The following is a 576,716-nucleotide window of genomic DNA, read 5'->3' on the forward strand; positions in this document are numbered from 1 at the left end:
CTATAACAGGCTCGCAAGGTATCAAGTGGATGCACATGAATCCACCTTGGTCACTTATAAAATCCACCTGAGCTCGCGGAATTTGGTTCTAGGTTCGTTCAAGACATTTTCCTAAAATTGCGAGGAAATCATGCGGAAATAGATGTCCTAAGGGTAGAGTAAAAAAGGAAGGAGGGGATGTGGGGCTTTCTGAATAGTTACAAAGCATCACGTAATGTAGTTCCGTCCTTCATAGAGCGATGTATTCTTTGTGGGAATTCACACCGCCTGCATGCTGGTATATAATTTATTTTTGCTTTCATCGATACCTATGGAGTGAATGTATGGATACCTCCACGCTGCACGGAGGCGAAATCTCACCCACTGACGAAGACCGCAGAGATGGTTTGCTGTGTAATGCGTGCACGTTTTACTACGGTGGTACCTACATGTAACTGAGAACATGTTTGGGATAAATAATCATCAATTCAACACCCTAGAAGTGACACGTAGGGTATCACGTAGTTGTTTATTTTCGCTGAGCTTTGTTTCAGCAGGCCCATAGCTAAGAGAGGGGTTCATCACGGCTTTTGGAAGTTCCCATTTTCTTTAAGAATTCTAATATTGTTCTGTGCAAATAAATTCAATACAAAAAAAACCTAAGTTCATTTACTTTCCATTATACATTTATTACAAAATTTACGTACAAACACATGCTTTTGGGATTGTTGCGAACAAATGTCCACCATGCGACGATGCGGAATTGTTCTTTACTCTATCCATGATAAAAACACAAACGGTGATTTCCGGGTCATTCCATGTGAATTCAACACACCACTCAACCCGACCACCTCAGATTTCTTTCAAATTTGGTGTATTCAATGGTACTGGTAAGTGATGGAAAATACCAATTTGTAGAGTTCAATGATGATTTTGACAAAAGTTACAGGTCCGCAAATGTTGTGAATTTGTCGAAATTTCAGCGTGTCTCTCTAAAGGTAAATGACTATAATTCCGGTTCTATTCAATATAGAAAAATGAAACTTATGTTTTTGGAAAGGTATTGTATAGGGCTTTACAATGATATACAACACGGTCTATTTGTAATAATTTTAATACTCGAGGTCATTGACCTTTGACCTTGAATAACTCAAAACACCCCCCTTCAATTTTTTAAATAAAAATATATATTATTGCTCATGCATTTTACAACACGCACACACATCAAGATGGCACACTTAAGGCATCATGCCCAAAAAATTATTTATCTACAGAACTACACGAGCAAAATGTAAAACTACTATTCAAGGTGAAAATGGCACAGTGTTGAAACCATGGTCGGTCGTTGAGTGTTATATTAAATAGTGTGGAAATTACCATTTGTGTTTTTATCATGGATATTGTAAACATACACAAAATCTAGCCTGAAACTATTTTTTACGTTCTTTACTCTCATATTTATTGACTTTCTTAACTCAAGGTCGAGGGCAGATTAAATAGGCTCCGTATTTATCACGGTGACCTGGAGGTACTCAACCCCCGATAAGACCCTAGCGACAAAAATCAATCGCAATATTCCCTTAAAGCCTTACCTATTGGGTACTATCTAGTAATCATTGACCGTTGAAATGTGGTTATCATATTCATATACGCTTTAAAGTCCCGTTAGGAAATGAGTAATCTCCAGACAAAGACATAAAAAAATCTACGTCTGAAAAGTTAATTGCGATACATTTCAAGGGTTTTGGCAGAGGGCGAATGCAATCGTTCCCTTAAATAAGTGCTACGTAGCTTCAGGTGCTACCAAAATGTCACCTGCACTTAACACTGCAGGTGTAATCTTTAAATATGCATTCAAAATTCAATGTCCACATATTATCCTGCGAACCGCCTCGGCAGGAGGTGAGCTTTCGCCTCTACTTACCCTATAGAGAAATTAGCGACTTTTCCCTCGTTAGACCACATTTGGAATACGCTGCCAGTGTTTGGGACCCTCATGAAAAAGGCTTAATAACAGTTAGAACGCGTGCAAAGAAGAGCTACCAGGTATGTGAAAGGTCGTTACGATAGTCTTGTTAGTGTAACTGACCTCTTAGATAAACTCCAATGGGAATCTCTGTCGGACCGTAGATTGAAAAATAGACTAAACCTTTTAGATAAATTCAAGGGCAGTGTCTTATCTGACGAAGTTAACCATATCTTACGGACGCCAACATACTACGGAAGATCATATCATATAAATAAAATAAGAGAGATATATTGTAGAACAGACAGATTCCGAATGTCATTTTTTCCACGATCAATAAGAGATTATAACGGCAGCAATAGAACTTGTAAATATATTGCATGACTTGTAGTGTAGCCTACTAACATATGTAAAAATTAATGCATGTTTCTTAATTCAATTATTATTTCTAACAGCATATAGTAGTATAATTTGTTAGTATACGGGACGTTTTTTGGACGGTGTGGTGTGCATGTGAGAGTCCAAATGCATGCTGCATGCTGGTGATTGATCACCCCCTGCCAAACACCCTAGAGGTGGCTCGCAGGGTATTATGTAGATGTAGATAGATGTATAAAATTTCACGATGATCGCATACGTTATACGAAAGTAACCAATCACCAAAAAAAACGGTCTAAAGGGAGGTAAGCGTACAGCAGGTACTCTCACTGTCAGAAAGAACGCGAAGTAGCGATCTAATTCCAATGTTCTGTTTAGAGCACGCTAGGATCTGATCATGTGACCTTAAATGATACGCCGCTCACAGTATACTTCAACAAGGAGGCATTTGACAATAACTTTAACCCAGACCATTGACATATTGTTTATATTTAACCATGAGAGAGACATTAATTACCAAGGTTTTAGGGAAGTCTTATGAGGTTACGCATATAGGAGTTAGGCCACAAGGTTAACGAAACCAGTGGCGCAGCGAGGGGGGAGTCTTGGGGAATAAACCCCCCCTGAACTGAGAGAGATTTTTTTAGTTTAATCCATTTCACTTAATTGGACTAATGTTACTTATAAAATAGTGTAAATATTAATGAAATATCCCTCGGAAGGCCGTAAAACTCACCATTTATCTGAAAAATTTTCTAGTGGAGGGTCCCCGTACCTCCCGCTTACCCTGGCGGGTATTCCACACCCTCAGACACCTCAAGTGTTTTGCGCCCTAGCCTTAATTCCTAGCTGCGCCCCTGAACGAAACTACCTAATGCCATGTGGATAAGAGGCATGAGACGAAAAGTTAGTATCTCTCCGAACGGAAACGTTTATAATAATAAATAATGTTTATTGCTCCACACAAATATAAATTTTAAGAAATACATGGCTGCAGGAACATACGTCGGAACTTTCGACAAAATCATGAGGACGCCTTAATGCCGGTTTCTATCTCCTACTCTTATTGATTCATAACGTAATATTACTAAGTTTTATTTAAAATTCCCGAGTACCCCTTTTAAATTTTATTTAAAATTCCCGATAGTACTCCTCAAATCAATAATTTAAAAAAATACCATTAAGCAGCATTTAATGCATAGAACTATTCCTGCAATAATCATTTCCATGGCAATCAATTTGGGAAGATAAATGCTAATAGTATATAGACATTACAAAGGAAACTAGCAGGCTAGCATAATTAAATGCAAAAAAAATGGAATGGAGAATATGCAAGCAAGCATAATGCAATCATATTGAATTCGGTGAGGATAAAGGACCACGCTGAAACCGACGTCGTACAGTATTGAACTTATGTGGAATTACGAAGTTTTCAACATTTTATTTATTACGTCGATTCCATAAAGTCACGCCCGAGACAACGAATTATAGCAAGCTAACAGTAGATATATGGATTTTACAGATGGAAATATGTCCACAAATTCCCAATTCGATTCGTACGCCTAGCTGATATGCATGAGACAGGCGATGCAATATTCAACATGAGCATACTACATAGATAAGAGGCCTTTCATTGGGTGCAGAGTCCTAATACTTGAAATTTTAAAAAGTAAATTTATCTGGAATGCGAAAACATGTTAACCAAGAGGAGAAATCAGGAGGCGCGTATGATCAACAAAAATTTCGGAGGAAATACGCTCTTCCATATACATTAATAGACCGAAGCTGGCTACAAAAACACTGCAGATCGATTGGAATTGCAAGACCTTAAGGTATTACGAACACAAAGAAGGTAAGAGGAAAAAATAAGCACACAAACACTCACAAATAATTGTCTTAAGCGATGTAAATTTATTCATATGAATATATACAAAAAAAATGGGCCATTACCTCGGTTGTACAAATGGAAAACTTTGTAGAGAATATAACACTGCAACAATTCAAGTCTACTCATGGAAATCCAACAACTTGGAAGAAAAAAAGGAATGTGTTACAATTTATTTTTTACATGAAATGAGCCTTTTTCTTGACTATACAAAAAGATTGGTCCCAAAGCGTAGGCACATTATAAACACAAAAAAATGGAACATCGCAAACATATGCGTGTCAATTATAAATCATCCTTCATTCACTTTCTCAAGACTTTTTTTAAAAACGTTTGTGTTACAATACAGTTATTAAATAGCATTTTCTCACCTTGATCTTCTCATCTAATAAACTCACACAATCAAAAATATAACGTTGATCAAAGTAAGGCACAGCACTTGCGTTATTATTTCTCATTTTCATAAACCACAAACACTCTTTTTTTTACGTCTATTCGATAGATTTAATATCGTATGAATTGTTTCAGGCACAGTTGGTAAAGTATACGATAATAAATCACTGATTATACCTATACGAGGGACTGAAGAATAAACAGGAGATTCGATATTGTGCTCTAAATACAAAACAATTGAAAAAAATTCTTCGAACTTGAGCATGGAGATAATGTGTGGATAGAAAATAAAGTAAAAACTCCTTGGCATACATTTCACAAATTATCCAAGTGAGGTTCAGAGAGGAGGAACCCAGTCTGAAGTCAGAGAAAAGAATTAGCAAGCCAACACGGAATGGCAAGAGAATCGAGAAAGGGTATGGAATGCTATCCAACTCATGAAAGTAATAAAAAAAAGGAATCATATTGGTCCTCTCCACCAATGGCAAAAGCGTGCGATGGCGATGATACTTAAAACAACAGGTCTCGCGAGTCCCAAGTGGAAATGGTGATATGAGAAGTAGCTGCACGGATGATTTCGGGAGAAACTGAAGGAAGGGAATACGACACACCTTCGATTAAGACATCGCGAAAAGTTGTTCCAAAATCACATCTTTCGTGAGCAAGGTGGCAAAATAACACCCCAGAAACACCCCCATATTCTCATTCACCCCCCCAGTCGGCTGTTAGGTTAAGCCCAGCGAAGGAAAGGGACAGAGAGGAAAAAAAAATACTTGAAAACGAATGTAAAAATAACCTCTCCCGTAGAGCAGTGATCACTTGAATTGCATAAAAAAAAACTTCAACAACGGATTTGGTCCCCGACGGAATCAAAAGGTCCAAGGGGAAAAAAAGACATTTGAATCCAGCATTCTTTGCAAGCAGTGCCTTCACCTGAATGATTGATTTTTTTACACACACAAAAGAAAGTTTACAAAATATATATCATTTATATATATATTTATATGTATAGTGTCTTCCACAGTGGAGAGTATTTCCTTTTTTACGAAAAAGAAGGGTCGACACTTTGCATTCAAATATCTCCTCTCCGTAACCTTAAACCTTAAAACATCTTGCAAGAAAAAAACTTAATCATCACATTTTGCTAGAGATTTGGACAAATCCTCAGTCAAACCAAGAAAGAGGCACTTCTTAAAACTCTTTTTGCCATTCTGGCGCCCCTCTTCTTACACTTATATAATAATTAACATTAATATCATCATATCATAGCTCCCACTTCACATAACTTGGTCATCCTTTTCGTTAGATCAATGCAATTCAGCTGAAGTAGGCGAGCATATTAATAGTAATACCTCCTGCCTCAGTTTTAATCGAACCGACAATGACATCAAAACCTCGGTCGGATATAATTTTCAACTCTACTCGGGTGAACACGTTTTTTTTAACAAAGCGTTTTCAAATCATTATTTTCCACGCCGACCAAGATTAAAATGGAGAAATTACCAAGCTAAACGAACTCAAGACGAGAATCTTTGAGTTTTACTGGTCCCTGGAACCGTATTCTCACACACCTCAGGCTGCAGCCGACTTACTTTCCACACGTGAAAGGTCGACAATGCAGCTTCAAGCGGAATGCATAGGAAAAAAAAAACTATTCAATAAATACGAAAAAAAATAATAGTTAGGAATCTGGGAATCGCGAAAAAAAGATAATCAACCAGGAACCTTTTTTTTCTTAAATGGCATTCCCTTAGTTCCCTTAAAAAATGAGAATTACAAGGCCTTACTAAATGAAAAATGAAGAGCTATATTAAAGCGACTGGAATGAGCATCTGTGTAGGATATGAGCGCTACTGGCGAGGTGTTGTTGTTGAGCACCTCCGCAGCCGACGATACCACGTCGAATTAGATATATTCATTTATAATATATAATACGCGGTGGACAATGTTGACGGAACTGATAACGTACCCCGCTCATTAAACTAGTGCAATCAATATCTTATTTTTAAAAAGCTCAGAAGTATCAACAAGCAAAATATTGTTCTTTTCACAGTCTTTCTTTTGAGCTAATCACAGGAATACTAAAAAAGTCATCTCCCCAAATACTTGGGCATAGTATTAGAACACATCAATTTGTGCTGACGTCACTATTATTGCATTACGTTTCCTACAGTTACATTCAAATCCCTTGAATGGCACGTCTACACTTCAAACGCTACCAAAAATCTCAGTAGGTTATTGGAGAAATTGCTGGCAAAAGGCACTAATACTTATACATATAAAAATTCGATCTTGGTTGATTCCTGCCCTCTGGCAACGTATTTCGATTGTCGTTTCGCGTCAATGCTTAAAACGCAAACTGAGTCCATTTTACCACCATCGATTCCCAGAAAGACATTTTCTCACAAATGAAAATTCAACAAACCGCACCCTTAGTGATGAACATGGCAGTGGTAGGTATCTCATGTACCCAATCTCATTAAACTCACAAACAGCACGCTTTTATTATCTCCTGCCTTTCGTCAAAAAAAATTGCTCTAAAACCTTTTCAAATGGACAGTCAGGATATTATCCAACTTTAGTAAGGAAGCCTTATTCTTTAACAGCCTTCAAATATATAAACGTCAGTCTAGTTTTTTTGTTTATTTATTGTTTTGGGAATGATTTAATCACGCGCCCATTCTCTCATCACCTTCGTTTTGCTTCTACCGCAGATAATCAGCTTTCGGAATGTCGGCTGATGGATAAACCCCAACAAACGTCCCAAACAAGCAAACCCCTGTATTGGAAGGGCCACGAACGTGGCGTTTTGGCTTCTTCACGACGACCACTCTTTGAAATCCAAAACCTTCCATCCTCCAGAGACTCGCTTCCACACACTGCACCTCCATGTACCGTTCAGTCTTTCTCCTCAAAGGCTGCTGAAACTCAAAATGCTTCCCCGAGGACAAACAAGTCACAACACTCTACCACAAAACCCTATCCTCTCCTATCACCCCAGTGACCCGAAGCATTCTCGTTTCCAACAAAACCGATCACTTCACTCTTCCTTAAACCCCGGACACAACCAGGACACTGCTCGCTGGACAGTCCAAAAATCTCCCCTCTCTCTATCTCTCCTTCTCGCACACACTCCTTCAACGATTGTCCAGACCGAAAACGTTTCCTTAAACATTGTCTTTGCCATCCAACTTGGCGGCCAGGTCCGCCACCAGCTCCTTATAAATAAGCGGGTCTATGTTCTTCCCCAACTGATACAGGACGAACCAGTCACCTATCTGGCACTTGCGCGTTATGGTCTCGATCTGGTCGTGCGGTGCGAGCCTGGACCGCGCGCGGAGCAGGTAGGTGCGCACCTGCGGGCCTAGGACGACCGCTGCGCGGTACAGGATGGCAACGCCCGTGATCACGGACAGGACCACGAACCAGAACCAGAGGAACACGTATATCTTCTCGTTGACGATGTTGAGCGGGAGAACGCACAGTCCGTCGAACTTCTGGACCGAGCCGGAGGGACCGTATTTGTGGAAGACGCACTTGGTGACCTTGGGGAACACCCTGGACATTGGGTCCACCCTCTCCTCTGGTTCTCGCTCGGTCATGGCGATGACCTCCGCGCCGTAGGTGGTGAACTCTCCGCCCAGGAACAGGTCCATGAAGTATATCTGGCCGACGACGTTGATGAAGTTGAGTGCCTCGCAGATGAAGAAGCGTATCGCGTAGAAGTTCTGCGCGTGCAGGTTGGCGGAGAAGTATTCGACCAAGAGCTCTTTCCGGTCCTTCTTGCACTCTTCGCTGACCACCGGGCAGTTCAGGTCAAGAACGAGCATCTTTATCCGGCCGCCCTCCCATGTTTTCCACAGGTAGCGGGGAACGTAGAACAAGATCGCCTGCGAAAAAAGAACGGCACAACATTAAACACGATTCATAAAAAATCGTTAGCAAAGCGTTAACTGTGTGAATAACTTCCTACATGCATGGTTAGTATCAAACAAAGAAATGCCAGAAGGAAATGAAGTAGAGCGAAGCTTAAATAATGATCAAGAAAAAGAAAAATGCTTTAAATCGTCCTCGTAAGACCAACTTTTACCATTGAAATAAAATCCGAAGGTTCAAGCGTGATGTAGTGGAAGTTTTCCATATTGAATTAAATACTTGAAATCTTCCACGATTATAAAATTTATTACGACCTCAGTTTCACCGTTTCTACATCATCTTCAAGGCACAAACGGTGTATAGTGCATTCAATTCATGAAATTTATTAAAATTGCATACTTTGTACACAACTGAGCAATTAAATGAAAATGACGATAGGAAAATATGACGATAATGAAGAAAGATGCACAAACACGAAAGAAAAGAGCAAAATTTTTTTCCATCTCGACAGCTTCAAAACGTCAAATTGATAATGAGACATTGTGAAATCCCTGTGGTATCAACGAAAAATTAAATAGTTAATATTTCTTTCGAAGATGCCGTCTAACTGCGAACAAGCTCACTCCTTCTGCAGGGGAAAAACTTACTGGAGATGAATGTAAGAAATTAAGTGCCTGAGACATAAAAATCTACTTCAGTTTTTCAATAATCACCATGAGACTTTACATTCGGAAAACGTACACTGTCATTGTTAGATCACAATGCCTATATTTGATAAAAGAGAAGGTCTCTGGCGAGATAAGCACCACCCTATAGCAAAAAAGATGAAGAGAATTGCGAAGAGAATGACTCATTCCCACCCGTTCCATAACTATATTTCTCCGTACTTAAAAAAAAATTACAAAGCAACTCCAAGCTTTACCTTTGAGCCGGCTTCTTAAGTTTCCCAGACATTTATCGGTCTATGTTTGAACAAAAACGAAAAATAATCTGTACCATCCTTTTAGTATCAAGATGAAGTACTCAAACATTCATACAATGAAAGCAACTTAGTAGATTAGATGCCATGAAGATTCTTCGTCCAACCTCAAGCGTAATTTTCGAACGATCACGTAGTATAAATATCGAAGGCGAAACTGATTAGAATTATTATTTTTTTTAAAGCCCGAAGAGGTGAGCAATGAACCATTCCAATAAAATTGGTCACCCCTTCGGTCATAGGAAATTTTTGTTCCTTAAATTTAGAAATTAATACCATAGGCGAAATATAATGGACTTAAAATTTTAAATTAGTATCAGATTTATGCAACGCGCCTTTCCGAGCTCAGTCGTCTCTTTAGTTCATGTAATTTTTATTCCATAAGTTTAGGAAGAATAAAATCTGGAATGTTTGGTCATAATTTGAAACACACTCCCCATCTTTTCATCGTCACCAAATAAAATAATCATGCGCACCACTGAACGGAGACACTGTGGAGTTTCCATTTAGAATCAAGTTCAATCCTAGCAGGATTAATAGTGAATAATAAGGAGACGTATTAATGGTCAATTTCCCACTTGAATAAAGCTTTTTACCACGAAATACGTCAATTTTCGTAAAATCGCAAACTTAGGATTGCAAATTACTACTGTAGTGAGTAGAATTATCCCCACCAGGTTGACCACATCTAACACTTGAAGACATTCTTGTTCAACAACTTTTGAAAGAATAACATCTACAAATTTTAAACAGTCAAAATACATGGGTTAAGTTGTAAGATCTCTCCTCTTTAGATTGATTATTCGCAAGATTTTTAAATGGAATATCATTGACATTCGTGGATTCGGAAGTAGGTTTCCCATTCATCATCATCGTGGCCTCCCATTGACTTAGATAAATTGTATTATACTAATTTTCACAAATATTTCCTACTTTTTACGCAATTGGAACAATCATTAGGTTCTCTGAAAATAAGAACAAGGCGTTGTTATTTCTTTGAGATGCAAAAACCAAATATAATATTAACTTCCAGGTACCAAAAGCGTAGAAGTTTATCTTGTGAAAGAAAGAAGATTTCGGTCTAAGAATTAAAAGGAACACGACTGCAGAATTCTAGCTGGGACTAGAATCAATAGTATGAGATCATCGTTAGTTATAAGCAGCCAACACCCACCATTCCTTCCGGCGCGGGAACAATATGTTACAAAATATTAGAAGCGCACGTGCGACAAACATTCAGGGAGAACATAAGCCTCCCAATTTGAATGGGTGATTGACCTGCACCCGGAAACGAATACTATTTCCAAGAAGTCCTGAGAAAGTTCACGTTTTCCATTGATGATCCGTATGGAAACAGTTCGCTGAAACCTATCACCAAACACGTGAATAACAATGACGAGCAAAAACGAGTGTTGGCTGGCTATGATACCAACGTTATCTTCACGAGACCTTGCGGGTCGCTTTTACGAGAGAATTAACCTTGGCTTTTCAAACTGCTCAAAAACTGAGCCACGAGTGGAGAACTCCCAGCTGGTAAGAGGGATTTTACGCCTAGAAATGAACAATTTGGTACAATCCTAGTTAGGTACATCGTAGTCGTATTCTACATGCTTATCACTCCCCTAGTTTTGGTCTGGCCGCGTGTCGCTGTCCTGAGTGCTTAGTCTATGCCACGAGAACGAGCGCGTTTCTAATTAAGGATAGGATGAGCGCTGTATTCCTCGTGTGGAATCACCCCATACCACACACCCTGGTGGTGGCTTGCACGGTAAGTCGCAGATATAAGTGTATAAAAGGATCACATTAGCATTCAAATATATGCTAACGAAGCGATCCGCCAACTCTAAATAATTTAATAAGGCTGTTTTGGTCAGATATAACATAAAGTAATGTTGGCTTACACGATTCCTTGTAGATGCAGATTCGAATGTTGCACAGACATGCACAGCATTAAGAGTTCACTGATATTTCCTTTTATACATTAAAATGCTAATTAATTCAATACAAAGTCCAATTTTCGGAAGTCAAACCGTAAAGGACAGTGAAAGGGACATATATTGAAAGTTTCACGTGCATTAGATTTAGTTCGTATCCCAGTGAAACCTTGAAAACCCGAGAACCATACAGACGCCTCCGTGTTATCTAATTCATGCACACCTTTCTGTATGTAGTGCTTATATAGGCAGTCGAAAAACTGCACGATGAGTGACGAAATGAATCGGTAGCACAACCGGGCGAAGCACTGATTGAACTCGCCAATCTCCATACAAACTGGCCGTGAGACGTGGGTTCTATTTGTACCGTTTCAAACACAACAAGACATTTGTACTGGAAAAAATCCCCACGATCCCAACGGGCGCCTGCCTAAGAGGTGTGACGTGAAAATCACCGGTGAGCACGCTTGCTTTGGCGGCTAATAGTGAGCATTCGATGACCTCCTAGTGTCACGGCTGCGACGAAGACCCGACTCACGCGCCCCCACCGACTACTTTTGAATCACAATCAGGCAGCCCCAGAAATGAGAAAGGCCAGTGCGGAGGAGAACGCCTCGCGATCGGCGCAACATTGCTATGTAAAACAATAGCAAACCGCTTTGCGGAGGCGATTTGATCCATGAGCTAAGGCCACAATTGTAACCCCATTTCAGCATTAAAACTGCGGAAAATGGGTTAGGTTAGCATATGAAACATCTGTAAAAATACTTTATTAAAATCCTTTGATTTCTCCAAATGTATATAACGTGATGAAAAAGACATTAACACCCAACGCTTTCATCGTAGTGGCTCAATCAAATCCATCCCATCATCTCACGTTAGGTATTTAAAAGTGCCAAGAAGAATAATTTTTTACTCATGCTCAAGATATTTTAAAAGAGCCACTGTTACGGTAGAAACGGTTACATGGTAAGATTAGGGAAATAGCAGCAGAACATTTCTGAACGGTTAGGTATACGATTGCGTGATTTCCAAAAAAAAAAATAAAAACCATAATTAAAATTGGTCTACAATCACAATTGAACCCGCGAATGCAATCACGATTACATCCATTACTTTTCTGCGAAAAGACATGTGAATAAATACCCCTCCCTCTGATCGGTTTTCCCTTCCAAGCTCAGGGCCTCTCGGAAGACTTAATGTAAATTGTGGCGATTTCAACGGCAATTTCGCAGATTAAGTAACTTTTTACCGCGGGCTTGAGTGTTCTCAAAAGAAAAATTAAGCTCTTTTTTAAAAACTTCACTACTTAGAATAAATATTACGTGATAGTTAACATATTTTTTAACTATCACATATATTAAAATGGTAATCGACGTAGACTGTTATCGATAGTGTACATCGCATATTGAAGCAATATATACCTCTACCTGAGCTATATATACCCAGCCACCATTTAGATAAATTCAAGAGCAGTGTCTTTTCTGACGAAGTTAACCATATCTTACGGACGCCAACATACTACGGAAGATCAGATCATATAAATAAAATAAGAGATTATAACGGCAGCAATAGAACGCGTAAATAGATTGCATGACTTGTACTGTAGCCTACTAACCTAGGTAAAACTTAATGCATGTTTCTTAATTCAATTATTATTTCTAACAGCATATAGTAGTATAGTTTGTTATTATACGGGACGTTTTTTTTGGACGATGTGGTGTGCATGTGGGAGTCCAAATGCATGCTGCATGGTGGTGATTGATCACCCCCTGCCAAACACCCTAGAGGTGGCTCGCAGGGTATTATGTAGATGTAGATATTTAAAGGGCGTAGAACGCGGTAACCGTAGGAAGAGGCCACGATTGTAACCCCAATTCAGCATCACGATTATGGAAAATGGGACAAGCCAGCAAATGAAACAATTCTTAAATATTTCATTAAAATATTGAAGCTCACAATGAAATAAATGACATGAAAACCGACCGCTATCATTACAATCGGTCAATCAAATCCATCATGTCACCTCACGCTTCGGTAATTTCAGTCAATCGCTCGCCCGAGAGCCGAAAATTGCACTAGTTCGAGTCCGACGCCTTTATACTTCCAGCTAGGGCCATATGCTACGCTTCGTGGCAAGCCCGTCGGCATGAATAATGAGGAGGTGCTGCGGAGATTCCCTCACGGGCTAGGACACATGCCCAAGACCAAAGATAGGGAGTGGCAGACGCATTGGCTGGCCTCTTTGCGACCCGAGAAGCACGCAAACAAGTAGACCTCTTTCTCTCTCTCTCTTCCTATCCCTCTCTCATGCGTGACAATCCGAGCCGCAGTGCACAATGCCACGGAGGCAAAAAATATAAAGCAACCCAGAACTGCTGGGACTGACTGCGTAGAGGGAAGGGGGACACACACACTGCACAGTAGACGACGACCTCCCTCCCCTGTCAGACGGAGCAACGCGCAAATGAAAGGAAGGGGGGGGAAGACCCCGTCATAAAAGCGGTGTCCAAAATCGCCAGTTGGGCATCCCAAACCCAGGATTTGGGCTGGACGCCATCAAGGAAGGGAAAGTAGTCGTATTATCTTAAGAACGCCAACCTATTTCGGTATATCAGTTCAAATAGCCAATATAGGAGAGATAGACTGATTAACAGACAAGAGTCATAATATCGTTCTTTCCATGATCAACAACAGACTATAACGGCAGTTTTAGGATACGGCACATCTCGTTGCAATATGAAAACGCACTTGATAATGTTATTGTAACAACGAAACACGTAGTCCATGATAAAAAGAAGAACACAATGGTAATTTCCACACTTTTAATATTACAACTCAGCACCGACCATGGTTTCAACACATAAGTGTCATTATCAAGGTCCTTGATAATATTAAAAGTGTGGAAATTACCATTGTGTTCTTTTTATCATGGATATAAAGAACTTCCACAAAATCGAGCCGGATACGATTTTACACGAAACACGTAGTAGTCGTATATATCTTGGGGGAATATTACAATGCCTCATTGTCCTAATAAACATAAATATTGAGTACGATATGGAATGTGAAGGGTATCCTTCACCATTAGTTCAAATAATTACATATTTATCTTGTTTTATTTCATTGGCTTCACGCCCAGCAGATGGCATCACCTGCGTTATGATGCCCCAATTTATTTAGCAAGCTTTTTGGGTTGGGTGCTCAAAATTTGGCCTCCTAAATCCACGCTACCAAATGACTGACGAGTTGGAGCTGTACGCTTTTCGTGGGACTACAGAGCGTGGGCCAGTTCAGTGGGGTTTCGAAGGGGAGGGGGCGCAGTGGCAAGAGGGGGGGGAGGGATAAGGACGGAAGCGACGAACTGGAAATGAAGGGGGAGAGGGGGAGGTAGGGCGGAAGCCCCAGGGCCGTGAACCGCTGGCGCTAAAGCTGCCACCGCGATCCCTGCTAGTTTCCGGCTACCACTGGGAATCCCCACCAACCAACCACTGGGCCACGCAAGAAGCCGCGCGGAGTAAAGGCAGGTTTACAGGAAAAATCATTCGTATCCGTTTATATCCGTTCGAAGAACTTGGCTTGAATTTACACTAGCCATACGACAATGGTGACGTTCACAGAAAAAATTATCGTGAAACTACGAGAGGAGGAGTGTCTCATCCATTTTTTTCGTGAGCATTGCCTAAGCCTCGGCATCTGCAGTGGTAAATAAGTATGCTTTCGTGTTTGACGGTCTCGGTGCCGGCGGGGAAAAGTCCTCGCAAGCCAAACAAGAGGTCGCGGGTTCGAGTCCCACCTGATGAGTGTGGAGTCCCACCAACACCCTCGGCATAGATACCACTCCCACCCACAGAATATTTTGCTCAGCATTATTAAATTGATTTGACAATTTAACAGTAACTCAAACCGTAACGTGCATTATTTTTACTTTAAACACCATTTTTTAATTTATATATTTTCCATTACCTCATAAACAGCACATATAGGGCCTTTACAATGAGAAATTAAAAATTAACAACGAAGGACATTCACACACGCCCATGCCCTGGATAAGGGTAACTTACCCAGGAGGGACTCGTACCCGCGACCTTCAGTTTGGCAGGCGAGGACCCGCCACGGAGGCCGGCAAATTTTCACGAAAATATTTCTGCACGAACGCAGTCCAGACCGAATTCAGAAAAATGGGAAACACACTTCAGTTTTTGGCAAAAAAAATAGAGGACCACGATGGAAAAGGTGAATTAACTGATAATTTATTTAAATCTGACATTTTATTAAATTTTTATTTAATTATGTCACACGTCAATATAAAGCCCCACTGGACTCAATAAACAACGCCTCCCCTCGCTACAAAACTTCTTACTTAGATGGAAAATTCAACAACGTCAGTCTCTCGACGACGTCTTCCCTCCAACGAAGCCTGAAAATGGTTTCCTGGAAGTCTGCGGTCTATCGTAGCGGCGAAGGGAAATTTAAGCGCGGAAAAATAACAAACAACACGGTGAGACGCAAGCGTAAAAGATACTTGAAGCAGAAAAAGCGATACGACAACGAACACCCACCTGAAAGATCCCAGAAAAATTCTCACGAGCAATGATTGGTCCCAAACATCCCAGCAAATGAACAATTTGACTCAATTACAACACTTGCATAAATAATCTATACAACGCATACACGCAAGAGAATGAAGAAACAAAGAGTGACCAGCAATTTGTAGTTATCGAAGAGCAACACCACAGAGGAAGATACAAAAGACTGATACAAATAGTTTGGTTTGTTTTGGTGAAGTTCCAGCAAATTAACGTTTCAAACTAGCCCTTCTCATTGATATATCTTAATTTATCATGCACGTTGCGTCATTAAAGAATAATTCCAAGCCAATTCAACAGCCAAACAAAGAGTGCAAGATAAATGCAGAGAAACATAATAATCGTTTCAAAACGATCACAACTCTCATGGTGATGACAAGGATGATATTAAGAGGAGAAAGTTTTTTCACTAAAAGGATACTTCAAGATCAAGAGTAATTGACGATTAAGATAAACGTCGATAAAAATTCACTTTCGATCTCGAGATAAACGTCAGAATGAATATTACATAAGTCCTTTGAGATTTCCTATTCTAAAAGAGATCGCCGAGATTCCTAATACGCAATTGTGAAAATCTTGTACAGAGATCTAAACGCTAATCAAAAAACGTTCACTGGTGTCAATTATGATAGTAGTAACCTCAAGAACCTATCGCAATTTTTAATATAAAATAAAACTCATTAAGAATGAGTTATTTCTTCACTCCGAGGAGAGAAAATACATTTAGCGAAGATAGATTGCATGGTAAGCTCAATTGCACGAGAACTAGTTGAAAATAGGCACATAAAACAAAAGAGATCTTACACCATACAGTAAACACATTAAGTACCCTTCCCTCTTCTTCAAAGAATAGTACAAATCATAGCGTTAAAATCATAGAGTAACGACATATGATTGCTATTGTTACCATGGTGCATCTTCCAAAACTAAAATCTTTCCATCCAACACAAGTAAAAGCATATGAAGCAGGGCAAAGGGATTCCACCCGGGCGTGATGCGGTAGGATGACGTATGAATGTTTACCAAGCGTCTTAATTCGAGGCGGGGTGCTAAACGTTAAAGCTCGCTAGTAATTCCTCCCTGGTTGACGAAGGCAAGGATTTTTAGCACATCTCAGCACAACCGAGGGACCAAATAGCAGAACAAAAAAGCGCCGAAGCAAAGACAACAGACGCCTCTAGCGGGCAACCAGCCAATCCAAGAATCAAAACGTCCTTACTACTCTTTTACCACAATTATCGATTTCAAAGGGTCCAAGGATGTTTGTACAAAATCCAGTAGAAAATCCTTCCACGGAACAAAGGATAAATCACTAACAGAGGTCCACATCAGTGTGGTGTCGTGCCTAGCCACAATTCAATAACATTATGCGGATTACAGCCTGGCACAGATAACAAATCATTATCAACCGAAGAGATCTTTACAATTCTTAAATTAATGAATTCCCTATAATAACAAAATGAAAATGGAATTTTTTGTACTGATGGATGTATATGTATATATATCAATGGAAAGGTAACTTTAAAGGAAAAATATTCAACAAATTGATGAAGTACAAAGAATAATGTGAAACACGTTACCATGTGACCAAATTCGGTGAAATTTGAAGCCACTTACATTATTTTCATTTATGTACCCAACATAAATAAATGTCACCAAATCAACACAAGGAAATGTAGAGTTAAGAGTCGTGTTGGATACACGAAAATTTCAACAGCTTAAATGCAAAAGTTGTGATTATTAGACATGAACAAGCTAACATGGCGTGGTATTCCATATTATGAGAGTAATCACTTGATTGTGAAGTACAAGTGAACCTCAACATAGTAATTTTAACGTGTTACAGTTATTACACAATGCTTATGAAAAGAAGTCACTACCTTCAATTAAAATTTATAATATTATATAAGGAATTGCTAATAACTTATGAATATTTTGATTAACACTGATCAAATGGTTGCAGGCTCAATTTTGCGAAATCTTAATTCAGATAAACGAAGGCTATCTAGGTATTTTACGAAGTTAACCACAAATTTATTCACAACAAAAACAGGTATGACCGGTTTTATCGAAGACCGCACCGGTTCCAGTCGACTTTACGTCGAAACAGGTCGCGAATGGCATACTAAGTGAATGATATTTTACATACGTTAGATATTAATATCATAGGGAGAATGAAAATCGATGAACCACGCAATATAGAGAAACCCCTTTATAAAACTATGGTATAACTGACAGCCAATAAGGAAAGTGTTAAAAAGATACGATGCTTTCCAGGCGAATTATTGGCCTTCTAACACGCTGGCCCTCTATAATTTCTCTTGTGGAAGACATTCGGGATGATGGACCCGGGGTACGGACCAAGAAGAACTTGACATCTACATAATGCCCTGCGAGCCACCTCTAGGGTGTTTGGCAGGGGGTGATCAATCACCAGCATGCATCATGCAATTGGATGCAGGATGCAGTTAGAGTCCACGCAATTGAGGTCCTTGACATGGGTTCCATTGACCAGTTTAAATGGTTGGAATGTGTGTAAATGGAAGATGGGACTTAGAGGATGTAGAGCTAGTGAAGGTAGTGTCATACGGCCAATTTCCTAGAAACGACATTCAGTAGCCCCAGGGATGACCCCCGAGTCGTATCTCGAAACTTCGGCAGAAATTCGGTGTCCTTTTAACATGGTGGGAATCCCGAGAAAAGTATACCCACACGAAAAATTAGTTGCACCCATAGTGCTCATACGGTATGAAGACCTAAGAACGCAATCTCCCACCGTAACGAAAGTGAACGAACGGATATACTTCCTCAAAAAATTGACTGCTTTCTGTAAACATAAACCCATGATCCCACAGATGTCACCACAAAAAATCTCTATTAACGCATGCTAGTTACGCAATGATTTCCTCCATCATTGAAGAACATGATTTTGTAAAACATAACGTCACACTCAGGGCCAATTCCATAATCTCTGCTCAACGCTAACCATAATATGATATAGCCTACAGCCTTCAAGCTAAACCAGAACTTTCATCCTCCGCCTAGTAGAGTGGAAGGCTCTCTCATCTTATGGTTACTGATAACCAGACATCATAAAACCTACTGTCAAAGCACTCATCGATAAACCGATGGCCGCTGCCGAGTAAAAACGCTAACACATAATCGCAGATCACTGTGGAGTGGTACTACTAGAGTGGACATACAACGGAAGATCAGATCATCTAAATAAAATAAGAGAGAGACTGTAGAACAGACATATTCAGAATGTCTTTTTTTCCACGATCAATAAGAGATTATAACGGCAGCGATAGAACTAATAAATAGATTAGATGACTTGTAGAGTAGCCTACTAACCTATGTAAAACTCAATGCATGTTTCTTAATTTTATTATTATTTATAACAGCATATGGTAGTATAATTTTGTAGTATGTGTGACGTTTTCTGTACTGCGTGGTGTGCATGTGGGAGTCCAATTGCATGCTGCAAGCTGGTGATTGATCACCCCTGCCAAACACCCTAGAGGTGGCTCGCAGGGTATTATGTAGATGCAGTGAATTCACAACCTCAAATAAAATCCTCGAAGCACAAGGTGACCCACAAGGAAAGGAACTGGTCCTCTTATCCGGGATATATGAACAGCACACGCCTGTGGCTGGGATTGGGGTGAACTCTACCCTCTCCTATCCGAACCCACCTTTGGGTTAATCACCGATTGAGTGGCCACCACCATTATAGGAAATACTGGATGAATGGGTAAATCCTAACTGGGTAGAATGGGATGCAATTGTGAGATAGAGACCAAGACAAATAACAATACCCGTCTTCGAAATGGCTTAGTGCATTCCTGCCATCGTTCATTTCCTTACTTATGTCCACTCTTGTCTCTCCCTGAAGCCCTTTACCTCGTTTCAGAACTCTTCCCCATTGTCATGGGAACCACCAGTTATTCGAGTCATCCCCATTAACGAGCTAAGCCTGACTGAGTCCCAGCCCAGATAATGTTCTAACATTGGAGGCCCCACCAGCGTCCTGTAACCATGAGTCAACGTATAAACTAACGTTACCTTTCCTTTTATCCTACTCCTCCATTTGCACACATCCCATCCCATTCAAACTGGTCGTTGGCCTTTATGCCAGGTTCTTCCTTGTCTACATATACCCATGGCCCCTTGCACCGAATGTCTTCCAGAAGGGAAATTGTTGAAGGCCAGCATAAAACCTGTTGTCTAATAATTCGGTTTTACGTGGAAATAACCCATTGGAAGTAAGGGTAAGCCTTGGGACAAGGCAGCAACTGACCGCTCAGATTTTTCCATTTTTCGAGACGAGAGTTAGATTAGCCAGAATTATTCGCCTGTATCTCGGAACAAAAAATTAGAATCTGAGAAAATAATTACATATACATACTTTTAATCCGAAACACAAGTAAACGTTAATAATGATCTTTTTAATACAAGACTACCGTTAAATTTCAAGGCAATAGCAAAATTTGTACACAATTCATTTATTACGAAAAACGAATAGGAAATCAGGAGTGACATAAAAAAGGGAAGTCTGATAGTGTGCAACAATTATCTGATGATGTAACTACAGTCATAATCGAATTAAATGGAAATTCTGTAACGCCATTACTCAGAATAAAAAAAAAACAAAAAAAAACTCTCATGACATCAACTACGCTTAAAGATACTCTATAAAAATTCCCTTAAATTCCATTCAACAACGGAATATTAAAAATTAAAAAAACTTAGCAGCAGCGCACACCAACCGACCGAGACGCTAAAAAAAATTCCTAAGTACAAACAGGTCCTTAATTATAACTTTTAGGTAAAAATGATTTATGGTTTTATAGAAATACAAAACTATTTTTGTGAATGCAAAAAGCATAACGAATCGTCGAAAATAACGCCATACTGAGATTATTGTGTCAGTCTAAGATGACAATCGTCCTAGATGAATGAGAAAATGTTTCGCCAGCAATTAATCAATCCCAAATCGCTACTAAACATAACCTCATCGAGTAACAGAACAAGCCACAAAAAATGAAAAACAATCCCTTAGCAGACCTTCTTTTAATGATTTGGATGAAGAACCATTTACATGGCATAACTAATTTCTACGATAGTTATAACATTCAGTTGTAACCAAATTCACGCCTATGAATGTCCTAGGGTAACGTTGATTTGAATCGAAAAAACACCTTGGCAAGCACCTCTAGCCAGATATTACACCCCAAACCACTCGAAATATTAAGCTGGATACTTCGAAACTCACTTACCTACTAGTAAGTTTCTATGCCTGTCATCCACAATACCAGCTCCGACAGAAACGATAAATTGAGATATTTTGCCGAACGGATAGGTACGGGAATTAGTTGCTCCTCCGAACAATAGAGGACTTAGCTAGGCGTAACATCGTTTTATTTGTTGAAAGCTGGTTTCTTAACACCCCCTCCACACCCTTATGAAGGCGGCTTGCGGGGTAGTATGTAGATTTAGTCGATTCTCAAGAGGATGTAAATGATGTAATAATATGGCGTTCCTCTTACCATCGCCTATGCATGCACTACGTCAACCCTCAAGACCACTACGACCATTCTACCCCTTCATGAGCCTCACAGAACAGAATTCTGAACAGAAGGCAGACCGAACGCAAAGGAAGTGCCCTCACGTACTGCATTCAACGACAAGATACGAGTCCGCTGTCCGCTCAGGTATCACGTATGCGTTTGATTTCTAAATCGCATCAATTAAGGGCAGTGCCCGACCGCTGTGCCCGACCGCTATGCCCTCCGCTGAATACCTCCGGGGACGTAGGCATCAAAAGGCGCCGGCCACACCGCGTTCAACTCACACGAGGAGTGAGTTAGCTTTCACATATTCATGCGTCCTCACCAGAGAAATGAGCAGACGCAATGAAACACGGTATTCGATAAAAGAATCCCAGGGAATGGCGATTGTAAAGTCATGAGGCCTGTTTACACAATGCATTAACACGCACAAGTTAACGTGCGAATGAATGAACGATTTTTGTGGAACGGAACATGCGCCAATACATTTAGCAAATTAGAACAGGTTCTCTTTTCTGCCTATGCATTTGCGCAAGTTGGGTGGTTACGAGGTGCATTTTCGTGTTCATTCAAGCTTTCATATATTTAAACATAAACTCGTAGGGGTTAATAAACCGCGAAAAACAGGCCTATAGAAACGAGCCTTTCTTCCCTCACGAACCTAATTGGATACTTTGAGGGTCGATGTAATTATTTTATACGCGCAAAAAATACGGTTCCATCAACTCTGCCTCTCCGCGGTTTGAATTTTAGAATTAATATTTTCAATGCGTTGCAGAAAGGAATATTTTCAAACGACTTCCCAGGCGTAATGAAAGAGCCCATACTTACTATGGTTGGTTGGATGATGCTCAAACAATCAAAGAAATTGATTGGAAAACGGGAAGGTTCGATATTCAATTTTTCTGAGCATGATAAAGACAGCACAGAAACTACTCGATATAAGTAAACATAAGCGCAAGCAGGAGATGATGTCTGTAAACTAATATCAATTAAAACCTTTTGCCTTCTCAGCATGCTAGGATTGTTAGACGCGAGGAATCGGAGAAAAAGAAGGTTTTCCCGAAGGAAGCTATATTCATTGACCTCCTTCTGTTCAAGATAAGAGGTAAACTCACAGGCATGTTTTGAAAAATAATCTGCAAAAATGCTGAATAAGGCTGCAATGGGGGAAAAAATGGCCTATTAAAAAATCAACAGATACGCAAGGCAGGGGAAACGAGATAACCTCTAAGACTCATCTCGCCAAGCGGATGAAATAATACGTCGAAGATGGCACGGCCACAAATAATCTACACAGCAAAGGCAACCCAGGAAAAAAACATTGCCTTATTCGCAGCCGGCGAGCTGTCTACCGGAATCAAATTTACGCAAGACTGAAAAGACAGTCCGACACTTGGAAAGATGCCCATGAAAAAATACCACCTTGAAACTTGAGAGACTTCCACGATAAAGTTCTTTGATCGCTATCGCATTTGAAGAGGGTGCGTTATCAAATCGAATACTCATTGTCGTTTTTTACGTCAACTACCAATTGTTGGTAATCAAAATATTCTTCTTTGTCAAATGTGAAGGTTAGGTATGATGACAAAGTGTAGAATAGCGAATGAAGACGAATTAGAACGGTGTATTTTCCGACAGAAATGAAAGTCCTATCATACATTTAAACAGCTACGATGGTTTCAATAAATGATCACAAATGAAAAAACGACTTCTTTTTCTTCCACTAATTTATTTTGACGGTACGACATGTTTCGACCTTGAGCGGTCATTTACGAGTACTAGGGACATTTACGAGTACGAAAGTACGAAGTACTCGTAAATGATCGCTCAAGGTCGAAACATGTCGTACCGTCAAAATAAATTAGTGGAAGAAAACGAAGTCGTTTTTTCATTTGTGAACTTCAACTTCCACAAAGTTGAGCATGACACCATTGAACGTATCAATAAATGATCCTATTTTACTCTTAAAAACGAAAACGAAGAACACCAATACTTTCTCAGGTACCTATATAATGTTATTATTTCATACGTAATAGAGACTATCATTTCGTAAAAAAAACATTTCAAATAAACCATAGGGGTACATATAAACTTATGATAGAATTCGCCTCCATTAGAGATAGCACGACATTACGCAAAATTTGATGACATAGAAAGAAAATTCTCGCTTTTAACATCCCATACACCGCATCGACAATGATTCGTATTCTGAGCTCGTCTCCCTTGGGAATAATATTGGAAAAAGTAACCAATCAATGCACACAACGATCTCATTTCGTACTCTTATCTCATACATAGCGACTTAAAGGGCGATCCTACGGGTAAAACATAATGTTGCGATGCCTAGCAACGATCAGATAGTCCAGACGCAATCAATGAGCAGGATCGACATCTTGTCTTCTACATGCGGATTGAATAACAACGAATAGAGACAGAGATCAATGTGTAATTCAGAGCGGCTCCGTTAACGTGGACAAATCGACAGTCTGTTTATGAGCAGCAATGAATTGACATGGATCATAGCAAGGGCATGAGTCGTAGATTATCTTGAACCATGAACTGCAGGATAAGTGCCTATAATAGTGACGAAACCAAGAACGATGCATTAACTATTTCTTGGGGCGAGAACTCACTTTTTAAACAGCGTATGGAAGAGACGAATGAACAGCTTTCGTAGGGACTCAACTGAAGAAAAGGATCAATATTCAACCCATTTCAACGAGCCCTATATCCTAAAATAAACAAACTATACGTACAGCTACCAAAACATTAAAAACTGGCTTCTTTCGAAGGAAATACAGATAAATGTCTATTTCCTTCTCCAGTGATTTCACAAACAACAGCTCCATAGCAATAGAATGTCACTGACGTATGCTATCTGTTTTAGGGCCATGAATACATGGAAACCTATGCTTCAACGGAGCCCAGGAGTGTGTACAGTAGCAGCCCATGAGAAAGACGCCTCCCAAAGGCAAAAATCCATTTCGGATTCATGGCTTTGGGAGGTACGTGTGTTTATAAGGTTTATTTTAGAAAACAATGCACCGACTACGAAATGGTGCGCAAAGCACACCCCACATGGACCCTATAGATCACTTGCTGGATACTTGATAAAGCTCCAGCTAAATCAAAGCACTAAAGACTAAACATAACATAACACTTTCCCACTAGCTATTACACGTTACTCTTTGAGATAATCGACCAATAGAAGAGCACACTTCTAGTTGCCACTTAAGGCTCGCAAAATACTATCTCGAAGCATTATCGCGAGATAGGAATCAAGATTTATATAACCAAGTCCATATCTCTCATCTATAGCGTCTATAATTTATATAATACTATTCAATTTTTCAACTGGAGGTAGATTTAAATAGATAGCTTCAGTAATTATCTCGCCCGACTCCCCCCCCCCCACATTTGACTTTTCTGTTCAGTTCACAATCTACCTACATGATTACATTTCAAAAAGGGCGATTTCATATAGTCGTAGGGAGTTTATGATTAATAAGGCACATCAAAAAGACAATCAATACACCATTAATAGAGAATATGTGCTGTTTTCAAACTAAAAACCTATTTATAAAACACCTCATCAAAACAACGAATCGGAAGTAAGACAATAAGACTTGAAATTTATTATACGCTTATTACACAACAGGCATTTACATAAATGGGCACGCATGTATTTTTTATCGTATTCGTTGTATTACTACGACCATCTGGTGAGCATGTGAGGATTGTCTTACATGCACACCAACATGACATCCGGTCGTGGTGGTTGGTCATCCTCTGTGTAACACTCTAGAAGTGGATTGCATGGTACAATTTGAATACATCTACATCAACATAATTCCCAGCGAGCCACCTCCAAGGTGTTTGGTAGGGGGTGATCAATCACCAGCTATAGCTTAATACTGCACACGGTAGTCTAGGGTAAGGGGTAAACGCCACATTTTCCAGCGATCTACAGCGAACAGCCTTATAATCCCGATCGCAGACAACCAAGAATCAAAAACGTGAACTATGCTTAAATTGCCATGAGCAGACAAGGATCAAAAACATCACGTATATATCTATATAATCGGACTTCTCATCGGGCCTCCTCGTAACGTAAGCCCAAAAAAATCATCACCGGGCATTGATATCACCTGCGCGGATAATCAATCACGCAGCAAAAGGAGACCCTAAAACGCTCTAAGAGATTAATATGGTGAACTGTGAATAATAGCAGCAAACAAAGGCACATGTCCATGCATGTGAGTGAGAACTTCTAAGATAGACGTCCAGACGTCGGTCCACTGACGCAGGAGGGAGAGGGAGGAATGGTAAAACTGGTAGCCAGCGCAACCGGTTGCCCGTAGACACGGTTTCGCGACCAGCCCTCTGCAATTGACCAGCATCACTCTTCGATCGACCCGAGCACTTTAAAATTTAAGATGGCCGCCCAGCGGGTTGCCGGCGAGAAAACATGACAGGTCCACGAGGAACCGGTCACTCACCGCCCACAGATTCAAACGCAAGGGAGACCTTCCGAACGGTATGGTAGAAAGCAACATATGGAATCCAGCTACCGTCCTTATGAAATCCGAAAGAAACGGATTGAATTTGAGACAGTTGGCTAGTAATAATTGCGAATAAAATAGCACCATTACCGATGAGATGTATCTGATCACTTTTTTAAATTGATAACCTTAGTACAGTTAACCGTCAATTTTCATTCTAATCATACAATGTTCATCAGGTAAAAGATAAAAAATACAAAATGTCAAACATCTGTGTGAATAAGCAAGTTTAAAGACACACAGGCATATCTAACGTGATATAAATAAATTAAGGTTCAAGTGAATCTAGCATGTGTTTCCACAAAATCTGGTACAAAAAATCACATAAATAACAATATTTGCTTTTAATTCCTTAAATTACTTTTGCCACAGATTTACAATTGCTTCCAGAACCACTTTTGTCGCTCGAAAAATATATCTCTTTCGAATAACAAAATGAAAACCAAATTATAAATCGGATTAAATATTTCCAAAGATTCCTACACCCCTGAAAAATCAATTAGCAGAACAATGAAATCCATGGAACAAAAACACACCTATAATCAGCAACATGAAAAGAATGATCTTAGGCTTTCCCGGCGTATAGAATTGTGGAAGGTTACACGGGATTTCCACCGGGTCAGGTTCTCCAACTCCATCTCGGCCGACGTTTCGATGGGCGCCTCTATTTCCGTCATGCCCTGAAGACGATGGACAACTCGCCCATCGAAACGTCGGCCGAGATGGAGTTGGAGAACCTGACCCGATGGAAATCCCGTGTAACCTTCCAGCAACATTAGAGTTGCATTTATATACGTGATATGTGCAATGAATCAAAATATTTGTTTAAATAACTTACTAACGGAAGGACAAGACGGCCCTACACAATAAGTATCCAAAGAAGTTACTAACCACTCACTGAACCTCAGTCCGAAACTTTGAACTAGTAAACATAGCGTGACAGTCCAGATTTCCCTCAAGTTGCGTGCTAAAGATGGCTACGCCTCTAGTTTCGTCAGGAAGAACCTGATTGCTATTAAGTAAATTCCCCATGAAACTCTTCAACCTTACAGTCAATGATATCTTACATTAGGTTCAATTGCAAATTTGCTGCAGTTGAGCCTAAACTATTCCTTATGTAAAGGGTCAGTGAAAAGGCTCCCCTAGCGAGGGGAGAATATTCTGGATTGATGCGGGGGGCCAAAATTAGGGGAACCGCTCAAAATCGATACCGCCTGAACTTTCGAGAAAATAAACAGAAAACATCCAAGCATGGTGAGAATACAATGCATTATACCCTACAGTCAAGCCGTCAGGCAAATTAACAACTGTAAACTCAATTCGTATGAAAATTGGCAACGTAGCGGCAGCTTTTGATACTTTGAATATTGCCATTAACACCGCGGTGCCAAGGTAAAATCATCATTGCAGCTAAATAAGATAAAACAAAGAGCATAGATAGATTCCTAGCAACAAAGGCAAATTTAAATTTGGGGTGAAAGTGAGCTAATGCCTTGTCCTTTGAAGATAAAAATAACGCATGCATTGCATTGGCAATGATAACAATATTTCTGTAACATTATTTGGTATGGAAGTAACCGTTTCCCTACATCCTAAGTAAGATCCTATATGCAACACTGTTAGCATCAAGCATACTACAAAACGGACATCACACGAGCCAAACAATAGATAATTTCCGAACAGTAGAAATTAACGCAAATTTTAAATCAACGCAAGCAAATCTAAACAAAAGCAACACAATTGCGAGTGGCTATGCACAAAAATAAAACAAGGAGAAAGGGTAACCGTAGTACCTTAATCTGTTGCCATACCCAAAAGGTGAATGAGGAAAAATCCAAGAAATAGCAACGAAAACATGTTTTTAAATTCATCCAAACGAATTCATGCAAGAATTTTTCGACTAACAGTAAAAAAAATATCACGCGTGATTACGCAGGAAAATTACAAGAGAAGAAAAAATAAAAAATATGAAAAAAAAACACCGAGAGAAGGTAAATTCTGATGAGCGGACAATAAACAGCACATTCGTTTTAACTGAATGTACGATAACCCGAATGAGCATTAAAAAATGATCTAAACGGGGCAAATGAGATGCAAGTCTTTTTTAATGTTTACAAAATAAGCCTAATAGATGTGTACATTAATCAGAACTTTTGACGGATGTCCTTCGATAGAAAGAAAATAAAAAACGAATAAGTCAAAATTCCACACACACGACAGAGTTCAAGCCTGCCTTCTAAACGCTCTACCCTCCATCTTGTGTAATACCCCAGAGAAAACAACCCCCTCAGTGAAGACTCGACCACTATAACACTTAGAAATCAACCACGTTTACCTATCTCGACGATGGAGTACATCATGGAACATTGATCAAGAATCAGCTTAAGTCATAATACTTTCACAAATTCCTCTGAAAATTATTAATTGATAATAAATAAAAAAATCACATCGATCCTCTCTCCTAGAAACACGTCACGACCACCGTTGAAATCACTGCGGTCACTTGAACAATAATCTAAGGCTAGTCACCATAGAAACGAAAGAACAATGTACGTTACACATACAGAGACCAACATTTATATCGAAAATTCTCTTTATTAAGAGATATTGCAAAGAAGTGCGGACTGTGAAATAATTTTTCTTTTTTATCCACATGACCAACATATCGATACTAAAGAATGAACATAGCTAATGATTAAATTTACAACGGAAATATGTAACGCAATTGGTTTTTGGGCTGTAAATAATAAAAACAACGCCCAAATGAGGAAATCACAGATGTTACTCTCCAAAAGACACAAGTGGCTTCGCCCAAAATATGTATCCTAAGAAATCTTATCTCCGAACCCACAAATATATAAGGCCGTATAACGGATACACCATCCAAACCAATAAATAAATAAATACATAAATCCATAAGCATACCTTAATTTTCGTAATGATGGGACCAATAAAAGTAAACAACGAACATAAATTAGGGATTTTTTCAATACCTCAGCAATGGAAAAAATGAAGTAAGTAATGAAATGGAATAGATTTTCTGACGAATAAAACTGAAAATCCGCCCACTTAAAGATATAGAGTTTACATTCAACATGCATAACAATAGAAAGGTCAATACAAGCAAGAAATGATACCACAATATTCAGTATTAACTAAACGGGAAATCCTGAAACAGCCCAGCCCTCATTAATAGTTTTTTTAATGCAATTTAAGCTGATTTCATACTTAAACCCCTTAAAAATTACCGTTAAAGGTAAAAAAAAATGATGTTATGAATTGAAATTAATTTTCGAAGACCATTTTCAAATTGAAGCCAGATTTACTACTGTAATCGATGCCAGGATATTTTGGTTTCACAATGGTTTGCATCATATTGCACATATAAACAAAGAACTTTAACCTATCTTCACCAATTGCATCCCCCCCTTTGCCCGATTCCAAAATCTGAAGACATTACATCAATAAAATGGCGCACATAATCAGTTGACCTATAGCTCAAAAGAATAGCATTATTACGTCAATACCAAGCAATTTATAGCAAAGTTTAACATGACACTAACTCAATTAAGACGTCAGCAATGGCAGTGAGAAAATACTGTTCGATGTTTTGTCTTTGTTTCCTCACCAAGGAAACGAACACAGCGACTCCTACACAAGGCCAAGCAAATTAGAGCCGTAAATAACGGTTTACCTAAACTCCTAAGTACCACTTTTTCCGACACATGAAATTGCCAAAACACGAATTCCAGAATTCAAATGCGCCGCGATGCACCAACGGGAGCCTACTGATCAGTGGGAACACGCAATTGTAAAGCGACGATCGAAATTGTACGGTTATTGATCTTGGCGCCACCACGTGCTGACTCCCCAGTAACAGCAATGGCGTAGGAATACGTAATGCCCGGCTTCAAATAGCGCCGCCTCGTCATATAACCACTCAAAATTTCAAAACCAACGGTGCGCTTACAGTTGGGAAATATGTAAATCAAAACTCGGAATCATCCCGTGAACCCAATAATAAAATATAATCTGAGAACTTCAAAGCCATACGAAATGTTGACAAAACAGAAAAATGGCACCAAATACGATTTGAATGCTAATATACGTTAGCAGCATTATCAGTATTATTGAATTAAACCCCCTCTATATGCCATTTTACCATATAAATATCTACGACAAGGTACCATTCAACAAATGCAGAACTCAATATCTGCCAAGAAAACAAATGTTTTGAAGATCATCGGCGTACTACAAGAAGTTATAACCGTATTTAATTTCAAATTTTAAATTATAATAATCGAATCATAGCAATATTCTGAACCAACATGGCAATATCATTATCAACAATTTTCAGGCACAACAACAGCGAAGATGATCAAGGGTTAAAAGTAAAACGATAATTCAAAAGGCGTCAATAATAGCAGCAACTCAAAGCGTCGATAATAATGTCTAGCAACAACTTCGATGGAGAGTAAATATTACCTTACTCTTAGTTGCCTATCGCGGTGAAATGTGAAATGACATACGTAGCTATTTCGAGACAATCACCATGTTGCGGTATATCGTACGATAATATTAAAACCAGATGAACGAATTCGGATAAGGTTAAAGGAGGTTAATGAAGTCACTTTCCCGTGGTATGAAACGTAGTCATTCGCCAAGAAGGACAGCTACTTATTGTAATTCCATTCCTCATTCAACTTTTAACACATCTACTTCCCAGTAACCGATCTATATGAATAAAACTTTTAGTGGGCCCTAAATATCCTACATGTAACTACATGCCTAACTTCTTCACGCGAACGATGGTGCAGAAAGATGCAAATCAGATATGGTGGCCGACGCAGCTCCCACGAGCGAGAATCTTGTTGGGGACAGGTTCATGGTTCTACAGCCGCCGCTAGGTGTCTCGCCGATCGAGGTCTACCCTCGTAACATCAAAAGGCACTTGGAAGGATATGCTCTGGTACGAACAATAATTAGTCATTATTGAGATTTTTGATGAACAAATGGAAATAAATATCCACGGGTCAAAAGCAAATATTCAGTATTTTACAATAAAACCGGGATAGCTACAATAAAAAACACTATTTTACGGAATAATTGCAGAATTAATTCATTGTTTTGATGAGCTTCCATTCGATGTTTTACGACTTGCAATCTCAAGAATATATATATCGAAAAGAAACGAAACAAAAAATTCGTGATGCTAAGAACAAAAACTGACACAGCGAACCAGAGGTGTTTACGTTACTATCAATATGAAATGAGCAACTGTTTCTAACCGCGTTATCACACTGGAAACGAGGTATTCAGAAAATTAGCATGATTATCTTTTCGGAGACAATAAAGAGGCTTTAAGTGAAGCGAGGATTGCTATGATCGGCCATTTGTGGGCCTAAATTTGGACCAATTTCATTTATTTACTCAAGGTTTGTTATTGCAAACATAGCAGTGACTATTCTGTCCAGATTTTACTTACCAGAGCCTCAAAAATGGGGCAGAAAATGAGTTGACAGTCAACTGGCTTTCAACTTTACCATCCAAATATCCTAGCATAGTGAGATCTATCTTGAACTTGACAACAAACAGCTGTACAATTACTTTATCTTGGTTTATAAACATGGAAATATAGGGTACACAATGTATTGCATATTTATCAGGAAATATTAAACAAAATTGTTTATTTTGAATGGTTGGGGTAAGGCGTTTAGCTTGAGAGGATTACGTACCATTATCATCTGTATTCAATAAATAAAAAACACTAAACTATTAAGACCTCTTCGTTATTAAACAACTCCTATCAATATCCATACGAATGTTAATATTTTACATTTATTTCATTATCAAAGGCCATATCCTGTAAACAAGTAGTACTTCTATGAAAAGAAAAATGAGGGAGGTATTTTGTTCTCAGAATTTAAAATTCGGCATACAGCATGTTCTGCTTAGTGGTGCAAAAGATTTTTACCTTGCACGATTAATCCCCAAGCAGGATTTAAACTAAGTAACTTATAACTTAATCTAGTTCAGATCGCATTCGTCATCAAAATAAAAACAACCCGTAAGTATCACAAATTAAGATAAACATCTGAACAGTATAATTCACATACATATGTTTTTCCTCGGATTATGCATATTGATAGCATCTGATACTTAAGTAATATTTTCAGAAAAACTAGGTTTTTCATTCATCCGCATACGAGAAACGACGTTTTTGATTATAGAAAGAGGAGAGGGCAAGATACACAACCATAAACTCAATATAAAAACAAACTTTAGAGAACAAACAGGCATCCCGCGACGAACTACCAATACGTTCGGTATGAAATATTGGATCTTTAAAGATAACTGAATCTTTGTTATTCCAGAAGATGGTTAATGTGGATCCATTTCAAGGCTTTCTTCAAGAATCAACGGATTAATTTGACAATTAATTTTATATATATTTATTTGGTGAATATGCTGCTTAAGAATTACAAATTTTACTAGCGAAATGCATTAAATTTTCAACAACACGCTGAATGTATGCAAAACAATCCGCATCCCACTGCAGTCCCCCATTATTCCCATTGGTTTACAAGCTTTACTAAGGGAAGAAGCGATCCGTCATCGATCGAAGCGCACCTAGCGGCCTCCGGCGAACCACGAACCAGCCGATTTGATTTCACCTTCCCCTCGAGGTTGTTTTCTGTTGTCCGTTCCTATGGGCGCATAACTCAGGGGTTCCCAATAACACTGGAAACTCGAGAGTTGGCTCGCAAGGAATAATTCGAAATGTAGACTACACATCAAGCTTCACAACAATGAAACTCGCAATCAAAAGCGAAACAAACAACCGATCCCTTAAGGTGATTTATCGATATTACCAACTTGCATTACCCAGCTCAAGGTAAAAACAGGCCAATCAATAATCACAAACAGAAGCGAACGTACAGCAAGCAGTAAGGAAGTAACCACTACTATCAGTATATTATTCTATGCAAAGATGTCATCATTGTTTACATGGTTAAAATATTCTACTCGAAGCCTTTTCAAGAAGGTTTCAGTGGATACATGCATAGTGTAATTGTTTATATAATTTTAATTTTTAGGTTATTTTATATGCATAATACTGGTATGAATAGGAATGAAAGCGATGGCATTTATTTTATTACTTTCTCTTTTTAATTACATGAGTAAAGGTTTTAAAAAAAACCTCTGCAAACATAAATCCATCACTACAATATCTCATCAATGTTTACATGGCTAAAATAATCTACTCTAACCTACACTACGCCCACTAACCAAATGAGTTTCAACCACATTCCATTTTACTCTACAACAAAAACATATCGTGCAGAATGGAAAATAAACTCACCTGGAAAAATAAGACGAAGCAGACCCACTGGTAGTACTTGTGGTACTTCAATTCCTCACCGCTGCCGTCTGGTCCGACTCCGGGATGTGGCACTTCAATACCGACCTTTCCATTAATCCGGTCTGGTATCGTGTAAGTGGAATGGATCCAGCAGTAGGTGTCCATAACATTCGGATTGATCTCGTCGACGATGCAGTCGATCGGATCACCGATGTACTGTCGCGAGGTCACCAACAGCGAGAACGCGATTAGGATAATCACGGTCGCTTTGTAGTGCAGCCGGAACACGTTGTTATCGATGCACACAGAGTCGAGCTTCAGCAGCCCTCGAACGGAGCCGAAAACGTCAAACATGGTGGCGGCTCAACGAAGACTCTCTCTCGAAAAACAGGAACAAAAAAAAAACCAAGACCTGGCTGTATATCCCGTGCTAGCGACTGCTGCGCTAAACCACGGATTTCCCGGGTTTTATTCGGCGTCCTCTCTTTGCAAGGAAAAATGAGGAAGATATTTTTTTCGAACAAAAACGCGTTCCACCAAAAAAATTAAGGCTCTTTACCCGAGAAAAATTCTTTAGAACCCCTTTTTTTTAACAGTTTTCGTTCGTCGAAAACCTTTCGGTTAAATTATCGATTTCGTAGTCGGGAGGTGGGAGATTCTTTTAAATCTTCTTCAGCTAAATCTTCCTCGTTTCATTTTTTCTTCTCTGAGCTGAGCCACTTGCAACGGCTTTGGAACAGAAGTGCACACATGTACGCGTCGGGTGTATGTATATATTACTACGAACTTCTCAGTCAGGACTGCACAAACTGATCACACAAGTTTCACGACATCCAAGGGCGCTCTTCAAGAATCCAAATATCCTTCCGGCGAAGAGGAAATTTTTATAGCCTCCCACCTCCTCTCAAGAAAAGTCTTCTCGGAAGAAAAAACACGTTCACTTAGGAAAAAAACCACACTTGTTTTCTTCGGTCTCCTTCCGAAACGAAAGGCTTGACCAAAGAAACAAACTCCCCTGCCGGCTAAGAGTACACGACGCTACCAGCTGATACTGGAGTCGTCATCGGGAGTCGTGTAAGTGGACCAAATTTAACACACTTTTCGAGACAAACCACCTTCGCGTTTTGATGATATGACTTTAGCGCAAGCTTGCTTCTGTCTGGCTTACAGTACGACGGGCCTCTACGAGGCTCTCAGGCACAGCCGATTGAGGGGAGGGGAAAAGCTTGCGAGGTGGTGGGATGGGGCGCTTACCATTGAGCCAATGGCTTCGTCGCGCGCTCGACGTTGGAGGGGAATGGGTGGCGCTGAAGGCAGTGCGGCCGTTTTCCGTAGTAGTAGCCGTGTATTCCGGTAGCTGTGGGGAAAACGGAATGGAATTCCACTCGTTTTTCGAATTGAAAATGCTGCTGGTCTTTACCCGAGGGCAAGTCAATCCGCCTCGAGGGACTAAGCTGATGTTCTAGCCTCGGTTATGGCCCCGGTTTTAGGAACCAAAGAGTGGCAATTCCACATCTTCGGATCAATTGAGGAAGTCTCCTCCCAGTACTTAAACTTGGTGTACGTATCCTTGCGCTGAACACATCTTTTTCCCCATTGGTTTTCCCGCTTTTAGCCGCGAAATTCACACGGAGTTCGGACAGTTCCAAGCACGCGTGGATTTCCCGTCGTCCATGCCTTACGCCGAATCCGTTATCACCGCGAGCAAGAAATGCCCAAAAACTGTAATGGGCCGACCTCTACACTCCGTTGAGGCTATTCGATAGTTAGGAAGGAAATAAACGGTTGAGCTTAACTACTAACGTTAGCTTTCATGTTATTGAGAGTTTAATATTGTTCCGAAATCCACCGTTCTGACACACACCCTTTTCCCTCTCAAGCTGAATGAAATTTCAAAATGGCTGAATAGTTTATCCTCAAGTCGAAACTTTAAGGTTTCCAAGATAAAGAGGAGGGAAAAAGTTATGTTTTATGTCGTAAAATATCCAAATAATCTTTTGGACGAATTTACGCGTCTTAAGGGAGTAAAAATCCTTAATTACACAGATGACCGAACCATTTACGCATTGAGAAGTACTGGTTTTTCTCATGATAACTTTTTTTCTATATGAAACCATTATTACAATTATTTAGAGCTTTTCAATTTAAATACCTACTATTAAACAACTAATTCTATCCATCAAAACCTACCACAAGTAAAATCGACGGAGGAATTTCATTACAATTTGTGAATGTAGAGAAAATGCGATGAGCCATAACAGTATTTTAATAATTATTGGCATTTAAACAAGGCGCGTAGTGCATGTTAGAGGAAGTAAATATGAATACTTTGTCCCACGTTGACCTTTCAAAACCCACCAAGAAGATGATTGAAAAGTTATCAGATAAACTTTAAAAAATATGTTGGGTTGGCTTTGATAAATTTTAGGCCGTATTCCGCCGCCCAAAAAATACTATTTTTGCAAAATTATTGGCAATAAATAATAAATACTGGCAATTAAACAGCAGTTTCAAATTAGGTGGTAAAAATATAAAAATAAAGAATTGATGTCCGAAGATGGCCTCTCAAAGTCAAATAAAAAAATGTACTTCGGAAGAATTCGTTTCACGTCATATCCAACATTGATGTGACCGTATCGTGCAAATATGAGAAAGATAAAATAAAAACGAAAAAATCATCAATAAACTGTATTGACATGGAAATATTAAAAAAGAAGGCACCGGCGAGATTCGAACTCACGATCTCCTGTTTACTAGACAGGCGCTTTAGCCAACTAAGCCACGGCGCCTTGAATTTCATACTGCAGACTTCACTGTGTAACACAGATTAATCACTTCTGATATAAATACTCCTTTGACAGAAAAATATCGCACCCCCTAAAAGGAGTTAAATATATCATCTATCCGCTGCGATGAAGTCTCCATCGTTTTAAGTTCTTTAAGACTTTGGATAGTAAAATGTGCTGCGCGTAAGGATTACGTTTTTGCAAATGTGTGTGCACATGAAATCAATTACTGAGCTTGGAGATGTTAAAATTATATGGCGATGAGTCACGCGTGGTTTTACAGAGACTAATATTTAAATATGCAATAACACTAGCTACTGACATTTCAATTCAATGGTCATCATCATAAGTTAAAAATCCGTGGGGTTAGCTTGAAACAGCATTCCACTCTTTTCACCAATTAGCTAACCTTTTTAAATCTACATACCTCTATCTTTTCTTTGTACGTCCTATTAATTTTACTTGTGCGAATCGCTCGGGTACTTATTATGCCTTCCTTCAATGATATAGACCATTTATCGGCTACTGTCGAGGACGGAGTGAGGTTACGGAAAACAAAAATATTAAACCAAAATAAGAGAAATATCTATAACTCATTTGGAAGACAATGTAAAAGGTATCCGACGGAATCAATATGGATTTTCCGAGCGTTCTCAAAATACGCTTGACATTGCAGCTTTTGTAAGGTCCCGTAAGTAATTTGGAATTGCAAAAAATATCTCGAGATGTCCAAAATTGAGCGAGCAAAAAGAACTACCTGTTGAGGTACAAAATAAAAAAGAAAATGATATGAAATAACTCCATTATATAGTTAGCTGCTATATGGGATATGGTATACACCATGAGAGACGATATCAGTAAAAAATACACGTTACTAGGCGAATACACTTGAAATTGGAACGTAGCAATAGAAATATGATGTTTATAGAAAGCTATGCAGTACTACAGTCCGCATTTCCATTGGCTTACCGTGGCATATGCAGATTGCCTTCATAATTGGTTGGCAAGTTTTGATTTCTCATGAATGTGTAAGTATAATTTGTTAGTATACTGAAACATTTTTATGACCGCGTGGTCTGCATGTGGGAATCCTATTGCATGCTGCATGCTCCTGATTGATCACCCCCTGCCAAACACCTTGTAGGTGTTTCACAGGATTATATGTAAACGTATATGTCATGCAAAGAAAAATGGATGCAGGGGCGCAAGTCTAAAAAATTAAAGAATCCGACGCTTTCGTATGCGTTATTGATTGGATATTCATGATCAAGCAGATACTTGCTTCAAAAGGATTCCATCTTACCAGTCGTCAGAATACAAGTTTGACCGGGTGTAACTGGTCATCTGATCCCAGGGATGACGGGGGCATTTCGTGAAGACAAGAAGGTGTATCCGCTGGCAGTCGGATGGACGTAGCCGCCTTAAATCACGACTTGTGTCAATAACGAGACCAGTGAAGCGATGACCTGTAAAGAAAAAAGTAAAAAGGCATAGAATAAAAAAGTTTGAAGAGCCTCTCGCGAAATCGAACAAATGAATTTCATGAAGGAATCGTAGGATTAATTTTAATTAAGATTTTTCAGTATTCCGCAAGAAATATTCCAAGCGTAGAATTTATCGTGATTAAAGAGAGAAATAATCTATTAACAGAGAGAAATTAATAACTTTTTAATTACATGAGTAGTAAGCATAATAGTTAAAGATATAATAGGATAGAATACGGAGGCGACAGCTTCTTAAAAATTGTTACGATAAACATAGTAGTGTAACAGAATTAAATAGGAATTTAGAATAAGTAGGTTTAACTGATCGAAGGGAAAACTTTATATTAAATCTTTTTTATGAAAACTGTAGGTATAATAGTTTTTGCCTGTTGTTCAAGATATTTTCAGATAGCTAATTTTTATGGTAGAAACAATTACAAGGATAAATTAAGGAAAGAATCAGTGGAATAGACTGCAGAACCGATAATTTAAACTGCTGTTTTTCCGCGTATAATAAGGGATAATAATGCTTGGGATAGTTTAGCTCTAGAGAACGGCTCTTTTATTTGGGGTACTGTATGATCAATTGCCAAATAACTATTATGACAATATCGATATATTGAAACATAATCGCTAATAAACTTTCGAGATACTTAGAATACTCGAGAATAAGGAAAATCTACAGCACAGAACGTTATTTAATTTGAATTATTGCGGACAATACTGGATTATGCAGGATCAATCGATTAGATGGGTAGAAATTTATAAGGGAACGGAATATTATCCATTGCATTTCGAAGAATAAATTTTGGGCGCAATGTTCATTGTTAACACGATAACAAGTTGTATCAATCGTCTCACGAACGCAATCCTAATCTACTGGAGTCATTATTAGGATTTTTTCTCCAGGAAATGATCCATTCCAGTGATGGCGCACTGAAAATCAGTTGGTGGGCTACTCCCTAATTAAGTTCGGCCGAAATTAAGTTGGGAGTCACTTGAAGCCAGCGTAATGGTGAACGCAGATCAGACTCATTAAAATCAACAAGTTTACCGCGAAAGAAGTTTATTACGATAATTTCAGAGGCTTGCCTCTACATGATTTATCGCCCGCCCAATTTTCAATAATATAAAAGCGTCTGGCAAGATGATTCGAACTTGACGGTTCGAAACGAAATTTTATGATCCGGGTTCAATCACCGGTCAAGGCAATGGGTATTTTTTTCACTTCCCCGAACATCAACTGCCTCCTTCGCCATTCGCTTTTAATGAACGAGAGAATTCCTTCGGATCATGAGAAATTCGACACGTTACGAGTAGCCGAAGTAATCTCTCAGCGCATTATGGAACACCGAAAGCTACCAATTGAATGAAGCCTTCGCATCTGTAACGGTCAAGGATACTGCGAATTCCCGTCAGCAATAAATAGGGTCGAATAGATGTGGTGGAATGAGGTCCAACGCGGGTCGAGAAAAATCTGAAGTGCTGATTTACGCTTTGAAAGCTTTCAATTTATGAAACACAGTTTTCAATTGAATTACCCAGAGCATGTGAAGTCATGAAACACATAAATAAAAAACACAAAAAGAAACAGTACAAAATGAGCAAAAAAGTTTTTAAAATGCTTTCATTCACTTGGAGAGCGTGTAATAATATCTAAAGCTAATCAGCACCCACGTTTTAATCTCCGAGGGATGTAAAGTTAATTTTTTACGATTAAGTGCGTTTTACACTTTATTGGAAAAGCGTGGTTTTTATCTTTTATATATTCACATTATAAGTTATGAATCAGATAATATATTACATCATAGCTGTCAAAGAAATTTATGAAAAAATTTAACTAAAGCCATCTATTGAGCAAATTTTAAACGAATTTTCCAGAAGGAAATTTAGTTAGCTAATTATAGCACTAAGGAACAAAGTTTGAAATGCCTGGTTACTAAATATTATATTATCATCAGAAGCAAGCAGATATGAAACATTTCAAGCCAATCCGATAATGAGAAGTGGATTAAAAAACAATTATCAGATTTCTTAGATGAAAGAGACAGACATGGCATTTTATTTGCAAATAAATACGATCCGTCTATGATGGCAAGTAATATGTGAACTGGAAAGGATTCCACACCTTCAAAATTTGGTAAATAAATAAACTAAATTCCCAGTGTCAAATGACAAAATTAAATTCGCTCTTAGCAATGCTAAGGATATGATAGCAATGCTAAGGAATCAGGATAGATTACCTACTAGTCCACTGAAGAACTCTGGCAGGTATTATTCCACTAAAATCGCCACGGAGATGTTGCGCGAGAGAATTTTATTTACTGTTTTTATGAAATTAACGTATTCGTTATGCTGCATCAAATTATTTTGAATAACATTACACATCCCAAAAAGTAGACAACTAAATACTTACTTCTCTGTCTTATTGTCGGTATCCAATTTACTTAATACCGCGAAAAAAAACTTAAAAGATGGAACTTTATGTAAATCGTACTATTTTCATTAAATTATAGTAATAGATTTGACATTGAGTAGTTAAAATTCCATCCATATAAAGGTACACCTATTAATGACTCTAACCGACAACGATAGTAAAATAATGAAAAACATCGTTTTATACACAATCGCCGGACACAAATATATCTACGCAAGCAAACACAATGATAGAGAATACTTCGGGCGCCTCAAGTTTATAACGAAACGATTATGCTGTGATGATCAATGGTTTGATTTTGAGCTAATGCAGTTAGTCACGCACCGTTCGCTCGGATGACCAGAAACCTTTTTCATGCAACATGGAAGAAGAGCTCCTTCCATCCGGGAAAATCGTTTGGAGTAGCGTAAATTTATATGGCATAGAGATCCTCATAAGTAGACCCTTCGACTAGAAAGTAAGCGGATTCTGATGAAACAGATAATCAGCATCAAACAGATAATCAGATAATCAGATGAAACAGATAATCAGACTTACAAAAAATATTGGGGGGGCCCTAACCGGGGATCTTGCCCTGGGAAATTTTATAAGTAGTGAGTTTTAAGTTTTTTAAGCATTTTAGAAGAGTCATATGATCAACATTAGAACACTGATAACTCGAATCTCGATATCTGAACACTCCGGGGAAAATCGACAAGCCTGACACATTATTTCCTCACACCCATGACGAATTTTTGAGGGGGCTCGGGACCCTACAGGCCCAATGGAGTCGGCGCCACTGCATAATATAACTTAATTAATTTCTTGAATTATTGTGGGGGCTCGAGCCCCCTCAGGCCCCATGGAGTCGGCGCCTATGTGTGTTAAAAAATGATGATAGCAATAATTTAAGAGTTACAGTTATGACGTTCATGCTCAGTTGTCAAAACGATTTGATTCGAGGCATTCGCTTTAAGACGAAACATAAAATAAACTGGTTTTTCATAGCAGAAGAAAATTCATGTTTTGATCAAATTCAGTCGTGCCGCACAGATTAAACAATAAACGCATTTTTCATGAATTAAAAATAAAGCGCGATCTATAATTGTTCATAGCTTTCGGGCGTTCCACCGCGTAGTCCTGTCAAAAGACGACGACAGTTCCTCCACTCTTCAGTTTCACTTCAGGTCTGAAGACACTAACTGGCTTCCCCCGCCAAGCGAAGGGATCTCTCTCAATTCTCTCCTTCATGGGCACTTTGAACCCAAGGAAACGAACTATTTTAGAAAACTTTAAGGTGCCTCAACGAGGTTCTGTCGAAGAGGGAGATTAGATAAAAGTTCAAGTTTAAAGACCTAAAGTGGACAAGAAACTTGATCTAAGAGAACTAAGTGCCAGTTAGAGCTTTCAGTGACAGATATACCCGGCTTTATCGTTCGAACACGCGCGTATGTGGCTCAAAACTTAAAACTTCCTTTACATCAGCAAACGGTGTTTAAGTTCCCATATGCAAGTTAAAAAATGTAAAAATATTAACATTTTCTCGTATTCTAAAGTGCGCTGGTTATATTTACATACAAATATTTACATTTACATTTTCGGTTAATTTGAATCCTTCCGCAAAACGGATGACTAGGGGAAAAATAATCAACAACTACCTATTTTAAGTAAAAGATGCAAAATAATTTTGAGGAAGTTGAAGATTGTGAGGAAGGAGAATCCTCAAAATCCTCAAAAAAAAATTGATTTCAACAACACCAATGTCATAACAAAACGGCATATAAAATTTATGGAAATGATACACACATTGCATCAGATCATATAAATAAAATAAGAGAGATAGACTGTAGAACAGACGGATTCAGACTGTCTTTTTTTCCACGATCAATAAGAGATTATAACGGCATAAGCGATAAAACTCGTAAATAGATAATATCTACATCTACATACTACCCCGCACGCCGCCTAGAAGGCGTGTGGCAGGGGTTTTAGGACACCAGCCGTCTATGCATAAAAAATGAAGTGCTCTAGCGAAGTTGGGACTAGCATTTATTAAAGTCCTTTACAGTTCGGGGGAAACACGAATTCCCATGTCAATCCGTTCGGCAAAACATCTCTCTTAATGTATCGCTTCTATCGGACCTGGAAATATAGTGTGGCTCTAGTATTATGTTCACCGTGTCGCTCTTGAAGATGACTTGTAGTGTAGCCTGCTAACCTATATAAAACTTAATGCATGTTTCTTAATTTTATTATTATTTCTAACAGCATATGGTAGTGGTAATCTGATGATTGATCACCACCTGCCAAACACCCTAGAGGTTGTTCGCAGGGTATAATGTAGATGTAGATTACCTCGTTTAATTCAAAATAAATTCTCAACGCAGCAAAATAGAAATGAGGTGTTGTTTTTCAATTGTTTTCCTCGCAAAATAAAAAACGTTCATGCCAAATGTAAGAAAAAAATCTTTAAAAACAGCAAAAATCTTTTATTTTCGTCGTCGTACCTTTCCGTACCGGTGCCCAAGGCAAGCCAAATGCATCGAGTTTTTTTTTTTTAATTCGCCACACAGAAAAAAGATTTGTGGATCTAAGGCATTGACGAGAAAACTTCCTCAACATACGACTCAAAAGATTGACTATTCTCAATGAGAAAAAAATTACGTGTTTGAACGGAAAATACACGATCATGGTTATATATATATTGATCATGATCGTTATATAAGATCATGATCAGGACAGCGACAGAGCATCTATATCTACATAATACGGGACGTTTACATTATGCGGGACGTTTTTTGGACGGTGTGGTGTGCATGTGGGAGTCCAAATGCATGCTGCATGCTGGTGATTGATCACCCCCTGCCAAACACCCTAGAGGTGGCTCGAAGGGTATTATGTAGATGTAGATGAATACCCTGCCAGCCCCCCCTTCCGGGGCGTTTGGCAGGCGTTGGTCAATCACCGGCATGCTGAATGCCAGAGGATTCCCACATGCACACTACAAGATCATAAAAATGTTGCGCCCACTAACAAATTATACTCCAGCATTCATGCAAAGGCAAAACCAGCCAACTACTCATGAAGGCAATCTTCCTATGCAGCTAGACCATGCAAAACATGATATTAGAAATAATAGGAAAATCAGAAACATCAATTAAAGAATAATTAAGTTAGTACGCTACAGTGTCGGTCAACTAACTTATTTCTAAAATCTAACTCTGCCGCTATAGTCTCTTATTGATCGCGGAAAAAACGACATTCTGAATATACATCTTCATAATACCCTGCGAGCCACCTCTAGGATGTTTGGCAGGGGTGATCAATCACCATCATATATCTGTTCTACATTCTACATTTCTTATTTGAAGTATATTATCTGATCTACCGTAGAATGTTGGCGTTTTTAATATACGCCCGACTTCTTCGTAAAATAAACAGCTCTTGAATTAACATAATAGGTTTAGTAATTTCAGGGATTAACGTGATAACTTCCTTAATATACGGCTCGAGAGGAACGACTCTTCTCAATAAGAAAAGTTACATGTTTGAACGGAAAACACATGGATCGTGGTCAGTAGGATTGTGTCAGAGCTCCATCGAAAGATATAGCTAGAAGTCATGGACATTTTCGCAGAAGTGAAGGAGGGGACTTGGCGGAGCGTGACGTCATTCGACTCGTCATCTGGCTTCATCCGAATCCGCGCCGGCCCGCTAGAGGACGCGCCGAGCTATCGAGCATTCGAACATTCAACAGGTGAGTCACCTGGGAACAGCGGGAGGCCGAAATAGAACGCCTTTGGAGACCCCCACTCTGCCCCACCACCCAACGAGCCAAGGGCCTTCCTAACTACGACCTCTCCCTCAACCATCGCCCTCCAAGACTTCACGTTTTTACCTCTCCGGGTTTTTTTTTATATCACCCACAAAAAAAAATCCTTCCGTTCGCTCCCAAAACTCAAGGAACACAAAAATGGTGACGGGGCTATCAGAGGAACTAAGTCAGGAACTGCTGAAGGCTATCCTAAGGTCACTCGCAATACGAAGTGGACTAGAAATATCCTAGCATAACACATCACAAAAGTAGGAGCTATTTCGGTGATTTGTCCATTTCATCTTGATCGAAGTGCTCAGTGGAACTAAGGATGTTTTTCCTATGATCTAGTTATGTAAAACTTAATGCATGTTTCTTAATTTTACTATTATTTCATGGTAGTATAATTTGTTAGTATGCGTGACGTTTTTTGGACTGTGTGGTGTGCATGGGGGAGTCCAATTGCATGCTACATGCTGGTGATTGATCACCCCCTGCCAAACAACCTAGAAAAGGTGGCTTGCAGGGTATTATGTAGATGTAGTTCACATATTTCTAGTCGATGAATGTAGCTTTGGTGGTTCCATGCTTATCTTTAAGTAGAGTATGGAATAGCGAGAATGACTCATATCTGTTTTGTATTCCGATTAAAAATTTGCCTAATTTAAGGATTTTCTGAGAAAAAACAAACAAAAACAATGTGATTTCGCCATTAGAGATATTTTGAAAGCTGTGCACAACTCTCACATTGTAACCAAATCTGAACCTTTGAGGCACTTCCTAACCGTAGATGTAGATGTAGGCTAATTTGAATCATTTTATCCGGACAAAAATATGCTGTTAAGCAGAAATCGACTTGATAGCAACATTGGTACGACTTGCTAAGTGTTCATCTACATCTAAATAATACTCTGCGAGCCACCACTAGGGTGTTTGGCAGGGGGTGATCAATCACCAACATGCAATAGGTTTACCACATGTACAAGAATTCTGAGGCGATTCTGAGGAGATTGTTCAAGGCGAACCCTGCTAAGGGTACAACGCACCGGGGCCCGGAACCAAGCCCGAGGCTTATACGCCAGGACACCCGGGGAGGGGCTGGAGAGGAAGGAAAAAGGAAAGAGGCGCCGTCGCGATCGGAGCCCGCCGACGCCTCCAGGGAAAGGAAAGGAATGGAAGGGAGGGAAATAGGGATTAAACACTCCAGCGCTATAGAAGCGAAGGAGGCCCTACCTAGCGAAACCAAGCATACGCAATTTTTCTTCTACCAATTCTAGTAGATTTTCCTATGAGGAAGAAAAATCTATCGATCGAATCGGTAGATTTTACCACATGTACAGCACGCGGTCCAAAAAACATTACGCAATATAACACATTATGCAACCACATTCAAGCAAAGGCCAACTACTCATTAAGGTAATCTGCCAATAAACCTAGCACACACAAAACTTTAAGATATAGATGAACTAACGAATGACCTTGCTGCTATCCAAGCTTGGTGCGATGCTTGGCAGTTAGAATTAAATTTGGAAAAATGCGTCGTAATGAATTTCGGGAAGAAGAATAACTCCCTACAGCGTAACTATGTCATTCGGGGCACGCAGTTAAAGGCAGTTGAATCTGTGAAATATCTAGGGGTTAGACTCAATAATGATCTATCGTGTAATAAACATATTCGAGAAATAACCGGTCAAGCTAATCGTAAAATGGGTTTTGTTAAAAGAATATTAGGAAAGTGCGACGACAAAGTGAGAGAAATTAGCTACTTCTCCCTCGTTAGACCACATTTGGAATACGCTGCCAGTGTTTGGGACCCTCATGAAAAAGGCTTAATAACAGAGTTAGAACGCGTGCAAAGAAGAGCTGCCAGGTATGTGAAAGGTCGTTACGATAGTCTTGTTAGTGTAACTGACCTCTTACATAAACTCGGATGGGAATCTCTGTCGGACCGTAGATTGAAAAATAGACTAAACCTTTTAGATAAATTCAAGAGCAGTGTCTTTTCTGACGAAGTTAACCATATCTTGCGGACGCCAACGTACTACGGAAGATCAGATCATATAAATAAAATAAGAGAGATAGATTGCAGAACAGACAGATTCCGAATGTCATTTTTTCCACGATCAATAAGAGATTATAACGGCAGCAATAGAACGCGTAAATAGATTGCATGACTTGTAGTGTAGCCTACTAACCTATGTAAAACTTACTGCATGTTTCTGAATTTCTATTCTATATTCTATTTCTAACAGCATTTAGTAGTATAGTTTGTTATTATACGGGACGTTTCTTGGACGGTGTGGTGTGCATGTGGGAGTCCAAATGCATGCTGCATGCTGGTGATTGATCACCCCCTGCCAAACACCCTACATCTACATCTACAAATTACCCTGCGAGCCACCTCTAGGGTGTTTGGCAGGGGGTGATCAATCACCAGCATGCAGCATGCATTTGGACTCCCACATGCACACCACACCGTCCAAAAAACGTCCCGTATAATAACAAACTATACTACTATATGCTGTTAGAAATAGAATATAGAATAGAAATTCAGAAACATGCAGTAAGTTTTACATAGGTTAGTAGGCTACACTACAAGTCATGCAATCTATTTACGCGCTCTATTGCTGCCGTTATAATCTCTTATTGTTCGTGGAAAAAATGACATTCGGAATCTGTCTGTTCTGCAATCTATCTCTCTTATTTTATTTATATGATCTGATCTTCCGTAGTACGTTGGCGTCCGCAAGATATGGTTAACTTCGTCAGAAAAGACACTGCTCTTGAATTTATCTAAAAGGTTTAGTCTATTTTTCAATCTACGGTCCGACAGAGATTCCCATCCGAGTTTATCTAAGAGGTCAGTTACACTAACAAGACTATCGTAACGACCATTCACATACCTGGCAGCTCTTCTTTGCACGCGTTCTAACTCTGTTATTAAGCCTTTTTCATGAGGGTCCCAAACACTGGCAGCGTATTCCAAATGTGGTCTAACGAGGGAAAAGTAGCTAATTTCTCTCACTTTGTCGTCGCACTTCCCTAATATTCTTTTAACGAAACCCATTTTACGATTAGCTTGACCGGTTATTTCTCGAATATGTTTATTCCACGATAGATCATCATTGAGTCTAACCCCTAGATATTTCACGGATTCGACTGCCTTTAACTGGGTGCCCCGAATTATATAGTTACGCTGTAGGGAGTTATTCTTCTTCCAGAAATTCATTACGACGCATTTTTCCAAATTTAATTCTAACTGCCAAGCATCGCACCAAGCTTGGATAGCAGCAAGGTCATTCGTTAGTTCATCTATATCTTTGCTGGAACGGATTTCTCTGTAAACTACAGCGTCGTCTGCAAATAATCGTAACTTACTCTGCACTACTTCGCCAATGTCGTTTATATAAAGAAGGAATAGGAGTGGGCCAATGACACTACCCTGAGGAACGCCAGAAGTCACTCTAACCTCATTGGAGACTGCACCGTCTAATACTACTCTTTGGACGCGGTCGCTCAAAAATTCTCTAATCCAGGAAATGACATCTTCGTCTAGACCATAAGATTTCAGTTTTATTATTAACTTTCCGTGGGGTACTTTATCAAATGCCTTTTTGAAATCAAGAAAAATCGCGTCTACTGGAATGTTGTCTTCCCCGGAGACTAAAATATCGTGGTCGAAAAGCGCTAACTGAGTTTCGCACGATCTGCTTTTCCTGAATCCATGTTGATTTCCCATTAATAAGTTTTGCGCGTCTAGGTGTTTCATTACCGAGCTGACTACGATGTGTTCAAGGACTTTGCAAGAGATGGACGTTAAAGATATCGGCCTGTAATTAGATGGCTGTTCCTTGTCTCCACTTTTAAATATAGGCGTTACATTAGCGATTTTCCAGTCATTAGGTACTTCGTGTTGCTTGATGGATTTACTGAATATTAACTGCAAGTAGGGGGCAAGTTCTGAGGCTAGTTCTTTATATACGCGAGAAGGGATTTCGTCTGGACCAGGTGATTTATTTGGACTAAGCGATTTCAATATATTTTCTATTCCGAGCGTACTAATGTCAATAGCTGGCATCTTATGTAGACAGGGATTGTCATCGGTCTCGGGTGAGTTTTCGGAAGGCTCCGTGAACACGCTCTTAAAGTAGGAATTTAATAAATTGGCTTTATCGTAACTGCTTGTCAACACATCTCCATTGTCGTTTCTCAGCGAACATACGGTAGATCGTTTACCTTGAACTTCCCTAACATATGACCAAAATGCTTTTGGGTTATCCTGTAACTGCTCTACTAGTGTTTTTCTTTTAAAATTCGTGAACGCATTCCTGAACGCTTCCTTCGTGGCGGCTTTAGTCATCCTATATTTTTTAATTATTAGCTCGCGTTCATTAGCGGATAAATCCGTACTGACTTTTTTCATTTTAGCATGACACGCTCTCTGTCGCCTCAATGATTTTCTCACTTCCGCGTCGTACCATCTCGGTTCGCTGCCTTCTTTTACTATTTTACTAGGGATGTAGCTATTTATTCCCGAAGTTACGAGCGAAAGAAAAGCTTTCCAAGTATTCTCTACATTTAACTTTAATACTGATTCTTGAAACTCGGGGAAAGCATTTTTCATATGAATCTTAAACCCATCAAAATTAGCTCTTTTAAAAATGAAAACTTTACGCTCTTTTTTAAAGTTTACAGCGGTATTTAGAGAAAACTTTGCAGTTACTACCCTATGGTCACTTATTCCTTCGACAGTGCCAACGTTTATTACCTGATGTGGTATATTTGTCGCTAATAAATCAAGAATATTTTCTCCTCTGTTTGGTGCGGATGCTATTTGAAACAATGAATTAGATGTGAAAGTGTGTAATAAAGCCTCGCAGATCACTTTATCCCTCCCACCAGGAATGAAGCTATAAGTCTCCCAATCTATAGAAGGTACGTTGAAATCTCCACCCACAATCAAGTTTCTTTCAGGATACTTGGATGCTACGCTATTTATTTGATTTTGAAAATCCAACATTGACGTTATATCTGAGTTAGGTGGTCTGTAATACGAACATAATAAAATAGTTTTGAATTTTGGACATTTAATTAAACACCACACAGATTCAACGCTGGTCTCAGTTACGGTTATCGCTTGGCTGACGATTGAATTCTTTACAGCTATAAAAACTCCGCCCCCAACTCGATTAATTCTATCTTTCCGATAAACAGTGAACGATTTTGGGAAGATCTCATTGTCTGAATCATCATCTGTTAGCCAACTTTCTGTTCCAAAAATGACGTTACACTTCGTACTATGAATTAAATGGTGGAATTCGGGAATCTTATTTCTTAAACTACGGCAATTAACCACAGCCACGATTAAAACTTCGGAAGTAGTAATATTGCGATTCGGGAATAATTCTGATTTGCTTTTGTCGAATAGACTATTCACAGGCTCTATACCGCTGATAAATGGAAATGCATGTCTTATTGACACACTATCAAAATGACTTAAGCCTTGACTGCCTTTGAACGTTTTTCTCGACTGACGCTTCTCGTGCTTAAATGTAATACCTGAAACGCTGATTTTTCTCTCTACTTCTCTATTCTCATTTCTGGAAGAATCTTTGTCTGTGAAAAGTTTTGAATTTACCCCTTTATTTTTCAACCCACTAATATATCTACACTCTGCCCTACTCTCTACTCTAAAAAAGACCCTAGAGGTGGCTCGCAGGGTAATTTGTAGATGTAGATGTAGATGTAGAAAACATGCCATTAAAAAAAATAAGAAAACCCAGAAACATGCATTAAGGTATACACAAGTAAGTATGCTACACTAAAAGTGATCTAATCCATTTGTGAGTTCTAACGCTGTCGTTATATTCTCTTATAGATCGTGGAGAAAATTGGAGAAAATTCACCCCATATCTAACAAATAAGGCGTCAGTCTTGTTATAGGGTGCCATGATTATGGAGCCACCTTCGACGAAAAATATGATTAGCACGCCAAGAACTCCTGCAGGGTGAGTCGACAAGAAAATAGTTGTATCCTCGCCACCCTCCGCTTCCGCCGACTCAGAAAAATTCCTCCCTATCCTCCATCCCCAAACCACAGAGAGAGGAAAATAAATACACAATAAAAAAAATACATGTTGGCATTCAATTCCCCCTGACTTAACCACTCAAACCTTCCGCACCGCCGGAAAAATATGCTACTTGTAAAAACATTCAAAATATTGAGACGATTTTCCCGGTGTTCGTAGGAGAAAATTCATCCCCTACCGACCACCATTACCCTTGTTGCACTTAACCAAGGGGACTGCATAGAGGAGGCCGAATTCCATCCCATGGAAGGCTGATTTTTGTTGCTTCTTCGGTTGCATTTTAATCGGTTTTCAAAAAATGTCCACGGCGCGGTGATGAGATCAGTGCGTTCCCCTTTTATCCAAAATATCGCATTATTAAGCATGTAATTGCGAGGAATAACATTGAAGAGCAATAAAATTTGATATTTCATATCATCATGTACATACATTTCGGTAAAAAACGCTGATTATACCTTATTTCCCCATGAAACTAGGATCAGTTTGTCAGTCAGCGACGGGAGTGGCGACTTTTGTAAACCCATTTAAATGCACGGTAATTGGCAACATATTAAGAGGCCGTAGTGTAGATCCTCTTGTGTAATATTCGTGCACTGTACCATGGTGATGTAGACAACATTGACGCAAAAAAAAACGCCGATTAAGGAGGGGTGTAAGGGTGGAGAAGCTAACACGTCGAAATGTCTGGAAAAATTGAAAACATGGTAATCTATGAGGTGGCTGGCCGAGGAATATTTTTATTTCACCAACTTCACAAACAATATGTGTAAACGTCTCTCGGGATTCCCACCGGATTAAAAACTACATTTCTGCTGACGTTTCCAACTCCGACTCGGAGCTCATTCTCAGGGCAGCTGAATGTCGTCTTTTCACATTCTTTTTCTGAACGTCGGCAAAAACGATGTTTTTACATCGGTGGGAACCCCGAGAGAAGTTTATCCACACAATTCGTCGGGAAAGCATCAAATCTTATTCCATTAACAATTTAAAAAAATAATTAATCAGTATTTAAAATCCAATTGTCTAAGAATTACCATAATTACAGATGAATAATCGATATGAAGTTTTGCATACTATCGCCACAAAAAAACTGATAGCCCATTCCCATAACAACGCCCTTAATCCGCCGCTGACCGAAACATATGTTGGCAATACCACGAAATTTTGTAAGTTGAGTCGATGAATAATATTTGTAGCAACCTTCCGGTTTTGCAGGCCCTCAGACAAAAGATCCTCCCTCCCATCTTTCCCGTAGAGAGAGGAAAAAATAAAAACGCAATCGAAAAAAGAAAAGTCAAAGCCGGCATTCAATTCCTGCTGACGTAGCCACTCAAACCTTCCACACCGTCGGTTTCCCATGCCTTGACCTCCCATACCCTTTCACTCATCCCACCCTCCACACACCCCTCCTCTTCTCCTGAACTCAAAACCTCCGCCCCACCTCGCCCTTCCACGCACCTCTCCGAATATTCTCCCGGCTCCATCGAAGCCAGCCAGCCACGAGAGACTTTCCGCCCCTCCCTCGCGTGTGTGATCCAAGTCAAGAATCGGCGAGCGCGTCAAGTCAAGTGGCGGGAGGAAGGTATTCGGATGATGATACACCTACACTCAAATTTAAAATAATGCCGACGAGCTTGATCATGTGCATTTGATGTTTCACTCCTTAAAACCAGAAAGAGGTAGAGATAGCCATGGGCGTACCCAGCGAGGGGCAAGAGGGGGGGGTGCAGCTGCCCCCCCTACAAGCAAAAATCGCAAAATTCTTTAAGCAAAATCAGTACTGAATTGAAACGAAAGCATTCAACAAATTTTCCTTAAACCCACGCAAAATTATATGTATTAGTATGATATATGTAACTAAAATAAAACTATTTTTTCAAGTAAATAATCTCGAAAACTAATGTCACAACTTGGTTTGCGCCCCCCCCCCTGGACCATGGCTTGCCCCCCCTAGACCACGGCTTGCCTCCCCTAGTTATGATCTTGGGTTCGCCCTTGGAAGTAGCATCTACATTTACACGGTGGGCTGAGAAACATGTTGGTGTACGTCAATTTTTGTTGACTTTGAGATATCCATGGAGGGCAACTCCAACATATGGAGTCTATCTACCTAGAAACACAAGGTGCAAGAAAAAATTGAGGAAGGAATAGTTACACTTGGGACCGTTAGGTAGCAGCACATACTTGGAGCCCTCGGCACAGTCCCAACTTCTTTGCGAATCAAGTGAAGTTAGTAAAACTTACACCATTGTGTATCTAAGCAGCAAACACCGATTGCTGAATCACCCATTGCATGATAAACAAAATTGCATAATCAAACGAAATAGTGAGGAACTGTTAAATATTATATATGAATAGTGATGATACCAATGAAGAGTAATAGTATAATCCTGAGAACAATGACAAATTCAAGGTTTAATTATAGGAAAAGTTTCATATTTGACTCACACCAATATGTTTCTTAGGCCTCCACATATTATCCTGCAAGCCACCTACAGAGGTGTTTAACAGGGAGTGAATCATCATTATCATACACCAGATGATAAAAATTAACTTCATCAACATCTACATGACACCCTTCGAGCCACCTCTAGGGTGTTTGGCAGTGGATGATCAATGCTGCATGCTGGTGATTAATCACCCCTGACAAGCACCCTAGACATGGCTCGTAGGGTATTATGTAGGTGAAGATAAGCTACTATATCCTCATGAAGGAAATCTGCCTGTGAAGCTAGAATATGCTAAACATACCGTTAAAAATACTAAGGAAATTCTTAATTATGCGTAAAGGAAGACATAAGCTTCACTTCCCGTCAATTAACCTATTTCTAAGTCCTAACACTGCCGTTATAAACTCTTATCGATCGCGGAAAAACGACATTTAAAATATATCATGATAGCTATTCATGAGAGCGTATGCGTGACACTGGGAAAGACAACTAAAAAGGGGATCGGGTTGGTGCGGTGGCTAGAGTGTTGACTTCCCACCCAATGGGCTCGGGTTCAAATCCCGGTGGTGATAGATCTTGATTTTGGCCCAATCGCCCTATCAGGTCAATCTCTGTCGGACCGTAGATTGAAAAATAGACTAAACCTTTTAGATAAATTCAAGAGCAGTGTCTTTTCTGACGAAGTTAACCATATCTTGCGGACGCCAACGTACTACGGAAGATCAGATCATATAAATAAAATAAGAGAGATAGATTGCAGAACAGACAGATTCCGAATGTCATTTTTTCCACGATCAATAAGAGATTATAACGGCAGCAATAGAACGCGTAAATAGATTGCATGACTTGTAGTGTAGCCTACTAACCTATGTAAAACTTACTGCATGTTTCTGAATTTCTATTCTATATTCTATTTCTAACAGCATTTAGTAGTATAGTTTGTTATTATACGGGACGTTTCTTGGACGGTGTGGTGTGCATGTGGGAGTCCAAATGCATGCTGCATGCTGGTGATTGATCACCCCCTGCCAAACACCCTAGAGGTGGCTCGCAGGGTAATTTGTAGATGTAGATGTAGATCACTGCTTGAATGATGTGTGGAGGACATTTCAAGCGCAATACTCCGTCAGCCAGATGGACGTTAAGCGGTGGGTTGATTATGGTATTCGACTCCCAACCAGCGGGTCAGGGTTCACATCTCGGCAGTGGTAGGTATCATTCAGAGATAACCCGATGCATGCTTGAGTGCTCTGAGGAGATAACTTCAAGAACAGCATTCCGTCAGTCGAATGGGACGTTAAGCCGTGGTCTCCTAGGCCCTTTTAATTAAGAGCAGGCTGATGCTGACGCCGGGTTTCTCTCCACCCTTCCTTCGATACCCTTCCCTCATGGCGCAATTGACCTCATCTGTCGGTCGCCTCCTCCAAATAACATACGACTAAAACTGATCACATCGATGGTTCGCGAGATCACTTCGTGAAATGGTAACATGATGGAGCACAAAATAAACTTTTTTACATTCCACACAGTGTTTACTAAAAACTCTACCGGTTTCAACCTTATCAAACAATTTTCAAGGGGTTCTTTTACCTCCATTCCACGAACCATCGAATTGTTGAACCATGGTGGATTGCAGGGTAATATGTGGAGGGCATAGAAACATATTGGTGTAAGTCAAAAATCATTTTTTCTATAGTTAAATCTTGCGTTTTCATTGTTCTAAGGATTACATCGTAATTAAAATCATCATCGGTATCATCGCTAATCATGAATAGAGTTATTAGTTTTCACTTGTTGATTTCATTATGCAATGGGTGTCATTATGAAATGTGGATAACATAAGAAAAGGTCGAAACCGGTATAGTTTTAATAAAATATAACAAAGTTTATGTTTGATGCTAACTAAAATTTAGCTTCTGGGTCCATTCCTCTGAGCAGACAGCGGAAATAGTTAGCTACGTCACTTCCTGCATTTGGTGGGAAAGGATCAGAAGTTGCAGGTCAAAGACATGACGTGGATTCCATCTCAGCTCGCTCCTTCCCATCCATACTTTCTACATCCCATTCCTGAGGATATCATTATTCCTTTATAATTTTTTCGCTCCTACCAACAGCTCCCGCGTCCCGTCTGTCTACCTCCTTCCACGACTACCTTACCTTCGCTCCGCCCCCGGAGGCGGCCCGGTACGAAACGAGTAAAAAAAAAGACGTACGGGAGGCGTGTGGAAGGTCTTCCCGAATCAAGCCTCCACCTTCATAGGGACCCTGACTGTGAGACGGGGCACTATAACCACCGGTAGCCGGCTCTTTCTCTCGAAACAGCTGGCACATTCCTCCTGACTCCACGCCGTACCTCAGAAAAGTCTGGAGGAAAAAAGTGACCCATCCTACTGCACGGGCCGGACTTGTAAAAAAAAACCTGCCGATTTGAGTTTTACGAGCGGATGCCAAAGAGACGATCAGGGTTGATTTCGGTAGGAAGGATGGTCGGATATATGGTGGGAGTAAATCTACGAGGCACCCATAGCGGAGCTATTACATTCAGTGTACCCAATAAGAGGCGGTAGAATATGTGAAATACGTAGGAGTTAGACTCAATGGTTATCGATCTTGGAATATCAGGTCAAGTTAATCGTAAATTGGGTTTTATTTAAAGAATACTCGGTTAGGTGCGACGAAAAAGTTAGATAAATTATCAACTTCTACCTTGCTAGACCTAATTTGGAATACGCTGCCAGTTTTTGGGATCCTTATGAAATAGGTTTGAAAACAGAATAAGAACGCGTACAGAGAAGAGATGCCAGGTACGTGATAAGTCGTACGATAGTCTTGGCAGTGTTACTGATTTCTTAGAACCACTCGGATGGAAATCTCTGTTAGACCGTGGAATAAAAACTTAACTAAACCTATTACGTAAATTCAAAAGCAGTTTATTCTCCGATCAAGTTAGCCATATCTTACAACCACCAGCATATAACGGTAGATCGGGTCATAGGCACGAGTCCAACTGACCTAGAGATAAACTACCGCAGGTATTATGGTCCCATATTGTAAGCGGAGCAGCGATGGTTTGGTCGTGAGCGATAGAAATACGAGATCCAGGGGCGGTCTGGGATGATTGGGGGCTCTCGGCAGGGGCTCATGATGGGGCCCTCCCCCGGAAAATTTTAGGAAGTTGCATGCCCGGAAATGACACTATTCTTGCTGTTAAAAACTATACAAAAGTTAATAAAAATAACCATTATTTCGTCTGCAGACAATTATGTAAAAAGTGATCTTTTCACATCTAATAAAATGTAATGATACAAATCTAAAAAACCTTTCAAATTAAGCTTTACGATAACTCTTTCAGAAAAGAATCAGGAATTCTATTTATTCTTCTGACACCTTCATTTTATTATTTTTTTCTTACATGACCGTTTTACACTGAGTATGTTTTAAATAAAGAAACATAATAAAAACTTAGAATTTTATAATATCAAAAAACTTTGGTTCAAGTGAATTGAGTTTTTTTTATCACACCTTTCATACACGCATCACGATAGAGGCTAGCCTTGCAGGGGACCACTAAGCAGGGGGGCCTCGGAGATCGCCGAACCCCAGTGAGAAATGAGTTATCGAATCGCCGTCGATTCGACGTCGAAGTAGTCATCGATAAAACGTCGATGGCAACTCATCGATCGATGTCTATATGGTCCGAAAATCGAAGTGTTTTCGACGTCGACGTCATCGACGTGTTTTCGATGTCGATGTCATCGACGTGTTTTCTATGTCGACGTGATACCGTCTGCTTACCTGCGATTCCTAATAATAATTACGGAAATATACATCTTTTCGGCTAATAAAGAGCATCTATTGCTGCCCCAACGACGGATTTCACTCGAGCACGCATTGTCTAAACAAATGAAGGCTGAAATAATTAGACTGTTTCAAATTTATTATGGTGAATTGTAATCTCAAGTCCTTCGTATTTATCTTCAATAATATTCAGTAACCCTAGAGAAAAAATGTGAGATGTTGATATCTATGACGCGAGGATAAAGGTATCGAAATGACTCGAAACGAAACACCGACAGCAACCGACACAGGTTTCCCACGGTTCAACCGGCTTATCAGATCGACAGAGTCCAAAAATTAGTAGAGACCGGTAGAGACTGTTGGAGACTGCCTTCAAGCTTCAACGTCAGGCACTTCCGATAAAGTTACAGAATGAAAAGGAATCAAAGATTGTTCTCCGAGATTAAGACTAATGTGTATGAGTTAATAAAATAATTATTTAATTTTAGCTTTATTATTTGTGTCACATATATTTTAATGGTCTCACCGTTAATTTTAAGACTTTGTCACAACATCACTTTGTCCCCCCTCAGCCAATCAACACGCTGACCCCGCAGACCAATGAGAAAAACACGTCTAAAAATCGTCGATTGAACAAATAAAATCGACATCGACCACATATCGATCTATAGTCGTCGAATCGACGAAGATTCGACGTAGATTCGATGATCCATTTCTCACTGGGAACAGCCGACCTGGGAAGACCGCCCCTGTCGAGATCAATTGTGTGGTCGATTGATGAACGGGATCAGCCCGACAAATGACAAAATTATTTTGGCCTTTCACGACCGAAGTCTTTCGTCCATCTTTCGGGATTGAAGTTATAAGTCTCTCATTCGCGATCGAAGACAGTGTCGGTCTTCGGTGATCGTGTTTTTATTTTAATAATATTTTATATGTAAGCGACAGAGTGTCAACTATGGAACAAATAATACGGATACTTAGGTATTCTTTTTTAATTAGAATTCACAAAAAGGATACCAGAAGGTACTCTGCGCGGTTTTTAAAGTTAAACCATCTTAGTTATTTATAATATCTTGTGATGTGGAAGTCCCTGCAAAGGTCAAAAATTAACTTAAGGAAGAAGTTTAAGGCCCGGTGGAAATGATTGAGGCTTAAAATAATCTCGGTCGAAACCCATGAAACTCATGTCGCAGTGTGACGTTGATAAATTCGGCGACAATTGCGCAAAGCGCAAATTTTTCACATCACGTTGTCACTGTCATGTGGATACAAATTTTGGCGAACCATTATACCAGCGATAAGGAATTCTAACCCTGAAAAGGAATTATTCGACCTCGGACATAGGAGCCAAGTCTTCCCATTTTCCTTATAAAAATGGCCGGAGGCTCAAATTACGTTCTTTCAATTTCACAAACGCTCCATAAATAACTCCCTAGAAGAATGAGTCCATGCATTGAGGCCTTGAATAATTTTGCACCTCCAACAAAGATTATACAGCACCAGCTCGAAATGAGTATTCATTCTGAGAACGCAGGTCGCCCCTACTGTCCAAATGAGGAGAGGTTTTTATTATAGTGCCCGAAGCAATAGAATCTGATGGTCCAGTTTGCAAGATAATTCGTCAAAACGAGATGCTATCAATGGCTTTGAAGTGGCGGCTAGCTACTGCTCGCCGTAGGCGTCACCAAACATAGATGCCACCCGTGATAAAGCTTCACCCGTGGGAACGTCATAATTAAAATCGAAAACTTTACGCAGTACCATCCAAGTTTGGCTCGTCTCCCCACTGGTTACGTTTTCATTCCATTTGAGCAGGGCCAAAAAGTCGAAATGGTGGTGGTATAAGCTGTGTCCGAATCGACTAGTTAGTCACAAGTATAGAGTAACTTCTATGGTATTAGTAATTAGTACAGCGGTAGCGTGGCCGAGCGGTCTAAGGCGCTGGTTTAAGGCACCAGTCTCTTCGGAGGCGTGGGTTCGAATCCCACCGCTGCCATATTTTTTTTCCGACCCCCGTGTCGCCGGAGTAACGTCCCCGACTGCCGAACTAGCGTCGCGGGTTCAAATCCCAATGTGTGGATTTATCACCATCACGAATGGGATTGTAACACAAGTACATTGTGAGAAAGGACAAAATTCGCTTGAGATGAAGAAGATATTATGATTTTGTTTTTCGCCGGCGTATGATACCGGTGAATTCTTCTCGGGTGAGTTTCTTGTTGGCCGGCGTTTCGACAGCTACCTCTGATATCATCCTCAGGGCATAACAATCCGAAAATGGTGCCGATCCGGTGATTATCATGCCCTCAGGACGATTACAGCATTAGCTATCGAAACTTCGGCCAGCTAGCAATTCACCCGGTGGAAAACCCTAGAAGAATTCACCAAAGAAGACATTATTATTAAATCCCAGGATTTGGACAGGACGTCATCTTGGAAGGGTGTCCCAACACGTTAGGCAGCATAAGGGAGCGAATTTAGCTACCTTTCTTTGGCGCCAGATTTGGGCATCAACGAGTGCATTTTTTACCCATGATTCATAGCGTAGGAAGCGCATTTGGGAAGAAATCAGAGGAAGTGCAACATGGCTGCCGACGAGGGAAAATATTTTGTTAATGAGTAGAGTTGGTATTTTAAAGCTGGTTCGAGTGCTTGTCAATTTTTGTTTCGTTGATAACAATGAAATATTGTTCCAGGGAATGTTGACACAACGGGGAAAATCATTAAAATTAGAAAAGAGAAGGAAAGCATCCGACCTTACATATACCAAACTATAGAGTAAACATAAATAGTGTAATTAGTAAAGAGAACGATTGAAATACTATCAACTACAAAAAAAGGAATGCACGTTAAGTTTTTGCAACTAAATGAGCGAATGCCTACAAAAGAAAGGCGATAAACTAAATATTGGCTTAAAGCTTCGAATAAAGAATACCCTAACTTAATCCACAACTACAACAAATGCGAGCGTACTCGTACATAGCCTAATTTACTTTAAGCAGGAGAAACTGCTTTTTTCCGAAATTCAAAACTTAACATCACTTCGGTCAACACACAACTGCACGATAACGTTAACAATGTGAAATGTGAAGGATTTTGTCCATCATTTTTCCAATTCATTCCAAATTTCCGTTGTTTTACATTGGCATCGAGCCCAGGAGATGGCAACAACTATGTCAGGATGTCCCTATTCAGCCAATAGACATCCACAGCCACCATTTGCCGAGAAAAAAAATTATCAAATCCCCATAGAAATAAACTTGATCATTGTACATCATCCTCACAGTTTTCAAAATTAAATCATTGACATTGCCAGAGAAGAGAACGACTCTTTAATGATTAATCAGCAAAAACCCATACGATTGGCAGCATTATCAAGGAGAAAGGCAAGATTGCATTCGTCCAAGCCCATATCGCGTCGATGACATCCATTACGCCCAGGTTTACAATCTTGCAATCTTTGATTCAAAGACTAGGAAAATAACTCAGATACCATTCCTCAGCGTGAATCATTGCGGAAGGACATGATGAGCACATTTTTGAGTGATGACAAAGAGCTATCCACCTTGGGCTAACGTCGGCATTCTCTGTAACGCTCACGTTTGGAACCAGCAGAGTGAATGTCGATGCAGGATACAGTTCCATACGTGATACCAAGCAGTTTTCGGGAAATGATAACAATGAGCCTCTATCCTTCTTAAGGACGTTTTACATGGGGCACGGAATTGCGCAGGTTAGAGTTGCATTAATTTCTAAAATGGCGCGGAATTGCGCGAATGCATGAACGAAATTAGAATAGGGGCTATTTTGCCGTCTCGCATCCACGCATTCTCGCATGTGTTCTAGCAATTCACCGCTTTACATGACGCAATTTTGATTGCGCCTTCGCACATACGTCAGATTGCGCAATTCCGTGTACCGCGTAAAACGGCCTTTAGGAATCCGGTGAATACTCATGGTATTGACTAACGCACAACAATCGATTGATCTAATGATGAGAGTAAAATAGCTTTGAATCTTAATACGCTAAAAACCACTACTAACGCTCCCCACTAAACCGCGGTAGCGGACATACCGCGGCTTTCACCATTTCCCCAAAATCATTTTGACTTTGAATGCTACTTTTCGTGTTACTTTCAGGCAAAATTCGTCCTATCAATTTACAAGCCACCAGTTAATATCAAAAATTTTCGTTAAAACCCGTTAAAATAGATTACCGATGGTACATTGATCGACAAAATAAAATTTTTAATTTGAATTCTGCAAAAAAAATGAGGTGAAATTTACGTTTAGAGTTATTTTTCCTTGATTCTCAAAAAGCATAGCATTCCCATAGCAACGAGGTTATTAACTCCTTTCCCCCGAGACGCGCGTTATAACACGAATATACTGTGATATACACAGACAGAGACTTCGAGGGTTCTGGGCGAACCCTCACCAGGGTTACAACGCACCGGGGCCAGGAACCAAGCACGAAGCTTATACGCCCGCGCACCCGGGGAGGGGGAAGAAAGGAAGGAAAAAGGATGGAGACGCCGCACAGTGGTCCCAAATCGAAAAAAGCTGGCCAAAATTAATAACGTCGTAATTTTAGCTAAAACAGCAACAAAAGTGGATGTTTATTACTGGTTTTGATCGTCTGAATCTGATTTTGGCATTATTTTTACGATGTCTCTTCATTTTATCATTATTTGAGCTGTTATTGTTTAAACAATTTTTAGCAAATCTCGATATAGATGTCATTGCGATTGGCGATAACTTGGTGTTCATGGATAGCTTAAAATAGTATAATTTTAAGGTAAAAGATGTATAAATTGTCGTTAAAACCCATTATAGAATTTACGACATGAAATTGGTGAGATTCGAACCCGCGACCATCAGCATAGTTGGTGAGATACCAAAATCGGAAAAAAATACTCACACTCGCTCATTTTTGGCTTCCATGTATTTGATAAGTCACATAAGATGAAATAAAATTACTGATATTAAGAACATTGAGGAAAATTATGTTCGAATTGCAGTAAAATCGCTTTCATGTATCACATAGAACAAATTTTAAAATAATCGTTGTCCGATGTCACCCCATCGGACTCATTGTCGCTCTGCGAATCAATTAAAATTAGCAAATTTTCACCTCACCTGACCGGCTGACCTCGTTTTTTTGTAACTCATGATGTAATTAAAATGTATGATTCAGATATTTAAAGGAGTCTTCGAAAGATATCTTCATAATTTAACATTCTTGGGTATTTTCTTGTACAATGCTCTCGGAATTTCCTCATGTCTATGTTCCTGGACTCCAATGCTTCCTCCGTTAAAACTTCAATTGTAAGAAAAGATTTTTTGTAAATTGCTGTTCCATATTTCAGCACTTTATGTACCATGAGCAGAATATAATACCAACCATAATCGATGCACTGCTCAGCTATTTCAATGCAATACTGGCTGATGGCTTCTTTATTAATCTCATTGCCGCAGTACAGAGATTTTAATATCACTGAAAGCCTATGAATAAGACTTTCATCGTGAAAATTACAAATCCCATTAATAATTACATTTCATACACACAAAGCATTTGTTCATAGATTTTTCAAAATGATGGAAACGGGTCTAATATTTCTTACTTGTTGATTATAATTTTATATTTACACGTAATTTCATCTTGTCTGAATTGAAATCCTAAATTAAAACTTCACTATTAAAAATATGATGATTGAGATTAATGAGTGATTATTTTTATACACTGCATATATTCGCCGACTGTGCATGCACGGTAATCATTTGCACTCACTAGATGCGAGAGGAACATATTGATATGCTTCTGGAGGGAATTTCATTTCCTTCTGCAACCAGCTTTTGAACGTCTCTTTGAAATGCTCATCTGTCCTTGAGCTTTGATTCCACTTTCTCAGGTATTTCGGGAAAATATTCTTCGCACAAAACGCGTCAGAATATTTTTTGCAAGCTTGATTTCATTCAGTCAAAATCTTGTTTTCAAACATTCCACGACTTAATCCTTCTTCTTCGCTTATTAATGTTCTTTTCTCTCAATATTTTTATTGTACACCGCAAGGTACGAAAAAAATTGCGGCACCCAGGATTCAAATTTAACAGGAGTATTTACGGCTGAAACGATGAATGTGATTTCTAAAAGTTGTCTATTTTTAACCAATAATAAACAGGAAATTATGAGTTGACATTGAATAAAAGATATACAAGCTTATATAGACTTGCCTCTGAGTTTCCGGCGTATCCTGAAATTTGAATGACAAACATTGGCAAACCAAGTGCTTTAATTATCTGGACAGGAGAAGCTTCTCGAGTTAGCCGTGTTAACTCAGTTCGGAGCACAGTACTTTTTCACTAAGAAAATCATTAAGTAAAACTGAGTGGGAAATATTCACCACATCCATGCACATGCATGCATCAGGGAGGCCGTCATCCTCATTCCATTATTATTAAAAAATGCACTTGCAAGATTCACGCTCCATTGGTGGGTTTAGACGAATTTTTCCCTCCGAATTCTATCCTATCTACGTTTAAGGGCTGTTGAAATGATTCTGTGAAGAATTCTTGGCATTAGGGAGCATTTATTTCCCTTAGCGCCAATACCTAATTTCGAAATAACGTGCTGACAACGCTGTACAGCACGTCAGGGATCTCTTCTCTATAAAAATATGAGGAAAGTTTTACAGAGAAAAGCATCTTGTGGTTACTTTAAGGTTCTCGCATAAGGACTTAAATAGGCGCTTTTGATCACTCATAATGTTCCTCATTAAGAGCATGAAAACCCGCTCTCATTGGCTTCATGAATATTTGAAGGTGAGTTCACAAACGAGAAGTATGCATACGATAGGCGTGAATCACTTGATTTATGTAATCGTACAGGATGTAGAATTATGGTAAGTATACACCATGCAAGTTTGACCACCGATACAGGAATATTTGAGCGATAATGCCACTGTCTCCCGCCGGCCTCCGGCCAGCCGCCCTCAGCGGAGCGGTGCACCGCTCAACTTAAAACCCTCTAGATGACGGATAGGCAAGTATAGGCAAGATTTTTTTTCTCCATCTTGTTGTACATACTCTTCCTAAGGATTCAGCATAGGAATCTTCGAGGGGCACGGAGGGGCACAAAACTATATCGACATATTTGACTAAAAATAGGCCCAAAAATAGCTAACATTATAAATAATTAAATATTGTTATAATAAATTCTAAAACGAACAAAAAATACTGTAATATTGTGAAATAATATGCAAACTTACCGTATTAAAATTGACAGATGAATCCCATGAAATTAAAATAGTCATTTATTAATTTGAATTACCCTAAAATCGACTAATTCTACGCATCGGGCGTTTTAGGCTGAACATGCCCATGTTTGACGGGTTACACAGGTCAACATAATAATCACACAGACCTATCAGGTACGAAATATTATAGGCCATATCCTGTAGAATCCGAATACATAATTCAAAACTTCCTCGTAAAAAGTCGAAAAAATTACTTTTGGCCAGCTTTTTTCGATTTGGGACCACTGTGCGCCGTCGCGATCGGAGCCCGCCGACGCCTCCAGGGAAGGAAAAGGGATGGAAGGGGGGAAAATAGGGATAAAACACCCCAGTGCTATGGAAGCAAAGGGAGCCCTACCTAGCGAAACCAAGCGATGCTATTTCTCTGCCACCATCCCGGGGAGATTTTTCTATGAGGAAGAAAAATCCCAATATAGGGACAGTGGGAAGATATACACAGACAATACACAAGGGAAAGTAATGGATATAAGGAATATTAAAATACAGAAAATTTATTACATCATTTCATGGAACTTTTTTATACATGGCCGTCATAATTACTATGGAAGAACTAGCGAAGAGAATGCCCAGAACCTTGGATGGTTAGGTCCATTTCAACCACCAAACCATTTCAAAGCAGCTGTAAACACTGATACAATGATTTGACGTAGCCTATTACTCAATCTTCATGTAATGAATAGGACATGAAGTGATGCTACTTTGCACTTTTCCATATAAACCTTTATTTCACCTGAGTTTCACCTGACTCAGGTGAAATACAGTTTTATGTGGAAAAGTGTAAAGTAGTATCACTTCATATTTTGTAATGGATCTCCACAAAGTATCTGCTTCTTCCATTCAATTCCATGTAATCAATATCTCAAAAATAATAACATGAATATTAATTAATTATTATTAATTAAGCTAATATATAATGGCAAATCGATATGCCACTGACTGACTCATCAATATTCGCAGCCCAAACTGTGATAGGTGTGGGTATTTGGCTTATTGGACGCAAAAGTAAAAAAAAATTCATCGGGAGAAAAAATCTGAAAACTTGAAAAAGTCGATTAGTTTTCGAGATATATCGACTTGAATTAACATGGGAGCCTTATGGGACTAAAATTTTTTCGCTTTTATTTTGTACTTTAAAACGTTTGAGGAACATGATATTCAATGGACATAAAGTAGATTTTTTGGTCGATTTTTTGGTACGGTTGTCATGGCGACCAATTGATATTTAGTATTTTTTATTATTTTTTGAACGTTTTCTATGCTTTTCTTATGGAAAAAGTTTAGGATTTTTTTTGACCAACTTGCAATAATCGTACGACAAATTCCTTGACTTATTTGGTGGAGGATTTTTTGGTTGATTTTTTGGCTATCTTGAAATTTTCATATGTCGAAACAATTCCGAGGAATAAACGATTTCGATTTTACATTGTCGTGAAGGGCGAATTTTCAAACTCGGATTTCAGCCTTGAGACATGTGCCATATGAAAATTTGGACTCTTCTGGAAAAACCGTTAGAGGGTACTTCGTACCCTCACGTTTAAGCTTACTTTCGCCGTAACCCTCTTGGTTAATTCATAATTAAATTCCGAAAAATGTCCTGCAAGCGAAAAATCATTGTCGCCATTTTTTTGTGGAGCATACAATCTTGAATATCTTAGCAACCATTTCAGCTAGATGAATACAATTTTCAGGGTAATAGCATCATTAAAATAGTCAACATTTGCAATGATTGCCATTCCGCTCGATCGATTCACGTGCGAGTTATATCGATACCAATCTCCTTGGATACGCTTCAATCGCTAATAACTTTTTTGTTAATCAAGATTTGAACATGAAAGTCATACAAAATACAACTGATAATGTCACTCATCCGACAAAAGTTAAATCAAGCGGATCGATTGATAACACTCGAAGTTATGATCGATACAAGGTTGTATCGATACAAGGTGTGTAGCGAGTAGAATCTTCGAGCATTGTAGGCCTTTTTTAGGTTAGTGAGTAGGGCAGAGTGTAGGGTAGATATGGGTATAGTAAATCGTGGGGTAAAAGGTTCCGTCCAAACAGCAATAAAGCGTTCAAAACGTCAAAATAGCCCTAGTGAAAATAGTGATAGAGCATCACAAAAATCAAATATAGCATGCAATGAGAAACTTAAATTATCAGGAAAGTCCACAAAACCGTGTATAAAAGAAGCTTTATCGATCGTAGTTGTAAATTGCCGTAGTATTAAGAACAAAGTTGCTGATTTCCACCATTTAATTCTAAATACAGAAACTGATGTAATCATAGGAACTGAAAGTTGGCTATCGGATGAAATACACGACCGAGAGATCTTCCCGAAATCATATTACATATACAGAAAGGACCGTAAAACGAGAACAGGAGGAGGAGTATTCATTGCCGTCAAGGATGAGATCAAAAGCAGAGCCGAGAATTTTGGAGATAGTGCATTGGAAAGTGTTTGGTGCTCAATCGAATGCTCAGCTAAGAGATACTTTATATGCGCATATTATAGACCACCAGATTCAAGCATAGATTCAGTTTTAGAGTTAGATAACCAGATAAGACGTTTTACTTCTCAGAAAAATCGTAGTAGTGTCATAATTGGCGGCGATTTTAATGTTCCATCAATCGATTGGGAAAAATACTGTTTTAAAAATGGAGGGAAAGACAAGGACCTGTGCGAAACTTTGCTATACTCATTCTATTCCAATTCCTTGACTCAGCTAGTAGATACACCAACCAGGGGTAACAACATACTAGACCTATTAGCAACGAATATTCCAGAGTGCGTTATCAGAACTGAGGCTGTGGCTGGTATAAGTGACCACAAGGCAGTGCATGGAAAGTTTCGTATCGTCTCCGATAGAAAACCTGTGTCAAGAAGAAGGGTCTATTTATACCATAAAGCGAATTTTGAAGGGTTAAAGCAGTACTTGACGAACTCATTCACTGTTTTCAAAGACGCCACTCTCAATCTTGGGGTAAACGAAGCATGGAAGAATTTCATTAGTATTATGCAGAAAGCCGTGGATAAAACGATTCCCAGTAAGTTAAAACGTTTTAATACTGAACCGAGATGGTACAATGCTAAAGTCCGTAAAGCTCTTAAGCGACAGAGAGCAATTCACGCTAAAATAAAAAAGATACATGCGGGACTTACCTGTGAGAAAATACAAGAAATGCGTGAAGATTATAAAAAATTGAAAAAAGAGACGAAAAAAACACTTAGGGAGGCGTTGAGTGAATTCAAAACAAAAATATTGGGCGAATATTTAGATGACAACTCTAAGGCTTTCTGGTCATATGTGAGGGAGGTACAGGGAAATTGCGCTACAGTCTCTTCACTCATTAATGAACGTGGCGAAAGAGTGACGAACAATCGAGATAAAGCTAATCTCTTAAATAACTTTTTCCATAGTATCTTCTCTAATTTCACGACCAATATGTCAACACCTCTACCTCGACTCTACCAAGAGCAGATGCCGTCTATCTGTATTTCAAACAGTGGTTTAGAAAAACAATTCAGCTCTATTGATCCAAAGAAATCGACAGGCACTGATCTCATTCCAGCTCGAGTGTATAAGGAATCAGCGTCAGAGATAGCGCCTTACTTGAAGATAGTGTTCGAAAAATCTCTAGCAGAACACACAGTCCCTAACGATTGGAAAACAGCGAACGTCACGCCTATATTTAAAGGTGGGGATAGGGAAAAGCCTAGTAACTACCGTCCAATTTCACTTACTTCCATTTCTTGCAAAATATTGGAACATATTATTTTCAGTTCGATAATGGCTCATCTTGATAGCCAAAATCTGTTAGCAAAAGAGCAGCACGGGTTTAGAAAAGGGAGATCTTGTGAAACTCAACTTACTCTCTTCGTTCACGATATCTTATCCGCGGGTGACAGATATGTTCAAGTCGACGCCATATTTTTAGACTTCAGAAAAGCATTCGATAAGGTTCCGCATTTAAAGCTGATTCAAAAGTTGGAAGCATACGGCATAGATACACACGTTATTGGTTGGATAAAAGATTTCCTAAAGGATCGCGAACAGAGAGTTGTTTTGGATGGAGTTAGCTCGGATACAATTCAAGTTACCTCAGGCGTACCCCAAGGAAGTGTTATCGGCCCTCTTTTGTTCCTTCTTTACATTAACGATATAACCACCGTGGTCACGAGCAAAATCCGCCTCTTCGCAGATGATGTAGTGGTATACCGTGAAATTTACGACCTTAGCGATAGATTAGCATTACAAAAGGACCTCGTTGCCGTAAATGACTGGTGCAGTACTTGGGAGTTAGAATTAAATCTTGAAAAGAGTATGGTGATGAATTTTTGGGAAAAGGATATATCTTCAAGAAGGAGCTACACCGCTAACGGGATTCCACTACCAAATACCGAATTCGTTAAATACTTGGGGGTCACCATTACCCGGGATCTTTCGTGGAGTAAGCACATACGTGAAGTATGCGGGAAAGCTAACCGTAAACTTGGATTTGTAAAAAGAATTCTCGGTAAATGCCCAAAAAAGGTGAAAGAAATAAGCTACCTGACTCTAGTGAGGCCTCACTTGGAATATGCTGCTAGCGTGTGGGATCCTTACGAGGTAGGACTAATAGGTGAAATTAATCGAGTACAGCGCAGGGCGGCCAGATTTGTGATGAGTTGTTACGACAAAAAGTGCAGCGTTTCAAGTATGTTAAACGAGTTAGGATGGGAATCTTTACAGGAGCGTAGATCGAAGTATAGGCTTAACTTACTTAGGAAACTCGAAGAAGATATTTTCTCAGACGACGTGAATCATATCCTTCGTTTACCATCGTACTATAGTAGACGCGATCATGAGAAAAAAATAAAAGAAATAGACTGCAAAACAGAGAGATTTAAAATGTCATTCTTCCCTCGTACTATTAAGGATAGCAATGTTGTCTCAATTGAAAGGATTAATGGCAACGCTCGCTAGGATCACCCATTGCATGTTTTTTCGTAGTTCTAACCTTGCATGTATTTGCTCTAGGAATTACTAACCATTAGCAATTTTTTATGAATAAGCATGTACATTTTTCTAGTGTGCGTAATGTTTCTTTGACTGTGTGGTGTGCATGTGGCGGTCCTCTTGCATGCTGCATGTTGGTGATTGGTCACCCCCTGCCAAACACCCTATAGGTGGCTCGCAGGGTATTATGTAGATGTAGATGTATTCGATTGAGCCTTTTTTTGGGCTTATTTACATAGTTACGGGGATAAAAATTTTAACAATATGTAAGGAAAAGAATGAATTATGCGCACACATAAATTATTTAGATGAATTACGTTTCCTAATGAAGATACATCGATATGAATTTATACTTTTTTGTATTAGGCCCCCGTAAGAAATACACGCATCCCGTCTATCTACGTCACCAATATAAGAACATAGGCTAAATTTTGAAAGCGGGGATAGTAGAGAAGGCAGGGATAACGCAGTGACCATAGAATGGAAGGGATATCAATAGGATTGCGGATGTTACTGTACAGATGTCACTATTGTCTAAAGTACGATTCGATAACTATAGCAAATACGCAAATTGGCATAACTTAATAAGTGTATACGTTAGACCAATGAAACTTGGTGAACGGGTACATCTTGGTATTCCTAACAATGCTCAATGGTAATATGTTTTGTATAAAGTCTCACGTTCGATATATATCGAATCTACTTTTTCTTAAAATATATCGTATTGCTATAACATGTAAGATTTAACATCCTAGGACATAGTTAACCAGGGATTAAAAAGTAGATACCAATAGACTGGATTTTAAACCAATAGCATTGCGGTATTTGCGGTACAGATGTCAGTATGATCGAAAAATCGATTCAATTATTATAGCAAATACACAAATTGGTATAACTTGAAAAGTATACCCGTTGGACCAATGAAATTTGGCGAAGGTGCACATCTTGGTATTCCTCACAATGTCCAATAGAAATATGTTTTTTATGTAGTCTAACGTGCGATATATATCGAATATGCTTTCTCTTCAAATATATCGAACTGCTATAACAAATAGGATTTTACATCTAGGGGCATAGTTGACCCGGTATTATATAGAAGATTCCCATAGACTTTAAGTTAAACCAATAGCATTTCGGATTTTACAGTACAGATGTCAGTATGATCGAAAAATCGATTCGATTATTATAGCAAATATACAAATTGGTATAACATGAAAAGTATACCCGTTGGACCAATGAAATTTGGCGAAGGTGCACATCTTGGTATTCCTCACAATGTCCAATAGAAATATGTTTGGTATGTAGTCTAACGTGCGATATATATCGAATATGCTTTTTCTTCAAATATATCGAACTGCTATAACAAATAGGATTTTACATCCAAGGGCATAGTTGACCAGTTATTATATAGTAGATACCCATAGACTTTAAGTTAAACCAATAGCATTTCGGAATTTACAGTACAGATGTCAGTATGATCGAAAAATCTATTCGATTATTATAGCAAATATACAAATTAGTATAACTTGAAAAGTATACCCGTTGGACCAATGAAATTTGGCGAAGGTGCACATCTTGGTATTCCTCACAATGCCCAATAGAAATATGTTTTGTATGTAGTCTAACGTGCGATATATATCGAATATGCTTTCTCTTCAAATATATCGAACTGCTATAACAAATTGCATTTTACATCTAAGGGCATAGTTGACCAGGTATTATATAGTAGATACCCATAGACTTTAAGTTAAACCAATAGCATTTCGGATTTTACAGTATAGTTGTCAGTATGATCGAAAAATCGATTCGATTATTATAGCAAATACGTAAATTGGCATAACTTCAAGACTATATCCGCTTGACCAATGAAATTTGGTGAATGGGTACATCTTGGTATTCCTCACAATGCCCAATGGAAATATGTTTTGTATGTAGTCTCACGTTCGATATATATCGAATCTACTTTTTCCTAAAAGATATCGAATTGCTATAACATATAGTATTTTACATCCAAGGACAAAGTTGACCAGGAATCATATAGAAAATACCCGCAGACTGGAAGTTAAACCAATAGCATTGCGGATTTTAAAGTACAGATGTCAATATAATCGAAAGATCGATACGATAATTATAGCAAATACGCAAATTGGCATAACTTGATTGCTATATAAGTTGGACCAAAGAAATTTTGGGAATTGGTCTATCATGATATTTCTCACAATGACAAATAGAAATATGTTTTGTATATGGTCTCACATGCGATATATATCGAATCTTCATTTTTCAAATTATATCGATTTGCCTTAACATTTAGGATTTTACATCCACAGGCATTGTTGACCAGGAATTATAGAGTAGATGACTATTGACTGGAATTAAAATATACAGCATTGCGGATTTTACAGTGCAGATGGCAGTTAAATCGAAAGATCGAATCGATTATTATAGCAAATATGCAAATTGGCATAACTTGAATAATATATGCGTTGGACCATTGAAATATGGTGAATAGGTACACATTGGTACTCCTCACAATGCCCAATGGGAAGATTTTTTGTATGTAGTCTCTCATTCGATATATATCGAATATAATTTTTCTTAAAATATATGGAATTGTTATAACACATCGGAATTTACATCAATGGGCAAAGTTGACAAGGAATTATATGGTAAATGGCCATGGACCGGAATTAAAATCAAAAGCTTTGCGAATTTTACATTACAGATGCAGTGTAATCGAATGATCGAATCGATTATTGTAGAAAATACGCAAATTGGCATAACTTGATTCGTATATCCTTTGGACCAATGAAATTTGGTGAATATGTACAGCCTGGTATTCTTCACAAAGCCCAAGGTGAATATGTTTTGCATGTAGTGTCTCATTATATATATTTCGATTCAGCGTTTTCTGAAAATATATCGAATTGCTATAACATGCAGGATTTTGCATCCGCGGTCGTATTTGACCATGAAATATAGGGTAGATGACCTAACGGGAAGATAAATCAATAGGATTGCGAATTTATATTTTCGCATGTGAGTATACTTGACAATTCGTTATGATTATGGTAGCAAATTACTAATTTCCGTATCTTTATTACAATTGATGTTAGACCGAAGAAATTTTATGAATATGTTTATTAAAGCATTGTTCATGCTGCACCTATGAAATATATTCGCTTTTAATTCTCCCATTCGACACATATCGAATCTACGTTTTTGTAAAATATATCGAACTGCTATCAACGGGGACAGTTGAACATTCTTCAATTCTTTCTCCAATTCAAGTTTCATAACCGTATTAATATATTTATTGTAATCATTGCGTTTTGTTGTTATAAACCTTCCTTAGATATATAAAAATGACAGCATTGAGAGACATACATCGTCAGAGAAATCGGAACATTACTTCATTATTCGAGACATATTCGGATAATCATTTCATTAGTCTCTGTTCGTTTATTTTCTAATACTTATGTATTTAATTTCATTAAGTCTGCTGTATTCAAACGTTAAAAATCAAAAATGGAGGTGATACAATCCTAGGGTAAGGGATAAAATAAGAAAAATCGGCTACATTTCATAAGTTCATCTATCGAACACTTTATATTTTTCTACATTGCGTAAATCATTCATATCAAAACGGTTTCCCGAAGCATTGATCACCGTGGTTACTAAGAAGGTCTTAAGTATTGTTGACAGTGAATGAGCGTATTGCCCGCCTATTTTACTCATTTAAACGATATTTGGGGTGTTTCTTTCGCTTTTTGAACCACTTATGGGCACATGACTCGGAAACACGTGACACAACTATGTTCCCACCCCCCTAATTACCCGCTTGATGAATTCAAGCGCCCAATATACTCGTTATAAATAATATTACGTGACGTGCGACGTAAGATTATTTCCATACATCACTGAACATTGTTTGACGGGAAAATTTCTTCCTATTACCAAAGCCATGAACTTCGATAATTAATAATTAAATAATTGATTTTATCTTAAAGGATGATGGTGAATTTCTTTTTTTTTCATTTTTTAAGAACACACACAGTACTAACTAATTCATGTAAAATAATTTAGCCATTTTTCTATGCATACTATTCAATTATTTAAGATTGGAAATGCTGTAGCGAATGAACTCCCGCGTATTTCGATTCCTTCGCAAGACCGATTTGTATTTTTCTTTGAAATTTCAAAATGAAGCTACATTATATTTTAAGGACCTTCACTTGAAATATATTTTTAATTTCCCAACATATAACCTCTTGCGTCACGTACCATTTTTGGCAATTGAGTGGGTGGCAGCTTTAATATGACAACTAATTAAATCCATTAAATCAAACGGAAAAAAAGTTCAATTGGCTCAAACTTGGCAATAAAAATTGTTTTAAAGTTAAGACATGGAGAGATAGGTCGATAAAACAGTCATTGTAATGTCATATACTTATAATATAATAATATTGTCCAATAAAATAGCCAATAGGCATCAAATACGATATTTGGCAGCTTAGCTAAGATAATTAACATTCATTTTATAAAACAGAAATAAAGTATCCTAAGCTCAAACTTGGGTTTTAATTTAGATTGGGAGTGAAATGTAGATATATTATTCATTAACTCGCCTTGATCTTAATTTATGTATCACACCGACCTAAAGGTAACAACTTAACAATTACGTTAACAGAAAAAACGCACTCAATGGAAACCATGTTATCACAGTTCTCACGCGCAAAGTATCGATGTAAGAGATTTGTTTAGTGGAGAAGAGATAGGTGTCCTCATTATAGAGCTGAGTGGTAACTGTGTCCAGGAAGTACTAACGCACCAGCCTCTAAGATGTCGACACAGCTCTAATAGAGTGTGCCGCAAGATACGATAACGGTGCTAAATATGAAGTCGCCCAACCATACGAGGCATCGCGGGCACCTTTGATGTACACGCATTGTGTCTCACTTCCTTAAGCAGAGCGCCTCACCGATGAATATGCATCGAAGAGGGTGGAGAGATCTAAAAAGTGACCCTACTGAAGGTGATCACCAAGGAATGCGACGGAGAAAGCAGCTGTGCGTTACCCCGAAGATATATCACGGATGATGCAATGGTTAACCCAAAGGGCCATGAGAATGATATTGGACACGAGGATCGTTTGATATGTCCGTGACTTTTTCAATGTCCCGCGTATTAACTATAAATACGATACTCCCGTTAGTTGCCATCCTATAGTAAACAGCTGCGAAATTTTGAGCTAGTTCCGTCGTTTAGTTCGCGATTGGCAGCCATTGAAAACAGAAGACCTCGTAAATCTAAAAAAATGGAAAAAAGGGAATTTCGTGTGATAATTAACAATTATTTCTTGCGTAAAAAAACCATCACCAAAACCAAGGAAAGGCTCGATAAATACTATGGAAACCCTACACTATTTATTTATATAGTGAAGAAGTGGTTCACTGAATTCCGTTTACGTCAAAACAACAAAAATGACGTCGAAAGTTCAGGACGCCGTAGTTTATAATAGACTTAAAATTCGTTCATGATACAGAACCACTGGAGACAACGGCCGAAAAATTTATCCCAGGTACTAGTCGACTTCCTCGAATTAAGTGGATACCAAAGAAAAATTACAGGAAATGAAGCTCGGAAGAGCATCCTCATCTGAGGATAACGGCCGCATTGGAGAGCATTCAAGAAAATATTACAGCAATATCTATATTAAAATGATAAATTTAAGGAAAGAATGGGCGTAATATGTATGCATCGGTACATGATATAAAATACGCAATTATAAAAAAATAACGTTTAAAATAAACGAGCGTACAACGGTGCATTTCTAAGGTTACCGGTACAGCGGTATTTTGCGCGAAAGACCTGTTATACCATGTTTACCATTAGGTATTTTTTTCTGTTACTGTGATTGTTAAGGTGTTACCTATAGGTCGGTGCGAAATGTAAATTAAGACCATGGCGAGTTAAAGAATATTTTATCGACCTTTTACTCCATAAATAAATTACAAGCAACGATGCTTCACCTTAAAAACAGTTTTCTTTACAACTAATGGTTGCAAAAGTATTCATTAATTCAAGCAGGTCTTATCTGTACAATGTGCATTTCCTCAACCCAAATAGAAAACCCAAATAAATATACCCAAATAGAAATAGCGAAAGGAAACGGAAACTTAAAAGCATAATTGAATAAAAATAGGATGATATGAGCCCTATCACATTTGGAGAGGATCCCAACTTGATATAGCATCGAAAATACAACAACTCAATCAAATAAAGAAAGAATAATCTTCACGAAAACTGTCGTCACTAGTTATTTTAATAACCTCAAGTTACTGATGAGGAGTCGAAAAAGAAACGAAATATTATAAATATGAGAGAAAAACAATTCCATGCAGTGGAGAAATAAAAATCTTCACGAAAACTATAGTTACTATTTAGTTCAGTATAATTTTGTAATAACTGCTTTAATAAATTCTAGTCATTTAAGTTTGGAAAGGATAAATATGAGAGATAACCGAAAACAGATTGAATCCATCAAAAGGTGCGAAGCAAAACATCGGAATAATAGGCACGAATACTCACGGGCAACCATAAAACTTGAGTGTCGGCACTTCAATCAGTCATGCACAGCACAAACCGAGCGAAACGAGATGCAAAACATATGCACCCGAAGACAGGTTATCTCCTCTGGTACTCCCATTTCCTCCAAATAAGACGATGAACTCCCATATCGTATCTCCAAACGGAAAAAAAGTCGATCGATGTCTCAATTGCGTCGGAGACGGACGACATTAAGTATAGTATTAACGACGGAGACACGTGGCTACGTTTTCCCGGGCTCACATTTCTGGTCCATATATGACTGGAGTCGTGCTTAGCGCGTGCTAATGTTCTCGGCCGCACCAGTCATGTCGCGGAGACACCTCAAGCAAGCCTCTCGCATGCATGGGCAGGCGCCACGGGATTTGCATTGTGGAATGGTCACACCCTGAGATCTTGTCACCCCATTGTTCCCCGTGTGGCACACTAACCGCCATTAGGACGAGACTGGAGGGAAAAAAGGTAACATGAATGCAGTGATCTCTATGAAGACGTCAGATCTACATCTACATACCACCCCGAAAGCCGCCTAAAAGGCGTATGGCAGGGGGTGTTAGGACACCAGCCATCTACGTTTACAACGCAAATGCTCAAACAATATTACGACTAACAATTATTAAAGTCCTTTATGTTTCGGGTGAAAAACGAATCCCCATGTATATCCGTTCGTAAAAATTTCTATCTTAATTTATCGCTTCTGTCGGACCTGGAAATATAGTTTGGATCCAAGATGACGTACTTCGTGTCGCTCCAAAAGATATCTATTATCAATTGGGCGAGCAATCTAAGCCTAACGCGCAGATTCCGAGTCTCTAGCGGCTCCCAGCCTAATTCGCTTGCTGTCTGTACGCCCGTAGCAGATGGAACGAAATATCCAAGAATCAAGGGAACTTCAAATCGACTATTATAAATACAATGCAGCTAGATTGCGAAAACGTCTTACCTTGAAAGGACACATCACTAGAATCTACTTACAGCTGAGAATACAAGTATAGAGAAGTAAGGAAACGACTCATCGGATGTTAAATATGGGGTAAGATTCTCAATGGGAGCGACGCTTGGATATTGAAAGGTGCAGAGAAGCCAATAATGGAAGCATTCGAAATGTGGTGCTACCGAGGAATGATGAAGATAAAATGGATCGAACGAGTAAGTAATGAGGAATTGCTAAGAGGAGTGGGAGAGGCTTATAAAAACCTTAACGAGAAGACGGGACAACTTAGTTGGCCACATTACGATACATGATGGTCTGATGAAAACAATCGTAGAAGGACAGGTGTAGGGGAAGAATGGCAAGGGACGGCCCCGAATGAGTTACATTGGACTGATAAGAAAGGATGTAAAAGAGAAGAAATACGTCGCTATGAAAAGGTTAGGGGATAGGAGAGAGAAATGGAAAGCTGCGTCAAACCAATCTTAGGATTGTTGAATTATGAAGATGATTACTATTGAACGACCGCTAGAATTTAGTCTCTTTTGGTGAGGTAATATTCGCTTAAAAAATTACGTCATCACATAAAATATTTCTTAGTGTAAAGATTGACTGTATCTTAAGCATAAAAAATCACACATGAGAGAATACCGAAGAAAAATTTACAATTTTTAGATCCAGACGAATGTTGCCGAAGGTAAACTTAATATATATTCAGGAAATTATACGATGGTAAAATAAGTTTCAAAGAAGAAATACGCCACCGAAAAGAACAGTCGAGCTGGAATGATGCGTACCCACACTGAAGACGAGTGCATGATACCACGGAGGAGTTAAGTCTGCCACAGTTAAATGTTCCAAGTATTCTGTAGACAGGAGTCATAAAACTATCGACAGACAACGGGTAAACATCTCGAAAATGAAAACATCTAGCTTTATTAAAAAAAGATACACATCCGGTTTAGGCATTAAGAGGCCTAGATAGATTTGCCGGATAGAACCAAGTGTTTCCGGTGTTACAGAACCGTCACGATTCCATCAACTACAGCCGCTTGCTCTTGATTTTAACGAGTAAACAGTGGAGTAGCGAATTGAAAATTTTTTTCTCCTTATGCTGGTAGTCATTTGGAGGAGTGATGACTCAATGGAAACCTACAAGAGATGTTTATCATAAATCCTTTGATCATAATCAACTAATATTTAAAATCTGATTTTCGTTTACTAAGTATATATGAAAGTAACTTGGGATGTAATAGGGCAGATATATCACAGCTAGATTTAATATTACTATGAGATGTATATCATTAAAATACTAATATTAAACTTTGCTCGTTATTTAATAAAAAGTTACCGGCAATTTTCCACGAATACTTGGACTTCACGACCGATTTCAATACATTTTGTATTGCTTTCAGTTATCTCCAACTGAAGAGAATAAAAATTGCTCGATAATGAACTGAATATTTCCCCACTCAGTGACACATTGCTTGCTTTCAATCATTACTTGTGCCCTTAAAAACCCATTGTATTTCTCACCTCCGAGAAGTCCCTGAGAGTGTTAGTTATATCCTCCGAAAGATATGTTGTGCCATTTTCACAGTAAGCCATTTGAGATCATCATGCTTTTACTATCGATTCCCAATATCCCTAAACAAATGATGCAACCTAGTTTCTGAGATGCACGAATACCCTTTTCACTTCTAACACTGATTTGCCTAGAACTTCAAATCTGACCTGAAATTCGGTTAAGTCCCGTGAAAACCTAATAGCACTAAACCATAGGTTACAGGTTTGCATACAATTCTTAATATAACTTCCCCTTCTCCTCCGAATCTGTCTCCAGATACATTTTCCACAAAATAATGATGATGAGCCTTTGCTAGGTAAGCACTGAGTACTAATAACTATTGCACCTGTCTCGTTCTGTTTTGTTCCACTGGAATATCTCCTCTACCCAAGCCTCTTTCGCGACGTGATGTTATATTGCTTTCGCTTTTATATATATTTGAATGAATGGACCTATTTTCATGCTGTTTACACTTTCTACGTGAACTGATGTAGTTACTGCATATAATTATATACTTGAAAATATATTACTAAGTTTGTGAACAGAAAAAAAACTCGTAACGTTCAAGAAGTCAATTTGCAAGGCTGCCAGCTAAATCCACCTCATAGCATTGAAAATTGAAAAACATCGTTCCACTAACACCATAGCAACACTACAGGTGGAAAATACAAATGTATAAAGGGACATCCAAGCAATATTCCAAATTTACGTTAAAGTTTTTGCGAGTTTCCTATCGATTACCTCACAAACGATGACGTCCATTAAAATGATAACGCCTGCCATTGACATATACTAATCCAAGCTTCAAAACTTTGAAATAGAATTTGATTAGGCCTCAAGTACAGTGCCCAAGCAGTGGTCGATCTATACGGCTCCCCAAATGATGAAAAGGATTCTGTCTCTTAGTCTGTTTTCAAGCAAAGATTTTTTGGCTATATAAAAACACTCGAATGTGTATAACCTCTGTAATTACCTCTTCTCTTTTATAAGGCTATTCTACTTGCAACATAAAGTATCCGCCCATCCCCATAGTTTCCCCACATACATTTTCTTATTTTTCTATTTTGAGGTCTATTGTATGGCATAATCCCATTATGTTAACAGACATGTCCAAGAGCAATTAATCATATTATTATTGTTATTCAATTTTCCTAATCTGCTCTGTCAAGACTGCTGTTTAAGAACCTTGAAAAATGACTAGTGGGCCGAAAAGGCAGGATAAGCTCAAAAATTCTCTCGACTGGATAGCCTTTAAAAGTGCAGGAAAAGAGAATTCTGTGGAAGAGTTGAGCTTAACAAATTCCACATAAGGCGACGATGGGAGATAGCGAATGAAGTCTGTATGCGGTATTCAAGCTACTGACCGGAAGGAACAATGGAAAAGGAGGCTTGACCTCACAGTGCGACGGCTGACGACGCCAATTCCTCCCCGCACGAGTCGACACGGAATGAGGATTTTTCTCTCCGAAGGCAAAAAGGTGTGGACAAACCTGCACCAGCGGAAGATTTTTTCTTTTGTTTTTCGTTCCTCGTCCGCAAGAACGAAGCGAGTGACACGAGTTCTGTCGCCTGGCTGGCCCGAGTACGGTGGGCGAAACGAGAACAGGGAAAGGGGATGAGTTGGAAAGCCAAAGGCCGGCGACTGAGGTTCCTCCTATTTCAACACAATTTGTATTATCTTTTTTTTTTTGTAAGTTTTGCCTTAGCATGTATGTGGCAGTATATTTTTTTATTATGCGTGCCGTTTTTTTGATCGTGTGGTGTGCATGTGGGAATCCTATTGCATGCTGGTGATTGATCACCAGTGGCATAGCCAGGAATTTCGTTCCGGAGGGGGGTTCAAAACCAGGGGGCAAAATTTTTGGAAAAAATTGTATTAATAAATGGGTTTTAAACTAATTTTAACACTTTTCATAATCGAAAAAAACTTCATTTGTCAAAGAAATCTATCGTAAATTCAATATTTTCAATATTTTGCTTTTTTATGAAGGAAAATAATTGTGTTTTTATATTTCGGTGGGGGGGGTCCGGACCCCCTGGACTCCTCCCCTGGCTATGCCGCTGTTGATCACCCCCTGCCAAACACACTAGAGGTAGCTTGCAGGGTTTTATACCTGATGTAGATCTTCAGTTATCTCCAACTGAAGAGAGTAAAAAATGCTCAATAAAAGAACTGAATATTTCATTACTTGCGACCCACTTGCTTGCATTCAATAATTGCTTATGCCACCTATCACCCAATGATTCACCCATTGTCTTTCTCGCCTCCGAGAATTGCCTACTAAAGGCCGTATCACACTAGCGACTGCGACCGCCGCTGCGACCGCGACTGCGGCTGCGGCTGCGACTACACCCCATCAGACATTGCGGCCGACGCCACGATCGCGCATGCGCACGTATGAACGTTTCTGCTTGTGGCTTGTTTGTTTACGAAAGCCCAAAGAATAGATAGAGAGCAGCAATTGTTGAAAATGTTCCTAAAATATGTTAAAACGTACTTCATTTTCATTCACCTGTGTACTCGGGTGCAATATCCAATATACTGGGCTTCCATCTTCACTTTAAAAATCCGAAATTATCTCAGCGTTATCTTATAACCTTCTTGAACTTCCCTCGCTACGGTAACCAAAACAAACAAACACGTCTGCCGCCAGCGCGCGAGATTGAAATGGAGCTCTCTGATTGGCTGCGACTGCGACTGCGACTCTGAAGAATAGCCGGTCGGCTATTCTTCGGAGTCGCAGTCGCAGCGTCGACTGCCTCGCTCTGATTGGTCGACGGGCCAGTCGCAGTCGCGGTCGCAGCCGCAGCGCCCGCGCCGGCCGCAGTCGCTAGTGTGATACGGCCTTAAGTATTTGCCTAGTAAGTGTTAGCCTTTTTCTCTTAAATGAAGGTTGTCTCATTTTACATCATATTTGTTTTTAGCTTCGATTTCCCATATCCGACAACAAATGGTCCAACCTAATTTCTTAAAAATTTTAGTGAATCCGAATGGTTCCAAGCGGTGATACGAAAACTTTGATGTGCGTGAATTTTTAATTTTTTTACAACTTATAATTCAAGCGTGTATTATAACTAGATTTTTTCTTCCACTCCGTGTTTCTTTTGGATCTAGTATTGTGTGCAGCTTCCCGTGGTGGTAGAGAAATATTGCATCCCTTATTGACAGAATCCGATTGATAAATAGATGTTCTTCAAATGGTTTACAATATGATTAAATTGAGGTCGGTATCTATATTCAACCGAAGGAAGCTGCACTAACTGCCATCCCAAACGATATTGGGACCGACTTACAAAGATCCGCCTCGAAAGCAAGAATATCAATAGAGATGAAGGATTCCACTTCATTAGGACCAGGAACCTTAACCTAAATAATATTAAAGTATACAAATAAAATTTTTATAAAAACCACGTTTTCTTAAAAAGAAGAAAATAACTGCCTACGGCCCCTTAAAAAAACTGAAATTTTCAAATTGATTGACGAGAAAGTAAAATAAGTTTTACAGGAACGTTTCAGACATCAAAAACGAAAAACGTGGAAAGGAATGGTAAATCGCAGGCTTATGTTGAAGATGGAAAATAGAAAAAAATATACAGGTACTTTACGCTTTACAAACACATTTAATTGCGCCTAATGTGATTGCAGCGCCTTCATTGGATTTAAGTGATCATTTTTAGAACTACATATTTAATTTTTATTTCTAAATATAACTCGAGTTACTCCTCCCATTGAGGTAAAAGTGTAAGAACATTGCAATCCAGTTCTGATCTACCCTGAAAATTTCAGCGCTCTAGTTCATCAGGATAAGGTCGAAAATTGAGTTGCAAGATTTTTCGCGGAAGGACAAACAAGAAAGCGAGTATAATAAAACGTGGTAAAAATAGCGGGAAAAAGCGAAAATGCACCTGCCAATAGGAACCGACCACACCTGAGAAACACAATATATAAAATAGGCCACTCGAGAAACGGCATCATTATCCCTGATGTCGATGAATAAGTCATTCATCGAAACGTCGTCAAGGATGGAGATGGAGAATATAACCCGGATGGAAACCCGAGAACTGTTTACGTCAGCCATTCGCCGGGAGATAGTTAAATCTCTCAAATTCTACTCGTTAAAAATCGCCAACCAAAAATAAACAAAACGCTCCCTTTCAAATCATAGGAAAAGAAAGGACGATTTGATCTCTAAACGAGGACCTTAATAGAACGGACTACCCTGGTAAGTGGCTGAAACTAATAGAAGCGCATTTCAAAAGACTTTCCGCCGCTCCCGCACACTGAATGCGCAGTGTGTATCAAAACACTGATCGAGCCGAACGAATGCTTCGGTCGGGATGAGGCAGAAAAAAAAGAAATTCTAAACCAATTGATCTCTCGCGCCCTGGAATACCATCACACGCTTTGCCCGTCTCCTCCGGAGCGAAAATTAAAAAAAAAGAAAAATAACGAGAAGGTTTGACCCATCATCGTCCATGATGGGCATTGGGCGGACGGCAGCTGGGGCTAAATTACCTCGCTCACGATGAAGCATCGGGAGTTTTTAGGGGGGGGGTCAGGGGAGGTGTCCTTTTCTCCCTTGAAGGAGAAGGAGGGGCAAATTGGGCGCTTCGCTGGACCACCGCCGGAGAGCGACTTCTCGGATACTCCTTCTCTTCATCCTCCCCAACCCTTTCCCGACATCTCACCCGTTCTCGCTGAGTGGTCCTAACAACTCCGTTCACACTGTCACCGCGTTCACTGAGCTAAATTCAGCAGTTTACCTAATAATTAACCCTCTAACAGTTAACATGGCTAGTTGTAACATCTTCTCCTCCACCATGGTAACCATGAAGAACAAAATCTATCAGCGATCGAACAAAAAAAATGATAACCGACCTCAAAAAGGCAAGGGACAGATACAAAAACAATCGAATAGCATCGAAAATCGACAACCACCAACAAAGGGCTACAATCTCAAATCCAAAATGATTGAAAAGACGTTAGACGCCAAAGAGTTGGCAAATGATTTGTATGCACCCATTATTAACGTCTGAGCTAAGGATCAGCGACAATTACAATTACGAAATTGTAATTGTAATTGTCGCTGACAGCGACAATTACGAAATTGTAATTGTCGCTGATTACGATTACGATTACGATTACGATTGTTATCGAAAACCATCAACAATCGACTAAAATCATTAATCAATAATTACTGAAAAGTAGTTAACCACCAATATGGATAGCCAATGATTTGGCAACTGATTTTTTTACATCATTGACGTCTAAGGTGAGGAACAGCGACAATAACAATGGAATAGCATCGACAATCGACAATCATCAACAATCGACCTCAATCGTCCATCCAAAATGATTTAAAAGTTGTTAATCAGCAACAACGATAGCCACGAATTAGCTGCTGATTTGTTTACAACCATTATTGACGTCTGAGGTAAGGAGCAGCGCCAATGAACACTGTTTTCAACATCCCCTTCCCGCTAAGCTAAGTACCTCCATCCATACCGTCTGTCTCCGAATCTCATCTAGAAGCCTCTCATCACCCACCATGTCCAGCACTTCATCGATCCTCCTCCTCTACATTCACTTCACCTTTTCCATTCTTCTCCACACCAACATCTCGAAAGCCTTCAGTCTTCTCTTGTCCTCCTGCCTAAGTGTATATTTTGTATGTTATAACTATATTATGCGCTTAATGGACAATTCCCAAGAACAATAAATCATATTATTATTAAGTATCCACCTTTCCGCACCAATAAGCGCTACACTCCAATTCAAAACTCTTCACTACCCTTTTCTTAAAACTCTCACGTGACGATCCTCTCATAAGTTCCTTCCTGTTCATGGACACCTCCTTTGCTAACGTAATTCTCTCCCTATATTTTGTTCATAAATCAGTTTACTTCTTTACCTTCATCGCCCCGAAAACAACGCATTTAAGTCCTTCACAACGAAAGAATCTAGCGAGCAACAATATTGGACGATCGAAACGTTTTGGGCTTGGATAGAGGCAACAAACCATGCGCACACGCGGGACTCGAACCTACGATCCTCGGTTTGGCAGGCGAGGACATAACCCAGCCGCCAAGGAGGCCGGCTAAAATGACGCACTCTAAAATAGGTGGTGTAACTTGCATTCCCAGCTTTTGCTACACTACTTTTAAATAGTTATATTTAGTTTATCTATAGTTAGTACAATGGTTTCCACGTCGATGGTTTCATCTCGGCATTGTCTCGGGGTTTCTTCCGCGTCAGTTAGCTCGAGGACAACAGCTTCGCAAGTAATCCTGCCAGCGTTCACGGGTGGAAGTGTTTTCTCCATCGATTATATAACGTCGGCTGGCTGGGTGCTGCTCTTTCATTGTGTCTCGAGGATGCCTAATTCGCAGCACCTGGAAAAGACTCATCTAAGAGACAGGCAATCAATGAGCAGCACCCAGCCAGCCTACGGAATGTAAGCGAGGCAGAAACCACACGCCGGCACCTTCGACCCGTAGACGCTTGCAGGATAGCTGGCATGACTGTTGTCCACAACCCAATTAACGCAGAAGAAAACCCGAAAAAATGCAGATATGCTTGACATATTGTTTCTTCACTTGACCTAATATTTCCTGTAGCGGTGTATAAGGTGCACTAAGGTTGTTGCGGCAATCAAAGCGTTATCCTGGACTTGTTTTGGCTATTGAAGTGTATTAATCAATGCCAAGGTGGTGATGTAAATACCCTGCATTACACTGCCTTCCACCATTAAAGGACAATGTGTACTAGAACCTATGATTATTTCTTGTTCAATACAGCGGTAGACGAGGTGCACTTCGGTTGGTGCGGCTATAAAAGAGTTTATAGCAATGTCATGATCTTCTCAAATGCTATACTACGAACAGGTTTTACAGTTGTAACAAACAACTAGTGATGGGTCGATCATGAACGATTCGATCAAAAAGATTGAATCACTAGGTGAATCAAATGACTCATGATTCATTTCGTTAAACAAGTCGATCATCAATCATCAATCACTCCGACTTCCGGTTTCATATCAATCATCTCGGTTTCCGGTTTGATTCAAAATTTGGAACGACCGATGCTTAATCTCTTTTCGTCAGGGCAGAAATAGTTGTGATAAAATTAAATACTATGTTATGAAGAACTGAATACTTGTGTAATCTTTTTCTTAAATGTTTTCCAGCAGTTATCAGTATTAATAACACCAATACACGTAAAAGGAAAATATTAAGATGACTCCTGTAGGAGAACGTTAAGAAGTAGAAGTTAAAGCTGGTTATATTTTATTGTGCCGTTCATAAAATTATCCTGCAGATCAGATTCATGCATAGTGTGTGGTGTATTTTGTGTTATATTTTGATCAACTATAGTTAGAAATTATTTTATTAGTGTTAAGAAACTGTGGTAGTTTCGCCTTCCCAAATATTTTCATGACACTGCTTCCTTCATTTTTGCAATCTAATTTACTCATCTAGGAATTCACAATAAAAATAGAATATGAAATGATAATATGGATAGCAGTCAGCGTTACCAATGCTCTTCGCAGATGAGGCAGTATTTATTCGATTATTCAAAGTGATTTATTACATCCATTGATTGAGTCTTTCCGATCATGATTCCTTTTGAGTCTTTTCAATCATGACTCCTTTGAGTCTTTTCGATCATAGTGATTGAATCTTGATTTGAGTCTTTTCGATCATAGTGATTGAATCTTGATTTGAGTCTTTTCGATCATATAGTGATTGAATCTTGATTTGAGTCTTTTCGATCATAGTGATTGAATCAATTGATTGAATCACTTATGTGACTCGAGTCAAAATGATTGAATCACTAAAATGATCGACTTTGCCCATCACTACAAACAACACGTCTGCAGGAGATGAACTACTACGCTACCATTAACTCCTCCTTTTTAAGGAAATGGCAACTTTACATATTCTTTCTTGTGTCATAAACTGTTACACTGGACTTGGTTTGGCTGTTAAAATATGTGAATCAACGTTGAGATTGTGGATTCATTGTCTGCTACAATTAAAGGACATTATGTACTACGCATTATGTTACTTTCTTGTTCAATATAGCGGTAGACAGCACTGTGATTGTTACGGCTACGAAAGTGTGTAAAACGATGTTAGGAACTTCTGTTCTAACTTTAGGTTTTACTGTAGGAGCACTCAAACCGGTTGAAGGTGATTAGAAGATAGATTACTGACAGTGTTATCAATAACTTCTCCCTTCTAAGGAAAATAGCAAACTGGCCTATTTTCACTTGATTGATAAAGCATTATTCCTGGACTGGATTCGGCAATTAAAATGTGTAAATTAATGTCAAAATGGGGATGTAGATACAATGAATTACATCGCCTTCCACTGTTAGAGGACAATGTGAACTAGAACCTTTGATTCTTTCTTGCTCAACACAGCGGTAGACGAGGAGCAATGGGATTGGTCTGACAATGAAAGAGTGTAAAGCGATGTCACGAACACCTCTGCTTTCTTTAGGTTTTACTGCTGCAGCACTCAAGACGCCAGCGGAAGATGTATTCGCAGTGCTGCCATTAACTTCTCAATTATAAGGAAAATAGGAACTTAACCTACTTATTTCTTGTTTCATTTCTGGACTAAGATTAGATATTAAAATATGTGAAATAGTGCCTAAATAGCGATGTAAACACCTTGCACTACATCGGCTTCTAGTGTTATGGGATGATATATGCTAGAACCTTTGATTCTTTCCCGTTCAATACAGCGGTAGACGAGGTTCATTGGGGTTGGTGCGGCAATGAAAGAGTGTAAAAGCGATGTCACGAAATCTTCTTCTTCCCTTAAGGTTTTACAGTCGGAGGAGCACTCAACCCGCTCGAAGGCGGTACCTTGCAATGAGCATCCACCGCGGATGCATGTTCCTCCCTTCTCTTCATCCTTCCTAATGGACCGGACGCCATTCGTTACTGGATGCGATCGTGTATGAGGTGGGTGGGGTTGGGTGGTTTGAGTGATGTGATGGCTGTGTGAGGTTCCTTTATGTATCTCTTCCCCCTTCTCTGTCTCTCACGCTCTTCCCGCACAGTGTGTCTGTGTCCGTCCGCCCATCGGAAGCTCCTCCTCGGCGGCGAACGCAGTCTGGTCCCGCAGTCGAGGCGAATGTTGGAAGGGCCCCCCCCTCTCGCTAAAACCGGTCCATGGAATATCCGCCCTCACCTCCCACGCCGACGCTCCACACCTCTCCCTCCCCCTCTCTCATCGTCGTCATCATCATCTCCCGCGCTCAGACCATCTCTCTCTCTCTCTCTTATTCACGCGGGATTCCGACGCGACGGACAAATTCGAGGAGAGGATGCATACCTACCTTACCTTGCGTCTCAGTACGAATGGGCTCGGATTTCGAGGGCGAAATTTCGTCGATCGACGGCGATTTTTCATGAGATGTCATAGAAAGATCGGATGGACGGTGGTCGATAGTTTATGCAAATATCGATGATACATGACTTCATCTATTCAATAGAATCGACCCTCGATAACTGAAATCAATTATTTAAAAGATATTTTTATTACTTATGATAGAAAAATCGGAGGGCTAACATCGATATTTGGAAACTATTGACGCTGGTCGACGCTGGCTAATCGACGGCGGGTGATAGTCTTTTTTCGATTTTGATTGACTATCGATCCATACATGTAGACCAACGCAGGTCCCAGATTCTCGTTGAAGACTCTCGTTGACAAGCCTCGACCCATTGCCAATTTTTTAATGATAATAGTTAACAGCAGCATTAATCAAAACCAGAATCGCTGACTTGGGGCACCAACGATGCGGTGGCAATATTCGACGTAAGATGGCGCCATCTTCAGGTACAGTAAGAATTTGTTCCTGCGCAATGGTAACCATGAAGAACCAAATCCATCAGCGATCGAACAAAAAAAAAGCGATGACCGACCTCAGAAAGGCAAGGGACAGCAACAAAGACAATGGAATTGCATCGATAATCGACAATCTATCAACTAAGGACAACAATCTTAAATCGAAAATGATTGAAAAGACGTTAGATTCCAACGAATGGGCTAATGATTTTTTTACATCCATTATTGACGTCGGAGCCAAGGGACAGCGACAATTACCATCGAATAGCAATGATTATCGAAAATCGTTAATTATCTACCACAATCGTCAATCGAAAATGATTTAAAATATGTTAATCACCAAAAGCGTTAGCCACGAATTTGCTATTGATTTGTTTACACCCATTATTGACGTCTGAGGCAAGGAGCAGCGAAAATGAAAATCGAATAGCATCGACAATCGACTACTATTAACAATCGACTTTCATCAATAATCGATTACCATCCACAATCGGCTTCCATCAACAATCGACTACATTAAACAATCTACTGTCATCAGCAATCAACTACAATCATTAATCGAAAATGATTTAAAATATGTTAATTACCGACAGCGCTAGAAAACGAATTGGCTACTGATTTGTTTACCCCATTATTGACGTCTGAATCGGTCGATGGCCGAAACTGCTGATCGACGAAACGCCTAGACGAAAGCGCATATTAAAGACTGTTCCCTTCCTTCCCGCCTACACGGACACAACCATTTCAGCTGCACTTCATTCTTCCCTTACCGACTTCTCATCCATCTATCCAGCACCCTCTATCTCCTCGGCTCACTTTCTCCACCTCCAATCCTTTCACATCCTATCCTCCCCACTCCCATCTACCGCTCCCACCTTACACCTCCACCTCCAACACTCCCCTACACCCCCTACTCCTCCTCTTCCTCTCCAACCCTCCCACCATTCTTTCCATCTCCATTATATCGCTCCTCGTGCATTCCCCGCCCATTCCCACCCACAACACAACTTCCTTTTCTCTCTCACAAAGATTCCACGCCGTCCGCAAGGCACTCTCTTCCCCCTCCCTCTCTACCGCATGCCATTCGCACCGAAATCAAATCGCACGAAATATTCCCACCTTCCCATTCTCTACACAAAATTATTCCACATATTTACACCTCTCTCCCTTTCTCTTCCTTTCCCATCCGATGGCTACGAATATATTTTGTGTCGCCCTGCTCCGTCTCACCTTTGGTTTTTCTGCATCTCTCGCGCCGTGAGAACTCACCCCTAACAGCACAAAATGTCCATTGGATGTATATATAAATTAATAATGTCCACCACGTATCCATATCCATGTGAAATTTCTTACCATTATTGATGTCTGAGGCAAGGAACAGCGACAATGACAATCGAATAGAGCGACCATTGTTAACATCAGCAATCAACTACAATCGTTAATGGAAAATAATTGAAAAGTTATCAATCACCAACAGCGATAGCCAAAGAAACGGCAACTGATTAGTTAACATCGATTATATCGACGTATGAATCGGTCGATGGCCACTAATTCAGCGGAAATCTTTGGTAATTAACATACGAAAGCACTTATCTATTTCCATTCTTCTTTATTTCTACCGACTCAGGTCTTGGCACATATTGCCATTATCAAGGTCTTTTTTTGTGTCGAAAACGGCATTGCCGAAACCTGGGTCGGTAGAAATAAAGAAGTGTGAAACAGATAAATGCTTTCATTATATTAAATTCCGCCTTGACTGAATGCCAGTTTCCTCGCATGAGATTATGCTCCCGTGCTCTTTTCATTCTCCTGAAACGAAAAAAAATTGAATCTTTGATTTAATACAGTAAAAGTACTTGTCTATTCCCGCTCTTCTTTATTACTACCGACCAAAGTTTCGGCACGTTGTGTCATTTTCAAGGTCCTCTTTTGCCTTGAAAATGGCTCTATGTGCTGAAACCTGGGTCGGTAGAAATGAAGAAGTGCGGAAATAGACAAGTGCTTTCACAGTGTTAAATTCCGACTTGACTGAAAGGATTACAGTTTCCTCGCGTGAGGTTGTGTGTCGGTGCTCTTTTCATTCTTCTGAGTCGAAAAATGTAATTCCCCAACTCTCAGTCGCAAATACATTTGCGGAGGACAATGGAGTGACAGAAACTCGAGTCGCACCCTCCGCGATGAATCTGAGCGCACCTCCCCCAGCGAGCTAAATTATGTTCGGCGAAGTCTCCGGGAGATCGGCGTCACACAATTTTATGGATCCCCCCATAATACCCCACTCTTCGTTTCATGGTGGCTGTCCTTCCTTTTTCTCTCTTTCGACCCTTCCATTCCCACATTCGCACATTCCTCCGAGGGAACTGGACTCTGGTTCGAGCTCTGTTGCCGGCTAAAGGGTGGAGGTATGAGGGGTAAAGGCCGTATCACACTAGCGACTGCGACCGCCGCTGCGACCGCGACTGCGGCTGCGGCTGCGACTACACCCCATCACACATTGCGGCCGACGCCACGATCGCGCATGCGCACGTATGAACGTTTCTGCTTGTGGCTTGTTTGTTTACGAAAGCCCAAAGAATAGATAGAGAGCAGCAATTGTTGAAAATGTTCCTAAAATATGTTAAAACGTACTTCATTTTCATTCACCTGTGTACTCGGGTGCAATATCCAATATACTGGGCTTCCATCTTCACTTTAAAAATCCGAAATTATCTCAGCGTTATCTTATAACCTTCTTGAACTTCCCTCGCTACGGTAACCAAAACAAACAAACACGTCTGCCGCCAGCGCGCGAGATTGAAATGGAGCTCTCTGATTGGCTGCGACTGCGACTCTGAAGAATAGCCGGTCGGCTATTCTTCGGAGTCGCAGTCGCAGCGTCGACTGCCTCGCTCTGATTGGTCGACGGGCCAGTCGCAGCCGCGGTCGCAGCCGCAGCGCCGGCCGCAGTCGCTAGTGTGATACGGCCTTAAGAGCGTGGGAGACCCAGAAGGAAGGTGGCGTCGAGGCAAGGAAGGACATTTTTGGTATGGGAGAAGAGCGGGAGAGAAGAGAGACATTTACACGCAGGTTTTTCGCGCCCCCCTTGGATATATGTGGTATCTAACGTGGAATAAACATATTCGGGAAAAAACCGGTCAAGCTAATCGTAAAATGGGTTTTGTTAAAAGAATATTAGGAAAGTGCGACGACAAAGTGAGAGAAATTAGCCCATTTAGATACAACCCCATTTAGAATACGCTGCCAGAGTTAGGGACTCTCATGAAAAAGGCTTAATAACAAAGTTAGAATGCGTGCAAAGAAGAGTTGCCAGGTACGTGAAAGGTCGTTACGATAGTCTTGTAGATAGACTAAATCTTTTTAGATAAATTCAAGAGCAGTGTCTTTTCTAACGAAGTTAGCCATATCTTGCGGACGCAAACCTACTATGGAAAATGAGATCATATAAATAAAATAAGAGAGATAGACTGTAGAACAGACAAATTCAGAATGTCTTTTTTTCCACGATCAATAAGAGATTATAACGGTAGCATTAAACTCATAAATAGATTAGATGACTTGTAGTGTAGCCTACTAACCTATGTAAAACTTAATGCATGTTTCATAATTTTATTATTATTTCTAACAGGATATGGTAGAATAATTTGTTAGTATGCGTGACGTTTTTTGTACTGCGTGGTGTGCATGTGGGAGTCCAATTCTATGCTGAATGCTGGTGATTGATCACCCCCTGCCAAACACCCTAGAGGTAGCTCGCAGGGTATGTAGATATGCAGTAAGCAGCATAAGGGTTGGCATTTTGGAACTCCAAGCATGGAAGTGGGAGACTAAGGAGCATGTTTGCCGCGGAGGCCGTGCGATTCCTTACACGATATATACAAAAGTTGGATATATTTGTCTTCACAGCAGATACATCCCATACTATCGGCTGAAATAAATAAGAGTATCAGAAGGCAAGGGGTACAAGTGATTTATTTTTCTAAACAGAGTTAAGAACAGAAATTAGGTAAAGAAAACAAACGAGATCAATTAGATCTTTATTAGTATTTAATTTGATCTTCCTCTCGATATCAGCACAGAACAGAGACTCACCCGTATCCCTTGGCCACTAAGTTTATGTCTTTTTTTTACCAATTTCTGTACACAACTCTGTTTAGAAAGAAAAACACTTGTACCCCTTGGCTTCTCACCCCCTCAAATGATATTAACCACAACAACGGCTCTTTAAGAAGACTTCCATTCGTTGGATTTCCTTGTTCCATGTCCCACTGTCGGAAGATGGCCCTGATGCTTCTAAATAGTCCAACTACATCTACATTATACCAAACGTGTTATTCGAGGGTGAATGTGAGGAGTTAGGGCACGAGGGATGCAAATGATAAAAGGGTGAGTGTTAATCCATTTTTCTCGCGGCTATTTATTCTCAGTGTAAAAAACAATCGTGCTTCCTCTTGCACTCAGAAATGAGTAAATTATTTCATCGTTTTTGCTTACCTTATAAATATTGCGCTAGTAACATCATACGGACCTCCTCTTAAGTCAGGATGTTTGTCTTCACAGCCGATACAGCCCGTATAGCCCACCTTAGCAAAGAGTTTAACAAAGATTCAGGCTCTAAAATTAGACTACCTAGTATCCTTTCTATTTCCTTTCATGATGTCCTACTTCCGAAAGATGAGATGCAGAAGCACGCCTAATGGCAAACTTTCTCGTACTCTATGCCTACTTCTCATAATATACTCAAGACTACTTAAAATGGCCCTTCGCGAGAGGAACATAATTGCACTGCATAGACTCGTAGTTGCAACGAAAATAAAAGATTGATCGACCCATAGTACTCCAGAAATAAAAACTATTCAGATAGCAAAACAAAAATGGAAGTATAGGCAATTAGTATAGAAGAACTTACATGAGAATGAAATATAGAGGGAAAATCATAAGTTTTAGTGGTAATATCATGGAAGAAGATATCATCAACTTCAAGAGTTTCTCACCGACTACTCATCGAAACTTCCCACAATGCATTTCCCTCCTCTTAGGGCCACCAATGAGATCAAAGGTCTGGTTAACAAATATACACTTATAAAAAAAATAATGAGCATATAATCCTACCTAATTACAAAGACCCAAAATACCTAGGGAAATGGCTAGCCATGTTTCAAAGGCATCTTATGTTTAAGTTATAACCTGCACCTTATTAGGCACAAGACAACTTACGTAACATGCCTTTCGCGAGAGCAACAAAGTTGCACTGCATAAACTCATGGTTGGGACGAAAATAGAGGCTAGTATAGCCCAAAGACCTCCCGATCTAAATGCAAAAGATAGCATGCAAGTGCAAGCACAAGCGAAGGTGATCTGAAGTGAAGTGAGATCTGAAGTGAGTTTTAAAAATATAGAAGGCAATGCATACATTTTAGCGGTAAGATCATCAACTTCAAGAGTTTCTCACCGACTACTCATCGAAACTTCCCACGTACTTTCGAAATCACATCATCTGAAAGCCTGTCAATGTATTCCCTTCCTCTTAGAGCCCTTTTCTACACAGATCCTATATGGAAAGAGAAGTGCTCACATACTTAATACCCCCCTCGCATCTTTCCCACCTTATTCCATGGCCCTCCGGGCGTGAAAAATCTCCCACCCCTTCCCAAGTTTCCTTTTGAGCTCCTGCTTCACAGCTCTTACACTCCCTCTTGCACTTCCCTCATCGCAGCAAGCCTCGCATTCCACCGGTCCCGGACGTCCACGGCCACTTATTTCCCTTATCACCCTCCGTGTGTTCCTCCCCCTCTCGCTCGGCTGCCACCCCCGCGGCACCTACCTACCTACCTACAGCGTTCCTCCACTTTTATAACTTCATTCGCCCCAACCAGACTCGAACTCTTCCAGTCCATTCCGACCCCATCCCACACTTCTCTTCTCGAGAAGAAGAATTCCGGTCGGACCTGACCGGTGCGAACAAGTCCTTTCGCCCCCGCTCAACTGTCTCCGCCCGCCTACAAAAATAATCCTGCGCTTCGCCCCACGAACGAGGGAACAAGGAGGGAGTGGGCGTATTTAATAAGTGACGATTAGAACTTCAACGAGCGGCCTCCAGGCTCCGCCGAGCTTCAGTTTAAGAGCCTGTTTGACACGTCTGAGTTGACTGCTAAGATAGTGCCCAAATACATAATATTTCGCAACTATTATCGACACAGTATTACTTACGACAAGAGTGCCTAAACGATCCGAGTAACAATAATCACTATTATTATATTGTAGTTAATACAGAATATTAAAATAGGCAAAATCAAGTTGCAAAAATTATCCACAAAAAACTGGCCTACCAACACGAGTTAATAGATACCAAGACCCCTTACTATGAATACCACCCCGAATCAGTGCTTGAAAACAGTTCATTTAAACTTTAATACGATTTACCGATCAAATCAGATAAAACTATAGTCAATAACAGACCAGACATAATGTTGATTGACAAGAAATATAGAACTTGTTACATAGCTGATATTACTGTACCACTGTCGCATAATATCGAAAAGACAATAGCCGGAAATATTTATAAGTACCAAGAACTGGCAATAAAAATGAAAAGAATATGGAATAGGTTTTTATAGGTCCAATTGTCATCTCTGCTACTAGTATCATCCCAAAACATATACAAAATTGCTTCAAAATACTTAACCTTCATCCAAATACATTCATCAAATTGCAAAAGGCTGTTGAGACAGCTGTTGATAATGATGCGTAAGCATTGAAACCGGTCGAGGAAGAATAAAAAAGTGTGGAAAAATAATATTGCTTTTTCAATTATCACTACGACTGCCTACGCCGAATCCCAAGATCGCACTATTATATTTCCCGTCCGTGTTTTCAACGAACAGTAAACGTAAATACTTTTATGAACAAATCTTCGTATTTATTCAGAAAGAAACATTAGAACAAATATTGACATGAAAAGACGTATTTCCAAGATTTACCATGCATAATTTAAGAAATTAAAGCAAAATTCGGCTCTCATTATGCCTGTTAGTTGTGTTACCTCCCACATTATTGACTACTGTAAAATAATTCATAGTGACTTTCCTAGCCTGTTTGAAAAGTGCTTGTAAAGGGTAATTAACTCCTGCGTGAGATTCATTTTTGACTAGCGAAGAGATGAAAATTTTTCCAAGTTCTACATTGATTTGAACTGGTTACCTCTGCATTGCCGAAGGAATTAATTCCTGGAATCATTTCTTTTCTCCATATTCCAAAAATTATTTTTCGGTCTATATCAGTCTGCATAGGTCTACAGACATTGGACAACACAACACCAAACAAACTGCCACATGGCAACCACCACCGATCAAATGATTTATAAAATCTTATCACTACTTCAAACATGTAACTTACATTAAGATTTGCATAAGTGTATCCTATGCATTACTATTAATGACTGTCAAAAAAAGAACAATGCTTCTCATAGATTATATGGTTCTCAGCTGACAGAGTGAGAGAAATGGACGCTTCGAAAATTCCGCGTCAATTATGAGTATTCGGTAGCTCCGATTGATAGCGCGCCAAATCATCGCTACGAAAACATCAGCTTTGTCCCAGCACTATCAGCAAATAAATCAAGATATAACCTACCGGCGACTTCAAAATGAAACGATATCAATGACATAACTGGGCTATCTTGAGAGTATTTTACATAATCAATTTTAGTTAAGATAAGACGTGAATACAGGGCTTTCAAAGATATAATGTCTCCGAGGATTACCGCAAATCAGTACACTTTACCCACGCACTCTCACGGAAATGCATCAACGTGCCTATGGAATTCATAGATGCATGGTTCTTATTATAGATGAGATACAGAAAAAGCAAAAGGTAAGGATGGAGCGAGTGCTGAGTGTGGAGGGGATGTAAAAAACAGTGACAGTGTAGAATATTAGGTAAACGAGAGGGAGGAAGGAAGAGAATAGGATTTTTAGATAGAATGAAAGGTAGTTAGCCTTCTTTTGAATTGAAGACAGAAGTATATGAAGAAAGGGATGGCTACCGGGATGCTTCTTAAATACTCCATGGAAACAAACCATTATCGGTTATAGAATACTTAATAATAGTATAATATAGAATACTTAAGTAATATCATTTATAAGCAACTTCCAAACACTAACAGTCCGATAACCATATTACCAATAAGACTACAAGGTCTCCACTCACTCAGCGATTTAACCCAAAAGTGGGTATATATAAGTGAGGGTAGAACTCACCCCAGACTACATTGCGGGCATAAATTTTTACAAATTCAAGGTACGGGAGGGAGCTACTTTCCCTGGGCCACCTCGCAACTCAAGGATTTATTGCGGGGGTGTACAAAGGAGTCACCCAGGATATGTACTCGGTACCCTTCGATGAGTAGCTTTGCGCTCTTCCCTCCGGCTCCGGAAACTACGCACCCAAGTAATTAATTCATGCACCTATAATTCAGTACACTACGGCAATAAATAAAACAATAAAAACGAAACACGCCCGCACATTAACTTCGGGACGTAACTAAGATCGTTTTGGTCTCTTAAGAACTCTTTCTCCGCATTTACATTCTATAAAAATTACTTCCGAAAACGGATTTATACAAATGTTTTGGGTAAACGAGACGAGATACGACAAAAAGCCGTAGAATCGACCCCCTCCGAAACCCTGGGTAACATAGTCGAAACACTATATTTTGTATCAATTACATTGTTGCCAACTGCCTCCATACCACTGCTTTGGTGCCAAAAAATCGACGGTAATGAGGAATTTCAATACCGTGGAGAAGCTTGATAATGGCACCAAAGACAATGTGGAAGCCGTTAGAATATAACTTGTAATAGTCAGAAAGCCAGGAAGCCAAGAACTGTTTGGTATTCCAATAGATATCAATTTAAGTAGGTTAGATATCATCCAGAAAAAAACGAGCCTTAGGCAAAAAACGACAGAAAAAATTGAAAGAACTGAAAAAATGGCCAGAAAAGGCCGCAGGTGTCTGGGAGTACATAGTTCCCCAATGAGCGAAAGCGAGTCCTTCTCAATGACGTCAACTGGTTAGCACTGCAAGGAGAGATAACAAGGGGAACGATTTTTCACATTCTTGGTGTTAACATTTCTCCGTGAACTTTTTAAGGGGACTACGCACATATTTTTCCAGGAAACTGGGTGTCTCAGACATTCATTTTATCGGTTACATAAACTCACGGCGATTCCCAGGTGCACCCTGCTACGATGACTTTATTGCAATGAGGTACTGTTTTGCTCAAATTAATTTGTTCCGCGGAAGTGTTAATAATACCAAACACAAAAAGTCGCTATATTAGTATTGTCTACCACCTAACAAGTTCACCGACCTATCATCTTGACTACAACATTTTTAATCATCTTTGAGAAGGATCAAGGCTTTGAGAGAGAAGAGATGTATTCAACGCTCTGAGTACACACCCCTAAAAGCAACAAATACATTAATTTTCATGACATTTTGAGTAGTAATAAATATAAACAAAATGAAAACGCAATGGAAATTTACATAGAAACGGACATTAAATTCATGCTCAAAAATAGCTGAAACATTAAAGTAAAAACATGGATGGCTTGATTACTGCTGTAATAGGTAACTATATAATTATTACTTGGAGGTTCCACATTTCAAGCAGCGGTCCTCGGGGCTCTAGTTACAAGCAGCAAAAGTATATTTACGAGACACTAAGTATTTATATGAAGCAAAAAACTAACAAAAAGAACGTAATAAAATATGTATTAAAAAGAATAGATATGACAAATTTTGGGAATAAATGATACCGCAAACAATAGAAAACTTAAATTAAGATAAATAACCATGGTCCTTACATGGTCGAGACACTGAGTATTCACATGAAGCAAAAACTAACAAAAAGAACGTAATAAAAGATGTATTAAAAAGAATAGATACGATAAATTTTGGGGAAGAAATGATACCGCAACAATAGAAAACTTAAATTAAGATAAACAAACATGGTCCTTATAAGGACCATGTAAATAACATTTGTAAAGTTTTCATTCGACATGAATTTTCACCAAGAGAAAGCAGAATCGATCGATTTCAATACAAAACTTGATAGAGGCGAGAAGGATCACTTCTTGGTATATGGATATTCGATCAAGATCAACGACAGATAAAGTTACGATAGAACTCAATATCCTGTAAGTTGTTACGGAAGGCCAGTATTTTTATCGCAGTGAACCGAAGGTTGTTGAAACTTTGAAGAGCCATTGATTACCCATTAGCTGATAGTTGAAAGGCTTCCTTTATAGGAAACTCTTATGAGGGTGAATTAATCTTTAGATAAGTGGCTAGCACTCCAGAGAGCCATCTTTTCAAAACGGTTTGAAATTCGTAATCGCATTAGCTCAAAGGTACGACACTCTTGAGGCCTTAAGATAAAGTTTTACATAATTTTGGGATAGAATTGATACGAGCACTGGAGGAAATGTTTGAGTTCATAATTTAATATTGGAATACATTTTTTGGATACCAATCGACGAAACTTTACATAATATACACGTAAATTCAATGCAAAGGAATGTTTGCTATGCATATTTATAATGCTGCTAGAAATATGTAATAACTCTTCTGATAAATTACAAAAGGCACAAGCTGATAAGCCAAGAGTGGCTTATTAGGCCCATAACGCTTACTTTATTAATTGTTGTGCATTTAATTTTAAACTGCCATTTATAAAAATTTTGTTAGATTATGCAAACTATTTCCATGTTACCTACGATGTCAAAATCATTGACTTTCAGTATTAAATTTTAAAAAAATAAACGATAAATGCCACTATATTCGTTTCCTGGTCATAGGGATCATAGGGTGCTGATTAAGGTATCCAGGGCTTCAAGCGATATAATATAAACTACAATAATATAAACTACATGCTCTACGAACAGTTCCTTCGACAAAATATTACTGAAATAAACGGAGACGTAGAAATAAAGTTCTTGAAAAAAAAGATATAGGCACTCAATAATGTGCGTGACCTGGGCTGCAAAACGAGAATTTCTGTTACGACACAAAACACGATAATCGGGAGTGGTCGAAGTTTTAAATTATACTAATTTCGTTTAGCAGTAAGAACTAATTCCATTAAAAATGTAACCATGGTCAGGGCTCACGCGAGAAGTGGGAAAAGCTACAAAATGAATGAGCAATCAGCAATCGCAACTATTGACTTCCGGTTTTATTAGTATCATGGTTGTAACGAAACTGAATTTTTTAAATTCTTGAATATTCTAGGTTTTTAAAATCTGTGACAACTTTTTCCCTGACCTTTTTAAGACTAAAATATTAGTCGTGAAACACCTATTTCATGTAGCAGAAAATATTTTGTGAAGAGGAGATTCTTATTTTAAGAACCTAAAATCATATGAAGAGATTTCCTCCAACTAATAGATATATATTAACAGAATTGTCGAAACTGTAATGTTAATTCATAGTAAGTAAATAAGTAAAAAATTTATTGCCATTTTATAATGGCCGCCATATTTTTGACATCATTTGAATCCTAAAAAACATCTTATGGGCACTGAGTATGAAGAAGTTTCGTTGGGCCGATAGATTATGTGCAAAATCAATATTTATCATCCATTACTAAATTGCACATACAATTTCAAATAAGATCCAGAAAATATCAGTTTAATGGTTAACATAACTGCTTATTTATGCTTGATATGCGATCACAGCTAATCGTCGACACTCTCGTCACAAAAATTAGAAAAATCTGTATCAATTAAATCTGGAATAAAAAAATTAGAAAATTCTCGCAATAGAACCGTAAGAATTAAGCATTAATTGTTGAATAATGAACCAATTTCCAGGTAGTATTCAAGACTCCACCGACTTTTGAACGTTTTTCATGGACATATTAAAATTCCCTAGCCTTACTAGGTTTTCCAAACCTGCAATAACTTTGATAATTCAAGAGAAATTATCCCCGTCAAGGCAAATGAGTTTTCACCCTATGGAATTTTAGCACTGTTTCGGATTTTTCTCGATCATTGGGCCACAAGTCAAATTTAGATGAGATATCTATTCCTTTTCCAAACGAATGAAATTATTATCAAGTGAGGTTATTTTCTTGAAGCTAGAGGCCAAATATATTACCATCAAATAAAATCAATAGAATCTATAACATGTCGAAGATCACAACCTTAATCATTTTCACACGACCAATTTCTTATTAATACCTCTAGCACCACTATAATCGGTGAACAGCAACTCTAAAGAAATACAAAAACAGATTTAAAAAACACGCTTTTTCCAAAAACGGTATAGAATGGACTAAAAGAAAAGGTTTTCATAAAACGGAGAATAAAGTTTGGGTGCTGAATAGGTTCATTAGAAATGACCGAAGAAGAGCATCTTATATCATACGGCTGAAGGGGGTGGCTGAAGAGGGTGGTGAAGAGGGATTGGCGTTGAGCTGAAGAGGGTGATCAAGGGGACTGCATAGACAAGGCCCAATTCCATCCCATAGAAGGCTGATTTCTGTTGGCACCTCGGTCGCATTTTAAGCGGTTTTCAAAATTGTCCGCGGCGCGGTGATGCGTGCAATGAGATCCAATTTTTTTCCAATCATCATCATTAGTCAACAACCCTAAGAATGGCTTGACGCAGCTCTCCATTTCTCTCTCCTATCCTTTAACCTTTTCATAGCGACGTATTTCTTCTCTTTTACATCCTTTATAACCTGTCCTATGTAACTCAATCGGGGCCGTCTTTTGACCTTCTTTCCTTCCACCTGTCCTTCAACGATTGTTTTCATCAGGCCATCGTGTCTCATAATGTGGCCGAGTAAGTTGTCCCTCCTTTTCATAAAGGTTTTTTTTAGAAGAATTCTCTTTTCTCCCACTCTTCATAGCACTTCCTCGTTGCTTACGCGGTCAATCCATTTTATCTTCATCATTCTTCGGAAGCACCACATTTCGAATGCTTCCACTCTTGACTTCTCTGCTGCTGTCAATATCCAAGCCTCCCTTCCATAGAGGAACATATTCCAATTATATATTTCCATACTTCAATTATATATTTCTCAATACTCCAATACTTTTCCCAATATTTTTTATCACAATGTCTGTTAAAGCGAGTAATAGCATTGAAAAGTTATGAATTTGATAAATCACATCATCATGAATATAAATTTGGGTTAGTATCCAAATTATACCTCATTTACCCGTGAAACTTCTGATCACTTTTTCCGTCAGAGACACGAGTGGCGAGTTTTGTAAACCTATTTAAATGCCATAAATGCCCAGCCATCAGAAGCAAGCAAGTTTGAATAATTGTAAGGCGATACGACAATAGAAAGTGGGTTAAAAATCAATTACAAGACTCACTCGATGAAACAGACAAACATACTAAGCATACTCTCTGCCATCGCCGAACATGCATGGTCGGAACCCGGCCATGACATTAAATTTGAGGAGAAGAAACTTTTAGTTAAGGAGTGCCGATACTTCCCTAGACAAATCAGGGAAGCAATAGAAATTCAAAAAACACCTTTGAATTTCAATAGAGAAGATGGATACTTCCTTCACAGCGCCTGGAAAAGAGTGATCAAAGAGAGAGCCAACCAGAGAGAAGCACCCAGTCAGACAGCCAATCACAGTGCAGCTCCCATCCAGCCTACAGTATATAAGCGAGGCAGAAACCAACAGCCGACACCTTCGACCTGAAGACGCTGGCAGGATAGCCAGCGAAACTGTTGTCAACCAACAATCTGACGCGGAAGAAAACCCTGGAGAAATGCAGAGATCAAACCATCGCCGCGGAAACCTACGCTCTAACATCATACTAAGCAAGTTAAGAAAAAGTGTGTGATAAAGAAATGGCGTTATTCAGGCGGTCTTTATTTATTTACTTAATGCAGTCCAAAAACAGCACGAGGTCAATTACAGAGGACTCTCAATAACAAGAGAACACTTTACCAGTTTGGAACGCAGGTTTTCGCAGCGAGAGTCATCGTTGCTAAAGGCTTTCGGGAGCAGCTGCGTGTTGCGCTTCGTCGTGCGAGCTTTCGCGTTCATTACAGGGCGCATCATCAGGCGATGAATGAAAATTCGGAAACAGGTTGTAAATTAATATACTCGTCCAGTGGGGGTATACTCGTCGGATGGGGGAGGATAGACGGATATATTACTTGACAACCTTTTTCCGAATTTTCATTCATCGCCTGATGATGCGCCCTGTAATGAACGCGAAAGCTCGCACGACGAAGCGCAACACGCAGCTACCCCCGAAAGCCGTTAGCAACAATTTACCAATATTAAGAAAAACGTGACCAACAACGAACAAAATAATATTCAACAGTATTTACAAATAAATAACACGGAATGGTAGACTTCATAGGGTGGTGCGAGGAGTATGGGGAAAATTACGATGGAGATGCTGCAAGATAGATGAGGGATGAAAAAATGATAAAATTTGGAACACATTTTGAGTATTAGTTAATGGAAGAAGAAATTCTGAATAGAAAAGAGTGTTTATAGACTGAAAGGTGGGGGTGAAACAATGAAATAAGTCTCTCGACCTCGTCGTGCGCGAAGGAACACGAGGCGGGAAAAGAGAAAGAAGGTCAGATGATCTGTATTTGCCGTGAATAATATTTAAGGAGCGTCTCCGATCATTGAGGATACGGCGATCAGCTAAAGTTGCAATACCCAGAGAGGATCTAATGTTCTTAAGGAAGAAGTTACGGTAAGGCTTGTGGCGGCAGCGGACAATATAAAGGAAAAAATGTAATGAGCGTTCCAGGAGCTTTAATGAAGAAAGCGGGGCCGTAGACCAGATTTGGCTGTCAGTATTCCAGGACCGGAGATACATAGGAAAAGATGCAGTATACCACGCCTAATTTACTCGCGTTAAAAGTTTTGATTATTTCCGGAGACACACAATTACAATACTCAGAACCAGGAAACAAATTGCAGCAGAAGTCAGGCGTTGAAATCACTCACTCAAATTTTCGGACCTCCGGAAATAATTCGGGGCACAGTTGGCGTGAGGAAAAACTTGCCATTTCCTTCCGCTATACTTATCTTGCGTTCAAGAGAGGGAAGTTCTATGGTATTCAGCGTCATTACCTAAAGATCACTTTTCCTCAGAGATAAAACATTTCAACATCATTTTAAAACGCCCTTTTGGAGAAGACTGATGGACGGGACTGGCGTTTTTTCAGGACATTTCACCTCTCGAGGCCCGCAGTAAAATTTTCTACCTAAAAATTTATTTTAAAAATATAAAATATTCCGTAGGGAATTAATTTGTTGGCGTCATTGTTTTTTTTTCAAGGCCTACTAGTAGCTTCGTGTTATATACAGGGTATTACAGGAGTTACAACGCACCCCTTGTTTTGGGTGCTCTTTGCAATTGCCATGAAAATGGTTTTTCTTGGGTATCCAGACTTTTCAACACTTTATTTGGTACTCTGAATATTTATGGACATTAAATAATTAGGGTTGGGCGAAAATGCACCATTATAATTGTCTGAAACAATTAATCCCAAATTGAGTGAGATTACCCTCTCTCAAAGCTCTGGTTTAATAAAGCTCAAATAAGTATTAATTGTTTCAGACAATTATAATGGCACATTCAACGTTACCATATTTGTGGGTATGCCTATAAACATAATTAGTGCAGCACCAGTTCAAAAAATCTTAAACAGAACCTAAGATCCATCGTCTCACTAAGAATATTTAATTTCAATGAAATTATTATTCGTAAGTTTGTGCCTTCGATGCCCTGTGGGGCGGATGAAATTTTTTATGCTATAAAAAGTTAAAAACAAAAACGCAAGTAGCCAATATCGTCAAGTAGCTCCACAGAAAGTAAAATCATACTATACATGGTACTTTATATCCTAAGCTCGTTGATAAAATATAATTGGAGAAGGGCTTGATAATTTGATAGAAGACTTAAATTTAAACGAACACACATCTCCCGGGATGGAAATACTGGAAAACTATTAGCATCATACACAGCGAATACCAGTTAATAATAATAATGATATCGTCTTTATTTCACAAGCGAATTTAGGACTAGATAATCCTCTCTTACAATTAACTTGTTTGACAATCACATACATCCATGCCCTAGATGATGGTCAAACCACCCAGGCGGGATTCGAACCCGCAACCTCCACGTTAGCAGTCGGGGACTTTACCCCGGCGCCACCGAAGAAGGTAGGCAAGAGAGTATGTGGTAAAGGCAAACGTGTCATCCGACGAATAGTTCCAATCTGGAAGAGAATATGACTCTCTCCCTGAATAACATCACGAAAAATAAAAAATAATGCAAAAGTCTTAAAATTGATTCAATAAAGACATAGAATATAGACCCAAATAAAAAATAAAGGCCTAATAAAAGATATCATATTCAATTAATTCTGATGGAAGCTACAACTATGTTACAAAATCAATGAGGTAACAATTTACAACCCTCGTTCACCACCTCGACGATATTTCCCACTTTTTTGAGTGAAACATCAAGAAGGGTTGCCTTAAGGGCGAAGTGAAAAGCTAATTACGCCGATGAGGGGAAGGGGTTATCCTTTCAGGTCCTACACGGAGAAGGCGGAGTACGAAAGGTGGTCAAGCAGCACACTAGTAAATTGTATATGATTTGACCACGGCTAACAAGATGAGGTTTCGCATAAAACAAGTTCATTCTCCGTAATGTATTCTGGTTCATGTGGAAACTTACACGTAAATATTAAGGGTTACATCACAACACTCTCAACCAGTGGCGCAGCGAGGGGGGGGGGGTTTGGGGGATAACCCCCCCCCCCCCCCCAGAGTTCAGAGAAAATTTTAAGTTAAATAGATTTTACTTATTAGGATTGATATTACTAATAGAGTTGTGTAAGGATTAATAAAATATCTCTTAGAAAGCCGTAAAACCATTTTTGAACCATAATTTTGAACCATTTATGTTAAAATTCCGCAATTTATTAATCTCGCACCTACCGCTTATCCTGGTGGGTATTCCATACCCCCACACACCCGGTATTAGTTGCACCTAAACCCCCCCAGCCTTAATTCCTAGCTGCGCCCCTGCTCTCAACCCTTAATTCGAAATCTTTCTTCGATAGAGCATTCAGTGAATCAATTTTCATCGGATACTGAATCCCTCTCCCTTCACCAATCGCGTTTGCCATTTGCCATCCATCTCTCCTTCACTCTATAACTTCAACAACAAATTATTCCTAAATGCATTGTTCAACCAGGTACGATCTCTCATGCATTTTTATATAATATCCCAATTAAGTTCCACCTAGCATTTTTGTTTCCAGTCGTCATTCTCCGTTTGTTCAACTCAACCAAAATATAAGGCTAGGGATTCGTCGTTTAAATTTACAAATTTCGATGTGTATTAACGCCCTATTCATTATCTTCAACATTCGTTAATCCCACCATTGGTTTGACGCAGCTCTCCACTCAATTCTACCATCGGCCAATCTTTTACCACCCACATAATGCTTCTAATTCACACCCTTCAATACCTGCTATATGTTTCTCTTCCGTGGCCCACCTCTGCCGTTTTTCCCTTCCGCGATACCCTTCGGTAGACCATCGTGTCTAAAGGCCTGTTTACACGATACATTAACACGTACGAGTTAATGTCTATTTCCATGAATGACTTTTGTGGACCGGAATGGAACATGTACGAATGCATGAACCAAATTAGAACAGGTTCTATTTTCTGTGCATGCATTTGCACAAGTTGGGTGATTACACGGTGCATTTTGGTGTTCATTCTCGCATTCATACATTTACCCGTACGTGTTAATGTATCGTGTAAACAGGCCTTAATGATTTGACCGATAAAATTGTTCCATCTTCTTCCAAAGGTTTTCAATAGACTTCCCCCATATCATCTACATCAACATCTACATAATACCCCGCAAGCCGCCTAAAAGGCGTGTGGCAGGGGTGTTAGGACACCAGCCACATAGGAAATGAAGTGCTCTAACGAAGTTGGGACAAGCGTTTATTAAAGTCCTTTATGGTTCGGGGAAAAAAACGAATTCCCATATCTATCCGTTCGGCAAAATATCTCTCTTAATTTATCGCTTTCATCGGACCTGGAAATATAGTGTGGCCCTAATATTATGTTCTCTTTGTCGCTCTCAAAGATATCTTTTCTCAATTGTTCAAGCAGTCTAAGCCTAGCGCGCCGCCTCCGAGTCTAAACGGCTCCCAGCCTCATTTGCTTAACATCTGGGTAACGCTGTCTTTACGTCCGTAGCGGTTTTTGACGAAACGCGCAGCCTTCCTTTGTATTTTTTTCAGTTCGCGGATAAAGTCTTTCTGCATCCCATACGCTCGCTGCATATTCAAGGTGCGGTCGGACGAGTGTAAAATAGCACCTTTCTTTTTACTTTCTTATCCGAAAATTGTCCTACAATCCATCTCTTCCTAGAACTTGCGCATTAATCACACTATCAATCCATTTGGTCTTCATCATTCTTCTGTAACACCACATTTCGAAAGCTTCCAACCCTGATTTCTTCGATGTTGTCATCGTCCATGCCTTACTACCATACATATGCATACTCTAGATGTAAGTCTAAGAAATTTTGTCTTATTTTTTATAATTTTAAGTTTATTTAAAAGTTTATGATATAATATAACCCACAAATGGTAATTTCCACACTTTAATATAAAACTCCGCTACCGACCATGGTATTGACATGCTACGTCACTTTCTATTGACATAGTTATATGTGATCAATATAGTTATAAGTTATATCACATTAAGGTAAATTATGGTTATATCAAGGTTAATGACATTTATGGTTAATAGAATGTCGAAACCATGGTCGGCAGAGGAGTTTTATATTAAAGTATAAAAATTACCTTCTGTAGTTTATATTTTATCATGAATATAAAGCATTTACACCAAGTCAAGCCTGAAACGATTTTATAAATCATTTCCTGATTTCAACGCTCATATTTTCAGGAGTACGAAGACTTCTTTTGAGGAATACCGTCTTCACTTGGGCTATTCTTCAGTCTATTTCCTTTTTGCTTCGTCCACCGTTGGTCACTCGGCTACACAAGTCGGAGGAATTCTCAACCCCTTCAAGTGTACGGTTTCCTAATTTCAGGTCGGTCTGCGCCACTTCTCTTCCACCACGGACGTATACTTTTGTTTTCTTTAGATAGATGTTCCGCTTGTATCTATTCATTATGTTTTATATAGCTAAAATAATTTTCTTCAGGTCTCCCTTTGTCTCTGCTATGACTGTAATCATTCTATTATTATTAATGTATTCCACCTATTACGGTAGACTTTCATGGAGTACTTAAGAAGTATTCTGGCAGCCTCCTATTTCATCAAGCATTTTCCCTCTTCAAGTCACAATAAGACCTACTGCCTTTCATTCTATCTAAAAATAATAAAATCTTCCCTCCTCTCCCTCGTTTACCCTCTAACAATGTTTTTCGGCATCCCCTCCCCGCTAATTACCTACTATCTCCTTCCATAACCTCTGTCTCTTCCGTATCTCATACATGACGGCTATGCCGTCGGCAAATCGCAGCATATTATTTTTTTCATCGCAGATTTTCACTCCTGGCACTCTCTCTTTCACGGGGTACGCCCCTTTCTCATTCATTTCCTTATTCCTGCTCCTGGATCCAGATTTAATGACAGCAACTTCGTTTTTATATAAATTGTGGATTATTCTTCAGTCGTTTTAAAACCCTCCAATTTCTTTCAGGACTGTGAGCATTGAATCCCAATCTAGATCATCAAGAGTCTTTCTAAGTACACTGTGTTCGAAAAATGTAGATATGTTCCTCTACATGACGTTCGACCAAGCTTAGAGCTGAAGGACTAAAATTTCACGGCAGACAAGCTACACCATCTATTCGATATTTCTTATTTTCAATATAAACCAAATTATGAATGAACTCCAAAACTCTATCCAGCCGATTCACTTAATACAAATACATGGAAACACCCGATTTCAATTTAAGACTTGATGTAAAAATTTCCGATAGACGAGATGCAAGCCGAACTGCCACTTATCTGCCTCGTAAGGAAATTAAGATACTGGGCCACGTAAAAACCCCTAAAGATGCAAAATTACGGAACATCTTTTTTCCAAGGTGATCATCGGTTATACAGACGCACGGAAAAACCATAAGTCGACGCGAGAGTAGAGACGTAAAAAAAAAACGTTTGCGGATTTCCAGACTTGCTTCCATCCTCTCCCAATGCCCGTCTTCAACGCAGGACCTCACCGTCCAAGATTACCCGTTGCGCAACTCCTAATTATAAGGTAGTACCAACTGCACGTAACCAAGTCAGTCGCGGCATGGCATAATGATGCCTATAGCTGGCGCATTCCACGTCACATAATAATTAGCCCTCCTCCTCACTCGAAGGCGAGCGCTTTAATCATATTCATCCTTTTCGGCCACATTCCAAATAGCCAGCCGACCAACAAGACGGGTGGCACGGACGGTCGGTCCCACTATAGTGCGAAATACGAGCATTACCCGGGGTAATTGCCAGGTGAGGGGTTGATGGGCTCATATCCTCCTCCCGTTTCGTACTCGTAACAGGTCACTTTTTTCTCCAAGCGATACTCCCAAGAAAAGAGAGTGATTTTCGCACGAAGACGCTGGGTTAAAAAAAAACACCCACCTGGCACCATAATTACAATTTATCGACAGGTTTTACGTATTTTTTTCATTGTTAGTAAATTTTTAAAGCAAATTAAATTCTGAATCTGACTGAAGGACGAATTAACGCGAGGATAACATAACGTCCCTCGTTTTGAAAAAAAATGCTTGCAATTTTCCGCGATAGTAAAATTTATGACGACCGTACGTAGTAGCTAGATGCAGTAACATAGAAACCTATGTCGTACTAAATTTCATAACCGTGGAAAATTGCAAGTATTTATTTCAATATGGAAAAATTCCACTCCACTACGATTGAATCTTCGGATTTAACGACCACCTCGGATTATTCACCGTTGTGGCTGTCCGCAATGATTATAGTTTTTTGACTAGTTTTATAAAGGTATTTCTTTATTTTGGTAACCTTTTTCACGTAAATTCAATAAGAATCTGATTCCGTGACGAATTAACAAAAGGATAACACATAACCCTTGGATTATTCGCATGAGTGTCTGCCTAGCTTTGAAAGAAGCAACTCCAAATCCATTAAATATAAAAATTAGGCAACGTATAACAATAAACCTGCATCTAAATTCATCGGGAATTAGCTATTGGGCGAATCATGAATATAAATAATAGAAGGACGAAAATAATCACAACAATGTTGATGCCAAACGATTTCGAAGAGACTTCAAGATGGCGTTCTCCTTTCAAAGGAACCATTTATGTTCTAAATCTGCGATTCCAAACGCAGCATAGTGTTTGAAGTATTAACTAATTAGCGATGTGACTGGAGACAAAATGTGTCGATTAAATAAAAAAGCGCTAAATTAAATCGCTGGAAAAGAGCTGATTAAAAATATATATTCTATGACTACTGCGCAGGCTGCCACTTGCCTAACTTCACTGGCAGGATTTCAAATATGCAAGGAGTAAATGTGGTTATGTCTCAGCCTACTGCGTGAACGGCAAAAATATCGCATAAATTGCCAAGAAAAAAATCCCCTGGACTGGGAATGGATCAATGGACCTTTCGGCTTTCCGGTAAAATTGCCATGGCAATTAAAGAACCAGGATAGCGTAGAGGACTGCGCAATGAATAGGAAAGCCAAAGGTTCATAGTTCGATTCCCGGACCAGGGAAATTTTTTCTCACGGTCACTAATGTGGATGAAAGCTATATTCAAATATAAAAAATTGTGAAAATTTTTTACTTAGTCTTTATTTTGCAGTCACAGAGAAACAACCTTAACGTTCCCTCATGTTCGGATAAGTCAACGACTGTAAACGAGTCATGTAAATTTGACAGGGGAGAAAAAACATCACAGAAGAAATAAAAAAATCTTTTTCTTTTCAGCGTTTAAATGTGTAAAGGAAACCCATGAATGCCAGGATTTCCATGAACGTCATTGGAATGTGGTGGGCTTGCGGTGCCTGGAAACGTTTGCGGTAAGAGCAGGGAGAGATAAGACGAGGAATATGAAGGTCGCTTTAGGAATGCTTATTGGGTGAACTGGGGAACAATGAAACAAAATATAATAACATTACAATATAAAAATACGTATTTTTATAAAAATACCACGTTTTTTAAAGAAATGGCGGATTACGGTCCCTTAAATTATTATAAATTTGAAAGATGTTTAATGCGAAAGTCACAATTAGTTTTAGGAGAACATTTCAGGTATCAAAAGCGAAAAACGCGGAGCGCACGCAACATTATATTCACACAGACAAGGATGATATCTAACTAATAACTTCGGGCTTTACTTTGTGAAACCTCTCCATATTGGAAGTAAGGAAATAAAACTTTGTAAGGTTCACTGTTATTTAATTATGGGCACGACCCGGGTTTCGTAACTTGGTTACATCGTCAGGTAACCAAGTTACGAAACCCGGGTCGTGCCCATAATTAAATAACAGTGAACCTTACAAAGTTTTATTTCCTTACTTCCAAGGATGATATCTATTGACCAGAGATTATTAATTTCATAATCTTACATGCGCACCACATTCATCCAGTTCTGAACTATCCTGACAATTTCAGCACAAGCTAATCACGAAGTGGTCGAAATTTGAGTAGCAAAATTTGTCCCGTGAGGACAAACAAGACAAAAAAGCGAGTATAATAAAACGTGTTAATGTATTGACGAGAAAGTAGATTAATGAGGGCTTATAAAAACTTGACTTTGCCAGAAGATAGGCGACAGGAGGAGAAAATCTTGAATGAACGCACTTTGAAAGGCTTCAAACAGATATATTTTCTTACTTACTTACTTACTCCCAGGGCCATACATATCTAAGTAGATATTTGGCCGCACCAACAATCCTCTTCCATCTATCTCTATTTCCTGCGTCCTCCTCGGTCGCTCCTAATCGCTCCAGGTCTACCTTCACTTGGTCCCACCACCTTCGCCTTGGTCTTCCTCTTGGCCTTCTTCCTTCAGGATTCCTCATTATAACTTGTTTTAAATGATTAGTGTCCTCTCTTCTCAAAATGTGCCCAGCCCATATAATTCTTCTACATTTAAACTCGCACACTACATCTGGATCCTTGTATAGCTCTCTTAATTCTCTATTGTGTTTTCTCCTCCACTCTCCTCCTTCAGAGATTGGTCCATATATTTTCCTAAGGATCTTATTTTCAAAAACAATTAATTTTCTTTCTTCCTTTTTATCCAGTTTCCAAGTTTCATTTCAGCAGTGAAAAATTTAAACCCAAAATAATTACTAATAATAGCGGTCAATAAAGAAATCCGCGTACTTATTTGAGAGACAAGAGAGAAAATGGTGGGGAATAGTGAAAATTAAAATGTAAAACCATCCAAAGTCCAAATGAAACACAAGTTTAAATTTCGGTTTTCATTCGGTCTTGTAGAAAATAACACCTTTCATTCGATAAGCCTTTTGTCGACATAAACAAAACGATGAATGCACTCCAAAAATCTCTCCAATCGATTAACTAAATACAAATAGATGAGCACACCTGGTTTCAATTCAAGAATAGGGTGGTTTCCTACTATTTTTTTATTGCCTAAATCGAAAGATTATTACTCCTGGAGTACGTATTTCACGCTTTTAGATTTTTTAATGACGATATCTATTTTCCGCGATCAATTGAAAAGTGAAAAATTTCAAGCGCGCGAAAACGCGACGGGTAAGTATGAATGCCGGGAAATCTCTCCGTGTGCCGTATTTCTGGTTCCCGCTGCCGCCCTGCGAGGTGACCTTGAGGCGAGTTGAGCGCTGATACGAGGCAGGCTGCTAGCGGGTAGCTGAGTACCCTGCTGGCTGGTAGCGATTGGCTTAAATAAGGATTATTAATACCTTATCAAATGAAGAAAACTTTCCGACCTTAGCCAGTTTTAATAAGTGATTATTAAGACATGTTTCCCTGAGCTCTGCGCCTCATGCATGCATTGGTAACCTCAGACGATGTATAACTCCTATCTAATCGTATAGAAACTAGGTCCCTGTGACGTCACGTGGAGTGGCATCGCATGGGCGCCAATCTGGCGTTTTTCGAATGAGAATAAAATTGACCCTTGCCATTCGTCTAAATCGGTATTTCTAAAACGAAATAATTTGTATATTATGAATACAGTAATGGTGGGTAACGAATCGCAATCAATGCCTTTCGTTTTCTTTGATGAAGGAAACTACCCTATTGATCAAAAAATTTCCAACACACGAGATGAAACCCTAACTGTCGCTTAGCCTCAAGAAATTTACGACTAATATCATAATGGCCTCGTAATACGCCCGAGGGCCACCGAATACCACTAAAGATGCAAAATTACGAATAACCTTTTTACCAAGCAGGACAGAATAATAATAGACGGATGGAAAAACCAGAAGTCGACACGAGAGTAGAGAGTTAAAAAAAATGCGGATTCCCAGACTGCCTCCATCCTCTCACAATGTCCGTCTTCAACGCATGATCTAGATCAGTGCTTGAAAACAAGGTTGTTTCATTCAGCTGGTATACCAAGGGGCTAACATTGCTTAAATAAATTTGAACTGTGAATTAGATACACACGAATTCTTTTCCAATTCCAAGCTTAAGGAGATCAGAGGGTGTTCTCATTATTGATATCTATATTTTTAAATATAAGGTTGTGGAATAGTACTGTGTTTTTATTTCACCAAGAATATCTCATCGTTCCACCAAGTAACGCCTAAATCTGTTGATTTTATTGATATCTATGTTAAAGGTGAAAAATTTACAAACTGCCGAATATGTTTTTGGATGTTTTGATGATTATGTTATTTCAAATACTATTCCACAACTCCGGTTCCTGGAGCACGTTATACACTGCTGTTTAATTCAACCATAAACGAACTAATTTTCTTCTTTTTTGCCTACGTCATGGGCCGGCAGTAAGTCGAATCACGTTTTAATGAGACTAAAATATAAAATTTAATTAATTTATGGGTTCCCTTTCTACGAGATGAGTGATTGCTAACTGGCATTTATCTGTCCTTTTATGCACCATCAACATATCATTTAATACTATATCATATTCAAATAAACAGTTTAGTAATTAGTATAGGCTCTCGGGCGATAATAATTGCTCCTCCAACCACCTTAAGGACACGCATAACTCTCGCCTGACCGGATTCTTTTGTGTTTCATTACTTACAACTTTAGCATTAATCTTACAATTTTCAGGTAAAAGAGAGTTGAACTATATAAATAATTGCCTGCATCTTCAATACGAAAATTTAGCTCACTTTTTTCTTCGAATATTACCAAAAGAAGAATCTTCTTACAGCTGAGATTATAAGAATATAAGAAAGGAAACAAATCATCAGATGCTGCATATGGAGTATGTTTCTCTATGGAAGCGAGGCTTGGACGTCGACAGCAGCAGAGAAGTCAAGAGTGGGAAGCATTTGAAATGTGGTGCTACCGAAGAATCGTGAAGATAAAATGGATTGACCGCGTAAGTAATGAAGAAGCCACATTATGAGACACGATGGATGGATGGACACTGATGAAAACAATCGTTGAGAGACAGGTGGAAGGGAAGAAGGGCAAGGGACAGCCCCGAATGAGTTACACAGGACAGGTTATAAAGGATGTAAAAGAGAATATATACGTCGTTATGAAGAGGCTAGCGGATAGGAGAGGGTAATGGAGAGCTGCGTCAAACAAATCTTAGGATTGTTAACTAATGATGATGAATGATTTTATACTGTCTTTGGAGAAAATGTTTTTTATATCTTTTTTTTATTTTATTAGCGCGTAATTGATGAATCCCATTTTTAAGTTGGTAAAAAATTAGGCGGCCTTACATCGGAGTGCGATACCTAAGATAGGATCAATTTACATGAGAGTGCTCTCCCGCGCTTGGTGAATCCGGCGAAGCACGCACAAAAGGGGACCGCCAAGGCTTAGTCACGTGATACTGCACGGCACGGAGGCAAATGATGTCGCGTGCTTCCTCTCCGCGGAACATGCAAGTGGTAGTCCCATTGTCGTTGCTCAGAACCATAACTAGGGTGTGACGAAGGCCAAAGGTAAAGCGGTGGCGAAATGCAACAGAAACACCCCTCCGTCAAAGAAGCAGGATGATATTTTTACGCTAAGGCCACGAGAACAGACGGCGTTCTTTACGGAATGTGTGTCAAAGTACTACCCGGTCGACGCAATGATACTACAACAGGGATTTTAAAAATTGGTACTTATAAGAACGAATCATTAAGCTCGAAAGATCTATTTCGGAACTTATTATCTTTTAGGCCATCATCACAACATTTTTAAGACATTCAAAAGCCGGGGCACGTAATTGCGCAGGTTAGAACTGATACAATTTCTCGTGTTGACGCGCAGTTGCGCGAATGCACGAACGACATTATAACAGGGGCTACTTTGTCATTTCGCGTCCAAGCATTCTCGCATGCGTTCTGACAAACCACCGCTTTACACGACGCTATTTTGACTGCGCCTTCGTCAGATTGTGCAATTACGTGCCCCGTGTAAAACGGCCGTAAGAAGATTCTAATAAATTTTAGCCTGTTTATACAAATTATAAGTTTTACTTCAATATCTTTTCAGATGAAAACTCATTCTACTTGACATGCAGGCAGATACTGGTCAAAGTCTACACCACTTCTCTGTAATTCAACCCGAAGGTTGGTATGGTATTTGCATTGGAGGCTTTCGGGAGCAGCCGCGTATTACGCTTTGTCAAGCGTAGTAAGCGGCTGCTCCAAGATACAAATGAATCTCGTTACGAAAGCATACGTTTCCAGTTGGTATGGCATAGTTACAAGAGGTTAGAGCTCACCCCAAACTCGGCCACATGCGTGCAAAGTCAAATAAAAAACTTAGAATAAGTTAAGAAATATTTCGTGCTTTCCCGGCGAATAGACTTAGTGAAGAGTTCTCGGGATCGCCACCGGGTCAGGAACTGCATAACTCCCGACGTTTCGATGCCCGACTCGGCCCATGTCTGTGAGTGTCGAGTGAGAAATTTAACTTGCTTATAAACAGTCACTCTGGTGATCAGGTGACTGCTGATTGGCTGTCGTCAGCGGCACGCTCTGATTGGTTGGCATGATGGTTTTGCTTAGCCTTTTTGATAGTTGTGAGCCCAGGTTTCCAAGTGTTGCTCAATGCACATCCGGAATCTCTGTTGACGGTATTCATGGCCAGTATAATTTCAATAGACTCTTTGATGAGTCGATCCCAAAAGTCATTGGATCGGCAGAGCATCTTGGTGTCGTCAAACTTACAATAAGTTAGTCGTTAAATACCATAAGGAATTCTGATGTGTTTCAACGATCCATCATTAAATTCTTTCCCTCGATCGACATTTGTAACATCTACATACTACCCTGCAAACCACCTCAATAGGCGTGGTTCAGGGGGTGTTAGGACACCAGCCGTTCACACACAAAAAGTAAATGCTGTCACGAAAATGCGCCTAGCATTAATTAAAGTCCTTCATCGCGTGGGGGAAAAACGAATTCCCTTACCTATTCGTTCGGTAAAATATCTCTCTAAATTTATTGTTTCTGTAAGATCTGGAAACGTGGGGAGGTTTTAATATATTATGCTCTCCGTGTCGTTCTTAAAGATATTCCTAGTCCCTAACGGCTCCCAACCTAATTCGTTTAACATCTATGTAAAGTTTTCTGTACGCCATACAAATCCTAACGTCCATACCACAAATGCCTAAATACTAATGAAAAAAGAGGTCTTTTACATTTGTCCGCTCCGTCCAACCCACAATTTACTTAAAAAACTCGTGTCGTAATTGAGTCGTCAACGGTATCATGAATGACTGTCGGCCGTTTATAAAACCCTTCTGATCAATTAACATGTCCTTGTGTTTCGCCCACGAACAGCAGGCAGCCAGATGGCTATAAACCTGCTGAAACAATTATCACAAGTTTTCAAGATCAAAGAACGTGCTCTTGCACACTAACTGTAGAATTTTCTTCCTCAGTAATGAAGGCATGCGTAATTTATTTAAGACCGTTTAATAAACTCTGATGATCCTTGGAATTAATCAAATAACTCGAAAATTTAACCTGCTTGTTATATTTACGCGCCACGAAATGAATACTCGAAAATCTCAAAATGAAGGCACTATGAAAAAGAGACAAATTTGAAGCCGCTAATCCCAGAGTAAAATCTAAAGATGGAAAAGTATTATTCATTACACTGCCAAATACATCCGTATAGTGATGAAAAATAATGTCCGAAATAAAAGATTATCTTCCCTATAAAAGAAAGCTCTGAATGGTGTTACGCTGATATTTTATTTGTAGTTGCCATTCATTCACTTATATTTAAAACACACCAGGTACTTATTTACGCCTTTGATTTCGATACGAGGATTTTTTTCAAGACTTTCATCATATTCAGCTGCAGTTTTTGGCCTTTTCTTGGTGATCTAAGTAAATTTTGAAAGCTGAACGTAGCAATCCCATTACAGGAAAATCATTCTGGATTTCTTCTGAAAATGCAGAAAATATGATATTTTTTTAAATTCCAACAAAAACAACACTAAAAAACTTCACACTATTTACACTTTAACTTCAAGTGAAAATTATGCCTAAACACGCAACGGACTTCCCTCGGACTCATAACATAGCTACATCGTCAGGTATTCCTATATTATGAAACCAGAGTCGTGTTTTACAGATATATTAGTGAACCTAACTAAGTTTACTCTTTCATTTCCACCTAAGCCCATTAGTATCTCAACTTAATTCTTCTACAGTTGAAATTTCCATCTCCCTCTTATGGACGTGGACGAAGTCCAAGCATTCAAATCACATCTCGCAGGCACTCGTACGTGAATGTATCCCTCCTCAAGCACCTATACGTACGTAAGGGGATTCGGGATTCACCAGCAGCGGGAGAGATGGCAACGGCGCCTGAAGCAAACATTCCCTTTTCCCCCCAAAAAAGATGGTCAAGATTGCCCGAAAAAATGTGCATACATTACAGCGCGGCGGCATTTGGAAGTGGAAGGTCCTGTCGGACCAAACCCCGCCCCCCCCCCCCCCTCAACCCCCACCACAAAGCCGTAAGAAGCTGGCGGGCTGAAGACTTCATCTCCTCGCGTGTGCTATTTTCTGCTATTTATACCGCAGCACCCTATTACAACAACGCCGGAAAGACTTCGGGGATGCTCGAGTTTGATGGGGAGAACACGCTTGCGAAGGAAATCGAGGAATCTTCCCTTCCCTCCCCCCTTAACCATTATCTTTTCGAAAGAGGGGAGGAAGGAGTTGAAAAAAAAAACAACCAAAAGTTCCTTCCCCTTCCACAACCCCCTTTGGGAAACGGGCGGGTTTCCGCGAATCGGGCGAAATTCTGCAGGGTGGTAGCGGGTCGTCTCCGGGCGCGCGGAAAAAAAAACGAAAAAAAAAAAGACGATGAATTTTTCGGGACGAAGGTGGGCTTCGGAAAAGAGGAGGAATCTGGAGGAGATGGTCAGGAAAAGATAATGACCCTCTCCAACCAAGGGGACGCATCGCCCCCTCTCTGATATTGGTCGTATTTTGTCTTTTTTGCGAGGAATCGTCTCGTTTAAGAATTTCGTAATCACCATGAGATTTTCAAGGCATAGAAAGCAGTCGGTGTTCACAAACTTCAGCAGGTGTATCAGTTAAGATATTAGTTTTAGAGGAGCACATTAGAGGAAAACGGAAACATCAGTAAGTACAGGAAGAGAATTGCACTAGTTAAGGAAGCGTTTATGAAGGAATATAAAATGTATTTTGGTCCAACAACTTATTCAGTGATCAACAATAAACTCTTATAAAAAAATCTCACCAGGATAATATAGGAAATATGGTATATAACTAAGGCCCGTGCTGGGCCGCGAGGACACCGGGACGTGTCCCGGTGCGCCCTCCAGCCGTGATATCTTAGGCGCCTTCCTGTTCCGAAAGTGACAAATTTTACAGTCAGAATTCCAGGATTGAGCAGTTAACTTGATTTTAAATATGTCTCATTCAATAGCATAATAAAAACCATATACTTAGAGTAAATAAAACAATGATTTAAATTGATATAATAATTTAATCTAGAAAGATTCAATTCAATATCAGGAGGGTAAGGATTAAAATTTCAATATATTTATTATATTCCACAGCCCCAGATCCCCCCGTAGTACTCCCCTTGCACAGTGCTGGCGCCCTCTGGCCATGGCCGTCTATCGTCGTAAGAAGGGGTCCAGCACGGGACTGATATAACTGGTATATAATGAAACACTGACTTGCAATTTTCCACAAAAATAAAATTTAATTCGACTCGAGTTTCGATGTTATTACATCATTTTCAAGGTACAACTGTACTCCTCTCTCAGTTGTACCTTGGAAATGATGTAGTAACATCGAAACTCGAGTCGAATTAAATTTTATTTTTGTAGAAAATTGCAAGTCAGTGTTTCATTATGAATCAATTCCACTCCATCTCGCTTGATTCTTTGCATTTTATAACTGGTTTACTTTGCTAATGGGATTTCAAATCCTGCTAACATATCAGTGAAAACGCACTTTACTGACTTCCCTTCCGTTGAGCTGGAAATTAATGGAGCCGAGCCCGAAAATTACTGACGTCATTCTCATTAGTTCGAGAGAAAATTGTGATCAATTCAATAGGGTGGTTTCCTATTATTTTTTTATTGCCTAAATCGAAATATTATTACTCCTGGAGTACGTATTTCACGCTTTTAGATTTTTAAATGACATCTATTTTTCGCGATTAAATGAAAAGTGAAAATTTTCAAGCACGCGAAAACGCGACTCGTAAGTAGGAATCATGGGAAAAAGTCCGTGCGACGCATTTCTGGTTCCCCCTCCCGCCTTGTGAGGTGACCTTGATCGAGGGTCTGAGCGCTGATAGGACGCAGGATGCTAGCGGGTAGCTGAGTACCTTGCTGGCTGGTAGCGCTTGGCTTAAAAAAGGTTTATTAATACCTTTTCAAACGAAGAAAACTTTCCGACCTTAGCCAGTTTTAATAGGTGATTATTAAGACATGTCACCCTGAGCTCTGTGCCTCATGCATGCATTGGTAACCTCAGACGATGTATAACTCCTATCCTCTCGTAAAGAAACTAGGTCCCTGTGACGTCACGTGGAGTGGAATCGCATGGGCGCCAATCTGGCCTTTTTCAAATGAGGATAAAATTTGACCCTTGCCATTCGTCTAAACCGGTATTTCTAAAACGGAATAATTTGTATATTATGAATACAGTAATGGTGGGTAACGAATCGCAATCAATGCCTTTCGTTTTCTTTGATGAAGAAAACTACCCTATTACAACTGCATTTTTCAAGATCGATTTCCATGGCCGAATACCACCACTGCTCAAAATAAATTACAAACATAATTGCTCCAGCATGCACGCACGGAAAATTTTTGGACATGCACATTTCCACTTCTTAATAATCTACCTGATCTCTATATCTACCCCAAAGTTTTCGGGTTATAAAAACGGATGGCCGATGGAGAGATTCAAACGAGCGAATAAGACATGAAATCTTTAATGAAAACCTCTGATTTATAATCAACCCATCTTCCTCGAAATGTATTCAGCTTTCTTACAAAATAAGGGTAGAGTGCTATTTAGAAAGGTTCGTATAAATGTAAATTTGACAGGGGCTGTCACAGCGCAAAGCCGCCAGCTCTGACAAATCCCCAACATCCAATATTGAAACAGGGAAAACAGCGGGAATGGCAACAAAAATCTAATAGGCTAACTTAACTTTACAGTTCTACGATAGTTTCAGTCCTTTCCATGGTTTTCGGGTTAGCTGCGTTTGAGTTGTTTTCAAGACGACGTTTTGTCTCCCAAGCTGTCCACATCTTCATATCAGGTCTGATTTTCGGATATACAAACATATAAATATGTATGTATATATAAATATCGGAAGACGGATATTTTATCGGGCTTCACCACGGCTAATACCCTTCATCATGGCCTAAATAAAATCGGCTAGGACCGAAAGAAAAATTTATTACCCTAATATATCCAGAAGAAGCTTAATAATTTCATTTAGATTGCTAGTGATGAACCGATAATCCCTGCTGACTAATAGACCAAAGCGGAAGACGGTCTCAGACCTGATCTGAAGATGTGGCCAGCATAGGCCATGAAACGTCTTCTTGAAAACAACTTTGATGCAGCTAACCAGAAAACAATGAAGAGAACTACAATCCAGAGCTACGAAAGCCTCAAGCGAAAATTCTAGGGCAGTTCTTTAAATCGAATTTTTTTCTGTAATTTAGAGGGCCAGCGATACAGTGGTGATCATGGAACTCGATGAATAGATAAGATGAATATTTGGGTGATTTCATATGTTATCGGACTTCAACACGGGTGATAAGCTTCATCATGGCTCAAACGAAGTCGGTAAGGATCCAGAGAAAAATTTATTAACCGGCTATACACATGAAAAAACTTAATACCTCCATTTAAACTGCTACTGATCAACCGATAATCCCAGAAGACTTAAACAGCCCAAAGTGAAAGACGGTCTTCGAAAATCAGCAAGGACAACCGAGGACATTCGAAAATAAACGATAATTTAGAGTCAAAGGCCAACGACATCGAGAACAATCATTTATCATCAATTACTACCGACAATACAACCATTGTTGGCTTTCGACAACTGATAAATATTGCTAGCGCAGTGACCATCAACAATGGAGTGGTGGTCGATAATAGATAGGTTATCGAACATCGGTTGGCCATCAAAATAAAGTATTCGATGTCCATCGATATTGTAGTCAATTGGCTTAAGTACAAAAGTAAATTCGATGGCTAAAATACGAATAGACCATGGAGGACTTCCATTTAATGCCGACTCGTCGACTACCAACGACAATCAATGACCGTCGCTGGATATGGACAACTGATAACTATCTTCCGCTAACGAGTGGGGAACCCTTCGGTCGGACCTTATTGAGACGATCGGATATTGGTTAGCTATTGCAATAAAGTATTCGATGTCCGTCATTAATACTGGATCCAAATGGTAATTCAAGCCCGTAAAAGTCTCCATTTGGAATGTGCTACCAGTGTTTGGGATCCTCATGAAATAGGCTTAAAACCGAGTTAGAACGCGAGCAGAGAAGAGTTCCCAGTCACGTGAAAAGTTGTAACCATAGTCTTGTTAGTGTTACTGACCCCTTAGAACAACTCGAATGGGAATCACTGTCAGACTGTAGACTGAAAAATAGACTAAACCTATTATTTAAATTCAAAAGCTGTTTTTTTCCGATGAAGTTAGCCATATCTTACGAACGCCAACATACTACGATAGATCACATCATAAAAATAAAATAAGATAGATAAACTGTAGAGCAGGTAGATTAAGAATGCTGTTTTTTCCACTATCAATAACAGACAATAACGACGGCGTTAGAACTAACAAATAGATTAGTTAACTCGTAGTTTAGTCCACCAATTTATATATTCCTTAACGCATGTCTCTGAATTTTTCTAAGTATTTATAACAGCATGTTTTGTGTGTTCTAGCTTTTTTGGCAGACTGCCTACATGAGTGGTTAGCAATTTTTGAATTTTCATGAATATGTAAGTAAAATTTGTTAGCATGCATAACGTTTTTACGACCGCGTGTTGTGTATGTGTGAATGATTGCATGATCCTCTGCCAAACACCCTAGAGGTTGCTCGCAGGGAATTATGGAATTATGATTGACAAATCGAGTTTCTTTGGGTGGCGAATAAAAAAGAAAGTCGTTGTATTAACTTCCCTTGGGGACCGGCACGGAGGGGTAAGGCAGCGAAAACAAAAATGTTTTTTGCCGTTTTTAACGTTTTTTATCGTAAATTTGGCATTGAATGTTTTTTAATGCGAGAAAAATGCGTTAAAAACATTAGCTCACTTCTATTTTGCTAGAGGTAGCTCGCAAAACATTATGTAGATGTAAATGTAGAAAATTTGAAGGTAATAATTGTCTATAGACTAACATTTCCCGAAGAAGATCATCAGCAACGACTTAAGCTTCCTGATAACGGTCACCCTATTATCAGAACATTATAATGCAAAACTGGGCCTAAATGATATTACGAGGTGGCTTTCGAGGTATTATTTAAATGCAGAAAAGTCGAGAGTAAAAATTGTCTATAGACCAACATTTATCGAAGAAGATCATCAGCAATGACCAAAGCCTCCTGATAACGTCAAATCTGTTAACTGAATGTTATAATATAAAACTGGGCCTAAATGATAATGCGAGGTGGCTCGCAAGGTATTATTTAAATGCAGGAAAGTCGAGGGTAAAAATTGTTTATAGACCAACATTTCCCAAAGACGATTACATTTCAGCAACGACCAAATCCTCCTGATAACGTCAACTCTGTCAACTGAACGTTATAATATCAAACTGGGCCTAAATGATCTTACGAGCCTTTCACATCACTTGCGGCGACGGCGGCGGCGGGCCGGGTCTTCTGGATGAGGTGGCGGTCGGCGCAGAGGGGGTGTCAAGTTTGCGAATTCCAACCCCCATCCCCCATCATCATCGGATGGCCCAACCCTCTCTCGCGGATACTTGGGGCAGATTCCTCCCCCAGAAGAAGAAGAAGAACCTGCGCGCGGACCCACCAGCCAGCAGCGATCCCATGCAACCGCTCATCCGCTATATCCTCCTCCCATGGACACATCCCAACCTCCTCCAAGCGTTTCCGACGAAGCCAAGAATGTCGGCTCCTCGAACTCCCTCCTCCCCCTTCCCTCCCAATCTACCTGCGGAGGAGAGAGAGAGAGAGGCCGTCTCTCTCGAAAAGGAGTGCCCTGGGTTGGAGGCTAAGATGAAGTTGCAACTGCTCTCCACAAGAGGAGGCGATGAAGGGGGGGGGGGGGGGGAAGGCGCGACTCCACCACAGACCCATAGCCAGTGGAGGAATGGGATGACGGGAAAGGAAGGTTTTCTCTCTCCCTTTCTTTCTTTTTGTGTTTGCGTGTGTTCGACGGAGGAGGAGGAAAAAGACGAGTAGGAAGGAAGGAGAAGCGGAGGAAGGGGGTAAAGGAAAGAGAAAGGGATGTGAATAAAGAGAGGTGTAGGAGGAGAAGGAAGGTGGGAGGACGGATAGGGAGAGGATATATATACAAGTATAACAGAGCGCTCGAACGGAACTGCCAAGGTAGGGAGTAGAGGTGGGCTTCTCGATTCATTTCGATGATTCGAGTTATGTGATTCGATTCATGAAAATGAATCGCTCTTTCAAATCGCCCAAATTGAAACAAATGAAAAATGGCCTAGGGCCAGATATCCAGGAATTTTTTTCTTGGGTGAGGGGGAGGGCACATGGGACTGACAGGCAAACGGTCTTATCACATTTTACATTAAAAACAACATACAAAAATTACCGTACGAAATATTCTCTTATTTTTAATATGAAAGTAATTAATACGAAATTAAATTATTAAAAAAACAGAACGAGCACAAAACAAAAATAATACACAAAACAAAACGAACGTGACGATAATCTTATTAAAAATCATGTCTATTATCACAGAGCGTTCGAACGAACGGAACCGCCAACGTTTGGAGACTTAGTTCCCTCGCCACCCACCCATTCATTTGGCGATGGAAAAAACAACAGAAAACGTTCACATTCCACAGTCTCCACTACCTCACTCAAACAACAGCATCGAAAGCTAAACCCCTTGCGCTGAGATGACGAGTCTAGCTCGTCGTGAATATCCGATGCCAAATCGCGCAATGACTCTCGTTTAGCTCGTCAACAGATTTTCATACTTTTAGCGCTATTTGGGGGAACAATACTTACAAATAATATTAAAATACGATACAAATACTCTTTCAGATCATTACCAAGAGGTAACAGAGAATACTGTTGCCTCTTGATAATCACCTGAAAAGGTGGAGGTGAATTCCACAAAAAGAACTCTCGAACCATTGATTTGATATTTCTCATGCCGTTCCAGATTGCAAAATAAAGCTCATGCTACTCCCACCAGCTAGAACATGTCTATATCACTCAATGTCGGTGGACCACAGAATATTAATATTCAACAGGCTGACTGGCAGTCTATGGTCCATCAACAATCGACCGACCATAGACATTCAATTGACCACCAACAAAGGCGATGTGAGAAATAAAAATAAAACTTCGAAAGCAGAAACTTCGTAGATATCCAAACATAAGCGTGCCAAAAAGTTCGTATGGGTATAGGTCTCATAATGTCGACGCTCCGTGATGGTTCAATTACATGCTCCATATCCAGGTCCGACAGACACGATAAATTAATACATATATTTTACCGAACAGAATTGGCATTCGTTTTTCCACCGCACGATCAAGGACTTCAATAAATGACAGGCGTGATTTCGTTAGAGCATTTTCTTTTTACAAGTAAACGGCTGGTGTCCTAACACCCCTCGCCATAAGCCTTTGAATCGGCTTGAGGGGTATTACGTAGAGATAAATGTACATGAATTTCTGCTCTTCGAGTCGGTTACGCACTTTCATAATTGGAGGGCTGAAAAACAAATTGGTGTAATTCAATTTTTGTGGATTTTGATATATCCATGGCAATCGACTCCAAAATAGTATATCTACCAAGAAATACAATGGTGCAAGTCATAGTTACACTTGGGACCGACAGGTAGCAGCACATACTGGAAGCCCCCCAACAAAGTTTGAACTTAACTAGAGAATTATTATATTGCTGGAAAACTTCGATTTTTGACTAAAAACAATATGCATCAAATTCCTTCAACTATTTTGAGAAACTTCTATCATTATTTGCCAAATAAATATCTACGTAGAGCTCAAATACAAAATTAAATTTTTGAAATTTATTCAAATTCATCCGGGGTCCAACTAATCAATTCGGAGAGATGAGAAGCCAGAGAAAAACATCGCAAGCTAAAACACCACAACCATACCGAAGAAAGAAAACAACCGTGTCCCCAGGAAGGTTGAGACCTTCGCGTTCCCTTCCTATTGCTGTTTAAAACGAACACCACGATTTTCGGAAGCACCCATCGTCCACAGTCGAAAGCCATTCGACCAGCGAAGCCTTGTTTTTCTACGAAGACAGCGAAAGGAAAACATTGTTTGGACCGACCAAACACCCATGAAACCACAACCCGAGGCAGAGGTGAAGATAATGCTAAACCCAAGCCAGCTGCTGAAATGCCATTTCGTGAAGGTCAACGGTTTCTGGACAAGAATAAATCGCTAACTCCAAGAAATACCCAACCCTGCTCTTACGAGACGAAACGCATTGCTCAATTCCACCTGTTCGCTTGTGTTGTCAATAAAATTAAGGTATATATTCCCTAAAGGCATGTCTCAGATACATGACAGAACATCAGGAGTCAATTTCTTGACTAACTTATAGACACCATAGAGAAACAATGCGAAAATAAATTTAAAATAAAATAAGAGAGATAGACTGCATAATTGAAAGATTTAGAATGTCGCTATTTCCGCGATCGATAAAAGACTATAACGTTAGCATTAGGACTTACAAATAGGTCAGTTGACTGGTAGTATAAGTTACTACCTTATGTATTCCTTAATCCATCATAACTCAATGTTGCTTCTAAGTAACATCAAAACGTATTCTTTATCAGACCTATTCAGGAAAGATTTAAAATACGTGTTTTTCGTGCTCTAAATTCTAATGGCGAAATATTTTGCTGCCGCAATAATTATGATTGAGTAGAAAATTTCAACATTTTTAAAATGAGAGGTTTTGAAACTTAATTTCTTGAAGAGGCTGCTCCGGATTAGATAGGGTTAATGGATGTTTCTGAATTTTCCTAGAATTTGTAACAGCATGTTTGGTAAGTTCTAGTTTAATAGGAAGATTGCCTTCATGAGCAGTTGGAAAGTTTTGCCTTTGCATAAATATGGAAGTACGATTTGTTCGTTTGCTCGTATAATTTGTTAGTTTGCGAAACATTTATATGACCGTGTGATGTGTACGTGGGGATCATCTTGTATGCTACATGCTGGTGATTGATTACCCCCTGCCTAATACCTTGAAGGTGGATCGCAGTGAAATTACGTACATGTAGATGAAATTGAGCCGGAATGGAAAGTGGGGTGGAATTACTGCCAAAACTAGACAACGGAGCTATTTCCCTCGGAAATATCAACGCTATACCTGAAGCAATCAACACAACGGAAGTCGATGTATTCAGGTTTAGTATGCGGGGAAAAAACTAAGAGTACTACACACGAAACTATTTTTTTAAATCGATGAATTAATTTTTTCGTACCATTAATATTTTTAAAAATATGCATTAATTTGTACATACACTTACGACATAACGTAAGCACTCAATTTATTTGTAAAATTTACAGGTATATAGTAAAGGAACTAATGAAAAACATTTCAATCGGACATGCATAGATGCTAAAAATTTCTACAAAGACACTCATGGTTTGATAACGGCGATCAGTTTCGAAGCAAAGGCTGGTGCAGGTTTTATTCGGAAGGGTTTACGATGTAACGGTGAGCAATCGTATATTTAAAATTGGCGTATTTAAGAGTGTCAAAAATCTCCACTGCCAATAGCTGGATTCGATGCTTGACAAACATAGCTGCTGTAACCTAGTCTCAACATTTTTTTCTCAAAATATGGCAGTCGTAAAAAGAAATTTATCTCGCATATGAATTGCTTTATCAATTCAAACATTACTCTCAAAATTAATGTCTACAGCCAAGGCGGAAATCATTTACTAGCCATCTAACAAATACATCTCCACTGGTGAGCGGAGTAGTTTGTGATCTCTTATTTCTCGTTGATTTTTTAATAATAATATTAATCAACTGCGGGCGAGCAAAAGAATAAAATCGAAATTTCCGACTAAAAAATGATACAAATTAGAAAGCTTAGGTCCCGAGAAATTCTTTTTTATTTGCAACAACACATTATTTTCTATTGTTAAAAGAGGAAAGATTTCAATAATTTCTACCACAATAAGACTTAATATTTTTCACGGGAAATTTTTCCGTAATTTTATTAGGACTACTTTAAGGTTCTTAGCGTAAGAGACTTCAGAAAATATATAAAGGGAAAAGGCTTTACTTGGGACTTAGAGAAGCTCATGCGCCTATGAAATAGCCTTGTGGGGATCGGGTTGGTGTGGTGGCTAGAGTGTTGGCTTCCCACACCGTGGGCTCGGGTTCAAATCTCGGCGGTGGTAGAGAATTTTCAGATACTGCCCTATCCCTGCTTGAATGTTCTGTGGAGAACATTTCAAGCGCAACACTCCGTCCGTCGGATGGGACGCAAAGCCGTTGTCACCTTGGCGCCTTTCGTTAGGAGAAGGCAAATGCCGACGCCGGGTTTCTCTCCACCCTTCCTTGCCTACCCTTCCCTCATGGCGCAAATGACCTAAACTGTCGGTCGCTTCCTCCAAATACCATACCATTATAACATTATGGCAAAACTAGAAATTTTTAGAAATTTTATTCATATTTTCAGAAAATATTCGCCACGTTAATCCATTAATCCTTAAGTCCAATTGCATGTTTTAAACCTAATCTTTCTCTCAGAAAGCCACAGCGCATTTACCCACGCTCCAAATCAATGTCATGCATACATAGAGACGGGTTTTTCCTCGACGAAGACCACGATTTCAGACGATCGTACCGCGTCAATCCCGAAAAGGTATCCTGGGACGCATCGCGAAGAATCCTCCGCTGCAAAGAGGCGAGCGACGCTCTCGTTATATGGTGCGGAAAACTTTCTCCCCGCTAGATCTCCATTTCTGCGGTCTCGGCGACGCAGGTCACCAAACTGCCGGGCGGAACCTCCCTTCCCACCTTCCCAGCGTCGCGACTTCATTTTTCCTTGTCACTCAACACCTCGTTTCGCTCATGCCATTCGAGGCAGCTTCCAGCCCTCTTACTATTTGTCTCATTGTCAGTGATGTGCCTCACCCTTTTGAAGGCTTACGCATTAACGTTAATGAAATGAAAATATTTGTTGTAAATCCACCTATTTATTTTAGCACGACTAGCAGTGGCTGATCTACGGGGGCTATAGCCCCCCCTGCCCACCCTTGGACACCCAATTCACACTAAATAGAATAGTAATTTTTGTTCGGACCCGCAATGCTTCTCGAAGTTTACTCCATACCTAGCCCCCCTCCCGCCCCCCCCCCCACTCCCTCCCCTGGTACCTATCCTGGATCCGCTACTGATGACTAGCAAATATCAGGTATCTCATGATGACGCCGGTACGTCTGAACTAGTCGTAACTTTAAATAAACTGGTGGAATACAATTTTTTTTTTTCATTTTATCAAGGTTAAAATGGACTTCTACAGGGTTGAGCCCGAGAAGATTGAGATAAACTTTCGTATTTTTTTATTTCAATAATGGCCCTCTATATGGAGGACCATTTCCATCCATCGGCATTAACGTTAATGAAATGAAAATCTTTGTTTCATTCCACCGATTTATTTCAAGGTAAGACTAGTAAATATCTAGAGCTGACCTAAAGATGCGGCCAACATAGGCCACGTAACGTCATCTGAAATCAACATCGACGCAGCTAACCCGAAAACAATGGAGAGAATTGCAATAAAAAGTGCTTGTCTTCAAATATACAACAGAGAGAGTCGGAAGGAGTTAACGCTCGTAATATAAACGACTGAGTCACAGCCGTTAGATGGTTTACAATTCAATCCACTCGTCCACACCCCTTCCCAATACCCACGCAAATGGTTTTTCCCACGCGAATATTCAACGAATTGATCTTGTCAACACCTGAGGCGTCCGGAGAACATAAATGCCGAACCTGATAAGTGTAGGCGATGGCGCCACAAGTGGTAGTTTCCTGTCCCGTCGAAGGAACGGTAGCCCACGGTTGCGACGTCGGTCATTTCGCTATGTGAAGGAGACTCGATGGGCCTTTTCTCCGGCACGCTCGTTAATCGGGAGACAGGGGATGCCGACTCAGGGCCCCGGGCTGGCTTACGAGGAGACGACGATGACGACTCCGTAGGAGGGCGTGGCCGTCTGGAAAGATAACAAGTTTAGGAGGAAGATAAATACATATATTTAAGGCCACAGTGAGTCACTCACAATCTTCGATGTTACGTTGATTCATTACGGCAGATTCAGTCCCGATTCCACTCACAACCATGTGAATTGCAACGAGAAATATTGAGCTCTACGACTATTGAAAGTAAAACGAGTGTTTCAGCACTTGAATTCTTCAAGCGAATGTGCAAAGGGGATGGAGATATGGTTGTGTCATATGTGACCTAGTAATGAGTCTATAAGAAGCGTTTCAACTATTCGGAATTTCCCTGAACATTCATTTCATGGGAAGAAAAGTTCAATGAACTCCTTCATAGCCACCTAAAATCATCAAAAGCATTCTATTTCACTGATGACACATTGCTGATCCTGGTAATGTAGCGCACCCTATTGAATCAATAATCGCTTAAAATATTCAAAATTCCCAAAATATAGCCATTTGGTGAGGACATTTCCAAAATTATCGAAGAAAATTAACAATAAATAAGTATCGATAGGTATTACTTTCCGATCGCGTATTTAATACGAAAAATGAGATAGAAGACGATAAAAAGATATCCAAGAAACTTTCAAGCAATTGGGAATGACATTATAGACGCGAAGCTTGGGTAGGAAACTTAGAAAATTGGTTGGTAATGTGGAAACAATCGATATCTGTCGAAAATGAGCCAACCGAGTTATATTTTCTCCAGAGCGCGAGATAGCGAAACGCAAGATGCAAGGAAATAAGGGGGGGGACTCCACTAGCCGTAAAGGCCTTTTTACACGGGGCGCGTAATTACACGATCTAACGTGTGTAGGAAGGCGCAGTCAAAATTGCGTCGTTTAAAGCGGAGAATAGGGTGGTTTCCTATTATTTTTTTATTGCCTAAATCGAAAGATTATTACTCCTGGAGTACGTATTTCACGCTTTTAGATTTTTAAATGACGATATCTATTTTTCGCGATCAAATGAAAAGTGAAAATTTTCAAGCGCGCGAAAACGCGACGCGTAAGTATGAATGCCGGGATATCTCTCCGTGTGACGTATTTCTGGTTCCCGCTGACGCCCAGTGAGGTGACCTTGAGGCGAGTTGAGCGCTGATACGACGCAGGCTGCTAGCGGGTAGCTGAGTACCATGCTGGTCGGTAGCGCTTGGCTTAAATAAGTATTATTAATACCTTATCAAATGAAGAAAACTTTCCGACCTTAGCCAGTTTTAATAAGTGATTATTAAGACATGTTTCCCTGAGCTCTGCGCCTCATGCATGCATTGGTAACCTCAGACGATGTATAACTCCTATCTTCTCGTATAGAAACTAGGTCCCTGTGACGTCACGTGGAGTGGTATCGCATGGGCGCCAATCTGGCCCTTTTCAAATAAGGATAAAAATGGACCATTGCCTTTCGTCTAAACCAGTATTTCTAAAACGAAATAATTTGTATATTATGAATACACTAGTGGTGGGTAACGAATCGCAATCAATGCCTTTCGTTTTCTTTGATGAAGGAAACTACCCTATTGCTAAAACGCATGCGAGAATTCATGGGCGTGAGATGCCAAAATAGCCCCTGTTCTAATTTCGTTCCAGCATTCGCGTAATTGCAAGCCAACATGAGAAATGAATGCAGTTTTAACCTGCACAATTACGTGGCCCGTGTAAAACGGCCTTAATAATGTGTCGCAACTCTCGTCAAACAAATTTGTTGCGTTTTTTCAACGGGAACCACGCCAGGGACCAACCGCAAACTCTCAACCAGAGTACCCTCTGCGATGATTTACGGGAAATTAATCTACGTCAGGAACCATACACAGCTGCACACTCACTATCCTGACAGGAATCCTTAATGAGGCAGTAGGAACCCCGTTAAAGATTCCAAGGTAAATGGAATCCTTCACGAGGTTGCAGAGAAGACCCCGTTAAGATTCCAGGATATTACCAAGCACACCTTCCGTGAATAGTGATGGAAAAGTCTCTTTCGATGATATCGACAATCAAATTTCAATTATTACAGTTCGAGGCAATCGATATCGAGCGATGATCTTCGAGTTTCGATCCAAACTCGATTTTTCATCTTCGATCTCGACCATTTCGAAATCCCAGCAGCGTTACCACCGGCCTATGACAACGTCATCCGTCTTCTGTGAAAGACTTTCCTCTTAGGCATAAACACGCGTTTAATATGTATTTCGTCCCATTAGACGGAAATCTACTAATGAGCTAAAAGTCCACTGAGAAAAAAATCATTCGCCTTGACTGGGATTCGAAACCGGATCCCCCGATTTCCGGTCGAACTTTAGCCAGTTAAGTTACCGAGGCGTCATTCTTCCCTGTGGACATTTGTGGATCCTACCGGACAACATGTACAACATCATCGGGCGACTCCCTTAAAGTTATTACCGTGACTACTCCCGGTATGCTTAAAAACTGGGAAACTAGTAATTTGAGGATGGCATTAGATGACAGAAAAACATGATAGAACCTTATTTTTTTAAACTTACAACGTATACGCCAGAATCCAGGTCTTCGGGATGGAAATCCATGGTCACCATAATAGTCGCATAAAAATTTTTCTTTGAATTAGCAGCTTTCTCTATTGAGTTAGTTTACTGAGGGCATGTCACTCTTTAAAAATACACATCACTATTTTAAATATATACTGAGAAGTAGTACCTATCATACTTTTCTGGTTAAAAACGTATTTCATTTTGAAGGAAATGGCTTCAATAGACAAATTAATAATCACCACTGGTCAATTATAAGATTGGTTTGACGCAGCTCTCCACTCAATTCTACTATCAGCTAATCTTTTCAAACCTATGTTTTTCTTCTCTGTCACATCCTTGTTTACCTGTTCCATGTATTTCGTTCGAGGCCTTCCTTTTCCGTTCTTTCCATCCACTGGTCCCTCGACGGTTGTCTTCATTAGGCCATCATCATGTGTCAAGATGTGGCCTATTAGGTTGTTCCGTCTTCTTATCAAGGTTTTCACGAGGGTTCTCTTTTCTACTACTCATCTTAGAACTTCCTCATTACTATCTCGGTCGATCCATTTGATCCTCATCATTCTTCCGCCGCACCACATTTCGAAGGCCTCTACCCTTTATTTCTCCGCGGCCGTCATTCCATGCCACACTTACGTAGAGAAGCATAGTCCAAATGTAAGTTCTGTTAAACTGTTTCCTTACTTCTATGTTTAAATTTCCCGCTGTAAATAGATCATTACTTTGACGGAATGCTTTCTTCGCCTGGACTATTCTGCTCTGTTAATTAATAGGGTAGTTTCCTTCATCAAAGAAAACGAAAGGCATTGATTGCGATTCGTTACCCACCATTAGTGTATTCATAATATACAAATTATTTGGTTTTTGAAATACCGGTTTTGACGAATGGCAATGGTCCATTTTTATCCTCATTTGAAAAAGGCCAGATTGGCGCCCATGCGATGCCACTCCACGTGACGTCACAGGGACCTAGTTTCTATACGAGTAGATACGAGTTTTACATCGTCTGAGATTACCAATGCATGCATGAGGCGCAGACCTCAGGGAAACATGTCTTAATAATCACTTATTAAAACTGGCTAAGGTTGGAAAGTTTTCTTCGTTTGATAAGGTGTTAATAATCCTTATTTAAGCCAAGCGCTTCCAGCTAGCAGGGTACTCAGCTACCCGCTAGCATCCTGCGTCCTATCAGCGCTCAGAGCCTCGATCAAGGTCACCTCACAAGGCGGGAGGGGGAACCAGAAATGCGTCGCACGGACTTTTTCCCATGATTCCTACTTACGCGTCGCGTTTTCGCGCGCTTGAAAATTTTCACTTTTCATTTAATCGCGAGAAATAGATATCGTCATTTAAAAATCTAAATGCGTGAAATACGTACTCCAGGAGTAATTATCTTTCAATTTAGGCGATAAAAAAATAATAGGAAACCACCCTATTCCTTGCTTCTCCCCAAATTTCGAAGGCCTCTATTCTTGATTTCTCCACGGCTGTCATTGTCCATCCCTCACTTCCGTAGAGAAGCATACTCCAAATGTAAGTTCTGATAAACTGCGTACTTTTTTCTATGCTTGAATTTCCCGCTACAAGTATACCTTTCTTTTGCTGTAATGCCCTCTTCACCTGGACTATTCTGCTGATAAATTGATTCGGCCGAAAAATTGTTAGTGCTGAATGGTTTCTTAGGAAGTATCGACGAAATATACGTTCCCCTATAGCCGTGATTAAAAAATTATAGACTGAATTCGGTAAAATTGACGTATCCTTGGTTTCTCAACACCTGCGGGGGCTTCCCTTCGCCCCTGCCGTTCAGTAGATTGGATCAATTATTTCGTGCAAAAGGGGAACTTGCCGATGATTAAGCCAAAATCTGTAGCAAAACCACTCAACGTGGCCGCCTCTTCTCTCGCAGCTGAAGGAGATCGGCTTCTCCATCGAGAAGTATGGGAACCGAACTACCGCACGAGTAATTTGAACAACGACGTAATGGCCACTAAAAACCCAAGGAGGAATCCCAAACCGTTACTCGTCCGCGTGTAATTTCGCGACGCCGCTCTATCATTTGGATAATGCTGCACATCAACGGAGCGTAAAGCTTCGAGTCGCCCAAGCCGTGAGACCTTTGGCATCAATGGAAAACAATTTCATTCGCAGTGAAGTTTTCTCGGGTTTCACACCGGGTCAGGTCCTCCATTTATCCTTCCAACGTTTCGATGAACAACTCGCCCATCGTCTTCAGGGATTCCTGAATCCCTGAAGACGATGGGCGAGTTGTTCCTGACCCGGCGTGAAACCCGAGAAAACTTCACTGCAATTGTTCACCGGGAAAAAAACCAAAAATTATATTACAATTTCAATCCCCAAAAACGGAATAACTTACACCTACATGGAAGGAAAATGAACTACATTTTTTTATTTACTTATTTATATCCACACCACTGAAAACAGCCCTGTTCGGACTTTACATCGGGGTTTTTAGATAATTTACTACAATCAAACGCACACAAACATCCATGCCCTGGAAAAGGGTAAATTACCCAGACGGGACTCGAACCCGCGACATTAGGTGTGGCAGGGGAGGCTTTACCCCACTGCCACCGAGGCCGGCCATATGGATGTGTGAACTACATATGAATGCTTCGAATACGTAATAAAACACTTGGGAGAGGAGGACATGCATGAATATTACGTCAGAGCAGTGAATAGCAACCCTCGAATCCCGAATTAATTCGGGGCCCAAAAAAAAACATTTTTCAGCAATAACGTCAGCACCTTAATTAATAGAAAATCGCATGGAAGGAAATTATTGATTAGGTTTTCAATCATATTTGCCCTCGTTGAAGCTTAAAAGTGGTTAGGTCTTGCGTAACTTAATTTCTTTACTATGGACAGCATATTCGAAATTCTGATTTCAATTAGACGGAATCTAGTTTTTGAATTCAGAATATTTTCAGAATTATTTAATTAAAAAAAGTAAGAATTAGACCAGGAATCTATTCACGGCTGATGTTAGACTTTAAGTTTTATTCGACTTATTAGCCATAGCATGGTTTTAAGATTCAGTAATTACAATGAAAGAGCAAGCGCATTAAGAAGAGTTATTCTTTTTGGAAATTGATTATTAGCTACTCTTCTCTCTACCTAATGTTTTCCCGAAAATTTTTTTATAGGCCTCCTCACCAATAAATTTAAAAAACTATTTTTCAGCAATAATGCTGACATCTTATATAATAAAAAAGCGCACCGAAGTATAGATTATTTTAGTACATTAATAAAGTACCTACTTATGAAAGCCTGGTCAACATATTGATATACCTTGCGTCCCCAGAGGCCTTTCCAATTGGAATATGCGGCCCACAGGAAAGAAATAAAGCTACGCAAGTCCTGACCACATCTAGGATTCAATAAGGACAGATGTTTTACAAAACAAATCCATTAAATGCCTATTTAAGTAAATGAAAGGTCGTAGCACTTTTCCACAAGAATTTTTAATTCGTACAACGCGTTTCGGCTCACTGAGCCATCATCTGGTACAAGACGCTTGAACACATGTGAAGATCCCTTTTCTCAAGGGTATAAAAGGGATCTTCACATGTGTTCAAGCGTCTTGTACCAGATGATGGCTCAGTGAGCCGAAACGCGTTGTACGAATTAAAAATTCTTGTGGAAAAGTGCTACGACCTTTCATTTACTTAAATATGTCTAACTTCCACCAATTGAAGCCTGAATCTGTTGAACTTACCATTAAATGCCATTAAAAACATTGTTGAGAACCTTAAAAATACGGCTTGCATAAGCGTTAGGCTTGATCTACTAGGAGATATTTCTCTGGGGTATTCCGACCTATTCTTGGGCACTATGAAAAGTAGCACTTGAGTAAAATCAATCACCGTAGAGCCAACCTAAGTTCATTTCGCTATGAAAAAAATCATAAACTTTCTATTTGCCACGCTTTTGTATTTGAACCCGACCGATTTCAATGACTTTGCTATATAATAAAGAGGTTTGCAATCATTATTGAACCGGTAGATAACAAACAAAAAGGTGTCGAAAATACAAAGTTTGCGCTTCAATCTTTATTTGAGTAGAGTACTCCGTCCGTGAAATTGGAGAAACGATTCATCACATAAGGAAATCACTTTCAGAGAACCTTAAACCAGACAGCCGGATTCACTCCTCCCTTCAGCTTATAAAAGCACGTATTCCCCTTGTCTGAGCCATTGGAAATTCGGCGAGGTTGCCCACCGGTGAATATCGATTTAACAGGGCATAGAAAAAATTATGCCATGAAATTTTAACCCTGGATTGCTGGTGGCAGTGGGAACCAAAATTACTTGTGATGTTTAGGACGAAAACGCATCATTTGTATGCAACAGAAACATTGAGAAAGGCGCTGAGATTGGCCTCCAGTTTTCCCTGTTGCCGGATGCCTTAGATACATCGCGATCTCTGGCAGGCAAAGCATTCGAAGTCATGAGTTATCCAGAGCATACCGCAACAGGGGCAAACTCGCGACCAATCGCTTGGATCAAAGTTTCTGTATGTATCAAGTTTGTAGCGTGTCAGCATGTCTGATTTTGCGCTGTCACACTTTAGGGTCTATCTCAGTCGTACCTAGTGCTACAGGCATGGGGTTTGGTGCGGTAAACGCAGAATCTCTGCACTTGCATTTTAGACTTGGTCCTATTGCTGTAGCTCGACATTGCGAAAAGTTGCGGGCAAATAAAAACGTGCAGAAACGGCTCAAAAACAGCCTGCCCAAAAAATGGGAGACAAACACTGGCAAGCCACAATCAATTCCTGTCTCATCACCGCAGTGGTTCTCTTTTGCAAAACTCTAGTAATCAGAAGCAGGTGCAACAGACAACAGCGCCATAACGATAGGCTACAAGGTAACGACCGGTAGCGCAGCAGAGTCAACCTGACTGTGGAATAGGCAGGTTGAAATTGCTAGTGAGCGGCTTAAAAATTATGCGTTTTCGACCTGAACATCATAAGTAATCAGAGGCGTCGACTCCATTGGGCGTGAGGGGGCCCGAGCCCCCTCAAAAATTCGTTATGGAAGTGAGGAAAAATTATGCCAGACTTGCCGATTTTCCCCGGAGTGTCCAATTATCGAGAGTCGAGTTTTTAGGGTTCTAATGTTGATAACATGAACTCTTCTAAAATACTTTTTAAAAACCTTAAAACTCAAAATTCATAAAACTTTCCCGGGAAATATTCCATACATGGGCCCCCCAATATTATTTTTAAGTCGGCAACCCTGTAAGTAATTTTGGTTCCTATTTGAATCAGCTGTTTAGGGTTAAAATTTCACTAAACATTTTTTCTCCACCCTATATACAAAAGTGTAAGGAAGAAACACGGAATTTCCCTTGCGATCATAAAGCTAACATTTTCCTCAAGCTACCCGAACTCTCACAAAACATTTCTCGGAATAGCGGAACAGTGGAATATTTCAACAGGGGGAGGAGGAAAAACTGTTTACAGAGGTGTCGCCATAATTTTTATGAGTTGTTATTGGCACAAATAAAAACAGAGTAAGTAGTGACGAAATTGCTGCCTCAATGGTGAGATAACGAAGGAAGAGAAAGAGTTTGGGCCTCTCCAGGACAATGAAGAGGAAAAATTCAGAATGCACTCGAATATGGCATCAGAATTACTTTGGAAGGAGAACAGACTGATGTTGCCATTTAGATTGAATTTCATCCGGAACCACTTAGGAGTAACATTTCATGGCCAGAAGTGAACGCTGCAATATACAGAGTACAAAAGCTGTTATTTCATGACAGTTTCCGAGTTGATCACTCTTACAAACTCCTCATGCGATGTACAGTCATAGATAAGGCTTCCTCAATTAGAGGGCAGAAACGAATTCCTTCGATAATTTCCCGCATTAAACTCTCGTGAACATAAAAATTCACCCTAACCTTCAACTTGTATTGTATTATAAATCCATAGGAACTTTCTTAGATCAAATCTGGAGATATAGTGTGCACAATTCGGCTTAATAATATAAACACATGCATTTAAATCAAGAAACATCACAAAAATGACTTAAATAGATCTGTACACATACTGGATATATTATATTCATAAATAATAACCACTCACTTTCCAGCGTTACTTGAAAAAAATGCGAATCCGAAAAAGATAATGATCGTGTATACAACCCGTAAAGCTTGGCGATCAAAGTGAATTTTGTCACACATATGGGGGAATGAAGGGCAAGATTACGCTTCTAACAAACAATTGTAAAAATTATGCAATCAGGTTCAAACAATAATAATTATTTTTACACAATTTGTTTACAGCTACAAATACTACCATACTTATATTCCATTGCTGCAGAAAAAATAAAGAACTGCCGTTATTCATCAAAATGTAAGAGGAAAACAAATAGGAATCTTGCCCCTCACGTGGGGCAAGTGTCCTAATCATAGTTTTCACATGTGAAATTTTTCTTTCCAGAGTATGTGGTGCAAGGTTCTTTCCTCTATGTTTTACATTCATTACACATTATCCAATCAACAATTGGTGGATCTGAGCATAATTTTCCAAAAACTCCACAGTGATATTCCGGTGAAGTGAATACCTAGTTTGCCGTCCCTTAACCGCCGCTTAGAACCGCAACTCTTAACCTTATTTTGAGATGTATCCATGTATATTTTCTGGGTGTAAGAAAACTTATTAGAATGTCAGAGTTGTACCTTGAGTGTTTACGCCGCTTATACGCATGCAATACTTTTGGATGTGGTCTTATGCTCTCAGGAGAGACATGCGGCTGTATTATGCATGTCTACGAATAAGGCTCACCTAAAATTCTGAAATTAAGCAATATTTACGCAGAGGCAATTCATCAATTTCTGTACCAGCTGCTATAGAATGTATGGATTCTCCATTGCTCCTCAGTGTAGTTACCTCAAAAATTCGACAGAAACTATGAGGTCATAGAAAAAGCAATGGTATAAAATGGGGCAGGAGGTAGCGCCCGTGGGGCAAGAGTCCCTAAGCGGACACTTGCCCCAGGACTCTTACCCCAATGTCACCTGCTATACCTAATAAGCCAAAACACAACTAGATGGTGAGCTGCAAGCCTGCAAGCCCAACTGCATGAATGTTCGAAGCAAATAATGCGTATAAAGGATCACTAGACAAAAATAGAAACGCCCAAAGCACAGATAAGAATTATCCGGTCCAACAATTTAGATAAACGTCGCGTAAAAATTAAAAACGAGAAAAACTCACGTCTGTCGTTCGATGCCATCCATTCAAAGCACCCCTCTCTTACATTCGATCACGTAAATGAAACTGATTGACTACAAGTGGCATCATCCCGACATTTAGAGAAATATTTCGCCAAAGGAATCTTGCCCCTCACTACCCTATTCACAGCATTAATCAACGTTTAAAATTTAGGTACGAAGAAAAAATAGGCCTTACAGGATGAAGTTAGTTTCACTACCAAGGCTAACGCGTTAGCATATTTTTGGTATTAAATTTAATTATGTTTACCTTTAATTTTAATATATATTTATGTGGTATTGAAGAATAATTTCCGTTGTACTAGGTCGACGGATGCATGTGCAGTAGCATATTAACCAATATAGGAAAGTATCCTTTTTTTAATCTCAACCGAAATCACGTTGATTCCATAATGGTTGACGCATTATTTTCGTTGGTCGACTTCTGAGTCAAAATCCGAAATAATGCCGAATTTAATTCCATATCCTCATCAAGTGTTATCATGCATTAGTATTATCTCTAAACGGCAATTTGTAAATATGATAAGAAAGCCACAAAAAGCTTGTAATAGTCCATAGACCCGGAGCCTAAGCAAGAACATTATGTAATCACAAACACATGATATCATCACTCCACGGTCTCCGTCACCCATGACCGGAAGAGTACCCTATGACTGCATCATACTCTTTGGAAATTGGCCATAACTTAATTGGTTATCAAGTAGTAACAGTCGATTTTACATCTAATTTGATTGCTTGAAACATTGACATCATGCCTCAAGATGTGGCCTATAAGGTTGTTCCGTCTTCTGGTTAAGGTTTTCATGAGGCTTCTCTTCTCTCATACTCTTCTAAGGACTTCTTCGTTACTAACTCGGTCGATCCATTCGACTTTCATCATTCTTTTTCGAATGAATTATAACCATTAATTAAAATATTTATGGTGAAAAAAATATTGGGTGGGTCCGAAATTTAAAATATTTAAATATCAAAAGTTTAAACCATGCCAAGTGGCCTATAATCGCAGGGACATTATAAAAAGTGGCGTGAAATGTTTACAATGGTGCGTTCTCCTGGGTGGAGACATTGGAGGTCCACAGCCAGTTCATCGGACCGAAACGGCGATTCCCACGGCTGCGCCGCTCGGGTGGCAATTAGAAAAACCCAGTCGAGCGGAGTTGTGACGCAAATGTGGACGATGTAGAATAATTGCTGGTTTCGGCGGCTCGTCATGGCACTTTTTTCATGCATATAGACGAAGTCACTAGCAGGTTCGGATGGGGGAGACCAAAATGTCCTTGAATTAAAATGGTTTGCTGCAGGCTTGAGGGTCTCCCGCCGAAGGCTAGAAACTTCGGATGTTGAAAAAAAAATGTTTTTTTCTTTCAGCATTGAACATCTAAAAAAATTCGCGGAAGACCATTTTTTGCATAAACTTTTCGATAAAGGTCGCAGGAGGGGCCAAAAATATTTCATTATCGCATCGGTATGATAGCATTTCAGCATTGGCATAGTTTTGACATTAAATTTAACTATGATGCCTTTTATTTTACATATGCATTTATTTGGAACAGAAAGTTAAATTTTTCTTGTACTATGTGGATGGGTTCGCGAGAAGTAAGACATTAACCAATATATGAGTGTGTTCACTTTTTACACCTCATCCGAAATCACGTTGATTCAATAAGGGGTGAGAGTTAGAATGCTATATGGACCTTGTAAGGCTCAAGAAATTAATTAAATCTATAGTAAGTTACTTCTAATATGTTTCAAAATTATACCGAAAGCCCAAGATCTGCTTCTGCCAAGAAAGTTTTTTAAATTATTTACTTAGCCTCTGATCTAATCATAGGAACAAAGTAATATATTTCTTTTTCAAAATCATAGGAACAAAGAAATATATTTCTCGAGTTGGTTATCATTCACTGCAATCCATTATCCGATTAACACGACCCGTAACTCCAGTATCTAATTTTTGAAAGACAAAATTACCGTCCACAAGATGTCTCTCACAACAATCTACCATAAAAAGTATCGTTCTTAGATCTAGAAATCGGGGGCGGATAAAGGCCATCGTTTTAGAGGCACTTCCAAAACCCCCCGAGCGGTTCATAACTTCCTGTGGCCTTTCCGCTGCGCCTAGGTGGTATGCAATATCTCTGCCCGCTAATGAGTCTGATTTCTGATACGCGTTGACAAGCAGCTTTAATATATTAATCAATAATTTTTAAACATTGTTTTCTAAGCTAGCTAAATAGTAAATTTCATTGAAGAGCCACCTTTAATATAACCGTATTTAAACCTTTCCAAAAATTAGGGGGGGGGGAACCCTCACTCCCTTCAAGTCCATCATTTCTTGTAAGGGAATCTGGTGATTCGCTTGGCTGAAAGAAAATAAGAATTTGGTTCAGGGTCTGCTCGTGGTTCACTTGTCAGGGTTCCGATTGATTTGACATCCGGCGGAACACAGCGTGAAAATGGACCAATCGTTCCTACGTCTGGAATGATTTTCCTTCCCACGTTCCCACTGACTGATCCAGCACAATGCGAACTCGACGAGACAAAAACGTAGCACCACAGGAAGGGTGAGATAATGCCCTATTTATCGCTTTTTTCCTCTAATTGTCCTTTTCCTCGACTCCGGCTCAAATGAAAAAGTATCTCTCAGAAGTTACAACAATTTTTTAATTGCTATTTTATCCGGAAAGAAATTTTTTTAAAGTTTTCACCACTTTCCAACGGCAGTGAGGTACATTTTCCTGCAAGATTTCCACGAATTCCTAAGTACCGTCACCTTTCTTGAACTGTCTATGTCAGCGTGGTTAAGGTGGGGAAAACCCTTAACACCATCATATAATCTTCCACACCTGATGGATCAGTAACATGGTCATTCTCCTCAGCCGTTTCCTTATATACAAAGGTGTCCTCTAAAGATTAAGCCCTAGCCATCCATTCTGAGACAAATTACAATGGTATGCATGATCAATTTAAACGTACTTAATACAGTCTACTCACTCGGGAAGACGGATTATACTCTTACAGTGCTACGGGTACCCAGCGAGGGGCAGGAGGGGGGCAGCTATAAGCAGCAATCGCAAATGTCTTTAAGGAAAATAATATTTTTTCAAGCAAATAATTTTAAAAACCAATAAAGAGCTGTTACAGTTTCCTTAAAATATTGATTTCATTCACCTGTTCCATGGTTAAATCTTAACTACAACTTGAAAAATCATGGCTCCCCCCCCTAGTTTTGATTCTGGATACGCTCTTGATAGCTCATTAACTAAGAGGTTGCAAGCCTATGTTTATAGAACAAAAAATACTTAAAATTGTCTCCCCTACCGCCTCATGAAGTACTGTATATTTCTCCTGAAACACCCTGTATATCGCGAGTATTTGGTATTTTGACAGAAATGATATGTTCTAGAAACACAAAGAATTCAGAGTGCTCAAACAAAATCTACCAAGGGTAAATGGTGTGCTTTAGGATGATTGGGAACCGCGTTATATGCCATTAACCCCCCCCCCCCCAGAACCAAAAATCGCAAATGTCTTTAAGGAAAATAATATTTTTTCAGGCAAATAATTTTAAAAACTAATAGAGTTGTTACAGTTTCCTTAAAATGTTGATTTCATTCACCTTTTCCATGCTTAAATCTTACCTGCAACTTGAAAAATCATGGCTTCCCCCCCCCCCCCCCTAGTTTTGATCCTGGGTACGCCCTTGTAATACAGTGTGTGCTAAATATAAAGCCTATCTGAACGTCTGAATATTTATCTGTGGTAACTCATGGAAAATCTAAGGCATACAAGTAAAGAAAAAAAATACAGTATCCTAAAAAAGACATTCAAATTAATTGTATTTTGGATGAATCGTTACATCTAATAGCCAACTCAATCAGCCAAGTGCAAAATAATTCATATTTACTCATTTTTAATAGACATATTTGCCTTATTACTGACGCATCCTAAATATGCAACAGACCCTCGCAGTCTACTTCACGACTAAATAATAACCATTGATAATTTAGCTCGAGCCAGAATATCTCTTTCGATATAGTAGAAAAAATAAACAGCATAGTCGATAGCTACAAACTACATTTTGAGGAACTTCGTAGCTAGGAGAATAATTATACGGCATTTTTGCGACGGGAAAAAGAACGGTAAACGAAGATTACAGTCACCGAAAAGTAAGAGATAATAAATCATTAAGTAGATTAACGACAAAAATGTTGCCCTTTTACAGCATCACTAACAGTTTTATTAATCTATGAATCCTAGCTACGACCCCTTCACGTTCACAGAAATTTGAGACGAATTTCAGCACGTAATTTTCTCTGGTCTATACAGAATGAAGAATTCTGAGCAGCCTCATCCATTTTAATGGCCCAGTGACGCAGATGAGAACTTAGAATTCAACTCACGTAACTCAGCTATGCCATCCTCAAATCCGAGGCAAGGGCGTGAGCGAGAAATACTGATGATAACGGTACTCTCCAAGCAATGCCTCAAATAGGGCTGCGATTATACCGAGGGGCGGCCATGGAGGGAATAATACCTCGACGATTTTCTACCATGCATTGAATTTATATACCAATGGTGCAACATATGAATTACGTTTTCTAATATATGATAGCGACAACGAATAACTAAACCTATTTGTGAATTGTTAACACCACTCATATTATAGTCACAGTTGAACTGCGACACATAGGTGAGATTTTCATAGATTCATGGTAAGGGGGACCAGTTTCTTTCCCTAGGTCAATTGGAGATTAGTGAATGAAAAATGTTGGTCAAAATCAATTTTCAAAGTATCGACTTTTAATCGAAATGAAAATTTCGACTTTTCGAATAAAATCGAAATTTGAAACGAAATCGAATCGAAAAATTCGACTGTTCTTTACTAAAAATTTGTGCAAAATAATGTCTATTATTCATTCGATAAACACCTAAAATACACTTTTGATTAGCAGAAAAAATCTACTTAGAATAAATGCTTGAATTTTTATTAGCAAAAATTTACAAATGCATGCACATTAAATTTACGAGATTATCGCTTGAAACCAATCGACTTCATAAAAAATTTTTAGAAAGATCGACGGATTGAGGTATTTCCTTGATGATCGAGCACGTGCCTTTCCAATTTTACATGAATTAAAGAGAGGTCTTTCACATTGGACGGATGACGTTATCGTAGGCCGGTAGTGACGCTGCTTGGGTCAAAAGAAATGATATTTACAACCATCACTAAAATAAATGTTAGATGCACTATAAATCATGGGAGCAACTTTAAGTTTAATTTTCCTGAAAGAGGGAGGTTAGGGAAATTTATATTAAAAAACTCAGTCACCTACTTGTGGTCTCTTTTTTGTAATTAGAAGTTAAAAACTGGCATTTTACAACACAAACATTAGCGGAATGGTCGTTTTCATTAGATTTATCAACAAATAAATGCAAAATTGCCCCAAACCTCACTTTATTTTAAAGTTTGTGGTCTTTACCATATTTACAAAGATTGTTATGGCTTTCATGTGATACATGTGATTTTTAAGGTGTGTTTTAAAATATCTTTTTTTTGTGGAAATTTGTCAAAAAGCACTTTTTGAACATCTATAGAAAAAAATATTTCAAGTGAAAAATATTTTGATCACATTTTCGAAAACTATAGCTGCATGTTTATAGCCTCAGTGGAGCAGCGAGGGGGGGTTTTGGGGGATAAACCCCCTCCCCCCCCCCAGAGCTCAGAGAAATTTTTAATTTTAATTCATTTTACTTAATTGGATTGATATTACTAATAGAATAGTGTAAGGATGAATAAAATATCCCTCAAAAGCCGTAAAACTCACCATTTTGAACCATTTATCTTTAAAATTCCGCAATCTTTTAATCTCGCATCCACCGCTTATCCTGGTGGGTATACTATAACCCCACAACCCCGGTATTAGTTGTACCAAACCCCTAGACTTAATTCCTTGCTGCGCCCCTGTATAGCCTCTACAAATTTTACCAGTTTTGCTCATTTGGTTTAGGTTTTTTGGGGCACAAATATGGTAGTTTTGAATAATTTGGCTGGTGGGAATTCTGGTGAGAAATAACTGGTGGGAATTATATTTTTCTTAACTAAGGTTGACATTAACAACAGGGTAAAAATAATCGAAATCCGAGATCGTGGGCGTGGAACCCCCAAATAATTGGTTGAGTTGATATGGAAGGACCCCATAAGTTAGTAACTAAAGAGTAGCGACTCCATGTTTACGGACAAAAAATTATTACAACTGTCTCCCCAACTACCTCCTGAAGCATTAGAGATTATTTCTGATGCTCTACATATGCATGAAAAGATGAAATTCGCCATGAAAAAATCATTTGGCTTAGCCGGGATGATTTTTTTTGCCAAATGATTTTTTTCATGGCGAATTTCACTCTTACGTGTGCATACTTGAAATGAAAGGTAGTCGCACTTTTCCACACAAAGTCAACGCGTCGTGCGCATTGCAAAAGTGCAAATACCTTCCATTTCTAAGCGTGGCACTTCCACTATATCACGCCTGAATCAGTTGAACTTATTGGTGGATATAACTTTGCACCCGCGCGCGTGACTGCGTACAAAGTCATGGGCGTACCGAGGATCAAAACTAGAGGGGGGCAATCCGTGGTCATTCAAGTTTTAACACAGAAAAGGTTGAGGAATCCCAAATTTAAAAAAAATTATAACAGAACTTTATTAATTTTTAAAATTATTCGCTCGAAAAAATATCTTTTATTACATTCCATGTTTTATACTAACATCACTTTTCTTGGATATAAAAAAAAACTTTCGTTTTGAACTAAAATTAACCTTTGATTCTAGGTGGGGGGCAGCCGCCCCCTGCTGCCCTTCACTGGATACGCCCACGTACAAAGTCACTTCTTCTATGCAGCAGTAGCGGATACAGAAAAAACTCAAGGAGAGGGCGCAAAAGATACCTTGAGTTACCTTTACTTTTATCGTAATAAAAAATAATCAAGTCACATTCGATGTTTAAGGAGGTTTTAATTAAAGTGATTATGTCAAAATACAAGAAAATGCCATCTTATGATATAAAAAAGTTATAATTGTGGTTCTGCAATGTTTGGTATAACGGACAGCCCCACAAGGGGGGGGCGCCCCATGCGCCCTCCATCTGTATCCGCCACTGCTATGCAGGGCTTCGCAAAACATGTATTTAATAACATATGCGAAAAGTATTTGGCTTCAATCGCACAGTACGAACCTTCTTTCCTTGATCACACGTTATGATTTTGCGATGATTGTCAATTAGTGTGGAGATGACAGCGGAAGGACGTGAATTATCTCGCGAAACAATTTTTTCGCGGAACTTCAACCGCGAATGAGGGCCCATCTTCGCAATCGCTTAGGCTCCGGAAAAAATGCAATTTCTACACAAAGAGGCGGTCGTTATTTCTGGAGACTTTTGTCCCGCGGTGACCGCCGCTTGAGTCAGGGCCTTCCCAGAAATTCGAGCAGGAAGGGGCGGGACTTGAAAACTTCCGAATTACTGCGACGATGACGTGTTGCGGATCGCTGCTGTGAGGAACCCTTTGTCCCGACGCCATCCAGTCATCGGTCAGGCGGTAACTACACAGGCTGAAGAACCGAGCAATGGCTGCCGAGAAAATGCAACGAAGCTCCTGCCAAAGCCTGAATCAAAAGACAATTACAGTGGAACTTGGTTTAACGTCATCAAAGGGACCAGAAGATTTTTAACGCTATATCCGAGTGACGTTATAAAAAAGCAGCCTTTAATCTGAGTGAAAGGACTAAGTAAAGACGCAAATGTTCTGCAATATACAACACTGTTTATTGAAATCTACTCGTACATTGGAATATGTATAATAAAAAAATGATATTCACAATTAAATATTTTATAGCCTAATAAAAACATTACTTTACAGTCGAAAAAATCTGTGATCTTCTATTGAACGGTCCTTTCAGAAATATAAATTCTCTCCGTTGTGCAACAAACGTCTTGAAGCGCGCTGAGTGTTGAAGCAGTGCAGCAGTAAAGCACGTTTGCAACCTAAGAATCGCAAAATTTTTGACGCTATACCAGAGCGTCGCAATATTTGTCGACGATATAAACGGGTTTTCGTACAACATAAAATGTTCAATTTTGGCTGGTCTGTATAAAATATGACGTTAAACCCGAGTTGACGTTACAGCCGATGCCGTTATAACCAAGTTCCACTGTATATCCATCCTCCAGCAATGATAATTCCAGCGATAGGTTTTCAGGGACCAAAAGAGCAATCGCTCGACCCATCATTACAGAGAGCGTTCAAGAGATGTTAAGCGAACTAGGCTGGGAGCCGCTAGAGACTCGGAGGCTGCAGGCTAGGCTTAGATTGCTAGAGCACTTTGAAAATAGATAACTTTATGAGCGACACGGAGAAGATCATGCAAGAGCCCCACTATAATTCCAGGTCCGAAAGGAACGATAAATTAAGAGAGATATTTTGCCGAATGGATAGATATGGGAATTCGTTTTTCCCCCAAACCAAAAAAGATTTTAATAAATGCTAGTCGTAATTTTGTTCGAGCATTTGATTTTTATAATAAAAAGCAGTAATCCTAACACCCCCTGCTATACGCCTTTTTAGGCGGCTTGTGGGGTATAATGTATACGTATATCATTTTCTGTAGCACACGGTCATTCCCACTGTCCCTTTTTCCATTGCTTATTCCGTCACTTTCCGTATTAACAACTGCCGTTCAATTAAATGCCAATCGTGGCGTTACAATCGCTGTTATGGCCGTGCGTTCTGATTGGCTCAAGGACGGTGTCAGCGATGGTTTCATCGACGGAAAAAGGGACGTGACGAATGAAGGAAAAAGGGAAGATACGAATAAAGGATTTCCAACCCCTGCGCCATCGCGGAAAATGATCGCGTGAAACGGTCATTTTTTCCGCCATCATTGTAGCGATCGCTGGAGTTGTCCCTCCAAAGGGATGGAAAGAATGATCGTGTGATTAAGGCTTAAGAGACTTCGAAAGTCATCTCCGAGTGTCTATTTCAGTCCTTCCGAAAGATTACAGCTTTAGGAGGTAGAAGATTTTGGGACTGGAAGTCTATTTTCTAAAAAAAACTCATTTTCGCGAATGGAAGGGAAGCACCGGCGCGCCGGTCCAGCCGGCGGCCGGTTCCAGCCGCGGCGGTCATGTTAACGTCTTGCGATGCTTATCATTTCCCTCGCTCACTCCTTCATTCAACTCCAAGAGCTATTCGGATTGGTGAGGGTAGAGCTCACCCCAGACATAAAGACGGACGCGTGAAATTCTCGTATTCGGTGAAGAAGGACCACGCCATTTCCCTGAGCCACCTCAGGCTTTGAGTATATTTTTTGGGGTGTCAGAAGACTTCACCAGGGAGTTGATCTCAGACCCTTCGATCGGCAGCACAAAGCTCCACCACTGGGTTAGCAACGCTTTCGAAGACTCCGAATGCTTTCAGCTATTAGCCGCAGTGGCGGATACAGAGAAAACTCAAGGGGGGGGGGGGCGCAAAAGACATCTTGAGTTACCTTTACTTTTATCGCCATTAAAAATAATCAAGTCACATGCAGAGCTTGAGAAATTTTTAAGTAGAGTGATTATACACACATTCAAGACAATGCCATCTTATGATATAAAAAAGTTACAATTATGGTTCTGCTATGTTTGGCAATACGGGTGGCCCCGTAAAGGGGGGGCGCGCGCCCCCCATCTGTATCCGCCACTGATTAGCCGCAGTGGGATACGGCGGCTAATAGCTCAGCATGGATTGCTCTTATCTCTCTCTAGTACTTAGAGACAGATGACGGAAAAAATGATGACATTATATTAATTAATTGCGTTGAATCGTAATTAAAATTCGAATAGACTTCTATTCAAAATTTACATAAAAATCTAAAGAATTAGAATTCATAACTGATAACTACAGGCTTAACTGTGTGAAACCTTTCTATTGTGCAAAATAAAAGAATAAACTTTGAAAGGTTCACTAATATATTTAAAACAAAAAAAGCACGATCGTGGTTTCATCATCATCATCATCATCACTGGTCAACATTCCTAGGATTGGTTTGACGCAGCTCTCCACTCAGTTCTCCTATCATCTAATCTTTTCACACCTACGTATTTCTTCTCTTTCTCATCCTTCTTTACTTGTTCCATATATTTTGTTCGGGGTCTTCCTTTTCCATTCTTGCCTTCCACTTGTCCTTCGACGATTGTCTTCATCAGGCCATCATGTCTCAAGATGTGGCCTATAAGGTTGTTCCGTCTTCTTATTAAGGTTTTCATGAGGCTTCTCTCCCACTCTTCTTAGGACTTCCTCGTTGCTAACTCGGTCGATCCATTTGATTTTCATCATTCTTCTGTAGCACCACATTTCAAAGGCCTCTATCCTTGCTTTCTCCGCTGCGGTCATTGTCCATGCCTCACTTCCGTATAGGAGCATACTCCAGATGTAGGTTCTTATAAATTGTTTCTTTACTTCCACATTTAAGGTTTCATAACGTAGTTTTTTTAATATACAAGACACGGTCTCAGGCGTTACTTTGTGGAATTGCTTCATTATATAATAAAAATAACTTTGTTTTATTATATTTTTTAAATATATTAGTGAACTTTACAAAGTTAATTCTTTTATTTTCCGTATTTAGAATTTATTTAAATTACGGATTGATCGCTTAAGTAGCTAGAGAATTGTCGCTAAATCTGGTTATAAAAGAAAACGAGTGTTAAAAATGAACTGAAGGCACTATAATCAAAATTTTTTTCCATATTTTTTACCAAAATGATACCCATAAATTACCGTAAACTATAGGAGTATAAAATTGATCGATGGGTTTCCTTGCCAAATAAGAAGTTCAGAAAAGTTCGAAAAACCAAGGTATATGATAACAATTACTGAGAACTTAATACAAGTCACACAAAGTCAAGAATCGTAAATATATTTCCGATACGTTGTAGCATAAAATCCAGAATAAAAGAAAAGGCATGAATCTTTTACTGGCCTGAAAAACTCAAAAATCATTTTTCATTCAATACCTCGAAATTAATTTTCCTGGAAACACTTTAATATTGATTCTAGATTCTTGATTGACTACCATGTTCATATGCCTTATAATCCACGCATTTTCACGACTGAAAAACATTAGAGGCGATAAAGTAGTGTAAGGTAATATCCATGTTTATAAGTACATATGAGCTTCATCAAAAAGATATTTTTCCGCAAAAATCTTACTGTAAGCGCATTTTGTCTCAATACCTAACGCATGATTTGAATGTGTTATTTACTTAAACTCGTGAAATAAATGAAATATTTAATCACGTTACAAGAATGAAATAGAAGGAAAGGTCTCAACAGGAAGACCATACAGGTTAGGTCATAGGGAAAAGCCGAGTTAAGAAAAATAACAAGCTAGGAATTTCTAGAGATCATGGACGGCTGAGATAAACGTTTGAATTACCATAACAGCGAAAAATATGATAACATGGTACACATAAATATCACCACAATAATTGTTACGCCAAGCCCCGCGTCACTGAGTTCGTTCCTCAAAACATTCATCACAAAAATATGCATTACCATCAAATTCCATATGCTTCTAAAATGTACAGATTTTTATCGTGGTTCTAAGTTCTCGTGTTATCTTAAACACATACATACACGAAAACATAGAATTCCACGAATATTTTGACTGCTTCGCTTAACGATAAGCCTTTTTGGGTAGCAATGCTTACTCCAACAAAATTGTGTCCAATCCCTTACTTCTACGAACCATAAAACCTATGACGCATCAAGTAATCAATTTCCACGGCTGCAAATGCAAGAAAGCGATGCGTGAGTAAGGGTATCAAGATTTGATTAATAAAAGTAGACTCAGGACACCGATGACGATAGTAGGATGATCTATTCAGATCTGCACCAGTACGCAGATGGCTAGCGATTAATGACTTATTTAAATTTCATAGGAAAGGAAAATTCGGTTTCACTATAGGAATTACGGCGTCTAGCCATGACTCCACAATCATTTTCTCCTTTCTTACTATTCTTACCCTTCAAGTAGCCAGGGTTTGCGATATTCTCAAACCTACAGGATTAAGATCGTGGAAGGGGTGAGTCAGGACTTTCCTCGGCGCCTTGATAATATGCAACACCTCGAATCCAAAATTAATTCCTTCACTTTATGGCGGAAAAACGTCCGCTTCTATGTCAGTAGCTTTTAGATATTCTACAGTTATCTCTAAACATTGCTATATGAGGTGGTGAAATAAAAACTTACATTGAATGGCAAGCAATCTTAAATACTGCAATAAATTTAATTTAAAAAATTGAAAACCTACGTTTAATTCGAACTAAAAAGAATAAAATAAATACCCTGCCTTTGCCCAAGGTCTCACGTCTGTATTCTACAGATAAGAGACTACATTTCTCAAACCAAAAACCTGGTGCGCATCAATTTCAACTTCTATACATAATCCCACTCGGTGGTTAAGTGTATAGGACCTTGGATTTGAGATCGAAGTGTACCACGTTCTTGGCTTTGAACATGTAGTCTTTTTTTGTAAAATTTAAACGTGGGGCCTTGGAGCAAGGCAGGTTGGTTTGTTTTCTTCTTTTTAGCTAGAATAAAAACTGGGTCTTTTTATTATTTCTTTCTAAATCATTGTCATGTTTTCTTCTATTTAGTTTACATAAAAAATTATTTTTAGATTATTTTTTTATCTATTGTAACACTGTTTTATTCTTCTTATAGTGAATATTTTTTGCATATTACTCTATGTGTCTAAATAACAAGTCCAGATGTGGCTCGCAGCCTACATTATGGAATAAGATGAATAGATCGTGGAAATAGATTATCTTTTACTTCCTTACCGCAACGCAGTACGCTACGAGCATCCCTTCCGCTTATCAATATTTGTTGACTCGTAATACTTAAAAAAAAAAGAAAAAAGGAATGGAAAGATAACTCGTTCTTATATGATCCCAATACGTAGTAGGCACCTTGCACATTGCAGCAATTCTTTCGCAATCAGTTAACAGCCCACCCATGAAACTTCCTCACAATGCGTCGTTCAGACACATGGAATTTCCTCAGGAAAGGCGGCTTTTTCGTCCGACCACACAAACTCTTCACCGCTAAAGGATGAGCAAGCGCTTTCGGTAGATTTGAGATAAGAAAGTGAGGAAGTGCTGTCCTCAACACTTCAAAAGAGACGTGGAGGTGCGTCATTTTTGTAACTATTCGTTCGACTGAATAGGGTAGTTTCCTTCATCAAAGGAAACGAAAGGCATTGATTGCGATTCGTTACCCACCATTAGTGTATTGATAATATACAAATTATTTGGTTTTAGAAACACCGGTTTAGACGAATGGCAAGGGTCAATTTTATCCTCATTTGAAAAAGGCCAGATAGGCGCCCGTTCGATGCTACTCTATGTGACGTCACAGGGACCTAGATTCTATACGAGTAGATAAGAGTTTTATATAGTCTGAGGTTACCAATGCATGCATGAGGCACAGAGCTCAGGGAAACTTGTCTTAATAATAACCTATTAAAATTGACTAAGGTCGAAAAGTTTCCTTTGTTTGATAGGGTATTAATAATCCTTATTTAAGCCAACTGCTACCTGCTAGCTGGGTACATACTTTGCTATCTGTTAGCAGCCTGCATTGTAGCGGCACTCATAGCCCCGCACCAAGGTGGCCTCACACGATGGCAGCCAGAACCAGAATGACGTCACAAACATTTTCCCAGCATTCATACTTAGCTATCGTGTTTTTGCTCACTTGAAAATTTTCACTTTTCATTTAATCGCGAAAAATACATATCGTCATTTAAAAATATAAAAGCGAGAAATACGTACTTCATGAGTAATAATCTTTCGGTTTAAGCAATAAAAAAATAAAAGGAAACCACCCTATTGCCAAAAGTTCGAAGATACGGGACGCAGTGAGCGGAATAAAAAAAGGCCAATACCCTGCATTTTTTAAACGTTTTTCAAAACAGAAATGGTAATTTCTCATATTAGTTTCAAAGGAAGAAATATATAGATAGATCGCCTTCATTAGCATATACAAACTTGGTCCTTCTAAGCCATATGGCTTGTCAGAAGGTTCCATTTTTCCTACATAGTGGCAACATTGAAAGCATAGCATTTTTATTACATTACAAGTAAAAATTTCATAAACAAAAAACAATAACATGGAAAAAAATATAGGAGCTTTGAAACAAAAATATGAGAATTTAATATAATTTTTACATTTCAAACTCATTAAGGAAATTACAAGTTTACAGTGCAAATAATCTTAAGTCGTTTAATTTTGATGCACTAAGCATTTCCAGCATAAGTTTTTTATCTTAGGAACGAATTATTTTTTAATTCTTTGACGATATATTTTGTGTGATTGTGTGAATTTTACTTTTGAGGTATACACTCATCACTCATACAATGAATATGGCTCAAAAATACACTCTTGTTAGACTAATTAATAAAGGAAAAGAAAAAAATGTTTATGCAGTCAAAAAGATTATATCTAAAAGTTTATGCATCAAGAAACTGTAATCTATATTCAATTTTAAAAACGAGACAGAATTTTTTAACGATTAAATAAAATTCTAAAACGAACTCTTATAATAACCAGATATGTATTTGACAACACGACAGCCAGTCGGCCCGATAATAAGCGGCAGTATATGCTGATATTTTATTTACTCTAATCATAACCAATTACATTCATCCTCCTCGATGGGATCCACCTCTTAAATTTTTATTTTTATTTATTTATTTGTTGAATCATTCAAAACATCCAAAGCGGCCTTTACATTGAATAGACAACTTAAAATCTGTAGTTTTAACTAGTATAAACTATTAAAAAACTATAAAGAGGATATTTAATAAAAAAGAAGATTCAAAAGCATGTTGAATGATCTGATGGGCATTGAAAGATCCAGGGAAGGGTGAGTAGTCGAAATGGTATTGAAAAAGGCAGGGGCGCGCCCGGGCGCAGCCAGGAATTAAGGCTGTGGGGGTCTTAGGTGCAACCAATACCGGGGTGTGTGGGGGTAAGTAATACCCACCAGGATAAAAAGTAGGTGCCAGATTAATAAATTGCGGAATTTTGAGATAAATTGTTCAAAATGGTGAGTTTTGCGGCTTTCTGAGGGATATTTTATTTAATCCTTACACTATTCTATTAGTAATATCAATCCAATTAAGTAAAATGGATTAAACTTAAGCATTTCTCTGAGCTCTGGGGGGGTTTAATCCCCAAACCCCCCCCCTCGCTGCGCCACTGGAAAAAGGTAGGGATTCTGTAAAAAAGTGATCTCTGGGAGAGAGAAAGACGGAATTTAGGTTGGTGTAGTAGGTGATTATTACGAAAGGCGCGGGTGGGAATGTGGAGTGAATAGAAAGGGAGTATTTCTGAAGATCGACACTTGCCATTTAAGGAATTGTAAATGAAGGAAAGATCATGAAAATTCCTACGAGAGGATGGTGGGAATAGGTGCCTACCTACCTACCTATAAAGTTATCAGAATGGTGGTCATCAAACAGAGGACCTAACATGTGACTGGAAAGTTAAATAGCCTAATGATCAGCGCACTTTAACCAAACCAATTAATTCCCTGATTTTTTCAAAAATATATATATTCCAAGGTTCAGCAAGATGGCCAGCAAACCAGAGCGTAGGGATACGGTCCATTAAGTAAAATACTGCCATATTCACATACGATTATAATCTAACACAATCGTACTTCGGCTTTTATCTCATAATATAATACACTCTTGGCGTCGCGTCGTACGCATTAATTTTCAGTAAGTCCTGCAATACACTTCGCTATCTGTAATAGACACCACCTCTCCAAGAAATCTACCACCATGAATTCCACACATAAATTCACAGAATTACTCAAGTAAGGATTATAAACATGCAAACTCCCTTTTCCGATCAAACCGGAAGTAAATATCCGTTTTAATTCACAGCAGTTACGAGAATCACATAAAAGGGTGACATAACAATTTTTTCATCGATATCCGAGTTGCTGTTGAGCAGTTTCAGTGATATACACATGCGTAACAACCATGGTACTAATGGCGTAACTCGGAATATGCTTTGGTGGGGATGGGATGCCCCCCCCCCTCAGGCATCGAGGGATCCGGGAATAAATATTATTGAAAAATGACATGTCTGGAAATAAATTTTACATAATTTAGGCACTAAAGATTTAACTTTAAGCAGATGCTGTTATTACATGTCAAACTAGAGAATAGTATTAATATTGTTTTCTATAGGGCTTTAGGGCTTTATCTATCCCCTCATGCCCCCATAGTTACACCACTACATGGTACCATAAGCATAATGCTTCTTTACAGGGAAAAAATATAAAATGGCGTAAAAATATGCTTAACCCATCGTCCCAAACGTTTCAACTCACTTTCCATGCGCAATTCTGCTTGGAAATGGAAGAAAGGAAACTAAGAAGCACCACGCGCTTCCAGGAATTGCAGAGACGCGTTATCATACACCCTTCTCACTCAAGCTAATTTTCAGTTAAATTTTTTACGTAATATCAACAAATATCGTTTTTAATACGTTGCATCAGAAGACCTACGGCTAGAGATACGCTGAATATGATACCTATTCACAAATTAAGGCATCGTGGCACATGTAGAATAAAGTGGGACTGCCAACGACTAACGAAGGATAAGTATTTACTGGGAACAGTTTGCTTTTAAAATATGCTTTTAACAGCGAAATAAAATTATTACATACTTACATACATCATTAGGTATGAAACTAAATTATTCAACGAGATTCATAGTCACCGTTATAAACTGAACTTTTATTATTCAGAATTAAATTCATAGCGATCCAAAGGTGCCAATATAGATTGAAATTTCCTGAGTCGGAATGAACACAGTTGATTTGACAAAATAAATTCGGTAGATGTTCATTCTTCTTCTTCATCGTCATATGTGAGGTATTTTGATAGAATCGTCTTTCAAATTCAAGAAAGCTTTTCCACCACATTTTAAAAAATAATGTCCGCACCTATATATGTCGCACTATAACTTTTTATTAGCGATTGCAATCATATATACCTCCATGTAACCATACAAAGACTTCAGTATCCATTTCTCAATCGAACGGATGGAGGTCAAAAATCCCTCAACCACAAGTCCTTTTTTAGGACTCGCAGAACATGTGTTCACCGATATGAATCATAAATTGAAACGTTAGACGGTTGGACAGTTGATCTCCTTTTCTTAGCACCTACGTGACTGCATGTCAGCGCGAGCGTAAGGATAAAATGCTCGATGCCACTGGAAATGAAAGTGGAATGAACAAGTGCTCGCAAAAAATAGGTTACCGCTGGTGAGGCTGGCTTGACTTTTAACCGGCACCGTTTTGGTAAGACGACCGCGTTTTCCGTAATACTATATTCTTGGCCTCAACGAGAAACCACAGCAGATCTCACCCATGTAATCGTCATTCTTGTCTCACGACGACAAGCAATTGACCGTATCAATTGCATGTTCGACGAAACCCAAATAGTTTTCAATGTTATTCGCTGTCCTATAAAAAAATACATGCATTAACTAGCTCCTGCACAAATCATTTTCGCATGATATTGTCATTGAGATTAAATAGACACGTACTTTCCGTTTCCAATTAATCCGTTGTCTGCTTCTCGCGGCGAAAAATCGATGACCTTAAACCTTTCGCTGATAAGTTGATGGCGTCACGCGCTCCTGTCGAGCCGTTTCCCGCTTCTCAGCTACCCCTACCCTCATAGTATTGGCCTCGCATAGTTCGTTAATGTTCACACTCCTATTTTTTTCTGTAATACTATGTTCTTGGCCTCAACGAGAAACCTTTCACGATCAACGAAACCCAAAGAGTTTACAATGTAATTCGTTGTCCTAGAAAAAGTACATAAGTACATACACCAGCCCTCACGCAAATTCTTTTCGCTGTCGATTGACATAGATATTGAAATATTAAGAGACACGAATTTTACCGCTTTCCAAAAAATCGTCATCTGCCCAATCGTCATCGTCATCTGCGTCAATCGACCACTTTAACCCTTTCGCTAGTAAGTTGATGACGTTACGCGCTCCTGCCGTGCCGTTTCTCGCTTCTCAGCTACTCCTACGCTCACATCACTATCCTCGCATGATGCGCTGATGTTTACAATGCTATCTGTGATTACTTCCCTCAATGAGCTCTTCTCCCAGTGTGAGTGAATGAACTGGAACTCCAATGACGTAATCAACTAATGAAATATGCGAGGCGACTCACGCGTTTCTTTTTATTTCAAACACATAAGAGAATGGGTAAATAAAGAGATTTTTTGAGTCGCAATTTACCTTTTCCTTCCATCTACTGAATTCTTTCTACGAATTTGTTACCACCCGACTTCATGGTCGACTTGCAACAATTTATGTAATAATAATAATAATAATTTCGACATCGGATCCGATTGGTACCAAATTCGTTTGATACTCCAAAAAGCAAAACAGACATCTCAATTGAACAAACTCGAAAAAAATGTTAGCATGAACGTAATTAAGTCGTGATGACATAAGATTTGCGACGAACACTCCCGATAGGTTATCAGTGCCAAAGTACACGAGCTCCATTAACATGACCTACCAATCCTATAAAAAATTAACCATTACATTCGTTATCATATTTTAGGAATTTATTAAACACCTACATAGGAATATGACATTCCCATAGAACATCAATGGGATATGCTCTGTCTCTATCGGTCTTCAATGGTCTCCTGCCAAGTCGTTAAAAGCTTAAAATGAACAATATTGAATACCTCTTGCAATAAATACACGTCAAATTTGGAAAATTCACTTGAATTTTAAATTTTCTAAAATTTTATAGCCTTTTTTATTCGTTTATGTGTCTTATTTACTTCTGAAACAGAGTAATTCCCCATTGTAAATTCCTTAAACGGAAATTCATCGGAGAATTTTAGAAAGAGATTCAAATTAAAAATGAAAAAAAAACACCATACTTGAGTTGAAAACAGCACCATATCACTGAAGGGGCATATCCAGTAATATATAAAGCAACTGACTGTCTTTAGTATCATGATGGATAAAAATTGACGATAACCAAAGAGTAATCAGTTGTAAAAAAATTTTTACCACTGATTACTTATACTGTGCAATTCCACGACGCCCAGGAAACGCTATTATGGAGAAAATTAACGGTTTAAATAGCAAATTAGCGTAGCAGAGGAGATCGATTAAGTAAAGACGCAAATGAAGGATGATGACTCCGGAAGGCTGCAGATGTCTGCGATTTTGACAGAAAGGAAAACAACACAATACGACAAAGCATTCTCGAATTAACCAGTTACTAAAGGTACACAAAGGAACCGACACATAAAGGAAGAGGATGTTACGAAATTACTAAAGGTTATCAGGAGATGAAAGGAGTGAGAAACGAATGGAGATAGGATAATGAAGCGGGGATTTTAAATTATTGAAGCTAAAGGACGTTTGAAGTAATGCAACAAGAATTTTCTATATGTTTTCATCTTTTACAGAAATTGGGAAAACTCAATTTTATTTTTGAATACAATGGTGGCGCTGGTGGAAAAATGAGAATATTCAAGGGAAAGATATTCAAAATACAGATACACTGTAAGCAGAGGACTTACGAATGGAGACTACCATATGCTACCACACAACACCAGTGGCGGATACAGAAAAAACTCAAGGGGGGGGCGCAACATATCTTGAATTGTCTTTAATTTTATCGTAATAAAAGATGATCAAGTCACAGGCAGAGTATATGAAAATTTTATTTAAAGTGATTATAAACACGTAAAAGACAATGCCATCTTATGATATAAAAAAGTTACAATTGTGATTTTGCAATGTTCGGCAACACATGCGGACCCGCAAGGGGGGGGCGCGCGCCCCCTGCGCCCCCCATCTGTATCCGCCACTGCACAACGCAATGGTATAAACACAATGAACGAGCACATTAACACAACGACAACTTTTACTACAGGGAAAATCATCGTCAAAACGAAAATAAAAGGAAGATAGTCTGCTACTTTTCTGCACACAGATATTAAAAAAAGATGAGGATTTGCGCAATTACCTATAACATTTTCATGAACTCTACACGCGCTCTAATGCACTCTATTTGAACTCTAATAATGAGAATTTCACAAAACTGTCACTTTTGATCCTTAGCCCGCATGTACAGAACCAAGTCCTTAGCATTAATCTGTAATAAGATTCACACCAAGATCTTATCCAAGGTTTACGCTCATTAGGTAATCACGCAACGAATACTGAAATTTTTACTCACAAAAGACAATCATCTTTCATTGACAAATATACGAAACACAAATTGTGGATTTAAAAACATTAGAAGGAAAAAGGCATCAGTCAACATGAAATACAAACGACACCTAACGATAAGTCGCGAATAGCGGCAACTTAAGGGAAACAAGCATGACGGGGTGAAACGTCAATTCTAGTAAATATTTTAGGCGCAAAACCGATTAGCTTTTCCCAAGTAGTGCATAAAAATGACATAAGAAAACATAAAAATTACCTTCGATTTAAAACACATGACGACTAATACCATAGTTCATAGTTAATCACGTAATTTTTACCCAAAATATCATCTGACATCATCATACTTATTTTTTTTAATCCATTCTGGCTTTCCTTGGCAACGTAACTCTCATGCACCATGGTTTCAAAAATGTAAACAGAGATTGCCTCGCCAAAAATTTGAATATGTACTACTGACTAAATTTTCGAATATTTAAGAAATAGCGCCATGGTGTAACTTTTACACGCGCTGTTTTGAAAAAAGTGAATAATGCTATCGAAATTGAAAGGCGCGGATTTCAGATCTTCATTATTTCATCTAAAAGTAAGTAGACCACAGATGATTTATGAATGGTTTTCTGTCACTTTTTTCTCCTTTCGGTCAAGTGGAAGTGATGTTTAATTTGATTAAAGCATTCGATTCTAGAATTAAAAGCATAGAAAGTAGGGTAATGAAAAATGAACAATTTGGAACAGAGACAGTATTATTGAGACTTGCAACCTCACTTATGTTTTACAAGTGATCGAATGAGACAATTCCCATGAGCTACCATCATTACAAGGCTAATTTGTTCGCTTACCAGTCATTTACTGGCGTGTTTCTCATTGTTCCTTGAATGTCTTCATTTTTAGAGATGAAGAAGCACATATGTCTTTTATTGGTCTTTTTAATTGGAGTTGGAGCATCAGAAAATGTTGAAACCGAAACAAATACAAGTATGTAGTAGTGGTTTAGAAATTGTTAACCTTACATCCCATTCATCATATTCCTTTTTCAACAATACAACTACTATTTCCAAAACAAAGAGATTGTTCCGCCAGTAAATAAGCAAACACATTAAATTTTCACCAATACCATTTATGCATTCATGCATTACAATTAAATTTATGAATTCAAAGCTTGAAGATTTATTAAATTAATAAAATGTAGTTGTAAGCAAAACAAATAATCTGCTGCTGCTGCCACCCAAAAATGAAGACATGCACATGATTTAAAGAAATAAAACATTAACAAATTTAATACTTTTCTTATTCAGCCTATGATCCATGCTGTGCTTTCCCGTGCAAAAATGGAGGAATTTGCTCCCAAAAAACATTGCACAGCTATGAATGTGACTGCACTGACCTAGGATATACTGGCGCAGATTGCCGGATACGTAAGCATCTTGGAATTAAATTAACATGAACCATAAGCATTTAATAATAGAAGATATATTATGAAAAATAATTCTGACATGAACTTTTTCTATTTGCAAAAATTTGTCTGATACAGGTGAACCTCCCACATATTTGCATACTTGCTCTCACAAATAATTAATCAAATTTTGTATACTTGGTATGATGCCTATTTACTCTTTCAGATTAAATTATCTTTTTCTGTGAAATAGAGATACAGTGGTAAAAGCATGCATGTATGCCTAAGTATAGGTATGCCTCCCTAATACATGATGTGCTGCCACACACTATATAGGTCCAATCAGGACAATCTATCGCACATTTACCTAAACTGAGATGAGGTACTTCCATCCTGATATAGTAGATTCAATGGCCAAAAGAGACAACAACGATGATCTAATAGGCAGAAGACAGAGAATAGTGCACCACAAATAAATGGCCTCTTCTTCAGAATCACCAATACACTGGTGTATAGCGGGTGGCATAACATATAGGGGCCAAGGAGTGCTATAGCAATTAACACGTTAAGGATGGGTTACGGTTTACTCGTACTTCACGGCTTTTCATCCCTTATGGCTAGATCACGAGTTAATTCACATTTTCTACATTCTTCCTCCATATGCCACCTGTGATCAGGCCTGGAACTAGGTTAAGGCAGAGGGGGCAAATGCCCTAGGTGGCTGCTTTCAGGGGATGGCAAAATTTGAAAAGTTTATTAAACAGTTATTTAATTTTAATAATTAAATTATTTAACAATAATTTATACTTATAAATTACTAAACAATAATATTAATGAAACTTCTCAATAGCAAACATACGGCAAGTAATTTCAACAACCGTATCTCAAAAAAACAGCTTATGGATGCATTATGTTTAAATGATAGGGAGAGTGGAATGAGGGGCACATCATTGGAGGGAGGTGGCCGCCTGGATTTTGCCCCCCTCGACCAAACTCCTAGATCCAGCCTTGCCTGTAATCATACATTGTAGCTACTTTCACTAAGCACTGATTACATTAGTAGACTCGATTAAATTGAAACTATATGGCTAGTGTTTTCGTTAGTTATTGAGTTATTAAATCAATTATAGTTAACTGCAAAAAACCAAGCTTGCTGGGAAATATGCCCATCCACAGGGGTAAGTTCTAAAAAAAAATATGGCCTTCAATAGGTCAACATGATCAGTGGCACAAAATGGTTGATCTTCTACGACTAAAAACTACAGAGGCTACGAAAGTTGCCTCTGCAATTTGAATGCCATATTTTTTATTGGCATGCTAAACTGGGGTTTAAAAGGTAGCTGGATAAAGGCTCAAAAAAAGTTAATTTTTTTCCTTCACAAATTATTTCAAAATATCTTTTCAATTAATTTCTTTTGTTATGTTGATTTGACTCATTTAAAATATTTTTCTCACATGGCTGACCTAGAGAGACTTATTCTTACTGCGGAGATCTGCACCATATAGAACTTCACCATTAACACTATCCATCAAAAAGCTGCATTATCATCAATAGGGCAGTTTCCTTCATCAAAGGAAACGAAAGGCATTGATTGCAATTCGTTACCCACCATTAGTGTATTCATAATATACAAATTATTTGGTTTTAGAAATCCCAGTTTAGACGGATGGCAACGGTCAATTTTGACCTCATTTGAAAAAGGCTAGATTGGCACCCATGCGATGCCAATCCACGTGACGTCACAGGGACCTAGTTTCTACACGAGAGGATAGGAGTTTTACATTGTCTGAGATTACCAATGCACGCATGAGGCACAGAGCTCAGGGAAACATCTCCTATCAAAATTGACTAAGGTCGGAAAGTTTCCTTTGTTTGATAGGGTAATAATAACCCTTATTTCAGCCAAGTGCTACCTGCTAGCTGGGTACTTTGCTACCTGCTAGCACCCTGCATCGTAGCGGCACTCATAGCCTCGCACCAAGGTGGCCTCACACAACGGCAGCCTGAACCATAATGATGTCACACACCTTTTCCCAGCATTCATACTTAGCCATAGCGTTTTCACGTGCTTAAAAATTTTCACTTTTCATTTAATCACGAGAAATAGAAGTCATCATTTAAAAATCTAAAAACATGAAATACCTACTCCAGGAGTTCTTTTATCTTTATCTTTTGATTTAGGCAATAAAATAATAATAGGAAACCAACATATTTACAGGTCTAAAAGGGACATTCAAACAAATGTTAATGTCTTTGTTTATCTTTCAGCATACTTTTCAACAAAATGGGATGAGTTTTGGTCTCTGACACCAGAATATAAAGACAACTTTCTTTGTGGAGAGGGGTTTCTGTGGGGAATCATAAATCATATTAAATCCCTTCACAGAAATAGCTTAAGAAAGTTTTATTCAGGTAAAAATATGTAATTAAAGTTTAATATATCATATTATACAGACTATTATTGAAATTTTACAATGCATATGAATACACTGAATTAATTAGGAAAATTTATTCTGCATTAAGCAAAGGATAACTCAATAAAATTTAAATGTCGCAATTAGTAATATCAACTTAATGAAAAAATAAATAGATAATTTCACTGAAGGATATATTCTAATGGTAATCAAAATGGTCACCATTTAAGTCCTAGTAATACCAAAAGAAATTTTAATGATGTTATTTTTCAAATTATTTTCTTTCTTGGAGAGGGAAAAAATACATCAATTGCATTCTTTCAGAATGTAAATTTTTCACAAAATATGGCTGAGTGAAATAGCTAGTATCTTCATATTTTAAAAATAATCTTCATCAAACCAGCTTAACATTGCAATTGCAATAAAAATTTTCAGCTGGATCAGACACTATTGACAACCCACTGCGGTATAATGTCAAGTACGACTATCCAACATTTGAATCACACTTCGAAAGCTCTACAATTGGGCGAGCACTACCTCAAGTCCCAGTCAACTGCCCTACACCAATGGGAGTACTAGGTAAGTCACTCTATGCACCATTTATATTTTTAAAAGCTCTCTCACTAAGGGGAAAATCTCGAAAATGCTTAGATTTTTATTGCTACCAGAGTACATTGAGTAGGATCCAATAAAAATATTGTTATGCCAATATTCAAAAGAGTTTGTTGAATTTGGTGGCTTTAATATTGTGATATACAACAGTTAAAGTATTCATTAAATTTGATAATTTTTTTTACTACCTCCCAATCAACACACAAATTGGGTCGTTCACTCAGACTTGAAAATGTGATTCATTAAGATGGATGATGGATGAAATGACTCGCCATTTCCCATTCTCATTTAGCCATTTTCTCATGACTCGAAAATCAAAAATGCTAAATTTGCCACCCATTTTTCATGAGTTAGTGATGTCATTAAAGTTCATTCAAAGAGACTCAATCTTTAACAGAGAGAATCGCTCATTTGAGTATTTATGACATTGAAGCATGTAAGATGTATGCACGAGGCCAAGAAGTAGCAGAGAGGCATCTTTATTAACAGTAATTGTAGGATTATATAATAGTTTCATTATTTGGTACCTATTTCATAACAAATTTCACTTAAAACTGATATTTGTTTATATGTTTCATTAACTTATAGCACTTAGTATCCATTTCATACACCGAATCCAAATTTTTAAGAAGTGTAAATGTGCCTCAGGTGCTGGGTAATCTAGGGCAAGTTCACACACTTTACCTGGGATGACAATGATATTAATCAGAAACTACTGACAGAAGATGAAAAAATAAACCAAAATACAGAAAAGGCATTGATCTGCATAGAAGTAGTTTATTTTCTTCAGTAATTGGGAAAAATTATAAATCCAAAATCAGAATCAGTATTAATAAGCCCTGGCCTCTAATACAATTCAACAGTACCATTTTCTTCTAGCATGCTATGTGAAATATCAACCCAAATGAAACGTGTATCAACATCTAAGGACCTAGGCATTATCACTGATGATATATTAAATTTTTCTCCACACATACAATCCATCAAGTCTAAAGCTATGTCCCTCTTCGGACTACTGTTCCGTTTCACTGAAATTAAAGACCCCCAAGCACTTCGAACTTTTTTTTCATCTATCATTCTTCCAATTCTTACCTACTCTTGTCCCATCTGGTCTATCTCTTCACAAACCAACCTCTCATCCCTGGACTGTGTCAGCAATTTCTTTGCCAATATAGTAAAAAATAGAATACCGCATTTACGCAACATGTCCACTCATGCTATTCTCTCCTCCCTCTTCATCCCTAATCTCACTACCCATAGACTCACAGCTGATTTAAAACTTATTTATAAGATTCTCAATTCCACCATCGACTGCCCAGCATTGCTCTCTTTTATCAATTTTAAAGTTCCACCCCGCCCTACCCGTTCTCATCCCCTAATCCACATGCCCATTCCGAGACTTTCACTCACTAAACGTTCGTTTTTCTACCGCATTACTTCTGTGCTGAACTCACTCCCTCCACACATCGACCCCTTTGCACTTCCATTGAAATCCTTCATAAGCCTTTCCCTATCCTATCTGTCACCGAAGTAGTCTGTCACTGCAGTTTCTTGTTGCCCTTTTGTTTTTGTAAATGTAATTATTGTTTTCTACATGTTATATTGCGTCTTCGTCCTCTAATTTATGTATTGTTACCTGGCCACTATAAAATGGCATATGCTGTATGTGGTTATATTTCTTTAAAATAAAATAAAAAATAAAATCATACAAATCTCATGACATTTGAGGGATAGGGCTTACTTGAAAATTACAGTTCAAGCCAACAATTAATTATTCACCACTTCAATGGTTACATGGTCTTTCATAATGTTTCCTTTGAGCAAAAATCCAAAGAGGGAAAATCATAAGCTCTAACATGGACACAAACTATGATCACCTCACATAATATCGAGTGCCTTATCCAAGCCCAGCTGGCACAAGCCATCAAATTTCTTGTTGGCAGCTGGATACCATCCAGATGCAAAGAGTAAGTGTACATCCTTTCTCATGGATGCCATCCATATACCCAACCACTGCTGAGAGGATGCAGAAGAGAGATACCACCGCACGTAGAGAGATGCCAGTAGGATGCACTAATGTGCTGCCACCTAATGGCCAAAATCTGAACTTAGTCGAAATAATATTTCTGTATTGCTTGTTTGGATTTCTTTATCTCAGGATTGCATTAAACAACTCAGGATAAATCAAAGTACGTTTTATTTCATGAGAGTAACTTTAATGACTCAGCAAAAAACAAGAGACAGGCGAACACTGGACTACATATGAGTAATACAAGCCTACACAAGACAAAATATGAGAACTTCAGGACAACATTGCTATCTATCGGAGTCCAAAACAAAGGCAGGGTTCAAATCCAGGAGAGTAGAGGTAAATGAGTGAGCAAGGGTCGATACCGGGAGATCAGTCAAAATTGCTGCAATGGTCAGAATTAAAAAAGGTAATGATAAAATGCAGCTAACGCAACGCTCAATCCACGAGGCTCCAACAAGTCAAGAAAGGGGAAGATGGCTACAAGACAGCATGTCCATACCTACTACTGTAGTCAGTGGCAGTTCCGTATGTTCGTGAAAATCTTGAATACAGTGAATAATAATAATAATTCTTAATATTTTATAATAACTAATGGAAGAGGATTTTCAGATTTCATTATGTTTATTACTCAGGCGTGAGAGATCCGACTTGATACATTTCTTCATTTCCAATTACGTAATTCAATATATTCTATCTTCTTATTCATATACCAATATGCCATACACAACTATATACTGGATGTAGTTTCATCTTCTAAGTATTAAAATACAACATGAAAAAGATGGCATAGGCACACCTAGCAAAGGATGTCAAAGGGATATTTGGTACCTAACGCATCCCGTCACACATTGCATTCTCATTGCATCCACTTCACATATAGATGCAGTATGGGCTGTGCTGGCTGGGAAGTAGACAACCAGGATATCCTCTTCCCACTGAATGGGCCTGAATTCATACCAAATAGCTGCTTTAAAAAGAAAGATATTTTTGCTGCCTTAAAAATTTAACCTTAGATGGGCATGCAATATTCCCCAACATGAGTTATAGTGTTGTCACGGTATAGATTCTTCAAATATAACATAGATTTTCACATACTTTCCGAGGGTAGCATAGGTACCTGAAACACTCCAGTGTTTTTTTTTAATACAGCCTCCTCTTTAACACTGGCTATGGGCACGTCCTTATATGACCAGTTAAGCTTGTCACAATGCTCAGATTCAACCATTCCACCAGACGTAAAACAGTTCTCACACATTTGACCACATAAATGGTATTTGGTGGCTGTAGGCAGTAGCAGATCTAGAGAGGGACAAGAGTCCCCCCTAGGTAACCAATTTACACAAGATAAAATGGTAATTTTGTTTGGGCCTCCTCTACTGCTGGGAGGCTACCCCTAGCCCTCCCACCTTGACCCTATCCTGGATCTGGCACTGGGTGTAGGTGACTTTAGATATTGATGGTGCTAATAAGTAGGCCAGGGTTATATTTCATTACATGTCAACTGGAAGTGAATCTTGACCAAATTCTGAATTAAAAGCCTATTCTGAGGAATATTTCCTAATTAAAACTTGATAACTGTGAATATGTACAAAATGCATTTACCAAAAAACCTAATGAAATCAAAAGACTAAGAAAGAAAACCTTCCAAACCCACTGAGACGTGACCACCATGAGTTGCTATACTGCAGATTCTTTTATGCATAGAGAATTGGAATAGTAATACTCATACTCAAGGCAATCAAAAAAATAAAGGCAGAGTAAATTATTAAGGTGACTTCCTTCACTGTTCATAATAATAAAAGCATTATGCATCATTCATATTCCAGTCCTAGTCATCATCATAAACGACAAACATCATTTGAGAATAATGTCCTTAAAAACAATATTTTTGGATCTTTGGCACTTGTAGCAACACTTTTTAAATAAAATATTCCCAAAATTGAAAACTAAAAACATTAAGTATCATTAAAACTCGCAAAACATCTGTGCAAACAACCATTTTTTTAAATGATTATTAATTGTATCCACAGGTCCTAAACTGCTCCCAGATGAAAATGAAGTTTTTGAAAAAATATTTAGGAGAAAAAGATTCAAGACTGATCCTTCTGGTTCAAATATGTTCTTTGTCCTATTCACCGAGCACCTCGGTCATATGCTTCTCAAGACGGAAGAACCTGCTGATTACAGTTATTCTAAGTTACCAGGAGGGGTAAGTGCCTTCTTATTAAAAAATGCAATAAAAATATGAGTTACCAATGAAAGTAATTCCTGCCAAGCATGCCACATTCATTGTCTTATAGCAGGTAAACCTCAAAACAAATGAAACATTATCCATTATCGATATCATGACCCCTTTTCCTATTTTTTTTCGTAACGGAGTATTTTTATAATCTTCACTTCATTATGCAATGATTATTACAGATAATAGAGATGATATAAGATTTTGTAGACTCCTATGTGCTTCCTCCCCATAAAAATTCCTCATCATGAAGGAACATGATTGCAACAAAACATACAATATATATTTGTAGGCTCCACAAAGTTTGAGTACACTTGTACAACTTGAAATAAGTTAAAAATTAGGCATTTAGCTAGCAAAATTAATTTTTTTGCCTTGAATCAATTACAGGGAAAATTTAGATTCTTTATGTTACCTATGCCTTCTCATAAAGGGATTCTTTGATTTTTTAAATATAAAATGACATTTTACTGTGTATGCTTTCATCTTAAACCATATCAGGCTGTGATTTTAATCAAAATGAAGGAAAGTATAAAAGAAAAATAGAAATAATTTCAGTAATTTTCAGTTTCCTCAATTTCATACCTTACTATATGTAGTGAAATAAAGCATTTAAGGTCCTGAAAACAATATTAAACAATTCTCACATAGAGCAGCAAAAAGAATTTGCAAAAGAAGAAAAATTATTATTATTAGAGTATTCTACCGATTAAGGTAGGTTTCCATGGAGTACTAAAGAAGTGATCTAGGAGCCTTCCTTTCCTTCCATTACCGCCTTCTTCAATTCACTATAAGACCTACTCCCCTTCAATCTATCCAAAAATCCCACTCTTTTCCTTCCCCTCCCTCGTTTCCCTAACATTCTACCCTCTAACACCTTCTTCAACATCCCCTCCCCGCCGAGTACTCCCTTCATCCATACCTTCTGTCTCCTCCGTATCTCATCCAAAAGCTGCCTCTCCTCACCCACCATATCCAGCACTTCGTCGTTCCTTATCCTCTCCATCCATTTCACCCTCTCCATTCTTCTCCATACCCACATCTCGAATGCCTCCAATCTTCTCTCGTCTTCTTTCCTCAGTGTCCATGTTTCGGCACCATAGAGAGCTACACTCCAAATCAAACTCTTCACTAACCTTTTCTTTAAACTCTTACATAGTGATCCTCTAAGAAGCTCCTTCCTGTTCATGAAAGCCTCCTTTGCTAGTGCAATTCGCTTCCTGATGTCTTTGCTACTGTGTCCGTTTTCCTCTAATGTGCTGCCCAAATAGTTAAACTGCTCTACCTGTTCAAGTTTTTCCCCACCTACTTTGATCTTGAGTCTCACATTCCTCGCTCGCGATACTTTACAAAACAGCATTACCTTAGTCTTCTTGTGATTAATCCTCATCCCATACTCCTCGCACCGCTCGTATAACGCATCCACTAGAGCCTGTAATCCCCTCGCTGACTGGCTAATCAGCGCCTGATCATCCGCGAACCTTACCGATTTCAACATCATTCCTCCCACTTTCACTCCAGCTTCCAACTCGTCCCACGCTTCTCTTACCATCTCCTCAGCGAATACGTTAAAAAGCAGCGGCGATAGAGGACAGCCTTGCCTTACACCTCGCCCAATGCTTGCCCACCCAGATTCCTCGCCCGCTACCCTCACTTGCGCAGTCTGGGCCATATAAAGATTACGAATCAGTCGTCTATCCCTCCAATCTATACCTATTCTCTTGAGAATATCCATCAGCTTAACCCAGTTCACCCTATCAAATGCTTTCTCAAAGTCCACGAAACAGGCATATACGTCTTGGTCATATTCTAGGTTCCTCTCGACGATTACTGCTATTGCATCATGAGTTGATTTCCCTTTTCTGAAACCAAATTGATCTTCTCCCAAATACTCGTTTGCCCTTGTCTCCATTCGTCTGTTCAATATCCTCAGTACCACCTTCGCCGCATGCGATTTTAGGCTGATAGTTCTATAATCTCCGCATTCCACAGCTTTCTTCTTTTTCGGAAGCGGAATTAGAACCGTCTTCACAAAATCTCCCGGCCAACACCCCTCTTCGTAGATGCTGCGAACTAGTTCGAAAAACCTTTTCTTACTATCCTTCCCTAGATTCTTCAGAAGCTCACACGGGATATTGTCAACTCCTACTGCTTTCCTAGCCTTCATATCACGAAGTGCTCTCTCTATTTCCAAATCTAATATCCCCGGCCCAAGATTGTCCTCCTCCACTGCACTTTCATCCTCTAAACTCAATCTCTCTGGCCTGTTTCTTCCGTCATACAGATCCTCCACGTATTCCTTCCATCTACTCGCTCGGTTAGCACTCTCCCATCTTTAGCCTTAATTTTAAACATGGCTTGTCCTCTTTTGCCGCACGATAGCGACTTTAACTTTGGCGTACAGCGCGCCTACTTCTCCAACCTTCTGGAACTTTTCCATTTCCTCACACTGTAATTTCCACCAAGCCTCCCTTGCCCTCTTAGTTTCACGACGTAATCGATTATTTAGCTCTCTATACATTCTTTTTCCCTCCTCTGTGTCCACGCTCTTCCACTTCCTTCTCTCCTCCATCTCTTTTACCATCGCCTCCGTAACCCAAGGCTTCTTTATCCTTCTGCTGTCAACGTAGTCAATTGACTTCTCCGCCGCATTAGCTATTCCAGTTTTAATATTATCCCATCTTTCCTCAACAGACTTCGTACCTTCAATCTCCCATACACTGATGTCCACTAGTTCCCGATATTCTCTCCTCATACTCCCCTTCAGTGCTTCTACATTCCATTTCCTCACCCTCCTGCCTTTCATGAGCCTTTTGAATCTTACATTGCATTTCATAAGTCTAAATTGTGGTCTGAATCCGCATCTGCTGCTGGGAAGCTGCGCGAGTTTTTCACACTATTCCTAAACCTCTGTCTTACCATAATGTAGTCTATTTGATATCTGCCTACATCCCCTGGACTTTTCTACGTGTACCTTCGCCCTTTATGATGTTTGAACCACGTGTTTGTGATGAATAACTTGTTTCTCTTGCAAAATTCTGCTACTTTCTCGCCCCTGTCGTTTCGAATTCCTAATCCAAATTCTCCTATTTCGTTTCCATCCCTCCCTTCCCCGACTGAAGCGTTACCCATCTTCCCGTTTAATACTAATGCTACCCCTCGCTGGCTTTCTTCCCCTCCACTATATATAACCCTATACCCATCACTCCAATAGTCCCCCCCATCCCTCCACCTCACCTCGCATAATCCTAAGATATCTATCCTCCCTTTATCCATTTCCCTTTTGATATTTTCTAACTTTCCCGCCCTCATCATAGTCCTCACATTCCACGTCCCCACATTTATAGCCGACTTCTTCTTCTCCATCTTCTTGGTCTTCTTTTCTTCTTTCTTCATTGCTGCTGCCGCTGATGGTGATGATGATAAGTCTCTGCAAGGATTTCGCATGTTGGCGACCCCGAGGACCTTGCCGACCTCGCTGTCGTGCCCGACACCCGCCCTTTGCGGACGGATCCCGGGCGATGAGATTCCGAGGCTCATTTGGTTGTACTCCATGTGTTCAGGGAAGAGATAGTTGGTAGGGTTTCCCACTTCCATTCCAACAGTGTTTTTTACGTGACACCATCACGTGGACTACCTTTCGTCTGGCTCCTACCCTTCGACCTATCTGGCATGGGTGGCCCTACCGGGAATAATTTAGAATTAATCCCGCCAGTGCAGCTCTAGGGGTCATAGGAACGCGCAAGCCTTTCCACCGCGACAAGGTTGTAGCCCAAGAGAAAGGAGAAGAAAAATAAGTAGGAAAAATAATGAGTGGCCAAAATAGCCTTTGAAAACACTATTTTAAAAAAGTATGAATGTGCTTTTAGTGTAAAAGGATTGCATTGAATCATTAGGTAATGATGCTGAGCCTGTAGATTTTCAGTCCCAGATTTTTTATGAATGAAGAAGTTGCAACTGATATAGCATTGAATGAACACAAAAGCTTTCAGCAATTAGAGAGAAGTATAAAAGGAATAGCAGACCAGAGCTTCGAAACTTAGATTTGATATAATGGTAAGCCTTCCTTCAACTTTTGGCTACACACAGATAATTGATGCTTAAAAAAGATAGTAATAACTCAGGTGCTTTTGATATTGGTTTTCTTAACATGTTTCAAATAATAATTTTTACTGAAAAATTGGCAGGCATTGATGATATATAAATTTAAACATAAATTGAGGGTAAATGCTGAGAGATATTAACCTTTTCCCTCCTATACACATATATATGCGTGTGGAAAATTTCCTGGCCCGGGAGACGACAGCTGAATATTTACGTGTGAGATTTTCCTGGCCAGGAGAATGAAAGCCGAATATATACGTTTTCTAGCTCTCCCCCTTCCAGGACGGTCGCGGGTTTACGTCGTCTTTGTCTCGGGACCCAACCCTGCGGGGTTTAGGATTTACCCTCGGAATCCGGGAGCAGGTACCCAGACCCCTCGTCTTTTATAACCCCTCTTAGCGGTAAGGGACAGCGGTCGTACAATTGTTTATCTAGTCAGTTTTTGAAATAAATATTTGTTCATTTCTCATAAAAAATAACTAAGAATTGAATTATTTGTCTTTTGAGCAGCGTTTACAATTTTTAAACAAAATTCTATGATAAATATTAACTTATATCTCGAGTTATGTATAAACATCAACATGGAAATTTTTGCTGCATTAAATGTGTTAATATTGACCTTAGAACTTCCTTTAAAATTTGATAATGCTCAGAAAAAAATGAGGAATTCAATTCAAAGTCTGTAATTTACATGCAAGCAACAATTATCCATTTGCTAAATACATATAAGCAAAACATAAGTTGACCGCGAACCAATGCCGCAGGTATGGTCGTAAACCCAGAGAGGAGGGAGCACAACTACTCTCGGAGTCCGAGATAATGCGGAGTCCCTGCGTGGAGGGGTCGAAAAAGGTTCAGCGAGACCTTAACAAATGTCCTCCAAAAATGCTCCATACCACGAGAAAGAAGAGTCTCTTGGGGCTCAGTACAGCAGTCATGCTAAGACAAAAACTCTGCCATCTCGAAAGGGTTAAAATAAAATTAAGCAACAAAATGGCAGTGCAACATTTTATGAATAAATGACATATTGTGGTCTGCACTGTAGATGTCATTGGTTGAACGGCATAAATTGCACGTCACACATTAAGGGTCAATGACTACAGTAAAATCTTGATACAAGTAGCTAGAGGAGCCAAATATAAGATCTGTGTAAAATCAAAGCTTGTGAAACCTAAACCTGGTGAAGAGATGACCACATGCAAAGTGCAGAGGACAGACTTAGTTATCACAATATAAAATCAAAGTTTTACCCAAGTGTTTAGTATGCAATACATAACAGGCCTTGAATTGAGTACTGCCCTTTAACTCAAAAATTCTACTACACAACTACAGCTTCCTCCATAAGTTTACGGGTACAATCCCACATCAAATAAATGAGAGATGCAAAAATATCAACTGAATCTCAAAGCAATATGAACCATCATGGCCACTGAGATGAAAAATTAACTATAAATATTCTCTCTTTCTCATTGATTAGCATTAAAATCATGACACTAAATAAAATGTCATCTTATAGTTTGACAGTGACCATATTTATGGAATAAACGAAGCAATAAGGATGGAACTACGAACCATGAAGGGAGGTAAGCTAAAAACATCAACCATAAATGGACAGACTTTCCCACCACTTTTACCGGAAGATGTGTCAGAGGAGAACGGAGGACTTGAGGGTGAAGAACCGCCACCAGGTGAGGAACCTCCACCACCGCCTCCTCCAGAAGAGGAAGGAGAACTAGTGGAAGAAGGAGAAGAATCAGAGGAGGAGGAGGAGCAGGAACCATGCCAAAATATTCTCAAAGTCGAGGAGGAGAAGGTTGGAACAGAAGAAGTTGAAGTAAGACTATTTTTATGATTGAAGAAGCACAATAGATTGTAAAATTGCAACAGGTTCACTTCAAACTACCATGAATATTCTTGTGCACTGATTTTTTAAAGAAAATTTTTAAAATACGATGTGATTTTTTTTTAAATTGAGTACGACATATAAAATCCACTAAATAACAAGCATTTTTAGCAGCAATAATTACTTCCGTATCTGTTCCTACTCATTAACCTGAAAATCCTTACAGGTACCGTACAGCATTGCAGTGCAGAGTCGAGTCCAATCTACTACAATTTCACTAAAATTTATATCCCTGCATTTTTAAATTTTCTTACCAATAAGATACTTTGTACTCTCATTTTTAGAGGGCAAAAAGGAAATCTAACAGGGGCACGCACATACTACCCAGTCATGCATTCAAATTGAAATACATACAACCATCATGAATAAGATAGCTTGCCTCTCTATAGTCTTTTGATTTCCTATGAATTATCCACCCAATGCACGTATGCACATAGAATCAATCAAAAATTTTACTACAATGCAACTTCAACCATATTTTATACAATTGCATACCATTATGTTCATCGTCATCATTAGTCAACAATCCTAAGATTGGTTTGACGCAGCTCTCTGTCAAATGGTCAAACAGTCCATTTCTCTCTCCTATTTGCTAGCCTTTCATAGTGACGTATTTCTTCTCTTTTAGGTCCTATATAACCTGTCTTATGTAAATCATTCAAGACTGTCCCTTTTCCTTCTTCCCTTCCACCTGTAATTCTACGATTGTTTCCATCAGGCCATCATGCCTCATAATGTGACCATTATGTCACAAAACTACATTACAAAGATTTCGTCCAGGGACATACACCGTCAGATGATAAATGGATTTCTTAATCACTTAGGTGCTAGGATGTACAGCAGATGTTGCCATGGAATATCCTGAAGAAACAGATGGATTGAAATTTGCAATGGGAAATCCCAAAATAGGCAAAAATCCATTCTTGATCCTGATTTCCACAATATGGATACGAGAGCACAACCGGGTCGCTGAGATGCTGGCAGAGGAGCACCCTGACTGGGATGATGAAAGGCTATACCAAGTGTCCCGCCTTGTCGTAACAGGTAAGATATTTCAATGATGAAACTTAATTGAATTAAAGTGGATCAATATACATATTTCCAAAACAGCACATTGCACACACTCAAATCCCCATCTGCAATAGTGCACTCAACTCCATCTGAACGAGATTCATCAGCACCAGATGAATCTCGCACTGGCATAAGCGGATGAATGGAAGCTTGATTGGCCCCTTGGAAATTATTCGGTACTCTCATTAAAATTATTTGCTAGAATTTATAAGATTTAATTATGATTTTTGCCCCTGGAATGGAATAATCAAAAAATAAAAAAGCATACATCCATTATGGATAATTTTTTTACTCAGGTAAGAAGTTATATTGCATTAATTTTGAAAGTGCACTACTGAACCACTTAATGACCTTAAAACAAAGAGGAAAAAATTAACTCAATTTTGCCTACCACACTGAATTTTGAGGAGATTAACAATATAAAATAAACAGCATGGAGATGAGCTTCTTATGGTTGCTTTGAGTCAACAGTTTGCAAAAATAGTCTTCAAGTCACTTGTCATTGGAATGAGGGGCCAAGGCTCAAACATGACCATAAAAGATTTTGTGAATATGAAAAAAATATTTTCCTTTCTTGCCTCACATGTATTAAGAATTTAAACATATAAATGATCACATAAGTTAATTTAACACAAGATCACCAAAATCTTTTGATCAGCAAAATAGTAAATATGGTTGATTAACCTTCACCTGTCAATTACTTGATGCAGCCCTAATTTCCATGCACAATTCTAAATTTTGTTTAAATTAGTTAAACAGCCATGGACTACTATGTAGAAAACATTATTCTAAATTGAATGCTCCTTGTCCTAATGGAACATGCCTGGATTTCCTCAATGACCCAGAAGATTTTTAACACAAATCCCACTTCTTATTTCAGGAGAATTAATTCATATCACCTTAACGGACTACCTGCAACAGCTGACACAATACAACCTTGATATTGTTTGGGAACCAGAAGCTTTCAACCATGATATAATCTACCAACCAGACAGAATTAATGTTGAGATGCACCAGCTAAAACATTGGCACGCTATGTACCCAGATTGTATGAAAGTAGGTAATACTACGTATAACGTCACAGAAATATACTTCAACAATAAATTACTGACCAGAGTAGGATTTGATGCAGTGGTAGATACACTCATGAGGACTCCAGCAGGAAAGGTAAATATGTAGCCTAAAGTACCTTTGCATATTAAGTAAAAATGAGCCATAGAGTAGTGAAATCTTTGGATACCTCGAATAATTAAGCATCTGAATATTCAACAATTGAGCAGGAATTATAACTTTGCCTCAAACTTTCTGCAAGTAATGGCAAGAATGATTATTTCCAACTTTAATTGCAAAATTACATAAGCTTAAACATTTGAGGCTAGTTTACAAACAGTAACTTTCAATGGCAAGAATCTTAATGGGAGTCGAATGAGCCGTGACAGCTCAGTGGTTTTTCACCGATTATTTATAATGATGAGGACACAAGTCAAAGCCAGGACGGAAATATGTCATTAAATATGCACAAACTGATAGCATACCACTTTTAAATCCATAAAAGGAAGGTGAATGTAAATCAGAGTCCTGAGCATGAAAAGAACAACATAAATACAGGGTTTTTCCCAAAATCAATGGGTCACAATTTTTCTGATCTAACTAAGTACATATGTATATGTTAAAGAACAACCTGACCAGTTGGGGTAGGTGGTATCTAAGCTTACCAGCAGAGTCATCACCATATTTATTTTTGTTTCCCCCCTTTAAAACCGAGTCAACTTTCTGGGGTAGGAGCAGTGTTAAACATTTGGACAAATTAGGTATACATAATTGAACACAGACCACCAAATAAGTGTCAGGCTAATGTCTGACTTACTGAAAATGGAATTATCAAATGTTTATCAGACTTGCTCACGCATAAGTTGTGCAAAACTTGTGCCGTATGTTTTGAGTGATAAGGAAAGGCACCGCAGTATCACAGTTTCTGAGGAATTGAAGAAATGGTGTGCAGATAAGCCTGAATTCTTGGATGACGTCACTATAGGGGATGTATCCTTCTTCTACGACTATGACCCTGAATTGAAGACACAGAGCTCCGTGTGGCACACATCATCGCTGTGATCCAGGAGACTTAAAAGAGCAAATCAAAGGGAGGATTCTCAGCTTTTTTTTATGCCAAAGGGATTGTGCATCTTGAGCACATGCCTCCAGTAGAGACCATAAACGCTCAATTTTACAAATCAATGCTCATGTGAGATTGACTCACAGAGAGACCAGTGCCTAGTTGGAGATTAGGAAACTCCACCATGATAATGGTCCATAGTTGTCACCGGCTAACTGGCCAGCTCACTAAAACGTTTCTATGGCTACTATAAAGTTGGTACTTGTCACTGCTGGACTTTTTTTGTTTCCCCACCTCAAAAGGGAGTTGAGAGGTGTGCATTCTGACAACATCAAGCCAACCTCAACTATGCTTCTCAAGAGCATCCCTACCAAACAGTTCCAGGGTGCTTTCTGGGTGTGGAAGACCCTGTGGCAGGTGTGCATAGATGCTGATATTGTTTTGAAGAATTTAGGTGGCTGTACAAACAAGAACAATAAATTTTCCCAAAAACTGTGAACCATTACTATAGGGACAAATGCTGTAAATATGCATATGTCGCTCTTTGAAAAATTTCTCATTTTAACGTGATAGCTATAATCCAGATATATTTTGTCTAGTAATGTGATCTCATCATTTAAAAGATTTAAAATAAGATTTTATTGTCAATTAAATATCATGTTTAATTATAAAACGATCACCAAATTCCTGATTAACATACAAAGGAACTTCCTTTTCACACTCACCATAAGTAAGCTAAGTATAAATATACAATTACAGGTGGCATCCAAAAACTATGCAGACCATACTAGAGATGTAATCATTGAAACTATTCGGGAAGGAAGAAAATACAGATTACAATCTCTAAATAATTACAGAAAACATCTTGGTCTTCGACCTTATAAAAGCATGCTTGACCTTTGTGGGGAGCAAAAGCTTGCAAAAGACATGGAGCAATTTTATGGAGATATAAATGCTGTGGAATTTTTCCCAGGTATGTACAGGAAGTACCAGATAATGATTTGAAACAGCTATATGCAAAAAATTCAGCCCCAAGACATACTCTAGAAGTAGAATTTTTAAGGATTTACAATTTTTACCCCATGGGAAAAAATAGAAATGAAGATGTATGCCTACGATATCACATCTAGGGGGTTATTCTGTATTTCCATTAGATAATGTCACATTCATAGAGCTGTTGGATCTTGAAATGAACCGTTTCCAGGGAAATGAGAACTTTCAGTGAGCCATTACTCATGCACCACAGGCAGTTACTTATTGAACATCTGAACAATGCCCACACCTTGGCTACACTGTGACGTCAGTTGAATTTGAGCCCAAATTCAGAAATGCATAATAACCTTTGGGGACTCTCATACAAGCTGTCTTAGGTAGAACATATGTTGAAGTATTTTTTATTCCAGTGAATCAGGAAACATTATGAATATTTACCCTCTTACTGCCACCAAAATCTGGTGGTACTAGCAAAAAGTGCCAACCTAAATTTAAAAGTTTTGTAGCACTTCATGAAAAAAAATATGAAGTTGCAATTTTAGCTATCAATGTAATTTTTTTTAATTTTACTAAAAAGGAATTATTTGTTGATTATAAATATTCTAATACACTGGATAAAGGATAAATGTAATTATTACAATAATATTAGTTTGATATATCGGCTCGTGGCACTTTTTGCCCGTGGAGCAAACGCCAATATATGGGCCCACGGCACTATGAGGGTTATGGGAAAAAAAATTATAAGTAAGTTTTCAATAAATGATTAATCTTTATTGTCCGACTATTTTTACTCTATCACAGGAATAGCAGCAGAAAAAACCAGATGTTCTGTGCTGAGCCCAACTCAAATGGCTTTGGGAGGGCCATATTTCATAAAGGCCTTGCTTTCAAATCCTATAAATGCACGTGGTTGGTGGAAGCCATCAACTTTAGGTGGTCCAGTTGGATTCCAAGTTGTTAAAGGGGCTACTATCAAGGAATTGGTTTGTCAGACTCGCATGGAGGTCTGTAAAGGTGAGGAGCTTATTTCTTTCCATGTCCCAACCCAAAAAGAATTGGAAGCAGAGATAGCAAGGAAGAAGGCACGGCTGTGGTGTCTGGATGAAGAAGACATCGTCACTCAGGACTTTAACGCAATGTAGAACAAAATTCAGGGCAACAAAACAGAGCTGAACTTTTGAGCTGTGATGAAAATGAAATAAAAGTATGTCTAAACTCAACTCGTATTTTGTGAACTTTATGTGAAAATTATAATTGAAAAACCGTGTGTTTCAACCAGTGGTGTCATCTTCTATAAATCCCGTATTACTTTTTATAACAAATAAAGGATTTCACAAGATCCATTAAAAATGAACTGCTTTCAACAAATAGATACTGCCTCCTAGTGATCTAGGAGTTATTTTGTAAGTAACACAGAAATATTTCCTCGTAAATATATACTCTCCTTGGAATTTACCCTCCGTAGAAAATCTAAGACTCTGGGCTTATTCAAAATTCCTTTATTTGATACATGTAATGCCAAGCAGAATTCTCAAGAAATTAGCTGACTGCAGTAAGCCATTAATCGCCACTGAAAGCTCTCTGCCACATCACCCCCACTGCCTTGAACCCTCAGGGAAGCAACACCTCTCCCATTTTCCCCTCCTTTCATGACTCACAGAGAAGAAACTTCCCCTTCTCGACATAACCCCACTTGAGCAAGTCTCTCCATTGAGTTTCAGCCAGTGTCGTGCGCAGACCTCACCGCAAACTACAGCGGAACCTCGTTAAAGCGAGTACGGGCTATAGCGAGACCCCCGCTATTACGAGAGATAGCCGATGCACCGTCAATTGATCCTATAATAAGCATGTTAAAAATTTCGTTTTTGCTAGGCCCTTTTGGTGTTGGCTCTCGCCATAGCGAGGGTTTCACCGCCGGAAAAAACTTACACCAAGACTCCTTAATCTATGTGATTGCTAGCGATCTGTAAGAAATGAAGTTAATGGAGTGCTCAGTCTCAAATTTATGTGGTAAACTGTCGTTCGATAAATAAGTAGTTAATTTTGGTGAAAATATTGTGACATTAGCATTCGCGAACGCTTGATCTTCTTTTGTTCCTTGGGCGGCAGAAAGCAGTCGTCAGCATACCCGCACGTCCATAAGTTGCATGAATAGAAAGCATTTCATGGTACACACCATGGCCAAAAAAACACCAAACACGTCTAAGCGAGAAAATTAAAATAAAGGAGTAATATGAGGTATTTTGGCTATTATTTGCACCACCTCCGGTAAAGCGACAATTCGCTATAGCGAGTGTTTATTCATGCACCGTGGGGTGTCGTTTTATCGAGGTTCCACTGTAGTTGAGTTTTACCATTTGGCAAGTGTAAGGTTCATCATTTTCGAATTTTGGTGTAATTATAACCATAGAGAACTTATGATTTCAGACTTAACTGTGTGAAACCTTTCCATCATAGAAAATGAAAGAAAAAACCTTGTTAGATTCACTAACATATTTGAAAAAGCACAACCCACATTTAATAGCATATGTAGTTACATTGTAGGGTGCATACATATGAGTGAGAAAAGCATGCATGCTTGAGATGCATGCAAGATGCACCTGACGATTTAACTATGCTTTGAAACCTGGATCGTGCTTTCTCAAATACATTAGTGAACCTAACTAAGTGGTAGGAATAACTTGTAAGTTTATTCTTCCATTTTCCAAGGTGGTATAAGTTTTAAAGCTTTTTGGAAATATTATGCCTAGTTAATGTTTCTATTTGGTTATGTCTGTCTTATGTAGGTCATTCTCCCATGGTCGTACAAAATTATGCTCAAAAAACAATAATTTTGAAACAAAACTAAACAGGCTTATATTCTTGTACCCCTTTACTACTTTTAGTGACAAATAATTAATGAAAAAAATTATTTTCCCCAAATTTAATTCCCAAATGATTTTTCATGTCCGTGGACAGTCCCACAGAATTTTTGAAGAGGTGCTTATTGTATTAACAACCTTTACTAAATAATTTATCATAAAATCTATGATTAAACGAATTACAAAATATTAACATTCCAAAATTGCCTTTTTGAGTTGCTTTTATTTCATTGTATTAAATATAAAATAAAAAAAAACATTTGTCCTACCCAAAAAAGCAATGTACTTGGACACACAAGAAAAAGGGGGAACTATTCATAGGAGATGGTAGCAGCCCTGAACAAAAAGTAAGTAGAGAAGGAGATTGTTAGCTAAATTGGGTTGTTTGAGTTCATACTTGGTTTAGTGAATTTTTTAATGCTGGAAGAAAAAGTTTAGTTCAGTTTGTTGAAAGAGCCAAGATCATCAGTCATGTCCGTGGACAAGTGAAAAGAAGTAACTTTGCACCTTTTACTAATTACAAGCAAGATGTCTTTTACAGATATAAGATGAAAGTTCGATGCAATAAGGATATTGTCAAAACCTATTGTCAGTCCCAACTAAAAGTTAATTTAGAGGAAATCTTAATGTCCGTGGACATCATGTCCTTGAACTCTGCTTTTTATGACAATGGACATGATGATATACTCTGACTAATTACAGAATGCCCAATGACAATTAAAACAAACTTTTTCTCGCGAGTAAACACAATATTCTTCTTCTGCCGTGTTCATGGACATATATATCATGTCCGTAGGCAACAAAAAATAAAAAATTTAAAAAAACACTGCAATTATCACTAACCAGCTCTCCCACTTACGTCATTAGCTCGTATGAATGAAAAACTTAAATTACACAATTTTAGTTCTTAAATAAACAAAAATTCATTTTTTTTTTATTTTGCCCGTAGAAAATGTACGTTTTTGGGAGAATGACCCATGTGGAGTTATATCCCTCATTTGTGTCATAGGCAGATGGAAAGAGTTCTTGTTGTTGACATGGCCTACACATTTGTAATCTCTGGCTCAAAAATGGTACACCACACTGGCACAGAGCAAACAAGGTCAGCATTGGTATCTGTGTTTATTCTTACAAACTGCTACACCGAAAATAAAAAATTATGATAACAGTAGTGATTCTTCAACAGCATATCGTGTGGAACTAGCTCATATCTCAATGGAGGTTCCACAACAAAATGAATATATCATACAGAAAAAAATATTGTGTGCCCTTGTAGTTGTATCTTCACTTCGTTTCAACTCTTTGAGCTAAATTAAATGAGATCTTTGAGCAAATATCAATAATATGATAGTGCAATCTCATCCATTTTGAGATCGTTCCAGACAATTATGATAGCACCTTTTCCTCCAATCTTAATTAACATTTAATATCCATAAAAATCAAGAGTATTAAATAAATTGACGAAAAGGATGGATACCCAAGAAAAAGTTTTCATGGTTACTGCAGTGCATCCAAAAAGTTTTTGCATCCCTGTAGCTCAGTAACTAAGGAGATGCAACCCCATGTTTATGAACAAAAAAAATGCTTACCCAACCAGGGGCGCAGCTAGGAATTAAGGATAGGAGGGGTTTTAGGCAAAACAAATACATTTGTGTCTGGGGGTAAGGCATACCCACCAGGGTAAGTGGGAGGTGCAGGGGCCCTCCTAGAGAAAAATTAGGATAAATAGTGAGTTTTACGACTTTCTGAGGGATATTTTATAAATCCTTACAAAATTCTATAAGTAATATTAATGCACTTAAGTAAAATGGGTTTAACATAAAAAAATTTCTGAGCTCTGGGGGGGGGGGGGGGGTTTATCCCCCAAAACCTTGCTGCGCCACAGTACCAAACCACATCCTGAATTATTTTAGATTCTTTCAGAAATGCCCAGTATAAAAAGTGAAGACTAGAGGGATCCTAGAAGAATCATAAATTCATCATCGAATTCTACGTAGGCAAATTCATGAAGTACACAAATGCTAATTCATTTATATTTAAATCAATAAATTATTATTCAATCGTTCATAGCAATATTTGGTAGAATAAAAAACATTCTTACACAAAAAAATACAGTCACTCAACAGATTATCACAGATTTTAAGGATTTCAGAGAATTATCAGCATCAGCCGCACATTTATCCCCGAAATAAATTATACATCACCTTGTTACGTCCAACAACAGTAAAAAAGCATTACAAATGTTCCTTCAAGTTTGCAAATAATATATATAGGTATACATATTTGATAGCACAAAACAAATCAATCAGGTTTGCATTATGAATAGCCTCACAGAAATAAAGAATTATATATTCCAACATTTATGATGCCTTCAGGCTTAATTATCACGTCATGCCTTGATATTTACAGAGAACTTGGTAAATACCTTCAAATGAACACAAATTCTGAATTACTAGGGCATCAATTGATATTCACATGATTGATAATCTATCTCCAGCTACAACAAGATTAAAATCAACAATACACAATCATTCTTCTTTAGAATATATTCTTCAGTCTTCCTCTATCTTCTTCATCCATTGCGTTTTCTTTCTTCATTGTGTCTTTGGCATACTTGTATTAATTTCAGAATTCATAAAGAAACTATGAATTTTACAGTGAATATTTTCACATACATGCACAGACAAAGAAGGGTAGAAAGAGGCAAGTTATTTTACAAGTGTAGAACTTTACAAATCCTCATCATTTAAATATGGTTGACAGCAGAAAATTCAAGTCAACTTGTGATCCATGGCCTTCATATTCACTATCAGGAGTATGGAATTCATCACACCAGTAAATGGTGATTTAGATTACTTTTTCTGATTTTTCTTCAGATGATTAAATCTCAACACCTATGTAACGGCAACAACTCCATCCTGCACTAATACATCGTCATACGTATTATTTCCCTACGCTTCCAGGTGATTATTTTAAGGTATTCCATCAGTTGATTTCCAAGTTAACAAAGCTGACAAGATGAATTTTAAATGATGATCCTCCAGTCTGAGCTCGAAACGTTGGCTATTATGGGTAATTTAACCAGGTATGAATCCTGCGAAGAGTTTACCCACATTATTCACTGGGAAAGCATCAAATTATATTTAATAATTGCTTCTATTATAAACCTTTAGGCATCATAGCATCAGACAAGTCAAACAGCCTTGCACTGCTGCATGACAAAGCTGGTTGTTCGGTCTATAGACCCTTATTTGACATTTTCACATGCAAATATTGATCAATAATGGCCACATACTGGAAACTTGAATACACTACATGAATAAGTATTATTGCTTTCCATCTATTCATGAAGTTCTCCTTGACAATTTTGTGAGACTAGGTGATGTAATTAAAAGGCACTCCAAGGAGTTATTTGTCTTACGACTCACAGAGTCTACTTAGCACATTCATTGCCATATATGATTTGAAACTCTCCCTAAATGGTTCCCACTTACGGTTTTCTTTTTAGGAACCCAAATACTGGCCAAATTTGGTCCAAAAGGTTTGCATGCAATGGAAGAAGGGAGCTTACTGAAGGTAAATGCCTTGGACAGGACCCAGATAAACAAGTTTCTCAGATTTGCGGAATAGAGATAGATCACTACATCAGGGTAGCATAGACTGGATCACTTGACATAGTCCACACTGAATCTTTAGATAGCCCTGTCACATAATATATAGATTTTTGTCTTGAAAACACTAAAGATTAAACTTAAATTCCTTACCAATCGCTTATAACCTATTCCTGAGATTCTGGCTCAAAATGGCAAAAATGAATATAAGTACAGCAAAACTTCTATTTAACAATTTTGGAAGGATGGGCTGAATAAATTTATAATTCAAAGAGTATGTAAAACAGGTATATAAATACATACAGTTCACATGAGGTATTGCCCAAGACTTCAACAATTTTTGCAAAATTGTAGAAAATAATAAATAGAAGAGTGCAAAATAGAGATTATACTGTAGATGGTCTTCAGTATTACAATAGCCAGACAATACTAGGATAGAAAAATTTACAATTGCCATCAATCACAGTAATCATACAAAAAGTCTATTTTTGGTGATAGCATCTCCTCTAGTGACTCAGATGTGACTACTTTCCTACCTTCAAGAAAATTTCATCTTGCATTGGATGGGTCACATCTTTGCTATAGTTAGCAGAGAAGAAAATTTATTTTTCCCTTACACACACAGGAAAATGAAAAAAATAATCCTGCCCCTAGTAAATGCTCCTCCTTTGTTATTATGTGATTTTCTGCATGGGGCACAGAGACAATAGTCAAGTTGACCTCCATGGAAACACAAGTCTGAGTGCCTATATGTATAAAGCACAATGACTCATGAAAACAGTTTCACAAAATATAATGTGAACAGTCAAAGATTGGTCGTTAACACAGCAATCATGAATAAAATGTGTCAAACCAATGACAACACTGCCACTATATTTTGACAATACAAATTTTATGATGAGTAGTTTGAACATTACTGAAAATTACTACACAGGAAATTTCCACGAGTAAAATAATTTATTAATGAACTGAGCTTTTTATTTTAACAAAATGTTAATTTTTATGGCTATAGTATGAGGTATTAAACCAAACTGTGGCCGCTAATAAATTCTAATACTTGTGGAAGTTTCCTGTCAAATGATTTGCAGCATCACTGTCATTGTTTTGATACATTATTATTTATGAATAAATAAACCAAACATACCTCAATTTTTAACCATCAGGGAGACGTATAATTCCAAGAAGAATGTGTATCTTCCTAATTATTTCCGTGATATTACTGTGCACGTAGCTATAGACCTTCTCTTCTTTGTGTGCTGAGTTTATATGATTCATCATCTCATGAATGCCATCTGAGGAAAATGAACTGCTAGTTAGGCAGTAGGAATGCTCCATTTCTTCATGTTGCTCTACATCATCCTCAACAACTGTACAGAAAGGGCAATTGTAAAGCATCTTATCAGGATGAAGTCCAGAATTTGTGACATGTCGGTGCACACTGGTCTGAAAATTAATGCAAAACAATAATGTAGCCACAAAATAGGTAAGTACAATTAAAATCATAATACTGAATATGCTATGTGATATCTCAAAAAAATCGATTCCAAACAAAGATTACCCTGCCTGGTTTCAATTCAAATACAGAGAGCCTAAAAAAATCTTTCGTCAATACACCGTAAAAGGATACTAAATTAATTTAATTAATTTTTCAATTAAATACATATTGGAATATTGGCCCGAAATTTCAAATTTAGTGCCTTTGAAGTTGGCTGATGCGCCAGGGTGTGGCATAGAGGATCTCACACTTTGGGCATAACTTGGGCCTAATCTCCTTAAAGACCACATCGCACTCTCACATAGCATTAAAGGAGGCTATGGTTTCAACCATACCACAGGTTGTATTACTTGATTCGACTCCAGCCAAGTCGCACCATCAGCTAGATCATTTCATAACCATCGTGAGATACATAACACAAAGGTGTATTGCAGTGCTGCATTCTGCAGGATAAAAAAATAGACTTTTCGATGCGTAGCTGAGGTTTTTCAACTTACAAGAAACAAGGTCTTGGAACGCATCTTGTTCATATGCTGATAAATTTCTTATTAAAATATTTTCCTGAGTACTGACAGCACTCCAGTTAATTGATTAAATTTAACAATGTACTAACAAGTATAACTTACCAGATAATATGAGGTGAAGCTACAGAATGGGCAATGGTATAGGTCATTCTTGCCATGTATTTTCATGTGCCTCCTCAAGTTTCCTTTTTTGAAAACCTGACTGCAAGTCTCACATTTCTCAGTAGGTTGTATCTCATGGACTTTCTTGTGCCTGCCGACAATTCAAATAAATTAGAAAACTTGAATGAAAGAAGACATTAAGAAAGGACGGGTGGGAAGAAAAACAGTGTAACTGTGGGGTGGCGAACCTTATATGTACATATTTGCGGTTAAGTTGGTATGGAATGATCCAATGGTGTCTCCAAAGATTGCATTAGAAATTCACTTATGTGACTGGCATTTATCAATTTTTTCTATGATTTCAGGGAGGGTAGTCCCTCCCCTTTGTACTACCCATTACCATCTAACACTGCAGCCAGGTGGGCTACATTAATAGCCCAAAATGAAAAAGAAATTACACATGGACACAATAAAATTTAGTACTGAAAATTCTATATGGAGAAAACTATAATTTTCCCAGTTCACAGCAACATAGGGTCACTTTGAGTGATAAGGCAAGAAGCTAGCTACCCTTCTAAGGAAAGAATTCTTAAAGATGACAAGAACAATTCACACTAACCGTATTAATGCAGGGAGATTTTTCCCAGAATAGTCACACAGATGGCATTTGAAGGATTTCTCATCAACATGAGGACCAGAGATATGAGCAAGTAGTTCATGCTTTGTTGAGAACGCTTGGCTGCAATTCTTGATATTGCAACACCAACGTCGCTTCTTATGACGCTTTAGGTGCTGCTTCAAATTATCCCTGAAAAAGTGGAAATGATAGATCAAATTCCAGGAATTAAGGAGTGCAGTGCTGTTCAGCAAATAATACTACAAATATATGAAAATATGATGCTACCATCTCAAACAACACTTATTGAAGACATCAATTGAAATAAAAAATATATTACCCACACCTAATGCCTTGTCTACACTACAGACTTAACTTGAGTGACTTCACTTAAGTCTAATCTTAAGTGTGGTGCGGTAGCTACACGAGAGCTTTAAGTCGACTTCAGCACCATGATTGTCAATATCAGGAAACAGTTATGTTGGCAGATGAAGATCTAGGAGAGCAATTAGTGATTCTGTGATCCTAAGCCACGCATATTTGAAATAAACTTCCAAACTCCGTGAATGAACCATTTTGGATTTAGAAGGTTAAAAGGAAAGACCGATTTAAGACCCTGAGCAAACACTATTTGGCGAGAGGTGATGGAGCCAGAGGAATTTAGAATTACAAAGCTTGACTTTGTGGAATGACATATTCATAACCTAAGCGAAAACACTTAGTCAAATTCCACTCCTTTATTAAAACCAATGATGTTAAATTTTGGCCTTCAATTCCTCCCACGTCCATTTAAATCGCCATATCTTATCCCCCTCGACATCCCCAGGACTTAAATTGAAGCCCTATGCAATGGTTTCAATAGCAGTGTGTGGGATTTTATTAAGTGCATTCATTTACGTTATTTTCGATTATGACTCCATGGAAACTCAACTGTTTCACTGGATCCTCTGCCGTCGTCTCAGTCTTAAAATTCCTTAAGTAAATCGTATCTAAGTTATATGAAACGGGTTTCACCATGAGCAACAGGCATAGCAATTAGTTTTCACGGAAATAAAACCAACAATAAGGTGAGAAACTCCACAAAATGAATTCATCAATTTAATAACCCCAACACAAGAAAGTTAACTAACGAAATAGAACGCTCAATAACCACATCATGGAATACAGCACAACTTAAAACATAATAATAGTAATAAAAAGGTTTATTAACCGTGGGCAAAATACATTTGCATGGAGTCGTCAAAAATACAATCAACGGGACGAGTCAGGGGTGGATTGGGTATTATCCTGTGCCGTTTACAACACTTGAAGAGCTTCAACCGTGCGGAAACAGTTGCCTACGGAATTTAAGTATGGGTTCTAAGTGACTTAAGAGGAGGTGTACGTAAAGAAAGGTGGAGACACCTACACTACCACCTTGAATAGAGAGCCAACTTAAGTGGTCACTTAAGATACTAGTGTAGACCCGGCATAACAGGAGCAAATAAACTTAATAGCCTAACTGCTTTGATAATGGGTATTTCAAACTGTTAATGCAATCAGCATAGATAGCTACTAGTGTGTGTCTCATGTGAGAAATGGTATTTAGACAATTGGATTGGCGACAAATTGAGAATATTAGCAACTGGGACATTGCATGCAAACTTTCTCATACCCCCATCAGATACAAATCAGTACCTCCAATGCAAAAACGCTCAACAATCCCCCAGGGGATCAAATCTGCTCATCTAGGAGCCCGACAATGCACATGTGGTACAGCTACTGCCAGCTGAGCGCATGCGCAGTGTTGGGCTCCTAGATGAGCGGATTTGATCTGGTGGGCGATTATTGAGCGTTTTTGCAGTGGAAGTATCAAAACCTCTACATCTAAGATTACCATAGCATTAAGTAAATAATTATTTCATGGGGAAGTATTTAAAGTTAAAATCAAAGTTTGGGCATATTATCCTGTGGAGGTCATAAACTACACATTCAAATACAAGAAAGCTAAGCAACAACTAAATCATGATGAAGTTAACAAATCGATTCACACTAAATTGAAATTAAAGCCTTTGCACATAGATGGTATTGAAGTCATGCATATGAAAATCTATAGGATTTCACTTCTGCACACCAATTTCAACAAGTCATGCTGAAAAATCATTCATCTCAATGAGGGCTGGCTTAAAACTGTCAGTTAAAGAAAGGGCAACTGTTTAAATTCTGGCCTAGGTGGCAGCGGGGTAAAGCCCTCGCCTGCCAAACAGGAGGTCACAGATTTAAGACCCGCCTGGGTAAGTTACCCCTATCTAAGGCATGGTTGTTAGTGTACAATAAATTGTTAACATGTTGATAACTCCGATGTAAAAGGCCGTATAGAGCTGTTTTCGGTGGTATGGAAATAAATAAGTAAATAAATTCAACAGATACACAGCAAAGACGTGCTGATTTACCTATTTTCTTCATAAAAAGAATAATTAATAATTCTTAATTTTTTAATTATATTATTGTAAAAAAAAACTCTTTTGTAACATTTATTTATTTAACAATATTGTATACCATTGTACAGTAGATTCTGTTTAATGGGTCCACCGGTTACTTGGGGCAGCCGCTTAATTGGGGCAGATCTTGAAGAACAGAACCCGATAGAGGAATATACCACAGTATTCTCCACTTAATTGGGACAGCATGCCGCTTTATTGGGCCATGAGTCGGCAACATTGACTCTATACTCTCGATGAAATTAAAAGTTTTTGTTTTCAGAACACTATACAGTGAAACCACGATTTTACATTCCCCCATTATACACTTTCCCTGATTTTGCACACTTTTTATCAGGTCCCAAAGAATGCCGCCTTTAAAAAATGATACTCTATTTTACAATATCCTCAATTTTGCACTTTTTGTAAGTGGTCCATTCAAAAGTGTAAAATAGAGGTTTCACTGTATTTTTATATTTTCCTCCTTTGATTTACTCTTATTTTTCACAAATGTTCCTATTCTTGCCCTATTTTGAAAGCTCTGGTTGTTATACTATCCGCAAGAGGATAGGAATTTTCTTTAATACGACTTATTAAAAGACATTCGATCAGCATCACCCGAGGCAGTGAAAAATATTTTTAACTAAATTGTTATAATTCTTAAAACTCATTATAAATTAACTAAACTCGCTAATTTATTAATCAAATTAATAGTTTAATAAGCTTATGTTACATTATAAACATTCTTTAGTCTTCTTTCTATCATTTGAACTTTTATTTATGCCCACATACAGGATAGTTCGCCTAATTGGGGCAGCCGCTTAATTGCTGCAGCGTGCACAAGTCCCAATATGTCCCAATTAACCGGAATTTACTGTATTTTGTTGTGTTTTCATTCATAGCCCTTATGAAGGTTTTAAATAAACTGAAACATTGGCTAACAACTTTTTTGCATTATATATATGACCTATGCTCCAGGAATTATTTTATCATTAATTAAATGAGGTCAAGATAAGATGAAAAAGAAAAGAATACATGCACTGAATTGTTGAGGCCTTTACTTTGTAGAATTCTATTATATGTTTGGAATGAAATTACTTTGCTTTTCTACAAAACACACACTTTATTGCCGACTAGTTTCTAGTCTTGAAAATGGTACAGTGTAACCGAAACTAGTCGGCAATAAAGTGTGTGTTTTGTAGAAAAGCAAAGTAATTTCTTTCCAACCATAAAAGAATACATATTTAAAAAAGAAAGATTGCCCATACACAACACGTGGATGACATACTCACATGGTTAGAAAAGAAAGACCGCACTTGCTGCAGGAGTAGGGTCGGTCCCTGGGAAAATGCTTCTTCATGTGCCTCTCAACACACCAATATCTGTTGCTCTTGTACTTGCAAATTTGGCAGGAATACTGGATTCCTTTTCCAGGTTCCACCTGCTCAATAATGCCTCTCCTATTTGCTGAAATGCCCATTACGTCAGAGTCTGACATATTCCTGGAATTAGATTGTTCACCACTTTCACCACAACACTCATTAACATGCACACGTTCACCAGATTCACTTCCCACACATTTTGCATCAAATACTGCATCATTTGCATTAAATCGTTGTGATTTCTGACCACTGCTAGATTCGCAAGTTCTACTTGGCAGCAATTTCTCTTTTGTGAAACTAATATATTGACTAGAATTACATTTACCAGAACTGCTACCTGCAAAATCATTTTCAACAGGATCTGTAATCACTGAGATATCAGTCATTTCGTCGTTCTTACTGTTCATATTTTTAACATTGATCACAACATTAACAGTGGGGCAAGAATCAACACAAGTTTGACAGGAGTCAACAACTTCTTCATAAGCAACTTGATTATCGGAGGAAATGAGATCATCACCTTTACCACAGTGAACAGTAAACACATCATCAATGGTAGGGCTTGACGGTTCCATTTTATTCTCAGGACTCCCACTACAATTACGTAACCTATCCATTTGTAGATCTCCTTCAACTAATGAGATTTGTCCAGCACATTCACTGCTTGCAATGCCTAATACTATACTTTCAGCCATTGTGCTTCCATTTCTTTCATCTGCTGAATAAATGCAATGACCATCAACTTTCTTTTCGGGAATTAATTCATCAGAAATATGAGAATTGCTCACTTCACCAATGATGCATTCCTCTCGAGTATTAATACATTCTTTTCTAGGGCTGGCTTCAGGCCTTATTATCTGACAGAGCAAGGCTTGTGAGGGTTGAAAACACAATTTCTTTTCTTGAAATCTATCACAAGTAGAGTCTTTGTTTTTTTTCTCACTTTGAAATTCCAACTCTGGTAAATTACCATATTTATTTATGGCGGACTTATTGACAACCAAAATTTTACCTTTTAGTTCATGTACATTTGATTTTTCCATGACTTGATTAACATTTTGTTTAACAATCAATAATTTTGAATTATTTTTAGCCCACGGAGGTAAATTTGCTATAAATTGCGATAAATGCTTGTCAGAATTAAGACTGTTATCACTTGACATGGAACTATTGCCACTATTAAGCAGATAATCAGGAATATTATGGTGAACCTCACTTTTATTGACACAAAGCTCTTCCAATATTGAATTTTTAACATCACACGTGAAATCGACTAAGTTCTTCAGCAAACCATCTGAAAAGTGTTTAGAAGCATTCGTGCTAAGATTCTTCATTTTGACTAACTTGACGGTAACTAAATTTTGCCCACGCTTGGGGCTATTGAAGACTAGGTCATCACCAAGCACTACACTAACTGATTTTTTTCCCAAGGGTTCAAGGGATTTTGATGAATTATTTTCTTTGGTGATTTTAGTTAAATCTTTTGTGGTCTCAATGAATTCTTCAGATTGAACACCAACCATAAAAGAGTTGGAAAAAGAATTAGATCTTTCTTCAGACTGCTGAAATAATTTTCTTTCATTGATAGAATCATGATTTTGAAATGAAGTGGTTTCATTTTCCCCATAAGAATTGGTTCCACTTTGACATTTACCTGGCAATTTGCTATGACCAAAAATCATTTCACCGTCAGCTCTACATATTTCTTCATTGACCAGATTTTCTAACGGGTGATTCAAATCTTCCTTTCTCATGTCGGGCAGATTTTCAACCAAAGCTTCCCCATCTGTATTCCTTCCACACACATCGTATGACACCAGCTTTGCATTTACAGTGCCTTCATTCAAAGCTTCAGCTAAAATTTTGTTTCTCATTTCCATATTTTCACCCTTACACAAACTTTCTTCTTTGCTCTCCAGTTTATCACTGGATGACAAAAGGTGTTCAGTCCTCATAAGCTCTAGTCCAAGCATCATTTTGTCTTGCAAGTTTTCAGATGAATTATGGCTATTTGATTCACACCTTTGCTTGTCCAAGCCAAATTTTTCCTTTGATTTCTTTTGCTTCTCTTGAATCTCGAGTGAATCAGAATAATAGCCATGAGATATGAGAGGATCTGAAATGGGGAGAAATTTATCTTCGGCAACAAGACCATGTCTCTCTTCGACAAACAAAGACTTGTTGTCTTTAGGGTCCCCTCTATCATCACCTATTGGGTTATGATGGCCATGTTTCTTCAGAATTTTCGATCTGCAACCTGTTTCAACACTTTGGGATTGGGCAGTTACATTAGAATGGTGAGAGTCGTCATCTTTAAAACATTTTTGGGAATCCACAAGTTGGTCAGCTTCTTTGTGAATCTTAGAAATCCTCTTCTTAAGTTTTGATTTCCTTTTGTTTTTGCGATTAATATTTTTCGGCACATTTGAAATTTTCTTGACATTTTGATTTCGAGATGAAGAAATATCTCTCTTGCATTTATCACTAATAGATGATAAATTATCACCAGTAGGGCTAGTAATGGTTTCTCTAACATTCATACTACCACAGTTTTTCTCATCTGAATCAGGCACACCAACTTTCCGTTTTATACCTAATGATTCCATTAAATAATTTTGGGAGTTCAGATCACACGTACTGGAATGTTCACCTTCATCACCAAGATCAAAACTTTTATTTAAATTGTGGATTGTTGGTTTCGCTGTGCTCGAGATATCTTTTGGTTTGATACCTTGTAGTCGCCTACTTCGAAGTCTAGGACCTTCAGTTGAATGTGCTGAGATTTTATTACTAGAACTGCTCATCAGCTTCCTAAAAGAAGATAAAAATTAAATGCATAAATACTTTTATTCTCAGGTATTTTTTCTTAAATATTCAAGAATTTAAATTACCGTTTTTATCTGAATATAGTCCCCCCATTTTTCCAAAAATGTCCGTGGTGAAAGTAAAGGGGGGACCATATTCAAACGCATTTTTTTTTATTTTTTCCCAAAACTGAAGCCACAAAATTAGGGGGGAGGACTATATTCAGAGGGGGACTACATTAGGAGAAATATGGTATTTATTTAATAATAATACAAATTGGTTAAAATAGTTTTTACTAGTACATATTTCCCTAAAATATTTGTAGAGGAAAATATTTACACACTTTTAAATTATTAAAATTGCTTAATTTTATGCAATAAAATAAACTTCCCAGGGTGAAAATTTCAACTCTATTAACTATGGAAGAATGTGGCTACATTATGAACACAAATGCGTAAACTACTGAATTTGACCTTCATTTTCGTATGTACTTCATGATGATATTAAATTGAACTCTTTTGTTTTTAGAGACTATGAAACAAATTTATTTACCTCAAGCCTTAGTCACAGAATCATTTTTTTCCATCCCTCAGAGTGATAGCTCAAGCAATAGGTTTTCATAGACCAAAGATGTGATTGCTTGACCCATCATTTTCTGAATCACACAGTCATTATCACTGTCCCTTTTTCCATCGCTATTTCCGTCACTTTCAACTGTCAATCAATTAAATGCCAAGTGTAGCATTACAATCACAATTAGCAGCCTCGTGTTCTAATTGGCTGATGGATGGTGACTGGAAAAAGGGATGTGCTGAGCAAAGGCGCAGCGAGAGGGGGTTTTGGGGGATAAACCCCACCCCTGCAGGCTTAAAGAAAATTTTAAGTTTAATCCTTTTTACTTAATTGGATTAATATTACTTATAGAATAGTGTAAGGATTAATAAAACATCTCACAGAAAGCCTTAAAACTCACCATTTTGACCCACAAAAATTTTCTGGGGGAGGGCCCTGCATTTCCCGCTTACTTAGGTAGGTATACCATACCTCCCAGACCCACCAGTATTAGTTGTGCCTAAAACCATTCCTAGCCTTAATTCTTAGCTGCGTCCCTGGTGCCGAGTGATGGAAGCAGGGATGGAAATCCCATCCCTTGAGCCATCATTGGAAATATACATGAGAAACATTCACTTTTTCCACTATCGCTGGAGTTGTCCCGTCAAAGGGATGAAAAAATTGATCATGTGATTCAAGCTTTAGTCCAAATTAAAAAGATTTACTAGATTAAGTCTAGGCAAGAAAGTAGTGAAAGAACAAGAAAAAGAGAAGTAAATTCATGGGACATCTTTGGCAACGTCTGTCTTTTAGTGCTATAACATTCAATTGCTATGTGATGATGTACAGGGGTGCAGCTAGTAATTAAGGCCGGGGGGAGGGTTTATCCCACAAAACCCCCCTTGCTGCGCCACTGACGATGTACTTGTAATGGCACATTTGGGCTATTCTTTAGGGATCCCTGTAGGGATAGCACTTTGCTCATATTCTTTCCATTCCTTATCCTTAATTCCAAAGTTAAGCTTGAACTACTACCTATGAGGAAGAAAGATTGCTGACTACATATATAACAATGTCAGGCATCAGCCTAAATTATACGTTGAAATCGTGATGATAACAAAAAATCCCAGCACAAATCTGAAAAATTACACCAGGTTCCCATTCCAAAAAGGCTGGCCCTTAGAAGTTGTGAGATGTAGAATAAAGACCCAAGGTTGCTGGATGTAAAAAAACTGCGGTGGCCAATTCAAACCATCATTTTTGTAGTCACTTACTTTAAGTGGCACAGCGTCGAAAGGTGAGTTTCGTAGCTCCTTCTGTTTCTAATATTCTTGTTGCAGGGCTGGCAGAAATACTCCACAGCATTCCCCGACTTCCTCATACCCTCAGAAGCCAATCCCGGGACCCACTTCCCACGCGTATGGCTTTGTGGTGGAGCAGCAGAATTCCTTTCCAGACTCTCACGGTCATCTTTAAGGCTAGAATTCCCAATGCCCATTTCACAGCCATCCAGGGGAAGACTGAAAGAACTGGCATTACAGTTTCCTGCATCGGAGGAACCATGAAAATCGTGCGTTCGAGAAGTCAAAAGGGTGTCTCTCGGAGTAATGTGACATTTTGAAGAAGACTGTTCACCCAGAGAGAAATCAGCACCAGATCCAAGTCCATCCATGAAGTCAGGATTATTTTCCTCCATTTCACTTGATGCTCTAAGGCGCCTTCTCCTTGACATATCTCTATCTTCTCCCCCAGTTTTACCTCCTCCCTTCTTAACGTTACATTTGCTAGCAATGCGTCCACCTCCTACCACATCTTCCCTTTCAATTTCTCCCATCTCCCTTCTCTTCTCTTCCATGCCACCCCAAACAGTTCTATCCTGAACGTAATCCTCATAACTCCACTTTCCCCCTCCGACGTGCACCATTCCCTGACCCTCCCTCTCTTCAAATTCTTCCTCAAGCACTTCCTCGATCCCCATGACTTCCTCGAACACGACATCCTTTCGACGGCTTTGAAGTTCCAGCGATGAGAAGAAAAAATCTGCATTCAAGAAGTTCAAGTGATCCCCTCCCGAAGGTGTTGTAGCAGATGGAAGGGATCGTATATGTTCTGATTTTGGCATACCCAACGGCGGAAGCACGGGAATTGGTGCTTCATTCTCCTTGACTGGGGTCTGTTGCTTACATGCTCCAGCATTTCTGTGAGATATATAGTTCTCCAGGCCGACGATCGTTGCATGGCAGTAAATGCACATGTGAAGATCCTCGTCATCATGATACATTGCCTTAAAAAAAAGAAAAATAGCCATGGTGGTGAAACTGACACAAATTTTGGCAACTAGCATACGCTCTGTGTGCATCACCCGATATAAATCGCACATGAAGGCTTTTATGAAGACTGTAACATTTATAATGCATAATTCAAACTGTCAATGTGACGTCCCTTCAACACAAATGAAGTTTTACAAAAACAAATAAAAAAATAGAAGTATAAAAACAGTAGGATGAGATAGTTATCGCTCAGAACCATGATTGTCGTTCAATATTAGAATGCTATTAATGAACTCGTAATACCTCACATTACTAAGAGGTAAAATGAAATTTACATCTCCAATGTACGTGCAATGGCAGTCATTATTGCCCATATAACTTACTTCTTCACAACCTAGCGTTGACAGAAGGGAATTAAATCAATTGCTCAAACATTTTTCAACATATCGTTTCTTCACTATACAGTAAAATATAGAAAATAAACAAGAGCATCGATAACATATAGATAGCTTTGTTTGATGCAAGACACACCGTATTATCTGTAAATACTGAATGTTTTGGAAGATAAAAAGTAACATGGGTTGTCCTTCTTACTGCTCCAAGCAAATCGTTGATTATACAAGCTGTTTTAAAATAACGTCACTCTAACAAATACAGCTTCATCACTGTGTTCACCACTTTTCACCACATACAAAATCGAACCGCCATACAAATATGACAATACGACAGCTATAAAAACACTCAAAAAGAGATATATGTAACTGTCAAGTCTTCGTATATGGCAGTACTACGCAAAAAGTCAAGATTATTGGTACATTGGTACATTATTCAAGTTCAAGTAATAACTTGTCACGGATTTCAGTTTGCACAAAGAAACAAAAACGAACCACTTTGACTACACGCCTTCTCATTGGCTTACTTTTAGCGGCCTTTTTCAAAACATTTCTTGCGCAACGATTGCTGTTCCATTTCATACAAAACACTAAAATAGACTTTCTCCATTATCATTCAAGGATAACAATACTCCAGATAAGAGTTGCACGATAAATACCCATATACTGAACCGTTAGGTCAGATATAGAAAATACGTCAGAAGGTACATAGGCACATCTGTGGAAGGGAGCAATTTCTCAAAGCTCTTATGGCATCTCTGTGCAGTGGTGCAGCGAGGAAGGGGTTTTGGGGGATAAAAACCCCCAGAGCTCAGAAATTTTGTAACTTTTAGTCCATTTTACCTAATTGGATTAATATTACCAACAGAATAGTGTAAATATTAATAAAATATCCCTCCGAAAGCCATATAACTCACCATTTTAAACCATTTATCCTGAAATTTTTCTAAAGAAGTGCACCCGCACCTCCCGCTTACCCCGACGGGTATTCCACACCCCCAGACACCGCAGTATTAGTTGTGCCTAAACCCCCCCCCCCCCCAGCCTTAGTTCCTAGCTGCGCCCCCGTCTCTGTGCATGATACCGTGCGCGATAACAAAATCAGCATAAGTATCATGGCACTCTTGAAAGGTGAATTGGGGCGTACCCTCTAAAAATTTATATTGATTTTGAGGTATAACACCTAGATATATGAAATATTTATGTATATTGAGCGGGTAGTCCCCCATTTACTTTTACCATGGGCATTTTTTTAAAAAAAGGGGGGACTATATTCAGATAAATATGGTATATGCTTATGCGTGGAATGAAAGAGCCAAGACTCATGCAGACAAGTACATATAAAAATCAGAAGGGTGGACGAAGCATCAAGGAATCACCAGATTAATCTAGCCAGTATACAGTATGTACCTGCAATTTGGCTCTGCAGGGAGTCATAGGAAAAAAGACGAAAGAACTTTCCGAGTCTCTCTTAAGCCCAGTGGCTCATAGGATCCTAAATAGTAACTTTGTAGTTATGAGTACCCTTGCCTCATCCATCACCTTAGGAACTCTGTAGACATAAACACAGGGACGGTCTGGTCATGTTGGCTCTTTGGAAATTGCTGAGGGCCCCGAGCTTATGGCCCTCATAGGGTTCGTGTCTATCATGAAGAGTATATGCAAGATCTAATGATGAAAGACTCAGATTACTTCAACAAAAATGTTTTTTTTTTTGCAATCATAAAATTCTACGTTTTCATTAGCCGCTCTATTTACAGCATACTCATTGTAAAAAGATTATATAAGAAATAAAATAAAGGTGTCAGAATATAGTTTTTTTGAAAGGGTTATTTGAAAAGGTTATTAAAGAGGGTTTTTAGGTTTCAGAGCAGTTTCAAGGATTACATTCAGTAAATAGGTAATAGAAACATTATACAACATTAAATTTTATAAGCTGTGAAATTCTCACTTTTTATAGCATTTTTACTTGCAAAATTGCTATCTTCATTAACTTTTATCTTCTTCTTAAGGAACAGCATAGCATCAAAATCCATTTCCGGGAATGCAATTCCTAAAATTTTCCATGGGAGTACCCTCAAATATTCCACGGCAATGAGGGCCACGTCATGAGCTCCATCTGAGGGTCCCCAATCAACCCAGACCCCTCCAACATAAACATTCTACTAACTCTGTATTGTGGTGTTTCCTATTCAAGCATTTCATTTGACATAATTTTCTGGGGCTCATCCCCTCATGCTTCCAAGGTGTTCACCATACAAAAACGTGATATTAGAATCATAACAAAAGCAATCTTGTGATGCTCACTCCAAGCTTATAATTAAACCACTGAACATTCTACCAATGCCCTGTTTATTAATTACCAATTTTAACTTTTTTAATTCTTGATCTCAACATGTACACACTTGTCATGTAAACAATTATGAAACTAGAAATAGCAATATCCTACATTATCATTCAATTAGGACTAACACATCAAAGTTATAGGCACACTTGAATGGGATCTCAGAATTTACAATAAACTTCCTTATCAATTGAAAGTAAGTCATTCTATAGTGTCATTTAAAAGGAAGTTAAAATTTTTCTTCCAGGAAAAGATTTATTATTCTACGTAAAAATGAGTTTGATTCTTCCGACTGATCATTAATATTCTTATTACTTTTTGAACATACAATCATTTACTAATGTATTGTGTAATGACATGTCTTATACCTTCAGTTGTAAGATCTATATTTAAAAATAATAATAATTATTATTGGCAATCTGGCACTGAGAATTAAAAAATATACTATCATGGAAAAATATAAACTGGAAGATGTTTCAAAATTATAATCACTTTAGAAACGACTTCAGAGAGATCTAGGGACATCAATTAAATGAGAGAAATAGGACCCATTTCATCCAACACAGAATTTTATACATTTCAATATATACATGAAATAAATAGCTCTAGAAATAAACATGTAATCCACATAGTACATAATTCCAGATTCTTCATAGAATACAGTGTCAATGAATTAGAACAAAAATAACAAAATTTAAAAGGGGTACGTACTTGAAAATGATCAACATAGCAAATATTGGCTGAGTAAAAATTCATCATGCATCAGAGAATGTAATCAGTTAACATACTTATCCACAAGCTTACACCACATAAAAGACACACCCCACCAAATTTACACCAAGGAGTAGATGCAAGTAATTATTGACATGAATGATAAATATGGAATGGTAAGTTCTGGATCTTATTTACCACATACAAATACATACAAGAATACATATTTGATTCTGGACATCACATAAGTAGGGGTGCAAACTTGATTTTTCCCAGAACCAAAACAATATTCCACTAATAGAGGGTTGATGAACATGTAAAAGGCTACCCTGAGGGGGAAGCAATATGGGCAATTTGCCATAGGCCCCCTCATCTATGGAGACCCAAAGAGACCCCTAAAAGTACTGCTTGAGTTCTTGAAGGTGAAGTAAGGGGTGAAGAAAGGAGCCGAAAAAAGTATGCTTTCACGGTTACCCAAATGTCTTTGACTGGCCTCGACATGGCATAGCCAAGGAAAAGCTCACCTCATTCGAGAAACTTCTTTTTGCCTTCAAATCTGTACTAGAACAGCATTCCAGAACCTAGATGTGCACCCCTGTACATAAATTATCACAACATATAACAGACTTTTCCACATCCCAGTACAGCATTTTACAAGATTATCAGTACACTGCACATTCATGAAAAGTATAACACAGGTTACAGTTTTCTTTCCTAATTTTATGGGGAATTAGGGTATGCCAGAATCAAAGACATTACCTTAATGATCCCACAAAACATGTTTGGTGGGGGCGGATAGAGGTCCTAGTTTCAGGCTGGGGGATCTTTATGTACTTGCTGCGGTTCGTTGGTGGTATGCAATACATCTCAGCGATAATTCTCCGAGGCCTGGCAGGAATGCTTAGATAAGTGGCTTTTAAATATTCATCAATTTTGAAACATTGTTAGTTAAGCTGGTAAAAAACTCATATTAGAGAGCAACCTTAAATATTACCATCTTTTAATTTTTCCAGAAATTATAGGTTAGTGGCTCCCCCCTTCCGTAATCCACCATAGCATACAACTCGTATGCACATAGTTCTACAACTGAGGCCTTCATTTCTAGGCCTTATAATATAGTGTCTCTCTATCATTGAGTTGGGATTACATTAAAATTGAATTATTTTTACATCATGAATTTTATCTATGCGAAAGTCTGAACACCTTGGCATAATATGACTTGAACTATGCCCTCAACTTTAAACCCACATTTTGCATTGGAGTACAGAGTTAAATGTGAACACCATCAGGGATTTAAAAGATACACCAGTATATTGAAAACAGAAAAAAGATATAACTCAATGCCTTATTATCAAAGCCCTTGAATACTTTTTCTTGCCAAATAAATACTAACACCTTCACTTTCGGTTCTTAAGGAAATGAAGACTTTCATATTCATGCGTTTTCAACACACTAAATTTTAGTATTAAAGTAAGACTGATTCAATCCTACCCATAAAAAAGAGGGATATATGGTATTTGCTAACAGACTCCAAGGCTTAGGGGAACCCAAAGGAGCCCCAAGAGTGTTAGTAAGATTTCTTTCTTCATAAGATTCTTTTCTCTTTCCTCACTAAGTATTGCAGAATTTAGATAAATAATTCATGCATAAAATGTATGCATAAGGTAACTGTTGATATTCAATTCATCCAAAAACCCATACCCCCAAAGATTTCAAGGCTCATAACCGAGAATAAATCACTCTTCCTAAATACATAACGAGTATACATATTTTCAAAAATAATTATGATTTTTCAGAGAGAATTTAACATTTTTAGCTGCCAAAGTAAAATATTTGACTGCTACAAATATTGAGAGAAAATAATGGCTCATTTAGATTAAATAAGGAAACTTCTTTACACTAACCACTAAATTCTCTTCTCATTAACAGTGGTATAGAGTTACTGAACATCCAAAAATATGGTCCAACCTTATTCTTTTCAAGTCAAAAATGGACCCAAAATGGACAGCTCACAATGAAAGAATGGAGCTGACAGAAAGTCACACAAGCATGGTCAGGACCAGGCAAGTGAATTTTTGAAATAAATGGAAAAGAGGAAGCTAAAACTCTACCAAAGGGATAGACAACTAGAACAGATACAAATCACAACAACTTACACGGTCTGCACAGAAAATAATTGTCTTACAATATGCAACATCACACACAAGCAATTAAACATGATTTCAGGAAACAAATCCTGGTGATAAGGTGAAGTTTTCAATCACTACGCACACAATTGATTTTGTGAGAGCTTTAAATAAATATTACAAAGCCCAAGACTCCAACTGACATTTACGAAGAAAATTTTCCCATAGTTTAGCCTACCTACCTTTCCTACCAGTCCTTTTTTACCCTTTCGCCTCATCTTACAAAAATATACAACATTTACCACACCATCATCAAAATAGAAATTAGTACATACTGTCACCATAAGAACATGCATACAGTAGTATGATGGAATACCAATTTGAAATATCAGTGTACATACTTATTCATACTAAGTGTGAATAAGTTTTAAGAATGAAATTTTTGGCAATCACACACAGATCTATTGATGAGTTTAAAATGCCCATTTCACAATTAAGTAAACCTTTAGCTGAGAGCTAATAGATGTGATGGAGGTGGTCAATGTTTTTCAGGAAGCATGAATCATTCTCATAATTCAATAGAAATCAGCTACTTACACATGCATCGTGATACAACTGGCTGACACGATGTTGAAAAAAAATTTCAGACCCTGTTTGCACATATGTACCATGTCCATGGTAAATTACACAGAACATCTAGGTTATAAAGACAACATGGCAGTACATAATTCATCCACATATAGAACACCTGAGAAAAATAAAATACTTCAAGCATAAATGGCTATTTCGGCCTTTCCATTTGAATATACAAGTAGGTAAATAAACAATATAAAACATTTATATAATCGGTCAATCAATTGCATAAAACTGGACCAGATAATACTGAGTAAACTTACTGAATTCACTTCTAGCTTAGTTTTTTCCAGACAGTGACATTCAAAGTTAGGCACTCTGCCAGTAAAACAAAACATTCATAATCCAGTTATTTTAATCATAAAAATCATATAAATTATCCCTCATGAACATTAAAAAAAGCTATTGTAATCTTCCTATAATGTAAATAAGATAATCCATAGTAATTTGTAAACACATAATGTGGAATGTGGAAGATCATTCCAAAGTAGAGTTTAATAAATCCCTTCTTGCTTTTCCATTTAACTAAGCTGGGGAAAATGTAAATGCCTTTCTTTTATGGTCAACATAAAAGTTATCAAATGGTTTCATGTTTTGCTGAAGTATGTACCCCAGGTAAAAACGGCCATTGTGCACTGAATGGTAGAGTGAAAAAAGAGGCCATTGCTACTAAGCCGAAGTGGCAATAAGTCGACCATTTACTAGTAAATCTTTTCTACTAGCAACCAATTTTCCAATCTCAATGGGCCAGGGGTCATTTCCACCAGGGATTCCCAAAGAAATTAGATCAAAATAAGAAAAATATGCCAATTAATAAAAATTATCATTTGCTTAACAAGACATAGTTAGTAGACGGACAACATAAGTTAATGCTAGGGCATCTAAGCAAAAAGAGGAATATTTGTTCCAAATAAAATCTCACTATCATAAACAAAACAATCCAATAGGCAAAACTATTAAAATTTCAACAAGATAAATGAAATTATACAGCTATACAATACCTAGACACTGATGGAAATGTAACATGAAATGTACACCCAACATCATCAGTTTATACTTTTAATTATTTCACATTTAACTTCACTGCTTTTCTTCTTCATCATCTTTCGAGTCTTCCGAATCATCATGCTGCCTTTTAAGGGATTTGGCTCCAATGCCTGAAACAAAAGGAAGTTCATGATTTCAAAATGAACTCATGCAAATAAAAGAAAGATAAAGCACTGCACACATTACCATACTAACTTTTAACGTGACAAACAGATGCATCAGCACCTGACTCGTTTAAATAATTCAGCCACAGTATTTGAGATGGAGAAAGGCGATCACCAGGCCCTTTCACTTCAAAAAACTTACACTGCCGAGAAAAAAAGAAAGCAGGTTATTAAATCAACTTCTCATCCTACTACAAAGCTAATCAACTTCCACACTTCTATACCTTTTCAGTTTCATAAAATTTAAAAAATCAGATTTCATTTGCATTCAAATACTTCAAGCAAATCACCGAAATTAGCATATGGGTAATAATATATGTAATAAGACATTTATTACCACTCCATACAACAAATTACTTTTCAATAGCAAATGTAGAGTACTTTTAGGTAGCCTTGAATGAGAACCTGTTTAAGGCTACCATCAAATAATAATTTAACAATGTAAGGGCTGGTTTTATAATGTCTGGTTAATATACACCGCTCCACAACATTGATTGTTGTGTGTGCCAGTACTTACATAGACTACAAATGCCGTGTTAATGCACACTCCAGCAAACAGGTTTGCACTGAGAGGATTATTAACTAAGTGTTGTACCCTTTGAATTATGTTTCCCCTCCAACTCAAGAGCTGTCCTTACCCAGCAGAATGTCTGACCACAGAAGTTGTATGATATGATATAACAAACGCCAATGAGAAAACGACTCTAAGAATGAGTCTGACGCAACCGGAAGTAACCCTAAAGGACTCAGGAGCATGAGATGTACCTATGTATATACAAACTTTGGTCATAATCAGTGCAGCCGTATGGAAATGTATATGGAACAAACAAACAGACATCTTCTTTTATGCATAGTAGATGACAAAAATAAATCCTACCTCATTCAGCCATTTTATAATAAATTGACGTTTAAAAAATGCAAAAGTTGATGTCATCATGATCTAGTGATGTCATTTAAGTTCCTGTTCACTTTATAGTTCAGAGAGACTTGATCCTTGATGGAAAGTATTGCTCATTAAAATGCTAATGACAACATAGTATTAGAGACAGGTGTGTGAGGTCGAGAAGTAGCAGAGAAGTGGTGAGCCAAACGGCATGAGTCAGTGACGTCAGGAACAAAAAGGGACTTCACACACAATGAATTTTTCAATCAAATTAAATTTACTGTTGCCATTATTTCAACAATAATCTACTAACTAATGAAGTACGCAAGAGTTTACAACCTGGGCTGAAAAAAATCATGCCTTAAGTATTCTGTCCATGGTGCAAAATTATAAAAAGACTGTTTTCTATCAAAAATGGTTGACACTCAATTAATGGGATACCAATTGTCATATTCATTTGCCATCATCTGGATACAGGTAAGCATACATGAACTGAAGGAATGGCAGTTTTCAGATTTCCTGGGTGTAGGGATATCTTACTATTTATGTTACTGATAACGTAATTGGAATAATTTTTTAGATAACAATGCCTGCATTTTATAACATGATACTAACACAGTTCTCAGTTTCAGAGAATTTAAACTAATTTAGCTGCCCTTATAAAGTATTTGGAAATAACAATTATATTTTTGTATTTCAAATACAGTTTTCTTGTGTATTTTGAATCTGAAATACAATTTTTAGGAGTAATTTGTATATTGATAACTAAAATAGAATTGACATTTATTTTGCCCACCTTAACAAAAATAAACTTCATCTAGGTACAGTGGAACCTCGTTAAAGCGAGTACGGGCTATAGCGACACCCCCGCTATTACGAGGGATAGCCGATGCACCGTCAATTGACCCTATAATAAGCGTGTTAAAAAATTCGTTTTTACGAGACCCTATGGTGTTGGCTCTCGCCATAGCGAGGGTTTCACCGCCGGAAGAGTTTCATCAAGACTCCTTAACCTCTGTAATTGCTAGCGATCTGTTAGAAATGAAGTTAATGGAGTGCTCAGTCTCAAATTTATGTGGTAAACTGTCGTTCGATAAATATAATGATTGACGAAACAATGCTTTGCATGATTTTTATTCAGTGTGGTACTTATAAATTGTTTGAATAGTTAGTCGTTATTTGAGTAAGGAAATTTAGTGATGCAAAAAAACATCGCCTTTCGCCTGGATTTATGCTTACGTTTATCGGATAGATGTTTATCTGTCGCCGCACCACTCCTGTTCCTGTATATCTGTTCGCAACAGGTATATTGACTATTATTTGCTCCACCTCCGGTAAAGCGACAATTCGCTATAGCGAGTGTTTATTAGTGCACCGTGGGGTGTCGTTATATCGAGGTTGCACTGTATATCATACATTCAAGACGCCAGTTTATAACCTTTCTCCCTTGGTTTTTTTGTCAATCGATATTTGTTCATGGGAAATACCTTTTTGGTCTCTGAATTCCAAATTATGATGTCTGGGAAGCCTCTCCTTGCAATAGGATACTCCTCAGCCATTCTTCTGCATATTTTGGAAATCACAGATAAGCCTATGCATTCCATTAACAACTAAAAGAGAAAGACAAAAATAAAAAAATTGTCTTGAGGTTAAAAAATTACACGCACATCATTCCGGACCAAATTTACAAATTTAAAAAAGGCAAACCTCAAACTGATCTAAATCTTCAAAAGTCTTCCAAGACACAGCAGAAACCTTCCCCTGCTCCAGCATCGCCACATTTCTGACATGATCTTTCATTGTATCAATGGTCCATACATTTTTCATTTCATCCAATCTTTTATCGATGGCTTCTTTTCTATTCTTATAAAATTCACCAGTTTTAAGATCCAAAGGCAGGCTTTGATATGGACAGATGAAAACACCTTCTACATCCACTGTATAGATAATATCCCATAAAAATACGCCAAAAATGGACATGCTGACAGCATTTTCAGCATGAACTCCTGAAAAATAATTTTACTGCTGTAGCAAATGATTAATTTATCAATTAACAACTTAAGGGTGGATGGCAATATTTGGTGGAACCTTTTAACAGGAAACACAATCACACATATTGTATGTTCCACAATTTTTTTATAGTCTGACTCAGGTTTTGACACTATACATTATATAACACCCCAGCCGGCACAGCAGAAATTCTTTACATAAATGGAAGGGAAAAAATGAAGAAAATATATCTGTAGAGAAATTACAGGGTAGGAATTTCCCTATCTTTTCTGTTCGCAGAGAGCCCACAAGATCATTTACGGCTCTAACGCTAATAATGCCGTGAATTTACTATTGAATTATATTCGGAGGACTCACGCGATTGGAGAGCTAATTAATGTTATTGATCCGCCATTCAAGAAACTATTATAACATGCAATCTAGCATTTTAAATTCTCGAAGTGGACCATTGTGCGCGAAAGGTGTTATTGTGGTGAGTACTAATGCTTCGATTTTAAGGACTTTATTCCCTAGGCCCTATTGATGAATTTCATTTAATGTTGACATTAGTGCAACTTTATAATCATTCAGCTGCACGTAATAGGCACGTTTTAGGGTACGAGGTGTCCTCAATACCCAACTTTGAGATGTATCCCGTCTGCTAACCGAAAGCCATAAAAGAAGACTATCGATTCATACAATCGATAGGATGGAAATCGAAATGCTGCTCCAGTAACAACAGCAGCAACGGTTAGAAACGGTTGCAATCACGAATGTTTTTAAAGTTGTCTCTTGTTCCTAGTGCCGTATGAGTGAAAGCGGTTGAAAATGAAGTGTATTGTACCAACGGAGTAACGCAGTTGTCGCTGCCCTGTCTCACGCCCTGAAATTTACACAGACGAGTATGTAAACAATTGGATCTGTATTTGAAGTAAGTATCATTGATTTCTCTTTTGTTCTCCATGTTGACTAGCATTTACTAGTGCAATGTTACTGGAATAACGTATAATATAACAGCATTTCTTTCCATGTTCGTTATTAATATTTGAATTATGCATTTTCAAATTATTTTCTAGTGGAATAACTTGAGTGGAACTCGTTGGTGTTGTTATATCCTAATAGTCCGGCATTTCTATCGTCCTTTATGTCGTCTATGATGTTATTGCAGCGCTAAATTTACCCATCTAACGTCAAGATAAGTACCGTATTAGTCATATTTTAATTGTAGTCACTTAGGGGTGTTTTAAATGTGAAATAAGTACATAGTACATCCCAAGTGATGTGAGGATATGACGAAAATCATCGTTTCGATAAGAGTATACTGTTACCTATTCCTCGACATTGGAGGTGAGTTTCATTCTTTTCTCGTCATCACGTTTAACAGCTATACCATACTTCTTTGCAGAGATGCTGAAAACAGGGGCCCTAAATGGAGCTTACTGTGGGAAAGGCCTTGGGCGAATGAAAGGGCAGATGTCTAAAAATTATTTCTAAATTACGGTGTAGATGTGCCTAAATAAAGATAATTTTTTGGAGACTTATGATTTTTTGTGTGTAAAAATGTGTGGAAACCTCATCCCGCTTAGAGTTAGCAATAAAGGTAGTAATAAGTGAGCATCGAGTATTAGTCGCCGTTAGTTCGTTGCATGGCCTCAACGCGGCGCCCTACTCGCCGTTAGAGAAATGATTTCTCTTGCATTTAGGAAATCTTTCTCTTGGATTTCTCTAGTTTTTCTCTAACTTTTCTCCAAGATATACGTATATGATTTCTCCGTTTTATACGGAAAGTATACGTATATTTTGGTTCTATTTAAAACGTTGTGCCGGCTGGGACTGTACACTATTTCACTCTCAAATCCCTTTGAGAATGACATAGAGTAGTGTCGATTTATCAATTATTTTTTTCAGGGGATATCATTCATATTAACTGCCATGAGATAAATTTTCATGGGCTAACAACCAAACCAAGGATATTTGGCTTTCTGGGCCACCAGGCCCATAATGCTTCAATAAAATTAAGGAACCAGGATTACAAATTGCTCTCAGTGGTGGCCAAGAATGAAAAAGGTTTGGTTTTTAATCTGGGAGAATATTTTTATGGCATGTTAATTTCACTCCTGCTTAGACAACAGGTTTGCAATATATCATAAAAGACAGCCATGATAAAAGGAAACTCACATATGTAACGTAAACATGGAATACACAAGAAAATGTATCCATAAAAAGTACATATTACCCCACAAATTTCAATCAAACACATTCAGATTTTCATGGAAGGTTAGTCAAGTTTTGACAATAGATGCATGACTAACTTGGCTCGGTAAGGTCGATTAGTATTAACAAAAAATCAAACCACATAACTCTCATTGCTAGTCATACATTGCCTCCCTACATATTCTATAATTCTCAGAACATGGCAAATTAAATGGAATAAATCCATTCTATTGTGAATTAAAGTTACGAAGTCATTTGGATGTCACCTTTATCAAATCCCAGCCTTCTATGATACTGTATTACTGTTTCTTCTACCGATGATAGTACATGGCCAACACCATCAGCTGATTTGCTTAGATACGACATCTTGGAGCCCATACCAATTTTACTGAAAAAAATAATTAGTTTAATAAAATTATGCTCTCTCATTAAAATTAGTAATGCCATTCAGCTTGATACACACCTACTCATTGTAGTGGCAGTGATTGATACTTCAGGAGGATCCATGACAGTGGTTAACATGGATTTCAGAGCCTTGCCTTTCTCCATTTCTATCCTATTTTTAGCTTTCCTATTGGTTAATATGAGCCCACGATTTGCTAGGAGTAACTTATCCACCAAACTAAGTGATTCATCGCTGCAACCTTTCATAAGCACATCTAGGGCCTGTAAAAAATGGAAACGATAAATTCATAATTGAAGGTACATGTTCTGCACCATAAAATGCAACAATTATGTAATTAAATAATAAACCACCCATCAGAGCTATAAACAACATATGATATCCTGATCTATTCACTAGATAATGTATTAAAATGTGGTACAGGTTTAATCCACAGACATGAATTCATTCTCAGAATACACTTTTATCAATGCTACCATGCCTCCCTTTTTGTGTTGACTGAAGGAGAATGATTTTTGAGTTACTCTAATATAATGCCTCAAATTTTGCAGCAAAATATATATTACAAATTCCTGCAAGAAGTGAAGATAGAATCACCAAGCAATTCATAATTTAAGAAAAGTATTTACATTAAATAAATACCATTTACATAAGCCTACATATGTACATCAAAAATATCTTTCAAATCCAAGAATATTGGATTGAATCCCCCACCTCTATAAAAATTACATCTCAACTGGAAAAGGTTGGGAATTCGGATTCATCACTTTTCACACTCCCCTCAAAAAGTCTACCGCATCAATTGTAGTTCCAGTTATTCAGTAAGTCACACAAGGGGCTTTATATGTACGGGACATGCTTTATTTGTTACGGAGTTCAGAAATCCCACCCATTTTTTTATTTTATTTATTTATTTATTTACTTGTATTAAAATGTGTTTATGTGTATATATTTCATTTAAAAAAATTTCCCACAGGAGTCCATTGCAGCTACTATATTTGTTACTCACATCTACCATCTACATGAACTCTTCCCTCATTCTGTGAAAATGCAACTTACTTCTGTATACCGAACCCCTAAAAACAAGGTCACCACTTTCCCAGTCCCATAAAATTCCTTACATGGAGTTATTACTGTGGATAGATAGCCACAAGGCCACAGGGTACGACAAGACTGCTCACTGCCTTCATTAATATATGATGCAAATTTAATTTTTATAAGATATGATGCATTAAAATATAAATATTCTACACCACATTCCATATATATATATATGAATAACAAATTTTTCCACATATGATATTTTAAGAACCCAACCCAGGCAAAAGAAATTAAAACTAATGAAAAATCAAAATATTGACAAATAAATATAGTATGACAATAAGAATTCAAAATATGACTCACAGAGGATACATCTTTCAGGTGACGATGGTGAATAAGTGCAAGCTGATCATACCATTTTCCACGATGATGAGTCACATACAACTCTTGACTTAAGAGCAACTGATATGCAGTAACAACTTCCGAGTACATTTTCTTTATTTTTAAGCAATCTATGGCAGTAATGACTGCTCGACAAAGGGCATACCCAGCAGTAAATGAGCGCAAGAAAAGAGGCAGACCTGAATCTTCATCTCTAAAAAAGAAAGATCACAATACATATTTAGCGAATGACTAACAATAAACTTAAATTTCAAAGTGACAATCATTTTTATTCCAGCTGGCATTAAAAAGTAACGTCAGGCTTCATAAAAATTTTTTAATAGCTTCCTCTAACTAGGATTCCTTTCAATAAAATGAAAATTTAACCTTATACTTTTGTCATCTAAGACACGTTTTAGCTGATTAACTGCAGAATAGTACAAGGACACCACGTCTTCATAGCTCTTAGTCAGCATTTTTCCATTAGTGATTGCCACTAATTCCAGTGCTTCCTGGTACCTAAAAGGCATTCCCAGTAAAAAGAAGATTATATATTTATGAAATATAGGTAGAAGTTTACATATTTTACCCTGAAAATAGAAATATCTTACCGGATGAGACGATCGCGACTTCGAAAAATATTCTTCAACGGATGCAACGGATAGTCAGGGTAAGTTATCTGATTAGATTTGACTCTGCTAATTTCATTTAAAACAGGAATTCGCCCATCTGATTCCATTTCACGGCCAAGAGGTAATGCATGGAGAAGCATGATTCTGAGGAATAACTTCCTAGGGTTGGTGCTCAATTTCACCATTTTTCCTAAAGCTTTCATGGCCCTAGAAAGAGCATGGTTCATTATTTAACAGAGAACATAATTAGCCCTTGTATTGAAACAAGTAAAATTGGAATAGTAACCTTTCCCTGACAAGGGATTTAATCCCTCTACTGATTCCTCTGTGAATACTTTTCTGACGATGACCAAAATCGATTAATGATTTCACTAAAACCTCCTTCTTCCCATCAGATTTCATGCGAAAGCACTTGCACAGAGCCCGCACTTCCTGCACAGGCATTAAGGTTAACAGGGAGAATGTCTCTTCCTCAGATACATCTGTAAACAAATCAATAGCATTACTTTGGCTCAAAGAATCACAGGAAAATATATAAAATTGGTACAGTTCCTACGTATATTTTTCTTGCTATAGTCAAACATGATTTAAAGTCTTATTACAATTATTTGAAAAGTTTAATGCTGCTCACTGGCTTTGATGTCTATAGCTTCATTTTCATTCCCAAAAAGAACTGTTTAAAGTAACCCAACGACTCCAGCATTTTTGTTTGGTCTTGAAAATGATGCTGATAAAAGTAGACAGTATTAAAATATCTGTGGAATGGTACAAATTATTTTTAAATCGAGTATAATATATTAGCGTTCTACAAAGAAACACCCGATTCCCTCAAGCCATTACATTAATACAATATTTGCTTGATAATGTTAATGCTATGGCACAACCATAAGATGCATGATTCTGGTGCTGCAGTTAAATATGTAAAATAAAAACATGTTTGTAAATTGAGGCACAAATTTTTCAAAAATCTGCACCTAAATTTATGTGAAAAGTTATTATTATTATGGATAACTTAAAAATAAAATTTGTCAAATCTGCCATTATTAGGATTTTTAAGGAAAACTTAATTCTCACTATCCCCTTACAATCATGATATTTGCAAACTAGCAAAAACTTTGCTAATTCTCCAACATTTGAAATGGATGTCCAATGAATTATTAAACCTTCCAACCCAGCCCTGATGAAAATATAACTTATAAATATATATAAACTTAATATATAACTTAATAAAATATAACTTAAATAATATATAACTTAAAATATATAAACTCCACGGTCTATACCCTATTGAGGGTAGTCAGAAGTACCTGCAGCCAGTGGTAATTATAGATTCGAACCAAGCATAGTAATCGTAAAAATGGGAGTTTTGCATCCACTATGCAGGGTGAATGTGAAGGTCTGGCTGGGCATTGGGAGAGATAGCAGAAGACAGTTGGTCTAAGCTCTCATTCTAATACGGAAAAGCTAGATTCAGGGAATAAACATTAGGCCGGCCCTTATTTTTCAGAATTGATAAAAGTTATGTTTCCCTAGTCTCAAAATGATCCAAATGAGGTTTATATTCATGTGTTAAAATTTGGTTACTTTAAAATAACGGCAACCCGTGCCCCAAGGGCCCTAAGTACTGATTGACTACCTCAATTGAGATTTTTGGGGCCGAAAAAGTGCTATTTCTATGTAAAACATAAAAGTAGAGCCTTTAGGGTCGATTTTCTGTTTGTTTGACCTATCTTAAAGCGTTCACAAGATATCGTCCGTCGTAATGCAATCCACCCCCCAGGGCACTACCCCGCACCGCGGCTCCATTGAGGTACGGCCCGCACCACTTACTAGAGACTTCCCCTTCACAGCGCTGAAGCACTGCCATTTACACTACTCCCATCCCAGCCAAGGCCAGAGACATCAAAAGGTAGGAGTGCCTTTTCTTTAAAAATTGCAGCTTGCATTGTTTGGTCATAAATTGACAACAGGGTCATTCCATGTCAGTTCATCCAGGCATGACACCCACCGACTCGGATTTTGATAATACTTGGCAATTTTCATCCTTCCATGTAGGAATGAAACAGTGTAAAATATTTCTGGGCTATCTCTAATAGTTTTTTTTTCACGACCATTTGAAGTTTGGGTGAAACTGCAGTTTTTCAATGAATGCGGTCTCCAGAGGCACTTGTACCTCCAGAGGGAAATAATTTGTCTCAGCCATAGTTTCCATCCGATTCTCATGAAATTTTGCAGGGTTACTAGAGAAGTCATGAGGATTCCAAAAACTAATTGAAAAATATCCTAAGGGATACTGGAAATTCTCTAAACTCATGTGTTTCATAAGATTTTAGAAAATTTTGCTCCAAAAACATGGTTCTATAAAACATCAAATTTTGACCAGAGGCAATATCTGAATCAAGCTAAATTATTTTTTCTAATATTCCTTAAGGTATGACCCACCACCTGTAAAAATAAAATTCATGGCTTTTTGCTTGCTTTGTTGTTAAAAAAATTTTTATGTAAAAAAAATCCCTTTTCACGACTCTGGTAGTCGGTGTTGGGTCATCCTTCAAGTGTGATGAAATGCTTGTGTTAACTGTATTGTATATCTAAGCAAATATTTACAACATGAATCTAGTACATAGTAACTTCAAAAATTAAAACATTTTTTATGTGCAGGTTGTTTTTCTCCCGATAAGAAAAATATATTTTTGAAATAGAATATTTTAGGGAATTCATGGCACTTACCCATCATTGCTGGGGATAACTTGATTGTTGCTTTATAAAACACATCAAAATACAGGAAACATGTCAATACAAGTTAACTTTATCCATTTTGTATTGACAAAAACTTCACAAATGTGTTTAACTTCATTAATGTTGCACAACTTATAGAAAAAAATGTTAGAAGATACATTGTCTAACCTTGACCAGCCTTTTCTCAAATGAGGGCTAGACATTAACTTGTACAGTATCTTCTTTGAAGAAATGATACTTTTTAACTTCATAGTGGAGCTGAGAAAAATATCAGATTACATTGAAATATGGTAACAATGTAACCACATCTTTTAGACCTGAACTGGGTTCATTGAACAGAAAGTGGAAATGACCTGAGGAAGTCCTGCCACTTTTACCATTTATACAAAGTAGTTTTTCTCTCAGGAGGTGGGTATTGTTTGCCCTTTTACTACCCCAGTTGCCCTCCAACTTTGGAAGAGTGAACATCAAGTTTTTTTTCAATAAGTTTTGTGGTTAATATTTGTGTCCATCTCTAGAAAGCAGGTATGTAAACCTTAAGGAAAATATTTTGACAAAATTTGTTCTTTCTATCTCAGTTAACAATCATTTGTCACTTTCATATTTTGATTTATTATTTAGGCAAAAACATAGAACAAACTGCAGTGGACTTAGTTCAGTCATTTTACCAAAATGACGAGTATTCACGCCTTATGCCAGGAATGAAAGACAAGGTGAGTGTGCCCAAAAATGTCCACCAGCAAAAGAGGTTACTTCTAAGTAACCTAAATGAGCTGTATGCAGCTTTTAAATTTGAATTCCCACATGTAAAAATAGGGTTTTCAAAATTCTGTCTGTTGAGACCTAAATGGTGCGTGTTGGCAGGCTCCTCTGGAACCCATTCTGTATGTGTCTGTGCTATCCATCAGAATGCATCACTTCTTCTCCACGCATGCTCAATAGAGGAGACCTACAATGACCTATTTGATTACCTGGTATGTTCCAAAGATAGCAGGGATTGCATGTTACGGCACTGTTCAGAATGTATGTCTGACAAACGACTAAGGAACATCTGAAAAGTAAATTTGAGGAATGGGACCCTGAAGATGAAGTGACATACAGTGCATGGGTGACAACAGATCGGGCCCAACAAATTAGGTTAACAGTGACTCTGGATGAATACATCAACAGTCTGGTGAACAATCTGGAAAAACTTCTCCCACATTCCTTCATAACCAAATCCCAGGCGAGATACCTAAAAGAACTAAAAAATAACCTACAGCCAGATGAAGCCATTGTTTTGTTGGATTTCAGTGAAAACTACCATTATGTGGTACAAGATGAGGTTCAGGGTCATCACTGGAATCAGGATGGTTGTTCCCTACATCCAGTAGTAATTTATACTCGTGGACAGCTGCAGAAAGATCTGTGTGTGTCAAGTTTGTGTGTATTTTCTGACGATCTTGAACATGATGTGGCTTTTGTATTTGAAACGCAAAAAATAGTCACTCAGTTTTAAAGGAAAAGTTCCCTGAAGTAAAGAAAGTGCAATATTTCAGTGATGGTTGTGCTGGTCAATATAAGAACTGTAAAAACTTTATAAACCTGTGCCATCATCACCTGGACTTTGACTTGCATGCTTCTTGGTCATTTTTTGCTACTAGTCATGGGAAATCTCCATGTGATGGGATAGGTGGAACAGTTAAGCGCATTCTTACAAGAGAAAGCCTTCAGCGGGATCTAGGTAACACAATGACTTCCATTGAAAAGGTGTTTAAGTTCTGCAAGTACAAAGCGGATAAAATTTCATTTTATGTTTTAAAAAAAGAACAATTGTCAATGATTCGGCAACAATTAGAAACTCGCTGGAGCCATGCAAAAACAATCCCAGGTACTCGTAGCTACCATTCTTTTATACCAATTTCAAATAACATTATTGCGACAAAAAAAATTAGTTTTGATACCACATACAGTTCTGTCCACAATTTCTTGATAAAACCAAGTTGGGAAGAAATTATGACAAAAATTTGTACTAATTCTTTTGTGGCCTGCTTGTATGACAATCACTGGTTTTTTGGGCTAGTTATGTCAAAGGATGTTGATCAATGTGATATAAAAGTGAAATTCTTGCATCCTTATGGGCCTGCAAGATCATTTTACTGGCCAAATGAGAAAGAAGATATTTGCCATGTTCCTGTAAATAATGTCATTTGTAATGTGGAAACTCCTACTACAAGAGGCTCAGGACGAATGTATTACTTCTCGGAGAAAGTCATTGAACGTGTGAACCAACGGCTGTTGGATTTAAAAGGAAAACTTGGAATTACCACAACTGGGAAAAATATGTAACTATAGTGTCAACTGAAATATTAGCTTTCTCAGAGATAGGCCTCAGTGAAGACCTTGGATACTACACTATTTAACCACAAACTGATGCACAGACAAAAGTGACTACATTTGTGATTGTTGATTTATAAGTTGTGCAACATTAATGAAGTTAAACACATTTGTGAAGTTTTTTGTCAATACAAAATGGATAAAGTTAACTTGTATTGACATGTTTCCTGTATTTTGATGTGTTTTATAAAGCAACAATCAAGTTATCCCCAGCAATGATGGGTAAGTGCCATGAATTCCCTAAAATATTCTATTTCAAAAATATATTTTTCTTATCGGGAGAAAAACAACCTGCACATAAAAAATGTTTTAATTTTTGAAGTTACTATGTACTAGATTCATGTTGTAAATATTTGCTTAGATATACAATACAGTTAACACAAGCATTTCATCACACTTGAAGGATGACCCAACACCGACTACCAGAGTCGTGAAAAGGGATTTTTTTTACATAAAAATTTTTTTAACAACAAAGCAAGCAAAAAGCCATGAATTTTATTTTTACAGGTGGTGGGTCATACCTTAAGGAATATTAGAAAAAATAATTTAGCTTGATTCAGATATTGCCTCTGGTCAAAATTTGATGTTTTATAGAACCATGTTTTTGGAGCAAAATTTTCTAAAATCTTATGAAACACATGAGTTTAGAGAATTTCCAGTATCCCTTAGGATATTTTTCAATTAGTTTTTGGAATCCTCATGACTTCTCTAGTAACCCTGCAAAATTTCATGAGAATCGGATGGAAACTATGGCTGAGACAAATTATTTCCCTCTGGAGGTACAAGTGCCTCTGGAGACCGCATTCATTGAAAAACTGCAGTTTCACCCAAACTTCAAATGGTCGTGAAAAAAAAACTATTAGAGATAGCCAAGAAATATTTTACACTGTTTCATTCCTACATGGAAGGATGAAAATTGCCAAGTATTATCAAAATCCGAGTCGGTGGGTGTCATGCCTGGATGAACTGACATGGAATGACCCAACAAAGACAAGATTCCACAATAAATATTTTGAGTTTGGGCTCTGATAGATAGGAAGTACTTCAATCGCTCTAAGTGGCATGTGACAGTTAGCTTGTATATTAAAAATGTTCTCAGTTCAGGGGTGGGAAGAGGGGTCAGGACCCCCTGATCTCATCTCTCTGTATACACACCCTAGGGCCCCATTGATTAGGTGGACAAAATATAAAATACATGTAACAGTCTCATATTGTCATGCAACGTTCAAAGTCAAGGGTTAAAAATTCATCAGTGGCCTTCCCCCATGGTAAAAGAAATCATTTCTATCAAAAAATGTACTCACCGGTAGACAAAAATCCTCTATCAATCAGTGTTTTAATCACACGGTCCAATATGAAATTTATATCATCATACCTAATAGATGACGCTTTGAGCCAAGAATGCTTTCTGTTTAAGAGGCGCACATATAATTTCTGCTCTTCAGAATTCATCTCATTGAAGTCCTTCAAGATTAACAGTTCATTAGAGCTGAACATTCCCTTAATATTTTCATTTACTAAAACATCCTTCAAGACTTCTAGAAAATTTCTCCAATAAAAATGACCACTTTCCATTGACTCATCGGTGTCTTGGCTAGATGAATCGTCATCTTTTTCATTCTGGGCATTTTCTGCATTTCGAGGGGAATCACAAGAGTCTGACGATGAATCTTCCTCCTTTGGACGCACCCTCGTTACCCCGGTTTGGGGACGGCCAAATCGTCCCAGGGCAGCCGAAGGACGTTCCGCAGCTTCATTAGATTCACTTTTGGGCTGTGGTCTTGATGAAGACGCCTCAGAACCACTGACATTTTGTCCTTTTGGGCCAAAAAAGTCTTTGATTGATTTGGAGCCTTTCTTAGACATTTGATTATCACTTGAGGTCACATAAATGTTTCCACTTAACACCCACACTTGAAATACAATCGATCCAGATTATTCTGAAATTATTAAAAACGTATATTCATGAACAATATACTTTCTATATCAAATTTAAGCAAAACAACTTTAAATGAAGATGCTGCCCAACGAATACTTCACATTTTGACTTTCATCATTAACTGTCAAAGGAAAAACTCATAGAATTATTCATGAACACTATTAAATACCTACATCACAATTATACTGCATGTTATACCGGGAAAATGTGATCAGAATTAAGTAAATACATATAAAAAAATATTACGTTCAAAATTATCCCAGATGCATTTGGCGGCGCATGCAAGTTCATTTTCGATTGTCATTTGGCCGAGCAGCAGTCTCCGCATATTCACCTCACCCGCTAGATTTGACTTTTATATACTCTACGGTCGGCCTCATGGAGCATTTATCGATCGTTTGACTTTATTCCTCTAAAAACGAAGTATTCATGGTTTAAAATAAAATTATTTAACATTATTAGCATCAAAAGAGCTCCTTTCCGGTAGCGATTTTTAAATTAATTACTATAAGTCAAATATGTTTATTAAAATTATTCATTATTGCAATGACTCAAAATAGCACTTCACTTCCTCCTTTGAAACTATCCTCGTTACCCCGGTTTGGGGGTGATCATCTCGGCGCGGGGCAGCCAAAGGGCTTTCCGCAGCTTTACTGGATTCACTTTTGGGCTTGGTCTTTGATGAAGATGCCTCAGAACCACTGACATTATCTTATTTAAAAGAATTTGAAATACTAAATCAAAACGTGGATTCATCCCACAACTGAAATGTCTCCGTAGTTTTAATACCTCCTATTGCTAAAATATATCAGCCTAGCTCCAAATTTGTTTATTAATTCATGAAAAGATAAATAGTGAGTGAATAGGGTAGTTCCCTTCATCAAAGAAAACGAAAGGCATTGTGATTCGTTACCCACCATTAGTATATTCATAATATACAAATTATTTTGTTTTATAAATTCCAGTTCAGACGAATGGCAAGGGTCAATTTTATCCTCAATTGAAAAGGGCCAGATTGGCGCCCATTCGATGCCACTCCACGTGACGTCACAGGGACCTAGTTTCTACACGAGTAGATAGGAGTTTTACATCATCTGAGATTGCCAATGCATGCATGAGGCACAGATCTCAGGGAAACATGTCTTAATAATCACCCATTAAAACTGGCTAGGGTCGGAAAGTTTCCTTCGTTTGATAGGGTATTTATAATCCTTATTTAAGCCAAGCGCTACCAGCTAGCATGTTACTCTTTTACCTGCTAGCATCCTGCGTCGTATCAGCGCTCATAGCTTCGCCCCAAGGTCACCTCACTTGCGGCAGCGGGAACCAGAACGACATCACACAGGAGTTTTCCCGGCATTCATACTTAGCAGTCGCGTTTTCGTGCGCTTGAAAATTTTCACTTTTCATTTAATCGCGAAAAATAGATATCGTCGTTTAAAAATCTAAAAGCATGAAATACGTAACTCCAGGAGTAATAATCTTTCGATTTGGGCAATAAAAGTATAATAGGAATCCACCCTATTATAATTCCAAGTGTTAAGTTTGATCAAATTAGATGCAGAATATTAAACACATTTAGAAAAGTACTATAATAAAAAAGTTATCATCAGTCAGTGAACTCAGGGATTAAGGTTAAATTTATCGTAACATGAGGAACAAATACATTCCTGACTGTTAAAAAATAGCTCATTGTGGAATACATTGAAAACACTTAAAGAACCCAATAAATTACTGTGTCAAGATTTGAGAATACATGTATAACTTTTAGACTGAATCATCATGCATAACTTAATTCACCGTTAGCTAATTGTATTCTATCCAGATTTAGAGGGCATCAGTTGCCACAATTATCCAATGCAATAAAGCAGAAGAAATTATTGCTCATGTAGTGACAAAATATAGAGGGCAATCAAAACAAAATTTCAATCACTTTTTTCTTTTTACTACTTTCGATTGTAGGAGCTGGCAGTCATCATTCAGCAGATATACCTTTGGAAAATTTATGCGAGTAGCTACTGAGCTGCAACACTTGAAGGAACCCATTGATTGATTCACATTCAGCGGCAGAAATTGTATAGGAAACCAAAAACGTTTCAGTTCAATGAATGTGAGGAAGTAATGGGGAGTAAGACAGCAACAAATCTTTAGGGACAAAGGATGAATCATTAATCCAATCCCATTTTATTAGGTTGAAAGAAACATATGCATTACTTCCTTTAATGTGCCCCCTAAACATGGATTTTTTTCAATTTATGTAGCTGAAAAGCCATAATGATCAAGGAATATTATTTTCATATGATCCTAAGCCACTTCATTAACCTTGATAGATCCTAGATAGATAAGGCAAAAGTTTCCTTGAATCCTTACGTTTCACTGAGAGATAAAAAGTTGATCATGAAAGTGATCCTTACATATCTGGAGCACATTCAAAAGTTTGGCAAGAACACAGCTTCATTTACATAAAATCAGACGGAATTTATGAGGAAAATGTAATATTTTGTGTCAGATTCAGTGGCGCCGACTCCATGGGGCCTGAGGGGGCCCGAGCCCCCTCAAAGATTCGTTTGGGGGGGCGGAGCCCCCTCAATAATTCAAGAAAATAATTAAGTTATATTATGCTTTGTGAAATCACATAAATATATTTGTTATTTTTATTTCCCATGTTTGACGATAGTTACCTTTTAAAATAAATTGAACAATGTGTGTTGAAACAAATAATTATAAGGTTAAGCAGGTTAACTGAATCAAGTAGTGTGAATCATGGTAGTGTTTCGGTGCTGCGACATACTTTGAATTTAACCTCTTCCCGGGGCAAGACCTCCGATATGGGTCCCCCCAATATTTTTTATAAGTCGGCGCCCCTGGTCAGATTACACCATTACCTTAGCTGAAGAAAGATTCTTTTCCATAAATTACATTCATGTGGCCAGGTGAAAATAATTCACAATTGCCAGAACAACAAATTCATGCAGCACACGAATAAGACAGCTCTCACAGGATTTGCCAGATCTGCCAAGATTTGACACACATTTTCCATCTCCAGAAAGCACCCAATAAGTCTCAGAGTTATTTTAAATCATGGCATCGCGTATCCATGATGAAAAGTCAGATTTCGTCTAAAAGTAGCTAAGTGTTCTAATTTGCAAGAAAAGGATGAGATGTGCATACATGTTTTATTGATTTTTCACAAATAAGGCCTTGGTAAATACAATCAGAATGGACTGGGTTCTCCACCTCCACCTTCATCCACTGGCTCCACAGCAATTGCAGGTCCTGCCATGACTTCGGCAAATCCCTCATCCTGATCAAGGTCAACAGGCAATGGTGCAGGGGCAATGTGCCAAGCATCTCCTCCTCCTAAATTATGGACACCCATCACTGCTGGAGGCCGCTGGTTAATTGGTCTGTTGCCAGGTACAGCATTGGCTTCTCTTGACTGCCTCCTTGGAAGTTGTGCTTGCTGAAGAAGACGCTCCACTAGTTCAGCTTCATCCTCCAACCCAGCTTCTTCGTGCTACAGAAATGATGAAGTGGTAAGATAAGGTAAAATTTCAACTTTTCATACTGCAATAACTAGAAAAAGAATCAATTTTTGCTGGACATCGGCTACAACAGGCAGGGCCAGATTTAAGTTTTAGGTGGCTTGGGGCCCATTTTGGTGGGAGGCCCACTGTTTCAAGGAGTTGCAATTTGTAGTGCAACTGTTTCATGTTTCTGACGACACCGTTAGGTGTGCCACTGGTTGCGTTCAAAGCTACGCCAACGGATTAAGTGTTTTTATCAGCAGTGTTAGCCATGAATTAACATCAATGTTGACTACTTCATGTGAACAAAACAACAACCCAGCCTCACTTCGAATCTACGCATACATGATAGTTTTTTCTGTTTTTCGATTTACTTTATATTGGTGGGAGGCTCATGCTAGGTGGGTAGCCCTGGGCCTGTACTCCATGTGACCCCTCTATGATCTGGCCCTGATAATGGGTTAACATTATAAAGAATGATCGTCAGTAGCCATTATTACGGACTTCCATGGTATTAAGTGTTAATCGAAGGGAAAAAAACCTTACCTCTACATCAGACTCATCCTCCGAAACAGGATCAACAGCATCTCCTTCGGACTCTGATCCATCCTCAATATTCAACCCTGGCTCAACAACGTCATCCAATCCAAAAATTGCCTCAGCATTGTTTCCCTCATTGTCACAATTGTTATTGACCACGTCTTGGTTCTCATCTTGATTCCCTTCAACTTCATAGAAGACACCATGCACTGGAGCAGCATTGATATGATTCATATTGTTCATGTTATCATTCTTGAATTAGAGGAGAAGAGAAACCAATTAAAATTTTTACATGTTCATTAGGCAATATTCTGTGACTAATTTTCAGGGACTTTTAAATGGCATACTGATGGAAATTTGAGAGAAATTCTACATATTTTGTTCTTTGTGGGGAAGCGATTAGTCTCAGGATTTTTCCCTCAGGATATTTTCAAGTGCTTAGGAAAGTACCAATTCTACACGAACAGCTACATTTCTTTGCAACATTCCCTAAAAATTTGGAGCAGAATAGAATTACTTCAGATAAGAAGGTTCCCACTCCAACTAAATTATAAAATTAATGTTTTTTTCCAGGTTTTCTCGGTCTTAATGTCGTCAAATTCTGTCATCAGATTGTTGATGAGCCATTTAAGGCAGAAATATTGATCATGTAACAATCACTGGCCGTACGTTAGCTAAATTTAATAAACACGATGCCGTGAATGAAAACAGCAATGAAAGTATCTAATATGACGTCAAAAATATCACCTATTGTTAGCAAAATTCAGGGCCGGCTAAAGATTGTGAGTGAAAAAATGGAGGGCGACAGGGAAGTTATGAAGTGTCTGAATGAAAAAATTTATGAATAATAATCGGTCTTATTGCCATATAAAATGATAAGTGATATTAATTTCCATTTTTCTAACTCACCTGCACGGGCTGCAGTCTCTCCACAGGCGGAAAAGCATTAGCTAAATCCTCTCCAATGTCATCTTCGCTGTCTTCCTCAAGGCTTGAGCCATGAAGATCAACAGAGTTAGCTAAATCTCTATCCTGTGCAGAAAATGAGTTAGGGTACCCACTGTCCACGTACGCTCTTGCTTGGGTGTCATCCTCATTCCAATCAGATTCGCATGAAGGCTCAGGAGATGGGTTTTGAGCAGCAGGACACCAGTCCTGACAGAAGAATCACCAAACGTTAATAAAACGAAATATATATTTCTCCGAATATAGTCTCCCCCTAATTTTGAGGCTTAAGTTTCAGGTAAAAATTTAAAAAATGCATTTGAATATAGTCCCCTCCCCCTTTATAATTATCACGGACATTTTTGGAAAAAAGGGGGGACTATATTCAGATAAATACAGTACGTATACATATATATTTGTGAAATTAGAGGGAGAAACGAAAAAAGGGTAGCTATAAGTAAAAGTCAAAAAGAAATAAATAGAGAAATCTCCATGTGCACTTGGTACACTTATGCATGAATGAACATTCGTAAAAGAACTGCTGTATTCAAACAAAAAGTACCAGTGTCTGACAAGAGGCAAAAGAGGAGTATGAAAGAGACAAGAATTACAGAAACTGAGAAATTGTGAAGTAGGGTACATATTGAGAGAAGGTCACCATCAAATATATTGATTATCACCATTCATGACAGTCACCAAAGGATCCTTATATACATTTTCCAACCAAATGTGGCTTTAGTGTCATGATAATGGTATAATTAATACAGGGTTATTAAAAAGAGCATTTCTTGCTGGAAACAACGCAGGCAATTAATTTCTTTCATATCCTTGAATCACACAACAAATATTTACAGAATTAATGATTAATATGTTGCATCAAACCCAAGAGTCAGGCAACATTTTAAATATGTACCAGGAGGGTATTACCATTCGGCACTTGAAGGTAAGCCTACATGAAAATAAAATCAAAATTAAAAGTTTCCATGACCAATAAGTGTGGGATCCGGATTTAACATCTGTGCCAATAACATTTTTCCTCATTTTATATTTTGATATTCGATTCATTCTTTATTATAACAACATAAAATATCATGGTAATATGCCAAAAATATGCACATTTACCAATAGAAAATTTACCTTCCCATCATTTTCATTGGAATCCCAGTCAGATTCGGCTTTTTCTGATAGACTAGAATCTTTTACTTCAGTTTCACCAACATCTTCCAATTCTTCCTCTTCACTACCTGACGAGCACCTATTTTCATAGGCAGTGTAGTTTACACAAAGCTTTCCCAAGAAATTTTCTACCTTCCAACCGGCTTTCTCCAGTATTTCTCTGCAAGTGAGAATATTTAAACAAGAAAAAATACATTACCATTAAGTAAACAAGGCAGGAGCCATGTTGTTATTGTAAAATTAATTTAAAAATACATTTTAATAACTTTCTTTTGCTTTTAAAAAAATTATTAAATTTTATGCAAACATGAAATATGTTCATGTTAGGGGAGAAGTTTTAAAATATGAACCATCAACGAATAACTATTATGGATTTTTAACTTGAACCTTGATATCCAACATACTACAGAAGGATAAACACAACTGCAATTGCATAATGCTATACACACATGACTCACTTATCTAGCTAGCATGGCAAAAGAGAGGATCGATCACTTGGTCTCAGATCTCTGAATAAAACCATGAATCACAGATTAAACAATTACGTACATAATTACAAATGCTCAAGGAAACTTCTGTGACTGAAATCTTGCTTTATGGGATTCCACAAAGAAAAAGTCATTTGCCTTGACTGAGAGTAGAGGTGAATGCCTTTGATAGATACCATGCATGGGTAAATTTAAATTATAAAATCCAAAAATAATAAAGGAGTGAAGGTGGAACAAAACATCAACCAGGTATGTATGTTTGAAACCATTATTAACCTTGGTGCAATCTCTCTTCAAAAATAACAAGGAACACAATGGCTCCTGGTCATCATTGTCACGTTAATTACATTCCATATCAAAGACACTGTCACTACTAAGATAATTGCTACAGCAGTCTGGTGTTGGTTGTGGTCAAGTTGCTTCAAGTTCCTAGTGAATTGGATGGATGAGGCAGATACTTTGCGGAGATCCATTATGAGATATGAAGTGAAACACTTTGCACTTTCCACATAAAATTTATTAGAGTCGACATGTTTCGCTGCACTGCAGCATTATCAAGACTAAACCAAGAAATTAACCATACCAATATATATACACAAATTGCACACTCGCAAACATTTGAGAAATTGGGGGTGGAAGGTGGGGTGGAAAGACCCCAGACCAACGGTCAGTTTAAAATTACCAACCCTCTTTTTCAAGAGATTGTTTTTTGCGCACGTTGTTATTACCGCACAGTAACCAAATTTCCCTTACCCAATCTTTCTGAGATCGCGGAAAATATTTATTACAATTGTTTATAGAATGTAATGAATCAAAAAATCAATTTCATATGATTACAGTGGAACCTCGATCTATCGTTTTTCAGGGTTATGGGCGAAAAAAATTATGAATGCGGGAAAACTATCGATGCGGGAATGTTTGGATAGGTTGCCTATGTCCCAGAAAACGCAGGATTTTGGCGCGTAATTATGACATTTGTCAAAGGATTCAAAGATGATTTTAGCCAATTACAGGAATACTAGTACTTTATCGAGACACTTAGGTCATGTAGTTGATTCGAATAATATCTCTTTCAAGTATCCGAAAGGAACACGCCACCTCACTAAAAACATAATTTTCGTAAATGGTTCATTCTGGGTCCATTAGAAATACAAGTTATTTCATTCGTCCTTTTTGGAATACAAGTCCATCCCAAGATATCACTGAAACTGAAAAGCTAAGACAAAATAACAGACTTCCGCCATTAAAATGGAAAATATCGGTCAATGTGTCATCATATAGTACGGACCAATTACAGTGGAACCTCGTTAAAGCGAGTATGGGCTATAGCGACACCCCCGCTATTACGAGAGATAGCCGATGCACCATCAATTGACCCTATAATAAGCGTGTTAAAAAATTCGTTTTTACGAGACCCTTTCGGCATCGGCTCTCGCCATAGCGAGGGTTTCACCGCCGGAAGACTTTCATCAAGACTCCTTAACCTCTGTAACTGCTAGCGATCTGTTAGAAATGAAGTGAATGGAGTGCTCAGTCTCAAATTTATGTGGTAAACTGTCGTTCGATAAATATAATGATTGACGAAACAATGCTTTGCATGATTTTTATTCAGTGCGGCGCTTATAAATTGTTTGAATAGTTAGTCGTTATTTGAGCTAGGAAATTTAGTGATGCAAAAAAACATCGCCTTTCGTCTGGATTTATGCTTACGTTTATCGGATAGATGTTTATCTGTCGCCGCACCACTCCTGTTCCTGTATATCTGTTCGCAACAGGTATATTGGCTATTATTTGCTCCACCTCCGGTAAAGCGACAATTCGCTATAGCGAGTGTTTATTAGTGCACCGTGGGGTGTCGTTATATCGAGGTTGCACTGCACTACACTTCGAATATTCGTGTGTAGAGAAATGCGTAGACTAAGAGTCTGCGCGTGCCTGACCATGAAACATGATTAAAATGTCGAATTTGATCAGGCAATCGTGGTATTATTATCAATATTGAGATATTTTTAAGGTTTCATGGCGAAATTCACGGCTTTTTCCAGGTTTTTTCACGGTAGACGAAATTCACGGCTTATTCACGGTTTTAAGGTTTTCACGGTTGAGTGGGAACCCTAAGAGCATTTATCGGGGCACAGGTGTACATACATTTAATTGCTACAAAAAAATGGTAGAAAATAGAGTAATACATAAAAAATTATGCACTACTTCACTAAAAACTAAGCTTAACAAATACTAACTAACGCTAGAGTTTCATACCTCCATTGGTCTTCAGTGGCCTTAAATTGATCCAAGGCATTAGAAATTTTTTCTAAAGTTATGTAAATATCATCAACATCTTCTTCATCTGGGTAGTGATTTGTCTTTAAATATTCTTCAAATAACTCCTCATTCTTCACTTGTCTATCTGATTTCATCTTAGCAGCTGCATTTGAAATAAAATAACAGGCACTGTCCTCCATTTTTTGTCGCTCAGATCGACTATCCACATAAACAGGATATCTGCAAAAAATTCATAATTAATTGTCAAAGACATAAATTGTTTAGTGATACATGACACATTTATAACCATAATTTCAACCACTAGCAGCATGCAATATTTTCCAACATGCAATAATGAGCATTTCAGTTTATGGTGCTACGACAGCTAAGTTCATTTTCAAATTCAAAGCCCTACACATGCAAGAAAAATTTGCAATGAACTGAATAATTGACCACTCTATATCAACCTAAGCCCCGCAATACCTAAATTTGGTGAAAATGCTATAACCATGTTTTCTATTAAAGCAGGCAAATACTCTTAACTAAAATCCATAGTAAAAATATAAATACGAATAGTAATATGCCTCCTGCAGCTTTACTTTAAATTCACAACATCACACCAAAATCTGAATTCTATGCATTTACATGTTATATGAATTTCTTTGCACGGGTTTATTACTGATATCAACCTCACCAGCCCTCCTGATGGTACCTTCAGGCTTTTTCTCAATCATTTTTTTTCAGAATATTCCCAAAAAGACCAAAACCATACAAAATAAATAAGAAATTCCTATTTCATGGACTTATGTCTTTACCAAATATTTATGAAGAAACTATAAAAATTATTGATTCAATAGTACACTTGATTGTTTTAAAGGTAGCAAGTTACAAACTAAATAGATTGTTAGAAATAGACCCAAAAATGCGCAAAAATAGGTACATTGGTACCTTAGGCTTATTGGCCAAATCAATCCTAACCCATGAATTAGCTGGCTGTGATTTAAAAAGATTTAATTGGTGATATGTATGTACTTTTTGACAAATATCAAATAACCATGACTACCAGTCGATCCACAATCAAAGTCATTGAAAAAATCAAGAAAATGAATACATAACTGTATCGTAGAAAATATACATACATAATCGTTTTAGAGCAAGGAGGAGAATATTCCAAGGAAAAGAAACTGGGCATGCAGACACAGTGATGTAAGACAGACACAAACACAAATTACTGATTAAAAACCCTAAAGATTTTAACAGGATGGACAGGAAGATAAGCATCGAGAAAAGACTCCACAACGAGGAACTACAAGAGGACCTACAACACAAATAAAATTCTGCGAGAAATAATCCTAAAAATGACAAGACATTCAAACATACAAACCTATATTTTTCTAAAACTCTATGCATACGAAAACTGATATGCAACCATACAACTTTCATACCATTATCATTATCCGATTAATTCTCAGCACAGATTATAGACTGCCTTTTACATACCAAATATGCAGTTTCTAATTTTATCCTACATTAATCTCAGGGTCCCCATAAGAAATGAATTTTAAGTTACAAATAAATTCTTGATGGCATTATTTCTTCCTCAAAAATAAATGTAATAAAAATTGCATAAATTTGATAGGGATCGAGCACAAGGACATTTCAATAGGTTTTGAAGATTATTGCAGGTCATTTTATTGAACAATTCGGAATTATAGGTATCCCACAGTTAACGTTCACACTCTAGTAAACTACAGTTTCTCCAACTTTACAGCTAGCCTCATCAGGTTAAAATCAAAATGGTACCAAGAAAGTATTTTATCAGATATCACAAGTATTCCCCATCAATATGTTATTTTTATTATCTCCAGAATGCTATCTACGTATTTATGTATATGCTATCTATGTATCAATTTCAATACATAAACGTTTTTCTTCAACAGTTAATCCACTGAGCTCACCAATTGCCTCCAAGCTTACATCTTGTATTGAAATTAAGCTAACTTCTTCAAATGAAGGTTGTAAAATTAAATTGTAGGAGTTTACAAGAAATATGATGATTTTGGTCAAAAATTTTCAAATGGAACAGCCTATTTCCTACATGACACTAAGGAAAAAACTATCACTGATAATACAACAAGTGGACGATTTCTACCACTGAAGTCATTTCATTTTAAGCTCTAACATTGGTAAACACTGACCATTAGTTCATTACAAAGCTACTCATTACTGATCATTACTGAGAAACATCTTTCTTAACGTTGTTATTTTACAAATATAAATTAACATATAACAGGAAAAGACATTCATAATGCAATTTATACACGTAAAGATGTTCTTACTCAAAATCTTCAATCACTTTGTAATTTTCTTGGCAAAATAATGAGTCATCCTGATTCAGTCCTGAGTCATTAATACTGGTTAAAGCTTCCTCACTTCCACTTTCATTTTCTTGTATGTTTCTCTTGGTGAAAATTGCCATTTGGGAACAGCATCCGAAATGCTCAGAGCCAATAGGCCCCTCTCCAATACCTTTGAAAGCCACTTCATAATCAGGAAACCTCTCTACAATGTTCATTGCCCTATAGTTGGGTGAAAATTAATATGACAAAAAGCATGTTATCCTCAGTCTGAGCATAATTTAACATATCAAGTAACGAAGACAATAAAAGCTACATATCTATATGCTACTTAATAAAAATAAAAATTCACCACTAGTATTATGATACAATACTGAACAAATACCATTTACTCAATAAGTGTTAGCTATAACATTCTCATATGTTTTAACAACTAGCGCCAGTAGGTTGGTTAGTAAAATAACTGAAATAAAACCAGCAACAAGATTAGCCTACTCATAATGATAGGCACTAACAAAACTATAGTTGAACATCTTATCTAATTAACAGAAAACTATGCTAGAAGGTGCATCTGAATTTAACACAAAATGCTGTTATTTCACCAAAAATTACACAATACCACTTAGGTTCAAGTTTTGACAAAGAATTCAGCCCTTAAATTAATTAAAAACCTAATATGTAGTAGACAACTGGCACCATCATAAGCCATTCAATTCTAAAAATAAACCTGTGGTTTACTCAAATACAGGTGAAAAAATGTGATTGAGTTATTTTGAAGTATGTATGAACATACTATTGGTAAACAAAGACAGTGTTCAGCATGAAACATAAACAAAAATCTTGCATTTGACAGATTACATATGTGTGTGGATAGGTATATGTATATCACTGACTCAACAAGACCTCTCGCAATACTCAACTATCTCTGAAATAGGGTACATTCCCTAATTCAGAGATACATGAATGATGGAGCCCTAAAGTAACCAGTCAATCTGATGAAATTCCAAGAATAGAAGTTGAAATTAAGGAGGAGATATTTATACCGATAAATGAGATAGCTTGTTGCAACAATCATATATTGTAAAATGCTGCCATAGTTAAAGAGGGGCTAGAGAGAGTACTATAAGCCTGAGGCCAACAGCCCACCAGACAGTTTTATTCACTTAAAAACAGAAAATGACATTTCGGAGAGGAGGTGCATAAATAGGGTTCCTATTAAGGCAAAAATGATAGCTCCTTGAGTCATTGTGTCCCATTATAAAATTCTCACACTCCTGATCTAGAGTAGAATATACCTTGTAACAGTTCCAGAATTTTTCAATGGTAACCAGTGGATATAATAACATACAAAGTAGGTGATACAAGATGGCCAGATTTCATGGCCCAGTGTCAGAAAGGTGCCGGCAGTAAAAGGAAAAAACTCAAGTTCTACATGCATTAAACAGAACTATTGTTATGTAATAATTAAATTTGAACTATCTGAACTGAAGTTTCTAGGCATTAAGGGGTTTTGGGTGATGAAGAGGGCTCGAGCAGTTTCAGTGTCACCCAGTAAAAATTCCTTAAAATACGCTCTGGTGATAATAATATGGAGAAGTCGAAAGGGGTTATAATAAAAAAGCAGGAGCAATTTCCACAATATTATATTTAGTATTGTACGACCGGTTTCGCTAATAGCATCATAGGCCTGATGATGCTATAAGCAGAACCGGTCATACAATAAATATAATATTATTGAAATTTCTCCTGCTTCTTTGTTATGTTCCATTTCCACTCCATATCACCTGAAACTTCAAATTATATTCGAAAGGGGAATTGGTAGGAGAGGACATTTGTTTGAATTCGAGATTATATATCAAGATGACATTTAAGAAAGTGAAACACGGTTCCTGAGAACTCTTCCCTTTTTCATTGAGAGTATTTAATGAGCAACAGAGTCGTCAAGAAAGCAAATTTCTTCCTCCATATTACCCCCCTCTTTTTCCTTTATATGTACCAGGTATGGTACGACAGGAGACCAGCAGCATGAAAAAGAACATAGGAGGCTACCCGTTTCGTAAGCAAATAGTGTAAAAGGCTGAGACCATTGAAGAGGCACAGAGCAAGAGAAGAAGATCTACAGGGCAGGCAAGTATAGTCATGTGGACAGGAGAAGACGACAGATTGGTGGCATGATAGGTGAAAGGGCTGACAACTTTGCTTTTTGGATTATTTGTGTGAAAAATGCTCTACCAAGCAGTCCAAATATTAAAATATTCAGATCACTCAAAGCATCTGGGAAAAGGTGAGTAATCACTCAAGAATAGTAGAGAAAAAGGAAAGGAAGAAGAGTGGAATCTATCCCTGGCTATCTTATCTGGTTATCAATGAAGATGAAGGGAAAAAAATCAGATTCAAGAAGTATGACAGCAGGAATTTAACACTGCCTCCAAATCAGCAACCACGCACTTTCTCTACCCTTGGGTTACTGAATAAACCCCTGAGGAGCAATGTCTTCCAAATCCCCTTTAATGGCTAAAAATTCTCAATAAACCTCATTTTTGGGCCCCTTGAGCTACAGCCCTAAAATAATGACCATTTTTAAATGATGAAACTCAACTTCATCAGATGAATGAAAGAACGGATCTGTAACGAAAGCATTAATCAGAAAAAAATGATTCCAGTTTGTAAGTATCCTTAACATTTAACTTTCAATAAAGCTTTAATAATAGTGTGTGGATTAAAATAAGATGAAAGATGAAATGAAAATACACAACCCTGGTATCTTTTCACAGGAAAATTATTTATTGGTACGATGCGTTTCGATGCTGAGGCGTCATTCTTAAGTACACTGTTTATTATACCCACAATCCAATAAGTTTTTATCAACATATCCAATAAATTTTTTTTCGACAATCAAATAAACATTTATTGGATTGTCAGTATAATAAACAGTGTACTTGAGAATGACGCCTCAGCATCGAAACGCGTCGTACCAATAAATAATTTTCCAGTGAAAAGTTACGAGGGTTGTGTATTTTATTTCAACATGGATTTTCATACAGTAAAAGCCGAATCGATTGAATTCAAGATGAAAGATTGTTTTAAATTTCTAATTTTACAAGTTATTAAGTTAGAAAAAGGTATCTTTATTTACAAGAATAAACAGAAGTATCTTTTGTGACTATCTCATGAATTTTTATCTCAACTACAGTGCAACCTCGATAAAACGACACCCCACGGTGCACCAATAAACACTCGCTATAGCGAATTGTCCCTTTACCGGAGGTGGAGCAAATAATGGCCAATATACCTGTTGCGAACCGTTATACAGGAACAGGAGTGGTGCGGCGACAGATAAATTTCTATCCGATAAACGTAATATAAATCCAGACGAAAGGTGATGTTTTTTTGCATCACTAAATTTCCTCACTCAAACAACGACTTACTATTCAAACAATTTGTAAGCCCCGCACTGAATAAAAATCATGCAAAGCATTGTTTTGTCAATCATTATGCCAATGCAAAACCGACGAAGCCATTTTTCTATGCACTTAATTAGTGCATTTACGTAATCATTCTATTATTTTGGCATTTTCCACTGAAAATTCAAAGATTAACTAATAAAACTGTATCGCGGTTATTCAATGCCTCAAACGTTTCCATTGGTGTATGTTTATTGTTCCTGTACATTAAGCGGCAGTGAAGTGAAATAACGTACAGGCATCCCCCGAGTTACGTAAGAGATGCGTTCCGGCAGACTATGCGTAAGTCGAAATTTACGTAAGTCGAACCTTTGCGTTGGCGCTTCAGAGATTGCTGTATAACAAGTTGTATCGTAAAGAAATGAGCGCAACCACATACGCCACCACATCCATCGCTAGAACTGCAAATTTTCACGTTGATTGCTGACTTGGGATTTATAAGCGATTTTTCTACAGAAATTAATGAAATTTCCTTCGAGGAATGACAAAAATGGGTCACTTTGTTATTTTTAGCACGTAAAAAACTCGATAACTATTCGATATTTTTTCTACCATAGGTTGTACGAGCGAATACCTACTTCTTCGCGCTCGCATTCGAAAATTAACGTAATCATTTGAAATACGGTTATCGCTTACGTAAGTATGGATTTACGTAAGTCGAGACATACGTAACTCGGGGGATGCCTGTATTGTATTTGTTTCTGCAGTCGTAAACGGTGGAAGGTTGTACAACGTTCCTGCTTTGGAAGACTTTTTCTATCAGATAATGTAATATCTTCATTATCTATGGTAAAAAGTTTGCTAAGCTTGAAAAATGATGTGATTAAAATTGCCGTAGTTAAAAAAAGTTCCTTTTTGAGTGTTACGCTCGTGACGTACTTGAAATAATACACCAAGTTTACCACGGCACTGCAAACGAGAGTCAGTTGTTCTGTGAGTTCTTCCAGCGGCCACCAGGGGATGCTCGGCTACCCACGTGACGGAAGAGAGCGCCAGTACGACTCCGACCACTTACGCAAATAGTTCACCCTTGTGAATCCGCAAAGGAGAATAAATACGTCAATCCGGACAATTCAAGCTCAGTATCATTGCATCGTACATCCTAGATAATCGCTAAGGTGCACTACATACCTTTAGAGGCATCATTGCAAGAAATACCTTGTACTGCAAGGATTTTGTCGGGGAGTAGGATGTAAAAAAAGTTCCGTTTCGTCTATGTTATATCACGCGGGGAATATTCCTTAAGATACTTATGATCAGAGTCCTTTCTTCCACGACTTCGGGTTTACACCGCAGGCATCACCAGCAATTATGAGGGGAGATAACGCTATGGTGCTTTGCATTAGTATAATCAACCTTCCGAACTCTTGAAATTCTCGATTCACAATCTATCCCTGAAATACTCCGCTTTAGGCTTAGGCGTAGCCCCTTTCTCAGAAGTTCCCGCAGATTGGAGTGGGCAAAACCACCCGAACAAAGCTCCTTATAACTCTACATAGTCTGCATTCCTTGGGCGATTTTGTTTTTTTTTAATTGTGAAGAGCGAATAGGAAGATAAATTAATTTCGACACTCTCATATTACTCCATTATTTTTATTTTCTCGCTTAGACGTGTTTGGTGATTTTTTGGCCATGGTGTCTGCAATCTAATGCTTTCTATTCATGCAACTCATGGACGTGCGGGTATGCTGATGACAGCTTTCTGCCGCCCCAGGAACAAAAGAAGATCAAGCATTCGCGACTGCTAATGCCACTATATTTTCACCAAAATTAACTTACTTAACTTACTTATCGAACGACAGTTTACCACATAAATTTGAGACTGTGCACTCCATTAACTTCATTTCTACAAGATCGCTAGCAATTACAGAGATTAAGAAGTCTTGATGTAAGTTTTTCCGGCGGTGAAACCCTCGCTATGGCGAGAGCCAACACCAAAAGGGCCTCGTAAAAACAATTTTTTAACGCGCTTATTATAGGGTCAATTGACGGTGCATCGGCTATCTCTCGTAATAGCAGGGGTGTCGCTATAGCCCATACTCGCTTTAACGAGGTTCCACTGTATTATGCTTTTCCGTCCTTGATTGAAATACTTTGTTATGTATTCTCAAGGAAAAAAGAGACTACACTACCCACAATCCTCATAAGATGAAAGACCTTCTAAGGAAGGTGAGCCTTCTGCAAGACACATTCCCCAATCACATTCTCAATTTATAAAGTCTCGTGCAACAAGCAACTGAGCTGGCAAGAGCACTCCAACACCCAGATTCAAAAACCACTCAAAACACCTACCATTTCAACAGCAGGTTGTATTCCAAGACTTCAAATACACTTTCTTGATTATTAAACTCAATGGAACCCAAAATAAAACATACTAATAGATATATTAAGAAAGAAACCTCACCATTCCTAAATATATTGAGATAACTTCAATGAAGAACATAAGTGGTTATTGTACGGACCACAAACAACTACATTTATGTGTTAAGGGGTATTATTAAATACTATTCATCAATTTTCTACAGTATCCCAAACATCTAAAAATTTTAAAATTCATGGCATTAAAAACTAACAACATTTTATTGAATTTTACACTTAATCAAAGAGATTGAAAAATATGGAAATATATATCACATGCATAAATAGAATCAATTACTGACCAGTCTTGAAATTGCACTCTGCTCCATTCAAACTTATGATCTGGATGACGAAACCCACGCATGTGACCAAATAAGACATTGAAGTCCACATTTGGAGTTGTGAATAAGGCAATCAGTGGACGAATGAAACCAAATACTGAAAATGGCACTTCTTCTAATTCACCAGGATACAAATGTTCAATCCTAAAGAGAAGGAAAGAAACTATATTCAATTATTTTTCCTTTGAAAAATGTGGCATCATTTAATGGCATACGTAACTTCCACCACTGTACAGGTGGTGATGAAAGTTACATAGATTGCCTTAGGCCCCTAAAAAATTCACCTGGACTGAGAATCGAACCACGGGCATTTGGTATTGTGGGCCACAGTTTAGACCGCTACACTATCCAGGTTTCCGAATAAATTAACCAATCCAGGAGTGATACAGTGAAAGTTAGACATTTTGAAATTAAAGCAACTTGCACTTTTCCGTAATTATTTTAATGCAAACGATGCATTTCGGCTCACAGAGCCATCACCTGGTACAAGATATCACAGTATACATGAACATCACATTTATAAACTTGAGGAAGAGGTGGGAGAGGATTTGACAAGTTTGAGGAAGGGGTGGGAAGCAGATATGCATTGGGGAGACAACAAGAAAACACAACTGAAGAGAAATGAAAAAACCATGAGTAAATGGAAGACTTTAGCAATAGATGTAGAAGAACGGATCTGGGAAAAGATTCACAGAAACAAGAAGGCCATGATTGATGATGATTATCTAATGACATGTTTTTCGCCCTGCCCTTTCTATTCTTCTCCCCCTTTGGTCCTCCAATTTCTCTAGTTCTTTTCCCAGTGTTGTACTTCTACAATGGAAACGAAACCCTAGGGCGGGCTCGCGGGGATGCACTCCTGGGGAAGGGAATGTAAGCGCTAGCTTTTCTCCTCTGCACCCAGAAGGGGAAGGATGGGAAGGAACAAGGAAGGAGGCACCGCTGTGATGAGAGCCCGACGACACCTCCGGGAAGGGGATAGGGAAGGAAGGGAAGGGACGAGGAATCCCGCACCGTCACAAAGGCGGGCGGGCCCTACTATAAGCGAAACCAAGCATACGCAATATAATATACTAACGACCTTGGAGGATTATTCTATGAGGAAGAATAATCAAACGATTAAATCGTTAGATTGTTGTACTTCTACAGTGAGAAAACAGACAACTAAAGAGATATGGAAAAACTCTGAGTAGATGGGGGATGTTAGCAACAGCTGTAGAAGAATCTTCTTTTCCCAGTGTTGTACTTATACAGCAATTACTAGAGCCCTCCATCTACCCCCGGTTTTTCAATTTCTCTTTAGTTGTCTGTTTTCTCTCAGGAAGATAATCTAGGAAGCATTTATATACAAGGACAAAGTAGAATTAGTTTAAGAGACCCAATGACCACAATTACTCACAGTTCAATAGCAATCACAGCATCACAGCCCTTGAGACAAGGGTCAGGCTGGCTAATACTTCCAGCAAGCACCTTCACACGAAATGGAGTAGAGCGAGAAGAAAGATGATCAGCTAATAATGGTGCAGCACGGTGAACAAAACTGTGAAGAAGTTCTACATCTATGTCAAGGGCTAATATTTCCTCAATCCCAGGAGTGTTCTTCAAAAAGGGAAAGAAACTCAACTCTGAACAACCAGCATCAAGCACCTGTGAGGAACAAATAACACTTTTATTTCCCACTCTAAGTTGTAAATTGCCAAAACATTCTCTTCATCAATTAGTAGAGGATTTTCACATGAAATAATGAATAAGTTGCAAATAACCATCATGGTCTGCTTGATTACTTTGATACATGGCAATAAACATTAACTATTTTAAATATCTTTTGAAGCATAAGCATGTAAAAATAAATTAATTGGTGATTGAAATAAGCAACATTAACTTTGGTTAATTTTCAGCTGAGTCGCAATATGGTGGTTACCTATAATTTTTTTATTGCCTAAATCGAAAGATTATAACTCCTGGAGTATGGATTTCATGCTTTTAGATTTTTAAATTACGATAACTATTTTTCACGATTAAATGAAAAGTGAAAATTTTCAAGTGAGCAAAAACACGATGGCTAAGTATGAATGCTGGGAAAAGGTTTGTGACGTCATTCTGGTCCTGGCTGCCCCCGTGTGAGGTGACCATGGGGCGAGGATGTGTGCTATGATGCAATTCAGGCTGCTAGCAGGTAGAAGAGTACCCAGCTAGCAGGTAGCACTTGGCTTAAATAAGGATTATTATTACCCTATCAAACAAAGGAAACTTTCCGACCTTCGTCAATTTTAATAGGCGATTATTAAGAGATGTTTCCTTGAGCTCTGTGCCTCATGCATGCATTGGTGATCTCAGACGATGTAAAAATCCTTACTACTCATATAACATCTAGGTCCCTGTGACATCACATAGAGTAGCATCGCATGGGCGCCAAACGAGGTTAAAATTGACCATTAACATTCGTCTAAACTAGGAATTTCTAAAACCATAATTTGTAAATTATGAATACACTGATGGTGGGTAACGAATCACAATCAATGCCTTTCGTTTTCTTGGATGAAGGAAACTACAGTGCAACCTCGATATAACGACACCCCACGGTACACTAATAAACACTCGCTATATCGAATTGTCGCTTTACCGGAGGTGGAGCAAATAATAGACAATATACCTGTTGCGAACAGATATACAGGGGCAGGAGTGGTGCGGCGACAGATAAACATCTATCCGATAAACGTAAGCATAAATCCAGACGAAAGGCGATTTTTTTTACATCATTAAATTTCCTTACTCAAACAACGACTAACTATTCAAACAATTTATAAGCGCCGCACTGAATAAAAATCATAGAAAGCATTGTTTCGTCAATCATTATGCCAATGCACAACCGACGAAGCCATTTTTCTATGCACTTAATTAGTTCATTTACGTGATCATTCTATTATTTTGGTATTTTCCACTGACAATTCAAAAATAAACTGATAAAACAGTATCGCGGTTATTTAATGCCTCAAATGTTTCCATTGGTGTATGTTTATTGTTTCTGTACGTTAAGCGGCAGTGAAGTGAAATAACGCATTACATTTGTTTCTACAGGCGAAAACGGTGGAAGGTTGTATACCGTTCCCGCCTTGGAAGACTTTTTCTATCAGATAATGTAATATTCTTTTCATCACCTACGGTAAAAAGTTTGCTAAGCTTGAAAAATGACGTGATTAAAATTGCCGTTGTTGAAAAAAAGTTTCTTTTTGAGTGTTACGCTCGCGACGTATTTGAAATGATACACCGAGTTTACCACGGCACTGCAAACGAGAGTTAGTTGTTCTGTGAGTTCTTCCAGCGGCCACCAGGGGATGCTCGGCTACCCACGTGACAAAAGAGATCGCCAGTACGACTCCGACCACTGACGCGAATAGTTCACCCTTGTAAATCCGCAACGGAGAATAAATACGTCCATCCGGACAATTCACGTTCAGTATCATTGCATCGCACATTCTACATCATCGCTAAGGCGCACTACATACTAGGGCGGATCGCAAAAATCGATTTTTTTCAAATCCATCTGGCCCAATGAAAAAAAGTTGTGGGACCGATCAAAAATAAGGCCTGAAAAATTTGAGACCTGTACGTGAACCCCTGACCCTCGCTCAAATGCAATTTAGGGGGGGAGGGTCAAAATTCGAAAAATATAATATTTAATGGTCATTTCCTATAGATTTTGCCGAGTTACTGCCCTTCTAGGGCAAAAATTTCGTGCATTTTGACGTATCTGCCACCGTTTAGCCACAAAATGCCTAATATGAGTCCGCGTCCGCGAGGAAAATATTCCAACGCCCACGCAGCGTCGCGGATACCAGAGCCGCAGGCCGATCCCTTCCCCTCCACGCTCGCTTCTCCCCCTCCCACGCCTCTAATACAGCAAAATTCATCCCGCGCATGCTGCTAGGAGGTCGTTTATCTTTGATAATATAAATCAGAAGATGGTAGAAGGTAAAAAACCATGCGTAGTGAGACGACTTGTCCCTTATTTGGTGCCTCGTCGGCGTTAAACAAATCGATATTACCAACTTTTAGAGAAGTGATGAAATATTTTTAGACCTGCGCACGCAGGAAAGGAGACTACGGTCTATGAAGACGCCTCTCGAGTGGCTATGAAGGTGTGCGAACTATGGTGACGTGCTTCTCTTCCATTATGAATGTGACAAAATGGATTTAGCGGTACCACAGGAAGTACTAAAACTTACGGAAAATCGTAATAGGCCAAAAGTAGGGTTTTTTTGCAGTATATAACTCAAACAATTTTAAAGGAACATTTTAAATTATGCGATATTTTTGCGTGTAAGGGCATGGAGGAGCATAAGGTTCCCACAATGAAGAAGTATTTTGAGAGACAATCTGACGAAATGAAAGATGATGGCTGCTGGATTGAACCCTAAATAAACTCGACAACTGAGGAAAAAAGGGAATCATAGAAGAGCGTTGAGTCATCATCGTCAATTCTTGTACGGGAAAATAGTATCAAAAATTGCAAACTGCAAAAAAACCCTACTTTTGGCCTATTACGATTTTCCGTAAGTTTTAGTACTTCCTGTGGTACCGCTAAATCCATTTTGTCACATTCATAATGGAAGAGAAGCACGTCACCATAGTTCGCACACCTTCATAGCCACTCGAGAGGCGTCTTCATAGACCGTAGTCTCCTTTCCTGCGTGCGCAGGTCTAAAAATATTTCATCACTTCTCTAAAAGTTGGTAACATCGATTTGTTTAACGCCGACGAGGCGCCAAATAAGGGACAAGTCGTCTCACTACGCATGGTTTTTTACCTTCTACCATCTTCTGATTTATATTATCAAAGATAAACGACCTCCTAGCAGCATGCGCGGGATGAATTTTGCTGTATTAGAGGCGTGGGAGGGGGAGAAGCGAGCGTGGAGGGGAAGGGATCGGCCTGCGGCTCTGGTATCCGCGACGCTGCGTGGGCGTTGGAATATTTTCCTCGCGGACGCGGACTCATATTAGGCATTTTGTGGCTAAACGGTGGCAGATACGTCAAAATGCACGAAATTTTTGCCCTATAAGGGCAGTAACTCGGCAAAATCTATAGGAAATGACCATTAAATATTATATTTTTCGAATTTTGACCCTCCCCCCCTAAATTGCATTTGAGCGAGGGTCAGGGGTTCACGTACAGGTCTCAAATTTTTCAGGCCTTATTTTTGATCGGTCCCACAACTTTTTTTCATTGGGCCAGATGGATTTGAAAAAAATCGATTTTTGCGATCCGCCCTACTACATACCTTTAGAGGCATAATTGCAAGGAACACCTCATACTGCAAGGGTTTTGTCGGGGAGTTGTATGTAAGAAAAAGTTCCGTTTCGTCTATGTTATATGACGCGGGGAATACTTCTAAAGATACTTATGATCGGAGTCCTTTCTTCCACGACTTCAGGTTTACACCGCAGGCATCACCAGCAATTATGAGGGGAGATAACGCTTTGGTGCTTCGCATTAGTATAATGAACCTTCCGCCCTCTTAAAATTCTCGATTCGCAATCTATCCCTAAAATACTCCGCTTTAGGCTTGGGCGTAGCCCCTTTCTCAGAACTTCCCGCAGATTTGATTGGGCAAAACCACCCGAACAAAGCTCCTTATAACTCTTCATCGTCTGCATTCCTTGGGTGCTTTTGTTTTTTTTTTTTGCAGAGCGAATAGGAAGATAAATTAATTTCGACACTCTCATATTACTCCTTTATTTTTATTTTCTCGCTTAGACGTGTTTGCTGTTATTTTGGCCATGGTGACTGCCATCAAATGCTTTCTATTCACGCAACTCACGGACGTGCGGGTATGCTGCCGACTGCTTTCTGCCGCCCGAGGAACAAAAGAAGATTAAGCATTCGCGAATGCTAATGCCACAATATTTTCACCAAAATTAAATACTTATTTATCGAACGACAGTTTACCACATAAATTGGAGACTGAGCACTCCATAACTTCATTTCTAACAGATCGCTAGCAATTACAGAGGTTAAGGAGTCTCGATGAAAGTCTTCCGGCGGTGAAACCCTCGCTATGGCGAGAGCCAACACCAAAAGGGTCTCGTAAAAACGAATTTAACACGCTTATTATAGGGTCAATTGACGGTGCATCGGATATCTCTCGTTATAGCGGGAGTGTCGCTATAGCCCGTACTCGCTTTACCGAGGTTCCACTGTACCCTGTTGAATTGTAATATAGGTAACCTGTCCTAGCTGTTAGGTGCTCGACTACAAAAAGATAAAATCAGAAAAATATGTTGAAGGTTGGCTAGTGACATTGGATACATTTTCAAATCATAAAAATAATGAATTTGTTAATACAAAAACTGAAGTCATTCATCATTGTAGAATTTATATGAGTTAAACTACAACATTCACAAGCATCATACCAGGTCAAACCTAGATATCCACATCAAAACTATATCTACCACACTAAATACTGAGGGTCGATACCACAAAGGCGCCAAACTTCACAATTCACTCCCTCAAAATATTAAGAAAATCAGCAATTTGTATAAATTCAAAATTGAGCTCAAAAAATTTTTAATAAAAAAACCTTTGTATTCTATTGATGAATTTTATGCTCTTTGTAAGGAAAAACTTAAATGAGTAAGGGTAACTATATTATTTATATGTATTATGCCTTTACCACTGATTTTTAAGGCGATTCACCACTAAAGCTAGAACACACAAAACATGCTGTTAGAAAGACTAAGAAAATTCAGATGCATGCATTAAGGTATAGATAAGTTAGTAAGCTACAATACAAGTCATCTAATATATCTGTGAGTTCTAGCGCTGTACTAATAGTCTCTAATTAATCGTTGAAAAAATGACATTCTGAATTTATCTGTTCTACAATCTATCTCTCTTTTTTATTTATATGATTGATCAACCGTAGTATGCTGGCTTTCGTAAAATATGGCTAACTTTAATACTAAAATAATGATTATGCCCACATCTTCAGGGTGAATGATACACTTTGAATCTTTCAGTTCAATCTGTAATACTCACCTAAAGACAATGGTCAATTATAAGGTCTTCAAAACAGTAAATAACTGTAATGCTAACCCTCCGAAAGAAAAATAATTCCCCCAATAAAAACTGAAGACTTGAGAATCTGATGGTCATTTTTGGAAAAGGAAATTTTGGAAATTATAAAAATAGATTTTCATGGAATTTGCAAGAAACGGGTACACATCATTTAGCCATTGAGTCAAAGACTAGGGCCATTAACATACTTGGTGGGCTAAAGGCAGAACAAGCAATGAGGGCATACAATGGTGAACGAGGGAAGAGAATTACAAGAGAAGAGATTGGTAAAAAAAACTCTCTGGGCCCTAAGGTCCAAATCCACCTTCCCAATCGAAAATCTACCACTGTGAATGATAATTTACCAGCAGTGGATCTCTATGATCTTAAGAAGTATCAGCTGTCACTTTGTGGAAATCAACTGATGTTGTACTCAATACGATAGATATTATATGTACTTTTCCACAGTGATTTTACTAGGCTCAACCAGCTTCAGCATTCCTGGATCATTTTCAAGGGAGTCCCTTAGGTATCTAAGGGCTTGTTTACACGGTACATTAACATGGACGAGTTTATGTCTGCTTCAGGGTTCCCACTCTAACTACATTATAAAATTCACGGTTTTTTCCAGGTTTTCACGGTATAAATGTCATCAAATTCACGGTTTGTAGATAAGGTATTTTAAGCAGAAATATTGATCACACAACAATCATCAGCCGCATGTTAACTAAAAATGTATCAAACGCAACAGATGCCTTGAATGCAAACGCAGCAATGAAAGCGCTATCTCTTATGACGTCACCTAAAGTTAGCAAAATTCAGGTCCGGCTAAAGGGTGTGAGTGGGAAAATGGAGAGAGCAGGGTGGTAGGGAAGTGAAGAAGTGCCTGATTTTTTGCCAGGGTTAATGTCTTCCAATCGTAGGCTTAAGGTCAATGTGCAGTCATGGCACACGGAACAATTAATAATGCGCTTCGAATACACGTGTGAGTGGACAGTATCTGCACGTGACTCGGTCTTGAAGCATGATCGAAACATCGATTCTTCTTTTAATCTGTCTATCGTACATCTAAAATCAAGTTTGAGAGATTTCTAAGGTTTTGTGACGAAATTCACGGCTTTTTCCAGGTAGACTAAATTCACAGCTTATTCACGGTTGAGTGGGAACCCTGCGGCTTGCATGAATGATTTTTGTGGACTGGAACGGAACATGCGCAAATGCATAAACCAAATTAGATTCTATTTTCTGTGCATGCATTCGCATGATGGTTACACGGTGCATTTTGGCATTCATAAATTTAGACATTAACCCGTATGTACTGTGTAAACAGGCCTTAAAAGTTGACAACAGTGGGGTAATGAAATGATTGTGGAAAAGTGCAGTCTATTTTTCCAATGCTTTATCAGATTCTACTAATGTATTTTTACATTTTAGGAAAGAGCCATGTTTCATTATATATGCAAGATTTCACTTTTTCCCGGCGTATGATGGCGGTGAATTCTTCTCGGGTTTCCATCCGGGTGAGCTCCATCTCCATCGCTGCCGACGTTTCGATAGAATCCTTTTCTATAGTCATCAGGGCCGATGATGCCAGTAGGAAAGTCCGAACGACCGAGGATATATAAACCTGGCACTTTCCTACTGGCATCATCGGCCCTGATGACTATAGAAAAGGATTCTATCGAAACGTCGGCAGCGATGGAGATGGAGCTCACCCGGATGGAAACCCAAGAAGAATTCACCGCTTTCATTATATACATTTATTTTACATGCGTGAGTGGAAAAAGAGCCTAATTAGCACAATGAATTCTGATCATTATCACCGTGTATATTCCCATTGTATTGTGTACAAAGGTGTTCAATACATATATTTTTGAGTTAAGAAGGAAAAGTACTATATTAACCTATACCCTTTAATTCAGGTTAAGTTAAAACATAAAGTTTTCAACAGAATTTTAAAAAAATGTATGGACTGATGATGCTGCGCATCAAATCCTTGGAAATGAGTTGGAAAAATAAGCATGCAAAACTCTAAACAGGTATTTTTAAGCAAAACTCTTAATAAAATTCCAGTGAGGAATTCACCTCAACCTGGAATTCAATCACTATTCCTCACTGCTGAAACTCTGCTTTCACTTTATCATACCCAATTGACTTTGCCTTAATTAACCAGGGGTGACCTGCAGTTACTCACCCCATTGGGTAATATAGTTCTTAAATCTTGAATTAATTAGCTCTTAGCTCAAACTTAAAGATCTATACAAACTGACAACTTATATAAGTATAGTATAATAATATACTTTCCATCCATAAAAGATAGTTCTACACAGTAGCTTCGACATTGAGATATTCTCAAGCTAATAAAATAAGTAACTCATCAATTTCATACATATTAATCATGAATTTATGTTCTTTCCATTGGAAATATACATTCTTAGCTTAAAGTTCACCACCTTCAAGTAGAGCACCTTTGAGACTGCAGTAAATATTCACGTGAGGTGACTCGTTAATGTCAGGTTATTCTCATTATTTAGAGAAAACTCAATTATTCGACAACAACATCTTAAAAATTAGCATATGCACTTCATCAATAGCAATAGTTACGAAGTAAGCAAATGTTTCATCTAAATTATCTTATTTTTATACGCTCATACATCTTTTCTTCTTTCAAATTCTAGTGACGTCCTTCGCTGGATCTTGTTTCGACGACAGAAAAAACATTGAATTCTCATGCGCACGTCATTGAAGACGAAATAAAATAGATCTATCTACACTAGTCGAAAGCATCTTCATACAAAAATACCTTCCCATCCGTAACTACAGCAAGCCAGAAAACAAGGGCTATAAGTGATTGCATCTCGCCTTAGCTCAAACCAAGTATCAAATAGGAATACATGAATTCACCGAAATTATAGAAACAATTATACTCACTTTTTTCAACTTTCCACGCCACGTTTCAGATGATAATATTTCTTTAACGGCATTATATCTCTGAACATAGACTGGAGGGAAGAACTTCAACCCAGCTTCCCCGTCAAATCTACAAACTATATCTCCTGTTTTTGGCAGAGGTATATTTTTAAGTTCTTGCACACAGCGTTTAGATAGTACATAGCTTTTGTGTTTGTAATCACGAGGTTCCAACTGTACATAAATATCATTCATGTAAAATTTTTCACCAAATAATTTATCACATATAACGTGATATACAATGCGTCCCACAATGCATAAATTGTGGAATAGAAGAATCATTCCGCTGAGTTTGTCATTAACTTTCCACTTAACCTTCTTCACCTCCTTCGTCGTCTTCAGGTGCGTTTTCTTCTTCAACCTCTTCAATAACCTCTTCCTCAGCTGGCGGATTTTCCTTACTGAGGAAACATATGAGTAGAATAAATACTTGTTGAATAAAAATTATCATTTCTTAGACTGATGAATTGTGCCTATAAAACACAACAAATTTTGAACTGTGCATTTCAAACTTGTCACCACCGCTGCTCAACAACAAATGAGGATCGTAAATGAATTCGAAAATGGCGGTCTTGTCGATTATGGATTTGTTGATTTTTAGATAAATTTGAAAACTGAAAATAATTTTTAGACTGGTTAATAATTGTGATGCATTAAATAACCATGTTTTTATTCTCGTGAATGAGGAAAAATTAGAAATCACTGTGTTCTAAAAAATGAAACTAGCTTATTGGGTATGTCATTCTTGAGGAAAAAATTAATACGTGTGTAAGAGTCAACATTCCCCTTTGCTTGCACGATTGTTATGTTAAAGATTCTAATTTCTTTTATGTGGGTTAGATTCACATTCTTCAAAAGCATAGGGATTGTACGTACCCTATGTTACTGCCGAAGGGGGCTTTAAAATCACTACGACGAGGGTAAAGTATAATGGTACTAAATGGTGATTGATGCGTGAATTTTATCTTTTCTTTATCGGTCATCAGTCACAACAGTAGCCATGATTGGGCTCCCTGGGTGGCTCGCATGCACCTATAATCATCTTGCCGTGTGCGAAGAGTATCTTGTGCAACAATGTCATCAGACCTGTCGAGGAGGGTGGAAGTCTAGCGGTGGGCCAAGCCATAGCCCAGAGTTAATAGTCTGTGTCCAAGTGTTCACGTTGAGTTGCCATCTCTTCTGCCATGGTACAGTGGCTAATTCTTAAAGTAGCAAATACTAGTTATAGAAATGCTAAAATAAGTAATACTATTTAATTTGGGCTGAATTAACCAATTGAGATGTATGTTAGGGTAACTTTTTTTGTTAACAAAATGAAAGTAAGGCAATTAATATTATCATGAGCAGTATCAGCCCTGTGAAACTTACAAACACTATGTATTAGTTTTAGTAGTATTTACAAATAGCTGTACGTTATGCAATTTCATTTATACGTGGATTATTTGAGATACCACCGCAGCTGACGTGTGTCTTCAACAAGGCAGATCGAATGTTGCCAGGAGGCTGAGGTAACGTAGGGGGAGGGAGGCGAGTATATCATCCAGAGTAGCTTAGGGCAAGGGCGTACCTAGGATCAAAACTAGTGGGGGGGGGGGCAGCCATGGTTGTTCAAGTTGCAGGTAAGATTTAAGCATGGAAAAGGTGAATGAAATCAAGCTCTCTATAAGTTTTTAAAATTATATGCTTGAAAAAAAATATTTTCCTTGAAAACATTTGCAATTTTTGCTTCTAGGGGGGGCAGCTGCCCCCTCCTGCCCCTCGCTGGGTATGCCAATTGGCCATTAATGGCCTATGGGGCTTAAGCCACCTATGCCGTAGGCCCTCCCAAGGGAATTCTCTCTTTTTTTCCTCATATGAGGACAGCCCAAAATACATTTGAGGAGGCAGCTTTACCAGGGAGCCCTTACCCTCTGACTTAATCTCAACTACGTCTTCTCTCTGGACTGATATCACGGTCTCGGGTCTGAAAATTGCTCATAAGTCGGAAAATATTAACCACTACTGCCACAGCCTTAAGTTCAATTGTTGTTTTAAAAATCAGGTGGATTTTTGGAACAAACACTTACGGAAACCAAGCCTAAATAACTATGGCTTGTGGAATAAATAATGAGCCTATTTGTGTATTGCACGTAATCTACCAGTTGAAGTATGTTTATACTTAGCCCTCTTAGTGCTATCCTTCTTCCTGGGGTACTGGCGAGGAATGCGGAAGGTATTTCAATAAAATGTAGCTACTACAAAAAAAAACAATAAAAAGCTATTTTATTACATATCCATATGTTTTTTTTTTTAATTGATGAGGTTAAACTGGTTAATATTGACAAAATATTTTTACGTTTATTGAAATAAGTTATTGAAATAGAATAAGTTATAGCAAATTAAATAATGGACTACATAAGAGCATATATATCGGCCTGCCACACTAATAGGGTGAGAAGATGTCTCACGAATGTTATAGCAACACCCAATCTATCCTCAAAACCACTCGGTATTTATTTATCTATGATCCATATTCTGTTCCTCTTTTTTCTCTGGTTGAACCTAAACCCTATATCACAGTTTTCAGTATACAAAACACTTTTCATGTTCGAAGCCTTCCAAGTTAAGAAATATTAATCGAAAATAAAGAGTGACAGCAAAAACCATAGTTAAGCCTTTTATTCATTCTGGGTCAACCCCTCAAAAAATATTTACCCTCTTCTATGACCATTTCCAAATATCTTTGCGAAGTACTAGCCCATTTGGAATGTTTCGAGCAGCGTCGCAGGAGGTGGTGAGACCTGCGACACAAGGGATGTGGGATGGGGAGAGAGAAAGAGAGGCAATGCAGTACAATGTGTGAAAAATGCTACTGCAATCACTAGTATTTCGCCTGTGATTGTTATTGGATTTTTCTCATCATTTGCGATACTTCTATTAATGTATAAACACTGTCCGTTAGCCACTTTACTAGTAGGAATATTCTTGAAAATATACTTTATTACTGTACCTGTTAGATTTCCGCTAGCTATAATAAAATTAAATACCAGCGTAAGTGCAGGATAAAGACTAGTTTACTCTCGTAAATTTTATTTTCAGCTGAGCTGGTTGAAGAACGTAACCGCAGTGATTGATTATAATTTTTCCCTAGAAAAAAATGTTTGAGTCATAACTTTCGAAGCCTACCAATAAAGTAAGAAAGAAAGGTTTACATTGTGCGTTCCATGGGTTATTTTAATGTATTAATGAGTTATGGCCACAAATTTCACCAAATAGAAAGCATTGACCCTAATGGGATTGTCAATGTTATGATCAAAGTGGGCGTGGTTTGCCCTACACAAGCACCCCCATTCCGGCCACACTTTGCTCCAGGCTCGTAACCAGTGGTGCACCCTTCCAGATATATACAACCTCCTTGATTGAAGTAAAGTACTTTTTTTCATTGAGGTCATCTTACTCATTTTTGGCACCTCTTTTAAAAGGCTCAAGGTAGGGGCTATAACCAATAAAAACCCCCCAGTGGCTATGCCACTAGACTCCCACTAGCAATCGCACGTAGTGAAACTGGCTCTCTCAAGGCATGGGGCAGAAATTTGCCTCGGACAAAGCTTGGGTGGTGTGAGGGTTGCTTATACTGATATTTTTTTGCTAATTAGCACACAACAACCATGTATGTATGTATTTTGTTTGCTTAGAGCTGAAAGTTAAATTCATTGTTGGTTATTGGCAGATGCATGAAATGCAATAATATCAAAAAAGGGTGTGTCAGAGGATAGGTGACTTTGGGCTAGTGGTATTACCTAAGCGGATATACATACTGCATAGGTAGTTGCCGGGAAAAAGTTTTGGTGAAGGTGTGGGGGCTAATACCCTCAAAACCCGTGGCTACGAGCCCGAGTGGGAACACCAGAGGTTCTTTTCCATACACTCCTCTAACCAGTGTCGTAACTATGGGGGGGGGGATGAGGAGATAGATCCCCCCCCAAAGCCTCAGAGAAATAAAAAAAGTATTTAAAACCATTGTCTAGTTTTGACATACAATAATTGCATCTGCTTAAAGTTAAATTTTAAGTGCCAAAATGCTGTAAAATGTATTTCCAGGCATGTCATTTTTAAAAAAATTTCCCGAACCTTGCCTGGGGGGGGGGGGTCGTCATCCCCCCCCAAAGCATATTCCTAGTTACGCCACTGCCTCTAACCTATTCCTGAGTTTTCACACCAGGCTTTGAATACCAAGTGAAATGAGGACTCAGGGTGGGCTTGTGGGGTTACTTTCCCAAGGGCCGGGTCGTTAAGTCCGTGACATCTTCATCCACACACCTCGTTAGGGGAAGGACAGTGGAAAGAAAAAGGATAGGAGGCACCACCGTGATGAGAACCCGACGACGTCTCCCGGAGAGGATATGGATGGAAGGGAGAGGATAGGGAATCCCAATGCCATTATTAGGGTGGCGGGGCTCACTACTGGGGAAACAATGCTTTGCTGTTTCTATGGAAAAGAAAGATTTCCTTATGAGGAAGAGAAACTCTACGATTTTCCGAACATAGGTCTTAGATTTTCATACTGCTAAGGCAACGACATCCCATTTCAGACCTCTACCACAGAGTAGATATATACAGAGGGGACATTAGGTGGCTGTACAATAGATTTCTCTGTAATGAAAAATGCGCACGCGGCCATATTAAAAATAAGTAAAATTATGCGGTAAATTCAAACCAAATAGTGCTAACGACTTACCATCCACCGAAAAAAGAGGGTTTAAAATTCAAAGTAGCCTAATTATTTCTTTACTAATAAGGGTAGAGCAAGGAACGCCAAATCGCACGCACAAATCCGGCAGTTATTATGTAAATAACTGACAGTCTTGTTTTCTAAATCCGACCGACGACATCGAATCACCCATTCCTTGGACCTGCGCCAACACCACAAGTTCTTATTAAACTTTTTCGACAATTTCATTTCGCATGCAAAATAATACTCGAATATAAGTTTAGTTTCTTCGATCAGCAATGTAACTCAGAAAAAATATGAAATTACTTACCTCACAGGGTCTTTAGGGAAACTGAAGAAACTCAACTTTGCTTCCGTCATGCCCGCATTGTTTCTGCAGTTAATGACTGAACACCAAGCAAAACCTTTTCTTCTCGTTTTATTTTCCTCTTCCTTCATTTTCCACGTTTCTTTAAAACACTAGCACACTACGTGAAAGCATTGAAAAGTGGAGGAATAAAAAAAAATTGTGCGACAACACTCCACGCCAAGCGCGAATGATAGCAACGATAGCATCCAAACAACAACTCAAGCCACGTTTCCTTATTTAGAACATGGTGAAATGCGCAATGAGCTGATTACCGCCTTCAGCCGTTTTGTCCTCTCTGTATATCCCTACTCTGTGCCTCTACTACTCCTACATCCTGAAGCTTCCTGGTATGCTATGGTATTTGGAGGAGGCGACCGACAGCTTAGGTCATCTGCACCATGAGGGAAGGATAGGTAAGGAAGGGTGGAGAGAAATCCTGCATCAGCATTAGCCTTAATTATTAGCATATTTAGCATTAGTTTGCTCTTAATGGAAGGCTATGATAAATAAAATCAGTGACGAGGGCATGAGAACACAAGATTATCTAATAATTTCCTCAACTCATAAAAATAAACTTTAAATATAATAAATATTCAATAATAACAAAATATGAGATAGAATTGAGTTAGCTTACCCTGAAGCTATCCCATTTAAAGTTATTTGCATAAAGTTGCATAAAAACTCATACCTGAGAATCAGCAGTCAGAATGTAGAATGATAGCCTTAAAAATGTATGCTACAGCATATAACAAAGGGTTGGTCTGCAGTATGTACAGTGGAACCTCGTTAAAGCGAGTACGGGCTATAGCGACACCCCCGCTATAACGAGAGATAGCCGATGCACCATCAATTGACCCTATAATAAGCGTGTTAAAAAATTCGTTTTTACGAGACCCTTTCGGCGTTGGCTCTCGCCATAGCGAGGGTTTCACCGCCGGAAAACTTTCATCAAGACTCCTTAACCTCTGTAACTGCTAGCGATCTGTTAAAAATGAAGTTAATGGAGTGCTCAGTCTCAAATTTATGTGGTAAACTGTCGTTCAATAAATATAATGATTGACAAAACAATGCTTTGCATGATTTTTATTCAGTGCGGCGCTTATAAATTGTTTGAATAGTTAGTCGTTATTTGTGTAAGGAAATTTAGTGATGCAAAAAAACATCGCCTTTCATCTGGATTTATGCTTACGTTTATCGGATAGATGTTTATCTGTCGCCGCACCACTCCTGTTCCTGTATATCTGTTCGCAACAGGTATATTGGCTATTATTTGCTCCACCTCCGGTAAAGCGACAATTCGCTATAGCGAGTGTTTATAAGTGCACCGTGGGGTGTCGTTATATCGAGGTTGCACTGTAGCTAGTTTAGGACAAGATTCTAGTTGAAGCAAATGAGTTCAGCTGTAGCTGCTATAGTTACACGTAACTTCATACAATAATATGAAAGCTTTGGCATGGATACAATTGCTAAAATTCAAGACATTATTATCTTTGTCTGATGATGACGATAGTGAAAAAAGAGAGATTAGATAATCACCTTTACCTTTTTATCATTATCATCGTCATCAGCAAAGATAAAGTGATAAAATTTGAAAATCTAAATGTCTCATGTTTAAGATTACTGTTACTGGTCCAAAAATACTGATAATAAAACAGCCACTTTCAATTCCTCGACACTATGACTCATTTCAAACATGTCACTGGATACGGTGATAATGCACATGAATAGTCAGCAATTTAAAAGGTAACCAAGAATCAAATACCAAAATAAATAATAAAAAGATAACACAGGAGCCAGAAAAAATAGAATTAACTCAAAGAAACTTATATCTTTTAATGACAGAATGATGAAAATATCTGTTAAATGAAAACATATAAGGCATTTGTGAAACAATTAGTCAGTCTATGAACAACAACAATCCAGCATTTGAAAAGCTGGTCTCGTACGTTTTTCTCCTTCGACACATTTCTCATCTCGTTAAATATGGGTGATTTTCATCTATGTAGAACAAATAATTACATATATTCACATAATAACACATAGTTTGTTTAGCACATAAATTATTTAGACATGTTACTCATTTTCTCCAGTGAATAATAATCAAAATATTTCTACAAAACAAGATTTAGCTAAAAATAAAAGAGGTATATAATAATATTAGGACTTTCAAAGTCATAACAAATCTGGAAAATATATTCATGATTTCTTCACATAAAATATGAATAAAATAATGATTAAAAACAAATAGCTGCCCAAATTTTTAGAAAAATAAAGATGCCAAAAGCACTTTCTTTTTAATTTGTAGAGATTGACATTGATGTTGCTTTCACAAAGTTATTGACATTTCTTCAAAATAAGAATAATAGTGATGTTAGAAAATAATATTTGCAGTAGGTAGTTAAATATTATTTATAAAAATTATTAATTATTAATCCAAATGGAAAATAAAAATGGTAATTAACCAGACTAGTTAAAGTTTAACAACTAAAACAACATTTTCAAACAATCATAATATCCAGGGGATGGGTATTAGTATAGGGAATGAATTAGTGATCATATACGTGAAAAAACAAGTGATGTAGAATGAATATGGGTATAAATATACGCAGGACCTTATCCATAGCACATAAAAACTTATTCACAACGTAAAATATCTTCATCCAAGGAACCACAAGAGTTAATATTCAATAATAACAAAATATGAGATAGTATTGAGTAATCTTCTTTGTACCCTTTTATGAATACTATGTAAAGACACTTTTAAACATGATGAAACTTCCAGTCTTGTTTAAACTTCACTGCAAACTGTTCTGGGTAAAAAAACATCCATACAGCACACTCACATAAAACTCATTTCTAATAATGCTGGTTCCTTCACATTCAATGTAGTCCAGTCAAACAAGACAGGTTCTTCTGTAAAGGTGCTGCCTATGGAGTCACAATGTAACTTCAAATTTTTACAGTATTAGTTGCCCAAGTTAAAACCAGCTAAGAACTTTCACACAATAAAAACAACTGTGAAGTGATGTATAAGTTGTAAAGTAGACTGCCCTTCACTAAATATTCTGTAAAAGCTGCAGAAATCACTATGATATTCCTAAAATGCTCCACTAATGACCTGAGCTGCACATGACGAAGTCAAACATGTTCAAATCACTTGATATGACAAAATTTCAAAACACGACCATTAATTAACACACTTTACTTGATTTAGTTCAATTAATCACAATTAAAAAAAAACACATTTCAAGACTTAGCACCCTAAAATAAAATCAGTCTCTCTGTAGCTACTTGCAAAGTCTTAGCAAAGTTAGGTCACTAATTAATGGGATGAATACCATGACCCAATCAATTAGATTTAAAACTCGTCAACTCAAAAGCTGAGAAATATGCACCTCTTTCACAGATGGCTAATTTTATTAATAGAGATGGGGGAAGGAAAATAATTTATGCCACTGAAATTACCATTCAAGTTCGATATTTTCTTAATGAACCAACACTTATCATGCATTCATTATTCATGACAGTCAGGTAAATAGATACTGATTAGTATTTTGATGGCTAAGTTTAATGAGCACAACCATATTTAAAGTGGATGTAGATTGAAACATTGGAAAAACTGACAGTAAAAACTGACTGAAGCACCTTTCCATTGAGGATTGCAGGGCTGCAATGAAGCACCATTTGGAGAAATACTATATCCCACTTAATCCTTGCATTGGTAAAACAAGGTCAGCAGCAAGGTATTCCATTAAAACCTGATATTTTTAGAATTAACAATTATTGTGCACGTGTGACACCATAAATGTATACAAATATTTACAAAACTACTTCTCAAGTATAGACTGTCATCCAAGTATACTAGAAAATCCATCCTGTTTTCGCTATGGAGTCAGAATTAAGATTTCTTGTGTACACAAGAGTTGGACGCCATGCATATTAGACAAAAATGCCTGAAACCATGAACCAACAGGTGGTATATTCACCTATGCATATATATAGGACCAATAACAGCCTCAAAATTGGATGGGTTACTGATGAAACAAAAGACTGCTACCGCAACTGTAGACTCTGACACTTTGATGCAGCACACTCCACAGCCTCAGAGATTTCTGCAAAAACAGGAATGCCTTCTCTAGACGCCAGGTCAAGTAGGTACATGCGGGCACGATTGTAGTCCTTGATTGCTTGAGCAGACAGCTGCAGAAGAAAGTAACCATGCATGAAGGACACAAAAAACCATCAACATATATTAAATGACTTATGCAATACTGCACTATACTATATGGTAGCCATACAGTCATTCCCCAAGTTGATTAACTCTCGATTTCAATACATTTGTATTAGCATAAGTTACAACCGCAAATGTGAATGCGAATCTATTTGCATTCGCAAAGTAAAATGTTCCATCATTTACCTGCTGGCTGAGAAAATATCAAATGACAATATATTTTTTCCATTAATTTTTCTACTATTATACCTTAAGATTGTAAACCTCCAACCCAATTCAAATATCAACTCAGTAAAAGCGATAGCAATAGAAGTGGCTATACTCAATCCATTAAGCTACAGTTTGCTACATTACTCACTTATGAGGTAGGCCTGGAACCGGTATTCCAAAAAGCACGTCCACTGCCACCTTGCATTAATCAAAATCTCTGTAGCATTGTCTGGCCAGAATTATCAACTTATGTAAATTCCCACTTAATTCACTTTGAACTCGACTTGACCATGACTTTAAAGTTGTAAACTCTGACTCAGTTGGAATGTATCCCTTACGCAACTCCGGGGTTGCCTGTATACCATTGAAATATTTGGTGAAGGAGTATTATAGCTGTAATGGGACTTTCAAGCACTCCTAGGGGAGAGGGTATAACGAGCTTGCTTTTTTGGGGTTTGGCTTACTTTTGCTAACACAGGGGAAGTCCAGGGTCTTTTGATTACAAGCTAATACCACCCAACAGGCCCCCATGCAGCTTAAGAATAATAATAAGAATAAAACAATGAATATGTAAACGTACCCTATCATTTCCAATGACACAATCTTCTGGTAGCCTTTGCACACACAGCACCACTTCACACTCAAGGCCAACATAATGCGCTGCCTACAAGGTAAAAGTTACATTTTCTTAGGATTTAATTTGCAAACATTTATTTCTTAACATATTTACTTATTTATTTCCTCACCAAAAATGACAGATAAGCTTTTACATTGGCTGTACTCAATAAAGAACAGCTTAGAGATAACACAATAAATTAATAACAAACAGAAAACAAAATGTTTAAACATAAGAAGGGTGGTTATGAGTTCGACAGAGGTGAATTGTCCAGATGGCATTTCAGGGAGGATCTGAAAATAGTGATAGAGGAAAAGAGGTCCAGCGAAGGATATTTTGAAGCCAGGAAGTTAAACAAGGGAAAAGAGAGCATTGAGGGATGGAAAGACGGAATTGCAGAATGTGAAGCAGAGAGTTATTACATAAGGGGTGAGGAGGAACATGAAAACAGAAAAGAGGGAGAATTTTGCCTGTCAAGAGGGAATATTGAAGATTTTCTGCAGGAAAATCAGATCAGATAAGACACAGCGGTTAGTTATCTTCGAAATCCCGAGAGAGGAAAGGATAGTGTCATGGGCGTAGTATCCGATTGTTGGGATTTGATGGTGGGCTACAACAAGATATGTACGATGAGATAAGGAGTATCAAGCATCTAATGCTTACATGATGCCATTGGCACAAATAAATTCAAGTACAGTTGAGTAACCCAAATCCGCAATTCCCTGATCCGAGAACATCCATAATCTGATATTATGCAATGAATACAGGAGAATGGAGAAGGTGAAGTGAAAAGGATAAGGGATAATTCACCATCATACTTTTGACACGTGATATCAGAATTTAAGATTAACTCACCATGGTCATAGCAGCAACTGCCCTAGTGTTGCACGTAATAACAAATAACAAGCACAGGCACTTTTCCATAGCTGCAGCTTCTAATGGACTGAGTCGCTGACCTGCCCATGCAACACTTTGAGGATCGAACCATGCCAGACCACGCTGCCTGCAAAAAAAATTCATTAATAAAGACTGATTTGTAATGAGCATACCAAAAGTCCTTGGTAAAAGGTTCAGAAAAAATATCATAAAATTGCTATAAAATTTGAACACTCATTATAGCTGATAATAACACATCTGAAGTAGAAAAATAAATTCATTGGAGTCACAAAAATTAATCCTCATATACCCCTGTGAGTTATATCACCCAATTACAACTATGTACTGTGAAATTGACTTATTCTAATGAAAGAGCAAATATGATCATGCACTACTATAAAAGCTTCTGCAAAATGCACTAATAACTATCAGAACATTGCAAATGAGTACTCTATTTTGTATCCATTTTGCTTTCACCCTATGACACCCACTGTCCTACATTTTCTCCCCACAGCGGACTGAATAATAGAGACTAAATCCAGTGGAATACGTACTAACATGCTAATCTTTTAAAGTTACTGGCAATTTACTAAGTCACTAGTAACACTGGAAAATTGAAACTTCTAATTAATTCATTTTCCTCACATGTCCAACTCTTTTTAAAATAGGGCCAAATATGTATTTGAGAAAAACGAAAGTATTTAATATATATGTTTTCATATTAATAAGCATGTCTCACTTACTTCAATATAGGAATGGCAATGTCCTCCCTCCATCTTGAATCCCCACAAGAACCACCGAGATACACATCTATTTGTCTTGATAATTCACCATCATTCCTGGCTAATGTTGTTGAAAGTGTCTGTCCATTCCCACCTAATTCTAAAATGTGATGCTGAGAATCCACAGCTCTTTCTGTTGAATTCAACGTGGTTCCTGCAAAAGACGAAGAAAAAAAGAACTCATTTTAGCATTGCATTTAAAAGAAGTACAAAACAATAAATTAAGATGATTGGATATACATACATAAAAAGAATCACTTTAAGGTAAAGTCCATAATTGCAGGAGTTTTCAAATGTATTCTACTACACTTCTAATCCAATAGTGCTGACTATAGCGCCTTGTTTTTTTCACTTTTTTCTTGGAGAAAGTTTTAATATGTGGCAAAACTCACCAGTCTGTTTTGATGTTACAGACACTTTTTTTTCCAAAATTGATTGAGGCATTATACCAGAATTTTTACCATGAATTTTGATATTTTGGCGTAATAGGACAATATTTTCATCTATTTTTCAGCTGAAATGACCAAAATTTTAGGTAATGAGACATCAATCGGAAGGAATATCTAAGTTTCACGTCTAGTTTTAATGGATAAGTTGACTTGATACAGCGACTCCCAATGTCATCATATGCAGTAGGCAACTAACACCACATGTTAGCATTTATATTTATTTCAGCTATGAACAACCAGCTGAAAGCATTTCCTCCAGTCAGTGCCATACAAATCATGCCAACCAATTGTTGAAATGAGTCATAGGTCTTGGAAAGTTACTTGACTGTTACAATAGTTAATCCTGAAACCTAAGGAAACATGAAATTAGGGGAAAATTGGCAACCCGGCAACTTTCAACGCCCCCATTTTAACGAAAATATCTTATTTAATCCAAAGGTTGCTCACAAGGACCAGTGGCAAAACTATGGGGAGGATGAGGGGATAGATCCCTCCAAAAGCCTAAGAGAAATAAAAAAAATATTTAAAAATATTGCCTAGTTTTCACGTACAATAACTGCATCTACTTAATGCTAAATTTTTAGAGACAAAATGACGTAAAATATATCCCTAGGCATGTGATTTTTTAAAATTTCCCGGAACCCCCTCGTCGACTCGGGGAGGGAGTTGCCACCCCAGGCCATCCCATCCCTCCCAAAACATATTCCTAGTTACGCTATAACCACGGACCATAAATTGGAAACATGCTAAATCAGAAAAATTGAGGATAATAGTGTGGCAATTAATTGGAAAATTATAAATTTAGCATTTTACATTTGTACACAATATTTTAATCAAACACACCATGATAGATAATTTAAACTGATTCAGGCATTACATAGTGGAAGTTTGACTTATTGAAATAATATGAATTAGCACTTTTCCACAATAGCTTTATTTCGTACAATGTGTTTTGGATCATGGAGCCGAAATGCATTGTATGCATTAAAGTTATTGTGGAATAGTGAAAATTCACTATATTTCAATTACACCATTATGGGCTCAAAGGAAGAAAACTCCAGGGCAAGATAATGTTGGAGGGGGTATACTTAGGACAGTGTCTATGAAATATTTTGAGGGAGTTAAAGCCCCATAACCCATGGGCTTGCTAGGGCATTGGTTAAATCCAGGGCACAAAACCCACTTACCTAATCATATCACCATTCATGCATGATCCTCCAAGTGGATGACAGCCACTTTCGAGGAATGCAACATTCACTCACACACAATCACATGGTCAATATGCACAGAATACCTGTATTTCAGCCACACTTTGCCCCTCTCCCATGGATATGAAGGAAGTGCCCACTGAGAACACAAGGTTGAATGGTCAAATAATGTTTCATCGACTTTCAAAAGTTGCCAAAAATTTTTGATCAGGGCAAAATTTTACCACCTTTGGTAAATTTATGGCAAAGAAGAAAAGGGATTGGGACTAAAAAGCTATCTTTACTTGCATTTACTCAAATCTCCATTGCCAAAACAATTCCATCTAGATAAACAACTGAACAAATTGAATATACACATGTTAGTAACTTGCTATCACAAGACTGTGGTTTACATTCCAAACTTATCACACTTTTTCCTTCCATAATGTCATTATAACCAGTAGCTCATTAATACAAAGAATACCAAAATATACAGAACTGTGCCATCAATATCTAAACTTTTATAAATATTCGACTCGGATTCACGACTCAAATCATACTTTCAATTAAATGAGTTGATGTCGTAATAAAATCCTTCTCATATTTAATCTCCTATAAGTTTAGACTGGAAACGGGTTGAGGGTCTAATACAAACAAGAATTTGATCAAATCTCAATTTTTTTGGGATTCAATCAAATCTTCCTATCTCACACACTCCCACTGGCTGTAGGTGAATGATGGGAATATGACAGGAGATATCAGAACAACAGCTATAAAAATAATACATCAAGAATAAATGAGGGAATAATTTTCCATTACAGGAAAAGAGGTTCAGTTTGAAAATGGATACAAGTAAAAGGTCTTTTAGCATCCTGGATTTTTTTCTGGGGTGGGGGACAAGGGTCTGACAAGCAAACGGTCTTCTCATTATTGGGATAAAGAACAACATGCAACAATTGCTGCACAAAATTTACTTTTTATTTTAATATAAAAGTTAATAGGTAACATGAAAATACAGTAGATTCCGCTTAATGGGTCCACCGGTTACTTAGGGCAGCCACTTAATTGGGGCCGATCTTGAAGAACAGAACCCAAATAGAGGAATATCCCAGAGTATTCTCCGCTTAATTGGGACATCATGCCGCTTTATTGGGCCATGAGTCGGCGACATAGACTCTATACTCGCGACCAAATTAACATTTTTTGTTTTCGGAATACTATTTTTTTCCCTTTTTGATTTACTCTTGTTTTCCCAAATGTTCCTATTCTTGCCCTATTTTGAAAGCTCTTGTTGTTATATTATCCCCAAGAGGATAGGACTTTTCTTTAACACGTTCGCGGCTATCGTGAAATTTGCTGTTTCTTCCCCGTGGGCGTCAATTTTCGTAAAAATTAAATCGATCCAATCATGTTAAAATTAATGCACACTTCTTTGGTATAGTTGAAAATGATGAATTGCAATAAATTTTGGAAAACCTATGCACCGATATTTAGTAATTAATTAATCCCTTTTTGCGTATGCAACCACGCATTACACGTTTTATTTTCTTCTGTATTTATTTATTGTCGCCTAAAATAACTTCAAAACGTACAAAATGGAAACAATGAAATAATTTATACACTTACTATTATTATAAGCCCAGAATGCAATATTTAGCTATTAATTAATCCCCTTTTGCATATGCAACAACGTATTACACGTTTTATTTTCTTCGATATTTATTTACTGTCACATAAATACCTTCAAAATGAACAAATAAGACGTGCTTTTAGGTATGAAAACAATGAAATAATTTATTTACCCTTCTTATAAGCCCAGAATGGAATAATTTAGTTATAAGTATCGGAAAAAATTCGGTATTTCATAGTTTTTTTGCAACTGTTTCGAATTTATCTTCTGAGCCTTCATTACCCTCTTTCTATTTCGCTGTGATGCCTTGCTTCGGTTTTATTGCTTTGGGAACAAAATGCAGCGGGAGGAAATCATACATCTCGTTCCTGCTGTCATTGTTAGAGGTTCTATGCTTTCAGAAAGTCGCGAAAATGTTTATCCCCAAAAGTACCGGGAAAACCTCTACCTTTGTGACGCTGGCGACCAACCGCTCAGTCCGTAGCACCCGATACGAAACAATGGCTTTCCCTTTCTCTCGCCTTTCGGGGTGGACGTTCCATGGGATTTCGTAGACTCAAGACGGGCCTAACCGCACTTGTCCGGCGCTTAGAAAAGGCTAGGGCTGACGATATTCCGCACCCAACCTCACGCCTCCTAGGAGAGGGGTGGTGGTTGGGGCGGAACCTTTGAATCTATTATTTCCATAATCTGCGGATAAGAAACCAAATTATTATTGGCATAGGTGAAGCTTTGCTTACAATTTTATTGCAGGCAGACCCACTCGTGGGTTCAGTTATTATCGTAAGCTTACCCACAATTTGGTGTTGCAAGTAACCCTTAGGAGGCTAATCCGACAGTTTCGTTTTTGAATAATCTTGTGCGGCATCGCTTCTCACATAGTGGCCTTATCGCAACAACGCAATCCACACGTCGAGTTTCAAATTAGTCGAGCCGAGCGGAAGGCCTTACATGTACAATGGTGACAAAATTTTCCTTGCAGTGAGAGAAGAACTTTCAGTCTTGGCTAATAAACGAGTGCCACTGGATATACGAGTCCATTTTCCTTGTCTTTTTGTGGAGCAGTGATTTTTGTGTTATTAGTGGCAAAGAAAAATTAGAGGAGATGGCTTACTCAGATGCATATCAATTTAGTTCTGACTCCGATGATTCATACATTCCATCCGATTTCGAAGGAGACAGTGAATCTTCATATTCAAAGGACAAAATTGGAGAAGATTCACCTGAAGAGGAAGAGCATGCCGCGTTATCAAGCTCCGATGAATGGGGAGACTGCATCAATCGTACAGATGGTACCTTGGAGAGGTCGATTACATTTTAGGCAGTACCTGCCTGGAAAGTCTCATAAATATGGAATAAAATGCTACAAACTGTGTAGCCCTGACTCATTCACGCATAGTTTGCAAGTGTACTCTAGGAAAAGTGAAGTGCCAAACACGATGGAGAAGGTTGGACATGGTCACAAAGTTGTATTGCAACTGATGGAGGGACTTTTTGATGCTGAGCGGACATTGTGCATTGATCATTTTTAGACAAGTATGGGCCTAGCTGAAGACCTTTTGGGTAGGGAGACCTATGTTTGTGGCACTCTGCGGGCGAATCGGAAAGGTAATCCACCAGAGGTTCGTCAAAAAAAGTTGAAAAGGGGGGAAATTATTGCAAGGCAAAGTGGAAAAGGTGTTAGAATGATGAAATGGCAGGAAAAAGACCACTTATGATAATATCCCCTAATCCCGACCTTGGTGAGATTTTGCAACCAATCACGTCGAAATCTAAGCGAGGGGAAATAATGAAACCAAAAGCCATCATAGTCTACAATAGCGCGAAAAAGGAGGTAGACATTTCCGACCAAATGTCTGCTTATTATAGTTGCATCAGACGATCTCTCAAGTGGTATAAGAGACTGGCATTAGAACTGCTTCTTGGGACATGGATGGTGAATTCATAGGTTTTATATAATAATTATGGCCAAAATAAAAAAATGGAAATGCTAATTTTTGAGAGAAAGTTATTGATGGATTATTGAAAGAAGATGTCGTCTTTAGCGATGTGGCTGGGGGAGGTGTTTCAGCTTAAAAGAAGTGAAAGTCCTTGCACAACCTAAGTAAATATGAAGGTACTGCGAGGATAGGTAGGAAGAGATGCCTCAATTGGTACGAGAGAATACGTAAAGAAAAGGGAACGAAAGAGGCAAGCGAGAGGGCAAAAAAAGTGAACACATTTTGTGAGGAATGTGATGGACAGTGTCCATTGGACACCCTACAATATGCTTGGATTTTTTCAACAAAATTCACCATTGACATTGTCAAAGAAAATAAGTGAATATATTGAAAATAATGTAAATAAGTGATTATATTGAAAATAGTTTGAAATTATATTTGAGATTCGTTAAGTTTTCGCTGTGCTCATTTGTATTCCCCATTTAGAAAATTGTTTCTATTGACCCAATTAGGATAACCAAACTGAAAATGACATCTATTATAGTTTTGAAATGTTTTCTCCATTTTTGTTTTCGATCTAAATAATTTTTCCGGTGTGTGCTACCCTCTAAATATCTACGGAAGTGGAACATCTTCGATACGTGAAAGCCATGTAATTGAAACGGTGAGTGTAGTAGTATTTCAACGTGTAATCAAGGAAGGTAATCGTCCTTCTTGTAGGTCCATCTTACAGTCTTATGGAAAACGAAAAAAGCATTTCTAGCGATGCATAATGCAACGTAAATAGTAGGAATATTTTAGTTAACCTATCTTCATCGTAAAATGTGAATAGAGCAAAACCAACTTGATTTATATTTCGATATACTTTTGATAGACGATGCAAAACATAAAATTTACGTCTAGAGATTGCTGTGTCATAGAAAATAATGGCTCAATAACGAATCAACTATATGTAGCTCTCGTCTACCTTCAATATGACTGCAATATTCTTTACTTTCTTTTATTATTGAATAAGCTTCATAATACTGCCTGTGGAATTGATATGAATGAGAACTTCGTACGTAACACAGCTAGAATTTTTTAAAACGCCTATAATCGACGGATAGGCAACCCGCAATGCAAGAATTACGTATTTCATAAAATTATGGAAGTTGATTACCGATGATCGAGTTCATAAGAATATCTTTCCGATTAGTTAAACTAAAATTGAAAATATTTCACGCACAAATGCAAATACAACATCAAATACTGAATCTTTACATCATTGCCCGCCATTTTACTTGCTACCTTTCTCTAGGCAAAAAGTTCGGTTTGGCATCAGTAAAAAGTTTACTAAAAACACCTTCATGGGCGATGAAGAACGTAATAAGTCCGTCCTCATGGGCGTACGTGGCCAGAAGCTCCTTTAATTCGCATGGGAAACGTGACCACCGGTGGGTCATGCCGCCCATACAGCTTAGAAACGCATGAACCACCGGTGGGTCATGCCGCCCACGGGGATAGACCAGCCATGACCCACCGGTGGGTCATGCCGCCCTGAACGTGTTAATAGGACTGAGTAAAAGACATTCATTCGGAATCGCCCGAGGCTGCGAAAAATATTTTTAACTAAATTGTTATAATTCTTAAAAATGATAATAATTTAACTAAACTCGCTGATTTATTAATCAAAGTAATGGTTGAATAAACTTAGGCTGCATTATAAACCTTCTTTAGTCTTCTTTCTGCCATTTCAAAGTTTTTTTATGCCAATATACAAGAGACTTCGCCTAATTGGGGCAGCCGCTTAATTGGGGCAAAGTGCACAAGTCCCGATAAGTCCCAATTAACCGGAATCTACTGTATTGATACGTTAAATACATAATAACAAAATTTTTCTAAAATTTTTCTTTTAGACAGATTATATTTTTCATTATAAACTCGCGATAAATAGCAGATAAATCGGGACGCATTATTTTCGTCTTTGCTTGGAATGCTTTCAGTCACCTAAATGTTCCGACTTTCCTGTCATACCATCTCGGTTCGCTACCGCCTTTTTTCATTTCACTTGGGATATAACTTCTGATATCTAAATGTACGCGTGAAAGAAACGCTTAAGAAGTAATCTCTACATATAGCTCTATTACTAATTAGAAAAAGCAAAATAAACATAATGATAATGGGACTTTATCAAAAATATTGTCTATTTTTTAAGCGCCTGGGGGAGAGGGGGGCACATGCCCTCAAGTCCCGCCTGTAAATCCGCCTACATAGAGTAACATTGAGATTTGATAGGATCAATAAAGTAAAACAGATGAAAGAAAACAACACACCTTCTGAATGCTCCTCAGTGTCTTTGGACGGTTTCATTTCTTCAGTTCTCTTCTCTCTATCAGAATTAGCCTTGCTATCACTAGACTGTGCTATACAGTCTAAATGGCCCCTGGCTTTGAATTCCGCCACAATTGCACAAAACTGCTCAAAGTTAACTCGTAAGGCACTCTCATTCGTCAAATTTACACACAACATCCGAGGCACTAGTTGTTGCCGCCGTTTTGGCTGCTTTGGTTCACCATCCATGCAGTGATGATTGTTCTCTATTGAGCCATCAGCAGCTTCACTTTCTCGTCCAAGTATCCCTGAAAATTCCATTACAATTTAGGCATGACAATAATAAAGGTTAATAAAACAAAGGAACACACTGGGTGATAAAGGAAAAGCCACTTATAAGGTGTACAGTGAGTCCGTATTTAACACCTCCCCATTCAATGACCGTTACCCAACTTTTACTATCTTTACTCATGAAATGCAACTAATGCTTGGGGAATACATTGGAAAATTTTCGATGCATAGAAGAAAACTCAATGAGATTATTTCTTATTGCAAAAATTTATGATTAATGAAAATATATTCCTACCAGGGGTGCAGCCAGGAATTAAGGCTGGGGGGGTTTTAGATCCCCCCAGTAGTAGTACGGAATACCTGCTAGATGCTGGGGCCCTCCTCCAGAAAAAGTTCAACATAAATGGTTCAAAATGGTGAGTTTTACGGCTTTCTGAGGGATATTTTATCAATCCTTACACTCTTCTATAAGTAATATAAATCCAATTAATAGAAATGGATTTAACTTAAACATTTCTCTGAGCTCTGAGGGGGGTGTTTTATCCCCCAAAATGTGATAATCATGTGCTGGTCAGTCAGCTGGATGACACAAATCAAATGTATACAAAATGAAAATTACTATTGCAGATTAAAGCTAAAAATCAATTTCAATATTTACCTGATGCCACAATTAGGAGTTCATCTGGATGAAGGGTTCTACCAGACAACGATTGGAAGGCAAGACATACCTGAGGTAACAAAATACAGAATTATAAAAGCGACCCTTAACAAATGAAGTAAAAACAAATATTCATGCACACAAATAAAAATTTTCTGGAAATTCAATTTTAACTATAAATAAAAAGGAAATGTTTAAATCACATTTTTCGGGCCACATTAGACACAACATAAATGTTTAATAGCCTCCTAAAAATAATTTTTGCTCACCAAATACACTGAAAATATTTTAACATTTCTTTGGGATTTCCTTGAATGCCTTTTTCGACGTATATCCCATGATTCTCCAGGTATTTGTCATAGTGTGTCACAAGTTTTTGTACACCCCCTTCATAGACTGTTACCACCAGTGTAGTCTTCCATGAGGTAATATGTTCTCCCAGCTCTTGCTGTACCGCTGACCGCCAAGAAAAGACTTCAGATGCAGAGACAAGTGAAAATCGCCTGGAGCAAGGTTGGGGCTGTATGGAGGATGGTCAAAAAAATTCCAGTCAAAGGCCCTGTTGGAGTCTTTTTGTCACATTCGCAGTGTGCGGTCAGGCATTGTTGTGAATGAAAACCATGCCTTTCATGAGCATTTCTCGGTGCTGGTTCTGTATTGCGGGGCACAGTTTCTCCATTGTCTCGCAATAAACATTTTTATTGATTGGTTCACTTAGCGCCGAAAAGTCCATCAGTAAAAGTCAGCAGTACAACAGTGTCTAAGAGCTGAAAGACAAAGTTACCTCATGGAAGATTACACTGGCGGCAATATTCTATGAAGAGTTACAAAAACCTGTGCCATGCTATGACAAATGCCTGGAAAATCACGAGATCTACATCTAAAAATCGTGTAAGACTGGTAGAGTTTTGTGCAATAAATCTCTTGGTAGTATCTGTGCTTGTTCTTTTTTTATTTCGAAAGGGAACTTACTTTATGGACGTACTTCGTATTATATGAATGAGAGTAGAGAAGGAGGTTGGCAATATCTTACTTTGCCTTACTAGGGGGAGGGGTTATGAAAGAAAAAGGCAAAAAAATGACATACCATAATACTCAAATGGCCCCTTACAATCAAAATTTTTTTAATTTAGGACACCCACTACATACATATACTTCAAGTTAATTTTTTTTTCAAAACACTGCTATTAGGCAAAGGATATTGATCATTAATATATCATAGTTAGGATGCTGAGCTATTGCAAGATATTACAATTAGAAAGGCACACATTTGTGTGCGTACACTTTCATACCACTAACATGATATCCAATTAATCATAATCACTCTCACCTCCATGAGACTCAATTTTCCAGTTTTCCCAGTATCAAGGTCATCGAAAGTCTCCCTTAATTTCCTGAAGAAAGAGATGGAATAATTCAATAAATTGCAAGGGTATGGATTTATTTTCTTTATGTTTTTTCTTTTATATACGTACAGCGTGAAGAAATATTGTGCAATAAAACTTTAACCCTGTATAGTTGATGCCAGTTGGAACCAAAATTACTACTGATGGATAAGTTCAACAGATTCAGGCTTCAATTGGTGGAAGTTAGACATATTTAAGTAAATGAAAGATCGTAGCACTTTTCCACAAGAATTTTTAATGCGTACAACGCGTTTCAGCTCACTGAGCCATGGTCTTATACCAGATGATAGCTCAGTGAGCCGAAACGCGTTGTACGCATTAAAATTCTTGTGGAAAAGTGCTACGATCTTTCATTTACTTAAATTACTACTGATGATTCGGTCGAAAATGCACCATTTTTAAACAACAGAAACTTTGCACCAAGCACTATGATTGACCGCAAGTTTTCCCTGTTGCCATGCCACCACTGAGCTGATGAGCTGCCTTGAATACATAGCGATCTCTGGTAGGGAAAGCATTCAAGATCACAAGTTGTCCAGAGCATCCGGCAACAGGGCAAATGCCAATCAGCTAGCTTGATGCAAAGTTTCTGTAGTTTAAAAATGGTGGGTTTTCGACTTAAACATCATTGGTTATTTTGGTTTCAACTGGCATCAGCCATTTAGGATTAAAATTTCGTGACACAATTTTTCTCCACCCCCTCCATATTACCGTATATATCTCCGAATCCCCCCTCCTAATTTTGAGGCTTCAGTTTTGGGAAAAAAAAAAAAAAAATGTGTTTCAATATAGTCCCCCCCCCCCTTTACTTTTACCACAGGCGTTTTTGGAAAAAAAAGGGGGGACTATATTCAGACACATACGGTATCTTTCCCCCAAAACACCTGATACATGATGTTGGGTTTAGGGGATTAAATAGCACTAATCCTACACATTAAATACTTCAGCCTGAGGATAGTTAAATCCCATATTAACCTCAGGGCTGGATTTTGATGAAAAATATGCCCTGGGCTCTTCCTCTTATGAGGCACTATCACCTCCCATTTTTAAGTTTGCAAATTACACAATAGATTATAAAATATATCACTGCTGAGACATAAATCGATATGTTAAATAAAAGTTGATGTGATTGGTGCAAAACTTTATAAAAAAAATGAGGCACAGTTATTTAGTGTTCACTGTTTTTAGAATACATAGTGTAGATTTAATTTTGCAAACAATTTGAAAACAGGCCCTACTTGATCTTGAGGCCTGGTAAGCCTGTAGGAAAATCTAGCCCTGATTAAGCCACAGGCATTTCATTAACCCACGGGAGGGGGAACAATTACTTTTCCAGGACAAGTTAACCATGCGAGGAATTTTGCTAGGGGACATTCACAGTTTTTAACTGGAAACATAATGAAGATACACCTTTGTATGTTCCACAAGAGTTTTTAATACCGACCCAGGTTTCGGCCGCGAACTGGATTTGAACTAAGGCCTCTTTGATCAGTAGCAAAACGTTCAACCACCTCAACCAACATGCTCCTCCCATTTCATGCAATGGATGAAATTGCAAATTCCATTACTCAATGAAACTTTTACATCCATTAGAGGGTTTAGAAGGGCCAGGCTATTACTTAAAAAGTTTGAGGTTAAATTAAAATTATATTACATATAATTACATCTTAGGTGTGGCTTTAGGACCAATAAAATTAAATTTGCAGCATGTTACTGCTGCAAAATTTGACAGTTAGAGATCAAATATAATTCAAGGGAATCAGCTTTCTAAAGTAACAATAAATTACTCACATTCTACCATAACATTAACTTTACTATCATGGAATATTGGAAGAAGGGAGCCAATTATGCTAAAAGCATTATACCGTAGCATGCATATCACATATCATATTTATCCTTTTGGAGAAAAAAATGTCCAGTGTGAATTCAAAAAACACATCCTTCTTAAGAAGGTCATAAAAAATTTTCATTAGGTAACCAAAAAATGTTTTCAACTTACAAAAGCTTGTCTCCCAGCTGAACATGCCCCATTTTAACAGGTTGAGCATTGTCTTTGAGACCCAAATCCTGGACCCCAATGTTTTCACGAAGAACCTGAAATTAATCATTTCCCATTTAATCATGAATGAATATTGCAGAAATGCAATATTTTAATGAGCTGAAATAACCATTCCAGAATAAAAACAGAAAATATAATTGAACCACAGTTCGAAAAATCTAATAACAAAAATATATTTCTATTACAGCAAATTTTTGATAGAATACACACTCCAGTCAGAGGTATGCTGAAAAAAATATGCCTCCTTTCTAACATAATGCAATGAAAGTACACTTTTTACCTTTGTTACTGCTACTGATCAGATAGGCAATCAGAGTAATTAAAGACTTTCAATAAAACAATGGTGATAAGCCATATAAAAGCTTAAGAGAGGATTTATGTTTAAAACTCTATTGATAACAGCATTCTAGCAACAGACACCTCCATCATTTACATTTTAAACTGAATATTAGAGAAACTCTCTTACCTTGGCAGCACAGTCCAAAGCAACAGGGATGCTATCAAATACAGGAATTCCTTGGCGTTCCACTAGATCTTGCATAACTGCTTGACCACTGCTGAGATCTTCAAACTCTCTAAAAAATATGGTTTCTTATGTTATTTAAAAAATAATGACGAAATTAAGAACTAGTTCAATTGACTGCATCATCATCAGTCAAAAATCCTGAGATTGGTTCAATGAAGTTCTATTATGCATCAGCTATCATATAGGCTTATATTTTCATAAAAGCATGTTGCTCATTTATATAATTGAATATGTACTTATTCAGTGATTCGAGGCCTTCCTTTGCATTTATTTTCATCCACTCATCCCTATACTATTGTTTGGATTAGATGAGCATGCATTATTTCCAAGGCGGCTGGTGTTTTTGAGCTGAAGGGCAGTAGCATATTAATTTTCATTAAATAAGGCACATAGGATACAACAATACTTCCTCAGTACAATTGGAGTGATTTTTATGTATAAATGTATCAAGTCATTAGAATTCCTCACCAGATGAGAGGTAATATCCTGTGTACTGCAGCGTGAATGAATCAAAAGAACATTCTTTCATCTTTTTGCTCTCTGCCATTGTATATACAGTGTTTTCCAACATTATCATTGTTGTAATCTTAATTTTTGTTCTCGATCAGTATATTGGCTGACAATGGTCCCATTTGAACTGAATACGTAGTGAAAAAGCAATGCTGATGCTGATATGCACCCTTCCACTCACAAAATGAAGACAATGATTGAGTTTCAAAAATTGTAAGACAAGTCTAAAATAGAAAACAGTGAAGAGGAGGAGGAGAAAAGGGAAGCCTCGTGACAACCTTAAGAAGAAGATGAAACGACATAATCGCCAACATCTTGAGGCATGATAGCACGATGAAGATATTGAATAAAATATAGGGGACACGTACAACAGGATGTGAAAGAGAAGAATTATGTAGATGTGAAAAGATTGGCTAATTGATGGGAGAATTGAGTGAACAGCCACATCAAACCAATCTTAGGATTGTTGACCATTGATGATGATGAGATAACAGTAGCACAAAGTACAAAATGTGGTCATGATGAATACCTCTGAGAAATTGGCTCTCCACAAACAAGCTGCCCAGGTCCTTGGTATGGAAGGACCACCAGCACCAGCTTCCGCTGCCTCCCTGATATATGGGCCACCTCCAGCATGGATGCGACTGACCTCGTCTGGGAGTCGATAACAAAGAAGAGAAGCGAAGCTGTCTGTTTGGCAGTGTGCTCCTGTTCTATTAATTCTGGACCCCATTGGGAAACTTGCTGTAATGAACAGAGAAGCATGAGCGTTAGAATTCTATACATATTAATACACAATAAAATACCAAGTATAAAAATTATTATGGTGATACCTCTAAACAAAAAATTCACAAGCATTCGTCATCTGATATGCAAGCATTCATAAAATGAGTTGATCAACTCCTTTTTCAGAAAAAAATCAGGGCTAGTTCGATACCTCCACTGCATAAATGCTCAACAATCGCCCACTGAATCAAATTCGCTCATCTAGTACTATAAGGGCTATCTAGATGAGCGGATTTGATTTGGTGGGCAATCGTTGAGCGTTTATGCAGTGGACGTATCGAGTTATACAACAGGCATATTTGATCTAAAAACTGGATATTGTACTATCCTGACAAACTTGAACATATTTCTATTTATTCATTAATTAATAAGCCAACCAATAAAAATCTTGGAATCTTGAATAAAATCCTGTTTCCCATAAAAATTATTTTCAGAGCTGAAATATTTATTCCACATCCTCCATAAATATTTTAGATAGACTTTCAAGATATAAAGAAATATATATTTATGAGAATTACTAATGATACACTAGACCTATCAATAATAGATGCAACCTGCAAAAAATATTAAAATTGGATTGATAAATAGTAAAATACCAACACACAAATCGATATATTTAGATAGAATAGTGCCTCCTAGTACATATTATCAAATTGACTTGCTCAAAATGCGATGCATCCATGATAAAATATATACTACAAATGGTAATTGCCAAAATTTAATATAAAACTCCACTGGATTGATTTTTTGACCTTGAAAATAACATAGAATGTCGGTAGTGGAGTTTTATATAAAAGGGTGGACATTGCCATTTGTAGATTACACTTTATCATGGATACTGCAGATAAATCCTCACATCCAATGGATATCAGAAATGTTGCCATTGTAAATGCTATTACACACCAGGATTTATCTTGAAAAGCAAAAGTTGTTCAATTCATTGAGTTTAATAATACTAGAGTAGTAAATGCTGGGTAATTAAGGGCTAAGTACTCACTGGATTGTAATAAGAGATGCCCAACGCATTGAGAGCAGGTATGGCAATGTCTTGCCTCCATGTTGTAGGATTGCAAGACCCTCCCAGGAAAACTTCACATTTCACTGGAAGAGGCTCAGAATGAATACCCTGTCCATCTGTCTCCGATCCACCCATTTCTGTACTTTTACTTCCCGCTGAGTCAAATGGTGAACCCCCATGGCTTGACACAACTACCCCTGCATCTGAAATAGGACGTATGCATTACATCATGAGAATGGAAGAAAGCAAAGGTTTAAGTAAATATTATTATTTACAAAATAACCACGGAATTCCAGCGGATTACTATGTGGAGAAGGCTATGAGGAGTTGAGATAAAATTTCATAGAGAACTATGCAAGGGATTGTTACAAAAATGTAAATCTAAGTTTAGAATCATCCCTACAATATTTGGGATATTAATTACTTACAATAATTCATTTAAAATTAAAACTTAATGCCTGAGTAAAAGTGTCACAAATTCCCTTACTCAGCATCTCAACATGACAGTTTATTCCTCACGTTGAAGGAAATTAGTGATTTAGTATAATGGAGAATAGTTACCAGTTTTTAATAATTATTTAACATTATTCAGCACTTAATAAAACAAATTCAATGATAATCAAGCTGATAAATCTAGGAGAGACAAGAGAAAGCTTACATATACTTTCCTGGCTTTCTCACCAGTGAGATTCTACATGATAACTAGAGTTTTTATATGATAGTTTCTCTTTGTCTTCAGAGATATCAGTAAAAATGATGTGGAAGTGTCTAATCAAAATTTAGATTCCAGGCCATCATATTGCCTGTTATCTAGTCTAAAAATTTTGACAAAAATTTTTACTGTGCGGCATCAAATTCTGTAAAATACTCACTTGGAACAGTTGGCTTGGATGAGAATGAAGACACAAGACCTCGTTTGCTCCACCTACGGCCGCTGCCCTTGCCATCCATTTTCTCTGCCCTCTTCTCAGGTGGCAGTCTTGACATCTGCAATGGCCTGGACACACTGAAGAGGAAAATGTACAAATTTTAAAACATCAAATCAATGCTCTAAGTGGCTCTGAGAGGAAAATTTATTCAATTAAAACTTGGTATTTCAATGGGGAAAGTTTCTTGTGATTAAGAACCATCTTGAAGGATGAACATTTCCGCTATAGCATGAGTTGAACCTAGTAAGAAATAAGCACTAGGCACAATTTATAGGTACCAGAAAATGTAACCTGAGGGCCAGAACGAAGCAGTATCAACACTAGTTGTCCTAATGGAAATCCAAAGAGAATGAGAAATGAAATAATCACCCTCAAAGAAACTCTGATTTGAAAAGATATCATGGAGTATTGTTACTAATTACTATTATATTACTATTTATTAGTATTTCCTATGTTATGATCCCATTTAGCATCCAGAACTTTAATGAACAGACATTAATAAACATGACAGGCTGATTTGCATGGCTCATTCAGGTAAAACAAAAGGTAAATAAACTCGTAAAGAGCTTTTGATAATATGGTTAGGCTATGTGCCACGAAACGACACTTTGGATACCATTGTTAAAATGCCAGGCTAATAAAAATGCCAAGATTTTCTCCATCCTTCCTCTATCCTCCATGCTACTTGCCTTGACATTCGATCTATCAATCAAGACAACTCTTAATTTCCAAACTAATAATAATAAAGAAGAAACAAATTAGTATTGGGGGTTCGTAGATAATCCACCAAATACAGGCACTTTCCAAGTAAAGCCCCCTGTGAACTATGAAAATAAATACAGCCCCTATGAAAATACCGCAATCTGCTATTAAGAAGATCCTTGCAGTTTTAGCAATTTAAAAGAAAAAAATCTGCTATGAGGATTCCTGTACAACCAATGGTAGTAACTTTGCATGTTTTCATGCTCTATGAGATTCTCCAATAGGTCTGACTGTTCTTGTACTTTGGGAAACAGCTCTTCCTGAAATTTTGAGGTGGAATTTGAAACATCAATCTAATAAAATTCATTAAATCATAGTTTTGAGGAGAAAGCAGAATCACCATTTAGAAGTGTTAGAGAAGCAGGCACCTTTGAACTTTATTCCCCAAAAAGATGAAGTATTAGAACTGACATAAAATAAAACTATACATGATTTCACTCTTTTGCAGCACCTAGGTTTTATCATAAGTACTAGGAAATCATAATGCTTACCCTCCATCATAGCAGCGTTTCAACTCTGATGCAAATAAGCAGAACTCTCCAAAGGTAAGATAAGATGCTGAGCTGCGCTGTGCACACTCCTTTGCACACTGGAGCATTTCATAAACTGTAAGAGATGAAGAGTATATGTGTTAGACAGAATTTAAGAGACTTCCACTTCAACAATCTATGCAAATCTAAATAGAGTAACACAAAATAATTGATGGATATATTACAAATGACAGTATGACAACTATGTACACATGGAAGAGGGAATATTTCAAAACTCAAGTAAGTCTCCATTAACACAATTTATCATGAATAAAATATCTACCATAAGTGGTGATTAAAACATAATAAAGCAGTGCCAAACTACAAAAAAACATGCAGAGGTGTTTTAATCATTGAGTAACTAGAACATTTCCACTTTTCCTAATTGGAAATAGTGACAAGGTTCTATGATTATTTCTATGAAGGCATTTATGACACTATATTGTTGGATGAAGTCCATTTCTTCACTATTTTTGTGATTCTTTACATTCCAGAAAAGAAAATATGATCCAGGTTTGCATTCATTGCTCAGAATATCTACCAGGTTCAAGTTCTCCAAAATTGAAAAAACCCTCAACACACAATGTATTCTTTTAATACAACAAGTGCAACCAAGAGAAGTCACTACTTAATAATGATTTGTGTTTTTTCATGGAATTACCTTTCATGTATGTACTTGCAAATATTCCGAAGTGACTATTCATTTTGTTACCCCTGTCAACAGGCAACACACCACACACATCGCGAGGTATTTTCAGGGTACATCAGCCATAACCGACCTAATACGAATAAGATGTGAACCGATGTTGAGAGAGTTGATTCAACTCCGCAATCAACAAGTTTTTTTCCCCTTTGCCCTACCACAATCAAATTGTTTAAATCAAAAATTAATTTAAGGGAGGCCCTTAAATACATTACGAGGCATTTATAAAAACAGTGATTGATGTAAGGCGATCATACCACAATTTATTACGCAATTCAGTATCTGTCAAAAGAATCATTACGGTTCTAACAAATAATGAAGGGAATTCTATTATACCAATGGAAGCTCCGTCATTGCTTCGCGGCATGGTTTTACCCAAGGTGACTGCATATTGTAATATTCGTGGTTTTACCGTATCATCCTTTGCTTGCTCCATTATTTTACTTACCCTGAGATTTGGATGGAAAGAGGTCCATATCGTTGAATAGCTGCTGCACTTTGTGTGACGGTACTCTACCGGCGGCACCCAGGCCGCGGCTCCTCCATAGCCCCTTCACCCCCCTGCAAAAAAAGAGAAATACATGTAGTACGCAATCATATCGAACGTGTAACATCGTTTCTTCGAGTTAGATACCATAGAATCTACCATTATCCAATATTTTTATGTTAACTAACGATAAATGAGTAATGTCTTTTTTTCTCGACGAACAATGGCAGTGAAGATTTATCGGGTCTTGCACCAGGTAAGGTCCTCCCTATTTATGACGAAGATATGGAGGACCTTACCCGTTAGAAGACCAAAGAAATCCTCATTGCTAACGATAAAGGAGTGTAATCCAAATAACATGTTTAAAGTGAAGACAGACACAAACGGAAAACGAAATAGGGAATCGGGTTGAAGTGGCGGCTAGAATGTTGGCTTCCCACTCCTTGGGCTCGGGTTCAAATCCCGGCGATGGCAGAAAATTTACGGAGACTGCCCGATCCCTGCATAAATGTTGTGTGGTGGATGATCCATGCGTAACACTCCGTCCGTCGCATGGGACGTTAAGCCGTGGTCCTTCAGCGCCTTTAATTGAGAGCAGGCTAATGCCCACACCGGGTTTCTCTCCACCCTTTCTTTCATACTCACTCTCATTGTACAAATGACACCAACTGTCGGACGCCTCCTCCAAATACCATATCATACCGGAAAGCAAAAGACGCAAAGTCACATTAGCCATCTCATAAGGGCACGAAATTGTACTTCTTCTAACTAAATGCTTGAATTAATCTGGGGTTCGACAATTTTAAAATTAAAGCAGAGGCTAATCACACAAGCACTTGTGCATTCGTTCATTCATTTCACGCAATTCATGGCTTAAATGCCGTTTTACACGGGCACGTGATTGCACAATCTGACGCGAGTACGAAGGGACGGTCAAAATTGGTGTACAGCGGTTAACTGCTAGAACGCATGCGAAAATGCATGGGCGTGAGATGGCAAAAGGGTCTCTGCGCTAATTTCGTTTGTGCATTCGCGCAATTTCACGCCATAACTCAGAGAATTAGAGAAATAATAGAGAATTGGCTGAAACGGTGATAAGATATGATTTTATATTATGAAAACGTAAGAAGCTCCAACCAGAAAATCAACTATAACCCAATGAAATTGATAAAGATTGCAATGCTTAATTATCTTATATATGTTATTGTTATGTATTATGTTAATGCGTTTCCCTCTACCTAACTATATCTGTTTTAGCAAGCACCTCCGAACGAGCCATGTGACTTAGGAGGATTTATTTTGTTAACGTTTATATTTATAATCTATATGTAATATATCGTAAAATTTACATTAAAAATTTGCGTGTTATGATTTTTGTTTGCAATTATCGAATAAATATTTTAATAAAAAAATTAATGCAGTCCTCACCTGTGCCTTAGGAGGATTTATTTTGTTAACGTTTATATTTATAATCTATATGTAATATATCGTAAAATTTACATTAAAAATTTACGTTTTATGATTTTTGTTTGCAATTGTCGAATAAATATTTTAATAAAAAAATTAATGCAGTCCTCACCTGTGCCTTAGGAGGATTTATTTTGTTAACGTTTATATTTATAATCTATATGTAATATATCGTAAAATTTACATTAAAAATTTGCGTGTTATGATTTTTGTTTGCAATTGTCGAATAAATATTTTAATAAAAAAATTAATGCAGTCCTCACCTGTGCCTTAGGAGGATTTATTTTGTTAACGTTTATATTTATAATCTATATGTAATATATCGTAAAATTTACATTAAAAATTTGCGTGTTATGATTTTTGTTTGCAATTGTCGAATAAATATTTTAATAAAAAAAATTAATGCAGTCCTCACCTGCGCATTTACGTGCCCAGTGTAAAACGGCATTAACGCGATGAATTTTGGAATGCACGATCGTACGTGCCAAAGGTCGCACAATTACGTGCCTCGTGTAAAACGGGCTGAATAAACGCAGGTGCGTCCACTTTAAAGGTCGCAAGCAAACGGACTCCGACTTTCTGTCCGGGAATGAACCGTAAGAAATTCCAAGATTTTAGTGGAGCTACGTCATTCTCTGACTATTCATGATGATGATGCTCAGTCGATCTCGTCCGGCGCTCGCTGGGCGAACGAAAAAAAGATAGCCCTAAAAGCAGAAGAGAAGGCAATACCATCAGAAGCTTTAGAATAAAAAGAGTAAATTATTTTCCTTTCCAGAGCTTACCTCGAATCATACGAGTTAAGATGAGCCGCAAAGTGGCTTCAAGTGAATGTTTCCGAAGAATAGAATGTTCGAGTGTCAACGAAAATAAGAAATAAATTCTACTTCCTCCTTTAACTGGAATTATTAATGTTGTACCTTCGGCAACGTACGCTCCAAATGTGTTAAAAAGTAAAATATTAAAAAAAGAATCGAAAAAAAATGACGTGTGGATTGTACGACGCGTTTCCTTATAAGTTCGACAAATTCTTTTAGCCCTAAATCCAAAAGAGACGGCAATATTATCAGCAGCTTTAGAATTAAGAGAGTAAATTAATTTACTTTCCAAGGCTTACCTCGGATCGCACGCGTTAACGTGAGCTCGCAATTAGCTTCAAGTGAATGTTTTTGAAGAAATGAATGTCCGAGTGCCAACAAAAACGAGGAGAAAATTCTATTTTCTATTTTAATAGGCATTAGTATAGTTGTATCTTCGGTATCTCTTCCATTGCATTTAAAAGTAAATGGTCGAAATTTCGAATAGCATCGGATAATTAATTATCGTGGATTTATCGTCTTTCCTTTTACTTAAAATTTCCTTTCCTTAAGTTGATCATAGTGAGAAGAATTTCTAACTATTTCGGAGTCACTTAAAACAATTCAAACATTAAAAAGGAAGAGTGAAGTAGGTCGGGAAGGAGTGGTATCACCCTTTTCCGGCAGACAGATGTCCTTAATGTCGCACCGGATTTGATATTTAAGGAGATGTATGCATGATCTATGCACCTGAAGATGTGACTATGTTACGAAACCCGGGTCGTGCTTTTTAAATACACTAGTGAACTAAACAAAGTTCATTTTTGCATTTTCCATAATGGAAAGCATTCACAAAGTTAAGCCTGAAATCATCAGTTATATAAAGGAACTACATCAACAGGTGGAGATGTGGCGGTGAGCTATCAAGGCAATGTAGGGAGAATAGGCCACCACTTAAGTCTAATCTATCATCCACAACGCACGTGAGCGTTTTCCAGGCGATTGTTGCGTTATTCTGGATTATGTGGCCCCTTTAATTTGGTCGATCGAACCTTTAAGGTGCGCTATTACGCGGAATTCCCAAAAAGCCAATAGAAATTACCTTAAAAATGGCGACAAAAATGATATCAAAATTCAGAAAAAAAAATGGTTGGGGATTTATTAGAAATTAATAATTTTTTGTTACAGAAAAAGAGGAAATTAACATGAAATGCCAGAAGGAGAAAAATCGATCAATTTTGCATGGATTATTACAGTTATACCTTGTTGCATACGTTGACAAGTATAAGAAAAAGTTGACCGGTGCTCAAATTTATGAGTCGATTAAAAAAAAAGCTGATATAATGTTCGTTAAATCATAATAATCAGATAAAAATATTGCTTAAGGCTGTCATAGTCACTTGTTTTTCTTTTACTGTTGGAAAGTTTCATAAAAACAGCTGAAGCTAATGATATAATGAAGAAGATGTAAATGTATTGTCACCGACCGCGCATTTCAATGAGTTTAAAAAATTCGCCACTAGCGTCGCTGACGGACAAATTGATCCGATTTTCACGGGGAAATAAATTAAAATTAGGGGTCTTAACCGAAATTTATAATCCTAATGATGCGATCAATAAAATTCAAAATTTTTCAATACTATTCCTCGCAATTACGAACATTTTACCGCACAATATTGGATCGCATTGCACTCATCGCCGCACCACGGTAATTTTCGTTAACAGATTAAAACGCGAACGATGTGACGACAGAAATTAGCCTTCTAAGGGATGGAATTGGGCCTCCCTCTATGCAGTCCATTGATTTTTAACAATGGTGAAGCCTGATATTGTCACTTTTAAAGCAAAATGTAGCTTTTTTTCTTTCCCTCCCGGATGAAAGAATCCTGCCTCACTGGAGGCTCGCCCCATTCTACTACTTTTTCTCTCTCGCTTTTCGACGGAGGCAAAGGCGGAATGAATGCGCGGATCCACGCGTTAGATGGGTGTGGCACTGAGGCGCCCCGACGACCTTGGTACAGACCAAGTCCCGGGGCTCACCAGCCACGCCGTACCACGCCCGTCGGCCGGATCCAAAAGCACGTCGCCGAGGTAACCACCGACATTTCTCTCTTATGTCACACCCTCCTTCGTGATCCCAACCGGTGCACAGGAGGGGCGAAATCCCAAAAAATGTGGCCGAAACAGATAAGCGGGCATCCATTAATTACGTGAGGCGTTTAGGAGGGGGATGGGGTCAAGCCGATTCTCACCCAATCTCTCCCGGCAAGTATCACGTAATTTTTTTCCGCAAGAAACAGTGTGAAAGAGCGATATTAGTAACCTCAAATACTAGTCTAAAGTAATCTTGAGTAAAAATAATTAAACAAGTTGTTTTTTTCATAAATCCAACGCAATGAAGCATAGATTAACGTATTTACACTGTACGCATTTTGAACAATCTCACGTGAGATTTGAGGGAGGGGTCGAGCCAAATCTTACTACGGGGAAGAGGGAATAAAAAAATCGCCAAGGTCACATTTTGTAATTAATCGCCGCTCCCAAATCGCCATTGTTTTCAGTTAATTCTATTCGTTAAGAGTACATGGGCACCCATTGGCATTGGATGGAAAAACGTCAGTCAAAATCGATTTTTCGAGCAATCAATTTTTAATCTAAATGGAAAGCTCAAGTTTTCAACAAAAATCGAAATTTGAATCAAAATGTCGATTAATCGAAAAACCGATGGTTGTTTTTTTTAAGGTAAAGTACGTAGAAAAAAACCTGTTTATTATTCAATAAAAACGCGCTCAAAATACACATTAGTGTAGTAGAGAAATATGCACAGAATGCGTGCTTGAATTATTATTTTTTTTAATTTACCAAAACACGCACGTGAAAGTTTTGGGATCACCGCTTGGAACCATTCGACTTCCCTAAATTTTTTTAAGAAAGATCAACTGAATGAGATGCTTTCTTGACAATGGAGGACTCTTTTTTTATTTTACCTGCCCTACAGAAATTTTTTTCAGATGTGACGAATGACGTTATCATAGAATGGTAAGGGGGCTGCTGATATCAAACGGAATGATCAATTCTAGCAGTTAATTACACATTTCAAGAACGATGAGATCGACTCCTCACCTATCTGAGAATGAAAAATGGGAGTTCGCTATTCGGTTCATTTGTCTCCACGGAATACTGGTTTCTTTGCGGATAAGCATTTTCTTCTTTCAATTAAATTTAAAAAATGAGACGATTAATGTGATGGCCACAAAATTAGAATAATACACAAAAAAATTCCATATTTCCTTGTTCCTACAAAATACCACCTCTTCATGACTGTTTTCGCAGTGCATAAGGAATGTGCGGGGATGTTCAGTAATCATAGGATCAGCAAGTTTCATAGACGAGTTTAAAAGTTTCGAAATGAGAACTTTGACTATAAATTCCTATTTCATTTAAGGAATCACCATGGAAATTTAACTTACGCAGGGACTCTAAATTTCCGGAGCATTTATGCATGCATCATAGCTTGTTACTATACACGTAGATATCCCAAAATGTTCACATTTTTGTTATAAAATAGTGGAGAAGAGGAAGGAAATATTGGGAACTTGAAGAGGACTCCAAAGACTGCATGGTTTTATACCACTTGCACAAGCTGTTCGATAACGGTCCGATACACTTTAAAATTCGCAAATATATATCGAACGGTACGGGAGGGTCACTTAACTCTGAGGGGTAAAGATAGAATAAACTTCGTATTTATCACAGACATCGAGCGCAAGACAATTACGCCGCGTTATTGCAGGAAGAAATTACTTTCATCACTATATTTTCACCCTGCCGCGTGAATGGCTGTGTAATTCAAATTATTGCCATGGAAAAAATTCCCCTGGACTGGTGAAATGCCACAAGTATTTAAATAAAATGCAACATCTCCGAGAACAAATTTATGTTACGTCATTTTATCGTATACCAACATTCTGTTTGTATTTAAACTCTTATTAAATTGATTTTAAAATGATAATTTACACTGATTTCTTATTCAAGAGTTAATTGCTGCATAATTATTAATTTGAACAATTAACAACCTCTGAACCAATATTTCAGCTCCTGGCACTTTGCGGCCGAGAAGCAAAAGCCGATATACCGGCCCGCTGCACTAAGAAGTTCCTTAACCTTACAAGTCAGATATTTTTCTCTACGTTGATGAAAATTATTCCTTTTTATATTCAAACTGAATTATGGTGTCATGAACACTTAGCCAAAAAGATTGGCTATTTTTTGCCGGGTAAATTTTATGGTCTATGCCCACAACTATGGACAAGTATGCGCATTTGAAGGTTAAGTCTAAATCCCCTTAAAGTAAGGTGGCCATAAATGTTTTGGCCCAGACCGGGACATCTCAGTACCGGATGGACGGGTCCGCAGTGAAGTTCAAAAACCTCTAGCCTTCCTCCATGGAAATAGGTTTGTAAAATCAAAACTAAGAATATTTTTTATTATGGTTATTTGAATTTTTTCCTTCAACTACATATTAAATTTAATTTCGTTTTGGTTACGCTTTCTCTTATAATCTGTTATTATAAAACATAATCCCTGCACGAAATTTAAAAAAAATCCTGCATAGTTTTCGCACGAAACCAGTACATTGTACAGAATTTTCGGAAACTGAGGTGACGCCCTCAAAAGTGGTAAAATCGGGACCGTCCCGGCCAAACCGGGACGTTTGGCCACTTTACATTAAAGTCATGTCCATTTTAATGGACACAATTACTAAAAGGTTAATACCTTAGCAACTTTATTGGCAACACAACGGAATATGGCCTTATGAGAAGCCACTATCAAAGGTGACCCATTCCAACGCGGAAAACCAAACGTCTGAGACTCGATTCCCAGTCCGTGAGAATTAATTCGCATGGAAGTGGATGAGAAATTACCTCCATCTTTTATCTACTGCAACATAATAGCTTACTTCAATGGGGAGAGTGGAGTTTGCGACTCTTCATGAGAGTAGTCCAAGGTTGCGCCTTACTTCGCGCTAACAATAAGGCTGGTCGGTTGGTTATTTGGGGAACTCGACCGACAGCTGATGTCATTCGCCCCGTTTAAGTCCACTTTGAAGACGGATTATGACGTCCTGTGCTGAGATTGATAAGTAAGGTTGAGAACACAAGCGAATTGGAATAAGGGTGGAGAAAACCCGTGAGAAAAGGAGGCGGATATTTGAGGAAATTTTCATTCGACAGAGAATAAAGATTGTCGCAACATTCAAATACGAATATTAGAAATGCTAATAGGGCTCGAAAAAAACGAATGCGATTTTCTTACATACAGGAATATATACACGGAAAAATTAGATCTTCAAATGAATTTGACAATGAATTTCTCTGCATTCTAAACCTGTTTTTTACCCAAATTGATTTTAACTATATGATACCAATCACTTACAAGCAGTGCTTCATTTCGGCCAAAACAGCGTTCAGGCTCCAATCAAGAGAAAATTGGGTTCGTTGATTAAAAAAATCGTTTTTTATATTAGGTAAGACGTGATTCCTCATTGTAACTTTTATTGCCAGTTAAAAAATTAGAAGTTTTAGACATTTGAAAATCGAGTGGATTAAATGTGTTGGTTTGCGTTCCGGTACTGAAAATTTTAGAAAATAAGCACTGCATACGAGAATGGGCTAAATAATAAATAAATAAGAAATCTGCCCCAAATATGAATGACAAACCCACAAGAAAATTCTAGGTCAATATATTTTTTCCTGTGTGTATTTCTGTACTGTTCCGAACTCGAAAATACCTATTGTTTTTTCGAATTCTTTTTTCTTCGCTAAATATTGGACTTCAATGATTACTAGGTCGAACAGAAGTTGTCAAGTCTCTCTCTCGAAACATTAAAATTTAAGAATTCACTAAGGACAGGTTTTTACAATTTATGGTTAGCGTTAACTGTAGCACGATATAGCCGTAACTGTAGAACGTTGGAAATTGACAGATAAGGAAAGTATGCCAGAATAACGATCTTTCACACTGATGATTTGTAATGGGACAATTCGTCAACTTCGATTTTCTTAATCCATAAAAATTTGATAAAACATTAAAAAAACTGGGCCTTAAAGAGTGTAACCGCTGATGTTCTCACACTTCCCGCAACAAGACTATCCAAGCGGCTTGAGGGGTAGTATTATGTCGATGTAGATGACATTAAATTAAATTTGGTAAACGATTTTACAAGAACAAATTGGCATTCTTTCACTTTACAACAGTTCTATCACACAACAGCAATTTGTCCAAGTCTCCCCCTCTGCGTGTATAAATTGGAGAGGAAGTCTTCTCGAGTCGGTTTCAGTCATCGCCTGGCAGCTGAAAATAATTTATCACTCCGAACGCCAAACAAGAAGAGAGAAATGCACATTGACTGACAAGCAAATAATTATGGTACACCTATAAACCGGTGATACATAACATTGGCATACTTAATCTAAGTCGTAAACGTTGAGTAGACGATAAAATATGTCAATCGCATTTCATGTTTCTTCAATACGAAATTATGATGAGAATTGGCAGGAGGCCTTCGCGATGAATTTATGGAGGGGACAAGCGAACACGAGATGGACGGAGTGAATCATGAAAAGGAATAGGCTTGTTATTAAAATTACGAAGGCTTATTACCTTATATTTACAATAAAAAAATTATAGCTAACAAAAAGCCATACAGATAGTCGTTTTGCTACTGATTGCACTGCCGCTACTAAACTTCGGCACAAGTCTATAAAATTTATCGTGAAACGGAGAGAAAGACTCGATGCCGAAAATATAAAAAAAAAACCGGAAGAATTACTGGCGTTAGCATCGTTTTCGAGCTGAAGAGCGCTTGTAACATTCTTAAGTGAACTTCCAAGTGATGACGTCATCCCGCAACACCATGCACGTAACTTATGACAGCTCGCAGCCTTGGCGTGATCAAAAACATGACGAATACAACAACAACAAAGAAAATGAAGCCGGATGGGATCTCCAAACACCTTTCGGTCATGTGACACGTAATCCTCCGCGCCGTCAAAAGGTAACAATATATCTCCCCGATAATATCTCTCGGCCATTCGCCATGGTATTTATCACAATCCATCTCTCTCACCTCGGGGAAACGTTAGCATAACCATTATAACCAAGATACCTCCTGGTACCTATTTGCCTCACGGCCACCATTCCGGATCCGCTTTTAAATTCCGCCCAGGTCCGTCAAAATTGCCCAAACGCATCAATGGAGACTTCTCAATGAAGCTTTTGAGTGATCCTCAAGATGACGAACAGTACGTTAGAGGATTCTAGAGTCCGCCGCGAGACTTGTTGTCGCTACGCGCGCATTGAAATCAGATACCATAAATTGCCACTCGCGGCGCTACCAGTCATCTATATCCACTTTTTCGAGTAGTACACGGTAGTAATACGTAACAGAGAAAATAAATCATATAAACCACGCATTGAACGCATGCGATACGATGGTCAACAACAAAAGATTACATCCCCTACGGTTAATGGCGAAAGTCACGCTGAGCGAGATACCGCTGCCTAGTGGCGCCGAATAAAATGCGCGCGAAACGACAATACATATGACACTTAAGCGCCAAGTTCTTGAGCCTCCTTTAATGGAGTACCCTTAATCCAGATGATCCAGATATTCAGCGCAAATGACAAACAATATCTGTTCGGAAAACTCATGACAGGGTAAAAAAAAGAACGGTGGATACCACAGGAATAAATTCTTCTATAAAAGAAAGTGACAAAAGAAAGTTATTAAAATGAAAAAATAGGTTTTTCGCCATTTACAAACGCTAAATTCTTCGTTCTTCTATAAAAGTTTCCAAAAAATTTTCTCTTGTATGAAAGGCCGTCCTCAATTACTCCAGATGAGAAAAAGTTGCTGTTTCCGAGCAAAAGAATGTTTTCTCTAGGGTAACTCTAGCTCATTTACTGCCAGATTTTTCGTTACCCATTACGAAAATCGGTACGGAGCTGTGTATATGCTAGTCATGCTGGATGGATGATTTTTGCCATTGAGTTCCCAAGGCCGACCAAAGTAATTCGAAGCCCATCGAAGTTATCTGGGGAGTAGCTAGAAATTTGTTTCCATTAATGGGGAAGTTACCACCTTCGGATTGGTAAGGGGTGTGAAGGTGACGGGTATGCAATGAAATAAACATAAAAAAAGAAAATTTCCGTTATTTTCCGAGCACGCCTCGCATTTCCTGACAAACAGTCCAGAGAAGACACAACATTATACAGTGATATACTTCAACCGCACAAGATCTACCGTGCTGTACTTGTATAATGTAAAGGGAGCAGCAGGATCGCTCTGCAAACTGGTCGTCTTCGTGCTCCGGATGGAGGTCGAGTGGCGAGAAGCATGATGAGAGCAACAGACTGAGGCGTCGTTATCTCCTCGAGAGGAATTATTTTATTCCGATGACATCACCCACTCTAAGTGAAACGAGTCGACGGGGGAAGAGGGGGGTGGAGGACAGGGAGATAAGTGTGGCAAGGTGACTATGTAGACTCCACAGATAACGTATCTGAGCTGTCAGCTCTTCGCTTCTTATCTCTGGAATTGCTTCGTCGACAATTTTTGCATTAGCATTCGTCCGTAATACTTCCGATCTCAATATATTTTAATTCATTGCCGATTTTAATTACTATTACGTAGGGCGCAGTCTGGGATTCTCAAAATCGGGGCGCGGTGAGCCTGACAGGCACATAACGGAAAAATTTCCGAACTTGACCAATCATCGACAGGATGTAGAAAATAAGGGAAAAATATAAATATATTTTATAATTTCTGTCTATTTATTTATTTACTAAACCAAAGCAAGTCAAAATGTAAAAATAGCACGTCTCGTTTGACCCTCTGAGGGAAGGTGCAGAAGAAAAACCGATGCCTGTGCCTGTCAGATCGGCCGCGCCCTACGCGGGGTTGAATATTCCAGCGATTAAGTTAACTTTCCATGGAGTTCCTTGGTCTTCTTGTGATTAATGATGATTTTCATAGATCATGAAAAATAAAAAAATCTGAATTCTTCTTTTTTTCTATTCAACAGTACTTCTCGATCAATTCGCAACGAATAATCGGCAGCCTAAACTCTTTCGAGGATAAGCGTTTTCTTCTCTTAACGAGCGGTTATCCCTGAACGTTTTCATAAAATCAGAAATCTAATGACGTAACCAGCTCATTCAAAGTACGCTGCGACTTCCGCGTTTTTTTTTATCAAACGTATGACAGGGTAGCTGGTCGAATATTTTGGTTCACGGTATATAATCTTTTCCTTACATCTACCGAATTGCTTAAGTGATCTCGGATCTAAGTGAACAATCCCATTCAGGAAGGCCATTTGGCACGATGAAATTTCTTGCCCATGACAATTCGAATTTGAGGAGGATCTATGGGCTCCGGAAAAATTATTTACTCAATTTTGAAAACTATAAGCGCACAAATAGTGCTTATGTTAGTGGTAAGGCTTAATCGATTTCGCATACAAATACCAATCGATCGGGAGAATTCTGACCCATGTGCTCAAAAATCATTTCATAGCAATTAAAAAAAAAAATCGGTGAAGAAATAATTTATGCCTACGAGAAATAAGACGGTATTTTATGGAAAATGAAATAATTCGATCATGAATGCATCTCCTCTTATATCAAGTCTGGTGCGACAGTAAGGGCATCGGTGTCAGGAAAGATGGGGTGAGTTGGGAGTTAAGGGACAGATACTCACCCCCACTCTTTCCCAACAGATAGATGCCCTTACTTACTGTAGTAAATTGCGGAATTTTAAGATAAATGGTTGATAATATTGAGTTTTATGGCTTTCTGAGGGATATTTTATCAATCCTTACACTATTCTATTAGTAACGTCAATTATTATTAGCAATATCAATTATTATATATTATTAGCAACATCAATTAGTAACTCCAATATTAATTAAGTAAAATGGATTAAAATTAAAAATTTCTCTGAGCTCTGGGGTGGGTTTTATCCCCCTAAACCCCCCCTCGCTGCGCCACTGCATGCATGATCGATGCAACTAAAGATATGACCATGTTATGAAACCCGGGTCGTGCTTTTTCAAATAAATTAATGAACCTAATAAAGATTATCCTTTAATTTTCCATAATGGAACGTTTTCACAGATTTAAGCCTGAAATCATCAGCTACACGGTACTATCTGCTATTGAGAATCGAAATTAGATACAAATAAATACAGGTGATTTGACTATACGGAAAATACGGGATGTGATTAGCTCACAATGCGTTCATCAAACGAACGTCTTAACGAACTACGTCTCCCGCTACACTTTGTAATGGAAGCCATGTAAAACCATTTACTTGAAACGCTTGCGAGATTTCGAGGTTAACTCAAGCCAGCACACCTAGGCTTTGAGCCACTTGAGACCTGGCCAGCCATGCATGCAATAAAAAATACATAAATAAGAGAATGGGATTCATACCGACTTTCCAAGATCAATTTCCCTGACTTTGCCCTGATTTCCAGCCAGAATGTTTTTTATTTCCAGCCCGAATTTTTGTATGTTTTATCATTTTATTTTCCTTTTATTTCCTTGATGTCAATTGCAAAGAATCCGTGCATAAATAACAAGGACGCAACTCGATTAACGACGATTTTCATCTTTTTGCTACGCCTCTGGCACTTTTCTCCCACCATAACCTATTTTCACTTGCATTTCCATTACTCCCAGTTACGTTTATTATTTCCCTGACATTTCGAGCACTTCCCCGAGCGGAATTAACCTAGCTGTTAGATTCATATTAACTGCCATGGGGCAAAAAAATCCACTGGACCGAAAATGGGACCTTTGGATCACCGGCACGGACGTTGGGTTTCCAGGCCTAACACACACACATCAGTACCATAAATATCGGTTAAACTGCCAAGAGAATTAGGGAGCTTGATCAGTACCAAACAGTTTCAAAGAATAACTAGACTAATAAGATTGCTTACGACATTAAGAATATGTTATCTTTCAGAGCGACACGGAAGATATCATATTAGAACCCCACTATATTTCCAGGTCCGATAGAAAAACGATAAATTAAGAGAGATATTTTTACGAACGGATAGGTATAGTAAAAGCCAAAATACAATGCGACATGAAAATATCAAGATAAAATATAGTGATATATCATCTGAAATCATTATCGGGGCCGATAATACGATAGATATCGTCGGTTAAAATATTTAAAACATTATCGTATTTGATATTATGAATTTTACGATTGCCCAGGCCTAATCGTAAAAATAAGGTAATCCTTATTCAAAGGGTGTTAAACATATGCCGGTTATCTAGCGAATAAATGTTATCAGCTTAATATTTAGGTTAAAAATGATAAACTATGATTGTACGGAAATGAATCGCGATTTGTAGGTACATTTCTGGAACCAATATGAAGAACGAGGCAATTAGGTGAAGCACTCGCTAAATATCTCGAAGACTTGGCCAACCATGCATGCAATATAAAAAATAAAAAAATAAAAGGAGCATAAACGAAAAGCGGTTTACAAGTTTTGTGGGCTAGGCAATGTGCTCGCGGCGAGTGGCCGAAACCAACGGGACGCCTGACCTTGGGACGGAGAGAGAGGAGAGGCCCAAGGTGGAAATGACGTCACCGCCATGAAGAGGGAAAGAAAGGAGACAGAAAGAGGAGGCTGGGGGAGTTGGAGGGTGGGGGAGGGTTAGTACACTTGGAGCCGAATGCAATAATGTCTCGGGAGAGGAGGACACGAAAATAAATAACGCAAGATGCAAGGATTGGCTACACTCATTCGCGTAGACGACATTTTCGCAACGAGTGGTTTTCAAAATCTGCCGAAATTTCGCGCGTTGACGATCGGTCGGCGCACCCAATCCACGGAATTGTAATGAAAAAATATAATTACATCTGTCTTTTCTTTTACTATCTCCGAAAAATTTTCTCGGCCTTCTCATTAGGTGAATTTTACAGTGATTTCCCGCAGCCATTCGCCTTAAAATTAAACCAATTTTATAAGTCTCCTCATACCCAGATATTCGGTCATTTGCAAAAATCTAGTTCCACCTCATAAAAGGAGATAATAGCGAGACGACCAACGACATACCTTTACCGAGTCAAGTGCAAGTGAACGTAATAGTTATGCGAAAATTAGACGTTATGCCAAAATGGGACGAGCGTACAGAAGGCATAACATATCCTCCAACATAATCTCAAAATCGACGAGAACTTCTTTTTTGTTTCCAAATAGAGGGGATTGAAAGTTTATTGAAATTTATCTCAATACGATCAATATTTTTAGAGAGCTTCCACAAAATATTTTGCACTAGCCTGAGAACTATGTTTTCCAATGCTAGTATTAAAAAACACCTGAAAAGCTGGACGTTGGTGAAGGATAAGTTTGTCAAAATCAACATTAAAAAATTCACGAACAACAAATAGGAGAATGCAAGTTTTCAAATTGTATTTCGGTAAATTTTTCAGATTTTTTTAAGATAAAGTTTAGAAGAGTTTACTTCCATATAACCAGCGAATTAAAAAAAAATATAGCGTGAGTTTTAACTGAGTAATATGCCACCGAGAAAGACAAAATACGACCGGTGCCAGATGGAGTGAAGCGCCCTCCAAAGCCAGCAGGCGACGAAGTGGTCCATTCTCCCTATACCTCCCACGAGAGTTGACGGATTTGCACGTTACGCCACCTTAAATTTTCGGAGCAGACTCCCAAAAGGACAGACACGATGTCAAACGCTGGCTTCGTGCCTGGTTGCCGTTTAGACCACGTCACATACACACCGGGTCGGTCGTCGCGGGGGTATATCATTCTGCAGTCAACGACTTGAGCCCGGAATAAAGCCACCGAAAATCCCACCATGCTCTCCAACGGTGAAACACGGCTTAGCACTTCGATCCACGTTTATTTTTCGAGAGGACTCTCCACTCATAAACGCGGAAGCTTCGACTGACTCATCGCTAATCCTGTAACTCCCGCGAAATTGTAATTTGGCAGGGATTTTTCATCGGGATTGAATAGAAAAGTCAAAAGACAAAATAAAAGCGAAACTCAAAAGTTAGAAGAAATATTTTCATCATAGCACCTTTCAGTAAAAACCTTTTCCCCGTAAGTTTTCACTCAGGAATAAATATTGGAAAGAATCGCATTTGAGATCATTGATGGAAATCGAAAGAGAATTCTGTACCCTGGATTATTAAAAGGAAAATTGTCCTATAAATAGCTAAATTATTTAACATACATAAAATTATCTTCAAATTAATGCACCCAAAATTTGCCTTTCACTCCAAAAGTGAGTTTTCCTCAGCATTTTCCCAATTAAATAACAGAAAATGAGTTGGAGCCACTATTTCTGATATAAAAGTGTATAAAATAGCTTTAATATTTATTATACGAGTCTCGTACATCTCATCTTATCTCATTATAAGCCTTGTGAATTGAAAATAAATTTACGAAATACTTTTTTTATAAAAGACCTGAACTCCAAGATTTTCGTATTTCGTATGTAAAACAACAGGCCAAGAACAAAAGAATTATAGTAGTTGTTATCAGTACAAAGCTCTAAAAATGATTATTAATTAAGGATAATGACAGACTTCAACTTCCAACAAGGTTATCCATAAATTCGTCTTCACATTCTTTTTTAGGGGCATCTGGCCAACAAGTTGATCGTGAGAAGGATTTCCCTTCAAAAGAAACTCAAAGGCACTCAAGCGGAAGCGTTGAATGGCTTAATCCATCTAGAATACAAACCCTGCAAGTAATAATATTTTTTTAATATGTGTATTTATTTCATTTAATTATAAAAATATTTCGTTTACTCTAATTATTTCCCGTAATTTCGCTTTTTCTTAGGTTTATTTACTACAGTGAACATAATTATTTCAAACTCATAGTATTTCATAGCCCTGGTTCAACTGATACCATTCTGTTCAAACCAGATATTCAATGACCTATATATTATTGGCTTCTAATATTACGTCTAATTTATCCCGGATATTATTCATGAAAATTATCCGAGATTACCACAATGAATTAGAAATTTTTAAGAGGCTTTATCGCAAGATGTAAAAGCGAAGTGCAGTATTTCCAGTGCCTGATCATATATCGACGCTACAGGGCGCTGCTTGCACATTAGCAATGCAACACGTCCTCCGATTTTGATGGTGAATCTATCCCTCAACATAAATGTTTCTGCAAGTTGCATAAGTCAAATCCTACCAGAAGGTTACTTCCTGATCTGACAGGAAGCGATAAGTTTGCATAACTATCATCCTTACTGGTATGCTTCTTTCAACTCATACGTGAAATGCATAGAGGTAGATTTCACGGAGTCTACTACATAACTAAGTTTAGCACACGATTCCCCAAAAAATGTACTTCCGACACCATATTGGCAGTTGTTTTTACGAATTAATTTAAATTAGAGATTTATTTCCGTCGGGTCTGTTCAATTTTTATAGATTTGCAAGGCGATTACGGCCAAAAATGATTAACCAAAAAGCGAACTCAACCACAGGTTAAGTCCGCTGACATACTTTTAAATCATGAATTAAATGCTTACCACCCTCTAAACTCTATCAAGCAAATTAAAAATGCATAGCATTAAAATTTGAATCACATTTGAACGAAAACGTATCACCTGTGAAAAAAATGCTTGTTGAAGGTGACATAGATATTTAAATAGGTCGTAATAATTCATTGATTCGGGTGGGTTCGATTGCTTGAGGTATTAAGAATAGATAATTTTGCATAGCGACACGAAGAACATCATCTTCGAACCTCATGAAATGAAGCGCAATGACATATACACGAATTACAATGAGAAAAAATTCCCCTAAACCGGGAATCGAACCAGGGAACTTTGGCTTTCCGGGCTAGTACACAGACAGATCTGGAACCGAGCATGGTTATAACTTACGTAGGAATGTTAATTTTATAGTTCCTAAGCCTAATCTTTCTTTATTTAAAAGATCGTTTCTTTATTTGGGGCCGAAGATTTTTAATGAATTACCTTGTTCGATCAAAGAGTTAAAGAGTATAAATAAATTTTGTAAAAAGGCCAAAGATTGGTTGTTATCCCATGATAATATAAATGTTCTTTTTTGATGTGTTTGTGAATACATACATATTACTATATACTATTTTTATATTTTTGAGAAAGGAGAAAAAAGCAATATATTTTGTTCTGTCCATATATTATACTTTGTTCTTGTTTATTGTAAGTTATTGTCACATATATGTTTAATAAGGATAATGTTTCAGAAAATTATAAATACTTTCCTTTTGTTTTGTGGCCTGCCTTGAATTAAATTTTTAAGATGGTAGCTTCCATGCTGGTTTTTTATTTTGCCATTGAAGCTACCTAAAGCTCCATTAATTTTGTGCTGTTAAAAAAAGTTTACATTCAAGGTTGGAGTAATAAATTCATTAATTCATAATACGCCATCGAGATTCCTGATGGCAATTGAACCGAGACTCATGGTTCTAGATGAGAAGCCCTCACGGTCCATTAAGGATGGCAACGTGAGGGAGAATGGACTTCAATGAAGCGTCGACCGGTTGAGAGCCTTAAACCTGCGCTAAAGCTGCGCATGGCGGTATGTGTCATATTTCGAAGCCATCCACGTGAACGGTGTTGAAATATGCATGAAGTTAAAATATGAATAGGGTGGTTTCCTTTTATTTTTTTATTGCCTAAATCGAAAGATTATTACTCCTGGAGTACGTATTTCACGCTTTTAGATTTTTAAATGACGATATCTATTTTTCGCGATTAAATGAAAAGTGAAAATTTTCAAGCGCGCGAAAACGCGACGGCTAAGTATGAATGCTGGGAAAAGACCGTGTGACGTCGTTCTGGTTCCCGCTGCCGCAAGTGAGGTGACCTTGGGGCGAGGCTTTGAGCGCTGATACGACGCAGGATGCTAGCAGGTAGCAAAGTACCTGTCGTAGCAAAGTACAAAGTAGCTGTCTGGTAGCGCTTGGCTAAAATAAGGATTACTAATACCTTATCAATCGAAGAAAACTTTCCGACCTTAGCCAGTTTTAATAGGTGATTATTAAGACATGTTACCCTTAGCTCTGTGCCTCATGCATGCATTGGTAACCTCAGACGAAGTAAAACTCCTATCTACTCGTATAGAAATGTCCCTGTGACGTCACGTGAAGTGGCATCGCATTGGCGCCAATCTGGCCTTTTTCAAATGACGATAAAATTGACCACTGCCATTCGCCTAAACCGGTATTTCTAAAACCAAATAATTTGTAAATTATGAATACACTAATGGTGGGTAACGAATCGCAATCAATGACTTTCGTTTTCTTTGATGAAGGAAACTACCCTATTCCCTTTCCATCATCAAAGAACGACATTAAATGAGGATGATATCCACTCACACGAATCGCCCATCACTGCATGATCAAGCAACCCATCTTCCCGACTGAGATCTCATATCGCAATCTAATCTAAAACTACTGGTTAAGTTTTCGAAACATTGAGCCGACAATATTATCAGAGTCACAAGGTTTGTTCAAAAACGCAGGCGGAAATCATCACGCAACAGATTTGACGAATTGGCGGAGTAAGTGGAACACCTATCAATTTCCCTATGACGTCAAAAAGAAAACGTCAGAAAACTTCATAATATCATGCAGCAATCTGTCGAAAGGATGGGAAATATGAAATATTAAAAAAATTTCACCCAGACTTACCTTTAATAAATCAAACTAGTTTCATGTATGTATGTTTCAGTGAAGCAACTTCTCAAGCAGTATGAAGTGAGAAAATTCCCAAAATGTGGTTTGATTAGTATATATATCACACAAATATTTTCAATACGAAATATTAAAGTAATTTCCACTCACTTGATTCACCTAGGGATTCGATAATTTTAAACCAATTAAGGCCGTTCTGCAAGGGACACGTAATTGCGCAAGTTAGACCTGAATGAATTTCTCGTTGTGGCGAGCAATTGCGCGAATGCACGGACGAAATTAGAACAGGGGCTATTTTTTTATCTTACCTTGGGGCTAAAAATTTACAAACGTTAGCCAACAACAAACAAAGAGTGTAACCATATATGTAACTTCCTGACGCAAAAGAAACTCTGGCCATTTAGTAGCAAAAGTATAACAGTTTATACATCAGAGATTTATGTTGAAACCATATTCCTTTTTACATTTTGTTAATTTGATTTCAATGCCATTGTTTTTCTTTAGTGTATCTTTGCTGCATAGCTCTAATGTATGAAAAGTTTACATGTAAGATAATTTTGTTATTAAATAATACACACAGTAATACGATTGTTTTCTGAAGATGATCCCTCCAACAGGCCTATTGAGACTCCAGAGCTCTACAGCTCCAAAATTGGTTGAGTATCCATGATATTTAAAATGTTTAATTCTTTTAAGGTGCACTACATATTCTATGAAAATAGCGGGAAAGAAAGTGATAGGAACGCATAGCAGAAAAAGGACGACGACAATGGTGCTCTCGTAGATGGAAAACGCCAGAAATCAGAGGGTAAAAATGAGGCCAGACTGGAAATGGAACCCATAACCTCTCCATAAGACCCCTATTAGCCGAGGCAACCAGACGCGTCCACGGTGGCGCGTCCGGTGGAACTGCTCAGTCGTGGGGCATAGAATCAAATGAGTCCTATTAGCCGAGGCAACCAGACGCGCCACCAGACTTTCCACCAAAACCAGTCACCTGAGCCCCAAAACCACGCCTTCCACCTTGGGTTGCTCAGGCCCCTATTAGCCGAGGCAACCAGACCATAGCCACCTAGAGAAAAGGCCCCGTCACAAGCGACGGCTGAGGCTCTGACGTCACCACGAGAAGTGCTGTGTTGTTCCGGCTGCCGTTGGAGACCACTTTGTTTACGAGTGTATTTACGTTACGTTTTACCACATTTTAGGGACTTTTGTGGTGTTAGTTGGTGGAAATTTAAGTTTCTGAGGGTAGTGAAGTTTCCTTTATTATTGAATTTCATTCGCTGGACTTCATGAACGTGTATTTGTGAGGCCTTTTTGTTAAAAAGTTCCTTTCACGTGTGTAGTGCCGGCATGTGAAGAAAACTCCACAGGAGTGGACCCGAGGTACAAGTTTTTAACTTTCCAAAAGATCCTGAGCTGAAGAAGAAGTGTATATGGGGGATAAAAATAGACAATTTCATCTCGACGGAAAACATTAAGGTATGTACTCTTTCTAGCTGTAATTATTTGGATGTAATTTCTAGGTAGATGTGTCTTGGGGATGTTGACAGTACTAAAAGTGGTGATTTAAATACAGAAGCGGCATTTCAATTGGAAATTCTTGTATTTTAGCTGAATTTTTTGTATTATTTCGTTCAGTAAACGTGAGGTTGAAGGAGTTTCTTGGGAATTATAATATAGCTGCCAAGTTTATAGTAACGAATATTCTTTAGTATCTTGCCCTCTGCTGTGTTATGCGTCTAAAAACTCAGCAAAACAGTGCTTATTTAACTATACTTTTGTTACTCATAGTTGAAAAGCAATGCGAATTATCAACGCGATAATTTATGTGCCTAGGTATTTTCCATGAAACTACCAGTCTTTTATTTTTGGCGTAGTAACTTATATAAGGGGGTAAAGCACATAAATTTCTAGGGTTCTTGGGTTCAAATTAATTTCAGCTTATATTTAATTCCGTAAGACCAACGATATTTACTTGGTAAATTGCACGGATAGCATCTAATCATGAGAAATGCATAAGTCGCGTCAGAAACGTATGTTTCTATACTATGCTATACTATGTTGTTGGTGTGTCTGAACAACCGTGAATGAAAATTTGCGTTTTTCTCTTACAATTGGTGCAATGAACCGTAATTTATCTATGCCCGGCTTTCATCATCTGAAATTATCTTATGGTCTAGTTTTAAATTTTAAAAAATCTTTAAGGTACATAATGATCTCCTATATTTACTGGCCTAGTCATTAGATGTATCTCATGCAGAAATGCCAAAAATTGGATATGAAATAACTAATTAGTAATTTTCATGACTTTTTCTTATTTATTAATTTTAGTCGTGTGATCTTCACTTCTCAGCGAGTGACATCAGAAAAGAACCTGTGGCCTTGCGGGAGAAGATGGGGAAGATAACTCGTGTTGAATTAGAAGTGTAATAGGAGGAGGATGCCATTACTTCATTTGAAACTGTCATCTAGAAGACAGAATGTCATAGTGGTTGAAGTGACATAAAGATCTATGGTAGATTTGTTTTTTATAAGTGGTTCATGTGACAATGGACATTCATCTGAAAAACTATTGAAGATAGTTATGGTGGCTTCTGCCAGTGCTCTTTTAAATGATTTTTGTTCAAAAGAAAATACCAGTATTTGTTTCACCAAATTAGTTCATCGTAATAAGAGAAAATTGTAGGTATTATTTTGATTGACGAATGGAAATACAAAATATTTGTATTTTACTTCTGTTTTTTTTTTCTTTCCTGCCGCCAAAATTCCTTGTGGTGATTACTTCATGCATGTTAAGTAAGATCTGAGCTGTGATTTAAGAGATGTCGTGTTCTTTATACAAATGTGAATGCAGGTGATATGGCAGGACTTCCAAATTTTGTATTAGATTGATACATCTAATGAAGTGGGATTGAAACTTTTGCTCATCCCAAATAATATTTCAAATACTTAAGCTCCTGGGACGGGTACGTTTTATTAGCCGAGGCTGGACCATACGTAAATTTTGGCTTGCATTTTGATGCATTCGAGAGTAATAATGGCAGATGTGTCAACGATACCAAATTTCACAAGTAACTATCATTGAAAATCTTATTTCGTCAGGCTCTACGGTAAGATTTTCATAGCCCATGGGCATATCTAATTTCATGTCAAAATAAAGAAGAATTCACTCTTAAATAATAGATCCATTTGGGACTTTGTGTGAACACCTTTTACTCTGCCAGAAAGAAATTATTTATCCAAGAGAAGTATATGGAGTGCAACGAGGTTTAATGAAATACTTGCCATCACAACTTTATGCTATCGAATTTCGAGACGGTTTTATGTTGAATAATAAATGCTCTTTGGATGCAAAGAGCCTTCTCTACATAGTTATTTCAGATTATAATATTGTTATGTAGTACTTCTAGTTCACAACGACAATTTATGAATTAGTTATAGATAGTTTTTTCTTGAGAACGGCGAAGTTATATGTTACGTGCCATAAGACGTAATATTAACGAATAACTTTGAGATTGAAAAATATTTTTGTTGATGCGTGTCAGTATTTTCTCGGAACCCGCTGACTATTTTCTTATTGACTGAGTAAATTAGGTATCAATTATCTTTTCACTTCGGCGGGTAAACCACCGTCGCAGACAGCACCACAACTACTTCTGTTCTGCCATGCTCTGGCCGTAGCACTTCAATGAGTGACGTCACACGCCTGTGAACGGGCCTTATCTCTAGGTGGCTGTGACCAGACGCGCCACCGGACGCGCCACTGTTGGCGCGTCTGGTTGCCTCGGCTAATAGGGGCCTAACAGGTCTGGTGCTCTACCAGTTCCGCTAGCAGGACGCTGAGATTTTCTTTGATTTCCGAGGAGATTACCTAGATTAAGAAATTACCTTGATTGGCTTTAAATTAAGCTATATATGGGACCACCTCTTGAAAATCCGAGGGACTGGCAGTCAATCATGAGACGCTGCAAAGCTCTCATCCACCGATTTTTGTATATATACCCTGAGGCTTGGAGGAAATGGCATTACATCCCTGGATCCCTGATGACGATGGGCGAGTTCTTTATCGAAACGTTGGAAGGAGACATGGAAGACCTGACCCGGTGCGAAACCCGAGAAAACTTTACTTCAATTGTTCGCCAGGAAAAAAAACAAATTATATCACCTTGATTAAGGTCTCATTTTTACCCTCTGATGTCTAGCGTTTTCCATTTACCTCCGCACAGTTGTCCTCTTCCTTTTTCTGTCGTGTTTTCCAACCCTTTTTTTCCCTCTCAATGAATTCATCTTCCTTCATGTTTGCTCTTATGGCGTTGTATGAATGAAATGCAAAATTAAAAAAAAATACCTTCGACTCGGGTATTTGAAAAAAAGCTACAAAATAGCATTTTAAATACATTTTAAAATAAAAAATGTATTTGTATGAAAATTAGAGATCTTAGAAAAATATATAACCTGCCTTGGAAAGTTAAGGATAGTTGCAAACATGAAAAAAAAACGATTTTAACAAAAACGAAGTAATCTCTGAAGCATTATGTTACAGAATTGTTATCAGTTATTACTTCAAAAGTATTTAACAAATGTATTTTTTATTTTAGAATGGGAAAATACCACAAATCGGTATTTGAAATACAAAATACAAATTAGAAATGTACTTTAAATAAGGATTTTAAAATATTTGCATTTGAAATACTGCCCCGCCCGGATTATATCCAATGGCTTCGAAAATCTAGAACCAAAAATTATATACCAAAGTATTTCATTATTCGCCATTCTCCGCTGCGAGGTCCTTGATATAATATCCCTTCGGACAGCGCAGAGCGCGTCTCCGACATGAATCCAACCGCTTCGTTTTGGCAAAAATAGAGCGCACAGGCCGAGTCCCTCTCACACACACACGATGCGGGGGCGCTGCGGTCGCGTGAGTTCACTGATTTCCGAGTCTATTTTTCGAGTCCCCATTAGCGGTGGGTCCCCAACGGACTTCCGACTCAATTGCCACCGGCACGACACAAATAAGCGAGTACCACCACCCTTCCACCCAAACTCCAAAAGCCAGATTAGAAAGCAACGTATAAAAAATACGTACGATGACGACGGTCTAACGGGGGCAGTGTTTCAAACGTAAGTTTCACCGAGCGGAAGTAATGAGAATACATAAAAATAGCAGAAAAGGTTTTCGGGTTTTCCACCGGGTAATCGGCTCCATGTCTCTCGACGTTCCTAAGAAGAACTTGCTCTTCATCATCAGAGGAATATGTAATACTTCAGGGGATCTTCTGTATCAGAAACGCCGGAGACATGGAGCCTATTGCCCGGTGGAAAACCCGAGAATTATTTCTGCACTTGATTCGTAGGGAAAATCTAAGATCTTACGTGGACATGAAATAGTAAAATTCGCTTATAACGAGCTTCAGGGGGACTTTCGTTCTAATTTGCTATAAACGGGATTTCGTTTCATTCATTATAAAGGATTTTGCAATGACAGGATTTCCGGCTAAAATGCCGTAAATCTTCTTTATTGAAGCAACGGATCTGTAACAATTACCCAAACGATCAAAGAATAGTTCGTAATAGCGAGGATTTCGCATCATTCGTACTCGTAACATGCGAAGAAATTAACAATGGCCGTCATAGGTAAGTCCAAGGTACCGGAAACTTACCTCGTTATAGGCGGTATTTCGTTACATGAATGATCGTCATAAGCGAGTTTTACTGTAGAATGTCATGGGCTTAAACTCGCGGAATATACGTATTACCTTATTTGCACCGCCAACTTCATTCTATAGAGAACTAACCTTTTTTGGCAGAGAGATGAAAAAATTTATTCAGAAGCATAGCGAATGTCGCGTAAAATGTTCATTTACAAATGCCGCATATTGTTGCACGGCAATAGGTCGTCTCTCCAATCTTAATTAGGTATATGGTTACATATAGGGTGTTTCAGGAGGAGTATGTAATACTTCAGGAAGTGGTAGGGGGACACAATTTAAATTATTTTTTGTCCTATACAAATGGGATCGAAAATCTTTAATTACTGAGCTGTGGCAACGCAAAAATTTTGTTGGATACAATTGGCAGTTACCATGAAAACGCTGAATAACGCAATGTGCATAGATGGAAAGGATCCGAAAATTGTGCCGATTGTGGTAATGTTTCGTTGATTCTATTCTATCCACGAAGAGAATGGTACCTTATTTTTACAATCGACTCCGAATAATCGTAAAAATTTGAACTTTCAACTTTTTTTTTTTACAAAAAAAGCTTTAATTTCAAAGAGAAAAATTTTAATGGCTACTTTTTAAGAAAATTTATTTTATTAATCCAGAGAAAATCATTTCTTTAACATTATTAGTACGGATTATATGAAAACTTGAATGATGTCATGAACGTCATGCAGCATTCCTCGGATTGTATGCAATGCAACTCTTACACTACGAACTTGATTTTATGCATAACGCCTTTTTTTAGCAGAGCGAAGAAGAAAAATATTCAGAAGAATAGCAAATGTCGAATTAAATGTTTTCTCTAAATTGAAGGCGCATTTACTCCCCAGAGGCACTTCGATTATTCCAGGCACGGTTGTATGTTCTCAAAAAGTACAGGACCGAACAGTAATATTTTTAAGTTTTCAATTTGGCAATATACATATTTTACTTCACCTTTATTAGAATCAGTGAACAATAAATAAATAGATTTTTATACGGCTAAGTGGAAGAGGGAGTGTACTACAGGATAAATTTCAATTTTTAGGTTATTAATGGATGATTTGATGTATTTTATATATAGTTATATTTTTAGTTTATAGTTACTTATTTTGTACCAAAGCCGGAAAAAAATCAACCACTTCACGAGAGAATCATTGTATTATGATAGTGATGAACTAGTTAGTAACAAATAAACAGCAAAATTGGCCAATCATTCTCTAACTCTCCTTGGCCAAATAAAGAAACCTCTTCACTTAGTTGCCTCAGCAACCCAGAGTTAAAAATAAAGAAATGCGACTGAGGCCCATCGAAGTATTTCCGAAACTGCCTTGCCAATCCGGGATGCAAATTTTCCTTCGAGCCGTTACTGTCCAAGAATGGTCGACAGTATCACTTGATCGACCATAGGCTTAGCAGAGGCGGGCAGGGCCTAATGGAGGATGAGACGTGGAATGTGTCACACAAACTAACTTAAAATACCACGGAACACAACCGGTTCTAGATTATGACATCACCTTCAAGTGCTGCAGCTTCTTGTGATGCCGCGAACACTGGGGAAAATATATACTGAGGGATATTATCACTAAAACCGGTTTTCTACCTCAACGAATTGAATGAAAAACGAAGCACTTCACATGAATTCAACGTTTAAGTTCAACAACAGTATCGCAAGTAAAAAATGTTACTGAAAACTGTAACGGTGATGTATAACGCATCATAATAATAAATAAAAGCGAACAAACTATGTATAAATCCACCCATTTATTTTTGTGGCAATACTAGTTTCGACGCAGCGGCGTCATCATCAGGTACCTGATGTATCCTGAGGTACCTGATGATGACGGCGCTGCGTCGAAACTAGCAGTACCACAAAAATAAATTGGTGGATTTATACATAGTTTGTTCGCTTTTATTTATTATAATGAACCTCCACAAAGTTGAGCCTGTTACGATAGAGATTATAACGCATCATATTAGGAAGAAAATAAAAAAAAATTGAGGGAGTAAAATGAACATTTGTTTCCGACGGGTTTAGGTCAGAGGTTAGGGGAAGAAAAACGTTCTTTCAAGTAATCCCAAAACTCTCAGTAAAAATACCAACACAAGGATGATTTCTCGCTTTGAATTTAAACAGCTGTAACGGAAAGGTGCGCCGAGAGAAGCAGAAATCTATGCATCTTGAATTTTAGAATTTTACTCCGGAAAAAAAAACATTAGGAGTCAACTGGTGAAGACAAAGTTTCCTCAATACATTAAAAAAAAAGACGAACATGAAAAGTATGAGAGTGTCCGGCTTGGTAACGCAGATAAAATAGCCGAGAATTGAATTCATGTGCAGTTATTATATGACTATTCTGAGAAAGCCATGAAAAAGTATCCTCGCAAAAAATCGCAATCGTAAAAAAATAAAGAAGTACCTACGCATGCTTCTACGATAACATCTCTTGAAGATATTCACATCAAAAGAACACATTGGGTGAAGTCAAAACGCTGGAAACAGAACCCGATATTTTCCGCGAAATTTTACCATACATGGCTGCAAGTAGGATATTTAAGAGGGATAACGTTACGAATTACAAATTATCAATACATTTAGAATGATACCCAACCATTTTCTCAACGATTCCTCTCTAACGACGAAGTTCATTGGTATTAAATTTTGATGGAACCAAGCTGAAAAAAATGAAATGCGTCGACAAAAGTAAATTCAATAAAATTAAATAACACTGGAAGAGTAAAGAGCTCATTTTTACCAGACTACCGGGGAACTTATATTGACCGATGACTAGTAATACGTGAATATCGCATACGCAATAAATGCGACATTGATGCGATACAAGGGAATAAATGCGACACTGGCGCGATGACTGGACTTTTATGATATTTAAACAGCAAATTTGCCTTTATGTTTGAAAAGGTAGAGGTAATCGATTGTATCGCCGTAGTTGACCGGTCGACGGCTCGGCTCGACTGTGAGTCGACTGGTGACTTCGGCTTCGCCCTGAAAGCAGTCAGTCTCGTACTGGACGCGCTCGGGTGCAGGTGGCCTACCACCTCTCTAAGAATATACCTGTTTTAAAACTACTTTCGTAGCCTATCATTTATCGAACACTTTACGATGACAAAATTCGTAAATTTAGTGCCGAGCCCACCCCTCGCTGCGCCACTGGACGTTGGGCCTTACTGCTTCATAGATGGTTACATTTACTTTCATCGGCAGCAACTAGAGAGATTGAGAGAGAACCCTGGTAGTTTCTGTGATGCTAAGCAAATATTTCTTGACATCTGCCTAGAAAAACTGAGTTTGGTTATGCTGCACTCCGCACAATCTGGACACCAGTTAGTATCGTGGATGCAGAGGTTTTTCAGTCAGTACAATCTAGTTGTGACTGACAGACGCAACCGGTTGAAGGAAGGAAGTGTTTAAAGTTGTTCAATGTTGATGTTCAACTAGTGTAAATGATATTCAGGCTACTAATATCATTTACAATTATTTACTTTATGTCTTATTACTTAATTAATAATTGTTATGCCCCATAATTATTTAAACTATTCCGTATCTTTTCAAATAAATTTGTTTCATCACACTTTGCCGTCAACTACTAGTGATACATTATGAAAATAAAGAAAAAATGGATGCTACAGAATACTTTAAACTGTAATTGAAAGGGCAAAATTAAAATGAAAGTGCCATTTTCACGTATCTCAACCGATGGCATATACTACATACGATCTTCGCTACCATCTGCGTTAACCGATAATCACCCTCGGTAACGAACAACGGGATCAAACGTAGATAAAGCGACCCGATTTTTCACATGGTCTCCAACACAGCTACGCCATACGTTTTTCACTTATCTCCGGTGCTTTCTAGGGTAATACTCGCATACGGGTACAAAACATTATGATTGATGACAGCTATAAAGGAACCAGCGAAAGCGGTGACCGAAATGTCATGCATGATTTGCAAATTATGAAGATCGTGATAAGAGAATACCCGCATCAAAGTTTAGTAGACGCAAAACAGAATTAAGTGGAGGGGATATTATTGCAAAAATGCCAGCATGTGATTACTTGAAACAAAAAGACATGTCAATCCATCAAGCGCAGATATCAGTAAGTTGACGATTAAAGAGATTCGTTTTTAAGATTGTGATAAGAGAATTGCACTCTGATAAAAAATTCAAAAAGACCAAGAAACCAGTTACAAGTCGCAGACACAAATTTTACCGAATATTATATTGAACAATAAAATTTCACAAAAGCAAGTGTGATGCATCTTATCTTCAAATTCATGGAGTGTATAACATCGCATGCAGGCCACTGACAATGCTTGTTGCCACGAAGATGAGCTGGTGCGGCTAATCCAGCATCAATACCCTCAACCTCTCAGCAGGGTTCTTCCCTAAGATGAATTGAAGTTACTTATTGGTACAAATATTATTTTACATTATAAGTGTGAATTGTAAAGTATCAATTTTAATATACACACATGTAGCCTATAAACTAGCCTACTTGTTCCATATATTTTGTTCGAGGTCTTCCTTTTCCATTCTTGCCTTCCACTTGTCCTTCGACGATTGTCTTCATCAGGCCATCATGTCTCAAGATGTGGCCTATAAGGTTGTTCCGTCTTCTTATTAAGGTTTTCATGAGGCTTCTCTTCTCTCCTACCCTTCTTAGGACTTCCTCGTTACTAACTCGGTCGATCCATTTGATTTCAAAAATAGTTAGGAAGAGGGAAACACATTAGCTGATCAGGAGCAATTGATCTTTTCTCTAATTATGAATAGACTAAAACTAATTTGCACACTTGTTATTATTAAAACATATATACAGATAAATAACGATCCATTTCATTGTTGATTTTCAAGAAATAGTTTCTTATAATTTCTATTGTAGTTATGTTGGTGGTGTTCTAACATTTGCGTAATTGATTAATTCCGGTATAGTTACTTTAGAAATTCCATCTCCATAATTTGTGCACGTTTTTGATGTACAATTAAATAATACCGATAACTCAAGAGACAAAATTTCAAAGGAGAGACCTCTTGACACATTGCAGCGGAAAATCGAGCTTATAACCTCATAAAGGACTGGAAGGGACGGAGCCTGGTAGCATGACGTCCAAATTCCATTTACATTAAGTTTTGAAAGATATGAAAACCCATTTATTTGCCACTGTTTGACGATTCTGAGATCAAAATTACAGATTTTTCGTTGTTTGAGTATTAAGAGAACTCTCTGAAGAGGCCTACTGGTTTCGAAATGCAGCTCTAGAAAACGATAGAATTCGACGAAAAACACTCGTTTTTATATTCAAATACTCACCAATAGATTTAAAAAATTATCGCGGCTCTTGTTATTGGTCAATAGCGGTGTGGCGTCACAAAATGTTCATATCTCTTTTCCAGGAAAGAGTAAAGCATATCGATATTTTTCGCTAAAAACTCGAAAAGTACGATATCTACCGAAACACGGAAATTTTAATACCTCGAACTCAAACTCAGTGGTTTCCAAATTACGGCCTGCGAGACAGATAAGTCCTCTAATCTGGCCCGTGGAGACCTATTTATCCACGGAAAAAACAACGGATAATCCGGCCGCATTTTTACCCTCTGATTTCTCGCGTTTTCCATTTAGCACAGAACCGTCGTCCTCGTCCTTTTTCCAGCCTTTATATCAACTCACCAACCTGTCTGTTTGTCTGTTTGTTTGTCTGTTTGTCTGGTACAAATCTTGTAACTCAAATTTGACTCACTTCCTGTGAAGCAAAAACGCTGAAATTTTGCACACTTCTTCATTTCCGATGACAATACATGAAAATATAACTTTTTCTCTCCAACCCCCCTTTAACCACCCCCCAGTCAACCTATAGCCCCCCAAAACATGTTTTTGATCTAAGAAGTTCCAAATGGTCGATTTTCGTGCATACATTTAATTTGTGAAAACTGTACAACAGCTAATTATGATCTTCATATATTTATTAACAATTGTAAGGTTTTGTAAATGTTTGAATATTGTTTTACCGTTACATAAAACGTACGGGGTGGCATTTTTAACATAGGGGGGTGGCATTTTTAACATAGGGGTAGGCATTTAAAAGCATAGGGGTGGCATTTTGAAACATAGGGGGCTTACCATTCACTGAAAATTTAATAAATATAGTGACTTTTTTAATACGTCACTTTTGGTTTTTCGGGGTCACTGAGTTTTTTTGCTTTGTGTCATATATAAACGTTGCTCATCCCCTGTAATCTAAATATAAAGGCTGGTTTTTAAAAAAAAATTTTTTATAAGAGCTTATTCTATTATATGTTCCTATCCCTTTCTTTCCTTACAAGTGAATTTATTTGTATGAATATATATTCATTTATTATAATACCAGTATCTTGCCAAGATCTTCAGCTAACTTGGCCGTTACGCTTTCACTAACTGACATGGGTTGAAAATGATTCATTACGATGACTACTAAAAAACTGGACTGCTACACTTTATATTTGTTTATATTTAATTTCTTCTTTAAGTGAAGGTTAACCAAAATGGGTGGTTGAGGATATTTATTAGTAAATTCTATAAAGGATGAGAAAACATATGTTGTATCGAGTTTTCAGTCGTTTTGGAGCAGTCGGTCTTCAAACTTCTCTTGGATTTATACATGAATAGCCATGTCAAAAAAAATCCCCTGAACCGGGAATCGAACACACGTTCCGTTTCGCTATCCATATTCTTTAATTTCCATAGCAATTTTAGGCATAATCCGTGGTTCCATTCCCGGTTCAGGGGAATTTTTTCTGATGGCAATTCATGTATATTTCACCGCCGTTTAGGCGGCAGGCTTCGAAATATTACAGCCCTCGGGCTGAGAAGTTTGGAAACCTCAGCACCAATATAATTAGGACCGAAATATTTTTTTCCTGAAGACGCTTTTCATATTCGAAAACAACAGTAATATAATCTACATACGGCACCGCTTCTTACACTTCCTCCTCCCTGTAGGATGATACCTCGAGATCCGAACATTCTGCTTCCTCCTCCTGCACCTATGAACGCAGGCGTTTTCCGTGTGACGTCACACTTCCTGTCGGAGCGTACACACAACCCGCCTCTTCCCATGTGTCTCAATATTCCGGAGGGTCGCCCCTTCCCCACCTCTGACCCCACCCGCCTAATTTGGCAGTGACGTAACACAGGCACAACAACTACACAACAGACGGGAGGGATCGCATAGCTCGGAAGTTTCGCGTCGCAGCGACCTCTGGGCGCGGCGTAGTACGGACAAGACAAACGGAGAAACACGCTGGAATGTCAGGCATGGGACAAGGAAGTCGGAGATGGATGGAGTTACACATCAAGAATGTAGCAGTAGCACATGGAGACGACGATCAGCGAAAAAAACTGACATGGTTTGAAAAATGATTCACGACAATGACTACTAAAAAGCTGAACTGTGACCCGTTTTATTTTTTAGGAGTTAATATTTTCTTCTGTTGGGGAATCTATATTATTAATTGTCATAAACGATGGAAAAATATCTGTTATATTGAGTTTTTTATCAAATAAATCGAAATTAAATAATAATAATAATAATTCGTCTTTATTGAGCGAGATTGGGAATGAAAAGTCCTATCTTCTATCAAACCCCTCGTAATACAAGGAATATTTGCACAGTATTACAGTGTCAAGTTACTCTTGAAATTAAATGACTTCAAATTAGTACAAAGAGACTTATAAGTGTACTTAAAAAAACAACATAAAAATGCAAAGTGAAAAATGTTATATTTACCAAGCGTAAAACGATGAGAACAAACGAGGGAAAAATCTAAGTATACTGACTTTCGTCCTTATTGGAAAGATGCAAATTAATGAGCGCACATTTTAACACACTATTAAAAATCATTCGAAAAAAATAAATTATATCCATTATACCTAATCGAAATCGCATGCATGTTACGGCACTTGTATGATCTACCTTAATGAAGTTATATCATGAAATAATCCTCTGATTAATGACTAGCCAGTCCCATAGTAAAATCTCCTCTCAACTGAGTACGTTTAGAGTATGATTTTTTGCACGAAATATCTTCTATCCAACAACTGAATTCCGGGTGGAGGAAAACAGTGCAACCCTGTCACAGAATAGACTATCATAGCTCGAAAACTGCAGTGGCGCGTTAGTAAAGCCAAAGAGTACACTTCCATACACGAATCGTATTAGTGCTACAAATTCTTGGCTAGTTCAGCTAGTCGAGAGCATGACAACTGATCACATCAACGAATTAAGAACGTCAGGCACTGCAACCAACGGGAGAACTATGACGGCCCTCGGGACTTATTTTTGGAACGCCGACCGTGGACGCGCGTCGTAATTCAATATCAAAACAAGTCACCAACGCAACACTGGAATCGGACCTTGGAAATCAATGATTCGCCATTTCTAATCAACACTATCTGGTAAGCAGCCTATTTTAGCCAAAAGAAAATCTATCAAAGAAACAATTTTCAGTCATTCAGGATATTCGCATTTTCATACACCCTTAAAAATCATTCGCTAAAAATTCATTTAATCGATCGTACCAACTGTATAGGCATGTATACTCCAGCAATTTCTTGAAATTGCCTAATTAAGATTTACCATGTACTCATCAAGAAAGAGTAAGAGGTACTTCTAGTAATTTTATTTAATTCCCGCCTCCAAATTTCAATACTTCCAATTCAATTTCTGGTTTGAGGAAGAATAGCTCATACGATAATACGCCAACAATAATAAAAAAATATAACACTTTAAATACTCATTTGCCATGATTTTAATCGATTTCATACCTGCATAAACTTCATCAGCGTTAAAAATTATTATCGGTCAATAACTTCTGCTAAATATATAAACAATATCTCAGGTTTACGGATATCAACTCGACTAGTACACACAAGCCGATAGTGGGAACGAAACCCTTAGGACGGGCTCGCGGGGTACACTCCTGGGGCAGGGACTATAAGCGATCAGCTTTTCTCCTCTGCCACCAGAAGGGGAAGGACGGGAAGGAGCAAGGAAAGGAGGCGCCGCCGCGATGAGAGCCCGACGACGCCTCCAGGGGAAGGACGGGGGAGGAAGGGAGGGGACGAGGAATCCTGCACCGTCACAAGGCGGGCAGGTCCTACCATCAGCGAAAACAAGCTTACGCAATTAGTATGCTACCAATTTTAGTAGATTTTCCTATGAGGAAGAAAAATCTATCGATCAAATCGGTAGATACACAAGCCGATAGTCGGAGATCAATGGAACCGCCAAATTCTCAAGACACTAAAAATTATGATCATCGGACCAACAGACTGTAATAGGTACGAAAATAGCCAATGATGATCGACAACTTAAACAGTAAAAGAAACAGTTACACGCTAAAATCTTCACATACCATACCCGTGCTGCGAAAATGGAAGAAACACAACTCCGTATCGTCGAAAGTTACATAAGCCAAATTTGTTTATTCACCAACTAAAATTGATGGGATGTCTCTCCGAGCCCATTTCATACTACATGCTCACTCCTCGCGAGTCGTAACCGTCATTGGATGACGTAGTTAATGCAAAGTCATCAACGCATGACAGCCGATGATACATCCCCCAGATGGAGGAAGAATGGATTTATCTCTCTGATTCACTGGTGGCGTCTTTTCCATACAAAGTAAGGGTCGTGGACTCGATCAAACTTTTGCGTGTCTATTATGTCACGCACGTCTCGTCTCCAACCGTCCGTCCTCTTAAAGAAGGCATGGCGCCTTAACATTGCCAACTTCGTCTCATTACAGACAATGATACTCATTGGCATTGTCTCCAATACGAAACGAATACCCTCCCCAGTTCTCCATGACAACTATTCCTCCTCCCATCAAATGATTCCCCATTTATTCTCCATGTCATTAATGTTAGGACCCCATTTTACAATTAATGCCCCTAAATTTTTATCGATATACTCACTCGCATTTCCATCTCCTTCACTCTCGAAAGGCCTGGTTACACGGTGCATTAACACGTACAAGTATTAATTCATGAATGATTTTGGTGGACCGGAACGGAACATGTGCGAATGCATGAACCATATTAGAACAGATTCTATTTTCTTTCGGTGGTTACAGGGTGAATTTTCGTGTTCATTCACGCGTTCGCACATTTACACATCAATGCGTATGTAACCAGGCCTTCAGTTTCATGAGTACTTTTAAACTACTCAACTGTACTTCATTATCAGGTATTCCATTCCAGGTTATTAAAAAATCATCCCCCAACCAACAACTTCAACTGATGGAATACCATATTTTTTTCATTTCTCTGCCATTTCTTTGACCACCGAAGTTAACTTTGACATTTGAAATACGTAACTTATTTTAATGTGATACTTCAATTCCTATACATGGAAAAAAGATTCAGAGCCCTATGTGACTTGCGTCATAAAGGCATCAATATGTTGGGAAAATATGACGAGTGAGGGTCTCGAATAATCGTGCAGAAACCTGCTTAACACAAGGATACTGCAAAATTACAAATATTATAAAGAACCTATGAAGCTACATTTACATCACGCAATTTAATTTTGAAAATAATCGTCAAACACGAAGTTACTTACCGGAAAAAAACAAATTTTCTCGTACGTATAATCATTTAATAATTTATTTAAATTGTTAGGTCGGAAAAATTCTACGGAGCCATCTAATTACATATTTATCGCCGTAGGAAAAAAATCTAGCAAATTTACTAGCGGAGAGCTTGACTCACCCCAGTAGAGCATTATTCTCGTGTAAAAGATGTCACTCAGTAGCCACACATACCTGGAAAGAGAAATCACAAGCATAAGCAAAATATAAACCCAGGAAAAGACATGCATGGGCAATTTAAACATCCGCGGTTTGCAATAACGGCAATTCTAAGGAAGTTACCACATGAATCATTTAGTGATTTGAGAAGTGACTGATTAAACAAGTCCAAATAAACCAGTAAATACAATTTTAAGCGTCAGCGTTATAAACATAACATTCGAATTCAGTACTAATAATACTTTAGCAGCATTTACGATCATTATACACCACTTACGGTGACATGAAATTTTTTTAACGACAATGCAATTTATGAGCAGAATATGCAACAGAAAAAATTACTAGTGTAATGAATAGCTTCACAAATAAAGAGAAGACATGATTGGACTTCTATTACAGCACCTATTAGTAACTGACGCAATAAGTACTCCGGTTACGAGCTAACTTACTGATTTAATATAAGCTTAGGCGTGACGAACACGATACTATAATTTTTCAAGGCAAAAATGTATTCTAGAATACATCAACAATTTCCGTATATTAAAACTGATATCGCTTTAAGAATCTATACAAAAATGCGTATTCTCTTACTCAAAATATGCTATTCTAGCACGGAAAGCCTCCTTAATGCAGCCATCATTATGGCTAGGCAAAATAATAATAATAATAATGTATAACTTCCCTTAAGAACGGTATTTTCACCACATTTTAAACAATTGAAGGAAGCTTTAGGTTACCCTAAAGATAAATATTAGCGTGGGGATAACCAAAAGTTACCCTACAAATAGAAAATTAACAAAAAAATATACATGTACCAGTTTTACATCAGCGCTACACTATTTCATACCGCTATTTACAAAGCTTTTCCTCTTTAAAGACACAATTTCATGACAACTTTAGAAAATTATTTTATATCACCCATGTTAAAGAGAAAGATTCTCGATTTTAATCAAAATTGAATTTTCCATCACTACCCCCGTGAGCTTGGCCCCATGGAAGAGCACATGGTACTCATCAGTGTCGGATCCAAGGGGTCCTGACCCCACCCAAACGTTGTCAAACATTTTTAATTTTTATTAGTTTAATAGTTTTTGTATCCATTCATGTCTATTTTTTAACTTATGTAATCTGTTTTTAAGAATAAAAACGAAATTTCTGGCTCCAAAAAACGTAAAAAAATGTTAATTTTTAAAAATTTACACGAGAGAACGCCCCTCTCTGCAGCCCCCCCCCCCCAAACCCACCCCTCGCAGAATTTGAAGATAAATTCGCTGCGGATACTCATGCCGCCCCATCCTACACTGTATCCCGACCCCCCACACGCTGTCGGCTTCTCACGTAGTCCCCTACGAGGCCTAATCAAAGACAGCCACCAAAACGGAGGATGGACACAACAATGGTTATCAACACATCGCATATGCTGAACGAATCCCTATTGACTTCTGTTTTTTATGATGCCAGGAGCGTACAGGGGCCTCATCTAATCTAATACGCGGAAGCCATAACCTCCAACCATCAATTTTCTCTGAAACGGTCTTCGCCGATGTCACGTCCGTAGCAGCGGAAGAGACATCGGTCCTTCGACGCCTCAACCATTCTTACTTCCTCCAAATTATTCAAATCTGACACAAAAGGACTCTTCCATGAATAGCAAAAAAAAATCTTACGAAATAAGGTAAAAATGTCTCGTGAGTAAGCCACCAGCGAAGTTTCTGGACGCCAAACGCGAACACGGTGTATGGACAGAAATGTTAAGACGTGAGGTCCTGACTAAAATAAAAATTAAGGGGAAAAATAGTATAAAAGGCAATGGTGACATAAGATAGTGAACATTTAGGCTGTTTTTTACAAGAACCAACGACGCGACATGTATTCTATGCGTAAACATGATGAATGTAGCTTCAAATTCACGTATCAATAACTATTTCATCACTGAAACTGCAAATTGACGACATGGTTTTGACAGACTATTCTGCCTCTTAGCGCAGTGAACATAACGTCGTCGAAAATTTCGAAAACGGTTCGCTTTTTTAATGCAGGGGAAATAGTTGTCTCGATTTTATACCACGAATTAAAATATTCTCTCGCTGACAACATCCCCTAAAAGCAGACGTCGGAAAACTTTTCAGTATACACAATCCATGATGCAAGGGAGTGAAACTATGAAGTTATTAAATACTTAAACATTCGGGTGAAAACATTATCGCAAGAAACCTAGACAAACGTATCAAACATTACCATGCCTAAAGAATGACAAAATTATAGACCGACTTTGAATATAATTTACGAAGAACAAGATGATTTTCAAATCCTGGAATTTGTATACTTATTACTATATAATTTCATTGAGAAAGGGACCTTTGTTTCATCAAATGATACTTAAACTAAAAATAAGTGTTTACGCAAGCGCTTTATTTGGAAGTTATTTTATCTTCAAGCCAATACACATCACAGGATCGTATTCTAAACTTAATCCACTGTTTTACAATGCAAAAACATTAGCCTTTCTATAAGTTTCTAAATTGTGACGAACATCTCAGGAGAAATATGCTTCTTCGAGGACAAAACTTCGATGATTGTGGATGACTTAATTATCAATTTCACTATACCAGTGCAACAAAGGAAGACAACCATTTTAATTTGACTTTCGCTTCCAGATATGCATAGATGGATGAAGGATAGAAGACAAAAATATAAAATAATACGTAAACCTATATCATTTGGTCAACACAGCAACCTATATGAACTAAAGAACCTATAAGAGCTAAAATCTTTGGAGAGATAATGGTCTGTGTGAGCGCTGTTTAAAACACACGATAACGATTACTTTTTATCTTCGAAGCAATCACGGAACGTTATCTTTGGATGATCGAAGTATCAGGAAGGCGTACCTAAGTATATGGTATCATTTTTCCCTCTAACCAGGATGACCTTGCTTCGAGAGACGATCCACGCCCTCAATATGTAAACAATGTTGTTTGATGAGTGACTTTTGCCTTCAACTTTCCTCAGATAATATTAATACATGGAATAGTAAGCCAATGATGGGTAGTGGAAAATGGTAGGTAAGTCCGCCTAATGTTTCCTACTGGCTAAAGAGTGCCGATAACCGTCCATGTCTATATCTTCAGGAAACTTGTGAATAGGATAAGTCATCACGGTTATTTTTGCCATTCTAGTTTTCCTGGTCATTAATCTTAAAAGCGACAAGAAAATAGGGGCACATATTGATACAACCCGCTTCCTTTACAATCTCGGCATCGTAAGATAACTGATTATTAAATACATTAAATTAAATTGATATCACAAATTATTTAAAAAATAAAACTCATTTTTTTTAGTTTTTAAACAAACTCTTTTCATTGGTTTTCAAGCCTATTGATTTTGGATTTGTAATTGAATAAATACGAAGTTTCCATCTATCGTTCAGAATAATCCTGAATTATGCCACAATGGTGATTTAATCAAAAAATCCTGAAAAATTTTTTCCCCGGCGTAGAATCCACATGTTGTATGACGACGCGCCCAGAGATACTCAAGTCACTGGCGGAGGAAGAAGGGTGCACCGAAAACCAAAGGCGGTGATATTAAGAAAAAAGATAAGATTAAAGAGTCCACTGACACGGATGTTACAAATATAGCCAGGCAAAATACCAGTAAGGAAGTGGCCAATTATATACTACGCCCACTTGACGCAAAAACAAATCTCCCCCAAAAAAGATCCGCGTGTCTTCCTGATCCAATTCACAAACGTGATGGCGACCTTCAAAAGTTCACTATACCGTGAGAAAACACCGAAAGTTTGAGACCAAGGGGGATTGCATAGAGGAGGCCCAATTCCATCCCATAGAAGGCTGATTTGTGTTGCCACTACGGTCGTATTTCAATAGGCTTTCAAAAATGTCCGCGGCGTAGTGATGAGTGCAATGTGATACACTTTTTTCCGATATTTTGCAGTATGGCGTTTGCAAATGCTAGGAATAGCATTGAGGAGTTATGAATTAGATAAATAACGTCATCATGACTGTAAATTTCAGTTTACCTCATGTACCTTGATTCCCCGCGAAACTCGGATCAATTTGTCCGTCAGCGACGCGAGTGGCGACTTCTGTAAATCCATTTGAATGCGCGGTGGGTGACAACACATTTAGAGGCCGACTTGAGGATCCTCTTTTTTTAATATTCATTGTTGAAACATAAATAATATAAAGTAGGAATATGTAAGTAATGACACAGTAAATAAAAACAATGGAATTGAAGTTATCTTGAACAAAATTAAAAAAAAAAGGAATATGATTTGTAAAATTTCCATGTGATACATATATCGTTATAACAACGTTAGTGGTGTAGTCATAACGTTAAAAAGGCTATATTGCTATTATATCTGATCGTATGAAGATAAGATTCAAGTACACAGTGATTCCGTTATCTGGTTCACTTAATTCTCAGTATCGAAAGGACGATTGTAAAGATAATATGTTCATAAGTACACAACCGCATTATAATATCTACTGAGTTCCTCTTCTCCTGCTCCCTTTTCATTTCCAACGTGGTCTCAAAGTTCTCTCAACAATTTAGAAACTTAGCAGAAGGGTAACGAGGATATAGAACATTGAAATTATATTACCGAATTTTCCACCTTTAGTTCCGTTGCGAGCCAACATATAAAGGGAAGTTTTACACAGAGTAGTTGGTAGAATAAAAATCTAAGACAGAGAGAGGTGTCCTACACACTCCAATTTTCACTATTTTCTCAGGGATTTCAGCAGCGATATATTTGGTTTATCAAACTTAAAACATGGATACAAATACACACGTATGCTCTCCAAAACGTAGAACAGCAAAGACCTTATGTAGGGTGATAAAGGTCAGAAAAATGTTCAAACTCGTGTTTTCATACACAAAAAGACGCCATGCTGGATATCAGTTTATCTCACATACCACATCTCGTTGCGAAAGACTGATTTTAAAAAACAGCACAGCGCTATCACCTTGGTATAAAGCCTCCGAAGATGTCTTCGCAAACTTTTAAAATGCTTGAAAATCCCATCATTCAGATACTACAGCATGACGTCTCGACAAGAGACGAAAACATATGACCATCAAAACGCGCATTCATCGCGATCCACGGCTAGCCGAGTCGGAGCGAGAGAGGGAAAGGATGGGAGAAGGGGCAAGGCGGTATTTTGGCTGCATTTCGGGGAGGGGTTTCGGGGAGGGGGTAAGGGAGGATCCGAATTCGCGATGGCCTCAAAAATCGGTTTCACAACGAGTGAGCGCCCGCGAAAGACAGAGAGAAAGTAAGGCACGGGGGTTCGGGAGGGAGGGGAGATCTTAGGGGTTGGGAGAAGTCCGCAGAGAGGGGGTAATATTGGTGGGGGTAAGAAAAGGGATCCTAAGGATGCATGCTTACGGTATAGTGTAGGCGCGCCATTCCCAAATGCATCGCTTGGGAGAATAAGGCGTATGCCAGCCATGTAAATTACGCACTGTAAGGTTTTCGCAGGATTTTCGCGCCCCCTTCTAGTGTACGGGTTTACCTGCAGTGGGATTTTTACTTCTTTGTCCTCATGTTTTTCCCCACAAACAGAAATATTTTTTGCACAGAATTTTCACACATACAAGTGAAATTTTATCCTTTCATCCTCAGTTTCTTGTTTATCCGGTTTGACATTTCACTAACAGTGAATAGATACCTATTGTAATTGCATATTTTTCTACTGTAAAATGTTTGTTAACCTTTTTAAATATATTTTTGCGATGACTATAACGAGGGGTTAGGTGGTGCCGACTCCATGGGGCCATAGGGGGCCCGAGCCCCCTCAAAAATTCGTTTTGGGTGTGTGGGAAAAATGTGCCAGGCTTGTGGATTTTCCCCGGAGTGTCCAGATATCGAGATTCGAGTTATCAAGGTTCTAATGTTGATCATATGACTCTTCTAAAATGCTTAAAAAACTTAGAACTCACTACTTACAAAAATTTTCCGGGGCAAGACCCCCGGTTTGGGCCTTCCAATATTTTTTGGAAGTCGGCATCCCTGCTTACAGACTCAATCTCGCTCGAATAAAAACATCTATCTATGAATTCACACTTACAAAATGCCCAGCAAGCAGCCTCAATAGGCGTACGAATGTGTCAAGGCACCAGGCGTTACCGTGATCAGAATAATAATTACGGAAAAAAGACTTTTTAATACTGAAAAATACTGAAAGTATAATATTTGGCAAGATCCGGGTTTCGCACCATGGTTACATAGAAAATGAACACAATCTCAACGCTCGGCGATGCTAATGAAGAACACAAATTCGGTTCACAATAGTTTTTCTCAATACATCGTATAGTAAAAGTATCTTTTGCTTTTTCTAGCTTTTCCATATTTTTCCAAATAGCTATCACTTGTTTTATCTGTTATTATTTACATTCATTATATAAAAAATTATCGCGTAATTATAGAGGAACACAAGAGGACAAAAAAAGTGATTAAATTTATTTTCCAGGGACCATTATAGACACAGGTCCCCATAATGCGTAAATGAATCGTTTCGTATAAATTGGTGGATGAGCTAATAAAACCCACTGAATCGCTATCGTTAGTTCGAAATCATACAATCCGTAAGTGGAGGTGAGTGCAATCGATAATCTCGAAACACGTTTAATTTATCAGCCGAAAACAATCTGCCGCTGAGTGCATCCAGCTTCCTACTTTTATTTTTTTTAATGCTTATGAGATCGATGATATCATTGATTTTCAAGTCAATTTTGAACCTGAATTAATATCACATTTAAGAGTATCGACCTTTATGAGCCAGTAGGAATAAATCAATTATTTAACCCGAAGATTGGTTTCATCGCACACCAAGCGATTATGGGTTGTTCGCCCTGTATGACTAGAAGATGAAGGGCTGCATCGCCTTCGAAACGTCGGCAAAGTTTGTAAATCGTGACAACTCGACGCGGTTTCATCTCGAAGGCCAGGTTACTGTAATTTATTATATTGCTTTAAATTTAAGGCCGAATAGTGACCCATCAATCAATGCGAGAGGTTAAATACACATATATATATTAATGGTTTCGCCTCTATATATATTAATGGATGGCCCCTTAATGAAAAGTGTGGGCGTGTTCGAAACTTCAATTGATTGAACGAATATGATTGATGGTGATGGCCCTTCATGATACGAAGCTGCCTTTAATTGCCAATAGCTGCCATTGCATCGAATTCTTGTTGTTGGTTGTCTACCGAAAAGTATCGCTACGATCGAAATATTTGCCATGGGATCCCAGGGCCATGCACCAGCTATAAGACACGTTCAACAACTGACTGTAAACAAATATTATCTACAAAGTAAATAATTATCCTCCTCAATTCAATTAATGCCACAGCACATTTTCACAATAATTGGTCAGAATATCAAACTTTTTGAGATTGCATTCAAAAAAATAAACCACGATACGGGTTTTAACGAGTGATTATTTATTGTCTGACGATGACGATCAATCTTAAAAACTTATGGTGTGTTCTAAGATATTATCATAGAGTAAGAATATACTTACTCTCTGATATTATGTAAGACTAATCATTGAAATTTTTTTATTTCCCGAATGTATATTGAGGTAGTTGACTCCCACAGTCGTTCAATGACCATTATTTCAGGATTTAGGTAATTAAGTTTACAATTTCCATCGGAGATTATAGACTTATGACACTCTTCGAAAGGCGATGACAGTTATCGCCAGTAGTAGAATTTTAAAGCCAAAAGTTAGGTAAACGTTATTTAAGATGGCGAGATAAAATTTTTTCATATCCGTGTATGTTTTTTTTTAATGTATCAGTTTTAGTGCTCGGGCAGTTTTACCGTATTGTAAACATAAATAACTAAAAATTATGCCTTTCCAGGTTAAACTAAACGCAGCAAAGGAAAAAAATTAAAATAGTTTTTTTTTTCATGAAAAATACTTTTTAACGAACAAAAATATTCGAATTTTTAAAATGTTAATGTGAAAAAAAGTTTTTTTTTCCATTACTATCCGCACAGCACGACGTCACCCTGGTGTCATTCCCCTCCACCGGCCCCCATCCTCAAAGGCACGTATCGGACGCCCTCAGCGGAGAAAGTTGTCCCGACGGCTACTCCTAAAAGCGAACATGACGTCATGCACGGAAAGCAGCACATAAAACGCAACCTGGGGATCTTCCATAGACATGTGGATGCTTCTTCCGTAGGGAACAAGGGATGGTAGATGGTTTCGAAGCTATACCATGCCCCGCTGTGTTGAACTCAGTTGAAGCCAGATCGGAACTTGAAAATTAATTTTACATGAGAAAATTTTAAAAAGTTCAATATGAGAACGGAGCATTTTAAAGTTTTAAGGCCTGAAGTATACAATCATATATAAATACATCGCAATTCATCTTGAATAATACGATGCGGGGAAAAATTTTCAAAGTTGCACCTATTTTCCATTCATTTAAATGAAGCGTAATGCTGTGAAGTCCCACTTCAATCCAAATAAATACATATTAGCACGATTCGCAAGAGCATACTCTAGGAACAAAGGCCTAAGTAACACAAGAGCAAATCTCACTGAAGAGAATCCATCAAGTAACAAATAGGGCGGTCACTCGATAGTAAAAGTGTTTACCAAATTGTCATAGAATAAGAGTACTTACGAAGTACACCTCAATCCACTCTTAAATGTGTTGGGAGAAGATTAAGTTATAGAGAAAAGGATATAGTGAGTAATGTAAACGCGATCTCCACGAGAAAAGATCAAAGTTTTATACTTTGCAGGGACGCGCAAGATTTTTAGGTCACGGTCGTGTGTGAGTCCTTGTAAGATGATATTAACTTATTGCTCTCTGACCTCGCCTGGCAAACATAAATACGACGCATGACTGACTGAAATGAGAGGAAGTCTCACCGAAGAATATTAAATCAGAATGCACTGGCGCCAGATGCAGACGGAAAAGGACGAGGGGAACGTGAAAACCATAATATTCCCACGAATAACCGCAAGAATCATTCTTATAATTCAATTTGTAACGATCAATGTCATAAACCCGGGGAAAATACCTCTTCAGGTGCTTCGCGTATTTCATGGCAATGTAAATCGGCAACGGGGCGTAAAAAATACATATTCTCGACTCGATGTAAATAATCCTTTAACTCAACGGCTATCTCATGAAAACTACTTCGATAATTACTTCGGTGCTAAAAGGGTACATTATATCTAGACGCATCTCCAAGACAACTATCGCCATATAAACAATAAGGGTACTTTTAATTTCAAAGACATGTTACGTGAAAAACCCGTTGTTTTACGATAGTCGGTAGATCACAAAACGGAGGGCATGCTTTGAAATTTCCAATTAAGTGACACATCGTTTACAGGAGCAAATAAGCTGTATCCCGAAGCTCACGCCAGGTTTCTCATCACCCTTACGCACAAATGACGGCCTTCACCAAATAACTTACCGATACACAGTCACGTGGCAAAGAAGAGTTTAACCGATCTGTGTTTATACCGATAAATTTTGATAGCAAAAAATGGACCGCTATTTATTTTCTTTCTTTCCGATTAGGATAATTTGATGGCTAAAAGGATTTAAAAAAAAAGTATTTCCGTCTTTCTTAGTACTCGTGAGCGAAATGGCGGCTAAGCGTTACATCTGTTGCCGTTTCGCGCGCATTGTATTCGGCGACGCTACTAGGCAGACGTACTTTTCGTATGGGGAAATGTTGATATTGTTCCTCTAACTTAAAATAAATCGCACAGACGAAAATCGCCGTTATGGTAGGGTGCATTCCAGCGGGGCGATTTTCGTCTTTTTGGTTTATTTAAAGTAAGAGGAACAATATCAACATTTCCTAACATGGAAAATTTTGAAATTTTTTTCAATAAAGCATAAGTAACTTCGATATTCATGTAATATTCCACATCTCGTAAATTGAAATCTAAATTTAGGTTATTCAAAAAAATCAAAGAATGGGAAAAAATTTAATTTTAAAAGGCTATTTGTAATGCAAAGATGTCTCTCTCTATAAAAAAACAATGAAGTACACCAATCAAATACTTTGCCCGTGAAAATATTAACGTTTAGCCAATACGGTCTTCTTCACCTCGCGAAGACGACAACCGCTGAATAAGATGACCGTTTCGCCGTTGTCACAGTTTTTCGCGTGTTTTTCTTCACTCTTGCGACCGCAGATGCTAAAACTTTACGTTTAAACAATACTTAATAATCCGTTGTTGTAGTCGAATAAACAATGAGTGAAACGATATATTACACGACCCAATGGAGCTTCGGCAGATTTAACACAAATGCTTAAAGTTCAGCGTTCTACCTTTTTTGCGCCGATAGTAGGTTGACACGTTTCCAAATATAATAAAAACTCGTCATTAACTTCCAAAGGGAAGTCAATTTTTCCGAAAGCGCCTGGGGACAAGCACTAGTCTCAGTCCCGGCACTCACGAAATTCTCGCCGGCATTTTTGGAGCAAGGTTGATTTTTTCGGAGTTTTTTAACGAGTGACGAGGTCAATCCTTTATCGCCAGCGGCGAAGACACAGTGTCGGTCAGACAAATACCTTTGACGCGACGCAACTGCATTAGTAATGCACCAAGATCTGTACTTGAGAGGAGAGAGAGAGAGAGGAAGTTTAGTGGGGATAAGTTCTACTCGAAAGTTAAGCAAGCAGCACGAGAAAGCTACGAAGGTTATGCGCGCGAGATTATTTCTCCGTATCGAGACTATAAATGGATGAAGAAAATGACAGCGCGGGAAACAAGGATGTATTTGCACACTGGCCTCATTTAGAACGTCTAATTTACCAGTATAATATACGATGATTACCTTGAAGGTTAAAAACCCAAGGTTAGCAGTTCGTCGTTTTTTTTTCAAGGTGCGAGATATTTTCCGGTAGTCGCATTTTTCATTTATGCTACACATTTTTCCTGCAATTATAAGCAACAATTATTATCCTCAGCTATACTTATCGAAAGCACGAGGATAATGGGCTTGGCTTCCCGCAGGACAGACTACATTGGCGCCAAGACACTAAGAAATTTTTAAAATATAAAGTAATAAAATTAATACGTATGACAATACGAAGAAATATTTATTTCCCATCGATAACAAATCAGAAAATCGATACTCACGGGGAAAGAATACATCATAGCCATATAATGACAAATTTTCTATTTGGCACGAAGAGTTAAGCAAAAGTAAATCCGAAAGAAATATGGAACGATCTCCTTCCTTTGACAATGACGATGAAAATAAATAAAAATCTTGAAAAAAAAGATATTCACCAGATTAAACCCAATCAAAAATTGCGAAACTACCTTTATCTCGAAGAAGCTTTTTAACAGATAGTGAGAGAAAATGTGACTTGATGATTTTCAATAGGTCTTGACAATCAGGATTTGCTGGGTTAAAAATGACAACAATGAACAATAACGATCCCGGTAACCGATATAAAATTGCATGAGACAATTGGAGGCAAAATCCAGCCACCTTTAGCGCTCGACTATCATAATCTCCTGTAACGCTCAGATAAAGATTTATCGTTGCTCCATCGCGAGCGAAATTAAAAGCTAAGAAACATTTTAAAATGGTATTTCTAATAATGTCCAAATATTTCCGGCTGCATTCATTGAGTCCACAACATAACTCAATTCTTCGATTATTGCCATTGTTAGCAGGCCATGAATACACGACAATGGGAATGCCTTAGGTGACTTAAAACGCGAACGCAAAAAAAAAAAAAACCGAAAAATAGAATTATCATAATTCTATTTTTGTGTATCTGACTATCAGTTTAAAAAGATTGGATATTTTAACAGATAAACATGTTTAATTTAGGCAGATTTGACTATTCAGTAATGGAATAGGAATTTGATTATTAATCTTTAAAAAAATAATAATTGATAGTAGTCGAAGACAAAAAGAGAGCAACCGTTTAAACCCATAAAATATAATTAATGAAATTACGTATTGGCATACCGTTGTTGAAATTATGTTGCATGAAATGTAATAATTAATTAATGGCCACTAATAGTGATGACTTCTTTTTAGGAGTCTGTTGACCAAACATCAATAGGGAAGCAGTTTTTTTTTCTCAAACGGGAGAATTTACAAATTAACAGGCATTTAATTTTTTTTATCCTTATAAAAAAACACTCCTTAGGAAAACGTCTGCCACCCACGTGCGGGAAACAACACAAGCGTTAAACAAACGCAATCACGAGAATCTAAACCAAGGAAGGATTAGGTGACCTCACGAGACATCCATTTGCAACGAAAGCAAACTACACGGTGAAACAGCTGCTTTGTCGAAAACGCCATGGGGTTAAGAGCCTTGACTACGCTTCCGGAGGGTGAGTATGGGTTTGGAGGGGAAAGAGAGGAAAGGGGGGGGTGTAGAGGGAGGCTGGCTTCTGAGGCCAAACCCAGTCTCATCTACATCCACGATACGACCCTCAAAGCCATCACAACCGCGCCAACAAGGAAGGCGTTAGGTCACCAGCCATTTTTGGGCCTTGGTGAACGCAACAAACAGGAGATAAAAATAAAATAAGATTAAAAAGCGATCGAAACACATTCTTTTAACTTTCCAACGCATTTTTTGTACAGTTTTTGGAAAGACTACGTTTTTAAATATTTAATTATTTATATTTATTTTACACTTTCTAGTGATGAATCATGTAACCGATTAAAGCAAAGATTTAAAACAAATTTTCAGCATAGAAATTAACTTAATTACTTGTAGCGCGATGCAATTACATTTAAAATGTCTGATTATTTAATATTGCATTATTCTCAATAGCAAGCAAGTGTACAAAATTTCAAGCCGTTACAATGGGAAGTGGGTTTAAAATCAATTACAAGATTCCATCCATGAAACAGACAAACACTCTGTTTCATCGATGCAATTTAAGAAAACCCGTTTAAAAAGAAAAAGTTAATGAGGAAATGTTAAGTTTCGTACCTCAAAACTTAACTTGACGCTCGAGAGGATAGGGTTGATGTGGTGGCAATAGTGTGGGTCAGGGCTCATATCCCGGAGATAATTCAGAGGCGACCCGATCCCAGCAACATCAAAACTTTCGAGGAGCAGCTTACACTTCGTTCACAACAACCTAACTAGCCTTAACTAGGCGTTCGAGGGATTGGGTACGTGTGAAGGGTTGAGTTTCGGCCTCTCACCCAGTGGATCGGGGTTCATATCCCGGCGGTGGTGGAGATTATTCAGAAAAAAACCGATCCCTGCTTCATTGCTCTCTTCAAAGCCAGCATTCCGTCTGTCGGACGGGAAGTCAAGCCGTAATCCTTTCAACCCTATTCGTTCAGCTCAGGCTAATGCAGACGCCAGGTTTCTCTCCATCCATACTTCCCTACCCTTCGCTCATGGTGTAAATGAACTGAAGTGTTGAGCACAAAATACCATATTTAGAGGGGGAAAAAAACTTGGGAGGAAAACTTGAGAAGAGCATCTGCTAGTTCACAAAAACATACGGCGGCGTACCTCGACCTGGAATTGTCATTAGCTGAGGAAAACAAAAATTTCTCGTAAGCCTTGCCAGTAGCAAGGAAATTAAGCGATGATTTATAAAATTTATACAAAATATCGAGAATTCTACTAATTATCCCTCTTTTCATGATGACGATGACAATAAATAAAAATTTTCGATTGAAAAAAATTTCATGACTAATGTCTAATATGAGATTCGTACAATATTGCACTCATAGATCTGAGTGATAGTAAGACAAGGTACACCAAATTAAGTTGTTGCCAGCGAGGCTTTATTCCGCAGTATTTAAATCCATTGATGGCTTTGTGACGGTTACGTAGGGCCTGTGGAAAGAGCTATAGAAAAATCAAATATTAGCCAGTACTCCCCAGTATTTTCTACGTTAATACAGTTTGTTTTGCCCAAAGGACTATGTTAGTCACTTTAATTAAAGTCAGAGTAGAAAAAAGCTTATAACTCCATTAAAAAGTCAGTTATACCTCCATCATTGCTGAAAACCCCAATGAAAGATTTTAAATTCCTGTAAGTTACACTAATTTAGACGATTATTAGTCAATATCAAACAGCTGAGTTCCGTATAAATGATTTCGCTGAGGAACTTTCCGAAGGTCTCCAAATTCAGCCCTCAGATCGAGGGAGAATCCACGTGTTGAGTGTACAGTGTAAACAAAGGGCAAGTGAGCACACTATCCGCGATTTAGGTATATTTAGGTGGAAGGTAATTTCACGTCTTAATGGAATTTTTCTCTTATTTTAATGGTCCAAAAACGAAATAAAAATTTGTTATTTTAAGGGTATTTATCTTGAAAATACCACCGCCTACTCCGTAATCCAGTTAATAGTCTTGCAACTATCTCTCTGCGGTATCTAAAATATATTTACCACGTTCGCATTCGCATGTAGGTTCGTAATCCAGTATGCATGGAGTGTAGTACCCGTCCAGGTAGCTCCTAATCCTCATTCGCTTCCGCAGTTGTAAGGGTGCCAATAACAACGAAAAGACCTCACTCTTACAGTATGGAAAAAGGCACAAGGAGATCTCACATATAATTCAATTTTTAAAATCGTATTTGAATACTGTCCAGCGAATTGAAACTTTTAATAATACGTAAAAATTAATCATACAAATTAATACGAAAATTTTAAAACCTAAGAGCGGAGACAGTTGGATACGTATTCATAAATGAAATAATAAGTAAGGTACCAAGCAAGAGTCGAAAAGCTAATGTCCAACTCTGTAGAGGTTAAAAACTAAAATAAAAAGCTCGCCGACCGGCGCTGAAAACAAATTAACTTTTTGAATACTAGACAAACTTGCTTCTAAGTCAGCGTTTGGTAGCTACTGTTTCGAGTTCAAGCATGTATTAAATAGCTCGTACAGTATCGCTCCGCCAACAGTTTGTAATATTCTGAAATTTCAGTGTGACTGGATGAAAAAAATCGAATTTCTTAACTAAATTTCAGTTGCAAAATTTCTCATGTAAAAGTAACTTTTGCTCATAAGGAATGCAATAATTTGGTAAATCACGAGAAAAATTACCCAAGTATAAAACCTACGCATAATGCTGTACTTGTAGTGAACAACACTCGGGTGAAATCACGATAACTCTACGATGCGGTAAGAAAAAATTATATTTACTCCGTCGACAACGGCTATGAGACTGTAAATAAACAAATATCCCCTTCGTTTCACCAAGTTGCACGCGAAGCGCGAGAAAACCGTAAATAACTCAGCAATGCTTTACCGTAGAAATGATCTTTATATCATCTATACGAGACTGAAAAACAAAAAATCCTATCGAAGTAATATAAAGTACATAAGGCAAAGAAAACACGAATAGAAGTGTAATTTTTCCGCTTATTTAAATTTATTTATCACTGCAATAGTTCGCCGGGAAAAAACTAAAAATTATATTATTTACCATTGCTACGCGACAGCAAGCAAAACAAACTCCACCGTAGCAACGCATGACTTCACCTCCAACACACACAAAACGAGATGAAAAAACCTTACCTAGTAGCTCTCGGCTTCCACACCATGGCTGCCAGTGGCTCTCTGCGCGACTTCCGCTATTGAAATCCTAATGCAGACCAGAAGAAACGTCTTGGGCACTCTAGGAAGCTTTAGCGCAGACGATAAGGCGTGATCATCACGCACGAGAAGACTCCGACACGGAAATGGGTCGCGGCCTCATGGCGGCGAAGATGAGGGAACACGAAGCGAGAAGCGATGAACGCTCGCGGAAACCCATACGGTTGGCATCGCAGTGCGCGACTGAAACAGCATCGGACACGGTAGCGGAGGACGCCCGCCAGATACGAGGAGGGGAGTTGAGGCGGGGGGTGGGGGGGAACCCGCGGAGGGTGCACGCTCGGAGGGGAGGGAGTTTGTGTGGCATAGGGGAAGGGGCAAAACCGTGGAGTGGGGAAGGGATTGGGATGGGTTGTTGGGACGTGGAAAGAGCCATATCGCCACGCCATGAAAACCTTGGTAGATAATCATCATCTTTATTTTTGAAGATATTTTTATGCTCTCCCGTCTCATTCTCGCAGAGAATCTGATCACAACAGGCAAAACATCTAGATAGAGTCCCACAGCATCTATAATCATCCGGATGAACTTGAACAGAGTTTTGGCATCCATTTAATACCAGCGGGTCGTGTGTTCAACCTTGCACGAATATTTGACGACGAGAAAATCAATGTTTACAAATTTCTATAAATTTTAAACGAATGAATGAAGTTAAATATTGTTGGCGGTGGTTCTCGGGTATTACTGTGTAGGTAACATTTTCACTAAACGTTTCACTCCTCCTACTGGGAGCGTTACCATTCTCTTGATTGAATTGATAAAAGAAGCTGTGAAAATCTTCATACGAAAAAATGAAGTTAAATATTGGTACAAAGATAATTTTACATTGTACATAAATGATATATCAATGCTAACATACACACATGTAGCCAATAAAAATAGCATAATAGTACTAAACCCTTGTCCCTAGGTAGGTATTCATTAACCAAATTATAATATAATGTAAATTTTACACTATAGCATGATGAAATGTCTAATTATATTATTATATATAAATTATATATATATTTACAATATAAGGCCTCCTGATCATTGCAATATATAAGACTAACAGTAGTGATTCTCCTCAAACTAAGACATTGAAAAACACAACCATGATAAATATTTACAACAAATATTATATATTCATTAAAAACATTAATTTTTCATGTGTTTTCGCAATAACTTTCAAAATCGATGAAAAATCTCACTATAGAAAATTTCCGTACGGAAACCTCTCTCCACGGTGCAGGAAATAAATGAATTAGGTGTAAATTACCTAGCTCCTTTAATTTGCCTACAAGTTAGTTGTACCATTTAATTTAGTGCCAATGTGTGCCCACTTTGTAGGGGAAACAATTTTTCAATAATCGTTTAAAGATAACGACACAAGGATGTTTTATGTTGTCGTGTACACATGTGAAAAAATAAACCAGAAAAAAATTAAATTTAGCCGGCAGCCAAAAATGGCAGTTTCATCACTCAGATCGAGGAATAAAGATGAAATTTACCTTTAGGCAAGAAAAAGTTCCAATTTCAAAAATGGAATATTAGAATATTATATTCCTTAAGAGCCTATGTATGACAGTAAATACATAATTACTCATCGAAATCAAGAACTTGACTGTAAGCCATATCTACGACACACAATTATGGAGTGGTTTCGAAAATAAAAACTATTGAGAAATGCAATTACTATCAGATGGGCTTCAATTTGATTATTTATAATCAAAGAGTAAAACGAATCGGAGACCTTTAACTCCCAATGCTTGGATTTCAATAAAACGATAGATAAAGGTTAAGGCCGTATCACACTAGCGACTGCGGCCGGCGCTGCGGCTGCGACCGCGACTGGCCCGTCGACCAATCAGAGCGAGGTAGTCGACGCTGCGACTGCGACTCCGAAGAATAGCCGACCGGCTATTCTTCGGCGCTCCATTTCAATCTCGCGCGCTTGCGGCAGACGTGTTTGTTTGTTTTGGTAACCGTAGCGAGGGAAGTTCAAGAAGGTTATAAGATAACGCTGAGATAATTTCGGATTTTTAAAGTGAAGATGGAAGCCCAGTATATTGGATATTGCACCCGAGTACACAGGTGAATGAAAATGAAGTACGTTTTAACATATTTTAGGAACATTTTCAACAATTGCTCCTCTCTATCTATTCTTTGGGCTTTCGTAAACAAACAAGCCACAAGCAGAAACGTTCATACGTGCGCATGCGCGATCGTGGAGTCGGCCGCAATGTGTGATGGGGTGCAGTCGCAGCCGCAGCCGAAATCGCGGTCGCAGCGGCGGCGGTCGCAATCGCTAGTGTGATACGGCCTTTAGTAGATAACCATTAAGTGCGTAAAGATAATCATAACAACATGAACTATGGCCAGAATAGAGATCAACGTTCATAAATTTATGCCATCACTTTGGACATAACATATAATATGGAAAATTTGGACATAGCTTCAACATATAATTCAATTGTGAATTACGCACACCATAAAATGAATTTTTCGCACATCTTGTCTCTCTAAGTTCAATGGTACATATTTTTGTTCGATTCCTACACAATCTCACGAATTAACCAAGTTCAAGAAGTCATCATTAGTAAATATTATTTATGAATGCATGCATCTTATAGCTTTCCTAAAAAATAATTCACGAAAAGCAGGTAATTTCCGCGAGCAAAAAGCGAAAATCCAGGAAAATTATGTTTCTTATAGTAAACGCACCAGAATGATGAGTGGTGTGATGATATCGAGTGAGAAATTAGTAAATAAAATTTAAAAAAGGGAATAATGGAGTAATACGTACAGATATCTGCACACCATCTCATTAAAAACTTATTACCCAAAAGAAATTTTAACAAAAAGGATAAGAAAATATCAATATCACATATGCACCAACACAGAAAGCCAAAGAAACGTGCAAAGTATACCTGTGGGTGGCCGCATATTAACCTGGGGAAAAGACGAGATACCTGATTTTATAGGTCTTCATTCAAGATAAAAAGAAAATAACTCAAATCAGAGCTGTGCAGGAAGTAGCTGTCAAAAGAGTTACACCATTCAACACTATAAGGGCCCACGAAGCTATGAAGTGCAAGTACAACTTTTATAATTTCGGATATAAGCGATGGCTATTCTAATTGGAACCTATTTAAACATATAACAAATATGGAGCATCCAGTCACTAGAAAATAAAGAAAAGAGCCACTAAAATCTTTAACATTTTCATACGTAACACATCTGACTACTGAAAACACCTGACAATATATAATCGAATTATAAATTGAGCAAGCCATAAAATGGGTTTTTCGCAAATTTTCCTCATTTAAGTTCAATGCAATATTTTTATTTCATTCCCATTCAAGCTTATGAATTGCAAATTTATTTAAAAATTTCTATCATATAAATATACTTACCGCTGATTCACTTCTATGCCTTTGCAACAGCAAAATTGTGTACCCCACCCAACCATTATCCACACTTATATCCAAAACTATAAAAATTACACTTGTAACCCTTCAGTTCTACGGACCTCATACGGAAGATATTCGAGAAATAATACAATTATTTTACCAAGGAACGTGTTAAAATACGGCAGCCAAAAAGTTACAATTAACCAAGCCATCCCATTGTCTACATAAACAAATTCCGGGCCCATAGGCCGAATGAGATTTGTACCATGCGGATCATATTTGAAACCACGAATATAACAAAAGAGAATCCTCAATTCTACCTCTAAATCTGTTGTCACCCACCGCGCATTTAAATTGGGTTACAAAAGTCGCCACTCGCGTCGCTGACGGACTAAGTGATCCGACTTTCACCGGGAAATACAGTATAAGTAGGGATGTAAACAATTTTATATACATGATTATGTAATCTATCGAATTCATAAATTTCCAATGCTATTACTCGCAATCACAAACATCATATAGCAAAATATTGGGAAAAAAGTGGACCGCATTGCACTCATCACCATTTTTGAAAACATTAAAATGCGACCGAAGTGGCAACAGAAAGCAACGTTCAATGGTATGGAATTGACCTCCTCTCAGCAGTCCCCTTGTTTGAAACGATAAAACCGTCAAGCACGGTATCTTACTAGAACTATTTTTCAGGGACAATTGAGATCGTCCCAGTGAAATTAAGCGGTGACGTTTGGCGGACGCGTTGGTTTTTGCGAACGATACGCGGCGGGAAGCGGGACAATAAGCTCACTGGCGTCTGAAGGTTTATTGGCCACCCGAAGGGGCAAAGTTCGGCCACCCCGGTTCCCGGCAGGCAAAGCGCGGATTGCGTAATCCAGCTACAATCCGGATTCTTTATTTTTAGCCCATCGTAAAGCGAGGATACGTCCGATGCTGGAGCCGAGCAGAACCGGATGAAAACATTACATTCCGAGCGAAGTGGTGAGAGTGCTTGTTGGTAAAGCTATTACTCCAATCGACCTCCGATGGCTGAAATCAATGGATGGAGTAGCATGTCGGCGAAAGGCTTCGAAAATTCGAAGATGGTAACGTCAGTGTCCTTTAATATTCTTCCAAACATTTATTAATTTCAATTTATACCAGGGAATCCGATCAAAGGAGCAGCAGTAGTCTTTCTTTTAATCCAAAAATCAACTCCTTGAAAAATAAAAATTCAAACATACCCCATGTAAAAATAACAATAATAACATAAATCGTTAAATGGTTAATATTTTCTATTTCCACTGGTAAAAATCGTCATAACATAGAGAATAATTACTTTTTAATGGAGAAAATGAGTTGTTTTAAGGGATTTTAAGCGCTATAACATTAGTGATTTGGCAATGAGAAAGGGTAATTGAGAAAGCAGCAAAAGTCGACCTTGCCATTAAGTATTTCCCTTTTCGACCTTAGTATTTCCCATTTCCACAGGCATAAATATTGATAAAACAGAAATTTTGTATTTTTCTCAACATGGATACAATTCCTAAAGATAAATAAGAGCAAAAATAAATTAGCATAATTAAAACATATCGTACGTTATAAAAACCAATAAATAGACAACTAACGGCAGATACCTACTTTCACCATAAAATAAAAACTCTCATTACGATTAATTCGCAACATTAGCTAGAGGCACGTTGCAATACACCAACTAAGCCCGCTCGTTCTAGGCTGAAGGTCGGTTTGCTCAGAGAATCCTTCGAAGAAGCCATATGTCTCCTCTTTAATGGCTATTTTTGCGGCATCGCTCTGCCAACATTTAACTCTTACTTCAAGGTAGACAATAATGAGGGAAGGTGGACAATAAGAAAAACAAGGGTTTTCGCATAAGGATATTGTACATGTGAGCAGTTTGCCAGTGATAATCAACGTATAATGAAATCGAATGCATGAAGTTTAAGGGACATCCGTAGACTGTTTGTGTATCCTTAAAGAATTTAACGGTTTTAACGTTTTCCTTTCACAATATTCTGTTTAGTATAAATATAATGGAACAACATCCAAAATCAAAAAACGAAAAAAAAATATGACATAATTTTGAATTCATAAACATAATCACAAAGATAAAAAGTTGGATTCATAAAACCGTTACAAATAAATGAATAAAAATATATTTTACCCTCTACGAATAAAATTAATGAAATTTCTTATAAGAATACAACAGAACAACTGACGTTTTTCCTCTGGTAACAAAAACATTGAAGGACAGTCACTTAATAAAAATACAAAGATACAAATCCAGTAATAGTTGTCAGTCACAGTTCACCCTTAGAGAAAATAGCTGGCTCTGTCAACCAAACCTCGGAGAGCATAGTATAACCGAAAAGTAATAAATATGGATACATTATAGTGGTGCGCACGCATTTAAGACAATACAAATCTACTGCACTCGTAAATTATTTTTTCAAAAACTGAAATTGAAAATTAGATAAAAATCATGCACGAGATAAGTCAATCAATCACCTTCCCAGAAAGTAATAAAAGAGGAAAATTATCTCCACGAAAACATAAATATTTACCCTTCTATCAAAAAACTAATCAGAATTTTATCTGATCCCAGGCGATATCAGGGATATTTATTTCCGACAGCTAATTATTGACAGACGAACGACTGCCGAGGTCAAGGAAATATAGACAGCTTTCTAAGAGGCCTATTCCGGGAAGTGGTAGGATATATGGGAATAGATATCGACAGGAGAGAGAACTAGGTTTATGTTTAGCAGCGAGATCCACATGTTAACTGATAACGGTACTTATATTGTTATCCACTGGTTAAAAGTTGATATGACTTATACTTTCCTAACGCTAAGGTATATATTTGTCCCTGGTTAAGCCTGAATCACACGGTCACTTTTTCCATCCCTTTCGAGGGACAGATCTAGCAATCGCTCCAATGATAGCGGAAAAATGACCGTTTCACAGGTTCACTTTCCGCGATGGCTTGAGGGATGGAATTCCCATCCCTTTTTCCATCACTCGGCACATCCCTTTTTCCGTTGCTGAAATAATAGCTGGCACTGTCCCTCAGCCAAACAGAACGCACGACCGCCAATAGCGACTGTAATACCACGCTTGGCTTTAAATTAAATAAATGACAGTTGTAAGTACCCAAAGTGACGGAACAAACGATGGGGAAAGGGATGGTGGGAATGACCGTATGATTCAGAAAATGATATGGTCGAGCAATCACTGCTCTGATCCCTCAAAACCTATCGCTAAAGCTATCATTCTTAGCGAAAACAATCGTGTGATTCAGGCTTTAGAATAATATTAGAGAGCAAAATACATCCTTCTCAAATAAACATTAAACGCTACCCACGTACGTAGTTTGGCTAAGTTAAGCCATCAACTGCAATAATCAAGCTTCTCTTTTCATCGAATAAATTCCTTAATAATGCCCAGTTGCTAAATTATTTCAATGAAGTGTAAATTCTTTTAATTTACTCATAGGCATGAATGCACACCATAGAGAAAGTTGCAAGACTAAGAATTCGTTCACCAATTTATTTTTGCATACAACCAAAGTGATGTCATTTTAACTTAAATTATTTCAAACGTTTATGTTATGTATAAGTCTGCCTTCACGACGGCGAATTACCAATGATACAACGGTCGATAGGTTACTGATTACAAATAACTTCAAATTTTTATGTGATTGTTAATTAAAAATTTACATAATCAATACACCGAAATAAAGTTTCAATTCGAGTATATATGAGCTTCTAGTATACTTCAGTCTAGAAACGCCCTTCGTGTGTTCCTCAATTACGAAATATGCCAACTAAGGGTAACGTGAGAGAGATGAGTGACGCAGAAGTGACCACGTCGACGCGTCACAGCTTTCTTTCCCAAACATCGTTCCTTCTCATCTTCCGAGAATTGACTGCAGGCACAGTTTCCTCCATTTCCGGACATTAGTGAGAATGATAAAATTGGCGGCATAATTACATGTAGCCTTTCCACACGAAAAAAAAAATCGCATCGTCATTCCGCACACGATCGTTGACTCCTCTAGCCCACATTCCGCGTATCGCGTCAGCGAAATCATCCCGGATTTCTTCCTCGTTCCAGTAATGGTCTACAGCCTCCGTAATTTCAGTAATAAATACCATCGCATTGCTCAAAACGACTGAAAAACTTTGAAAAAAAAAATTCCATCAGAGTATCTTCGAAGGGAATTTTCACTTCCACTTATTTTGAAGGTTCGCATGACGTGTAGGGCTGGCATGCCTTCATGACGTCGAACAAATTAACTCCGCGTCATGAAGAAGTGAGTCAACGACAGTATCGCTCAAGTCAGAATGATTCCGTCACCAGTGACTCGATCCGTTTACCTTCACCGATTGTTTTCAAAGGAATACTTTGCGGCGAGTCTACTTCATTGTTTTAGTTCAAATTTAAGACATATCATAAAAGGACGAAAGAGTATAGTTGCATGCAAATAGGGTGTTTTCCTATCATTTTTTAATTGCCTAAATCGAAAGATAATTACTCCTGGAGTACGCATTTCACGCTTTTAGATTTTTAAATGACGATACCTATTTTTTGGCAATTAAATGAAAAGTGAAAAATTTCAAGCGCGTGAACACGCGACGGCTAAGTATGAATGCTGGGAAAACGCCGTGTGACGTCATTCTGCTTCCCGCTATCGCCAAGTGAGGTGACCTTGGGGCGAGGCTTTGAGCGCTGATACGACGCAGGATGCTAGCAGGTACCAGAGTACCCTGCTAGCTGGTAGCGCTTGCCTTAAATAAGGATTATTATTAAACGAAGAAAACTTTCCTACCATAGGCAGTTTTAATAGGTTATTATTAAGACATGTTTCCCTGAGCTCTGTGCCTCGTGCATGCATTGGTAATCTCAGACGACGTAAAACTCCTATCTCCTCGTATAGATACTAGGTTCCTGTGACGTCACTTGGAGTGGCATCGCATGAGCGCCAATCTGGCCTTTTTCAAATGAGGTTAAAAATGACCATTGCCATTCGTCTAAACCGGTATTTCTAAAACGAAATAATTTATATATTATGAATACACTAATGGTGGGTAACGAATCGCATACAATGCCTTTCCTTTCCTTTGATGAAGGAAACTACCCTATCATAAAAAGGAGACAAAATTATGCGAAAAATCGGGTGACTCCGAAAAATGGATTGCGGGTGACTCCGTAAAAGTTATAACCGCGGCTAGTCCCGGTATACTTAAATAATGAGAAAAAATTAACTCGGAACCAGTCCACAGGAACTTGCTTTCCAATATATTTCCTCAACTAAAGAATAATTAATAATGATATGAAGATCACCAAGCAACGAAAGTTTTACCCAGAGAACGATCTTATGGCAGGACTTAGCGTATAGATATGACTTACATTTATGTTAACGTTATCCATAGCGCGATACTGCTTTTGGTTTAATGGTAACGTCGATTAAAATTTCTGGCTAGCTTATTGTTTTAGCTGTATTACAACTAGTATTAGTAAATCGTCGAAAGCGAACACTATAAATAATGCTACAGATAATTACAAAAATATTAGAGCATCACCAGATATTTTAATAAAACAAAAAATTCGCTTTCTGTATATTAGGAAAAAAATAATTGGATTGATAATGACAACATTACATGTTTTTCTGCAGTTATAAATTTGTATCATAAGGAAACGCGAATTCATTTCGTTGGTTATTTCTCATCAAAAAGGTAATGATAAAAACTGACACAAATTGGGATTGGTAACGACTAAGAATGATTATCGAATGAGATTATCCACTAATTCGACCTCCAAACTACCAAGCTGCCACGCCGCAGAGGGATATAAGAATCCAGCAAAACAAACGCAGGATTTTGTCATGGGAAAACCTCATGACTCTTCACAATCGGCTCCGGAATGTCTCGTCCGTTAAAGGGCGTTGGCGCCATATGGATTACCTACCGCAAGGCTTCGATCCAATTCGTGGGGGAATATATTCGAGAAAATCGGAAAACTCCATTTCTGACGTAGGTTTTCGCGGCGTTGCGTTGTAGGGAACCACTTGAATGGTTTTCGAGATTCGTCCTGGCCTAAGGATGCCTACAATATAGTAAGCGAAAAGTCGTCATCACCATAATGGGAATGCGGACGACATTCGAAAACCAATCCATCATTTTATGAGAAAAATCAGTCATTATAACAATCTGAATGATAAAAGAACACTCACATCCATAGGCGTACCCAGCCAGGGGCATGAGGGGGGGAGGAGCAGCTGCCCCCCCCCCCCCCTAGAAGCAAAAATCGCAAAAGTCTTTAAGCAAAATCAGTACTGAATTGAAACGAAAGCATTCTACAAATTTTCCTTAAACCCACGAAAAATGATGCGCATTAGTAGAAGATATGTAACTAAAATAAAACTATTTTTTCAAGGAAATAATCTCTTAAACTAATGTCACAACTTGGCTTGCCCCCCCTAGACCATGGCTTGCCCTCCCCTAGACTATGGCTTGACCCCCACCCCCACCCCTAGTTACGATCCTGGGTACGCCCTTGCTAAAACCTGTTGATTTTTTGATGGGCGATAATTATTTCATCAGCTTATACTGGATTCCTCTTTTTGGAGGGCATTGCTTTACTGTTTAAACCACTAAAACAATAATAATAAAAATGTTGTCAATTAATTAAATTATTTTCTATATGAAAAAATTTACATCCTGAATACCCATTAATAGATCAATATAATCCATCAAAGACTAAAATTTCTCTAAACTCTTCCATTCACCAATTCCGCTACATTTTATGAATGATTTTTCCACTTTCATTTTTGTATCCGACCTTTTTACGCGTTATCCACCTTATTAACCAGCCAATGGTAAAATTCCGTTAAAAAATAATAAAATAACAGAAAAATAATGCACGATAAGTTGCAATTTTACAAAAATATGTACAATCAAGAAATGAAAAATAAATATAAGACCTCACACCTACCAATTATGACAGAAAAAAGATATTCTACTCATTTAATCATGCAATACCTACAAATATTTTTATTACTACGCATAGGCTAGTTAATCCCTTGATTGATTATCCCTTCAACATCCGTTGGTGGTCTAGCGGCTTCTGATTACTTTCCCATCATAATTCCATGGTACTCACGACAGTGTGCATGCACCGAAAACAATTAATTATAATCACAAAGATGCGCCGCCACCGAATCACCACCAGCCAATCGCAGCGTAGGCCAGGAAGAGCAACGCGGAAACGAAGAAACATAGTGGACGACTAACAAGCACCAGCACCTGCATCTGCGCGTCATCCCAACAGCCGCCCTAAATGGGGCTTTTGGCACAAGGATTAGAGGTACCTACCGCACACGTCTTCAAGGAGCGTGACTTGAGTCTCGACGGCACGGATGCGGGAGAGGTAAAAGATGAGGCACGGGAGGTTGATGAATGATACGAACGAAGGAGTGGGTGAAGGGCTAGGAAAATTAGCAAAACATGACAAAAGCTGGAGGAAAACTGAGTCAAATAGAAATAGAAAACATTATCCCAGATATAGTGGTGCAGCGAGGGGGGTTTTGGGGGATAACCCCCCCCCCCAGGGGTAAGAAAATTTATAAATTTCCCCCATTTCACTTAATTGGATTAATATTACTTATATAAAAGTGTAAACATTAATAAAACATCCCTCAGAAGGCCGTAAAACACACCATTTTCAGCCATTTATCTGAAAAATTTTCCAATGGGAGGGCCCCCGCACCTCCCGCTTACCCTGGCGGGTATTCCACACAGTCATACACCCCAGTGTTTAGCGCCTTAAACCCCCCATAGCCTTAGTTCCTAGCTGCGCCCCTGCTCAGATACAAGATTACTGTGTGCTCCACATTATCTACGGAAAATCGCAGAAATTTCGGGAAATTCCTTTCAGTAGAAACATTAAATTATGGTTTCGCTAGTAATGGGCCCTGATCGCTTCCATAGCGGCGAGGGTTTTCCCTTCCCGCCCTTCCATCCCTATCCCTACCCCAGAGGCGTCGTCGGGCTCCTATCGCGGCGGCGCACAGTGGTCCCAAATCGAAAAAAGCTGGCCAAAATTAATAACGTCGTAATTTTAGCTAAAACAGCAATAAAAGTGGATGTTTCTTACTGGTTTTGATCGTCTAAATCTAATTTTAGCATTATTTTTACGATGCCTCTTCATTTTATCATTATTTGAGCTGTTATTGTTTAAACAATTTTTAGAAAATCTCGATATAGATGTCATTGCGATTGGCGATAACTTAGTGTTCATGGAGAGCTTAAAATAGTATCATTTTAAGGTAAAAGATGTATAAATTGTTGTTAAAACCCAGTATAGAATTTACGAAATTAAATTGGTGAGATTCGAACCCGCGACCATCAGCATAGTTGGTGAGATACCAAAATCGGAAAAAAATACTCACACTCACTCATTTTTGGCTTCCATGTATTTGATAAGTCACATAAGATGAAATAAAATGACTGATATTAAGAACATTGAGGAAAATTATGTTCGAATAGCAGTAAAATCGCTTTCATAAATTTTAAAATAATCGTTGTCCGATGTCACCCCATCGGACTCATTGTCGCTCTGCGAATCAATTAAAATTAGCAAATTTACACCTCACCTGATTGACTGACCTCGTTTTTTTGTAACTCATGATGTAATTTAAATGTATGATTCAGATATTTAAAGGAGTCTTCGAAAGATATCAATATCATTTAACATTCTTGGGTATTTTCTTGTACAATGCTCTCGGAATTTCCTCATGTCTATGTTCCTGTACTCCAATGCTTCCTCCGTTAAAACTTCAGTTGCAAGAAAGGATTCTTTGGAAATTGCTGTTCCATATATCAGCCCTTTAGGTACCATGAGCAGAATATAATACCAACCATAATCGATGCACAGCTCAGCTATTTCAATGCAATACTGGCTGAAGGCTTCATTATTAATCTCATTACCGCAGGACAGAGATTTTAATATCACTGAAAGTTTATGAATAAGTCTTTCATCGTGAAAATTACAAATCACAATACTAATTACATTTCATGCCATAAAGCATTTGTTCGTAGATTTTTCAAAATTTCAAAAAAACGGGTCCAATATTTCTTACTTGTTGATTATAATTTTATATTTACACGTAATTTCATATTGTCTGAATTGAAATCCTAAATGAAAACTTCACTTTTAAAAATATGATGATTGAGATTAATGAGTGATTATTTTTATACACTGCATATATTCGCCGACTGTGCATGCACGGTAATCATTTGCACTCATTAGATGCAAGAGGGACATATTGATATGCTTCTGGAGGGAACTTCATTTCCTTCTGCAACCTGCTTTTGAACATCTCTTTGAAATGCTCATCTGTCCTTGAGCTTTGATTCCACTTTCTCAGGTATTTCGGGAAAATATTCTTCGCACAAAACGCGTCAGAATATTTTTTGCAAGCTTGATTTCATTCAGTCAAAATCTTGTTTTCTAACATTCCACGACATACTTCTTCTTCGCTTATTAATATTCTTTTCTCTCAATATTTTTATTGTACACCGCAAGGTACGAAAAAAATTGCGGCACCCAGGATTCAAATTTAACAGGATTATTTACGGCTGAAATGATGAATGTGATTTCTAAAAGTTGTCTATTTTTTTACCAATAAAAAACAGGGAATTATGAGTTGACATTGAATAAAAGATATACAAGCTTGAGTTTCCGGCGTATCCTGAAATTTGAATGACAAACATTGGCAAACCAAGTGCTTTAATCATCTGGACAAGAGAAGTTTCTCGAGTTAGCCGTGTTTACTCAGTTCGGAGCACAGTACTTTTTCAGTAAGAAAATCATTAAGTAAAAATGAGTGGGAAATATTCACCACATCCATGCACATGCATGCATCAGGGAGGCAGTCATCCTCATTCCATTATTATTAAAAAATGCACTTGCAAGATTCACGCTCCATTGGTGGGTTTAGACGAATTTTTCCCTCCGAATTCTATCCTATCTACGTTTAAGGGCTGTTGAAATGATTCTGTGAACAATTCGTGGCATTAGGGAGCATTTATTTCTCTTAGCGTCAATACCTAATTTCGAAATAACGTGCTGACAACGCTGTACAGCACGTAAGGGATCTCTTCTCTATAAAAATATGAGGAAAGCTTTGCAGAGAAAAGCCCCAGACAGCACAATCATTTGTATACAAATGGTAAATCTTTTGTACCCTTACAAATTGTACCGATTTTTGTAATACAACTGTATTACAGTTGTATTCAAACGTCTTGTATACAGATGATTCGTAATACAGTAATACAAAGGCAAAACACAAGACCCGCCCGGGAAACAAAAGAACGATGGAATACGTATCGTCGAACTTGCTAAAACTCACTTTCCTGATGCCTGATACCTCGTTATGAGAAGTGCTGAGAAGGTAGATAGAGTTCTACCTCATATTTTCTGGTTCGCTTTATAGATTGCTTTGACCCCTCGCCGTGTTGGATTCTTTTTCTCTCGGTTTTGCCCCCTGCTTCATTTGGTTTGGACTATTCTCACGATTTTGACCCCGGCTTCGTTGTGATTTTGGACTCTTCGTTGTTGTTAAACTACGGCTGAGACAGTGAGATACCTGTATTCTTTCCTACCATTCTGCGATATTTAGTGAGCCTTAATAGATTCTCAGGTCATCTGTGCTACAGGCTCCCTTGTCAACTCTAGAACCCACGGCTGTTGTTTCAGGTAAGTGCTGGCATTCAATGATTTAATCTGTGCAAGCACACAAATTTTAAGCTTGGAAAGTGGTTCTGCTGTAGAAATTTTAGGCATATTGATAATGCAGTTAATGTACTAGTGACGTGTTGCTGTCTCGTTTTATTCATTATTTATCGCTACGGATATAATAGTCAACCTAACATGAGACTAGACCAAGGGAAGCCAACAAAAGTATAATTTTAATGAATGGAATTAGTGAGGCAAGAGAGAATTTTGGGTGTTTACTACATTTTCGTGAAAGTCAAGGGTCACCCAATCTTGTGAAGACTTGAAGAAGTGCCAATTTCATTTTTTTTAATTTTCTCCCGTATAAAACTCCTGATGCAGTTTTGTGGTACATCAGTAAATGTGATGATAGGGGAGGTTTGTTATTAAGGTATTTGGAATGCAACGAAATTTTAGGTAATTTGTATTACCCCATGGAGTAATAACTTCATACTTTGACTTATTTCTCTGGGGAAAACCAAATACCCTAAACTGAATAGAGGAACCTATTCCTAAATTAAATGTTTCAGGAGTTTAATATAATTTTCAATCATTTTTCCTATATACCCCAGGGAGTAATGATAGCATTTCCTTTATCTTTACAGTTTCTGCCCGGAGGAAGGGACTTCACGAGGACAAGTTGTTAGTCCGAGAAATATCAAAATGGTTGTACCTGAGTGCTTCAGAAAGGACAAATAATAAGTTAATGTTCAATTAATTTTATATTGCTTTGCTACAATTATTAGCATTCTTGCATCATGTACATATACTTTGTTTTTAACTTTTTTAATTAGAACGTAGTAGGAGTAGTCCATATCCATTCAGGCAACCTAAGAAAAAATCTTACCTTCATACCTCGTATGTTATTGAATTTAACATACGTCAAACTTCAAGACAAAGTAAGTAGTAAGTATTTTTTGTTTTGTCCAAAAACATTTGTGGCCCGAGATACATTCCACCCAACATGGACCTGCGGGTGCTATTTTTCACTTGTGATTTTGGACAAAATACTATAATGCTCAGGAACGGTTCAAGATAATATACTTATTTCTGTTTTATTTTAAAGGTAATAATTTTGTGATTAAATTTAAATTGAAAATTTGTGTCCACATTCTCTTGCTGAAATTTTTTCATAAAAACATTTTTTCTCAAAAATTCTAATCCCTAAACATTGCCAGTTCAAATAGTTGGTAAGGGTTTTGAAGTGACTAGCGGCACCATCAGAAATAATTATGATATTTTCTACCTGTGATTGCAGTGGTTGAAGAATTTTGTTAATTGCCAACAATGCATGTGCTGATTCATGTCCTCTGTCATCACTTATAACTGCTACACTTGTGGCCTTGTTCTGAAAATATGTCACTCCTGTAAAAATTTAAACTTGGTCATTACTCCAGTGATATCCTTGAACTTCTTGTGGTAGAATCACTGACCAGGTCTCAGCAAAATCAAAGTGAAGCACTTAACGTGCAGCTTCTATCCGTCCCTACTCTTCTGCAATGTGTTCTTGTTGCATCTTCTTCAGATGTGTTACTGCTTTTTTTGTCCCAAGGTATCGTTAGAAAATTATTATCTTTCAAATAAAACTGAAATTAGCAAAATATCTTGAACTCTTCCTTAGATATGAGCATTTTAGTATTTTGTCCGAAATCTAATGTGAAAAATAGCACCCATGGGTCCATGTTCGGTGGAATATATCTTGGGCCAAAAATTATTTTGGACAAAACTAAAAAAATGCTTATTACTTACTTTGTCCTGAAGTTTGACACATGTTAAATAACATTGGAGACTTTGAAGGTAACCTCTCTGCCTGAATCGATTTGCACTGGGCCAGGATGATTATTTTTAAGTGTTTGTCCGGGAAGTTAAGCTAAATTGTTCGATTGATTTAAATTTTTTGTCTGGGAAATATCAATTGAATGTACCAGAGTGCTACAATAATGGAGTATGTTTATTTTAAAAGTGTTTTGACCATGAATAAATCATAATGCAATTATGAACTTCAATTTTCTCTTTTCAAATCCTCCTCAACCTGTTACCCTCAATCTGTTTAATTTTACTACTTAGATAACACTAGAGGGTATCAATGAGCTGGGAGTGCACTAAATTCGGTGAAACTCAAGATATGTGGTATCCTGGAAGGTTACTTGGTAATTTCATGATTCTATACGCTGGGAAAGCCTCAATCATTCTTCAGGTAGGTTGTATGTTCCCTGAGACTCCCTTTCCAGGAAAAATGCCGGCTAGTTCATGGGCTACCATTGATTGCGAGTGTTACTGTTATTTGTCAACAATATTTTTTTTCATTGCATTTGTGTTGGATTAGTTATTTTTTGCTTATATTATTTATATGTATGGTCAACTATTCTGATTTTTCAATCAGTTTTCCTCATGCTTTTTCCTCAAGTTTTTTTTTCAGGGAAATGCAGACACCCCCTTTACCCTAAAAATTTATTTTAAACGAATCTATTATACTATAACCCTGAGGTTAGGCATACCTAAGTGAGGATACTCCTAAGTGGAAAAATTATTTGTCTTGTCCTTTGATTTTTTTATGCCTTGTTCGCATTTCCCTTGTAATACAGTCGCAAACACATGATTCATCAGATGTTATCTCCAGATCCATAGTTAACAGTTTCCCATTCATGGAAGACTGTTAACTATGGATCTGGAGATAACACCTGATGAATCCTGTGTTTGCAACTGTATTACAAGGGAAATAAGATTGTCTGTAATACAATGGTATTACAGGAGAAATACAATTGTATTAGAGGACATTTGACACTGTAACACAATTGGAATACAAATGGAATACAAAGAGTTCCATTTTGTAATATGATCGTATTGTGGTGGTATTGCAGTGGTATTACAAATCTTGTGCTATCTGGGATTATAAGTGCATGAAAACCCGCTCTCATTGGCTTCATGAATATTTGAAGGTGATTTCACAAACGAGAAGTATGCATACGATAGGCGTGAATCACTTGATTTATGTAATCGTACAGGATGTAGAATTATGCTAAGTATACACCATGCAAGTTTGACCACCGATACAGGAATATTTGAGCGATAATGCCACTGTCTCCCGCCGGCCTCCGGCCAGCCGCCCTCAGCGGAGCGGTGCACCGCTCAACTTAAAACCCTCTAGATGACGGATAGGCAAGTATAGGCAAGATTTTTTTTCTCCATCTTGTTGTGCATACTCTTCCTAAGGATTCAGCATAGGAATCTTCGAGGGGCACGGAGGGGCACAAAACTATATCGACACATTTGGCTAAAAATAGGCCCAAAAATAGCTAACATTATAAATAATTAAATATTGTTATAATAAATTCTGAAACGAACAAAAAATACTATAATATTGTGAAAAAATATGCAAACTTACCGTATTAAAATTGACAGATGAATCCTATGAAATTAAAATAGCTATTTATTAAGTTGAACTACCCTAAAATCGACAATTTCTACGCCTCGGGCGTTTTAGGCTGAACATGCCCATGTTTGACGGGTTACACAGGTCAACATAATAATCACACAGACCTATCAGGTACGAAATATTATAGGCCATATCCTGTAGAATCCGAATATATAATTCAAAACTTCCTCGTAAAAAGTCGAAAAAATGACTTTTGGCCAGCTTTTTTCGATTTGGGACCACTGTGCGGCGCCTCTTTCCTTTCTTCCTTCCCTTCCACACAGCTCTCCGGGAGCGCGGGCGTATCAGTTGTAGTACTGGTTCCCGGCCCGGGCGGTTGTAACCCTCTAAGTACCCCACCTTAGGTACTCATTGGTGTATGCTCCACAATTGTTTTGATGGTCTGACCAAGGTTTCGACACTATACACGGTGTCATGCCTAAACGTGGGTGAAATCATAAAAATGATTGTGGAACATACTATATTAGTGTATATGTGATTATGTTTCCTGTCACACAGTGTCATCAAATATCGCCATCCACCCTTAACCCTTTCTAACCCAGAGCTGCTCTTGGGAGAAATTAAATTTCAAGACTTTTCATTTTAAAAATGTGAACATTTTCTACTCAATCAAAATATATTGGCAGGGACACATTTCACCATTAAACTTAACAGCACAAAGGAACACGTAGCATTAATCTTTCCTCAATGGAGCTGAAAATATATACATTTTTGATGTTACTTAGAAGCGATATTGGGTTATAATGTGTTAAGTTGGTGAGTCAAATAGAAAAGAGCTGGAAAATGAAATACCGGTAAATTTTGGTATTGAATTACCGGTAATACTGGTATATTTTGAGCTAATTCCGATAACTTCCTATTTTATAAAACTACACATTCCATTCGAGAATTCTATGGTGATTTTCGGTTGCATTAGCTGAGAGAAAATTTCTCGGGGTTTCCACCGGGTGACTCAATGTCTCTCGAAGTTTCGATCGCCGAAACTGTAATTGTCATCAGTAAATTTAAAACGCAGTACCAATGATTTTTCAGCACAAAATACCCTTCCTCCCAGGGTTCAAGTGCCTCCTTTTCGGTTATGCTTATGATTATTCTACAGGGTTATCATAAAAAGATCGTGCGGTTTTGAACATGGTTTATATGAAAACAGAATAACTTACAGTTTATGCTTTTTTATTTTAAAAGTTTGTCGTCTCAAACAGATTTTTTCATAATTGATAAATTTGAATACGTACGCCTTTAGTTGCTCGGCAAGATAGAAACCCGTCGTCGACGTTAGCCAACTCCTAACGAAAGGCGCCAAGGGGACCACGGCTTGATGTCCCATCCAACGGAGGGAGTGCTTTATTTGAAGTGCCCTACTCAAGGCACTCAAGCAGGGATCGGGAAGCCTCAAAAAAATCTATGCCACCCCATCTATTCATAAATCTTTCTATGAATTACCGCAACCGCAGCATTATTTTATGATAACCCTGTACATGGAAAACCCCACCCTGCCTAATAAACTCGAACGATTACTTCGATGACGAGAGGACTTCATCTATAACGGAAATCAAACGAGTTTTGGCTCAGTCGCCGATTACTAATCTAGCCAGAAACCTTGATTCTTCGATCTTATGGGGCGATAACAGGCGTTCGATGTTTTACTTTCGCTTTCCGTCGATGATGGCAGCCCATCAGAACATATGTAGTTCCATACCAGCGCTAAAGCGGCCGATTCAAAATTATCCCAAACACCTTTGAGGTTGGTCGCCAGGTACCAACTATGACGATGTACTTTTATTGTATAGTTTCTCAACTATATACTTTCATCTTCTAACCGAGACTTCGTTTTCTCGAATTCAAAAGAGTAAATAGAAGAGGAAAGATGATAGTGCTTTTGCTGGGAAATAAAAATAAACTAAAAGAGAAAACAATAAAATTACCAAACCAGATTAAAGAAACTGCATTCAACGTCCATATCCTCGACTCAATCGACACGATATCAACTTTCCCCTGGAAGGAACATCTCCATTAGTGACTAAAGTGCCTTAAAAGAACTTAAACAGTTACATCAATCAAAGGTTGAAGTGGATTTACACAAGATTTATTCGTTACGCATGGACATCTGAGTCTCCTCGCTAGATGAGGGCGAGACGTACACGCTTGCGCAGTACATCAGCATATATTAACTAAATTTGATGACATCACGGCACAACGCTTAACCAAGACGAGTTAATTCTTTTAAATGCGTCGAGAATTGAAATATACGCTCGATGGAAAATTTCTAAACGTTGATAACGCTGGAGAAGATAAGTGAAATTATCGAGCTTAAGCGACAGAGAATGAGATCATGCCGTATAAATAAAATGAAAGAAAACGAATAAATAACGAAACATACACGGATATGAGGCTTGATCGCAATTAATTTGCCACCATCTTACCGCAACAACGCAATAGTTATTCCGGAGAGAAGCCAGGAGGATAAACATGATTAACTGCAGTCACCACGCAAATATGCATGTACTAATTACACCACAAACACCTGATTTTATCTTGGTGAATATTTTTCTTCTGGCACGGAGGATAAATGATGTATGGTGACATCAAAGAATCTACAAACATGGAGGTTTCACGATAAAATAACTCAAATACTGCTTCATTTTCATACTTAGTTTAATCTCAAAAATTGCATATGCCTATCTCACAAATGTACATTACCATCATGTTTTACGACGTAATTTTTTCGATTGGCGATCAAGGCGTCACGTAACTTTAACTGCGGTAAAGTAAAAACATTTATCTACGATAAATGTTATTTCATGAAAACCACATTTGATGAATCATATTCTACCACGAATATAAAGGAAATGAAATATAGTAAATAAAAAAAAAAACAAAATACTTCTTGAGTTAATACCATTCCAGCGTAGTAATTTTAGTCAAAACTTGTTACACACTTGAAATTGGCACCAGAGAAAGCTCAATCGAAGGAAAAGTATTAGCTAAAATACATCCACCGAATTAATCTACAAACGATACGATGAAATATTGCTCTTTATCATCTAAAAATCTTATAGATCAAAATCAGAATTTTCTCACCAAATGAATGATAAGTTGGAATAACAAATTTATTTTGAATCTCAAGCGGTTACTACCCTAAAATTCGCTTAACACCTGTGTCACGCTCTCTGTATTTTTGCGTCAGGTTGAAAATCAAATGAAGAATGAAAAACATGAATTCGGCAGTACATTTCTCTTAACTTGTCGCGTCTATCAGCGTTAGACAAGTAGGTCGTCACTAAAATGATGTCATCCTAAAACTCACCCGGTCCGAATACATCATGAAATAGATCATAGATAAGCGGGTGACCTTCTGGTTGGCTTGCACACACTTCCTCTTAAGATGCCGCTTAAATTATTAATACTTATCTTCAACGGTGAAATGTATAATTATTTTCCGCCGTCACAATCCCATTACACCTCACTAACGACCGTCATATTTTCCGAAACTCTAGGAATTACCAACTTCCTCACGGTTGGAAATGGCAAGGCCGAACGGGAAAATCGGCAATTACTTTCAAGCAATCATTATTAGGGAGGAACATTTTGGCACGCCATATTATCACGAGATACTAAATATCCTTGCTGATGAGAACTAAGACACCATTGGAATCTGTATTAGTAGATGAAAATAAAAGAAATTTGTGGCTGAATAATTATTTAAACTGATTATGTTAAAGTGATGAACATTAGATGCAAAAAACCTAATTTATCGAAACTATATGAAGAATTAACAGAAAAGTGCGAGGAGATTAGAATACTGCATTGAATTTAAATTATAATAAATTCACAAATTACTCAGCGTCCTCTCATACTGGCTAAGAAACTGCTCCATCGGAGTACAATGATTAACTGCTTACTTATTCTTCTCTCGTAGATATAAAACAATTTCTCGGGTGTTTTAAAAGAAATATCAGAAAAATCCAACTATTCCTACTGTTAAATATAACTTAATATAGGTACCGAGAATCACTAAGTCAGCCTGTACAGAATAATCAAATAAAAAATGCGTATCGCGCGTAATTTAGGGTTCTTCAACGAGTAAATATTTATCAAGTTTTGAGTGGAACTTCGCCATTGTAAAGACAGCTGAAGGAGTGCGTTCATCCATTAAAAAACAAAGAAAATACATAATTACCCCCAGAAAAACTTTTATTAATAATAAGGTTATTAGATTTTGAGGCGATTAGATTTCCTAAATTAACCTTTTCCCGAATTGGCCATTCTGTCGAGACCTATTTAACTTTAACAAAGCAATAAGGCCTGGTTATAAGATATACTAACATGTACAAGTTAATGTTTAAATGTATGAACGCGTGAATGAACGCAAAAATCTATCGTATAACCGAACTAGTGCGAACGGATGTACAGAAAATAGAACCTGTTCTAGTTTTGTCCATGCATTCGTAAATGTTCCGTTCCGGTCCACCAAAATCGTTCACGCTATCAGACATTAACTCGTACGTGTTAATGTATCGTGTAATCAACCCTATAGAAATTTAAAACAGTAGTTTTCCTTTTCGTAACCGAAGAGTTTTTACACGCCGTATTTTATCGCCATAAACATTTCATCGAAGTGCAGAAGGAAGAGCTTCGCGCTTCTTCGCAGCGTAGCAAGAGCCCGAAGGAAAATATAGCGGTGGTGCTATTGCTGAGGGTGATATAAGACCCTGGAGGATGGGCAACAAAGAGGTGGGAAAGTAGTGGGTGGGGGGGAAAGCGTGACAGACAGTGGGGGAAAGGAGGGGGACTGAGACATGAGGCGGAGGAGGGAAGTATGAGGTTGAGAAAGGCTGAGTGAGGAGTGAACGTACGAGAAAGGTAAAGAGAGGACCGGGGGGAGGAGGGGTGTAGAGAGGAGGGGAAGTTGGAATAAGGGAGGGGGGGGGGAAAGAGGGGAATGTTATTGTTGCATTGTGCGCTGCCGATGAGCGGGGGTGGTACGTCAGCGATGAGGTCATTTCGAAAGGTGGCCGAGGGCACTACTGGCTGGCGGGAAACCTAACGTATTATATTCAGGTATTCGTCTTCGGGAACCAGGTTATTACAATCATATTGGCTGACGTTTCGGAAAACGACTCGTTTCCCATTATCAAAGCGAGTTATTGTTTCAGGGTAGGATTTCACACAATGTGTCATAAGGCTTCTTCTTCCTTCCTCCTCTTTTAATCTTCTTATTTCTTACTCGGTCGATCCATTTGATTTTCATCTTTCTTCTGCCACAATAAATGAAATAGTTAAAAATATAAGTTATTAAAATCATGGCGCCTCCTTTTCTTCGTGACTGTGGGGGGCCAGATACAAGGGAAACCTTGAGTGTTAGAGTTATCGCCTCGAGTAAATACATAAGTACAAGTATGGAAGGTCGCTGCCCAGTAAGCCAGAGGAGAGGGCAATATGAATACCTACCCATATCTTCGGCATCACTACGGAAAATGGTATAAGTTAGCCATAAAAAAAACAAATAAATGTACTTGGATGAAAATCATGACTCTCCTCCTCATTTGAGAGTGTTAAATTTCATGAAATAAACGGTCAATCGAAATAATCACATTCGTTATCATCGAAATAAAACCCATCATTTACCGTTTCAACCTTGGTCGAACGCGCAGATGCCGAAAATCCCTCTTATTCACATGTGTTTTGAGATTATAACCTTAAAAACTACAGAAGATATACGTTTCCTAAAATGCGTGGAGTGAAAAGACAACAGTGCGTTTTCTGAGCTTGCGCAATACGGGTGGTATACTTTAAATTTTTAGTCTCATTGGGCTGACTTTTCTGCCGCCTTCCCGACGTCTCCGAATGCAGAATACACCTTGGATAACTGAATAATACGTAAATGTAAGAGCAAAATTTAGAGAGGTTCCTATCAGCTTCGTCGCTCAGTAGCAGACTCATTCGTCAAGTCGAAGGCCAGCGGTCTAGGACTATACATCGTCAATAGGAGCTGATTAGCGAAGTCACATAACGGTCCCTAATAGGAGGACAATTAATTGATGGTGGCGGACACCTAGGGGTCAAGCGGTTGACGCAATCTCCTATCAATCGTCTCATTCACGGTGCGCATCTAGGATACACATCTAACGAGCAATCCGTTACCTACTTAACGAGTGGAAATGTCGTATCAGGATCAGATCAACGTGGAACACTTCGAAAACCGTAATAACGAAGCACACCGATTCGGAGTATAGTCCATTAAAAACTTTCGAGGGAAATATTAGGCCCCATGATAGAACAGGAGACCGAGAAAATACTAGGGAATTTCACACACTAACGGCATTTTCTTTTCATTACAATACCCGTACATTAAATATCAATTTCAAGTTTGTATTCAACTAATTTTATCATAATAGCAAATCTTTACCATGATATTTTTGTCCAATTCCTACAGCTTCGCCGATTGAAAGTTTTCTTTTATAAATATACTAACATGGCCAGCTTACTTAATGTTTCCAGATTTTTTCACGCATATTTAATAACTACACTTCCCATTAAAAAAGGAATTTATATTTTAGAATACACGTACTTCACAAAACTCAACTAACACGTTCTCGAAACTGATCCATAATAACCTACAAGAATTCTAAGAGAAATATAATATTTCTTAAATGACATATTCCTGTGTCATTTTCTTTGAATTACACCATTCAAGTTAAGAAAAGAGAAAGAAAATCCAAAAATAACATGGCACATATTGCCGTGGAAAGAAGTTTTTCGGTGGGAAATGACGGGAGGTTCTTTTGGAGAGAAAGTGCGTTCGGAAGTGTTTCATCACAAAAATTTCTGGTGGAGGGTTAAAAATCTCAAGACCAGGAAATCAAAAGAAAAGAAAAAAAAAACCAAACGAAAAGAAAAAAACAATAGGAAGGCCATCGACCTCAACCTGAAGGCTACAATACAAAATAAAACTGGTGCCGGCGCGAAAGTAGATATAACGTCACTCATGCAGCTGTGGAAGCCCTAAAGCCCCTAACAAGAGTGGAGGAGGGGGTGGAGCAGAGCAAACACTTGAATCATCGACCGATGAATGCGGTCCAAAAAAAAAACAAGCATGGCATGACTCTGCGCCATTTGACCAGCGTCCACCTTCCACCGAAAGCAAAAGAGTTCTCCACATCGCTCTCCTCGCTCCGTCGGCACGCTTTCCCTGCTCAAGAGGACCCGACCGCAATTTTGCGAGGATTGGCGCCGGAGTTTTTGGCGCCCGAGGGGCTGTACATGGCACGGTCACCCACTCTTCACCTCCCCACCCAACCACCCATACCCATTCCTGCCTCCTTGCCGTAGAAGGAGACGAGACCGACAACTGAAGTCACTGCCGTAATTATAATACGAAATGCCTCCCATCACGGCTACTTCTTGCCGTTCCTTGTGCAAAATACGTGCGGTCACTAAGATGCACTTTACGATCCTGCCAGTTTTATAGAGACGCTGATGGAATATATTGACGATCGCCTTGCAAAGCATAATAACCTATGATCCACAGCCAATCACCTCAATATGCAACGAGCATTTAACACTAGAAGGACCGGGTTTGTAAGGCTGCTTAGACGGATCACAACCCGTCATTTTGACAGGTAATTAATTACTTTAAGCATTTCTTTATGTAAAAATAAATTAATAATTACTTAAAATAACTATCACTAAAATTAAATAATATTATTTCTTTGCGTAATTTTAAAAGTAAGTTATAATTTTATTAAATATAACCTTTTTCTTATTTATAAATCAGCTGAGTATTTATTTACAAATCATTTCACAAAAAAAAATTAAATCACGTCACGTCGTTCTTCTGCTTCTTCCTCTGCGCCGGTCTACTACATGTCGTTCGATATACTGCTTATATCCATTCAAAATGAAATAAGAGATGGTAAATGCAAAAAGTGCTAACTAAAACATCAAAAAGGCCAGAAATAATAGTGATTTCATGGAACATTTCATAACACATGCGTAACCGTTACCAATACAATAGAAATACTTAAACAGAGAGAAAAAATAGAAAAAACTTAATTTAATTTGGTGTAAATCTATTTAATAAACGATAAAATTACCTAATGCTGTTAACGGGCAGTGAATGGTTGCACTGGTCTAGTGAAGCTCCTAACCTAAGTAGCAATGAAATAGAGGGTGAAACAGAAACTCTAACAACCTAATTGCTGTCTTAATTAAACCTTCATTTCTTAAGGACGAAAAGGTTAATCACCAAAGTTTTCTAATTACATCACCACGAGTAAAAGCAATCAAAGGAAGGGCATGGGTAGGTGGAGTCTATTTCACACAAAAAGAATTGCTGTAGATCTTTGATGAGCAAACTTTTTACTCCATCAAAGGAGCGCAAAACTTAAAGTTTTCCCACCGTTTCACCCAAGTCGTGAATACAAAGATAAAAGTCTCCACTAGAGCCAATACCTCCTGATGGAAATAAAAATCACCCCGATTCAATACCGTATCTGCCTCCGTATATTATTACGCGTAGACACAATATTCTAATCTTCAACTTTTTACAGTGAATACTTCAAATGGCCTGAATGGGGAACTTAATTTTTCTGAAAAAGAAAAAAAACAATTTCTGTGCTGCTACATTTCAATATCGATAAGCCCGACACCTCAAGGGACGATACATGGCAACTCCTTGGGCAAATCGCAAGAGTAGACTGCCACCACCGATGATGAACTTCTCAAAATAGTTTCTCAATGCACTAATAATACCAATCAATGTACTTCACTTATTACCCTAAACAAATATCCAGTGATGATCAAATAGGCTAATGACCAGAGAAAAAAATCAACAGAAAAAATAGATTACACAACGTAACATAATCTCATAAAGCCATAGTCGGTAGGAAGAGTTCACCATAATTATGCATGGATAATAAATTGAGATAGAGAAAAATGTTTGATTAATAAAATTTGTTCTTAGAAAGAGATAACTTCTTAAGAGAATGTTCAATCCAAAGTACCCATTGCTTACCCAGAGCATAAATTTCGCCAATAAACAGTCCAGTACGTCGTTAGTAACGCATATGAACTTAGTTGACGGCCGTCCCAAAGAGCAAACCACCTGTGAAGATTTTGCGAAACGCAACACCGTGACCAGATGGCTTGATTAATGCAAAAGAATCTTAACAAAAATTTATTTCTAATTATTTATATTAATTAAACAAACGAGTGATACGACGATCTGATAAAAAAATTACCCATAAATTTATATACCTCCAATGATGCCGCAAAGAACGCCAGATTTATACTCTTACTACACCACTTGACCAGTTCCAAAATAGCGGGTTCGTAATCTTCCCTTCGATGATCCCCTCGCCGTTAATATTCAGCGATGAGGTTTTGAGTGCAGTAACAATTGACCGAGGGGGCGGAAAGAACTTATATTAACGGCGGAAAATGCTGGCGCCACCAGACGGAAAGAAGAGACGCAAAGAGACTGGCAGGTGTCGCTGAAGAGTGGTCGAAGGCATTCGGATACGGGCGTCATGGTGATGGGGAGGGTCCGTCAATGGAATGGAAATGAGATCACTCCCTAAAAAAGTGGAAACAATATGAGGACCCTAGACGCCAAGGGGAGCTAGTTCAATTTAAATAATTTCAGAGATAAGTGCAGATGATGGTGGGTGGGGCGCACAATATTGCTGTGTCAAAGTTATGCAAATGCATCACTAAAATATACAGAAACAACAACAGCAACAAATACGTAAATAAGTGCACACAAAGGTAGAAAGAGAATAAATTCCCCAAAGTCGTACTCTTTGATGGGCAAAGTGGAGGGGTTGGAAGTTACTAGGCTGAAAGGTGGGGGCTAGGTTAAAACACGGAAATCAAGCTAAAACACTATAAAACAAAAAAAAAACGCGCAGCTCACTCACTCACCTTGCAGATTTGCTCTAAGGAACAAATTTCCGCGAAGGTCTCAGTAACACACACATTCAGATTTGCGAAGCTTCCGCTTACGCCAGTGACCCACTCACACACAAGGAATAGACAAAAATATAAAATTAAGAAAAACACGTTCACACTCACGCACCTCGTGGATTTGCTCTAAGAAACAAGTGCATATATAGGAAGGTTGGGTGCACAACATTGCTGTAGCAAAGTGATACAAGTGAGTCACTGAATCTATAAATGTATACTTATCATTGATTCACTTGTATCCCTTTGCCACAACAATATTGTGTACCCCATCAACGATTATCTGCACTTATATCTCTAAAAATACTGGTACCCCTTCGCTTCTAGGGTCCTCATCTAAAAACATCCAGCGCGTGTAGCATACTACGTTTAGCGAAACACGCGATTAGAAATAAAATCACGATTAGAGGGATTCAATTGTGTAAAGAAATTTGAAAGTTCAGGTGATTCAATTCCACAAAATAAAATTGTTCCGAAAATAAATAATAATTATCATAATCAAAATCAAATTTCTTCTTACAAATGAGAGTTTCAACAGTAAATTGCAGTAATTGTTTATCAATTTCTCTATACTAGTCGAATGACACAAAAGTTGCTTGACACGAGAGTTATAATTCCAGCAAACTAAAGGATTCATTGAAATACGGAAATTATTTCTTTTGTATATTTTTACGATTTCATATAATTGCAGTATTATGTAGTAGCTAAAGAAATCGTTATTAGCAAGGAATATTGAAATTTTGTACTATTAACGGTATTAGAACAAAATTTGAGTCACTCTATTTTTTTCGGATGGATAATGCGCGTCACCTTTCTTTTACTTTTTACGAAGCTTCGTTTTTTAAAGATACCAATGAATTTAATTTATAAATAAAAATTTTCTCTGTCACTCAATTCCTCTGATTTTTAACAGCATTACCCAAATTGATTTTAAAATTATCGAGAATAAATACGGAGCTAAACCCATACATGATTTTCTTTTGCCATCACCAGCTAACAAAATTCCTTCATATTTTTGAGTAATACTACAATACTGTCTGAAGGTGAACATACTGTACGGAATTCAAACTCCAATTACAGTTTAACCGATAGGGTTCATGAGTAACGATCATCACTGACTACTGCGAGCGAGTTTACGAGTTGTGAAGCAATGAATGTAACGCCTATGCGTCTCTAATAGATATTTATGGCACAGGAAGTAACATAGCGTGGATTCACGTCGCTAGATCAAGGAATGTCAGAAACAATAATTTATGCTAAGGTGAAGAGTCAAATGCTTCCTCGCTACTCATTGTTAAATAGCACATGCGGCGTACGTAAATACTAGACGCAAATGCTTGAACGAGAAGGTTCAGTGATGCATTTATCCCTATAAGGAATCAAAAGAAAATAAAGACCTAGACAGCCTAGAAATGCAAGGAAGAAATAGAAAATCAGCAAATAAAATTCCAATAGTACCATTTCAACAAACACATAGTTTTATTTTTAAGTGCTGATAAATTATTACATGGTTATGAACCGAGAAACACGAAATAGCACTTCCCATACTTAATTTTAATGCCATTTATCTCAATGAGTGAGCCTATAACGTCGCGCCTGATTGGATAGGTATTATAAGAAACAAATTTATGGCTTGCAACCACTTTCTATTGAATGCATTCTAATATATCCTTTGTATTGACGCAAAGCGAAACGGAACGTGGTTATGAAAAAGCGAACTTGTTACGTTTCATAAAGACTGAACCATCACAATCAACCAACCACTATAGTCAAACAAATTATAACGTCAAGGCTTTTAAAGAGACCTATACGTATCACCCAGCATATGATAAGTTATGATTAAGTTACGATAGGTGAATGTAACTCGTAGCATACCTTACCGGCAATCGGGAGGTAAGGGTACGAATCCCGGCTTAGCCAAATGATTTTTTCTCGTGGCGAATTTCATTCATGGTGTATATAATTTATGAACATACTCCTGTATATGTGAACTACTTAAAAGATTTATGGAACACCATAAAAAATGACAACGTAAGCTGAGAATATGAAACAACGTAATTCGTTTCGTCACGCCTAATATTCCTAGAACTAGGTGATAAAACCACACATCCGGTTTCTTCTACGCATGATAAACAAGCAGCACGTCACCTATTGGGTGAGTGGCAGACGGTGACTAAATATTATGCCAGCGCGGCGTGTGTATCCCTCTGGAAAGGTCAAGAACAACTCCCACAGTTATGCAATTCCAGGCACGTATGTACAAGGTCTAGCACTTTAAGTATCCATGCGAATGTATCCGGATACATCGTCATACGAGAAGAAAGTCGGACACTCACGTCACACTTGTGTAGTTTATTAAGGCAGGGAGGAAATAATAAGGCGATTATAATGATCCCAACAGGAAACTATACACTATTCTACGAATCCAGGTGAGGCCGAGAAACGGATTATTCATTCCCTATAGACAGCCCCGACTAAAAGAACATGCGAAGAAACACGCTTTTTCCAAAAACTGCTGATTAGGTTTATTATAAATGAGTATAGAAGGGCCTGATAGGTGAACAACATTGGCACCAACGCTTTATTCTCCAAGTAATGAAGAGCAATTTTTTTTTGCTTTCCAGGGCAATTTATAACGTTTTTTTGGACACAGACTAAGATTGAATTCAGAGATACTTACCCTGAAGCAACAACTTTCAAACGTTAATTGTCAAAATTGCGACTCTGAAGACCTAGGAATATCGTAAAAATGCATTGTCATCTTGTTCTGATATGTAATGAAAATTTCAAGCCTGTCAGACAATAGAAAATGTGTCGAAAATCAAGGACAAGATTCATCAAGAAAGGACAAAATCAGTGATACACACTAACAGACGAAGAAAGTTCAGAAAAAGAATAAAATATGCAGGGAAGATTAGCGAATCGACCAACTTACAAGAGGGTTGAAGGGTGGCCCACTTAGTAAGTGCAAAAACCACACCCTTAATACTGGAATTCCTTAGAATTAGTGTTGGAGACTGTTCAAAAATCTAAACTTTCCATATTAAAGTTACAAGTATAAAAAATATATATTTTGTGTTTAAACATGCTCTTTATGTGTCTAAGATATATCACAAGTGAAAGTGATGGTCTCTGAACAAAACTGGCACTAGTTGACTTTTGTATTTGAATTGATACTGAACGGCTTAAATGTAAAAATGGGTTAATATATGGTAAATAACCCATCCACACCCAATTTATTATTATTATTATTATACATTGCTGCAAGTAGGATATTGCCTGGTGGCAGCATTAGATGTACATGGATAACAAATGTGTACATACCAAGTTTCTCTCTATCTAACACAAAGTTTAGAAACAGAATAGATATCCATTTTTCGGAGATAAAGCATTCTTGACTCATCACTCACTCATCTAAATTATTGAGCAGTTCCCGTGTTGGCAGAACTTTGAAACTGGCTGCTATAATAAGGAGAAGTAAATAATGAAAGGTAATAATAGAAACCTTACACGAGAATTGTACTTGTCCCCGCCTTAAGGGGCCTGATACTGAAAATTATTTATTATTCGAAAAGCCATAGAAATCGGCCCTTGTTGAGCCCATTTCAAATTAGAAAATTATTATTTCATTCGGTCACTTCAAACAATTCCGGAATTTTAATAAAATATCAGGCTAGCTCACAAAAAATAGGGCAAAAGGAAAATTGTGGTTGCATAATGAATATAAATTTTACGAATTTTCAATACTGAGATCCCAGCAGTTTACTGAGGCTATCATTGCAGATCTGAGTAAGTCTGCTGCAATACCGAGAAACATCGGCTGTGCATCGAAGCATTAACGCTAAGGAACATCCAGGAAACAACGACTTCTTTATGAAAACAGCACCACGAACAAATGAAGATAAGCAACTTTTGTAAATTTTCACAGAATTTTTCATTTGGTATGACGCGTTTCGAAGCTAAGGCGTCATTTCGAGGTCTCGAGTCGAAACGCGTTGTACCAAATAAAAAATTCTGTGAAAATTTAATAAGGTTGTTTATCTTCAACCAACACGAATTTTCAGCAAGTAAAATCCTAATCTATCGAGTGAAAGTCTCCAGTAGCCTTGACAATCGCTTTGATTTTTCATCGATATCCACAATGTGGGAAAAGGGGCAAAAGCCTTGACCGAGCTGAAGCAAAAACCTTGCTCCCTGTTCTTTCTCCAGAGAATATACGATCGCATTCACGGATACGCCACGGTCAGTTGGAAGAAAGCGTCATTATTCGATTACATCATTGTCCACCTGCGCACCAAGGCGGAATTGAAAACTTCAAAAGAAAAGAATGACGAAATATTTGAGGATTAGACCTATCGCGCAGCTTCCTCTCCCATTTCGCAACCGGAGTCATCATCCCGCGCCTCATAACACTTCCTTCCCGCAACAATTCTCTTCACTTGATTCCATTAGACGAATTAAAAACAAAGAATTCGCTCACTCGCTTGTTTTGTCATCCGTGATTTCATCTGATGATCTCCTGGTACGATGTCAGACAATTTTCAGCTGGGTGCTGCGACCAAAATGCCGTCACGAGATGTATTAAATGGGAGAAAGGAGAAGAGATGGCTCGATGGATATTTCCTTGCTCTTAAAGACGGTTTTACTGGTATATCTAGGCTCCATAACTGCTCGTAAAACTTTAACAATATTGAAAAAATAATTTACTTAAATTTTATTTCAGTATAGGTAGGTATCAATTCAAGGAACTCGCCTAGATAGATCAAATAATATTTTTAGGTGATAATGAATCGTCATCTCGGGCGTGACTTCATGGAATCGACTAAAAATCATAAAAAGCAAAACAATTGTAATTCCATGTAGATTTACATAAATACGACCTAGGTTTCGACGTGACACGTCATCATCTGGCACAATTGAAAATAGGACAGAGAATTAATAATCACGCTGAAAATAATTTAAAAAATAAACCAAAAATAATTTTGAGATTAAAAAAAAATCAATTGGTATGACTACATATTCTGTCTTCTCTTAAAATGTACCAGATGATAACACGTGAAAATTTAATGATCTTTTTAACCGGTGAACCACTATATTGAGGGTGATGAGATGACTAGAGTTGAAGTTAATTTCACCATTAATAATTATTTAAACTATAAAAGGAATTCTTACATAAAAAGGGGAGAAAATATTAAAAGACTTTTATTAAAAAGCCAACCTCGTAATTTGACTTTCCACACACACAAATTTAAACTGACTTTCAAGTACCGATTTTAAGTTTCCAAAAACTGCTTTGCGTTCCATGATTCCAAACGCCCCTTATGAATTGATGCATCCATTCCCACTTACAATAACATAAGAGACTTAAACAACTGAAATAGCAAGAGAAATTTTACTTTTCGAAAAATAGAAATTCTGCTGCTGACCTCACCATAACATTACAAATAATTTACTTGATAAAAGATGTGAAAATTGAACCTTTTATTAACTAACAATTATTATATTAAAAACATATATTAAACAATTATTTAATTAAAAACTATCCAAGACTTAAGTACAATAAAAAATATCGCTTTAAAATTAAGTTTTGCATCAACAAACTGTACTAAGGATTAACAAGAAAACCTACTTCTTTAATTCTTCAACGGTGGCAGGGGAAAATATTGCATTTTAATGGCATTATTATCATATTCAAAAGTGAAAATTGACTGTTCGGTGAACTACGCACTCGACATGATCTTCACCTCTGGAAAAGAGTAAGTTAAAGGATCTAATTGGTGCCTTTAATATACAATTGAATGCCAAAAACCTATTTTTTATCACTTTACACACGATTCCAATATCTTCCTAAATGATCGCTGGCACCTCGAAATACTCCTTGCCACACAGGTTACTACAGGTACTTAAGGTTCTCAAAAGACCTAAACGCTTCCACAGCAATATCCAGGAAGAATACGAAAGAAAAGTTACACAGAAATACTTAACCCTTTCAATCTTAATGTCCATGTAAATGGACATGACATTTTAAGGGATTCTTTCTAACTAATAAGATCTATCTGTAACATGGACCTCGCTATTTACTGTATGACTGCCTAACGTGTTAGCTTAAGTTTTCATAAGATCACATTAATTAAATTAGCAAAAAAATACTTCTAGTAACGGGGAGAATAAATGTATGAGTGAAAGGGTTATAGATGAGTTGATGGAAATAACTCTACAGGGAGACTCACATCATACAGGTATACAAAGAAGAAGAAAATATATGAAAATAGGGGATAGGCAACTCGTAGCGTTACAACTCTGCATACCCATGCTCCAATCTCAAATTATGATAAAAAGATTTCGAGAAGTTACTCCTACTAACACAGCTCCCCATCAAAAATCATGGAGAAGGATGAGGAAGGAAGAATGGGGCGGAAAAAAAAGAAATGCGTTCCGCGAGGCGAGTGGTGACGGCGTCACCGAGAAAAGCCGCGGTTTTCCAAAAGCAAGACAGCTCGTCGCCGGATTGCTTCACGGAGCAACACGAAGGACGGGAAGACCTCACGCCACAGCTAATTCGGGTAGGTACTAAACGCAGATGAAAGGCCTCAAAACCAAACGGAGAGTTTTCTAGGGCCACTCCTCTCAAAAATTATCACCAACGGTATCCTCGGTATCATGCTATTATGTTGTATCATGGTAAAGGTTAAAACTGAGGCATTCATTATAACTTGCAAGCAATAATTGATGCGGAAGTAATAATGGTAATGAGAGCAAGTTTGTACGATGAAACGGCAAGACAGACCAAGATACTTACGCATGACATCATTTCAGGCTTGACGTCGTGGAAATGAGATATAACCATGACAAAATAGAAACTTCAAGTGGAAATTTCCACACTTTGAAAATTACCATTTTCGAAATCGTGGTCGGTACTGGAGTTTTATATTTAAGGGTGGAAATTACAATTCGTATTTATGTTTTATCAAGACACTTCAATAACTTACACGGAATTTCAACATTAACAAGAGTACAAGTGAAACTACCCACAAATTATCCGGCCTCTTCCAAGTGTACGCGATTAATCCCTATCTCTCGCATTAAGCACTCCTCATTCGGCCAATGACTTCAAGAGTAATTGCAATAAAAATTTTTTAAAGAAATTTTTGTTCCCTTGACTGACCGTCGATGAACCGTAAGCACTCATAATTGTTTTTAAATTGTTTTACCATGCAATTTAGTTTGAAAAAAATACTGAACTCCTTCAATAATACTAAGAGTGTACTGAATAACGATACAGCCAATACTGTGAACTCAGCCACACTCCCACAATTAAAATCTGGATATGATCAAGTAGCTTTCCCTTCACGTCATTTCCAAAACCTGCAGGTGTTAGGGTTAGCCATATATAGGTATTGTTCTGGGACGAACTCAGCAATCATTGCCAACAGTACACATATTACTATTTATCGCGTCATTTGATCCAATCACTAAAATCACTACAGCATATAAAACGAATTTCTATTGTTATGTTATAATAATATTTATTATTACATAATTTTATAAAACATGCATCAGACCGCGCTCTTTCAGCAGCGGCAGAGTTGAAACATCGGCGAAATTAGTGGGAATCATAGAAAAACTTAAGCAAAGTAAATAGTGAGTAAAATATCTAATAATTCCGATGCAATCATGTTTCGTGAAACAAAATTTATCAGAATATTTGATTTGGAGATTTTAATAGACATAATAAGGTTAAACCGTCATATATCAAGCCAAGGAAAACGATTTGAATTTACATGAGGGTCCTTGAAATAACCTAGAATACGGGCCTAATATTTGCGCCGCCCAATTTATTTCACAAAACATTAGCTAAAGAGAAATCATTTAACACTTTGCGTGCCATGGACGTAATATTACGTCTTTCCATTAAATTGGCTTTGTATGCGTGAAGCCGTAATATTTCGCCCGTTGTACTTTTCCAGTTTACTGCTTAGGGGTTCCGTTTTTTCAATAATCAACTGCTCGATGGAAAAAGAGTTCACTTTATGTCTTGAGGACGAATAGTCCTCTGAAGCTACCGGCATCCTCATCTTAGGCCACTTAGTGTGAAGATTCTTTGGGCCAAAGGACCGTTCGTTGAGGGTGCATTGACCCTTTTTGTCATCCAGGATTTATAATGCTTTGCTTGGAACAATGCTTTTTTATGATTTCCATGCTATAAATAGTTCAAAGTGAGCGTATTAAAACATTATTATGCATGCTATGGCGGTACATCATATGTTGCAACTTTTTTATTTTTCAAAAACAGTAGGTTTTCATTGTTAAATTAGATATTTAAAAATTAGCAATAAATATTAAACAACTCATTCATAAATAAGAGCAAATTCCATTTTAATTGAAATGAACATCGATATAAATATATTCTTGATGCTAATGTTTAAAAAAAAATGTACGAATATAATAAAAAAATGGCTGGAAATTTCAGTAGGGCTTTAAATTTAGCAGCCGGCACTCAAAGTGTTAAACAATGGCACTAAATAGGTGAATTTAGCACATAAAGTTATTCAAATTAACCAGTAGGAACCCACAAACGCAATCAATTTCGTAGGAATTAACTATGTGGGATTTAACAATGCTAAAATTAAGAAAAAGTGCAAAATTCAGCGTGCTTAAAATACGGCAGGCCATTTGGGTAGAATGTGACTGTAAATGTAGATGAAGGGCCGTATTCTTAGTCGACCCTGTAGGGCCAACCGACCCTGGATACGTCATCAGCCCCTACATAAACCGATCTCGCCCTACATACGCCACATCAAGCCCTACATATGGCCGTTTTTGGAACTAAACGGGCCCTACTTGATGTAGGGTAGCTGAACCCATCCTACACCCTACAAAAACAATATGCTTGGTCATACATTTTCGGTCGTCCTTTCTTAGTTTCATAGTTAGTTCCATTACACCACCAGAGTGTAAAATTGGCGCTGCGCCATCATCTACGTCATCTCAGAGAACTTGACGACGGAATTACCCCCCACCACTTATGCAGGGTCGACTGAGAAACGCATGTAGGGGCCTTTTGTTATGTAGGGACGGATATGTAGGGTCGACTAAGAATACGGCCCGAAGACACACTTCCCCCGGGGGAGGGAAGCCATTACTCCATCGACCAAAGGATCTTCAGTTGGAAACAAAGCACACACACGAACGATGCCGTCACCTCTTTTGAGTTTCCTCCACGCAGACGAGCTGGAGATCCCAGCTCAACGGACGATAACGGGCGAAACATCGAGTTCATTTCCACTCTGTAGCATAAATACCTTTTTTAAGCCCCGAACGGTTAGCATTGCATATTTCCGTGAAATTTTTGATAAATATTTATATTTTTAACATTTTCTCGGAGTATTTTATAATAGACTGGATTGGAGAAAATTTTCATTTGAGAATCAGGTCAATGGACGTATATTAATAGGGGGTGAGAAGCGATAAGTGATTTTTTCCAAACAGTGATGTGTACAGAAATTGTTTAAAGAAATGCAGAAAAACTTGGTGGCCGAGGGATACGAGGGAGTCTCTGACATCGAGTAGAAAATCAAATGCGCTACGAAATATCTAGCTGCTGTCGTTTGTTTTCTTTTCTCTTTTTTTCTTCTTTTTTCTTTATCTGTGCCTAACTCTGATTGGAAAACAAAACAACTTGTCCCCCTTGGCCGCTCATCCCTTCCGTTATTATGTCCCCGGAAAATTAACTCCTAACAATGATTATTTATAAGAAAAAGTTTTGGTTTTCCGGAGTATGGATTGCAAGAAGATTTCCTGGTTGACCATCGCGTAACATTAATGAAGACTATCGTCGCTTCGACAGCTAGATCTGACATAATTATATCATAAGAGAAAAAAATGGCATATGAAAATTGCATACATCCGAACCATCAGTACGTAACGTTAAAGCCCGGCATTGATTTCACTCGTGAAAAAACCCAAAAAATCTTCCGGTAATTATCATCAAGTGACAAGTAAAATTACTTATTTGTACGTATTTCATACCACTATTGAAAGGTTATTCCACCAGATTCCATGGGACTTGAGAAGCGGCCCTTGAAAATTACCTGTAAAGAGAAGAAATTAAAAAAATATTACGAATAGCAGTCTAGAATACACACATAATTTAAAATATTTCCTAAATAATTTGTTTGCTCATAGACATGGGAGGCAACGCCATTCATGAATACGTAAAACACAAAAGAAATATTAATTATATATTCTATGCAGTGACACTTAAAAAATTGTATCAACATACAATCTGGGATAGATGGGCATGGTAACCTAGTTCTTGCCGACTCATCACTTATATAGCAATGATTTTAATTGATTAAATTCGGAAAAATCCATCAGGACCTCAATGAAAGTATTACTTTTACGAGATATAATCCGAAAAATATATTGAAAAAGACAGTATAAAATACCATTCATTCCTTTACTATAAGGGATATAACAGACGCGACAAATATTTAATGAAATACTATTGTACCTAGTACAATTTTTTCAATATAGACTCATTAAAGTAGATTTGAAAACATAAGAAAGTAATCCAACTAAATTCACTGACTTTTCCCATTTTCCACAACACTAAAGAAGTTGGCTTCAGTTTATCACTCATTTTTAGATCCATCCCCGAATTTCCCTTCGGAAAAGACAAAAGTGCGAGCACGACTCGCGGCTAAAAACTACACCAAGCGAAATCGGCCGTAGAGACGAAATAAGACGCACGCTTCGGAAAAGACGCAGTTGCACGCGAATGGCGTCAGAGGCATCCAAAGCATTGCCCCTTTGCGACGCGACCACAGAACGCAGCCCACTCGCGTCCATTAAAACAAGCGAGTTACGCACAATATTCCTTCAACAACTCGCTCCACCATCGTGTCGGGTAAAAATTTGTTGTTTCGAGCGTGAATTCATGGATAAAGCTTGACATAATTAAATGCAAAACCTATTTAATTCCACATAAATTTAAAGCAGCACGACCTAGATTTCGACTGCATCCTACTCGCGTCCATTAAAACAAGCGAGTTACGAACAATATTCCTTCAAAAACTCGCTCCACCATCGTGTCGGGTAGAATTCGTTGTATCGGCCGTGACTTCATAGAATCGACTCGACAAAATTAAATGCAAAAAATTTTTAATTGCACATAAATTTAAAGCTGTACGACCTAGGTTTCGACGTGGTACCTCATAATCTGGTACATTTGCAACGAAGACGCAGAATGAATAGTCACACACACAAATTCAATTTAAAAAATTCCCAAAAACCCAAACGGTCTGAGGTGTGGGTAAATTCATAGGGAAGAGAAACCCCAGGGGAGTGGTTTGGCCAAAGCGGTGGGGATAAGGGTTCAAGACAGTGCCGTAGCGAGGGGGGTCCGTATCCCCCCGAAATATAAAAAGAACGCTTACTATGAATCACAAAAGAAAACAATATATTGAAAAGTCATGGATTTACAAAAGATTTCTTTGAAAAATTGTTTTTTTTCGATAATGAAAAGTGTTAAAATTAATTGAAACCCCTCAACTTAGTACCCTGTTTTTCAAAAATCTTCCCCCTAGGTTTGAACCCTTATGAAAAAAATTCCTGGCTAAGCCACTGTGTGGCACCTTTAAGTGACTTAAAGCAAGAGATTCAAGAGCATAGCTTTGATCAAGTAGGAAGGAGAGGATGCCGTACATACATTATCTTCAAAAAGGGGGGAGGGGAAGGTAGCAGCGGTGGCACCTGGGGCAGGTGGGAGGAATAATAAAAAATGATAATAGTACTAAAAATTGGAGATAGAAATAAAAAGATTACGGAATATAGAACAGGTTTTTATAGCTCCAATTGTCATCTCTGCTACCTCTCTGCTACCGGTATCGTCCCAAAACAAAAAGAAAATTGTTTAAAATACTCAACCTTCAAAGGCGGATTAAGTAGGGGGGAACGAGGACAATGCCCCCCCACCAAGACGCTTAAAAAATAGATAGGATTTTTAATACGGTTAGCATCATGTTCGTTTTATTTTGTGCACTACGAAGACTCAATCATTTAATTTAATATTGATAACTTTCACATCAAAATAAAGAGAATATTTTCTACAGTAATTGTAGTATTTTTTTATATCTCAAGTATGAGAAGACCTGTCAGACCTTTGTATCGCCCCAGAAAAAATCCAAAATCCGTCCCTGTCAAACTTCATCAAAATAAATTCATTTAATTGCAAAAGGCTGTATTAATTTCAACTTGCCACATCACGAAAAAAATTCTCAACGCAATAGAATTGTAAAGAGTAACCTTGGTAAGAACTCGTACTCTTTATATTAAAAAAACTCAGTAAAAACCTGAAGTTACTTTGATGAAAAAGACGATAATAATTATAATAATAAAACGTCTTTATTGGGCGAGATAGAGAATAGAAAGGCCCAACTTTCTTCTAACCCTTCGGCACATATTGAATATTTCCAGAGGATACATTATCAAGTTACCCTTGAAATTAAATGCAGTCAAATCACAATAAAAGGGGGATGAAAATATGATTTAAAAGCAAAAGAGAAAATGCAAAAAGGAGAAAATTACAATTACCAAGGACGAAAATATGTGAACAAACGTGGATAAACCGAAGGATACTGTATTTCGTCCTTATTGGAAAAATACAAATGCAGGAAGAAGGGGGACGTGAAAACCCTGCGAAACCCACTTGGAATAAGGTAATGTAAACATGGATGAATACAAACAGAGTAAAATTTCACCCAGAACCTTGAAAAAAATCAATATGGGGTAAAGGCAAGAGGACTGAATAGACGAGATCCAATTACATCCCATAGATGGCTGATTTCTGTTGCCACTTCGGTCGCATTTTATCGGTTTTCAAATATGTCCGCGGCGCGGTGATGAGTGCAATTCGATCCACTATTTTCAGTTATAATGTTTCTAATTGCAAGGAATAGCATTGAAAAGTTTATTGGATCACATCTGAATGCAATTAAATTTCTGTTAACACCCCTAACTATACCTTATTTCCCCGTGAAACTCGTATCACTTTGTTCGTCAGCGACGCGAGGGGCGACTTTTGTAAACCCATTTAAAAGCGTGGTGGTTGACATCACATTTAGAGGCTGACTTGAAGATACACTTCTGTATTATTCGTGGGGAACAGAGAGGAAGATGATGACGTGCCACGTCAAAACTTAGGTCTAAGGGGACTGCATAGAGGAGGCCCAATTCCATCCCACAGAAGGTTGATATCGGGGAAATCATCCTTCGGGGAAATCATTAACCCATACCAGCACCTTCCACAGCCGGACTCAACGACCTTCCATAGACTATTGTGATTTAGAAAACTCAATGTACCCCGCTAATCCTCTCTTTCTTCCCCAACACCGCCACCTTCTTTAGCTCTCGTCTCCTCACCCACTTTAACCCCGCCCTCCCCTGGCTGGTCAGATACCTATCCTTACAGGAAAAACCCTCGTTCCAAATCAAGACTGCCCCCATAGAGTTTACATTACTAGAGTGTAGTGTGTAGAGTGTAGAGTATTTATGACTGCCCCTTTCCCCCCCCTCTCACTATTTCATTCCGTGTTTAACCCTCACCCCCGCCCTTTCAACCAGTCCTTTTCCTTTCCGATAGATGTCCTCACTGTCACTTGTGTGCTTTGTGTATAAATGTATGATGCATGCAAGATCAGTCACCTGACGATGTAACCAAGTTACGAAACCCGGGTCGTGCCCATAATTAAATAACTGTGAACCTTACAAAGTTTTATATCCTTACTTCCAGTATGGAGAGGTTTCACAAAGTAAAGCCTGAAGTTATTTGCTATAGGTTGATATCTGTTGCCAATTCAGTCCCATTTTAATCGGCTTTCAAAAATATCAGCAGCGCGGTGACTAGTGCAATGCGATCCACTTTTTTCCAATATTTTGTTGAATTATGTTTATAATTGCGAGGAATTGCATTAATACTTCTGAATTTGATAAATAACATCATCATGAATGTATATTTCGGTTGACACCCTTAATCATACCTTATTTCCCAGTGACACTCGGATCAATTTGACCGTCAGCGACACGAGTGGCGACTTTTGAAACCAATTAAAATGCGCGGTGGTTGACAACACATTTAGATGTCGACTTGAGGATCCTCTTTAATAATATTCGTGCCTACGTCGTACAGCATTAAATTTATTTACAGAATTATTAAGTTTTTGGATTTCATCGTGTCGGGTAAAATTGGTGGAAAAAAAAGCGGAAATCACAAAACGCGAACGGACTTGAAGATGTTTACTCGGCCAGCGGCGGGCCTTCCTCCTGATGCTCCGAGCCATTCGTTCACCGGCGGAAAGATTCGCAGAGCGGAGTTCAATCCCACCGCACGACGCAATCCATTCCCGCGGGGAACCCAAGGAGTCGAGGAGGTCGCAATAAAAGAACGTGACTTGCAGGAAAACCCGGCCGAACAGCATGGATTTACAGCGGGCATGAGCGCCACTCTCAACATTTTTTTTTATTTTCAACAATCAGCGTCTCCTTATCGACTGGAGAAAATTGACCTATTTATTCCTCTCTAACATTCGGTATTTGTGATTATTCTTTGTTTAAAAACCTATTTTTCTCATGTAGGTAAAGTTTTCTTACGGCTAGAACTTGGAAAGGTTTTATTTCGTATCGTAGATGACACGAAAAACTTATATATATATAAATATAAATATCACTTGACACGCTGTATTTTTAATCTCAATCTTAATGTACATTCACTTCAAGATGGCTCTCTGTCTAACAATCTCTTATTTATCTCTCATCACCATAGCATCAAATCAGCAAAATAAAATCAAAATAAAAACAAACATGCTCACAGACAAATAAAATCAAATAAAAACGAACATGCTCACAGACAAATAAAATAAACAACAAATGAACTCAAAAACAGAAAACAAACTAAACAAATACAAAAGTGATTCCGGTCATAAAAACACATGCCTTAAATAAAAACACCTGCATCAAGATACAATTAGTTTCGACGCAGAGGCGTCATCCCGTCGAAGCGAAACATATTCGTTGCCTGGACCAATAGCGTCGCACGCCTTGTATTTGCGCAATCTGTAACCACTATCTAAAATCCATAACATGAATGGGCTCCTCAAGAAAAAAATATAGCGTGACGTCAGTGGTCCGGATTGATCTTAAGGCCAATCGCCTCAATGATGAATTTTATCAGGGCGTGTTAGTTTACGATGATCCGGGAAGGTTCAAACTGTTTTGGTTGACGATGACGTGGTGTTGCCAAAAACCTACTTATAAACTAAATGAAAAAAATTTCTCCCAACATTGAATAGAAATAACAAAAGAATCAGTAATATATTGATATCAAATTTTATGTCATGCCATAGCAGCGATTAAACTAGCACGAAATCTCAAATGCCGTCGTTGACGAAAAACAACTCCTGTGGGGTTAGCCTATATATAACTAACGACCCCTAACTTTCCCTAAATGTAAAGCTCCACTTCCAAAAAAAGACATTTGTAAGCTTTATTGATACACCCGTGAAAAAAAACTTATCCTGAGTAAAAAGTTAAGATTTTAAACAAAAAAAATCACAAACGCCAAAAATATTTAGATTTGAAAAAAAAATTGGCACGAAGAGGAACACTCCTTCTCAATTCCCCGCCAAAAAGAAAGAAAACCATTCCCTTTTTCACATTCAATCTCCAATAAACTTTCGTTCTCTAAAAGAATAATAATATCCTTCCAAAGACGAAAACCATAGGTACCCATTCTCTCCTTCACCTCAGGTGGATATTGGCAACAATTAGGCACCGAAATGAGAAAAGTAATTTCTACCAATTCGCACTACGCGTAAACTCCACAAATTACTAAGGTAAAAGAAAGTAAAGGGTAAGCTAAAAACAAGATTAGCGAACTCTTAACTCTTCCAGCACCAAAAATCTTCCCAATTTCCTTAAAAAAAGAAATAAAACCATTCCCTTCTTCACATATCCACTAAACTTTAATGCTATCAAAATAATAATAATATTCCTTCCAAAATAGGAAAAACCTTACCGCTCTACGCATAAACGCCACAAAGTACAGAGGTAAAAGAAAGGCAATGCTCAGGGTCGGTCTGGGGGGCTTGGGGGCCCTCGGCCGGGAGAAGACTCACGCACCTCCTTAACTTGCGGGTTGCGGGGGTCCTCTCCCGGAAAATGTTTGAAAATTACATGCTCAGAAATTAATTTTGACGTTATTCTAGCTCTTAAAACTCGATAAAAGTTTATGAAAAATAGCAATTTCATAAGAAAAACTACTATAAGCTGGTGTAACAGCTGGTACTTTGCATTTTATATTTTTTTCTTTACGTACATCCTGATTTTATATTACCACCCGACTTTATGGTCGACTTGTAACAATTTATGTAATAATAATAATAATAATATAAAAATAAGTGAATTCCACAGTTTATAACATTTAATAATATATTATGGTTTTATTACACATTAAGTGTATTGTTCCTTGAAACAGCACTGATATCTAAAAAAAACCTCTAGAATAACCTCTTCGAATAACCCTTTCAAAAGAAAGCATCAGGTTGTCATTTATCTTCTAAACCTTTATTTTACTTTTTTTCATTTAATCTTTTCACGCTGATTATGTTGTAAATGAAGCCAATAATAAAAAACGCAGAGATTTTTAATAGCAAAAAACTTTGGTTTGAGTAACTTAAGTCTTTTTTATCACACCTTTCATACACGCTTCAAGGTAGACGCGAGCGTTGGGGGGGCCCCTAAGCTCGGAGCCCTCGGCGACCAGCCGACCTGGCCAGACCACCCTTTGCAATGGTAGAAAAAGACGAGTTTAGGGTAAACTAGCCAAAAATTTGGCTCACCCCTATCTTCTTTAAATCCTAAAAGCACCAAACATCTTCTCGATTCCCTTCCACAAAGATAGACAACCTTCTCAACATTCAACCTGCACTTAACTTTCGTTCCATTAAAAAAATAAGAATATCCCTTTCTAATGCGAAAAACCTTGCCACACTACGCATAAACTCCACAAAAAATAGGTTAAAAAATAAAGGCTAGGCAAAGACGCGTCAAGAGTAAGATAGCTACAAGCTTGGCGCAATCCAAAATCTTCAAGCACCAAACATCTTCCAAATTTCCCTCCAAAAAGAAATACAACCATTCCCTTCTACAAATTTCATCTCCGCTAAACTTTCATTCCCTTAAAAAATAATAATATCCCTTCCAAATGCGAAAAACCTTAACACACTCTCTCTCCCCCCCCCCCTTCTCCTCACCGACCAATCCGGTCTCCAATCCTCCCCCTTCCCCACCTCCCCTTCCCTATCCACCTAGCGATGCTTCCACTCCCACCACTGACATCACTACCCGTTGTAGGCCGTTACGTCAGCTCCCCCCCTCTCTCTCTATCGCTATCTCTCTCTCTCTCGTTCACGCGCGCATATACATCCACAACCTTTTTCTCGGCCGCCTTCCTTTCCTTTTACCGAACAACTACGAATCGACAATATTTTTCCCACCATTATAAAACAGGCAAGTAGCCAAATAGCTCTTTTTTCGGGTTTCATCCAGACAAAAAGATGCGACAAAACTTCTCCGTCGTGTGCCAATGAGTTAAAAATTTTCTTCTCGAAAAGTAAATGATAGGGTGTTTACTTCTACAGATCAACGTTTCAAAAAAATTAAATAAAATCCGAAGACTCAAGCGTGATGGAGTGGAATTTTTCCATATTGAAATAAATACTTGTAATTTTCCACGATTATAAAAGATGATGTAGTAACATTGAAACCTAGGTCGTAATAAGTTTTATAATCGTGTAAAAATGCAAGCACCGACTTCAATAAGTTAAAAAAAACTTTTCCTTGCAGAAAGACGTATTTGGGGAGGCACGTAACAGAAAAGAAATACGTAAATGTGGAAAAGGTTCGCTAAAATACTATAACGGTGACTTGCGTTAAATCAATATAAGGATTGTTCACCGAAGGTAATAATGACCATTTTGAAGTGAGTATGACTACTATCAATGATGATCGAATAAACTATTTTCTCGCCGTAATAACCAAGAATTTAGAAATCTGTGGCAAACTTAATGTAGTTCGCATTAAATGAAATAAATCAGTTAGTTATCTTGGAAATGATGGCTGCATTTGAAAAAAGTAAGCAAATAAAGACTTTAAAATGTACCAAATAATAGCCCATAGCTCCCGTTCACCCATAACCGTAAGTTTAAAGGAATAAATTTTCACATAAAATAAAGTCATAACTAAAAGTTACAATGGCGCTAATTCAGCGGCTTTGCATCGAAAAAGACTGAGTACTTTAAGAGAGTAAGTAAGTCGCGTATTTCATGCGTTATTAAAGACGCATAAAAAATGACGTAGGGCCTAGTGCGGAATACGAACCTTTTACTATACATCCAAATCAGTGGCGTAACTATGGGGGGGGGGGGATGAGGGGGATAGATTCCTCCCCAAAGCCTCAGAGAAATAAAAAAATATTTTAAACTATTGTTTAATTTTGTCATACAATTACTGAATTTACTCAAAGTGAAATTTTAAGCGCCAAAATGGTGTAAAATGTATTTCCAGCCATTAAAATTTTCAAAACATTTCCCGGACCCCCTGTTGCTTGGAGGGGGTCCTCACCCCCCAGACCCTTCCAACCCCCAAAGCATATTCCTAGTTACGCAATTAATCCAAAGGATATACTGTATGCGTAGAATGCATTTGATAAACCTATTACCAAGGTGCCCTAAAGACAACGCTTCCTCCCGCAGATGATTCGCACCAACATTCAATACGCAGAACTTTTGCAACAATTATACCCTAAGAGCCACCTCTAAGATGCTCGGGAGAGGGGAAAAGTTTCTTCCAAGCATGCATCAAGCTACAAGTAGGTGCTACCACAGAGACACGTGTAATGTGTGGCAGTGTAACCTCGCAACAAGCATTCACCATTCCTACTACGACACTATTTATACGCAGATCTACCAGCATCCCAAACTAAATGCATGCGATAAAAACTACGTGCACATCGGCCTGTTTTTGCAAATGGGCGCGTTATTTTTATTTGGTTATGCTTATTAAGAAATAGAGTACGAGAGTTTAAAAATATAATTTAAAAAATTATGTTCATTGCAAAAGAAGCCCTGATAAATAAAAATATGCCGAGGCAAACACTTTGCATTTCATTCTCAAAAGACCTACACTACCAGACACTAATCAACGAAACACACCACGTAACTAAACCGCCGAACAAAGCATTTGGTTTTCAATAGCGGTGAAATTCCATGTACGTAGTCTTAAATCGCTCTCGAGAGAAGGAATGTATGAACCTCTTCGTTCTTGAATGTATTTTTCAAAATTTGCATTGATTAATAATCATACAAGCACTGATCTTATTCCCTTTGATTATTGTTCAATCTCCCACAAGGCAAGACAATTGAAAATCAGCTCATAACAGCGGCAATCTAGAATTTAGACCGGCAATTGGCAATCGTCGTTTAAGGTCAAACTACGACTGAAAATTATTGTCTAGCTCAAGGAATGGATTTTGCGCTACATAATATAAGAAAATCCATTAAAAATCATGAGAGATATTTCGGTAAGACAATTTTATCACTGAATAAGATTGGACGAAAAAACTTAATAATTTCAGTACGCAGATATTTCCGGTAGAATTATTTTAAGTCCATCTGAGACAACGAAAAAAAGCAATACGCATTCTATCTTTAATTATCTGCACATATTTATCTCAAGAATCATGAAAGCGACAGGAAAAGGACATAAAGCCACCGCACGGTACCCTAGATAGGTAAATCCCACCAATACGTCCTTGTGGTCTTGCAAGAAAGAAGTAGGCTCATTAAAACGGAGAGGGATTTCCGGCCGCATGTTTCCGGCAATTTCCAAGAAATTTGCGGAAGATGTTCTTCCTTCTCAGCCCACTTAATTGGCATACACGACCACAAGGCATGCCTCAAGCGGCGGCTCCAGGTAATTCACGTATCGCTTTGATGATTTTTTTTAAGATGTCGTTATTTCAGTGTACGATAAGGGACCATGATCCCTGCGATAGTTCGGCTTCAGGGTAGCTGGACTTGGATTAGGTAGAGTCTGCATGTAAGGTTAATAACTTATTGTAATTGACAGTACCAGGTTTCTGAATGCATTTCTTGGGAAGTTATAACTCATGAATGAATCAGTTACTACACCAACATTTTGTTTTCTATAACTAATAGTTTAATTTTACATGGAAGCATGTCCGTGTCTTTAGTACTCTCCTAGTTACCAGTCTGACCGCATATCACTGTCCTGCGTGCTTGGCCTACGTCCGGCAAACGAGCGCGTTTCTGATTAAGGCGTGGATGAGTGCTGAATGCCTGTTGTGGAAACACCCCGTGCCACACACCCTGGTGATTGCTTACAGGGTAGCTCGCATATGTAGATGATTCTTGTGAAAAGTGACGGCAGATGTTTTCTCGCTCAAAATCCCTTCCTTAATCTAGACGATAAATTTTATCCGTAGCATGAAGTTTAACGACGATTGCCAATAACAGGAGGTATATATTCTAGGTTGCCACTGATTTGTGTATAAATTTTCAATTCATGTAATACCAAAAATACTGCATAAATTTCCCATAAAGTAACAATATTACAGACACACAAGTACACGTCTTCAGCAATAGCATATTTCAATTTTGGGAATTCCATCACATCCCATTTTTTAAACCCATTCCCATCATTTTTACCCAATTTTGAAAATTTCTTAAAATTCAAGTTATTTGCCCAATACAGAAAATTTCTGAATTTTAGATTTAATTTTGAGAAGAGATACTAGCAAACACTCACGTACACATTTTTAATAATAGCTTATTAATGATAAAAAATGTGAGTTAAAATATAAAAAAATACAAACAAGTATCAGGTCTGAAGCACTCAACCGATCTCTTGATCATATTTACATATAGAAAAGCAATACGCGTCCCGGGAATCTATATGACACCTTAGCAATTTCAAATTAATTGAAAATTCAGTAAGTTTCTCATGATCTCCTTTGTTTTCTGTCATATAATTCTTTCGTATAGGTTACAATAAGTACGGATTCAATACCTACAAGTTAGCTCTACAGAGGAACATCTATTCCAAGATTTGATGTTTCTTGTTCATATTCCATTAAGGTTTTAGACTTTCAAGGTTTCATGCATAAACATCTACATTTACACGCTGTTTCTTGATTGTATGACTGGCTTATATTCCCACATGCATTGACTCGCGCGACATTGTAAACTATACTATGTTACAAAGGAGTTCACTATGTAAAAATAAATGTATTCATTATTATTTATGTACTCAAATTCGATCCACTGAATAGAAGAGGTCTTAACCTTTTAGAATTCCATTTTAAGTGAGGAAAAATAACAAAATTACTTTCTACAACTTAAAAATTAATCGTCGACTAGTTTCAGTACATTGTATCATACTTAGTCCTGAAAATGATTCATTGCATTGAAACTAGTAGACGATTAAAGTTTAAGTTGTAGAAAACAAAGTTGTTATTTTTCCTAACTTATACCCTGTTTTACCCGTAACAATATTTAAACTAACCGACCCCGAAAGGGAGACAATTCAGGAGTTCTTCCCGACTTGATTGAGGAGTATCTACATGAGTAAGGGGGGGGAAGCGAAGTTTTTATTCCACCACTACGCGAAAATCTCTCTGGGGCCGGTTCTGTCCCTCGCCGAAGTCTCTCTCTCTCTCGACCAAATTCAGAGAAGGAGACACATAAAGAAGCGAGAAGGGAGAAAAAATTCAAACAGGCCATGTCTCCCCTCCCACCCATCTTTTCCACCACGCCACATACAAATCGTTCGATTTTCCGTCCCCCCCCCCTCCCCACGTAAGGAAGTTGGAATGTTTACGGCGACGAAAAGGTTCCATAGGCGGTCAAAGGAGACGCGCAGGCCTTGCATCCCGCGTGCAATGACCCGGTCCGGAGAGAAGGCGACCGACCGACCGACCGACTGGGCTCGCGAGGTGGAACGACGGGTGACGTCAGCCCATAGTTATACGCACGGTCCAAGGGACGCATTGGAGGAGTCTTCTATCCGGAGGAATACGGAGAGCCGCAGAGGTCTCCTATTCGTTCAAAAGATAGAGCTAGAGTCATCGTACCAGACACGAATATTACAAGAGAGGATACTCAACTGGGCCTCTAGATGATATATCCCCAGACGACGTAAAACATATCTTACGTTTACCTTACCACTATGGTAGACGTGATTATAAGAAGAAAATAAAAGATATGCGACTACAAAACAGAGAGATTTAAAATGTCATTCTTTCCTCGTACTGGTAAGAAAGCAAAGTTGTCTCGATTTTTAAAATTAATGGCGTCTCTCGCTAGGACGACTCAGTGCATGTTTTTATTTATTTCTTCCATTTCTCTAATCTTGCATGAATTTGCAATAGAAATTACAAACTGTTTGCAAGTTTTGTCTTCGCATGAATATGCACGTATATTTTGCTATCATGCGTAATAATTCCATGACCCTGAGGTGTGCATGTGGCGGTCCTCTTGCATGCTGCATGCTGGTGATCACCCCCTGTCAAGCACCCTAGGTGGCTCGCAGGGCATTATGTAGATGTAGAAATGTGTTGTCATCCACCGCGCATTAAAATGAGTTTACAAGAGTTGCCACTCGCGTCACTGATAGACAAAGTGAGCCGAGACTCACGGGGAAATAAGGGGTGTTCACCGAAATGCATATATATGATGATATAATCTATGAAATTCACAGCTATTCGATGCCATTCCTCGCAATTGCAAACTTAATACTGGAAAATATTTGAAAAAAGTGGATCGCATTGCACTCATCGCCGCGCCGCTGACATTTTTTGTAAAACGCGACCAAAAGGGGAACAGAAACCACCCTTCAATGGAATGGAATGGGGCCTCCTCTGCGCAATCCCTTTGGTATTAGAGTAAGTATAAACGCAGCACTAACCGTGACAACGCAGTGCAACGAAAGCTGGTGCTGACATTGTAATAAAGGTTATTTCTCAAAATACCGATACTTTTTTTATAAATTGAAAAATAACCCTGTAACATAGAATATACAAAGTAGGGAAGTCAAGAATATCTCTTTCCTACCCTTACTCCCGAGGCTATGACATCTACATCTACAAATTACCCTGCGAGCCACCTCTAGGGTGTTTGGCAGGGGGTGATCAATCACCAGCATGCAGCATGCATTTGGACTCCCACATGCACACCACAACGTCCAAGAAACGTCCCGTATAATAACAAACTATACTACTATATGCAGTTAGAAATAGAATATAGAATAGAAATTCAGAAACATGCAGTAAGTTTTACATAGGTTAGTAGGCTACACTACAAGTCATGCAATCTATTTACGCGCTCTATTGCTGCCGTTATAATCTCTTATTGATCGTGGAAAAAATGACATTCGGAATCTGTCTGTTCTGCAATCTATCTCTCTTATTTTATTTATATGATCTGATCTTCCGTAGTACGTTGGCGTCCGCAAGATATGGTTAACTTCGTCAGAAAAGACACTGCTCTTGAATTTATCTAAAAGGTTTAGTCTATTTTTCAATCTACGGTCCGACAGACAGACGGTCCGACCGTCCAACATATATTAGAAGACGCCGCCAAAGATTTCAAGCATCCTGCCAGATCTCCAAATCGTATGAAAAAGTAGTCTAAAAATAGCAGTGCACTTGGAAAGCTTGTGACGTAAAAATTTCAACATTTAAATTCTTCAAAATTAATTATTCACCATAAACATTCTTCGATATCATAATAAGTATAATTGAGGCATAATTTGCTTCAAATTTCGGGCGAAAATTTTACCAAAACCATGGAAAAACAATTATATTTTGTTTTACTAGATTTTAAATTGAAACATGATCATCTTCACGAAATTTAAATTCTTGATAAGCACAGCGCTTCAACAAAGTTGGGGATGGGAGGGTTCTTTCTGAATTTTTATCCCCACTCCATGCAAAACTCCGCAATGCTTCACAGGAATAAGAAGGAATTACCCGCAGTAATTATTTAAGAAAAAAAAATCACTAACTCATTCTTCCCTGTGTGGCATTACATCGTAAGGCTTCTTGGATATTTCACTTTTATTATTACAAGAGACGAATTTTAAAACGGACGCCAGAATAGGGGAAAAGGATGGGTAAAGATATTCGTTTCTCAGAATGTTGTCCTTTGTAAAATTTGATATTTCCAGCTGCTCCCTCGAGTCTAATTCACGGCGGTCACTGCATAATTTTCAAATATCCATTTAATATTTATTCATTTATTCGTAATTTACGCCTGAAGCTGATAATTACTCGTCGAAACCCGGGTCGCGTAAGTAAAAAAACTAGAGGTATAAGTAAAAGTGAAATAAATATCCAAGTAACATTATTAATGAACTCAACAGGTTTCAACTCAACACGCCATTCAAAAGCACTGTCCCGATCGACCTGACTGCTTTACAGGATTTCACCCATGACTTAATTGAAAAAAAAAGAAAGGAAATAAAAGTGAACACATGGAGAAAGAAGAAGCGAAGAGTGGAGCGTAGGCTGGTATGCGGGCTACAAATGGCGTCGCTACCTTGTTAGATGCAGCTGCAAATGTCGATAGGAGAGAGTCTAGGGAGAAAACTGTGGATTGAAGTCGTCTGTTTTCTACACGAGGGTGGGGATTCGATGGTGAACGCCAAGCTATCGGAAAATCAGCGCACGGGAAGCTTGCACTTTCTATTTGGATCGATGTCGAACACACAAAGAAAAATAAAGTTAGGGCAAGTCGTAAATTGGAATCTCCGTGCAAGAACTCGGCAGTAATGGTGGTTAAATAAATTAGCCCCCACACGTTCACCAAGAGGGTGCTCAATTGGAATAGATGAACTCGGTCAGTATTCGTAAAACAAAGTAATAAAGTATAGTAGTAAAGTGCACGGAGACGACGATGGGTAATATGAGCGCGGCGTGGAAATTTAACGCAGAGACCTTATAGTTCCTTTCTCTTGGGCTTGAGATACGGAAGACACATAAGCTTTGGATGGATCGAGTACTTAACAGGGAGGGGATGTTGAAAATAGTGTTAGAGGGTAGAGTGTTGGGTAAACGGGGGAGAGGAAGGAAGATAATACGAATTTTAGATCAAAGGAAAATGTGTAGTAAATTGAACAAGGAATGAATGAAGGGATGGGAGAATGTCAGAATACTTCTTAAATACTCCTTCCATATATACATTAATCAGTAAAATACTTTCAATGTTAATGATAATGTTTCCTAAAATGTGAGGAGTGAAAAAACTCCAGTGTTCTACGAGTTTTGCCATATTTGCATGCCACTTTACATTTTGAGCCGCATTTGGCTGACTTTCCTGCTGTAGCTGCTGCGACTCCGAATGCACGTTTGCTAAAAAATTCACACGTAAAATTCTCCGTATGAGCATACTTAGGAGAGGTCCTTTTCGGTAGAGTAATTTAATAATATTAATAATAATAATAACAACTCTACAATGAAGTTAGCGATTAGCAGTTCATCCATTTATAATTGATAGTGGGTCCTACATGAGATACCCTCGATAACGCAAGTCGAGACGTTAATGGGACGCATCACTTCCGCTTGACCACCCATTTCAGGGATAAAATGTCCAACGCAAGAAAGGTGGAACTAATACTGCTTTCAAAAACTTACAAAAGAATGAAAAAAGAACACTCTGGGACAACATGATTATCCTATCGGATAAATACAATTAAAGGGAAAGGAACTGACCCCCTGACTCGATTGCGAGAAATTCACACACCTGTGTCTCAGTCCAGAGTGAGCTCTACCCTCTCCAAAGCAAACTAACATTCTGATTATATCACTGAGTGAGAGCTAAACAATAACATCACGGATGATGCTTTCATGGATGTGCCACTTATATTATCTAGGGGTTATATACATGCGAGACTGGTAAAGGGGTAACGAAGGGTGTGTCAACATCAAGGCTCAACGAAATCAATGGGAATTAAATCCCTATCAAGAACGCGCATTTCTGCATCTAATGCGTTGGGGGCGTTGACGTAAGGCATACGTGAAATTCCTCCACGCATTTTCCATGCGTAACACCTATTGTATTACAGCAGCAAAGAGCTCCATAAATTAAGACAAGTTCAAATGAGACATCGGAAAGCAACACTTGCATTGCAAAATCATTCCAAGCGCGCACTAAATCGAAGCTGAAAGCATATTCACGCCAGACAATGAAGGTAACTAGCATAATGAGAGCTTAGCGAGTTTTAAACGCGTGATATAAACTACTATGTACGAAAATAAATTAAGCCAGCCTCTCACTTTATTAAGAAACCAAGCTCGTATCCAGGAAACCTAACCTTTAAGCTTACATGAAGTTAAACAGAAGACTAGTGAAAGAAAAGGGTTAGTACTACCAAATGAAATAATTCGTTAAGCGTAAAATTCATACAAGAGTGAAGGACTCCTCACGTGGACTTTAAACACGGCGTTCTTATCCGGAATAAATTTAATTAGAAAAACGAAGAAATAGAAAGAATCTTAAAAATTAATTTTTTGTCATCGATTAAATTTTGCTACTACGAAATCAACTTCGCAGAAAATATAATCTTTAGCGACGTACTCAAAGGTTTTAGATTCTAAAAATTCTGTGCAAGTAATACCTTCCTGATGAAGTTATACGTCAGGAGAGTGACAAATAGTACTCGATAGCAGGTGAGTACTCTGATGGTATTCAAGAATACGAGTACTCTGATAGCACTGAGGTTATTCAGCCTTATTCGCCAAGGTGATCGAATACTTTAGGTGGCAATATGATGTCCGCCTCAGGAAATAAGTAATACGCACTCTCGACTTGGTTGTCATGGGTGATTCCTGGTTACTGATAAGCACGGGTAGTCTAGTGCGTAACTGGATATATCAATAATAATAATAATTTGAATTACTCCAATTAAAAATTCAAAAAATACTATGAATGTGACACCCCTCGAGACTTTCGCCTCGCTTTAGGGTACCGATTCACTCATTAACAAATAATCTCAAATTTCAATTTGGTCTGTGCTGTATACACAATTCTCCACAGAGGAGAATGAAGCCTTGGTAGCTTAACTGGCTAAAGCACTCGGCTGGAAATCGAGGGATCCGGGTTCGAATTCCGGTCAAGGAGAATGATTTTTCCTCTGTGGATTTTTCGCACAATTTGTGCATTGCGGGTGACTCCGTAAAAGTTATCACCGTGGCTAGTCCCGGTATACTTAAACATAGTTTCCTATTTTTACTTTCACCCAACTGCTGGAGTGCAAAAAACAAAACCAAAATATAGGAAACAAATAAATAAAACTAATAGAGAAAGTAAGGAGCAAAAAATGGAAATTAAGTACATGTTAGTAATCCTTTGAGTACCTGTGAGGAATCTCTCGTACGTACCGTAAGTAAGTAAAAAAAGCATCTCTTCGAGTACATCTGCCGCATTATTACTGCATGGCAACGAAAGGTCGAACATTTATGGGCATTTCCACGAAAATTTCAACTTTTTCTCTAAAATTAAAATGTATGCTGGAACTATTTTATCTTGATAAATCAACAGTTAAATGATTGAATTTTATGAAATCAGTATTGGATTTGCTCAAACAACTTAGCTACTCATTTGGTGATCGTTGAATTCAAGATGGCTGCCAGAGATTTGTTACGAACTATTTCATTATAGTTTACAGAGTAATATTTATCAACAAACAACATAAATAGCATTCTATTGCATTGTAGGTCTTGTATAGTATAGCTGATGATTCATATATGATGTATACATTGCGAAATTTGAAAAGTCTTCATTCTAAAAATCAAAATAATGAATGAATTCCATATCATAGAACCATGAACGATTTCTTGCTCGACTTGACGAAAATTAATTCGTCGGTGACATCAGAATTCGAAGTCTGTTCGGGATTCTTTCGACACAATCCCACATCTATGGGGGCCAAGAGCCAAACGTTATAGATCATATCCGGTTTAGAGCGATTCTCGAACACCAAGCTGAGAAAGATATTTTTAAAAACTTCGTCATCCATATATTCATGCCGAGATAAATCGCAAAATATTCTTCTCTGAAATGATGCTTTAAGGCATTAGAACCGACTTCAGAACACATACATAGCAGTAAAAAAGAAAAACCCAATTTAAGAATTTCCTTGAGTTTTCTCCATTTAATGTGCACAAAGAGCCGTTCACATGGCACATGTATTGGTAGAAAAAACTTTATATTCCTCATTATTTAGTCAGTGGTACACCAATAATTACGGGAAGGTATGCAATGTGATGGAAGTCGAAGTTTTACATTTTTCCTCTCCATCGAATTAATTTTAAAAATTAATCCTCTTCCAGCGTTTTTCTCACAGCCGCTTAACTTTGAGTTTACATTCCCTAGTGTTAAGCTAAGAGAAATTATCTATGGTTTTTATTTTGATTTCAGAATTCCAGGTAACTGCTAATAAATTTAGTATTTTTTCGTACTAATATTTTAACTATTTTGTAAAATATTAAATATGAATTTTAATCTTAATTGTCTTCTTTGTTACATTCCAACGTCTATGCATACATTTTTACGGAATGTATCAAATTACTCGGAGTATGTGCATCAGCAAAAAGGGCTCATTATCCATTTAACGGTAATTTTTATTGATACCATAATTATACACATTCAGAATTGTAAAACCCGTCTCAGTAAATGTTTCAAGCCAACCAGCAACTTTTAAAAAATGAACGGTATTTCTCCGAGCAGATGAACGTATGTCCCCGATTTCTGAAGTATAAGCGATAGAGCTATGAGGAACTGCTCATCGAACTTAAAAAAATATGTATAATATACAGTCTCCATGTTTCTGGGCTTCACCGCGTGGATTTTTCTTCATGACGACAGTTTCTCCGGTATTCCAACCGGCGTCTTCAGGTCGATGTCGGGATTCAATTTTCGGTGACTTATATAGTTCATTTTTGGCGCCAATTTTTTGGCTCGTGGAAGAGGGTCATACGAGAGAAAAGAAGGTGGACCAATCAGCATCCAGCATGAAAAATTGGCGCCAAAAATGAACTATATAAGCCTCTAAAAAGTGAATCCCGACATCGACCTGAAGACGCCGGTTGGAATACCGGAGAAACTGTCGTCATAAAGAAAAATCCACGCGGTGAAGCCCAGAAACATGGAGACATCATCTAGACAACGCCGCGGAAAACTACGCATCAACTTCATAATATAGAGGTTAGCAGAAACCTTCTTATCGACGGGATACTTCTCTAATTAATTTATTTAATTCTTATAGCAGCCTTGTCAAGATTTGATTCCAAATTATTCGCCAAGAATCGATAAACTATAAAATAAAAAAAATCGGAGTAATGTTGAGGGCAAGAATGAGTAAGAAAATTCAAATAAAGTCATAAATGCATTGAATTAACTCCATGACGACACTAAAAATCTCCATCCAAAGACGATTTTAACTAATAGTAAAATGAACAAGGAAACAAACATTAGACCATACCCAGTATAATTCATCGTCAAAGAAAAATTAAACATTCTTCCAATGCTCAAATTATAAAAAAAACTACAAGCTAAATTAAGATAAACATTCGTTTATTCGCCTCGATTAAAATGTGACGAACAATTTCAGAAAATCCAACGTTGAAACATCTTCAAGAAATGTATGATAATCCGGACGCGGCTATAAGTTTACTTCGCCATCTCACAAATATTGGAGTGTCTCATTTGACATGATGGTTGTAATAGAGTAGTCCTACTTCCAATTACCAACAGAAGTCCTAGCAATGGTCAGTAATTTTCATCGGAATCCTGTTTCTGATGTACCTTCACAGCAGGGGATACCTTCGTCCATCTTACATGACACTGAACAAGTGGGTCTTTGACACCTTTCAATAGCAGCGACTTCATGTTACATAATTTTTTACCCTCAAACTCCTATTTTCTATCATATTTTGCGCCTAGGTGAATGATGTATTAAAAACTTAGCTAATAAATGAGGAAAAAATTGAGGATTTCATCAACGTAGTCGAACCTCAAGTCATATGCCGACATAAGCAAACTTGTATCAAACCCTATGATACGGAAAATTATAAGTTGACATTAATTGCACCCTTTCCAACACAAAAATCCGACACTAAAATTGACTGATGGTAGTACAGGATCAAGGACGGATGTTTCATGACTGGAGGATAAAAATAATAAATGCAGCAGAGCTTATCTTTACTTTAAAAGCATACGTTGAACCACCATTCACGAAGCTGCGATAAGAGCTTCAAAAATATTTGACTTTATATTCTCACATAAATTACTATGATGGCCTGACAAATTTATGTGCACTTAACGTCCCATTCACAACTCGAAACTCGCAAGAGACGATGTTCGTCACGCCCAGCATGCTCGGAATTTTCGATCGCTAATAGCTGTCCATATTCTTATCGTTGAAAAACTTAAATGACGATAACTGCTCCCGGATTCGTGCTTACTAAACTAAAATGATAAATATTCCTAAACTCATTTTTTTCCCAAAGACTTGCCAGTTCCGCTCACAACACACAAAAAATAGAAGTGGTTAGTAAGAATAAAAAAACATTGGCGGTTATTCGAAACAAAGGGCAGTGTAGTCCAATATAATCAACGATGCATAGAGAAAACAAGTAATTCTTTAATCTATTCATAACGCTATTTATAGCCGCCATTACCAAACGGTCGGCACGTCCTTTCCGACGGCATTTCGTTATCTTCCGCCTCGATCTAATAATAAAGTACTTCATAAAATTTAAATGCGGTTGAGATACAATCCGAAGCCTTTAGTAGTCCATTGGCTACGCAGAATACAGTTATGCAAATCGCAGCAAAACGATAAAAAAACTAACGGCAACAACGTATATCATTGACCAATGTAATCTGGTAGCTGGTATGCTTCCATTTTAAAATAATTAATGGCTGCTACTTAATTACGGCTAAAATATTTATAACTACTACCATTGTTTTTTTCCCTGGTTCGAATTAAAGTTGTGTACCGAAGAAAACGAAATATAGGCCACTGCATAGTCACCGGGGCTGCAACATTTAAGATACTGAATCACTGAGAATATACTTAGCATAAGGATACACTAATACCGATCCCGTCGGGGACGCGTCCCCTAAATATTTTGTATCTATGATAATTTAGTCCCCCAGAGAATGTAATGAGGCTTATATGAATCGGCGTAGTTAGCGTTTTTCTCCTGATGAGGTATAAAATTGGGTGTAAAATGGATTAAAAAGCTTCAAAGTCACAATTTCCTTGATTTTTCTTTAATTTCCGGGGGGGCAGACCCCTCTCACTGGGAGATTTTCCATACCCCCAGATTCCCCAGAAGCCCGTCACCTGCAAGGCTTACTACAATCTACGCCAATGCTAGGATACATATTTATTATTAAGTCTTAGTTTTGCATTTCTAAATTCTTGGCATTCAATTTACAATCGTTAGTTCGCGCCGAGGGGAGTCCATAGGTATTGACGCCAGCGCGCGACCCCCGGACGCCATGTGAATCAAATATTTACTGCCGGCGAACATGTCCAGTCGAAATAAACCAAACCTGTCTTCAATCTGTGCATGAGAAGTTCCTCTTCCCCACTTGTCCAACATCCTTTCTTCAATTTCTGACCTCGACATCCCTCGACGTGCGACCTCGCCCACTTAACCTACACCTTTCACCAACATACACCTTCCTTCACCTACATGCCCAACTTTCTCCACACCAAGTTCTTCTCCTTACTTACTGACCATGTTGTAAATTCCACTTTCCGCCATTTTACTTACATCACGCCTGTTTCGGCACTTCTTAAATGGGCAATAATTAATTTCATAACAGACGCTATATTCTTAGTCTGCCTTACACTATTACCCTTTTTTTTCAATGCATTAATTTACCATTTTTGTTACCATTCCGAAAGGTCAATAACCTTCTAAAACGCCTCTTCAGTGTTGCTATTGCAGTATGCTTTTTTAAAACCTTCCGTGACTGTGCCTAGAGAACTTACGTGAACGACTATGTGGGGTATCTCAGGTACCCCATTCATAACTCATAAATTATACGTTGAATTTTAGTCTTTCCAGTAATTCAACATCATGGCTCTATTTTTAATGATATAATATCTTATTCTGCATAATTTATAAATAAATCGAAGGCTACATTTAGGTTTTTACATTGATTTTGAGCGAAATGGCAGGAATCTTTCACACTTTGCTATTGCAACTATGCGTTGACTAACATGCTATGAAAAAACAAGTACAAATGGTGCCATTGGGTAGAATATTGGCGTTATCGAAGCCATAGTAGAATAAAATTTATTGCATTCAACTTTTATCCTTGCACTCAAATAACAAACAGGTTTTTTTCTTCCTGCCAACAGCTGTGCGGGGTAACTCAGTTACCTCACCAATAAAAATTGAAGTTTTCAAAAACAATTTAAATGTAAAAAAAAATCATTCCTCCCCTAAATAACGACAAAGTGGTTGAACTCAAATACAAAAAATATCAAAGCAACAAAATAAAAACTATACAGTATTAACATAGTTTGGGGTAACTGAGTTACCTCGCATAGTCACGGAAGGCTCAAGGAGGTTTAAAGAGTACTTGTCAAAATCACTGGGGTCATACCGCTGATAACATCTGCTGACCTAAAGACGGAGACTGAATGGAACAGAAATATGGTAGATAATATGATGGAAGAACGCAGCGCAAAAACAATTAAACTTTGACAGAAGAGCGAAAGATTCAGACAATTTGATAAATTATTGGACAAAGAAGATAACCACTACTCCTGCCTCTCCATTAATGTTTTTTTAAATCTTAATTTATTATCATCACTGGGTCACAATTACCAATCAAATTTGAGCTACTTTGAATGACGAAAAATATATTTAAAAAAAATGAAACCGAGTTTCCACTTTAAAACAATGATTTCCTAGGAAATGAAAGCTGGATATAAGTTCTGAAACTTACAAAGAAAGCGGAAATGAAAGTGAATAATAGCTAAAAAAGTTATGCAAAATTAAGAACAAAAATAATATAGCATTTCAATATAACGAAGCGCGTAATAATATGGGTGTACTTTCTGAAAGAATAACCGAAAAAGAGTTCCCAAAGAATTGGAGGAATCAATTTTTGAATGAAATATTTCTCAGCCCCTCTAAATGTTAAAAAATGTTTATAAGGTTTTCTGCACATTCTACCAATTTTCTAAGATTTTAAACGCTTGAGCGATGGAAAAAACAAAGGGGAGCTAAATTTGAAATTTTAAATAAGCAAAACAAGCTGAAAAGGCTGAAATCGTGATTACTCACTGAGAACTCAAACCCTGATTAATTAACGGCGGCCCTAGATGATGGCAAAGAGAACGATATCCATTAATGCGCGTGTCACGAAAAAAGGAGCTGCAAATGCTACTTCCGAATGCTGAGGAAAATGTCATATACTGAACTTCGCTAGAAAAAAATACATCGATCAGTACAGGCGCACGCGCCCAGCTTCATCAAGTGCAGAGCATCTGCGAAAATGATCAAGGAAATAACTGCGTAAGCTCCCTAACAATAAAAACCCAGAAAACTTAAGGACATACAAACAAACAAGCCTAAATTCACGCCACTTAAATACCAATAAATAAGCTTATAAATGAAAATATATGTTAGCGTTTTTGAAAGTAAAATCAATGAAAATAAACAGAGGTTCTCATCAACCTCTCGCACACAATGCCCTCTGCATCTCGAGCATCCAAAAACGTTTTATCCTTCCTTATTCCAGGCTTCAAATTATTAATTCCTAACCGATTTCGATGAAAATTCAGCGCTTTGGCAATATTTTACGGCATTCTATTTTATTAAAAGCACGCAGATACGTTTACAACGTTAATTTTTTCACGGTCACCTCAGCTATTAATGCAGCGAATGTTTTTGTTTGTACACTTTCGAAGTTCATGATTTTTATCACTGTTTTCAATTAATAATAACATGAATTATCAACCAGCCTTTATTTATTTGAGAGGAGGTTTTTCCCTTTGATTCAAAACAGAACGTCATAGAAATTCCTCCATGATTATACTCAAGTCGGACATAGAAATGTCGAATGTATAAAATCTGACCCGGTGGAGACCCCGAGAAACATGTACAAGATCTATAGAAGAAACATGTATCATATCGACATCGATTTCCGCTTCCACGGAAAGTTTTTTCTTTTCGCCATGCTTTCCTCTCAGTCGATGTACGAGCAAATCTCCAATTGAACCAACCCAAGTCATGACTTCCCTTTCAACTGAAACAACCGGGAACGGGACGTAAGTATCAGATAATGATGAACTATAAGAGCCTATGATTCAGACAAGATAACAAGGTCATTGCAAACGTTTCATGCACAGGTTTCACGCTTCAATTAATTTATAATTCAGCATACGCAGTTCCTTAATGGCTACACCAGCAGAATCTCTTGAGAAAATTATGAGACACCTAATTGACCCAAAGATCCCATAATCCGCATAAAATGTTTGCTAACTGCACAAAGGGACGATAAATCGTGCCCTCGTCATACCTTGAAGGTGCTCATTTGTCCCTGATTTGAAATTTCACGGCTATCCGAAGGAGGAAAAACAGGAGATAAAAGAAGGAACGGTTAACACGAACAAAACGCTCGCAGAGTCCTTCAACACCATCGATCCGGGAGGACAAAGCGATTACGTCACCCAAGACAACACCTTCGTAATCCCGACCGCGGATATAAAATTACACCAGATTTCCACCCATGATGCCATTAAATGACGAATAATAATTTTCGCCCGGTCCCAAATTTTTTTTTAGCGAGGGATGACGCCTTTTTCTGCATTTTTTGTTCTCGGGATTATTTTTATTACCACGTGTAAATTCCAAACCAAACCGTGCTTCTTAATTTAAATGAATGAACGTTCTACGGCCGTTTAAAGATTGAAAGAAATAAATTCCCTAAGGCCGTATTCCCTACTGGGAGAAAAAGTGGAACTGTAAGGGGAAGGATAAGGGCGTGTGGGAAACTATAAAGGATTTCAACGGAGAGAAATATAACAATTTAAAAACTACGAATATAATAATACACACTAACGTGCAAGCTCACTCACTCAACTAGCAGATTTGCTGAGGGAACAAATTTCCGCGTTTTGGAAGTTAGAAAGGATGTCAATGGGGAGAAATGCAATTACTCAATCAGCAATTTCATTATCATGGCAGCAGTGCCTAATTTTAATATGATTGATTTGTGGTTACCTAGATACATGCTGACTATGGCGGAAAAAATAATGGACATTTTTTTGTTGTTTTGTAAAATTTGAAACTTAAGGCAAGATATCAAAAGGTTGGGGAAAAAATCGGATGTGCAATTAAGATGCAGTAGAAAGATATAAATTCCCTGCAAATTTTTTGCGCGTTCCCTCGGCAAATCTACTAGGTGAGTGAAAGAGGTTGCATATTTGAGTGCGTGATAGTGTTTTTGCAGTTTGAATTATGAATTTCACTAAATTGAATCCTTCCTAACTTCCCAAACCCTTTTAATCCTTCCCTTTCTTGCTTCCCCCTTTTTCTTCCACGAAAGAGTACGGCCTACGGGAATTTATTTCTTTCAACTGCATCTTTATTGCACATCCGACTTTTTCCCCAACCATTTGATATCTTACCTTATGTTTCAAATTTTGACAAAGCAACAAAAACATGCCCATTATTTTTTCCGCCATAGTCTATATATATTTACGTAACCACAAATCAATCATAGTGAAATTTGGTACTTCTGCCATAATAATCAAATTCTATGATCATATTTCATCGATACCTCCATACGTTTCCCTCAGCCGCCATTTCAGTGGGAGCTAAGCAAATGTTATGAATGTAAGGCTGAAGTTACAGAACCCTTCCGACGTTAGCATCTATGGTGAGGGTTAACCCCAACTATATTCTGCCTGCAAGTGATAGCTTGGAAGGAGATAAAACAAAGAATCTTGCACCGAATCATTTGTAGCACAAAACTCACTACAGGCCACACGCCCTACCATGTACCTCACGAAAAAAAATAAGGAGATGAATCAGGTTGGTAGATTATTGTGCATTATATTAAACCCCACACGAGCCATATTACCGTATTGTCAGTAACATGGCCTGTTAGTAGCACCTCCCTTTGGTTCTTTTTTACACAAGAACAATTTATCAATCCAATAAGGACAAAGGAAATGTAAAAGGGATGCCAATTCAAAAGTTAAATCCGCTTTCTAGAGGGACTGTCGTCATTTGCCCACACAAATATTTCTGACACCCATGTCAACATATAATCAGACAGAGGAGAGATGTCATCATTTAATAGGCTCCCTCCTAACTTGTTCTCAGAAAGTTAAGCGCGATATAATCACGAGCATCAGCCTCCACTCCTACGCGGGACAGCTTAATTTTGTGGTGTTCTCCTCATTACCGGGAACCGAATAAACCCAACCCAAAAGATCTCACGCATGAATCAGGGAATCATTAAGTCGTTCCGCCCATCATTTTCACGGGTGACCTTTCGCCGAAAGGAGTCGAGGCGGGAAGAAAGAACGTTACCCCTCGTTCCCACCAATGGCGTAGCCAGTAGAAGAGGGGACACAGGGGGCACGTGCCCCCCCAAACAATTCAATTTTAACAGAAAACTATTAACCTATAAAACAAATGTATTCAACTCCACCACTATGTTTTAGCAAAACAGCTTCCCGACGACCCATTAATTGCGTAATTTTAGAGTGCGAACGTAAAAGTAGCAAGAATTTTATGAAAATATGGTTACATATTCATTGAAAGACGCACTTTCAATGATCAAAATAAAAAGGGATTCCCGTGTCGCGTTTTAGAGATATTTGACGGTAAAATTAGGATAATTTAACATGTGCTCTTACGGAGAAATACGTATTTTTGAGCTAGCAGAGCTGTTTGTAAGGAGACGTGATAGAGACGGCATTCGTTAGAGGCAAATTTTTGGGTAGAATATAAATATATACGGGAAAGTATAAGTTCACGATAAAATAAAAAAGAAATTTGCGAAAAACTACCAGAAACTGGCAAGATGGCCGCAGAGATCTCTAGTACCAAAATCGCAAAACGTAAACCCCTAAACCTACTTCGCCTAAATTACGCAAATACATTCAGTTTCCCGACTTGTACATATGTTTTACATATATTTTGTTTATAAATACATGTATTTATTTAGGGTTTACCACTTAGATTGTGAATGTTTAGTCAATTTTCCAATAGCTCATTTTGCAAAGGTTCGAAGCAGTGTTGAAACTAGTCAAGTTGACTACTGTAAATACCTTTCAAAATCATTGTTGACGTTTGCATTCTGCCTAGATGAAAAACTGCACTCACATTTCATTCCTAATTATGTAATATTTTGTTTAAATGTTTTGGCGACTCTTTTAAGTAAATATATAGGTAGCCGAGTACACCCATTGACTTCAGTCGATGCTGCTCTAACTACCTAATGCGCCGAAATATCATAAAATGTGATTTCCAGAGATAAAAATGTTCATATTTTCCCATGAGGAGGGATCCATCTCCCTGACTCACCGGGTGGTGCCCCTGACCTGACAGCGTTAGGTATGTACCAAGACGCATGGCAATAACTCGTATGATCTGGAGTTTCGTACGCGATGAATATACTATCCATCGTGATGCAATTTTATTTCTAGATGAATTTGGCCTTGATGAGAATTTACGCGTATTAACATTGATTTCAGTTTCAAGAACGCTAACATATATGTTCATTAAACAAAAATACATAGATATTGATTAATTGATATTGATAATAAATATTCGAATTTATTTTTTTAAATTATTTCATTTCATTTTTTTATAGTTAGACAACTATCATGAAAAAATGTGTGAAATAACCATTCTGCATATGCCTGATACAGTCAATCAACCAAGTAACTGACAGCTACCAAGAACTCGTCCAAATTATACTTAAGAAGGAACGGTAAAGGCATAAAAAGGCCTAGAACCCATCTAAAAGGAAGGGGAAACGAGAGGGAAGCACTATTAGGCCATGGCGCCAACGAAATTGGGTTTAGAGCCGGTGACAGAGCGAAAATATTTGAGAAGCCTTTCCAGTCATGGAAAAAATAAATCCCAAAAAAAATGGGAGACCAGCTCCTAAAACATTTCGAACGAAAAATAATTTCTCTAAAAAAAAGTACATTCGGGCTTTGATGATAAGCTAATATCTGTCGATTTCCTAACGAGTCTATCGAGTGAATTCATAATTTTTGTCAACATAAAAGGTTCACAGACCGAAAGATAGGAGTGACCTAAATAGAATGCCTCGATCAGTGCCTTTTCATGACCTATTGTTACCTTCATACTGATGCTAACATCTTAAAATGTTTCGAGCATGTTGAATTTACCGTATTTAACATTTCATTGTACCTAAAATTTGAAAAGTCTCAGTATTTAGAAGGTTCAAAGCCTGGAAGACAGGAGTGACCTTAACATGATACATCACTCTGCCTCGATCAGTGCCCTTTCATGATGTATTACTACCTTAATACCAATGCTAGCAACTTGAAATGTTTAGACCATACAGCATAGACCGTATTTAGCATTTGACTGCACCAAAATGTTCAAAAGTCTCAGTATTATATTATACTTCCTCAAATGTATTTCTGATTATCAACTCTCACGACGTCATGCCTGAGACAACTATGCACTTTCATAGTGAAATCCACAAAGTAAAAATATACAAGTGGCATTTTCGACTTCTGCAGTTGCAACCAAGATTAAAATGGCAATATCCAAAATCACGTAATAGGTATCATTGACTGACTAAGACAATAGCGCATGTTTGCGTGTCCTTCATTTCGATAGGATATTTTATTTCCAAGACATTTAATGTTCATGATGAAGGAGATGTAGAATCAAATCCGATAATTATTATCATTTACCATAGTAACATCCAAATTGGATTTTCAGTGCTGGCCTTCGCTTCTGGGTACTGCGCAGCCCTTACGCTTTCAAGTACTTGCATTAACTCAGAGGTGAAAGAAGCTTGGTGATTAGTCATTCATACTGAGCACGATAAATCCTATACAAAAGAAGCGTTCACGAAAATGAAAGGGACTAATGCGTCAAAGGAAAATAAACTCGATTCCAAAACTATGAAAGCCTGAGTAAAGTTCCTTACGACAAAAAAAGAGAATTAAATGAAATTACCAAATTCAATAGCAATAGTGCGAGCATTACGGAAATTGAAATTCAGTGAAAATTAAGGAATGGTAGATAGAGTGGTCTTTCCATCTGATATTCTGAATCGCTACCATCATCAGAGCCCTTCCCTGTTTAACTGTTTTCCATGTTCGGATACCAAATTCTACGGCAATAACCGCGAACTAATCAGCTGAACGTTCAAATTATACGCTCGCACATAAATCTTTTGTCCTGTTTAGAATGTGTAATTACCGTGCGGAGCAGGGCGGGCGTCATGCATTTAATTTACGAGCCTCTCCATATCCGTGGGCGCTAGAACAGTATTTTCCTCACTCGAGGAGATGGATATGGTAATCAACAACCGCGGCACTTTTACCAGTGATGAGGAGCCGGTGAGGCATCGGCTTCCATAAATAACAAGGCGGACCAAACTCCAAAAAACGACAATGTGGGGAAACCACCGCCACCTCGAGGTCAAAAGTTTAAGTTGACACATTACCCTCGCCGAACGGTCGAATTTTTCCCTCTATTCGGGACATAACAGTCGTTTACGCATCTTCAAAATTTCAGGATGTGTAGAGTTAACCCTTCACAGCATATTCTGAGAGTTAAACGCCGATAAAACTCTGGTTATAAAAATCTATGATCAGTGGCGTAGCCAGGAATTTCGTTCGGGGGAAGGGGGGTCCAAAACGAGAGGGGAAAATTTTTTAAAAACAGGGTACTAAGTAATGGGGTTTAAACTAATTTTAACACTTTTCGTAATCGAAAAAACTTCATTTGTTAAAGAAATATTTTGTAAATTCATGATGTTAAAATATTTTTTTTAATGAAGGAAAATGACTGTTTCTATATTTCGGGGGGGAGGGGGTCCGGACGTCCCCCGGGCTACGCCACTGCCTACGATACTTAGTTAGGCCTATATACGAATTTAGAAATCAATTTTTAAGTTAAAAAAGTTACATTCTCGGGAGTCGAGTCTTCGCGAAAGGGTGGGCTAAGTCATATAATAATTTTTGGGTCCAGCACTTCGCTGATTAATATCGCACCTCTTGTCGCAGGGCGCGCGCAACCTCCGAACTCCTTTCAAACAGTCAGTCACCGGTTGGGATTCAGTGACTCGTCTCACTACCATGATATTAATACATGAGTTTTAACTTTAAGCAGACGTAGTTATTATAAGTCAAAGCTAGAAAATAGTTACTTTCTCTAAGGCTTTGGGGGGATCTATCCCCTTCATCCCACCCCATAGTTACGCCACTGACCGATATAAAGTTTTACATCCATGCGATTCCCATTTAAGATTTCCATTTCTTCTGAGTATGTTACTTTCACACAATTAGTCGTTAATTCAGGGTAGGAGGGTTCTTTCCCTGAGCCATCACGCACTTCGAGGATTAGTGTTTGGGGAAGCTCGAAAGCTTCATCGGCGGTTTGAGTCTAGAACCCTTCGGTTAGTGGCCAAAAATCAACCGATAGACAGGGAGCGTTCAAGACTAGTTGGTTGACTAGTCGGTTGGCTATCCAGTTGACTAGTCTGTTGACTAGTCAGTTGATTAGTCTGTTGATTAGTCAGTTGAATAGTCTTTCACATTCCCAGTAATCTACTTTATACACTCTAAAAAAAATCACAATGATTGCGCAAGATTTAATTACGCGATTAGTCGCAAAAAACTCAGGTATAGCGAGAGTTATAAATCCTGCTAAAGTAAGAAGTCCCACGGTTTGATTTTGCCCACACTTCTCATCTTTTTCATCTCCCGATTATAATAAAAGTACCTACGATCGACAAAAGTGTACCGGAATGACAATACCAGTATAAAGTCTTACATCCATGCATCCTTTTAATCTTCTTTCGCACAATTAGCAGCTCATTACCGTGCAAATGATGAGAAAGCGAGCTGAAACCAATGGTAAATCACGAATCTTTCTTCGAAGTTTCCAAAAAGCACAACACTGCCTTACACTACACCGCTACATCACGACATAGACCGCATGAAAGTTGGGTGTCTCTGGGGTGCGATTAAATCCCCATATCGCTGGATCTGCGTCCAAGATGATCTATGGCAGACTTCGAAGCGATACGGATCAAAAAACGATCGGGAAAACGCCTCACAAACGGCATGGAAAAACAAGATTTCCTGTCACGACTTCCAGCAGCGGACGGGTGGGAAAACTTTATACGACTGTGACTTCACGCTTCGCAAGTGCAATTGGATCCAGCACGACGGGATTATAAACGGGTATCACACAAGATTCCAAGGATATTCGTGATATTCCTTGGTGAGAAACTTTCCTTAAAACAATGAGCGAGTGAATAATAAGCTCGAGGAGTCCGATGGTGAGCGAGGTTTCCATCAAATTTCGATGGCAAAAATTATTCGCCCTCCGCCAACGTCGACCGTGAGGTCCAGGAAACCAAATAGGGTGGTTTCCTATTATTTTTTTATTGCCTAAATCGAAAGATTATTACTCCTGGAGTACGTATTTCGCGCTTTTAGATTTTTAAATGACGATATCTATATTTCGCGATTAAATGAAAAGTGAAAAATTTCAAGCGCGCAAAAACGCGACGCGTAAGTAGAAAAGTCCGTGCGACGCATTTCTGGTTCCCCCTCTCTCCTTGTGAAGTGACCTTGATCGAGGCTCTGAGCGCTGATAGGACGCAGGATGCTAGCGGATAGCTGAGTACCTTGCTGAATGGTAGCGCTTGGCTTAAAAAAGGTTTATTAATACCTTATCAAACGAAGAAAACTTTCCGACCTTAGCCAGTTTTAATAGGTGATTATTAAGACATGTTTCCCTGAGCTCTGTACCTCAGACGATGTATAACTCCTATCCTCTCGTGTAGAAACTAGGTCCCTGTGACGTCACGCGGAGTGGAATCGCATGGGCGCCAATCTGGCCTTTTTCAAATGAGGATAAAATTTGACCCTTGCCATTCGTCTAAACCGGTATTTCAAAAACCAAATAATTTGTGTATTATGAATACACTAATGGTGGGTAACGAATCGCAATCAATGCCTATCGTTTTCTTTGATGAAGGAAACTACCCTATTCAGGACTAATGCCTCGTTCATATTACGATTGTTCTAGCGATCGTTGGAACGATCGTGCATTCACACAACGATGGTTAAAGCCTTTGCTGCTCTCCAGTGCTGAAACCTGAAGTGTACGAGAAATTGACGGTTAGCAAAGCTGTTGAGGTAAGGAGGGTTAAGGCATTACTTTGTTCAACGTGAATTTAACTTGAAATTTTTCTTCAGCCCATTTTCTTCCTTGTTTGAACAAATCCATGAAAAAAATAGAGCGACGAGAGCTTTACAAACTTTTCGTGCTTCTCTTGTCGTAAAGTAGCAACGTTCGGAACTATAATAATAATAAAATGCCTTTATTCGGGCGAGGTTGAGACTAAAAAGTCCCCTCTTCCACCTAACCCCAAAATACGAACTATGTACGTAAACTATTCTCCGGATATGCAGTCACACAGCTAGTTCCGCCAACTATCGTTAGGACGATCAATCGGACAATCGTAATCTAAACGGGGCACGATAGTGGCCGATATAATCGAAGTTTTCCGATTTTCGATTCCCCATTCGGTCGAATTTCGATGAATTAAAATCTTCGATTTCCGCCAACTTGAACTCAGACAGGATTGGCCACTAAGAGCAGTACAAGTTATCCGTTTCATTCTATTTAACCCTCTGACCGTAACTTAAACTGAACAGCGTAGCCTCAGAAACCAACAAGTAACTACGGCTCCTGAAAGTTGAAGCGGTGAAGGAGAGGTGATTTCTGGTATCTTAATATTTTTGAGCGCGGGTAGGGATATGAGAGTTTCCAACAAAATCTTTGATGGAACTTTTTTTCGATGAAAATGAAGGGCAGCAAATCGTACAATGTTTAATGCGATGCTATCTTCTCCATTTAAATCGTTGTAAAATTGACAATAGTAATCCATAACAGGGAAGACCAACGATGAAATGAGCATTTTCCGAGTGTACTGAGGAAGAGAAAAAGATATATAGAAGGCATTTTAAGTTGGTGGGGGATTGAGTTGATTTTAAGAGAAATATAATTAACGTGTTCACTAAAAGACAGAGAAGTACATAAGTGCTACTACTTAATTGTTCATCTAATCGCCATGTACAAAAGATTACCCTTGATGATGCCCCATTCGGATTACCAATGTCCGCGCGATCGTTCTAACGATAGTTGGCTGAACTAGCCGTGTGAATGTATGACCTGACAATAGTTCACGTAGTTCCGAACGTTGCCGCTTTACGATGGTTAGGCGCTGGGAGACCGGAAGAGGAAGCGACAAGAGAAAGACGAAAAGTTCGTGAAGCTCCCTTTGTTCCATTTTTCATTCATGCATTTGTCCAAGCAAGGAAGAATATGGGCGGAAGAAAAATTACACATTAAATACACGTTGAACACACACACTCTTGACCCTGCATACCTCAACAGCTTTATTAACCGTCAATTTCACGTTCACTTTAGATGTCAGCCCTAGAGGTCAGCCGACATTTTAACGATCGTTCAGTGACTGCACGGTAGTTCCAACGATTGCTGGAACAATCGTAATATGAACGAGGCATAATCAATTTTTTGTTTCCGATTTTTTGTAATTACCTAAATCGAAAGATTCTTACTCCTGGAGAACGTATTTCACGCTTTTAGATTTTTAAATGACGATATCTAATTTTCGCGATAAAATGAAAAGTGAAAATTATCAAGCGCGGGAAAACGCGACGTCTAAGTATGATTGCTGGGAAAAGCCCGTGTGACGTCATTCTGGTTCCGGCTGCCGCTGAGTGCTATGAGCGCTGCCACGATGCAGGCTGCTATCAGGTAGCGCTTGACCTAATTAAGGATTATAAATACCCTATCAAACGAAGGAAACTTGACGACCATAGGCAATTTTTATGGGTGATTATTAGGAAATTCGGAAGATCCCCTGAGGATAAACAGCAAGTCGCTACTCGAAACGTCGGGAGACATGGAAAACATCAACCGGTGGAAAACCAGAGAAAATTTTCTGCAGCTGATACGCCGGGAAAACCTAAGATCATACATCCTGACTAATTGTATAGGATCTAGGTCCCTGTGACGTCACGCGGTGTAGCATCGGGTGGGCGCCAATCTGGCCGTTTTCAAATGAGGTTAAAATTGACCGTTAGCATTCGTGTAAACTGGGATTTCTAAAACCAGATAATTTTTATATTATGAATACATTAATGTTGGGTAACGAACCGCAATCAATGCCTTTCGTTTTCTTTAATGAAGGAAACGACCATATTCCCATAAAAAAATAGTCGACATTTCCCATCGTCATCGATATTTAACCCGATATATAGAACAATCGAACGGATCTTCTCCAGGCAGGCTGGGAGTAGTTCAAAGCACGCAGTCTCTTTCCCTCTCTCCCCCTCTGTGGCACCTCTCTATTTCCAAACGTGCTGGCATTCTTCCGTCCCTTAAATTGGTAATGATATCATCAAAAACGGATTCGTTTTGCCAAAAAGGGGCGGTGCGTGCGATGAGTGTCGGCGGGTGGGGTTCTCGCGAGAGTTAGAAAGCAAGAGCATTGTGGTCGATGGAAGTGCAAAAGGGGAGGGGGAGGGTGGTTGTAGGGGGAGGGAGGAAAAGGCATTTGAGGCTGAATTTGTGGAGGGAATGGTGAGGGATAGGAAGGTACGATGGCGATGATGAGAGAAGGAAAGAATGGCGGAAGGAATTGGTCACACAGCACAGATCCCAAGGACGGCAGGAGAGACAGACCTTATCCCCTGATAATAATTGTTCCCAGGGAGACTGGAGGGATACAGATTACACACCTGCAAACGCGCTTTCCCCTACAATCCTGCAATGCCTGCAATATAAACGGCTGCGGATGAAATATTTTTTTAATGCTCTTTTTCGCATCTAAATACTACCCCGCCAGCCGCGTCAATATGCGTGCGGCGAGGGTGAACCAGCAGTTACAAAATTAAAAAGCACGCGTGGATGGATGTGACCAGTGACTTTCACCTTAAATTTATTAAAGAACTTATAAAATGACACATATATACATCGTACTATCCACTTTATTTTAATGTCAAAAACTCCACTACACATGTTTCGATTGGCTTGGCAGTATCTGATGGTACGTGCAAGACCATGAATATAACAATAGAGGATCCTCAAGAGCGGCTCTAATGAGTTGTCGCCCACCGCGCATTTAAATGGGTTTATAAAAGTCGCCACTCGCGTCGCTGACGGATAATTTGATCCGAGTTTAACGGGGAAATAAGGGGTCAACTGAAATTTACATTCGTTATGACAGCGAGGAATATGAGACTCAAGATAAAGGTGGGTGGTGAAAAACTTGAGCAGGTTGAGCAATTCAACTATTTAGGCAGTACGTTAGAGGAAAACGGATACAGTAGTAAGGACATCAGGAAGAGAATTGCATTAGCGAAGGAGGCGTTCGTGAACAGGAAGGAGCTTCTAAGAGGATAGTTATCTAAGAGTTTAAAGAAAAGGTTAGTGAAGAGTTTGATTTGGAGTGTAGCTCTCTACGGTGCGGAAACGTGGACACTGAGGACAGAAGACGAGAGAAGATTGGAGGCATTCGAGATGTGGGTATGGAGAAGAATGGAGAAGGTGAAATGGACGGAGAGGAAAAGGAACGACGAAGTGCTGGATATGGTTGGCGAGGAGAGGCAGCTTTTAGATGAGATACGGAGGGGACAGAAGGTATGGATGGAGTTAGTGCTTAGCGGTGGGGGATGTTGAAAATGGTGTTAGAGGGTAGAATGTTAGGGAAACGAGGGAGGAGAAGGAAAAGAATAGGATTTTTAGATAGATTGAAAGAGAGTAGGCCTTACTGTGAATTAAAGAAGGCAGTGCTGGAAGGAAAGGGAGGCTCCCAGATCACTTCTTGAGTACTCCATGGAAACCTACCTTAATCGGTAGAATACTATAATGACGTTATTTACCGAATTCGTAACTCTTCAATTGTATTCCTCGCCATTACAAACATTATATTTCAAAATATTAGAAGAAAGAAAATCGCATTGTGCTCATCACCGCGCCGCGGACATTTTCGAAAACCGATAAAAAAATGCGACCGGAGCGGCAACAAAAATTAGCCTTCTTTAGGATGGATTTGGGCCTCCTCTATGTACTCCCCTTGAGCAAGACAATCGATGCGCGAGTAGTAGAGCTTGTGAATTAAATATGAAATGGACAATGCAATATCTTTGGGTATCATTTGATATGATAAACGATTTCAATTTTTCCTGGTGAATTATATCAATGAATTCTTCTCGGGTTTTCAACCAGGTTAACTCAGTCGTATAGGCCGACGTTTACAAAGACGACTTGTCTCCCATTTTCAAGGCTTGTTACTTGGACTTTCATTGAATAACACGCCTTTAAAATGGTAGACAAGTCGTCCACCGAAACGTCGGACTATATGACTGAGTTGACCTAATTGAAAACCAGAGAGGAATTCATCAATTAAATATGTTGTTCCACGATATCTATCCGGAAAAAGTTTACTTAAAGGAACTAATAGTTCCGGAGATATACGAATTTCCATGCCTATTCGCTTGGAAAAATATCCATCTCGTTCAATCGTTTCTACCAGATATGGAGCGAGTTTCTGATATGATTAGAGCGGCAATCTAAAGAGTTGCGGTATAAATATTTCTTTATTATTTTTTTAACTCTTTTATGGTATCTAAGGAGGATTTCATGAACAGGATGAGGCTTCTGAGAGGATCGTTATGTAAGAGTTTAAAGAAAAGGTTAGTGAAGAGTTTGATCTGGAGTGTAGCACGGTGCGGAAACGTGGACACTGAGGAAAGAAGACGAGAAAAGATTGGAGGCATTCGAGATGTGGGTATGGGGAAGAATGGAGAAGGTGAAATGGACGGTGAGGAAAAATAACGACGAAGTGCTGGATATGGTGGGTGAGGTGAACTTGTAGATGAGATACGGAGGAGACAGAAAGTTTGGATGGAGTGAGCGGATAGGGGATGTTGAAAATGTTGGTAAAGGGTAGAATGTTAGGGAAATGAGAGAAGGGAAGGAAGAGAAGTTTTTTTTAGATGGATTGAAAGGGATTAGGCCTCGGAGTGAATTGAAGAAGGCAGCGCTGGAAGGAAAGGGAGGCTATCAGATCACTTCTTTAGTACTCCATGGAAACCTACCTTAATCGGTAAATACTATAATAATAATTATGGCATCTACATACTATCCTGCAAGCCTTCTCAATATGCGTGAGGCGGGGATGAACCAGTCGTCTATATAAAAAAAAGCACGCATTTTCGGATGCGACTGGTGGGTTTCACAAAGAAATTATGAATAAATAAAGATTCTATAGTTCCGGATAAAAACATATTCCTTTACCTATTCGCTTAGCAGAAGTTCTCTCTTTTTTGTCCTTCCTGTTTCTAAGTGTTTCTAAGATGACTGTCTCAGTGTCTCTCAAAAAGATACATTTATTTATTGCTCAAGTAACACAAGCGTGGCATGTAGCCTCCTAATAGGTATCTAGCGGCTGCCAACCTAATTCATCCAAAAGTTTTGCAACGCTCTCTCTTGGTCGTAGCAGTGTTGAACGAATCGCGAAGCTGCCATTCATAGTATTTTACTTAGTTTACGGATTAAACCTTTCGACACCGGATGCTATTTGAACGTTCCTAGTACTCTTTCCTGACAGTACTTTCTATACCAATCATTGCATTAAAAACTGGAGGCGTTCGAGATATGGGTTTGGAGAAGGAAGGAGATGAATTGTTAGGAGAGAAGGAGGAACTACGAAGTGCTGGATATGTTGGGTGAGGAGAGCCATATTGTAGATGAGATACGGAGGAGACAGGAATCATAGATGAAGTGAATACTGAGCGGGGAGGGGATGTTGAAAAATAGTGGTAGAGGGTAGAATGTTAGGTAAACGAGGGAGAGGAAGGAAGAGAATAGGGTTTTTAGATAGTAAAGGAAGTAGGCCTTATGGTGAAATGAAGAGGGAAGTGCATGAATGGATGCTGCTAAATCTTTATTAAATACTACATGGAAACCTACCTGACTCGGTATAATACTTTAATAATAATCATTGCAATTCAATCCATGGATGTGGCATTAATTCCTTCCACTTCAATTTATTTTATGAATATTGTGCTCCTATCCTCAATGAATTTTTTTCTGTGGTTCTTTTTAAATGTAATGGTTGGTAATGAAATGATATTTTGCCGCTTGTAATCAACGTGGAAAGCGAAATAAAAAGTGGTTATATTTTACATTTTTCCAACGCATCATATTTCACGATATATGAGTTCTTTTTGTACATAATAGATGTTTAAACATTGTTAAATCAAAATATTTGTATTATTCCCCTAAATAGTGCTAAAATTATGAAAATCAGATTGTAATCAACGTAGAATGTGAAATGAAAAATTATTACTATTTTATATTCTTCTAACGCATCATATTTTAGGAAATACGTGTTCTTTTTGTACATTGTGGATGTTTTAACATTGCTCAATCAAAATTTTTGTAGTATTCCCCTAAATAGTGCTAAAATTACGAAAATCTGATTACCAGCAACACTAGTTATGGCGAGATTTGGCATCGGAAGTTCATGACCAGCTACACTCGTCATTTCGGTGCAAGGGAATAACTTTCGCCCAAGTTAACAAATTCACATCGAACGCAATATGCCTCCAATGGTAGGTACACCGTCTCACCAACTAGAGGAGAGATTCACGAAAGGAGGTGAAGAGTTTTCGCTTACGACGGAGTAAGGGGGTTGGGAGGGAGGATTGCCCTAAGGGGCACTATGGGGCCACTGAGCGGAATTGAATGTCACGGCCCCTTTTGACTCGCGTCCTCGCCAAACCACAAAAGGCTCTGGCGTCGCAAGCAAAATGAAGGGGAAGCGAGCGCATTCAGCCATCACCTGAAACTCTCCTTGACGTCGGCGTGATGGAATAAACGAGGGATGACGGGATAGGCGAAGAAATGCTAACGCCTGAAGCAAACCCGGAGACAGGCTGGGAAGACGAGTCATCCCACAACCTGTGTTGAGCGTCTACGGAGGTATGAAACCTTGTTATCTACATCTGCGCGCCATTCCGTAAGCAATCAAGCAAGCCTGAGACATGGATGGGGTGTTACACAATAATGCGTTAAAATTAAAATGGGTGATAAAATGGTAAGAGATGTCTTCTATGTTTCAGGGGCAGGATCATTTAAATGGGGAATTCCACTGAAAATGGATGATTATGCGATAAAAAAATATCCTTCGTGCTGAAAATTACAGTGAAAGCAGTTCTTTTCTAACCTGTGTATTATTCGTAAAATTCCAATTTGAAAATTGTCTTTGAGTCCTGCGCTCCAAACGACCCATCGCCATGTTGGCTGATCGTGACGTCAGAGTCCAGTAAACAATACGTTTAGTGGTGCCAGTAGAGAGTAGACTATTTGTCCCAGTTTTAGAAAAACCTATGTATCTCTCTGTACAATTTATTTTTTTGTATGTTAATTTCATCATCAGTCATGTGAAATATTTATCCTGAATAATTGACAGGTTTAAATAATGTATGCATGCAGGAAGATGCAGCACAGTCTTGACAAATAGCGCTTGTTACTTTTTCATCATCCTTATCTACGGCGATTTCCACAGTGTTAGAAAATTACTAAATTTATCTACCTTCAGAATGTTCCCAGAATGCGTCTTTTCGAAGTCGGAGTCAACCATTGCGCAATACACGCACCGTAAAACTAACTATTCACAACTGTTTTCACACACCCTTCAAGTTATAAATCAGTATCATCGTAGATGTTTGTTATCGTCGTTACTATTTTGTTATTGCCATGGAGTGAGTCTGCTTATTCGCATTCTGACGTCACAGGGCGTTTTTGTAGCGCAAAAGAATTTAGTAATTTTTGCGAACTTTGAAGCTCTCTAGTAACAAGAATATTGAGAATTAAGAAGTCATATTTCGCATACGTTAATAAATTTAATTTAATTATCTAGACATGTAAAAAAAAACCTTTTTAATTTTATGAGAGCACCCCATTGTAGCCACAACAAGAATTCAACACACGAGTGTTGTAACAATCTATGTTGAGTGTCTCACGAAGTATGAAACTTAATTATCTTATTCTCCGCACCATTCCGCGAGCCACCAGGAAAGTCTGAGACATTGATGGGGTGTTACGAAAAAAATATATAAAAATTGAAAACGAGGGATAAAATGGAGTCAGTAATACTTAAATAGTAACCTTAAATAGAATTCAATATAGTAGCTAATAACCGTCATCACCACCACCAAAAGGTCAATAGTCCTATGTTTTCTGTGACCCGGAGACAGATTGAGAGGACGAGTCATCTGTGTTAAGCGTTTATCGATGCATGAAACCTTATTATCTACACCTACGTACCATTGCGCGAGCTTTCAAGCAATCAAGCGACATGGGGGGTATGTTACGAAAAGATACATACAAATTAAATTACGTTATAAAATTGCGGAAGATGTATGCTGAGTTATTGGGCCAGCAAGATTGCCAACCACTTTTGGCCAACCAATTTTGGCCAACCACTGATCTTCACTTCAGGGTCATTGACCAGGTCTTTAAGTTTTTGGTAACAGAGCCAATAAATCACATAAACCACACAACGCATCAGAGACGATTGACGGCTAAAAACAAACCGCTTCCACAGCGGTTAATGGCGAACTGAATGAGATACCGCTGCCTAGTGGCGCCGCCGAAATAAAATGCGCGCGAAACGGCAACATATAACGCCCAGAACTAGGGTAGATAAGAGGGGGAACGGGAGAATTCAGGGAGCGGAAGAATTTGATAATTTTACTAAAAAAGTCATGTATTTGTATGATAATGTTATTTGACAGTAATAATTACTTTAGAAATTATTAAACAATAATATTGTCAAAAATTCTAAATATTAAACATACGATGAGTGATTTCAACTATCGCATTACAAAAAAAATATCTTACGGATATATTATATTTTAGTGGTGGGGGAAAAGGGGAAGAAAGCATGGAGGGGGGATCAGCGGGAATGCGAAGTGATTTTTGCCCAACCAGACAAAACTACAAGTTCCGGCCCTGCCATTAACCGCCATGCTCTTGGGCCTCCAATAATGGAGTTCCCCTGTAATAAACCCTTAAGCCTCTACGACACTTCCCAATTTATTGGCCAATCTATTGCATATTGGATTGTGTTCCAACTGACACACACCAATTTCTAGTCCAATATCCTTTTCACAATATTGGACACAATTTCTTGCCCATTTCGGAATTGAGAACAGGTCAGTGGCGGCTGGTGGTAATTTATCTAGGGTGTGCATTAGAGCAGATATATGATGATTTAATTATATTATGTTAATCCTAATCCATGAGCGTCATATTTCGTCGTAATAGAATACATAGCAAGCAAAACATATCACTGGTACACTCTACCCTTAAAATTGCATGAACAGAAATAATATTAGCATGTATGAAAATAATTATTCTCAACACACCTTTACAAGTGACGGTAGTTGAAATTCATTCTCTTTTCCTTACACCCTATGAGGAAGTAGTGTAGAAAACGGCTATACAGATGGCTCTGTAAACGGACTAGGATCCTGGGCGCAGGTAGTGTAGGTGGCGGCTACACCACTACACTACCTGCTAGTCAGTCACCGAAAACATGCGCGTGCGCACTCGCATAGTTTTGAGTCTGCTCCCATCGCCCCTTTGAACAGCACATACCCTCCCGCTTACCTCGTCCCGCCAGAGCTCCCTCAAGCGATCGCACAGACCGAAAATGCGCCCGACATGATGCCACGGGATCGCACACTTGTAGAGCGGTGAATTCGAAAAGGAGATAGCTGTAGCGTTCGGAGGCTCATGTTTCTTGCATATGCAGACAGTACTTTTATCCTTCGCGTTGCAAAGGAATAGTTTTCTTTTATAATTTATTCATCTTTGGGTGTGCACTTGCTAACATGCGTATACGCACGCGCCGCCACTGGAACAGGTTCCATTTTCTCGCGGCCAAAAGTCGAATCAGAAGTCAGTTATTTTGACTCCTTGTAGCCAAAACAAGAAGCTCTTTGCAAAACATCAGTTATGGCTTTAAAACATTGCTTTATTCGAAAATTCGCTAGAGGTTTATAAAATGTGGACGAAAGAAGTTGTTTCACCATTGATTGAGGCGTACAAAACACAAGAATGATTATACAACGTAAAATAATCGAAATACAATGGCGTTCTCTAGCGGGACATTAGAACACTATTTCGGCCAATATTGGTGCAAACATTGATACGTGTCGTATGGTATGCAACGCCCAATATTTTAAGCAATATTGCACGCCGATTTCTGGGTCAATAAATTGGAAAGTGTCATATGAGCTTAACAGGCATAAGAAATAAAGCTTACGCCTAGGATATAGCGGTAGGAAAAATAAATCAACGCTTCACTAGCTCGCCGGAGATGGATTGCACGTGATTCATTTCAATCCTGGCCTCGAGACACGACGCACACGAACAATGCGGCAATGCCAACGGAGAGGAAGGTTTTTGCATTAAAAATTACGACATGGTGATATGAGACCAGCGTCCTGACGTAAAGCAGGCTTTCTCCCCTCTCCCCGCCCGCCCCCCCCCCCTATACACACACAAAACGCAAATACAGCAAGCACTTGGATGGAGCCATTACATTACACGAAGCTGGGGGAATTGGAAACGGAGAGAAATACAATGACGTGCCCCAGAGAGCAAACGGCTACTTCGCGAACTACGCACATTACGATGACATCATCCGCCCATATGGAAATGTCTCGCGGATATCAAGACCGAGAATGCTACAGATAAATTCGAATGCCACAGGGAAAGTCCCCCACTATCGAGGGAAAATGAGTTTCTCATTTTTCGCAGGATCCAATTCGCTCAGGCAACTATATCAAATTAATTGCTTGCTTAAAGTGTATTTTGTTCTAATAAAACCGCCTTCACAAATTTATAAACCTCAGGGTTCGTAACTGGAACTGAACCCCAACTGGAAGGTTGCTGTATAGCATGCGTATGGTACTTCTGAAAAGGCCCGATTCATGTGTAATGAATTAATTACACTATGCAAAAAATATTGTAAGATTAATTACATAAATACTTTAAAAAGGGCTTTTTTTAAAACCACCGAAAACTAATCCGTAATGAAAATTTTCAGGTTCTATTCAAACACACGCCAGAGTGATAATTCTGCGGAAAATAATTCTTACCATAATGTGACGGAAAAATTTCACTCTGATACATTTGCAAAGTAAACTGCGTTAGATATAGGCAGTGTAAACACCTTCTTAATATTCCACAACTTCTGCGAGCGTAATATAGAAACGCAAATCGAATTGGCAAGTTGAGTAAATTACCCCAACGCAAAGAATGTGATCAATAAAATTTCCGAAAAAATTCCATCCAAATGCATAACAGCTTCTTTATCCTGAAGTAACTGGAACTGAATCCTACATAAATACTGAACATAGGCATTACTGTTTGAATATATATCGGTCCTCTACGGCGAATTTAAAGCCTCGACTTTTGAGTAGCAATCCTGGGTGAAGCCTTCGGTCACCCCCAAACCTCGAAGTGCGAGGTGGCCCAGAGATAGGAAGTGGCTCCAATACCCTGAATGTGTGATTTTGCGATCTCTTTATACGCTTGAAGGTGGTGGTAAAAAATTAACCATGCATATATTTGAATTTCCATTCGGTCCAACTTTGGTCCTCGGATAGATTGCTTAATATTAGAGCGTAGGTTTCCGCGGCGATGGTCTGATCTCTGCATTTCTCCAGGGTTTTCTTCCGCGTCAGGTTGTTGGTTGATTGACAACAGTTTCGCTGGCTGTCCTGCCAGCGTCTTCAAAGAGAGAGCCAATCAGAGAGAAGCACCCAGTCAGACAGCCAATCACAGTGCAGCTCCCATCCAGCCTACAGTATATAAGCGAGGCAGAAACCAACAGCCGACACCTTCGACCTGAAGACGCTGGCAGGACAGCCAGCGAAACTGTTGTCAATCAACCAACAACCTGAAGCGGAAGAAAACCCTGGAGAAATGCAGAGATCAGATTGCTTAATACTTGAAATCCCGTTGAATAGAATGCGATTGCTGAAGTCAGACACTTGAAGATTGGATCTGGGTGAGCTCTATCCTCACCTATCTATACCAACCACCGGGTTGAATCATTAAGTGAATAGGGCGTTTGTGATACAGTGAAAATGGAAACAAAATGAGCGAGCGCTGAGACATATTTAATGAAGATAGCATAAATAACAACCATATTTATATAAGTTTTATATTCCGTTCGATTCTCAGTAAAACTCGTGAAAAAATAGTTGAAGCTATTGCACATACATTGCATTAAAAACACACACAATCATTCATCGACAGGATATTAATTCATGTGCCAAGCAGTCTATCTGAGGACCGAAATTGAACCATATGAAAAACAATGTCAATACATATTCAAATACCTGCATGGTTAATTTTTAAACACCACCTTCAAGCGTACAAAGAGATCGCGAAAACCAAAACTGCAGGTAGTTCATCACTATGCGGAATTTTGGCCGGACTCCATGCGGAGTGCGCGGTATGTTATCTCGACTTTGTTGACGCCAAGGGGGACGACGATTGTTTGATCACAAGAGATGTGGTCGAGTGCTCGAGGGAGAAAACATTGGCGGCGGGAGCGACGGCGATGATTCCGCGAACGCATTTCGCGAGAATTTTTCCCGCGTATCACCGCCTCGCTTCCGGGAACACGTGTGCCCATTCGCCAGAAAACTCGAGGAGTGACTCGCTTGTCGCCCAGCGAGACATTTTTTTTCTCACTTCTCATTCAGACGGCTGGCGCAAGCGCAGAGCAGAACGAAACTCAGTAAACGCGCCAAACTCGAAAACGGAACTTTTTTAACTCGCACGGTAAGGGGTCGTTCACTCAGACCTGAAGTAGCAATTTATAAAAAGTATTTGGTAGGTGAAAGGGATTAGCATCGAAGAAAAAACAATCATCCCGTTTCATTCATCAGCTCGTATGTACCCCATAAATAAACATCGATGCTACCGCCCACTTCCATCGTATTTCTAAAGGCCGCTATACACGGTGAATGATCATGCCATCATTCACGGGATCATGCGAGCAAAATAAACATGCTCTAATTTTCACTGAATGATCATGCGCATAACGGTTCCTTCGCGAATTTTTCCTTTATACACAGCGAATGATTTCATTCGCATGATCATTCACGGTGTAAGGCGGCTTTAACATTATATTTCCGCCACAACCATAACATTTTCAAAGCACATAGGGTATTCATTCACAAGGATTCAAGAAATAAATACACGCTCATTCACACGAATGGCGCAAGCGCCGAGCATATGGAAACTCAAAAAAACGCGGTAAACATAAAAACGGAACTTTTAATACAGGGTATAGGGTCTTTCACTTAGAACTGAAGTCGCAATTTATTAAAAGAATTAAATTTTCAAATTTGGAATTAAACTTGAAAAATTACATGAATAGAATTATTTTTTTAACAATATTCTAAAACGGAAAGTGAACATCATGAAATCAGCAAGACAATACCGTAGGTTTGATAGAAAAAAGAAGTCGCGAAGTACGACCGATCAAACTTAAATTTTGCGTTCTTAACTAGTACTTTATCAACACAGAAGTGAATTAGAGGTCATAATTTTGAGTCAAAGAGTATTGTCTAGAATTGAGGATAGTATATAGATCATTCCTCTTTAAGTTCATGGTTTATTTTGTATTTGCAATGTTATTTCTATTATTCTTGAATTTTATTTTCTCTACTCCGATCTTACACAGCACACATATATTTGATTATTAGAATTGTTTTTGTCCTATTATGTTTTTTATGTTTATAAATCAGTACCAGCCGCTGCTTCAAGAAATGATGGTAACCCCTATTTAGGTATACCAAAGGGGTGCCTATATTCTATTGAATTCATTCTCATTCGAATGAATTATAAACCTGCTTTTGCACAAACTGTATTTTTTTAATAATAATTTCGATTACTTCGATTAATCAATCTTTTGGTTCAAATTTCGATTTTTGTTGAAAAGTCGACCTTCCCATTTCGATTAAAAAGTCGATTGCTCCAAAAATCGATTTTGACCGACATTATTCCATCACTAAACCCTTTTAATCCACCAACCTCAAAGTTCCCCTCTCCACTCTCGGATCCAAGGTGATCGTCCTCCTCCTTCCCCTCTCTCTGCGCTGGGGTCCCCGGTTCGAAACCCCTGCGACGTGCACTTCTCCCGGAACGGTCCTGCCGCCCTCGCCTTCCTCCAACAGGTTCTTCTCCTCCCCTTGCATTAAAAAACAAAAGAGGTCTGAGCCCCTTTTATTCCGCTCCCGCGGGGAGAGCTTCCCTCGATAGTCCCCTCGTCACATGCCTCTCCTTGCCGCCGACGAAGACGCTCTCCACAGGTCAAATCGGTCTCTCTGGTCGGAGCTCCAACGCCGACGCTCGCTACGGCTGCAAACTCCTTCCCTTCGAAGTTGCTCGCTTCCTTTTCAAAACGCCGGATCACACGATTCGTGACGGCTTGCGGGGAGTGACACCTCTCGTAGTTTCACGATAAAATAGCCCTCATTCAGCCCGTCACTCCGTGGTGAAGCTGTAGAATCGATACGAGATAGGCGGTAAAATAATGAGATGATATACACCCATTCCCCAAAACTTTTATACATTTCTTGGTGTTTCCACCAAGTTTGGTTCGACAGAAAACAATGGGGAAAATATTCAAATAATTTCAACTATCAATGAATGACCATCAGCGTCTGCCGGGGAGGAGAAATACAGCGACTTGCAATAGGACTCCAGCGATTGCTACGTACACTCCAATGAAAAATCAAAATCCTGTTCAACTTTGCCAGTATAGAAAGAAGAGAGACATTTCTATATGCGATTCAATTAATTGATATTTATTAAATTCGAATTCTGTTCAGAGTGAATCAAGTGAAGTGATTGATTAATGCATCACACATGCTCCGAAGAAGGTGCATTACCCTTCATGAATATTTTTCAACAGTATAAAGGCTTCTTCAAAATAGCAGCAGTACCGTAGGTTTGACGTGCTCTGACTGCAATAACACTTTGAATTTACTACCAGCCATAATCAAATATGGATAAAAGTATCTAGATTACTACGATCACACTATTAAATCGATCCGAGCCAAGAAAAGTCTTTAAGTAAATTTATTATAATGCGCTAAAATATAATTCCAAATAGAGCACTTCGGAAAATCAACGATTTTCCCGTAAATTACTCAAAGTTTTGGCCAACAAGCCGAGGAAATAAATAGTGGGATTACTTCGCACTAAAGGATTTTTTCGACGATATCACGTTGTTAAACTGAAATAATGAGAAAATAATCGATAATAAACGACAGCGAAAATACCGTACCACCTCCTCTTTCCCAGATGATCTATATACTGGGATGAACTCACATTATACAATCTCCATTCAACAATATAAATATATATATTCCGTTAAGCTATTGAGACAGTTGGAAAAATTCAGCGTTAATAATTAAGTCACGGTTCATTCCTATTGTTTTCCCGCAAGAACTCTTTACGACACGATTAAAGAAGACAAAGTACCGTTGAAACTGCGCATTTGATTCAACCATTGATGCCGTCACTCTACCCTCACCGATATTGCCGAGGCGATATCTGCATAATCGTGACCCCAGCTCTGAATATCAATGCCGAATATCGCGGCATCAGTCAGGGAACGCTGGCCAGTTTCCAAATGATATTCCGAGTACTTTTTTTGTCAACTCGTTAGATCCATGAGATGTCGCCGACTCTTAAACAGGAGACGGGAGAAAGGAGAGGAGAGGGTTTTTGCCCTATTGCAGGTTGCGTGTACCCCAAAAAAGGGGGAAAACACGTCAGCCGCTAGAAATTTATGGGGAGCCGACCTATCGATTTTCTCACCGCAGTCAAAGCTGCACGAGCAATGGGCAGATAATTCGAGAGGAGAAAGGATGGTTGCGATCCCTGACGATTGCCGGAAGAAGACTGGAGAAACGATAGCCGATCGCATCTGAGACTTTCTCACGTCGGAAAACAGCAATTCAAAGGAGTCCGCAACGTATACAACGTACAGGTAACCCTTAAACCACTGTATTAAAATTTAAAATCAAATTTTTAAAAAATTCTAAAAGGCTTCTTTTTTATTGTTTAATCGGAATAAAGGTTTTTTTCCTCTCTCCATTTGGCTGACGTTTCGGAACCCGAATCGCGTTCCATCATCAGGACTGATGGCGGGTGGATAAAGTAGGCCAGCTTATTTCCTATGATTTCTTGGTTGGATATCTATTTATTATACCACTTCTTTTTTTTTAAGTGACCCGGGTTTCGATGAATAATCTACACCATCAGGCGTAAATTATTATTATTCTCTATCGAAACCCGCGTCGCTACAACAATGTTAAAAATGAGTAAGTGAATTTCAGCTAATTTATTGTACATATATATCGGGTATCATGTGTCACGTGATTGGCAGGGAGTCAGCCAACCGAATTCTCCCAAAGGCCGGTTTCCAGGCATAGCTGAGTGAGTAATCGGCGTCGCGGTTGAGAATGATCCGCGGTCCTGATGAGGGAATGCAACTCGGGTTCCGAAACGTCAGCCGAAAGGAGACAGATAACCCGCCTAGAAGCCTGAAGAGCCTTTTTTTGCAACATTCACCGGGAAAGCATTAAGTCTCACCCCACGGAAAAACCGATGTCCATTTCACTTTGCAAACCCAACACAGATCACGACGTTTCAAGACCAGTCATTTTAAATATTCAGATTGGTAGTGTACACCTCGTCATTGAGAAACTCGACTAAATTCGCCTTTGAACCTTATGGCATCGACGTACCTAGTCGTTGTAGCTCTAAAAAAGCATATAATTTACGTAAAATAATCGCGCAGTTGTGTACTAGTTACCCGAGCTGTGCTTCTACTGACCTTACCACTCGACCACTAGAATGAAGGGAGAAAAACTAAGCAATATCCAACGACGAGAAAAGATCCGTAATAAAAATAAAACCATTGCGTCCAAATAAAATTAAAGTTTTTCAGGAATTATTATTAAAGTTTTCTATCACAAGGCAGAGAAAATCTTGACGCATAAACAGAGGGAACAGGAGCGCATGAAACCAAGAGCTGAGATCGTATGATGAAGATTATGTAGCAGAATATCAAATGAAGGGATATGCGGAGGAGACCGGAAAGGGAGTAATAGGGCTCCAAGTTGTTTTTCAAGGTGGCTAGGCTACACATTCAGGCATTATGAATTGGTTATTCTCACAAGTTAGCTCATAAGCACTGTCCCTATTGGACTTAATAAAAAGATTCTAAGAATTGTTAGCTTTATTAAAAGGGTTTAATATTACGATAAATTGCATAAAAACAGCTATTAAAAGAAATGAAGCTGTTATTTACCTACAATATGAATGCTTAATTACATACTTGCTTTTTATTCTCAAATGATACACTTTAGTGCTTACACTTGGAGAGGGTTGTTAAAATTTATAAACAAACTTCACATTTTAATTATGACATAAATTTACTCGGAAAATTACAGCATAGTAAATGCCACGCATGTCAATATACGTAAATAAAATTGTACAATGTTATGGGTTTGAATATCCATGGCGCGTCACGATGAGTAACTAATTACCAACAACAGGAAACAAATAATAGAAATCCTCAAACGGTAGCTTTTTTTCCGGCGAATTATTATTGAAAGCTATCACCCAACATTTACGATTTTCAATCCAACTGCCTCTCTATTTCCCGGAAGAGTGAGGTCACCGACTCTTTGTATGAGTTGCTCCGTTAATTATTACCCCTTACATCTATTCCGAGACCGTGATCATCTAAATGCTCTGGTTAAACACGTCGAGACCAATGCCGTGAAAATAATTTAACGAGAGCCACGAGCAAAAAATAACTCTGGGAAAGTATGCAAGGGTAATTTTATGGAATTTCAGTTTTAGGAAGAAAGGATCTCTCATGAAAACTTTTTTTGTAACGATATAAACATCTCAAAATATTGCTACTTGGTACATAACTTGTTGCTCTTTATTCGAAAATGTTACACTTCAATGCTTCCACTTTGAGAGGGTTGTTAAAATTCATAACCAAACTTCACATTTTAATTTCAACACAAATTTACTCGAAAAATTACAGCATAGTAAATTAAATAAAAGCATCCCAACATACCGCTGACATTCTCATTTTAAGTCAATAAATTTCCAAAGAAAACTTTTAAACAAAAATCAAAATTATTCGGGCTAATTCTTACCATTGAAAACACCCCTTTCCCTTAAATTTCCCATGCTCAAATAATATACAAACGTAACTTGTGTGAGTGATTTCAATAAGGTTGAATAACCCCCGGTAATGCAGTGTCCTACTGTTCGGTCCGCATGCTGGCCTCAAAGTAGGCGGAGGCGGACTATAAGAGCGTGAACAATAGGGGGCACTGGAGGCACATGAAAAAGCTTTTAAAGGCTTAATAAATGCCAGAGTCGAGCGGGAGAAAGTTTCGCAGCAGACAGTGACAGGCACGAGAATAAAGACTACTGGATCTCTTCGAACTCTTCTTCAACGCCCGGTCAAACAAACGTTTTCGGGATGGAACAAGTGACACCCTTAAGCGTGTCACATGTTGGAGCAGCGCGAAGTGAAAATCATCATCATTAATCATCCCGACCCCGCATCCAAGTGGGACTATCACTCGAAGGGATATTAATAAAAAAAAAGATTAAAAAAATATTCGCATGTGCAAATCCACTGCGGGAAGCAGCTGGTCGGATTCCATCATGCCCGACCAACATAACTCTGAAAAGGTATACATGAGGATTAGCAGCCCAAATGGAATTTTATTTTTCCGTTTAGATTTTAACAAAAAACGGCCGATTATAATTAAATAAAGTTAAAAAAATGTACAGTAATAATTGCCATATCTCGCGATTCTCACTTTGAGAAGATGCGTATGTCAGGATCAGAAAAACAAATGAAATTTTATATTTTCGTTCAGATTTTAACAAAAAATAAGACTGATTCTGAGTAATATTGGGAAACAATCGTACTGCGGCCATAATTATAATACTCCAGGAATCTATTTATCTTTATGATTCAATTCAATTTCAATAATGATATAAATCCATTCACTAAAATGTTAGCAGTACGTCCAATAACGCCATATTTCCACAATCCTACTGCTATCCGGAGTTAAATGGTAGAATGAAGTTTAAGTCGTTTGCATAAGAATATTTACAAATCCACGATATTTTTCCAGCATTTTATAAGAAGGTACCACACCCCAACCATACATTTCATGAATTATAGCTATCCATAACTTACTTAAGTCCCTATGCACCCTCTTCCTGCATTTATTGAACCAACAAATATGATACTATGTCTTTCAAACGTCTCAGCAAGGTGATTTACATTCACATAGCCAAAAGACTGCTATAACGTCAAACCACAATTTTTTCACAAAAAATTCACAAAATTTACACACACAAACTTTACCCTCAATATAAATTCCTCGCTGTGGTCCACCTTATGTAATGAACGGTAATTTTTTTTAAAGATTATTTGAAAAACAAAAATTAAACTTTCTGCCCCTACATTTTACTAAATAGAACGCAATTTCGAATATTTAAACAACGAATCCACAATATCTGTGGCAAACCAAGAGGAATAATGGAATAACGAAAGGAAATCAAAAATCATGATACCTCATTACCTTTTATAGCTTCAACTACTCATAAAATTGAAATAAAAAATACATATTGTCTGTCGTAAGTCTTCGCTCCGAGGTAATCTGATGACCTCAACGCGCAGGATCGTTTTTAACCTCAGCTGTTATGCTTCTTTGAAATCAAAATTTAAAAATTCCTTATAAATTAATACATATCTCCCGTAAGCATTTTTTTAATAACCTGGCTTCGTTTCAACGGCAAGCGACACATTATCACTCGGTCATCAAAAAAAACCCTGCCTTTTGTAACCCGCAATTTTGGGCAATTAAGAGAAGGCAAGGTCCTTCCTCCGAAAGGGCAGTAAACATTTAATCCAAAATGCTCAGGGATTTCCACGCCAGAGCGTCATCCACTGTTCTCCGTGCCGAAATATCAAGATTGTTCAGAGAATTTCCCATTATCGAACCACTTTCGCGACCGCCTGTCATTCGACGAATCGGGTCTTTGGGCATCATCGCTTATATTGACGTAACGTGTCCTCACGACTTCATAAAAATAGCAGACTATGAGCCACATTTCATTCCCCGAACAACCATTCAAAACGACCACAATGGAACAAACACACTTCAATTCTGCAACTGATCAGAGATAGCTTTCACTCGAACTATTTGCATGTGAAACAGAATAATTGGTTAACAGAGAAGTCTTCTTCCGATAAAAATATCCCTTCCCATGGTTACCGAGTGAGAGAGCTGTAGGAGGCCAAGTGGGATAGGTGGCTGTAGTGCAAGATCCTCATTACAAGGCCCTCGGAACGAATCCCCATAGTGTAAGAAAAAATTGCATGGAAGAACAGAGGAATCCTGATCCACTCATTGGTATGTATGAAAAAGTGATGGTAATATAAAAAAGTAGATGGAAAAGAGAGATATTATTTTCTTCCCTTACTTCAGAACAGTGCACTATATCAAAATCTACGATAGCTGCATTTAACTAATCACAGGAATAGAAGGATCAACAACTTTGCTGTTTCCACATAATAATTTATTGAGACCGACCATGGTTTCGTAACAGAGTAACATTATCAAGCAACATTATCAATTAACACCTTGATAATGTTACTCTGTGACGAAATCATGGTCGGTCTCAATAAATTATTATGTGGAAACAGCAAAGTTGTTGATCCTTCTATTCCTGTGATTAGTTAAACGCAGCTATCGTAGATTTTGATGTAACATTATCAATTAAACATTTAAAGTAACATTATCAATTAACACCTTGATAATGTTACTCTGTACCGAAACCATGGTCAGTCTCAAAAAATAACTATGAGGAAATAGCAAAATTGTTGATCCTTCTATTTCTGCGATTATAGATTTCCACCAAGTTACGCCCGCTACTATTATTAATCTAACTAATCAGATTTGCAATGCAACTCCTATCTTTCCATTAGAAATAACTTCAACAATTATTAAAAATCAATTAGTGCCAGATAAAGATCTAATTGCCGACACATTAACAATATTTCAATGATTCAATTCCTAAAAACAGAGCCGAACCTCGTGTAAAACGTATAATCCGAGCCAGGAGAAGACTTTCTTAGGGAAACGATGAATTCCTCTGAATTCAAAACCATTACTTCTTCAAAAATAAAATATATCAATCATGTGGATATAATGACGTCGACATTTTATCCACAGACGGGAATTACTACTGCGTCATAAGTCTATTTTTTATATATGCAGCAACCAGATGCATACAACGAATTAATTTAATGGAAATAACTTCCGGAAAGAGAAACTTAAGAAAAAAACAAACATGAGAACTGATATAACACATAAAGCTCACTGCTAAACGAAAAATATAAACAAACTGCGACGTAATTTTTGTAATGAGACACATAATCACCCGGTAACTTAGAGTGATCATAGGATAAATAATCTTGCAGAAAAATGGGCATATTTGAATTTAACGAATTTCTATTCTAGTAACTTTTTTTACCACAAGTTATAAGTAGTAATGGATACAAAAATGAGACTTCTTGTTTACTCATTATTCTTCCTTTGCATGCCAGAGGTAATTCAACAATATCTTTAATTATTTGAAAGGTAAAAACAATCATGATTAAGATGATAAAACGACGCACGCGCATTTTTACCTTAAGTAACACTGGAATTGTCTTCCACAACGGAGTTAACTCCACTGCAAACAATTTTAGATAAAATGAAAAAATGGGAGAACACCATTTCCATTAGACTAAAATACGAATTTCTAACATACATGGTGTATATACAAAAAATATAAAAATGAAAAATTGAAACACGGTATTAACTACTATTTTTTTTAAACTCGATTAGTTGAAAAAATAAATATCCCTTTCAAAACGACCGTTTTACTCAATATTTGACATTTTCAACGAGTATAATTCCCCAATGACGTTTTTCTTCACATCCGTACAAATCACTGTAAAATTGCCGAATGAATATTTTCAAACAATTTAGCAGCAAGAGATTCCCATAGAGGATCAATCCACCTGAAAGTTAACTTCTGAAATCGGTCTTCTCCTTCCTCCCGCAGAAGCATGGAGAACATCGAATACAAACAATTTATGACCAAGATGATTTGCCCCAATGTCCGTCATACTCTGAATAACATTATTAACCTAGTAAGTATGGCGACCGTAACGGAAAAATTCCATTTTATAGGTATATTACCAGGAAAAACTATTTATTTCACCTTCTGATTGACATGTAGGCCACTAGTAGTCATTAGCTAATGCCTCTTCCGCAACATTATGCCGAATATTTGACGAGACAATTTTATCCAGCTAAATTAATTATAAGTCACTCCTTCGGCTTTTCGTGTAAAATTATTTATAAACGTATGAAATTTTATAATCTTTTTCAATCATATACGTGGAATTATCGACGGTATAATCTCTATATTACCTAAATAGCATTATCAAATATATAATCGATGTTTACAACTATCAACAGTCCGCAAAGACATAATAAATAAGTCTATATCACGAGCCTCTCACGAATATAGTTCCACTGAAAACAAACCATTCATTGCGACATTCTAAGAGAGAGCGCACTGGTATTAAAATCAACAGAAAAACAGCTGAAAACCAACTCGGCGACGTGACTGTGGAAAGCAGAATGAAACAAACCGAAGAATGGACTAGCGGAGATCCGTGTGGGTACGAGAGAGAAAAAAAATAGCCACTCAAAAGAGTGAATACAATCCTTGGGGTTCCTGTCGGCGGCAGCGTAGGTGCGCCCACGCGAGGCTGGCGAAAAGCGTGGTGACAAACCCAGCGAGGTTAGAGGGACGAGCTATGCTGCCTGACTGCTTTATTCAAGGCGGACGAAACAAAAAATAAAATAAAAAAGAATTTCGAAGGCGACAATGATGTGTTTGCGGGTCGGCAAGTCAAGCACTTCGCGGCAGAATCGCAGATAAACATTCAGAAGCGGTGGATAAGTCATTTGGGTGGGCGAGCGACAAACATTGGCGCCGCATACGAAAAAGCGAGTGGGAAGATAAGTGGAGATTACATCAGAATTGTATGAGGATGGAGAGAAACCCGGCGTCGCCGAGACAATTTTTTTAACTTTTAAAATTAGGTTGAAAAACTGAAAACAGCAACTGTATTTGTAACGTCTGGTAATACTATTTTTGGCTGAACGGGTTTTATCGTGGTATTCTCCAAAGGGGGAAATTTTGAATCGCCTCTATGGCAGGTGTGAAAGTAACTATTACGCCTGGCGACTTAGAAAGAAATAAATGCAAAAACGAGCATAACTTTTCCAATAAAAGTGATAAGAATGTTAATTTGAAATTTAAACTGGTTCAAATGAAATGGGTGGTAAATTTATGTTATATGTTAATAATACATATAGTAAATATAACAGTTTCTGCAGCACCATTATTGATTAAAAATAAATCATAGGCCACGATTATTGAATGGATTAGTGAATAGAAGTAAGTTCCCTGTATATTTCCAAAGCTCCCGCAAAGTTTCAATCGTAAAATGCAGATGGGCAATATACTACACTTAAAGCGAATTCAAAAAGGTACCTGATCGGACAACTGAATGTCTCTCTCAGCTCCGAGATTCGAAAGCGACCTTTTGGAATAGGTTGACAGTCATTGCTTTCCTTGCAATAGATAACTATGCCATTTCATCACATAGTGTAAGCTTTAAGAGAGATATATATCACCATTTTAGAGCAAAATTATTACAAATGCTCCATTTGAATACGGATGTGAAGAGTAAATTATAAAATAAATTGTAGGTAAATACAAATAATAGCTCCAAATAACAGGAAGGAAAACGATGTAATAACCACAACTTGAAATTATGAGGACGTCCGGTAAAAAATAAATACATTTATGAGAGTCAACCACGAAACGATTAAGTATCATTGGGGAGAAAATGAGGCCAAATAAATGCCAAAACTTTCTCCACATTTGTTCTGGTAAAAGAATTTATTCAAGCCGAAATCTATAATTATCAAATAAATGGTTTCATTAAAAAACTGAAATGCATATAACATACAATTATGGACGAAATCAAAAATAACGACGGAAGCTATTGCGCTTTTTCCGATGTGTACTCAAAAGTATTGAATCGATCATTTTCATCGGTATATCTGATCGAATAGGAATTGTAAGTAGAAGTAGTGAAGGAAAGAAACGTGATTGAAAAGTTCTAACTTCCAAAATATAACGTTGGAAGAGCGAAATGTACTTGAGCGTGAGAAACAAAATCGTAATAGCACAATATCCGCTGCAATTTTGACAACACCCCCACTAACATTCAAGCTGAAACAAGCCATTAGACGCGAGAGAAAGAAATGATAAACCTAAGAAAAAATAGAGTGAATTTGACGCAATTCAACAACAAAAGAACACATAATTTCAGCTCCTAATCAAATGAGTACGCATATGGAGTCCTATTAGCAAGTTGCCGGAAATTTTTTATCCCCTGAACACGCGTTAAAAGACCCTGGCGGACCCAAACATAACTCACCTGCGCTCTCAAACACGAGGTCGTCCTCACATAGTAATATAACCCCCGGGGATATTATCCACAGACAGGCACAGTGCTCCACTAAACGTTCCTTCGATCCTGATCGCCCGCGTCCATTAGCTTCCACAAAGTACGGAGTGCCCTATTCGACCGAGACGCAAAACCGCTAGTCACTCGGTCGTTCAAATCTCCACGCGCCGCTGAGATGTAGTGGGACTCCCGGCGGCGTACTGGACGAGTGCCGCCGAACTGTTAACGTAGACACGGGGCAACTGTTCCGTCGCGCGCCCGGGAACACACTGCCACGAGAAAGCGCCACGGAAGAGGAGAAATATAAATGATGCACTAATAACGAAACTTTTAAGCGGTCACCTCGACCGCGCGCTCCGCTACCTCCTCACGGGCGGCCGTTCGCTCGCACAATAAAACGTTCGACGGGTCGGCATAAGAGGCGAACCCCAGAGAGCTATCCCATCCCTTCCCCCTCCTCCAGCCTCCTCTCCCTCCTACTCTTCCTTTCCCTACCACCATCTCTCTCACTCTCCTCCGATACACGTTCGTTCTATTCGTCCCTCGCGCTCGCTAACACCTCACCTGCTGCCCACCTTCGAGAAGGAGCGTCGCTACCCACGTGGTGTGACGTCAGGGGTCAGCGCCCACCTCATTGGTCCTCCTACACGCCGCGGAATGTAGTCCGGCGGTGCCGCTTCGCCAATCAGGTGGCCCACGGGGCCGTCCCACGCGCGCGTAAATGAATGCGTGCACAAATATGCGTAATGCATGTAAGGATATCGAATAAAATCGGGGAAAAATAAGAAGCTCCCACGTTAAAAATAAATACATGCACAAATATGTCTGGCATGAATAAAAATGGTGAAAAGCTAAGGAAAGCGCAAATAACGATAACAAAATCATAAACATGACACAGGAGACAAATATTTTATAGATATAATTAACCTATGCCAAACATCCTACTTCTAAGACACGATAATGGCTTTTTCCAGTAATTTTTTTTCACTTTACTTGATATAAATTACGATAATGCTACAGAAGCATGACATATCATGAACCATGGGCCTTGCATTTTACTAAACTTAGGTTTAACTTCAAGTATGAGACAGAAAATCAAATGGAAAAACTATTTTAACATCATTTGTACCCAGCTATTTCGCATCTCAAATCCTTCGATAGATCACATGATCAGTATAAAATATCCCAGGGATATGCATAGACACGCCCCCGAATCGATTGGGAACTAAAGAAAAATTTTCAGCTATTTAGTATGCATGTACCGTCGGCCCAAATCGTAATTTATAGCGTATTCATGAAGTTTATCTCGCGAACTAGCATTCTACTCGGAAAAAGTTGGGGTAGAGCGTTCTCAAAAAATTGGAATCATTAAAAGCGAGAGAGATGTCGCACTAACCTTGAGGGATGACCGTTCACACATAAGTAAAAAAGAACACCTAAATAAACATAGAGTGTGCATTTGAAATCGCTTTAGTCTTTTCACGGTGGAAATGCGATATATACATAATAAATCTAAACAAAAAATGGTAATTTCCACGCTATAATATACACTACGCTACCGACCATGGTTTCCTTCTCTTAAAAATGACAACATACGTGTCGAAACCAAGGGGACTGGACAAGGAGGCCCAATTCCATCCCACATAAGGTTTATATCTGTTAATCTCTATCGTAACAGGCTCAACTTTGTGGAGGTTCATTCTAATAAATAAAAGCGAACAAACTATGTATAAATCCACCAATTGGTGGATTTATACATAGTTTGTTCGCTTTTATTTATATCTGTTGCCAATTCGGTCGCATTTTAATCGGCTTTCAAAAATATCCGCAGCGCGGTGATGAGTGCAATGCGATCCACTTTTTTCCAATATTTTGCAGAACTGTGTTTATAATTGCGATAAATTGCATTAATGTTTATGAATTTGATAAAGAACATCATCATAAATGTAAATTTCGGTTGACACCCTTAATTATACCTAATTCCCAGTGACACTCGGATCAATTTGTCCGTCAGCGACACGAGTGGCGACTTTTGAAACCCATTAAAATGCGCGGTGGTTGAAACGCACTTAGAGGCCGACTTGAGGATCCTCTTTTGTAATATTCGTGGTATAAACCATGGTCGGTAGTGGAGTTATATATTAAAGAGTGGAAATCACCAGTTGTTGTTTATATTTTATCAGAGATAGAGAGTACAACCAAAGAGATAAATGTAAAAAAAATTACGTATGGTCTGTAAATCGATCAGGAATGTCCTCTTAGTCGAAGTCGAAGAACGAACAGAAAGAGGACAACCTGGAAGACAGATTTTTTTCGCATGTCGTTTAAATGGATTACGAAGGGATTCCCATTCCAAAGCAGTCGGTGGCCTCTATCGTTGGCCCGCGTTCGAGAATCCACGCATTCGCTCACGCATATTGTCCGGACTCAATCATGCGGGAATGCGCGTCGAAAGGCGAGAAGGCTCGAGTCGGGGACTCGGGCGCCTTTTTTCTCCGAGGCGATTGAACGATTAAGTGGAGAAGAAGCCATTGACACATGAGGGCAGACGGTACTTCCGGGCAAGGACTCCTTATAGTCCGTTCCCCGCATTAATGCCATCAATCGTTACCGACAATAAATGCTTAAAATTATCTCCCCTATCTTCTCCTGGATCATTGCAGATTCCTCCTTAAACACCTTGTAAACACAATATCACTCGAAGTGGCTGCGCAGTAACCACAATATGGCGACAACATTGAAACCCCAACTTCGGTATAATTAAGACTTAAATACTGAAATGGGGCGTTCTTTTATGGAGTTCGAAGATTTTCGCGGCGTTAATCAGATGATTTCTGCATTTTCTTCGGGTTCTCACCACGTCCGTTGGATTTTGTTAACAACAGCGTCTTCAGTGGACAAGTTTTCTTCGACTTGAAGACGCTTAATGCAATTTCAGCGAAACTGTTATATATAATATGAATAACCAAATCGACGTGCTAAAATGTATTTTCCATGTCACAAAAGTCGAATTAATTAGGCTGATAAAGTTCTTGTCAAAAATTCAATCGTCGACGAATCCAGGTTATTAGGAGCATCAATCGGTGCTCCAAGATAAAAAATAGCACATTTTACGATCAGAGAATGTATTTTGTATAAACCATTTTTTTATTTTGTAAAATTTTGTATAAGATGATTTCATTTGACTCACGCGGTTGTATCCTCCCCTAGCAGCGATCATTATGCCAAAAACATCCAGACAACATTATCGGCGTTAGCATATGACATCCGTGCAATATCGATGTCGATCCAATTAACGTTGTATGATGCCTGTCAAATAACCAAAGGACCCGCAGAACAACGTTGCAGCAATGACCAAAGTTGGACATGGAGGTCCACATTATATCATCTCTTAGATATCTTCACAACATCTAATGAGGAGATAATTGAGATAATGAGCAGTATCAACTTTTTATCTCTGGGACTTTCAAGTCTGGGGATCTCGATAATCCCCAGACGTACAAAAAAGTACTCTTCAATTTTATAAGAACATATGCTTCCTATGGATACCTTTTGGAATAACAATTTTTTAATATCACGAATATTACAACTTTGATATTTATGCAAGGTTATTTTCAAAACTCGCCGTGGATATTAAGAATAAAATATCTATGCAATGTTGTCAAAATATCCATCATGAAATAACAGCGTTTTAGGATACATAAACCTCATTTATATATCCGATGGATACAATCTGCTTCTTGGGTTGTGGTTGAACTTCGTAAAATTACCGAATTTTAATTAAAAAGGTTCGAAATGGACCGGTAATTAATCGCTCCGAAAAAACTACCAAAGAGTAAGATGGTACCTAGACCCTGGCCTATAGATGATGGCAATGGTTAACGCCAAACAAACTGGCGCGGGATGGCTGATCGATTACTGCATGAAGCGGCTATAAATGAACCGGCGGAATGCGCCTTATCAAACGTGACAGTGGAAATTCGGCACTCGCTTTTGGACGTGAAACCAGTCCTCTTATTACCCTAAGGCAATAATTTACGCTTTTAAACTGATATAGCCTAATCTCCTCCATATAGCAAAGCAATTTTAAGTTTTATGACAGGGTAGAATGGTATCAAAGTGATACTAACTTGTGAGCATAAAAGAGCCACTGGCAAAGGAATTTTTACAATGAGGGAAAAAGTAATCAAAATGCCAAACGATGAAATTTATGAAGAGACATTAAGAATGAACCACTCAAGTCATATAAAACAATTGCATTAAATTGTAATAAATATGACAACTATGACTAATTTTTCACCAAAACTAAATACGTGAATCGTAAATAAGATTACATTATCTTTCCTAAGACAAGAAATGACGTGATGAGGATATTTTATTTGTTTAATTTTTACAAGCTGTTGTTTATAATGGATCACTTAAATGGATTTATCAATTTATGTCCTTCAAGTATATTTGAAACATACATGCATCATAATTATTTGATTATCCAACCGCCATATTCCACTATCTGGAGTCTACCCTCTGTAGTCCCATTACGAACCAGTGATGCAAGCGTCATCCATTGGATTTTAATTGACAGAAGAGTTATGAAGATATTAGAATAAGTCAACTTTCAATAATGAATAGAAAAATTTATCAGTATAAATTGATAAGTTTTTAATGTAAGAATTAAAATCCCGTAGAGGAATACCTATTACTCTACTGACGCGTACAAAATACTATTGTCTCCATATTCAGCGACCAAAATCATCCAAAATAATGTAAATCAAAAACAAAACTCGATTGCATATTCTAAGGCAAAACTTAGAAAAACAGACTTTAATCATAACAGGGTGGTTTCCAATTTTTTTGCCTAAACGAAAGATTATTACTCCTGGAGTACGTATTTCACGCTTTTAGATTTTTTAAATGACGATATCTATTTTTCGCGATTAAATTAAAAGTGAAAATTTTCAAGCGCGCGAAAACGCGACGGCTAAGAATGAATGATGGGAAGAGCCCGCGTGACGTCGTTCTGGTTCTGGTGTGAGGCCTCCTTGGTTCGAGGCTATGAGCGTCACTAAGATGCAGGCTGCTAACAGGTAGCAGAATACCCTGCTAGCAGATAGCGCTTGGCTTAAATAAGGATTTTTAATACTCTATCAAATGAAGGAAACTTTCCGATCATAAGCAATTTTAATAAAAGATTATTAAGAGATGTTTCCCTGAACTCTGTGCCACATGCATGCATTGGTAATCTCAGACGATGTAAAACTCCTGACTACTCGTATAGCACCTGGGCCCCTGTGACGTCACGTCGAGTGGCATAGCATGGCCGCCAATCTGGCCTTTTTCAAATGAGGTTAAAATTAACCATTAACATTCGTCTAAACTGGGATTTCTAAACCCAAATAATTTGCATATTAAGAATACTGCCTTTCTTTCTACTCCACATTCCCACCCGCGCCTTTCGTAATAATCACCTACTACACAGACCGAAATTCCGTCTTTCTCTCTCTCAGAGATCACTTTTTACTGACTCCCTACCTCTTTAAATACCATTTCGACTACTCACCCTTCCCTGGATCTTTCAAAGCCCATCAGATCATTAAAGAGGAGGCTTCGAATAGCTACCTTCTGAATCTTTTTTTTCATATCCTTTCTATAGTTTTTTAATAGTTTTATTTGTTAAATCTGCAGATTGTAAGTTGTATATTCTATGTATAGGCCGTTTTGGCTGTTTTTGATGATTCAATGAGTAAAAATAAAATCAAAATACACTAATGGTGGGTAACGAATCGCAATCAATGCCTTTCGTTTTCTTTGATAAAAGGAAACTACCCTATTCAATATTTTTATTATTAGACTTCTTTCTTCCTATAATAAAGACGATAATTCGGTTTTACTATTTCTACTACGACTATATCGTAACTCTAAAATTCGGGTGTCAAATTTTATGCATACACACCTTGAAGAGTAGTTTGACTACACCTCAAAAAATTTTCATTGGCAAATAGAGTGACTACGATTTTTGAGTCACGCTTCTCACAGTTAATCTACTGGATTGCCAGAATTGACATACATACAAAGACTGATTTATTTTGCTCTCACATAGATAATAGAAACGGCATGAGCAAAAATATCCATAATTTTAGAGCTCTAATTAATCATTCGGAAACAGAGGAAGGACCAACATGTTCAACGGATTGTAAGGAGTGCAAATTGCTACGGCGGAAGGAGTTGAAACTGGAACTCGAAGAAATTTTCTCTTTGCAGAAGATAATTATGAGGAGTTCACAGAACCTCAAAAGCCAACGTCAGTAACTGTAAATGACGAGAATCCATGGTAACGAAACAAAAAAGGAAGTACAAATTACTGTACCCTCCACCGAACCGAAGTCGATTTCCCAAAGTCACAGGATATATTTATTTCGCAAGGGCAGTGAGCTATTGAGAGTCGTACAATGGTCATAAAGCAGTCGAGTAAGGAGAGATAACGAAGGGCTGTGAGCATTGAAAGAGAGAAAGAAAATGAGGGAGTGGGAATAAAACAAATAATCATCAATGAAACAGCAGCGATCATAAATACCATCGAAGAGGAACCATCAATTTTACGCAATATTGGCACTAAATGAGCCTCTAACTCCACGACTAATGAGAGCCCATACATAATGTGCGAGACCTAATACACCAATTATATCTCTAAAATGCCTGAGGCGAACGCTAAGGAGCCTCATTAAAAAATATGCACGCCGGATATCTTACGACCTCGCGATGATGCATACCAATAACGTCAGCGAAGGATTTATAATAAATGCTTAAATAGAAGAGGCTTATTCAGCTAAGTTTTGAAGCATAGCACTTTATTTGCACATATTCAAAGACGAAAAAGTCGTCACGTGAACGTTTTCTAATTAAAAGAGACGTTGGTTAATTTATTATCTTATCATCGAAGAAAAATCAGAGCAACAGCCTCAGTACCACATATATGTATGCAGTGAAAAGTTTCATCCCAAATTCTGACCAAGATGAAGTTTTAAAAATAATTCCGCAAACTAAGAAAAACAATGGATTGAATTAAAGAATAAAACCAAACAAAGTTAACAAGAATACCTGGACGGCAACCTAATTTAATTTCTTTCAAGAAAAACCTGAACTCGGAAGCAACGCTTGCATCCGCCGCGCGATTGGCGCCACCAAACAGGTTCCTAGGAACACCAAACTTATGCAAAAATGGGAAAGCGTGAAAGGAAGAGTAGGCTGGAGAGAAATCATATATATTTCTTAACGCTCGCTACATTTCAATAAAATACTTCTGATAGTAAAATTTTGGACTCAAATGTTACTAAAATGTTAAAATAGGTGATAAAAAATACAGAGCAAAATGAAGAAATATGTACCAATAGCAGAAGATATGAAAGGAATCTGAAAAAATTGTAACGAAAACGATATCAACTATGGGTGTAGTATCCGTAGAGATACGATTCGTTTAGAGCGATATATCAAAGAAAAATGTTTTGAATCCAATTCATTGAAATACGTCGAGTTGATACGCTCCTACCGAGGTTAGACAACATCCGGAAATTCATAGATCCATTACAAAAGTGGAAAGCAGTGAAAATTGCGGACGTAAACAAGTGAATAACAATCGGGAAATGTGGAAACCGGAAGTAATCACATGGTCTTAATCAGTCTTAATGCGTAGAGACCAAGAATATCTCTACCTAATTCTAGCTCTAAAGGCCTGGCTACACGGTACATTAACACGTACAAGTTAATGTACGTTTAAGTGAATGATTTTGGTGGACCGGAAAGGAACATGTACGGATGCATGAACCAAATTAGAACAGGTTCTATTTTCTGCGCATGCATTCGCACAAGTTGGGTGGGTACACGGTTCATTTTGGTGTTCATTCTCGCGTTCATACATCTAGACATTAACCCGTACGTGTTAATATATCGTGTAACTAGGCCTTAAGGTAACATCAGGAGCGTAAATTAAAGTTCAGACGCAATAGGAAATGATAGTAAAATCTACAAAATATTGAAAGGAATCGAACAAATAATAATTAATATTCTGTAAGAAGCTTTTTCAATAAATATTACACAAAACAGTCGAATAGCCAAAACACTTTGACACTTTGCACCTTAGGTAGGTGAATCATTCCCAGCCCCCGCGCTTGGATGTGAAAAATTATACTCAAGCAATTGCCATGCATACGAATCCTTAGAGGGCCGAGGTTTAAGCACCAACATCCGTGGAAATTAAGGCGGAGTAAGGAGCTCTATACACATAACCCCGCCCAATTTCTCGCACTGCAATCGGTTTACCAACGTGACGAATGAAAATCTAACAGTAATTACAAACAGCAAATGATCGTAGTCAAGGTGCAAAGAGTAAAAGAATCTATACCAAAAGTATAGGATAGATGGGGAGAAACTTTTACAATAATTCTCCTCGAGACAAGATTAGGCTTCAATCAATCACCACCTATTTTGCGCCTACGCCTTTCATTGTTTTGCTATGCTTAATATAAATCGTATGATAATCAAAGTAGTTCACAAAGTATTTAAACGAGTCCGCGGACCGAATAAAAACTTGCAGTAAACAGATTTGGACTTTGATAGAAATGAGTTATAGTTCGTCTCCACAGGATATTGAGATCAGACTGTTCTCTACTCTATCACAACAAAATTAGTTCCCCGCAAAACTTAAATTTTTCTTCATCACTTTCAAAAACATTCCACCACATACTTTTCCTAGTAATGAAACAAGGAGAGGAAATGTATACAAAGGAGAGTACCAGAACAAATTCTCCTTCTTTATTATAGAGTTTCAAGGAGGATTTGAAACAAAATCTTCTGAAAAAAGTATTTATAGCCCTTAATCTCAATTTAAAAGGAGACGGTTTTTATTAACATCAGAAATCGGGAACATTTTCCAGCTTTTCACTTCACAGCAGAAGCTTATAAGGAAAAGCGCCTGGCGCGTAGATGACCCACAATACACGCAGGAGGGGAAACTCAGATGTACCGCTCTCACCGCCACCAGCCGGAAGAGCCGTAGCCAACAAGATTACCGGAATAGTTTTCTCAACTAATGGTTCCATTCGTAGAATTTTTTGGCCTTCAACAATACACTGATGACAATTACTTTCGATGCCGATGATATCAACATAATAAAGCAGCTTCAATTGATAACCATTATTAAATACATATGCGTATATTATTTTACTTACACATATTTACCCTTTTTCAAGTTCACACATTCACAATTCCTTACAGTTTATTTGCCGTGGTACTATTGAGCCATTAATAGTAAGAGCACTGTATATAACCATGAAACTGAGTCTAACACAACGATAATTTTAAATGGTATTTTTGAATCTATACAGTGATTATCATATTTTTATCTCTTCCTCTTCAACACAGATAATTGCCTATGAATAAATTAGTGATCAGCTATTTTCACTCAATGAACCCAATTTCCATCAGTAATCATCCTATTCTTTAAAATATATTATTAAGTATGTATACTGACGATTTCCAATACGAGGATAATGATTTGATTTGCTATTACATTCCGAAATCAAAAATGAGTTTATAATACACATGCAATATCTGCCCCGCTTCACGTTCGTAATTAAAATATGTAATATAAAAGGAGAACCAGGGGCGGAACAGGGTAAGCGATTTTTAAGTGCGGAAAAAAGCGGAAATAATTATAACTAGAGTAGATTGGTGTTGCCAACTGATAAGCAACACCAATAGGCCCCGGGTACCCCTACCGGTAATGGAATAATCTTTATCATGGAATCTTTATGATAATAGTTTCATCTTTATTACAGCTATTCTACTACGCCTCCTCATTTTTAGTTCATTTTTACGTGCGGAATAGATAGGAATTCTCCTGATTAAATTCCAGAAAATTGCAATTCTACTTGGAGGAAGAGTACTAATCAGTTTTTCTTTATCAACTTACGATTCACATGCATGTAAAAACCAACATCATGAAAACGAGGAAAAATTTATTTTTCCCATTTCTGAGATATTTTACCAAATAAACGCATAACACTCGAATCAATTACCTTCGGCATTAGGGTAATACGGTGTTGAATGCAGGTGTAGGTATAGACGAACCTAAGGAGGACAAACTTGAAATTCTGAGGAACGACTTAACATATATCAACCAAGTCGATGATAATGTGAAATAACCCAAGTAAAATTACCCCAGCAATGAATCTGATGAGACCAGTTGGTTACCTAATGAATGAAAAGGTCCACATAAATTAGACCGGAAAGCGTGCAGTTAAGCAGAAAAATCCGCGTTTTTCCCCGTGAATGAACACTACTGAAGTCATCATTAGCCCTGAAGATGTTGAGAAAGTCTCCCAACGAAACGTCGGCCTACAACAAGCAGACACAAACCCGGTTGGAAACCGGAGAAGAATTCATTCAAGCGTGCATAACAGTTTTGTTTTTTCATATTGAAGCGAAGCCAAGGGATTTCAAACTGTCCATCAATAACTAAGGATGATACTCAATAAATGATCTGATTTTTCTCATGTTGAAAGCTCGTGACTGATGGGACGCCAATCATTCGATGAAGGACCATCTTAAAGCCAAAACGTCAGGTTATATGGAGCTGTCACCCATCCGTCTCGTTTGCACATAAGTCTCTGGAAGGAAATTAAACCACTGCTGTCACGGGCGTGGGTCGACTTGCTCTCGCTACTTTTGACCGCCTACACGCATACCGAACGGGAATGCTAATGCAAACCCATGCTCACACCCTTTGAATGTGTATCCCCGCAATATTCTTAGCCAGATTTCGAAAATAAATGCATATCAACCATAAGGCGATATACGAAAATAAAATATAAAATGTGTGAGCAGTGCGAAAAGCAGATGTAATTAAAAGTATTTTTATACGGACATTCACAAATTATTAATACTGATTATGACTTTTCAGGCCCACTAGTTATCAAAAATTCCATACATATGACAGGAAAATATCAATTAGAAACAATTTACGCATGAAAACTGTACAAAAAATAATTGGCCCAATCAATCAGATTGCATATGAGGAGATGAATCAATCTTCACTAGCTTTATTTCAAAACATTTAAATAAACTCTTAGACGAAAGCGCAGCAAGATACTCAAAGTTTTTGTTGACTTGAATACTTTATTTCTGAAAACTCTTCTGACCATCAGAAAGGTGACCGCAACTTCCGATGCAATGGGGTCGGTACAAACTTATTTAGAATATTAATGATCTACATAAATACGAGGTGTGTGAGAAAAGTAATGAGACGCAAAACTGCGGGCGATCCGGCAACTTTTCGTCTACTGTCCTGTAATAGACGATTTGTTCATCTGTTCCACTTCCTCAGTGCGAGTTTCAACTTCATACAGCTAACACAATATTTTTGACAGCGCCATCTGTGAAGTTGTGTTTTATTTTTGCGTGTTACAAAAAGAGAACATTGGAATTTAGAGCAACGTTGTGCGATAAAATATTGTATTAAATTTGGTGAATCCGCGAGTGTGACTTTTAAAAATTTAAAACTGGCCTATGGGGTACAGAACTCATCAAGGTCACAAGTTTTCCGATGGGACAAATCAGTTTTGGAAGGCCGAGAACACGTTGAAGATGAACCTCGCTCAGAAAGAACTTCAACTTCAAAAACTAACGAAAGAGTTGAAAGTGTGAGGGCTCTTGTGAGCTCAGACCGCCGTTTAGAATCAAGAATGATGATTGAACACTTACATTTAATTACTTTAACCGAGTATCACATTTTTTGTATAGCAACCCAAAGGAACTTCTTTGAAGGAGATAACAATTTTGTTTGAAAAAATAAAATAAAACTTAAATTAGTACCAAATCAGTCTCATTACTTTTCTCACACACCTCGTACAGATCATCGATAATTGAGCATCACTGATCCAGAAATCTCGGCAATTAAAACACGCTCAGTGATTCATTTAATCCATAGAAATTCGCCGTATTAAATTGAAATTCTAGCAAATCCACAATTAACTGCCGGTTTTTCACCCTGATAGGTATCCATCCTCCAACCTTCTCATCGGCAATGGAAATGCTACTGGGTGGCGTTAATCTATGGTGTCGGGTTTAGCTCAGGAAAACAAGAACGGAGTTAACATTTGATAACCGGACGACACGTTTACGAGGGCACCAGCTGTTCCAGTTACGGAAATGTCAGTCAGGGATCAATTTAGCGAGTGGGAGCAGAGACAAGACTACCTCGTCAAAAGCCAGGAAACTCGGGATCATTCATCAGCCGCTTTCAGTCCCTCGGGCAGTTGAAAAAAAATCTCAAAATTGTAACTTCCTAAAGACCCGTCCGAAATTATCTCAACCAATTCCTTAACCGAATTTCTAACCTCTAAATGGGCATATTCCGGCATCAGCGGGGTTAATCCCTCGCCTCCCAAATCAAAGGTCGCGGGTTCGGGTCTAGTCTGAATAGCCCCTAGCCAGCGCATTAGTGTTTTTGATTAGCCTACGTTGTTATACATTAAGTCCTCCGCCGTTAAGGCCTTCAAAGCGCTGTTTTCGGGATGATGAAGATAAATTTAACTCTTTCTAGGAATTACTAATGAATACATTATTTTGGTTTACTGAATACGTAATAAATGGAGGCCATCCACAGTTTATATCCTCTCACTTACTATCGTTTTCAACAGGGATGGCAGTAGAAACTTAACAAGTGAAAACCAGTACAATTTCAACGGTTTCGTTCCCAAGAGCGAAATGTAGAAACGAAACGAAATGGATTTAAACACGGTTAGCTGAACTCAGAGTCGAAACGAAATCGGAGTCAAAAGTACTTCAAGTCGAAACTAAACTTAAACTCTGGGACTAAACGACACGTAGATAATGTTTTGCACTGGATGGACCACGTGCTTCACCTTCGAAAGGTTTAGTTTCGATCCACACACTGAGAACGAAGTATGGTTGAATGCAGTATGGGTTTGGCCTACCTCCATTAAATGCATGGGGCACTCAATATCTTTTTTACCACTAACGGTGAAAACAAACTGGCCATTAGATTTTAAGCTCGATGTTTTAACCTCTCTATACGTATGTCAAACGTAACAGGTCGAAACTATTCCCCCTGTTCCCCTCCACTCAACTTCTGGGAGCGAAACTTAACTATGAGCAGCGGAGTTTCGATTAATTTAGTTTCGTTCCTGGGAGTACAGTTTTGTCCCGGGTAGAAACTAAACTCCTTGGTGATTTTAATTTCACGCAGGAACGAAAGTAAAACTAGGTCTCGTTTTTCGTTTCCCTCCGGGTCGAAACGAAAACGTTTCACTTGCCATTCCTGGTTTTCAATGATATGTTGACACCTATGAGTATCATTTTACCGATGGTGTAGGGCTTGTGAAAATTTTTAAGGTTGGCACATGGGACAAACTGCATCCCTTGCTTTTACGTCACCAAGAGCCGATTCGACCGTGCTAGTGAAGTTGTAGTAAAACTCCAGAGGCGAAAGCCCCAGCGAAAAGAATACATTGAGGAAACTCTCGTCCACGCACACGTCAGGCCGTCGCACAGTTGGCTGAAATCGAAAAAAAGCTGGACAAAACCTCGAAATCGATTTTTTTGAGTACGGAAATTGAAACTTTGCACAGTTGTTGTCAATACACTAGTGCATTTTTTGACGCAAACCGTTTTTCATGGGTAAATTTTTTAAACAAATTACTTGTCCTCAAAGTTGAAAAAATTTCGCAAAAATTGCTCTCATTGAATTTTTTCCGAAATTCAGCATGTTACAATTAATGCCACACCTTCTGTAGTTATTTAATAGAAACAAAAATTTACAATATTGTTATGCGGTTTATTATTGTTAACTCTTGGCAACTTTCACGACTCAGTTGTATTATTTGTGGCCGATACGATACAAAATGGCGGACCCTGTTTTTCGTCGAAATTTTGTGTTCATGTAGGATTAAAAAAAAGGATCACCGAGTTATCTCGAGATATTTAAACCACATATACAACAAAACCTATAGACTACGATACCAAAAGGAGAATTGCGTCCACCTGCGACGCCGAAATTAAGATCAATTTTTCGAACGCGCGGCCCAGTACGGAGCTTGCTGCTGGCCACGGGGAATACCGTACTCGACGGATGTTGGGAAGTGGATCTTTTAGCAAGTGAATTGTGTATAAGATATAATTTATTTAGTTCCACATTTATTTTACATTTCATACAACCTAATTTCTTCGCTATCTTGCGATATTTATCGTCGATACGATACAAATTGGAGGACTCTGTTTTTCGTCGAAGTTTTGAGTTTATTTGGGATTTCAAGAAAAGGATCACCGAGTTACCTCGAAGTATTTACGCTAAATTACGTCAAACGTTTTAGAGTATCCATCGAAAGAAATCAACTACGACCGTTAGCATCAACCAAAATACAAATCGATGTTTTGGCCGCGCGCGCAGTCCGCGGCAGCTCCCTGATGGTATGGAATCCCGTGACGCGAGGGCTCGAATACGATGTAATTATCCTTTTTCCCATTTTGCAAAAGATGCATTCTTAACATAAACAAAATCGATACAGGTGACTCAAGAAAAAGTACCTCCTGTCATACACATATAGGTGAAATGTGAGACCACGTTCAATCGTTAACGCAAATAAGTAATATTAAAGCTAGATATTATTAATTTTATAGCACCAAATAACGAGTATAATATTCCACCACATACGCACAATCCCGTGAATATGGCACCATCTCATAAACTACAACGTCACACCTTTCAACTTTCAACGGGAGAATAGGGAATCGCATTTCATCCAAGTTTCCCGGAAAGTAACCTTAAATTTCCGTACCGCAAATAACCAGAAACGTAAATTCGATGACTGCCCACAATTGCAGTTCCTGTGAATTAAAATTTAACCTTAATGCATGATTTCATTGTATTTAGTAGGTGCTCACAACGCGTCACAAGTTAAATTTTTCTGTATTTTATTAATTTTTAGGCGGCTTCGACGAAGTAATTAAGTACATGACACTATTAAATATCCTCAATTAGTTTTCTCTTCTGAACACGACTTTCTTCTTCTTTTTGGCATACTTCCTACCTCTCGTCACCGAGTGCATCAGAACAGTTGAGGGAATACTTTCTTAAGTATAATGTTACGCCAAACGGCAATACTATTTACGGAAAACTGGTGACTCTGAATGAAACAGGTCTTCTCGAGACGGCTAAATAAAATTAACACTGACATTTTTCCTTTAATATTATAAAATAATGTACCCACATTATAAATATTTGACCATTCATACCTGATGTATAGTATATATTTTAAGAGCAAAATTAAAAATACGCCTAAATATTAGCGACTCACAAATAGTGGCATCCAGGTAACTAAAAATACCGGCCCATATTTCATTAATGCATTAATATCAAACACTCACCCCTAAGGAGATGAGCACACATTAGCATCCTTTTTCTGCATTCGGAGTCATTACTTGATCCTAGCAATTGATGAGAACACACTCACCTGTGAATATAAAAGAAATCGATTAGTAACATCACGTTTCCGTAAATTAATATAATGCCTTCAATAATTTTGCAATCTAACATGATGATACTACATAAACTCTATCCATGTGAACAACACTTTAAGTCATCTGGTTCATATATATAATAATTAATATTTAATCAGTATTAATTATTATTACAGTGATACTAGACGCAGGGTCAATAAAACTTTGCGAGAGGAAAAAGGTCCTCACGCAAAAATAAGACTTTCGCCACATTTATCATTATAAAAAGGAAGGATTCACACGGTAACACCATAAAAATAAAAAAATATTGAGGTAGAAATGAAGCTAAAATCAAAAATATACTATAATTTTTGAATAAATAAAAACTTGGCTATTTCCAAATTTTTATTAAAATTTTGATTTATTGTAACCGACAATGGTTTCGTTACAGAGGAAAACTACCATGGTATCAAAAATTCATTATTTTTATATAATATTTAAATTACATTGATAATGTTACGCTCTAACGAAACCATGGTCGGCCATCATTATAGTATTAGCAGTATACATATAATTATTATAAAGGTAGCATCATCCCACCTTCTATCCCATCTTCACATCTAACGGTATCCATGACCTTTGAGCTACGTGAACACGTTACATTACATGTTTGGCCAACGACATATTATGGCAGAGACAGTATTTTCGAGGAAATGGACTAATATGCGTTAACCGATATTCCAGTAGTATGAATTTATCATTTTCACCAACTAATTTCGTTCCAGATGTTGCATAGGATATATTGCAGAGAAACCAGTCGCAGAAATTTGCACATTTAAAAATGTTGCATAATAACATAGTATTCAACTGTCGTAAGAAAAATAGTAATGCCTTGTACCATAAGTAACTTGAGTTAAAATGAAGTTAAATAAAAATTTGAGTTAAAATCAAGCTTAAAATTAACCATTTTCTTATATTCAGCATGTTTTGAAGACTAAGACAACGGACGTTAACCTAGACCAGGGGTCTCCCAAATACGGCCCGCGGAGGGCTTTCATCCGGCCCGCGCACTCGTTTCAAGTAGCGCGCGATTCTCGCTCGTTTAACTCTGTGAGACGGCGCTAGGAGCATTACAGCACTGTACTGCACGTCAAAGCCGTCTTCAACTGTTCGTAAATAAGAAATACGCCACTGGATTCTTCAGTAGACGTTGGTATCGAATACTACAGTCATCGGCAAATTTGCTATCTGGCCCGCGGGGCGATTCGGAACTTGGAATGTGGCCCTCGTGGCCTAGTAATTTGGAGACCCCTGACCTAGACAATATTTCAAAATATTCGATACCTAGCGATACCTGGTGTTGTGATCAAGTTGCCCGTTTAATTCTTTATCTTAAAATAATTTATGATAAGAGCTTAATCCTAATACCTATGTGACGCTGGCAAGACTACGGATTCAAAAATCCACACAAAAATACCCTCGTTGACACGATTCTCAGGTGGTCCACGAATCGGAGTTACGTGACCTGAAGAAACAGAAGGATCTTGTACTTAGGTAGTTGAATCTTAAAGTGCTTGGAATCGGGAAATATAGAAATAGCCGACCAACGGATTTTGATTACTTTTATCAAGTCCTACATTCGCCAACCTTCATCGCATGCGCTTGTTCTGGCTTACAAACCTCATCAATCTTAATTCTCCATCTTTTCTCCGTGAAAAATATTCTCCATACTTAGCGCAATACGTGACGTATTTCCAAGAGGGAGGCGATATGTACAGAGACTCCCAGAGGCATTTTTACTTCGAGCGATAATTGGCACCTCACGATTAAGGTGGAGCCCACGCCTTCCATCGCAGTTCGCCTTGAAGCTCTACCATTTTCGCAAGTTTCATAACTTTCGATGCAGAAAATGTCATCACATTTAACTGTTCAAGGAAAAACTGCCAACATGCTGTGTTCATTCCAACATAAAATTTGAATGTTATCAATCAGGACGCAAATAGCACAATAAATGACTTCAAAAGTGATTTCTATTCGATTTCGGAGTTGTTCGGATGATAAGCACTTTTATTTTATGTTAATTGGTGCAAAATTTGATCTGAGTGCAAGCAATTTCCTAGTCCCGCAAGGTTCGAATTGGTTTTAAATTATTCAATTTTCCGATTTACATGTCAAAGATGAATTCGCGTTAAGAAATTCTCATTTAACCGATAACTTTCAATAAATATTCATGGCATACATAACTTAATGACTATTTATAAGTATGTAAGTTAAACATGAGGTTCGAGCACGAATTTGTCCGCCCTGAAATCCATCGAGAGGAATAACAATATCCTGTTCCAGAGAAAATGCGCCTAAAGTTTGACCTGGTACAAGAGCAGAAAGCCCCATATTAAATTTTTTATATTTTTTTATTATTTTTTTTTATTTATTTAAAGCACATTACAATACATTAAAAACATTCCCTTTACAAATTCTTAATACACTTTTCACTGTATAACAAACACTTCATAATCAGAGAAAAGAGAAAAAAACTATGAAATTACAATATTTAAGAATAAAAATATATTTTTACAATATGGAGACCTTCTGAGCCAAAACAGGCTCATCAGCAGGTTCTCCATAATTATTTTGCAAGAAGTTTAAAACATCTAAAAGCAATAAAGGAAACAATAAAAAAACTTACATTGCCTTAAAATTAAAAATTAGTCTTCCAGTACTATCACTATTATTAATTGTCGCAAAAACAAATACAAATCCTGTATCTTCTTCGGTAGAGGGACCTGCATAAAAGCAGTTGATTCCTGAGCTTCCGTCTCTTTCTCTGTCCCATAACTTCTCCTAGCTATTTCTGGCCTAGGCACAGTCCACGCCATTTTTGAAAGCACGAATCGTTTCCTTCTCAAAAAAAACTCATCACCATGAAGGAAAAGTAACTTTATCGGTCATGAAGTTGATAACCATTTTCTTAAGTCTGAATCACATGATCATTTTTTTCGTCATTTTCGAGTGATCACTCGCCAATGATCGTCGCCGGCAATTGTTTTTTCGCGACCACTCCAATGACGAGGATTCCCATTGCTATTTTTCATCACTCGTCTGGTCGCTTTTTCCGTCGCTGAAACCGTCACTGAAATACCATATCAGCCAATTAGAACGCATGCCCGTATGGAGCGATTGCAGCGCAACGTTTGACAATCGCGGTAACGACATAGTTAAACATTAACACGCTATTTATTTTCGCTATGCGAGTCCTATGACTACGAGCTATGATATCGGAAATGATGCGAAAAGCGACAGTGGGAGGGACCGTGTGATTCAGAAAAATGATCACTCGAGCGATCACTTTTCCGGTCGCGAAAAGCGATCGCTCGAGTCTTCACTTTTCGCGACGAAAAAAATGAGCGTGTGATTCAGGCTTTAGAGAGCAAAAATATATACAGTCGTCATTATATTAATGGCAAAATTATTGCCATGACCTCAGAGTACATATAAACAAAGGCGCACAAAGTGGTTTCGGAATAAACAAAATCTGAGGCCAACAATGAAAACCACAACTAATTGTAAGTAGTACTTGATAAATGGATCAAAGGTAGAAAAGGAAACACAAATACGTAAATTTTATTAACTTATTTAAAGTGAACATTATATTTAACGTTAGTTAAATTTCCAATCGATTTTCTCTTATATTAATACTTTAGTGTTCATCCTTTGTGAAAACAATATCCAGATGCACTCCCTCCACTCACATACTACGTGAGAAAACAAAAATGCCCATATTACAATTTTCAATTCAAGTCTCCCTAAAAAATGGCTCACACTTCCTTGTGCAAAAATTTATAATCACCTACCCCGCAAATTAAAAGCGGTCATTTACGACAATTCTAAGATTAAGAGACTGTTAAAGGCTTTCCTACTTCTAAAGGCTTTTTATAGCACAACAGAATACTTTGAATACAGTGGGAAATAATTTCTCATTCATTAGATATCATAAATATGATATGTATTTTATTTTTTAGGTAACATGCACTTTTTGCCGTTTGTATTTTTTGTAAAATGTACCTATTTTTTATTGAGAAATGCCTATGTCTACACGACCTCTACGGAATAAAGAATATTATTATTATTAAATATATAGCATATAAACAAAAACGTTATCATGGGGACTCATTAACTATCACATGATATGGGATTACGCCATTTCAATCTTGGTCGCATGAAAGAAAAAGATAAAAAAAACAAATCAATCTAAAACTTTAAAGGCATACCTTTCAGTCATTTGAAAGGAAAGCATTAAAATCAACTCTGTGACGGAAACTGAAACTCGTGCTCACTCAATAGGGTGGTTTCCTATTATTTTTTTATTGCCTAAATCGAAAGATTATTACTCCTGGAGTACGTATTTCACGCTTTTAGATTTTTAAATGACGATATATATTTTTCGCGATTAAATGAAAAGTGAAAATTTTCAAGCGCGCGAAAACGCGACGCGTAAGTAGGAATCATGGGAAAAAGTCTGTGCGACGCATTTTTGGTTCCCCCTCCCGCCTTGTGAGGTGACCTTGATCGAGGCTCTGAGCGCTGATAGGACGCAGGATGCTAGGGGGTAGCTGAGTATCTTGCTGGCTGGTAGCGCTTGGCTTAAAAAAGGTATATTAATACCTTATCAAACGAAGAAAACTTTCCGACCTAAGCCACTTTTAATAGGTGATTATTAAGACATGTTTCCCTGAGCTCTGTGCCTCTTGCATGCATTGGTAACCTCAGACGATGCATAACTCCTATCTACTCGTGTAGAAACTAAGTCCCTGTGACGTCACGTGGAGTGGAATCGCATGGTCGCCAATCTGGCCTTTTTCAAATGAGGATAAAATTTGACCCTTGCCATTCGTCAAAACCGGTATTTCAAAAACCAAATAATTTGCGTATAATGGTGGGTAACGAATCGCAATCAATGCCTTTCGTTTTCTTTGACGAAGGAAACTACCCTATTGTATCGAGTTTATTGCCGGCTGAACGGATTCACGAGTTCAACATAAAGCCAACTAGAGCAGAGAATTCAATTCTCCCTGTTATGTTTTCACGATTGCACGGCCATCTGAAGCGGTTAATTCTCCATAAGTCACAGGACCGAATCCCTCGTCGCCCACTGATCAAGTGATGGAATATTCCGCGCCTGCTTTCCGAGTCCATTACTCATCACCTTCGTCACTGATGTCTTTAACCTTTGACGCCATAAAAATTCACGCCTTTTAATGGCAAATGCAATATGACGGATCAAAAACAATCAATCGGATAGACGTCTCAACGTAAAAGCACATATCGGCCTCAGAGTAAACTTATATACGAGAGGGCTCAAGTGGTGATTGAAACATGTCGGTCGAAATCGATTTTTCGAACAATCGATTATTAATCGAAATGAAAAGATCGAATTTTCGACAAAAAACGAAATTCAACCCAATATATCGATTCATCGATAAAATAGACGGTTCTAATAAATGTTTGTACAAAAGCATGGTTATTATTAATTCGAAAAACACTCAAGATAAACATTTTAGTAATGGAGAAAATTCTACTCACAATACATGCTTGAATTATTAGAAGTAAACATTTACAAATGCACACACACACAAAAGTTATGGGTTCACCGGTTGGAACCACTCGGCTTCACTAAAAGTTTTAAGAGTGATCATCTGATAGAGATGCGGCCTTTCGAATTTAACCTGTCTTAGAGCTGTTTCACATGGGATGGAGGAATGTATCATAGGCTGTTAGTGACACTACCAGATTAAATGGAATGGTCAAGATAGAAGTAGAAAAATCGAGTTTGGATCGAATCTCGATTTCTTTGATCTTTGGCTAGTAAAACTCGATTTCCGATTTTAATCGAAATCGATCTTTCGATCACTGCCCTCCATGCGGCAACGTAGAAACAGAAGCAGGAACCCACATTTAAACACCCCACCTAGACTCGAGAATTATGCGGTGTATCGAAACTAGTCGTCTAATTACATGTTTTGTGAAATTTCGAACGAAGATGAAAAATATAATTCATTCAAGAGCGCATATTGAAACGATTAACTTGAATATTACTCTGGGAAATTATTAAATTATTAGTTAATACCATCCAGGATTGGCATTAACATTAATCTAATTTCAATAACATTACATAGCAACTGAAAACAAAAGTTGCCGAACGCCAATTATTAGATAAATAAAATTCTTGCAGGTTATTTCAACAAATATGGAAAATAGACTTCAAGACAGTGCTAAAAACAAGATTTTCCCTGATAATTATAGTAATTTTACAATCGTCATCTAATTCGTACAATGAAAACATTTCCAATACATACCAACCAAAAGATGTAGGACCAAAACCTTACACCTCCAAAGAGTCAATTGTCCAGGAGACTGACACACAAAAATAAATCGTAATACTAGTTATATAAAAAATAAAACTCCATCATTCAAATTATTCATTAATCACAAATTAGGTAAAAGTATTTATTAATTTAATATAAATTAAGTTGCGTCTTTTATGGGGTACTGGTCAGACAAAACATGGTAATTAAACAGTATTTGAAAAATATATTCTAAATAAAAGTAATAAAATACTTTTCATACGTAATATGCATAGTAATTGTCATGAAAATTTGTAGGTTTGAATGGAGATAGAATTTGGATAGCGCTGGAACGCAGATAACGATGCCCTTGCCTGAACATTTTTTTTTATTAACTAAGCAATTGACAGAGGGAAAAATAATTTTTGGTTAAATGGAGATATGTTGTCTCAAATATTAAATTTTATATCGGACCTTGATAATGACTATAATAATTTCCAGCAGCAAGAAAAGTCTTTAATCTATTTAAAACAAAATGCCAGAGCCTACTTAGTTGGCAAGAAAGGACGATATTTAAATGATACAAGCACTTTAAATCAAGTCGGTAAATTATTATAGTCATAATTGCTCTATTTACTTCCTTCAATTAATTTTTTTAATCGAGTAAAAGAACATTTGTTTCCATTAACCTTTCAAAATAGATAGATTTCTATTCACTTTCATTCATCAAAAAAGCTAGTATACTACGCAAACTGTAAAGGGCTTAGACACAGGTGTTATACCCAGAGAGGGCACACCTTTCCATGAGCAACACGAAATGGAAAAAAGGATGACATAAACAGCACATTAACGTGGAATCTCCATGGTGACGGAAGAAAATTTTCCTTTCGAAACAGAAGCAGTTAAGGGAGTACCTGCAGCAATACTTTCTCAAGGCTGTCTCCCTCAGGATGTACGGGATCGTCAGTGTTGAAAATACACGCTGGCGTTTGACGGCAATAAAATGTGCACCGAGACAAACGATGGAACGGCGAATAACGGTTGATGTAAAACATAAGCATTTCAACGGCCCACATGCTCTCGTTCGTAACGGGAATCGTACCAGTTGTTTCACACTTGACTCATTCTTCTCCTTTCACCCGAACATTTCATTAGGGCAATAATAATGAGAGAGATGAGATCACCCAAAAGGAAAAATATTGACGTCCAAATACGAAAACAATGCATAACCTTGAGAACACAATCTGTATCGTTGTGTCGAAAAGCTCCGACGCATAGTTTCTCCATAAACGCGACCTGTCTCTCAAACCAGCAGCTTGGTGAATAATTTATCAAGCAAGAAAGGTATTGACCGCACTTTCGCGTCAAAATGACTTTTAAGTGAATGAACTATAAAGAAAAAAATCTCCCACAATTATTACTCAAAAATTACACATAGTTTGTAATACCAAATTACAAAGTTCGTAAAACCATATAAAATTCTTAATTGCTTTTGCCCAATCAAAAATTTAAAAAAAATAAAATAATGCAAAAATATACTTGTATTACATTATTTTTAATAATATCTATGAGTTAGATTTTATCAAGTTACACTTCACGGAAACTTCCGAGTAAAACTTCCACCAAATACCCTTACGAGAATAAATCATTTAGTTATTCACCTGACTTTTTGTAATTATTTAGCAATAAACCAGCATGTATAAATGGAAGCCAAAAGGGAAAGATAAGGTTGTAGATATGCTCTATTACAAACTACCAAAAGATAGACGAAACGACGACGACGACGACATTTTAAAAAGCGGAAAACATATGGATGAAATTATATTTACTAGAGCGATGAAATTCTTTATGGATTAAAAAATTACCAATTTAAACCGCATTTTTACTTCTCATAAGCCCGGTCGAAATTCACTAGAAGGTAATACCAATTTACTTTCAAGATGAAGGTGGCTTACATTTGAAGATTTCAGACTCCTATTCCCCTTAAATTAATTATTTAGCTACCAAAACAAAACTGGCCTTTCTTTATTTTTCATCCTTGCATTCTCCACCCATCTCTCTGAACCTTTTATTTCATTTACATTCATCCTTTTTTCCTTCATCATCAGTAACACATCAAATTATTTTGACGTAACAAAAAGTCCGCCCTTAACAAAAAATATTTAAAAAATCGAGAAAACATTATTTAACAACTACGCGAACAGAAACGAAACTAAAATAAGCGAAAAAACATAGTAAAAATTAAAATAAGAACAATGCCTTGAATATTAAATAGCTCAATATTATCGGTATGTAAAATTTAAAAATATTATTGTTGACTGAAAATTTCGTCTATTTGGGGATATTTTGGTTTAGTGAGTATCCAAAGTAAACCCTAATTCGCCGGTCTCAATAACGGCGAGATAAAGTCCTCGCCAGCCAAACCTAAGGTTGCGAATCCAAGTCCCGCCTGGGTATGTTGTCCCTATCCAAGGCATAGACGCTCGTGTAAGTTTAATTGTTAAATGCTATGAATACCCCAAAATAAAGGCCAAAAGATCTCCGTTTTCGGTGGTGTAGCAATTAGTAAATAGTCTAGCTGAGCCACCTTCCCTAGTAAAAGAAGACACTGGTATTAGGTATACCCCTGGATGTAAAAAATAGCAGCAGCAAAAAATATTCTAGCTGCAAAAAATGATACATGATACACGGTTGTGAGGAATATTCCTGGATGGCGTTTTAAGTTTCCAGACAGACTAAACCTTTCTATCGAGAGGAATGGATCCTCAAGCGAGTCCTCCCACTTCTGCGAGCCCACCCTTGTCGCGGTAAGTATGTTTTCCTTGCGAGGTCGAGTTCCCTACACATCGAAACGGGCGTAAATCTGTGGGCTTTGGTGCGCGGCCTCAGGAATCCATGAAGCGTGTTTATGTAATGATGTAATGCAACACCTTCCTACCCATTGGAAGTGAACGCAGGTGCGCGCACACGGCACACTAGAATCTCGTTTATCCGGACCTCAATTAAGCGACTCTTCGATATATCCGGATCAAGTTATAGGCTAATATTCCACGAAACGTACCGTAAAAGATATAACTTTTCAAATCAACGGTTAAAAGTCACAAAAATAGCACAATATAAAAGTATCTTTTAATTAAAATAATTTCATCGCGACAATTTCTCAATTAACTTTGATTTCAACAATTTTTTTTCTATCATTCTCCTTCCCTTTAATGATCGCAGGGCCGTAATAGCATTTTGGTGGTCATCTTTGAACAAATCTCCATATTTAATTGTAAATTCTGAATAAAATCCGGATACATTTACAATTACTATACAAGTGTTAAAGTATTGCATCGCCATCCGGTTTTGAGTTATCCTGAAAATTTCAGCTTGATAGCTAGTCGATAAGTGGTTTAAAATTCAGTTGCAAGATTTGACACGGACGAGACGACAAACAAAAAAGCGAGTTAATACAATCGTTGTAAAATTAAAACAAAAAGATGTAAGACGATTTCTTTGCAAACAAAAACTAAATACATTTCTCCTTTGTATGTAGTTTATTGTGTGGCGAGTTGTGCATATGGTGGATATCATGGTATATAAATTATAGGTTTATCTATTACAGTAAAGTACTTATTGTTTTTTATTGATATTCCTATTGCTTCCGATCCATCCGGATCATGTCTGGTATGAGTTAATCCGGATAAACGAGGTTCTATTTCGGTTTGAAATCCGACAGCTAATTGTTCAAAGATGGAAGTCAAATGCACTCAAGTACATGAATAACAGAAACCAGATAATTAATTGAGTAACGATTGCAAAGTTTGAAATTTAAACATTGTTATTTTGCCGTTGTTGATAAAGAAAAGGACAGTGGCATTGTTGAGAGGATAAGGAAAGTGTAAAGTTTCTTGAGGGATTGAAAAGATAAAAAAAAAAACTAATTTGAAGTAAATAAAGAGGGTTTTTGGAAAAAAAAATCATCTGAAATTACACGAAGAACTCATCCCGCGGCTACTGTAAATATAAACAAGAGAAAATTTCGGTTCCTGCGCACACAATGAGGAACTTGCATGGGTCGTAGATTGCTCTAAAAACTATTTTGAATAAGTCAAATGGATACATTAGCTCGCAAAAATACCTTCAGTTTCTCCATTAAACATCAAAAGAAATAAAAAAATTGCATTTAAAATCGAGAAAATTTTCTCTGAGCCGACCACTGCGCGAAGACACCCGAGCGTTGCCGAGGCCAGGCGTGACGTCATAGGTGCCTAAACAACCGTAGGGAGCAGGGAAATACGCTGAGCGCATGGTGTAAAATTTGTTTTGAGGGAGTATATAGCTGCTCATCGTCACTTTATTTTGTTCTGTTATTCTTGAGAAAGTTTTCCTATTGCTATTGTGCCTAGATTATTACTTGGGATATTAATAATGCGGCATCGGGATGATGAAGTACAAGCGTTTCACTTCGTGTGTTTTGGTTATCAGAAAAATGGATGATAACGTTGCCACTCGTTCGAATAGTACACCTGAAATTCATCTACGTCTACATGATACCCCGCCAGCCGCCTAAAAGGCGTGTGGCACGGGGTGTTAGGACACCAGCCTTTTTTTAGGACACCAAAAATTGATGCCACGACCCTCATGGAATTTGTTAAGACAAATTATTGCTATACGTCGGCGGCAAATCGAGTTGTAAAAGAAACTTGTAATACTGGAGGATAACGATCGTAAGCTGTGCTATTGACATTAGAGTAAGCTGTGCTGTTGAATTTGGCAACGCCGGATTAACGGAGAAGGTAGTCCTATCCGTCCTACGGTACGAATTCACAGCAAAACAGTCTGCACACAATCCACATGTGAGATCGCGAATCGGTTCCGCTGCCAACACACACACAAGCTACAACCTATTTCAATAATATAGGTAAATCCATAAACAATATACTAGCATATACCATAAAAATATAGTGGGAAATAGGCAAATACTCTTATCAAAAACTGGATGTCACTATCACATTCTTATATTCGTCACGTACAACTTACAATAACAGAACTCGTTATGATGAATACAGCTATTTATTCACTGATTTAAACCCTTAAATTAGCCCACACAAGTGACACAGGTGACTTTTCTCACTACTATTCGTTGAAATAATGGAATAACAAACTTCACACACAGTTTTTATTTCAATAGCGTGATCGTGAAATGTCATATCTACGGTGAACAACGGAGATTAGCACGCCACTGACAATTTTTACACTACTGTTAGACATTTATCGATAGCGTAATAGCACTTTTTACAATTCAATCACGATGGAACACTGATAACTCTTGGCCGATATTTTTCAACCTTGTCAAACTTTGTGCATTACAACCACTGGCACTGTGATTATTAGCAGTAGCTTAACGGGAGATGTCACGTTGAAAATAACACTATTTTGGCACCAAAATGTTCGTAGATGTCTCCAATCAGCGAGCAAAAGTTGCATTGACTGGAATTCACCCCATAATACAAGCACAGACAGTCCTAAACGACGAATTCTCCGGTACCTACGAATAAACGGATGAAGTTATTGTATATAAAAGCTAAGCGGACATTAGTAAACATCAAAATCGTTCTAATTACATACTTAAATGAATGATATGCCGTCGATAACATCAACTTACAATTAACGTATCCCCCTTCCAATGGCCGTGGCTCAGACTCCTACAACGATGTTATTTAGGTATTATCAAATTTTTGGTTTAACTGCTCCAGTTTTATATTTTATGCCCTTACTCAGATATTAATATTATAAATAATGCAAAATACGAGGGCTTCCAAGCCTCTATCGTCGGATATTTATCTTTAAATATAAAATAATCAACACGTCTAACAAACGAAGCTCCCACAACTGCTGGCAACTATTACAAACAATCACAACAATAGCTTCGCGTGATGTTTAGGCACCTTTGACGTCATCGAGGCTTCGTCGGCAGTGGCTTGGGGGGTGAGGGAGTTTTTCCCGCGCTTTAAAATTCGTTATATTTATCATTAAATATCTCGCGAACGAAAACTCAGATTTACATGCGGTTTTCTTTGTTGTATTCAGAAAATAATTTTCTGTCCGCTTATGAAATAAAAAAAATTCATGCAAGTTCCCCATTAAGATTAAGATGTTAAATGTACTCAGGTTCATGAATAAGAGTAACCAGATAGATAATGAGAACCGATTAACTCATCCCGCGGCTATAGTAAATATCAACAAGAGAAAATTTCTGCTTCAGCGCTAACAATCAAGATTGAAACGGCACAATTCGAGATCAGTGATGGGTCTGATAGTTCTTATTGGCTGACTATGACGATAACGTTAGATATCAAGTTAAATTACATTTTTATTTCCATCAAATTTAACGCCATTAAATAAATATTTAAAAAATCCGGCAGAAAGAGCAGCATCAAGATTTTATTTTAATTTTTTTATAAATATTTCGTTTGGTAACTTCTCAATTTCCTGAATTATAACGCATTTGGCGGTTTCGATGCTGGCATCAACGAGCACAAAGGCCAACGAAGTAGCATTTAAATTAGAGAATCTCGCAGCTATTTCCACATCTGAAAATTAAAAGAGTGGCAGAGCACAATAATTCAACGCTAGACGTAATGGGATATAACTTTAAAATGACTGAAAATTTGAAGTATTTAGGAATTAGCATTAACAGCCGAAATAAAGTAGAAGAAGAGATACAAATGCGGTCAAATGCAGCTACTAGGCGTTACTGGAGCCTGTCAAAATTATAAGAAAATTATAAGAAAATGATTCCGAAACGCGAAAGAAGAAGTTGAGGATAATTAAGACTTAACGATGGAGAGGTATTGACTTAAATTTTGAACGTAGCAGAATCTTCTTCTATCTATTTCTCGAACGTCTATTTCAGCCTTTCCAAATAAATTTCGACGCTTCACTTTTCTACTCTTACCGATATGACAGATATGTAGCCCCTTGCAGTCTCCCTGATACGCGTTCATCAAATTGAAGCTGTGAGGTGTCCTACTAGCACGACTAGTATGGCCTTTGTGAAATTGCGAACTTATCATTATTCTCGTTGGTCGCAGCATGTATCAGCAAGTGCATAATATGTTATGTGATTACTGAGGAAATAAAAAAATGGTTATCATAAAGGTGACCCTAAGAGTAAGTTTTATTTTTAGGAGCTTAACATGTAATGCTAATGAATTTAACTGAGTTAAATGTTTTGTATTACAAGCTGTAATTAAACTCAAATGAAATGAGAACGCGTTTCATTCGGCATAATTTCCCGTAGGAGATCTTCCCGACTCCCGTTTCACCGAGACAGATTGCATACTCCCCAGGTGCCTGTAAAAGCAATGAATAGCCCGCCCGAAACACACCACACATATATTGATTCAGCCTTGGTTCAGATGCGCCGCAGTTTCATTCATGATATTATGCATCGAGACACCTAACTCCACTGCAGTTTTTGTTTAACAAATTAACGCAGAATTGTTGCTAAAATAATTGTGAATAAAAACGCCTACACTCGCTCACTCATTCCTATATGCCTCTTTCAGCTTACGAATGCCCGAGCGATCTTCCTAACGATAGTTGGCCGAACTAGCGGTCTGGATGCATGTCCTGACAATAGTTCACGTAGTTCCGAACGTTGCCACTTTACGATGGTTAGGCGCTGGGAGACCGGAATTGGAAGCGACAAGAGAAAGACGAAAAGTTCGTGAAGCTCCCTTCGCCCTATTTTTCATTCATGGATTCGTTCAATCAAGGAAGAAAATGGGCGGAAGAAAAATGATTCGTTAAAAGCACGTTGAACGCAGTAATATCTTGACCCTGCATACCTCAACAGCTCTCCTAACCGTCAAGTTATCGTTCACTTTCGATGTCAGCACTAGAGGGCAGCACAGATTTTACCCATCGTTGTGTGAATGCACGATAGTTCCAACCAAATGTTGGCCTTCTTTAAACGCAGTAATTGCCACCCAAGGATGACGCGTGTTCGTTTCAAAATGATATTTAAAAATACTACCGGTTAATATAGGTTTTCATGAAATCATTCGCGAATCTCCCTGGCGAATCTCTCATCATCCATTTCCATTCCATGTTTAGTTTTCAACAAGGCCTATTCCCTTTTCATTCCGTCCATAAACCATATTTTCTTGATTTTCCCTTACACTTACAATAGTCCTCTCTCCAGATACTTTTCCCTCTCTGTCCGATTGAACTTCTCTATCCACATTCACTAACTCTTGTCGAGCGCCTCCAGTCTTTCCTCGTTCTGCAACCTCAGCGTCCAACAAGTTCTCACATTTTAAAGCGCCATGCTCCATGAAAGACTTCATTAGGTGGTTATTCACATTCTTACCCAATGATCCTCTCGTTGGCACTTTTCTATTCGTATTGGCCCTCTTCGCCAAAACTATTCCCGATATCTTACCGCTGTGTACGTTTTCCTGTAATTTTCTGCACAGTTAGTTAAATTTTTCCACCCGATCCAGTTTGTAAGAATCTACTTCTATGTTTATCCACAGATTTATGGCTCTAGAAACTTAAAAAAATTGCATTACTTCCGACTTTTCTGGTCAATTTTCCTACCGCTTTGCTCGCACTGTTAATTTATCACATCTAATCCCACCTGTAAGCCTATCGCCGACTGGCTACATGCCTGATATCCGCAAAGCCTACTGATTATCAATCTTATTCAACCAATAAAACCTTAATGATAAATCAATCCCCCCCCCCTTTTAACCTCGACATATAACTTCTTCCATTCTCCATAGCCTTATTTTCTTCATATAGGTAATAACTGCGTGATAGTTAAATTACGAATTAATTCCACCAGAGTAGATAAAGGGATTATTAAAACTCACAATCTTGTCATCACCACTAGGCCTTGGTGCATAGGGAAGATTGAAACTGCTTGCAAAAATAAAATAATTTTGCGTATTCAGTCAGTTTTGATTAACTTCGAAACGGTTGAATTTATTACTATCATACGATTTCGAGTGACGCTAATGAGATCGTTTACTCATCTTTTCATACGATTTCCATTTTGGAAATTTTAAGCCCCGTGTCTTCCGCAAGGTTCGTTAAAGTTGAAATGAGTAATGATGTTGATCTTGTTTGGATGCGTTATTTTTTGTTACCCGGCATATCATAATGTTGCGGCCGTGTTCGTAGTTATGTTGACCGCACCTTGCCGTGTAATGGGTGTTGTTGCATCGACCCACGCCGGCTTTCCCGCAACACAGTTTACAACTACGGGCTCTGGCTCGGGAGGTTATAAAGAGGTCAACATAAAAGAGAAAAGAATGTGAAGCTGCGGAATCTCTAGATTTAATGATATCAGTGGCAGAGGGAAATATATTTATTTTTGCAATGATTCATTAGTTATTGTCATTTTACAGAATTTAGCTCGCTCACAACGTGATTGTTTTAATAAGGGGTTTATCTTTTTTCGCTTCAAAAATTAATTCATTTGTTGATTATGTAAATGTATTATTGTGGTGCTACAGAAGAATGATGAAGATCAAATGGATCGACCGAGTTAGTAACGAAGAAGTCCTAAGAAGAGTAGGAGAGAGGAGAAGCCTCATGATAACCTTAACAAGAAGACGGAACAACCTTACAGGCCACATTTTGAGACATGATGGCCTGATGAAGACAATTGTCGAGGAACAAGTGGAAGGCAAGAATGGAAAAGGAAAACCTCGAACAAAATATATGGAACAGGTAAAGAAGGATGAGAATGAGAAGAAATACGTAGGTGTGAAAAGATTATCTGATAGGAGAACTGAGTGGAGAGCTGAGTCAAACCAATCCTATGATTGTTGACCAGTGAAGATGATTATTTTGGCTGTTCATTTGTCAATTTTTAAAGCACCATGCGTCAGTAAATGTTCATTATTATTATTATTGCCGCAGATTACGGAGTAGTACGTAGATGTGGATGAACCACTGTAGTGGAGTAAGAAGACTATTATGTAACAGTAACTCGCAAGTTTTGGGCGCGGATCTCCGCTCAAAAGAAACGGTACCAACCGCTAATTCTCCGCCATTTCGCTGGCCGCCCACACTGGCCAATCGCTTTCAACGTCCCATCTGGATACGGAGGCGGCGGTCGCGGTATATTTCTGTTTGATTCCACTCCCTCGTGGTCAACCGCACGCCTACCACCACACGAAGAGGCATTCAGCCCTTTCCAAATAAAATAAAATAAATCGCCTCTTCGGCAACAAGTGACTCACGAAAAGACACTCGCAATAGTTCGACATATGGTGCGAGAGGGATCGGAATTATTCATTCACCGAGTTTTTTTAAAAAGAGAGTAGGTTGACGCCTACTCGCCAGAAAATCGCGCTAAAAAAAATAATAAGGCCACTTCAAAAGTTATCGCAGACATTTTTCCCGCGTGTAAAATATACATACTTATTTATCTACAGTAAATAAAGCTCACGGCCTAGTTTTCAAACAAACATTAACTTCACCGCGACAATCCAGAAGGTCATTGGATGAAGTCAGTCTGGTAACTTGACACAATTCAACAAATCAAAGATTCCAGGTCGGCTTCTCACCTGTGTTTCATTCAACAATAATGTACAAGTGTTTTCCTTATTCATTGCCGAGTTCTCCTTATTTTATGGTACGCGATTAATTTTAAAATAAGAATGCCGTTGAATATTGATTCTTTTAGAAAAAATATACAGACTAGAAACAATAAGAGGCGAAACATGAATTTTTTTAAAACAATTTCAAAGAAAGAGAAAAGAGGATTCATGAGGGCAAAGTTGTATTCCCCTTCCTAAGTTTTCCAGCGGTCGATGGACAGTGAACGGGATGGTCAATAGCGTCATTAACTTTTTGGCAAGGTGGCCACTTTGGAGAATTTTTGCTTAGAATTTCAGGGTGAGGAAATGACTGTAAAATAATTTATCAGACCAAAATAGGACAATTTATTTTCCAATCCATTTACCGGATCAGTGAAAGGATTTCAAACTCAGGGTCAGAGGAAAGAACTCCATTTCTAAAAAGGATAAAAGCCTTGGGAAAGGCATTTTCCTTGATGCTTGAATTCCAATGCCAAGGTTCTTTGAGATAAAAATGTTTCATAAGGCTGAACGCTAATTATGCATATCTAAGTTCTAATATTAACGAGAATAATTAGTCGGTAAACCGTCTTTAATAGCAGTATTGCTTCCAAGCTAATGAACCGATTATTTCTTCTAGATGAGGCAAAAATGCTCCATCAGAATCCCTATCTGTTACTAGTACTGCGGGTGAAGCGCTTCAACTCACCATCTCCGTGAGGCATAATGCTACTATACCCACAAGACTATTTTTATGAAAAGATTGGGCCTCTCTTCAACCTAACAATATTTCAAATCGTTATTTCCTCATTCACTTATTTAATTTACCAGCGGCACTACCCTCAGTTGTCAGTCGATTTATTGAATTACGCTATCAATTAAAATAAGAATGAATAAATGATTGTGCCACTATACCCACAAGACAATTTTTATGAAAAGAATTGGCCTCTCTTCTACGTAACGATATTTCAAATCGTTATTTCCTCATAAACCTATCTAATTTACCCGCGGCACTACCCTCAGTTGTCAGTCGATTTAGTCAATTACCCTATCATTTAAAATAAGAATGAATAAATTATTATGTCACTATACCCACAAGACTATTTTTATGAAAAGATCGAGAAGAATTGGCCTCTCTTTAACCTAACAATATTTCAAATGGTTCTTTCCTCATTCACTTATCTAATTTACCAGCGTCACCACCCTCAGTTGTCAGTCGATTTATTCAATTACCCCATCAATTAAAATAAAAATGAATAAATGATGTTACACAAAATCGAAAGGGCTAGGCAAGAAATATTTTAGCCATCTCATTTATTTTAAATTACGGTTTGTAAAGGTTTGATCACATCATGTGGTCAAGAAGAAAGCCAGCAAAAATATAAATCACGCTTTTATCGGAATAGTTGAAAACTGCATACCACACTTGATAGATCACATAGATAAAATATATTTTTTCACTATGAATACGAACTAAGGTGAAGAATTTGGCCTTATTAAGTTGCATGAACATGGAAATAAATGTTTAGAAGAGATAAAGGAGTGAAATAAGAAAATACGCCGACCAAATTTTATTGTAAAGATTGCATGCCTCAAAGACAACACAAAAATTTTCTATTTGAACGTATAATAATGAGATTCAAAATTTTTACATTATGTCGAGCTAGTAAAAAGTTTCCACCTGGTGTTAAGATGCCATAAAGTTCTTAATGTGAAATCATTAAGCCGCAACCCTACCTGAAAATTCATCATTACACAAATTAAAGAAAGGTTACTACTGAATGACGTCACCATATAATTTTTGTATTACCTTATAAAGCCTAACTATACCGAGACTATTTTATCAGTGAGTCAACAGCTACCTTAAAAAAATACACGAATTCCACATGGGAACCAACCCACGCGGAATAGGGACAGAAATTCGTCAAGGACAGGGGAATGACCTGAGATTTTTATATGTACACACTTAAAAGTCTTCTTTTTTGCAACTTTCTGCCGCGGCCATTCAATGACAAAAATTCCACTTTCACCACAGGTAGGCCACGCAGAGAGAAAGCCGATGGCACAGCGAGAGAGTTGAGGCCATTGCGGGGATTTTACTCCGCGGAAGACGAGAGCAAAAACGTATCTGCAATACTTCAGGAGGGGGTAGAGGAGACAATTTTGAGCATTTTTTGTCGCGCAATTGTAAGGCGCTGTTGTTCTTTTGGAAACTTCGAAAAAATATTGGTGATTTACCATTGTTATCAGCTCTACTTCTCATCATTATCACCACGGTAGTGAACCACTAATTCTGGGAAAGCACCGTTGTCCGTAAAAATGAAAATCTTCAAAGGGAATTGCATGGATGTAAAACTTTATATCGGTATTGTCATTCGGGTTAACTTGTATCGAACTTAGATTTTTTTAAATCGTAAGATGCATAATAAGATAGATGATGGCTAAATCAAACCGAGGACTTCTTACTTCAAGAGGATTCATCACTTCAGCTCTACCGGTGTTATTCTTGACGTATAGCTTGTTTTAAACTTGAGCCATCATTTTTATTTTTTTAAGTACACACACGGTGTTTCAGGATGAATCTGCGATACTTCAGGACACGGTAGAGGAGACTTTTTGTCCATAAACATAAGGTCACATCTCCTTAATTACTGAGCTATGGCAAGGCAAACATTTTTAATGCACTTTGTAGTTATCATGAAAGTATCATATAAAATGTCGAAAAGGCTGGATATAAAAAAATAAACGTTTTCATGGTAACTGAAAAGTGCACCACAAAAAATATTTACGTTGTCATAGTCCAGTAACTTAGGAGTTCCCACCCCATCTTTTATGGAAAAAATGCTATAACTAGTCTCCTCTACCACCTCCTGAAGCACTGCAGATTCCACCTGAAACACCCTGTATACATTTGAACGGTCTTCTTTTTTTCAGAGAAGGAAGACAAGAACGGCCCGGAGCAAGTCCACGGCCAGGGACTTCCAGAATGAGCACCTGGGCGGAAAGCGTGGGTCGCCATAAAAAGGAGAAAATATACGAGGCCGCGGGAGCAATTCCTCAAAAACCTAACCGAAAACGTCCCAAATATAGGCGTGGACCATGTGACCGTCCATTCGCAGGGCAAACACACCAAGATTGGACCACGCCTCACCCGCTCCCGATTTTCGGAGTTAATCGTCGGAAGGCACGTGGAAGGCAGGGAGGGAATATAAGGGAGGCCTTTATAATATACGGCACGTCTCCATATATATTAAGTTTTTAGCGTGTTAGTCTGTATGTATTTTAAACAGTTGGAACGAGACTCTTAGGGCGGGCTCGCAGGATACACTCCTGGGGCAGGGCCTATAAGTGCGAGGCTCTTTACCTCTGCACCGCAGAAGCGGGAGGACAGGAAGGAGAAAGGAAGGAGGCGCCGCCGCGATAGGAGCCCGACGACGCCTCCTGGGACGGGATAGGGAAGGAAGGGATGGGACGAGTAATCCCGCACCGTCACAAAGGCGGGAGGGTCCTACCACCAGCGAAACCAGGCAACAGCCATTGCTATTGCAACGATTATGGAGGATTATCCTATGAGGAAGAATAATCCAACAATCAAATCGTTAGATTATGTATTTTCCACAGTCACACTTTAAGGTCTATCTCAGTCGTACCAATTGCTACAGGGATGGGATTTGGTGCGTTAGACGCAGAATCTCTGTACACAGCGCTGTAGCTCGACATTGCGTTAAGTTGCGGGCAAAAACGGACTAAATACGGCCTGCCCACGATACGGGGGACAAAAAGTGGCAAGCCACAACAAGGAAACGACAAGTAGCGCAGAATCATCAACCTGACTATGGAACAGGCTGGTTGGCACTGCTAGTAGTGATAATTTATACCATGCCATCCCAAACATCACCATTCGACTTTTTAATTGGGGTTTATAACTTGACAACCAAACTTACACGAAGATCTATGCCTTGGAAAGGGGTAACCTACCCTAGCGGGACTCGAACCAGCGACCTCTTGTGAGGCAAGCAAGGACTTTACCCCGCCGCCACCAAGGCTGGCTATGATCTCTGTCGAAAAAGAATAAAATTTTTAAAAATAAACGGACGGCAAGACCGACGCAACTGCCACTTATTCTTAAGAAAGATGTAATAATAGAAAATTCATAAGGGAAGAAAATGGCGGTGCCATCTTCTGGTGACATATAGAATTTAGCATTAGCGGGTTTGAGGATACACATTGAAAGTAGCGAGGGTAAAATATTTTCCCAATGAACCTGCGCTGTTTTGGAGTAGACGGCCTTAATTGACTACGATTAAGCTAGAAAATATGTTTAGTTGAAGAAAAATCGACAACTTTTGGTATTTTATTCATGTTTTTAATCAAAAATTGATATTATATAACAGAAAAATGACCCGCTGAATTCTACTGAAAACTTAAAATCCTCAAGAAAATACCAAAAACAAGTTTCCGTGTATAACACCGACATCAACATGGGAGCGTTGTAAAAGATATTGAGTTGCTATTTCGCTTGATTATCAAGTCGCCTTTGTGTTTCATCGTCCCTTCCCAACCACCGCATGAAACCAGTTTTCCGTCGTTTAAGGAGATTTTCTTGCGGCTGCCTGAGTCCGATGGGAAGCGGTAGAGCTGAATTTTTTTCTCACGGTAGGGATACTCCTTTTACCTTTATTTAGCTTCAAATTATAACGGACAATTTGGGTAATACCAAATAAATTTTTCAATCGTAGTTTTAAATATCGTTAACTTGACCGCTCACTCAATTAAAAATAGTTTTTCAATGTCCCTTTGCACCCCAGGTGGCTGGCCGAATGAATTAGCATAAAGGCAACGTATCTGATTACACGTTTTGCGCTTAATGCCGGCAAATTCTAGCAAAGAATACAAAAACACATGAATGAAAATTGACTGAAGAAAACAAAGAACCACTTTCCCAATTATAGCTTTCATATTATCTTCTCATGAAAAATATGAGAACGCAGAACAATTAAGAGAGTCCTTAAGAAAAGAAGCCAAGAAATCGGATGTACTGTACCAGATGCAATACGTGAGAAAAAAATGCATACGGTCGCTCAATTAAGGGATGATGAAATGAGGTGCAAAGATGGACTCCTTGGATTATATAATGGAACAATTCATAAGGTTGTGAAAAAGAATAAAGAGAAAAAAGAATGAAGAGATTAGCCGCACTAATAATTAAATAAAAAGTTGAGAGTAACCAAATCAAGAGTCGCTTTATATTTAAAATGCGTCATCTCCCCCATACACCTGCCGTTAAGCGCATACTAATTCGTCGTATTTCCCTCTAATTTTATTTTCTTCCCCTAATTGGCAAAATTGACTTTAACCGTCGGTCACCTACTACAAACAACATTACAAATGCACTTCCAAAACGTCTCGTCCTCAACTGCGGCACATGATAAAAATGCAAAGTCCTAAAGTTGACGAGACAATGCCGCAATTGATTACCCGCGGACACACCTAATCTACTTCACACTAATTTTGGGGGCTTTTACCAATCCTGTGTTTAATTTCATCTAAATCAAGTACTTAAACGTCTGGACAGGGTTAACCTTCTTTTTTCTCAATCTGAGAGATTATTGTATATTTAAAATAAACGGATGTAACGATTTGACCGGCATCGGTGGCGGCGGATTTAAGTCCTCGCCTTCCAAACCAAAGGTCGTGGGTTTGAGTTCCGCCAGGGTAGGTTTCCCCTCTCCGGGGCATGGATGCTCCTGTACGTTTAATTGTTAAATGTCATCAAAACCACGATGTGAAGGTAAAATAGTGCTGTTATCGTTGGTGTGGCAATCAATAAAAAACAACAAAGGAGCAATATACGGCAATTTTATCCCAAACAACATAACAAATGAGTGGGTTGGAAGCCAAGGGGTACAAGTGATTTCTTTTTTCTAATCGCAGTTAGCTGTAAATTAGCTATAGAAAAAAACGAGATCAATTAGATATTTAGTAGCGAATTTGATTTCCCTATCGATGTCAGCACAGAACAGATACTCACAGGTATCCCATGGCAACCAAGTTTTTGTGCATTTCTTCCAAAAATTAACTTTACCTAACTCTGTTCAGAAAAAAAATCACTTGTACCCCTTGGCTTCTCACCCCTTCAAATGCAATTACAAAAAGACTCGTCCTCAACTGCTGCACGTGATAAACATGCAAATTCCCAAAGACGATGACGAAACAATACCGCTATCAACAACCTGTGGTCTCACCTGTGAGGAATCAAAACGGGCCGTATTTTCTATCATCGTGGAAAAACGACCCGTCCACGCAAGGACAGCGATCACAAACAACCCGAGATGAAACTTCTATTTAAGGAGCAGGTTGGATATTAACCCTTTCCCCCTCCCGTAACCAACTCTACGTCCCACAATATCTGCTCCCCACCAACACACTGAACCAATCACAACCGCCTACGCGTCATTATGACGTCACACGGCGACTCAAACCCCTCCCCTCATCTTCAAGAGGGCCCCCACAACACTTTCTCCGGCATACGTACACCTCACCCTCCTATAAGACAAGCTTTAAGGCCGATTCCTCCGCCCACGAAACTTCACCAAATATGGCGGAGAGTCACTGCTCACAGCGAGAGGAGAGAGGGGTTGGGAGATGGGGGGAGTAGATGACAGGGAGAGGGGGTTAGAGTGGGACGAACTGACGAACGAGACGGGATGGGTAGGAGTGGTTGTTTTTCCGGGGACGCATTTTCCTGTGGGAGGGTTGTTGAGGAGGAGGCTGCGACCGAAGAGAGATGGACACAGTTGTAGCAGTAATTATTTCAAATCGGCCGCAGCACGTCTACATCTTCATAAATGTACCGCAAGTCACATCTTGAGGGTGCATGGCAGGGGGTCAATATTTAACCAAAATTTAAACGTGAAAATTGTTGAGAAAAGAAAAACCTTGCTTAATCGAAACAACGTGTGGAGATGTATAAGTCAGACGATCTCCACGTTTATTTAATTAATTTATTAGTGCTTATTAAGCAAGGTCCTTTACAATCACAGTCTGACTTAGATACGTAAACAAAACATCCAGCAGGCAACAATAAAAATATGATGGAACAACTTACAGTCGAAACAAATCAACATAATACGACCATGTACGAACTGAGTAATAACGTGAGTGTAAACGTAAATCACCGTAAAACATGGCGTGACTTTCCAACATATATGCACCACTCCATAGCATCATAAATTAACAATTATCTAAATATTAGAGTTAAATATCCACACAAGGTTACTAAAGCAACTAAGTTTGACCATACTTCGTCATGTTACCACGTAATAAAAAATTATAACCAAGCATTAAGTAATAAAAGCTAATGTATACAATTGTACCGAAAAACAAAACTGGCTTAGTAAACGTGGTTGTTTTCTGGGAACGCATTTTCCTGAGGGAGGTTTGTTGAGAAGGCGGCGACTGAGGGGAGAAGGGGGAATGGACACCGCTGTAATGGTAATAATTTGAAATCGGCCGCAACAAATCTATATATTCATAAATGTAAGTCAAATCGAGGGTGTTTGGTAGGGGGTGAATTTTACCAAAATTTAAACGTTGGGAAAACATTACTTACGCGAAACAACGTGCATAATATGACTACAAACTTACGAACTGAGAAATAAGTAGTTGAGAGCGTATATCAGCGTTTAACAAGGTGTGACTTTCCAAAAAATTTGCATTGCTCTATAACACGACAAATAAACAACAATCAAAATATACTTAAAAGCTAAATATCTACGAAAGGTTAGTAAGGCAACTAAGTCTGGCCATATTACTTCATTTTGAAATGATAAGTTACAACCAAATATTAAAGTAATAAAAGTTATGGAATGAAATCATTTTACCGATAAGACGGGATAAGTGGACGTGGTTGTTTTCCGGCGACTTTTGCAGTGGAAGTGTTGAGGAGGAGGATAACATTAAGGAGTAAGATGGACTATTGTAGCGGTAATTGTTTAAAATCACTCGTGGTACAACTATATCTTCATACATTCCCTGTATGTTAACTCGAGGGTGTTCGGCAAGAGATGAGTTTTTTTTCAAAAATTAAAAGTGACTGCTGGGTAAAAAATTCCTTTAGTGCATAAACCTAAGTACTGTGAGGAGTAAAGATAAGAATAAATCCGTAAGTTTGAACTTATATCAGCGTGTGCATAGTGTGTTCTTCCAACAAATTAGCATCACTCCATTAAATAACAAATTACTTGACTCGCAAACTAATTACAAACGAATGATTGCCAACAAAATAAGATTAAATATGTATAAAAGGTTTTCAATTTAACTTATCCATAACATACAACGTTAAAATCCAATTAACAGGTAAGACCATAAATGTCAATAACGCATTACCTACGGAACAAATTTTTACGACGGTACGGGATGAGTAGGAGGGGTTGTTCTCCGGGGATGTTTTTCCTGTGGGAAGGTTGATGAGGAGGCTGTGACTGAGGGGGAATGGACATCGTTGCAGTTGTATTTTTTTTTCAATTCGGCCTAAATACGAGTCGAAATCTTCGCGAATGCTCGGCAAGTCACAACAAGGGGGTTTGGCAAGTGATTGGTTTCGTCACAATATAAACGTGATTGTAGGGAAAAATACTCAAATGAAAATAAATAGATGTTGGGCCATATGATGGACTAAGTGATTCAGAAACCTAGGTCGGATTTAAATAAAAATAGACAAAAATCTAAGTAATTGCTGGAATAGAAATTACTCAAACACATAAATGTGCTACGGAGGAAAAATCATCCCGACAAAGCTATTTGCCACTATTTTTCTAAGAGAAAATCGATTTCTAATGGCGAAATATTCTAAGGCCGAATTCCAAAGAGGGAATTTCAAACACGTTGGATTGTCCTCCACCTTTCACCTTACAAGTTGGAGATGTATTCCGTAAGTGAGTGAGAGCATACATGGTATGAGCATCCAAAAACTCGACCTATGCATCGTTCCATAAATAGCAAATAAACTAATATCTACAAAATGAGAGCTACATAGCTACAAAAGGCTATCAAGTACAACAAATCCATCCAGAAACGTAGGATATCATATAACAACGTAGGCAAAGCAAAATAATCAATAACAGCATACTATGGAATACACATTGTAAAACTACTACAACGCCCAAAAAATATTATTCAGGCTTCCATCCAAGTCCTTCAGAAAGTCTGACACCCAGCTGAAAAACACTCAACTCCTCCCATTCTCGCGTCACAGGTCCGTCTACCACACGCCTATCCAACTGGTTGGCAGGTTAATGCATACGTAAAGATGTTCGGTATGATTGGATGCCACTTGGCTGTCATAACAACGTAGGTGAAATACCTGTAAATCGTCTGCGTAATGTTCAAGTTTTCACAATAAATTAAAATAAATTAAGGGATTAGGGCCACCGATGATTTTACATAAAAATAAGTAGCCATAAATGCAAGAAAGTTAATGGAAAAATTAAATGACTCGCGGAAAAAAATAGGAAAAGACTTAAACATTGATGAATTTAGAACTTGATGAATTAATGATGCCTTGAACTGACATTCTTTATCGTTATTTTATTTCTTATTATTCATATTTATTGTTTTGTCGTTTTTTCTAAACAATTCATTATACCTAAATCAATTTTTAAAAACTACATTCAGCCGCTCTGAGGATGAGGCCCAAGTCAGAGCTCGAAACGTCGGCAGAAACGGAGTTTTTAACCGGGTGGGAATCCCGATAAAAGTTTACTCATAGCCCTTACTATAGTTCATTTTCCCGTGAACTTCGTATGGCTCCACCGTCCCCGTAAAAAGATACGAATTTTACAGTAAATCGATTTAATTGTGCGGTGTGTAACAGCAGATACTGTGGCCCACTGGAGTATCCTCTATTGTAATATTCGTGATTTCCCATGAGATCATGAAAGATTGGGATTCGCCACTTTGTTTTTGACCCAGGGCAGTCGCTGGAATAGTTCTCTTAAAGGATGAGAGCTTGTTTAGCACAATTATTGGAGAGGAGAAGAAGGAACGCAAAAGGGACTTGATGATCGCACGAAATAGCGGCTCAATGTCTTGAAGGATTGACTGATTTTCAGAGCTTGTCAACTCCATGGCAACGGTCACGTCGACGATGAATTTAATGAAGGTTGAAAATCGAGGAGAGAAAATTTCGGAGAACTTCATGCATAAGGATCTTCCATCTTAAAGATCATAAACAGCTGCTATCCAATTAAACCCCTCAACGTGACACAGCAAGCTCAATGTCCACTCGAAAAAACATGAATATGCGTACAGAATACATTGGCGCAGTAGTTGATTTATTGATAAAATCAATAGGATGATTAAAATTTCATGGCGTTCCTCCACACTGCCCTTGACATCACTTACTTCGTACAAAGTTGTTTCTTCACATCGTCGTCTGAAGCGGGAGGGGCACGGATAAACTCCAGGGGCTTTAGAATACCTCCAAAGAATAATAGGAATATTTGAAAACTATGTGACGAAAAATTGACGTTTTGAAGTTGTCCAGAGAACTGCAATTTTCTTTAGTAACAGCACGTTTTAATTTATATTTTCCAATCGCTTTCATTTTATCTATTGATGGAGGATACAACAACCAAATATCTTAAAATTGGCACTGAAGCTCATAAATACGAAGCACGTACATATATTTTAAATTAAACTATCTACCGAGGCCTAACCTAATTATATTTCAGTCCCTGCCTTCTCCCTTTACCCTGCGTAAAGTAAGTGTGCCCTTACCACAACCAAATTTGACTTTGTTTAAAAGATGTTTTTTGTACGTAGGACCAAAGTTTTTTAATTTTATACCCCAGTCATGTTTTATTTCAAAGTCTTTAAAAACGTTTTTGCATAATGTACATTCTTGGCTTCTCACTAAAGAAAGTGTAGAACATATATTGTAATAAAATATTGTTGTAAATGAAATATAAATAGTACTTTAGTTGTTTTTTTTCATGTACGCACCTAAGCTTTGGTTGAATAGATTATCAAGGTAACACAAAATGAGCTACACTATAAGTTAAGCATAAATATTATTATTTTGGATGGTAGCCTCAAACAGGTTATCCCTAGCGGCTACCTAAAATTACTCAAATTTGTTATTGTCATGTAATTTGTGTGTGGAGTAATAAAATTATTATTTATTTAATCAGTTGCACTGTGGATGAACGTTCTCAGCAATCATTCAAAAATTGTGGTTCTCCGATAATTTTAGGGTACTTAAGAAAACACAAGCATACAAAATGAAAATTAAATTTTAAAATGTAAGATTGCAAGATGAAGTAGTTATCAGACTAACATAGATCATCTAAAACTTTTAAACTTAGCCATCACAACATCCGATTTATCGAATTCTGTTTTCATTTGGGTCTCTGGATACCTATGAGATGAAGCAGCCTTAAACACAAATTGTTTGGGAATCCCTGTTGTACGGTTAAGACAGTCTTTCAATAACTGCCCAGTCAGTACCTACTTCAACATTATAAAACGAAGATATTTCAATTTAGCAATGTGCTATTAAAGACAGAGTTGTAAAGTGTTTCCGACTCGGAATGTTACACGACGACACGGTTCACAAGGAAAATATCTTTCTTTTGTTCCTATTGATTATCTTGGGGATGTGTTCTGAAAAGTATATGGCTGTATCATACGTGGTTTGCATTTCCTACGTAAAGTAGAAGTAAACTGGTGTAAAAACAATCCTAGAGGTTTCTATCGAGAATCCTTTCTTCCTACACCTAAAAATTGTATACAATGAAAACCCATCCTGAAAATCCCAAGTTTTTGGCATAATTTGTTACGACTGTGAGTTTACGAGCGGATGAATCAGTCAGTCATTCTGGACACTTTGCTTTACGACATTGATTTTTGACAGATAAGAGGGAAGAAATTAATTAATACTCCACATTTTCATGCCAAACCTCTGTGCAGCGTTTCCTTATTTTTTTCAAATGCGATATAAATAGTTGTTTTGAAAATATATCGCCGTAGCGCGAAAACAACAAAGGCGCGATTTCCCGTGATTTAATCTTCATAGCATTTCTTTCCCATTTGAAATGATTTTCCATCCCATATCGTTTACGTCGAAATCAATTTTTTAATAATTATCCACGGGACTTGTACGGAAATTAGTTTGCGAAATATTGGGGCGTTTTAATTAATAATATTGCGAAAATACTGGGGCGTTTTAAAATCTCATATATTACTCCATTTCAATTTTTTTCACGTGGAAAAAATATCGCAGTGCAACACAAAAACAACCAACGTACGATTTCCCATAATATTATCATCACACGTTAGACATTCACATCTGCGCATGGATTATCCTCGACACGAGCGAACATGGACCAGTGAGACGGATTGCAAGGGCGATGGAAACAAATGACCGTACTCTCTCGATAGGAAAAACAATTCAGGAAAAGGCCAGGACCCCTCGGGGGGGAAGCATCCGGAGCATCACCAGTCTCTACCCACGCCTTCTGGAGCGGTGAGACTAGCTAGGGCGGGGCAGACAGGAAGCAGCAGTTTCGTGTGGACGTGGTTGATGGGGTGGGAACACTCGGTAATAAGAACGAAACGAAATTCAAGAGCGTCATCGAGGGAAGGAGAGCAGATTGGCCACCGACAATGTTCCTCCCACGAATATTGCCAAAGGGTCGGTGTGGTGGCTAGAGTGTTGATTTCCCACCCCGTGGGCTCGGGTTCAAATCTCGGCAGAGAATTTGTCGAGACTGACCGATACCAGCTCGAATGTAATGTGGACGACATTTAAAGCGCAACACTTCGTCTGTCGGATGGGACGTTGAGCCATGGTCCCCTTGGCGCCTTTCGCTAAACCTTTAAAAGTCCAAGGGATACATATGTTCCAATATTAATATAAAACATACCAGGTTTATTTGTGATTCACAACAGTACGCATTGTCATCACCCTTCGTAGGACTTGTGTCACACAAGAGTAACTACATTTTGCATCTCGCATTTTATATCATGGATGTTTATTAATAATTTTTAATGGATAAATTATAATAGTATTTGAAACAATGTTGAAATTTTCTTATGGTTGACGTTGTTGGATGCTCTGAAAAAATTGAATATTTTCTGTTTTAAATGCTTAATTATTATTTTTATTAACTATTGGACATGCCATACGTTACCATATGCATGGAGGGTTAAGTTTTCAATTAAGATTTAAAAAAATATCTTTAGACAATATTCATTGGCCTAATATATATAAATAAAACATTCAATAACCAGCACTTATGATTCTGAACGAATTTTATCCTTACCGTCCTTAGGGACATATTTGTCCCAAACTATATCTCAGAAACTATTAGAGACATCGCTTTTAAATAAATGTCTTTGGAATGTACGCATTTACATTAGCCTAAAAACGTATATTTTATGTAAATTAATGGCTGCAATCATTACGAACATTAAAGGGTTAACAGCAGGCTAATGCCGACGCCGGATTTCTCTCCACCCCTACTTCCTTTCCCTTCCGACATGGCGCAAATGACTTCAGCTGTCGGTCGCCTCCTAGAAATACTGTACCATATTGCAAAAGAGGATCCTCAAGTCAGTCTCTAAATGCGTTGTCACCAAACCTCGCATTCAAATGGGTTTGCAAAAGTCACCACTCGCGTCGCTGACGGACAGTGTGATCCGAATTTCACGGGGAAATTAGGCATAATTAGGGAGTGTTGACCGAAATCCATATACATGATGCTGTGATCCATCAATTGTATAACTTTTCGATATGCAATCACGAATATTTAACTGAAAATTGTTGGAAAAAGTGGATCACACTACACTCATCAACATGCCGCGGACATTTCTGAAAATCGATTAAAATGTGACCGAAGTGATAACAGAAATCAGCCTTCTTTAGGACGGAATTGGGCCCTCAAGTCAACCTCTCAATTTGTTGTCATCCACCGCGCATTCAAATGGGTTTTACAAAAGTCGTCACTCGGGTCGCTGACAACGTGATCCGAGTTTCACGGCGAAATAATGTATTACTAGGGATATAAAATTTTCGTTTTCCCGGCGTATAGTTTGAATGAATGATTCTCGGGTTTCCCTCCGGGTGTGGTTTTTGGGTAATTCGTCCCAAAGTTTCGACGGCTGAGTCTGCAATCATCTTCAGGGTTACAATCTGGAGAAAAATTCTTTTCGGTAATTTATTTATTTATAACCTTGGTTGACCCGATTGTTGATTTGGTACATAGCGATTGATTATGACATTCCACGTATTGCATAGTAGGAAGCCTTTGTCTCTATTTATGTTATTTTATTCTAGGGTAATTTCAATCGCCTCTTTTAAAATGCGTTCCCAATAATTATTCGCGCTGAATAGATTATTCGCATTTATGAAATTTATTCTATGACCTAGGCACAAGCAATGCTCTGCTACCGCTGATTTCAGTGGGTAAAAGAATACTTATATATCTTTCATGCCTATTTAGCCGTTTTTACGATTGTGAGGCCTATTTATCCTATGTAAACGTGCTATAATTAGGAGTGTTCACCGAAAAGTATACAAATGATGATTTAATATGTAACATTCATCACTGCTCAATGATATTACTCGCAATTGCAAACATTATATAGCAAAATATTGGAATACAAGCGGATCGCACTGCACTCATCACCACGCCGCGGACATTTTTGAAACCCGATTAAAATGCGACCGAAGTGGCAACAGAAAACCACCCTCTATAGGATGGAATTGGGCATCCTGTATGCAGTCCCCTAGGTTCCTCCACCCCGCACGTCCCACGCCCTATGCCTTTTCAATACACCTACGGCCGACTTTGTGAGTGAATTACTTAGTCGCGGGCGCAAAATGAAGTCTTGCGCGCTCAAACAGGGCAGGTGGGTGGGAGAGAGAGAGTAAAGAGATGTAAGAGGAAGACCAGCGTACAGCAATGCGAAACACCTGCGAGTCGCACCCGTTGACTCTTTTCTTTCGCGTGTTTGGACGTGACGTGTCGAAAAATGCTTTAAAAGTGGTCCAGGCATAAAACGAAGTCAATGCCAGTTTTGTGAAACTTTACGCAGATTATTTCTTAGCTATTAATAACTTTTACTTTAATAACGATTATTGTTTCTTAATGATTATAGTTTCTTATTCCGACAATCATTTTATCCCATTTTGAACTCGAAGTCATCGTGTTAAATCTGATTTACCTACGACAAGAACCAACAGTAATAAAATAAATGAGACCCTAAGGCACTAAAAGGACATATATATTGGCTTTCGGTTGTCACCTTAAAAATCTCCTAAATCGGCACCTGGAAAACCCACAGAGAAATGTATGTTTTCAACAATTTGAGTTACGTTCACATACACCTATATGCTGGGGATCATTTCACTGGTCCGTGAAAAGCATTCGCAGGAGCGAAAAAAATAATCTTGTTAACTTATGCGGGCTTAAAATCATTTTTGAACAATATTTACCCCGAAAATCACGGTTTTTGTCTCTGTTTAATTTTTTAAATGTAATTATTCACTAATTATTTTTAGCTAAACAATAATTCAAACCGAGTAAATGTAAAATATAGATCACTATTTCATTGGAAACTTACATTTTGAAGCAAAGCTAATTATTTTTTAACCGATTCAGGCTTTACTAACTACACGGCCATCCCACTTGCACTCTTAAGCACTCAATTTGTCCGTTAAGTGACCACGTGCAGGGAAGTGCGACTAAAGCCAGGAGGAGGAGACAGACACCCTCAATTTTTTTAAACGTCGACGAATCCCCGCGCGCAAAAAAAGAGCATGGGATGCAGTCTTAAGCTAATAGACGGCTTACTCATCCGCGCACGTCATGGCACGCAGTCCCATCACTGCAGAGATGCGTATGACCTCTATATGACGGGAGAGGGGCAATCCACGCCAATCAATTACGAAGACGGCGTGAAACCCGAGTCCTTCCGCGTGTCAATCGACGAAGCGTGACCACGTGTCTGCCCTCATACTTCGCTCGACCAAATGCCAGGTTTCCATCATCGAGACAGAAGCACAGCATGTAAGAAGTGTCTTATTAGTTTGTTTATATTTATGTTCATCAACCTGAAAACAGCACTATTGGGCCTTTACATCTTAACACGTTCGCTGCCGGGCCCGAATTCTACTGTCATTCCGCGTGTGCCAGGCGAATATTTTCGAACCTATTACCAAACGGCAATAATGATATTGAGCCTATCTCCGGGTTTTACTAATATTTCTCGGTATATTTACACTCATTATGTGATGCGCTATCGATTGTAACTTTAGTCACGTGCGACGCCATAGGGCGTCTCCCCACTTTTGACAATGCCTAAAATTTGATGAGACGCCATTTGGCGGCTCAGGCAATTGGATCTGCGTTCCAACTTTTTAGTGTGCACTCAAAAGCTATGGTTGAAAATAGTGTTAAAACAAATTTTAATTGTTCATTTTGCTTTTAATAATATTTGCTACCGTATACGGAGATGATTAGTGCAATGATTTAAATTTGGGAGACTTAGGTACGGCTGATCCGGACAGATCATAAATTTTGTAGAAACACGTTTGGCTTTACTGAGGGCAACTTTGCGACTCGTCGTCTGCAAGAATTCTTTGTAACATCCACGACAGCCAACACGGGCTTTTCTAAAATGAAGAAACAGCGCTAAAAATAGTGCAAAAAATACTAATTCTCGATTTTATGTAATGATAATTTTATCCTCTAAATTACCAGACTTCGAAGACTTCCTTCAGTGTTATTTGTATTTACCAGGTAGTGCGTCAATTTTTTTAGACCCTATCAACGGAATCCCGAAGAATATGCAGCCATTCTTCTATAATTTATCGTCTTAACTGCTGGAGAGAGATCATGTGGGCACCTGGATTCCGTGTTTCATTCCACAGTATAAATGCATTAACAATGCAAGTCCCAAAAAGAGCATCATCGGCCACCTTGTGGTACCACCTTACTATTTTTCGATGGGTGCAGTGATACAACGAAAGGGTGTCAGCAATGTCAATTCCTCCCTTTATTTTATTGTACTCAATCACCATCTTTGGCTTAGTAACCACTTCCCCTCTTCGATTTCTTTCCCCGTTGGGATTATCTCCTGTCTGATGGTGGTGGAGATCATGAATACGTCGCGCTGATCTTTCCATTTCTTTACCGTTGCTCCACAAGTTTTTCATAGCACTGAAATGCCTTTCTTTTATTTAGCAGTCGTTATTTCTCTTAACAGCCCTTTCCTATTTTTCCTAATGGTACCCACAAAATGAGACTTATCTCCCAACATTTCTTTCCATAAGCGTGGGATGAATCAAATCACTAGAAGTATCTATACATTACAGCAGGAGTAGGGGTGCCGACTTACAAAAAATAATGGGGGGGCCCAAACCGGGGACCCTGTCTCTGTAAATTTAATAAGTAGTTAATTTTATGTTTTTTAAGCATTTTAGAAGAGTCATATGATCGACATTAGAACCCTGATCACTCGAATCTCGATATCTGGACACTCCGGGGAAAATTGACAAGCATGATACATTTTTTCCTCACATCTGTAACGAATTCTTGGGGGGGCTCGGGCCCCCTCATGCCCCATGGAGTCGGCGCCACTGAGCAGGAGTTATTAGAATGTGAATAAAAAAATGGAATAAGGAATCATACCTGTATTAGAAGAAGAAAGATTACCTGACTCTGAGGATTCATACGACTCCTCAGACACCCTGAATTAGCGGTGTCTCCTTCAGAAAATCCTTCAAGATCGTTGGTGGAAGCCGAATTGTCAGAATGAAACATATGCTCGATTTCTTCTTCGTTAAAACGTTTCTTTCCCCCAATAATGCGTGACGGAGTACACATTATATATTCACTAGACTGGTTATCACTTCCGTATCGAAGGCACAGACACAGAGAATAAATTTGGTATAATGATACGCTCCTCACTCGGTTAGGTATAAGCGACAACTGAGGGAAGGAAAAGAAAGAAAAAAACTCTGCAAATGTAATTTGAAACATTGTGTGGAGACATATTACCTCAAGCTTCCACTTGAAACATAGAATGATATAGCCATTGAAAAATGGCACTCTCGAAAAAAACATGAGAAACCGAAGACGAAAAAAAAAATGAAATTCGAGCTAAAATGTGTTACCAATACCCTCCCTTCACAGAATATAACATTGTCTCGTCAGTGCATAAGGAAATTTAGCTTAAATTTCAAGTTCTATACATCGCTTGATGATTCAACGAAAACGCTACTTTGACGCCCATTGGCGTCTCACTAGTTGCGTCCAGCAGCAATGCGAGACGCCATATGGCGTCTCACTAACTCGAATTTGAAGTTATGTGAGACGCCCTATGGCGGCGCGTGGCAGGGAACGTGTTAAGGTTACAACAGATACCATTACACTGTCACAAACTTCCGTGCCCAGAATAGGGTCAATGTAACCAGGCGGGACTCCAACCCGCGACCATCGGTTTGGCAAAGACTTTTTATCTATTTATCGTTTCGATGAAATTATTGTATAATTCTCTTTCAAAACAATAATTAAAAACCGTAAGAGCCTCAGCAAAGTAAAATAAAACCGCCGCTACCGACGCCGGCATACAAGTAGCCTGCACATGGGTAGACTATGTACGCAGAGACGCGTACAGGTACAATTTTACACCAAGGGTGAAATTAGCCTTGAAAAAATCATTTTGCTTAGACGGGATTCGAACCCCAATCTGCCAAATTCCAGCTACGTATGCTAGCAGTTAGGGGACGTCCATTAATTAGATGATATGATTGCGGCGATTTTTTGGACCCCACTTAAAATTAGTGAGATAGATTTGGTTCGACACCCTTCCTCTAATATCACGTGAGACTTTTCAAAATGCGTATTTTCAGTGCAAATATGTTAATCTATGCTTCATTGCGTTGGATTTACAAAAAAAAAAACAATTTGCTCAATTATTTTTATTGAAAATTAGTTAATACTAGAATTAAAGATTTTAATGATCGCAATTTTACACTGTTCCTAGCGGAAAAAAATTACGTATTACTAGCCAGGACCCCACCTCTCGCCTTCGTGAAATTGGGTGATAATCGGCTGGACCCCCTCCAAAACGCCTCACGTAATTAATGGATTCCCTCTTACCAGCTACCAGGCTTCGTGGTGTAACTTCCGGAAAGCCTTGCTAGCAACAGGAATATACAGGTTCGAATCCCGGTAAAGCCAAATATTTTTTTCGTGGAAAATTTACCCAAGATGTATCGAGAAAGAAATGCAGTAAATAAAATTGACGGCCTCAACAGATTCCCTTGATAAAGCGATCGGCATCGGTCGGGAAACGTTCGGGCCACCAAAAAGCTGACGCGGCGACATAGCCCATCAAGTTTTCACCTAGCATGACGAGCACCCGCGTAAGTATTAACGAAGAATTACGTTAATAGTGTATTGAAACAAGAATTTTAAAAATTCCCGCAAAGTAAACAATGTAGATTATACTCTCGACTTATGGATGATTTCCGGTATTCTTCGCGCTAGACGACTGTAAACGACGACAACCAGCTCATTGAAACCCAAAACGGACTCCAGTTATGTTTCAAACTGAAATTAATCCGCTCCCACCTGTATGCTAATGGTCTCCCCATATGGACACGGAAGGAGCTGAGGACAGACTCAATTATGTCTCAATTTTCACACGCCAACGCATCAGAATCAAGGGCGCACTTCCCATAAAAGGAAACTGCTTCAGTTTTTCCCAAAGCGAATGTTAAGATTTAGGATGGCGACATAAGGAAACTACTTCAGTTTTTCCCAAAAGAGAATGTTAAGATTTAGGAGGGCGACACATATGACCGATTATAACTGAGAGAAAAGCGCAAAGCGATTTACGACAGGGATGAGGTGAATGTGCACTGTTACCATTGGCTAGCCAGAACTATCGCAACGCTTTGATAAATTCGAGAAATTAAGAGGACGCATCACTTCCCCTCGACGTACAGCTGGTTTAACACTAATTGTAAGATATCATTCGCCGGTTGAGCGGGAGTGATTCGTCCTCTTAAGGCTAAAGTTTCCCAAGAGGAGAAAGTAATATCTAAGACAACCCAAAAACCTAATGCGATTCTCACATACGTTATACCCAGGGACTGATAAAAGGAAGGAGGACGATCGTAATCCGAGATATTGGGAAAATTAAAAAAAAATATTGATGTATTCCCTATTTTGGTTTTACGACACAATCGTTCGTGCCATTATTTCATTACGCAAAGATCCTATTATTTCCGGTAGAATTATTTCAGAAAGCCCGTTATGTATAAAGGTGTTACCTAACAACCAGATACCCCAAGAAGTAGTTGCCTATTATAATTATCAATGTCCTAGGAGAATCTCTACTTAAAAAATTAAACTATAATTAGAAACAAATTGAAATAGAATCAAATTAGAAACAAATTGAAATAGAATCCCATAAAATGTAGAAATATCGACGCATAACCACTCACAAGACGAAGGTTATTGCAAGGAAGAAAAAATTGTCTTCGGGACATCGATGCTTCAATTCAGCTGACCATTGGTCGACCAATTAATTACGAACAGTGCGGAGTAAGAAATATACTTGAAATCACTAAACTGGTGTACAGAGATGATAAAATTAAGGCCTGTTTACACGGTAAATTAGCTCCTACTACTTAATCTCTAAATGTATGAACGCGAGAATCAACGCCAAAATGCACCGTGTAACCGCTTAACTTGTGCGAACGCATAAATAGAAAATAGAACCTGTTCTAATTTGATTCATGCAAGTGTGAATGTTCAGTTTCTGCCAACAAAACTCGTTAATGCATTCACATATTAACTCGTACGTTTTAATGTGTCGTGTAAACAGGCCTTTATTCACGATTGATTAGTATCTCCGAGATCTATCTTGGATTTATTTAGACGCACTGCGCGCGGGTTTATCAGTATCACGACTCCCCTCTTTATCAAATAAATTGAAAATATTCGTCAAGTAAATTCAAATGCGAATGAATGCTAATTTGGAGGATCCGATTTAGAATCTAGGTTAAATGATTTTCCCTCCGTAGAATTGTTACACTTTAAATTCACTTGCCAGCGTATCCGTTCATTTACATTTTTGCCAGTCCCAGATTATTTCCTTGAAATAATTTTAAGTAGTAACAGTCAGTCAATCGAGGTATTTGGAATGAAAAGAAATTAAACACGAAACAATAACGTGGATAGCGCTAATCCAAATAAACCTAGATGATACGTAAAAGATCAGATTCAATCAAAAAAAGTAACGAAAATGTTGTAACTGTGGCAAATTATCTCAAGATTGATGCATACTTTTTTCGTAGATAACCATAGTCCGCTAAAATTTTTATGAACCCCGCATCACATTTTAGCATAAGTATAGGTACACTATAAATCCCTTGTAATCGAAGATGCTTTACCGTTATTACGAATTCCTCAAGTGATCTCAACAAGTCGTCAGCCAGAGACATGAAATGAATTCGAATTAACAATTCCTGCAATATATTTGTACGAGACGGTCGTTAATACAACGGATTCGATGAGCGATGGAAAGATGTGTGGGCGCATTTCTGCATGCAAAGCGAGTTAATCCCTCTGACATTGATGACACTCGCATAGCATACGAAATAGCCAAAGAGGCGTGGTCGTTAACATGCATTGAACGGGTGCATTGGGTGAAAAAATCATTTTTTTCACGCCAACGCTACCTTGTAAATGGTGAAAATATAATTCCTGGCAATCTTTCATATCTTGTAAGAGAAAAATGATAATGAAATAAATCTAAATATGATCGCACAAGGATTGACACAAGAGCTGTTTCCGCGATCGAACGAAGATCCTCCGTTATTCTGAGATGTTAATCGAGACTCGATGACAACGAAGAAGCAGTGCGGAGGATGCATGTACGAACAAATATGCACAAACCTATTTTATATGCAATATAATCACAGAGAAATCAAGGGTAGAGCTCTTAGAAATGTAGTACTACTAAATAATGATGAGGATCAAATGGATCGACAGAGATAGTAATGAGGAAATCCTAAATGCGAATGGATTTTTGGCAAATAAAATAAAGGCAAATGAAAGAACGTCAATGGAAAGCTAATTGCAGTTAGCCTTTTTAATTGTAACATCCTCGATCCTCGAAATTATGATAAATATACTCACTAACCTCGGAAGATACATAGTGCAGGAAGGGGTACATAGTTATTTCAATTATCATTCGTTTTTCCGGCGAGGTGATGTGCTCTGCGCAATTCGAAATGACGCCATCATTTTCTCCTAGTATGCAAGCTATAAGCAGGATTGCAAGTGCCGCAAAGCGATTCTTTAAATATATGCGAGTATAACCCAAGATATTTTTGTCGCAGAAGTAAGCGCTGAAAATTTCCACTATAGAAAACAATCTAATTTTTACTGGAAAATTTTTCCAAAGTTACTATCGCAGGAATCAAGGAAAAGTAGCCGAAGTCAGTCATTAACACTCCTTGATATTAACTATAAACTTGGCTATGTTAACTATTACTTGGCTCCAGAGGTCATGCTCATGCATTCAGAAATTAATTTTTTGATAAAAATTCTTTTTTTATAGTTACATAATTTATTAATGAATTATATTTTAAATTTAATACTTAAGAAAAACGTAAAATTTACTTCATCTTAGCAGAAGGATATAGTTTTAGGGATAAAGCTATACTAAATACTAATTTAGGACACATATCTGTGTTTCAAGACTTTCTAGAATCTTGTGGAAGTGGTATCGTCTCGTCTCGTCAAAAAGTGGTCTCGTCTCGAATTCTACCCAACGGTCTCGTCTCGAGTCTCGTTTCGCTTTCGAGACGAGAAAGTCTCGCGGCAACACTACTTACACAAGTGTCATAGGAGTCTTCGTAAGGATTCTGACTTTCAAATGCCATTTCCAGAAAACCTAGCATGCACGTTTTAAAAAAGTTATCGACACTCGATGAAATACAACTAAAAGCATAGTATGGAATTTCCATGATAATGTAGTAGTAGTAGTAGTAGTAGTGTTTGGATTTAGGGTGCGTCGACGGCTAGGTCATTTTGCACCACTACTGTGTGATTTAATTACAAAAGTTATGTATAAAGTAATCCACTGCATCTGATGTCTTCGTTCAAAGAGTGTGCATAATTAGACTTTATTAAAAATGTTTATTTCTCTGAGAAACCGAATTGTACAGATTAAGTTGGTAGGGTGATCTCCTAAAAAGGTTTTTAGGTCTCCCCCTAGTTTATTTCGTCTTCGCGCTTCGCGGTACTTAACACAATCTAACATGATGTGTCTAATACTTAATGGGCACTTACAACCATCGCATTGGGGAGGTTCCTTCTCTTCAGTAAAGAGAAACGCATGGGTCAGGGGGCTGTGCCCTATCCTCAATAATCGTGTTAGTACTACTTCCTCTCTCCGATTACTACAAGCTGAGGAGGGCCAAGCTGCTACTATGTCCTTGATGCCACGGAGCTTGTTATTATTAAGAATCCTCCACGATTCCCTCCATTTTTCCAATACCACATTTCTTAGAGATGCCCTTAAGTCCTCGTAGGGAACCAGCGTTGAGGCAAGATCTTCGTTACTCAGAGCTTCCTTGGCCATAGCGTCTGCTATCTCATTCCCGGATGATAATGTCATTTCTTTCGTTCTTTAAACTGCTATGGCCGGCTTGCCGTGTTTTATTTACATACATGATAACACCATATATTCATTGATTTAAATAAGTGATGCATTATATCTTTTGGGGGAAAGGGTTTTGGTGGTGGCTGGAATGTTGTTTTCCTACTTCGTGGTGGTTCCTGGGTTCAAAGGCATTTAAAACAGACTGCCCGATCCCTGGTGAGATCAGAGGGAAAATAACTTCAGGATCAACACTCCATCCGTCGGATGGGACGCCCAGGCATTATACCATTTTTCCGAACTGATGTCGGCTGGGTGGAAAATAGCAAGTAGCCAATCAGATGCGCTGCCCCTTCCACCTCTCCGTTCCCCTCCATCCCCTTCCCTTTTTCTCTCCATCCGACCGACCGGCGTTGCCAGCCTTGGGAATAACGGAACTTTCGGGGGCGGCGGAAGATTCTCGGACGGACGCTGAGCGATTCGATTTGGCAACACTGCTAGCCGGAGAGCGATCTGCACTGCACGGAGTTCGGAGAGAGACTACGGGCTCCTACATACTTTCTCCTGTCGCTCTTCTGTGATTGGCTAGAAGAGTGGGAGGGTTTCGAGCACGCTCAAGGTCAGCCGCCGTCAGTTCAGAAAAAGGGTATAACGACGATGAGTCTTTCTCCATTCTTTCTTAACCACCCTGCAGTACAGGACGGAAGTCAATATGCATAAGTTTTACCCGCGTTTGTTCACATCTTTTTACACTTGGTAAATCTAACTTTTTCACATAATACTTTCTTTTTGCTGTTTTTAAAGCAGATTTCTAGGTCTCTTTAGTTATAATTTGCCAGCATTTAATTTCAAAAATAACTTGACAATGTATTCCTCCGGAAATATTCTATGTATGTTGAGCGGTTAGATGGAAGATCGGACTTTCTCGTCCCATATCGCCCGATAAACACGTATTATTAACATCATAATTAGCAGGCCTCGGGGGCGGTGGGGTAAAGTCCTCGCCAGCCAAATAGTAGGTCGTGGGTTAGAATCCCACCTGGGTAAATGATCCTTAACCAGGGCATGGATATTTGTGTTGCACTTTGTTAATGTAGGAAATCCTCGTTTTAAAAGGTCGTTATGTGCTGTTTACGGGGAAGTTGATAATAAATAAATAAATTATTCGCTCGTGGAGCAAATGATTTCGGTCGGTCGCCTACTCCAAGTATTTAGGCTATGTACTCCAGGCTTTATTCGCAAAACTATACCTTCCGCATGAAACAGTAAGAATAAATCTACGGGATCAATATACGGTGAGCAAACATTTTAACGTCTTGAATTAATAATTAAACAGTATGAGCACCAAGAAAAGTTGGAAGTACATGGCTTTATTCGCGGTCGATTCGCTCAGAACTTAGCGACGCGGCTAGTTTCGCAGTGGTATATTTCAGGCGGGTTAATTTGGGCCAAGCACTGCCCTATATCCGCCTTCGAAACGCTCTTTCAGCCCTCCTTACCCGTCATCGCTCAAGAAGCTCCTTCCGTAATGATTTCGGCTCTCAAGACGTTCCATCATTTCAATAAAGAAAACATTTGTCACGAGGCAGAATTAGTGAATGGCATAAATGACAATCATGACTCTTTTCTAAGCGTTCAAATCCAACAGATGGTCATTCGACCTTGGCGAATACACTTATACCATCACTCCCCACTGGACGGCTTCCGTTCTTCAGAATGACATCAGCGGCAATTAACATCCTAGAAGAAGGCAAAAAAAGATACTAGGAGAATAGGCGAACACATAGAAGTCTTGTTTAAATACACGGAAACTCGCATATCGGGGGAAGTTGCTGAACTAGTTATTGGTAATACCAGTGAGGTCAACTACGCCGAGGCGATACCGATCGCAGGACAAAAACTATAGGAATAATTTGTAAATTAATTAGTTGATTGAAGGAAAACTAGCATCCATATTTGCTAATTATTAGTTAAGGAGTGAATGAATAACCATTTAATGGCCAACTCGACTTCCGGGTTGGTGTTCATGGCGTACTCTACTGATTCATGATATGAATGACGAGGAAAAACCATCCCCTAATCACACACATCCTAAATAAAGTCCTTCGGGTTAGAAGACATCCATTAGATATATATTCTAAAAATCCAAAATAGGCATTGATAAAGATCATGAATGCCATTCTCAAGATCCAAAACAACATTAATAAAATGAATAATTTTAGTGTGAAGAACGCCAAGGAAAAATTATGCTTGACCAATGCGATACTATCACCATTTTCATAAAATACATAATTTAAGAGTGCAGAACGTCGATGAAAAATTATGAATAAAATGCTCGCTCAATGCGATACCGTCACCATTTCCGTTCACTTCAATTATCTTTGGTTTCGTCGAGTTTTTGAGATTTTCGATATTTGTACATAAATATTAGAAGAGATCTGTGCTTTTCTTTCATTTTATTTTTCGCTGTTCTTTATCGGAAGACCATTTTAGTGGTTCATACCACCATTTATATTATTTAAACAATAGATTAAAACAGAAAAATTACTGAAAACACGAAAAAAGTTTTCGGAAGGTAGAAGTAGATGGCGGCGGTATGTTCCTCAACAGGGATGTTCACTGTTGTTATTATTATTATTATTTCGTCTTATTTTCTCAAGCGAATTTAGGACATTGTTGTCCTCTCTTCCAATTAACTTGATGGACAATCACAAAAATCCATCCCCTGGATGGTGATCAATCCACCCAGGCGGGATTCGAACCCGCGACCTCTAGGTTAGCAGCCGGGGACTTTACCCCGACGCCACCGAGGCCGGCAATGAACAGAAAGCACAGCCGGGACTAAAAAGTTCAAAGGCCCCCAGAACTGTTGGTGGCGTACTATCTAGCGATTTGATCGATGGATTTTTCTTCCTCATGGGAATATCCTCTAAAATCGCTGGCACATTAATGGCTTTGCCTGGTTTCGCTAATTAGTAGGGCCCTCTTCGCTTCTATAGCGTTGGGGTGTTTTTCCCTGTCCCGTTCCTTCCGCACCTTTCCTCTCCCAGAGGCGTCGTCGGGCTCCTATCGCGGCGGCGCCTCTTTCCTTTTCCCTTCCTCTCATCCCCCTCCTCGGGTGATCGGGCGTATAAGTCACTGGCTTGGTTCACGGCCCCGGTGCGTTGTATCCTCGAAGGGTTTGCCCAGAACCCTCATACTCTCTGTTGTTGGCGTACTGTATTTAGTGAAGCCCCTCAGAACAGAAGGACACCCCAAAACCACAATCGTCAAGGGCGAACCCAATACCCTGAATGGATAATATCCCACGCCTTTGGCTTAAACCACCCTCCGTTATCAAGAACAATCTTCGGATTGAACCAACGCGTGAAAGCGAGCAGATGAAAGAGGACTACCAACCAACGTTTCCTCTTCGTTCTTCTTTAAGTTCCTGCAGAATTTCCAATCCTCATAAGAAACATGACATTTAATGTCAGCATAAAGTAGTCCGCCATCTTTGAAATAAACAGAATACACGCTGCACCACTGGATAAAAGCTTATAGTATGGAATACGTAAACGTGTGCTTCCAGGGTTTTTTTACCAACTCGTCCACTTGGATGGCGAAAAAAACCCGAAACACGGGTCCAAGTACTCCATACTGTAACTTTATGTTCATTATCAGTATTGCTTACTGTTCTCATTCAAAGACAAACGACCATTTGCTACAATTGTAAGCTCTTTGAGTTTAACAGTAAGGGAGATCACTGCGTCAGCAGAAAGCATTACGCTCGAAATGTTACAACAATGATTGGTCCTCTAGCATTAAAAACACTTCGTAGTATACGGAGTGGAATTCATAAAAGCACGATTCAATTCGTTCACTAAATATGTAGGAACTTTAGTGAATAAACTGGAATCATATCGTCGTATATTTCATAGAGTAGAAATCTATACGCAGATTCATATACGCAGAAACGTATGTTTTTTTCTCAAGGTAAAGGACCACAATTTCCATCTTCGAATCTTGAAATTCTTCTTATTCAGTGTCGAAACATTATGGAAGCACGTAGAAAAAAGTATTTCAAAAAGGGTTAACCTTTGATTCATTTAAACATTTAACTTGTTTTCTCCTCCAAATCACAAGTTTTGAAATAACTCAGAGATCCAACCATTACTTGCGGTGGATTTACTCCCGCAATATTGAGTTCGATTAGCTTTCTTAAATACTTTCAGAAAATATTAGGTTGGCTAAAAATGTTTCGGGAGTTAGAAGTAATTGGTCGCTCCATATTATATTACATTATTATTATTATTATATTGTACAAGTTACAAGTTGGCTATTTGCCAGGTGGTAATTGTTTATACAAAATAAAAAAAATATTGTAAATGCAAAATACATCATCAAAATGAAACTAGATAGTGAATATTTAAAATTTAAATTAGCAAGTATTAACTTTTTTTAACCTTGAAGAAAAGTAATTTTTCCAAAAAATTATATCAGAAGGCGTTAGCATAAGGACAGAAAATACCAGAATAAATTCAGTAGGAGGATATACTGAAACTTTTAAAATACACCAGTTCCAGCGTTTGCTAAGAAAAGGGATATTGCGACTGCAGCAACGCTTTCAGCAGAGGAATGGTACCCCCCTCAAGAGACACATCACTCCAGCATAACCGGTCTTATCTCGCGATGAATTGCTCGTTTACGACTTACGCTATCATCATGAATTTTAGGAGTACATATAAAGAGTAGACCAGGAGTAGGCAACCTTTTGAGACGGAAGACCCAAAAGTAATACAATCAGCTGCGCAGATACATTTCGACATTGCTTTAATTTGATTACCGGTAATGTATTCACTGCAGCACTGCTCCTTATTATTTCCCCTCTCTCCTAAATTATTACATTACGTATCCTATCTCTTTCCTACATTCATGGTTTTCATCGTGTTTGCAAATTTTTTTTGAGTTCTGAAAATATAAAGGTATAATTATTATTTTTTGTTCTTGGAACAGGAAGTTCGCAATTTGACATCGAAAGAGCCGCAACTTGACGCCGAAAGAGCCGCATGCGGCCCGAGAGCAATATAATGCCGACACCTCGAGTAGATCATTGCCTAGATTAATTTGTGCTACAAATTTGAAAATTTTACCAGATGAATTATCTCCGATAAATATGCCTTACAGCTGAGATTGCATGCATAAAGGTGAGGAATAAATTCATCAGATGCTGCCAATGAAACATGCTTCTTTGTGGAAGAGAGGTATAGATGTTGACAGCAGCATCGAAGAGTGGAAGCATCCGAAATGCGCCCGAAGAATGATAAAGGCAGAATGGACAGACAGGGTTAATAATGAGGAAGTGCTAAGAAGTGTGGAAGAAAAGAGAAGTATTTTAAAAACCCTATGGAGAATACTTACCGGCCGACTTAGTCCACTATCATATTATGAAGTCATACAATCATTCTACGATATTATGCATTCATAATTGAGATGCATGAAAATTTTGAATAAGGCCCGTTGCATATCTTCGGAAAATGTCTAAACCTTAACATAAGTTATAAACGAGTGATTTGTCATGAAAAAAAGGCATGATAGAATGTCTTCATAATTAAGATACATGAAACTGTGGCATAAGGTCCGTCGTATATCCTCGGAAAATTTGAAGATGTAAACAAAATTTATAAACGAGTGATCTGCCATGAAATAAAGGCATGATAGCTTATTTTCAAATTGTTGTGGTAAAACGCAACTGCCTTTCATTTCAATATGATAGAATGACTTCATAATTGAGATACCCGAAAATTTTTAATAATGTCCGTTGTATATCCTCGGAAACTTTCAAAATGTTAATATAATAATTAGATTTCCTTACCAGCGTGGAAAACCAAGAAAAGTTTATTCACTCTATTCGACGGGAAAGAGTTAAATCATACATGTTAACATAAGTTATAAACGAGAGATTTTTCACGAAATAAAGGAAAGATAAAAGGTCGCTCGAACGTGAGGTTTCTTAAGGAGAAGACGAGTAGACGCGGGGAGGGAATCCCTTCTCTCCCGATCCGCGCTGTCTGGCAGCGAAAGAGAAGATGAGACACGTCTCCTCACCTGGTGACCGCACCGAAGACCATCATAGCTGCCGACCCGGCTGCCGCAGTTGTCGCAACCTCTTCCTCCTCCTTCCCTCCTCCTCCAGCGGCCTCCACCTCCTCCTCCTCCGCCTCTTTCTTCCACCGCCTCGCCCCCCCGCCGCCTCCCCCGGAGCACCCCTCCACGCCGCCCCCGCACGCCGCCCCCTCCGAGGGGAAACAGCGCTTGCGCCTTCCCTTGCCGAGGGACGGAGTATTGGCGGCGGCAGGGCCGGCGGGGGACGACGGCAAAAGGGTGGCCGCTGCTGCTGCTTGGAGGGGCGAAGCGGGGCTCCGGGGGCGGTTCGCTGGGGTGGAGGCAGCGTCGTTGTTGGTCGATGAGGTTCCGTCTTCTTCTCCTTCGCCCCCGCTCGAAGAGGAGGCCGTGGCTAGCGCATAGGTGCTACCTGTGGCTGCGGCCGCTGCTGCGCCGAGAAGAAGGGAGGGAGAAAAGAGGAGAAAAAATAATGAAAAAAAGGGAAAGAGAGAGGAAGATGAGGGAGGGGGAGGGAAAGGAGTCGAAAAAAGAGCGGGATTCGAGGATTTCCATTCCAGAGCGCCGCCCGCCAATTGCAGTAGTGTGCATGGCAAAAATTGAAGACGTTATTTAAGGAAATTATATCGGTGTAGCGGAATCTATTGCAATGTATTCCAATCGGGGGTGTGAATGTAAAGGGTACAAGTGATTCTTTTTCTAAACTGAGTTAGGTAAAGAAAACAATCGAGATCAACTAGACACTTAGGAGTGCATAAGATATCCCACTCGAGACTCACCCGTATCCTTTGGCCACCATGTTTTTATATATTTCTTCTATCGATATCTGTACCTCATTCTGTTTAGAAAAAAATGAGTTTTTTCTTTCTCTTGACCTCTATGTTTAACAATGATGAGTGTCTTGGAGTGTAGATCATGAAGATGGACACTCAAAAACACAACTCAACGTCTGTTAGCAAAAAAATTATTTGTACCCCTTGGCTTCTTAGACCCTCAATTACCATTATTATAATTAATATTTAAGTATTCTTTCGATTAAGGTAGGTTTTCATGGATTATTTAAGAAGTACTCTGTGGGTCTCCTCTCCCTTCAGGAACTTTCCTTTTGAATTCATAATAAGGCCTACTCCCTTTCGTTCTATCTAAAAATCCTATTCATTTCCTTGCTCTCCCTCGTTTACCCAACATAACTAAATCAAAGTTTGATAAATACATACGCAATGAAAATACGAAAACTGCGACAGAAATTTTCGATTGCCGATGGCTGTGGACTCTCCCCAGTCGCCATTCATGGATTGGCTGCGATTGTGAATGAATATAGATTGCAATGATCGCAGATCATCGCACTTCATCCATTATCAATGGATGTCAATAGTCAATGTTCACTAAATATATTTAACATCCCTTATTGATGAGTGATAGGGACCGTCGCTTACCCAATTGTGATCAAATTCCGTACATAGGACATTTTTGACAATACTAACTTCTGTTCACCGAATTATCAACGATTATGGGCGACGATCGACAAACGGAAATAATTAGGCGATACATTACTTCGACGCGGAAAGTCAACATCGTATCACCTACCGCTAAAATAATGGAAGAATACGTGCATTGAACCATCGAACAGGCCTTCTCTAGTGTGCTCCAGCCCCGCATACAGGAGAGACTAGAAAGGGAAAGTTAGCTCAGCTGTGATTCCTACTCCGACGTCGATGCGGGAAGAGTCAGCTGACGCGTTCCGTAAAGTTCATTTATCCATTCCAGCGGTTCCCAACCTTTGTTTATATACGTATGTCACTAATATTGTACCCCGAAAAATGCAACGTGCAGATTTTATCACATAATTTCACTACGGGTAGGTGATACTTTTAGTTATAAATAATTGTATAAACAGAAACTTTGTTTTAAATACACCATATAATGTGTACGCATATTTCCTGGTTAAGATGTACATAGTTCCTGGCGCCCGCCATTACCGATTATTTTCTGCGTACCCCCGACTGGTTCCTTGCGCACCCTAAAGGAGTTCGTTGGGAACCGCTGGTCTATTCCAACATAAAAACATATGAGCTCATTTTCATAAAAACTGCTGGAGTAAGAAAACTATAGCACCACAAAGTAAATATTTTGGTGCAAGGAGAGAGGAATAAAGTAAAAACTACCATTCTGTACGAGCTCACTCTCACGGCGATAGAATGACAGTAACATGGTTAAAATAAATAAAACTCAAACTAATGTTGCCAGACATCATCCAAAAACACAAGCATAAAATTGGGTACTGACTGCCTCGATAAAGCAACGGAATGGTGCGTTAAATCAAAGGGAGGCAGCCAGACTTCTGATTCTCTACGCGGGAGAAAGGGAAAAGAAAGGTAGAAAAAGACCAGGGAACTTTCGCTTTGTAGCCCAAGGGAGGGTCGACCCTTATAACCTGGAATGACCTTTATACTCTGTCTCACCACGGGGTGCATTTTCTTTTGAGCATTCCCCCAAGACACACATGGAAGAGTACTCTAGGGACTACAGTTTTATCGTTAAACTTTATCTGATTATCATCCACTATCTATATAATTGGCATTTATCTCGTAATATTAATATTATTAATCTGGTAACAAACAGCAAAAATGAACATCTTATTTTCAATTCATGCTCATCTATATTAATTTAGCGCTGGTAATATCGAGAGGAACAGGCTGTTGATATCGGTTAGTAGTAAATGCAACGGTTCGTGATAATTTCTAAAATAAATATATTCTCTTCGTACGTGATAAAGCAAGCAAAACTGCGTCAGTTAAAAGTGTCACGCTAGAAAAACTAAATATGTCTACCCCAATTACAATTCCAAACATGTTCATCGAAAAATTAAGGAACGGGCCAAATTTAAATTCCAGCCTCCTGTTTCAATGCAATTCAAAGTACTTACAGGGTTATTCTAAATGAAGGATCAAAACTTCGTATTCATTCAAGCACAAATTCAAAATGAAAAAAGTTTTATAACAATGATGAAAAGAGGTAGTTTCAAAGACTTTCTATAATGTGTGAAATCAATTTTATTTAATGAATTTAAAATTTGCAATAATTAATACGAAAGAATTTTTTTTAATGGGTCTCTCATTTAGAATAACCCTGCATTTCTGCGGGAATCGTATTATTAAATTGCGGGAATACATGAAAGAATATTGGTTGAAGACTGGAAGATAGGGAGAGAAGAAAACTAACACCACTCTAAGGATTGACCAACGACGGCAACAATGCCTCGGTCTAACGTTCCCATTCGGAGACAAATTAGCTTACTTTAATGCAATCTTCAAAGTTTAAATACCCTACTAGGGGTAGGATAACCTCCGCAAAATTTCTTACCACCCGGGATTCATGTTCGATTCCCCAAAGCGAAAGAAAAGTACACTAACCACCGCACTACCGATGTCCTTTGACCGTAAGTCTTCGTTTTAACACTGTCCGACAACAAAAAAATCTTGCTTCAGCGAAAAGAAAGAAGAATCAGGTCAATTCACTAACCGACACCAATTGTTCCGATTTAAATCTACATACTCAACTAGGTAACAGGACTGCAGCCTGTAAATGTAACGAAAATGACAATACCTCAACTAAGGACCAACGAACCTCCTAAGAATTACATACGCTACCAAGGTTCAGTCTCAAGTTCAAATTTGAGTCTCAAACATCGATACTCAAATTACCAATGGCGCTGAAGGTGCCGACATAAATTTTCAATATGGGCGACGCATCGAGGATAGTGTTGTGATGATAACATAGGTGTAATAGGATCGTCGAGCCACTACGAAAAATAAAAAAGAAAATGTAAATGAAGATTTTTCGTGGTTTTGAGAAGATATTTAAATACTAATAACAGCAATAAAGATTCAGGAAATAATTAATTGTTGCTGAAATATCCGCTACTATCTCACGGCGATTACCTACTCAAAGAGTTCCAGACGACCATACTTGCGTGCCTCCCATAAAAAACGCTATTCTTAGCAGGGTAGGAAAGAAAAAGTTTAGTACGTTGGTTACTTTAAACGCCTTAAACCTACAAACCAACGTCACAGTAAATGATGAATTGTAGCATTGAATGGCAGCTAAAAGGCATCTTACATAAATATGAATGCGTAAAATATATTACTTACGACGTTGATAGCTTCATACTAAGGGGACTGTATGGCTCAGGAGGCCCAATTCCATCCCACAGAAGGCTGATTTCTGTTGCCACTTCGGTCGCATTTTGATCAGCTTTCAAAAATTTCCGCGGTGTGGCGATGAGTCCAATGCGATCCACTTTTTCCCAATATTTTGCATTATAATTATTGTAATTACGAGGAATAACATTAAGGAGTTATGAATTTTTAAATCACATCATCATGAATGTAAATTTCGGTTGACACCTCTAATTATACCTTATTTCCCCGTGAAACTCGGATCAATTTATCCGTCAACGACACGAATGGCGACTTTTGTAAACCGATTTAAACGCGCGGTGGATGACAACACAGACAGACTTGAGGATCCTCTTTTGTAATATTCGTGCTTCATACCAACAAAATAACAATAGAAATCAGAAAATACCCAATAATGCCAATGATTTGTCAACGTGGTTTCATGAGGTAACAACTAGGATCCTCGGAGTTCTACTTACGAATTTGGCCGATAGTTGGCGTCGCACCCTCTTGACTGGATTCTCGATCAGCGCAAGAGGCGCCAGCGTCGCATACTGAAGAGAGGACTTCGAAGGTTCCCAAATCTCGTGTCTTCACAATGCGGCGGTCGTTAAAGGAAAGTTACTTAAGCCGCATGAGCTCATATCGATCAGTTTTGTTATTTTTGTCAAGCGAAAAATGAAAGGCTGACCGTGAACTTTTCTTCCCCAAAAACAAGGGGAAATTCAGGATTTTCCACTGCATCAAAATAACAAAAATACAAAGAATATCAACTAAATATGTAAATATTGTAAATACTCTACACTGAACGGCGAAGCGGCTCTAGTTCCGCCTGTTTGGAGTTTACACAAAATTAACGTTGCCAAGGACGTCATCAGAGAGATTCTTTCTATACCATACACGCAATTTTAAAATTAAAATATTCCCGAAAAATTACATTACTTCCCCGAAAAATTCGTTGCATATATAGCAAAGGTAAAATTTCTAATGGTCTCGCAAGGATGTGTACAATCTGCTGCATACTTATCAGGATACAATTAATAAAATGGTAAGTTTGGTCCCTAAGAATACGCACTAGCGCAACATTACGATAGTTATACAGCACTAACAGAAGTAATGGATTATTAAAATAGCCGCATTGTTAGACACAGACAAGTAAACTGTCAAATATGATTCACTTGAAATAAAAACCAAATGGTCTTTAAAGGTGCAATGGGTTATTTGAAATTACAAAATCAGAAGACATCTCATTTTGAAAAATATTAAGCTCAGAGGTTCAACCATCGATAACTTTACATAAAATATTTTGAAATCAATTGACCTATACTTATTTACTAGGCAGAATCCACCGAAAAATAAATAGGAGGACACCACTATTAATTTAGATTAAAAAACGTCAAACGTGAATAAATTGTACTACCTATCGAAATATTCCGTGGCAATAAATTTTCCAAGAGCAAATATAATCAATAAGGAATGATACTTCTTAATATTTGTATTAAAATTTCGATTTTTTTTTGTAATAATACTTTGAAGAAGAAATACTTTGTATAATACTTCCAAGTTATCAGTTGAATAGAGTAATAATAGGATGTGTCAAATTAATTATTTCCATGGAAATGGATTAATAGTAAGTTAATTTAGGTCTACATGATGCTGATAAAAAATAAACATCGAACAATTTGCAAAAATACGCAGTAAATTTTGTTTCGACAACAGCGGCTACTAGTGATTGTAATATAAATATATTACCGTACTTCATAAAAAAAACTGCCGTAATGAAAGAGGGTTACCTCGAGTACGAGGTTTACAGTGAAACCAGATTATCAATGAAGAATTTGGGCTTTTCTCGGTGAATAGCATGGATGAAAGCATCTCGGGTTTCCATCCAGATTATCAATATCTTAAGAACACCAACGAATGAAGTTCGCCATGAAAAAATATTTGACTTAGCCGGGATTCCAACTATCAATATCTTCATTACGTCACATTATCATCCTTCGAAACAGTACGTAAACCAATAAAAGAAGGAAGGCCAAAGGATTCACCTATAAATGACATGACAGATCTCACAAAAAAAAACTTTCTCATAAAATGGGCAATGAAGACTGAAATCCATATACCCAATAGTAAATAAACGGCATCTATCTACAAACTCAATACAACCTTTCCATTCAAACAGAGTCTATAAATTCCAGGGATATCTAGGTCGCTGACATCCTTACAACCTTCCAAGCATCCAAGTGTTAGTAGGAAAAGGGTACACAAAAACTTGAGACACGCTATGATAAACGCCTGGAAAATCACGGGATCTACATCGAAAAATAGCGTGAGAGTGGAAGAGTTTTGTGAATTAATATCTTTGGAGTACATTTTGTACTTTTTTTATTTCAAAATTGACCTAACTTTCCCTATGTATCTCGTATTTTCACGATTCGATATCTTCGTTACTTGAACCTCTTCGCACCAACAAGATTTTATTAACGAGGTTGGAATATCTCATATTTCACGCCGACGTACATGAACTCAACCTTTCTCTCTAGCCCTTTCAATCAATTTACACCACCAACTTTCAATCCCAATCCCTTCGGTAATCTTAAATCACTTCGCTCCTCACAAAGGTCGCCGCGATAAACGCTATGCGAACGCTTCCGGTCGAAGAGTCCTCGGTTCGAACCTAGATTGAACACTGCGGACACCGCATTTATAAAACACCGAGGTGGGCCATGGAAAGGAAGTGACTCCTCTATCATGATTGTCTAAAAAATTCAAACGGATGTGATTTGGCCAGGAATGAACTCTACTCTCACCTATCCAAACCAAATTTAAGATTGAATGAGTGTAATAGTGAGTGCATTCCTGATCACATCAAACGAGAGGCCTAAATTAAGATACAGTAAAACTCGCTTATAACGATCACGCATGTAACGAAATCCCACCTATAACGTGGTGAGTTCGCGGTCCATTGGACTTTCCTATGACCGCCAATGTTAATTTCCCCGCACGTAATGAGTTCGGGTGATACAGAATCTTCGCTATTACGAACTCTTTGGTCCCTTTGGCAATTACTTCCTCTTTCATAAAAAAATACGGCCATCTTGGCTACTTAACTGCTACTTCCCTTATCATCAGCTGTTATTACGAGTAAACTTCACCACATAGTTCTTATGTTGATCTTAAAATCCTAACCTTTACAGCCGTTTGATGAAAGGAGTGGGACGATGGTTTTATGTTACGGATCTCATGCTTAAATAAAGACGATTTAGGGAATATTAGCCATCAATCCTGTAATGTACTAGTCAAAATCCTTTACTGTGGATTTAACGAAATCTCGTTTATAGTTAAATAGAACGATGGCCCCCTGAAATTCGCTATGAGCGAATTTTACTGTATTTACCCGACTTGATAACTTTGTTATATCAACCTCTTCGCACTAACAAGGTTGCACTGACGAGGTTCGAATACCTCATATTTCACGCCAACGCACATGAACTCAACCTTTCTCGCAAGCTACTTCAATCAATTTACACTCCCAACTTTCAATCTCAATCCCTTCGGTGATCTTAAATCACTTTGCTCCACACAATGGGCGCCGCGAGCAACGATCAGCAAACGGCGCAGACGGCTCCACTGGGAAAGATGCCATGAGCGCGCGTGATTGCGAACAACAGCATGAGCGGATGTCAACCGGATGGCTCATCGGAGTAAATATCTCCGGAGGAGGAGATGGAGAGATTTTCAACCGACCATTAATTGGGATAAGCCTTGCAGGGGGGTGTCTTGGGCTAAAATTATGGACGAAGATAGATTATCGGAGAAGAGAACGCCATTTATTCAGCAGTGCTCACTGACGGGTAAAAATACTACTCGATATTGAGTACGCTCAATGGCTAATGGTCAAGCCACGTGTGAAATATCATCTGGCATAACAATGCTAACAGCACCCTGAATTGAAATGAGGGTTGCACCTAATTTCTGCACATTTCATGACCGTCAAAATGGGTCGGAAAAAAGTCCACTAATCCGTTCGTCTATATTCCGCAAATGACCAGTAGTCGGTAGTTCGTTTTTGAAAAGATACCCCGGGAAGTGGCGCAGCGAGGGGGGGGATTTTGGGGGATATCCCCCCCCCCCAGTGCTCAGATAATTTTTTAAGTTTAATTCATTTCACATAATTGGATTAATATTACGTATAGAATAGTGTTAATATCAATAAAATATCCCTCAGATGGCCGCAAAACTCACCATTTTGAATCATTTGTATGAATTTTTTCTAGAGGAGGAACCCCGCACCTCCCGCTTACCCTGGGGGGTATTCCACACCCTAAGACACCCGGGTGTTTTGCGCCTAAAACCCCCCCTCGCCTTAATTCCTAGAAGCGCCCCTGATCCCGGGAAGTACAAAGACTAAGAAAAAGAATCGGACTACTTTTCCCTCGCGAGGTCTCATTTAGAGCACGCTGCCGGTATATGGGATCCTCATAAAACAGGCTTCATCAACGAGCTGAAGTGCGAGCAATTTTTTTTGGTTTGATCATTTATGTATAATATATGCATCGACCAACTAACAAACAACATTTTTTTTAACAACAAATCAAGATTCTTTATGTCTATAGGTTTTTATAACCATATATACCTACTTAAGATCCGAGAGAAGGCCTATTGCCCTTGGCATATTAGTAATTTGGACGCTCGCGGTCAGGAAAGAAACGCATTAGTGGACCTTTTTTCGACCCATTTTGACGGTCATGAAATGAGCAGAAATGTTCGGAATACGAAATATTGCTCAAGACAGTTCTGGGCACTGTGCGAAAAATGGACGATCTCACCCACCGAGGCAGGTAAAAATGTGCGTAGAACGGATGAGCCGGAAATGAGAGGGACTATTGTCCGTTCACAGCTAGCCATACCTAAGTTATATCCTTAATAAGCATTGTATGGTGAAATGATATTACGTAGATAGGCGTACGAATTTTTTTAAACCATTATTTTTCAATCGATAGCGTAAAAAAATCGATTTATATATCCAAGTTGCCTACGCTTATGTTAGACAAAACGTGGATATTCAAATTCACGCGAATTTGCTAAACTATGGTAGCTATCAGTTCCGTGCCTAATTCGCTATTTCCATTTCTGAAAGAGGTTTTTCAACATAAAAAATAAAAATTTCTATTGCTTTACGTTACTTTTTGCCGTCTGTACTTGTAATGTGAAGGCTCTTACAGAAAAGAACATCTGAGAAAACTCCTCAAGGATTATTTCTGCCGAAGAGAATTTTTAAAACGTGACAATAACCACAATAATTTATACGTACATGCACTTCATTTAACCATTTAGAAGTATATTTGTGATGTTTTGACAGAACCTACAGCTTGCCACAAGCAAAATCAATTAAAACATTCTCGTGGATCGAACAAAACGAAGGAAAGAGATGTACTTTTTGACATGGCATTTGCTGCGAGGCTAAGAAATATCAGAGGATGCGTTTCATTAAATGCGTTATCCAGCATGGATGACAATCTACCAGCATACGAAAGGAGAGGCCAGGGAAATTCATCCGACGGCAGCTGAGGACAGAAATCTATGGCAACATAACTCGCACGCCAAAAAATATTGTGAATAGGACGTAATCAAACATACAATAAAACTCTGTGACATAGACGCAAAATAAATATTCCTAATTTCTTCAGCGGTCACCGAATACATAATGATATTTTCAGAAAAGCTGTTATGCATATCCCACAAATGATATCCTTGCCAATATTTCTTGCGCGATTAAATCACAAAGTCCTATCCAAAATAAAATTTTAACGACTGCTATAATATTTTGCCTTCACATTTTAAGTCATAAATTTAAATAAGGAAATTGAATTAAATCAACCATCAATTACCCATTGGTATTTGTCGCAGTTATACACCAATGGATTCACATTTTTCAATATTTAAAGTTCAATTCAGTTAAAATCAGCCGATTAAGTAATGCCGTATTTTCAAAATCTATGTCTTCCTAAAACCCTCCATCTGGTCTAAGGGTTCCTCCACCATCTCCTTACCATTAAAGAGCCTAATGAGGGACAAATAACAAGTAAACCTCAAGTAAATAAAAAGAGTAGAGAGGCAGCCTGAGATTTGAACACTGCAATATTATCGATCCAAGCCGACAAAAAAAAACCTAAACGCTTCGGGCGAATATGAGGAACAATGACCTTTTGCCCAGTGGGGGATCTGAAAACAGGGAGTAATGGAGTCATTGCACCACCAAGGAAAAAAGATACTCATTTGGAGGTACTACATTTTTTTCCTAATCCCAAAATACCATGGCAATGTGGCATATTAACAAATATTGACCCCTCCCTAACACCATCGATCATCATGGATCATCCTCTGCATTTGCTAGTACATATAAAATCATAAAGAAGATCACATTAGAGGACCTAAACACTGGAGAATACACGATTATTCGGCCGAAAATACGATAGTTTCACATACACAAAAAGAAGGAAAGACAAATTGCACATTTCTAAATTTCTTCGAGCAAAGAAAAAACACAAAGGTTTTACCAAGAGGATAAAATGTCATTTAACTGCAAATATCTATATATTTATAAAAGAGGATTTCTGTATGTCTGTCCACTACGCATTTCCGTACGGCTACACGGATTGCCAACGAAGTATATAGGTGCATCTCACGCTCCCGAACCCCGAGGTACTACTTTCGGTTGCATCCGAAGCGTCATTTGCCTACATTTCTCATTACCGTTTGTTACGTCACGTCATACAACCTCTTGGAGGTTGGACATCCTGAAGCAACAGCACACGTCTTGACACTCTCAAAGAGATAACATAAAAATCCTACATGATCATGATATCCAAGTTCCTAGTTACCCACTTCCCTGTGTACTATCCTTCCCGAGCAACGCCGGGTGGTCTGTTAGTAAACAATGGATAGCTAGCTGCCCACGAAACCTTTAATTGTAAAGTAATACCAAATACAATTTACGGCTTGAGTTACATTTGCTAGCTAAAATTTGGTAAATCTTTAAGGTAAGCGACGCAATATATACCAGCCGAATTTAATGGAACATAAATTTCTATAACAAAAATACTATTTATAAGTGGAAAAAACAGCAATTAGCCTGGAAAAACAGAAACGCAAAATTTACTTGCCTTAAGAACGTATTAAATGCAAATATTCCCATACCAAATCCCTCCATACCCGTTCAACGGTCCACTTCCACTCATAGCAGAGAAAATTACATACGTTCCATTCGCGGTGTTCGCGACCAGTTTGAAAAAAATGCCGACATTTCGCGGAGATATTTCATGGACATTCTACGCTGGGATATAGATTTTTGAGAAACAGCATAAATTAAAACTTGATGTCGAGTAAATTCGATGCTGAAATTCTGAGCGTTATTGGGAGCTCAGCGGACGCTACTTAAAAATATGTTTTTACGCTATCAAAACCCAAAATTCGGCATTGATAATCTAACAGATATTGATACTGACGTGTTAACGTTAAAACCGGTAGAGCGATTAATGTAGTGTGGAAAATTATTAGTTTTTTTGTATTTTATCACTATCGATGAATTTCCACAAAATGTACGTCAACAATCGATCTGATTAACAAGTGAAGAAAAGGGTCTTCATTGGCCGTAGGATTTGGCATCACTCGTTAAACTAACAAACAAAAAACCAGAAATTCCTCCAGTGGCATTTTGCGGCATTTACGGCCATTGGAGACCCTTTTATTCATCTGTTAATCTACAGAAGCCATATAACTTTATTACCTTCATCGATATGATGACCCTTGCGTTCACATACACCCACGTATCGGAGCTAGGTCAATTAGATTCTAGATCAACCAGCCACGGAATTCCCAGCAATACCCTCTGCAACCCTCGCGAAAGAAAACACTACGAATCTGCGCGACGCGAAGACACCCCGCGCCAGGCACCCGCGACGCCACGCGCCTTGAGGCGGCACTAGTCCTATTTCGGGAGAGACTGCGGGACGTGTGCTTTGATACGATTAATCCGAGAGCATCGCCTACCTTCATTCTCGTGTCAGCACGAGAGCCACTCTTCCCTAGCCTCTCCTATCCCCCCCCTCCTACTTCTCCGCGGCGCACGCGTGCCCGACACGGCCGTGAATCACGCGAGAGATGCCCCCCACACCACAACACCCCATACGCCACGCGCCTCAAAGCCGTGTGCAGTCGTTTTCTGAACGGGAGAGTGTCGTAGTACACCTACGTCGGCTGGTAGCGCGGAACACGCGAAGAGGGAGAGAGAAAAGGGAGGAATATGACGGCGGAGGTGGATACTCGGGCCAATGTCGAGATCACAGATCTCAGCAACGCACTACTTCCCATCCCATCCACAATACGGTGGTTTCCTATTTTTTTAAATTACCTAAATCGAAAGATTATTACTCCTGAAGTTCGTATCTCACGCTTTTAGATTTTTTAATGACGATACCTATTTTTCGCGATTTAACAAAAAGTGAAAAATTTCAAGCGCGCGAAAACGCGACGGCTAAGTATGAATGCTGGAAAAACTCCGTGTGACGTCGTTCTGGTTCCCGCTGCCGCAAGTGAGGTGACCTTGGGGCGGGGCTTTGAACGCTGATACGACGCAGGATGCTAGCAGGTAGCAGAGTACCCTGCTAGCTGGTAGCGCTTGGCTTAAATAAGGATTATTAATACCCTACCAAACGAAGGAAACCTTCCGACCATGGGTAATTTTAATAGGTGATTGTTAAGAGATGTTTCCCTGATCTCTGTGCCACATGCATGCATTGGTAATCTCAGACGATGTCAAACTCCTAACTACGCGTATAGCATATAGGTCCCTGTGACGTCACGTGGAGTGGCATCGCATGGGCGCCAATCTGGTCTTTTCAAATGAGGTTAAGATTGACCCTTAATATTCGTCTAAACTGGGATATGTAAAACCAAATAATTTGTATATTAAGAATACACTAATGGTGGGTAACGAATCGCAATCAATTCCTTTCGTTTTCTTTGATGAAGGAAACTACCCTATTGGTTGTACAGTAGGTTTCTCACAATGCACCTCTGAAATTATTTTATTTTTATTTATGATATTTTATTTTAAATAAAACGGAACAAATACAGCAAGAATGCCGATCTCAATGCATCAATTTTATCAATAGAAGAAAAAAGTACAAAATCAAAAAAGAAAAAAATAATTGGCAACACTACAAAAAATATATCACTGCAATCTCCGAATGTTTTAGTAATGTATATATAAATTTAGTAATGTACATAAAAAATAGCGCGTTTGTACCGTTGTTGGTGTAAACTGAAGTTTGTGAGAAATAGAAACTTAAGTCTAAATTTGTTTTACTGAGCACAAAGCATTTCATCAGTGCAAATCTGATGCATTGATAAATTGCACATATACGAATAAATTGAAACAAAGACGCTAACCACAATTACCAATCAAAAAGTGACAAAATAAAGCAAAAACAAAACGACAAACCGATTTCGGTGACCGATTACGGTTACAGTGGCGGTAGGTGACATTCGGATCTAGATTTATAAGGGGCATTATTCCTATGAGAATGACTATTTGTCTGTGAGTTTTTAAATTCTAGCACCCATCCAACTAACTCTGAAATTCTTTATACTCGCGTTCATCTTGTTCGGCTCACCACCGGTTTAAAAGTAGGCATTGTCCGCATGTACAGGTAACTGTAGGATTTTTCCACCGAAGTCAGCTCAGGAGACCGTCACTCGAGGTGGATTGGCTAACTATCTTTTTTATTTTAAAGAAAATGGTACACATACGGCAAGAATGCCAATTTAAAGTGCACGTATAAATAGAGGCAAAGAAGCTAAAGACGGCGACAAATAAAACGGTAACAAAACAAAGCAACAAGCCGATTACGGTGGCCACAACCATTTTAGGCAGGTTATGCAGGGAGGGAAAAAAAATCATGTCACGAAATTTTAACTCTCGATAGCTGATGACAAGAGAAACCAAATGAACTAATGGTTTTATGTCGAAAACGCACAATTTTTAAACAACAGAAACTTTGAGCCTAGCGCTCCAATCGGCCGTGAGTTTTCCTTGTTTCCGGATGCTCTGGACAACTCTTTACTTCGAATGCTTTGCCTGCATTTGTCTTTGCCTAAGTAAATAATTTGTACTCCAACTCCTCCAATGCAACATCACAATTTGGACATGAGTTTTACTAAATTAATCAGAGCTATGTTTCCGAATATATTTTTTTAAATTTTCGTCTCTATCGCGGGAAATTATAACGCTCTGGAACTCCATCAAAATTTAATTCATTTTCTCGACTATTATTCTAGATAAAAAGTTTTAAATTATTCATGATAAACCACACATGAAAATAAGAAATTATTCAACAACCAAGAAAAGAAACAAAAATTAATGCAAGCGTGCAAAATCCAATATACAATTACTAGCTCAGGTGAGATTGTACCAACGCTCACAATACAAGCTACATTATTAGGTAGTGCAAAATCAACACATGCATTCATGCACACTGGGGTGATCCCTCACCAAGCACACTCCATTTCATGCGATATCAAAGGCTACTAAATAATGAAAACTACCATATCTACAATAAAATAATCTCCTTATGAATATATGATGCATAAATATCGATAATTACGGCATATGATATTACGTCACACAACCTAAAGTCCTCGTCATTAGAAAACCAACTGCATAACCAAATTTCGGTGTATCAAGTACCGTGATTTGGTCTTAACTGTTAGAATCAATAGCCAAAGGATCAGTATTATGGACCTGGAAAAAGCCTAGTCCATAAATATTTTTCCTCATCCTAACTCATCCCAGCGAAAACGGCTATGATCCTTGTCAAACGTCCATGTGACTGGCCCAGTCGTGCAAGTTCGGAATGTTTCGCGCGGCGTCGCGGCAGGAGGTGTGAGCTGCAATCCTAAGGATGTGGAATGAGGAGAAAGAGAGGCGGGCGATGCCACATTTTCTCAAAAGAATTTGTCAGTGGATGGAAACGAAAGGCTGTCTCAAAAAACCTCCTCCCACTTGGCAACACAGGTACTTATGACGCGTACAATACGGAGTCTAGGCTCCTCCCATCGCATTTTGGTTGATTTTCAGGAAGTCACGTGCCCTCCACCCACACCCCCTGAAACAACTTTGGCCTGCCTCTCAGTTGCAAAGATATTTGAAATGAGCTATAGTATCACTGATTAATTCCTGAAAAGATAAAACGAAGGAGACTGCATAGAGGAGGCCAAATTTCATCCCATAGAAGGATGCTTTCTGCAGCCACTTCGGTCGCATTATAATCGGTTTTCAAAAATGTCCGCAATGCGGTGATAGGTGAATAGCGATCCACTTTCTTTCCCAATATTTTGCATTGAAATGTTTGTAATTGCGAGGAATAGCATTGAAAATGTATGACTTTGATAGATCACATCATCATTTATACAATTGTCGGTTAACACCCCCAAATATAACTTATTTCCCCGTGAAACTGGGATCGATTTGTCCGTCAGTGACATGAGTGGCGACTTCCGTAAACCCATGCGCGGTGGGTGACAACACGTTTGGGATTGAGGATTCTCTTAAACAATATCCGTGGGAGGAAAAGTTTCGGTGGCCAATTTGCTCGCCTTCCCTCTATGACGCTTTTGAGAATTTCTTTTCGTTCTCATTACCAAGGGTACCCACACCATCAACCACGTCCACACAAAACTGTTAATGGTATGCATATTACATTTTTTTTAAACCCTAGACATCGGAATGAAACTCGAAAATGTAGAACGCTTCCACAGGAGTCAAACCGTCAAGGTATTCATGGGAAATTTTCAAGCAGATCCAAACCAGCACCATTCCCAGTTGCACTCCCCAAACCAAATCACTCTCGCACTCGACTTACCTTCAGCGGCCGATTCCGCCCCATCCATGCCTTCGGCTCTGCCGACCTGCCTACTCCAACGACCGTCCTTCACTTATTTCATCTACATCGAGACCTGAGTTAAGGTTGTGAGGCCGGATGTGTAAGCACACCGTCCCAGTTCTGAGGAGGGAGAAGAAATCACGGAATACAGAAAAAACAAAACAGAACAAACGAAATGAAAGAAACAAAAAGGATGAAGAAATAAGCAGAAAAAAGATAGCCCATACAAAAAAGAAATTAAGATAGCAAGATTTTAAAAAATCAATAAAATTTTTTCGAGGAAGGAAACCAATTATTCGCGAGACTAAAGAAATGCAGGGATTCTTAAAATAGTAAAGAGTAGAGTTATCTTTTACTCCAACTCCGTTCGTTTTAGAGGACATTAATTTAAGTATGAAGTTCACTCAAATATACGTACTACTAGCGAACTAACGTAACACACGATTGAGATTGAATTCTAACTGCCATCGCTTTCTTTCCAAGGTTGATACGGCAGAGTAATGAACAAGTATATTGATATGTATAAATACTGGCAAGTGAAATGGAGCGAATCTCAAAGGAAAATTAGTCATTCCGAGCCTTGCCATAAATGAGTTTTCCAGTACGTTCGAAATCAACAGCTTTAGGGAAATCAGAGGGGTTTGCCAGCAAATCTGCACGCAGGCAATCCGTGCCTGAGTTCGAGTCTGAGTGAATAAAAACGAGAGCCCTTAAGGTGGCTGCGCAGTAACCATATTCTGAAGGCAACATGTAAACCCCCAATATCGGTACTATAGTAATAAATTAAAAAAATAAACAGTGAATCACTAAATAGGTTTTATAAAATCATGCGACGACTCCTTCTTCGTTAGGGTTTAATTTGATGGAAACACATATTACAATAGATATAAACAACACGTGAACAAACACTATCGCCGGAATAAGCACCTTAGAACAAAAAAAAGGAATCACTTGATATTGGATTTCGCCAATTTAATCTCTATTGCATGCGAAAGAGCCGATAATTCCGACTGTTCATACTTTCTCTGAGGGCCGAGCGATTCTATACATTTGCGGAAGCAGCTCGAGCTACAAATGAGCTAGGGCGTCAGCCTTGCAACCACAATGGAAGGCGAAAGGTGAAAAGATTAATTTTTGAGAGCAGCTAAATTTTTATTACGGCCAAATATTTAGATGGTTTTTCCCAGATCGTATAAGTGTATTATGCTTAAAAGTGTTGAGCCTTCCAATGGCCTTAAATACTGAACAGGAATGAAATAATGTAGAAGAATGTAGGCATCGCATTTTTGGTGAAAGCAATTACAAATAATATTGCTTCAAAGAAAGAGCAATTTTATTCGTTTGTGACGTTATTTTAAGTTACTCTAAGCCCACCTCAATTCTATGAACAATCTCCCTTCGCTCGACTGTCTTTTATCTTGATGCAAGACTTTTGTTTGAATCGTACCCTATCATCTTGAAAATTTAAGGGTGTGTTGAGCAGACCATTTCCTTACTTTACCAATGGGCATTTTACCCCTGCATATTTTTCGAGGTTTAGTTTTCATATATTTGAATAAACAATTGAATTTTGACATTGGTTTACTCCATAAAAATAATACTCCTAAAACTCCTGAAAATAAGAACAATACGGCACGAAAAAAACAACAAAATAAAACCGGCAGAGTCGGGGTGCTGAGTCATTCACCAAACACAAAGTTAACACTAACAACACAGGCGCCCACACCTCTTCCACCGAATACAAACAAAATTCGACGAAAATCAAATAAAACACATATTGACGCTAATACCTTCACATATAACGCAACACGATACCAAAAAACTTAAAAACGTACAACAGTACTAAAATTGCAAATAAGCAGCCTTGAGGACAACAAAAACACAACTGCCAACCAAAAAGCGGCAAAAAATTTCGTAATTTGATGAAATTTTAGGAAGACGCAGCGAACCAGTTCGACTCATCTATGCGATTATTGAAAGTTTGATTACTGTATTGCTGGAAGAATAATTATTATAGAGATGAAATTCCAATCGAAATAAACAACCTGAAAACTTTACTCTCCAGAGACGAAAACCTTTTAATTATTTTATTTGTTTCACATTTATTCGTCAGTTCTGCGCATGGCTATCATCATCATCATCAATAGTCAACATTCCAAAGATTGGTTTGACGCAGCTTTCCATTACTCTCTTCTATCCGCTAACCTTTTCATGGCGAAGTATAATTTTCTTTTACATCCTTTATAACTTGCCCTATGTAACTCATTCGGGGGCGTCCCTTGCCCTTTTTCCCTTCCACTTGTCCTTCAACGATTGTCTTCATCAGGCCATCGTGCCTCATAATGTTGCCAACTAAGTTGTCCCGTCTTCTGCTTAAGGTTTTCAGGAGGTTTCTCTTTTCTCCCACTCTTCTTAGCACTTCCTCGTTACTTACACGGTCAATCCATTTTATCTTCATCATTCTTCGGAAGCACCACATTTCGAATGCTTCCACTCTTGACTTCTCTGCTGCTGTCAACGTCCAAGCCTCGCTTCCATAGAGAAACATTCTCCATAGGTAGTATCTGATGAATTGTTTCCTTATTTATATGCTTGTATTCTCAGCTGTAAGAAGATTCTACTTTTTGTAGAAAGCCCTCTTCGCCTGCGCTATTCTACTGACTATTTCTTTCTTGCTGAGTCCATCGTTGGTAATTCGGCTTCCCAGGTAAGAAAACTCTTTCTCCTCTTCAGGCTTATGCTTTCCTAGGTTACAGTTTGTTTTAGCCTCCTCTCTTTTGCTGCAAACTAATATATTAATTCTTCTTTTTGTAGATTTTCAGCTGATATCTGGCCATTGTCCTTTCCATATTTGTCAAAGTCTTCTTCAAATACTTCTCTGTCTCGCCTATGACTGCTATGTCGTCAGCAAATCGCAGCATACTATTTTTTCTCCGTGGATACTGGATCCCGAAGCTTTCCTCTTGATTTCATTGATGGCTTTCTCTATGTAAACATTAAAAATTAAGGGAGAAAGTGCACACCCTTGTCTCACCCCTTTTCTTATTCTTGCTTCTGCAACGTTGGGCCCACATTTGATCACAACTACTTTGTTTTTATACAAACTATGAACAATTCTACGATCATTTTAGAGCACTCCGATTTCTTTCAGAATTCTAAGCATTAATTTTCATTCCACGTTATCAAATACTTTCCTTAATCGACAAAAGTTATGAAAGTCGGTTTTTTAAGGAACACTGCGCGTTTCGTCAAAAACTGCTACGGGCGAACACACAGCTAAACAGCTAACGCTGTGTGTACGCCCGTAGCAGTTTTTGACGAAACGCGCAGTCTTCCTTAACAAACCGACTTTCATAACTTTTGTCGATTTAGAGAAGGTATTTGATTACGCCCGTTTCAAGTGCCACAGCGTGGGAGATAGCAGCATAAATACAGCCAGAAAACATTTACTTTCTTGAGATATCTTAGTGGTTTTCCCCAAAAAGCTGTTAAGCGAATTAGTCTGGGAGCCGCTGGAGACTCGGATGCTGCGCGCTAGGCTTAGATTGCTTGAAGAATTAAGAACGAATATCATTAAGAGCGACACAGAGAATATGATATTAGAGCCACACTATATTTCCATGTCCGATAGAAGCAATAAATTAAGAGAGATGTTTTGCCGAACGGATAGATATGGGAATTCCTTTTACCCCCGAACCATAAAGGACTTTAATAAACGCTAGTCCCAACTTCGTTAGAGCACTTCATTTTTTTTTAGCTGTAAACGGCTGGTGTCCTATCATCTCCTGCCACACGCCTTTTAGGCGGCTTGCGGGGTATTATGTAGATGTAGATTCTCTTCTCTACGAGCAGCCTAAGAGCTAAAATTGCTTCTCTTGTGTCCCTGCTTTTCCTAAATCCGAATTGGTCCTTGGTGCATGGCTATATTCAGAAGAAAAAAAATAGGAGAAGGAACTTGGTATTAGATCCATCCGAAATCATGCCTTACTGTCAGAACTCAAGACCTAAAAAATGGAGAGAACACTTTAAGTGGACTTTTCCACAGAGTTTATACATTACTCTCATTCACCACACGTTATTTACCCCCATGGAACATATAAATTATGGGTACACAATGCTGGGGCGTAGAGAGCCTTAAATACTTTTTCTCAGATCATGTCTCCTTTATCACAACCTCCAAAATAGTTCTTATACGCCCGTTGGAAATAGCGCAGACCTTTTCAAGTGCCACAGCGTGGGAGATAGTAGCATAAATAACTGTCAGAAAACATTTACTTTCTTGAGATATCATAGTGGTTTTCCCCAAAAACCTGGTGCCTTCAAAAATGAAAATGGCCAGTGATAGCCCATCGATAAAAAACCCCAACTCTGGGAAACTCATCCTTAGGCACAAAGGAATATAATTTTAAGGAAATATTTCCCATTGAACTTCACCGTAAATTATCTAAATTATGAGTAAATAAATACAAATGTCCAAAAACTAAACCGCCGTGAGGATGGATAACAGTCACGGCAATCTGGTTGCACCTCTTAACAAAATAAACGGAAATCGTTCCGAAAAGGATTTTTTGGGGAAAATTGAAATATACTTTTTTTTTAATTTTATAACTTAAACATTAACCTATTCCTAAGGAAAATAAGTGAGAAAAAACCCAACGGGAATTTTACAAAAAGGCTGCTCCTTCGGGGGCGGATTTTGTCCGTTCTTCTGGAGAGGTGGGAGCGGAATTTTCGGTGAGCCTGAAGGGTATATAACACCTCACGATGAACGTGGGGTTATAGGGGAACCAAAAAAGAGACGAGGAACATTAAAATATAGTGTGTAGCAATGGACGAATGAAAACAAGTGGAAATCATCGTTCAAGATAGTCATTTGTCTATATTCCCACGAATTACGAGGGAGAATCACGTTCGGCCTCTTTAAGTGGCTTTAATAAATGCAAGGCAGTGGGCAAATCACCTTACCAACGCAGACCTTATATTCTCAGCACATAAATGGGCAGGAACACAATTGGTGCCCTAAAACCTCCCAGCACACGCCAATAGAGACAGCTAGTTAGGTGTTAAGTTAATGTAGCTATGTTTTTCGAAAATAGCAGGCAAATGTAAAGTGGCACTTGAAAAGGTCTGCGTCATTTCCAATGAGCACATAGGAGGCGCGGTAACGTCTAGAACTTTACAAGTGTATGCATATGAGGACATTACTATACATAATGTAAAGAAAGGCAACCCGGGCTGTTATCCTACGTGGTTAGCAGTGAATTGAGGAAGATATAAAAACGATTTTGGAGGGTTATAGTAAGGAGACCTGATCAGAGAAAAAGTATTTAGGGCTCCCAATTGTCTGAGGGCTTTTCACCTTCCTCTACACCTACCGCCCACACGTATCGTGAAAAATTTTTACCAAGACGGGATAAAGAAATAGTTCAAATTTACATTGGACAGAGGAAAAAAGTAATATTTATATTTCCCCGCGTATTAATTTGCAAGTTCTATTCCTGGCCATATTCTGACAAAACTTTGGAGATTATGGAGAGGGAGACATTTCGGGGGGTGTATTTTGGAGATAACACCCGAGACCTTATCTCTTAAACAATTTTGATGGTTTTGAACCTCTTCCCCCACTAGCTACGACCTTGGTCCAATGTGCACGAGGCCGTTTATAGCCTGATGTCCCAACGTGGATACGCTCTTATCCCCTAGATATGAATTTACTTAATGCAGGCTTGGTTCAACTGTTGGTCCAGGGTCAATGGTTTACAAATGGTAGAAATTGTGAAGTCGATAGGGGCGATTTTGGTTGAGATATTTTGGCACCGAGTCCATCAGATAAATGGAGAGTTCATATTAATGAAAAATAGAGCTGTTACGAAAATTTAGTCCCAAACAAACGAGCACAGCTAAACCCTAGCAGAAAAAATCATACTATTTTAAATGCCTAGTGCCTACAAAAAGAAAAGGATTTCACAGTCTAATTTACTGTTAATTTATAAATAACATAATTCCATGAATTCTTCACGAAAGTGAAATTATGTATTCATATCAGTAACTAGTCGTGGAGGGTTGGCATTAACTGTTAAGAAGCAGTTGCTACAATCCTCTATGGGCATATTTAAAACATACATAACAATGACATAAGCTTTAGAACAAGGTATAGCAAATGTCTACGGTTAGGTCCTAGAAATGTAATTTTCTAAGTGAAACTAAGTAACATAGCTACAGTATTGAAGTTCAACCTTTGTAAAAAATGCAAAATAAAGCAATTACACTAAGGATAATGACACATAATGAAATAATTATAATTTAAAAAACAAATTCAACACTGTCGTTAATTTTGATGATAAAATAGAAAGCAATACTAACGACAAAATCTAGGTATTACAAATGGATAAGTAAAATATAAATACAAGTCAGAAAAAATTAAAATGGCTGAATTAGGATATATGTGTCACTCAAATAAACTAAAGGTATAGCACACGGCCACAGTGGAGGTCAAGGGATTCCCCTCCCCGACGAATTTTTTTCGAGGTACCTGTACCCCCTCCAAAAGAACCTACTCGATATGCACCCCTACTAAACATAACACTCTTCGTAAACTTTCCTCATCACGGCCTTTTGTGTACACTACGGTATAGTAAAAACCTGTAAGGTGTTTCGGGCTTAATTACAGCGATAGACAGGATGCATATACCTGTAGTCTGGACGCTATTGAAAATAAGCAAACGATATCAATCGAAAATTCAGAATTCAACCGTAATTTATCACATTACTGTGCCGCTCTAGCCTGATAATGTGACTAGGATGGTCCATGCGTTCGCTCATCATCATCACTGGTCAACAATCCTAGGATTGGTTTGACGCAGCTCTCCACTCAGTTCTCCTATCAGCTAGTCTTTTCACATCTACGTATTTCTTCTCTTTCACATCCTTCTTTACTTATTCCATATAGTTTGTTCGAGGTCTTCCTTTTCCGTTCTTGGCTTCCACTTGTCCCTCGACGATTGTCTTCATCAGGCCATCATGTCTCAAGATGTGGCCTATAAGATTGTTCCGTTTATTTGTTAAGGTTTTCATGAGGCTTCTCTTCTCTCCTACTATTCTTAGGACTTCCTCGCCACTAACTCGGTCGATCCATTTGATCTTCATCATTCTTCTGTAGCACAACATTTCGAAGGACTCTAACCTTGCTTTCTCCGCTTCGGTCATTGTCCATGCCTCACTTCCGTATAGGAGCGTACTCCAACTGTAGGTTCTTATAAATTTTTTCTTTACCTACATATCTCTCGTAAAATGGAAAATCGATCGGCTCGCATAAAACGCCTGGGTAGTATGAACGCCACTGCTAACAGATGCGCTGGGGTATCCCTTTAAAGAAGTCTTCAATCCGGCTCGATCAGCCTTTGTCCGTGACGTACTGATTGTTTCAAATTTATAACATTATGTTGGGATCTTCAGGTTATAAATATTAGACCCTGGTCAAAATTTTCCTGCATTTCACTTTCGAAAATTTTACCTCAGTACTTCCTCGTATGTGATTTTTTTTTTAAATTTGATATTCTGTCATGCGTTGAAAAAGATATTATAGTCTTCAGTTCTCTCTCAAGCGCCGTGAAAGTACCAACATGATAGCTTCAGTTATAAAAAGAAAGAATTACCTCAAGAAAAACGTCAAAATACGACCTGTTCAAAGGGAGTAACATTCTAAATGTTTAGCCTTGAACTTCACCCAGAGCTCAGCGGCGGATTAAGGTCTATGTTTTGTGGTAGGCGGTTCACTTATTTTCGCAGCTCTTTAAATGGTAAACAATGCCTTTCAGCGATAATACATCCGCGGAGGCATTCAGCATTTTTGTATCCTCCGTTTATCTATGACACTGTTTTTGAGCTCGTGAAATAAAAACTTGCACTTGAGAGCCACCATTATGATTATCATTTTTCTATTTTTCTAAGGATTTCGGGGCGGGAGGGGTCCGTCCCCAGCTAAAGCAAGGAATATTGTCTTATGTGTAATCTGAAATAATCCCCATATTATCGTTTGCAGAAGAAGGGTAGGAGAGAAGAGAAGCCTCATGAAAACCTTAATAAGAAGACGGAACAACCTTATAGGCCACATCTTGAGACATGATGGCCTGATGAAGACAATCGTCGAAGGACAAGTGGAAGGCAAGAATGGAAAAGGAAGACCTCGAACAAAATATATGGAACAAGTAAAGAGAGATGTGAAAGAGAAGAAATACGTAGGTGTGAAAAGATTAGCTGATAGGAGAACTGAGTGGAGAGCTGCGTCAAACCAATCATAGGATTGTTGACCAGTGATGATGATGATGATGATGAGAAGAAATGAGAAAGTAGAGTGGGCAGAAAGGAGGACAAACGACGAAGTGCTGGGCATGATGGGTGAGGAGAAGCAGCTTCTGGATGAGATACGGAGGAGACAGACGGTATGGATGGTGGTGCTTAGCGGGGAGGGATGTTGAAAACGGTGTTAGAGGGTAGCATGTGAAGTAACCGAGGTAGGGTATCGTATCACAGAAGACAGGACATAGAATATATTCTCATATTAGTTACCTTCTAATGCAAAGGATGCAATAGACAGAAAAAGAGGACAAAGGATTTTTACAAAGAATGAAAGGTAGTAATTTTAGACAGAATGGAAAGTGGGCCTTAATTTAAATTGAAGAGGGAAGACCATAAAGGGAGAGGAGACTACCAGAATGCTTCTTAAATACTCTATGTAAACCTACCTTAATCGGTAGAGTGTTTTAATAACAATAATACTGCCTTGAGCATCTTTAGGCGACGCGCAGGAACGAAGCTTGAAATTGATTTAGGAGGAGAGAATGAATATAATGCAAGTCAATCGTAATCTGCAATGCCTAAAGTGAATTAAATTCCATTGGCGTATGCACCACTACATTAAAAAAGTTTTCATACAAATTACCAGTGGCGTAAATGTGGGAGAAGCAGTAGCGGATATAGAAAACACTCAAGGGGGGGGGGGGGGGACGCAGAAGATATTTTGAGTTGCCTTTACTTTTATCGTAATAAAAAATAATCAAGTCACAGGTAGAGTAAAAGAAAAATTTATAATACACATATAATAAAAAAAGAGATAATACACATATAAAAGATGATGCCATCTTATGATATAAAAAAGTCACGATTGTGGTTCTGCAATGTTTGGCAATACGGGCGGACCCGCAAGGGAGGGGCGCGCGCCCCCCATCTGTATCCGCTACCAGGGGGAAGAAAGGGATAGATCCTCCCCCCCAAAGCCTCAGAGAAATAAGACAATACTTAAAACTATTGTCTAGTTTTGACATACAATAATTGCATCTGCTCTTAAGTGCCAAAATGATGTAAAATGTATTTCCAGGCATGTCATTTTTCAAAAATTGTCTCGGACCCCCCAGACTCTCCCATCTCACCCCTCCGAAGTATATTCCTAGTTACGCCACTGCAAATGACCATACGATAACTGACGTTGTGCTTAGTCGGCTGCGCGCAATATTTTTGGAAAAGGTTGAAAAAACTTCAGAGAGTGCTTACCCCGTAATTATTTTTTCAATGTCGATATTTTGCTCTATTTTAGAAATTATACACTTTCATCTACCTTATAATTAAACGTTGATTTTCATTTTATTCGACCGCAAACAAAAATAATTCCCAAAGCTATATGCAACATAGAAAATAATGATACCTTTCGTCCCTCCTGACTAACATGGGACTTCTTATGTGATTTCTGGTTGCAATATTTTTTGCAACGAATTGATTTAAGTAAAAGAACTAAAACTGACATTTTACTGCATGTATGACAGAATGAAAGAAGAAACCACACTACAAAAATAATTACACTTCAAATAATGACAATAGCTTTGAAAAAAAATCGGCAATATCAGGCGATCTATAGGACAACGCAAAATAGGCGGCAAAACTACATATAAATGCAAAATGAAAACCGAACGATAAACGCGACGAATTGAGCCAAATAGCGTTCTTATCCAATGAACGGTGGAAAATAAAAATCGAAAAGGACACTAAACAACAAGAAATAAATAAGGACACTACTGTGATTGTTATAACTATCACAGGAGTGTCTTTCATCAGTGGCAGATCCAGGATAGGGCCAGGAGGGGCTAATTGGGTATTAAAATTCCAGCAGTAGTGGGGATCGGAAAAAATTACCATTCTATCTTGCGTAAATTGGATACCCAGGGAGGAGGGGGGGCTTCTTAGCCCGCCATAGTCCTAATTATGGGCGATAAAAATTACTATCAGGCGAAAAACGGCTGAAATATCAGGCGTGGTCCAGACCTTCAAACTCAACAAGAAAATTTGAAAAATGAAACTTATAGGATGGAATTCTAACGCCGAAATTCAACAAAGAGCAAAATAAATCGAACAAAATATCTCTCCCATGCGACTGTGATTATGATTAAACTTCAGCGTATGATTTTCATCTGCCTTAACACAACGTCTGCAGATAGAAGCACATTAATATATCCATGCCCAGTAATACTTATGGAGGACAGGCCATAAAACCCATTCTCATATGAGTTCTAATGGAAAGGATGTAGTAGACAGGAAAAGAGGACAATGTTGCGGAGCGCCTGATAGACTATACCTCAAGATCCTCGACGTCAATGCATAAAAGATACAAATTTGTAAGGATACTGTTTTAACCATTATGAAATTGATAAACGAGTTTTCTAATGACACTCAATGTTATGATATCAAATGGCAGTACATTCACCATCAAATCAAAAACAAAATTCCATTTCTCTCCGAGATTCTCTCCCTTTCGAAAGAAATGGGTCAATTTTGTGCATATTGAAGCGCCTTGAAACTAACGTGAGTTTAAGTCAGTCACTATAGTAGGTCAAAAGTTCACATTCGCTTATTTTTAAATGTATCAGAAAATTCCGATGAAAAATATGACCGCCTTCGTGAATAGAAAGTGATGAACACACAACAACGTCCCCACAGATAATACAGCCGTTTGGAGATTTCTATCAATAATGAATTGTAAGCTATGGATCTGTTATTTTACACCATTGATGAAAGCTTAAGGCCTTCAGACGTACAATAACCCATGAAAGTTCTATACCACATAGCGCAAACAGGAAGTCAGAGAGTTAAATCTACGCGCGCAATGCATTTAAACGTTGATCTACGAGAGGACACAAGAGATACCAAGATACTACATGAATTGCAAAAATGGTACAACTAAATTAACATCAACTAACTCTAGCACATTCTTGAAGAAATAAATGGGTGCACTGTTAGCATGAGAAGACCGACTGCGGACTATACACGAAACTTGAGAAAGTTAATCGAATAACATAAGATACCCACTTACCTCGCGATTGATCTTGCAGCGTAACCCATTGGCATGATTAACAACGAGCTTTTCCTTCAGTATCTATGAGAAGCACACAATTCACATGAAATACACAAGCAAAAGTCTTTTTGCGCCCTGAATGTTTATGTGATGTTCGGCTGTTTTACTGTTTTCTAACAAATGAGGGTTGAAATACGCCTCTGGTGAGGATGAAATTATTATACATGGTCTGACAAGTATTCTTATCCAAATATGAAATCAAAGAGCGACGATAGACATGATGGTTGGACTATCGATAACGTAGCAAACAGTAAACAAATATGGGACGCATCTTTATTCATAGAGATTACGTCAGATATCTTGTGTGCTTGCCAAGAGAAAAAGAAATAGCCTGACTAGAGGTCCACTATGAAACACAATAGCTTCGCAATATTATACAAATTGTATTTAATTCCCGCCCTTGGTGACTATATTCAGCACTCACGATATTAATTAACATCAACATCTTTAAAATTCATTCCCGAATTTCTTTGTATGGTATTGCCATCTATTGAGCAGCTGATGTACAACGACCGTTAGGTATTAGCAGAGATGGCGCCTCGTTACGGTAAAATTTTGATTCTCTAGATGCGCTTCCGGCAGGGATATACATAAGGTCAGTGGCACAAGAAAAGTCAACCTCCCAAAATGAAAGTGGTTTTAACCGTTTGTTTGGAGTTTTTAGTGAATCAGTGTTGTGATTATCTTGACTCTAATATGAAGCAGCCAACATGAATTACTCGATTCAAGTAAATCGTGGAAAACAGCGTTTAAATTAAAGGTAAGCGTCTTGAAGGGGTAGACAGCTGCGAATCGTAAATAAAAATATTTGATAGAAGGCGTAGGTCTTATTTCATAAACATATTAATGGGAATTTTTGCCTATTTTATGTTCTTTGCGAATTAATTTATTCCTTTACAGCTTTAAGTGATGACATCGTTGTCCTTGGAAGAGTGTTACGGAAATATGATGCATTATGTCTATGGCATCTGTCATTTGTGTTGTGTTTGTTGACGTTAGGCGCCAATTACCAAAGAGGAGTGTTTGTGTCGGGAAGATGCTGGGGAAAGGTTTAGCTCATTCATTTTTCCTCAGAAGTTGAATTTCATTTTTAAAATGTGTAGACGATTGTGAATAGCGTTTAAATAACTTTATCGATTCATTATTATCGATAGAATGTAGAAATTTGATACGTCTTTAATTATTTTTTAAAATGGATGAAAGTGAAGGGACAGTAATACCGATCGAGGTGCCGAGTATGGCCACCCTTTCACACTCCAGCCCTCCCTTGAAACCTTCGATGAATCCGATGGTACAAGTTAGCCCAAGTGGAGTTTCTAACTATGACGTACAAGTGAACTGTATTTCATGGGGAAGCGGGACGCCTCCACAAAGTGGAGATCCTCTTGGCATTGTGAGTCCCAGTGAATGTGGTTTGGAACATATGGGTCGGGACGAGAAGTCGTTTAGTCTGGACAGCATGCTTCTGGAGCAATCGCAGCAGGAAGCTGAAATGTCGAAAAGAAGTGAAAGTGAAACAGATACTGATCAGCGCGTCTCCTTATCTAGCGGTTCCTCTGCTAGACATACGGGTGCAGGGGATAGTCCCGAAGTGACTTCAACAGTCGAGGTTGCTGGTGCGCCAGAACCCCCGTTAGGGTCCCCTCCCGGAGAGGCTGAGGTAACGGAGGAAGGGAGTGCGTCTTTCTCCAAGTGCAGTCAAAGCTCTCAGCACGATGAGAATTGTACCTGTAACCTTTGTTCTCAGTCTCTTGGTGTTACCTCAGTAGACGATGGTGAAGTTGGACGATTGTCAGCAGTCGCTGAAAGACCCACCCGCCGACGGCGCGGAAGACGGCGGAAAAGGGAGGCCTCCTCACCGTCCCCCGAAAACCAAAGGATTCGAAGTAAATCGCGGCCCGGAGTCACCTACCGTAGTCAGATTTCGCCCGGGCAGAACGGCATCAAACTCCGCATACGGAAGGCTTCCCCCGGGGGAGGTTCCGCGCCTCATTCGGGTCGAGGAAGGGGTGGTGGGGGCGGAACAAGGAAGGGTAGGAGAAAGGCGGGCGGGAGAGCTGAGAGTTCTGGCGCGGCCGACGACGGTGTCAAGGGATCCGGAGACACGGAGCCCGCGGAGCAGAGTGCTTGGGGGAGCAAGTTGCCCAAGGACTTCCTCTGCAACGTCTTCTGGATGGTGACCCGGGAGGAGGGCTGTGTGCCTTTCATGTTCAGGTAAAATTCAATATAATTTTAATATTAATCTAAGAATTTTTACGGTGACTTTGCTGCAAAATAGAATTATTTCGCAAATTCTGTGGTAATAAACAATACTCTTAGCCAGTGGCGGATTCATAAAGGGGATAGGGGGCCTACGATTTAATTAATTAATTTAATGATGATTGGGGGCCCTGTGTGAATTAGATACCCCCCCCCCCCAGAGTATCTAATTCCGACTAAATAAAATCGTAATTTCGTTCAGTTGTTGAATATATAACAGGAGGGGAGAGCAACACGGGATAACCTTTAAATGTTGTTACTAGGCTCAAAATTTTCCTTACCTCCCGAACCCCTGCTGCTTCCGGAGGTTACCCCCCAATCCCCCTTTCTGCCCCCCAAGTCCCTATCCCGGATCTACCAGAGGTCTTAGGGGTATTAATTTATCTACTATGACTGTGTTAGATTATGATCAAGTAAGTATATTTTATCATTATGAAATTTGCAAAGTATTTTTTGACCCAGCCAAATAATCAAGGTTATCTAGGTAAGAGATTTAAGTGTAATTTACCTATTAAATTTTAATCATCTCATTTATTTTATACTTGGTACAGGCCAGCAATAAAGATCTCATTTGTTCAAATGTTATTGAATTTGTTCTAAATAATACAATGAAACTATGGATTATAAGAACTCCATAGCTACAATGTTTTGTTAGAATTGTGTGATAAAAATCAACTCTGCCAGTGAGTGATCATGGCGGTATTTTATGTTCAAACCTATAAATTGTGTTGTTATTAAACCAGTAGTGATAACTGAGTCTTACTATGTGGAATTAAAAAAACATGGTATTAAATTAATAATTAAATGAATAGTTTTTAGCTTTCAGTATTGTATGATTTTGTGTTGATGATGGGCCTAAATTTTAATTCATTGTCTTGAATTTTTACTCAAATAACTTTATTTTCATTATTGGAGCTTCAGAAAATGGTGGGTGGGTAGTTGAAGTTTTTATGTATTGATTATGTGATTTTGATGTAACATTCTGGCTAATAGGGTACCTAGTTTCCTTCATCAAAGAAAACGAAAGGCATTGATTGCGATTCGTTACCCACCATTAGTGTATTCATTATACACAAATTATTTGGTTTTTGAAATACCGGTTTAGACGAATGGCAAGGGTCAAATTTTATCCTCATTTGAAAAAGGCCAGATTGGCGCCCATGCGATTCCACTCCGCATGACGTCACAGGGACCTAGTTTCTACACGAGAGGATAGGAGTTATACATCGTCTGAGGTTACCAATGCATGCATGAGGCACAGAGCTCAGGGAAACATGTCTTAATAATCACCTATTAAAACTGGCTAAGTTCGGAAAGTTTTCTTCGTTTGATAAGGTATTAATAAACCTTTTTTAAGCCAAGCGCTACCATCCAGCAAGGTACTCAGCTATCCGCTAGCATCCTGCGACGTATCAGCGCTAAGCCTCGCCTCAAGGTCACCTCACCGGGCGGGAGGAGGAACCAGAAATATGACGTACGGAGATATTTCCCGGCATTCATACTTAAGCGTCGCGTTTTAGCGCGCTTGAAAATTTTCACTTTTCATTTAATCGCGAAAAATAGATGTTGTCATTTAAAAATCTAAAAGCGTGAAATACGTACTCCAGGAGTAATAATCTTTCGATTAAAGCAATAAAAAAATAATAGGAAACCACCCTATTGCTGAATGAAGAATGCATTTGTTGTTCATCGATGAAAGGTCTTTATTGGTGTGCTGTGAGATGTAGGCTGTAAAAATGAAAACTGGTCAGGTGTCTCATGGATTACACTTATAACATACGTACTCCACTGTTGTCTTTGTTTCTTTTTATTTCTTTTTATATAAGGGCAGATAGGGGCTCATGGTTTTTCTTTTCAAAGGTTTTTTTATTTCGACAACATGGCATTCTTGTATGAAAATGGAGAACAAATAGTGTTTATATTGTCATTGGAAGATTAGTTCTATGGTTGTCAACTGAGTTAGGTAGTATTTGATCACCGACATAGATATCTGGCTTGTCTGCCTCTCTCTCGGCTCTCTGTCATCAGTGCTCATGCTCTTATTTAGCATCCTTATGTGAAGGGTAGTCAGGGGTGGATCCAGTATCAAATTTGGGGTGGTCATTACCTGGGTCTGGGGAGTACAGAATATCCCGTTTCAATTTTTTTTAGCTCTATGATAAATAAAGTTCAAACTTCCCTCACGTTTGGGATTTGTAGCCATGCATTTGTGTAAACAGGCCCTTCACACGTTTACATGGTACAAAAACTATTACTAGTAAAAATTTGGGGGTGGTCTTGACCCCTTTGACCCCCCCTCCCACCCCAATGTGCCCCTGTGGATAGTGCAGTCAGTCCTAAGGCACAAGCTATTTTTATATCTGGAGTATCTCATCTTCACTGCCAAGATTTATTTGTAATGGTTACTTTCCAAGTTTCTCTTAGTCTAGCTATACTATGCCTGCAGTGAAATTGATTTTATTCCAGTGAGATCTCTGTTGACTCTTAGTAGAGGCTGTCAGAAAGGCGGAAGATCGGCTTAGTGACTTTAGTTTTATTGTACTTAGTGAATGAAATATTTGTTAGCAATGTATCATTCTGCTGCAGCAGATTTCATTGGTTGCCTTAGGCACGTAGGATGATGCAGTTATGGCATGCATGCCCAAAGTTTCAAATAGAGTAATTATTTCAGGACTCAGAGCTGTGAGGGAGCCAGGGTCGATGGATTTGGTTGGCATGCAAGTCAAGCTAGTATATGTACTCTTGTTTCATAAACTTTGGCTCTCAATAACCAAGTGGTATGACAACCTGCCCTAGGCAGAAGTGGCAATGATGCACCTTAAGCTATGATGTGGCCTGGTGTAACAGTTGTGCCGCGGGTTAAGCTATGGGTCTAGGTTCGTCCGAATTATTGGGCGCCAGTACGGTATGCTGAGCAAGAGAGAAAAATTATTCCGCCCGTACTTGGAATTGGACCAACTCCCCTGTAGGGGAAAGTAATTCCCTCAGTAGTTGTCGTAAGTTGGGAGGATCGTACTAGCGACCAAACCACTCCCTTTTCATCAGCGGGAATATGGGGAAGGGAATTGGGATTTAAAAGATAAGGTATACACTGGACTTTAACTAACTAAACTCCTGGCACTACTCTCGCCAAAAAAAAACAACGCTGTCAAAAATAAATATCTCGCTGACTAGGGCAATCCTCCCCCTCATGTCTCCTCAGAACGACTATCCTCCCTTCTGCCTCACAGTCTCACCTTCTGTCCACCGTCCGGTGCGCCCTCCGCGTCGGGGGTGGAATCCAATGAGGACAAAAGAAAAGCAGCGAGCGCAGTAGCGTTAGGACAGGCTGCTGTCACACTGGGTGCACCACTGTCCTTACAAAAACGAAGCCTCTTGAGTTATATTTCAATCCTGCTGCTTAAACAGCCCTTCAACACCACGCTCTACCCACTGGGACACCACATTCCCACTTTGTGCCCTAAAGACTAACCTCCACCTCCTTATTTATCACGTCATGTGTGTGAGTGTATTTGATACTGATTGGAATTATTCTGATCAGTTGGAGGAGTTGATTCCAATTTTTCATTTTTAAAACCCCTGAAGTGGTCTCATGTCGTGGTTGGAATGAAAAATATCAAATTCCAGTCAGTGCCATGCACTCTCTCCCAGGACTCCATCACTTTCCTAATGATTTCTCCATCTTGACTTTTTCTTTCTTCCTGAAATTCACTGATATGCTACCATAGACGTTATAGAGTAAGTTATGTATTCTTAACAACAAATTACTTTTAAAAATTTTGCACAGTTGCACCATTTTCTAGCTATTCACGATTGAAATTAGCCAATAAGTGCGGGCAAACACAAACGTCTTAGGAGAGGCAGTGTTGTCGAACTGAGGGTGGTTTCCAAGAACCAGCCAGACAAGTGAAAAGATTAAATTTTACTCTCGAAGCAATTCAAACATCGGTGTTTCATAAGCGCAAGTGGCAAGTTTCGAGACTCCCAGTCCATAGATTTTTGGTTCGAATGGCGCTCGATGTGTGAATTGGTTTGAGAATAAAATTCAAATCTTTTCACTTTGTCTGCCTGGTGCTTCGAAACCACTTTCGGTTCGACTACACCGCCTCTCTATTGACATTCGTATTTGCCCACTCTGATTGGCTTATTTCTATTGTGAATAGCTCGGAAATGGCGCAACTGAGCAAAAATTTTTTACATAATTTGTTGTTTAGAATAACTTGCTCTATAACAACCATGGTAGCGTATCAGTGAATTTCCTACCACCCTGTATGTAGTCCTTATGTACTTCACCTAGATAATGGCAGTGGTTTGCTGAAACCTGAGTCAGTCAAGTCAGTTTTATCATGGAAATTAACTTAGTATATTCTCAGTGGTACTATGCTCCAGGTCCAAAGAAAAATCTTCATACAATTAAGAGGTCTTGTTTTAGGAAGCCAATTTTCCAGAATTATAAGATGCACTCAAATTAAAAACAATTAATATTCCATTTCAAGATGTCTGGGTTTTCGAAATCTACAGAATAAAAGCAAACATTTATTTTAAAAAACATTTATTTTATTCTATGACACTATCTATTTTGCAGTCTTGAACAATACTGATAATTAGTTTTCTTAAGAAACAAATATAACATAAGAAACATGGTTCATGGACATCTTTGGCATAAATACAGAAAATACACCTTGAATTGCACTTTGCACACTATATATTCCACCCAAAATCAGTTAATGTAAAACATAACATTATTTACTGTAATTGATATCCAAGTTTGGAAATATGACTGTTTGAGAAAATCTTTGACCGAAGGCTGTTGGCTTGGAATGAGACTTAGTTCACCTTTAGACCCACTCCATGGGGCACACGACATTTTCTGTCATCAGATTAGCAGAAGCGTACAACTTACATTGATTCGTTTGTAAATAGATTAGCATGGTTAAGCTTTTTGCATAGTACAACTGGGAAAGTGGTACAATTGAGTGGCTTCCCACGGGAATGTATGTATTTATGCTTGGCAAACCCACTTTTGTTACACAACAATCAAGAGAATTGCACAGCTGGATGTCTTTCAACTGAGGTTCCACTGTAGTTGTTTATGTTGTTATTTGAGTAGTAAAATATTCTGTCCCCCTCTAGATAATGAACATGGTCTTGCTCTTAGATTAAGCCTTTGCATGTATGATCATTATGATTTTTCTGTTAAGTAAATGGCCTTCCTTATTGTTGGCTCGTAGTCTTCCTTGGCGTTCTGGATTGGTGGATGTCTCCATCAACCAGATTTTCACCGCTTAGTGTGTCAAGAGGCTTCCCATTATATTTTATTGAGTGTGCAAATTTAATCTCTGCTGATAGTTTCCTTGATGAATCCACTCATCTCCTTATCTTCGTTGTGTATTTTCCATGTTAATCATCATCTTTTCAAAGCCTCATCATTTTAGTGCCCTGTGCCGAAACAAAGTTCATCTGTTTTCTTTAGCTTTTTTTGACTTTGGTTGAATTAAGACTTATTGAGAGGACCATGACTGATGAAAGAAGAAGGTGGAGGAATATAATGTTTGGTTCAAATGAGTCTTATATTGAGGATGTAGCGTCATGGAGGACAGAAACATGAACATTATCATTATCAAAGTATTCTAGGTCAAGTAGGTTTGCATGGAGCATGTGAGAATCACTTTGGCCATCTTCACTCCCATCTTGGACTTGGTCTTCAAATTGCAATACAGCCTACACCCTTTCATAACGTTTATAATCCTAATCTCTTCCTCCCCATTCCCCGCTTACCAAGCATTCTTCCCTCCAGCACTTTTTTAACATCCCCTCCCAGCTCAGCACCTGCTCAATCCAAACCCTCTGTCTTTTCCGTTTCTCATTTAAAATCAGTCTCTCCTCCCCCACCATGTCTAGCGTTTTGTCATTCCCCTTCCTCTCCAACCACTTCAACTTCTCCATTTTTCTCTGCTTCAAGAGGTTCCAATATCATCTTGTCCTCCTTTTTCAATGTCCACATGCCCATATTACATAACGATCCTCTCATCTTCCTTCCTTTTCTTGAATGCCTCCTTTGCTGAATCCACCTCTCCCACAGGAGAGCTGCGTGAGTTTTTCACACTATTCCTAAATAACCACCATATCATAATGTAACCTATCTCGTATCCCCTGGATTCCTCATGCGTACCTCCACCCTTGATAATGATTGAACCATGTACATATTTATTGTGAATGACTTGTTTCTTTTGCAAAATTCTGCTGCTTTCTCTCCCATGTCATTCCGTTTTTCTTTATCCAAATTCTCCCATTTCATATCCATCCCTTCCTTCCTTAACTGAGGTATCCCATTCCCCCATCTCTACTAGGTTTTTCTTATCTGAGATTTACCTAATTATTTCCTCACGCTGTTCATACACCTCTTCTTCTTTTTCCTTCCTACGGTTTGTTTTGGGCATGTAAACTTTGACCACCACAAGGTTGGTGGCTCACGCCTCAATTTTTGCCACCAGAATCCTATGCTTACCTGCTTGATGCGTACCATTTTCTTACTGATCATCCTGCTAATGCCAAAGCTACCCTTTGTTGACTTTACTCCACACCACTATATTTAACCCTGTACCCGTCATTCCAGTAATCCCCACTATCACACCTCACACACAGTCCCAAAATATCTAGTCTCCCTTTCTCCATCTCCCTTTTTATGTACATATTTTCTAGCTTAACGACTCTCATTATTGTCCTAATTTTCCATATCCCTTCATTCATTGCTGCCTTCTTCTCCATCTTCTTGCTCTTTTCTTTATTTACCAGTAGGCCACAAAATTATGCAAAATTGAACAATTATGGGCTAGGCTCTCTGGCTTCCTCCAGAAGGAGTCATTATGTATTACACATCTACACATCTCCACTTGTATCACTTAAGTTAACATGGAAGGGCATCAACATTTCTAGTAATATAGCCCCTTGAACTGTATTTAGGTACCTCCTAATTTTGTGCTCTGTTGAGATTTTAAAAGATTTTACATTTTTATTTATTTTTGTAAATTCATTTTTTATCCAAGCATTTTATTTTTCCTGTGCCTTATTTTTGCTTTTCATATTTTATCCTATAGCACTAGCCACACAAGAACAAAAGTTGTTGCTGTAGACAAAAAATTCAAATTCTTGATGATGTTTTGTGGTAGTGATATGAACTGAAAAAAAGAAAAATACTGCAGGAGATGACAAAGTATATTTTAAAAAATAACGGGGGCTTGCTGTCATGTATTTCCTTTCTTCCTCTGCAAGATTATCCAGAGTTATGTCAAAATCAAGCAATAATTCTGTATGAACTCATGTGTCAATTTACCAAAAGAGCTGAATTTAGACCGTAATATGATATGGTTGCTACACAGGTATATGCAGGGGCGCCGACTTATAAAAAATATTGGGGGGGCCCATATCGGTAGTCTTACCCCGGGAAGAGGTTAAATTCAAAGTGTGTCTCAGCACCGTAACACTATCATAATTCACACCACTTGTTTTCAGTTAACCTGCTTACTACCTTAAAATTATTTGTTTTAACACATTATTGAATGCATTTTAAAAGGTATCTATCGTCAAACATGGGAAAATACCAATATATTTTTGTGATTTTCCCAAAGCATAATATTGCTTAATTATTTTCTTGAATTATTGAGGGGGCTCAGCCCCCCCTAACGAATCTTTGAGGGGGCTCGGGCCCCCTCAGGCCCCATGGAGTCGGCGCCACTGGGTATATGTATAAATTTCTGGCATACAATAATTTCTTTTCCCTATAGTCTCATCCATGTCCGATTTCTTCCTTTCAGAATGAGTCAAGTGTGCCATTTGTGGAGAGACGTTGCACTCACACCAAAACTGTGGCACTCCTTGGATCTGTCATCGCCCTTAATTGAAGACCGCGTGAAGTCTGATCAGTTGCGACTGCACTGGCTCCTGCAAAATCGCTGTGCACTCACGCAGGAATTAGGACTAGGTATGCTGAGTGGTTGATTACATACGTATGTGTTATTCATGGATAATGTGTATATCATCAAGTGGTTTGCATTCTCTTTTTTAAATGAAGTGCTTAAATGCTGGTAATCATTGGTGAAGGATTGCTTTATTTAATGGACGCCACATTCTATCACATATACTGGTGTAAAGTATGCTCACTGCAGGTATAGATTTACAGAAAAATCATTTTACATTTTAAATGCCCGTCAAGTTTTTTTCTCAGCAAATCTACCTTTGATTTGTTTGCTGAGTCAGATCAACCCAATCAACAGTTGCTGGTGAGCAGAGCATTTTAAGAAAATGGCAATTGGAAATCAATGCTGCCATTCAATTTGAACAGTGTCTGACATTGTTGTTATAATATACAAATATAATCCCAGTATAATGCAAATTTCATCATGTGCACTTGCATTGTGCAGCACCCAAAACTGGTTCCTACCCATTCTGAATCAGACCAATATGTAGCACTAGCATCATTTCCACATAAAACTTCTTCAAGCGTTCAAATCTGTTGAAGGAAGATACGTTAAAAAATTATTTCATATGTGTTGATGACCAATTTATTCACATACCAGTTTTTTTAAGAATAAAGTTTCCATTTCAGGGGGATGGAAAGTTTCAGGAATCCCAGCTGCCTTGGAAGAAATTGCCACTAATTGCCCTGAACTCCGTGGAATAAATTTATCTTCGTGGACAAGACTCGGATCTGACAGCTTACGTTCTCTTGTGGAGGCTTGTCCACAACTTTCCAGGATTGATATCTCAGGAATAAATGTAAATACTTACCTTGTTTTTTGCTTCATCCCACCTCTGCAAGATAGTCAGTAAGTGTGTTTTGTTGATTAAACAGGAATTTTTATACTGTTTTTACCCATTTGTTTACATTTTAACGAGGTTGTGGAATGATGTTTGACATCCTGTTAATTTTCGAGTGGATAAACCATGAAATGGAAAGTATTTGAAAATTGCTTGGTGTGTGATGAATCCATCTTTCAAAAGTATCAGCCTCTCTCTTTTCATGTAGCCTTGCTGAGTATTTTGTGTATTATATTCTATGCATAATTACGATGGTGTAGGTAGTGGCAGTGGCAAAAAATAGGGAAAATAATGGCTCATTTTTTTATATTTTTTAAAGATAAAAATATGGTATATGTGAAAGGAAATATTGCTTCTTATTGAAAATCCTTCCTAAACAAATAATACCACAAATTCATTTCACTTATAGAATTATATGTGCTTAATTTTATATTGTCTTGAAGTAGAAATCTTTGTAGCAATGGTGACTAGTTTTCAACTGAGTCATCTCCAAGTTGGATGCTTTGTATGGTTAAGCCAAGTATTACCATTAGTTAATATTTAACTATTATTAATAATTTTTACCACATTGTGCCTCATATCATACAATAAACAAGTAATGCCAGATAACCAGTTATATTGGTGTAAAAAACATGCAATTTAGCCTTTTAACTGCAGTAAATGTAATTTATCTTTATATTCCTGTATTTTAGATGGAAAGCAACAATCCCCGCAGTGCTGTTTCCTTGTCATCACTTTTGAGCTTAACTGAGTTCATGGGAGAACGACTTACACAGCTCATATTAGCCAGCAATAAGTTAGCAGGACTTTCACAGATTGTGATTGCTATAGCGGTGTGTATTCATCAAACTTAGGTTACTTCAGTTGATATGCTTTAATTTTGTATTGTTGCTTAATGTTACAAAATTGATTTTATTGAGTGTATAAACTTTCTAAATCTAGAGGCTTAGCAATTTTTCATATTTACACTTTAAAAATCATAGTATTTCATCCAATACCATGAAGATTTATGTGTTTTATGACTTAGAATTAGTACAATTATTTTATGCTTTTTTTTCTTTTGAATTGCTATTAGTCCTATTTAAATACTCTTAAAAATGTATGAAATATTTTATGGGTAAAAATGAATTTGAACGATTGAGGTTATTGAACACCTGACATGATAGTTCAATAATGTAAGACCTTGTTTGGTCATATAAGAAGTTTATATGTATATTGAAGGCAATTAAAAGAGGGTACTTGTAACCATTAGAGTATATCTGTTAATTGGTAAGGAAGATTGTAACTATGAAATAGCTGACAAAGGTGATGGTGATAACTAATACAGAGTTTTCATTAGCTCTTTTTAATGGTTGCTGATATTTATGATACTTATCAGGAAATTTTTCTTCATCATAGACTCACTGCCCCTGCCTAGAGGTGCTCGACTTGTCGAATGTCCGTACCTTGGCACACACGACAGCTCCAATAGCCATTGAGCGTTTGCAAGAAGGCTGCCAACGCTTGCGTGTCCTGCGCATAACAAATAGCCAAGTTTCTCTGGCACAAGCTACGCTCAAAGAACAAGTAAGTAGTTGATTTCGCAGTAATATTTTTTTTCCTGCCTCTTGTTATGAATCTTTCTATTAATCTAAAATGCATTACCTTCAGGCCTCTTCACCTGGATTTCCAAATCTTGAGGAATTGTCAATAGCTGTGGATGGTCGAGGTTGCTCGCAGGTTCCTGTTGTGGATAATTCCTCCCTTGAAAGGATCCTTAAGACCTCTCACCAGCTACGCTTGCTTGATGTACGAGGCTGTACACGTGTGTCTGATTCCAGTCTGGTGCGAGTTCCAGCATGGGACCTAGAACATCTGTTTTTGTCAGGTAATGGAGCAATCTTGCCTTTAACTCAGTGATAATCTTCCATTTCCAGTATCCTGCGGTAAAAAAGTTCTCCCTTTATGCCGAAATCTAAGGATAAAATTATATAACAAGTCTGGTAACACTAGAACGATGAGATTTTTAGGGACTAGAAAGATGGATGTGAGCATTTTGACTATTTTGAGTTTTTGCATCACTGGTGATTTATCAATGAACAAAACAGAATCATGAAGGAGTTAATGATAGTTAAATCTTTTTCAATGATTCCTTTAACATTAATTGATTATGTTAATTGAACAATAAATTGATTCTCGTAAATTTTATTCGGCGTTTAAAAGTTATATTTTTTACTCTAATTGAATTTTCCTTTTTGAGAGAAAATATAGTAATTAAAGCTCTGTAACACAGTTTAAAAGATACACATAGGTATTATCATTGTATCCAAATATTAAGTTTGTTATTAAATCTGAAATTGTCATTTTTATACATATTATAAAAATTGTATGTTAGTGTCCATTGTAATTAAAGTTGGCCTAAATATCTTAATGGTTGCTTCCAAATACTTTTTTGTGATCTAAATCAATAATATTTCGCAAAAAATAACTTTAGACCAAAGCATCTAATAGAATAAGCCATTTGTGTTGCGGGTTGCCTAAGTAATCATATAAGCTATGGCGAAGTGAGTGCCTAGGAAGTTAAGAAATTTTATTTAAAAAAAAAAAGATGTTTTCTACATAATTATAATAATATGACATGATTGTATGGTAATCAGTCTTATAAACATGAAATTAACGAAATAATAGATTCGCCATTGAACTTGAACTGCAAATTTACACCCGAACTGAAAGTGTTAACTGATTCTTTCACAGAGTAACAAATTTTTACGTGGTTGCCTTATTGCCTGGAATAAATTGATATTTTTCTTGGAGCTCATGGCATGAGAACTGACTGAATTAGTATTGGTAGAATCGGAATTGTAATATCAGAATCAAAAATGTAGGAAACACTAAAATTTTGGAATCAACCCATCGCTAATTTTCATTTTTTTAAATTCTAATGCCATATTTATTTTTTGGTGCAGAAGCTAAAATAAATGGCTATTTGTTGGTTATTCGGTCCAACTCCTCCTTGTTTTATTGTGAATAATCGTTTAAAATTGTAAAATCATCCTACCAATAGTCTTTGCCCCCTTCAATTGCTAGGCGATTAGCCAAATTGCTGGAGTTAATTTCAAATATCTTTGCAACTGATGGGGATGGAGGGCTCTTGCCTTCCTGAAAACCAACCAAAATGCGATAGGCAGAGCCTGTCTGTCGCCAGAGTCGTCTTTTGAGAAAACATGGCAATTCCCGCCTCTCTCTTCTCCCATCTTATACCCCTAAAGTCACAGGTCCCACCTCCTTCAAGGACACCACCCGAAACATTCTGAGTGTACACGACTGGGCCAGTTGCAGAGATATTTGAAAAGAATCATAGTATACTGAGCTCTGAACCCAAAGGTCATCAGGTCAAAAGAGTTTTTTAAAATATTTCCTTCACTTATCATCAATATTTTAAATGTTTTAAAACTATTTTGGATTTATGGGTATTTGACTCATTTGAAATCTATTACTCATATTTTTTACATAATTTTCTTCAATGAGCGGTTGATGTTGTGACCTGTTTTGACATTATTTCTTCCCTGCAAGTTTAGATAATACGTATCTTACTAAAGTTGCCAAACTATTGATATTACTCTCATGATTTTTTCTCCAAATCCATCAATATCATGTCAGAATTTTTGCCTCAAAATTTCAAATTTTCATCTAAAAACGACAATGTTTGAATTGATTTTTTTCAGTCAAATACTGTATGAGTGAAATTTATTTTTTGAGTTATGATTACTGGTTCCTTTCTCTTGAAAATCCTCCTTGAAATCATGAAGCTTGGTTCTAAGCGTCAATTTTGCTGGAGTTAATTAAGAATATATTATTTTTTTCACACAGGTTGTTACGCAACACGTCCCACTGGGGGTGATGGCTTGGAACTGATTGCACGCAAATGGGTCCACAGCTTAGTAGAAGTAGACCTCGCTTGGAGTACTGCCACGGATGCCCTTGATGCCGCTATTTATGCATTGGCAGACAAAGAATATCAGTCACCTTTAAGGTCAGTTTTCAATTAAAATGATGGAGCTGAAATTTTACATTTTAATTGGGAGAAAGTGGAAACATTTTTTTTAAATTGAGAGGGAAATTATTGGGGTTAAAATGATGGCTAATTTTTTTCTTTAGAGAATGGAATCAAAGTTTTGGCCTAACATCAATATTTAAATTTTCCAAGTCATCTATTTTGAAAGCCATTGTCTTTAATGGCAACAGTTTGTTGTTTGTATTTGTTTGAAGTCAGTGTTGGCTATTGAAATTAAGTCATCAGTGCTTTTCATTAGCATTTATAGCTCCAGGTCCAGATGACATCAACCCTATCGGGAGTTGTTTTTTATCGATTGAATGATTAATTAAACCTACAATATTAGTGAAATGAATTGCAATATTTCCACTTGCATTATGTTCGAATGAATCATGTAGAAATATTGCAATGTTTCATTTAACTTGTATTAAGGACGTCAATCACATCATACTACTGCATCCAATCAGTGGTGCTGACACCATAGGGCCTGAGGGGGGCCGAGCCCCCTCAAAAATTCGTTATGGATGTGAGGAAAAAATGTGTCAGGCTTATCAATTTCCCTCGGAGTGTCCAGATATCGAGATTCATGTTATCATGGTTCTAATTTTGATCATATTACTCTTCTAAAATACTTAAAAACTTAAAACTCACTACTTAATAAAATTTCCCAGGGCTAGATTTATTTTGGGCCCCCCCAATATTTTTTGTAAGTTGGCACCCCTGCACATAATAATCATACAAGATTAACCTGTTGTAAGCCATATTTTTTAATGTTAGGTTTAATTTTTCTCTCTCTATTATTTCTGCAGAGTTCTAAACTTGTGTGGATCATCAGTGAGCCTTGGTCCAATCCAGGCATTGCTCAACAGCTGCCCCCACTTATGCTCCCTCAACCTGTCATCATGCCGTGCCCTACCGCGTGGAATGAAGCGCCTGTACCAATCTGCAGCTGAAATTGATTCCCTACGGGCATCAATACGAGGTGAACAACGCAACGCGGAGGAAGAAGCCACACCTTCGGAAGAGCCTGCAGTGAACACTGATGGGAATATTGGAGAGGAAGGAATGTCTTCTCCTGCATAGAATTAGAGATAAAGATACGTGTACAAAGTCATTATGTTTCTGGAATCATGGGAAGAATTTAAAGACAACATAAAGGCATAATTTTAAGGTAGTTAATTCATTCTACTCTCAGAAGGGAAAGTTGTGTTGTAAAATGTTAAAAAAAAATGCATTGAAATCTGGGCATCTCAGGAATTCCCTGTGCAAAAAAGTCAAGTAGTTGGCATCATGAGGTTTCCTGAATGAGTACTTGGCAAATTCACATTTATTGTAGAACAGCAGGTTAGAGATTTATAAATATATGTAAAGAATCGGTTACATAGAAAATTATACATTGAAAATTGTGATTCTTGTAAGGAACAACTGCTTTCAATACCTATGCAAAGTGAAGTACTTTTTTGTCCTGGGGATATTGGACATGATTTAGAATCATTCACGTTGGTGTCCATGGTGTCTAGATAGGGTCCAACCATTAAGAGCAGTTTTGTGTTGTTTCACATCAAGAATCGCAAGAAAACTATTTTCTTGGCAATTTTATAAAAGATTGTTTCAGAAATGGAAACAATGCAGAAAGTATAGTTCCTTTGGGAACTAAACCAATTGAATCTCCATGAATATATACTGCCATCTTGCTTGCTAAGTGGATAAAATAGTGATGATTTATACTTTAATGTCTATTTTTAAGAGCTAAGAGCAGAAGAGCCCAAGGACAGGATTAATAGCACACAAGAATTGAATTTAAAGCGACACACTGTCAATGTTCTTATATATTTTGTCGTCTATCAATAATTTTTTTTATTTTCTTATTTGGATGAAATCCCCTGTACAAACATCTCTACTGTTTATGCACTGAAATGATAGCTAATTGTGCCTGACCAAAACACAAATCATTACTTTCATCATTAATCATGATCGTCAGCTTCTGAGATAAGTTTCTGGCTATGAACCTTGTGTTTTTTTTTTATTCAGGACTTTTGGAATGAGTAATCAGATCCAATTTGTTCGGAATTCTTTTCATTCTTGTTTTAAGAAGCTTAATATACCTAATATTAACCATCCTGCAACTCTTTTGTGCAGGATTTAAGCAAGTAACTAATCCTGAGCTACCTATCTTACTCCATCTGCACCTAATCTGTCTTCATTCAAGATTTTATTAGGTTGGTTTGTGTATACATTTTAGCATTTTAAATGCCCTACCATTTAGGCAGCTATTTGCCCCAATAACTGCCTCCATAAATAATCTCACAGAACATCAGGATTTGTTAATCAGAGCACGAAGTGGTTCTATTTGTTTTTGTTGGCGGCAAGGCAGAAGACTTTTTAACTCTAATTGTCAATAATTTTAACTTTTTCAGGGTCGAAACCGATAATTATTTACTTTTCATATCTATTCCCCAGTGTTTGCATGAAATGCCTGCTAATTCATATTTTTTAAGGCTTCAGTATATCGATCATCGTTTTTGTATGTGTAATTTATTGTTTTTAGATGTGGTCATTACTTGGAAACAGTAGGGTTGTTCACCATTTTCATTGTTGTTTTTTATATTGATACAGCTCACCTCAATGCAATTAATTATATAGGGAATATAATATTTTCCTTTTCACTGCTGCAAAACACTTTCAAATGTGACACAGTTTGGATTGTGCCAAAAAAAGTGCAACTTTTATTTTTTATAGAGGTGTGAGATGTCTCACCCTTGGTACTAACCCTTCATTGCCAGCTGATTAATACTTGTTTAAATGGTTAGTGAAGTTAAGATTAGTCAGCAACTTTTTCTACTTTCTTTAAGTATCCACTGATATCTTAAATGGCTTCAATTTGAACTCCCACTTCCAGTTGTTTTTAAACTACTCTTCTAGTCTTAATTTTCTGTCAACTTTTTTACGAGAATACATAAATATTCAATAAATATTATTAATTCCACTGGTGAACTAAGGCAGCCATGCGACATCAACATCTATATGCACCCACAAAATTTTGGCTGCCTGAAAATTGTGGGAATTACAGCTTCAAGAATTATGGATTATCAAGCTTTTTACCATCTCAAATTTGGTATTTATGATTTGAAAGCATTCGCTTTGTGAATTGCTCTAGGTGTGAACAACCCTATTGCAAGGCATTATTTTCATGTTTGCAAGTAGCTCCAATTATCCTTTGTTTTTACATATTCATGAATTTTGGCTCAAGTCGTTGAAATCTTTTCTTCCTTTCTTCACTTTTTGCATGATAGTCCTGGTATTCCAATCCCAGCAGAAACTCCATGAAGAATGCATATCAATATTTTATCCAAAATGTGTTTTCCAATGGAGCACATACCTTCTACGGTACCCTATCTTAAGAATATAATGAAATTTTTTGGCATAATTCTGAATGGATGCATATGGAATACAGTGAAGTAGTAGCCAGGTTTTTAATAGTATTTGGGAACTAAGTGAACACTTACATGGTTTTTTTTTGTGTGGCTTGATGACTGTGTCTGAGTTACTCCTTATTGCATTTCTTATCATTGGGTTAGCTCAAATTCCATTTTTAATTTTCGTTCTGCAGTTACACTAATACTCATGCAAAAACGGGAAATTATTCACTGAGGTTAGGTTCAAGGGATTGTGAGATTTCTTTTTATTTTCATCTACATCCAGTGAGCAATATAATATGGCAAATCTTTTTTTAGGGCTTAAACATGACTTACTCAACAGATAAGTTTTAGCAGTTCATTATCTTGACAACGTTCTCCAACAGTCGTGAAATTATAGCAATTTCTTTTATAGATTTTAACATTGTTTTACTTATTATATGAGTATTAGCAGTTCATTATCATGTTGTTGCCATGGTGTCCAAGAGGATGAAATTAACTATTTTATTGATAGTATAATTTTTGGCTGTAGCGCTGCTAATCAATTGGCAGGATTTCAATATTTTAATCAAAGTTTGTCTGAAAAATATGCCTGGTAATCAGTATCTAGTTCAACAATCATGTGCATTTTTCAAGTCAAATTGTTATTTCATCAGGATTGCTGATGGGAGGTCGAATTTTAGAGGATATTGTGCCCATCAGAAGAATTCATGCTTTGAAACATAGTGTGAATCCAACATAGGATAACGTACTTGTTTTTTTTCAATTTTTTAGAATGATTAGATGAGTTTAAACCTTGGTTGTTAATATTTTTGATACAAATTAAACTTAGTTGCAGTAATTTGTCCAGTGCTCATTTAAACAATTTTTTTATTCAAGTGGGGATTTGTGTAATGTGGAATGGAAACTGAGGTTATAGCATCATCCCATGACCAATTCCCAATATGAATGGCCACGTTAATTATTTATTTGAACTTTCTGTATTTTTAGTACTTATATTCATGGTAGAAACTTAATACCATAACCATTTGGCACATAATTTATATTAGTTTTCTTTCAACAGCTTTTGAAAAATAACTTCCATTTTTGGGGACTTAAGATCCAGCTTTCTCCCAGCTTATTTGTATCAGAAGTCAATTTTTAACTCAACTTTCTCAGTATAACTAAACACCATGCTTGAAGGTGGAAATACTTAATATGCATTCATGAAAGATGAGAATAGTTCTTTTGTTAAAAATACTGTAGTTGTTATCTAAATTCAGTGCTAACGTCAGGCTTTTAATCAAGTCTATCCATCCTTATCTTGATGGCTGAAAATGTAACATTAATCCAGACAGTTGTAAAGGATCTCTAACCAAAAGTTACAAAGAGAGAAGAAGTTGGTGTCAAGTTGAATAATGCAGTTGAGAACCTGGGTACAATAAGAGCGTAGGTCATCTTACCTTTTTTATTTTGAATTCCTGAACAGCAACTGATATAGACTTTCCTGGGGCCTGTGTTATGCCTCCCTCTCGCTCAAAGTTATATCCTATTTTCTGAAAGGTCAGAAATGTAAAGAAAAGGTCTGTCTGCTTTTAAATTTCTTACTTTTACCTCGAGTTTTTCTAAAATTTTGGCATACTTTCACTGTTAAATCACCAAAGTCTTCAATCATAATTTGAGTTGCATGAATCCTTTTAGAAAATGAATTAAATTGATTGGAAATAGGTTGATTATGTCACAAGCTGATGTCAAGCGGGTCACAGCTTTTCAGCTATTCCTCAGCCTTGAACGCAAGCCTTGCACAGTTTGTTGTTGTTTACAGTCTTTTGAGCAATTCCTTCTCTCGATCTAAAGTTCTCCATGAGTGAGTAAATGAACCAGAACTCAAACAACATCTCCATGAGTGGAAAATTTCACGTTTTCTTATTTTAAACTTAGGGGAGAGTGTATTGGGTTGGTGAGGAGGCTAGAGTGTTGGCTTCCCACCCCGTGGGCTCAGGTTCAAATCCCGGCAGTGGCAGAGAATTTTCAGAGAATACCGGACGGCTACTTGAATACAGAATCTGAGTTTTTCCCGGTGAACGACTTGAATGACTTCTTCTCAGGTTGCCAACCAGGGTAGTGTCTGCATGTTGTAAGCCGCCATTTCATTGGGAGACTTTCGAAACGAAATGTCAGCCTACAACATGCAGACACTCACCCAGTTGAAAACCTGAGAAGAATTCATCCCTGTTTTAATGATGTGTGGAGGGCATTTCAAGCGCAATGCTCTGTCTGTTAAATGGGACGTTAAGCTGTGGTCCCCTCGGTATTTTTTGTTAAGAGTAGGCTAATGTGGCTGCCGGGTTTCTCTCCATCCTCCCTTACCAGCTCTACCCTCTTGGCATGATTGACCGCAGCTGTCAGTCTCATCCTCCTAGTACCATTCCGTACTTAGAAAAGAACGGCTGAATGGAGAAGTTATTATTTCTATAACTTATCTTTACCTTCCATCTACCAAATTCTGTAATGAATTTCATTTTCAAGTCTGAGAGAGCAAATCCATTTCTAATGTTCTTCATTGGGCTGTGTGCAGTTGCTAGAGGTGTGATTACATCAGCATAGTCAGGATTTACACTAGGAGATACCCTATGTCAGGCCCTTGGTTGCCCAGCATATTTGCATTGGAGAGTAACTACAAAATATGTTTTTAGGGATACTGATGGTGGTGCAACCCCTCCCCGAGGGCCAGTGCTTATGGCCATCCATGATGCCCAAAAATAAAATTTACCCTCAATTTAATGCCTAAGTTTTAGCAAAAATGGAGTATTTTATTTGGACTTAAAGTGCATTATCTATACAGGGTGGGGAAAAATTGTGTCATGAAATTTTAACCCTTAGTAGCTGATGCCAGTAGGAACCAAAGGAACACCATTTTCAAACTACACAAACTTTGATCCAAGCAAATTTACATCCGATTTTCCACAAATTTGCCAGAGGCCTTGGACAACTCATGATCTTGAATACGCTATCACTGAGCTAGCGAACTGTCTTGGATGTATCGCAATCTTCGGCAGGCAAACCATTGGAGGTCATGAGTAGTCCAGAGTCTCCCGCAACAGGACAAACTCGTGGCCAATCGGGGCGCTTTGTGCAAAGTTATGTAAAAATAGTGCATTTTCGACCTAAGCATCATTAGAAATTTTGGTTTCTTCTGGCATCAGCTATCCAGGGTTTAAATTTTGTGACACAATTTCCGATTTTTCTCCACCATGAATAAGAATACTAACACTTCCCTGAATTTTCTTTTGTCCACGGGCTAGGCTTAAAGGTTGGAAAGTTGTGCATGAAAATTTACGAAAGTTTAAATGTTGTAAGTAATCGAATAATTGGGAAAAAGTAGTTCTGGTATTGTGATTGAGTGAGTGAGTGAATGTTTTGCTCTTAAAAGCCAGTCATATTTATTGGAATACAAAATTATATCGCAAATCCTAGTTTGTATGATGTGTAAGTTTTTATTAAAAAAAAGATTATATATATACATTTGTGAATTCTGGAATTTTGAAAAATTAAGCTTTATATATGTGACATGGAGACCTGAGCTTCCTGATTTACTGTAGTAAGAAGTCTCTTGTCTCCAAGTTTGAAATGCATGTGAACATGTTGATATGTTTTGAATGTTGATTACATTTAGCATCATGCGGTGCCGATAAGATGATGTCATGAACTCCAGTTGCAGGGATATTGTTAATATTTTAGTTGCAGTTTGAGTAAAAATTTCTGATGTGGAAAATATTGAAAGTACAACTTACATTCTTAGATATATTATGTACTCACAACCAGATCTTTTTTTCTTGGAGGTAATTTGCTTTAGGTTATATATAAGCCTATCGAAATTAATTGAAATTTTTGATTTTTTACACCATAAATTTTAATGTGAAAGGAAATACTGGATGGTGAAGTACATGGATGTAACTTCATGTGGATAAAATTTGATCTTAGGTGGTGTGTAGCCACGTGAACTTCATTTCGATTTTTTTTTCATATAAGGTCTTTTAGTATTCCTGGCATATAAGATACAAAATATGTATGTTTAAATGAACTATCATCTTATACATCTCACATTCTTGAAATGTTCCTTCAAAAACTTTAGATGGGTTGCAATCACAAGGTGATAGAAATTTTAGGAACGAACATCTTGGTCATAGAGATAGAAAATAAGCATTTTTATGCCATTCTCTTAACACTGATTTAATTTTAGCATCTGTTTCCCCTGGTTAATGCTTGATTAATATTTACATGACTTTATTTAGTTCTCCTTTGGATGAACATGATAACAAGTTTATCTGTTATCATGATTATTTTTCATCTTACTTTGTGGAAAATAATTTAAAATAGTTTTAGAAATGTGAAAGGTTACTTTTACATTTCACGGGGAAGATGTTTGTATGCTGAGACTCAAATCTCCAACACTTATGCATATCTCCTGCTCTTAGGAAATGGGAATATAGTATTATTTTTCACTTACCATGTCTAAAATCACATGAATATAAGAGAACATTATTCAAATAATCTTGTGAGAATATTACATTAGAAACTTGATTAATTTAATGAAATGATATGTTTATGATAATGTCTTAATAATTGCATAAATTATCAATCATACTGCTAGCAGTGTCTTTTTTGCTCTTCTGTCATTTTTTTTACTTTTAAAATATAGGAATAAAATTCTCTTACGAAAAAGGTGGATATGTGTGTGAAAAATAATGCTCCTACCATTTTCTTGCCACTTATGTGATATTTATTCCCTCAATATCCTGGAAAAAAAAGTCAAATCAGCCTCAGCTTATAGGCTTTTGTCGGATGCCAGCTAGTTACTCCTTCCATGTATGCAGTCATAAATCATTGCATTTTTATTGCATTATTTGGATGAATTATTGAGTCTAAAATGTACCCAGCTAGATTTCAATTGTTAATACTTGCAATATGCATTTTATTGTGACTTTGGTTTAATCTTATATGCCAGGGCGTAATCATTCAAAGTACCTAAATGGTTTCTGTAATTATAAAATGTAGATATCACTGTTTCTAAGAATTCCTTAAGCAATACTTCCTGCAGTTTCTTATTAGATCATAGAGCGTGAATTGACTATTTTCTAGTAATTTAGTTGAAAAAAGAAGACTGCTTCAGTTATACATAATTAGTGTACACCTTTTATAGAAGTATTCTGTAATGTTGAAAGTTTATTTTAAAGGTTTTTCTGTAAAATTTGTTTTTTTGAAAGTTTTTATTTATTTAGGTGAGCTTTAAAGGAATTATGTTGTAAAATTATAATTTTTATACATGCTATGAAAGCAAGTTGAAGTGGTTGTTAGTGAAAGTTAGGGAAGTCATTGATTTTTAAATGCCTAAGTACTCAGACAGGCAGTGGCCTTGTATAAACATACCACAGTTTTAAGCCTTAATAGCCAATTATTGTATAGAGTAATATTCTAATGCAGTTGTTAAGTAAAATATTAATTTCTAAACATGTATTTTGGTGTTTCTTTTACAAAGTCTCTCTCTCTCTCACTAACCCTTTGAGTTAGGTTGTTATTGAAGTGATCTAATCTATAATGAGCTAAGTTGATAACATTGACAATTTTAAACTACATCTTTTTCATCCTTTTAGTGATTATTGTCATTAGGATGGCAGTCAGGACCAGAACTAGATCAGATTGTCCCCCCACCACTCTTCCTCCGTAAGGTATTTTTTGAAATGCAATAGTTGAAATTACACACCGTATGTTTTGTAAGAAGTGTGTATATTAAGAAGTTTTAGTTATGAAAAACACTTATGATTTACACTTATGTTGATACACGTAAATAATGTGCATCAAAATTAAATGAAATCAAGCAATGTCGGATGTGGTATTACAATTTTGATAAGATTAGATAACTTTTTAAAATTAACTTTTCAAAATTTGCCCCCTCTGCCCTGCCTTTGTTCCAGGCCTGATGGCAGGTGTTCTTTTCATTCAGGATAAAAGCCACTAATTACCTAGAGTTGCCATGTTGATTTTATAAAGGTACCCAAGTACAACCACCACTTTGCATTCAAACTTTGCAATATGATAGAAAATGGAACTTTATGAGATAAGTGTGTTTTGCTTGATGATCCAATGGATCTCAGTTTTTGAGATATTATACCGGTAAACACTGGTTTTTGTAATGGAGTTTTTTATGCTAACTTCAAATGTAAATGATCTTATGAGACCAAATCTTAAATTAGTATTTGTGTAACAGCTCTAGTTAATGAGTTTCACTACTTACCTAATATAAGTTAAAGGTTCCAATGAGATCGGAATTGAAAATTTGCTGATTGTTAATATATTTACATTTTCTCAAGAAATGGAGGAAATAAATGCATCATAACCACATTGGGAGCGCGTATTTACAACTGCTTTTCACTTGAATAAAAAAAAACATAATGTAGGTACTGCATCAAAGTGGAGCTGGGCATCTTGTAGGGGTGATATGAGGATATGTCCACTAGCTACGATTTCTGATTTATTCCTTTAATTTCAACCATGTAAATATAAAAGTCATCTATGTAGTACAAAGGTTCCCTCCAAACCATAGGCCTACCGAATTTAAGATATTTCCTTTTAATTGTGGCCCACTGTCGTAAATATTCTGCACATGTCTTACACACTAAAAGCAATGTTCAACTTTTATCTTGATCACCGAGTTGAACCCTAAAATGCCTAAAATATGCTCTTTTCATAAAGTCAATGGCAGTTTTTTTTAAATGCATTCCCCACAAACGTCAGTACACAACTGTTTTGCAGTGTACAGGAGAGATGCCGGGGGTGCATCAAAAGATAGCTGTCCTTAAGTACCTTCTACCCTGCCTTCACCCTGCATAATTAAATAAGTGGCATCGTTCCTCCATTCACATGTACAGAGACTCTTCCAATCCATTGTCATGCTCAAGGAGGATTTCATAAAGGGCTATTTTGTATTATTATATCGTTGTATTCCTGTATCATAGGTTGCAAAAACCTTGCTGTTTTATTAGTACTTTCTATTGTTAATATCTCAAAAACACTTGAGACCCATTGGAGACTTGAGTAAAACATGTACAGTGAAACCTCGATATAACGACACCCCACGGTGCACTAATAAACACTCGTTATAGCGAATTGTCGCTTTACCGGAGGTGGAGCAAATAATAGCCAATATACCTGTTGCGAACAGATATACAGGAACAGGAGTGGTGCGGCGACAGATAAACATCTATCCGATAAACGTAAGCATAAATCCAGACGAAAGGCGATGTTTTTTTGCATCACTAAATTTCCTTACTCAAATAACGACTAACTATTCAAACAATTTATAAGCGCCGCACTGAATAAAAATCATGCAAAGCATTGTTTCGTCATCATTATATTTATCGAACGACAGTTTACTACATAAATTTGATACTGAGCACTCCATTAACTTCATTTCTAACAGATCGCTAGCAATTACAGAGGTTAAGGAGTCTTGATGAAAGTCTTCCGGCGGTGAAACCCTCGCTATGGCGAGAGCCAACACCGAAAGGGTCTCGTAAAAACGAATTTTTTAACACGCTTATTATAGGATCAATTTACGGTGCATTGGCTATCTCTCGTAATAGCGGGGGTGTCGCTATATCCCGTACTCGCTTTAACGAGGTTCCACTGTATCTCTTAAAATTCCATTTTCTATCTCATTGAAAAATTTGATCATAATTTGGTGGTGATACTTGGGTACCTACCTTCCCTTGTTATTGATTTCCTCTCAATGGTGAAGGAACTAATTCCCTAATAAGCATTATTTGACTTGGTTAGGGTTTGAGTCTGAATCTCCAAATTGCTGGGTATACTACTGAGTCATCTTTTTTCAAGTAGAATGTTGAAAATCATGCTTTGGTATGTAACTGGTAGCATTCTCAACCAGAAATTAGGAGATTGGGGGTCAAATGAAATAGGTGGGGAAATTACTTATTGGAAAAATCAATTGCCTTGACTTGGATTCAAACATGGACATCCCCAAATCGATGCTAAGGGCTCTACCAGTTAAGAAACCCTGGCATCTTCTCCATGTGTGTATGTTTCCTCCAAGGAACTTTCATGCTAAGTATGCACTTGCAGGTTATACTCTGTTTATGTCTACCAAGGGCTAGTCCGTGATTATTTCATTGAGTAATTAAGTAAAACATTTTGCTGTGAATTTCCATCTTTGGTGGTTTTATTTGCATCTATAACCTCTGTTGATCCCCTCTGTGAGCCAGTAGTCCACCCTGTAGGATCATTTGTGACATGATTTCCATCAAAGGTAGAATAATTATACATGAGGAACATGTTTTACTGCAGGTACATCGGTGTCTTCAGTAGGTCTCGGTAGAGTTGAAGTAAAATATACTCTAATAAGTTTTTGAAAATGTCCTTCATGCAGTATTTTACACATAGATGGAGGGACTAGTTGGCTCTGTTGTTGGCCTCTCAACCTTAAGGTTTGGGTCAGTGGCGCCGACTCCATGGGGCTTGAGGGGGCTCGGGCCCCCTCAAAAATTCGTTATGGGTGTGAGGAAAAAATGTTTCAGTCTTGTCAATTTTCCCCGTAGTGTCCAGATATCGAGATTCGAGTTATCAGGGTTCTAATTTTGATCATATGACTCTTCTAAAATGCTTAAAAAACTTAAAACTAACTACTGATAAAATTTCCCGGGGCAATATCCCCGGTTTGGGCCCCCCCCAATATTTTTTGTAAGTCGGCTTCCCTGGTTTGGGTTCAAACTTCAGCTTTATATTACATTTATCAGAGTACATAATTGTAATCTCTACTTGGGTAGTGTGTGGAAGGCAAAGTTATGTGCCGTATATCAGATGGGATATTCAGGTATAGTCCTCTTGTTATCTTTTGTTCACGTGAGGCTATCCCTGAACCTGATTTCAAATTTATGCAATTGCCCTCAGCTGTCTGTCAGGTCTTCCAACTAACCAAACCTTTAAGTTCACAGAAGATGTGGTATTTATCATGTGTAAAATCAGTGCCCTTTATGGTTACTAACTTACATATCACTCCATGGATCCTTGATAAAGCAAAATCTTCCTGTCTCTATATTTACATGACTTCTTTCACTTCCCTACAGACTTGAAGTACTTACTTGTTACAGTTAACACACCTGGAAAGGGAACTGTTCAATCAGAGCAACAAGGGAGAAAGTTCAGCAAAATTTAGGAGGTTGTGCATTTTAGTTCAATATCTTTTTCAGGTTTTTTCACAGAAATTTCTGTGGAATCAAGTATCCATTATGTTTGTCTTTGAACCAAAATTGGCTGTTTAAGTTTTGATTTCGAATAATATATCTAATTTAAATGAAAATGATGTTCTTTTTAGTCAAGCATCAAGTGCTAGGTGCCATTTAACAGAAATTTGTCTCTATTATAATTTTTGTTATTTTGGGATATTTTTTTACCTCATATATAATCATTGGATATTAAGGATAGGAAGTTTAGTAACTATTAACGTATCAGTATGTTCCCTTGAGATTCAGTATGTAGTCTTTTGAATTCGTCTTTGATTATCATCATCTCCTTTGATTCTTTTCTGATTATTCTTTGTGAATCATGTGTATGTTAACTATATTGGGTTCTATTCAAAAACTAATTTTGTTTTCTTTAAGTAATTTTTATCCCATCTCCACACTGGCTGTAAACAATGTGAGGGTTGAGTCTGATGGCTGAATATATGCAACCTGCAACACTTATTCTTTGTCAAACATGCTACCAGATAAGTTTATATCCCTGGGAACTACTTGACAAGGTTGACTTATTTATTAAGGACCTTAATCCTTTTTTTATTGATGTAGTGGTTTCCTTATATTTACCAAATCCCCTCTCATCTTTTCTACAAACGCTATCTGCATCACTGGCATTAAGTAATGTATAATGTAATCTAAAGTTTGAAATAATTATGGTCTTCACGCTTGGTAGAATGTTGCTGGCAAAATAGTGTAGGGAAGAGGAGTTAGTGGTCTTTAGTTGCTGTGTATATTTTGTCGTGAACTAAATTAAAATATCCTCCATACTTCCATAATTGCTAATTTGTCTACAGTCAAGGCTATGTTAAATGAATGCGTCATGTTACACCGGCTTCTATTGTAGATATGCTTCTATATATGTGGGAGAAAAATCTGTTACACTTCCTAATACATATTTAGAACTTCATCTTACTCTGCTCCTAAACACTTCTTCCTGAACTTAAATTATTGGTTATTTTGCGGAGTATTTGGATTTTGTCTCATTTCAATGACAATGCTCTTTGATGATTTTTCATGTTTTAGCCTAAGTTTCAAGTCATTTGTCTCTATTTCATCCTATTGGAAAAGAATTTTTGTGCTCTAAAGCATTTTAGTGGAGGTGTTGAATATTCTTTGTTGCATGAATTTCTACCTTTTAACAGTTACTATACCACTGCCCTGCTCAGTTTTAAATAACCCTGTAACTTAAAAATTATAATCAATTGCCTGATTAATTTATGGAGTAAAAAAAAGTTGTAATCCAAAGGACAAAATTGTGAATTACAGTTTTTATATGGTACAAGAGATTGGCAGGATTGATGATACAACGCCGTGGAGGGGGGAGGGATTATAGGAAATGTTGCGTCTGGCTTGTTCTGGAGATTCGAACGGAAATATAACAACAAAATAGGTCATTAGGAAGGCAGCTCGTCTGCATCCACCTGGCAACTCCTATTTGCACCTAGAAATAGCTTTAGAAAGTCAGTGGTGACAGATGATTTGATTTCTTGGTGCATGGATGACTGTATTTTTTAGCCCCATTTTTTATTGAATGAACTATTGGAATTCAGATCGAAACCTCTCTCGGTTTAATCCACGTTCATTTACCTAATCAACTCGGTTTTTGGGGTTTAAGTGCTATTTTCTGATTTAATGAGCTCTGCATCAGTTATATTAAGCATTTATGGATTATTCAACTCAATTGTTTCTATCTTTATTTTTGAAACTTCTAAGTTATGTCAGAAACTGTTTCCTAAATAAGTGCTAATTTAATGCACCGTAAAAAATCAATGAAATCATTCAATTGAACATTTTAATAACAGTGAGATAATGGTGCAGGACAAGGTTTGAATTATAAAAATCCTGTTCTTGGGTGAGGTAGAATTAATTTTGCATTTTCATTTGTTCTTGTAGAACTCTTGAGTGTTTTACATTGCAATATTTTATACTTTTCAAACCCCATACTTTCCATTAACTGTGAAGGATTTGTGCTCTCTAAATGAAACCCTAGAAGGAAAGTTATGTCGAAATTCACTCATCATTTTTAGTTTTCGCCAGTAACTGACAAGTGCTCAGAGATAACTGATGGGTTGGTAGTTGCTGACATCTGGAGAACGTGGTTCAGAAATCACTTAGCCAGAGGATTATTGTTTTCCAGTTTTCTGTAAATATTGACTATTAACTGTTTAACTTCACTGGTTACTGGGGAAAATTGACTAATGTATGACTGGTATTCGCACATACTTTTTTCTTGGGGAATAGCTGCCGTAAGACTTTTTTCCATTTTTATGTAATCTAAGTCATAAAATATCTTTTCTTGTTACTTTGTTATTGTTTTGTTGAGTTTTGTGGAGGTTTAACAGAAGGGGTCATGGTAAGAATTCATAAATATTTTTTTTCCATTCTGGAAGTCGCCCTGAGGGATGCAGTTGATACTAATGAATAAATCTCTTCAGTTAAGTGGGAATGGGGGAGGATCTAACAGTTGGCAGTCCCTCTAATAAACTACATTCACATCATAATGTGCATATTGAAGATTTAGGTACTGTGGGAAATAATTATGAAAAGGGGTAATGGTAAAATTATATGACCAACTTATGGGTGGATGGCAATATTTGGTGGAACTGTGTAACAGGAAACATAACCACAGATACACTAATATTATATGTTCCACAATTTTTTAATGGTCCGACCCATGTTTCGACAGTATACACTGTGTCATTCTTAAAGGTGAGAATGACGCATTGGTGTAGTTTCTCAAAGGTGAGAATGACATAGTGAATAGAGTCAAAATCTGGGTCAGAACATTCAAAGAAATTGTGTAACGTACAATATCAGTGTATGAGTGATTATGTTTCTGGTAAATTATATGTTTTAATTGATATGAGACCATATTTGATTTGTTATTTGGTGCAATATAGAGGGTATAGAAAACTCTACATTGAGTGGCATACATATTGTATTGATAAACCCTCTACATTTTGCATCAAAGTGGAATTTTTAAGGTTTGGTTATATTGCATTTCATGATTATTTATAACTTTCCTGTTGCTTACAGGTATGGATTTTGTGCTAGACTTGTGTGTGTGCATCACCAATTCATAGTTTGTTTCAGTTTTCCAAAATCTCTGTTGCCAATGAAACTCATCTAACGAACTACAAAATGTATTTTTATGCCTGTATCATGTAATGAATTTTTTTCAAAAATCCATAGATTTTAGGGCGTAGTATGGTAAAGGCTCTTTCCCTACCTACAGAACTAACAGCAGTTCATTGTTAATAGTTCAGGTAGCAGTGTGTGGTCAATTTTCTCTTGTTGAAGATTACAATTCATGTGTAATTTTCCCTTTTTATTCCTACTGCATGAGGAAAGAAGGCATAGTTCAGCACTGAAAAATTATGCGTATAAATTGGTATTTATGCAAAAAATGTTCCCTTGCCACATTTTGTCACACTTTGGTGATTATGTATTGTTTTATTCTAAGAAAAATGTTGATTATTGTTCATGAACTACAGGTTATCAGATTTAAGAGAAAAGCTTCATTTTTCAATTGATAGTTGACTTGGTTTGTGTGATAACATACGCATACATTGATGGGAAAGAGTTTTAAGTCATGGTCATAAATGTTAGAAAAACCATTCCTGTGTATATTAATAGAAGTGTTTTGCCCTCAACTGGGGGACAAAATCAGGTTTTCCCCCACTCTTCTCTTTGGAAGTTGTGAGGTAAAATTTAGAAGGACAAAAAGAATGATGAAACAACATCTGTTTATATGAAAGATGTAAGTTTTATTGAAAAATTAATTGATATTGTTTTATTTCGTATCTCATTTTTTTGCAAAAGAAAAAATCAAAAGTTAGAGGTTGTGTGTGATTTTTAAAGTGTATAAAAAGCTGTGACGTGTGCATTGTGAAAGTGACTACGTCAGAAAATGGACAAAATAAAAGGTGAATAGCACACTCATTTAGTGCTCAAAAGACTTATAGTGTTGATAGAAATGGACACTGTGCCTTTCTATCTAATGCTGAATGTAATAAAATAGAAGAAAGTGAACATTTCTTTGTGCGTATTTAACTGGTTTGCCATGTTTAAGCCAAGGAACTACTTTCTCAGTGCACTAATTGTTTAAATGTTATTTAGGGTATTGTTCTGAGGAAACGTTGAAATGTTGTAGGTAGCAGTGTTACGTAAGTTCATATATATATAAAAATGTAAATGCTCCTTAATCCTCCAGTAGGATCCAAGCCAAGCTCTATGAGAAAGAGGGATATATATGCAAATTGCCTTTTTTTCAAAATCAGACGTTTGTAAAGAAATCTCACCATTTATGTACAGTCAGATTTAAGTTTTGTAGGTAAAAAAGTTGTTTTTAACTAAAAAGATGAACTTTAAATTAGATATTTGTGGGTGTTTCTTTCCTCTGTGTGTTATGCAATACTTCTACACTGTACAAACTTGACTGCTATTTTCCACTAATAAGGACCTGCATTGAAGTAGAAAAAAATACTGGGAAAGTGACTTGTGTGAATTTGTGTTTATAATACAGCATTTATTTTTGCGAAAGTGCTATTACCTTGCCGATTCAAATTAAAACACTGTTGCCTAGTTTCTGTCATATAAAATTTGAGCACTATTTAAAGATGTAAAAGACAAATTTTAATGATTAAACAAAGACATATTGAAACCTGGTTCAGGATCATTTGTCTATTTTTGATTTTCATTCAACTTATCCTGGTACAAAGGAATTGGTATTTTTGGGTCATGGCAGTTTTTTTTGCTCATTTCCAAAATGTCCATGTTTTCCTGGTCTGCTCAAACCAAGGTTACGTATGAAATGGAAATGGCAGTTAGTACCAAACACCTTTTGAATTTTAGTCATTCTCGGAGAATCATGAATGCATGGTGCGGTGAGGCGGCCAGGAATTTCTTTCAGGGAGGGTCCAAAACCATGCGGGAAATGTTTTGAAAACAGGGTAATGGAATAGAGGATTTTTAACTAATTGTTACACTTTTCATAATCAAAAAAATTTCATTTTTCAAAGAAATCCTCTGTAAATTCATGATTTTTCAATATTTTATTTTCTTCTATAAAGCAAAGTATGTAATTGTGTTTTAATATTTTGGGGAGTCCCGGATCCCCCCTTGCTATGCCACTGGCATGGTGCCATCTCTCCAAAGCACTGCAATCCTAAGATGGGTAAACCACAGTCCTCCATTTCTCTCTTTCCAAATACTAATCCTTTTAGTCCCCTGGCATTCTTATTTCATAGTTTTCGCCAAGGGCAGATCCAGGACTTTTTTATGGGGGAGCAAAAGGGTCTGAGACACACGGTATTCTCATATTTGGGACTAAAGGCAGCATAAAACAATTAATCTTCGAAAGATACTCTTTTTTTAAATACATAAATTGTTAATATTAAAATATTAATAATTTACATATGCATATACATAATAATGATAGTTCTCTTTTATGTTTCCTACTGAAGATGTCCAGTACTTCATTAATGTTTATTTTTTGCACAATGTCTTGATGGATATGCATTAGAGGTAGTCTATTCAAATGATCTTCTGTCATTCTACTGAGAAGATATGTTTTCAATCGGCGTAAGGTGGAGAAATATTATGGAGCTCAGGGTTTTGCTGTTTGCACATTTGTATTTCCATAGACACTTACGCATGGAGGGGAATCAAAGAACCTGCAGCAGTTAGAATGCCACAGAATTGCAAGGGATGGTCCATATTCCTAGGCAATATGGCCATTCTCCATGTAAGGCTCCCCCACCCCACAATCCCCTTCCACACTTGGGCTGTTTTTTTTTTCGAGCGCTGACAAGCGAATGACCTTGGTGCGAAGGCGAATGACCAATCACCGCTAAATCTGTCTTCTTGTCTTGGGCTCAAGGCCCAAATGATTGAGGCTCCATAATACACTAAACAAAACAAATGTTATACTAACGGGGACATATTAAATATTTTGTCTATTTCTTAACCATCTGGGGGGGGGGGGGGAGTACATGCCCCCCCTAAATCTGCCTGTGGCTCTAGTAAAAGAACTTGGCACAGTCCTGAATGAGAGAGTAGGTAGGGGTGTAAGGAGTGAATGGAAAGGAAGGAGGGAAACAAAGCCAGATAGAGAGAGAAAGGGACTGGCAGGGGAACCAAACTGCTTAACCCTTGAGCGGGCGCATAAAGTGCACCTATCTTCGAAAACCAAAGATTTCAACATTGTTCGTACATTCTGGTCTAGAATGGCCTCGTGTATTCTTACATTGAACTTTGATTGTCTATAGTGGGACTTTTCAAAGCTCGAATTATGGTTGCTAATTTATTTTTAGACTGGCATGAGGAACCGACACCCGTGGCGTACAAAGTATGCTGTGCGACCAGCCGTGTACCTCGTGCTTTGCTTCTCTTGAATGGCCTTGTGTATTTTTACAATGTCATTTCGACTGTCTATAGCTTGAGTTTTTTTAAGTACAATATTGTAGCAATGCTTTTTTAAGATCGGCAAGAGAAATCCGACAGCCGTGGCATATATATTACGCCGCGCAACCGGCCATGTACCACCCATGCCACCTGTGTACCATTATATCGATATCACCTCTAAATGTACAAGCTTGAACTAATTTCTACAAATAAAGATACATTTTAACGAAAATCGAGTGTTATCATATAAATGCATATACAGTGGACAAAGTACGCCACACGCGTGGTCGTGCAAAAATATCAGGCGTGCCCGCTCGAGGGTTAAAGAAAAAAGGTGAAATTCCGCAATGGCAGTTGTGGACGAAACACAGAGAGAGTCAAGGACTAAACGTATGCAAGGGTAGTTGAACAAAGATTATTCTTGATGTTAACGCGGGAATAATTCTATTGAGTTCTTTATACATCTCAAGAGTATTCTGCAAGCCTTCTGCTGGCTAACAATAAGTCGATGAGCAATATTCATGGCAGTAGGCAAGTGAGGAAATCATCCATTGCCAAAACCTATCCTTGAAACTAGAGAAGAATTTCAGGCCGTGTACTGTTGCTGTGCAATAAGACGAAGCCAGAAGGCAGGTAGTGGTCAGTCAATTCATACTCATAGGAGCCGCGTTGGTAGCAATTACAAAGGGTTTGGCATTAATACTTCACACAAAGCAACCTTCCTCTTCATTCACAAGCATTATGACAGTTCCAAGGACCAAGCCCCACGATTGCCCAGCTGTGCAGCAGCATGATCTTTTTCAAGATCTATACTTTATATACCAGTGGCAGATTACGGGAGGAGCACCCACTTCCCTGTCTTAATCTCTGAAAAAATTGAAAAATGGCAATCTTAAAGGTGCCTCTCCTATGGAAGCTTTTATTTCACCAGCACACAAAACAAATGTTTTTAAAGTGATTTAAGGATATCAAAGAGTCACTTGTCTACGCATATCAGACATATGCATTATCGGTAAGAGGCATTGCAAACCACCAAGGTACAGTAGAGAGTGATGAATTGCCCCCTTACCCCCCAAACTACGGAGTGCATATTGTGTCTTGCAAGTAGCCTTCCGAGTTATACAGAGATGGAGGAGATATAAGGTAGGAATGCCTTGGAAGCCTGGCATTCGTCTTCTTCCCGGTTGTGGCTCGAGGCTTTTCTGCGGGCAGAATTTACTTAACCTCATCTTTAGATCTATAAATAGGAGCTAGATTTTATTTTAGCCCTTTTTAAGTTTTAAATTAATATAGCATAAGTTTTCTTACATACAGTTATGAAAAAATCACTTTCTTTGATTTTAAAAAAATCTTGCAGCTAATGTATTGGAATATGCAATTTAAAAAAACTTTTTGCCTGATTCTCACACTTTTGAGTTGGAGCTAAGCATGGCTAGAAATTCATGGGGGTCAAGTATGGGCTTGGCAAGGGAATTTATCTGGAGGGCCACAAACCATCCACTCCCAGGGTGTCTGGTGGGTACACCCACTTCAAGAAGGCAGTTTCTCCCTGAGAAAATTTTAGTAATTTAACCTTTTCTGATCTTAAATTAAGCCTAATTTGTGATGAAATTCCTTTATAATACTGAGAGGTTAATAGTGCCGTGTAAAATGTAGCTGCAACAATTTCAATTCATCAAATTTTTATGGGGGGGCAGCACCTACCTTCTGAGGGGGCCTGCGTTCCCCAAGATCCCCTTTATGACACCTGTGCAGTCAAGGGATTCAAAGACCCTGTAGAATGTCTGTTGGAAACAGCAGTGGATCCAGAGAGGGACTATACCCCCGCCACCACCAGGGGTATCCAATTTACACTAGATAGAATGGTATTTTTTTCGAATTCCCACTACTGCTGGAAAGTTACCCCCCAGGCCCTCCACCTAGTCCCCCTTTTGTCTCCATCCTGGATCAGCCAGTAGTTGGAAAGTCATAATTAAAATCCTCCCCAGCGTGGCACCTTTTTTTGGCCCCTCTTCTTAATTGTGGTAATTCCCCTCTTTAGGGAACCTTCGTTTCTACATCCTGTGGGTTGCCATTAGAAGGAGTTACTGAGTTGTCAGTCAACAATTTTCACTGCCTTCAATTGCTCATCCTCCCATTTCCTTCCCTTCTAGGCTTCCAATTGCTTATCCTCAATTAATCTCTGAATCATATCAATCCTGCAGAAAAGACTCCATCTTAAAGAGACAATTGTCGTTAGAATAGAAACTTAGAGATAGAGTTCTCATTGTCTTCTGAGAACTAAACTAAATCTTTGCCAAATAAATTTTCAGTATATGATATTTATGAATATCATATAGTTTCATTTCATGGGGCCCTCCCAGCATCCAAGGCTCTACTCTGGCTGCTCTATATTTGTCAGTGGTGGATTTAGGGGGTGGACGACAAGGATCATGACTCCCCCAAATTTTATCAAAATTTTCAAATAGTTTTTGTGTCCTAGAGGGAGTGTGTATGCAATTGCGTGGCTACATGCCCCAAAGGTGAGAGAAGTTCGAGTTTCATTTGTCATAGAGCGTAGCACACACTATTGTAAAAACTCCCCACTCTCCCGTGGGGTACTTCATACACCCCAGACCCAGGTCATGACCCCTCCCCCAAAATTTGATGCTGAATCCACCCATGATATTATAGTGGGTATGCCACTTGGCAGATCCTTCTTGGAGGGGTACAGGTCGCTGAAAGTAATTGGATATTGTGAGTATGAAGCAATCTCAAGAAACATAGGCGGATCCAGGGGGGGGGCACGGGGGCACGTGCCCCCCCCAGACCCTTAAAAATATGCTAGATTTTTAATACGGTCCCATTATCATTTCGTTCGTTTTGTATAACAAGGTATCCTTGTGCCCCCCCCTGAACAAAATTCTGGATACGGCCTTGCTTGTGCCCCTCCCAGAAAGAAATCCTGGATCCGCCCCTGTCAAGAAATATTGATGTATTCAACTGCAAATGAAAACGGAGAATGGAGAAAACATGAAAATCCTGGAGGGAAGGGGCGGAGCCAGATTGGAACTTTCCATCCTTCAAATATGACAACTACAATTCTCAACTGTCCATATATGGACAGTTGAGAATATAATGACACTTAATAGGTCATATTTAGTATTATGTCATGAGTTAATACCTCTTCCACTGTCGTTTCGCTCCCCCTCCAACCAATTATTCAGTCATTACACATGAGGCCCCTTTATCCAAAATCTTGGCCAAAAGAGTTGGGGGGGGGGGGGGGGGTCAATTTGGAGGGGCCCGTTACGTAGGTGGAGGTACATCTAGAGGAGGTCCTGTGAAGATGGTAATCCCGAAAATTTTGGGAAGGATTTGGGTCTTTAGATCTCCTCGGTAGCTTCAGCCTTCCATTTATTCCACACTATCACTAATTGTAAGTGCAGCCTACTGACAAAATTTTTCCTCGAGCTCCAGATTACAAAGATCCATACAGTAAAAGAGTCGGCGTGATTACCCATTTTTGTATATTAGCATGCATAACGCACCATGGATTTCCAGCCCGAGACATAAAGTGACAGGCAGTCTCAAACATTTCTTGCTAAGAGATTGCGTAAATTGTAATTGCCCAGTGAGTCACTGCCGCGGTGGCTACTGCTTTCCCGTCTGTTGAATTATCCAAAAAAAATGCTGTTCTATTCCAGGCTATTGAGCGCTGTCCATTGAATGGTTTTGTCCGACATGCTCATAGCATCCGTTATTAAGTATCCTGCACATTTCAGATTACAACCTTGAAATTTATCATTGGTACGGAAGAACGTCAATTTGATTTTTGAAACTGCGATGACAACGCCTCTACGGTTACTCACGTACTAATTCGAAGAGCCTGTTTCCGGCCGTGCGAGTTTATTCTCTGGGAAACAGGGATTTAGTGAAACCGTCATAAATGTTGTTAATTGCAACTTTAATCATGATATAACGGAAAATTTTGTGTAGGGGTGAAGGGCACTGAACTTTTGGAAGATCCTTGTCATTTTTACTTCATTGTTTGTGATCTTTAACTCTGCAGCTGTTACCTTTGATGACATTTAAGTGATACTTTTGTTCGAATGTTATTTTTTGCGGAACCAAGTTTTAAGATGCATTATTCATACTATTTGTTTCCAAATGATTAGAATGTGCGCTTTACGGGTAGTTCCAGTGATTGCAGGAAAGACTTAAGGAAATTTTGTGTATTTGTGATGTTGAAAGTGTCATTCGCGTGAATCAACCAACAATCGAGGAAAAATGATGCATCAAGTGTACAGCACCTTGCCTGACGATAGGCCCATTACAGCAATTGGAATAGTGTCAGATCCTGAGAAGTGTCCTCCGGGTTATGTGGTGGTAAGTACTATAGTCAAAAGCCCGAAACTTATGGGTAACTTGCTTGGAAATTACATCTGATACTCCAAGTTCACATTACCTCGGTAGTATTTATATTCTGAAAAAATATGCACAAAAAAATGGTTTATGGTTTATAAAAAATTATGAAAAGTTTGCTTGGACCATCATGGATTGATTTCACACCTACCTATTTATGATATAGATGGAATGTGTTTACCTATTAGGTAAATATTATTTGCATAATTGTATTATATTTTACCTGCCAACCTTTGCTACTTGTGTTTTTTTAGCTTTTACTTTGTTCTTCGTTTTATTTGTTATGTATTCCGAAAGATGGTACCCCTAGGCATCATATGCTCTAAGCTAAGAGTTAACATTCGTCAGATAAGGAAATGGAAGGGTGACAGAGTTTTATGACAGTGGTAAATTAAAGAAACCACGTAGTCATATCTCGCGATTATCAAGTTGTCGATATCATCTATGCTTGTTGACATAACCTCGATCCTTCTCAAAGCGATCGCCTTAATTCTTGCAAGATTATTGTCATTTATTATATTTGAATAATCAAATTGCCGTGAGTGAATGTGGAGCGAAACCAGCTGTACACTGTTCTTATCATTATTTACTTTTCTAATGCCAGTTAGAAATTTTCGTCCCCAATTCAATACAATGAGCAGGTGTTGTATCTTCTGATGAGCTCAGCAATAATCTTCTGGTAACCCTCAGGTTATCTGGTTGAATGTGTCAGGCTTGAGTGCATTTTTGTTATTACTTCATGTACAGCCCTCTATTTTTATCTTAATGTATGCACTCCAGCTTGTTAAACTTTGATTTTTATTATTTATCATTTGTGTTAAACGGATGATGATGGACTGAGGAAAATAACTTCTAGCCAAGTCTATGACGTGCTAACATTGTTTGTTAATGAAGAGGAAAAATTAAGCATTCATCATGCATAAATCTTCTTCTGTATTAAAATGAATGGTTTAGTCTAGCCGCAGTCAGTGGCAAGTAGTTTGCGGCTACTTTCCAGAAGTAAGGTATTATCATTATTGGAATTTTAGTGGAGCAGGTGTGAATCCAGAAAATGAGACCTCCCAATAAGACAAACATATATATTGAGGCAATCCATTTGCCTTGATCTCCATTTTATTATGGTTTACAGCGATACTACTCAGATTTGGTCTTGGATCTGCTGCTGAATTGCAGTTTTTGGATATCTAATTATCTTTTTCATTTTATTTTCTGTGTGATAAGCTTCTGAAAGTTTTATATCTCAGAGCAGGTATTAATTTGAGTAGTCTCTTTTAAACTGTCGGTTAAAGTCTTTGAAATCACATTAAAGTGAACACTTTCCGAGTGAATAATATGAATGAATATTTTTTGGGCTTGTCACCAGGTACTATTATTAAAGTTAGTAGACTTTTATGCTCTGACTTACAATCCTTGACAGGGTTTGTGCTGATCAAGGAAATAATATGAGGACTGAAAATCAGGCAAATAAGATTCTGGTCTTGGAAAACTTTAAAGGCGCAGAATTGAGGTGAAAATTTTCGTGGAATGAGCTATCACTGTTACTGAATACCTTTGTCGCTGCATCTCTCGCTGGTAAATTTAGAAATCAATTTTTCAAGCGATTGGATTTTATGTACTTCATCTGGAAGAATCATTCTATACTCCCATGCTTCTTCTTGTATTCATTTATCATCATGAGTATCTAAATCTCCTCTAAATGTCCAGGTCAAAGAAAAATTCACTGCATTCTCACCGATTTTAATTTGAGAACTGGTTATAACTGATAACTTCAGGCTTTACTTTGTGAAACCTCTCCATATTTGAAATAAAGAAGTAAAACTTTGTAAGGTTCACTATTGTTTAATTATGGGCACAACCTGGGTTTCGATGGATTTTTGGATGGATGGATGGTTTTTACGATGTAATCAAGTTACGAAACCCGGGTCGTGCCCATAATTAAACAATAGTGAGAGCTGGTTGGCTGATTGATTTGTGTCTATTTTGTTTCTGCCATTATCTTAAGGTATTATTACATGCCAATGTAAGTTTGTAGCTGTCTTCTCTGTTGAAATTATATGTGCATTTTGCAACTTTGATTGCCTTCTGAATTAGGCTAGGGAAGAATAGATACTTCCCTAGCCTTCACTATATCTTCTCTTCTAGCTCTGAACTTCCCTTTGCTGAAAACCGGAAGTAGCAGACTTAGTATTCATTTGGCCAATGCAATTTTGGATTCAGCACTATTAAATTTCATCATAAGGATACTTCTTCTTTCTCATAAATAGCTTTAAGAGAAATTGGCAGTGGTCAACTGACATGATTTTGCACAATCTGCATGATTTTAGATGAAAAGGCCCCATTAAGGCACTCTGCTGAATGGCCTGAAAATGTTAAAATTTGCCTGCCGTAAGGCAAAGATTTGCCACCTGCTAAATGAATTCCCTGAGAAAAAATTTACCCATATACTATTAGACTTGTGTTGTTGAAACAACCATCTCCGAACCAGCATTGCATCTACATCTACATTCTACCTTGCAAGGCACCTAAAAGGCATATGGCAGGTGTTAGGACACCAGCCGTTGACACAAAAGGAAATGCAAAATTAGGATTAGCATTTTTTAAAGTCGTTGATGGGAAAAACAAATAGGGTAGTTTCCTTCATCAAAGAAAAAGAAAGGCATTGATTGCGATTCGTTACCCACCATTTATAGTGTATTCATAATATACAAATTCTTTGGTTTTAGAAATCCCAGTTTAGAAGAATGGCAATGGTCAATTTTAACCGCATTTGAAAAAGTCCAGATTGGCGCCCATGCGATGCCATTCCACGCGATGTCACAGGGACCTAGTTTCTTTACGAGTAGATAGGAGTTATACATCGTCTGAAATTACCAATGCATGCATGAGGCACAGACTTTAGGGAAACATGTCTTAATAATCACCTATTAAAACTGCCTAAGGTCGGAAAGTTTTCTTCGTTTGATAAGGTATTAATAATCCTTATTTAAGCCAAGCACTACCAGCTAGCAGAGTACTCCACTACCTGCTAGCAGCCTGCGTCGTATCAGTGCTCAAAGACTCGCCCCAAGGTCACCTCACACGGCGACAGCAGGAACCAGAACGACATCACACGGAGTTTTCCCATCATTCATACTTAGCCGTCGTGTTTTACCGCGCTCAAAATTTTTCACTTTTCATTTAGTCGCGAAAAATAGGTATCGTCATTAAAAAATATAGAAGAGTGAAATACGTACTCCAGGAGTAATAATCTATCGATTTAGGCAATAAAAAAATAATAGGAAACCACCCTACTCCCAAATATATCCGTTCGCCTAATATCTCTCTTAATTTATCGCTTTTGTCGGACCTGGAAATATTGCGGGGCTCTGATATTATGTTCTCCATGTCGCAGTTAAAGATATGTATTCTCAATTGTTAAAGCAATCTAAGCCTAGGGTGCAGCCTCGGAGTCTCCAGCGGTTCCCAGCCTAATTCGCTTAACATCTGGGTAACACTGTCTGTATGCCCGTAGCAGATGGGATGAAATATCAAGGGAATGCCCTTAGCAATTTTTGATGAACCACGCATCCTTCCTTAGTATTTTTTTCAGTTTGCGATGAAGTCTTTCTGCACCGGATCCCATATGCTTGCTGCATATTCAAGATGTGGTCGAAGGAGTGTGAAATAGCACCTTTCTTTTTCTTTCTCATCAGAAAATCTTCCCATAATATGCTTGACGAATCCTAATTTCTTCAGGGCTATGCCACAAATATTCCTTATATGCATTCACCACAAGAGGTTCAAGGTTATCGTAACTCCGAGGTACTTCACTTTTTCTCTTTCCTTTATTTTAATACCAGCCACAGCATAAACATGGTTATAGTTGGACGAACTCTGCAAAAAATAAACCGCCGTGCATTTGCTCTGATCAAGTTAGAGTCCCCACTCTTTGCTCCACAGATGAATTTTGTTTAAATCCGACTATAGAATTTCATAGTCAGAGTGATCACTAATTTCACGATAGACAACGGTGTCGTCAACAAATAAACATATTTTACTGCTAATTCAGGAGCATAGGTCACTAATGTATATAATCAACAAAAGTGGGCCGATTATACTTCCTTTTGGAACACCTGATGTCACTTTTACTACATCAGAGCTAAATCTATCAAGAATTACTTTTTGTTTACGATCACTCAGAAAGTTCACTAACTCATTTCTAACTATGTGGTATTCCATTATAAGTTTTCTTGGAAATTACACTATTACTTAAATAAGTGGTATAGGTAATAGTGTAATTTCCTAGAAAACTCACTCATTAAGTGTCAAATATTGTGTGTACTTGTCTTTTTGATTCACCAGATTTGAGAACATCGTGAAGAAAGAGCACGAGCTGTGTTTTGCCTTACCTTCGCCTACCTTTTTGGAAGCCGTGTTGACAGCCATGGAGGAAGTTATGACTGTCAAAGAAAGTCATGATATTGTCAAAGACAATATGCTTGAGTATCTTGCCTAAATCATTAGTGCTTCTCCTCCTCACAACCTCTTTCATACCAATAGACCCACCTCCCGTGGCATGAAGGGGGCAACAAGTCACTTCATTCTTTGGGTATATAATGCCCTCCCTTAAAAATTATGAAAACCATTGTGGAAACAATGCCAAAATAATTTTTGCTGTTTTTAAATTTCCTGCCAATCTGGAATACAATCATACATGTAGGAGGGTTTAATACAACGCACTCTAAAACCAGCATTTCGTTCCCTTTTTATTGCTTTCATGAGGCTCTGCAAGTGTCCATCCTCTTTCTGTGATTTGAAGTGTGGATTTTAAATGCTTAAAAATATTACAGCAAGTATTGTATAGCATCACAGCTACTGCATTATTTTATATTTATTCAATACATGAGGGGACCGGGTTGGTATGGTGGATATAGCGCTGGCTTCGCATGCAAATGATTCGGTTCAAATCCTGTATGGAGACTTTTCAGAGGCTACCCGATCCCACCATGAGTGCTTTTTGGAGGGCACTTCCAGTGTAGCACTCTGTCTTTTGAATGGGACGTTAAGCCATGGTCCCCTTGGCACCTTTTGCTAGGAATAGACTGATGTTGATGCTGGGTTTCTGTCCATCCTTCCCCCTCTATCCATTCTCTCATGGTGCTAATGACCTTAGCTGTCAGTTGCCTCCTCTGAATTCAATGCATGATGGAATCCTCTCAGTTATAATATTTGGAATGCCTTGTTTTATAAAGTCAAAATGTTTTGTTGAAATGAAAGGTAGTTGCACTTCTCCACAATAATTTAACACTGTAAATGCGTACAATGCATTAAATTATTGTGGTAAAGTGCAACTACCTTTCATTTCAAAATGTTGGACTTCCACTGAATCTCGCCTGAATCAGTTGAACTTGTAAAATATTTTTGTTATCCTGTATGTTAAAAAATGATGAATGGAGTGAGAGTAATAAGTCTAATGTCTTGTGTCTATCAAAGGTATCACGAACACACGATCAGGACTCTGATGCTGATTTATGGAGAGAAGGCTTCTTTGCCCGCAAGACTCGATATATCTGCTTGTCCAAGACTGAAGGCATTGGGGGAATACAGTTTGGTGGGAATGGCCCTCCACCTCCACCAGCCACAGATTATATTGTTCAATCTGTGATCATCATCAATGACAAAGAAATGCCTCCAGATGGGTACTCTTTGCTGCCACGTACAATAGACTCGGGTATGTGTTATTATATTTCATATGATTTCTTTTTACTTCATGTGAATTTTCCTATGATCAAAAGTTATGATTCAGAATTTTATATGCTCTAAACCCCCCAAACGTTCTTGAAGACATGTATGAGGGTAGCCTTTTAAGTATCGGGAATGAAGAAAACTATAAGAGTGACAGTAATGCAATTTTTTAAATTGTTTTTCAAAGTACTCTCCACAATAGTCAATGCACTTTTGCATTCGATGGAACCAGTTGGTATAACATTTATTCCATTCCATAGTAGGGGTAGTCAAAATAGCTGTTTTGTAGGAATCAACTGCTACTTCAGATGTCTGGAAGCACTTTCCTCGTAGCATATTCTTGATACTGGAGAATTTCAAAAAAAATCATTGGGGCTTAAATCTGGGCTGTACGGAGGTTGATCAAGAATTTTGACGTTTTGCTGTTCCAAAAATGACTATGTGACTCGAGCGGTGTGTGAGCTTGCATTGTCATGATGGAGCATAATGTGTCAATTTGGGTTATCTTTCCGAAGCTCGGCGATCACTTCCGGCAAGCAAATGGTCGTAGAACCTTTGAGCATTATTAACTGTTCTTTGATTTTCAAGAGCAATTGTCACTACATGCCCTGATTTGGCTACGAACGAGAAAGCGGCCTCAATGTAGCATTGTGTGTATCTCATGCCTTAGATGGTGCATCGGCGGGCACCTATGGTATGGTGAAAGAACAGTGCCGAGCAGTGGATGACATCAGGCAAAAAGTCAGCTCGTTTGAAAGCAGCCTAAGTGGCTACGGAAATGTTACAATTTTGGCGAGTGCAACAAACTGAAAAACCCTTAAATGCACGTGTTTCTGAGGAACTCTCAAAAGAAAAAAACGTGGACGCCATGCGATGGGAAAGTAATATGTGCGTTTTTTAATTTTTTTCCATTTTTTGGCCTTGAATATGGTGCAGACCATTTCGGGTTTGGGTGTCAAATTCAAATCCTTGCCACCATTCCATTCTGGTCCCAAAGTACTGACTTTATGTGATTGGTTCTCGATACTGGTTCCACAGGCCAAGAACCAGAAGTACCGAGAACCGTGTACCGAATCTGACCCATCTCTAGTATTCAGTGATGCTATTGATGAGGGTGAGACCGAGCCAAGTTTGTGAAGATGTTTGGGGATAGAGAAAAGGATTCAAGGCTCACAGGAAGGGAGCTAACTATAAGAAGTGTGGGGAGGCAGAAAAAAGTGAGCGTTGAATGAGTGTTAATCTGGGAACTGGTTTGTGAAACATGGGGTGCATTTAGGGTGGGAGGGCACTTGGAAATTAACCCTTTGTGGTCCAAGTAAACTTTAGGTCTGGAGAGCTATAGGTTCAATTAAAAAGTTTATTATTTAAAAATTATCTGTGTGACCTCTCTTGACACATTTCCCTTGTATAATCCCCTTATAAAACCTTGTGATGTTGAGCTCAACTTGACGTTGGACCTGATGGTTGCTCAAGGCCTGTCGAGCCGGCCTTGACGTTGAACCACAAAGGGTTAAGAGAAGAATGGAGTTCAGGACAGTCTGTGATTAGAGTTTGGGATATTTAGTTAGATTTGGTAAGAAGTTATATTTTTGTCCAATTACTCCTTAATCTTTACTCTTGAATCATATGCTTTCTGGAAGCTTAGGAATTTTATTGCCAACAGTAATGTTTGGGCTCAAACTTTTTGAAAATTGATGTTGTTCATTAAGATTTGAAAAGTGATGTTGTTGAAATACTAGTCTATCATATTGTGTATTGATGATTTTCGTAATATTAATGAGAATTCTTTTCCCCTCCAGAGCAAAAGGCGTGGAGGAAAAGACAATTATGTTACCGATTGGCCAAAAGGAATCTTGCATCCTGTGCTGTTACCGATATTATTGTTCTTAGTCGTAGTAAGAAAGCTCCTGAGGGTTTTACAAGGGCTGGGTAAGTTGTGTTAACTTCTTTTACTATTATACAATAAGAATTTTTTTCTTTAGAGCTCTGAATGTTTGCCAAGAAACTGTCAGATAAATTAATAATACGTAAGTGCATTTTTACTTAGGGTAATGTTGAATTTTGGGTGTCTTTTTAACCACCCTGAGTTGTTCAACTACGTTATTTATTCCTAGCCTGTTGTCCCCTTGTAATGTGGTACAGTAAAACCTCCATGCAACAAATTTGTTGGCACCAGAAAAACCATGACTTCGTTGTAGGGGGTTGCGTTGTATGTAGTTGATGTGCCGGTTGCGTCTTCGCAGGGAAATTCAAGTGTTCCATGTGCTTCACAATGCAAGTTGGGTTAATTTCTCAGTCTTGCTTTATTCACCTTTAGAATCTTTCATGTAGTGATGAGAAACAATGTTTATTATTGATCATCAAAACCGTGGCTATCATCACGTAATTTTCAATCTTTGTATTTATCATTTAAATGATTGTTTTTCTCATCCAATCTGCTCTACACCTCTTCGGTTACTGTAGTTACAGTCTAAAATAAAAGGAATGCCAAAATTGATGCCTGTGGATTATGTATTTTAAAAGTAGTACATAATTTTCCTGAGTTTCTAGTTGACACTTGTTGTGCAATAATTTAAGTCAATATCAATTGGTGGATATATGCTGCAATTTTGTTTGAAAAAGCAAAGGCCATTAGACCTACGAAATAAAACGCACTGTCACAATTCCATTGAAATATCAGTTGTTATGTATGTACGTGACTGGTTTATACTATGAATACATAAAAATGGTGGAGGTTTGGCAAGGCGAGTTTGTTGACACGAGTTAGAATATGGGAGTTAGCTATGCACTGAGGTCACGATGGCAATCGCAGTTGATGATGCCTGAACATATAAGTATTCTGCACTATCCTCCTGCAGTTCTGCCTCCTGCTTATTACGTAAATATTCATGGAAATAATTAACTGTCAATGCAAAATACTGTTTTTTTTCTCAATAATTCATTCTAAAGGGGCACTTTCTAAGTTTTGGGCCCAAGCATAGACTTCATTGTAGGGAGTTTTTGCTATTGTAGAGGTTCGTAATGGGAGGTTTTTTGCATGCATTATCTATTGGACGCATCTGGGACATTGACTTCAACATAGGGGGTTTCCTTAAAATCTCTCTGAATTCTTTCTCGGGGGTTTATTTTACGGAGGTTTCACTGTATAATCTTAGCAAATTGAATCTAAAGTCCTGAAATACTTGTTCAGTTTCAATTGGCTTTTAGTCAATATTCCTAGGCATAAGATATCCAACCTTTGAAAAAAATGAAATGCAAACGTCTTTAGATATTGAAAATTATTTGCTATTTTACCTGTTACTTTTTCACAGGGAGATCAATGGTCTAACACTCTGCTACAAGGTGGTTAATATGAGTGATGAGATAAGGAATCCCCAAGCGAATGCCGATCCGCAATCGCTATTGCAAGGCCTGGGCTATGGGTAAGCAAATAAGAATTAAACCATGAAGCAAATGTTTTTATCATTTGTGACTCATAAATAAAAACCTAAATGCCATTCTCAGAGCTGTAGTTGGAAATCGGCAACATTTGACTCAACTGTCTGCAAACTGACTCTTGCTTTGTTGTATTAGCAGTTATCCCCATATGAATTGAGTAAATTAATGGAAAGAGTGCTGCAGATGCTAACTTAGCTTCACATATGCATTGCACATTCAATGATAAATATTCAATCTCCTCAGCATGACCTCAAGCATTTGTTTAATTGCAACATAAGTTTTACTTCAGCAACTGTAATGACACACTTTAGTTGTAAACATCTAAAATGTGAAACTCACCCTAACCAGATATTCCAGTTTTTGTGGGCTTTGATTGCCTGGCAACATTGATTTGAGATTTCCTGAACTCAAGATTTCTTGCTAATGATGAATAGAACTCCATCATGTATTACTTCAAATTTTTTGTTAACAATAAAATATAAATCTCCCACAAAAATCATTGTCACCTGTAATCCAAATTTTTTCAGTAATATTTTACTCTGATTACTCATTATACTTCAGTTACTATGTTTTCATTACTTAAGTGGTATTTAGAATATGTAAGATTCCCTGAATTTTAATGAACTACTTTTTGTAGACTCTGGAAAAGATAGTAGAAATGTTTGTTGTTGTAATCTGAAATCATGAAACTAGGTCAATTGTTCATGATGTCCGGTGGCCGGGAGAAACAGGAATTATGCGGGGTTCCCACTCAACCGTGAAAACCTTAAAACCGTGAGTAAGCCGTGACTTTAGTCTACCGTGAAAAAACCTGGAAATAGCCGTGAATTTCATCATAAAACCTTAAAAATCTAACCGGTAACCGGTAAAGTCTTCATTAACCCTGGCAAAAAATCAGACACTTCTTCACTTTCCTGCCACCCTACTACTCCTTCCATTTTCCCACTCACAATTAGGCCCTGCATTTTGCTAACGATAAGTGACGTCATTTGAGATGGCACTGTCATTGCTGCATTTGCACTCACGGCGTCTGTCGCGTTTTTTAAATTTGTAGTTAATGTGCGGCCGATGTATGTTGCATGATCAATATTTCTACCTAAAATGGGGTATCAACAGACCGTGAATTTGAGGACATTCAGACCGTGAAAACCGGGAAAAAACCGTGAATTTTATAATTTAGCTAGAGTGGGAACCCTGTTATGCCTGAATTTTTAGTCCCTGAAATTATGCATGAAGTATTCATGTATTTTTGCTCCAAATGGGAATTTCAAAATCTTTTATTCGTTTCAAATTTATTTCACATGAAATTTGGCCAGTTCAATCCCCAGTTTCTTTATATTATGACAACTGTCTTGAGGTGCCGAGTAAGACATTCACAAACTCAGTGTAAAATTTCTATTTCTAAGTATAAGTCTTGTAACGTTTTAACTATCCACTACTAACTTAACAAATAATTTTATTACACTTCAAAAACAAGCTCTATATTTTAAGACTCGGGAGCAAAGAACAACATCAACAAGCCGCCATGACTATTACAATACCATTTGTACTATCCGTACTACCACTCATCGAGCCACTGCCATGAACTGCACCAGTGGGGATCTTGAGTTCTGCCGTATTCCTTTCCTCTGGTCTCTTTCCCTCTCGTAGGCGCCTGCTTTTTCTCTGCGTCCTTTTCTTCTTTCTGCCGTATCTCTTCCTCCACTCTCTCAGTACACCATTACTATAGTTTTTCTCCCGATCTTTCTTTATAACACGTCTACCTCCTCCTTCTCTCCATACACGACTCCCCCTTTGTTTATTTCCTTTCCGCATCCCCCACTACCATTCTTGCCTCCTCACTACCATTGTTAATTTTAAATTATTTAATCAAACGACATGGTGGCTTGTTTACATTATGTTACAGTCTTTAAATTAAGAATGTTAAATAATACAAAAATGTAGCATCATTTAAAAGTATTGAAGTTTTTTGGGTGTTTTAACCCTTTCCTGCTGGTGCCTACAATTGGAAAACGTTTTTCGTGCTACAAGTAGCATGAGAACATTTGAAACCTCTCAGTGCGGAGCTCTTTTTTGGGATGGAGTTACCCTGGTATTTTCGTCCCTCAGATTTTGGACCCAGCTCAACGGGGAAATCCCGTCCCTTGCCCTAGCCACTGGACTCCACCCTCTTACCCTATCATAGCTCGAAACCACGGTCAACTTAGTGTGTTACCAGTGTTGTTTTCAACCAAACATTTTATTTGATTTTCAATAATTTACTCTTCTAATAAAATTACTTACATTTTTTTAAGCATTGTGGAATTTTAAACGGATTTCTAGCATTAGTAACAACAAAGTTAGTAAATGAAAGGTACTAAGGCTCCAAGTCCGGAAGTCAGTTATTTTTTATGCTAAAATTTCATTTAAAAATTGCTTATGCACTCGCTAAGCTGGGTCTCAGGCTAGGCCTGAATGCATCAGACAATAGCTACCTCAGCGGTCACTTCCCTTTCCTCCCGTCGGCTAAAGTTGACGTCTGCTGAAAAATCCGCGACAGCTATATGCGACGTCAGGTGTTCTGCGTTTGAAAATGCCCGTCTGTTCCATCCAACGTCTGGTGCGAAAAGGTTGAAATTCTCATCTATTGCTGTAATCGTGTAAGACTAACCTGGAATGTTGTAAAATTTCCCTGAAAAACCTGAAAGTTTGCATGAATGTTTATGCGTTGTTGGGCCGGACACCCTGTTGTGCGGGCTGGACACCCTGTTGTGCGTTTTCATCCTAATCTCCTTATGTATTAGCTTAAGTGGAACTCTTTTTCTCTTGAATTTTCTTTTAACCAAGCTCCCCTGTAATGCTCTATTTTCTAGTTTGAGAAATGTGAAGAGTGCTGTGCCTTCACCTCCGATTGCTGCGCCCAATGGCTTTGGGCCAACTCATGCAACAGAAACCAGCAGCCCCTCTCCTCCAATGGCCACCAGGAGAGGTCCCCTTATTCCCCCGTCCACGTCTCCTCCCGAGAGTCACGAATACGAAATCCTTTCAGCTGCATTGCGACCGACACGGCCAGCACCTACTCCACCACTAGTCCCCTTAAGGCCACCTCCTCCAGTGCCGGTATCGAATCCTATTGCCAATACGTATGCAAACTCGAAAAACTATGCCACGCTCAATGCATACCAGGGTGAGTATCTCCTTACAATTGTTGATATTTTTTTTAATCTTTTTTTTTTAAATTCTGTGGCTATATTTCTGCAAATCAAAGGAATTTTTTGATGATTGAGTTTTGTTGTGCAATATCAATGGGTTTTCCAGATGTCCTTGCTACTACCAGAGTAGTGAGGCAAATTTTTTTCCCATGGGCTATAATTTCTAGTATTTCCTATAATTAAGTAAGGGCTATAATTTCGATTTTTTCCAGTATGAAGAACATGAATAATACCCTTGAAATAAATTACAAGATGACTCTTGAAGGAAGATTAAAAAAAACTGACTCATTGCCTTTTTTTATTTTTGGAAGTCTTATTTTTCAATTGGAAAAATTCATTATATACCAGACTCCTGATTATCCGGCTGCAGATCATCTGTTGCGCATTATCCGTGCATGAGTTTCACTCTCCGTTGATGTTTTCTGATATCTTAAAAAAAAAATCTGATGGGGAATCACTGTGGTTTTTGGATTTTTATGCAAGGCTACACCAGACTTATTATTACTATTAGAAAACCCTTTGTAAAACAGAATTATTTTGTTTAGTTGCTGTCAAGGAATGTTTCAAGTTGTGGACATCCGCTCTAGCATTGCAGAAGACTATGAGCGATGGGGAACTTTTAATTAATTTTAGAAGATTCATCGATGATTAACCAATGGTAAATTAAGAAATGTGTTATCTATGATCTTGAAATGTATCTTTCATGTTCACAATTACTGCTGTGGCCTCGCAAGTGGTTGAACATAGCTCAGTGAAACTGGAGATTTCGACGCACTCAGACATGTTTATGCCACGTCCTCTCAAGGTTAAATGGCAGATGGAGGGGGAATAGCATAAGTGAAGGCAGAGTGGGAAGTGGAAGAAGAGGCGAAGGAAGTAAAGATTGCTTAGTCAGGCACTGCCTGCATCGACCGTTTGCTTTAGCAAGGGAAATATGAGTACGTTCACATAATTGCCATTAAAAAGATAGCGGTCGGGTGAAGAAAGCCTTCAACGAGTCCGGGAAGCAATCTAAAATAACAGAATAACTAGTATTAAAATATTGTTTGATTTGTGTAAATTATTTAGATAAAATAAATTTAAGTGAAAAATTGGATGAACCATGTTTTCCGATTATTAGTGCTGCCTCTCCACATCATTAGCCTGAAAAATCAGAAGTTTGCTGTAATTATATAAATATTAAAGCAGGAAAATGTGTATGAAAGCACAGCTTGTTTCAAAATGATTATGAGATGTTAAGGTAGAACATTCTCAGCAAACTATTACTTTCAATGCCCAATATTGATGAAAAATATAGAAATTTTTATTGAACACTAAAAATAAAGTATATACTCTGCCTTCTTGCTTTCTGGGACCAAAGTGTAAAGTGGACTATTTTCGTCTTGAATGTTTAAAAATTTCAACTTTTATATGCTGAGGCTGTGCACCATCATGTTGTCAATTTAAATTCTCTGGTTCATCATATTGCTGTTGAGCAGTGGCGTAACTATGGGGGGGTGAGGGGATGTATCCCCCTCCAAAGTCTCTGAGAAATCAAAATATTATATGAAAATCTTGTCTGCATTTGATGTATAATAACTGCATCTGCTCAAGGTTTGCCAAAATTTGCCAATTGCCAAAATGATGTAAAATGCATTTTCAGGCATGCTATTTTTGAAAAACTTTTCCTGAAATCCCAGTTTCCTGGGGGGGGTAGACCCCACTAACCCCCATTATCCTTCCCCCCCCCCCAAAGCTTCCTCATCCCCCCAAAGCATATTCCTAATTACGCCACTGCTGTTGAGTATAGAGCTAATATTGCTGTTTCCCATCAAGCTAAGAAACACCAGTTACAGTGACTAATTCAATACTAAAAGGCACATAAACTTTCATTTATTATCCTTTTTCACTGAAGATGGAAGAAATACTGCATGTGTACTATAGTGTTTAAAAAAAACTCCTCCAGTTTCTATTTGACCTATTTGATGAATCATTCATGTCAGTCAATTAGTATAATTTCTTAGGTTTATAAACAGTGATATTCATTTTGAAACAAGCTATATTTTGTGGGTAGAACTCTTTGGTTAATTATATTTTCATATTTATTGTGATAAATTCTTATTTCCAATTTTACACTGTCTCTAATATATGTATCCATAATCACTTTCTTTAATTGGTAATCTGCTCTAGCTGGATTGAAATGTTTTGAATATATTTTCTTATTTATAGGTCTCGAAGGTGTTCCATTTATTTTAAATCCTAATTTTGTGGAAATTGCTGATCCTCAAACGGTAAGTCAAGTGATTTATGTATTTGTAAAAGAAACTATTATTTACCTATTTAAATTAAGCTTCTGTCATAAAATGTAGTCTTCATTAGTCTCTCTACAGTTTATTGGCAATTTAGTCTGAATTTTGATGTAATAAAATCGTATTTATATCATGTAGCTGTAAAACTAAGTCCTCACATCTGTCATTGCGATTCGGACTCCTACTATGCTGATAAATTATCTCCTGTAAGAAGTCTTTGCACTTCTCTGCTCTCTTATTTTTAGAAACGATGGGAACAAAATTCCATGTCATTGGAGAATTTTTAGTGTAAGTCTATTGATAAGGTTATGTTGTGTGTATCATTCCAAAGTTGGCACCAAGGAGAAATATTTTATCCATCTCCTTTGATTTTCCAGTATGCATGATTTATAATTTTATTTCCTATATTTCAGTTATTGTTGCCTGCTTTGAAGCCCAAGACCAAATATCAATTGGAACAGGAGGTAAGTTTATTGGCTATTATTCTTGAGGTCATTTTTGTGTTGGAATGGAAACACGTATTATTTTGACACAATAACACTATCCTTGAAGAATCAAATGGTGATGGGAGCTTAGAAGGGCAATATTGAATTGGAAAAATGACTTGTATAAAATCTAAAGCCTGAATTACTTGATCATTCTTTCCATCCCTTTTGGGAACAGTTCAAGTGATCACTCCAATGATAGAGGATAAAATGACTGTTTCAAGGGTCATATTCTGTGATGGCTCGAGGGATGGAAATCCCATCCCTTTTTCCATTACTCAGCATCACTTTTTCAGTAGCTGAAACCATTGCTGGCACCGTCCTACAGTCAATCAGAATGCACTGTGGCTAACAGTGATTGTAAAGCCATGCTTAAGCCTGAATCACATGATCATTTTCTTTCGTCGCGAAAAGTAATCACTATCGCGATCACTTATCGCGATCCGTCATGAAAAGCGATCGCTCTGGTGATCATTTTTCTGAATCACGCAGTCCCTCCCACCGTTGACTTTCGCATCACTTCTGATATCACAGCTAGTTGTCATAGGACCCTCATAGCGAAAATATATAGCGTGTTTGTTTATCTATGTCGTTCCCACGATTGTCAAACATTGCACTGCAATCGCTCCATAAGGGCATGCGTACCGATTGGCTGATATGGGGTTTTAGGGATGGTTTTAGCGACGGAAAAAGCGACCGGACGAGTGATGAAAAATAGCAATGGGAATCCTCATCGCCAATGCGAAAAACAATTGCGGGCGACGATCATTTGCGAGTGATCACTCTAGTGATTGCGATAGTGATCACTTTTTGCGACGAAAAAAATGATCGTGTGATTCAGGCTTTAGCTTTTCATGGAATGAAAGTTATAAATGCGGGAAGTAATGTCACCCACAGACAACAGTACACTGTCATGACACGTCTGAGCTCTTCATCCTAGCAATGAAGTATAAGGCCCGTTTCACATGGACGTGGACGGTCCGCACTACGCGTGTGGGGCACAGAGAGCAGTCGCAGTTGTTCACATACGTGTGGACGAAATCTAACCGCATCCGGCACAATTTCAGGTGTGTTTAGCTTGCCAAGGTGGAAGAACATCATTCTTCCAAGTGCAATTCAAGCAATTGCTGAACACCAGGTTAGAAAAAATTGAAGAAAAGTACTTGTCAAAGGAGGTTTTGGGTGCATGCTAATGTGGCACAAAGAACATCAAAAGCCGCTTCAGTGACCACATTTACTGAACTATGTTCGAATGAATATGATAATTTAAATTACATATTTCCTCTGTGTCAAATTTCACTTTCCGTGGCGAAGAGATGCACTTGCACTGTTATCTCCAAGCTTGTTCTAATTCTACTGACAAATCTACTTGGTCTCCATCAGCCGTCTGTATTCATGTGTAAGCACTAACCTGTTTCTGTGGCCCGTAAGCACGCAGATGATCCGCGGGGTGGAGGGGCCATGTGGATGGCTCCACCATATGCGGACGGTCCGCACTCATGTGCAAGCTTCCATTGACATCAATGGAACCTTATCCACGTGAGTAGCCCAGACCATCCGCATCCATGTGAAACAGGCCTAAGGGTCAATTGTTGTGCTGTTGTTTGCATCAATTTAGGAGTTTTTATGGCACATTCCGATGCTAATATCTCGGAAAGTATGGAGCATGGCTGCTGAAACAAAAACTACACCGCATGGGTATCAATTTCCTATCACCTAGCAAAATTTGAATGAGATCTGGTGGTGACACATCAGGGACTTTCCTTATAAGAAAAAATTAATTCTCCGATTGATAATATATTGAATAATTATGGAATAATTGATTGATATAATTGAATACTGAGTGCCTAAAGCTTTAAGACTTTCTTTGCCCTTGAGTGGTTTTTTGCAGAAATGGTCTATAAAATTTGTGGTACATACTTTGAAGAACTGAATGAGAGTGAATAAAAAATGAAAATTTCGATTTGGAAAAGGAAAAAAGTGCCAATTCGGATCTTATATTTCATAAAAATATGAGGATTCATAAATTCTGGATTATGATTCAATCAAATTTTTTATTGAACCCATCATTAATATCCTTGTTTAATAGTGCATCTTTGGGTGACAAATTTAATTAATTCAGAAGGGATCTACTTGCATATTTTCTGATGCACAAAGGGTAAGAAAAAAAGACTGCTGTTCGACAAAATAAAATATATATTTCCGACCGGTTTTGATAAGGTGTATCATCCTCTTGAGATGGCCAGATGATGATATGCCGTATTGAAACCGGTCACAAATATATATTTTATTTTGTGGAACAGCAAGTCTTTTTTTCTTACTCTCTGTGCACCATGAAGGAGTTCCACCATGTTATATACCACCATGGTATTTGCATATTTTCTGCCAGGAAAAAAACTTCATTATTAAGTCTCAATCATTTTCAGTGGAGCTTTCACTTCTTAATGATTTTTTTCTCATTTATTTCAGTTCACATATGACTTCAGGATTGAGAGGCAAACTTAAATTGACTTCACTTCTTTAGTTGATACGTTTGGGGTGTTGAACACCATCTGAAATGTTCTACTGTGCTGAATCAGTGTCAAAACTGCAAGATCAAGAATCAGACACATTATGCATGAAAGGTACTCAATCAATAAGTCTACCTTGGGTCTTTTTCTTGTGAACATCATGTCAGAAGTGATCCTCATCATTATAGTCATGCTGTTTTGTTTTGCAGCAATAATTGAAGGTCTAGTTATACCATCACTGCCATTTTTGTGTATTTTACAATTTATGTGATGGTGTTAACCATTTTACCTTGTGTAGTGAAAGGTTGCCAATGGCCCTCATTTCTGTTAATCTCTATAAAATGACGATGAAATTGTAAATTTTGGGCTGCCTTTGCCCAAGTGTGGTTATTTTTTTGTCAGTCATAAATTATGCGGGGTATTATTGCCAATTGACTATTTTGAATTTGATGACTTGATATTTTTGCTGTAGCTTTGGCCTCAATAACATAAATTATTTATTATTATTTTATGATGTCTTCCATATCCATGTCTTAAAAACATATTGTGCTGTACGTTCAGAGAAACTGACCCAGTTTTCAGTTTCTTATTTTTAATGTAGATGTTTACAAGTGGTCATTTTTATGATTGAAACTGGTTATATAGCTGCAAAATTTGTCATTCATATCTTATGATGGTTTGAAATTGAATAAGACTGGGATGCACCACAGTGGGTTGTATTAGGTATGTCCTTTTGATAGTACTACCATTTCCAATTTTGATTATTTTTCAGGGAAGACTTGCAGAAAGAGTTGATGTTTGGTTACAAATCCCTCTTTGAGTACCTATTTTAATTAACTCATAAAAATGAAGAATTTTTCAACAGAAATTTATTACCTTTCAATTCATATATAAATCAAATTATTATTACTCATATGGAGTTATGGGGTTGTTCACTTTTTTAATTATTTCCTACTGCAATGGAGTTTGAAAAATAAAGATGCCTGTCTTTTTCCGTTTTTTTGACCGTCGCTTACTTTATAGAGCTATTAGCAGCAAAATATCGACGTGCTTACTCCTATAGCTGATAAGTATATGGCATCACTTACTCTTGCCAGGCGGCTCAACACCTTTCCTCTACTTCATGGCCTTGTACATCTTTCTCACTTGTTTCATTGTCATCAACACTTTAATGAACGATTCTTTCCGTTAAGGATCAGGTCTCTCTGAGTGACTTAATGAACCACAACTTTAACAACATGGCTTAATCATGATGAATGGTTGGCATAATTTGCATTTCTTCCTTTTTAAGGTATGGGAAAATTGTTGAGTGAGGAAGACTATTTTTTAATTTCAACTTAACTTTCCCATCCATCTACCGAATTATCTTATTATATTGCAATTTTGGGTCATTGTGAACGACCCCATCACCTTCCTAGTTTTTTTAGATCTGAATTACAAGGTTACGTGATAATATAGATCATATTTCATGTTCAGTTTCCTGCCAAAAACTTTCCGATTGAATAGTAAATTTTTTTTGCCGCCTTTATTATAAAATGACCCATTTTATTTTCTCTCTTCTGGGTGCTACACATTCAGTGCAGATTTTGCCATTTGTGATCATGACAAAAAAATACTGCTGAATAGTTATGTCCTCAGACATTGTAGCATTTAATTATAACAGATGTTCCACATCCTAGAAGAATTTTGGAAAAAAAATCACAGTTTGTCAAATCCTTAATTTAAATTAAATTTAATCTAAAAATTTTACATATTTTCACTTTTCACAGGAGACATCAAGCAATGATAATTAGCCATATTTTTTCATTATCATTCATTTTCATATATGTTAACTTTATAATTTTAGGTAACTGATTAGTATCTGCCAATTTTTTTAGATACATATTTTTCATGCAAGAAGTAATTTACACAATATTCCCAAAGCATAAGTTTCTGCCTGCGTGATTGTTGGTGCTAATCAATTTTCAAAATGGATTTTTATTTATTATTATGCTTCAGTTAGCCAATTAAACCACTGATAATTCAAATTATATCATCACGTTTAATGAGCTGATGAATGTATCTCATGAGACTGTCGTATTAGTGATTTTGAATTTATTATGAGTTAAGAAGGAAAATGTGTAGTGATTATATTCTGTGTACTTTGAAGGATTCGATTTTTTTTATCAACTCGAGACTAATTGCTCATATTTTCTTTTAATCAGTCTAAACATATCTGCCATGTAACCCTTATTGGATGTGTTTCTGTGTTAAAGCCTGTTGGCAGGGCATATCAAATGGTCTTCTTGGCCTGTCCATGCTCAGTTTAAAGAAAATAAATCAACTGAATACCTCAGAAGGTCTTCAACCTCGGGTGTTTGAAAAATTTCCTTTTTCAACTGAGCAAATATTGCTGTACTACATACGTTGTTTCGAGTGTGGCTATCCCTAGCAAATGTGTGATGAGGGTGATACATGAATGTGATCAGTCGTGCCATTGGGAGTCCAGTGATTCCTGAACATTTTGTATTGGTCTTTTTAAATGATCAATGCCATAAAAGAGATTACAGCGTTCACAGCACAATGATGAATCAGGGTTGTAGATATTAATATTGGGACCTACCTGTTGGTGTGAATTGTCATTAAAAAAATTATGCCTTCAACTTGTAGCAATAAAAATAAACCTATCTCTCAAGTCTTAAAAAAGGGTGTGATAAGTCCAAGAAAAGAGAGGTCCCATGTATCAGTTTATGTTGGCATCCATGGGTTGAGGATTATTTAAGCCGGAGTCTATGCTTGAATTAATGCTTGGAATGCTAAGAGGGTCTTCAAGTCATTCAACAGTGAGCGATTATTCCTATTTTTTAATTTAATTACATGAGGTGCTCTGAGTTGTTTGTTTCATTCTAAATGAAAGAAATGACTAATAGCATTCACTGAATTCACAGTCACCTCTGAGAAAAAATCACCGAAGCAGTAAGGAAATCCATACTGTTTTGGTGACTTGGCGGGTCCAATTTTCCTGTGGGAGAAATTTTAAAATCAGCCTGGCCATCTCACTTTATGAGACACAATTTTCTCTCTTTTTAGTGTGTCTGTTTTCATTGGGTTCTTAAATGACTGCTAAGTTTTTCCATATTCTCAAAGTGAAGTGAAAATAGGGCCATATTGGCCATATTGGCATAATTAGGTAAATAAATTATGCACTTGCTCCAATTATTGAAACAAAACAACAGTTGATTGGATAATGAATCAGTTTCTGTGAATGGCATTTTGTATAAACAATTCTATTGTGATTAGCTCTTCCAGCCATTTTTATTTTGTTGGCCATAGTAATGAGTTTTATGCTGCTGAACAGTGAGATTTGCATATCAAGTGTACAAAACTGAGCACTGACTGTATTGTATTCATGTGTATCATTGTGCATGCTCTTGAATAAGAATTCCTAATTTATGTACATATTTATTTGTGCAATTGCCTATTTTAAATATATTTTCTTGTAACCATGAAATGTATTGTGATCTATTTATGCTTGGTAGTTTTTTTACAATCTTCTGGAATGTAAGCTGCTAACTCGTTCTGGAGACCATCTGTGTTTCTTTGAGTATTTAGAAAGTCACTCCATGTATGGGAGATCAAATACTTGTTCATGTTTATCAGTGTTACAAGAAATCATACTTTTGATTTTATCTACCCACGTTTTTGTGACATTGTATTTTTACTCATAGTTTTTTTTTTAAGAAATCACTCCCAAGTTGGATCAAATGCTTGTTCATGTTTCCTTAGACTTGACTGACACTCATGATCCTCAAGCCATTATTTTATTAGTTTACAACTATGTAATTGTTGTGCCTTTTTTCTCTTTTGGTTCCAGGTTGTGATTTTTTGGGATTGGTTCCTTAAATAAAAGTTTATCCTATGCCAGAAAAATAATTTTTAAGATTTGGGTTCACATGAAATTCAATTAAGATGTTGAACTATGAATTGAAAACCTATCTTTTGTTTTCTTTTTGTTGGTGCTTATAATTTTATCGATCCTTGCGTTAATGTATTAGTTTCCTTCTGTTGTTACCACTATGTTAACATAGCTGGATTTCTGTGATTAGATGCATGCTTGTGTTTCTTCTTGCTTGCTTTGTTTTTTTTTTAATTTTGTATGCACGCATATATGATCATGCTTGCATAAATTTTGAAGACTTTCTTTTGTGGCCCTGTTTATAATGCATATTCATTACTTTGGGCAAAATTTTCCTTTATTTACCTTAATATGTTTGAAAAAAAAAAAGATTAGTTAGATGCATATTCATTTCAGCAATTTAAAAAATATCTTAATGCAAGTTATGTAGGGAATATGAAGCTTATTTTAATAATAGTGCTTGGCATTAGTTCCTAAATATGTTTGTGTAAATTTTATATTTGGTTAAAATCTATAATAATAATACATAATAGCTTTTTTGTAATTTTTAATACCACATACCAATAGTTGTGAGTACATGCTTTGCATGCTTGAATGTTAAGATCACTGATCAACCTGTCAAGTTCAGATTTCATATCTTTTATGTTTTCACCTTATGTTGTTTTAGAAGGATGTTTTATTGTAGGTTTTACTGTTTGTACCTAAAACATTGTGAAAGATTTCCCAAAGCTGTAAATGTTGAATTGCCTGTAGCGTAAACTGACTGATATCCCTCCCTCGAGTTGGAATTTTTAACACATATTGGCATAATTTTTTGCCCAGCATTAATGTATAGCTCTTACATAAATCAGCATTTTTTGGGTTGCCATTAGACATGAAAACTGCCTGCTGTTTTTTATGTAGTCGTGCAGCCTGTGTGAATTACTTACATATTTGTTGGTGTAACCTCATGAAATGCATACTGAATGTCCGCTTTTACAGTTTGTTGAGAGAGAAGAATCAAAATGATGGTTAGTGTGTGTATCCATATTTCTCAAAAGAAAGCCTGCTGATGAAGTTTTGTCAGCTATCAAAATCTTGATCATTTAAAAAAAGGTTTAGTGATATACCATTCTGTAAATTTTACATATGGTTAGCTGAAGAGGAGAATAAAACTTGTTTGTATATATCATTATGTAAATAATCACAAAATATTGTCAAGTGCCTACATCATTAGATACATTTTGTTGATAATTTGGTGCAAATTGAACCACTGATTATACCAGTATCAAGCCAAATATTATCTTGGATTTTATATGTTAGGAATAGTTGAGATGTCCTCAGTATTCTGAGTAGATATAATCTTTTAATCTAAAATTGTGAAAACTCCAAATTTTTTTATGCCCCCAGCTGGGATACGATCTGCATGGAGAATTGGGTTAGGAGCATGGTGGGAAATGATTTGATGATGCCCTTATGTCCACTGCTAAATCATTCCTGCTTCCATTCCATCTAAAACTTTGTTTTAAACTTTAGATTTGCGTGTGTCTTTTGGAGCGAGTATTCCAGCTGAAAAGTGGATAAGGTGACTTAATATTTTTGAACCTCCCAAACCATCCTTGGCTGTGCTCATAATTGCATGGACATGCTTCAAAACAAATTTGCTGGCTGTATTATAAGCCTGTTGCACTCTTGCAAGGTTTTTACTCTTCCCTGATTTCTTATGAAAAATGTTCTGGTTGAAATGCTCTAGAGTGCTTTTAAATAGTGGAAATTGATGCTGTTTCCCTACCCTGTAAAGAACTTCATTTAAATGTATCCTTTTATGATGCTGGCCGCTCTCTCCAGTGAACATTTAAAGATGAAACATACTCTTAACTGGGAGCTTTATTTGCCATTTAAATTATCTTTGGCTGTAAATTCTTCTATCCAATAAAAGTAGCAAGGTGAATGAACTGGTACCGTGGTGCTTTGGTCAATTATGCCAATCACCTAATGGATTAAATTATTTTGTTTTTAATTTTGGAATCTACCTCCTAGCTGTGATTCTGTGTTCTTATGTGGTTATCCCGGGAAACCAGTCTTAAATATCTGCATGCTCAGCTGCCTCCAATCAGACCTTAGCATGAAAATATTGTTCCATTGCTGAGAGAAAAATAAGTCGTCATATTCCAAGGATCCGTCTACAATCCTCAGATCTTTTGCTAAATGGTTAAGGTACTTCGCCGTTGCAATTGATTTTATTGTTCAAAATAGGCGTTCAAAGAATTATAACTCAAGTCCAATTCAAATGATGTGAGTTTTATCCCTCCTTTGGAATTTTCATGCTATTGCAAACTTGCTGGTGAGTCCTAAAGGTTCACCAATTCTTATTGTGCAGTTGTGTTAAAATATCGTTTAAAGTTCATTTTCCTTGCTGTTTTTATTGCTTGCTAGAATATAACCCAATAATAACAAGTTGCATTTGGTCTCACATTTTTCTATTACCACCATTGGAGCTGGAGATTAGCTGTGCATGCTATGGAAATTATTTTGGGTTACTGCATTTGTCTGAATATAAGCCCCCTATATTTTATAATGACAAATTGTCCAAGGGTGGGTGGTGGGCTATTTTTAAGCTCTTCAAAATCCAGATGCTTGAAGGCTTTATAATGAGCAACATGAAAGTTACCCCTTCTGCATTAACCTAAATGAATATTTTAACTAATCGTTGAAGTAAAAGAAGGAATTTCCCAAATTCTTTGAAATTATGTTGTCTTTTTTGTGTGGTTTACTAAACCTCGATAGTTAATGCAGTTGATTGGGTAAATGTGGTTACAGAGTCTTCTGACATCAGTATGTGTGGTTGTTACATTTAAGTAAGAATGGAGATTTGAAAATTTGAGGGGGCCTATATATACACAAATACAGTTTTTATTTTATTTTAATGCGTGGCAATTACTGACTGCTAATTTTTTTTACACCAGTTAAGTAGATGATTTTTTTTACTGATTATCTACTTGTAAACCATGTGTGCTTTGGTTTGGAAGTGTTAGTTGTTACCTCTTAACCGTATCCAGTGCTTTCCAACACTCAGAAAAGGTATTGTTTGTTTGGATTTTGGTGACAATTTGCCACAAATATGTTGGTTCTTGTGGTGATTGTGATAGCCTCAGTAGCATATAATCGAAAACAATGTGTCATTATGACTGCGCCATCATTGAATTGTACTGGTCTTTTCCAGTGCAGTTCAGTGAGCAACTTCCAAATGCCAAAACGTTGTAGGTATTTAAGCCATGCGTCCTCCATGTATGTGAAGTAGTTAACAGTAGTGTAGTGAATTCATGGCTTTTGAGTGTGTATTCAGTTACTCAGCTGCAATCAGCACATTTAGAATTGCAGGTGACAGAAGTTGAAAATTCTGAAGTTGGCTTTTAGGTGAAGCCATCTATATGTATGTCCCTTCTCTTCCTTGTTTTTTTGTGAAATGGATTGAGATAATGCACATATTACCTTTCGCTCAAACTAACTAGACATGTGCGTACTGGAAATACTTTACAGTGTAGAAAGATATTTTTGTGGGGTCAGAATCCTTGGTTTTGACGCAGCCAAGAAAAGAGTTTTGTGCTCTGTGGCACCAGTTCTACCAGGTCCAACCAAGTATTGTAATAGAATGATAAAAAAATCTAAGACAGAATATAAGTGAGGTGCCAAATTCTTGTGTATTATTTTTTTGGAGTAAATTTTTAAACCCTTGTGGTGTCTTTTGTACTGTAGTTATTAAAACTGTTGTATGCATTTTTCTTCCTAGGTGAGGAAGTGTAATGTGTATGCACTTGGAAAAAAAAGTTAAAACCAACATGTGTGTTTTCTTCACAACTAAGAGATAATACCCCTAAAGGCTTTAGTATAACTTTGATTTTTCATGGCTGCCGTTGATCATTAACTTCACAAATGTAGTGTAATAGAAGGTATTTATTCATAAAATTACACGGCAATGAAGTTATCTGTATGATTTTGACCTCGTATGCCGATTTATTTTTTTGATATCTTGTTCCTTGGATAGACGCAGTCTTAAGCTGACCTTGTTACTTTGGTTTAGTAACTGTACAAAAATTATCAGTTTTAAACTGGCACATTCTATTTTGATCTTGTTGAATTTTAAGCTATGCATATGCACAATACCTGAATGTGAAAAGTCTTTACCCGGTACTGAATGCTTTATTCACTTCCTTGTATGCGATGCAAGTCACCATTATCCCTGTAACATCCTTAGGATTTGGATTCTATTAAAGAGAAAGTACGTAGTCCCAGTTTGAATTAGAACCCATTTGGAATCAACCCATATAGAAACTAAGGTCTATATTATACAGTTTTTGTTTTGTTTCTCATTTTAATTTTCTGTTTCGTTCAGTTTGAGTTTTAAAAATCATGTTCAATCTTATGCTATGATGACACAGTGTTGTCATCATAGTCTTGATGATGGAAATATCATATCTTTTGCTGATGACTTAAACTTATTTTTGATTCATCATAATGTTTCCTTTTTGTGCTCACTCCAAATTTTTGAAAATATACAAACAGTGAAACCATTCACTTTCGGACATTAGCAGTCCTACAAAATATGCGTGTGAGGGATAGATATCGTACGTTGGAGGTGGCCCAAATTAACTTCATTTTTATGCTTTATTTTACCATGTGATTATCATCATACAAGAATTTAAGGCAGCTAAAAGAAATCCACTTATGTCAGATATAATTTATAAATAATTAAAATAATTTATAAATACTATAATTACTTAAAGAATTTCTTCACATATGTATTTTGTTGAAATTCTCAAAGTAAGTACATGTGTTAGTGTGTATGTATACATACAAATACACGGCTCACAACAGTGTAAAGGAATCATTGATTTTGGTTTGCTTTTCTTTTTATTAAAAAATCTTTTTCTAAATTTAACTACACCAATAAGACTA

General features: G+C 38.1%; 8 protein-coding genes and 2 non-coding genes across 13 annotated transcripts; 4 read left to right on the plus strand and 6 right to left on the minus strand.

Moving 5' to 3' along the window:
- Positions 1 to 4,211: 4,211 nt before the first annotated feature.
- On the minus strand, positions 4,212 to 34,675 carry LOC124165967 (innexin inx2). The gene is made up of 2 exons (XM_046543517.1): positions 33,478 to 34,675; positions 4,212 to 8,491 (listed from the first exon to the last, which is right to left on the minus strand). Exons 1-2 carry the CDS (start codon positions 33,829 to 33,831, stop codon positions 7,769 to 7,771), a joined length of 1,077 nt encoding a protein of 358 aa, XP_046399473.1. The 5' UTR covers positions 33,832 to 34,675; the 3' UTR covers positions 4,212 to 7,768.
- Positions 34,676 to 36,192: 1,517 nt separating this feature from the next.
- Positions 36,193 to 36,266, minus strand: Trnat-agu. Its single transcript has one exon. It is a non-coding gene; the product is annotated as a tRNA-Thr (tRNA).
- A 21,965-nt stretch (positions 36,267 to 58,231) lies between these two features.
- Positions 58,232 to 58,313, plus strand: Trnal-aag. The gene has a single exon. It is a non-coding gene; the product is annotated as a tRNA-Leu (tRNA).
- A 100,991-nt stretch (positions 58,314 to 159,304) lies between these two features.
- Positions 159,305 to 179,139, plus strand: LOC124165710 (prostaglandin G/H synthase 2-like). Its single transcript, XM_046543196.1, has 11 exons — positions 159,305 to 159,497; positions 159,806 to 159,889; positions 160,210 to 160,329; positions 162,577 to 162,720; positions 163,158 to 163,301; positions 167,397 to 167,575; positions 173,226 to 173,543; positions 174,437 to 174,656; positions 175,564 to 175,850; positions 177,556 to 177,769; positions 178,591 to 179,139. Exons 2-11 carry the CDS (start codon positions 159,808 to 159,810, stop codon positions 178,929 to 178,931), a joined length of 2,049 nt encoding a protein of 682 aa, XP_046399152.1. The 5' UTR covers positions 159,305 to 159,497; positions 159,806 to 159,807; the 3' UTR covers positions 178,932 to 179,139.
- A 5,027-nt stretch (positions 179,140 to 184,166) lies between these two features.
- On the minus strand, positions 184,167 to 197,337 carry LOC124165546. The gene is made up of 6 exons (XM_046542994.1): positions 196,998 to 197,337; positions 195,471 to 196,480; positions 190,750 to 193,650; positions 187,002 to 187,190; positions 186,383 to 186,533; positions 184,167 to 185,704 (listed from the first exon to the last, which is right to left on the minus strand). The coding sequence occupies exons 2-6, from the start codon at positions 196,475 to 196,477 to the stop codon at positions 185,414 to 185,416; spliced, it is 4,539 nt and encodes a 1,512-aa protein (XP_046398950.1). The 5' UTR covers positions 196,478 to 196,480; positions 196,998 to 197,337; the 3' UTR covers positions 184,167 to 185,413.
- Positions 197,338 to 199,753: 2,416 nt separating this feature from the next.
- Positions 199,754 to 218,777, minus strand: LOC124165336 (fanconi-associated nuclease 1-like). The gene is made up of 12 exons (XM_046542692.1): positions 218,654 to 218,777; positions 217,846 to 218,481; positions 211,713 to 211,908; positions 211,406 to 211,633; positions 211,182 to 211,313; positions 210,777 to 211,008; positions 209,433 to 209,635; positions 209,236 to 209,357; positions 206,474 to 206,772; positions 206,254 to 206,376; positions 203,915 to 204,026; positions 199,754 to 203,829 (listed from the first exon to the last, which is right to left on the minus strand). Exons 2-12 carry the CDS (start codon positions 218,405 to 218,407, stop codon positions 203,753 to 203,755), a joined length of 2,286 nt encoding a protein of 761 aa, XP_046398648.1. The 5' UTR covers positions 218,408 to 218,481; positions 218,654 to 218,777; the 3' UTR covers positions 199,754 to 203,752.
- Positions 218,778 to 221,642: 2,865 nt separating this feature from the next.
- On the minus strand, positions 221,643 to 251,798 carry LOC124165444. Of its 2 annotated transcripts, XM_046542873.1 has the most exons (10): positions 251,713 to 251,798; positions 245,926 to 246,365; positions 237,338 to 237,585; positions 235,900 to 236,082; positions 229,758 to 229,997; positions 227,416 to 227,658; positions 224,630 to 224,828; positions 223,457 to 223,702; positions 222,554 to 222,799; positions 221,643 to 221,997 (listed from the first exon to the last, which is right to left on the minus strand). In XM_046542873.1, exons 2-10 carry the CDS (start codon positions 246,244 to 246,246, stop codon positions 221,695 to 221,697), a joined length of 2,229 nt encoding a protein of 742 aa, XP_046398829.1. In that variant the 5' UTR covers positions 246,247 to 246,365; positions 251,713 to 251,798; the 3' UTR covers positions 221,643 to 221,694. The 2 variants fall into 2 exon arrangements, with proteins under 2 accessions (XP_046398829.1, XP_046398828.1); XM_046542872.1 differs by lacking the exon at positions 251,713 to 251,798 and having other exon boundaries at positions 245,926 to 246,511.
- A 1,039-nt stretch (positions 251,799 to 252,837) lies between these two features.
- On the minus strand, positions 252,838 to 484,152 carry LOC124165067. Of its 3 annotated transcripts, none has more exons than XM_046542322.1 (15): positions 484,088 to 484,152; positions 275,882 to 275,994; positions 274,692 to 274,806; positions 273,382 to 273,515; positions 272,489 to 272,712; positions 271,235 to 271,449; positions 270,136 to 270,244; positions 269,610 to 269,704; positions 267,535 to 267,598; positions 266,205 to 266,274; positions 265,258 to 265,563; positions 257,701 to 257,893; positions 256,937 to 257,084; positions 256,046 to 256,129; positions 252,838 to 255,224 (listed from the first exon to the last, which is right to left on the minus strand). In XM_046542322.1, exons 1-15 carry the CDS (start codon positions 484,111 to 484,113, stop codon positions 255,078 to 255,080), a joined length of 2,043 nt encoding a protein of 680 aa, XP_046398278.1. In that variant the 5' UTR covers positions 484,114 to 484,152; the 3' UTR covers positions 252,838 to 255,077. The 3 variants fall into 3 exon arrangements, with proteins under 3 accessions (XP_046398278.1, XP_046398277.1, XP_046398279.1); XM_046542321.1 differs by lacking the exon at positions 484,088 to 484,152 and adding an exon at positions 327,017 to 327,286; XM_046542323.1 differs by lacking the exons at positions 256,046 to 256,129; positions 484,088 to 484,152 and adding an exon at positions 327,017 to 327,287.
- A 28,029-nt stretch (positions 484,153 to 512,181) lies between these two features.
- Positions 512,182 to 530,724, plus strand: LOC124165519 (F-box/LRR-repeat protein 6). The gene is made up of 9 exons (XM_046542961.1): positions 512,182 to 512,386; positions 512,527 to 513,840; positions 521,700 to 521,866; positions 522,491 to 522,660; positions 523,395 to 523,535; positions 524,101 to 524,268; positions 524,353 to 524,569; positions 526,552 to 526,714; positions 527,545 to 530,724. Exons 2-9 carry the CDS (start codon positions 512,819 to 512,821, stop codon positions 527,816 to 527,818), a joined length of 2,322 nt encoding a protein of 773 aa, XP_046398917.1. The 5' UTR covers positions 512,182 to 512,386; positions 512,527 to 512,818; the 3' UTR covers positions 527,819 to 530,724.
- An 18,748-nt stretch (positions 530,725 to 549,472) lies between these two features.
- On the plus strand, positions 549,473 to 567,881 carry LOC124164955 (multivesicular body subunit 12B). Its single transcript, XM_046542193.1, has 8 exons — positions 549,473 to 550,214; positions 555,723 to 555,960; positions 557,774 to 557,903; positions 559,286 to 559,396; positions 562,265 to 562,578; positions 564,812 to 564,873; positions 565,305 to 565,355; positions 567,846 to 567,881. The coding sequence occupies exons 1-8, from the start codon at positions 550,116 to 550,118 to the stop codon at positions 567,879 to 567,881; spliced, it is 1,041 nt and encodes a 346-aa protein (XP_046398149.1). The 5' UTR covers positions 549,473 to 550,115.
- Positions 567,882 to 576,716: the final 8,835 nt, after the last annotated feature.

Source organism: Ischnura elegans, chromosome 9 (genome assembly GCF_921293095.1).
Source record: "Ischnura elegans chromosome 9, ioIscEleg1.1, whole genome shotgun sequence".
In the NCBI taxonomy this organism is placed as follows: Eukaryota; Metazoa; Arthropoda; class Insecta; order Odonata; family Coenagrionidae; genus Ischnura; species Ischnura elegans.

Bases quoted from the DNA above. Each gene is read 5' to 3' on its own strand.
- LOC124164955 (XM_046542193.1), top strand. From the start codon at position 550,116: ATGATGCATCAAGTGTACAGCACCTTGCCTGACGATAGGCCCATTACA. The intron at 550,215-555,722 runs GTAAGTACTATA...TGTCTATCAAAG, and splicing joins GTCCTCCGGGTTATGTGGTG to GTATCACGAACACACGATCA. The intron at 565,356-567,845 runs GTAAGTTTATTG...CATTTATTTCAG, and splicing joins AATATCAATTGGAACAGGAG to TTCACATATGACTTCAGGAT.
- LOC124165067 (XM_046542322.1), bottom strand. From the start codon at position 484,113: ATGATGGTCTTCGGTGCGGTCACCAG. The intron at 273,516-274,691 runs GTAAGCATTATG...TTTCCTCTTCAG, and splicing joins AAACGCTGCTATGATGGAGG to TGTGTCCAGGCCATTGCAGA. The intron at 257,085-257,700 runs GTAAGTGAGACA...TTTTTTTTGCAG, and splicing joins ATTGCCATTCCTATATTGAA to GCAGCGTGGTCTGGCATGGT.
- LOC124165546 (XM_046542994.1), bottom strand. From the start codon at position 196,477: ATGTATCATGATGACGAGGATCTTCACATGTGCATTTACTGCCATGCA. The intron at 187,191-190,749 runs GTGAGTATGTCA...CCACTTTTTCAG, and splicing joins GGTCTTTCTTTTCTAACCAT to GGATAATTTGAAGCAGCACC. The intron at 186,534-187,001 runs GTTAGTGTGAAT...AATTGTCGGCAG, and splicing joins AATCTCCCTGCATTAATACG to GCACAAGAAAGTCCATGAGA.
- LOC124165336 (XM_046542692.1), bottom strand. From the start codon at position 218,407: ATGTCTAAGAAAGGCTCCAAATCAATCAAAGACTTTTTTGGCCCAAAA. The intron at 206,773-209,235 runs GTGACATCCAAA...ATTATTTTTCAG, and splicing joins AAGGCTGGGATTTGATAAAG to GAGTTCATGCTGAAAATGCT. The intron at 206,377-206,473 runs GTTTGCCTTTTT...TTTCTCTTTTAG, and splicing joins AAGATTTAGATCAGTTTGAG to TTGTTAATGGAATGCATAGG.
- LOC124165710 (XM_046543196.1), top strand. From the start codon at position 159,808: ATGAAGAAGCACATATGTCTTTTATTGGTCTTTTTAATTGGAGTTGGA. The intron at 162,721-163,157 runs GTAAAAATATGT...AAAAATTTTCAG, and splicing joins CTTAAGAAAGTTTTATTCAG to CTGGATCAGACACTATTGAC. The intron at 174,657-175,563 runs GTAAGATATTTC...TTCTTATTTCAG, and splicing joins GTCCCGCCTTGTCGTAACAG to GAGAATTAATTCATATCACC.
- LOC124165444 (XM_046542873.1), bottom strand. From the start codon at position 246,246: ATGATTCTTCTATTCCACAATTTATGCATTGTGGGACGCATTGTATAT. The intron at 224,829-227,415 runs GTATGAAACTCT...TCTCACTTGCAG, and splicing joins GCCACTGAAGACCAATGGAG to AGAAATACTGGAGAAAGCCG. The intron at 222,800-223,456 runs GTGAGTTAGAAA...CTCTAATTCAAG, and splicing joins AGAGACTGCAGCCCGTGCAG to AATGATAACATGAACAATAT.
- LOC124165967 (XM_046543517.1), bottom strand. From the start codon at position 33,831: ATGTTTGACGTTTTCGGCTCCGTTCGAGGGCTGCTGAAGCTCGACTCT. The intron at 8,492-33,477 runs GTGAGTTTATTT...CTTTTTTCGCAG, and splicing joins GCTTCGTCTTATTTTTCCAG to GCGATCTTGTTCTACGTTCC.
- LOC124165519 (XM_046542961.1), top strand. From the start codon at position 512,819: ATGGATGAAAGTGAAGGGACAGTAATACCGATCGAGGTGCCGAGTATG. The intron at 521,867-522,490 runs GTATGCTGAGTG...TTTCCATTTCAG, and splicing joins CACGCAGGAATTAGGACTAG to GGGGATGGAAAGTTTCAGGA. The intron at 524,570-526,551 runs GTAATGGAGCAA...TTTTTCACACAG, and splicing joins AGAACATCTGTTTTTGTCAG to GTTGTTACGCAACACGTCCC.